This window comes from Bos grunniens, chromosome 2 (genome assembly GCF_055505025.1).
Source record: "Bos grunniens cultivar Pamir isolate PY7600 chromosome 2, Bosgru_T2T1.0, whole genome shotgun sequence".
NCBI classification, from domain to species: Eukaryota; Metazoa; Chordata; class Mammalia; order Artiodactyla; family Bovidae; genus Bos; species Bos grunniens.
This window is the reverse complement of record NC_141166.1, coordinates 51,605,166-52,167,716: the sequence shown is the minus strand read 5'-3', so window position 1 is coordinate 52,167,716 and position 562,551 is coordinate 51,605,166. Positions and strand designations below refer to the sequence as shown.

General features: G+C 39.1%; 2 protein-coding genes across 11 annotated transcripts; both read right to left on the bottom strand.

Moving 5' to 3' along the window:
- Window positions 1-40,423: 40,423 nt before the first annotated feature.
- Window positions 40,424-70,722, bottom strand: STK17B (serine/threonine kinase 17b). Of its 3 annotated transcripts, none has more exons than XR_015151274.1 (8): window positions 70,373-70,722; window positions 60,065-60,226; window positions 54,172-54,384; window positions 50,053-50,197; window positions 48,784-48,910; window positions 47,225-47,273; window positions 45,882-46,077; window positions 40,424-43,834 (listed from the first exon to the last, which is right to left on the bottom strand). XR_015151274.1 is itself a non-coding variant. In XM_086366739.1 (8 exons), the coding sequence occupies exons 2-8, from the start codon at window positions 60,184-60,186 to the stop codon at window positions 43,552-43,554; spliced, it is 1,119 nt and encodes a 372-aa protein (XP_086222865.1). In that variant the 5' UTR covers window positions 60,187-60,226; window positions 70,373-70,722; the 3' UTR covers window positions 40,424-43,551. The 3 variants fall into 3 exon arrangements, 2 of the variants coding, with proteins under 2 accessions (XP_086222865.1, XP_086222876.1); XM_086366739.1 differs by having other exon boundaries at window positions 45,882-46,061; XM_086366750.1 differs by having other exon boundaries at window positions 45,882-46,061; window positions 60,065-60,229; window positions 70,373-70,680.
- A 30,023-nt stretch (window positions 70,723-100,745) lies between these two features.
- Window positions 100,746-533,851, bottom strand: HECW2 (HECT, C2 and WW domain containing E3 ubiquitin protein ligase 2). 8 transcript variants are annotated; one of them, XM_086348453.1, is made up of 29 exons: window positions 533,715-533,851; window positions 345,109-345,435; window positions 264,894-265,001; window positions 249,803-249,897; window positions 244,569-244,644; window positions 234,729-234,898; window positions 231,984-232,126; window positions 226,498-226,598; window positions 224,162-225,511; window positions 223,003-223,098; window positions 213,661-213,811; window positions 212,893-212,996; window positions 212,254-212,378; window positions 199,736-199,921; window positions 183,842-183,976; window positions 177,494-177,596; window positions 175,156-175,252; window positions 161,312-161,395; window positions 154,851-154,960; window positions 145,028-145,148; window positions 142,794-142,907; window positions 133,220-133,372; window positions 131,336-131,434; window positions 127,131-127,260; window positions 125,525-125,671; window positions 124,710-124,824; window positions 121,065-121,150; window positions 119,932-120,044; window positions 100,746-102,905 (listed from the first exon to the last, which is right to left on the bottom strand). In XM_086348453.1, exons 2-29 carry the CDS (start codon window positions 345,398-345,400, stop codon window positions 102,794-102,796), a joined length of 4,716 nt encoding a protein of 1,571 aa, XP_086204579.1. In that variant the 5' UTR covers window positions 345,401-345,435; window positions 533,715-533,851; the 3' UTR covers window positions 100,746-102,793. The 8 variants fall into 8 exon arrangements, with proteins under 8 accessions (XP_086204579.1, XP_086204596.1, XP_086204551.1 ...); XM_086348470.1 differs by lacking the exon at window positions 533,715-533,851 and adding an exon at window positions 533,562-533,693; XM_086348425.1 differs by lacking the exon at window positions 533,715-533,851 and adding an exon at window positions 532,773-532,912.
- Window positions 533,852-562,551: the final 28,700 nt, after the last annotated feature.

The following is a 562,551-nucleotide window of genomic DNA, read 5'->3' as shown; positions in this document are numbered from 1 at the left end:
CTTGTAGGACACCCATAAAAGTAAGAAGGATGAATGGAGATGTGGGTGGTGGTGTGGGTGTGGGTGTTGACTACACCAGTTTGCTGGTGTGTAGTCGGGGGGGCATTTCCAAAAGTGAGTTTCATTTTCTTTGTGATGTAGAAAGTAAAATCACTTGAAAAGAACTAGATGAAAAGTAGATGTCAGGGGTTAAAGGAAAATTTAAGTGAAACAGAGAAGTTTTGAAATGACTACTTGGAAGAAAAGGGAAGAGAACAAAAGCAATCGGGGAAATTTAGGAAAGACCCAGATGAAGCTGAAGCCACTGAATTAGTGACAGAAACCTACACTCCAAAGATGTTCAACAGACCAGGCTCAGGCTCAGAAAAGAAAAACACATTTCCCAGGCTGGTATGTCAGCAGGATGACTTTTGACTCACAGACAGACTAAAGAAAGAAGCAGACAGGGCACTCAAGATTGGCAGGTGCCAGGCTTAATAAACCAGGGAACTTACACATGAGACTTGTCTTGGGTGCTCACAAGATGCGTAGATCTCTGCACATACCTGCCAGTATCTTCAGTTTATATAGAGGCATTAATAGGGTTCAGTCACATAGATATGGTCCAAGTAGTCTCAACAATGCATTGCTCTATAAGACTGTGTCTTTGAAAACAGCTCCCACTGTGAGAACAGAAGAACATACATTTCAAGGACAGGGGAGCAGGTGGGGAGCCTCTGATTGCCTGGGTCCACCTTATGGGTCAACTTGCAGTCACATGCTCTCAATGACCTCCAGCAACAACAGAACAAGAGAATGGGGCATCTGATAAGAGAGAAGTTGAAATAATCTTGAACCTAAAATAAGTAGAGGAGAAAGGGCTGTTGAATAGACTAGGTGGTGGTCTTCATGAGGGTAACACATTGGGACCCACTAACCATCAAAGCAGAAAGGATAGGAATGAGGGTGTTGACTACTGACTGTCATTTCAGAAATCACGCAATTCCAGGTATTGACAAGGTCCCCATAGCCATAGACACAGATGATGGAAGTAAAGGACTTTGGCCATGGGTGATCAAGGAACTAAGTTGCTAAGACTATGCTTGTTCCCCTGAATGTTGAAGTAGCAGAGTGGAAAGGAAAACCATGAGCGAGTCCTCAATGAATGAAGCAGGAGACAAGAAGAGCAGGTGCTATGAACCTAAAATTAGTTAAGATTTTTTTTTTTTTTTACTAGAAAACAGAGAATAAATGCTGAAGACCCCTTCTCCTGAACTTGGGATGTGGAAGAATTGAAAATCCCACATAGGAAAAAAATCTTCAGGGAGAGACAAACTTCAGTCAAAACCTGGAGGTAGGGGTAAGGTTCAGAGACTGGGGAAAGGTGTAGGATGCTTTCATAGCCCCAGGGCACAATGAAAAGATCTGAATACTCGTAGATTAATGGAAGGTTGAGTCAGCCAAAGAGAAGAAAAAAAAAAATGTAGAAAGTAAGAATATGAGAAACAAACTGAAAAAACAAACAAACAAACAAAAAAAAAGCTTTAAGTGCTCACATCACTGGCAGTAACCAAAAGATATACAGAGGTGTGATTGATTTAGTAACCGGCCTGTATGTGCCTGCTAAGTTGCTTCAGTCGTGTCCAACTCTTTGTGACCCTATGGACTATAGCCCACCAAGCTACTCTGTCCATAGGATTCTCCAGGTAAGAATACTGCAGTGGGTTGCCATTCCCTCCTCCAGGGGATCTTCCCAACCTGGGGATTGAACTCAGTCTACCTGCATCTCCTGCATCACAGGCGGATTCTTTACCCACTGAGCCACCTGGGAAGCCCAGTGACCACCACGCTGCTGCTGCTGCTAAGTCGCTTCAGTCGTGTCCGACTCTATGCGACCCCATAGACGGCAGCCCACCAGGCTCCCCCGTCCCTAGGACTCTCCAGGCAAGAACACTGGAGTGGGTTGCCATTTCCTTCTCCAATGCATGAAAGTGAAAAGCGAAAGTGAAGTCACTCAGTCCTGTCCCACTCTTCGTGACCTCATGGACTGCAGCCTACCAGACTCCTCCTCTCATGGGGTTTTCCAGGCATGAGTACTGGAGTGGGTTGCCATTGCCTTCTCTGAGCGACCACCCTACACGCTGACGAACTAATCCCAATAGCTCCCAGGTGTTTAGAAGGAATTAGGGTAATTGGTAGAATCCCTGTACCAACTGGATTGCTTCATGGAGGGCACTTGTCTACAGGTCAGTGAGAGACAGAAGGAATTACAGCAATCATCTAGACAGAGGTGAACCTGGAAAAGTCAGTGACTGAACTGAACTGAACACTTTCCCCATGTGCAAATTTTTCTTCTTCGGTCTTCTGCTGTCTCACGGTCCGTTCACCCTCAACTCAAAAACCATAATTGAAAGAAGCATCAGGGAATTCTGACCTTCTACATTGCCTTCATTTCTAGCTCCCCATGGGGTCAATCTCTCATTGGCAAAATTCTGTTTCTAAATTTGTCTTCTGTTGTGCACCTTGCCAGAATCATGGAAAGAAATACTTTTTTAAAACTTGGCAAAGAGAGTTCTTTTGTATTTGTCACATTGTGATCCAGTGACACTAGTAATAAAGAACCCACCTGCCTATACAGGAGATGCAGGAGACACAGGTTCAATCCCTGGGTCAGGAAGATCCCCTGGAGGAGGGCATGGCAACCCACTCCAGTATTCTTGCCTGGAGAATCCCAGGGACAGAGGGGCCTGACAAGCTGCAGTCCATGGGTCTGCAGTCCATGGGTCTATGTACAAAGAGTTGGATGCGACTGAAGCGACTTAGCACACAGCACACAGCACACACGTGATCCCTGTCAAGCAAGAGGAATGTGGCTCCTGGCACTGAATTCCCATGGTAGTTCTCATAGCAGTCAGTAATGTCACCAAGTAGACTGTAGCTGAGATATAATCTCTGTCTTCACCATTCAGGTTAAGGCAGGCTCAAAACCCTGACATATTTCCAAAAATATTAGGAATAAGTTTTTGATTAGATGAGTTGGACCATAGGACTCCTCAAAAGTTACAGAAAGACACTTTATCACTCCTGTTATTTGTCTCCTTGAAAGACTGCATCATGCAATTACTTAGTGCTTAATTTGGGTAGCATGATCTATAGGCTTTTGACTTACTAATCTACAAAGATGGAAGTCGTATAAGAGAAGGCATCTGGGAATAGAAGCTGGTTACTTCAGTTTAACCAAATATGAAAGACCACATGAAGAAGAGAAGTTGACTTGCTGATACTTTGGTTCCTGGAGTGTCAAGATCAGTTGCCTTTATGACCTTGTGTTTTCTTTGATGGTTTGGGTATTTTTTTGCTAAAATGATTTTATTAGACATGAACAAATGCTTGCTTAAGGATTTTATGCCCAAATTTGTTCTGGTTCTAAGGCAATCTTTTATGAGAAGATATTTTATTTTCCTTTCAAATATATTATGTAAGTTTATGCTGCTGAGTTCTGACTTAAGTTATTTGTTACTACTCATCTTTTCATCTTCCACTTCTGAAACTGTAACATGTGTGAAAGGAAGGAGTGTGAGTTACACATGTTCCTTTTGAGGAGGTGTGACAGCTTTTTATGATTGTGGGGCATGGTATGAGGCTGAGAAAATCAAGTGTACAACTTAAAGCAGAGCTCAGAATACCATATTCTCTGCCCATGCCTTTTTTTCTTTATGAACCTGTACTCATCCTCATCTTGCCCAGTGGACAAATATGTCTTGAACACCAGCTATGGGCCAAGGACTGTTCTAGGCTTGAGAGAGACAGTGGGGCAGCCAAGACCTTGGCTCCTGTTCTCATAAACAAAAAGAGACAACTAGCACGACAAAATAGGTATATTAATCAATTACTTATTTCAGATGGTGAAAGTACACAAAATGAAACAGGGTAATGAGACAGACTTGCAGTCAAGGAAATTCTCTCTGAGGAGGAGACATTTAAACTGAGACTTGAATGACAAAAAGGAACTGGCCTTTCAAAGATGTCAGGAGTGAGTTTCCCAGGTAATGGATGAACCCGAATGTGAGAATGAATGTGACATATTCAAGGGCCTGAAGAAGGCCAGGAACAAAGTGAAGAAGGATCTTATTTTAAACAGGTGGAGAAACTGTGAATTGAAATGGGGTGGGAGTGGAAGCAGGAAGGCCAGTTAGGAGCCTCTTGGGGTTTTGACTTCCCTGGTGACTCCGACAGTAAAGTATCTGCCTGCAAGGCAGGAGACCTGGGTTCGATCCCTGGGTTGGCAAGATCCCCTGGAGAAGGGAATAGCAACCCACTCCAGTATTCTTGCCTGGAGAATTCCATGCACAGAGGAGCCTGGAGGGGTCACAGAGAGTCAGACACAGATAACACTTTTACTGGGGTAGGTCAGGGAAGTAACAGTGGTGCTCAAATTTGGAGAAAGTAGTGGATATGGAGAGAAGGGATATATTTGGGAGAAAACCCCAGTAGGACTTTCTGATAGACAAGATGTAAGTAATAAGACTAGGCTGAAATGACTGGGTTTTTTTGTTTGTCTGGCTACTTGTTTGTTTTGGTCTGAGCTGCTTGGTAGATGGTAGTGCATTTAACTGAAAGAGGGAAAGCAGGGGTGGGGAGACACATGCTGGACAGTGCAAGAAAATTTAAAAAAACACTGGATTTTCAAACACAGTAAATGTAAGATGCCTATTAGCCATCCAAGTGAGACACTGAGGACACTGAAAGCTATACAACTCTGGGTACAGCTCTGGGCAAGGGACAGATTAGAAGTTCAGCCATAGGCAGATGGTAACTGAAGCCATGAGATTGAAAGGAATCGAGTGAGACAGAGTAAACAGACACAAGAAAGAAAGGTGGTCCAAGGATCAAGCCCCAAGGCTCTCATATTCTCTTTCCGAAAACTAGGAATTTAAAAATTACATACTCTGTCAACCCTTTAACAGAGTTATGCAAGAACAAAGAGTTCCAGCAGATATCCTAGATACAAAAGAATCCTATGACATTTGGTTGACAATTCATGCATGTGGTATTTGTTTGTGAAAATACCGAGCTATATATGGACCAATTCCCATAAAAACGAGTGACGATGCTGCTTTATTACCACACATTGACCTTCGACTAATCACAACCAGATCTGGAAAAACACAAAGTGATGGCACTTGGTTTCTTCGAACACTAGAGGGAGATATATACAGCTGCAAATCAGAGAGAGGAAAAACTTTTTTTCCTGTACAATTAGTCTTTTACCATAGAATATTAAAAATTTTGATATTCTTGCAATCATTGATAAATTAATCATATCTTAACAGTAAAATAAATTACACATGTTTGGAAAGTAACCCAATTTCTCTGTTAAACCAGGTTTTGCTGAAAAGTTATTTCATATATGTTTATTATATACTATATTTTCCAGTGACATCTTAATCATTTTTCTCTTGGGCAAAGTGAAGCAATAATACAGAATTCAGGCCATTTTTATTTAGACAAGCATCCGTTCTTCCTCCCAAGGAATTCTGGCAGTGCTCACTGTAATCTGAAGTGTCAAAAGCTTTGACTCTGGGCCTTATGTCTGTGGACGCTGGGAACGTGCTGTACTTCATTACGTTCAGTGTTTCTCAGGTGACTTAAAGGTCATCGGCACCGACTTCATTCTGGGCTTTTTATTTGCCCAATAAAATGCTCTTCAACTTTGCTAGGTAATCGCATAGATATGTAGTGTTTTCATGATTGCTTGGGGCAGCTAGAAAACTTTCCCTGTATTTACTTTGGTAATCTTTCCAAGGAACATACTCTAGAGTGTCCTCTTTTCCTGATCAAAGGTTGAATATGAGCCTGATCCAACAACTCTCAGCCTACCAAATACTTTCTTTGACCTTGTAACTAATTTAATAAGTCCTCCTTTCTGTAACTTCAACACTGAAATGCTTCTGGTAATTGAAGCAGGTAAAAATATCTTTTCTATTCATAGAGAAGGAATCTAGTATAGGAAAAGAAGTGATTTTCTGAAATCAAACTGGTGTGAATCCTGACTTTGGATGGATGTTAATTAAATGTATTGAAGTGATCATTTCAGACATATATCAAATCATTATGCTGAACAACTTAAACCAATGTTATGTGACAATTATATCTCCAAAAAAAAATCATAACTTCATCTCTACTGGTGGTGAAGGCAAACATTACTTTGCATTTCTGAACTGTTATTTTCTTTTCTCTAAATTGAAATCACAACCTTTTAGAATTGTGAAGCTGATTCAGATATTGTAGGGAAAGCATCTAGCTTAGCTCCTTGGGAAAAAATCAAGCATTCCAAGTTCCCTGGGTCTCCCTCTCCTTCCATGTGAAATGCTCTTTAAAAAACACTGTAAATCGTATATTCACATATTGCATGCTATGAGGCATTGGTCAAGTGCTGGGGTTGTGTACAGAATGTGACCTGAGCTGCATCACAGCTATATTGTCCTGTGCTCTACAGGACAAGGATATATATAGGACCTTTCCATGTGATCAACCACTCCTAAATATGGGCCCGTGAGTCAGGAGAGCAGAGGTGGCATTGGAAGTCTGCTGAGGACTGCTGTCCCTGGAGGAATGCCTTCCCTTTTCCCTCCACAAGTGTAGATTCCACCTCCCCACTCCCATGAAGGTCCACTTCAGATCCTCCTTTTTCCAAGAGATATTCCCTGCCTAAATAAACTCACCTCTCCAAACACCTCTAACATTTACCCAATTCAATCATCTGGCAATTCATGCCTGGCATTCATACTTAAACATTTCATTTACACGCCTCTCCCCAGCCAGGTAGGTTCTTAAAAGGCACAGTTGATATTATGTCGTATTTTGTAGTGCTTAACTTTCTGTCATAGTGCTCTACATGAGGTAGGCTGTGTTTAGATGCATTTCCATGTCAGTTTGCGTTCAGTTTACTTTGTGGTATGCAGCTTGACAATGAAACTCATTCACATTAACTGTGTAAGTAGTTTAGATCATTCTGAAGACAACATCTGAAATTTATCTCTTCTATTTAAACCGTAGATTCATAAAAAGAAAGAATCCAAAAGCATAACATTAGGCTTACATTTGTACCATATACTCTGGTATCTCTGCCATGATTTTTGATGAGTATTCATTTTCATTTGGAACAGATTAGTTACCATGATGTAATGATTATCACTCACAGATAAAGCAGAGTATATGATAAATACTTTCATCACCAGCAAGCCATTTTTAAAAAACTCTTTGTCAAATCTTATTAACAGTAAGTAAAAGTATGAGTGGTAATGTGACACCTGTAAAACTCTGAGAGTTGGCATTCATGACTCCATTTTTACATACATAGAATGGAAACAGACAATGAAATTTTATCATTATTTTTCTTTTTAATTTTTTTATTGAAGGATAATTGCTTTACAGAATTTTGTTGTTTTCTCTCAAACCTCAACATGAATCAGCCATAGGTACATATATCCCCTCCCTTTTGAACCTCCCTCCCAACTCCCTCCTCATTCTACCCCTCTAGGTTGATACAGAGCCCCTGTTTGAGTTTCTTGAGCCATACAGCAAATTCCTGTTGGCTATCTATTTCACATATGGTAATGTAAGTTTCCAGGTTACTCTTTCCATACATCTCATCCTCTCCTCTCCTCTCCCCATGTCCATAAGTCTATTCTCTATGTCTGTTTCTCCACTGCTGCCCTGTAAATAAATTCTTCAGTACCATTTTTCTAGATTCCATATACGTACATTAGATTACAATATTCTTTCTCTTTCTGACTCACTTCACTCTATATAATAAATTCTAGGTTCATCAGAACTGACTCAAATGCATTCCTTTTTATGGCTGTGTATATATACCAAAACTTCTTTATTCATTCATCTGTAGATGGACATCTAGGTTGCTTCCATGTTCTAGCTATTGTAAATAGTGCTGCAATGAGCAATGGGATACATGTGTCTTTTTCAACCCTGGTTTCCGCAGGGTATGTGCATAGGAGTGAGATTGCTGGGTCATATGGTGATTTTATTCCTAGTTTTTTAAGGAATATCCATACCATCTTCCATAGTGGCTGTATCAGTTTACATCCCCATTAATAGTGCAGGAGCGTTCCCTTTTCTCCACACCTTCTCCAGCGTCTACTGTTTGTAGAACTTTTTGATGATGGCCATTCTGACCAGTATGAGGTGACATATATTGTGGTTTTGATGTGCATTTCTCCAATAATGAGCAACGTTGAGCATCTTTTCATGTGTTTGTTAGCCATCTGTATGTCTTCCTTGGAGAAACGTCTGTTTAGGTCTTTTCCCCACTTTTTGATTGGGTTGTTCATTTCCTGGCATTGAGTTGTATGAGCCGCTTGTATATTTTGGAAATTACTCCTTTATCAGTTGTTTCATTTGCTATTATTTTCTCCCATTCTGAGGGTTGTCTTTTCACCTTGCTTAGAGTTTCCTTTGCTGTGCAAAAGCTTTTAAGTTTAATCAAGTCCCACTTGTTTACTTTTGTTTTTATTTCCATTACTCTAGGAGGTGGGTCATAGAGGATCTTGCTTTGATTTATGTCACCAAGTGTTCTGCCTATGTTTTCCTTTAAGAATTTTACAATTTCTGGTCTTATGTTTAGGTTTTTAATCCATTTTGAGTTAATCTTTGTGTATGGTGTTAGGAAATGTTCTAATTTCATTCTTTTACATGTAGCTGTCCAGTTTTACCAGTACCATTTATTGAACAGGCTGTCTTTGCCCCATTGTATATTCTTGTCTCCTTTGTCAAAAATAAGGTACCCATAGGTGCATGGGTTTATTTTTGGGCTTTTTATCTTGTTCCACTGGTCTATATTTCTGCTTTTGTGCCAGTACCATACTGTCTTGATGACTGTAGCTTTGTAGTATAATCTGAAGTCAGGAAGGTTGATTCCTCCAGCTCCACTCTTCTTTCTCAAGACTGCTTTGGCTATTCAGGGCCTTTTGTGTTTCCATATGAATTGTGAAATTTTTTGTTCTAGTTCTGTGAAAAAGGCCATTGGTAATTTGATAGGGACCGCACTGAATCTGTAGATTGCATTTGCTTGTATAGTCATTTTCAAAATATTGATTCTTCCTACCCAGGAACATGGAATATCTCTCCATTTGTATATGTCATCTTTGATTTCTTTAGTGTCTTATAATTTTCTTTGTACAGTTCTTTTGATTTCTAAGGTAAGTTTATTCCTAGATATTTAATTCTTTTTGTTGCAATGGTGAATGGGATTGATTCCTTAATTTCTCTGATTTTTTATTGTTAGTATATAGAAATGCAAGTGATTTCTGTGTATTGATTTTGTAATCTGCAACTTTGCTAGATTCACTGATTAGCTCTAGTAATTTTCCAATACTATCTTTAGGGTTTTCTATGTACAGTATCATGTCATCTGCAAACAGTGAGAGCTTTACTTCTTTTCTGATCTAGATTCCTTTTGTTTCTTTTTCTTCTCTGATTGCTGTAGCTAGGACTTCCAGAACTATGTTGAATAATAGTGGTGAAAGTGGACACCCTTGTCTTGTTCCTGATCTTAGGGGGAATGCTTTCAGTTTTTCACCACTGAGAATAATGTTTGCTGTAGGCTTATCATACATGGTCTTTACTATGTTGAGGCAGTTTCCTTCTATGCCCATTTTCTGAAGAGTTTTAATCATAAAGGGATGCTGAATTTTGTCAAAGGCTTTCTCTGCATCTATTGAGATTATCACATGGTTTTTATCTTTCAATTGTTAATATGGTGTATCACATTGATTTATTTGCATATTTTGAAGAATCCTTGCATTCCTGGAATAAGCCCAACTTGATCATGGTGTATGAACTTTTTGATGTGTTGCTGAATTCTGTTTGCTAAAATTTTGTTGAGGATTTTTGCATCTATGTTCATCAGTGATGTTGGCCTGTAGTTTTCTCTTTTTGTGTTGTCTTTGTCTGGTTTTGTTATCAGGGTGATTGGCCTCATAGAATGAGTTTGGAAGTCTTCCTTCCTCTGCAATTCTTTGAAAGAGTTTTAGAAGGATAGGCATTATCTTTTCTCTAAATGTTTAATAGAATTCTCCTGTGAAACCATTTGATCCTGGGCTTGTGTTTTTGGGAGATTTTCAATCACAGCTTCAATTTCAGTGCTTATAATTGTGTTGTTCATAATTTCTATTTCTTCCTGGTTCAGTTTTGGGAGATTGAAATTATCTAAGAATCTGTCCATTTCTTCCATTCTTCCAGGTTTTCCATTCTATTGCCATATAGTTGTTCATAATAGTCTCTTATAATTCTTTATGTTTCTGCATTGTCTGGTGTAACCTCTCTTTTTTCATTTCTAATGTTGTTGATTTGATTGTTCTCTCTTTTTTCCTTGAGTCTGGCTAAAGGTTTGTCAATTTTGTTTATCTTCTCAATGAAAAAGCTTTTAGTTTTATTAATCTTTACTCTTGTTTCTTTCATTTTTTTTTCATTTATTTCTGCTCGGATCTTTATTATTTCTTTCCTTCTACTGATTTTGTGGGGAGGGGGGGGTTTCCTTCTTTTTCCAGTTGTTTTAGGTAAAGTTGGGTTGTCTATTTGATGTTTTTCCTGTTTCTTGAGGTAGGATTGTATTGCTATAAACTTCCCTCTTAGAACTGCTTTTGGGGTATCCCATAGGTTTTGAGTTGTCATGTTTTCATTGTCATTTATTTCTACAAATTTTTTTATTTCCCTTTTGATTTCTTCAGTAACATGTTGGTTATTTAGAAACGTGCTGTTAATCTCCATTTGTTTGTGTTTCTAACAGTTTTTTTTTCTGTAATTGATGTCTAGTCTCATAGCATTGTCATCAGAGAAGATGCTTGATATGATTTCAATTTTCTTAAATTTACTGAGGTTTGATTTGTGACACAAGATGTGGTCTATCCTGGAGACTGTTCCATGTGCACTTGAGAAGAACGTGTATTCTTCTGCATTTGGATGGAATGTCTTGAAGCTATCAATGAGATCCATTTCATCTAATGTATCATTTAAGACTTTTGTTTCCTTATTAATTTTCTGTTTTGATGATTTGTCCATTGCTGTGAGTGGGGTTTTAAAGTCTCCTACTATTATTGTGCTATTGTAAATTTCTCCTTTTATGTCTGTTAGTGTTTGTCTTCGGAGAAGGCAATGGCACCCCACTCCAGTACTCTTGCCTGGAAAATCCCATGGATGGAGGAGCCTGGTAGGCTGCAGTCCATGGGGTTGCTAAGAGTCAGACACGACTGAGCGACTTCACTTTCACTTTTCACTTTCATGCATCAGAGAAGGAAATGGCAACCCGCTCCAGTGTTCTTGCCTGGAGAATCCCAGGGACGGTGGAGCCTGATGGGCCGCCGTCTATGCGATGGCATAGAGTCGGAAACGACTGAAGCGACTTAGCAGCAGCAGTGTTTGTCTTATGTACTGAGGTGCTCCTATGTTGGGTGCATTGATATTTACAATTGTTATGTCTTCCTCTTGGATTGATCCCTTGATCATTATGTAGTGTCCTTGCTTATCTCTTGTAATCTTTATTTTAAGGTCTGTTTTGTCTGATATGAGGATTACTACTCTAGCTTTCTTTTGCTTCCCATTTGCATGGAATATATTTTTCCATCCTCTCACTTTCGGTCTATATGCATCTTGATGTCTGTAGTGGGTTTTTTGTAAACAGCATATATATGGGTCTTGTTTTTGTATCCATTCAGCCAGTCTGTGTCTTTTATTTGGCACACTTAATCCATTTACATTCAAAGTAATTATTGATATAACAAAGGTTCATCTAGTCAAGGCTATGGTTTTTCCACTAGTTCTGGATGAATGTGAGAGTTGGACTATAAAGAAAGCTGAGCACTGAAGAATTGATGCTTTTGAACTGTGGTGTTGGAAAAGACTCTTGAGAGTCCCTTGGACTGCATTGAGATCCAACCAGTCCATCCTAAAGGAAATCAGTCCTGGGTGTTCACTGGAAGGACTGATGTTGAAGCTGAAACTCCAATACTTTGGAAGGGGACGACAGAAGTTGAGATGGTTGGATGGACTCACCAACTCAATGGACATGAGTTTGGGTGAACTCTGGGAGCTGGTGAAGGACAGGGAGGCCTGAAGTGCTGTGGTTTGTGGGGTTGCAAAGAGTTGGACACGACTGAGTGACTAAACTGAACTGATGTTCCTATTGCCATTTTCTTAATTGTTTGGGGTTGATTTTGTAGATCTTTTTTCTTCTCTTGTATTTCTTGACTATATAACTCCCTTTAACATTTGTTGTAAAGCTGGTTTGGTGGTACTGAATTCTCTTAACTTGTGCTTGTCTGAAAAGCTTTTTATTTCTCCATCAGTTTTGAATGAGATCATTGCTGTGTACAATAACTTGGTTATAGATTTTTCCCTTTCAATTCTTTAATTATAGCCTGCCATTCCTTTCTGGTCTGCAGAGTTTCTGCTGAAAGATCAGCTGTTAAGTGTATGGGGTTTCCCTCATATGTTATTTGTTGCTTCTCCCTTGCAGCTTTTAATATTCTTTCTTGGTGTTTAGTCTTTGTTAGTTTGATTAGTATGTGTCTTAGCATGTTTCTCCTTTGGTTTATCCTGTGTGGGACTCTGTGCCTCTTGGACTTGGTTGACTATTTCCTTTTCCATGGTGGGGAAATTTTCAACTATAATCTCCAAAAATTTTCTCATTCCCTTTCTTTTTCTCTTCTTCTTCTGGGACCCTTATAATTCAAATGTTTATGTGTTTAATATTGTCCCAGAGGTCTCTGAGACTATCCTCAGTTCTTTTCATTCTTTTTACTTTATTCTGCTTTTCAGAAGTTATTTCCACCATTTTATCTTCCAGCTCACTAATTCATTTTTCTGCTTCAGATACTGTGCTATTGATTCCTTCTATAGTATTTTAATTTTAGTAATCGTGTTGTCTGTCTCTGAATGCTTATTCTTTAATTCTTCTAGGAATGCTTATTCTTTAATTCTTCTAGGTCTTTGTTAATTGATTCTTGCATTTTCTCCATTTTGTTTTTAAGGTTTTTTATTATCTTTACTATCATTATTCTGAATTCTTTTTCTGGTAGTTTGCCCATTTCCTCTTCATTTATTTGGACTTCTGTCTTTCTAGTTTGTTCCTTCATTTGTGTAGTATTTCTCTGTCTTTTCATATTTTTTTTTTAATGTATTGTGTTTGAGGTCTCCTTTTCCCAGCCTTCAAGGTTGGATTCTTTCTTCCTGTTGGTCTACGCTTTTAAGGTCGGTCCAGTGGTTTGTGTAAGCTTTGTATAGAGTGAGATTTGTGCTGAGTTTTTGTTTGTTTGCTTGTTTTTCCTCTGATGGGCAAGGCTGAGTGAGCTGGTAATCCTGTCTGCTGATGATTGGGTTTGTATTTTTGTTTTGTTCATTGTTTAGACGAGGCATCCTGCACAGGGTGCTACTGGTGATTGGGTAATGCCGGGTCCTGTATTCAAGTGGTTTCCTTTGTGTGAGTTCTCACTATTTGATACTCCCTAGGGTTAGTTCTCCAGTAGTCTAGGGTCTTGGAGTCAGTGCTCCCACTCCAAAGGCTCAGGGCTTGAACTCTCCCCCCTCAGTGTACATAGAGGCAGCAATGAGACTGTTCCTATCATTATTATTCAAACTGCAGAATAAAAGGGTGCTGAAGCTGGAATAAGGATGCTCTTCAAGGTCATAGTGGATAAAGACTCACCCATGAAATGAATCACCTCTTCCCCAAGTGTCAGACCATAATACAAGAAAGTCATTGTCCTAAATCTTTACTGAGCAGCTCTGTGATGTGATCCACATGCAATGTGGCTCTGTTTTAGGCTGGCCCCATTCCCTTTAAGGAGCGCCTAGACAAGGTTCCATGTTCCTCAAACAAACACTACAGGAATGTGCCTTCAAATACTAAATATTATAATGGAAGCAACATTATTTTCAAATGAGTGATATGGTAATTATTTCCTAAAGAATACTCAGGTAAATGTTACAGCTTTTAAAAAATAAATGCAGAAAAAAATATGGAAGCAGAAACCTTCCCCCTCTTTTTAATCATTCACAAGTCTCTTAGATGCTGACTCAAACATTTAATTGATATTATCTTATAATTCTACACCATTTTTCCCTCCTTTCATATACAATTCCTTAAATGAGTGGTCTTTACCCATTTACTCCATTTTCCAGTTCTTGCCACTTGATCTCTTTGAAAATCTTCTATACTCTGGCTTCTATTTTCTCAGTCCATTCAACTAGACTAATATCATCAATTGACCTTGACCCACATTTCATTTTTCTTAACTACTATTCAGAATTGGAGAAAGAAATGGTGACCCATCCTGTATTCTTGCCTGGAGAGCCCCATGGACAGAGGAGTCTGGAGGGCTACAGTCTATGGGGTCTCAAGAGTCAGATATGACTTAGTGACTAAACTAAAACTGCCACTATTCAGAATGCGATGTTGCTAATTACTTCCTGCTTAAAGTGCTCTCCTTCGTGATCTTGTGTGACTGCCCAGCCTCCTTTCAGTTCTCTCATGCTTTTCTGGCTCTTCTTTGCTTGTCCATCCAATTGTAAGTATTCCTTAAAGTTCAGAGGGTCCCCTCACCCTTCAGATCTCAGACCAATGGTTCATCTCCTCTTAAAGCTTCTTCATCACCTTAAGGATTGTGGCTCCCAAGTCTGTGACCCCTGCTATGTTCTCTGTCACTTGAACATCTATCTATGTCCAATGATCCACATGAATTTTCCCTTTTAATGTAATTCTGTCCAGAGCTACAGAAACAAAACTGATCTTCTCTTCAGTTTTTTTTCATTTTTTCTTCAGTCTGTACTCAGTATCTTGAGTTCATCTTGGTTTTCTCCTTGTCCTCCAAATCCTGTCCATTTCTGTCATTACTTTTCCACAGAAAGTCTTACAGATCATTTATTTTTTCTAATCCTACTGCAACTGTTTAAATCCACACTCCAAACACTCAGGTAACTGTATCAGTCTTTAAATTGGGGCTCTTTGGTTGGTTTGTTTCTTTTGTTTGCTTTGGTCCCTAGTCTATCCTATCAATTCAGTTCAGTCGCTCAGTTGTGTCTGACTCGTTGTGACCCATGAATTGCAGCACGCCAGGCCTCCCTGTCCATCACCAACTCCCAGAGTTTACCCAAACTCATGTCCATTGAGTCAGTGATGCCATCCAGACATCTTATCCTCTATCGTCCCCTTTTCCTCCTGCCCCTATTCCCTCCCAGCATCAGGGTCTTTTCCAATGAGTCAACTCTTCACATGAGGTGGCCAAAGTATTGGAGTTTCAGCTTTAGCATCAGTCCTTCCAATAATACCCAGGACTGATCTCCCTTAGGATGGACTGGTTAGACAAGGGACTCTCAAGAGTCTTCTCCAACACCACAGTTCAAAAGCATCAATTCTTCAGCTCTCAGCTTTCTTTACAGTCCAACTCTCACATCCATACAGGACCACTGGAAAAACCATAGCTTTGACTAGATGGGCCTTTGTTGGCAAAGTAATGTCTCTACTTTTGAATATGTTATGTAGGTTGGTCATAACTTTCCTTCCAAGGAGTATGTATCTTTTAATTTCATGGCTGCAATCACCATCTGCAATGATTTTGGAGACAAAAAAAAATAATAATAAAGTCTGACACTGTTTCCACTGTTTCTCTATTTGCCATGAAGTGATGGGATCAGATGCCATGATCCTAGTTTTCTGAATGTTGAGCTTTAAGCCAACTTTTTCACTCTCCTCTTTCACTTTCATCAAGAGGCTTTTTAGTTCCTCTTCACTTTCTGCCATAAGGGTAGTATCATCTGCATATCTGAGGTTATTGATATTTCTCCCGGCAATCTTGATTCCGGCTTGTGCTTCTTCGAGCCCAGCGTTTCTCATGATGTACTCTGCATAGAAGTTAAATAAGCAGGGTGACAATATACAGCCTTGATGTACTCCTTTTCCTATTTGGAACCGGTCTGTTGTCCATGTCCAGTTCTAACTGTTGCTTCCTGACCTGCATACAGATTTCTCAGGAGGTAGGTCAGGTGGTCTGATATTTCCATCTCTTCAAGAGTTTTATACAGTTTGTCGTGATCCACATAGTCAAAGGCTTTGGCATAGTCAATAAAGCAGAAATAGATGTTTTTCTGGAACTCTCTTGCTTTTTTGATAATCCAGAAGCACAGCGGCTGCGATGGACTGCGAGGCAGAGAGGAGCTACCCCACGCCCAAGGTCAGGGGAGGCGACCAAGAGTGCCAGGCTGTGATGGCGCAGGAGCGGCTGAGAGGAGCTACCCCACGTCCAACGAGCAGCGGCTGCGTGGGTGCAGGAGGGCCGAAAGGAGCTACTCCACGTTCAAGGTCAGGAGGGGCAACCTCGTCCAAGGTAAGGAGCAGCGGCTGCACTTTGCTGAAGCAGCTGTGAAGAGATACCCCACGTCCAAAGTAAGAGAAACCCAAGTAAGATGGTAGGTGTCGCGAAAGGGCATCAAAGGGCAGACACACTGAAACCATAATCACAGAAAACTAACTAATCTGATCACATGGACCGCAGCCTTGTCTAACTCAGTGAAACTAAGCCATGCCGTGTGGGGCCACCCAAGATGGATGGGTCATGGTGGAGAGGTCTGATGCAATGTGGTCCACTGGAGAAGAGAATGACAAACCACTTCAGTATTCTTCCCCATGAACAGTATGAAAAGGCAAAATGATAGGATACTGAAAGGGGAACTCCCCGGGTCAGTAGGTGCCCAATATGCTACTGAAGATCAGTGGAGAAATAACTCCAGAAAGAATGAAGGGATGGAGCCAAAGCAAAAACAATACCCAGTTGTGGATGTGACTGGCAATAGAAGCAAGGTCCGATGCTGTAAAGAGCAATACTACATAGGAACCTGGAATGTTAGGTCCATGAATCAAGGCAAATTGGAAGTGGTCAAACAGGAGATGGCAAGAGTGACCGTCGACATTCTAGGAATCAGTGAACTAAAATGGACTGAAATGGGTGAATTTAACTCAGATGACCATTATATCTACTACTGTGGGCAGGAATCCCTTAGAAGTCTATCCTATACACACACTTAAAAGCAAAAAAAGAAAAAAAAAGAAAAAAACCACTAAAATGATGCAGAACAGCTCCATCTTGGGGTTTGATGTCATCAAATTCTATTTCAGAAGACTATCTTCCAATTCCTTCCTCTTTACCAATCCAGTCTTATCTCCCACCACTCTCTTCCCTATACAGTCTATATTGTGCAACATACAACTTCTACTCTGTTGAGGTCCTTTAATGGACCGGAACTTGGTGGTCTGGAGTCAACGATAAGAAAGTAAAGGAGAGAAAGAGGCTGATATTCCTTGGTTTACACAGAAAGCCAATAAAGCCCCTGCACGGGGCTTGCTCTGTTCACGAAGGCCTCAGGATATTCAGGAATTAATAAGGAGCAGAGAATTCCTGACAGATCCAAAACAGCACACAGGAAGCCTCCTGTTAAATACTTCCTGACACTACTCAGGTTGTGATCTCCCGTATTTCAATTGGGACTTCCCAGGTGGTCCAGTGGTAAAGAATCTACCTGCCAAGCAGGAGACCTGAGTTTGATCTCTAGGTTGGAAAGATCCCCCAGAGAAGGAAATGGCAATCCACTCTAGTATTCTTGGCTGGAAATCCCATGGACTGAGGAGCCTGGTAGGTTATAGTTCACAGGGTCACAAAAGAGTTGGATGTGACTTAATGACTTAAAAACAACAATGTTTTGACTGAGCTTACTTTTCCTCTATATCCTTTTTTATTTAACTTTATCCCAAGCAAATTCAAAGGTACTCTATCAATTAAGTGTTTGCTCAAGCATCCAAACGGTCTATTTTTTTTTAAACAATTCATATAATGAATTGTTATAAGAATTCATATAATGTTAACTTCCAATGTATTAACATTATTGTTTGCTTGAATACTATTCTCTCTTTGTTACCATGTTCAAAGTCCACTTCCTCTGCAGTCTTCCCTGACCCTCCCAGGCCTGATATCCCCCAAATATACCTGGCATAGTTTTAGACATGTAATTGAACAGATGCAAAAATATTCCATTTGCTCTATATTTTGGAAAAGAATGACCTCAATGAAATTAATTGCCTTCTCAGACCCAAAGGATACACATATAAATTAACAGGGAAAGAGGATATATTTCTAGGTTAAAATTGGTATTATTAGTAGAAGAAATAAATAGAAATGAACACTCAGAGTTAGTCTACTTTCAGTGAAATTAAGCCATAGCTTTTAGAGTAAATTAAGCCTACTAGAGTCAATGAAATACTTATCACTGTAGTGTATGTAATAATCATTATTTTTGTTTTTATAAGCTTTTCTCTAATTACAAAAATAAAAAATTGATACCCATAATGGTGAATATATGTAATTATATATTTGTCACAGAATGTACAACACAAAGAGTAAACCTTATGTGTTTGTATGTATGCACACACACACACAGATCGCTGGATCTATTCCAAAGGCCTCTGAGGCTCCACCCACTCCCCCCACCCCAGTTTTTACTCCATGTGCTTCAGTTTCGATAGTTCCTATGACCTGTCTTCAAGTCTTCTTTTCTTTTCTCCTGCTCTTATTCTTTCTAATTTGTCACTGAAAAATCTTGAAAATGCTTTCATTGACGAGCTCCTCTCTAAGCACGTGCCCTCCTATATTTCTGCCTAATAACACACTGAGGCCAGTGTCCAGTGGGCTTCTCAGAGCAAAGTCTTTTGCTTCTCCCTCTCTCCCTCCAATTCTGTCTTGTCCTGTCAGTGGGAATCTTTCTTTCATAAAGGATTTAAATGATAATTCTTGTCCTAGGAACTGAGATCATGCTTGGTGAGTTTCTAGTCTAATTTTTTTTTTCTACTTTTCAATCTTTACTGACCAGGAGCCTCTTCTAGAAATCAACACATCATGACTCTGCTCTATATCATGTACCTTCCAGGTGACCTTCATGTGGAATAAATTTGGAAAATTGCAGGCTCATTTCAGTAAAGTGGCATTGAGCAAGTTATCTGTTTCTATCCCTGTTGGAGGGTTTTTTCTCCTCTGTCAAGGGAATCTTCCATCTGCAGTTTGAAGGAGAGAGTTTCACTGGTCGCATTTCTGCCAAGGCTTTGTCTCATCATGCCTTTCCACTGCTCCAACACACACACACACACACACACAGACCATATACCAGTTCTAACATCCAGTATAGTTACTGTTTCCACACTCACATACAAAACTTTTTTCTGTTACAAGATGGTGAACACTGCCACAAAATCATTATCTCTATAGGATGGTCTTTTGGATTTTTAGTAATAATCTTACATAGTGCTGATGTGCTCAGTCATGGCCTACTCTTTACGACCCCATGGACTGTAGCCAGCCAGGTTCCTCTGTCCATGGAATGTTATATAGAGATGTACTTAAATAGGACATGGTACCTAGCCAAAGATACCCAAAAGGTTTGCTCAGAAACATTTCTTGTTGGGTCAGCCTTTATTAAATCCTCCCCAGGAGATGATATTTTGGGAACAAAATATTACTGGTAGAGAGACGCATGTGAAGTTTCCAAAAGCCAAAGAGTATGTAACCAATGAAAGGATAAAATTTCAAGGCCTGTACAGTAAAGCAGCTGTTAGATGATTTACTGGAAAATTCCTTCAAAACATAACAGAGGCTTCCTACTACAAAGGAAATCTTTTCCTTCAAGTCCATAATATTAAAGTTCAATAAGTTATGCTCCCCAAAGACTGCTCTAATAAAATCTGGGGTTTTCATGATCACCTTCACCTTAGGGATCTGACTCTCTTTTCATTGCCCTGCATAGCCAGGGCACCACTGGTGTGAGGCTCACGATGTGTGCCCTCAACTGCAGGGATTCACTCCTTTTGTGCAGTTTCCAGTGTCAATAACAGAAGCTAGGACTTCATTTTTCAGGCATACCAGTGACTCATGCTAAACTAAGCAAAGCAGATAACCTCTCAGTTTCAATTAGAGGAATTATCTTAGACCTGCCAGCAGGGCACTATGTGGATTTATCAATACAAAGCAGCAAAGAAAAGTGCAAAGCAATACTTGTAGGGTGAGGGGAGGGGTGACAGAGACAAGAACACTGTTTCCAGTGCCTCCCTCAGCTTTCTTCATGGGTGACTGGCACAAGGAATGACTTTCTCGGATGCTCCAGCACCTGAGTGATTCAGCCAAGTCCTGGCGGAGGCCTGTGAAAATGACCAGAGACTGAAGGTAACTCCACAGAGCAGAGACTGCGGGGGCACCTCTGTGACCAAATGGGCCTAAAAGCTCTTAATACTTCCCCAAACCTAAACTTCCCCATCTAACCTCATCCTTGACTCTGCTGACCTACAGGACCATTTATTAGGAGTTATCAGAAACGTGTTGGACTCTTCATAAGGTTGTATTTACACATAAAACACCTTCTGGCTCAAACTTCAAGGAGGACCCCACCTGTACACAGGGCACCATTGAACTTGTTGAGAGGTAATCGCTCCTGGGACTTTGATCCACAGGGGAAAAGCAGAAACGGCAGTGGAGGCAAGAGACACAGTGATGTGAGCTGAAGTCAGAACCAGAGGTGGTCCCTGCAGCTTGCCTCCTTTTGTATTTTTTAACATGCCCATCAGTTCTAGCCTGCCTATCCCTGGTTGTGCCAGAAGCATGGCCAGGCCATCGCTGCAGACAGGAGAAGTCCCCCCAGCAGACAGCCCATTGTTGGGTCACTGATTAACAATGAGGAGTCTGCTCTTCCTTGTCTGGATGTTCAGACAGAAAGAGCACAGCTTCAATATGTGTGACTAGCTGACTGAACCTCCAGGCTAAACATTCCTACTTTTCTTAAGAAATGAACATGGAAATGGTCCAATGGCAATGGGAATGCTGATGCAGGAATGACTTGTTTAGTAAGCATCCAGAGTCAGACGCTGACATGGGCTGATGCTGTGGGAGCGGGAGCAGAGAGCTATCAGCATAGGCTCCTGCTCGGCCTCCTGTAGCCACAAGCAGTGAAGGTTTGAGTTCCTGTGTGGGTGACTCAGCTTTGCCTCTGTTCTCGGAAGATAAATTAGATGTCACGTGCTCGACTCTTGGTAAAATAGGTTATTCTGGGGAAAATGCAAACAGACTTCAAAAAAAATTCCAGTCAATATGAAAGTTGCCTTATCAGAAAAGGTGCATATTTGGGCCATGACAAGAACTTCTTCCTTCCTTGTGAAAAAAATATTATCTTCAGAGTTGTTGAGAACTGTTTACCACATGGATCCTTTGAGTTGTGCTGATAAGGAGGAAAGCAAACACCACTCCCAACAACGCTTCACTGGGCCGTGGGGACAGCATGCCCCTGCGCTGCCCCCTGGATGCGGCCGAGGAGCAGCTGTGAAGTCTGTTTTCATGGCGGCAATGAATGGTCCCAGGGCCTATTGTTTTCCTGTGGCAGGAGATAACCCTGGGATCCGTTGGAGAGTTGTCTGTTCTAAGTGTGTTGGACAGCTTCCCTTCTGCACTCTGTGGAGGTGTGTGCCCCAGGAGGCAGGTCCTCTTGCCCTCTTCTCGTCCCCCTGTGCTGACAGACCAGTGCCCTCATTCAGAGCTCAGGCAGCAATGTGCTCACAGCAGATCGGCTCAGGCCCAGGGATGACTCATGCCCTACCATTCCTCTCGGCCAGTGATTGGTGCAGGGATCAAGTAAAAAAAAAAAAAAGAAAGAAAGCACTGCTTAGAGGCTTTGGGAAATGTTTTCCTTCCTAATAAAAGGAACCTTGACATGACTGAGCAGCTGGATTAACCCTTCCTTCAACCCTACCTCTGTACTTCTTGTTTAGGGAGAGGATATACTTCCTATCATTTAAACCCCATTGGATATGGTGAATATTGCCAAGGAAAAGCATTCTTACTGGCCTTACTGGTTGCTGGTGGTAGGAACCTAAATTTACTTTCCACCTCTGGAAGAGAGCTACAAGTCACAGGCTATCAGCTCCTACCTAAAAATAAGTACACATGCACAGTGAGCTGTGTGAATCAAGGCAATTGCAGTTGAATTTGCTCATCTGTAAAATGGGATTAGCAGCAGTAACAACTGTCGAGGTTTATGATGATTTAGTACAGATAAAGCTCTTAAAATAGAGCACAGAGACTCAATTTAAATGTCAAATGTTATTATTATGAAGATGAGACAAGAAGGATTGATCATCTTGGGTTAAATTAGGGCTACCAACTAGAAAAGATTACAGCAGAGCCTGGTAATATAAAGGAGACAATAATTGCAATTTAACAACGTCTTCATCATGCTCATTCTCTCCAGAGTATACGGGTGATCTGGCTGTGACAGCAGCTCTCATCCCTTTCATCTCCAAGCTTGGTTCAGTTTACCTGCAGGGGAGGGCTGAAAGCTGTCCCAGAGATGGCCCTGGCCTGCCCCTGGAACCTGTGACTATGTTACCTTACATGACAAGAGTTTGACAATGTTTGTGTATCTGACTCAATGCTTCCACTTCCAAAAATCATTTCCAGGAAATAACACAAATTCGCCAACAAATTTATATCCAATAATATTTGTTTATATGGTAATTTTGTTAGCCAAGATCAAAATACAGTTAAATAAATTATGATATGGGCTTTCCAGGTGGTGCTAGTGGTAAAGAACCTGCCTGCCAATGCAGGAGACATAAAGAGACCAGGGTTCGATCCCTGGGTCAGGAAGGTCCCCTGGAAGTGGGCATGGTAACCCATTTTAGTATTCTTGCCTGGAGAATCCTATAAACAGAGGAGTCGGGTGGGCTACAGTTCAGTCCTCAGTCGTGTCCAACTCTTTGTGACCCCACGTCTTCCCTGTTCATCACCAACTCCCAAAGCTTACTTAGTATTCATGTCCATCGAGTCAGTGATGCCACCCAACCATCTCATCCTCTGTCGTCCCCTTCTCCTCCTGCCTTCAGTCTTTCATAGCATCAGGGTCTTTTCCAATGAGTCAGCTCTTAGCATCAGGTAGCCAAAGTATTGGAGTTTCAGCTTTAGCATCACTCATTCCAATGAATGTTCAGGACTGATCTCCTTTAGGATGGACTGGTTGGATCTCCTTGCAGTCCAAGGGACTCTCAAGAATCTTCTCCAACACCACAGTTCAAAAGCATCAATTCTTCATCACTCAGCTTTCTTTATAGTCCAACTCTCACACCTATACATGACTACTGGAAAAACCATAGCTTTGACTAGATGGACCTTTGTTGGCAAAGTAATGCCTCTGGTTTTTAATATGCTGTCTAGTTTGGTCATAGCTTTTCTTTCAAGGAGCAAGCATCTTTTGATTTCGTGGCGGCTACAGTACACAGAGTTGCAAAAAGTTGGATAGAAATGAATCAACTTAGCAGGCAGGCACACATGCAAATTGTGATACATCCACTGCAAAAAATGTTATTCTCTCTAAAATTTAAAACAAAATGACAAAGTTCTTAAATATACTGACTAGTACAAGGTGGGTAGAAGGCAGAAGCAACATTGTGTTTGGCATTTTATCTTAACAACATTAAAAAACATTTTTTTAAAGACTGGAAGAAATATATCTCCTAATTCCATTAACAAAAGAAAGGTTAAATAAGTTATGGTATAGGGACATGATGAGCTTCCCTGGTGGCTCAGTGGTAAAGAATCTGCTTGTAGTGCAGGAGTCACAAGAGACGTAGGTTTGATCCCTGGGTCATGAAAATCCTCTAGAGTAAGCCCTGGAGACCCACTCCAGTATTCTTGCCTGGAGAATCCCATGCAAAGAGGAGCCTGTTGGGCTACAATCCATAGGGTCGCAAAGAGACGGACACAACTAAAGCAGCTTAGCGTGCACATAGGCACATGATAAAATATTTTTAAATTTTTAAATGAGTAGACGAGTCATATTAAGGCAACATGCTGCTGCTGCTAAGTTGTTTCAGTTGTGTCTGACTCTGTGGGACCCCATAGACAGCAGCCCACCAGGCTCCCCTGTCCCTGGGATTCTCCAGGCAAGAACACTGGAGTGGGTTGCCATTTCCTTCTCCAATGCATGAAAGTGAAAAAATAAAGTGAAATCGCTCAGTTGTGTCCAACTCCTAGCGACCCCATGGACTGCAGCCTACCAGGCTCCTCTATCCATGGAATTTTCCAGGCAAGAGTACTGGAGTGGGGTGCCATTGCCTTCTCCATAAGGCAACATAGATGGATCTTAATAAATATATCAAAACAAGCTAAACAAAATATTACATTATTTAGGCACACGTAGGTATACATGTGCATGCTTGTGTGTGTGTGACAAAACTAAGAAACAAAGTGGTGATAAACACAAAAATGTGGGACAGTAGTTCCCTCTGGCAGCGAGGCATGGGGTTAGGAGGAATAGGGAAAATACAAATAGATAGAGGTCAGTTCCTGCCCCGTAGCTCCTGACAGGGCACAAGGTCTTTTGCTATTCATTACACTATACAGTGATAAATAAACAAAATAAAAGATGTCTATGCTGAGCCACTGACAACAATGTGACACAACTGATAATTATGATTTATTCAATTTTCACATTTGTTAGTAGATGAGGTTATTGATGACTTTTCCCCTTTATACATTTCTACAATTTCTAATTTCTATAATTAGCATTATACTTAAAAAATTTACATTTAAAACAATAAACAAATCTAGAAAGCCTATAGCTATAAAAATTCAAAAGACAAATTATACCTGAGTCTGGATGAGCTAGTATTTCCAAATTTAAGTCAGCCAATTGAATCAAAAGCTCAGGTTTAATCGACACTAAACTACAAATAGTCAGTGGTTATATTACCTAGACCTGACTTTACATTCTTAGTCCTGATGATCCAGATTCTTCTCTGAGAAAGTGACCACACTGGGGCCTAGCTGTAGAGATTTAAAAGTGCTATATTTTCTTATAATTAATTATAAGAGCTAATATCAATTATTACTGTATGCCAAATACTGTGTCAAGTGCTTTTCATCCACAGTCAGATTTAATGCTCACACTAAACGTATGATAGTTAGTAATATTGTCAAAATGCGACAGATGAGAAAACTGAGGCACAAAGAATATAGGTGCCCAAGATCACACAAGTGTTAGTCGCTCAGTCATGTCCGACTCTTTGCTCCCCCATGGACTGCAGCCCGCCAGGCTCCTGTGCCCACATAATTCTCTAGGCAAAAACACTGGAGTGGGTGGCCATTCCCTTCCCTAGGGAATCTTCCCAAACCAGGGATCGAACTCAGGTCTCCTGCATTCAGTTCAGTTCAGTTGCTCAGTCACATCCGACTCTTTGCAACCCCATGAATCACAGCACACTGGGCCTCCCTGCCCATCATCAACTCCCAGAGTTCACTCAAACTCACCTCCATCGAGTTGGTGATGCCATCCAGCCATCTCATCCTCTGTCATCCCCTTCTCTTGCTGCCCCCAATCCCTCCCAGCATCAGGGTCTTTTCCAATGAGTCAACTCTTCGCATGAGATGGCCAAAGTACTGGAGTTTCAGCTTTAGCATCATTCCTTCCAAAGAAATCCCAGGGCTGAGCTCCTTTAGAATGGACTGGTTGGATCTCCTTGCAGTCCAAGGGACTCTCAAGAGTCTTCTCCAACACCACAGTTCAAAAGCATCAATTCTTCGGCGCTCAGCCTTCTTCACAGTCCAACTCTCACATCCATACATGACTACTGGAAAAACCATAGCCTTGACTAGACGGACCTATGTTGGCAAAGTAATGTCTCTGCTTTTGAATATGCTATCTAGGTTGGTCATAACTCCTTCTCCTGCATTAGGCAGATTCTTTACTCTCTGAGCCACCAGGGAAGCCCCAACCAGTAAATAAGGGAGCTCAAAGTTTGGACCCAGAGTTGCTATGAATCAAGCTTCCTCCTGAGCACAACTAAAAAATCTCACCACATCTTGATCTCAATAAATATGTGTCTATCAAAAGTGGAAGTGTAATAAGTCTGAGAGAGGAGCCTATAGTTTGGTTCTCAGAACCACATGTGAAAGCAGATGTACAGGCATGGCTCTCCAGGGCAGGGATCTGAAGATAGACGTTGGTAAATTACAGACCCCAAGGATATCTAAAAGGAGCACTAGCTTGGCTCTGAGGCCATGACTACTTAGATTTATAGCCAGGTTTCATCACCTATTAGCTTTGTGACCTGAGAAAATTACTGGAATTCTCTATGCTTCATTTCCTATGATTGCACAATTATAAAACAGTAGTAACTACCTCACAGAGTCATTGTATGTGTTAAATGAGTTAATTTACATAAAGCACTTAGAACAATGTTTGGCACATAGTACTTCATGAAACATTAGCTATTATAATCCTGGTGTATAGTTTCCCAGTGCATAATCTTTTCTCTCTCCCTCACTGTACATTCATCTGCTGCTGCTGCTGCTGCTAAGTCGCTTCAGTCGTGTCTGACTCTGTGCGACCCCAAAGACGGCAGCCCACCAGGCTTCCCCGTCCCTGGGATTCTCCAGGCAAGAACACTGGAGTGGGTTGCCATTTCCTTCTCCAATGCACAAAAGTGAAAAGTGAAAGTGAAGTCTCTCAGTTATGTCCAACTCTTAGCGACCCCATGGACTGAAGCCTGCAAGACTCCTCTGTCCAGGGGATTTTCCAGGCAAGAGTACTGGAGTGGGGTGTACATTCATCAGTTGCTTTGAATTATCTGGGAAATGAGAGAAGGTATAAATAAATACAGAATGGAAATCTACTTTTATGATAGTGACTGGAGGCTTAAAAATGCAGAAGCTGGTTTTCTTCAGTAGTTGAAAGAACATAATTCTAGGACCAGGAGATGTGAGCTCAGGTCTTGGCTCTGTCAGTAATTACACAACCTTGGATAAGTCTCAGCTCTATCAGCCTTGGTCTTCTCATCCGACAGTGGAGGGGATGATGCCAGGATGGTCTGCCAGAATGCTTTACTCTGGGGCATTTTGGCAGGTTTGTGCTTTCGTTCCATGACCCACACTTGGTGAGCAACTGCCCTGTACCAGACTAGGTGTTGGAGTTGGGACATGCAAAGTCTGGTACCTTGAGGAATTTATGGCTAAGGAACTGCAAACCTGACTGAAGAGTGTGCATGTGTGTGAGCCTGCAGCACTGGGTAAGGGCTGAAAGCAGATATACCAGTCAAATGATGATTTCCAAATCCTAGAAAGCACACCAACAACACAAGAGGGAATAATACTGGCATTACCTTGCCTATTCAGAAACAAGTGTTTGTTTTTAGTGCTTTTTTTTGACCCAAAACATATGCACGATTCCATGGAACTTTTTACCTATAATTGCCACCATCTGAAGTATTTTTGTTTTGCATTTGTTTTGGATCCTTTAAGATGCCACAAAACTATAACTCACTTTCTCAGGACAGAACATTTGTATTTGTTTGGCAGGAATTTCCCCACTATCTCTGTTCAATTATTAAGTTGTTAGATAGAAAATAATGATATTACCACTCTTCATGCTTATCACCCTTGACACAAATAGAAACTTCGTTCATTGGCTGAAGCACTGTTTAATACTATTCAACATCAAAGACATTTAATATACCAATCTCCTTGGAGAAAAGGATGTGGGTCTTTAATTTAGTTACAGATGAAACTGAATTTGATAGCCCCAGATTATTTGCCAATGATATTTTTGTAGCCACAAATAACTGTCAACTCAGCATTTTAGTTTTGAGTCAGGTCAGGAAAAGGTCTACTTTGGGTCTGATTAATCATTTGTTTGTACAATTTTTTTTCAGATGTTCACGCAGTGCCCATGTGCATGGCCATCAGAGCAGAAAAACACACCAAGCTGACCAAAGCCATAGCTTGGTGTGGAATTTTAAGGTTTGACCCCCCCAACCCAAAATTCTATGCCTGTGGCATCTGCATAAAGGAAGCAGACTCCTCTAAAATAAAGATCTAAAGATTTTTTTGTTAACCTATCATCACAATATTTGATGTTCCTTAGACTGGGCCAAATTTTCTTAAATATTGCTTCTCAAAATGTAATAAAAATAGAAATACAAGGGGCTGATAAACCATGAAAAGATGCCTGGCCTCATAATGATAAAAAATGAAAATTAAAATATAATATTGGTAATCTGTTGAAAACTGAAAGTACTCAGTGTTGGCAAGGATAGAGTAAGAGGCACTCTCACTTAGCTGTTGGACCTTAAAATATTAATTCAGTTTTCCCATAAGGGAAAAATTCCCAATATTCTATGTATTCTTTACTTTAAAATTCTACATTTAAGAAGTTATATTCAAAGGAAATAACAATGAATGTACACAAAGATTTGCCTACAAGAATAATTGCTATATTGTTTTCAATAATGAAGTTAAAAAAAATTAAATGTCCCAAAATAGGAGATTGGTTAAATAGAAGATGCTATATCCATACAATAATGTAGAATATAATCATTAAATATATTTTGTGGCAATGATACATTTGTGATTTATTAAGTAAAAAAATCATCATCATTATAGTGGTTATACCTAAACAAGGGATCTAATTATTTTTCATTATTTTTCAATTTTTGTTTTTCTGTATTTTCTAAGGTGAATGCATTACCACTTTAATAAAAATTATAAATTATAATGTATTTTTTATTAAAAAGTATATAAACTATAATGCAAGACTTCTTAAATATAGATAAAGTTCTAAATGCTATTAAAGAAAATAGATACCTAGTATTCACCCTGAAATCTCTGTGATAGTAACTTTATTAAAATTTGTATTTTACTAGTTTATATCAATTCAATCTCAAGTAATTTAGAATGTAATATTTGTTGAAGACACTGTAAACATAGACATTTTGTATAATATAGTAGTTTTGCACTATTTCAGTGGACAAAGAGCTGAGATTTGCAAACTTGCACTCCTATCCGTGGGAAGCACGTGGAAATAATAGGAAGAGCTGACAGATGTAGGTACTTTTGTAACCGAGTCCAAAATAATAGGGGTAGAAAGCCAACGCTCATTGGTATAAAGGGTGGATGCACTACATTCCTGTCACTGCCCCTCAATGGCTGCATAACCTTGGCCGACTAACTCCAGGAAAACAGGAATAACGATAATATCTACTCCTTCCAGCGAGTGTGAGATTTAAATGAGAGAAGGAGTGACAAAAATAGAATTTGAAATACACATGCAAAACAAGTAAACTTTAGCTATAATTCCCATCCATTGGTTCATTATCTGATTGGTATATCTGAAGCCTCCTACTCAGGTCTTTGTGCCCAGCCAGAGGAGGATGTCAAACAGCAAAATCCGTCAACAACCACCCACGTCGCTCTACTTGCTCATGTTCCCCAGGGAATAAAGAGTGCAGTCCTTGGAAAGGAACTGAACTTGGAAATACCCTTGCATCCCTACTTTGTGTGTGTGTGTGTCTTAATGGAATTCTTTTGTTAAAAAAAAAGAAAGAAGCAGTGGAAGAGGCTTCGTTCACCGTATTTAATATTGCCAAGCCTTGGGGGACAATATACTCACTGCTTTGTGACCCAGATCCCAGCAGGGGTCAGGCCTCAAGGGCTCCTTTTTGAATTCCATAATTCTTCTCTTTTCTTTAAGGTTGTTTAAATGCTACCAAACTCTTAAGACCCTAGACAGATGAAGGTCACTGAGTAAATTGGGAAACGTTGCTAAAGCCAGGAGATGAGTGTCTCAATACAAGGAAGGGCCGGATTTATTTATTCAGAGCCTGAGCATGAGGAACAGTGACCACATTATGTGGTAAAATAATTAACCTGGTAAAAACAACGATCACTTACAGTAAAAATGTAAGAAAAGTTGATTTAATCCAGGAACATGTTGGTAAATTTACTGATGCTTTTTGTCAAATCAGTAATTGAAAACTCTAGCTCCATGTTCCCTAAAGTAATAAAACCCCTCAGTCCTGAGCAGGTCAGGGGGGGAAAAAATGTTTGCCTCCTGGAAAAGACAAAAGCTAATTTTTTTCAGATTTTAAAGAGAGATATAATTTAGAAAAGGGATAATCACAAGCAACATTTTCTGCTGAGCAAAAACCAAAGCAAAAAAATATTTATGGACATTCCCAAGAAACCACTATGGCAAATCTCATTGGAACTTTAATTCATGTGGAGGCTTTGAAACATCAGCACACAGCAGGAAATGAAAGGGCATTTGAAAAATAAAGGACAACACCAGCTTCTCTATCCATACCTCTATATATTGCAAAGAAGGTCCTTATTTTTAGCAAAATTGCTCTCACATTTACAAACAACAGTTTTGGAGATGTGTCCACAGTTCGGTGCCAACAGTACTCTGTCGTTACAAATCTAAACCCACCAGAATATTCTGTTTTTCAAAAGTAGTTTTGCCTTAAAATACATTCACATGGAGAGCAGGGAATGAGAACTGTCATGTATAATGAAAAGTGGGGGTCTGAGAACAAGAGAAATATGCTGGAGAGCTCAAGAAGTATACAGGGAAGCAAAGTTCTTTTTTAGCTCCCAGAGAATTCCTCAGCAATTAGTGGTTTGTCTTGAAATGATAGCAGTTGCAAGAATTGTGGCCAGAGACCCATGGCCTGCCTACATCATGGGAATATCCCTGGCCTCTGAGACGAAAGAAACTACATAGAGTTATGGAAGCACAAAATATGTTTTTCAAAGCTTGATAGGCAGCTCTTTCAATAATATATGAAGCAAACAAAAAAAGAGGCAAACAAAAATTGTCCTTGATCAGGATTTAACAGACCTTTCAAGGTGGTGGAATGTGTTAATACTGTCAAGTATTGTTTATGAACAAGGAAATGTTTCAGTGTGCCAAGCTACTCTCCAAGAAGTATCTTAAAGTCTTGGAAGAATAAAGTCCAAGATAAATGGTTGTGGGATTTTGTCGCTAAAATGACTAACTTCCTGGCATTACTCAAAAAGATATATAATAAAGTGTCATGAAGAACTTCCAAAATCATCAGAGTTTAAGGACAATATATTATTTTAGTTTTACATTTTTTGCTGAAGCAGCTTTGCCCCTTCCCCTATCAAATACCTGATTGTAAAAGAAATGCATGCTTATTGTAGATAACCAGGAAACCTGAAGAAATATCATCTATCACTCCACCACCCATGTGCCAATATGATTAGTATACTGGCAACTTTTTCTTGACTTTTTCCTATATGTCTATTTTTAACGGAGTTGAGATTACACTGTGTGTATATGCATGGGCATGTCTTTTCACACAATGTATCACAGAATTATCCAAGGTCATGGAGAACACATCACAATCGTCATTTTGCTTAACATTGTTTCCTGTTATTGTATCTTTTGCACATTCTTTAGTACATTTGTACACTTTAGGTGCTCTGTTATTTCAAGTAATGAGCTTTCATTGCTTAAAACATGAAAGTATTATACATTATATTTATTTGCACACATATGTATCTGTCTCAGTTTTGGTGCTGACACAAAATATTTATCTTATATTTATTTTCTTTAATGCAGTTCTTCAGAAATTAAGGAGACTCATTTGAATCTCGATTATGTAGAAAACTAAAAGTCAACAGTGAAAGATAAATATAGCCCAATTTTTAAATGGGCACAAGATTTAAATAGACATTTCTTCAAAGAAGATATATCAATGGCTAGTAAGCACATGCGGAGAAGGCAATGGCACCCCACTCCCGTACCCTCGCCTGGAAAATCCCATGGATGGAGAAGCCTGGAAGGCTGCAGTCCATGGGGTCGCTACAAGTTGGACACGACTGAGCGACTTCACTTTCACTTTTTACTTTCACGCATTGGAGAAGGAAATGGCAACCCACTCCAGTGTTCTTGCCTGGAGAATCCCAGGGATGGGGGATCCCGGTGGCTGCCGTCTATGGGATCGCACAGAGTCAGACGCGACTGAAGTGACTTAGCAGCAGCAGCAGCAGCAGTAAGCACATGACAAGATGCTCAAAATCGTTAGTCATTAAGGAAGTGCAAATCTGAACCATAAGAAATTTAACTTTATTCTCACTAGGATGTCAATTATCAAAAGGACAGTAACAAGTATAGGGAAGGATATGGAGTAACTGGAACCCACATACTGTTGGTGGGAATGTAAATTGATATAGTCACTTTGGAAAACACGGTGGTTCCTCAAAGTTTAAGCATAGAGTTACCATATGACCCAGCATTTCTACTCCTAGTTATATACTCAAGAGAAATGAAAATATATATCCACACAAAGCTTTGAAAATATATATGCACACAAAACCTTGTATTAGCAACATTATTCTTAACAGCCAAAAAGTAAAAAGGTAAATGTTCAATAACTGATGAATGGGTAAGCAAAATGCAATATATCCATACAGAAGAATATTATTCAGCAATAAAAAGGAATGCAGTGCTGATATATATGACTGTATGGATGAACCTTGAAAACACGATGCTAAGTGAAAGAAGCTAGTCACAAAAGATCATTTTTTGATTCCATTCATATGAAATGTGTAGACTAGGCAAACATACAGAGACATAAAGTAGTTTAGCAGTTGCCTAGAGCTGAGAAGTTTGGGTTTTCTTTGTGGGGAGATGAAAATGTTCTGGAATTAGACAGTGGTGATGGTTGATATATTTTAATAAATATATTAAAAATCATTGAATTGCGCACTTTAAATAGGTGAACCATTTGGTATGAAAATTATGTTTCAATAAAGCTGTTATTTAAAAAGAGTACTCAGTGCATTGTGGAAAATGTTCAGACATTGGCTCATTTTTCATAATTTAAGTGTACCAGTAAGGATCCACCATATTTTTGGCAAGAGAGTTTGCCTGACTGCAAAGCACTCTTTGGTATCAAATTTCTTTAAACGTGTTTGAAATGTTCTTACAGTCACAGGAGATAATTACTACAGTCTCTAGTCAAGTTTCAGATGGTTCACTCATAGATCCCTGCCTTTTTAAGAATAGAGTTTAGACTATGCTTCCTGAGTGAAAGAGTTATTTTTGAGAGAAATTAATTTAACTCACAGGCTTTTACTATAATTCAAAGTAAATGTGAGCTTCCTTATCCAGGAACTGGAAAAAGATTTATTTACATTTGCAATCATTTTGACAAAAACTCTACATAAATCTCACATATAGAGGTTATTTCCATTTCTAACCATTCTAAGATAAATGTAGTCTAGCCAGTTTAATTTAGATGGCCTTTGTTTGTTGTTTAATTTTCACAGGCATTTTAGACAACCCACAAATGACACCTATTCCTACAATCACACAGTGGGGCTGGGGTAGGGGAGCGACCATAAATATTTCTGTGGTTATTTTTCAGAAAATATAATTTGCCACTAGGGATGACTTTTAAAGCTTATATTAGTCATTTTCACTTTTGCATGAATATATTCCTTTCTGAGATGCAATTTTCATAAGAGGGAGAAAACCTGAGTACAAAGCCTTAAAGGAATTGGGAAGGGAGCATAAAGAAGGAAATGAGGTGCTTACAGAAGTAGAGACAGGTTTACCTACCACCACTCTGGCAGGGCAATCCATAAACACCTAAGTGTCTTATGCTCCTATCTCTGTTGATAGAAATGGTGGGTATGCTACTAAAAAAAAACAAACCTGTCTGAATTCATTCCATTCTTCATCCAATCAGTTCTTTTCATCCTATATTACCTCTCTCCTTCTCCCAAACCATGCCTTACTGAAGACGTGACTTCACTGCAGGTTAATACGACTCTAATATGGAGAGCTGCATTGCGGAAGGCACTGAAGGGCGTTGTTCAATTTCACTGGCCTACCTGCAGTTAGTTTCCTCATTCAGTCAGCTATGCAGGGACAACACCTTGGCTTCATGGCCAGCCACAACGTTGACCCAAATTGAGCAACACATTCCAAAGCCAAACTCATTTTCCTCTCAAACATGCTCCTCCTTCACTGTTACCTATATTACTAGATTGATTACCATTAAAATGGTTACTGTATTGCTGATCCTGCTCATAGTGCCAGTTGTCTCGAGTATCTCACTGTGCACACTGCTGAACCCATGAAAGGTGAGGTGTGTGCCAAGAGGCTGGAAGAAGACTCCAGAAGTAGGAGCTGCAGACTTGTTTATTTCCTCCTGGCTAGCACAGGAGCCATGGAGAAGGCAATGGCACCCCACTCCAGTACTCTTGCCTGGAAAATCCCATGGACAAAGGAGCCTAGTAGGGTGCAGTCCATGAGGTCACTAAGAGTCAGACACGACTGAGCGACTTCACTTTCACTTTTCACTTTCATGCATTGGAGAAGGAAATAGCAACCTACTCCAGTATTCTCGCCTGGAGAATCCCAAGGACGGGGGAGCCTGGTGGGCTGCTGTCTATGGGGTCGCACAGAGTCAGACAAGACTGAAGCGACTCAGCAGCAGCAGCACAGGAGCCGTAGCAACAGCCACAGTCTAACCTCACATAACATAACATAACCTCTCTGCAGTCTCAAGGCCTTCTCAGATGGTGCTTACATAGGTGCACCACACAAAGTAGCCTGTGACCAACCTTGTGGTTTCGAACGTGCAACGCTGTAAGTGATCTCAACTGTTACATATTCGTTATTCACAAAATGTGGGGCAAGAGAGCCTGACCACGCCTTCTTAGCTAATTTGTTCTTTCCTTACAGCTAACTGCTGCTGCTAAGTCGCTTCAGTCGTGTCCAACTCTGTGAGACCACATAGACAGCAGCCCACCAGGCTCCCCCATCCCTGGGATTCTCCAGGCAAAAACACTGGAGTGGGTTGCCATTTCCTTCTCCAATGCACGAAAGTGAAAAGTCAAAGTGAAGTCACTCAGTTGTGTCCGACTCTTGGCGACCTCATGGACTGCAGCCTACCAGGCTCCTCCGTCCACGGGATTTTCCAGGCAAGAGTACTGGAGTGGGGTGCCATTGTTCTTTCCCTACAGTTACTCAGAAGAAAAACTTGAAAATCATCCTTTATATGCTTTATCATCTTATACAGCCAAGTAATTAGGAACTCTAGCAGTTCTAAATCTCAAATCTCACTCGAATCTGTCCATTTCTCTCAGCTTCCTCAGCCACTACCATTTCTTACCAGGGTGACTGAAATAATTCTCCCAAGTAGGTCTCTGCTTTCAAATTTACCTCCTTTCAATAGTCTCCACACAGTGTCCAGACAACGAAAAACATGAATTAAGATTATGTGAAACTGAAACTTCCGTAGTGTTCCCGTGGCTAAGACTCTGTGTTCCCAGTACAGGGGCCCAGGGTCTGATCCTGGTTCAGGGAACTAGAATCCCACATGCCTAAACAAAAAGATCCTGCATCAGCAACTAAGATTCAGTGCAGCCAAACACATATTTTTAAAAAGATTATGTGAAACTCTCACTTAAAACTGACATCTCATGACCTTCAAGTAAAAGGCCTGCCCTAGCAGCTGCCCTCCTCTCCAGCCCTTGTCTCACCTATCTCTGGAGATTTTTTTGGTCTCTTCAATGAATCTGGCATTTTGTGCCTCAGGGCCCATTCTGCCTGAAGAAGGTCTTCTTATGCAGTCTATCTAAGAAGCAGCTTTTAGGACTTCTTTGGGGGTCCAGTAGCTAAGATACTGTGCTCCCACTGTAGCAGCTTGGGTTCAATCCCTCATCAGAGAACTAGGTTCCGCATGCTGCAACTAAAGATCCCATTTGCTGCGGCACAGTCAAATAAATATTTAACTAGTCTTTCCTACTTAGCAAGCACTAAATAAATACTATGACTTAGATGATTCAGTCCTAACTTTAATTGATTTATGATACATTTTCAGTTTTTAATCAAGCATGTATAAATTAAAATTTAATCTATTTTCCTAAATGATGCAGATTCTAATCACTTTCTCCTGTTTGTATGAGACGAGTCGCCAGTCCAGGTTCAATGCACGATGCTGGATGCTTGGGGCTGGTGCACTGGGACAGCCCAGAGGGAGGGTATGGGGAGGGAGGAGGGAGGAGGGTTCAGGATGGGGAGTACGGGTATACCTGTGGTGGATTCATTTCGATGTTGGGCAAAACTAATACAATATTGTAAAGTTTAAAAAAATAAAATAAAATTTAAAAAAATAAAAATAAAAATAAATAAATAAAAATTTAATACTGGAAAATTTAATTCCAATCTGGTGTGATAGAAAGGGCAGAGAAGACATTTGAACCCAGGTGGACTTGAGCTCAAATCCTCACATGTGATAATTAGGTAACTGAAAAATTGCTTAACCCTGAGACTCAGTTTGAGGAAATCTACAAAATGAAAGAAATACAATCATCCCTCAGTATCTGTGAAAGATTGATTCCAGGAGAATTGAGAATAGTAAAATCTGCAGATGGCTTAGTTCCCTATAAAAAATATATTTTCATATAACAAACCTATGCACAGCCTTCAATATACTTTAAATAATAAGATTTCTTATAAGACCTAATACAATCGTCACAACACAAATTCTGCTTTTGGAAAATTTCTGGAATTTTTTTCAAATATTTTCCATCTGCTGTTGGTTGTATCCATGGATGCAGAACCAGTGGATAACAGAAGACCAACTGTATTCAATTTGCAGAGTTGTAAAGATTAAATGAAACAGCTTGAATAAAAGGGTCAAATATAATTCTCATGTGTGCCCTTCAGTCAGTCAATTCAGTCACTTAGTCATGTCTGACTTTTTACAACCCCATGGACTGTGGCACACCAGGCCTCTCTGTCCATCACCAACTCCCAGAGTCCACCCAAACCCATGTCCACTGAGTTGGTGATGCCATCCAACCATCTCATCCTGTCATCCCCTTCTCCTCCTACCTTCAATCTTTCCCAGAATCAGAGTCTTTTCAAATGAGTCGGTTCTTCACATCAGGTGGCCAAAGTATTGGAGTTTCAGCTTCAGCATCAGTCCTTCCAATGAATATTCAGGACTGATTTCCTTTAGGATGGACTGGTTGGCTCTCCTTGCTGTTGAAGGGACTCTCAAGAGTCTCCTCCAACACCACAGTTCAAAAGCATCTATTCTTCGGTGCTCAGCTTTCTTTATTGTCCAACTCTCACATCCATACATGACAACTAGAAAAACCATAGCTTTGACTAGATGGACCTTTGTTGGCAAAGTAATGTCTCTGCTTTTTAATATGCTGTCTAGGTTGGTCATAACTTTTCTTCCAAGGACCATGCATCTTTTAATTTCATGGCTGTAGTTACCATCTGCAGTGATTTTGGAGCCCTCCAAAATAAAGTCTGTCACTGTTTCTACTGTTTCCCCATCTATTTGCCATGAAGTGATGGGACCAAATGCCATGATCTTAGTTTTCTGAATGTTGAGTTGTAAGCCAACTTTTTCACTCTCCTCTTTCATCAAGAGGCACTTTAGTTCTTATTCACTTTCTGCTATAAGGGTGGTGTCATCTGTATATCTGAGGTTATTGATATTCTCCCAGCAATCTTTAACTTGTGCTTCATCCAGCCCAGAATTTCTCATGATGTACTCTGCATATAAGTTAAATAAGCAGGATAAAAATAAATAGACTTGACATACTCTTTTCCCTATTTGAAACAAGTCTGTTGTTCCATGTCCAGTTCTAACTGTTGTCTCCTGACCTGTATACAGATTTCTCAAGAGGCAGGTCAGGTGGTCTGGTATTCCCATCTCTTTAAGAATTTTCCATAGTTTGTTGTGATCCACACAGTGAAAGGCTTTGGCATAGTCAGTAAAGCAGATGTTTTTCTGGAACTCTCTTGCTTTTTCAATGATCCAACTGATGTTGACAATTTGATTTTTGGTTCTTCTGCCTTTTCTAAATCCAGCTTGAACATCTGGAAGTTGTTCATGTACTGTTGAAGCCTGGCTTGGAGAATTTTGAGCATCACTTTGCTAGCATGTGAGATGAATGCAATTGTGTGGTAGTTTGAACATTCTTTGGCATTGTCTTTCTTTGGGATTGAGATGAAAACTGACCTTTTCCAGTCCTGTGGCCACTGCTGAGTTTTCCAAATTTGCTGGCATACTGAGTGCAGCACTTTCACAGCATCATCTTTTAGGATTTGAAATAGCTCAACTGGAATTCCATCACCTCCACTAGCTTTTTTTGTAGTGATGCTTCCTTAGGTCCACTTGACTTTGCATTCCAGGATGTCTGGCTCTAGGTGAGTGATCATACCATCATGATTAACTGGGTCATGAGGATCTTTTTTGTATAGTTCTTCTGTGTATTCTTGCCACCTCTTCTTAATATCTTTTGCTTTAGTTAAGGTCCATACCATTTCTGTCCTTTACTGTGTCCACCTTTGCATGAAATGTTCCCTTGGTATCCCTAATTTGGGCCCTTAGTAAACTATATTCTTCCTCTTTTAATTAACATCTTATATATCTCTGAATAGATATCTTCACAGGCAATATTTTTATATAAACACACAAAAACCTATTCACATACCATGAAGATCTTCAAAATTCACCAGATACTTAGATACAATGTTGTATGCTGTTTGGGACACGGGAGCAAAGCCTACGTAATTAAATCTCTTACAAATTTGATGATATAAATGGCCTCAGCCACTGGCCATTGTAATTATTCTATTTCTGGGAATAAAGGAGACAGGTTTATTTGCAGTATCCCATGCTTAATCATTAGTATTAAATGAATTAGGACCAGAACTAATCAAAGAAGCAAACAGCTGATTACTGCTGTTTTGTTGAAGAAGTAATTGATGTTCACACAGGTTAAAGCAGCCCAAAAGGCCCCTAAATAAATGGCACCGCTCTTTTTCTCCCTTTATAGCTTGTTTTCAATGGTCTTTAGTCTGTGATTACTTAAATATTCATTTATTTCAGAAGCCTTTTTGTGCAAATCCCAATTAAAAAACCAATCACGTTCTTAATAAATTGGGCTAACAACTTCTTTCAAAAGAAGAAGCAAGTAAATTGCAATGTTTCATTTCTAAAATTTGATTTCCTATGACTGTATAGGCAGTGAATTCAGTTAAAATCAGGAAAGCCTCATAAATTTACTCATAGTGATTGATTAATAGAGGAAGATACATCTGTGACATGAAGAATCTTTGTTCAATAATACTGTCTTCTAATTTTTTCCACATACATTTTGCACTCATTTGTTTACTCAGTATAACTAGAGTGACTCTACAACTTACAATTTTATCTGTAATTGGTGACCCACTTGCATTTTACCATCTGGCTAGAAATATTGATATAATTAGCACATATCTTTCTTTTGGCCTTTCAAAGGGGCATTGCAATCACTAAATTTAAATTCTAGTGGTGAACCACAGAGGGCGGAATCCTTCCGACTAATTATAAAACAATCCCTTTTTTTGCTTATTCTGAAAGTAGACCACAGCATGGAGTTGGCATGGACTCTAAATGTGAGATATTATGCATTTGATGCTGACCACATTTGCGCCCACCCTTGCACATTAGAGATATTCTTAAACAGTTCATACTCCTTAAGCAGAATTCAGTAGTTGTGACAAGGCATTGTCTGATCTGCAAAGCTTAAAAGATTTAATAACTGGCCCTTTATAGAAAATTTTTGTTGACATTTTTCTGGATGATCTAGACAGTCTAGATATAAGTGAAAGAATGTGTACCAGTACGAGCTGAAAGGAAATGAATACAAAATATATAAAGAAATATCATTGATAGAAATTAATAATTAATAGAAAGCGGTGCAGTAAGAGGACAAAATTTTTAGAATGACACCTAGAGATTTAATGCTGTGTTAACTAAGGGAGATGACATGAATCCAGGAAGTTCAGGTGAGGAGGTAATACAGAAAGGGAGAATATGATCATCAATTTACTTAGAGGTAGTTTACATTTGAGGATACTTATATCCAAATAAGGAGAAGGAAATGGCAACCCACTCTGGTGTTCTTGCCTGGAGAATCCCAGGGACGGGGGAGCCTGGTGGGCTCCCCTCTATGGGGTCGCACAGAGTCGGACACGACTGAAGCGACTTAGCAGCAGCAGCAGCATATCCAAATAAAGATAACACATGTAACTTCAGTGACTAGGAGGAAAAGGGGCTAAAAACTAGGGAGTGCCTGTGTGTCAGAAAAAGAAGATATGGAACCTGAAGGTGCTCACACAACTGAAAAAAAAGTTCCAAATTTTTATCAATACCTCCTTCCTACGAATTGTCAAGTCTGCACATCATTTCTCTCATCACACTTCATACTTCTTACATGGTGATTTTGCTCATCTCTATGCAACACAGTGCACTGCCATACATTGACATTTTCTAAAAGTATTATTACTTAGAAGAAGTTAACAGCCCTTCTTGTTTTCAAATTTATGTGCTTTATCCAACAGACTGGGTCTAATAAACATGGCTGTATTAGAAAAGGAGTTCAAGACTAGAGAGGCTCCAGGCAAGGAGGTTAGCATTTAGGAATAAAGAATTTAGAAGTACTTTAAAGCAAAAGACAACCACAAATGTTAAAAAAATGCTTTTTAATTTGTAACCAAAAGGATCATTAAGTTGATGTAATTTTTCTTTTACTGGAGTATTCAAAACAATTGTAGGCAATATGCCTTAAGCAACATGATTACTGAATAAAAGTTGAGATGGACGGCAATTGTAATTTATGTGAAATTTATACTTGAGTTTTAAGTTCTTTAAACTTTCATAAAATTATAAACTAATAATAATTCCCCAAATTGGAAGTCAGATAACTTATTCTAATACAATTCAAAATTAAAGTACAATTGCTTATACAACAATGAATAAGGACAAGTTTCCAAGTCAGATGTCAAACTGAAAATTCAAATACAAACAGAGGAAATGTAAACAGTTATAAAATATCAACAGTTATAAATGTTACTTACTTACAGAAAGGCTATTCAAATTTTGGTCTATGAATGATTTGTGACTCATTCAAAATGAAAGAAAGAACTTGTGCCAGAATGGAAATCTATTATGTCACTAATTGGCTATTTCTTTCATAACAAGACTTTCTTGATAAAGGAAGCAGTGTGCTGATTTATATTCTGGCACAGGTGCCTTATCTCATTACAACCTGGAGAACAGGTCCTGCTTACTTTCTTTAAAGTGCCGTGATAATTTTACTGCTCAGAGTTAGGTTACTTTTAGTGTGGGGGGAAAAAGTTGAAATGACACATGATTGTCAGCTATACCTCTTCTATTTTTAATCCCATTGATCCAAAGATCCTAACCAAAAAGCAAATTATACTTTATAAATTCATCACAATATAACATTAATCTTCAGATGATTACTGACATCTATTCACCTCTGAGGGGATCTCCATATTCCCACTTCAGTGACATATATCAACCGTTTTGATTAACACTTGCTTTCAATCTTGCGGGAAGAAAGTACGAATTATTTTATAATTATCAAGAAAAAATTTAATAAGTAATAGTTATTTGTGAATAAGTTCCTCTAAAAATTGGTTTATTTTCATATATCAATCAGAGAAAATTTTAAGTTCATCTTTATGAAAAAATTGAACTTTTATACTGTTTGGGTAACAACTAGTTGCTTTTATAATGAAAATTGGTAGGGAAAAAGGTATGGGAATTTATAACCCTGTGTATTCTATTAACTAAGGGGAAGCAGATAAACTATTTTAAGATTCCTCAGAATAAAAGTAATTAGCATAAAATATTTTTTAAGAAACAGTTTATAATTCAAAATCCAAACATTGCTTGATTTTTAGTATGGCATAATTCCTCTGGAAATTAAAAAATATAATATGGTCTTTTGTAAAAGTAATAATTTCCTCTTTCTCCAATGACTTACTAAACTTTACCTGCATTAGCTTAATACTGAAGGCAAATAAATGGACAACCAACGATTCAGAAAAAACTCATCAGTTTTAGATATACAGAAGCCCAATTAGCTTCTGCAGTGACTAGTTTACTGAACCGATAACTACTTCTTAAGGAAGTTAAATGTATATTTACATGTCTTAAGATGAGAGCTTCTTAAGCACCTGAGCTGAGTGCAATATACTGGAGGGAAGAATCTCTAACAGAAAGTTGTCTAAGAACTTATTTCATCCATCTATACATATATACATACATCTATACAAACACATTTACACATATATACACACACAAGCAGAAATAACTTTTCCTTCAAGAAATGTTGAAGATGTAAAAGGAATTCTCCATTTACCTAAATAAAGCAATCTGATGATTATTTAAAAGTTTTTAAGTTATTTGGAATCTCACAAAATTTCAAGAAGTCTTTCTAGAATAACATATAATTCAAAGGGAAAAAACGCAAGGATTTCTTTTGACAAAACCGAATTTCTTTTGACACAGTATTATGGTTGCAAACTTATAGTTATCTTAACTTGATAACATGAGTTTAAATAGTCTCCAGGTGGAAAGTCATCAAAGATTACCCAGTAGGAGTCAATCCCCACCCCCTTAGGACTGAACATAGTCACTGGCCTCCCATAATTCTGCTGTCCTTGGACTGTTACTTGCAGTGGCCCCAGCAAAACACCATTAAAGGCCACTCTGCTGAGCCTTGTCACACACTAGGAAGAGTTCTTCGCAACTTTAGAAGAGCTTGAGGTCATCCTGTTTTATGATCACATTCACCTTGCTACTGCTGACTGGCATTGTGCTAGCGGTCCTAGTGTGCTATGATATGTTTTATGCATACTTTTACAACTCTGAATGATTGGCTTGTACTCTAAGACTCAGAAGATACTTAAAATTCTGCAAGTTGTGTTAAGTTTCTGTCAGTACTTTCTTCTACATTCAATTAATATGTTTCATTGACTGAAAATAGAGCACATTCAGTTTCATCTAAGTATCTTCTACTCTAGAGAATCTGGAGGACAAAAACCCTCTACACTTGTATAGCTTCTATTCTCCATCCTTCAGACCTTGTTAAATCTGAAGTATGGTGAGAGTGGGCAAAAGACATTTGAGTTAAAAATGATGCCATGCTGTTCTTTTCTCTGTTTTAACTTGTATAGAATATCCCTAAATCCAGTTTCTAACCCCTCCTCTGCTCTGGTTAAAGGACCTGTCTCATATAGCAGATCATATGTAACGTAGTTTCAAAATATCCATGATTTTAAAACATTTTCAAGTGTTAAATATCTCGAGCATCTATAGAATAGCTATATTTTTATTTAAACTTGAAACTGTCATCCTAAACAAAATTATGTCAATAGAGGCATGGTGTAGGGCTTACCTTGGAGAATCTATTAAATTTAAATGTCTTCATTTTGTTTAGTTTACATCAACCATAATATAACCCAAATCACTTTTTTCCTGATATGGAAGACATTCTGATAAATTCATTTGAACCCAAACTCTTTCATTAACATGTAAACTCACAAGTACAATTTTATTTTTGTTATATATTTAAATATTTTTTGAAGAGTTGATATCTCAGTATAGGGAATGAAATTGTGCTAGTCACTACTAATTTAGCATTCAAACATTTCCCTAAATTCTTCAATGCAAAAGTGCATTTACAATATAAACATGCCATATATGAAGCTACAAACCACAATCTCACACTGGAGTGGATTTCAGATTCCAGACTCAGTTCAAATGGGGTGAGGAGGAAAGTGCTAACAGAGCAAATCGGACACAAGCTCGTGGGGGCTGGGCAGCGAGTCGTCAAAGCGGAATCTCTTGGACACCGTGCTGCTGTCCTCTGGGATGTTCTCTTTGTCTTCCCGGTCACTGCAGGTGCCATTACAAGAGGGCCTGTGAGTCCTGTCCTCAGAGGACCTTACTGGATGATCCTGACTTGGAGAGAAACTGGAGGTTTCTTCAGGGTGAAACAAGTTTCCAAAGTCCCACTGCTGTAGCCAAGAATGAGAAAGGCAGATTTCGGCTGTAGGTCTTTTCCTTTGAACGAAAGCACCAAGAAAAGATTGAGATCTAAAAATTGGGTTGCAAATGTCTGTAGTTCAGTACATTATAGGCTTTTTAAAATTTATTCTGAAAATAATACATACCCATAGTACAGGATGGAATAAGAAAAGTGGAAACCTACAGTTTAAGTCTGACATGTACTAAAAATTCAATTTATCATGAAGCTTACAGACAGGACTATCTAATCAAAACACTTGGGAACATATTTTAGCCTTGCAAATAAAAATCAGTAAAATTATAAGGACTTATAAAGGGTTTATAAACCCTTTGAAGGAAAATACATGTAAGTAAATTATAATCTCTATTATTAATTTTATTAATAATAAAATTTTATTCTTAAAACTTTATTCTTAAAAAGTAGTAACAGTTAAATCTTGAAAACAGAGACTACTCTTCAAAGATGTTTATCTAATATTTTTAGTTTTTAAATTTTGTTTTCTCCTGTGAAAGCACCATGGTCAAATATCACAATATTTCAGAAAGAAAGAAAACTTCAACCTTAACATAACCACCATTACCATTAGAACGTAGGTTTCCTTAGTTTTTGTTTTTATGTTCCATTTTTATGATTATAAAAAAATTAAGGTGCTCATTACAGAGTGAAAAATATTTAAGAAAACTAAACAGTTTAAAACTATAAACACATAGAATAATCACTATTTCTATTAAATAACCATCTATGAATGGTAGCCTGCCAGGCTCCTCTGCCCATAGGATTTTCCAGGCAAGAATACTGGAGTGGGTTGCCATGTCCTCCTCCAGGGGATCTTCCTGACTCAGGGATCGAACCATGACTCTTATGTCTCCTGCACTGGCAGGTGGGTTCTTTACCAAGAGCACTACCTGGGAAGCCCAAAATAGAGCTAGTCAGTGTTTGTTAAGACTTGCATTAAGCGTAGGTCTTCTTTTTAAGCAAATAAGGAAAGTGAATCCTCCAGGAGATTAAGTAACTGTCAGAGAGAGAAGACTTGACAAGTAACAAAACCAGGATCCCAGCCCAAGACAGTATATCACAGCTTCTGAGTTACATGCAGCCAAGGCATTTTAAGGTAAAAAGGGCTGACCCGGAGGCTTCCCAGATGGCTCAGCAGTGAAGAATTCACCAGCAATGCAGGAGACATGGGTTCCATCCCTGGGTTGGGAAGATCCCCTGGAGGAGGAAATGGCAATTCACTCCAGTATTCCTGCCTGGAAAATTCCATAGACAGAGGAGCCTGGTGGGCTACAGTCCATAGGGTTGCAAAGAGTCAGACACAACTGAGCAACTGAGTACACACATACAGGACTTATCCAGGTAAAGAAAAGGAGGTCAGCTTTTTCTTTTCCTGCTTTGAAGTTGCCAATGAGCGAGGTAAGAGTTTTAAGACATACTTTCAAGTACCTTCTTTAGTAGGCAATGAGTATCTGCTGCTTAAAAATTTGACAATCAGTATGTGAACTTGTTATACAACTATGGTTATTTCACTATAAATAATTCATAACAAAGTCTCATCATAACCAGCCATGTATATTATAAATCTTTGGTGTGTGTGTTCAGTTGCTCAGTTGTGCCTGACTCTTTGTGACCCCATAGACTATAGCCCACCAGGCTCCTTTGTCCATGGAATTTTCCAGAATACTGGAGTGTGTTGCCATTTCTTCCTCCATGGGATCCTCCTGACCCAGGGACTGAACCCACGTCTCCTGTGTCTCATGCGTTGCAATGGATTCTTTACTGCTGAGCCATCAGTTCTACTACTAATCATTTTAAGGAATTTCAGAGGATAGTAGCAGATTGACAGAAGAGATAATCCAAATCTTCTCTTCATTTCAAGATTTCTTGTTATATATTTTATATGTCCTATGTTTGAAGTTATGGATTTGCCATTTAATGATCTCTCATACCACCTCTCTTCCCATTTTACCTGAAACTTGAGAGAGCATACATCCAATAATTTTATACTGTTTTATAATATGTCTTTCTTAATAATCATATGTAATTTATTTTGTAATAGTATTTAAGTAAATTAATATTACTTACTCTGGATTTTTTACTAAAAGCCTCTGGATGAAGTCTGTGGCCAGCTGTGAAACTGATGAAAAAGTTTCTTCCGAATAATCTACATTAACTTGAGAAATATTGAGGTATGTTTCCTGATTATCTTCTCCCACAAATGGGGATGTGTGAGTTAATAACATATATGCTATTACACCAACATTCCTGAAAAAACAAATAACTGAGAAGATGGGAACTTAAAATGTGTGTTAATCTTAAAACATTTATATAAAGTAAAATTGATTCTCAACATATTCCTGTCCTCAAATCTTGTGCAGTTAAACTAAACTGCTTTTCAAAGTTCCCATAGTATACTATTAAAGCTGAAATAATTATGCTGTCTCAAAGTTTGCCTCACAGAAAAAGACTGAGGGAATGCACATGTATGCTATATAAAAATAATGTATTAAATATGTATCATTATATCTACAGTCTGCCCTTCACACAGATACCTGTTTATCAAGTACACAAAGCTGTCCTGAGTGGCATTTCCAAAATGGTGTTCAATGACACAGTAGTGATCTGTGAGACATAAATAGGATTCCATACAAACAGAGACTGCAGGTTTGGTAAAGCACAGTATTGGGCAGACAGATTTCCTTTTAATTGCAAAACTTTTAGAACCATAAATATGTTAATGACAACTCCTCTGTTCAGGAACCAGAAAAAGACAATACATATATAGCACCTATTTCACCCACTTATTTAGCCACAAGACCCTTTTTTCTTAGCAAATCCATTTCTTCCCCCTACATGGCAAACTAAACTCTTCCTCTTGGTCTGATAGAGTCAGTCTGCCACTGTAGTCTCAAGTAAAGTTCTGGTGTCAATGCCATCTCTACCCTATAATGTTCTCTCTGTGACAACCATATAAACTCACAATACCCAAGAAATACACTCTTATAAAACTAAACTTTTAAATGGATCTAATCTCATTTTTCTATTGAGTAAATATCTTCCTAGTTCTCCTAGACCTAGATCATATGTCTCCCATCTGGTGCTTGTCTGCTGCTTCCCTTATGGTTATTAAATAGTATTCTATCTTTATTATAGAACATACAGCACAATAGTGTGACTATTTTGTTCTTTTACCAGAAGGAGTCTTCCTCCAGGAAAGGGATTTTCCTATTTATTCCTGTACTTTGGCTCAGAGCCAAAGTGTTATTAAAAAGAATGAACAGGTAAATGTTTTTCCTGTGGCATAATAATGATACTCAAATAAAATCTTTTAAAGATAGCCTTACTATTTACATTTTGAACCAAAGAACCACAGAATATGTACTAACCAGCTTTTAATAAAGGAATACAAGTAACTAACAAAATCTTACCACATATCTGTTGCTGTGGTAATGGGATCATAGTTCAGGATTTCTGGAGCTGAAAGAGAAAATAAAATTCAAATTCAATACTGACAAATCTAAAGACATGAAAATTACTTTGCAGTAAACTGGATTTAATTTTAAAGAATTACCAATATATCAGTAGAAATTTAGCACAGTATTTATCATCCTGTGATTGGACATTTAGATATACCTAGTGTTGAGAAAATTATATAACCAGATGGTTCAAAAGCACCAATGATATTCTGGGAGTAACCAGTAGCTATGCAGTATTTTTTTTAAACGATTAAGATTAACCTCAGAAAAAGCAATTATGAAGAAGTAAAAGCTAAAATCTTTTTACAATTTTAGCTTTATGACTCTGTTAGGAATTAGTTTGAGTTATTTTAATAGAATGATTTCAGTTTTTCTTCTCAGGGTAAATAGACTCATATGCATTCAAAAATGACACTATGAACAAACCAGCTTCCTGGAAGTGCTTTAGATTTTCAAACAGATTAAATATCCCTTTTACACTATCTAAAACCTAGTTTCCTAAGCAATTAATTTTCCACTGTCTCCTCCTTTGCCCACCCCCCCACCAAAAGAATTTAATGGTACAACATAAATTGTCTATACTTTCTGAGCATTACTATAAATTTCAAATTAGTAGAGTCCAAACTAGTATCTATAGTTGAATAACTTTTTAGTTTCACAGTATGATTTCATAACTTCTCCAAGCATAACAGTCTGGTTAATAAAGCCTATGAGTCACATATATTGTCAGCCTGCATGCACCACCTGCTACCTTTCACATACTTCTGTGAGCTATATTATCTATAATTACAATCATTATTCTAGGACACTGTAGCCTCTATCAGCATTCAGAAGTTAGTAATTTGCTTTGTTTTTCATTTTGGGAAAGTCAGCTCCCTTGCTGAGTAGCACGTATTCTGTTTACTCGTATCTTTTCAATGCCTGCATAGGGATATCAATATGAGCAACAAGAAAAAAGTGTAAAAAGATTGTTACTACAAATTAAAATACTTTACCATTTATGCGCTGCTTTACAGGACTTAAAAACATCTTTCATCTCCATGATCTAATTTGTTGATTTAGTACAATATTCCTAGATTATCTACTAATAGATTCTACTTAACACCCTTCTTTTTCAAAATCCTCCTTTTACAACTCTCAGCAAAAACCTCACTAGGACAGAAGTAAAAGTGACATCTACCAAACAAAAAGGCTTCAAATGCAGTAACACTGATTCAGTTTTCCCCTTTTTTCATTTTCTTCTGCTTCCTAACTTCCTTTTTACCTGTTTTTCTTTATGTACAAAGCTTTTACACACAAACATTAAACTTTTAACTTATATGTCCAATGTCCTGTAAACTGTGATTGTCTCAATTCATTACAATTCATTTAAATGTGTCAAAACCGAATTTCAATGCACTAAAATCCTTGAACCAAATATATCCTGGAGTTACATGCCTTAAAATAGTTCTATATACGTATCACTTATTAATACATTTCAAAGTGGTATATAAAATAAAGGAAATTCTTACCCAAGTATTCTGGTGTTCCCATGATTTCCCGAAGTTCACATGCATTTCCTATTTTTCGAGACATTCCAAAATCTACAATTTTTATGTCCCCAAGAGGATATATGCTGCTCAATAATATATTCTGGGGCTAATAAAGCACAACAAGAAATGATAAATAATATAAAACAAGAAAAGAATACTAAACTCAAATCAGAGGTAACTTAAGTAGAATTTGTTTAGCTATTAAACATTTATTGAGTCATCCACTAAACATTTACTGAACTACTACTTAGGAGGAGCTATATAGTCAATGACAAATAAAGAAAAAATACACTTCAAGAGTATTCTTGGTTTTAATAAAAAAAGATGGATACACTGGTTGATTAACTGATTATGATATACAGAATACTCAGTAGTAAAGACTGCTTAATTCTGCTCATAAGAAAGTCCAAGAAGGCTTTGCAGTAGAGATGATGCTTAAGATGAATCCTGAAGGCTAAACAGAAGCATGCCAGTGAGAAAAGTGGTCTAGGGAATAGCACGAAAGAAGGCATGAACAAATAAAAATACATTTACACCCAGAAAGAGCTAATGGTTCCGTACAGTGGTATGGTTCTGTGTCTGACTATTCCCAGGATTGTACCTGAGATAGAAAGAGGCATGGGAGGGTATATGAAAAGGAGATCATCCAGGAAGGGAAGAGTCCAGTGTTCAAACAATGAGAGACAATTTGATTCAGATTTCAAGGTTCTTGTATGGCTACAGAGGAAGGATAAGGAGAAAGGATAGTAAAACGAGAGGCTGAAGTGGTACCTCAGGGGGAAGGGGCCTGAATGGTCTGGGGTGGCGTGTGGAGAAAGGAAAAGCCAAAAGACTAAAAGCCTCAAGAGAAAGATGAATGAGTATAATGGGAGCAAAGGAGTAAGGACTAGCAGGTTATCTTCAAGAGGTAGCTGAAAATTAAGTATTTCAGAGATAGTTTTATAAGACAAAAAGTCCAAGATGTGGCAATAAAAAGTCCAAGATATGGCAGTAAGAACAGGATGGAGTGACATGACAGTAGCATTAGAACATATGTAATGATGGTTTTTAAAAGCCCAGTGATAAATCTGAGCTGCTCACACATGCAGTCTTCTATCAATCAGTACAGAAGTAAGTCCACGTAGCACATGCACAGTCTAGACAAGCATGACCTGTTGTTTCCTCTCAATACCAGTCTGCAGTTAGTTGTGCAAACAAGAGCAGAGAAGGAACAGAGATGTAGCGGTACTTAAAACGACATTACATTACCTTTAAATCAAGGTGTACAATGTTATTCTGATGTAGGTAATGAACTCCTTCAAGTATTTGTTTAATGAGTCTAATAATGTCATTTTCAGAAACCATTTCAGCCAACTCAGGTAAACACAAATTAAAAATTTCTCCACCTGCAGCACTGAAATAGAATTCAAAGAATAGAAACTTGAAAAATCATTGATCTAAAAATGGCAACTTTTAAATACTATATACTTTTAAGTAAAAGATATGGCCACCTAAACTCTAATCTCTCTATATACACACATTTAATGGGGGGTGGTGGATGGTGCTGGGAGGGATTTTTAAGAAATAAAATAAATGACAAGAATGGTTTAAAGTCTGGGTGCTAGTATTTACCTATGAGTTCAGCTCTGCTCTATTTTACTCATTTATTCATTATATATAAACATACCTGTCATCTGTATATAGATAGATATTTTGATTCTCAAGGCAATCATGTGAATCATGGCTATCATTCCCATTTTACAGATAAAGAAATAAGTACAAATAGGTGAAATTAAGTGAGAGGGCAGAATCTGAATCTGTATAATATGGATGAGAATCTACATTCTTAACCAATATCCTGCCTTGCAGCTTTACAAAGAATAGTTGGGCCCAGAACCCCAGTTTTTTTCCTTTGTTTATAAGAACTGAAAATCTAAAGAATGCCAACAAATGCATAATGAAAAATTCCTAGATTTAGAATCAAATGATTTAAATTTAAATCGTAAATCTGCTATTTGCCAGCAATATAATTTAGGGTCAATCACTTATTTGAGCTTCCTCACCTGTAAAACAGACATATAACTGAACTCAACAGATTTTTTTCTAAGGACTAAATCTAAATGAATGAAATAAAAACTGTCAGAAATCATGCAAAAAAATCTAGATGGTTATTAATAAAAACTTATAAGGTATGTTTGGGAATATCTCAAGTACAGTCTACTCTATATGATAAATCAGAAACTCATTTATTTCACAGAACACTATTTCCCCCCTTTGGTTCACTCCTGTATGCACAGCAACAAGAAGAGTGTCTGACACATAGAAGGTACACAGTAAGTGTCTATTGAATGAATGAATAATGGAATAGACAGTCATTCTTCAGAGCAGCTGAAAGTACAATCCATTAGTCTTGGTGACTGTCAAGAGGAAGAAGTATGTCATATATATCTGGAGTCACAAGAAGGAAAAAGAATCAGTGGTCACAAATCTGAGTCTCATTGAAAATCATAGGACTGATCCTTCACACTTGCAGGCCATCGGGTCATCTGTACAGAGCATGCCAATTAGAAGCTGCAGGGCTTGGTTGCTTCACACTTTACAGTATTTCAGAGAAATCTGTGGGACAGCTGCTAAGGCACATGTGGTAATGCTTCAATAATGTTTACTTCATATCTCAATGACTTCCAGCCCCCCAAACTCCCAGAAAGTTCCTAAGAAACTAACTTCAAGATCTGACTTCAAGATTTCACAGTAAAGTCAATCTGAGTATGAAAAATTTACTTTGCTATAAAACATCTAGTAGTGGCCTTCAAAGTTAGGTACCGGAAGACAACGTTAGAAATTCATTCATCTAAAAAAGAAACTAATCTTTGTGAATAGCTAATATTCAGACTAACATGTGGCCCCTCAGTTTACACATCAATTGTCTGTCAAAACCCTGCTCAAGGTCTCCTGAGGGAAGAGGGACTCCACAGGCCAAGCTACTTAGGATACCTCACTTCTTCCCTTTCTGGTTATGTTATTCAGCTTTAATGAAATAAATCTTCTCAAAACAAGTGGTCAAAATATATTCCTGCAAGGACACTACAGATAAAGTTAATAATGCAATCACAAGCAGACAAGAAAATGAAGAGATACTTCAGATTCTCTTAGAATAAGTTATTTGCTAGGCCCTTTCTGATAAGAAATCAGACAAAATAATTAAAAATTAAAAGAAAATTGTATGGAATATGGATTCCTAGCCACTATTAAAATATGGAAAATACCCAAAACTATGGGAAATGCCAGAGAGATCTAAATTCTTCAGTATACAGCAGTATATGGCAGCATAAAATGCTTAGGTGAAAAATTCATTCTTGAACACTTCATAATTATTTATATACCAACACTGACATTACACTCTCTAAAGTTAATTCAATAGACAGAATCCTCATTAATTCTAAAATTCAAAATAAAATATAAGAAAACCACTTGAGAAAACATACGTAAAGCACTTCCCAGTGCCTAGACATAAGAGAAGAGCAGGCTGCCTGTGGAAGTACCTACTGAAACAAGGCAGCCTGACTTCCATTCAGACTCTGCCTAACCAGTTACCTGAGCTGGGACAAAACATGCTTCTGTTTCTTCTACTGTAACATAGTGATACATAACAAAAAATGACAGCTCGAACTTCACTGGCTTGCTGTAAGAATCAAATCAGGTAAGTCACATAAAGTACTGAGTACAACAGATGTTATAAGGATCAAAGCTGATCACCTGTAGTATTTAATACAGTGTTTGATACACAGTAAATATTCAATAAATATTAGCTATTATTATAATGAGTCAACAAATATTAATTCCAAATCTAGCCAACATCCAGCCTTTCTGAATTTGGGGGCTGCTTGTTAAACTCTGATTATGAAGTCAACTTTAAAAGTCTTTGCTAAATTAAAATTCATTTTTAGAAACACTATTTCATATATATATATAGATATAGATAAATGCACACAACATATTCTTAAGTGGAAAAAAAGGATTATAATACCATACACTTAATAGATCACGATTTTGTTTCGGAAAGTATACATACATAAAAAATAAAATAATTTCAAAATAGAGGAATATGTCATAAAAGTAACCACTGTTTACAAATGATTTCTATTTTCTATACGTTCTAAATCTAACACAATAAATGATGTTACGTTTATACCAGGAAAAGTATCCTAAGGGTTTGTTTGTTTCAGTAACGAGATCAAACAAACCCTGTGACTGTCAGCCAATCACACTGTCTCTACCTCTTCATTTGACCAGCTGATCAGTGTCTTTTGTAGAACTGCCATTTTTCCCACGAAAGAGGGAAAGCTCTTTACCATAATTTACCATAGCTTTCCAAAGATGAAGCTACGGTAAACAGAAAATGAAGAGGAGTTAAAAGGAGGAGAAGAAGCGATAACACAAGAAGCAGAAGTTAGCAGAAACTGGAAGCATAAATGGAAAGCAGTGAGGAGCAGCAGACTAATAGACCCTTTGTTAAAACAAGGCACCCAGAGCAGTGACTACAGAGAAGAAAAAATTTCTCTGTAATCAGAGAAGCCACTTATATCATTATTGTCTTGAAAGGTAAACTCAGATATATTTCTACCCTTCCTCTCTATTGAAAAGTTTGCCCCTTGAAGGAACTCAACTAAGAAATTCAGAAATTTGGAGTATTTATGTTTTTTTGCTTATGTGCTTGTATATATGTTGTGCATCTGTGAGTGGATATGATAACAGTACTTTAGTACAGTTACACTGTCACATAAATCTATGTACTATATACTACTTATATCTACATTTGTCTTACACAGCTTTCTAAAGCACAGTTTAGAAATTAGTAAGGAAGTCGAGAATATCATTTAAAAAACTCCCATAACACAATAAAGTTAATGTGTAGAAGATTAAAATCAAACTACATGGTTTACCTTTCATTCACGCAAGTTTACCTTTTTATTCTCCTTGGGTAACTTCACTGGATGTGCTTTTCAAATAAATGAATATATAAATTATTTCAATCCTATCTGCCCATCAGACTGTTTTGCAGAAAACTTCTATTTTCTTTGCCACTGGCAACAAAAGTATACTCAATTTCACTATACTCTATAAACATTGTATTGTCATTTGTTTACTGAATGCTGTTTAATTCATTTTGGGGTATCTGTGTGAGGTTACACATTATAAGTTTTCTGAAAATATATGAATATATACTATGTTCCTCTAATATTTTATTAACAGGAATCTTTACAAGTTCTTGTTATACTTTTATCATTTTTGTTCTTGACATTTCAAGCAACCTTACCCCCCAATTCAAATAGGTACTATAAACTTTTTTAAAGAGTATACTTTAAATTTTTTAAAGAGTATACTTACTATTCCAATATCAAAATGATTTCACTTGTATTTTCATAGACTTCATGAAGATTAATCACGTGGGGACAAGATTTTGTCAATTCAAGTACTGCAATTTCATGTAGAATCTCTGCTCGACAGTCCTGTCCTCTTCTTCTCTTTTTTAGAAACTTTGCAGCATATTCTTGTCCAGTAGATTTTGATATACATTGTCTAACCACAGCAAATTTTCCTCTGGGGGAAAAGTAAGAACAAAAGTTAGTATAACACAGATACTGTTATAACTTTATCAATCCTTCAAACATCCATGCCATTAGGAATTTACCTTTGCTCTCTTAATCTAATCAAATACTACATGTACTTTTATAAAATTTATAGTATCATCAGACTAAAATACAGATGGCAAATGTAATATAAGACATAATTATATTTATTCTTCACCATCATATCATTAACATGATACATTACCATTGTAGGGAGAGATCTCATTTGCCCACCAACTCCATGCCATACTCTTGATATGAATTATTTTGTTTAAGTATGATAACAATCCTATAGAGTAAATATTATTCTGTCTGGCAGACTCCAGAGAAGATATGTATCTTGGTCTATTTCCCTCTGCTAAAAATTTTAGCTTTCCTTCAAACAAAAAAAATTAAATGCAAAAATGGGTATTCATCTTATTTACTTCTCTTAGTGTAAACATTTTGCCTTTCAACATCACTTTTGACAACCTTTGAAGCTTTCTATCACAATTTGTCAGTTGTTTTACCAGAGTATCTATTAGTATTGCTCAGTAGTCCACAAAGCTTGTAACAGATATCAAAAGTGTACATGTTTTATGGAAAGTATCCAAAGACACTTCATGATTAGCTAAGAAAATTCATGGTTATCAAAAGCTATGTACAAACACATTATTAAAGTCATGTTTATTATTTTAGGAATAAACATGTTTTAGCTCTATCCAATAACAGTGCTCAACATTTCAGCCAATTTTTGAAAGACTCTGGCAAACTTATGTATTCTAAAGTAAAGACTGTGAAAGTCGCTCAGTAGTGTACAAGTCTTTGAGACCCCATGGACTATACACAGGCCATGGAACTCTAGGCCAGAATACTGGAGTGGGTAGCCTTCCCTTCTCCAGGGGATCTTCCCAACCCAGGGATCGAACTCAGGTCTCCCACATTGCAGGCAGATTCTTTACCAGCTGAGCCACAAGAGAAGCCTGTGTATTCTAAGCCTATAGTTTTCCCATCTAGTTTCCCAAAGACTCAAGCTATTCTGAGTCAGATTGTTTTAAGAAACTAATAAAAATTATTGACTGCCTACCCAGAAAATGTACACATGCCTTTAAAAAGAAATTTTTACATAAAGTTCCAGAGGGTTTTTAGATTTCAAAGACTATCCATAAAGTTCCTAAGCCTGGTTCATGGGTTCTAAAATTAAGAACTTCTATCCTAAGGCTCAAATGACTTACTGAATACCAACAAATCAGGTATAAATAAAAACCTATTTTTAATATACTTTGGATTTGGGGTAGAAGTCAGGGACAGAATAAATTGCTTATGCATTTTTAACTTACTATTGTCAAGGGCAGGATGACAAAGATCCCTACTCTTTATATTCTCAATTTCCCCAAAATTGGTGCCAATGAAAACCACGGACTGGAAATCAAGATGAAAAGGTAAAGCTACTAATGCAAAAAAAAATTTTTAAGAAAGTGGTCATGCTATAATTTGATTCTTTTACATATATCAAAATAAATATCAACTCAGAAAATTTGCATGCATAAAGTTATTTTTTTGATAGAACTTTTCATTTAAGATTTGAGAATGTTTAATTTGTATTTTCTCACCATATGCAAAAGGAATACAAATCAAAGCATTTCAATGAGCTCACAAAAAAACTCAATCAGTCCCTTTGTTTTATATTCAGAGTGTCCATGTTTATAGATTTTATACTGGATAAATTGAGTCAGACTAAGATTAAATGACTCATGAAAGGTCATATATGGAAATGGACTGCCATGACTTAAATTGCAGGATGTGAAATCCTAGCTTTCTATTCTGACCACTACAAAACAATTCCTTCCTTTAAGATAGTTTTTTTTTTTTTTTTAAAGAAGTAGATTCACTTCTGCCAATTCTTATTTAGATTCAGAAGTGAAAATTTGTCTAAAACAAAAAGGAAATTTTAAGTTTTATGAAGAAATTCACCTTGTAAAACTTAGGAAACAGAAGCTAGTTAGCCAAGAACTCTGTCCATCTGAAATAGTTTATAGTACCAGCTGTAACAATTAAGTTCTGCTGTAATTTTATAATTATATTTACAAGCCAGAATTCTCTCAGAAACAAAGAGCAAAATTAAATAATAACACTTAACTGTTTCAGGTTTTCTCATGAGGCTTACAAGAATAGTACTCATTAATGCAGAGCAAAGATGACCAAACAATATTGGAAATTACTTATTTGTCAATGTTCATCGCTAAGTAAAAGCCCTATGTGGGCAGAAACCCTATCTGTCCTAATTATTAATCATAAAATCTACACTTCACTAACTAACACATAACAGAAACTGAAATATCTGTTGAATGAATGCGAGAGCTATGGACCTAGTGCAGTACCATACATTGTGCTCTTCTGTATACTGTACTTAAAGCATTCACATTTTTAAACCTTCTTTGAGACTCAAAATTTTACACACATATTCATGTATGTGTGTCAATTGCTCAGTTGTGTCTGACACTTTGTGATCCCATGGACTGTAACCCACCAGGCTTCTTTGTCCATGGAATTCTCCAGGCAAGAATACTAGAGTGGGTAGCCATTCTCTTCTCCAGAGGATCTTTAAATATTTTTACCATAATTATCAGATGACTTAGTGGAAAAAACCAAGTATTTGTTTTCCATTCTAAAATGCTAATTGTCATTTAGAAGTATCCAAAATAATAGTTAGGGCTTCCCGGGTGGCACTAGTGGTAAAACATCTGCCTGCCAATGCAGGAGATGTAAGACGTGGGTTCCATCCCTGGGTCAGGAAGATCCCCTGGAGAAGGAAATGGAAACCCGCTCCAGTGTTCTTGCCTGGAGAATCCCATGGACAGGGAAGCCCGGTGGGCTACACAGTCCATGGTGTTGCACAGAGTCGGACACGACTGAGAGCCTAAGCACACTCATAAAATAATACTTAACACATAATGTCCCTATATGAAATTTAACAGAAACATTTAGGAAATTTTAAAACCTTAACAGTAGTACTTAATGTATAACCTAAAAGGGCAAGGCTAACTAGATTTCCCAGCAGCTAAAAGGTCTGGTTAGTTACTCTTCTACATTCTAGAACAGACAATAAAATGTGAAAGGAGGGGGGAGGGTAAGCCACAAAAGAAGCTGACGTTTATTTCTGCATCTGCCTCACCCTTCTAACCACAAGAAGTCCTATGAAACCTTGATTCAGTTGGGGGAGGGGTGGAAAAAACTTACCCAACATGTTAAAAAACAGGAACAATGCAAAGTTTTTTGAGAATAGTCAAAAATTAACTGCTAACTTTTACATATCTTATTCTAATTTAAAGAAAAATTCTACAACATTAAACATCTTAAAACTAATTTAAAAACTGATTTATAAAGATAATTTTGTAATTATCACATGCTAGAATTATTATGTTTGTATGTTTCAAAATGTATAAGCCTCAGAAGAAACAAGGTTATGATCCTAATTTTCACTTTGCAAAAGTGTGGGATAATATCAAAATTGGTAAAATATTGAAAGAATTTACAGCAAGTTCATGGCAGATGAAAGGTCATGACTTCAATTTATCAAGGTTTATTAACGAGACATATCAGTATTTACCAGGTGACTCATTAGGCCATATCAACTAAAAGAAAAAAGGTCTCTTTCATGAAGTTATTAAAAGATGAAATATTAGGAATCTGAATTTGTTTTCATCAGAGTTTATCATGAGTTTTTGCTCTAAAATGTTATAAACTGAGTCAAGTTTATGATTGTGATTTATGATGGCACCCCATTTACAAAACAATTTCAAATTATTAATATTGTTCCCAAAGTTTATGTTCTCCAAAACCATCAAAGAAAAAAAAAATCAGTCTTTCTAGCTCCCACACAGGCTATCTCAATAAAGTTTTGTTGTATTCCCCACGGTAAGATATTAACAATATTGCATCCATTCTAGACTGTTTCATTTTAAGACTGAGGATAAAAAGCTACAAAGTGATCCAGAAGAGGATACATGGATCAAGGAACACTGTCTGGAAATCAGGTCATAAGATGAGCATCTAAGGAAACTGGCAACATTTAGCTACATTCAAATCTCTAAAGAATTTTTACATGGGTATTATATGCAGCTACAAAAGGGGAACTATGTATATTAGGTAGAGATTAGCAGAAAACAGAATTCTGTGTCTAAGTGCCCACAAAATGGAACAGACATATTCTGAGGAAGTGAGTTCCCTATTCCTGAGACATTCAGATTGAGGCTGGATAAAAAAACTTGTCAGGAAAATTACAGGAAAAATTGCTGCACTGCATAAAAAATTATATTAGAAGGCCACTGACCATTGAAGTTCTTCCAAAGCAAAGACTCTATGACTATTTAATGAGTAATGAGATACAGTCAACTAACTCTTACTCTTTCCTGTATAATGCAAAGAGAAATAATTACAGATTAGAACTAAACTATTTCTTGAAAATACCCTGAAAGGTTTTAAAAACTGTATCTTTTCATAAACCATTAAAAGGCCCAAATATTTTGCACACAAAATTAAATAAATAAATATGCCTGGAATTATGAAATAAATATGCTTTCATATTTAGTTCTTAGTCTAATGACATAGATACTATCACCCTTATTTTGTAAAAGAAAGACTGCTCCCAATATCTGACAAGTGAAAAAGCCAGGACCTGCCTTCATCTTTGACATAAAAGACCACCAAGAACAGAATTACTTGCCATGTTTCAGTCAATTTTTGTTTTCACATTGAGATTATCAAAGACAAAAAATCATCCATACTATTTTTCTGTGCATCCATCAACACAAACATGGGCTTTTACTATTTTAACATAAAAATCAAACTAAAGACAGAAAATGATCACCATCCTCCCTTTGTTAAGCATTTAAATTTAAAGCTCAAAATGCTGAATACATAACAAATTATTTGGTATATCTTTTGTAATTTTCATGTATATTCAAATGGTAGTGTTAAATTTAGATCTCATAATCTCAGGTCACTCCTTGGCCTGAAGGAATTTACACCGTTAAACCAAAACGGATCAGTATCAGTGTAAATAAATACAGGTTTTACTTACAGAACATGCATTGTTTGTCATATGGAATTATACTATCAACTATGAATTAATTCATTTTGTTTAGAAAAGAGGAAGAGAATCTCCACATTTTTTTAGGCTAGCACAATATTCTAAGAATTAGAAAAGCTATTCAAAAAGACTTTATAGCATTCTACTATTTTATAAATATTAACTTGTTTAAGACTCACAACAACCATATAAAATATATATGATTACCTTCATCCCCACTTTTCAGGTGAGGAAACTACAGTACTGAGAGGAACAGTAATTTGAGATCAAATAGCAAATGGCTAACCCCAAATCTGGATGTGACAGTCCACTATGCTAAGCTGCCTCTTCCTTGGACAGACTCCAGTAAGAGCCCTGACTTTCCACCATGGGCTATGAAGCGAGGTACGATATATCATACATGCTCACTAACCCTCCATGGATTTGATTTCCAGGTCACTTAAGACTAGATCCCTATATAGTACCAGCAGAGATGAGGACTTTTCTTTCTAATCATTGCTAAATAATAATCAAGTGAGTTTTATAAAAGGATAGACAAATCCTGTGATTTTAAACACACACACATCAAAAGTTTCCTTACCTTCCCAGTTCTTTAGATGTAAGTGTATAAAAATTATTAAAGTTTTCCACTTTAATTGGAGTTTGAGGAGTGGTAGTTAGCATGCCTGAAATACTTCGGCAATCAAATCTTCTCCTCAACATGATGACTCCCAGATAGGCTTCTTCAGTCACTTATTTTTATCTGCTTAAAAAAAGAGAAGATGCAGGGTATAACTTATATGCAATTAAGGGAAAAAAAAGATGTTATCTCAGAGAGAATATGCGTTATATTGTACAGCTCCAAATATAGCTATAAGGTACAACCAAAAAAAAAAAAGATGGTAGAAGATTTAAAAGCATATTCTACCCTAAAAGAAGAAAAACAAAGACCAGACATATAAATTGGTATCACCCATGGTACCTGAACTAAGTTACTGAATTTCATTTCAGAATAAAACTACTGAAAATGCCTGTAAGACCTACCAAATTCTTTTAAAAAGTTAAAATTGTAATATAATCATTCAATTTCATTTTAAAACTTTGATTATTTAAAGTTGTATCTTCACATAACAAGATAATTTAACACAGAAAAACAATTATTCATTTTAAATTTAATTTTACATGAGCAAACAAATATAGTGGAAAATTCACATGTTGTGAGTTATATTACTGACATCTGAGTCATTAAAAGAAATAGACTTGTTTCATGGGTCTTAGATTCAGAACCCAGCACAGAGCCTGCTACGTATGAAGAGCTGTATAATTTTGTCGGATGAGTGAGCAACTACACATAAAGCCCTATTCTGGAGTTCTAATCTGTATCTGAAGCTCATATTTATCTGGAACTTTTATGATATTTACAAGCATTCAGTTTTAATATTAAAACTACTATTTCACATTAATTGAATTCATATCATAATGACAGACTACAAATTTTTAGACTCTTCCTTCTGCTATGCCTATGTAATAGAAGATCCAGTATTATTCTTCTAGCACACTCCTACAAGAATCCCTACGTTTTTTCCTTCTTGTCACATTTTTCCTCCATTTATTTCCTACTTGACATGTTCTATACCTTCCTATATTCAAATGCCACCTATATTCACCTTAGCAAGTGAACAGTGTGATTAGAGGGGAGTGTTTTCAGTTTCTGTATTTCCTTGGTTTTAAGTCGGCATTTTTTTCTCTCAAACTTTGGAAAAACAAAAACCTAACTAGTTTTGAGGTACATCTCTAGTGTTCCAAAATTAGCAGAGTATCATTCTGAAAATAACATTTGGACTGAACCACATCTGAGTCTGAATCCCATTTATCCATCATACCAGTTATGAGGCATTTACCTTTGCTGCTGTTCTGAGGTGAATTATGTCCCTCCCTTTAAAATTCCTACCTTAAAGTCCTAATCCCCTAGTACCTCAGAAAGTGACTGTATTAGGAGAAAGGGCCTTTAAATGGGCAATTAAATTAAAATGAGGCCATTAGGGTGGGCCTTAAAGCAATACGCCAAGTCAAGTATCTTCATTAAAAAAATGTGATTAGGATACAGAAACACAGGGAAAGACCAGATGAAGACACAGGGAGAAGGCCATTCACAAGCCAGAGAAAGGCCACAGAGAAGCCAAGCCTGCTGACACCTTGATCTCAAAATTCTATTCTCCAGAATTGTAAGAAAATTAATTTCAGTTGCTTAAGTCACCCTATCTACAGTATTTTGTTACAGCAGCCTAGCAAAGTAATACGGCTACTTTTAAAAAGAAAGTAGTATTTCAAATGTGTCGGAAGGGATACAAATATAACAAACACTTGGGGGTTTCAATCTTATTATTTTGTTTAAATCAAAAATAAATGATTAATCACAGACAGAGTTGGTCCCTTCTTTTCACCCCGCTAGCCCTGGGTAGGAGAACTTATCATTTCCTTGCCAACATATGCCCCATTCAGACAGTTTTGTGATTTACTTTGCATTTCTCCTGATTACTAGCAAGGAAAGCTGCAATTCTGCTGCCCCTAAAGTATGGATGAATCATAGAATCTATCTTGCAGTGCTCTAAATAATAAAAATTAAAATACAAACTCATGAAGAATGATACTGGTACAGTGCTAGTCGTGAAAGCACATCATGGAGTTCAATAAACAAATCCTGTTAGTACTCTCTGAAAGATCTTCTCCAGTGACAGTCCCTGCCACTGTTGAATAGCTGTACCCTATTTCCATGTACAAAACTCTCACCCCAAGTTAGATTAAACTAGTTCTTAAAATCTGTCTTTTTTATTGTTTTGACGAACTATTTATATACTTTAGTTCTGATGGCACTCAGTTTCACTGTTCACATATTCCTCTCTGAAAAATCAATATGGTTACCAATTTCTATGCTTAGTGTTTTTTTCTTCAGGTCATTCTTGGGCTTTAAGATTTTTTCCCTAAATTTAAAAGTCTATAGATTTGTATGCTTATGATAATATTTATGTTATTAGCATATATACAGAAAGAGGGGATATACCTGTATCAAAGATACAAATTGGCCTACATTCCCAACACTGTTCCATATCAGGCCTTAGGAATCATAAGCACAAGAACACAGCAAATTTACCCATGGAGACAGAGTATAGGCTCTTGATTCTAAGATGTTCACCTCATCTAGATTCTAGAATCTATGATGTTTATCTTATGCTGTAATGCATCAGCTAAAAAGCAATCTATTCATAAGAATCTAGTAAAACAGAGATATATTTTATAATTATTTTCTGTTCTCAAGTTTCAAAAGAATCAATATGAATCTTAGATGTTGTCAAAGACATGCTTAATTAAGCATGATTTATAATAGTGGAAAAAAACCAAAAAGCTTTCAGAGTGAATGCATCCGAAAGTTTAACAATAAGGAAATGGTTAAATATACCTAAATAACAGGATATTACATACCTAATAAAAATTGTGCTTTCAAATATTTTAACTCATATAATGAAAAAAGGAAGACAAAACTTTATATATAGTATGTTAATTTTGTTATAAGTATATATGTTTGCTATATATAATTTTCAAATATGTTTTAAATAATATAAAAGCAAATAGATGAAAATACAGGAAACTATGACAATATATTAACAGTGGTTATCCTTGGATTGTGAAATTATGGCAGTATTTATACTCTCCTTTGTTTAAGTTATCTATATCAAGCTAGTATAGACAAAAAACTAACAAATGCCTTTGGCTAAAAAAGATGGCTGTGACTACATGCAGAAATTAACCCATGTGCAACAGTAAAACATATCTCTTTACACATTAAGGGTTTACTTGGCTAAAAGTACATGAGCCATTATTGTTCAGATTTTTTAAGGCCTCAATGTTTTCTCTGCATTTATTTAGAGCAGATGGTGTTCATTATGCAAGTAACAGGTCCATTCTTATGCAAAGACCATACAGGCATTTAGGGTAAATACTAAGCAAGAATCAATACCCTGTTTAGTACCACCCAGGAAAAACAATTTTATAAATTCTGAATTAATGTCAAAGTTCTATATAATAAATAATAATTTGTAACCTTAAGATATATGCCTTTACTATTATATTACTTGTGAAAATTCAAATTCACTTCAGGATCCCTCTAAAAAAAAAAATCCAAAGTGTGATATTTAAATACTATACTAACAGGTATTAAGTTTTATAGTACCTACTTAGTTATTAGAAGGAAGATAAAAGCTAGTTTTTTTTAGGACTGGAATAAATCGTGGTAATATAAACATGGCCTAATAATCAAGCTACTTAACAGCATTACCTAATACTAGACATTGGAGTATGCTTAGTCTTTTACCCTAACAAATTTTTCCCCCTCACATGTACTGTTGGTCATCACAATGGATGAATGGCCTATAGATATTTGTATATTTGTATGGCTATAAATGCAGCTGAAAGCAGCACTGGACAATCGGCAGTTTTTAAAACACATGCTGGTATAAAAATCATTTTTTTGAATTGTGTTACATTTCACTCTGGCTCTGAACATGCTGGAAACACAAGCTATGTCCCAGAAAAAAGGAAAGACACATTTCTGAAGGTTAGACTTTAAACTTACCTACAGACTGCTAATACACCTATATTACAAACTGCTTTAGGGATCCATACAGCATGCCATAAGTCATATCTTCATTCTATTTACAGCACTTGCACCAGCTGCCACAGCCTAGATATTTTTCTATTTCCTATCCTTTGGCCAATTTTGTATATAACAGAGCAAGAATGTCACATTTGTCCACCAATCCCTCCACAAACACCATGCTATCCTATACGTAAGATTTAATTCTTGGGTACATGAAGGTTATCAGTTAATTTTCTGTCTTGCATCTTCCTAAATTTCTCACCAAATTCTCTTTAACTCCAACAAGCAATCATCAACCTTTTCTTGCATTCTACCATAATTCACAGACCTATAACCGATTCCAAATTACCAATAATCTGTGCTAGTTACTCTGCTGCTGCTACTAAGTCACTTCAGTCGTGTCCAACTCTGTGCAACCCCATAGATGGCAGCCCACTAGGCTCCCCCATCCCTGGGATTCTCCAGGCAAGAACACTGGAGTGGGTTGCCATTTCCTTCTCCAATGCGTGAAAGTGAAAAGTGAAAGTGAAGTCGCTCAGTCGTGTCCGACTCTTAGCGACCCCATGGACTGCAGCCTACCAGGCTCCTCTGTCCATGGGATTTTCCAGGCAAGAGTACTGGAGTGGGTTGCCACTGCCTTCTCCAAGGGATCTTTCCAACCCATGGATTGAACTGGTGTCTCCGGCATTGCAGGTAGATTCTTTATCGTCTGAGACACCAGGGAAGCCCAAATTACCAATGTATCACTTTAAAGAACTTTACTCCATGCTGCTGTTGCTAAGTCGCTTCAGTCGTGTCCGACTCTGTGCGACCCCATAGACGGCAGCCCACCAGGCTCCCCTGTCCCTGGGATTCTCCAGGCAAGAACACTGGAGTGGGTTGCCATTTCCTTTTCCAATGCATGAAAGTGGAAAGTGAAAGTGAAGTCGCTCAGTCGTGTCCGACTCTTAGCGATCCCATGGACTGCAGCCTACCAGGCTCCTCCGTCCATGGGATTTTCCAGGCAAGAGTACTGGAGTGGGGTGCCATTGCCTTGTGCTAAGTTGTTTCAGTCATGTCCCACTCTTTGCAACCAGGCTACAGAAGTAGCCCACCAGGCTCTTCTGTCCATAGGATTCTCCAGGCAAGAATACTGGAGAGGGCTGCCATGCCCTCCTCCAGGGAATCTTCCTGACTCGGGAATCGAACTCCTGTTTCTTACATCTCCTGCATTAGCAAGTGGGTTCTTTACCACTAGAGCCACATGGGAAGCCCATAACACTTTATTAGGCTACATTAAAAAAAAAAAAATCTCAAGGGACTTAGTAGGCAAAATGTGTATGTGTGAGTAGGTACACAATTATAATCAAGCACTAAAAACAGTAAGAGGATAATAGAACAAGGCAAGGTACAATAAAGCTTCCAGTTACACAGTACTGCTAGGAATAATGGAATCTCAAGTTTATTTGCAGAGATTTTTTTCTTCATTAACTCTCATTACAATAATTACAACAAGAATTCAGATGGGATCAGTGAAGGGAGGAAGAGGGAAAATATTAGGCTTGATCTGGACCTAAGTTTACTAGAAGGGAGAAAGCAAATATGATGCGATCAATAGTAAAACTAAAAAAAAAAAAAAAAAAAACCACCTTATAAAACCTCTAAATAGCTCTATTTAAACATGCTCATCATAATATTCACCTCAAAGTTATCTTATAAAAATATTTCATAAAATCTAACACATCATATGACAATAAATAAAAACATCTAAAAAATAAAATTGTCTGCTTTGATCCCTGCATTAGCTCCCTGGTACCTAGTTCAAGCCCTTACACCAAGACACACAAAACCCTTCATGGCCAGCTTGTATCATTTCCTGCCACACTGGTATCTCATATTTTGCCTCCACATCTCTGTTACACTTTTCTGTCTGAACATCCTTTCTACCTTTCCTTAAATGGTTAACTTTTTATTTAATCTTAACTCAACAAAGATTGTCATCTCCCCCAGGAAGCTTTGCCTAAAATTCACAGGTTGTCTTTAATGCCTGTCCTTTATGCTCCAAACAGGAGGACCCTTGACATACCTCTTTACCTCAACATGTAACATGTTAGACTGCAATTATATTTAGTGTCTAAAGGATAGCAACCATTTGCTTTCATGCCTAAACTCCCAGCATGGTGTCTGGCACCTGGTAGGAATTTTTTAAAATGTCCAATGAACTGAACTTAATATGGAATATTAAGTTAATATTAACTTAATATTTCTTAAGAATTAAGAGATACAGCAAGAAGAATTTTTAGGTACATCTCATGTCTTTGAGGGTTTAGCAGAATTTGAGATCTATCTTGAAATTATAATATTGGGGCTTCAAATGCAGCTAATCTCTGCTTAATTCAATATTTGGCTAAATAAAATAAGAAATATTTTAAATTGCTATCAGAGAACTTCAGTTTTAAACAGGACAGCCATGAAGTCTGGAAACATGGATAAAATTATTATATTATGTATTGCAATATAATACCAACAGATCATTTATTTTGCATTTACCTATCTTTCCAGACTAGGCAGCCACATGTTGTTATAGCCCTACTTCAGCTAAGAACATCAATATTTTAAGAGCTATTTCAATCAGGAAATCCAGATACTTGTCCTGGATCATGAGGATAAATTAAGATCCTCATGAAGAAATCTGAAAGGCAATGGAAAGCAAAGCAAGGCACAAGATTACAGGGAAAAAAAACTTTTTCTTTCTGCATGAGCATTTACAGCTACCAAGTTTTCCCTATGAAACAGAGGAACTGGAGATTTATTTGTCTGGAATCTATCAAAATAAAGAACTTTCTGCTAGTGTGGCAGAAGGATCCATTTCTAATTAGTCATTGATTAGAAGCAAAGGCATTGGTGTAGGGAAAGGGACGATGATGATTTTCAGTTTCACGGAAGAGACCATTCCTTCTACGTATTCTACTAACAGGTTCATCGGTTTGTTTTTTTTTTAAAGACTGAATAGAAAGTATAATCCAAGAATTTAATCCTTTGAAAAATCACAAGAAGCCAGCTAACTGCCTCTAGTCTAACCAGTCTAGTAAACACTATCCAAGGGCTAAAGTCCCAGGTAATGACCTTAGACCTGATTCTGTGTCACTTCAGTAAGGCCAGGTGCTGTCTCTTCCACCTTCAGAAGGAGAGTTAAACCCTATAATTGTGAACCAGGATGAAAAGATGTTGAGAACGGAAATATAGTGGGCCAACAAACATACAGTGCTTTTCATTCATCAGATGGAAAATTAAGTTTCTGTTGCAAAATAAAGTACTGTTTACTTATAGCATCTCTGAAGTACTGTTTATTCAGTAAGTATTACAATGCAAAATGAAATATGATCCTAGGATTAAAGATGAAACTATCATTTCACTGTTAATATTAAAATTTTTAAATGCTAAAAATATTAACTATTTGCTCTTTTAAAGAAGTTGCAAACGGTCTAGGACGCCACAACACATGCTGCATATAAATGAAAAGAAACTCACTAGTTTAGATGTTTAGAGTGGTCCTGAAGTTCATGGTTACATGTATTTTGGGGGAAAATGATAAATAAATAAATAAAAACAATCAGAAGTTCATAAAGCGTGCCCTGACAATTACATTTGTCACAACATATTTATGTAAAAACATGTAACTTAATTCTTATACACATTTGTTAACTGAAATAGTCAAAGAAATCCTTTGATAAAAGTCCTTCATAGAATACAAAATACTTAAAATCACTGAATTTTGTCATCAAAATTGTAAAAAACTAAAATAACTAAAACATTTAGTTTTCACAAATGGAAAGTAAGTACATAAATGATTGTTAATGTTTTTGACACAACCAATACTCACAGAACACAAAGAATTCCTAAAAAAAAAAAAACAAACCCCAAATCCTTTAAAAGCAATAAATCTAGTAGCACTGTCCTACTTAGCTGCCAATACGCACTGCAATATAGTATACATGCAATTGTAAGACAATTTTAGGATTAAGTGAAAGTGTCAGCAATGGATGTCCTTGATTCCTGCATTTAAAATTGGGTCTCTAAGTAAAAATAGGGAAATTTTGATAAGGAAATTCTCTCTTATAATTATCAAACAGCTTCAAAAACCAAGCATTTAAAACGTATTTAAATGTTTACTTAACACTAGTAAAAAAAACTCTCAGTGCAAGTTTAAAGATAGAATTGTTTGACTGGAAACATGCCATCAAATGCCTGTATCTTCTTCAGCTTTGCCATTAATATTCTGACACAGTGATCAATTAGTCAAGTCTCAACTTTCCTGAAAACTGATTCTATCTTAAGTGAAAGTTGCTCAGTTGCATCTGACTCTTTGTCTCCCCATGGACTACACAGTCCATGGAATTCTCCAGGCCAGGATCCTGGAGTGGTTGCCTTTCCCTTCTCCAGGGGATCTTCCCAACTGAGGAATTGAACCCAAGTCTCCCGCACTGTGGACAGATTCTTTACCAGCTGAGCCACGAGGGAAGCCTAAGAATACTGGAGTGAGTAGACTATCCCTTTTCCAGGGGATCTTCCCTACCCAGGAATCGAACCAGAGTCTCCTGCATTGCAGGTGGATTCTTTATCAACTGAGCTATGAGGGAAGCCAGATTGTATCTTAGCCAACCGGTAATTCAGTTTTCAACGAGCTCAAGAGAATCTACAACTATTCTGTCCACACACAAAAATGAAAGGACTTTGATAACACAATTTTTACTTTTGAAACTTGAATATATTGCCACGTATATATAGCTCATCTTAATTTCAAGCCCATATTTTAGAAAAGTGATGTAAAATGTATGATAGGTACCTCAAGAATAAAGCAGCTATTAATAACTTCAGCTATTAAAACAGAAAAAAAAATTAAAAACTGAACATCTGCTCAGAGGAGGATGAAGGGGAAAGAAGAGGAGTTTTAAACTAGGACACTGCTTCTGTGGACCAACTTTTTCAAACACACAGCATTTTATGGGCATGTGGTTTAATATTTGTAAAACAAACACTTTGGAAGTTGCTGAAAACTACTTCTGAACAATTTACTATAAAACCAGTGGTGAATCAATGACAAAGTAGGTTTATCATCTTTTAATAAGATTGTGTGCCCAGGCTAAAATGCCAGGTTATATATGCTGCCACTTGCCCAGACATCTCAGTAGACCATGTGTGTCTCAAGGCACACATTCTCAAACTCTTGAGAACCTAAAGGGGCAATCAATGTATCACACATCACTGCATATCATCAGTCCAGAGATGTAAACATTACACGCTGGCAAAACAATCAGCGAATGTGACACACAGACCTAATATAATTGAAATCTTATCAGTATGTGGCTTTAAAATGTTTTCTTTTCCTTAATTTCCATTTGCAGATTGATGTTGGAGGGCCTCTGTCCCATCACAGCCAGAGGAAGAACTAACATCAGCTACTAGCCGCCCACAGTCTCTTTCAGCTTCGTCTCTAAGGGAATTCAAATGAAGCGTTTTCCCTACATAAAATAAAGAGTTGAGTAAATGTCAAAACCGTAGCCGTCACGCAGTTGTATTACACGGCGTCAAAATAAAACCAGATCGCCGGAAATCACGGAAACAACTGCAACTCGACTTCTCTATTCACTGACTTTAAAAAAATCTGTTCATAAGTAGTAACTGAAAATGTCCCAGAAGATGAGCACAAACTTTCTTCCGACGAAAGGCAGCTGTGAGCAGGACGGGTCCATGAGTCCAGATGTGAACACGTTCTGGGCCCCACACCCCAGCTGTGAACTTGGGTGGGACCTGAAGGGACCACGACGACGCGACGTGGAAAGGACGCGAACGAGCCGGTGGCGAAGGGTGTCCCGCGGAATGCGACCCGGGGAGTGACCGGGCCACACACACACAAACACACACGCACACACACACGGACCCGGCTGAGAAAGGTACTGGGAGGTCCAGCCGCCACCCCGAGCGCCGCACCCAAAGGAACCAGAGAAGCAGGACTCCAGCCGGAATGCGGCAAGGGGTCCGGAGCAGTCGGGCCACCCGGGGACGACGGTGTCTGAGCCCATCTTCCCCAGGCCGGAGGTCTGAGCCGACCCCGGATCCGCCCACACTGCCGGCATCCCTCCTCGGGACCCCTCCCACCTTCTGGGTCTCCGTTCCACCCGTAAAGGGGGCTGCTTTAGGGGTTTGGAGTCGCAGCCCCGAGCCTACCCGCCAAACCCAGCAGGACTGAGGACGCGCGAGGCGGAAGACACTGACCGCTCGGGCCGCAGCAGGTTCTCCCGGGGCTGCCCCCTCCAAGGGGGCTCCAATCCCGCCCCACACAGGTGGCCACGACAGGACACGTTCTCCAGCTCTAGCCCTTTGAGGTGCCGCGCAGCTCCGAGCGTGGCAGGACCCACTTTTACCCTTCCGGACAACGGCCAACAGTTGTGACCTGACCTCCCCAGTGAGGTGGCTCCCGACTACGGCGGCGAAGACGGTGACGGGAGCGTACAGTTGAGGTTTGAAAACTGCAGCCCCGTTGCGGGGCAGGGCTGTAGGCTAGAACCCACCCCCTGGGTCCCGAGAACCAATCCGAGCGCGCGCGGAGGGCTGGGCTGTCACGTGACGGGAGGGGCGGAGCGCCGGCCTACAGCGCGTGCTGCGGGGCAGGGCTCAGCGGTGAGGGGGTGCGGCAGGCGCCGGCCGTAGGAGGCTAGGCGGAGCTGCACAGCAGGTGGGGCGCTCCAGCAATGACGGCGAGAGAAGAGTGAGGTGGGCAGTAGCTTGACCGCGCAACGGCTGTAACTCCAACCGAGTGCATCCCGGCCTTCAGAGTGGTGAATCCACTAGGACTGAGTATCTGCAGACTAGGGACCGGGAAGAAGCAAAATTAGTCGCTGCTTCGGACTCATTCCCAAACTTCTGTGCCTGTTTTCAGACTGTTCCCAGTCATCTTCCTTATCACCTGAACACACTCGGCCAGTGGAGACTCCAGTTTGCTATAACTTGGCAAGCATCAACATCGCTTGGGGATTTATGGAACTTGGGCTCCACCTCTCAAGTCCGCTCCAGCGAATTGAGGTCTTCTGAGGCGTGGCTGAAGTCAGTGTAGCTGCTGCTGCTGCTAAGTCACTTCAGTCGTGTCCGACTCTTAGCGACCCCATAGACGGCAGCCCACCAGGCTCCCCCGGCCCTGGGAGTCTCCAGGCAAGAGCACTGGAGTGGGTTGCCATTTCCTTCTCCAGTGCATGAACATGAAAACTGAAAGTGAAGTAGCTCAGTCGTGTCCGACTCTTAGCGACCTCTTGGACCGCAGCCTACCAGGCTCCTCTGTCCATGGGATTTTTCCAGGCAAGAGTACTGGAGTGGGGTGCCATTGCCTTCTCCGGAAGTCAGTGTAAGGAGAGTCCAAATAAGATGAATGACTCTTTATGCATTTAGGGTGCTAAGTGAGAAGATGAAAGCCCCTCAGCAAGCTACTCAGGGTATGTTATATATTCAAGAGAAAGAAAAATTTGCAAGTCTCGTGGAAGACACAGTTGAAGGCTATTTTAATAATTGTATAAGACTATTGGAAAAATAGGGCTAACCTGGTGGCTCAGTGGTAGAGAGTCTGCTTGTCAATGCTGAAGAGACAGGTTTGATCCCTGGTCTGGAAAGATCCTCTGGAAAAGCAAATGGCAACCCAATCCAGTATTCTTGCCTGGGAAATCCCATGGATAGAGGAGCCCCGAAGGCTACAGTCCATTAGCTTGTAAAGAGTTCACAACTTAGTGACTGAACAACAACAACATTGGGAACATATATGGGGAGGGGAATCGTGTTTTAACAGACTTCTCCAAGCAAATTCCCATCAAGCCATCCATTTCCTCTTCCATATTGTATTTTTTCCCAAGATAAGTACATAAAATGACTCACAAAAGTCTTCTTGTTACTTAACTGACTCATCCCAGTTTAATGTGTCTATTCCCTAAACCTTGTCACTTGGAGAATATTGCCTTCATCTATCTACTTTCTTGTTGCTAACAATTGGACTGACAAGCCTAAAGTTAAGATGGACAAAAAATAAAGCTGCATGCTGAAATGGATTTTTCAGCTATCGTTATCTAAGAATAAAAAAGCAGTGAGACTGTTGTTTCCATCTTTTCTTTTAGGAACACGGGGCAGTTCCTAGAAGGTTTAGCACTGGGCCAGTAACCTACAGAAATCTCATGCCTGCAGTATGGTGGTGATTTCTGTTTTGTCTATGCTTGTGTGTGTGTGTGTGTGTGGGTGTGTGTGTGTGTGGGTGTGTGTGTGTGTGTTTAATTCTGGACCTCCTCAGTGTCAACATTTGATCAATAGCCAGCTCTTAGCAGTCTCCTCACAGTCTATCTTCCCTTCTGTCACTAAATCCCATCTAACCACATCCCTTTACACTGCAGACCTTTCCCTCTCCCATCACCGCTTTAAACCAAACTTGCTTGTGATCACAAGCCCTCTGCTCTAACCAATCCCTGCTAGGCTGGTAAGTCTTTTCATGTCTTGTTTTTTCCTACCTCTGCCTAGGCTCCAGCTTTTCACCATCTTCCTCATCAGCACTTATTCATAAATTTCCAACTTGAAGAAGTTACACCCTCCAGAAATCACAAATCTTTACTGATTTCTGCTTTCTACTCCCAGCCTGATCATCTCTTTGCCCTCTGTTCCTAGGTGCAGGACTTATACTTGTTCCTTGTGTTTCTCTTATGTCCCTCAATAGATTGTTAATCCTTGCTCCTGGGGTCAGATTTGCCGGCTAGCACTTGTGTGCTTAGTTGCTCAGTCGTGTCTGAGTCTTTGCAACCCTGTGGACTGTAGCCCACCAGGTTTCTCTGTCCATGGGATTCTCCAAGCAAGAATACTGAAGACGGTTGTCATTTTCTTCTCCAGGGGATCTTTCCAACTCAGGGATTGAACCCATGTCTCCTGTGTCTCCTGCATTGCAGTCAGATTCTTTACCTGCTGAATCATCTTATATCAAGAGCATTCAGCTATGCTTACTTGCTCTCAGGCTCTGTGGTACAAGTAACAAGAAATTCCTGGTATTGAGGAACAGGCTGTACCATCTGTGATTCTGCAGTAAAACTCAGGAGTCAAAACACCCTTTCATCCTACCTTATTTACTAAAGTCATTCATAGTCATGTCAAAGGTGCATGTCCTTGCCTTCATTCCTTGAGTGGGAAATCCCCATGTGACCTCCTGGTCATTCTGTGGTCACTGCCGCTGATCACACAGTTCCATAAACTGATCCTTGAACACCACACACTGACCAGAGATGGTGATTGTTATAGGCTGAATGTGTTTCCACCAAATAGATGCGTTGAGGTCCTAGCCCCCAGTACCTCAGAATGTGACACTGGAGATAGGGCCTTTATAGTCCATTGGGTGACAGAGTTGAACACAACTAAGTGACTGAGCATGTAGGCTAGAGCATACAGGTGGGCCAGAATCCAAGATGAGAAGATTACACCTCAGCAAAAATGAAAAGGCAGCCTACTGAATGGGAAAAATGTTTTCAAATCATGTATCTGATAAGGGGTTAATATCCAAAACACATAAAGAACTTATAGAACTCAATAGCAAAAAAAACCCCAATCTGATTTAAAAATGGGCAATCTGAATATACACTTTTCCAAAGAAGACATACAGACGGCCAACATGTACTTGAAAAACATACTCAACGTCACTGATCATCAGGTAAATACAAATAAAAACCATAATGCAATATCACCTCACACTTCTCAGAATACTTATTATAAAAAAAAAAAAATGTTGCTAAGAATGGGGAGAAAAAGGAACACTTGTACCCTGTATATGGGAATGTAAATTGGTGATGGAACTATGGGGGTTCGCTTGAAAATTAAAAACAGAACTGCCTTGTGATCCAGAAATGTCACTTCCTGGTATTTATCTGAAGAAAATGAAAACATTAAGTGGAAAAGGTATATGCAGTCCATGTTCATTGCAGTATTATTTACAGTAGTCAAAATAGAGAAAATATAGAAACAACCTAAATGTCCATCAATAGATGACTGGATAAAGAAAAAAATATTATACACACACACACAATGGAATATGATTCAGCCATAAAAATGATGAAATCTTGCCATTTATCCAATATAAATGGACATCGAGGGCATTATTCTAATAGAAATAAGTCAGACAGACAAAGACAAATACTGTATTATCTCACTGACACATGGAATTAAATACAAAACAACACACACACACACTCACACCAAGTTTGTAGATACAGAAAACAGACTGATCATTGCCAGAGGCAGGGACTGGAGAGTAGGAGAAAAAGGTGAAGGGGTCAAAAGGTACAAGCTTATAGTTATAAAATAAACAAGTGATGGGGATGTAATATACGCCATGGTGACTATAGTCACCGTATTACACTATATTGCACATTTAAGAGTTGCCAATAGAGTATATCTTAAAAGTTCCCATAACTGGAAAAAGATTTTTTTTTTTGTAACTATGTAAAGTGACAGATGTTAACTACATTTATTGTGGTGATCATTTGGCAATATACACAAATATCAAATCTTATGTTGTACAGCTGAAACTAATGTCAATTATACCTCAATTTACAAAAAAAAAAAAACTTTTGAAAAATGGATTATGACACAGATTACACAGACTAAAGGACGACCACTGGAGGACACAGTCAGAAAGTGGTCATCTGTAAAACAAGGCGAGAGGCCTCAGAAGAAACTTAAACCATTGACTTCTGGCCTCAAGAACTGTGAGAAAATTTATTTCTGTTGTTTAAGCCAACAAGCCTATGGTATTTGTTATGGCAGCCCTAGAAAACTAACACAGTGGTGCTCCTCAGTCACTCCAAGGGAACCCAAGAAATGACCAGGGATGGAGATCTTTTCTGATCATGCCAGCACACTCACCACATTCTCTCTAGGGAAAGTGACTCTCCCCAGTCACACAGGTCAGTCACCACATGCTGACCACATGTCAGTATGATATACTCTGCATGTAAGTTAAATAAACAGGTTGACAACATATAGCCTTTCCCAATTTTGAACCCGTCCATTGTTCCATGTTTGGTTCTAACTGTTACTTCTTGACCTGCATACAGATTTCTCAGGAGATAGGTAAAGTGGTCTGGTATTCCCATCACTTTAAGAATTTTCTACAGTTTGTTGTGATCCACACAGTCAAAGGCATTGGCATAATCAATGAAGCAGAAACAGATGTTTACCTGGAATTCCCTTGCTTTCTCTATGATCCAACAAATGTTGACTATTTGATCTCTAGTTCCTCTGCCTTTTCTAAACCTGGATTATGTGTTTGGAAGTTCTCAGTTCACATACTACTGAAGCCTAGCTTGAAGGATTTTGAGCATAACCTTACTAGCATGTGAAATGAGTGCAACTATATGGTACTTTGAACATTCTTTGGCATTGCCCTTCTTTGGGATTGGAACGAAAACACCTTTCCTGTGGCCACTGCTGAGTTTTCAGAATTTGCTGCCATATTTTGTGCAGCTCTTTAACAGCATCATCTTTTAGGATTTGAAATAGCTCAGGGGGAATTCCATCACCTCCACTAGCTTGTTCCCAGTAATGTTTCCTACTCGACTTCACCTTCCAGGATATCCGGCTCTTGGTGAGTGACCACACCATCGTGGTTATCAGGGTCATGAAGACCTTTTCTGTACAGTTCTTCTGTGTATTCTTGTCACCTCTTCTTACTCTCCTCTGCTTCTGTTAGGTCCTTACTGTTTCTGTTATTTCTCGTGCCTATCCTTGCATTAAATATTCCCTTGATATCTCCAATTTTCTTGAAGAGATCTCTAGTGTTTCCCATTCTATTATTTTTCTCTATGTCTTTGCATTGTTCATTTAAGAAGGCCTTCTTATCTCACCCTGATATTCTCTAGAATTCTGCTTTCAGTTGGGTATATCTTTTCCTTTCTCCCTTGACTTTCACTTCTCATCTTTCCTCAGCTATTTATAAAGCCTCTTCAGACAACTACTTTGCCTTCTTGCATTTCTTTTTTTTAGAGATGGTCACTGACTCCTGTACAATTTACAAACCTCCATCCATAGTTCTTCAGAAACACTGCCTACCAGAACTAATCCCTTGAATCTATTCATCTTCTCCACTGTATAATCATAAGGGATTTGATTTAGGTGATACCTGAATGACCTAGTGGTTTTCCATACTTTCTTCAATTTAAACCTGAATTTTTCAATAAGGAGCTGATGATCTGAGCCAGAGTGAGCTCCAGGTCTTGTTTTTGCTGACTGTATAGAGCTTCTACATCTTTGGCTGCAAAGAATAATTAATCTGATTTTGGTACTGATCATCTGGTGATGTCCATGTGTAGAGTCATCTCTTGTGTTGTTAGAAGAGAGTGTTTTCTATGAGCAGTATGTTCTTGTGACAAAACTCTGTTAGCCTTTGCCCTTCTTCATTTTGTATTCCAAGGCCAACTTGCCTGTTAGTCTGGATATCTCTTGACTTCCTACTTCTGCATTCCAGTCCTCTATGATGAAAAGGACATCTTTTTTTGGTGTTAGTTCTAGAAGTTGTTGTAGCTCTTCATAGAACTGTTCAACTTCAGCTTCTTTAGAATTACTGGTTGGGGCATAGACTTGGATTTCTGTGATATTAAATGATTTGCCTCAGAAACAAACTGAGATCATTGTGTCATTTTTGAGATTGTATCCAAGTACTGCAGTTTGAACTCTTCTGTTGACTCTGAGGGCTACTCCATTTCTTCTAAGAGAATCTTGCCCAGCATCAAGCTTTACTTTCACCACCAGACACATCTACAAATGAACATCATTTCCACTTTGCCCAGTCACTTCTTTCTTTCTGGAGCTATTAGTAATTGCCCTCCACTCTTCCCAGTAGCATATTGGACACCTTCAGACCTGGGGGGTTCATCTTCTGGTATCATATCTTTTTGCCTTCATACTGTTTATGGGATTCTTGTGTTAAGAACACTGGAGTGGTTTGCCATTTTCCCCTCCAGTGGATTACATTTTGTCAGAACTCTTCACTATGACCCGTCCATCTTGGGTGGCCTTGCAAGCCATAGCTCGTAGCTGCCCTGAGTTATGCAAGCCCCTTCACCATAACAAGCCTGTGATTTATGAAGGGGCATGATCACATTAAAGGTAAAAATAGATGAAATGAATTTTAGTAATACATTTACCTAATCCCATATATCTAAAATATCATCTGTCATTTCAACATGAGAAATGATTAATGAGATATTTTGGTTTGGCTTCCTGGTGGCTCAGACTGTAAAGTATCTGCCTGCAACACGGGAGATCCAAGTTTGATCCCTGGGTTGGGAAGATCTCCTGGAGATACTTTGCATCCTTTTTTTATATTGTCTTAAATCTGGTGTATTTTATATGTACATCTCAATTTAGACCCTAAATTTTCATCAGAAACACTTGATCTGTATTTACACTGTACAAAATTTGAAAGAAAGTGAAAGTGGCTCAGTCATGTCCAACTGTTTGTAACTCCATGGACTGTAGCCTGCCTTGCTCCTCTGCCCATGGAAGTCTCCAGGCAAGAATAATGGAGTGGGTAGCTGTTCCCTTCTCCAGGGGATCTACCCAACCCAGAAATCAAACCCAGGTCTCCCACATTGCAGGCAGATTCTTAACCAACTGAGCCACCAGGGAAGCCCAAGAATCCTGGAGTGGGTAGCCTATCCCTTCTCCGGGGGATCTTCCTGACCCAGAAATCAAACTGGGGTTTCCTGCATTGCAGATAGATTCTTTACCAACTGAGTTTAGGGAACCACTGAAAAAAGACTCATATCCTTACCTTGTTTCAAATGTAAAAGTTTTTAGTAACTGAATACAGCACCACTTTCTGATTTCAAATTTAATTAAAGTGACAGAATTATAGGTCTATCACATTACAAATGTTCCATAGCCACATGTGGCTGGCAGCTCCAGTACTGGACAGCACAAGTCCAAAGGGCTAGACACATGTTTGCTAATTGCCTCTGAACCTTAAACTGTTTAATGCAGTAGATACAGTGTAGGTTCTTGGTACATCATGGCATCAGAGCAGTTAGGAACTTCAAAAACCCTTAAGGTTCAGTAGTCCTATTTCCTTATATTAGAAGAAAGAGTAGCTAGAATGGGAGAAGTTAAGTAACTTGCAGAAGATCATACAATTAGACTATTGGCATTCATCTGGACAAGAATTTAGGTCTCCTTATTTTTAATGCTGAGGTCTTTCTACCTCATTATGTCAGACATTCTTCAGGAAGAAAGAGGATTTTTAAATTTACTTGACTAATCACTTGAATAATATAGGCAAAGAAAAACATACTTATAATCTAGTTGCATTTGTATAACCTGATAAAGACAGGGCATGCTAGAGTATTTAAGGCCTTCTTCCACTGTGGTCTGGGAGCCAGGTGGTCTAATCTGTCAATCCAGCTTACCTCTGTTTATCACTGCTTCCTCTGCTTGCAGCCGCCTCACTGCACATCTCTTCCTCCCGCCCCTGGAGCATCCGGCCACATTTTTCTGTCTGCAGCTGTCCTCTCCCAGCTGTCTACCACAATTTGTTTAAGGCTGTGCTTCAGAGAGTCCTTTATATTTGCAAATCAAAGTATTCAGTAGAAACTGCAGCAAAGTTGGAAACGAGCTTTTATCCAGCCACAAACACACCAAACTCTGAGGTCCTGCTTCCTGAGGGTGATTGTGTGTGTGTGAGAGAGAGAGACAGAGAGAGAGGCAGGCGAGAAGATGGATGTGTGGTTAAGCGTGTGACACCAGACAGACCTGCACTCAAGTCCCAGCGCCACCATTCCTAGGTGTGTGGCCTTGGGCAATCCTCGTCTCCTCCCCTGCAGAATGAGGACAGTAGGAATAGCTGCCTCCAGGAGATTTCAGTGTGAAAGAGTGCACAGAGAGCCCAGTGCCTGACAAGAGGAAGCCCCCACTTCATACAAGCTGATGTTACTTTCCAGTGGTCTTCAGGCTCCCTGAGGATGAGGACTATGTGTATCAGGCTCAATACTGCATCTTGTGACTAGCAAAATCCCTGAGACATAGTAGGTCCTAAACGAGTATTTGTCAAATGATGTTATAAGATACTTATGATTTCCCTCAAATCTTCTAACTGATGCTAAGAGAGAGAAATGGGTAGGGGGGGAGCGGGGGCGACATGGTGATAAGGAAAGGGGAGAGCGAGGTAGCTGCTTCCCTCTTCAGAATCTACCTGGCGGTGACACCGGGCTCAAAATGAAACTGTAAGTTCAACAAATAGTGACGTCCACAGGGTTATGCAAGACAAAAGAATTAGAGTCATAGTGTTCAAAGGGGAAGAGATATGGAGTGGAGCAAGTAAATATACAGTGTAAAATTGTCATTGATTTGATTTGAGTAGATAAATGTCTACAGGTTCTGTCCAACAAAGCACCTCCTTTTGTACTTCTAAGACACTTCTTTTACCAACTGCATATTCCGTGAATCTTGACCTGGTGTCACATTCCCCAGCACACATGACAGGTAAGAAATAGTAAAGCTTCCAGGAATCTTTCACTAAGCAAGTCTTCTTATAACAAGAAGGCACATGTATAGATAAGGCAGAGCTAACTTTTAACCTCCTTATTGGAGGTGACCTTGGCCTCAACTGGCTAAAGGTGACAACAGGAGCATTGAGTAGGCTCATCTACTCCACTAGCTGAGTCCTTTCCTGGCATGAAAATGTTGGTAATGTGGGAAATGATAATGATGATCATTAGATGTACAAGTATAGTAAATACAAGAGGAGGGGCTAGAATGATCCATGTGACAATGAATTCATATAAGAGACATTGAGAATATTCAAAGCATCCTTGAGTGTTTTCAGTAGTTAGCCTTCCCTTTAGATTTAGAGTGTCACTTTATATCTTAATGTAACAAAAAGAGATATAAGTATAGAGCTGTTCAGAAACCCTTTAAAGGGCATAGTTTATGAGAAAGTGGGTCTGTAGTTTACTAACTATGAGATTTTGAGCAGGTTATAATATCCCTATGCCTCTCTTTTTTTCATCTGTAAAGTATAAATTATAATATGCTTACCCAATAGTGTATATAGTTACAATTGGTCATAAATTCTGATCCTGGCCGTGTTCTAAATTTGCTGTTTTTGTTAATATTTACTCCTCACACTCCTGTGAGTAAAGTGCTATATTTGCCTGCTTTAACAATAAGAAACTTCAAGAGACAAGGAAGTTACATACTATATAACTGTAACCTGAGTTACTCGTGGAATAGTAACAAGATTTAAGCTTACTCTGTATAAGGCCTTTTACTGTGGACAGTATATAACTGTGGCTATGAACAATAGAGTACAGGTTCTTGGATGTTTAATTCACCTTAGTCACTGGAGTTCTGGCTCTTTTCATTCTTTTGTTTCCACTCATACCTCCATTCCAAAATTCCTTCACTGTTAAAATAATTTTACAAGTATATAACAAATACAAGAGGAGAAGGGTGTAGAATGATCCATGTGCAATGGATTAGAGTTAGAGATATTGGTATGAACTAATGTTTAGTTTAATATAGATGCAGATGTTTACATATAGATTTATTTATAGATATCTGTGTGTATGTGGGTTAAGACACATATCTTCTTGCTCTGTCAGCTGAGAGCACATAAAAGCAATGACACCCCAAGAGCAATAAGTACACCTCTCACTCGTGTCTTGGTTTCCAATACTGTTCTTCAACAAAAGGAAACAAAGCTCTTTGGAGAAATTGATGCTTCTAGGACTGGGGCAGGACACACACAGCTGTGCCTGGAACACTGTGTAGCATGAGAAAGAAGGAAGTGCAAACCAACCAACCAACCAACCAACAAAACGACCACACAATGATGGTGGTGTGTCAAGGGGATTCAGGTGCCAACTGGACAAGCCCCAGTGATCAAAGCTAGAACAATTTGAGCTATACAATAAATGAAGTACTAGTGGATTATATACCAAAGTATAAAGTAAATATCTGTGAGTACATATAAATATAAATGATTGAATAAATAAATGGGAAAGAATAGACAAACCTCTCATGCAGAATTATGAACAGTTTATGTAGCCACTCCACCCTCAAGTTGGCAGTCTAACTCTCCACTTCTTAAGTATGGGCTGTGCATAGTGACTTTCTTCCAAGGAGCACCTGTGGCAGATTCATGTTGATGTATGGCAAAACCAATACAATATTGTAAAGTAATTAACCTCCAATTAAAATAAATAAATTTATATTAAAAAAAACCCAAAGAGCACAGTATGGAAATGGAGAAGAAAAGAGTAACTTTATGGTGAAGACCATGAAAAATAGTACATCAAGCCTGGGGATCAAAGTTAACACCAATAGTTGTAAATCATTTTGATAATACGTACCCATTATTTGATGTAATGCAAATGACATGTTGCCTCTGTGGTCTTCTTCCACAAAACCCATAACCCAGTTTAACCATGAGAAAAACATCAAGACAAATCAGTTGAGAGACATCCTACAAAATACTTGACCTACAAAATACTTCTCAAAACTGTCAAGGTCATCAAAACAGAGGTAAGTCTGAGAAACTGTCACAATCAAATGGAACCTAAGATGAATGATGACTAAACATAATGTGGTGCCCGAGATGGAATCTTGGAGCAGACAAATGACACTAAACAAGAGATAAGGAAATCAGAATAGACTATGAACTTTAGTTAACAGTAATGCATTAATCACTAATATGACAAAATGTGCCTTACAGGTGTAAGACACTATCATAGGAGACTGGTTGTGCAGTACACTCTGGACTATTATTGCAATGATTATGTAAATCTAAGTGTTAGTCACTCAGTCATGTCCCACCCTTTGCAACCGCATGGACTATAGCCTGCCAGTTCCTCTGTCCAAGGAATTCTCCAGGCATGAATACTGGAGTGGGTAGCCATTCCCTTCTCCAGGGGATCTTCTGGACCCAGGGATCAAACTCGGGTCTCCTGTATTGCAGGCGGATTCTTTACTGTCTGTAAATCTAAATCTGTTCTAAAATAACAAGGCTGTTTAAAAAAAGTAAATGAATCTGTCATTGCTTATAATATGCAAATTTAGGGAACTATAGAGTTAGAAATTAGAGTTGGAAATAACCTGTGAGATCAAAGGAGAGGACCAAACCCCACTGAACAACCAAAATAGAGTCCTGCAAAACCCCATTGAACAGCCAAAATAGAGTCCCGCTATTATTTTTGCAGTCTATTAAAAATATCATTATAATAATAATTTGATACAGGTTCTATCCTGCCAACCTCAAGCAAAATTTCCAAGTCTTGGATAAAAATATATATGTAGATGTAGAACAGGATCCAGAGAATTGTGTGCTTCAATATAATATATATCACCTAATTACAATCACAAAGTAAATCTTTCATCTAACAATTCTCAAACTGTGTTAGGGAGACCCCAGTACCTTTTAATGAATCTCCAACATCAAAACTATTTTCATAATAATATTAAGATGGTATCTACCCTTTTCACTCTTATTCTTTCACAAGTGTATGGTTTAGTTTTCCAGAGATTACAGAATGTGTGATACTACAAAAGGTTAATGTAGAAGCAGTTATGAGAATCCAACTGCTTCCTATTAAGCTAGAAATCAGACAAATTGCAAACATGGAAAATAGTACCATCCTTATTCACGTTCTTTGTTTTGGGTAGTAAAGCTATTTTTCATAAAATATAGGAAAAGGAGTACATCAAGATGGTATATTGTCACCCTGCTTATTTAACTTATATGCAGAGTACATCATGAGAAACACTGGGCTGGAAGAAGCACAAGCTGGAATCAAGATTGTCGGGAGAAATATCAATCACCTCAGATATGCAGATGACACCACCCTTATGGCAGAAAGTGAAGAGGAACTAAAAAACCTCTTGATGAAAGTGAAAGAGGAGAGTGAAAAAGTTGGCTTACAACTCAACATTCAGAAAACTAAGATCATGGCATCTGATCCCATCACTTCATGGCAAATAGATGGGGAAACAGTGGAAACAGTGTCAGACTTTATTTTGGGGGGCTCCAAAATCACCGCAGATGGTGACTGCAGCCATGCAATTAAAAGACGCTTACTCCTTGGAAGGAAAGTTATGACCAACCTAGATAGTATATTGAAAAGCAGAGATATTACCTTGCCAACAAAGGTCCGTCTAATCAAGGCTATGGTTTTTCCAGTGGTCGTGAATGGATGTGAGAGTTGGACTGTGAAGAAAGCTGAGTGCCGAAGAATTGATGCTTTTGAACTGTGGTGTTGGAGAAGACTCCAGAGAGTCCCTTGGACTGCAAGGAGATCCAACCAGTCCGTCTTAAAGGAGATCAGCCCTAGGTGTTCATTGGAAGGACTGATACTGAAGCTGAAACTCCAGTACTTTGGCTACCTCACGCGAAGAGTTGACTCATCGAAAAAGACCCTGATGCTGGGAGGGATTGGGGGCAGGAGGACAAGGGGATGACAGAGGATGAGATGGCTGGATGGCATCACCAACTCGATGGACATGAGTTTGAGTGAACTCCAGGAGTTGGTGATGGACAGGGAGGCCTGGTGTGCTGCGATTCATCGGGTCACAAAGAGTTGGACACGACTGAGTGACTGAACTGAACTGACTAAACTGATGTTGACATAATTGTTTTACTGATATGTAATTGTTACTTTAAGGTAATACATCTTTTTAAAATTCCTCCTAATTCATACATATGATAAATATTGATAGAAATTACCTATATCAGCAAAAACTCTTTGAGATCTTTAGTAATTTTTGAATGTAGAAAGTTTGAGAACTGGAAAGATGGAGAACTGTACTAATCATAGTGACCAGTTTGCTCTTTCAGCTTTGGGACACTTGTCATTCTATTGTCACCTTGTATCTCAACCCCTCCAGCATTTTAAGAATTCCTCACCTTCTGAGTTTATAGAAGTGAAAGTGCCCCATACTCATGTTTCCAGCCTCCCTTGCAGCTAGATCAGAAGCAATTACCTTAGGTCCTATCAAACTACCTGAACACATTGAGCCTTAGAATCTGGAGAAAGTGAGGCTGGGGCCAGACACAGCTTTATAATGGAAGCAGAAGTGGCAAGGAGATAAAGTCCTAGAGGCAGTAGCTCTAATGCACCTCGATAGTCCACTGTTGTGTCAACAGCACATATTGCTGTAGACTCCTATATTTCGGCAGCAGCAGTGTCCTTACCTGAACAATCTACTTATGTGAATCTGGCTATTATTCCTGGTTATCTTGTCCTGACACTGACTCTCCAGCTGGAATCTCTGTTCTATGAGCTGCACAGTATGCTTTAAATAATATTCCTTTTCAACTTCAAACATCCAAAGATGCTTAATGCTTGCAATTAATAACTCTGACTATTCTACCAAAAACTGGTTTCTTAGTTAACTTCCATCCTGACCTCTTTCAACATCAGCCTTTCTGAAATTCCATAAGTGAACCAAGATTAATTAAAGGAAATAAAAAGCAAAATAAACTTACCCTTTACTTTATCTACTATAGAAAACAAGTAACTACACAAATAAATTTAAATGTTTACCATTTTGAAAGATGAAAATAACTTTTGGCCTTCTAAACTTTTACTTACGTTTTGGAATCATGATCCAACTTTCAACCAGCACAGTATAAGATTTTCATGTGTTACTTCCCAGTTATGTAATTTCTATAAAACAAGCAAGAGGCTCTGAAGAGAATGACTTATGACACAATGCCATGTGCTTAGTTCATTATAAGTCATTTCAAGGACCTCCAGTCATTCCGAGCCAATCAAAACAGAAATGTTCTAACACATTTGAGAGTATCTTGTTTTATAGAGTGCTTAAGAAAGGCAAGAAAAGCACACTAGATTTCAAATGTACCAAATTACCCAGAAAGGATTTTGAAACTGGTTCCTGTTAGGTTACTTTTCTTTATTATTTAATGTGGTATATAAAATATAATTCTTTTCTGTTTGAGCTCCTAGGACCTGGAATGGTTCTGCCTTTTAAAATTTGGCAAGCAAATTACAAAATATTTTTATTCTGCTCATTTTCTTGCTAGATTTCAAAAGTGAGAAGTACGAAGACAAGTTAGGCTCTACAGATCTCCCAATTTCATGCTAACTCAGATTAAGAGGGGCTTAAATTAATTTTGACTAGAAAAAGCATCTTCTACAATTGAAATACTACCTTATATTAAGGATCCTTTGAAGTAGTGTCTCGAAATAATTTAGCAAAAACATATGGGGGCAGTAATCCATTGCTTTTCTGTCTCATGCTCTTTGCCCAGGTTTGAGTTTAGGGTCTTGGATCTGGATATTTCCACATTTAACTTCTCAGAGGAAAGTTCTGTTTACAGGAGAAGTCAACAGAAAAGCATTCATCAGCACACCTTACCTTGAGAAAAATAGGTTGAGGAATTGAAAAACAGGCAGATGTAACGACCAATGATAATCTACTTCTTGCAAACCTAATTTGGGGGTGCATCTTTTAAAATATGAGGTTTTTGAGGGTGTATTTGAGAGAAGCTGCAGAGACAAACTCATTTGTCTTTATATCTTCCTGTCTCTTACCTAGGGTGTATTTTTTTTCTCTACTTGTTAAGAACAGGAAATTGCAGAACAAAGATTTGATCAGTTCTCATCACTTCAATAAGACTTGCTCAGTTTAACTTTGGCCAACAGCACCTATATATTTGCCCAAATAAATTACACAATGCATCACAATAGACTAGTTTTATGTAGTTTTAAATTATCTTTTAATCTCCCAAGCCTGGAGTTCTTCTTACTATTAAAAGCCTATCTCTGAGAAGGTTGCCCTTTCAAAGTAAAAATAAGCAATACCTTTGAGACATTTTCCATTACTGGCTGACCTAGAAAAATCCCCTTCTCGCAGCTCAGTCCTGAGCAGGTATAAGAAACTTCCCAGCCAGTCATGCATGTGAACGTGGCACAGGATAGACTAGTATTAATAGCACCTGAAGTCTAGACAGTATTTTAGAGTGAATAGAGAGTTTTCACACACAATATTTTGTCTGAGCTTCAACAACCCTGCATTTACTATAAGCAAGGCTAGAACTGTTCCCTATTAAAAATGAGAATGGGCTCTGAGAGTGACTTTTCCAAGTGAGGTGAGGGCTCAGCCTAGAACTGCAGACTGTAAACCTGTCTGGGCCACCCCTGAGAGAGAGGACTATCCAGAGAGCAAAATCATCTGACTATTGTTCTCTCCTCTCCCACCCCGGCCGTTTACTGAAACATTACAGGAAGCCCAACAACAGAGCAACCATGAACAATGGAGAGGATAGGAGAGCCCAAAGGCCAGATGGCAAGGCAGGCTGAGCCCCCAGAGGTTGCAGCACCAGGAGTCCTGGTGTCACCCCAAGCTTAGTGTTTACTTCTCCCCAACCAGCCTGGTCATGTTTATTCCCTGGATTGCCTGAGGTCATTTTGGGTGAGAATTAAGAAAATCAGGAATGATTTATCACCTAAAGAAATAAGATTTAGCACAGAACTAAGAATTCCAAACCAACAGCCAAGGTTTGAGAAAGAAATTTAAGAGAAAGGAATGTACCTGCTTTTAAAAGCTGAAATTTCTGTGGCGAGACTATCTAAGTACACAGGATTTAAGTTTTGTAGTGAAATGACAGGAATGTTCTAAATAAAGCATGGCAATACTTCTTCATGCAAAATGCTAAGTATATATCATTTCATTTAATTCTTACCACCTGCCTTGAGGTCACCGTTATTATTCTTGGTTCTCATGTGAGGAAGCTCAGGCTCAGAGAAGTTGAATGACTGGCTTAAGGTCATACAGCTAGAACTGCAGACACAATTTGAACTCAGATGACAAATCCAACGTCCTGCTCAGTATACTGCACTGCATCCTAAGCAGTAGATTACTTGTTCTCATTTTTTATTTCCCTTTGTGTCCCATCTTCATGACTCATTCTATTATACAGATGAGTTTTTAAAAATATTTTATTTTCCTTGTTTATTAGCTGGAAAAATTTTTATTAAGAGACATTTACAATCATCCATTCTTTAGTTCCCTGCAAGTACAACAAAGTTTATTAGGAAAAGTCAGAATAAATTAAATCTGTAACAGCTTACAAAATAATGAGTTTGTATTACTATAGCAAAAAGCTACTTACCTGGTATCTAACTTCTAAGAAACAGGAAGTATGCAAACAACTCTTCTGAGGAGCAGAATAGATGTCACAACAAGCATTCATATGTGAGAAGATTCACTTTGGTGGTGATTGTCTTTTATGTGTCCTCTGTAATTACTTGGGATGTTATAAGACTTCAATGATAGGATACTGCAGAAGCTTTCCCTCTGATCTTCCAGTGACTGACTGCTCTTCCACCTTCAGTTCTCACCTGTCCATTGCTGCGCCCTGCTCTTTATAGCACTTTTTATCTTAATTAATAATTATGGATTTATTTGCTCACTACCTCTCTTCCTCATGAGACTGTAAACTCCCAACAGACAGGAATTATGACTGCTTTATTCATCAGTGTTTCCCCAGCACCTATCATGGTGCCTGGAACATAGTAGCAATTCAATAAATGTTGATTCGATGGATGGATAGACGGATAGATGGACGATGGGTGGATGAATGGAGGGACAGACGTGTGAATATTCCCAGTTGCCAAAGATTTGAGGAATAGGCGAGTTGGTAATCTGGCCCAGAGAAGGCTGGATAACTTTTAGGACCAAGGTAAGTCAGTCATCCTTTCCCTAAAAATAGGCCTGAGAACTGTTAGTAAAGAACTTTGAGGCCAGTATACTGGGGTGGAGAGGAAAGGGAAGTCAATATACTAAGCATTTGCCAGGTGCACAGCAATGGGCTCAATACATATTATCTCATTTCACATAAAAGTACTGCATGAGAAAGGAAGTTTTTCTATTTTACAAATTAAAAAAGTGAGACTCAGATTGGTGAGATTACCCAAGGTCTTTAAACAGAATACAGAGAGCCAGAATATGGACCTTGATTTATCATATGTCAAAGACCATACATTTTTCCTTTTAAAACAAATTTGCTTTCTTTAAAACATTTTTTAATTGGCCTGTAACTTACATATAAGAATTGATCCTATTTTAAGTACATAGCTTGATAAAATCTAAATATATATATACATCCTGCAACCACTATCCAGATAAATAACATAATCCAACTTGATTATTAATAAACATTAATTTATTTAAATAATAGTTCCTCATTCTGAGATTGCCTTTCTCTTCATGTGGGTGTTAAAATTTATTATATTTTATGATAATAATTGTAAGAGTGTATGATACTTGCAAATTGTTGTTAGCAAATGTACAACTCCATGTAAAGTTCATAATGCTAAATCATTTCCCTGCCCCCACTAACCACATTTTTTCTTTTGGGTTGTATATGGGGCTGAATTTTATTGCTACATGAGACCCAAGTGGGAAAGCCACTGTTTCACACCATTCTCTAAAACCTGGTAATTTTCACTCTTTTATTCAAGAATAAGCCCAATGTTCTCATCAACATCCTATTTATTAATGTAGCAAGAATGTTTGGTGAGTTTATGATAGTGATACATTATTATTAACTAAAGTCCATGCTTTATTCATTTCTCTTTGGTATTTAGATGAGGTCCTTTTTCAATTCCAGTATCCTATCCAGGGGAGAAGGCAATGGCACCCCACTCCAGTACTCTTGCCTGGAAAATCCCAAGGACGGAGGAGCCTGGTAGGCTGCAGTCTATGGGGTCGCTGAGGGTCGGACACGACTGAGAGACTTCACTTTCACTTTTCACTTTCATGCATTGGAGAAGGAAATGGCAACCCACTCCAGTGTTCTTTCCTGGAGAATCCCAGGGACAGGGGAGCCTGGTGGGCTGTTGTCTGGGTCGCACAGAGTCGGACATGACTGAAGTGACTTAGCAGCAGCAGCAGCATCCTATCCAGGATACATACCATTATGTCTCATTAAGCTCCTCTTTGTGTGACTATTTCTGTTTCTCAGGGTTTTCTTGGTTTTGATAACCTTGATAGTTTTAAGAAATACAGGCCATGTATTTTTTATAATGTCCCTATATTGGTTGAACTGCAGTTATAGGTTTGGGGAAGACCACAGAGGAAAAGTGTTATTTTTATCATATCATATCAAGGGAATATACAATCTACATGATTTACGACCACTGATATATTGGCTTGATCACCTGGCTGAGGTAGTGTTGGTCAGGTGGTTTCACTTTAAAGTTTCTCTTCTCTCCCTTCCCTATTCTGCACTGTGCTCTGTGGAAGGGAGTTATTATGAGCAACCAACATTTAAAGGTGGAGTATCTACATAAATTACTTGGAATTCTCCTACATGGATGAGTTCTCTCTTCTTCATTTATTAATTATTCAAGTATTTATTATCAATATGGACTTATGGATATTTATATGTGGTATTTTAATTCAATACTACTTTTTTTGCTCAAATTGTTCCAGCTGTTTTGGTTGGCTCCTATATCCCTTTGACATACTCCTATTGCAGGTCTTTTTTTCTTTTTTTTTTTTTTTTTTAGTATTTCCTTACTTTCCAGCACTACAAGATGCACCAGGCTCATCTTGTATGTTTCCCAGAGTCAGTAAGTGCTAACTTTAAAAATATGATTTTAAATATATATGATTTATACCTTAACTAAGGACTTTAACTCAGGACAGGTCAAAGTCAGCTAGGAATCATTAGTTTACTAGTGTGTACGTGTACAACCATCACCACACCCGAACTGTGCGGCTGGTCAGAAAAGATCTGTGCATATACTCCCACCACAAAACTACTGGCATTCTTGCTTGGTTCCAAGATTCAGACAGCCTATTATCTTCATTCCTCCTTAAACATCATTTTGAGTGTTATAACAGACAGTTTAATTGCAGATGAGAGAAAACAAACCCAAACATTTTAGCTCCAAATCATCAGTAGTATTGTATGAGGAAGAGATTCTGATGATATAGACATTGCTTTTCAAACCGACGAGTGCATACCCCAAGTTACCCAACGTCTGGCCAAGGAACAGACAAAATTAAAGTGGTAATGTACTGTGTCATCACATTTCTTTTATATCTGGGGCAGTGGGCAAGCAGTTGTTATTAAAGCTAATGGGAAAAATTCATATTTTCAACTTAAAACCAAGTCTGATGATATATAAAAGTTTTACTTGAAAGTAAATGAAACATACATATGATTTTGTGTTGGTAGAGCTGACTTCAAGCTATGTTTCCATATGTGGAGCATCCTCTATCACTACTGGTGATTTGATGCAACATTTAAGAAGTATTGATATGGTTTCCTGATTGAAACTGGAATAATAGTAAATCTTCCCTAATTGGTGAATAGTTCTGTAGCAAACTTAAAATGGTTTGTTCTGTTGTTTTGTTCTGTGAGAGGTAGGGAGACCATGTGTTGGTAGTGTCATGATGAGGTTCAAGAGTTTGGGTTTGAGTTCCATTTTCCAATGCCAACTAAAAACCAGATAGACATGAATTATTATTATGTCCAAGAATGTAGTGTTGCAAGAGGTAGTATTTTATAACAATATTATAAATTATCAAAGAAATATATATTTTACAGAGATTTATGGTTTGGAAATTGCTGGCTTTTCCTTTTTGTTCATTACTGACATCAGCTAAACATCTTTTGACATGACTTATAATAACTGGGCAAATAAAATATGTGAAATTCATTTCTATCAATATGTATCTTTATTAGATACATGTATCTTTATTAGATATTCTCATTTCAACTTCATTTCAGTTCAGTCGCTCAGTCGTGCCTGATTCCTTGTGATCCTATGAATCACAGCACACCAGGCCTCCCTGTCCATCACCAACTCCCAGAGTTCACTCAAACTCATGTCCATCGAGTCGGTGATGCCATCCAGCCATCTCATCCTCTGTCATCCCCTTCTCCTCCTGCCCTCAATCTCTCCCAGCATCAGGGTCTTTTCCAATGAGTCAACTCTTCGCATGAGGTGGCCAAAGTACTGGAGTTTCAGCTTCAACATCAGTCCTTCCAATGAACACTCAGAACTGATCTCCTCCAGGATGGACTGGTTGGGTCTCCCTGCAGTCCAAGGGACTCTCCAGAGTCTTCTCCAACACCACAGTTCAAAAGCATCAATTCTTCGGCATAAGCTTTCTTCACAGTCCAAATCTCACATCCATACATGACTACTGGAAAAGCGACAGACTTGACTAGACAGACCTTTGTTGGCAAAGTAATATCTCTGCTTTTCAATATGCTATTTAGGTTGGTCATAACTTTCCTTCCAAGGAGTAAGCGTCTTTTAATTTCATGGCTGCAGTCAACATCTGCAGTGATTTTGGAGCCCAGAAAAATAAAGTCTGACACTGTTTCCACTGTTTCCCCATCTATTTCCCATGAGGTGATGGGACCAGATGCCATGATCTTAGTTTTCTGAATGTTGAGCTTTAAGCCAACTTTTTCACTCTCCTCTTTCACTTTCATCAAGAGGCTTTTTAGTTCCTCTTCACTTTCTGCCATAAGGGTGGTGTCATCTGCATATCTGAGGTTATTGATATTTCTCCCGACAATCTTGATTCCAGCTTGTGCTTCATCCAGCCCAGTGTTTCTCATGATGTAATCTGCATAGAAGTTAAATAAGCGGGGTGACAATATAAAGCCTTGACATACTCCTTTTCCTATTTGGAACCAGTCTGTTGTTCCATGTCCAGTTCTAACTGTTTCTTCCTGACCTGAATATAGGTTTCTCAAGAGGCAGGTCAGGTGGTCTGGTATTCCCATCTCGTTCAGAATTTTCCACAGTTTATTGTGATCCACACAGTCAAAGGCTTTGGCATAGTCAATAAAGCAGAAATAGATGTTTTTCTGGAACTCTCTTGCTTTTTCCATGATCCAGCGGATGTTGGCAATTTGATCTCTGGTTCCTCTGCCTTTTCTAAAACCAGCTTGAACATCTGGAAGTTCACGGTTCACGTACTGCTGAAGTCTGGCTTGGAGAATTTTGAGCATTACTTTACTAACGTGTGAGATGAGTGCAATTGCGTAGTAGTTTGAGCATTCTTTGGCATTGCCTTTCTTTGGGATTGGAATGAAAACTGACCTTTTCCAGTCCTGTGGCCACTGCTGAGTTTTCCAAATTTGCTGGCATATTGAGTGCAGCACTTTCACAGCATCATCTTTCAGGATTTGAAATAGCTCAACCGGAATTCCATCACCTCCACCAGCTTTGTTCGTAGTGATGCTTCCTAAGGCCCACTTGACTTCACATTCCAGGATGTCTGGCTCTAGGTCAGTGATCACACCATGGTGATCATCTTGGTCATGAAGATCTTTTTTGTACAGTTCTTTTGTGTTTTCTTGCCACCTCTTCTTAATATCTTCTGCTTCTGTTAGGTCCATACCATTTTTGTCCTTTATCGAGCCCATCTTTGCATGAAATGTTCCCTTGGTATCTCTAATTTCCTTGAAGAGATCTCTAGTCTTTCCCATTCTGTTGTTTTCTTCTATTTCTTTGCATTGATCACTGAGGAAGGCTTTCTTATCTCTTCTTGCTATTCTTTGGAACTCTGCATTCAGATGCTTAAATCTTTCCTTTCCTCCTTTGCTTTTTGCTTCTCTTCTTTTCACAGCTATTTGTAAGGCCTCCTCAGACAGCCAGTTTGCTTTTTTGCATTTATTTTCCATTTCAACTTACTGTTACTCCAAAGTTTATTTTGGTTGACAAATGCTATATGAGTCGACCTAATATCTGTTTAGAAGAAAGTATCTACTTAAAGGGAAAAAATGTCATTAACTGGTAACATTTTTTGATCAATAAATAGAGGAAAGTATGAAAAAAACTTTTTTCCATTCCTTGATAAAGGGGTTAAATGCTTTCTTGGTAAAGGATGAAACTTTTTAAAAAAATCAAGAAAGACTTCCTGTAGGTGATTACAATGAATGTGGGAATTGTGCATTGTTAAAAGAAAGGTCCGTCTAGTCAAGGCTATGGTTTTTCCACTGGTCATGTGTGGATGTGAGAGTTGGACTGTGAAGAAAGCTGAGAACCAAAGAATTGATGCTTTTGAACTGTGGTGTTGGAGAAGATTCTTGAGAGTCCCTTGGACTGCAAGGAGATCCAACCAGTCCATCTTAAAGGAGACCAGTCCTGGGTGTTCGTTGGAAGGACTGATACTGAAGCTGAAACTCCAATACTTTGGCTACCTCATGCAAAGAGTTGACTCGTTGGAAAAGACCCTGATGCTGGGAGAGATTGGGGGCAGGAGGAGAAGGGGACGACAGAGGATGAGATGGCTGGATGGCATCATTGACTCGATGGACATGAGTTTGAGTGAACTCTGGGAGTTGGTGATGGACAGGGAGGCCTGGCGTGCTGTGATTCATGGGGTCGCAAAGAGTTGTACATGACTGAGTGACTGAAGTGAACTGAAAACATTCACCAAGTGAGTTTCAAGTTTTCTTAAAAGAATATAATGAAGGTAGATAAATGTATCATAATGAAAGCACAGTGAGGTCAAAGGTTATAGAGAGAACATTATGACACAATAACCATTTAAGTCAGTGTCATAGGTCAATCTCTTGCTCTTCTCTTTCAATGACAATATCAAACTTCAGTTAGTTATAGAAGATGAGTCTTTGCTTTAATTGCTCTTATGTGATATAGAAAATTCATTTCTAGCTTAAAATACATAAGTTTAATGGCACATCTATTTCATGAAAAATTGACATAGATTCTCAACTTACATGAATGAACACAAATTGGTTTTCAAAAAGAAACTGGTAAGCATGCATCATTTTCAAGTATATCATTTAGTGACTATCTACCCTTCCAGCATATATTCGCCTTTCCCCATATTTCCTATTAATTGCCATGTCTCAGTAGTATTTATTTGGTCATTTCACTTATATTACCAGCCAGTCATAAAACAACATTACAGAGTAAATCAAGTGTTCCAAACTGGAAGACCTGCAAGGTAAATTCAACCTACAGACTTATTTGCTTTGAGCCACCCAGTATTAAGGGGCTGCCCTGATGGCTCAGTTGGTGTAGAATCTGCCTGTAATGCAAGAGACCCAGGTTCGATCCCTGGGTTGGGAAGATCCCCTGGAGAAGGGAATGGCTACCCACTCCAGTGTTCTTGCCTGGAGAATTCCATGAACAAAAGCCTGGTGGGCTACAGTCCCTGGGGTCACAAAGAGTCGGACAGGACTGAGCGACTAACGCTTTCACTTTCACCCAGTATTAAAGAGACCTAGAAATACTACAATTTTAGAAATCTAAAGTTTTAGATTTCTGTGTTTCTCCTGATAAATAAACACTGACCTAAATCTTTCAACACTGACCTTAATTTCATGTGAGTAGAATCTGCTGGAGCAAAGTATTACAATGCCTCCTTTAGGCAAACCCACCATTTTCTATTGCTTACACCCAGCCAGTTGCACTCAATAAATAGACCCAGCCAGATGCTTGTTTTAATATTGTTTTACTTGTCTGGCCCCGGTAGGCTTGTGAATATGTGACCCCTCAATTAGACTGACGTGGGTGGTAGTGGTGGTGGTAGTGTGCATACATGGTTATGAAATAAGCATTCAACCAAGATGGTTTAGCAAATAGTCTCAACTCATGTGAGTTAAGAGATTATGATTTGTGTTAATTCATTCCTTTAACATTAATTTATGCACTACCAAATAGTAAAATAATCTTTTAGGGATAAACGAAGATTCCTAATTATAAATATCATGAAAAGAGAACTTCCTGTATCCACAAAGCTGCATACTAATCCCATGAGACCTTTATCCCTACTTTGCTCTCTTTCCTCTTGAGTTTTTTTCCTCCCCAAATGTATCACAGAAAAATCATAATCTATTTTTTTAAAGAAGATTTATTTTGGATTAAGTGATTTCATGATGCAACATGGTTTTAAACAAAAATAGAGATCAGTATGAAAATAAAACAAATTGTACACATAAAATATCTTTCCCTCAAAGCATTTCAGAATCATAAAAAAATACAACACAAAAGTCAGGGGTTCAGGTAAGGATAAGAATACAGACTTTCCAGAAAACAAACAAGTCTACATTTCAGAGTCCCAGGCTCCATTTAAGATCACCCATGATTCATTTCTAGGATGTCAACAGTCTGCATTATTTGCTTGGAGAAAAAAAGATGAAATTTAAATATAAGGTGAAATGAGAGCTGTATAATCTCAATGTCAATAGCAAATACTTCCCATTATTGTTCTCTATTAAAAGTAACATTGAATAAATATGAGGCTTAAATAAACTCAACAAAAATAGAAACATAGCTACTAATTGTGACATGATGTAATAGACACAATGGGTGGAATTTGTGAAAAGAAATTTGAAGGCTTAAAAAAATACACCACCTGTGCTCCACTGAAATCTTGGACATAAATGTGGCTTTTTCTCTTTTTACAGAGCCTAAATATTAAAAAGTAGTCATTATTATAAAATTAGATTAATACTTTCAGTAAGAGGCAAGAGAGATGCATGTGTCTTTATTCATTTACTTTGGAATGCCTGCATCCCTATTATAAAAACATGTGATATTATGCACTTTCCAACATATTAACAGGCTCAAATTTTACTTATGATACCATATAAAGAAAAATAGGTTGTAATACCATCTTTTAGTGCATTAAGGTCCTAAAAGAACATTCAGTTTTGTGTGTTTCCTGGTTAGTCCTTCCAAGGTATTTCTTGAACATTATCCATCCTTTCTTATAGAAGGTGATAGTAACCAGAAATAGTATACTGATTCCTTAGCTGCATCAGTAATATTTGATTCAGCCTGAATCATACACCATACCTATCAACACTGCTCAGGGTTATAATATCTTAAAAGAAAATTGGATAGAAAGATATCACCTGCCCAAGGCCACTCCACATAAAAATTTCATGTATAAGTTTACTTTTCCTATGTTTCCCAGAAACCATACAACGAGGGCCTTCCAATTCTGCTGAACTGTTTGATCGTGAAAGCCAAATAAACTACCTTATAGATTAAATCTAAGCAATGTATTTCAGACTTGATTAATTTCTTGAAAAATTGGAAATACAGATTAGGTCTCTATTTGCAATTCAGTAACCCAATTCTTAGGCTTTTTGCTTATACATGACCAGGGAACACATAAGTTACCATTAGAAACCATGAAAAATGTTTTGGAAGTGACTGTAATGTCAAAGAATGTCTGCTAAAAAACAAATTAAGCAAAAGAAATGTGTCAAGCAACGTGTGCTCTCTTTTTTCCTAAAGTTCAATTATAGGAACAACAATTAAGTTAAAAGTAATCCACAACACAATTTAATGCTAAATCATTGGATCTCCTAATTAAGCTATGGTTAGCTTTAATACTTTTGGACTAAATTCTGTTTTGCAATACAGAAAAATGTTATCACCTTACTGAAGATAAGGGAATCCACCAGGTTGATTACCTAGCGGTGCTCTCATTGGGCAACACATAATTCTTTTTCTCTAAGTCAGAAACCAAAGTATATGTTTCTACCCACAGCCAGCAAGCCATAAGGTGATCCTTTCACCCTTAACTTTCTCCCTGCAACAGTGCTGTTGACTGTTCAGATATGGGTAGGGCACGCATGTTCAGCATATCCTTGGTGCCAGCTCCTTGGAATGCAGTTACCACTCCTGAATCCTGACTGTTGGTCCATCATTAGCATCACATTCTTGGCAGTGGTGGGGGAGAAAGCAGGGGTGGGCGGGGGGTTGGGGTCACCACTACTGGTTCCATCTTTTCTGATTTTTTTGTTTCTATCATCCTTCTAGTGGGCAGCAAGTGGTTGGCCATAAGCCACGGTTTAGAAAGCTTGATGTCTCTGACATCCCTTATGCTTCCATGTGAGACAGGCAAATCTAGCCAGAAAACACAATCGAATTAGAAAGGCAATATCGGCTTCGCAAAATTAGAACCTAAGTGAAAGTGACATTCTCATTAATTTAAACTCAATTTTATCGAAGTAAGGTGTCTGTGTCTAAGATTTAGAGTATTTTCACTCATCAATTAAATGAGAAAGCAGGTAAGAACACAAAAGGGCCTGAAAGTCGGATTCAGGTTGAGGGTGAGGCCACGGTCTTTATTTGCATTTGTACTATGCAGTGTGATAAGTAGTTTGTAATGATGGTGTAGCATCATTTCATCTTCAATGGGAGTTTCCTAAACTGGGTTGGATTGGACAGACTCTTCATTATCAGATGCTTGCCTTAGTTAGAAGTGATCAAGTCATAATTTGTGCAGAAAGAGGAAAAAAAGTTGTATCAGTGTGAGGAAGACAAAGAGGAGAAGAATCTGCAGTGGTCCCTTCACCCGTATCGCTGGAACTCAGCTATCAGGGTTTTCTAGATCCATCCTTGTTTAAAATTCAAAAGTAAAATCAGGCTTCTGATTAAAGTGCTGTTTCATTATTTTGCTTCCAAATAATATTTGAGAAAACTAAACTTACTATAATATAGAAATCCACCAAAAGCCATCAAATTTTGCATTTTGTTTTTAATTTCTCATAATATGTAGTAAAATGGAAACATTAAGGATATTGGGAGTTTTTTCTATGAATATGCTAATTTTTTCAAAGATTTTTCAGAAGGTGTCATGTTTTTAAGAGTGTTTGAAAAAATGAGAGTTTGGGTAGACAAGCAGCTTGCAAATTTCAGTGAAACTGGAATAGGCTGGTATACATATTAGTGTCCACATTTCTCAAGATGAAACCTGGAACTGTAGCTGTGAAGTACTGAAACTGATCTCACAAGCCACCTGTGAAAATCAGCCTCGATGCAGACAGGACTTGATACCTTCCACTCCACGGAGTATGTGAAGATCAAGACAAACTAAGCACCCGAAAGCACTGAGAAACTCTAAAGCACTGTTTAAACATATTCCACCATTACTGTTAATCATTTGAATGAAGTTTTTTAAACTTGATTGTTATACAAGAGAAAAAAATTTTCCTTCATTTATTACAGATCTTTTTCTTAATTACAAAGTAACAGATGCTAGAAAAGTGCAACCACACTTCTTTGGCCAAGATCCATTCATTTTTTTTTTTGCACAAGGAAAACATTTTGACCCCAGAGGTGGATGGGCTCAGGAATTGGGATTTTTAACACTGCAAAGCAAAGGTATTAGGTTGGTGCAGATGTAACTTTGGTTTTGCATTTCTGAACTTTGCCATTTGATGCTGGAATACACTCTTAAATGTGGTTACGTTATACATCATTTTAATGTGCATTTCTTGCTTTATGTTTTTTTGCTAAGGAATTATTACTTGCTGTTTATTTTATATGTATTTTAGGCTATGGAAATTATGTTACACAAAAGGTAAATTCAAGCAATTTTCTTATTTGAGTTCAAAATGGGTGGTAAAGCAGTGGAGACAACTCGCAACATCAACAATGCATTTAGCCCAGGAACTGTTAATGAACATACAGTGCAGTGGTCGTTCAAGAAGTTCTGCAAAGGAGACAAGAGCCTTGAAGAAAAGGAATGCAGTGGCTGGCCATTGGAAGTTGACAACCAATGGAGAGAATCATTGAAGCTGATCCTCTTACAACTACATGAGAAGTTGCCCAAGTCAAAAATTCTATGATCGTCTGGCATTTGAAGCAAACTGGAAAGATGAAAAAGCTCAGTAAGTGGGTGCCTCATGACATGACCACCAATCAAAAAAACCCATCATTTTCAAGTGTTATCTTCTCTTATTCTATGCAATAATGAATCATTTTTTGACCAGATTGTGACATGCTACAAAAAGTGGATTTTATACAACCAGCAATGACCAGCTCAGTGGGTGGACCAAGAAGGAGTTTCAAAGCACTTACTAAAGCCAAACTTGCACCAAATAAAGGGCCATGGTCACTGTTTGGTGGTCTGATGCTGGTCTGATCCACTACAACTTTCTGAATCCTGGTGAAACCATTACATTCAAGAAGTATGATCAGCAAATGGATCAGATGTACCAAAAACTGCAATGCCTGCAGCCAGCATTGGTCAACAGAAAAGGCCCAATTCTTCTCCATAACACCCAACAGCAGGTCATACAACCAACACTTCAAAAGTTGAACAAATTGGGCTACGAGGTTTTGTCTCATCTGCTGCATTCATCTGATATCTCACCAACTGACCACCACTTCTTTAAGCATCTCAACAATTTTTTTTTGCAGGGAAAATGCTTTCCAAGAGTTCATCAAATCTTGAAGCATGGATTTTTATGCTACAGGAATAAACAAACTTATTTCTCATTGGCAAAAGTGTGTTGACTGTGATGGTTCCTATTTTGATTAATAAAGATGTGTCTGAGCCTAGTTATAATGACTTAAAATTCAGGGTCCGAAACCATAGTTACTTTTGCACCAACCTAATAACACCATAGTGCAGATGAAAAGAAACAGGGAAACTATTGAACTTCATTGTGTCATTTTGGGATAACTTGAAGATCCTTGGGTTGGTCCATCATGGTTCAGTTCCCCACCTTCACACTTTAAACCCTGTGTGTAAATGCACTCCAGGCTTCCATGTGCATGCATGTGAGCACGCTTAGCTGTATCTCTTTTGTGACCTCATGGACTGTAGCATGCCAGGCTCCTCTGTCCATGGGATAACCCAGGAAAGAATACTGGAGTGGGTTACATTTCCTTCTCCACTCCATTTCCTTCTTCCACACTTGACCAGTATCATCATACTATTATATGCCATTAGGTATCAACAGAAAGAGCATTTATATGATTTTTTTTAGCCACAGTATCTCCCACATATGAAGTCGTCACTGGAACTCCCAGATGGAGCAAGCTGTTCTCTTGATTGTAGAACATATTAAATTTTACTTAAAATATTTTCTGAACCTTGGTATGTATTCCACTAGACTGTAAGCTTCTTGAGGACAGATTTTGAATCTTGTAGCTCAACCATCAACCATAGCAGCTGGCACAGAGTGAATGCCAATGCCTCTTCTCTCACCTAAGAGATGTCTGCATATATTTGATGTATCATGACTGTCTTTTATAAAAGGGTATACTATATGTATCATTTATGAGCATTTTAAAGAAAACAAGACCAGACAGCCAAATTATCTAGGTTCATAGTCCAGAAGAAAATATTTATGGATATTTCTATTTGTAGAGTATATTAAAGTTGAATTTATTCTGTGGAAATGTTATTTAATGTTTTAAATAGTTATTATCAGATTCTTTTGTTTATACAAATGAAAAATAAGAGATCCAGTATCATGGTATTCTGATGTGATAGGTACATCTTGGATAATTTCCAATTCTGAGAATGGTAGCAATTAATGATTATACTGGTATTTGGAAAGAAATAATTAAAGAGATATATTTTATTTCAAATCTCTTACCTAATAATGCAGAATATGACAACAAAGTGTCACAAACCAAAATTCAAGCTAACATGGTCTATGAAAATAGTTTTGAAAGAAATGCTGTATTATTGAAACCTATCAGCTGCTTAGGGAATGCCAGCTCTGAAACATTTTATATACCATCAAAAGTGTGTTTTTAAAAAAGTATGTTATACTATTTTCCCTTATAATGAAAAAAATACAAACAAGTAAAAATAGTTTGTAAAATTAAATATATACTTATATTCATGATAAGTAAGTACAAACTAACATTTCCAGTTAAGATTTTTTTCTTTCCTTTCTTTCCAATACAATACACAGATAAATCTTTCCTTACTTCCAGATTGTTGTAACCTTTGTTCCCAGAATGTTTCTCCACACTGCAGTACCTGCCTTTAGTGTAGGAATACAATGAGTAGTATTACTCTTGAGGGTCCCCATAGTAAATGTAGTTTAACCAACAGAGTAATCAGTTCTTACCATCATCAACCATCTATGAAAATCATGCATTTGACCTCTATAAAACGTAAGATTGCTAACACCCTATAACAGGAATTCCATGGCTACCATAAATGTTTTGGGCAATGCCTATGATACCATAGGCTGGCAAACCAAATGTTTAATCCAATGCTTTTATTACCCTCAATTTAACTTCATCATATCGAACATCTGGTTAGTTGTGGCCATAAGTCAAGAAATAAACCATGATGGTGAGTAACCCCAAAGTAATAAAAATGAAAAACACCTTCTGATAAACTAAGCAGAGACAATGCTAGTGATGTCATGCAGTTTCTGAGATATTATAGAAAAACTGTTTCTTAATATTGATAAGAAAATTATGCATCAGTGAAAATGCAGACTTAGAAATATAGTACTGAGACTTTCAATTTGTGATGTCTTCACTGATGAGGGAAAATGGAATTCTTATTACTAAAGAGAGCTGATCTCTTGGGTGTTGCTGATGGCTCCCTAACTGAGCTTAGTGTTTAATGATGCTGTACAAATAAAAAGCAGTGGGGGAAATACGAAATATCTGTATTAAATGCCATCCTGTAAAGTATTTGATGGATGGAAGAGTCTAATGCATTTTAAATAAATGCATATCATACTATCACATATAGTGAGTCTTAAAAAATTATTACTTAGATGCACAGTCCTTGTAGTGGTAGACATGGCACTGTGAAGAAAGTTTGATTTAGAAGCTATTTTCTATTATACTTGTCAAGTGATGGAGTTGTTGTTAGTCATATTATAATGTCCCTTCAACTTTGGTACATTCAGTGCAAAATATTTTGGGGAATTTTTTGTACCTTTATAAAAATAAAAGGCCCTTTTGTTCCCTTGAGAGTGCTTAAAAGGATACATACAAGCATGATGCCCGAATAAGCATGGTACATGAAAATGGAACAGATGGTACATATAGTATGATAGGTAGATTCTTATCTACATCTTAGAGAACATAAATATAATGAAACTATAAAAAATAAACAGAACTCACTGTGTACTTTTTTCCTGATACGCTGTGATTAATTGCTAATTATTTTAAAATTGTTTTCATGCATTATAAAGCATAAAATCTGTCATTAGTAATTCATTGTTTAACAGTTTGTCTTCAGCCATAATTACACACATATCACTTTGCATATACATTGTCACAGACCACCTTATTGCAAATCTTAAAGGTTACCTCATATTGACTTGGTTTCATTTTCCACTTGTGTCCCATGAAAGCTGAAGCCTATGGTACACACCATGCAGGTACTCATAAGCAAGAAAATGAATATCCTGTTACAACTGAGGGCTTAAATGAATGTATTTTCAGGAAATATATTTGTTTTTATTATACTGTTTAACTTGCACTAATTTGGAGATTGGGCCAAGTGCTGTCAGTTTGGCTTGAACCATGTTCAAAGGTAAGTTTCATGATTCTCCTGAGTCTCTAAAAGTTACCATGGAGCTGATGGTGTACAGGTTCATCTTTGTCTTGGAACATAACAAATGGAAAAAAGTTTGGCAGTCAAGAACTGTTGATTGAAAGACTGTTGGGTGGTTCCCTGGGCATCAAGCTCACCCAAATCCTTCCAAGAGGATCATCATCACTAGCCAGTACCCAAATGTGACAGAGCATCCGTTCCTGGAAAATAACAGCATTCAGCTTTACTCTAATGGAAGCGACTCCTGAAACTTCCAACGTTCAGCCATTCTTCAGGAAGGCAGCTTCTGGAATTGCCTGTCTACACAGAGCTGGGCATTTTGCCTCCAGGTCACTCAAGTCCAAAGGTACTGGTCTCTTCAACTGCTGTCAAGAGTTTTTCATAAAGCATGGAGAAGGATGGGTATGGAGGGAGATCCAGACGGTTAAAACAAGTGTGAGCTCTGCAAACAGAAGAAGCAGTACAGAGTTCAGAATGCTTTGAGTGAAATGAGATCCTTTCTTCTGGTGTCTGTGCATGCTTGTCTTTCATATTCAAATTGGTTTGTTGCCAATTTTCACACTCCTTTTGGAAACACTTTGAAAATGTTTTGACTTGAACAATTCAGAACTGAATTCTTTTAAGGGAAATAATATCTTTAAAAAATTTTTCTTTACATTTTCACAATCATTTAAAATCCATATGACATATATATTGCTATTTGTTTAGTTGTCTAGAATTACAAAGACAAGTTTGTATTTTTATTTCTCTTTTGATGTTAGGTTGTTTTTTTTTTTATTCCCCTAAAAGTCATGAAGGTAAGCTCTTGCAAAGTAATTTGTTTTCAGAGTTGGCATTTGCCTGAATGTTTCTTAAAAAGTCAATGGTTTTGCATTTTTTCATTTTGTTGGTCAAGGAAGAGCACTGAGTGTCTCTGAAGACCTCATGGCTTAGAGTTTTGGGAAATTCCCTGGCTGGACTTTCCTGTCGTAGTCAGTAGACCATTGTTACTTCTTTGACTCCTGTGCTATAATCTGATTTCTCCTAATTCATGATGCAAAATAATGGCCATTTAAATCATTATGTTACATTCTTTTTTAGAAATACCTCCCCTTTGGCCAAGATAGGAAAAAATATGCTTTCCTGTTATTTGCACCTGAATCACAATAAAAAAATAGACAGCCTCCAAATAGCACATCTTATCAGGAAGCAAATCTGCACTTTTGACATGAAATAGGAAGCATTTTATTTGGAATGTACAACAGTTTGTTTGCAGGAGCTAAACAACTTTGCTTTTAAAAACTGCTCCTGAATTAATATGGAATTTTAGGAGCTGTGATCATTAACAGGCTGTTTTTACAAAATCACATGGTTTTAACCTTTTATTCTTATAAATAACTTTAATATTTAGGAGATAAATATAGTTATACTCCTAGCTACAGTGTAGTGTTGTGGGAAGATTAGAGGTTTGCAGTTGGAGAAACTTGTTTGAATTTCAGCATTACCAAACAGCTGTGTGATTTGCAGTGAATTATTAAAAACCTTCCACTCAATTTCTCATCTATAAAATGAGAATCATATTATTTGTTTCAGAAGGATATGAGGATTAAATGAAATCATAGAAACACCATTATTTGTCTCAGAGGATATGAGAATTAAATGAAATCACAGAAACACACTTAATACAATGCCTGGCTTACAGTGTTTGACCAATTAATAAGACGTGCATTTTTAGCTACATTTCATTACCATCAAAAACATTTACTCTAATTGTCTTCATTAAATTGCCAAAGGATAATCATGACTCGTGGAAACTGAGATAACAAAGAGATAATAAATAAAGCAGGTGTGTGGCCACATAGCTTATTAAAAACGTTAACACGAAGGGCTCTGTCATATTAGAAAAACCAGGTCTTCCTCAGCTTACAATGAGGTTACACCCTCGTAAACTGAAAATATCATAAGTCAAAAAAGCGTGTGATACACCTAACTAACTGAACATCACAGCTTGGCCTAGACTACCTTGTACATCTCAGAACACTTACACTGGCCTACAGTTGGGCAACATCATCTAACACAAAGCCTCTTCTATAATAAAGAGTTGAATATCTCATGTAATTTATTGAGTTTCAGAATGTTTGTATGGGTATGGAATGGTTGTATGTGTACCATTTTTTTTTTTTTTTAACCCTGGTGATCACATGGCTGACTAGGAGCTCAGGCTCAATGATGCTGTCCAGCATCATGAAAAAGTATAACACTGAATATTGTTAGCCTAGGAAAAGATCATGACTCAAAACTAAAAATACGATTTCTACTGAAAGTGTATCACTTTTGTGTGTGCGTGCTCAGTCATGTCCAACTATTTGTGACCCTATCAACTGTAGCTCTCCAGGAAATCTTCCTGACCCAGGGATTGAGCCCACGTCTCCTGCATTGGCAGGCAGGTTCTTCACCACTGAGCCACCAGGAAAGTCTCATATCATTTTCAAACCACTGTAAAGTCAAAAAATTCTAAGTCAAACCTTCCTGAGTCTGGGACTGTCTGTACCAATTTTAGGACACAGAAATAGAACTGGCTCAGAGTTTACAAGTTCTTAATATTACAAACTCTAGAATATATTGGGGGAAAATCATTTAATCAATCTTTGCAATCAAATACATTTTCATAAACTATTTCAAAATTGCATTTGACATAGTACATATTATACCTCCTTACATCTGAGCCTTAACTTGGGTCTCAAGAAGAATATTTTACTTTTTTAAAGAAACTGAACTAGCATACTGAAAGTCTCAGAAATGGTTTAAATATCTATCTTGTGTAAAACACTGGTATAAAAATACTAACTGAAAACTTTAAATCTGTTACAGGGAAAGGGGAGGAAGAAGCAGAGAAATGAAGTATATTTTGAATATAATTATCATCCAGGCTTTGTGCGTGAGACCCATACATTCATTATCCCATTAGACTAAAGACGGTACTTCTTTTAGATGAAATTTAAACACTTTCACTTCACTGGCTACCAACAAGGCTGAGACTCTTTCCCCAAGTCAGCTTATTTGTAACATTTCCCGTTTTGTGATCTACATGTTCATCTACTTGGCCCATTTATTTTTTCTCCAAAAATTTTTATTTTGATAAATATAAATCACATCACATTGATAACCATTATCAAGGACACAATTCTGTAGCATTAAGTACATTCACATTGTTCTGCAACCATCACCATTATCCATCTCTAGAAATTTTTTCTCTTTCCAAACTGAAAATCTGTACCCATTGAACACTAACTCCTATTTTCTTCCACCCCTGCAACCATCAATCTATTTCCTGTCTCTATGAATTTGACTACTCTAAGTACCTCATATAAGTGGAATCATACCATATTCATCCCTTGTGATTAGCTTATTTCCCTTAGCATTTTCCAGGTCCATGTTGTAGCATAGGTTGCAATTTCCTTTTTTCCCAGCTGAATAATATTCCATTGTTTGTATATATTATGTTTTGTTAATCCATTCATCCATTGATTGACACGGGTTGTTTTTACATTTTGACTATTGTAAAAAAGTATTTTTATGAATATGGGTTCCAATTTCTCTATATCCTCTCCAATACTTGTTATTTTTTTTAATAACAGTCATTCTTATGAGTGTGAAATAAATTTATCATCCAAAGTTTTAGGATTTCTTATTGACTTGTAAGAAATACTTCAAAATAAAGAGATTTACTCTTGTATTATCTCTCACTAAATTGCCAACATCCGCTGGATCATGGAAAAAGCAAGAGAGTTCCAGAAAAACATCTATTTCTGCTTTATTGACTATGCCAAAGCCTTTGACTGTGTGGATCACAATAAACTGTGGAAAATTCTGAACGAGATGGGAATACCAGACCACCTGACCTGCCTCTTGAGAAACCTATATGCAGGTCAGGAAGAAACAGTTAGAACTGGACATGGAACAACAGACTGGTTCCAAATAGGAAAAGGAGTCCGTCAAGGCTGTATATTGTCACCCTGCTTATTTAACTTATACGCAGAGTACATCATGAGAAATGCTGGGCTGGAAGAAGCACAAGCTGGAATCAAGATTGCCAGGAGAAATATCAATAACCTCAGATATGCAGATGACACCACCCTTATGGCAGAAAGTGAAGAGGAACTAAAAAGCCTCTTGATGAAAGTGAAAGAGGAGAGTAAAAAAGTTGGCTTAAAGCTCAACATTCAGAAAACTAAGATCATGGCATCTGGTCCCATCACTTCATGGGAAATAGATGGGGAAACAGTGGAAACAGTGTCAGACTTTATTTTTTTGGGCTCCAAAATCACTGCAGATGGTGACTGCAGCCATGAAATTAAAAGACACTTACCCCTTGGAAAGAAAGTTATGACCAACCTAGATAGCATATTGAAAAGCAGAGATATTACTTTGCCAACAAAGGTCCATCTAGTCAAGGCTATGGTTTTTCCAGTAGTCATGTATGGATGTGAGATTTGGACTGTGAAGAAAGCTGAGTGCCGAAGAATTGATGCTTTTGAACTGTGGTGTTGGAGAAGACTCCAGAGAGTCCCTTGGATTGCAAGGAGATCCAACCAGTCCATCCTAAAGGAGATCAGTCCTGGGTGTTCTTTGGAAGGAATGATGCTAAAGCTGAAACTCCAGTACTTTGGCCACCTGATGTGAAGAGTTGACTCACTGGAAAAGACTCTGATGCTGGGAGGGATTGGGGGCAGGAGGAGAAGGGGATGACAGAGGATGAGATGGCTGGATGGCATCACCGACTCGATGGACATGAGTTTGAGTGAACTCCAGGAGTTGGTGATGGACAAGGAGGCCTGGCATGCTGCAATTCATGGGGTCGCAGAGTCGGACACTACTGAGCGACTGAACTGAACTGAATGTCTGAATCCTCCAATTAACTTCTTTTGCATACTTGGATTGAATGATGAATTTTAATTCATTGTGGTCTTGTGGTATGAAGAATTCTAAGATGATCTGCCATGACCCATGCCTTTGTATAATCCCTATCTTTTAAGTATGACAGGGGACCTGTATTTGTAACCAATAGAATATGGCAAGGGTGAGGATATATTGAAGATGTAATTAAGTCTCACATCAGTTTATTTTAAGTTAATTAAAAAGGTGATGATCCTGAACTTGGGCCTGACCTAATTAGGTGAGACTTTTAAAAGGAGCATCTAGAAATCAGAGTCTCACTGTTGCTAGATTTGAAGAGGTAGACTGCCATGAATTGTGTAGATTTAAGGAATAAATTCTATCAACAACCTAAAAGGGAGTTTGGAAGCAGGTCCTTCCCTAGTTGAGCTTCCAGATGAGAATGCAATCCAGCCGACATTTTGATTTCAGCTTTCAGATGCTGAGCAGAAGACCTGGCTCAATTGTGCTCGGACTCCTGATTACAGAAACAGTGACATAGTAACCATGTTGTTTTAAGCTGCTAAATTGGTGGTAATTGGTTACGCAGCTTTGGAAAACTGCTACAGGTCTCAATGTAGTAGTGTAGCCTAAGAAGAGGTAGTTACGGGTAATAAGTGTAATATAGTAGCATCACCCCTATCAAGGGCAGTGGTGGAAGCTGGGAGTCAGCAGCAGTCCTTTCATCCTCCCAGGTTTCTGAGCAAAAAAACAGGAACTCTGAATGTCTCTGCTGTTCAGTAACTTTTCCAGTAAATCCATAAGCCTGGATACTCATATTTTTAATTCAGTTCTCAATACAAAAGGAAGGACTGGACAACTTTTTTGATCCTCTTCAGTCACAAGACATAATCACCATCATTGATCCTCAACCTAAAGCTATCATGGATTCCTGAATTGCACCTGGTTGCACAATATATAGTTACCATAACAGAACTTTCCTTCTGAATAACATGAACAGCCCCTATGGAAAATGTTTCATGAGGATGGAGAAAGTATGTATTGTTGAGGGGGAAACTGTAGAAAGATTAAATGGTTCCCCCAAAGTCAAATCAAGAATAGACCACAATCTTGGGTTCCTAGGGGAAGTCCAACATTAAACTGAAAGCAGGGAAACTAATGCTTTGGTTTTTTCAGTTTTGGAAGCCTGAGTGTTCATTTCATCCTACTTCATGATTTTAAATTGCTAGTCCTCAACACCTTACCAGATTACACACATTTTGAGGACAGAAATTAGAAAAATAAAGCTTCAAATATTTTTTAAATGAATGACTCAATCAAAACATACAGGAGCTTCAGGGAAAATGGTCCAGATTTGGTCAGTTTAGAAAAGTCTGGGAGATACCAGGGGATTTTTCAGGTCCTCTAACCAACAAGTTCTATCTCAGGCTCACCACAAAGCAGAGATATTCAGAGAGATATACGGGGAATTAATCAGAATCATCCAAGAAACTTGTTTACAATGGAGATTTTAGGTGCACCCCCTGAAATTCTACTTTAGAAGGTCTGGGGTGGGCCTAGGGATCTGCTTTTTAACTATCACACTAAATGAGTCTGACGCAGGTAGGCTCTACTATTGGAGAGACATCAATTACATTAGAAATAAGATATCTATATTGGCTATTCTTAGCAGAGTTTTGTGTGCTTGCAAAAATTTCAAAACTCCTTATAAACAAGACAGCATTGCTAATAAGGAAATTGAGGAATCGTGTGGTTAAATAAATTGCCCAATATTTACCATCAACTTGCTGTGTGAGCCAAGAACAGGGGGAAAAAAAAGGCAAAACAAAACACAATCCTCTGAGGCTTCTCACACCCCCCTCTCCCACCCCATTCCATGTCCTAAGAAAACTCTAGCAGAAAATAACAGAAGGGCCCTTGGACTATGTTGATATTGGCAGCAAAAGCACATCCAGTTATTCAGTCTCAATAAAAGAACATTTTTCAAATCTTTCAAAGCCAGCCACACTAAGGCTATAATGAGTTTACCTCATTTTACTCTATGCAGCCAGACCCACTCAAGGAGGGCAGGTCTGAACTAGTCTTTGGGAAATCATGCTGGCATTAATATAAAGAAGATTTAAAAGCCCTCCAGACATCTGGTCTGACTTAATAGATCTCTTGGTGCTTTCTGGATTCTTTAAATGTTAACCAGGAGGTCATATGCTTAACCCTCTTTTCTTTCCTATAGATATAGACAAGTCGATTATCCAAATCCAGTGAGCCCAAAGAATCACAATTATATCTGGTTTCATAGATCTATTGATTAATGTGTTTCTGTATGTGTATGCATTTATAAATTGATTCTCCCAGAAGTGACTTTTGGAAGCTTATAAGGACTCAAAATATGAGGCAAAGAAGAAATTAGAATCAAGATTCTAAAGAGAGAATGAGAAAACCATGGGCTTCATTTTATCTAGTAGATATAGCCCTAGAAATAAAATGTATATAAATCTAATAAATCCTTTTTATTTGCATTATCATTTAGAGTGTGTTTTATCAGTACCCTCTTTTCAATTGGCAGTGGTGCCTAATCCTTCTGATTTGTTTCCCTACTCCTCTTTCAACTTTTTTATCGAGTAATTAATAAATCAAAAACAAATACTTAAAAGCATCCTGGAAAATCCCTAAAGTATATTAGAATATCACACTTTAATGTCATGATTTCTTTGGAAATAGGAGCATTCCTGACCAAGTTTACTTGTCAAGCTCAAATTCTCCCCATCTGAGCCTGGCTTTCCCACAAGGGAATCAGGTGTTCAGGCAGTCTTGCTGGCAGGGCAGCCAGGATGAATGGCCAGAGTCGGCCAGGAGCTGGGCTGTGAGGTGGGCAAAGAGGGGCTCTCTTCTTAGGCTCTCCAGGGCCCCCGCATCTGCAGACTCTCTTTGATTATGTACCCCTTTGAAGGCCCCATATTTGAAAGCTTGGCATTCCTATACAAAGTGCCCTGATGAATAAAAATTAATTTTTCAACTTACATTTCATTTATTCCTTAATTCATTGAACAAACAAGTTCTGAGGTCATACTGCATGCCAGACATTGAGCTGTCCCTTTGTATATGAGAATGAATAATCTGGTCTCTGCCTATGAGACGTTTATACTCTGACAACAAAATGTGCAAGCAAATGGGACCTGCCAAAGGTTACGCAGTCTGTGCTCTATACTAGGGGTCTGAAATGCAGCCTACCTTTGACTCTGCTCAGCAACTCATAATCCCTAGCTCAGGGCTGCTTTTCTCCAGAAAACTGTAAGAAACCTTTGTCTACTCCAAAAAGATTTCTATGGGCCATTAGTGACCCTGCATACAACGAGTTACGAGTCTGCTCTGTGGAGTCAAGAAAGGCTTTAGAGAGGACACTATTTGTGCCAAGCCTTGAAGGATTTGTAGGTGTTGTAGGGTTTTTCTGGTTTAACAACAAAGAGAAGGACGTTCCCAGCAGACTGCCTGGAAGCGAGAGGAAGCACTGCAGGAAACTTGAGAACTAAAGTGCTTGAGTGACAGGAGCCCAGAATGGACGTGAATGCAGAGACCTTTTCCATCCATTCCATGCATTAAAGGCAGCTAGTGAGTGCGTGTGGAGCATGAGGTGGCACAGGCGCTGTTAAACACAACAGGCAATAGAGGAAATGAAGAAGGATGAAGGTGATGAATTTAGAGCTTGTAACTGGCATGAGAAATACACAGTTACCAGTCACACAGAGTGACCAATTCAACTGAAGTGATTCAGTGATTGCTTTGTTAGCCTAAATTTATTAACACAAATAAAGCTATAACTTTTGTCATGACTTTTATAAATATTCACAATTTCTCTTTTATCGCCACTAATATTTTCTTAGACCATGGGATTTAGGGCAGGAATCCTCACTAAGACTAGTTCACAAGTATTTTGTGCAATCCTGGTGGCACAGCACAACTCTGACTCTTACCAGGTGTTCAGTAAATGTGAAACAACAGAAAGGAATTCTATGGCACTTACTACACCCACTACCTGTGTGTGATACACCATTTGGCAATGATGTTGGTTATCTGTTGATTGAAATATCTGTTAGTCCCTTCTCTAGGTTTTAAAGTCCATGTTGACAAGAGATCAACTTATATCTCCCACAAGGTAACTAGTATCTAAAGGCTTATTAAAGGAATTAGATTACTAACTAATATCTTATTCTAAAGTCTTATTAGGTTGCCTGGGTTAAAATGAACTGGATCTATAAATACAGAGTAGAATGTTCCTCCTGAATGGGGGATAATCAGCAGAAGAAACTCTTCAAACTGTGCCTGGTAAGCAGGTCATGTCTCACCTGTGGGTAGCCCTGGGAAAAGATGAAGAGTACATACTTTTCAAATGTAAGAATTTAAACCCAACAGAAGAAAACCCAGTAAGGAGTAGTTCCAGATTGAGAACTCAAACAAAATACAAATATCCTGGCTGGATACAGCACATTTCTTAAATATCTAAAAATTGTAAAATGCCAGGTGAGCTCTGAAGGCTAGGGATTAGTGACAACAGTCAAAACAGCTGAATTAACTGAATGATGTGTTAGGCATCATTTTAAGCACTTTGCCCATTGTAAGTGATGGCAAACCTAGGTAGCACATTAAAAAGCAAAGACGCCTATTATACAGAGCAAAGTAAGTCAGAAAGAAAAACACCAATACAGTATATTAATGCATATATATGGAATTTAGAAAGATGGTAATGATGACCCTACATGCGAGACAGCAAAAGAGACACAGATGTAAAGAACAGACTGTTGGACTCTGTGGGAGAAGATGAGGGTGGGATGATTTGAGAGAATAGCATTGAAACACGTATATTAGCATATGTGAAATAGATCGCCAGTTCAGGTTCGATGCATGAGGCAGGGTGCTCAGGGCTGGTGTACTGGGATGACCCTGAAGGATGGGATGGGGAGGGAGGTGGGAGGGAGGGTCAAGATGGGGAACACATATACACCCATGGCTGATTCATGTGAATGTATGGCAAAACCCACCATATTTAATATTTAATATTTACATATTTAATATTGTAAAGTAATTAGCCTCCAATTAAAATTTTAAAAAATACAAAAAAAAAAAAAGCAAAGACATCACTTTACCAACAAAGGTTCATATAGTCAAAGCTATGGTTTTTCCAGTAGTCATGTATGGATGTGAGAGCTGGACCATAAAGAAGGCTGAGTGCCAAAGAATTGATGCTTTGGAACTGTGGTACTGGAGAAGACTCTTGAGAGTCCCTTGGACTGCAAGGAGATCAAATCAGTCAATTCTAAAGAAAATCAACCCTGAATACTTATTGGAGGGACTGATGCTGAAGCTGAACCTCCAACACTTTGGCCACGTGATGCAAAAAGCTGAGTCATCAGAAAAGACCCTGATGTTGGGAAAAGATTGAAGGCAGAAAGAGGAGAGAGCAGCAGAGGATGAGATGGTTAACAGCATCACCGACTTAATGGACATGAATTTGAGCAAACTCTGGGAGATAGTGAAGGACAGGGAAGCCTGGCATGCTGCAGTCCATGGGGTGGAAGAGAGTCGGACATGACTTAGCAACTGAACAACAACAAAACATCTCACTTCATCTCCAAAATGACTTTGTAATGTAATTACTAGTGCTTATCCCAATTGTTTAGATGAAGGTATAAAGACACAAAAGTGATTTTGGCATATCTTGTCTGGAATGGTCCAGAGTCGTATGTTAAACTTAAGAGCTTACCAAAAATATTATGTGCTATGGCTTAGCATGACAGGCAAAGCCACATTCAATTCAAATAAGCTCCTTGTTCTCACAGGGTTAGATCCTAGAGAGGGAAGATAGTCAGTAGGTATACAATGACAGAACGTAAGTAAGTCCTAGACAGTAAATAAGGTATAACAGAATGATAGGTACACTGGGAGCAGAGCCTGGAGGGCCTTTCTGAGCACCGAGCTGAGTCCTTAGGGATGACAAAGCCAGTCACATGCAGAACCAGCAGAAAAGAGATGGGGCAGCAAGTTCTAGAGTCTTGAGGCAGAGTTAAGTTTGGTCAATTTGAGGAACAAGGAGGAGGCTGGTGGCTGCAGCAGGTGAGGGGAGAGCGTATGAGTGGAGGTTGGGGTAGTAGGCCAGACCAGGCCTACTGGTAGTCAGTCCTCGGCAAGGAGTCTGGATTTTACTATAAGTCATTGACGAGTATAAGTAGGGTAGGGAGGTGATATGGAGATTTCAGAAGCTCACTTTGGTTGCTGAGCACAGAATAAACTACAGTATGTATATACAGAAATAACCATGTAGACAGCAGGCTATGGCAATAGCCTCGTGGAGAGGGGCTTGTGAAGTGGACTATGGTGGTGGAAAGAGATGAGCCCAAAGTAGTTTTTGGTCCTGAAGCCACAGAGAAGGGGATGACCAAGTCCTTATCAGCAGTAATGTTTGTCATTCACAAATACATACTTTATGATTTACAGCTGTTGTGACCTGAAAGACTCGATTCTGTTGAAAGCAACAGTGAAAACTATCAATACTTTTACTCCATTTAGGAACTACAAATTATTTCAATAGTATTTTACATTATTTACTGCAGTTCTTTTTTTAGACAAAGTATGCTTTATGAACATTTTATCCATTTCCCAAGGTAAAGACCAATCCAAAAGGTATAGTATATTTAAGCATCTTTCATAAAGTAATACTCCTAGTCATCATGGGTATATCTTTGTTAGCACATGCTGATTCAATGGCAGGATACAATAAAACCTTAAAATATTATTATTAGAGAGCATGAATTGAGTAAAAAGGAAGAAAGGGAAAGAGTGGGAGATGGCCTTATATAAGAGATTAAACCATGGAGCAGACAACTTTATTATAGAGAATCTTCTACCAATTTCCTCTCAACCAAGGCCCCTCAGCTGACCAGCACATGGTGGGGAGTTGGGAGACCAGGGAGGGATGCCCCAAGACAAGTACAAAAACGAGGTGGCACCAAGGGATCCTTACAGTGTCTGTCTCTTGTTCTGAACTTTTTTTTAATTAAAGAAAGTGACATGAGCTCCTCACTTACTTTCCTATCTCCTAGTTTACAGTTCAATTTGCCAGTAGACAATGCTATCTGTACTAGAGGAGGAAGGGCTGAATTACTGATCACACTGTAAAGCAATATTTCATGGCACTGAAAGATGTTCATGATTAGTGATATTTGGTAAACAAAAAGCAGGTCATAAACAGTATATATGCTCTGATTGTATCTTGTTTTTAAATGTGTGTCATGTATGTGTATGCTGTATACAAATGAGTAGAAGTATGTTTAGAGGTTATCTCAGTAGTGGACTTTATATATTATTATTATATATTACTATAATATTTATTAATTATATTATAGTATATTAATGATATACTATAATGCATACTAATTTTATTATATATTTTATTATATATTACTATATATGTATTTATATTATATACCCATCTTTTTATTTTTAACTTCTTGGCATTTTTGTGAAAATTTTACATGGGTCTTCCCTGGTGGCTCAGATGGTAAAGAATCTGCCTGCAATGTGGGAGACCCAGGTTCAATCCCTGGGTTGGGAAGATCTCCTGGAGAAAGGAATGGCTACCCTCTCCAGTATTCTTGCCTGGAGAATCCCATGGACAGAGGAGCCTGGCGGGCTACGGTCCATGGGATCACAAAGAGTCAGACATGACTGAATAACTAACACTTTTCACTTTTCTTTACATAAGATTAAAAAGTGAAAAAATGACTAGCAATACAGGGGTTAGGGAGTAAGAGGTACAAACTTATGTAAAAAATAAGCTCTAAGGATATATTGTACAACATTGGGAATATAGCCAATAATTTATAATAACAATAAATGGAGAATAATCTTTAAAATTGTGAACTACTATATTGTATACTTGTAACTTACATAATATTGTATTATCAACTATACATCAATTAAAAATTTTTTTAATGAAAAAAATTTATCTTTAAAAATTATTTTATCTTTTAAAGTTCTATTCCACTGGAAAAGCTGTCTCCCTGAGACACTCATTTCTTTTTTTTTTTTTTTAATTTTATTTTATTTTTAAACTTTACATAATTGTATTAGTTTTGCCAAATATCAAAATGAATCCGCCACAGGTATACATGTGTTCCCTCTCATTTCATAATTAACTCTTACTTTTTATTTTTTAATTTGGGTCAGCATTGCATTTATAATCATCTCCAGACACAGCCATTTTCTAAAATGAGTGTTTCCCTCTTCGGGCAAAACCAAACACTCCCCGATTACCACAGCAGCTCTCCCACTGCCTACCGGGCAAGAGCCTCTGGGAAGAATACATAAAGTCTACACCACCCTGGGAGAGAGGATCTGACCTGCATTTTCCTGGGGGCAAGTGAGCAGCCTGTTTTCAGAATGTTTAAGAGACCATTTGCCATAAAGTGAATTTACAGTCTCCTAAGCCCATCAGAGCACAGGGGACAGGAAATCTACAGAAATGCAACCTACAGAGCTAACTACCAACCAGGAAGCAGAGGAAGTGCAGTAATGTGTTCAAGTTAGACACCTCCACAGAGACACCGGCCTATCTCCATCATTATTTATCATCTGGTCTCTGGTTACTTTATTACCAAAACACAGAAAAAGAGAGCCACAGATTCAACTTGTTCTGGCTTCAGAGACACCCCTATATACTTTAATACACTTATTGGCCCACGTTGTAAGTAGCATTATTTACTGCTACCACAATGAGGACTAGGACGTCTGAGAGAAAAAGAGACTCATTTGCTTCCTTGAAAGGCTGAAAGGCCCTCAGTCATCCATGTCTAGAATAAGATGCCCTCCCTTCTGCTGGGGCTGCCTGTCCTCATCCTTTACAGCTACTTCCACTTCCACTTCTCCAGGGTACAGCTTCCCCTGCCTGACACAAGATGATGCCAGACTTCCTAGGGAATACACATTTTAAGGAAGAAGCATATCCATTCATTTTGTATCCAGCGTGTACAATGTCACATTTTTAATGTTAGACATCATCTCACAAATAAGAAAAAGAAATACATTGGGGTTGAATAGCTTGGTACAGACCAGTTCTTTAGTTCTACGACTTAAACCTAGTAGGAAACAGCAGGAATGATGGCGTTAGTATATCTGTGCTGATAGTAGGAAAAAATGGGCTTAGTCATAAATACCATCTCTTTAGACCAGAGCCAATCTTAAAGATCTTTTTGGCACTTAACACGCCATGATGTGTTTCATGATGACAGTTATCAGTGAAGAAATCACTTCTGATAAAACTGTATGGTCATGAGTTGAAGTTCTCCTTTTATGTTTTTCTTCCAATGTACCACTTTTGTGAAGCAGATTTTAATAGTTTCAGCAGTATGGTGGCTCCCAGAAGAATCATAATAAAAGGTTTAAAAGAACAAAGAAAACATACTATCCTTAAGGACTTTCATGCACATTATTCTCAAAAATACTCCTTGAGCATGGCATTGTTATTTATATTTTTCAGAGATGGATCCAGGCTTTTAGGATCACATAACTAGTGTATCAAAAGGCTTAAATCTTCACTTATATCTCCTAACAAGGCTATGTAAGTTGATGAACTGGTGAAGTAGAATAGTCAAGTACCTCTTTCTTCCCACTGGATCTAAAATATTAGAGCCTGTTACAGGCAACGTATGAAAATGGTCTGCTTGCCTGATGTGCCTCATATCACCTTTATGTATGACTTTTACAATCTGGGTAGAACTGGAATCTAGAACCTAGAGCCTCAGGTCACAATGAAGAAAGGAAGAAACAACAATGCCTGTTACCCAACTGTATGTATGCAATGCTATGAAGAACCCCACCATTTATGATGAGTCAAGTATATGAACTTCCTGGAACTCCGGGGGAAGTACACAAGTAAATATGGCCTGACCCCCAAGATTCTTCAGCAACCTGTCAGTGCTACTTATTGATGAACTGAACCTAACAGACCACCCCTTCCCTGGCCATTTAAAGGTGGAGAAACAGGCTAAGAAATCAAGTGGTCTTTTTTTGGTCCCAGAGTCAGCTGGTGGCAGAGGTGGGCGAGAAATCCCAACCTCCCAAGAACTCCAGGTCTTCTAACTTCCAACCCTGTGCTGTTTCTAATAAGCTGCAGCCTGACATATATTACAGATGATGATGGCAGAAGTCATAATGGCAGCCATCATCAGCTGAGCCAGGGTCAGCAGTAAATGTTTTATATGCATAATTTCATTTAATCTTCAGAATTACTGACCTACAATGTAGATGAGGAAACAGAGGTTCAGAAAGATTAAGCAACTTCTCGAAGACTACACTGCAGGCAAGTAACAGAACTGGGGTAGAGCTTGGTCTCTCTGAAGCTAAAGTTTGTTGTTTACACCAAATTACCTTTCTTTGCTCACCAGGTTTGGTGAAAATTTCAGTGATTTAATATGAATAGCTGATATATATTCCTACTATTACAGTTTATTCCATCTACTTTACAAAAGTAAATCTTTACAAAAACAGATTTCAACAGAAAGAATACAATTCATCTTTCTTGCCTCTTTAATGCATCCTTGAGTTTCTCAGAAAGGTGAAAGGCCCTACTCAGAGAGTGTAAGTCTGCTTTTGTGTTGCAAATGTGGTTTAAGCAAGAAAAGCCATGTTTCAGACATAAGGAAAATAATATAAAATTCTTCTTTAAATAATGAAATTAAATCTTTTACATTTGGAACACAAGTCAGCTAGCTAATACTTAGATGTTTGCATGCAAGCACTTCTGTTCACAAATTGAGATGTACCCAAAGAGGTGGCTCAGGTCAGCCCTGAGTGAGCTCTATTCATTGCTCTCTGTATCTGTATTTTCAGCACCACTTTTTTACATGTTTATGCTTAGAACTCTATTCTTAAAAAACCAGTGCCTTACAACTGCTAAGAAGTCAGTCTGACTAATAAGTTTCTCAAAGTCATCTGTACAATTGTCTTGGTATCCCCAGGGGATGGTTCCAGAACTCCCTCAGAGATACCAAAATCCATGGATGCTCAAATATAAAATGGCATATTATTTTCATCTAACCTATGCACGTCTTCCTGTATACTTTAAATCATCTTGTGTTCAGTTGTGTATGACTCTTTGTGACTCCATGGACTGTAGCATGCCAGGCTCCTCTGTCCATGGAATTTTCCAGGCAAGAACACTAGGGTGGGTTGCCATTTCCTACTCCAAGGGATCTTCCCGACCCAGGGACTGAACCCATGTCTCTTGTATCTCCTGCACTGGCAGGTGGATTCCTTACCACTGAGCCATCTGGGAAGCAAGTCATCTCTAGATTGCTTGAAATACCTAGTACAATGTAAATGCTAAGTAATGGTTTCCAGCATGCAGCAAATTCAAGTTTTGTTTCTGTAACTTTCTGGAAACTTTTCAAAAAAATATTTTTGACCTGTAGTTGTTGGGAATCTGTGGTTGGCTGAATCCGTAGATGCAGAAATCATGGATACAGATGGCTAACTGTACTTAAATGCAGGATAACATTATCAAGAACTTAATATCACTTGGGAAGATTTAACTTCCCCAGAAAGCAGTTTTATTATTAGTAAAATGAGAGGCAATCTGAAATCCTTTTTATTTAAAAATTCAATATATTACTGCTGATTGATAAAGGAGTTCTGAAACTAACTCTTCTCTGTTCCTCTTTATTTGCTCCCTGCTTTTCTTCTGCTTCAGTTCCAGTTTGCTCCATTCAACCCAGTTTTTAAATTCACAGATGCTGCCTTACTGGGAGAAGGCAATGGCACCCCACCCCAGTACTCTTGCCTGGAAAATCCCATGGGCAGAGGAGCGTGGTGGGCTGCAGTTCTTGGGGTCGCTAGGAGTCGGACATGACTGAGCGACTTCACTTTCACTTTTCACTTTCATGCATTGGAGAAGGAAATGGCAACCCACTCCAGTGTTCTTGCCTGGAGAATCCCAGGGATGGGGAGCCTGTGGGCTGCCATCTATGGGGTCGCACAGAGTCGGACACGACTGACGTGACTTAGCAGCAGCAGCCTTACTAGTCTTTTATATTTATTAGTAGCAGCAGAAAAGCAATTTTTCCACTCAAGGAAATATATCATTTTGTTATGAATGAGAGTACAATGCAGAGAGCATTCACAAGGTGGTAAGGCATGTATGATAGATTGAAGAGGCATATTTACATGATTTAATTTTCCTTAGAAACCACAATGGTCATTTTTAGTGAAGGGATTCGAAATAGTTACCAATGATAAACTTAAAACTAGAGCTTCTGAAACATAAACTAGAGCTACAAGTATGACAACATTGCTTCTCCTATCGCTAACAAATGCTTTGGTTCTGTTGTGTTTTGTATTTTAAGATATGTACATATGTACTTCAAGTATAATCAGGAATATCTTTCTTTACATCATTTAGAAAGGTAATCCAAGATCAATTCATTCTAAAAGCTTTTTCCACTCTTCCAAACTTTCAACATAAAAAAGGCAATAAGTCAACATACACTTAAGCTAAAGTTCCCCCCTAGAGCACTGTAGTGACAGTAAAGAAATGTTTTCTACTTTACCTGGGAAGAGCAGTGATTTTCCCCCATTTCTCCACACAGAATCTTCTTGGGCCATTACTGCCTCGGAGAGAAGCAAATCCTTCATAGGGAATGCTGGATGTGCCTGTAACAAACTATCAACCCAAGAAAACAGAAGGAGAAGGTGAAGCCAAGAGATCAGTCTCTAGGAAAGGCATCATTCATATACAGAGGTGCTGGGGAACAGCAGCATGGTGCTCACTGGCGGTAAAGCTCAAAAGATAAAACCATAGAGACAGAATAACTATAATGTGAGAATTCTGACAAAGAGCTGGAGAATCCCAAGGAAGGACAGTGCATTATAAAGGGAAAGGGGATGTAGACGGTTTGTAGAAAATACACCATCCTATATATCCTTTAACTTAAAAGCTTAAACCACGGATACTTTCCATTAGAGATTAATAAAGTGGACGTGTCAATTAACCTAAGTCTACTTAGCATCAGTCCCTGATCAATTTGAGGTGAATGAAAAACAAAAAGAACTTATAGGCCTGCAAATTTGAGACTCAGAGCTATAATCCAAAGGAGCTAAGATCCAGACTACTTGTAAGATTTTGTCTAAGCAAATAGAAGGCTTCCCCATGTCTGATATTTCTTTAGCTGCAATCAACAAACAAGTTCCCTGTATAACTATAACACAATAAGAAAATAATGAGTTAGTTTTCCCAGTATTCTTAAACTTCAATGTTATCTTACATTTGTGGAAAGTTAGATGGAAGAAAAGAAGGGATTCTCTATCAAGGAACTGGATCATTTCTTGATAAATGAGACTGAAGATTTATCTCTTTCTGTTGCCAGAGATGCTGGCCTGCAGAATACTTGGAGGGCCTCTGAATGAAGGGATCTAACTGCCCTGAAGGTGGATGTTGTTCTGAGGACTCTTGGATGGCAATCGGTACTTCCTCACAACTCTAATGAGATGCTTGGACTAGTTAGAGATGTTCTGCACAGTGATGGAACCAAAGAACCATGCAATCAGAAGAGTCTGAAAACAGTGTACTCAGAATATGCAGATAAACATGGGATATATTTACTGAGTATACTTAGCCATTATTAAAAATATGAAATTCCAACAAGAATTAATGCATTAAAAAGATTAACTAAAGGCATCTTACCTGTAACAACCTCAGTCGTTGTTCATTGTTGAATCTTTCCACTGCAGCCCAGAACCACCGAATTACAATGTGATTGTCATGATATCCTATCAAACCAATCATGAAAGGTAGTATTACTTTGAGTGTTCTATCTTAAGTCACTATGACCATGGCATGTCAACAAAAGACTCTCAGACATAAATCATCATCTTGGATTCATTAAAGGTTATTTACAATTTTAGACGAAGGAATAACACTGTTAATGTGATCACATGAGTGTCAAAAGTAAAACAAAATACTAAATGGAACCAAGAAATCTGTTTCCATTTAGAGGTCACTAAATGAAACTAGCAGAGAGAACAAGTGAGTTATCGTTAACCATATCATTTTTGAAAAATATAGTTGCTGGTATTGGAAATGCTTGAAACTTTCATTCCTTCATTTAAGAAATAATTTTGTATAGGAGTCTGAGCAAACTCCAGGAGATAGTGAAAGACAGGGAAGCCTTGCGTGCTGCAGTCCACGGGGTCACAAAGCGTTGGATACAACTGTGCGCTGAACAACAAACCACCATGCCAAGCACTGTACTACGCCTGAGGGTTGAGGGAACAATAGCAGAGGAAACAGACCCGCACAGGGCTTCCGGTACAGAGAGAGACATAAATCAAATAATTATACAAATAAACATATATTGTAAACTATTTTAAAACTATATATAATGTTCATATTTTAAAATCAAATTACTTTTTGTTAACAAAAAGGGAAAATAATTATACTACTTTCATTCCTTCAATGAGTAAATTTCAAACAATCATCAACCTAAATGTTATTTTTATTCCACACTGCAGTAGAGTTTAATAAAATGTCAATAGTATCATCCCACAGGAGGATTAAGGGAGTAGCTGCCGCAGCTGCTGCTGCTAAGTCGCGTCAGTCATGTCCAACTCTGTGCAACCCCATAGACGGCAGCCCACCAGGCTCCTCTGTCCCTGAGATTCTCCAGGCAAGAACACTGGAGTGGGTTGCCATTTCCTTCTCCAATGCATGAAAGTGAAAAGTGAAAGTGAAGTCGCTCAGTCGTGTCCGACTCTTCGAGACCCCATGGACTGCAGCCCACCAGGCTCCTCCATCCATGGGATTCTCCAGGCAAGAACACTGGAGTGGGTTGCCATTTCCTTCTCCAATGCATGAAAGTGAAAAGTGAAAGTGAAGTCGTTCAGTTGTGTCCGACTCTTAGCGACCCCATGGAGATTCTCCAGGCAAGAGTACTGGAGTAAAGGGAGTAGCAGTGGATTCCCAAAACTCAATGGAGAAAAATTAAGTTCAGAGAGAAGGTTGACAAAGATTACAGCACAGTTAGTGATTCAGACCAGCTGAGTGACATATTCAGTGTGCAGAGAGCTACTCTAATTCTGAATCAGTAGCAGTTAGTCCTGAAGATAAGCTGGGTAGAAACCATTTTCCTGCAAATTTTTCCACACATGTGTTTTGAGGGGACTCTTGCCTTACTGTTTACCATTTGGTCAGTGATGCCCTTTGGAGAAGAAAGGGATCCAAATGGAGGGTAAATACAGCTAGACTGGACACGGAAATCCAGAGGGTCATTGTCCTGCTTTTGGCAAAGATTAGCTATTTGGTGCTGAGAAAAGAGTTTTGTCATCTATAAAATAAGTGCATTGGCTCTTTAAAGCTTTAAAGTTTTCTGACCCTTTGAACTGGCCCTTTTATGCCTCTCCTTTGCTGTCTGTGCCAAAACCATTTATAGAAGGAGCAGGAGTGAAAGTATCTCATCATATTCTCTACAAACAGCTGCCCTGTGAACATATGGCAAATGGCAGCAAAGCCGCAACTTCATTCAGTGCCAACTAGCTGGGTTAGCAAACATGGCAACTGGGTATCTTGCCCTTTTCCTGCCCCTCCCTCCCCCCAGCACTCTGTTCCCAAGGATTTTATTTGATAAGATTGACAATAAGCAAAGAAATAGGTACTTGATTCGTCATACACAGAGAATAAAAGTCTATCCTATGGAAACACAAAACTGGCTGATGTGATTGAATGTTATTAGAATCACCTGAGGGTGTGTGTGGTGGGTAAAAGAACGAGCTAATAGTATTTATGGTAACACATAAGTTACGCAGCATGTTGGAGAAATTGTATTTTAGTGAACGAAACTGGTTTAGTTAACAGTTATAACAGCCAAGGCCTATGTGGATTGACAGAGGGTCAATTGGTCAAGACTTATTACAGCAACTGGACTTCAGAAATAGCAGCAATGGACACTGCAGTTTAATCCTGCCTTTCAGAGAAAATGAGCAGGCAAAGCCAGCCGGGGCAATGGTGATGGATTGGAAGAGCCGAGCATAAGCCAAAATAAAAGCATCGGGGCCAATGTTAAGGTGTATCTTTACTCCATAGTTTTACGTTTTTTTTCCTTTAAATCTCTGTTTCAATTTACTGATAACTGGAGAACTGCTCAGCTCTAATTTTAGTCTGCTAAGTGATTAATTCAGTGACTTAAAGCTTGTATTCTTCACTCTCCAAGTTCACAATTACTGCTCACCTCTTACATTCTAAGTTAAAAGACAAAAGCAAAACCCAACTGTCATTTATCATGACTTTCTGAAGACTTAATAACACTACAATAAATTTCAGAAAATGTATTTGTTCTTTGTTTGAAAGTATTGAATAAAACTAACTCTGGGTTAGCATCAGGTCCCTTTCCAAGTGTATTGATTCAGCAATCAAATCACAGTGGCTTTAATGCCAATTGCTAATTGAAAACTTGTACTGATCTGTAGAAATGCCAGCCCTAAAGCTTCCTATCTGGTGACATGTCCAGTTTTAAGCTGCTTCCCCAGTGGCTCAGCAGTAAAGAATCCACCTGCAATTCAGGAGATGGAGGAGATGTGGGTTTGATCCCTGGGTGGGAAAGATCCCCTGGAAGAGGGTATGGCAACCCACTCTAGTATTCTTGCCTGGGAAATCCCATGGACAGAGGAGCCTTATGGGCTACAGTCCATAGGGTCACAAAGAGTCAAACATAATTGAAGACACTGGGCACGAATACAGTTTTAAGCTAATCTTACAGCAGTTTCCTTTTTGGTTGAACCTAATGCTTGAATTCTAAAAGGGTTTGTTCAACAAATTTGAAATCTGAGAACTGTATCTTATTATATTCATGAGTTTCAACTGTGAATTACAACTGGTAAGTAGTTCAAGTGAAATGTAGAAAAACTGTTTGCTCATTAAGAAGTTAAGAGGTTAAAAAAAAAAAAAAAAAAAAGAAGTTAAGAGGTGTGCCTCTTCAGGTTTGAGAATGAAGACAGAATAGGTGGAGTCTAACCAGTCCAATATGAGCTCCTTGATGCTTCACTAACAACACTATAAAACAATTAATTACTGTTCCTATGGTCATATTTCTTCACCAACAATTAAGACTTATGACATCCTCAGACGGTGCGTAAACAGTCGTCCTTCCACTTGACAGACGAGACAGCTAGGGGAAGAAGGGCATGCACTTGCTCATGGTCTCAAAGGAGAGTGCGTCAGACCTATGATTAGAGTGCAAGTGCCCCTGCCTGTCCTGGATCCAGATCCATGCGCTGAACCACTTGCCTCCCTTTAGTCTGAAACTAAAAATCCAGCCATCTTTAAGTCAAATTTCACCTCCTCTGTATTCTGTGTTGTTTCTCCAATCACTTAGGTCTATTTCAGCTGTGCCTGCGATGACCAGTTCTAGTTCTCTTGCATCAAAAACAGATACCAGCCTGGCATCCACCACCTGCAGAATAAAAAGAATACAGGACGTGGCTTAAGAACCTGGAGAAGCCTCAGCTACAATTACACTTCATCAAAAAAGGAGGGCACAAGGAGTGTTGGGAATACATGGATGCATTCTGTGGAGGCACTTTTAAAACTGTAAAGTTCTCTACAAATATATTTTTAGTACAAGGTTGATGAAATTTTCAACAGAATTTTTGTTTTATAATTGGTCATTAATGAATTCTTTTCTTTTCTTTTTTTTCTCTTGGAGAAGATCTAGTGCTCCAGTCATTTTCATAGTTTATTTTTATTTTAGCTATGGGGGCTTTTTCACAAAAGAAGTCACATGAAATACTTGTAACAACTCATTCTGACCCTCAGATATTATCATTTGCATGCTATCTCATTAGCATGAGATTTGATTACCCATATCTAAGCATGAGTAAGATGCATGACTTAAATGTTATTACTGGTCATTCAACTCTCAAATGCTATTTGAATTCAGGTCATTTTATTTCAATGATTTCTTGTAACAGGGCAATAAATTTTTTGTATTCTTGAAACATACAGGAAAAATTATTGAAGTTTTTAAATTGAATTAGCAACAGTAAATACAACAAAAGAGAAATGAGAATATGACACAGATATGAAGTAGAATGAGAGGGACCAAGGTATAACTGGGGTCAGCCGAGAACCACACTATAGCTGGTTGTCTTTACCTCATAGAAGCCACGCACTAAGCTCTCTGTCTGCTGCACGACACCCCTCTCAATCCTCCATTTCACCATCCTCTCAATGTACTCCTTCTTGTTCTTCTCTGTGACTGGGATGTTGGCACCCCCTGGTTTTAATTCTCGTTCAGTAATCTGCGATTAAAAAAACAGAAAGGCTGACCATAAAGCAATATGTTTGATGATGTAAGACTACTGCTACCAATGAGCTGGAATCAGCCTCTACCTGTCCCAGCCCTGGGAACATCTTACAAGCAGGAGGTCAGCACCAGCACAGAGCTGGGCGTACAGCGGTGCTCAGGGAAAACAGGCAACGAGTTGATGTCTGAGCGCCTCCATGGCTAAATATATATGTGTCACAAGTGCTCCAGGTTAAGCTTTAAATCCACAAATAAATCTTCTAAATGAAAATGAAGAGGTTTCAAATTCTGTGCCACTGCTATTTGAATGTCTGATAAGACATTATCACACATTTCTTTAGGATTCAGAATTAACTACATATAGAAAGCAAATATTTACGTAAAGGTCTACCTTAAGGAAGCAGAAATATATTCAAGCAAATGTTAACTTGAGACCTACTTACCAAAATATGAAATTCAGGAGACCAGCCAGGTATTAATGTCTAACTAAGAATATTACTTATGAACCAGTATACAATTTCTGAAAGAAATCTTTTAACCAACTCTTTTACTAATTAAAAAAAAAAAAGTATTTTCAAGCCTTCACCAAAATAGAGTTTACTTTCCCCTAGCTTCAAAACAATCCATTTTAGTTCTTAACCATGAATGAGAATTAAGTACAAGTGCCAACTGAATATTTTAATATTCAACTCTGAGGTAGCATGCATTTTTAAAAACTATATTTTATATCAGATACATTCTCATATCTTATGAGGATATTATAGTTGGAAATAAAAAGAAGATTGCTTACAACACACAAATAGTTATCACTATCTATAAATTAAAACATCTTATAATAACCTTTGTAACCAAGATTATTGTTCAGTTCAGTTCAGTCGCTCAGTCGTGTCTGACTCTTTGCGACCCCATGAATCGCAGCACGTCAGGCCTCCCTGTCCATCACAAACTCCCGCAGTTCACTCAGACTCACATCCATCAAGTCAGTGATGCCATCCAGCCATCTCATCCTCTGTCGTCCCCTTCTCCTCCTGCCCCCAATCCCTCCCAGCATCAGAGTCTTTTCCAATGAGTCAACTCTTCGCATGAGGTGGCCAAAGTACTGGAGTTTCAGCTTTAGCATCATTCCTTCCAAAGAAATCCCAGGGCTGATCTCCTTCAGAATGGACTGGTTGGATCTCCTTGCAGTCCAAGGGACTCTCAAGAGTCTTCTCCAACACCACAGTTCAAAAGCATCAATTCTTTGGTGCTCAGCCTTCTTCACAGTCCAACTCTCACATCCATACATGACCCCAGGACAAACCATAGCCTTGACTAGACGGAATTGTAACTACATAAATCTGGGTTTAAACCACCCAACCATCCACAAATATATAAACATTTGATCTTAGCCACTGAATTAATCCTTCACCAAGCAATAGTCTTCCCACACACAATCACCATTATTCACAACAGACCTGCCCAAAAACTTCTTCGTTCACAGTAAATGTGAGGTCCAGGATGTCATGGATGTCATTGTCTTTCATCCACTGCAGGCTCTGATGGAACTCTTCATCAAGGTATTCTAGATCACTCAGGTCACAGAGACTAAGATGACAAAGAGAAACAAATATGTAGGCATGGATATTAGCTAAACCCAGAATCGTGAAGAAATACACTAAGAATTAGTGACAAGTACAATATCAACTAAATAGGCAGTGATTTCTGGAATGTATTTTGTCAAAGTCAGTAACCAAAGCAGTGAAATAATTCAGAAATGTATAAAATTTTAAAATCCTGATATGTAAAATGCCTTAGGAATCACTCAATTTGTTTTATCTTTTACAGACACAGAACTGGAGGTACAAAAAGTGGCTGCCGTTTGCACAGCCACCCACAAATAATGCCAGAGGGAAAACTGGGACTTGGGTTGACAACTTGGGTTCAGTATTCTTTGGCTAGGTTAAACTATTTTAAATTATCATTTTCCTAATTAGAAATTCTTTGTACATTTCTATACTGTACTTTAACTTTTTTTTTTCCCCAAAGCTTCCCCCTCCGCAAAGACTAGAATCTATGATCCACATTCACATATATCCCTTTTTTCTTCAGGGTTCTTACTCTTTCTATGATTCTGAAAACTGAAAGCCACAGAATTGCTCTACAGTTTTAATAGTTTTCTATATTTCTCTCTTCTTTCTTCATTGCTGAGAGAAGTTCTACACGAGGTGGAGCTACTATTACATGTCCCTGTTGTAAAGGTGGTAGCAACTAATTTGCTTTATTGTTTTGGAATTTCCTTTGCTCAGCCCAGTTTCAAAGATGATTTTGTTTAGTTCAGTCTACACATGTAACAGACACCAAGTATGTGCCAAACATCTTAATAGCTACTTGATAAACAGTTACTGCCCTCAAGGAGCTAATGTAGACCATTAGAGAAACAAAGACACAAATAGATAAGTTGATTTAAGGTGATAAGGAATAGCCTAGGGTGGATAACACATTATTTGTGTCCTTTTTTATATGTATGTTATACTTCAGTTAAAATTTAAAAAGGTACGTAAGGTAGATACTGGGACCTCCCACAGCAAACATGCAAGCCATTTATTTTGACCTGGAGACTGATTTTTCTGATTATATTTTTCATTTAGTAAGACAAATAAATTTCTATATAATATTTTATTGGTTCCATAATGCTTTCACATATAGGGTCTCCACCAAAATGTTACAGAGTAGGAATACTTATCTCAATTTTACTGATGAGAAACTCAGCTCAGGAATGTTATATAAGTTGCCTGATGTCACACAGCCAGTAGGTAGCTGGGACAGAGCTTGAAATCAGATCAACATTTAAAAAACATTTCCTCATTTTTAAGATGAGAAAACTGCAAATCAGTAACTAAGTCAAGATCAAAAGTGGCTGGGGAAAAGCTGTTTTGATCTCCTGATTTCTTGTCCAGTGCAAATTCTACTCCCTCCCCCCCTCCCACAATGGTATTACATTTTCTCCAGCAACAAATGACATCTTCAGTTTACTCTGTAGAGTTGATTTAAGACACAGCTCAACCTAATCCATGAAACATTTGAAGATCAAAACTAATCTTCAGACAGTTTTTCAATAGATTATTAATCAAGCACTGTAAGTGCCAAGTGTTGAAGCTATAATATCTGATATAAACAACCAAGCTACATAATCATGACCTGGAGATTTAGAAGAAGCTTTTTGGAGTAGATGATACCTATACTAAAGTCTTCAGGATGTTTCAAGCTAAAGAGGTAAAGGGGAATAAATAAAAAGGAGAAAGGGAGAAAAGAGAGGCAGGAGAAGACAACCTGAGCAAAGCACAAAGGGATGGAGTATACAGATATTCCAAGCATATGCGCAGCACCAGAGGGTTAACCATAAGACAGAATATCCAGAGAATGAGGCTGGAAATGTATCTAAAAGCTGGTCTTGAAAGTCATTCTAAGGAGCTTGGTGATTCAGAACTACTGAAAAGTTTTAAAACAGGCAATGACATGATCAGACACGAGGTGTGACTTTAAATTGTTTATCCGGAAGTGGCAGTATAGAGGATTTACTTATAATGGGGGGTGGGGGTGGGTATCATTGGGTGGAAACCAGTTAATAGACCACTACAGTAACCTGTCCAAAGTAATATACGGATTTCAGTTAGAGCACAGCTATCAGGGTAGACTGGGTATGTGTTCGATCGTGCCTGACTCTGCAACCTCCTGGAATGTAGCCCACCAGGCTCCTCTGTCCATGGCATTTTCCAGGCAGGAATATTAGGATAGAGAAGATGAACTTTAGAATTATTGAGGAGGCAAATGTGGAAATGAGTAAACCATTTTAGTGAGTGGGTAAAAAGAAGCATATCTAAAATGAGACAGCAAATGAACTCAAGTTGCAAGATAACTCTGATTCACTGCCAGTCTTGAGGGCCACTAGACGAAAAATTCCTAAGGCCACAAGTTTAGCAGGAAAAACAACCTGAATGATTTGTGACCTGTACCATGGGAATGGGGCAGGAGGTGGGGAAGAGAAGAAACTGTGCTGTGCATTTACTAACCCTGTTTAAGGGTGACTCCCAACTTCTGACCAGGGTGATTTGAGAATGTTGGCACTATGAACTATGACTAGGCACATGGGGGAAGGTATATTTTTAGGTCAGGAGAAAATGATGAATCTAGTTTTAATCATGTTGGTTTTGAGGTACCTGTGAGACACACAGGAGACATTAAGTAAAATATTGACTGCTTGAGCTTACAACTTAAGAGAGATCATATCCAAGGGTGTGGACTGGAGAGTCAGTAGATGAGACAGCTAAAGAGGTTTCCCATGAGAACATATATATAGAGAGAGAAGAGGGGAAACCAGAATGGAAACTTCAGGAATACCAAGGTTAAGGGCAAGTCAGGACACCCACAAAGGAGGCTTAAAAGTAAAAGGTGAACCCAGAGAGCATAGTGTCATGGACACCAGAGAAGGAAGAACTCAAGAAAAATGGATGGGTCTGGGAGGGATCAATACTATCAAAAACAGCAGAGTGGTCTATTAAAATAGAGACTAAAAAACATTCTATAAAAGCTTCCATAGGTTATTGGTGGGAAACAAGCTAGATTGAAGTGTGTTGAGGGCATGTCAACACTCAGTATAGACTACTCTTTCAGGAAGTTTAAATGGGAAGATGAACGATAAGGCAATGAAATGGAAAGATGCAAATGGGCCAGAAGAACCAGAGAGGCAGAAGGCCAGTGTTCAGGTGCTCAGGGCTTTATTGGCCTATATATCAAAAGAGACGATGGCAAAAGTCTTCCTACTGGCCCTCTTTAAGAATCCATTAGAAATACTTTCAGTTGAGGTCTAGGCTTACAGAAAGCAGATACATGGGTACATGGCCTTGGTTAGGGAATGAGCTGGTCAGAACCATGCAATCCTGCTGCACTTTCTTGTTGCAAGTTTGAGCTACTACTCTCACAGACAGTTGCCTTCTATTCAGCCTTGTAAATGACTACTAATTACAGGACAGAAACTGTTGGCTCTACATTTTACAATAATTGCAATCTTTCACTGTGGTAACAATGAAGAAAAAGTCCTGTGAATGCTAAATTTTCATCTGCCATCATAAATTACTGCCTTGCATATAGAGAGATTTCAAGAAAAATATGGGACTTGAAAAATACGGCCCACCTCTAACAAACAAATGTTGAAAAAGGAGAGTGAAAATTTGAACCAAGAATAAGCAGTTGAACATTTGCTTAAGGCAAAATGTAAAAGGCATCTTGTGAAAGACGGGGGGCTATGAGTCACCAAGACTAATCCACAACTATTCTATTAATAATTGGCATTAATTCCACAGGAATTTCAGCACTGTATTTGAAGTACAATTGTTTTGAAGAAACATGTGTAGCAACAAATGAGAATCAATTACTCAGAGTAGAGCAAAACTAAGCCTTTGGGAACAAGACAGGAATAAAGGATCAGAAGCTGGAAAAATCCAGTAACCATATTTGAAATTAGATTAGTTGATTAGTTTCAGAAATCTAAACCACTATTAAGTAAATAATAATAGATTTGAGATAGTGAGTCAAAACATGACCTTGACAAAAGATTCTTTTGGATAAAGGAAATACTTCATTCTTTACATGCAAATTACACAAGCAATAAAAATACTCTTACATTCTGAGAAGAGCCTTATAAAAGGGCCGTGTGAAGAAGGCATCCAACAAATACTGGTGAATTAGTGCAAGACCAAGGATCCTACCACTGAACCGGAACCTGTGAAGGAAAAACAGGAGATGGTTTATATGGAGCAGTTGGAGCAGTTTCTAAATGTTTCTGTTTCCTCTCAAGAATGCCTTCCAGTTCTAACCACCTAAGATTTTCTAAGAAGAACTGCCTTCCAGGTTCATGAGAATTTGTATGCACTGTAGGCTGTGTCTTCATTAGTTGATTTTCACATCTACTTATAGAAGAAATCTGTTTCAATCTGATATTCAGAGAGATACTGCTGCACCTTCTCCTCATGTCAGTGATGTCCAGCATGTAGCACTCTACATGGCCAACATGAACTCCCTGTTAGCATGACAGTGAAATTTCCTTAAATCACTTGTAAGAAATGTTGACAGAATGAGACCAGTAATGGTGGGGAAAATGTCCCCTTGTAGTTTGTGTGCGTGAATATCAGCGGGATTTCTCTAGTGCAAACCTAGCAGCAATTCCCTTTTGAGGAAAAGCCCAGTCTCGGAGTGAGAAAGTTCCTAGTTCTACTCTCTCTCAAACCCCTCTCTTAACAGTAACTGTCACCATCCAAGAATTATGCATGTGTACATTTGAGGGAGTTTCCACATGGGACATTCTGTTCTCTAAAATTTCAGTGCTCAATTCTATTCTGAATCACTTTGGAAACTTTATTAGATATATGTCATGACTGGATTTGCTGAGATGTACATATATTTTCTTTTTCAAAAATATTCAAGTTTCTAGCCTTTTGAAAGCCTGATGCCTTCTGAAAGTGTAAATGCACACTGAGGTTCATAGTGTCCAACTATAATTCTAGTGTCAGGCAACCATCTTAAGATCAATGTCCAGCAGCTTTGTTTTTCTTTATTTCCACTTAGGTTAGCATAACTGCAATAGCTACTCTTAGGAGGACTTCTAACTGTAGTTAACCGGAAGTTAATTTGAAGAATAAGTCCTAAACCTTAATGCCCTCCACCCACCAATATTAATCTCATGACTCAAAGAAATTTTTTCCATGATTCCTATTCACGTTCTTTTTTTTTGTTACTATAGTGAAAATGAACAGAAACAAGCAAACGGGTTATATAGATACTTCAAGTCTATAAATGCAGGCATGTAAAACATGTCACAGAGTGCAATTTGAGGTTTTAAGAATAAATAATTCCCAGATGGGAATCCTATACCAGCTTTACTTGATTTTGTGTGAAAAATTAGGAGCAGGGCAATTCCTGGCTACAAACTTGAAATAGTGACTGGGATAAGTGGCCACTGCTGTGACCCCACACTCCTGCTTGCCTGCCAGGATTCTCTTCCACCATCGGTTCCTCTAAGCCACTCTGTCTTCCTGTCCTCCCTCCCATTAGAAAACCAACAGACCCAGCTGCTCTGCCCCTCCCTACATGTTAGCCACTTCCCCAAGGACTGTTCTAGAAACTGCCTGTCCTTTGGGTCAGGATTTTGCCCTACTCACCCCCACCAGTCCCCTGTCACAGCTCAGAGTCACCCAAAGCTTCAGACAAGGATTTAGGGTCTTGCTAAGAACCTAACATCATCTGCAACGTTCTCTCAGGAAAAAACCTTTTGGATTCTACCCAACTCACTTAAAATTGGTCTTACAGAACATAATCTATTCCTAGACTGGAAAGGGCCTGTATGTTAAATTTGATAATGCAAACAAGAGTCAAATGAGATATTTAACTGAAAATATGATTTTCTCAAAAAAAAAAACAACACTTTTTTTTTTTTTTTTAAGTTTAGGTGCTTATAAAAACTAATATCACAGAAAATCAGCTAAAGAAAAACGGGGAGAACAATACTTACCATTCATGGTGATTGTCTACAAAGGCAGACATGGGACTTATTTGTACTGTGTATGTGTCATTGGCTGAATATTCAAATAAGCCATAATATGGGTTAAAGAGTTCTCTGGATACCAGGAAGAAAAACTCTCTGGAAGGTCCACTGTAATCCAGCCTTTAAAAAATTCACAAAAAGAGCAGTCATTATTTTTTTTCTGTTTATTACACACATTTAACACAGTGCTCAACTTTCTGTAAAACAGGAAGTATAATTATCAAGTTTGGTGGTGGTGGTTTAGTCATTAAATCATGTTGCAAAAGGTAGAATAACTTAAGTGCCCAGAGTCAGGCCATGCGGAGAGAGATTGCAGTGGGAATGCCTTATTTAAGTAGGTTAAACCTGAGGGCATCCGTTACATACATCCATGGGAATATGGAGTCCTCATGTTTTTCCAAAACACTTTTAAATGCGGGCAAAAAGAGACTTAAGTGAATTGGTGAGAGGATATTACAGATATAAGGCCTCCTAGGGAGATCAGAGGCAAAAGATGGAATTATAGGGTTCAGATGAAAATTTTAAATTATAAAACACCAAGGAAAATTATAGACAAGAAAAGTGAGGGTGTCTAAAGCTTCCTTGGGAAGGTAGTTGAGAAGAGGCCGAAATTCTAGCACCTGAACAACAGTGTAAATTCCATTTTACTTACAAAAAGACATCAGGGTCAAAGCAAAATCTGAGAACGATTGTGCGAGGTTTGAGGACTGACAAGCAGCAAACAATGCTGAGAACAAAAAATGCACCAAAGAGGAGTATGTAATAAAGCAATTTGATATGCTCAAATTAAAATGAAAAATGTAAAGTACATCTATCTACCCTATGGTAAAAAGTTGACATAAGGGTTCAAAGACAGGAAGGAATTCTGAGGGGGGAATGAAAGCAACGGATAAGTTGGGGTGGTGGGATTTAATAAGACTTCCTTTGTTCACTCTATTTTTTTCCCTCTATGGAATTTCCTTCAATGGCCACTTCTGTATTTTTTTATGACAAAGAAAAAATTCCATATGTGTGGTATGGAATTGTGTGATAGAGAAAAGGATCTTATTATAGGTAGAAGAGGGAGCTGGAATAATAGTAAGGAAAATTAAAAGGCCTTCATATATCTTAGTTGAAAGTTTAATAGAATTTTCTTAAAACAGACATCAGCTATCCACATACTAAGTTCTTAATTTTTGCCATATCTGAATATATATGCACTACTATTTACTTAATATTTCCAGCTTTACTTGCTTTTCCAATGTAGCCTTGTCTTAACACAATATTTTGAAATTGTGATGTGTTAGCTTTATTTCTTTTCTAATACACATGAAAACAAATACATAAATATTAACATAAAAAATATGAGTCTATGTAATAGGCCAAGGCAGCTTCTTGTGGTTTCTTTCCACTGTCCTAGTTCTGGTCTCTGACACCACCAAGAACAAGTAGATTACTTGTTCCACTTGAACATTCTTCACACATTTAGAGGCTTTCCTTCAACAAATATGTGAGTGCCTATTAGGTTTGGGGTATTAATCTAGATGCTAAAGATGCAAAGTTTTATTTTTACGTCATTTTCGACAAGATTCTAAGTTCAGCAGTGTCTGTATTCCTGATCCCTGTCCCCTCCTCACTCATGAACAACCTCCTCTCATGGCAGGGCAGGGAAGTCCCCTGTCACATTGGTCCTCTGCTCTGAACACTCTCCAGGTGTCAAAGTCTGACCTAAGGGGTGTGTCTCTACTGATCACAATACTCAAGGTGTGGTCTTGTCAGCAAAAACTTAGGGCTCTTGACCTCTCTTCTTGGACACTTTTCTCCACTACTGCAGCTTAACGTCACCCTGCCTTGTGGGCAGTCCCTTTACTTTGTTGACTCATCACAAGCTCGTCATCAGCTCAAACCTTTCACCTATGTTACTTTAAACTAGGACTCTCCCACCCTGTCTGCACGTCACTCTATCTTCTTAAAACCTAAGCACTAGACACGAATATTAATACTTGCCATACTAAATTTCACTTTGTGAGACTGAGTCCATGATTCTAGTCTACCTAGATCCCTGTGGACGCAAAACTTCTCTCCAAATTTCCTGCTGATGATGAATTACATCAGCAGACCCCTGTGTCTTTTCAGAAACAGAGAATACCAATCAAAATATCTTAGTGGTCATTTTGTCCATCCTCTCACCTCACTGAGGAGATGACTGGCGCTGAAGGAAATCACTGACTTGTATCAAATGAAAGCTGCAGTGGAGGATCCAGGCCTTGACACAGGTTTCCTGACCCCGTGTGTGATGTTCATTACTCTTTACAGTCCACTCTTCAATATATTTAAAACGTTCACGAGGACTAAATACAACATTGCTTATAGAGGAGAGGTCGGAAAACTGTGACTTGCAGGCCAAGTCTGGTCCAGGCCCTCACATTGTAAAAAAAGTTTTATTGGAACATAGCCATGCTCATTTGTTTATGTGTTGTCTGGCGCTGTTATGATGGCAAAGTGAGTAGGTACAACAGGGAATGGCCTGAAAAGCTGAAAATAATATGGCTCTTTACGGAAAAAGTTTGCCAACCTCTGTTACAGAAGAAAGTAGGAGGAGAATGTTACTTTATTAAAAAGCCTAGCTTACTCTAAATCCTCTTCTTTAGTGAAGATCATTTCAAGAAAAGGTAAAATCACAACAATGTCCTAGAGAGTATGAAATCTTCAGGAGTGGTCACAACTATTAAGCAGGAAGCCAGGAGCCCTGGCCTGGAGGCAATGTAGGAGGAAAATATATCTTCCTCAACTGGTCAGGCTTTTATCTGCTCTTTTTTTTTAACTCCAGCAGCACTGATAGAGTTACTCTAAAGTGAAGACATTTTTAAAGTTTGATTTGATTATAATCTGAACTTTAGAACCACATATCTGAGAGCAGGTTGTTGATTACAAATTACATACGCCTACCTAATTCAATAAGACGTGTCCCAGCAGGATACCTTATGCATGCGCTTCCTGTAATGTCTTAGCAACCTCTTCCATATAAATAGTTAATATGACTCATATCACAGGGATCATTTGTTACATTCCTGTTTTGCCAGTTAGGTTGGTTCCACAGCTAAAGACTTGGCACAGAAATACAGAAACTCTGGACAACGGGTGTGTAGCCACACAACAGCTGCATCTGAGGGCATTTTGGAATAAGCACAGATGTCTTTAGGGTGGCAATGTCTTTCTGAGCCCCATGAAATGCTGATAAGGCATTTTAAACACCATCACGTTGCTGGGCTGACACCACCCGAGTTGTTAGTGGCATCCAATATTTCTTAAATAATTTTATTCTCTGGTTCTTTATGTTCAACTAAAAATTGCCAAAAACAAAGTATCCCAAAGGAAGCAGACTATAAAATGAAAGAGGATAGTGGCATTGGGCAGTCTGACTGCCATTTCCTACACATTTTCTGGGAGACAGAAAGGTTTTCTTTCTTACAAGCTGGTTCAGGCACACATGGTCTACATACCTTCTGATTCACTCTTATGTTTGTATCAGCAAGGCATTAGTTCTTGAGCCACTAAAGAAGTGATAGGTGAGTAGGGAATTTTGTGAGCAATTAATATGACAAAGTTTTACCTGGAGATACCAAGCCAAAGCCTGGAAATAGAAGCACCTTTCTTCAGTATGGTTTGGGTCAGTTAGGTTATCCTGCAAATATCTCTCTTTAGACAAAAACAAGCAACACCTTAGTTTCACTTGAAGCTTTACAAATATTTGAGGAAACATTGGTCAAGGCCAGTACCCGAAACAACTTCTAGACCAGTCAGATGTAAGAGCTGCTGGTTATTTTATAAGTAGGGACTCAAAAAAACCTTTCAGATCTCATCCCCCGCTAGTTTCTTGCATTTGCCTAAGTAGAAATATCATAGGAAGAGCTCACCTGTACTTAAATCCCCAAACTAAAACTGTTTGCACACCTCCCCTCCCTAGTCCAAGTATGGCTTTGCAAGACGGATGACTGATATCATATAGAAGGCACCTTACATATAATGAACTCATTCTTTCTTAAAGAAAGGTGCCTTTTATAGAGTTGGCCATGGAGGACAAAAAACAGAGGCAATCACAGTGTAAACATCCTCTCTTGATCCAGGCCATTATTTCCTTACTTGTTGTGGGTACTAAGAAGTGAATGTAAACCTGAAACTAACGCACTATTATAAATCAACTCTACTTCAATAAAAAGAAAAAGAAGTGAATGGCCCAGGATGTCCTATGTGAACACAATAGTCTACGTAGCTAACTTCTGACACCAACAAGCTTTAGTTGCTAAAACTTTTAATTCAGAAGAAAATAATACACTGAAGAATATGCAGTACTTGTGGCTCCCCTCTTAAAGAAGCAATGTCCAGGCAGACAGAAGCCCAAGAGGCAAGCAGACCATGCAATTTCCCGCCACACTCAGTCCAGACGACTCCGTTTCCAAATCATTCCTCCACTGCTGTTTTCTCCTACTCCCCACTTTGCAAGAGGAGATAACCAAATTAAGCTGGCTGGAAATTTAAATGACTAGAACAAAGTCTCCAGCTCTGACCAAATTAAATCACAGTGTTTGCTTAGAAATTGTCCGTATTTCATAAAAAGCCAAGCATAACAGGACATTAATTTAGTGAGATATACTAATCACTTGTCAACTAGCATAACTACATAAAAAGGCTCTAGAATTATTTTTGCATTTTTAATTGAATACAGGTATCTCTAATATTCTGGGGTTAATTCTACCTCACATGGAATTTGTAGCTGTCCTATACATTTACGACTATGACACTTCTCATCAATTTCTCTTGACTCAGCTCTTCCATTTCGGGACAAATCTATATATGATGTGTCAAGACCTACACAAAGAAACATCTTAGAGCAGAACTGAAGTCTCTGAGTGAATCTGCTAATTCACACTTTTTTGGAGAGTAGGCAGACACATTATTCTGAAAAGATAAATCCTTTCTCTTTATGCCCTCACTAATATATTGTAAATAAAGACCCTGATCATGACAGGTAGAAAATACTATCAGTGAGATGGTATCAATAGAAATTGCAAGATATTATTTCCTCATAGATAACAAAGTTGACTTTAGCAACATAAAATAATACTCTATACATACCAATACCTCTACTAATTTGGACTTTCCACAGAATTAATTCTCTCTATAGACTTACTACTCTACTGACCTCAAATGCAAAAGGAAGCATACACATACCAAAATTACCCTGGTAGCCCCCATCACGCAACAACAAAATAAGAAAAGTTGTTCAGGGAGTTTCTGAATCTCCCTAAATCTTGTCTCTATGCTTTCTTTTAATAAGTGATCTTTTTAGAATAGTTTTTGATTTATAGAAAGGTTACAAAGACAGTAGGGAGAATTCTCATACACCTCACACCAGCACTTCTTAGGTGCTTCTGGTTTTTGATGACCTTGACAGCTTTAAGGGGCACTGGTAAGGTAATCTGGTAGAACGTCCCTCAGTTTGGATTTATCTGATATTTTCCTCCTGATTAGACTGGTGTTACATGTTTTTGGGAGGAAGACAATAAAGGTAGTGCCATTCTCATCACATCATACCAAGGATATATACTATCAACAGGATATATCACTTTTTTACTTTAGCCTTGATCAGCTGCCTGTGTGTTTGTAAGGCTTCTCCACTGGAGGCTTACTTCTTTCCCACCCCTTTTCACAGGGTACTGTTTGGAAGGAAGTCACTCTGTGCAACTCATAAGGAGCACTGAATTACGCAGAAAATTATTTGGAAACCTTCTGCAGAGGAGATTTGTCTATTCTCCTTCATTTAATTATTCAATTGTATATTTATATCAATATATATGTATCTTATACTTCAGGGTTCTAATCCAATACTACTTTATTTTGTTGCTCAAATTATTCCAGGTTTGACCACTGGGAGTTCTTTCAGATGGTTCTTGTGTCCCTTTGACATCACTGTGAATTGTTTTGAGTTTCCCTATACTTTCTGGTACAAGATACTTCAGACACTGTCTTGTATGATTCCTGCCCCAGTCCGAGAATCATCCATGTCTACAAGGAGCCCTAGTCCCCTTTACTAAAGAACAATATTAAAAACCAACATCTACACACTAGTTGTATATTCTTGTTTAATACCTATTACTAGAGCTAAACATGAAAAACTTCCAAAATAACACATTTTGAGGACATTAAAATTAATGAAGGAAAAGGGACAGAAAATTTTCAGCTCCATTCTAGAATTCCACAGAAAAACCTAGGTAGCTTTTCTCTTTGGATACTTATTAGAAACCAGAAAGAAATATTATGATCTTTAATTTTAATGTAATAAGATGGCAAAGGCTAAAATAACTTCTTAATTTTATGTTGTTTTGAGGTTAATCTTGCAAAACATATGATGTGTTCCTAATGACTTAATAGCAAAATAAATTTGATATCTAATAATACATATGTATGATACTGACATGATAAAGCATGAGATCAGAAATAACCTGGCCCTATTCCAGCCTCAATAAGCCTTATGCAGAGATTGTCCCTGAGGGCCAAGGTCACACCTCAAAATATCTTCCATCTTATTTTCCTCCTGGGGTTACAAGAAGAAGACAGGTAATGGAGGCAGAAAACATTTGGACATTAGTAGCAATTAAATAAAGAGGTTTCAATCCCCACTCTGTCTGGGCCTCCTCCTAGGAACGGATGTCAGTCCAGATCATGGGGAGACAGCTTTAAGATGATAAAGCATGATCAGCATCTGTTCTATTCAAACCTAAGTAACAGTGCTTCCAAAGACTCATGACTACATCTCTGAGATCTCAACAAACTGTGGTCTAACAATTATGGAAGACAGCTGGAGCTCTGAGGGAGGAAAAGTATTCTCATCCAAACTAGGCTGGTTATGTAAGGAAATACTTGGAATCCCATGCATACCTGTGATTAGACTAAAAACATTTGCCTTCATTTTCAACTGTGCACCTGCATCTTTAAGGCAACTAACAAAAGCTAAAAGTCCACTAAGGCTCATCAGCAACAAAAGGATCAAGACTCAGGCAAGCTTCTCAGACTTTCTCACATTATATTGTTTTCCCATCTATTATTTTAATCTAGGCACAGCTGGGAGACACTACATTTAGCAAGATAAATTATCAGTTACTAGCTGAAATAGTGAAAAGGCCCATGGGTAGGAAAAAATTCAGATAGATTAGAGTTCAAGAAGTGAAGTGAAAATGTTAGTAGCTTAGTCGTGTCCTGCTCTGCAATCCCATGGACTGTAGCAATTCAGACCCCTCTGTCCATGGAATTCTCCAGGCAAGAATACTGGAGTGGGTTGTCATTACCTTCTCCAGGGGATCTTCCCAACCCAGGGATTGAACCGGGGTCTCCCACCTTACAGGCAGATTCTTTACCGTCTGAGCCACCAAAGAAGCCCAGAGTTCAGGAGTTTTGCCTAAATCCCAATATTGGTCTAAGAATCCTATATGGAAGACAAGAGGCCTAATTTTGAATTTTAATTTTGCTATTATCTAGTTCAACTAGCACATGAAAATTATTTTATACTTTGACAGCTCCATTTCATCAACCAAACACCACATGGCTGAATTTGTTGAATATTATTAAGATTCCATAATCTACTTTATTCCTGGGCAAGACTGAGCGTGTAGCCTTAGAATGATCCAAATCAATAGGAGTTAAGCAGTTAAAGAGAAGACAACTGGAATTCCAGCAATCATGTGATATTTTTAAAATTCACTCTAGTGATGTTTACAAAGAAGGTGCTAAGACTCCAAACTTAAACCTGAAATGAGGAAAGAGGAATGACTCTAGGAGAGGTGAGAGCTGCCATCCTCTGAAGAGTCAGAAAACCACCAGTATGCCTATTTGAATGGAATAAACACTGTGTAGGAGTCTTCATTGCATTCATTTCCTAACTTCATCTCCACGAGCACACTCATGGAAGAGTCATAGAAGGCTGGACTCTCTTTATGGTAGGTAGTTATTTTGGTAGGTGTGCCAAAGAAAGAGAAAAAGTGGGGACAGAAAAATAAGAACTAAGGCCTAAAAGTTACTGCTGGGGAAGTGTCCAGGTAGAATAGGAGGATTTTTTTCCCCTCTTTTTCTTTTTGTCTCTCTTTCTTTTTAATCGAAGTATAGTTGACATACAGTATCAGTGTCAGATGTACAACATAGTGATTCCACATTTTTATACACTGTATGATAACCACCAGACCACCATGAGTCTAGTTACCATCTCATCAGCATGGAAAGCTACTACTGACAATATTGTTACTGACAATATTCCTTGCTATATATTACATCCTGTGACTTATTTATTTTAAAACTGCAAGTCTGCACTTCTTAATACCCTTTGTCTATTTCACCCATTCCCCCATCCTCACATCCCCTCCCCTCTAGCAAACACTGGTTTCTAACTCGTGATTCTAAAACTGAACTTTTTTGACAGGTGAAGTATGATTTACTTTGCATTCCAGTGCACATAACAAGATTATAGATGTTAAAATGCAATTTCTTGCTTTTTCTCTCAAAGTCCATGTCTTGAACCTTCTTATGTTGTTGGTGGGAATGTAAAATGGTGAAGCCACCATGGAAAATAGTATGCAGGTTCCTCAAAAGAACCAAAACTAGAGTTACCATATGATCCAGCAATCCCACTTCTGGGCATCTAACCAGACAAAACTCTAATTTGAAAAGATACACGCTCCCTATGTTCACAGCAGCACTATTCACAATAGCCAAGACATGGAAACAACCAAATGTCCATCAACAGATGAATGGGGAAAGACGTGGCACATATATACAATGGAATACTACTTAGCCATAAAAAGAATTATGCCATTTGTAGCAACATGGACAGACTTAGAGACGATCATCCTAAGTGAAGTGAGTCAGAAAGAGAAAAACAAATACCATACGATACCACTTACATGTGGAATCTAAAAGATGACACAAATGAGCTTGTCTACAAAACAGAATCGACTCACAGACACACAAAACAGATTCGTAGTTTCCAAGGGGAGGGGTTGGGGGGGTGGAGTGGACTTTAGGATTAGCAGATGCAAACCATTATATAGAATGGATAAACAACAAGATTCTACTGTATAGCACAGGGCACTATATTCAGTATCCTGGGATACACCATAACGGAAAACAATTTTAAAAAGAATGTACATATATATAACTGAATCACTTTGCTCTACAGCAGAGACTAATACAACACTATAAATCAACTATACTTCAATTTTTTCAAAAGCAAATTTTCCTTTTCAGAGAAAGAGTTAAAGAGAGAAGAAATGAAACTATGATTCTGCTCTCAAAAATGATCTATAGTTATGAGCTTTTACCAAAGAATCTTTATGTCAAATGATTTAAAAACCAGGGGAAGCTTTAAAAAAAATAGCTGAGAGGTTTGTGTATGAGAACAGCATTTTCTGCCAGAAGGATTTCCTGTTTTAGGCAACCACAGGGGACGTTGTGGGGAAACATCCGCCTGCGGCCACAGCCCACGCTTCAAAGGCCACTTCTCTGTGCTACTCACCCTTCCTCTCCGACGAATGTGACGTACAGCTTATTTCTCTGCAGGTCTTTTCTGGAGTAGCCCATAATTTGATTAAAAGCATCTTCAAGCAAGTGATCTCTTCTGATAATTAACCTGTCCGTAAAGAGACAATTTGAAAAAATACAGATGATTTCCTAATCCTTATCTTTCCAGAACTGAGCACTTGCTATTTAATTTCCATTTACCACAACTAGGTGAAAAGCGGGATGACTTACTATCATCGCTGTCTGCAATAAAGCACATGTCTGTCTTTAACTCTTAATAGCATTAACAAAAGTTACATCAGAGAATCATTGGTAAATAGAGCACCCTACCTAAGACCTGTAGAAACAATGCAAAAGTTCTTCTGGTGGTCAAATTCATTTATCCTGGGAGGAAAATGATTAAAAAACAACACACACACTTACAAAACTTTTGTTTATGAAAGGAAGATTAAACCTAGGAGGTCATGTTTTAAGCATTCTATGTAATGAATGCACCTAGACCAGGAATTCAACTCTTAAAGTAGCTAGAAAGATAACAGTGAGACCAAGAAAGATGAATTCTTAGTGTCCTTTAAAGAAGAGGAGTTTACGTAAACTTTTCTAACTTTAAAATTAGGTGAACCTTGAAACTCTCTAGGTGACAGATAAAAATGAATGATACTTGCAGTTGATTAATCTACTTATGACAATGGCAATTTAAGTCATCTTTAAACAGGCGTCAATTTGCCCTTAATGCAAATAGTAATGGAAAGGGAGATGATAGGGAAGCCAGAGGCATGAAAGTTCGATCAGCAAGATTTTCATTAAGTGAAGCTCAGAGACGTACAGTGTTTGGAGCAGGTTGATTTTTTTTTTTAATTTTATTTTTAAACTTTACATAATTGTATTAGTTTTGCCAAATATCAAAATGAATCCGCCACAGGTATACATGTGTTCCCCATCCTGAACCCTCCTCCCTCCCCATACCATCCCTCTGGGTCGTCCCAGTGCACTAGCCCCAAGCATCCAGTGTCATGCATCGAACCTGGACTGGCAACTCGTTTCTTACATGATATTTTACATGTTTCAATGTCATTCTCCCAAATCTTCCCACCCTCTTCCTCTCCCACAGAGTCCATAAGACTGTTCTATACATCACTGTCTCTTTTGCTGTCTCGTACACAGGGTTATTGTTACCATCTTTCTAAATTCCATATATATGCGTTAGTATACTGTATTGGTGTTTTTCCTTCTGGCTTACTTCACTCTGTATAATAGGCTCCAGTTTCATCCACCTCATTAGAACTGATTCAAATGTATTCTTTTTAACGGCTGAGTAATACTCCATTGTGTATATGTACCACAGCTTTCTTATCCATTCATCTGCTGATGGACATCTAGGTTGCTTCCATGTCCTGGCTATTATAAACAGTGCTGCGATGAACACTGGGGTACACGTGTCTCTTTCCCTTCTGGTTTCCTCAGTGTGTATGATGTTTTTTGAAGGCGATGAAAGGGGAACCCGCAAGTTCAGTGGAGCAAGCCCTGCAGGAGGGCAGTGAGCTGTGCAGCTGTTGGGCTGGGCATTTTTTCCGGCACGCCCAGGTCATGGTGGTGCCACAGTCAGACCCCCTCTTCTGTCCTCTCTCAAGTGGCATAGTGATCTTTAGTGGAGACATGAGATGGGGTGGGGGTGAGGCTGAAGGGAGTATGGGTAAGTGGGATATTCACATTATTCTGGGCCAAACAACTTGACAATCTTTCAATTTCCCCATTTAAAGGGAGGTAGATAAAGACAGGCAGAAACAACATTCATGCCATATTCTGTTGGACAAATGAAGCATATTTCACGGAAGGAAACAGAGCTAAGCAGTGGTGGTACTATACTCCAATCAGCCAGGCAGTGATGTGCAACACAGGACTCTGTGACAGCCTTATATCTAGTGAATATGTGAACAGTCAACAAAGAGGTACTTTTCAAGAGAACAAAATAAATCAGCTTTTAATTTTGCTTGTATTTTTACATGAAACATGATTGTCACTTTCCTGTCTGCTTTAAAACCTTAAGTTTAATTGTGCTTAATTCAACAACTATGTTTTAGGTGATACTGTGATTTATACACATCAAAATAATTATGTCAACTAAACAAATTCTGGTTATCCCAAACCACACTCTATTTCCTATAATCCCCAAAGCATCGCATCCTATTACCATCTACCAATCCTGGGGTTTGTATCATTTTGACTTACTTTAATTTCCCTGGGCCTTGTCCATATCCTTTAGTCTCTAACTTCCTGTAAAAGTTCCTTAGTTTGGCTTCAAAGTCTCGCTTGTAAGGGGCTGGAGCGCGGGCATTGGCACGCTGAGTACCTACAACAAACCACAAAGAGACAAGGGAGTGGATTTGATTTCATCACATCACCATGAAAAAAATATTACCATGGGGTTGAGACCACAGTTAACAAGTAAAAGGAGGCTACACTTTCGGGTTCCTGCACTTTCACCTCTCCAAGTCGAAGGACATCACAGGGCTTAACCAGGATCTTAAGATGTCTTAGATGCCTTCCCTGGGGCCTTTCGGTTGAGAATAGCAACTCTGTAATAGAATTAATGGTGCCTATGTGTTACTCAAGTACATTCCTCTTTTCAGCCCAAACTAATATGAGTCAAACAGAGTTACTCATGTCTAATGGTGAGATGGTATCGTGGCAGTTAGACAGGAAGTTACGATGTGAAAGTACGTGGTACACAAAGCAAGAACAGTGAGTTTCCATACTTGACGAAAAACCTTCAAAAACTTGTTTTTGATATGTACTATAATGTAACTAAGAAATACTGTAGACACACAATTACATACATTTCATACTACAGGGTAGAATAATACTGATCTGAAACAAAATTCAGCCATAACTGCAGAAAGCCCACGTCTCCTGGTTGTGTAAATAATGCTATGATTTGTTGTGTTCTTAATATGTGCCAAGTACTGTGATTACCTACAGATTATCTAAAGATGTTTTACATGTCATTCCACAGCAAGCATAATTAATAAATATAAAAGCAACATCGTTTGTTCCCCTTTCCATAAAAAAATCTGATTCTCTGTTACACTGTGACTAACTGACAAGCTGGGATACAAAATTGATGATGAATATGGGAATCAGCCACCATGACAAAAATATGGGGTATTTCCGCTAAATTTCACAACACAATAAAAGACACAAGAAAACAAAACTTGTGATGTGTCTTACATTACACACCATGTAAGCTCCTTACATATATCCTTATGCATGAATCAACTAAGTGATGATTATTTTTTGCTAATACTGTTCAGCAACAGATGCTCAAAATGAACAAGGTCAGGTTGCTGGAGTGGATATCTTGGTTGGGAAGACAGAAATAGTACATATCAAACAACTAGAGAATGGTTAAGTCCTAAACTAGATGGTATACAAACTCCTATAAAGCAGAAGGAATAAAACTATAGCCCAGCCTTATAAAACTAAAACTAAAAAATAAAACTATAAAAATAAAAAAATAAAACTATTTATTTTTTAAAATATTAATAAAAAGTAAAAACAAAAAATAAAACTATAGCTTGGGTATGGCTGAGCTGTACCTGGCCCTATTGATCTATTCTGTTTGCCATGTAATGTTTTTAAATTAACTGTCAACATTTAAAATTTAGATTTTAAGTTAAAAAAAAAATCTGATTTCTCCTGAAAATTATCTAGGGACTTTTGTAACAACTGGCTTGCATTTCCCTAGGAGGACAGTCACCCCGTGAGGTAAAGCCTGTGCTCCCCACTGTGCCCCAGCCTTTCAGTGACAATGCGTTTGAGACCAGTGTTACAGAAAAGTAATAGTAAGTGAGGATAAACAGAGATCAAAATGTTATTGGAACCAGGCTTTATAAACATGGGAGAACCCATAGTCTATACTGAGGCAGGGCAACAAGAGCTGGAATAAGCATTGCCTGCATGTTCAGAAGACAGTGTGGAGACCCCACTAACCTAGAGCAGATGGGGAATGCTGGAAAGTAGAATATTACATGGGTCAGAAGTTTGATACAAAATTATGAGAAGACTTTTTTAAAAAACCTAGCCAAGAAGTCTGAGCATGATGCAGCAAGCAGGGGGAACCCTTTATAGGTTCTTGAGCAAGGAAATAACAAACGAGCAATGCTTTCTTTCAGAAATGATTTTCAAAGTGTGTTGAGTAGATTAAGGACGGGAAGGAGGAAAGACGAGGGAGGAGATTCAGTTAGGAGTAGTTGCCGAAACAGAAGCCTGAGGGGATGAGGACTAGCCTGGACTGTGGTGACTCAGTGGGGCTTTTACAATGTGAAATAAGAACTGGTAACCATAGATAAGTAAGGAAGAGAAATAGGAAGCTCACGTGGTAATAGAAAACCTTTTAAACAGTAACAGGAGTTGCCATTTGTTGTGTCTGCTATGCAATAGGGACCATTCACTTCACAAAGCGGATCTTGGGAAATTCTCACAAGTCTAAGAAGCAGGCATTGTTAATACTACCGTCACCACCACTTTGTAACTAAGGAAGCTGAAGGCATATGCCAGTGAATGGCAGATTTAGGATCTGAGCCCCTTCTGACTGACACTGGAGGACGGGGGGCATGTGAGGCTTTATACATACTAAGCTGGAGATGACAGCTGTTCAGGTGGATATACCCTATCAGCACTTGAAAATAGAGTACTGGAGTTTCAGTGTGAGATCCAGGCCACACTTGGGGAGTAAATGAGTCAGTGTCTGTGTGGTACCTCACTTCATGCAGTGCCTGCTACATCAGCAGCCCCATGTAAATGTTGTTGCTGCGATTATCTGCATAGAGGTGAATACCAAACACATGGGGAAATGCAGTGGGATTTGGGGAATGGAATTTAATAAAATCATCTATTGATTAGTAATATGTGCAGAGTTCTGTTGGCATAATTATGAATCTTACCCAAAAACCTATGCCATAAAGGAAACAAATAAACTTGACCTTAAAAGGCCTGGTATACAGAAGGCTCCTAGGCAGTAGTTCTCAATCTTGAAGGTATATCAGAATCACTGAGGATGTTTTTTAAAAAACCCAGTGTTCAGGCCACAACCAGGACATACTACATGAGAATCGGTGGGGATAAGACATAGACATACGTGTGTCATGCAGGTCTCCAGATGATTCCAACATGCAGCCAAGGCTGAGAATCATTATTTCCCACAAGAAGGTCAAAACTAACCAATGATGGTCCCTGGGCACCATCCAGGGACAAAGTGGGGGTGCTTCCTATGGGTTTGTAATACATCGTCTGCAACATGAAGGAACACGATCTGCATGAACTCTAGTCTCCTCTCTTGGATAGCTGAGGGACAGAGCCCTGCAGCACAAGTCCAGTCAGAGTGGCAGAATGAAGCTATAGTGGCTGCAGTCTGAGTAACTGCAGACTAGTAAACCCAGACAGCTCAGAAAGCAGCCATGATGAATCAGCTTTCAAGAGCACAGACATTGATAGGGAAGAGGAAAAAGAGGAACAAAAGACTGAAAATCTTTCCAGACACAAAAGAAACACAATTCTTTAAGAGCTGATTACTTTTTAAAAACAGCACATATTCTACTGCCATATAATTCGAGATGCTTAAAAGGATGTGGGAAATGCCATAATGCATTCCATCAATATCAACACAGACACTTAATAAAAATTAGCTCTAACTCCATTTAAGCTCTAGGTAAAGGAATTCAATTACGGAAACTCTGGAGACAGAAACTGTTAAACGCAAATATTCTTTTGCTAATAGTTCTATTATGAAAAAAATCATTTACACATTACATCATGGTTTAAAAATTACAGTAAATTATGCTGCTGGCCCTTGTCAAATTCTTAATGCAAGTCAGGTGCAACTGCCAAGAAAATCCATGGCAGAAACAATATTACTTCCTCTTTGGAAATAAAGAAAAAAAAATCTTGGAGAGTGAGCTCACACAACTGAATAAGAATCATAACTGCAAGTGAAGTTCTAGGATATGATTCACTTAGAGAGAGTCATGTCATAGTCTTCATGGTCTTAAAAAAGGAAGTCAGATACAAAAAGTCAACACTGCATACAAGAAGTGATCAAATAAAAGGCTGATTTTATGAAGAGTCAGTATTATGTTAATTATTTGCAGGAAAAAATTCAGTAACAGATGTAAGACTTGAAAAAAAAACATTGCTAAGCAGTTCTAAAGCACTCCCATATAATGCTGTTAACATTACTTCCACAGACTCTTACAAAACTGCACAATCCTATACAAACTTAAAGAATTCTACCAGACAGAGGATTTCTTTTCTAGGTAATACTAAGAAAAGTCTTGGCATCAAACTGCTAAGAAGTCTGGGTCTTCTTTGATGCTGGGTGTGACACCCAGAACCCAGAATGCTCCGATAACTGGCTCTTGGTCTGTGGTGGAAGGGTGAAGCTCAGCCCAGTTCAGCAAGGTTCCAGGCTCTGAACTGGGATGCCTCAGAAGAGCATTTCTTTTCTGTTCACTTTCTATAAACAATAAATGCTATGATTTTCTTTTATATAATTCCCTGTTAATGAATGAGAATAAACTATCAAGCACTAAAATAATTTCTGAAAAACTCTATCTTCTGGAACATAGATCAACAATGGAATCAACAAAAAACTCAAAAGTAGCTGGTACAGAGCACAAGCAAGGAAGTCCTAGCATTTTTACTTTATTCTCTAAGAGTAATGAAAGGCCCTCATGTCACTGTTTTGACCTTGTTGATGATTCTACTTACATACCATTTGTTTGTTTTTTTTTTTTTTAAACAATCTGATATCTGATTTTTCAAATGTTGGCAAATTAAAAGCAGTTTATTAAAAAAGCAAGGCTGGAGGGCATGCCAGGGACCGGCATCCTCTGAGAACACCAAGAGTGGGAAACAAGGAAGAGTAACAACACAAACACAAAAATAAAAACACCTGCATATTGTGACAGAGACAGTAGTATTTGGTTCTCCTTCAGTCTTTGGAATCTTACCCGCCCCCCCCCCCCCATCCCCACCCACTAATGAAGAGCTTCCTTCATTTGTATTGTTTGGTTCCTAGATCATCTTTGTGGGGCTGAGCAAAGAGCCCCACAAATATACAGCTAAAACAAGTAGAAAGCTGCTGCGCTGCTGCTACGTCGCTTCAGTCGTGTCCAACTCTATGCGACCCATAGACGGCAGCCCACCAGGCTCCCCCGTCCCTGGGATTCTCCAGGCAAGAACACTGGAGTGGGTTGCCATTTCCTTCTCCAAGTAGAAAGCTAGGATACTAAAACAAAAGCAAGGATAAAACTACTTTTCTAAAAACAAGTATAAAGCTACTTCAGAGACTGTGAGGGAAAGGAGGGAAGGGAGAGGGCGAAGGAAAGGTGGGAGGAAGGCAAGAGGGAAGGAGGGAGAAGGGGGAGAGAGAGACAGAGAGAAACAGGAAAAGAGGAAGTCAGGGAGAAAGGGAGGGAGGAGGGGGAGAGAAGGGAAGAGAAGGATGGATTTTTGTGAAAAGAGCTGACAAGACAAGCAAAAGCTGGGATGATGAGACTTTGGAGGGAAAGGGGAAAAGAGGGTCCTTAAGGAGTTGCACTGTGTGTTGGGAGAAATAACTGCCCTCAAGACAGTCTTCAGGAGAGACCCACATGGCTCTTCAGTGCTCTTTGGTCTGGTTACTTCCCTTGAGCATGACCTGGTTCTCTACTGGCTTCCAGAGGTTCCAGTTCCAGTCAAGTAATAACAGCTCTGTCTGAAGATGCCCTCAAATATGAAACAGCCTCAAGGCACTGAGGATAGGGAAGCAGGGAGAGATATAATGTATTGATTAAAAAGTCTCAGCAAACGATAGGTTAAACAAATTCTCTGATGTTCAACATTATAGCTTTGGTCACGTGGAAAATTCACATAAGTGAGCTCATCTCCAGCAATATCAGATAAATGAGGTGTTCTTGCATTTAAATTCCTAGAAATGTGTAGCTACAAAAAGTCCTGAAATAAACTTCTGGGTCCTATATTTGGAATAATAAACCATACGGTAAGTGGAAAGGTCTTTTCCTTCTGGCATAACTAAGGTCAGGACTGGCACTATAATGGACCTAGAAAAACAAACCTTCACATTCCAAAATTTTGACAACTTTAGGTGAGGACTATAACAGCTGCAAAAAGCAGTGAGTCAAAATTTCCAAAGCCCTTCTCTCCCCTGCACTTGAAAAGACATGCAAATGTGCTTGGAATGAGGAAAAGTGTGGAAAGTTTAGCAGGTTCCTAGGCATTCCGAAAGATCATTAAAATTTATGACTGTCATAATTTTCACAATATTATTTCTCACATCACTAAAAGGGATGAAATTCTAGTCATAAGAAAGAGTATAAGACAACTTTCAAAAATCCATTTGAAATGTTTTCATAAGAACTTCAGGAGTATTGGTAGAAGAAGAGGCTATTTTACTCAAAGAAACAGAGATTCTTCCACAGGGTAAATGAGGCTAGTCCTGCCTTTGTATCATGTGGAATTAGTTATAGTTACTTCCGTTGATATCAGGCAGTACATCCCAACTTCAAGATCAAATAAAGCCCACTGAAAGAGAGTAGGCCAAAAATATGGAGATGATTCTTCCTGAAAATTAAAACCACCACAAACACTGCAAGCAATTTAGATATCTTTGGAAATCATATAACTCTCAATCTGCTTCCAGAATGCATTTATTGCCACCATGAATTACTCATGTACATTTGTGATGCTACATAAAAAGAAGAAACTTAGTCACTATTTAGAATGTTCATAGAGTCTCAAGAATATCAAACTCGTCATTGAGAGAATATGCCTTTGTAGGCCCAGAAGGGACAGAATCTGGAGATCTACCTTTTTCTCTGGGAGGATGGGGCCACAGTAAAGGTCTGGAAAGAAGAGCTTTGACTGGAATGAGCAGTACTCCAAAGAGCTTCATTAATTTAACCATAAAGCATGAAGTGAAGGGACAACCCATTTAAACCCCTATAGGTTACAGCTAAGATTAAGACCAGTCAGAATGATGAAAACTCTAGGCAGCTAGTTCAGTAAATCAGGACTAAGTAGATTCATACAGACCATTATTGGTGGTTCAAATACTGACAAATTATACTTCTCAATTTCCAGAAAGAAAGAAAAAGGGATAAACTAACATTTATTGGATGCTTGTCATGTTCTAGGTACCAGGCAAGGTGTTCTTCTCCAGATAACTATGGGAGGTGATTGTTATTATTTCCATATTAAAGAAAAAGAAATTCAAATTCAGGAAAGACAGTAAATTGCCCAAAGTCACACACAGTTGGTAAATGACCAAGGCCAGTAATGAATTCCATTAATCTTTCTCCTACTCCTTTAACTACCCCCTAGAGTCACATACTTTTTTCCCATCCTGTATCATCAAAACAGGGTCCCTACTTTGTTCTAAAGTTGGCCTGTGCTTTTGTCTCCAGTGTCCTGACTTCCCACAGGCCTGTGCTTGCTGAATGCTGCTTCTTCACCCCATTCAACAAACCACTTTCCTCCCACCCACACGATCTGACCTTAACACATACACAAACACTTCCACATCCTAAAATCCTTTCCTTAATTCTTCTCCTTCTAAGCATTGCCTTATTTTGCTTTATTCTCACTTCCATGTTTCATGAAAAGAGTATTTTTTACACCCTTTTTCTACTTCACATCTCCTATCATCCTGTAACTGGTAACATTCCAGTTTATGACCTATTAGTTCATGGCAACTGCTCTGGGAAATGTCATATAAAACTTCATGATCTTCAAATCTAATAGACTCTTCTCAGGCCTCATCCTTCTTGACTCCTCTGAGCACCTGGCCCTGGAAGCCAGTCCTTCCTCCTCGAAACCTGGCTTCCCTGAAAAGATGTTCCTAATTCTCTTCCAAAATCCACTGACTCTCTCACTTGCATCCTCAACCCCTTCTTGAATACTGGAGCTGCTCATGTCATCATCCTTTATTTTCTCTTGTTTTCCACTGACCTGTCCTCCCTAGTTCCTATAATCTACCCTGTGGGCTTCACCTGCCACCAGCAAACCTGTGTTCCTAACTGCTAACCTCTCCTGAGCTTCAAGACTGTTTCTCCAGCTGTCTCTGGGCATCTCCAGTTGGGTGGTCCAAAGATTCCTCAATAAAACGTGTCCCAAATCAGTTTCCTTTAATCCCCTCCCCTCTTCAGTTTAACCTTTCCCCTTTCTTGCTAAATGGCATTACCATCTGCCAGGCAGTCCATGTGGTGAGGACCTCAGAATCTGCCTTCACTCATCCCCGCCTAGACTCAAAGTTCTAGAATCTACGTAGATCCAATATAGTCATTGAATTAACTTCCTTTTCTCCATCATCATTGCATGCTAAGTCGCTTCAGTCATGTCCAACTCTTTGCGATCCTATGGACTGTAGCCCATCAGGCTCCTCTGTCCACGGGATTCTCCAGGGGAAAGGATACTGGAGTGGGTTGCCATGCCCTCCTCCAGGGGATCTTCCCGACCTAGGGATCAAAGCCACTTCTCTTACATCTCCTGCATTCACAGGCAGGTTCTGGTAAAGAACCTAGTGCCACCTGGGAAGCCCTATAGTCCATCCCTTTATCGTGTCTCCTGAATTAATGCAACAGCTTCCCAGATGGTTTCTCTAACTCTAGTCTCTCATATTCTAATACATTCTGCACATGGCCACCAAACTGAACTTTGTAAAGCAAGTTCTACTCTTCTGTTTGTAAATTTTCAGTGGCTCTACATGGAGTACCAAGTGAGGCTTTAGTAACCAACCAACTCTAGCCTCTTTTCCCAACCTGAGCTCTGAGAACTTGCCTTCACTTGAAGGTATTAATTTGTCCTAAACTGCTTTATCCTTCCGTGGTTTAGCCCTGCTACTTCTTTACTCACAATGTCCTCGTTCTTCTGGACCACCTGGTAAAACCCTATTCATCATTCTTCAAGGCTTCCCTTCACACCTGTTGTAGTCACCTTTCCCTAAACTCCCCACCCCCACACCTTGAAAGAAGAGTCATTCCCACATCTGTGTTCCCAATACCTCTCTTCATTACAGGACTAACCACAGAGCTTTCCGTCACTTGTTGACTCACTGCCCCACCATGAATTTTCAAAGGCAGAGACGGTACTATTCATCTTTGTAGCACCAGGGTCTAATTCAGTGCTTGGATCTTAGCTGGATGCTCATTAAATCTCTGTTACATGAACAAATTAATAGACCTTTTCCTGTTTGTGGTATTCAGTTAGTCTGTAGCTTCATTATGATACCAGTATATGAAAACAAAAGTTATATGTCAAAGAACACAAAGCAACTTTTAGTGACACAGAGTTTGGATTTCCATTAAAATAGTTTTAAATTCTGATAGCTGCTATGGTGTGAACAACATATAGCTTATAATAAGGATAAAGATAGCTGATGTTTCGTCAACGTCATGACTACTTTCCTTAAAAAAATACTCATTTACTAAGCTGCATTACTTACTTTTTATTCGTTCATTCATTCATTCTTCTGTTTACATCACACCTCTTTCAAAAAGAATTTAAACTTAAAATTTTTAGTTTATTTCATTTATCAACATGTTCTACCTGTCCCTGAATCTCTGGTCTTCCTATCTAATGCAATTAGTGACTACTGAAGGGAAAAAATTATCTCTGAAACTGGAGATTTCTTTTTATTATTCGCTGAATCAATCTCCTAACTAGAATTTTTTAAATCCAAAAAGCTAACATAGTATTTTGTGCTTTAATATTTTCTAAGACATAGTAGACACCACATGACATAATGAAAAGTAAGTTCTGTATCAGTGTATTTCATACTGTTAATATTTATCCTCCTATTTTGGAATGTCATTATCTTCCTGTCAAAATGTTTCCCCATAGAAACAAGCCATTTTAAGAGACAGGAAGTGCCACAGAAACCTGTGCTAACACTACAGATGTACCCAAAGTGTTCCCTTACTGTCCTTTAGGAGGACAGAACATTTGACTTCAGGGCTCATTCCTTAGAGAATTCACTGCACACAGCAGGTGGACTCACCTGGTGAGTTCTGGGGAGAGGACACAGGGGAGCCACGTGGGGACTGACAGTAGCTGGGATGGAGTAAGGCATGTGGAGGCACATATGACATTATCTCTTCTTCAAATAAACTGGGGAAAGACAAGAAACAAAATGCATACTTTAGCCAAAGATACAGGTAAACGCTTTGTTTCCACAATGAGTAAGCTGATTTCTCCCTTTGGCTCATTCCATCTGAGGTCCAGTTTACATCCCAAAGAAAGCATCCGTCCCCTTTCTCCTGTGGGTAATCCTTGGGACAAAACGCTGGCTGTTTGCAGCTTTTGTGAAACCTGCAGTTATTTACCTGTTTTCCCACCAGCTTTGGACAACATAATTTCTATTGTGTCATTTAAATAGTGAGTTTCAGTTTGTGTATTCATTTGAAAATAGACTGGATTTTTGATTTTTACACTTGAGAATAAGATTCAAACACAAGAGATGGTGTTTATTGAGGACCCATAATTAATACACAAAGTATGTTCTCTATTTTCATTCCAAGACATATAGAACAGGATCTTGGCCTTCAAAGAACTCAGCATTTCATTGGAGAATTAAAAGCAAAATATAACAAAACACCTTTAAAATAATTACAACTGCTAAATAATTAGCTTTCTTATTTACTCTGACTTTATAATATTTTTCAAATGTGAGGATTTTGATTTATTCAATCGAGTGTCTTCTTTCTGCTCCATAGTGCAGTTTCTATTTCTAAATACTCTCCTAAAAGACAGTAATCAGGAATCTAGATCTTGAAATCCTAGACTTTTAATTAACTGCTATAATAAAGAAACGTACTGTTGATTGTCAAATATACAAACACTTGACAAAATAGAATCAACAACCTAAGTAAGAGTACTTGTGCTTTTTAATTAAGAGGTAGAAGTGGCTTTTTTTTAAAGTTAGTCAAATCTAGAAATCTGTTAAATTTGTTTTCAGAAAACGTTGAGAAAAGGTGGCAGCAGTTTAGTCTTCAGAGATTTAAGGAAAGAACTCCTGAGGATTATAGAAATGGCTTTCTTTTTTATTTTATTTTATTTTTAAACTTTACATAATTGTATTAGTTTTGCCAAATATCAAAATGAATCCGCCACAGGTATACATGTGTTCCCCATCCTGAACCCTCCTCCCTCCTCCCTCCCCATACCATCCCTCTGGGTCGTCCCAGTGCACTAGCCCCAAGCATCCAGTATCGTGCATCGAACCTGGACTGGCAACTCGTTTCTTACATGATATTTTACATGTTTCAATGTCATTCTCCAAAATCCTCCCACCCTCTCCCTCTCCCACAGAGTCCATAAGACTGTTCTATACATCAGTGTCTCTTTTGCTATCAACTGAGGCAATTCTGCCCTCCCCTGTACTCTCTGAGGACATTGGACAATGTCTGAGGACATTTTTGGTTCTGATAACTGAGAAGGGAGTACTTTTGGCATCTAATGAGGGGGGTCAGAATGCTGATAAACATCTTACAATGCACAGAAGAGTGCCCTGCAACAAAGGCATATCCAGCCTGAAATGTCAGTAATTTGAAGGCTGAAACTCTGGGCTATATTAATAACAATACAATAACATCTTGATAGTTCTTTTCTGGTCCTCATTCATCTGCACATGTCTGCTAAACCACTATAGTAAAAGCATTTTTAGATACCATATTGTTAAGCCATCTATCCACTTTTAAACTATAAAGTCAAAAGATTTAGAACCAGAAGCAACAAGTAACTGTATTTGTAATACCAAATTAAGCCCCAAAACAATCAATTCTCTTTCTCAATAAATCAATAACCATTAGAATAATGTGAATTTAAAGTTGATTGCTAAGGAAAAATGCCACATAAAACAGTTGATACCACAAAGGTTTAGAAACTCACAGCAAAATTAAGAGTAGCAATTAGCACCCTCTCCTTGGACATCTATATCTGTGTCCCTTTGCTCCATGACACCTATCATTTCCTTTAAATACAACCAATATGTGGAAAACTTTCATACCAAGAGAGAAAATTTTCTACTTCAAAAATTTAACACAGAGACAGAGAGCAATATAAAAACACTCAATACATATCATCCAGGATTAATACATATTTACACTATTATCTTTTGCTTCAAACATATATACATACTTACAGAGGTGAATATACCTATATATAGCTGTATCTATACATCTGTATATGTTCATATTGTATAGGAAGTCCCTTTTGAGATCCTCTATCATGATTTTAACATATCCTTCCAGAATTTTAAATTTTCAACATATGTATACAGGAAAAATATACAGTTTTGCCCTATGTTTTGCTAGAAATTATATAAATGATTTATAAGTGTATTACATCCTTAAACTATTTTACTCAACAATATATTTCTGATATCCATCTGTGTTGCTATATAAGGGGTCTACTTTACTACTTTTACCTGCCATGTAACATACAGTCCATTCTATGAATGTTTGTACACATGTGCTCAGTCCCTTCTGTCATATTCGACTCTTTGCGATGCTATGGACAGTAGCCCACCAAGCTTCTCTGTCCATGGGGTTCTTCAGGCAAGAATACTGGAGTGGGTTGCTGTGTCCTCCTCCAGGGATCTTCCTGACTCTGGGATCAAACCCCCATCTCCTGTGGCTCCTGCATAGCAGGAGGATTCTTTACCACTGCGCCACCAGGGAAGCCCTATCTATGAATATATCTGTGTATTTATCCATAACTTCCTTGACAAATGCTGACTTTTCCCCCAACTGTGTGTTTTTATCAATAATGGTGCAATGATTATACTGTATGTATCACCTTGTATACACATAATAGAGTTTCTTAGTATACATATGACGTGAAGTGAAGCTGCTCAGCCGTGTCTGACTCTTTGCGACCCCATGGATTGTAGCCTACAGGCTCCTCTATCCATGGAATTTTCCAGGCAAGAGTACTGGAGTGGGTTGCCATTTCCTTCTCCACGTACACTTATGGTATATATCTAAAAGCAGAGCGTGCTCAGTCATTCGTGTAGGTTTTCTATCCGTACAAGATACTGTCAAATTGTTCTTTGAAGAGGTTGTAGAACTGCAATACCACCAAATACAGACAATATAGAGTTCCCATTTCTCACTTGGTGTTATCAGACTTTTTTATTTTTTCAATTGAATAACATGAAATAGTGTCTCGTTATTTGAAATTGCATTTTATGATTACTATCATCTTTCCATGAGTTTATTGGCTATTCATGCTTTGATTCTTTTGAAATGCCTTTTTATATTCTTTATTCATTTTTCTTTGGGGTTATTTTCTTTCAAATTGATTTAAAAGCATGCTTTCTGTATTCATGATATCTTTGTTTTATATCATGTGAACATAGTCTTCTAGTTTATTGCCTTTCTTTATGTCTTTATGTGTGATGGCTTTCATTACATAAATTAACAATTCCAATGTAGCCAAATTTATCAATCATTTCCTATATAAGCTCTGCACATTTTTTATAATTTAACAGAATAGAAATAGAATGCGTGCTAAGGTGCTTCAGTCATGTTTGACTCTTTTATGACCCCATGGACTGTAGCCCACCAGGCTCCTCTGTCCATGAGATTCTCCAGGCAAGAACTGGAGTGAGTTGCCATTTCCTCCTCCAGGGGATCTTCCGGATGCAGGGATCAAACCCATGTTGCTTATGTCGTCTGCACTGGCAGGCAGGTTCTTTACCACTAATGCCAAAATAGAATAACCAATAACAAATATAGAAAAGTTATTTTACAAGTCTTAAGTTTATAATAGCTATATTGGAAAACAACTTTACATGGGTTTATTTTGAAATGAATACTTTCCTGGAGCTGTATCATCTCTATATTGCAGCTTGCTGATATTCAAGTCCATTTGTATCAGGAATGACTTTCTTTTTTAAGAAACAGACAATGTATATAGGTTAAAAAATAAATCCGATACAAGGATATAAAGTACAGCACAGAAAATCTGGCCAATATTTTTATAATAATTTAAAATGGAATACAATAAATGAAAACATTGAATCGTTACATTGTACACCTAAAACTAATATAGTTTTGTAAAAATCAACTATGGGCTTCCCTAGTGGCTCAGTCGGAGAAGGCAATGGCACCCCACTCCAGTAGTCTTGCTTGGAAAATCCCATGGACGGAGGAGCCTGATAGGCTGTAATCCATGGGGTCGCTAAGAGTCGGACAAGACTGAGCGACTTCACTGTCACTTTTCACTTTCGTGCATTGGAGAAGGAAATGGCAACCCACTCCAGTGTTCTTGCCTGGAGAATCCCAGGGACGGGGGAGCCTGGTGGGCTGCTGTCTATGAGGTCGCACAGAGTCGGACAGGACTGAAGTGACTTAGCATTAGCAGTGGCTCAGTGGTAAAGAATATGCCTGCAATGCAGGAGTTGCAGGAGACATGGTTTCGATCCCTGGGTTGGAAAGATGCCCTGGAGAAGGGCATGGCAACCCACTCCAGTATTCTTGTCTGGAGAATCCCATGGACATAGGAACCTGGAGGGCTATAGTCCATAGGGTCACAAACAGTAGGACACAACTGAAGCAACTCAGCATGCACACACATAAATCAATTATACATTAATAAAAATATTTTTATTAAAAAATAATTCATGTTCTACAAAGTTCACCCAAGAAAATATTTTTAAATGGAAAGAAAAAACAAACAGACAAAGTATAAAAACAGACATAGAGATTCCATCTATGTAACAAACAAATCCACTGCCTGAGTTTATAGTAACTGATAGAAATGATTCAAACTCCAAAGCAAAATAAAAAATAAAGAAATGAGAGTATCCCAAAATGTTTCAATAATCATTAAATATTATTTATTAAGCATGCACATGTAATATATTGTTAGTGTAAAACCATTTATTTGCTAATCCAAATGAAGTAAAAGTCTAGAATTAAATATCATTTATCACGTGTATGTATAATTATAAAGCTATTAATATATAAGTAAATTTCTCATGTTTCTCCAAAGGCTTCAGAAAACATATCTATTTTCCTAAAGGTGAAAAATGTAGTCTTTCTCTATATACAAATCACTTTTCAAATATTTTAAAATTCAACCACATAACACATAGAAACTCATGCAAATTATAGTGCTTACCAACATACAAATATTATAAACTATATTGTAACTCAAAATATTTAGGGCTATATCATTAAAGGTTACTTAACCAAAAGAAGGTATACAATAATTGTGATTTCTGTTTCGTAATCATTTTTGTTTTTACTAATTCCAACAGTAGAATTCTTTAAATAAAAAACCACGGACTTCTATAATGAATCAAAAGAGTCCTATCCCAGCCAGAATTTTGTAATAAAACTTGCTATTTTATCAACAACCCAACTATGGTAGAAACATCGTATTCCACATTATTGACCAAGAATCTTCATGAATATCTAGCATGCCACATCCTGCTTTCAGAACTGCCTAAACACCACAGTTGAGGGTTAGCATCTAGCCTGAGAAGTGACCCTTATCCATCAAATAGGTCATGTTCAGGATAAAATGAAGGAAAATATCCATGAAAAATGGTTATATCCCTTTGAGTTATGTTCCAACTGTAGAGTAAAAGAAAATGACTTTTTGACTTTAGTTTTACAAATATGGCAGCAATCAAGCATGCAGTATAAATGGTTAGAGTTAAGATTCTCATGAATAATATGAATGAGACTAGTAATACTTTGGAATAAATAAAACATTGCTTGATAATGGCCCAGTATGACTTCCCTTTAATTCTATGGAGATTATAATAGTGGGTGTCCCAACCACTAGGTAAAGCAAAATATTATTTTACTCTGGTCTCCTACATTTGAAAAATAATCAAAACTGAAAAAGTTTCTTAAAAACTTGCCAGGTTTCCATTCTAAACTCCCCTAAAGTTCAAAACCAAACCCCATCTAACCATTAAAAAAGAAAATATAATTGGTCAGTTTTATGAAAGTCTATCAAGTTGGCAGTGAGTACCAGTGACCAAATTTCAACTTTCTTCTCTGATTTCCCAAACTTAAATTCCCAAAGCCATAAAGTAAATAAATAACTTCAATCAGCAAAAGGGGACAAAAGACATTCTGAGAAAAAAATTTTGGATGAAAATACAAATACAACCTCTCTTTTACTCTCACGCGGTAAGCGAGGTATAACCTTCTGCCTTATTCTGTGGCAGGACATTCTACTCATTGGTCTCTTTCCCCTTCCTAATACTGCATCCTCTGCCAGCAGGGTAAAACAAAAATCAAGCTGATTCCAGTGATAAGAAATGAAATCTGAAATGACTTATCACTAAATCAGTATCCTGTATCTCCATCATGAGTATTCCACAAGTCTTTTAGAATAAAAGAAGCACTTACTGGCTGCCAATTCTAGCACATTATTTTCTAAAGTGCTTCAGAATGCCTGATGATAGGAGATTTCCCACTTTGAAAAGGCGTTACATACCTCAGCAGCATGACAAGGTCTGCATCACTTGAAAGACGCACCAATCCTGGAGTCCCTTCAGTTCGGATAAATTGGATCTTCTCCCTATTCAAGCAAATAAAGAATTCAAATATGTGTAGTAAACGTTGGCAACATAATTCAGTACTTAAGGCACCATTTTTTAAAAAAAGAATGGTCACCACATTTTTTTTGGTACCTATTGTGTGGTAGCTACTGTGCCCTAGGAATACGCATCCAAGTAAAACGTGGTCCTTGTCTTCAAGGAGGACCCTCATGAGCATCAGCATCACCCATTTCTAACAATGATAAAAAAAAAATTTATTGTTCTCATCTTTTGCTACTCAAATACTACTACAGGTAGCAGTACCAACCAACCAGTAAAATTCAGTCTCTGCTTTGAGTTAAAGCCTTATTGCGGGCTTGACTATAAGTAACAGTCTGGACCATTCAGATTAATTCCTTGTTATTCCAAATAGGATATTCATTTGTTTTCCTGAGGATATACCTCTACATTATGCATGATGAGCACATTTCTACTTGGAAGTAGGTACTATCTGTAAATTATATATTCGGTATAAAAGCATGTGGCTCTTTCAAATAACTGAAACCTAAAACATCTTCAGTTACTACAGTTGGTGAAACAGACTATATGTACACTAGTGCAAATGTGTATATACTTATATATACACACACCAAACACAATTTTGGACCATTGTTTATTATAGATATATGTGATAACACCAGCGTTCATTTGTTTACAGAGTCACTGTTTTGTTAATCTCAATTCTTTATATCAATATAAATTCAATATAAATTTTTTTGGTTGTTTCCGCTCATTTACATTATGCCGTTTCCAAGTACACCATATCAATTTTGATAAGAAGACAAAAAATAAGAACATAAACTGGGTACTGAAAGCATTGCTTTTGATAGGAACATACAGTCAACACAAATACACAATTTTACTCTAAGTGCTAAATGATGATATACTCTGATTTCTGTATACTATGAAATAAAGTATCAATATCTGATATAAATATTTGTTTAGATTTAGTTATTTTCTATAGAGTATCTTGTTTTCCTATTTGACAGTTTAATAAAGTTCTAATTAGATTTTATAATCCCAAATTTCAAATTCTAATTTACCTGTAGGCTTGAAAGTAATGAGGTGAAGACAAGGTTCAACTGTTGAGATGAAAAATTCACTACTGTGTGCTCTTAACCACATAGCTTACTGGAAATGATAAACTGAGCTTAGTCCTAGGCTGCTTCTGCTTAGATCCATTTTACAGAATGTGCTAGTACATGAAGCACCTAATCTTTGATATTTTCAACCTTTTATTGCCAGTATAAATATTATGTTTTACATAATTGTATATACTATTACAGCCATATTATATATACCATATAGCAGCTAGCTACTGGAAATACAGATATAGATATACATATAGGTAAATGGTAGGCATATATATAAAGGAACTAAGAAAAGAAAAGTCAGCCTCTCCTCTCTGCTTATGGTTATTTCAGTCTGAAGTCTCAAACCAAGCAGAACATTTTCCCTCACGTGTTATAATCATATGTCTGAAGCACATGATGGAAACCAAGGCCCATTATCAGGTAAATTCTATTTTGATAAGAGATATAAAAGTTGGTTTAAAGAAAGCTAAATCAGAAAAAAATTATCTTGGAAAAAAAATGAACTTGACCAAAGAAGTACTCTTATAAGTGTGACTAACAATGTGTTGTGATCTTGAAGAAACAAAAGCTACCTCTAGTCTATCACCACAATGGACTAGGCAAACAACAAAACCAGAAAACAAACAGGCTGAACTCTCTCTTCTACTCATTTAACTGGAACCACACAGAACGGGTTGAGTGATGAAAAAGATAGCATGCTCTTGACTGTTGCTTGTATGGAGCCTATGATATCCTGTGGATAAGGAAGAGATCATAGCTTCCTGAGTCAGAAGGATGACAGGGTGAGGGAAAGAAAGGGAAAGACAATGGAGGAAATATGCCAATTGGGAAACTTCTCATCACTTTCCAGATATCAACTATGAGGCAGTGAAGACAACTGGCCTGATTCTTTAGGCCAAAAAATACAGAGGTGTGGCCTTCCTTGGTGGTTCAGACAGTAAAAAATCCACCTGCAATGTGGGACACCTGGGTTTGATCCCTGGGTTGGGAAGGTCCCTTGGAGGAAGAAATGGCAACCCACTCCAGTATACTTGCCTGTAGAATCCCCATGGACAGAGGAGCCTGGCGGGCTACAGTTCATGGGGTTGCAACGAGTTGGACACGACTAAGTGACTAAGAACATATCAGAGGCAGGCTGAGACTAGTTCTCTACAGGGCCAGCTAATTTATCACAGTGACAAGAGATGGGTCATATGCTTCCAGGAACAGGGCAGTGGAACGTGTTATTTGATACACATCATACCACTGTTGTTGTTGTTCAGTCGCCAAGTCATGTCTGACTCTGCGACCCCATGGACTGCAGCAGCAGGCTTCCCTGTCCTTCACCATCTTCCAGAGTTCGCCCAAATTCATGTCAATATTCATTCATTCAGCAAACAATTTCTGAGTACCTACTATGTGCTAGGCATGGTATCATATACCAGGAATCAAATAGGATGTAAGATACTGCCCCTTTCTCAAAGAGTTCATGGTGCAGTGGAAGAGAGAGAGTCCATGGGAAATGCCAGCATGACATGAATATATTTAAGTTATTTCATTCATTTAACTGAGCCCTGTTTAGGCCTTCTCTTCTATTAACTCCTTCATAGAGTTCTTTCAGGTAAAAACAAAGAAGGCATTGGTTTATTGACTGCCAAGAAAGAAGATCAAGGCTGAGGAAGAGAAAAAAGTGCGTAGTTATCCTCAGAAATATCACCAATCTTTCCTGATGGGGGGAAAAATGGGAACTATTCCTTGGTTATCAGGTATTTGCCCAATATTCTTTAGTCCAGCATTTCTTTAACTGGCATCATTGCCTACTAGAAATCTACAGATGTGATCTTGAATACTAGGAGAATTTTAAAATGCTGTGTTTCCACTTTGATGATTAAAACTGCTAATATGAGGTAAGCATATTTTGGACAAGCTGGATGACATTTATGACTAGACATCACAAAGTGACTTCAACTCCCAGGTTTGCATTTACAAGACACTTGTTGCCAAGTGATCAGAGGTGAACTTTTAGTGTTGATGAGCAGGGCTTGATGTTAAATATGATAGCTGCACCTGTCTGCTACTAATACGCAATTCTTTCACCATTTAAAAAGACAAAACTTTTCTTTGGTAGTATTAAATTGCAAATTAAATGATCATGACGAAATAAGGCAAGGTAATATATATGTAAATTGCCACAGGCTAAAGAGAAAACAAAATAAATGGACTTAAAAAATGCTAAATAAAGCATATGTTATGGTTTTTTCTAAGAACAAAAGTTTTTAAATAGTTTATAAGTAGAAAAATGGCAATAGAATCATCACAGGATATGTTTAATGATATATTTTTCTTCAGTATTGTACTTGGGGGTATACTATTAAGTGAATTGACTCATCACATAGATAAAAGTAAGCTATTTGTTACGCAAGAAAAATTATGACCAAGATAATGCCACAGATGCATATGATAGACCATTAGACACAAAAATCAAAAGAATCAAGTCAAACACAAGTGAAACAAAAAGCACAAATATATCTTTCCACTGACACTGGTCTCAACATTGGTGATTTGGCTTCTGCAAACAAAATCTTCTCGCAATATCATTAATTCAAATGTTATTTTTTTTGTTTTTACTTAATTTAATATTTCTTTTGGCTTTATAGCTTATAAGCTGTAAGGATATGGAGTTCATGCATGTTTTATATTTGTACACATTTTGTTTCACTAAATACACATGGTTAAAAATCACTATTGTAGATCTGAAATGTTTGTTTTCCTTTTAGGATGGAAAATAACAGAGTGGATTCTAAAAAATTTCCATGAGTCTACCCAGTGTCTGAAATAACCATAACAAGTTTGAGAAATATTGTTGAAGATTCACATGACTCTGATTAGAAGGACTTTTGAAAGTTACATTAATATATTTACTCAAGTTTATTTTATAAATTTACAGAGTTAGAAGAAATCTATGGTAATCCTCTAATTTCTTTCTTTATTGCCTTCACTTTAATGAAGAAATTCTATTCAATTTTAGTGGTTTATAATGAGAATTAAGATTATATTGGCTTCCCTGTTGGCTCGGTGGTAAAGAATCTGCCTGTAATACAGGACACATAGGTTCAATCCCTGGGTTGGGAAGATCACCTGGAGGAGGAAATGGCAACCACTCCAGTATCGTTGCCTGGAAAAATCCCATGGACAGAGGAGCCTGGTGGGCTATAGTCTATGGGGTTGCAAACAGTCAGACATGACTGAGTGACTGAGCATGCAAGATTATATTCAAAGAATATTTTATCATTGGACCATTTCCTCATGGGCATGTTGCTCACTGTACCCTTTACAACACACTCCAGCACTTCCTCCAGCATTGCACTTTCTCACACAGCCACTCAGTTATAACTTCAGTTCATTTTGAGTCGTGAGATTCTGGAGGGCAAAAGTCCTTCCTCCTTTATCTCTGTGCCTTCCAGTACCCAGCACTATGCTGTGCACATAAGAAGGGCTTAGCAAAATCAAACCAGGCAAATGAGCCGTTAATACCAAAATACATTTGGCTCCAAACAAATTTCCCTGAGTCCATTCAGTATTTGGAATAAATTTATCTTTATACCATTTTTTTGTTGTGGTGGAGAAAACAGAACCAGAGAGCTAACATTATTTACTAAAACAGAACCCACTGCAGGAAGTACAAAACAGGTAATGACAACTTCTTCATAAGAAAACACAACTGTTATATAACTAAGAGATTCATACAGATACCAGACTGTATACACAGTGACATCCCGGGAAAAAGTCACTGGCTATTACTGTCTCTCAAATGCCTGTCGAATTCAGACCTTGGTAACCACTTCCTCCCAACGCGTAGAATCACCCCAGAAGATCAACTCAAGCAGAAGATCATTTGAGGACAAGGGAACATAGTCTCAAGACCGGAATTCCCACAGAAAATAGCCTCACTGAAACCAACCAACATTTTGGTGCAGTTAAAGTAGGGCACGTGATCAAAAACAATCAGAAGCACCAATGCCTCTAAACCACAACACTCTCTGGATTTCAGACTCTGCACACGTTTCCTGTATGATGTTGTTGCTATTGTTCAGTCGCCCAGTCGTGTCTGATTCTTTGCGACCCCACGGACTGTAGCATGCCAGGCCTCTCTGTCCCTCACTGTTTGTTTGCCCAAGTTCATGTCCATTGCATCGGTGATGCCATCCAGCCATCTCATCCTCTGACACCTTTTTCTTCTGTAAACAGAAGGTTTCTGTATACAGTTTAGTAAACCTTCAAAAATATATATGTTGTGAAAAATCGCCTCAGGGCAATTTTAGAGAAATCCCCATGACTTTTCTGATGGAGTAATGTCAAGAAAGGAAAATCAGTACTAATGATTCATATTTCTGATTACAGTCACAGGGCATGGTCTGGCTTGAGGTAAGAACCAAGCAGTAGAAAGGTCAACTTTTCTTTCTACTTCCCATTACATAGGTAAGGTTTGGAAATAAGGATCTATTATTATCTCACAATGCTTATGGACACACAGAGGTGAAATCAATTAGTCATATATTTAGAAGCAATATTTGTTCTAAGTGGATATAAATCAGCTCTGTGCTAAGAATTGAGAGAGTTACTTAACTCTCTCTGCTTGTTTTCTCATCTTGAAATAAGCATAGTTACAGTATTTGCCTCATAGGTTGATGGAAAGGATTCAATGAACAAATGTAAATAAAAGCCTTAGCACAGTATATAGTAGCATGCAAAAATCTCAAAATATTGAGTATATTATCAGATAGGTCTCATAATTATTTATTCCTTTTTCAACAGACAGAATGATCTATTGAAAATAGAGCCAAATTAGATGTCTGGTCATATATTCCTTTTTCTGCTTCTATTGTTGGCAAGTTGTTTTAATCTTGGTATTTATCTTGGTTAATTCCACAAATACCTATTGAGTACTTCTATGATATGCACTAGATAAGACTCTGGCCTCTCTGTAATACTGAAATTAATGCTGTGAGGACCAAAGAGATAATCATATGAAGGGTTTAAAATCCTCATAATTTAATAGATAATGGGAAACATTATTCTCAGTAAAGCAAACTAAAGCAAAACTATTTTAAGACTAACAAAAGGAATTTAGTTATTACATGCAAAAAACATGTGGCTATAAGACACCTTAATCAGACATTCTTAACAGCTTGTACCCTAAATCCATCATTATTCTGAAGAATATCTAGGTTATGCTAAAATGTATAGCTAGAGGTTTATATTTTTGTATGAATTATAATAATTTATTATGTATTTGATACAAGTGTTTTAACTGAAAAGATATTCAGGAATTGAAACTGTGTTATATAGGCATATATTTTATTTTAAAATATATGTATGAAATAAAAAACAAATGGGTTACAATATAACCCATTAACATTAGAATGGACAAGTCTGTTAAACAGTATGTAAAGGGGTAGACAAGGATACAGCAGTATTTTTTAAACAGTGATATAAAATGTCAAGGTAAATGAAAAAAAATAACTTGAGACACCAATTTCCAGAAAATCATACTAGCAGTTTTCTAGATTTGGCAGTCATTATTTAAAAAACTATAAAAAAAGTCCACTCATAACAGAAACAAAAATATAAAATACTTTTGGAAAACCTAGACACGAAACTTTCAGTGCCTATATAAATAAATAAATAAGAAAACTGTATTGTAAGAAATGCAAAGGTTGAATGCATGAAAAATTATACCTGTAGAAGAAAAAATGGAAAACTAAATATCTTAATCATATGCAAAGTAACTTAAACTTTTTAAAAATGTCCATCAAAATCCCAATGTAATTTTAAAAGTAAATAACATTATTCAAAATTTCATCTTAATATTCAAAATAATGCTACATGCTAGAGAATTCTAGCCAAGTTTTTAAAATAAATAATTTTATGCTACTATTTCCTGGGATCTAAAGTAATTATTGGAATATACAAAGATATATACATTGATTTATTAAAAAGAGGGATTCTGTATCTTTATATATGTGATTTTGTACACTGGAAATGTAGTTACTTACCCCTTTGAGGTAACTAATTTTAGGGGCTATCATTAAGTCCCAAATATACTGCTATGAAATTGATTAATTTATCAAATATTTCTTAAATACCCACTTTTTACAATATAAGATGTGAGGTACTATGAGAAGTAAGAAGTTATAAAATGAGTAAAATATAAGTTGATTTCATTTAGCTTATACTTGATTTGGAATATAAGTGTAATAAAACATATGGTAGAAAAATATAAGATGTTTTTAAACATTTTAAGCACCAGTGGTAATATTATGCCATTTTTATTGTAAATATAAAATTCAGACACATATGATACCTGAGTTTTGGTATGATGGTACTCTGATGGGTCTGCAAGAATGTTTACTATAAAATGTACCTTCAAGGTACAGACAGTAATAACGTATTCAGTGGGATGTATTAATAGTATCCATTTGTATGTAGGACAATGTGCTTGAAATAAGGGCATTTTAATTTTAACCAAATTAATTTTTCTGAAGACAGTTTCCATAACTACTCAAATTCATTGAGAAAGACAAAAAATACATTATTAACATAGAGGCTATGTATATTTTATTTGCTCTGTAAGACTCACTAATAATTTTGCAATTAAATGTAGATGTAAAAATCAGATTTCATTAAAATCCATTTTTAATATCAGAAATAGTAACACATTGTTCTCTATGATTAAAGAAATGTTTTATTATTCTCGGGTTTAGGGAAAGCATTGAGGCTAGAATCCTTCCTGATACTGTACTTTAGTCCACACAGAGACCACATCTGATGAGCTACTGAAGAAGGATGCCATTCTGCTTAACTCTTTTTTGATATGTGCAACAGAATATAGCAAAAATCAACAATAGAACAGACATACCTAAAACATGGTTATTCTTCATGTAAGAAAATGGTTTGAAAATCCTAACTGAATCCTTTGTTAGCCAGAAAATATAATGCTTTGGAGAAATATCCAGTAGATGAATATATTTAAGAACTTTATTTATGGAAAAATTTAACAAATACCTGGGTATAATATTTTAAGCAAATCTAATCTAACCTTGGCTATGAGAATTTTTCTTTTGGGCCTTTTCTAATCTTAACTGATTGACTGTCTAGTTATTTTAAAATTAATAGTTATGAAATTCCACATAGGGAAAATGTGAAAACTAGACAATTAGGTACATTTTGATGTACATGTCAAAAATCTATACACTACTACAAATTGGCATATCCATTTGCATAAAACATAAGTAGCAATTATTTCTTCTGCAGAAGCTGTGGAATAGAGACCTAGGACTAAGGATCTGTGTTCCTTACTATCCTAGGTAACAATATTTCAAGCCTCTCATTAGATCTACAAGAAGATTATTGCCTGAGAAGATGGGTATAATTCACCTTTGGATGACTTCTAAAATGTTATGTCAATGACTCTGCCATGATGGTTGGCCCTCAGTAATTTGCACTGAATCTTGAACCAAAAGACTCACTCCTCTGTGCAAACCTGGAGCAGTCAAGGCTGGTTTCATTGCTTACATGTAAAAAATTTTAGAACAAAGTTTCCTAAAGAACATAGTGTAAGCGCAACACTAGAAAGCTGTCCAACATAGAAATTAGTGATGGAATGCAAGAGACCATTTCTGTATTTTAACTATGCCCACAGAATTATACGATGGCATTTATACATATGATCCATCTTAAGAAGAGTGGTTTAGAAAACCAGTAAATTTAGGGGAAACTACTTTAAACTGAGTCCTTGTGATATAATTAAGAAGGGAAGGACAGGCTACTAATATAATACTACTTTAAATTTACTGTATCCTTTGTATTTGCTTACATAGTACCAGGGCAGTAAATATACTATCTCATTTAATCTTCAAAAGGACACTGCAAGTTAGAAACTCCTATCCCCATCCAGATGAGGAAACTATGACTTGGAGGAGCTAAATGCCTCATTCAGTCTGGTGAGTAAACCACAGAGCCAGAATTCAAACCAAGTCTCTTTGACCCTCAACTCTTAAGATCTATATTCTACTACTTTTTAAGTGTCATTATTAATGCTGATCTCCCAGTTGGGAAACAGACCAGGACTCTCCAATAACATTATGTGGTTGTCAGTGAATTATCTTAAGTATTTTTTAAAAATTCAATAGTTGAGCCTATGTAATTTTTTCATAAGAAAAAGTTTCAATGCAGATTTCCTGTTACATATAACTTGGTAAACAAAGTTCAGAAGTTTGTCATATTGGTTCCAGACATCTGAAAGAACAGTAAACAAATGAGGAGAAAACGATGAGAGAGCTAGGCAGGTTGTAACAGGAAATGCATAAGGATTGGCAAGGGGAAATCGATGCTATTTTGAACCAGTAGATCAGATGTTAACTGAGATTAATATTGTAGCCAATATTAAATGCAGAAAAACTCATCTGTTAGAAAACTGAACAAAAAACAGGTTAGAAATTTTGAACACTGGGGTTTGTTTTAAGAAAGGTAGCTTTTGGAAATTTTAACTTTTTATTTCACAAAATTTTGTATTATTTGATAATTTCACAATGGCATGCACTGTTTTTAAAAACGAAAACAAAATTAACCATATAATTTGAACAATAACGAAATTCCAGGGCTCTTAAAATAGGGTTATGGGAAGAAACAGAAGGTCAGAGTCTGTGTTTGCTTCTATTCTGGTGAACCCTGGGACACACATTCATTTGCCTTTTGTAGCTCAGAATTTCTTGACTTCCAATTTATTGATTTACTAGTGACCTAAATAGGAAATGGCCCAATTTATTTAGAACAGAAAAAAAGCATCATAGATTATTCTCACGGGAAGGAAATTTTTCAAAGAACATACTCATGGAGGAATTGACCTATAGTCCGAAATAATTATCATCACGGTTTGAGGAAAGTTGGGTTAGTAGGGTGGAGACAGCGATGGCACCCCACTCCAGTACTCTTGCCTGGAAAATCCCACGGGCAGAGGAGCCTGGTAGGCTGCAGTCCATGGGGTCGCGAAGGGTCGGACACGACTGAGTGGGGTTGTGAAGAGTCGGACACGACTGAGCGACTTCACTTTCACTTTCATGCATTGGAGAAGGAAATGGCAACCCACTCCAGTATTCTTGCCTGGAAAATCCCAGGGACGGTGGAGCCTGGTGGGCTGCCGTCTATGAGGTCGCACAGAGTCAGACACGACTGAAGCGACTTAGCAGCAGCAGCAGGATTAGTAGGGAGTAGATCTACTGGTTAAATTCAACTATTACACAAAAGGGAATTCTCAACTCTTAAGTCAGTTTTACGGTACTTGGTTCCTTGTTCATAATACAATATTGTAGAAGTACCAACACCAAAATTTTATTGACTTTGTACGTATTCCATTCATCTATAAAATATTCTTAAAAGGTTGTGTTTTTAATGAATAGATTTGTCTTTGGATAAAATCTTAAAACATTTTGTATCAGTCTTTATTTTAATGTTATAGAGCTTCTTAGTAGGATTACTCTCTTTCACTAAGAACCAATGTAATCCAATGAGACACAATCCATTTGACGGAGCTACGACTTCTGGATGTTGAGTTTTCTGAGCCAATAGATCTCTTCTGAGATTAAAAAAAAAAAAGAGAAAACAACTTGGTAGCATGTACATTTGCTTGACAGATGAAGTTAGACGAAGCAGAATTTTAAAAATAGCAATGGAAAGCAAAAGCTATATCCCAATGCATGAAAACCCATAACCATTCTACAGGAAAAGGTATTCAAGGTGCGTCTCAAGGAAGAGAAAGCTGTGTATGGATACAAACTAAACAAATTGCTTGCCATCTTCTGGAGGGCAAGGAATCATATGAGAAAAATGAAAAAAACACAAAGCACAGAGGTGTACCTATTTGAATTTCCCAAAGGCTGACACTTAATTCCTCATCATATTATGGAGAAAATAAGAAGGCATATTTTTATCTGTGCCACCGATGAGGAACAATGTACACACAGCTCAGGATAGGCTCACAGTTATCTTTGCTACTTTTGAGCCATGACTCAGCAGTTCCATTCCATGCATAAATCTCTTATCAAATACATGACTGAAATATGAGATTAAAGAACCCCAGCTTCCCCGCCTTCATTTGTGGGAATGTTCCTTACAATGCAGTTTTTAACTATATGAAACAGAGTGTTCCTTTAGATGTACAAACTTCCCCATCATGTAGTTACGATAAGCAAAGTGCTGAACTATCAACAAATTTTCAGGCTAAAAGTACATAGTTACACACACTCTATGTAAGAGCAACATTATTCCACTGACTGAAGTTCCTGCTTCTTCCTACTTGTCATGACTGCTCAAGCCTTCTATGGTCAAATTCTATAAACAGTTATAGAAAATATAAATGGAAATTTATTAACAAGTTTTGAAATAAGATGGAAACTTATTTTAAAATCTATCAAATAATATCTTAGCAATAGATTATCACATGAGATTTTCCTTAATTGAGGACCCCAGGTGTCACTAAAAAATAAAAACCTTCAGCAATTTTTAGGAGATTAGAGACTTTAAAGACTCTAAAAAGCAGAAGGAATAAACAAAACTGGAAGCTTCCAGTGGCTGCAGGTTTTCCCTCTGTTAGGACCTGTTAAGGTTCTGTCAAGTCATTAAGGAATAATGATAATGTGAGATGCCTTGTTCAGGTAGATTATATCATCTTATTTCTCTAACAATACAGATCTTAAGATATGTTAAATTAATAATAATGCAGAGTTGTAGAGCAAAACTGGAAAATTTTGTGAGTTTCCTTTTTCTTGTTCTTTTTTGTTGGGACAGGGTTCTTTCAGAGGAATGAATATTGACTACAAGTAAGGGGAGGAGCAGGTTGGAGCTGAAGATGGTAAAGAGAGAAAACAGAGTTCTCCTTATTTTCTGATTTGCAAAAGAGGAGGGATTTTGTTTGTATGTTTGTTTGTTTTGCTTTGCAGCCCAGAACCTCTAAGATCTCTCATTACAGAACTGAGGGGCTCATTTCTACAAAGTTATTTTTACAGAAGACTCTCTAGAGGCCCATGGGTTGCTGAGTAGATGCTATAATATAAAATATACAAAATGACAGCTTGTATAATTTTTATAATTTTTCCTGACTGAGAACAGCATGCTTGTCAAGTTGGGGAAAACACTGATACCTGAGTTAGATGCTAGTTAACTATGTGAAACCAGGATTTCTATATAAGCAACATTAGTAGTATCATACTTGAAATTATGTGAAGTTTTAGCCTTTAGAAACTTTACAAAGTTTTAATGATGACTTTTAAGATACGAGAGACTAAGAACATCATAAGAAGAATATTTGGTAATTTATCGCCATATCAACATATACGTACATTCACTATATTTGCAAAATGTTACTAGATATTTTAGCAGTAAGGAAGGAGAAATAATGAATTGGGTAAGATCCCTATTTGCAAAGATCTTATAATCTAATTGGAAAATAAAGCATAAGCACTTGAAAAGTCAAAGCATAAAAGTCACATAACCAAAATAGTAGGAAGGACAGCTTGATATATTAAATAATTAACGATCAAATTAGTGTCTAGACCAGAGGCTATTACACCTGGGTGTGCCATTGAAATTATGTGGAGAAGTTTTAAGAAATTAAATGCTTGAACTTTACCTAGACCTCTTGAACTAAATTTCTGGGCAGGGCATGGGAGGATAGAGGGCATAAATTAAGAGAAGGGAGATAAGTTGGGGGAAGCAAGACCTGGCATTTTGGACTTTATAAAACTCCCCAGTAATACTGACAAAAACAGTTCGACACAGCTTAGTGGAACAGTATTTGAGAACTGCTGTCATGGGCCAGGATGGCACCACTGGGCAAACATATTTTTGCCATTACAAGTAGCATATAGACTAAATGGGCTTTGAGTTATGTAGGATTTCAGCAGAAACTCTCAATTCTCTCCATCTCCACCTCTGTGATGCTGAGCACAGCAAAGGTGAGAAAGACTAGACTACATCATGAGAGTGAGAGTCCACCAGGGAAATTCTTACATTGAATTTAAAAAGAAAGATCTTGCCACACACAGAAGAAGAGCTCACCAGGGAAAAGGAACAGCATGTATTCAGGAAAGTAAAACTGGGTTTGAAGCATGATGCACTGAAGAGTTGTTCAGAAGAGAGGGGTCATACAGGGGAATACCGGACTCTGGAGAGGATCAGATTTCTTCTTTGAGTTCCACTGTGTTTTTATTATGGAAAAATGTCAGTGCCAAGTCTAAGATTTTATGTCTCAATTCAATAAACATTATGCTACTTTTGCTTATTCATATTACATCCAAATAGTTAGTGTCTTACTATATTCATTATAGTCTACACATCTAGGATGCATTCTTGGCTGTGAAAGTTTGTTTCTTTTTCATATTCTTTAAAGATGGTTCTAGGTTCTTTAGTCAAATTCATTCAATTCTCATACTTAACAGCAAAAAGCCAGGACTGCACTGATCTGCTATTGGTGACGAAGTATTTGTTCACAAGATGCCTTTGTTCAGAATGCCAGAAAGCAAAAGTGAATCTCCAAGACGATTATCAGTGTTACTGAAGATTTAACAGTTGGGGCTTATGCAACTTGAATTAAATACCAATATTTTGGTTACCTGAGTGAGTGATTCCTGGTAAGATCAGGTTGACGTTCCTGCAGAATTTCAAAGATGTTGGGCTGGCGCAGAAATGCAACAATCTTGTCATTGTAAGCTGGAAAAAAAAATATATATATATATATAGTATGTAACAATATTTTCAAATCTGTTAGTTTTATTCACATAAATCCAGACTTCTTTTGTTTTCCTGATTAATATTTCCTGTATTCAGAGTCATAGTTTAGAGCCCCTGTGCTGTGCTGTGCTTGGTTGCTCAGTTATGTCTGACTCTTTGAGATCCCACGGACTGTAGCTCACCAGGCTACTCTGTCCATGGGGATTCTCCAGACAAGAATACTGGAGTAGGTTGCCATGCCCTCCTCCAGGGGATCTTTCTAACCTAGGGATCAAACCCAGGTCTCCCGCATTGCAGGCAGATTTTTTACTCTCTGAGCCACCAGGGAAGCCCAAGAATACTGGAGTGGGTAAGCCTATCCCTTCTCCAGGGGATCATCCCAACCCATGAATCAAACCAGGGCCTCCTGCATTGCAGGCAGATTCTTTACCATCTGAGATACCAGGGAAGCCCTTAGAACCACTATAGATAACTAAATTCCAATTTGTGTCTGTCCTGCTGTATGAGTATTGGACATGTTAGGTGTGATTGATTTATGCACTCATTAAACTCATTTGATGAGCCATATTTATTATCAAATTGCAAGATGAGATCATCAACAAGATTCTAGATACTGATACTCATACTGATTCTAGACACTGAGACTTATCAATCTCATAAACAACTGCTAGAAACGGAAAGCCATCTTCTGATTAAATGTCAGCCACCCACAGGGGTAAAGAGGCAGAGCAAGAGTTGCCAACAGCAACTACTGAAATGCAGAGGCAAGCCATTCCCAAATTCTGGATGGAAATAAATGCCACTAAGTCACAGGGTAGCTCTTTACCAAATCAACTACACCAACAGCTACAATAGAACCAGCATCATCAATTACGTACATAATATTTTAAAAGGAAAATCTATATCATAGTTAAGGTTGGCTAATGTCTATAGAAATTTTAAATGTAATTAAAATTTATTAAAGGCTCTGCTAATATTCTTTTATCAAGAAACTAACTTGCTTACTTAAGATAATTCATCTTCATTACATTTCTATTTCTAATCTGAAATATAGATACATTTAAATCACAGAACTGAGTATCTGAATCCTCAAACACCAGAGATTTCTAGTTCAGTTAATACTCCCGTGTTCATAAATAGGATCAAGAAACATGCCTTACTTAAAAATATCAGTCAAAAGAAACATAATTCTCTAGTCATCTGCCACTTCAAATTTTAACTACATCATGCTTATCTTAAATGCGAATGAAATTTTAAAAAATACTATCTGCTAAAATGGAATCTCATTATTGAACTCAATGTGTCCTAACTGCACTTTTCACCACATATAAATAATAAACATACTTTTATAGTTGAAATCTTATCACTAGATTTTTACATTTCATCTAAGATCAGAGACTAGATAATTTTTAAACTACAATTTTATAGTACTTAAAAATTCTATGTGTAGTATTTAGCATCAAATTAGTAATTATACAATAAAATATAGACTATTTGATTTCTACTCAGAATTTCTTCTTATATCAGTGGTTCTCAAACTTCTTTCGGACGTGTGCACTGCATTATATTTCACGGTAAATCTTTCTTTAAAAAATAAAACATTTACGATAAAACCAGACAAATGAAGAGCTGCTCAAATTGAAGATGGAACAGCCCACTTGCCAGCCTATCCATTCCATCTACCTTAGGGGCTCCAGGTTTGAAAACTGATCTACTTCAACCTCACCATTTTACTAACAACTCAAACTGTTCTTCAGGCCTACTGGCCTGTATTCATTTATATTTAGTTTACAATTTTGGCACTTTTGCTATCTTGAATTTGCCACAAAACCCCTTAAGAATGTGCCCTCATGACTACTACAGGCTCACACACCATTTAAACTCTGTCTCAAGTATTGGATATATATTAAACAAATATGTTTGTCCAAATGCCTAATTTAAAATGGCCACACAACCCAGTTGCTTTAACAACCTATTTTTCCTTAACTTCAAGAATCTAGCATAAAGACTTCACACAGAAAAGGCAGAGTAGTATAAAAATTCTCAGCCTACAGGATTTTACAAGACATAAGTGTTTGATACTCAAATCAGTTTTTTAAGGATAATGCAACTGTTCCTCTGTTGTCAGAGAGGCTGACAACAGGGAAGCATCAGCAGAGAATGCGTGGTGCACACTGACATGAAAGCAAACATGAAGACTTTGAGGAAGAGGTGACATACCCACTGGAACCATGTCCTGGTACTGCGGCCTGCTGACTGTATTGAACGTACTCGACGGCCTGGGAAGAACTGGTGGTCCTGCATGTCGAGAATCTTCTCCTACCTGCAAACACAAGCAGTGTTTACATTCTACACTAAATCCCAGAGTACTTTACAACGGTATCCTAAGCCAAGTTGTTCAGAATACCGACAACAAGCATTGCTAAGTACCAACTGATCAGAACAGAGGCTAGCTTGAAGAGCGGACATAGGACTCTCAAAAGCTCTGCTTCAGTTGTTGAACTGAGGGGAGTGGTTGGGGTATCCATGTCCCTGAGAGGGGCCAGAGCTGTGACTACTGACCAAGCATAGAGAAGGAGCTCAATATACCTATGGGGATGTAGATGCTGAATACATGTTCCTCTGAATTAACTTCTACCTGACCTACCTGTTGCAGGTCTGAACACAGACCTGCAACAATATATCAGAGAGAACACTTGGGTGCAACAGAATTCACTGGGGCAGTGCCAGGATATGCCTTCTTTTGGCCAAGCAAGTCAGGGAATCCCTTGCCTCAGCAGAGGAGGAGCTGAAGAGCAGCAGTCTTTGTGAGGGTTTCCGAGTTGAGTATTATCTCCTCAGAAGCAATTGTACATGCTTATTAGTGCACCCAGAGCAACAGCTCTTTCTGGTTTGAACCTCCCACACCAGCAAGCTAATCATAGCAGGTGTGGAGGAACTAAATAGGGTTGCCCCAACCCAAATTAGTTTTTTTACCTACTATAGACTTAGAAACTCATATATATAAGTAGATAAACAAAAATGTCCATTAATAGTCTTACCAGAAAACTCTAACACTGCTTTAGCTTCTGTTTTAGCATTTTCCCCCCACGTTACAGAAATATTTCATGACAACAGTAGAACAATCATATGAGAGAGTTAAGAGAACAAGAGGCAAAATAACTTCCTGGATTTATAAATTTGTACATTTATTTTTTAATAAGTTTTTGTTTTATTTTTATATTTTTAAATTTTAGTTAATTTGCTTATTTTTAATTGGAGAATGACTGCTTTACAATATTGTGTTAGCTTCTGCCATATATCAACATGAATCAACCACAGGTGTACATATGTCCCCTCCTCCTGAGCCTCCCTCCCACCTCCCACTCCATCCCACCGTCTGGGTTATCACAGAGCACCAGATTTGAGCTCCCTGCATCCTACAGTAAATTTCCGCTGGCCATCTAATTCTACATATGGCAATGTACATGTCTCAAAGCTACTCTCTCAATTCATCCCACCCTCTCCTTCCCCTCTCGGGTCCACAAGTCTCTTCTCTGTGTCTGCGTCTCCACTGCTGCCCTGCAGATAGGTTCATCAGTACCGTCTTTCTAGATTCCATATATATGTGTCAATATGCGATATCTGTCTTTCTCTTTCTGACTTACTTCACTCTGTATAGGCTTTAGGTTCATCCACCTTACTAGAACTGAGTCAAGCATGCTCCTTTTTATGTCTGAATAATATTCTGCTGTGTATATGTATCACGACTTCTTTATCCATTTATCTCTCAATGAACGTCTAATTGTTTCCATGTCTTAGCTATTGTAAACAGTGTTGTGATGAACAGTGGGGTACATGAGTCTTTTTCAATTATAGTTTCCTTAGGGTACATGGTCAGTAGTGGGATTACTGGGTCATGTGGTAGTTTTATTCCTAGTTTTTTAAGGAATCTCTATACTGTATGCAGGTCAAGAAGCAACAGTTAGAACTGGACATGGTACAACAGACTGGTTCCAAATTGGGAAAGGAGTACGTCAAGGCTATATATTGTCTCCCTGCTTATTTAACTTATATGCAGAGTACATTATGAGAAATGCTAAGCTGGATGAAGCACAAACTGGAATCAAGATTACTGGGAGAAATATCAATAACGTCAGATATGCAGATGACACCACCCTAATGGCAGAAAGCAAAGAGGAACTAAAGAGCCTCTTGATGAAAGTGAAAGGGGAGACTGAAAATGTTGGCTTAAAACTCAACATTCAGAAAACTAAGATCATGGCATCTGGTCCCATCACTTCATGGCAAATAGATGGGGAAACAATGGCCATCATCAAAAAATCTGCAAACAATAAATGCTGGAGAGGGTATAGAGAAGAGGGAATCCTCTTGCACTGTTGGTAGGAGTGCAAGAGGATTCTTGCACTTGGGCTCCAAATTTTCTTGGGCTCCAAAATCACTGCAGATGGTAATTGCAGCCATGAAATTAAAAAACACTTGCCTCTTGGAAGAAAGGTTATGACCAACCTAGACAGTATATTAAAAAGCACAGACACTACTCTGTCAACAAAGGTACCTCTAGGCAAAGCTATGGTTTTTCCAGTAGTCATGTATGGATATGAGAGTTGGACTATAAAGAAAGCTGAGCGCGGAAGAACTGATGCTTTTGAACTGTGGTGTTAGAGAAGACTCTTGAGAGTCCCTTGGACTGCAAGGAGATCTAACCAGTCCATCCTAAATGAAATCAGTCCTGAATATTCACTGGAAGGACTGATGCTGAAGCTGAAACTCCAATACTTTGGCCACCTGATGCAAAGAACTGACTCATTGGAAAAGACCTTGATGCTGGGAAAGATTGAAGGCGGGAGGAGAAGGGGACAACAGAGGATGAGATAGCTGGATGGCATCACTGACTCAATGCACATGAGTCTGAGTAAGCTCTGGGAGTTGGTGATGGACAGGGAAGCCTGGCCTGCTGCAGTCCATGGGGTTGCAAAGAGTCAGACATGACTGAGCGACTGAACTAACTATACTGTTCTCCATAGTGGCTGTATTAATTTGCATTCCCACCAACAGTGCAAGAGGATTCCCTCTTCTCTATACCCTCTAAAGCATTTATTGTTTGCAGATTATTTGATGATGGCCATTCTGGCTGGTGTAAGGTGATACTCATTGTAGTTCTGATTTGCATTTCTCTAATAATGAGTGATACTGAGCATCTGTTCATGTATTTGTTAGCCATCTGTATGTCTTTGGAGAAATGTCTATTTAGGACTTCTGCCCACCTTTGGATGGGGCTGTTTGTTTTTCTGGTATTGAGTTGAATGAGTTGCTTGTATATTTTGGAGATTAATCCTTTGTCAGTTTTTTCACTTGCTATTATTTTCTCTCATTGTGAGCATTTTCTTTTCACCTTGTTGATAGTTTCCTTTGCTGTGCAAAAACTTTTAAGTTTAATTAGGCCCTGCTTGTTTATTATTGTTTTTATTTCCATTACTCTAGGAGGTGGGTCATAGAGGATCTTTCTGTGATTTATGTCAAAGAGTGTTTTATAAATGTTTTCCTCTAAGAGTTTAACAGTTTCTTTGAGTTTATCTTTGTGTATGTTTTTAGGAAGTGTTCAAATTTCATTGTTTTATACATAGCTGTCCAGTTTTCCCAGCACTACTTAATAAATCAGTACTTTTAAAATACAGTTTCTACTACTACCCACTCAAAGCCTCATAATCATTTTATCACACTGCTTCAGTTACGTGTTTGGTGGAGGTTTTTCTAAAGGCCCTAAAGTGAAAACGTTGTCCCCGTCCTTCACTGCCTGTTTATTCTTCAGAATGTTCTCACTCATTCTTCAAAGTGCAGTTCAAACAGCCTCTCCTCGATAAAGCTTTCCCTTCCCTTCAAGCTGATGTCAAATGCCACCTTCTCTGACTGCCATAGCACTTGGGGGACATTTTAAAAGCAGCTGCCATTATTAACAGTCTATAAAGCACTTTTCACTTGTATTGTTATTCATCTGGATTATAGTTAGTTTTATATATTCTCTCTGTCATTTTTTTGTATACCTCACATTAACCATGTTTCTACACTACTGGTGTTCAATAAGTATTCATTTGTTGGATGGAAGAGATACCCGAATTTCTACTACCTGGAATATTTGCTAAATGAGTCTAAGAGAATGGCTGGGAAGACTTGTGAATGTAACTAGAATTTTCCCACTGCACTTCTCTTGAGTTATTGGCTTTGAGAAATGAAGCCAGTATATACATGAAGCCAATGAAATCTCCTCTTGGGGGAGATTTTGATCATTAACTACATCTTGTTCATCATTCACCAAACTTATCGTTTCAATCTACCAATATATACTTTCCATTCTGTCAGTAGGGTGCCTTTTGTCATCATTTCCTAGAATAGTCAAAGTTCTTCTTGACACCCTGCTTCTTCAAGCCAGACCATCAGTCTGTGGGCAAGCCATGATAGATGTGCAATTACTACAGGATGTGCGTGCTTCCAACAGCTGGGCCAGAAGGCACATTCACCTCAAAGGTTTAACAATGCTGGGGCTCAATGCTGAGACTTCATAGGGTCATCTTAGTGCCACTGCTCAGTTTCCATCCACAAGAAGAAAAACTGTCATTCAAATTTTAAGGTGGATCTTAGTATCCTTACTACTAGACCATGAAAATAATTCGAATTCTGAGGCAGAGGAGTTGAAAGAAAGTATAAATAAAGTTACTAATCTCTCGAACGTTGTTCTGATCAGACTGAACAGTCAGCATCATATGGTGGAGTGGAGATAAGGCAAGTGTCTAAAGGGCACAGGTTGTGTGATAAAACTAGGCACGGCCCTAATATGCTACATATGATGTACAAAGTCCAAAGGTAAGAGGTCTATACTGCTTTTTAGGTGAATGTATTAGCATCGTCCAGTTTACCACTAAAGGTTTATATGACAGCCAGGTAGAGATTTATTAGCTACTCATAAAACATACATATTTTTGTGCATACCTCATCCTGCAATATATTTATATATCATTTTTATATGAGCTTCTTGTGTGTACTCGTCTATGTCTGCACTTTTAACCAGCAAACACACGTGATCCTCACAGCCAGTATGTAAATCATGAGGGGAAATTCCAAGAGTGGAATTCTGGTAAATCAAATCCAGTTATTTATTGCATTCATAATCTTTTCTTATAATAGAAGCTACAAAAATATTTGACATACAATATAATACTGAAAAGATGATACGCTCACAGACAAAATCTGGAAAAGGAATGCAGGAAAAGAATCTTAATTCTACTCGTCTAAGGGAATTTTTATGGCATTGAAACATGTATAATATCATGTATGAAACGAGTCGCCAGTCCAGGTTCGATGCACGATACTGGATGCTTGGGGCTGGTGCACTGGGACGACCCAGAGGGAGGGTATGGGGAGGGAGGAGGGAGGAGGGTTCAGGATGGGGAACACAGGTATACATGTGGCGGATTCATTTCAATATTTGGCAAAACTAATACAATATTGTAAAGTTTAAAAAAATAAATAAATAAATAAAATACAAAAGAAAAAAAAGAAACAATGTATATAAAGTGATGATATATGACATTCAAAGCATAAGTCTATTGTTGCTGTTGGTCAGTCACTAAGCCGTGTCTGACTCTTGCAACTCCACGTCCTGTGTATAGCACACCAGGCTTTTCTGTCCTTCACTATCTCCTGGAGTTTGCTCAAATTCATGTTCATTGAGTTGGTGATGCTACCTAACCATCTCACCCTCTATTGCCCTCTTGTCTTGTACTGAGGAGAGAATATTTGACATAAAACATTCTTCTTTTATTTATTTAACCTGCAACCGAAAAAGGGAAACAGAAAGAGAGTATTCCTTTTTTCTGTTCTTTTTTGGTTAGGTTATTGGAGAGCCCTCATGTGGTTACCATGGGTCACTGCAAACCAGCAAAGTAGAGTACAGTAGAGCTTTTAATTCTGCCCATTTTCTCCGGGCATTTCATGTATAGAAATCAACTCTCTTATATACCCTAATTTTAAAGAAGATTAGAGAGGATCACAACCTCATAGCTTAGGCCGGAGATTTTCATCTAATCCCACAATCCTCACTTAAGAAATGTCCCTACCTTTAACCCAATTTTAATCCCCAATTAAAATCTCAGGGACAGAGAAGCCTGGCAGGCTACAGTCGCAAAAGTCAGACACGACTGAGTGACGGAGCAAAAGCTATGTTCATTTCTTCCTATGAAGTTGCTATCAGGTATGCCAAAGGGCTCCCCATCACCCTCTCTTGAACACTGTATTGCATTATGAATCTTCTCTCATCACCCACTGAACTTTAAAAAAAAAAAAAAAATCTAATTTCTTCAACCTTTCCTCTAATGTCTTACTTTTAAATTTGCAATTTAGGTTCTATTTGTTTCCAGAGAAGCCCTGTCAACATTCCAGTACTTTTCAGCCTCCAAATGATAGCCTCAAACTAGAAAAACAAAGCAATATGAAAGAGCCAGCAGAATTCAATAAATCCCACATCCTGCATTCCTACCAACCAACAGGTCACTTGCTACAGCTGGGACTCACCTCGCCTGCGCTGTGGCTGCGCTGCCGGGTCAGGTGTTGTCGATGCACCAGTGCGCTCGTGGGTCTGCTGCTCTGAAGCGGGAGTCGGGGATCGATGAAAGTGGTGGTTCGGGAGTTGTGGTCAACAAAAAATGCCTAGGAAGCAATCCACTGAGTCAATAGTCCATACATGCCACAGACTTGTCCTATCGTTTCACACATTCAGGAAGAGACCCACTTTGCAGCAATAACCTTAGCTCTGTTTTCTCGTAATTTCAAATCTTCGGGAGAATTACTCCTTCCTCCCTTGGGACAGACCAGAACACAGGAAGCAACGCTTAGACTGGATTCAGAGTGAAGACAGCAGGAAGGAACATGGCCCCTGTGTTTAGGAAATATTCTTAAGAGACAGTCATCAAGTTAGGATCTTAGAAAAAAATCACCTGATTGGACATTTGGGCTTCTCTTAATTGATGCTAAGTGCATACTGCTATGGGATATTACCAAGTTCTTCTTTCAAACATCACTGACTTCTCTTTTCCTTTTATGCAATCAGCTACCAAGTCCTCCCCCCATTTTCCCAATATAGAGTCTCCTCTATTTCTCCCATCCCAGCCTGGCTACCATTCATTCCATTATTTCAGGACTTTCTCTTAAATGTAAAATTATTAATAGTTTCTCGGTTGTTTCACATCTCTAACAACCTTGATTCACTGAATTGGCACATCACTATGAGAATATATTTTTCTAAAAGCTTTGACTATATCTCCACTCCAATCCAAAACCTCTACTGGCTACCTGTTATCTACAAAAAAAAAAAAATTCCAACCCTTTGGTCACTTTCTAAGACTCTTTAAAGTCTCCTTATTTGCTCTTCAGTTTCGTCATCAGTTACACATCTAAATTCTATCACATTCAATGACTCTGGGCAAGTCACTTAAGTTCTCTGGGCTACAGATTTCTTATAAAAACATGTCTCCTTCTCTCCCTCATCCATAACAAATATTTCTCCCCCATAATGTGACAGGAGGGAGGAAACCATGTCTGACACATTTACTGCAGAATCCCTAGTGACATGAAATCATGAATGAGCATAAGCCATTTCCCTCAGTTTCGCAATAAAGTCTGCAAGCAATGTAGAAAGGCCTTTAAAAATTCTTTTTAATTCTAACGCTCTTCACAAGAGCTATTTTTCATTATCAGTAAGAACCAAATGGTAGTAAGTTTTCAAAGAAAAATTCATTCAAGGCAATAATGAAGCCCATTATCTCAAGGACAATTAAAAATGTAAGTTTTCCATGACCAGGTAAAGTTAATTAGGTCATCAAAGATAAAAAGAACTATTAGGAAAGCCTGGAAACTCACTACTGATTAAAATGTCAGGACACAAGCTATGTGTCAAATAACCTAAATGAGCAAAATAGAACTGACAACTCAAACTGATGGAGCTCCTTTAACAAAGTACTATACCTTAAAGACTAGGAAAGAACATATCTAGAAAAATCCCAGGGGCAGATGGTATATTTATGCCAATTTAAATAATCACCTTTCCATTATGAAACAAAATGTTTCTGCAGATACAGAATCAGGGAACAGGGCACAACAATCTGTAAGTAGCTCCCAAATAGGCAGAAAATGACTTCTTTAAAAAATAACTTTAAGTAGAAAGTGCACTAGAAACAAAGCAGAGAAATAACCAGAACCAGAATCCTTGTTGGCCCTTTTCTCAATGTCTGATTTCTAGGTACAAAGATTAGATTAAATGGAAGTCGTGTAGGAGATGGTGTCATCAACCTTATATCCCTGGGTAATGTTCCCTTTTTTCATAACCTACCAGGTGGAATGTCTTACTTCTCTGATCCTGTTAAAAAAAAAAGTACATGAATTGTAAACCCTACACAGGTTTGTATTGACAGGCTCTGGTCTCAAATGTGACACCAGTTCCTGTTTGATTTGAGCTTCTAATCAATATCTGGATATTACTTCTGCCACTATTTAAAATGTCATAAAATAGAAATTCAATTATTTTTATATGTAGACATTTCAAAATAATATCATATCAATCTCACATCCTCTTTAAGAAGATTAAGCTCTTATTACTTACAACAATACTATGAACCATGCTAAGGGGAAAATGCAAAGAGTATGAAAATAGGATTGCCTTCTTACTCTACCTAATTTCTTAGGCATGTTTTGAAGGTGCAGGTGGCCGTTTAGAGGTAACAATGATGCACTTGTAATTGTAAGGACAAATGGGTGTGTCCATCTAGGTCAGTTGTGATTTACATGGAGTGTCACAGTATAATTTGATGTTAAGAGGCTTGTCTAAAATCCATTCTCTAAAGAATTATACTGTAAATGCCTTCAGGGTAGGGACTCCTTACTCACCCTGTTCTCTCTGATAGATTTTAGGGTTACGTCTGGGAGAAAGAGGGTGCTCAGAAAATAAACTTCCAAAAACTTGAATAGCAGACTCTTGACCAAAATACAAGACAAATGACGATGAACTAACCAAGTATTAAAAATCACGTTTTTTAAAAAAATAAGCATAGAAAGACTGACAAGTTTGAGAAAAACAAATGAGAGAAGTGTGTGTGTATGTGTGTGTGTGTTGGGTAAAACATGTGGAGAACTGAAGACTGCTGCTACTGCTACTGCTAAGTTGCTTCAGTCGTGTCCGACTCTGTGCGACCCCATAGACGGCAGCCCACCAGGCTCTACCGTCCCTGGGATTCTCCAGGCAAGAACACTGGAGTGGGTTGCCATTGCCTTCTCCATTGTGTGAAAGTGAAAAGTGAAAGTAAAGTCGCTCAGTCGCGTCCGACTTGTAGCGACCCCATGGACTGCATCCTACCAGGCTCCTCCATCCATGGGATTTTTCTAGGCAAGAGTACTGGAGTGGCTTGCCATTGCCTTCTCCGAACTGAAGACTACAAAACCACAAATAAGATAGAAGGTTTCAAAATATCTCAAATGGACATGTATAAACTACCAAGTTAAACCTTGAGAATTCGAAGACAAAGTAGTGATTAAATGCTTGCGATCCAGAAAGACAAGCCTGGGTCTGAGCCCTAGCTCCACCACTTGCTAGTGACATAACCTTGGGCAAACTACTTTTCTTTAAAGCACAATTTCTTTTCTGTTAAATAGGGACAGTAATGCCTACATCAAACAAAGGTAAAATGAGATGGTTCATAGAAATTTTTGAACATAGTCTCTGTGACCCCTTAAATGTGACTTACTATTATTACTATTATTATTACTAATAATAGTTTTAACTTCTCAGACATTTTTCTAAAGATCATAATTTTTCTCCCTACAGTCTATACACCAAGCTCAAAAAAATGGAGAACCAGTAAAACTGTACTTCCAGGCTCCTTCTAGCTCTGTATGGCCTAGATTACGTTCTGGCCAATGAGATGTAAACAGAGTGCCACGTGATACTTCTGGACAACCTCCTTACAAGGAGATTTTCACAGGGTGAAGTCTTCCTTCTGTTCTTCATCCATTTAGCTTCCTAAAACAAAGATGTGAACCAAACAGAGCTCCAGCAGCCATACTGAACCTTGAAGAGTCTGGCTTTAGTAAGACTGAGTGGCTAAGCAAAAAACTGTAAGGAGCTAGGCTCTTACAATTTAAGAAACCACCCTAAAACCTACAGACTACCTACCTCTGAACTTCTTCATATGAGAGAATAAAATCTTGCATATTAAACTTTGTACAGGTTTCTGTCACAGGGTAGCCAAACCAAATCCTAACTGATGCACTGTCTCAGCACAGATGAACATATAAGCCAGCCACCACCATTATAAATAAGATTTTTCATTATTTCATAAATAATGATGTCTTATTGTTGTTCACCTTCAATACAGTTGGGTAATGGTTCGAGGTTTAAGTGAAACGTAGGGCTGGGAAAGTATAAAGCTGAGATTTGAATCCATTTTCCTGACTCCAAAGCCCAGTGAGCAGTGCCTCCTTCCCCTCTCATCTTTTCTTATTTCTCTTTTTTTCCCATTCTTTCTTCCTCCTATTTTTCCTTTTGATGTTCTTCTTACTTTCCTCACACCTCACATAGTACTTGAGTTTAGCAAAACCTTTACATATTTATTGAATTAGGCCGACAATAACATTCACTTTCAACACTGACAAGCCCACTACTGATGCTGGACAGCAAACGGTACTTCCTCCGCACAGTCCGCGGACTGCTCCCCTGCTGGAGACAGCGCTGCGGGTGGGGAGAGGTGCTAGTCTGTATTCCACATGGGGCTCCGATTCAGAGAAGACGGAATGTGTGTATTGTTTGCATGAGCTTTTTAAGTCTGCCAGATACTTGGGGGGAAGTCCCTGTGAAGACCTGTATGGAAGCCACGCCTAGTGCACTAGCACTGAGGGCAGCACCAGGAAGCAGCTTCTCTGAGCATGCGCTGTGCTCTCTCTGTTAACTGTGCGACCCTGGACAGTGCTTTGCTACCTCCACTCCAAGGAGATGACTCAAATCCCAACTGAGTTGTGGGAAATGTATTCTACTTTAACATGAAGAGGAAAGCATAAACAAATACCACCCAAAATTTAGGTTGCCATTTCTATTTGTGATGCACAAATCAATTATGTCACAAAAGTAGATCACGTTCCCACAGGATATCCTAAGTAGCTCAAGTCAGTAACAAAGCTGACTGGCTACTTTTCTTTTTCTTTTTTTAATTTAATTTGGGTCACTTTTTATGTCATTATTCTTGAGTGGTCTGCTTTTATTTATGAAATTTTCTACCAGGTATTAATAAATACTGCCTGAGTAAACAGTATGTTGAGAATGCAGACCACATCGAAAAAGCAGTTGTATCCAAAAATGAATCTTTTTCAGATTAGCCACTAGCTAAGCAAATTTTGAAAACATAGAGTCTCTACTGTTAAGTTTCATTAAGGAAATTCACTCAAGCTTCCCCGTGCTGGACCAACTAGAACTAACAATATAATAAAAAACTGAAAGGAATGCAAATATCCAAATTCAAATCTCATTTTAAAAACTTCTACCCTTTCACTGCTTCAGGGCATGGTCAGAGTCAGAAAATATGAGCTGGCTGGAGCCAAGTGGTATTTTAGTGAGGCCAAACAAAATACACTTCTCTCTTTACACAATTCTTTTTTTAAGTTTCTATTATTTTAAGAAAAGAAAAAGCCATCAGTATTTGTGAAGAAATACCAACCTCAGGCTCAACAAATCTAAGTCACAGAAGTTTGAAATTGTTTCCAGTTAACATTTTGCCAAACCAGGAATCCATATTAAAAGACCATGTAAACAAAATAAAACAAAAAGCACTTGTAACTATGCTACAGAAAGACATCAGATCTTCTTTCTTTCCCTAAAAGAACAACAGTTTAAAGATTAGACATGCTACATACTCAATCTGTTCTAACTTCTACTTTATCAACTCTATAAAATATTAAAATGCTAAAAAATGTTAATTGTAATCTAATTTCTATAAAGATTTTAATTTACTCACACATTCTCTCCCTTCCAAAATATAAATCTCCTCTCAGCTCCTGGTCCCCTCTCTAGCATTTCCCCAATTATAAGGAATAAACATGCTATTATTTTCTCTATATTATATCCCAGACAGATCTCTGTTACCAAATGATAGATGAAAAGACCTGAATGATATAGTTTAAGTAAAAAAAAATCATGCTAACATTTTCTACCTTTTGGTTCATTTGAAGGAATGAGTGGTCCTAAATATCTCATGACATCTATATCAATCACAAAAAAGCTAAAGAAAGTTATTTTGTTAAATTGTTAAGATCAGAGAGCTAAAGTTGAGAGAAAAACAGAGACACAAAGGCACTGGGTTAGAGTTCTGGAAACAGCTGATCAGTTAGTAGATGTGGATAAGTAAAACATTCCCCACACTTCATACATAAATGTTAGCTCAAGGCAGGGCAGGGCAGGGGGGAGGCAGATTTTATGTGTTGGGAGTGGTGGTATTTAGGTATTGAGACATATAATACAGGGAAGTCACTGACATGCTGGGGATGGCTTGGACCAGATTCCATGAACTCATGGTGAAATTTCAAGGAATTATGGTAGCTGGTTGACGATGATGCTAGCAGTCTGAAATTGGCTATGGTGAGAGAATTTACACCATGGAAAATGGCAAATGCTACAGATCAGCCCTCTTCCCCACCACCTCTAAGGAGCTGGTTGCTAAGCATTTACCACTACAGAAAACCAAGGATGAAGTTATCCAAATCAGTACATTTTAGGTAATACAGAAGGGCATTACCATGAAATCTGAAGATAGTATACTACATTTTTTATGAAGATCCAATGCTGGTCAGAGGACAACTCTTTAAAAGCAAAAGGCAAAGGCCATCTTCATATTTGAGCAATTCCTTCAAGACTCCATGGTACTAGCATTTTATTCAAAAATACATTCGCAAAACCAAACTCTGCTCTATTCTCTCATTCAGAAAGGTATACAGCCTCAGAAGATTATTCACTTCAGCCTCTTTGTGCATTTGCATGGGTTACTTTTTGGTCTAACAAGTTTGTACCCCTTACAAATAAGCAAGAGATCCTCTAAAAGTGTGCTATATAAAGGTTAATTTCATTTCTACTTGGAATGCTATGTAATTGGAGGTGATTAAACCAGATCACCGGTCCGTCTAGTCAAGGCTATGGTTTTTCCAGTGGTCATGTATGGATGTGAGAGTTGGACTGTTAAGAAAGCTGAGCACTGAAGAATTGATGCTTTTGAACTGTGGTACTGGAGAAGACTCTTGAGAGTCCTTGGACTGCAAGGAGATCCAACCAGTCCATTCTAAAGGAGATTGGTCCTGGGTGTTCATTGGAAGGACTGATGCTAAAGCTGAAACTCCAATACTTTGGCCACCTCATGTGAAGAGTTGACTCATTGGAAAAGATTCTGATGCTGGGAGGGATTGGGGGCAGGAGGAGAAGGGGATGACAGAGGATGAGATGGCTGGATGGCATCACCGACTCGATGGACATGAGTTTGGGTGAACGCCGGGAGTTGGTGATGGACAGGGAGGCCTGGCGTGCTGCGATTCATGGGGTCGCAAAGAGTCGGACACGACTGAGTGACTGAACTGACTGATTGACTGAAACCAGATCACCACCACAAAGTTATTAGTTGTTTCAAAGTACTTAAAGGGATGCACCACAAAAATAAGAAATACAGTGCTCTAATAGACAAAAAAAGAAAAAAAAAAACAGTTTTCTAAGTGTAGAACTTACTGAACTAAAAGACTTTTGGGATTCACTTGAAACCTCCAAATATTAAGTTGCATTATACTCATTAAGATGAACCTGACCTAATAAACTGTGGCCATGAGCTTCATATAGGATTAAAACCAAAGTCTATGTCATCACTTGGGCAACTTCTCCAGCCACATAGAGAGTATGGTAAAATGAGAATCCTCAAGCAGGCTAGGACTGTGGTAACTTTCATGGTACAAATATCTTCTCTCTTCTAAAAATCTATCCTAACCAAAACTGCTACTTGTCATGGTTATTCTACTTGCCAAGTTGAATATTCAGACCATGCTGATACTCAACTCCCCAATCTGACATCCAAAGTCACAATGTCCTAGAGTTACAAAGCTTGGCTTTACAAAGCTTTGGGATAGGACACTTCACATTAAATAAGCAGATGGTTACCATTTTACATTTTTCTTTAAAGAACCCATAACATTTATATCACTTTTTTTAAAGTCCACAGTTTCTTAGCATTTCAATTTAGGCTCAAGTAGAATAATCTGGGGAAAGCACCTGTGAGAGTGCCCCACAGTACTCTACTGTTTGACAGTTCAAAACAAAAAGCAGGAAAAAAGGGTTATTCCATGTTTGCCATCTGAAAGGGGAGACAAAAAATAAATAACGTTTTTTCCAAAAACTAAACCAAACAATAAGTTCACTATATAAACTTAGGAAATATCAAGCTTTGTCATAACTTTCTAACCATCCATGTCTTTTGTATCATTCTCTCTGTCCTCCTTAACTCTCTGCAACAGTGCTTCGACAGATTTCACTCCACTGATACTGATCTGTGATGGTTAATTTCATGTGTTAACTGGGCCAGTGAGTGCCAAACAATATTCTGGATGTGTCTGTTGGTGTTTCTGGAAGACATATCTTTCAATCAGTAGCCTGAGTTAAACAGATGGCCCTCCCCATTGTGGGTGAAAGTGAAAGTGTTAGTCTCTGCGACCCTATGGAATGTAGCCCTCCAGGCTCCTCTGTTCATGGGATTCTCCAGGCAAGAATATTGGAGTGGGTTGCCATGCCCTCCTTCAGGGGATCTTCCCGACCCAGGGATCAAACCCAGGTCTCCTGCGTTGCAGGCAAATTCTTTACCATTTGAGCTACCTGGGAAGCCCTCCAATGTGGATGGGCCTCATAAAATCATTGAAGGTCAAAAGTCTGAGTAAGAGGGACCTGCTCTGGCCTGACTGAGTAGGAACATTGGCGTTTTCTTGAGTCTTGAGTCGTGAGCCTGCTGGGTTTTGTATTGGATCTTATACCATCAGCTCTTGTGTGTGTGTGTGTGTGCGTGCACACTTGTATGTAATACAGGGTTTCTCAATATTTTCCCATTACTTCTTCAAAGGAATAAAACATACCCACTCAGGATGTGTTCTTTTTTCCACTTCTTTACATTAGGTGTTTTCCTTCCTTTCCCATGCCCTGTTTTCTCTCCCCCACAGTCTAATTTTATAAAAATCCTACTTATCATTTAGGGTTCAGTTCAAATCCAATCTTCACTATGAAACCTCTCCATGTATTCCATTCCAGGAATGTCATTCTGCATCTATGCTAGTGCATGATGCCTATTCTGTGTTTTCATAATACAAATCAGAGGCACTAAAGTAGAACAGTCTTGGGGAGGGTGCCTAGTGGTTTTACACTGGAAGGGCATGATTCTGTGCAAATAAATGCATGGATCTGATTTCAGTTCTGGTTCTAAGAAGAAAGCTACTTCTCTTGTGAAGGATGTTTCTAAAATGCTATCTTCATGATCATAGCTTATAGAGTACATAACCACCACAGAAGACCAGTAATCTAGCAAGAGACAAATCTAGCAGAGAGACCACAATAACACAGGACTCATAGTAGAGAAACTGATAATGCTCCGGGTCATTGTACAGGTTTCAGACAGAAGCAAACACTTGAGGGCAGACTACCCTGCACTGGTCAAGAACAATATGGACAAAAGGAACAAGAACAGTAAAGTGACCCCTATTGTGACAAAACCATTTTGTTGGGCCACCTTGGTTAAGGGAGATCAGCAGGCTGCTAAGAGGGGGCATGGGACACTACACTAATTCTACACTGCATCTTTGATAGGTCACTGCGTATTTCCCATCAGAGTAAGGATTCAACCATCAATAACAAATCTTTATCATTTTCATAAAAGTCTAAATTGAAACTGTTTAGTTATTGTTCTAGATAGATTCTTGCTTCTACCTAATCATTCAAATCAAGATTTTAGTGAGCTGGGTAGGAATAACCAGATGAGTAGCATTCCTGACTTAGAGTGCCACGTGGGCCATTTTATTCTGTAGATGTCTGCATAATCCATATTTTTTCCCCCAAACTAAGTAATAAAACTCTAGAGATTTGTCATTGTACTGCTTTTATTTTCTACACTGTAAGTAGTAAGTCAATTACTGAGTAAATTGTGTTAATTATCACCCTAATTGTTTTTCTTCCATTAGATATCCCATGATTATCTAACTGGATGCCAACCACGGCCCCAGAAGCTGGACAGGACAGGTTACTAACTCTCACTTTAGAGAAAACTGAGGTTTGTAGAAGTTAGACTAGACAATGATAGATCCAGGAATCCTGACCCACTGCAGCATAATTTCTTCAAATTCTTCAAATTAACAATGGGAAGGAAGAAAATAAAGGAGTGAAGAAGGGAGGGAGGAAGAAAAGAAAAAAGAAAGGAGGAAAGAATAAAAGTGAGGAAGAAAGAATGAACACTACTATGTAAAGTAACATTTGGTTTTCCTTATTAAAACTCATAATCGTCTACAGATATATTATCCCCATGAGCACATACTAATGATCAAACCCAGCCAAGAATCAGAAGCAAATGCTTCTGATTTTAACCAAGTCACATTTTAATACTACTGATGCATATTTCTTGCATAAATATAAAAAGTTTATATCAACACTGTAACCCAGATCCCAAATTACTCTTTTTTTCCACAGCCCTGAGAGTGTACAAAAGTTTAAGAATTATTACAATAGAAGAAAGAAGAGATTTTCTTTCTATACTGGCCTACTTTCTTTGCTTAAATGTTTTGTTTCAAATAAGACAAGTCAAAATGTGTCCTGTATGTTAGTTGAAAATCCTAGACTTTTAGGTTCAACAAATTTGTATACACAGATGTTAATCACAGTCTCATGAGGACTATCCTGCATAAAATAAAACTTGGATTAATTGCTAGGATAAAAACAACTGAGAATATCAAGGAGTGAAACAAAATACTAATTAAAACAGTGTGGAATTGTGAACAAGATACCTTTCCAAATGTAATTAAAAGTAGAACTATATCATCTAATCCTTAAGACTAAAGAATCAAAGATCTATAAAATCTAGGAGCTGAAAAGGGAAACTTAGTCTTCCTCTAATTTAACCTACTGCTTTTTAAAAATAGTTTTATTGAGACATAACTCAGATACTATACAATTCACCCATTTGAACAGTACAATCCACTGTTTTTAGTATATACATAGGATTGTGCAACCATCACCATAATATAATTTTAAAACATTCTCTCCACCAAGAGAAATCCCACACCTATTAGGTTGAATTAGAGGAAGACTAGGCTTCCCTTTTTAGTTCCTAGATCTACGGTATTTAAGCATGAAGTCGTGAATGTTTCTGGTGGGGTGTCATCCGGTAAAATACCTATAATCTAATCAAAACCTATTTGTATGACTCAGCCTTGAAGGATACCAGTAATCCCAACACCTGGACTGGAACTCTTCTTCCCTGGAATGATAAAGTATATCTCATTTTCAAAGACAATCCCTCCCAATAGAGTACAGTAGTTAAGAGGCATGCTCCTAAAGTTAGAATCCTGAATTCCTCACTTGCTTACTGATATACACATTAGAAGAACCTGACTGTTGATGCAGGAGACATAAGAGATGCAGATTCAATCCCTGGGTCAGGAAGGTACCTTGGAGGAGGACATGGCAACCCATTCCAGTATTCTTGCCCGCAAAATCCCATGGACAGAGGTGCCTGGTGGGCTACGGTCCGTAGGATCGCAAAGAGTCAGACACAACTGAAGTGGCTTAGCAGACACGTGCACGCATGCAAATTTCAATAAAATGTGAACAATAATGATATACCCACCTCATAAACTGCCATGAGGTCAAAATAAAATAATCCATGAACAAATACCAAGTGAAGTGCCTGGCACATGGATTGAGCCCAATAAATGTAGGTGTCATCACTGTCATCACCATCATTATCATCTTACCCAGAGGGCCTGATAGTCCGTTCTTACTCTTTAATTCATAGTCAATGTTAAAAGAATATTTTACTTCTCTTCTTTCATGTAAGTCAAGGACATTTTTCACCCTAGAACTCCACCAAAAAGCATACCAGATCCAGAATTTTGTGAAATCTCAGCCAACTTAAACCCTTGGCCTTAAGTAATTAGAAGAAAAGTCTCTTCCAAATTGGAGACAGCTAAACTGTAGTACAAGCATAATCACTACCCTGTTCAAACATGTAATGTGAAAAATCCAAGACAGCACACGGAATAAGAGAGGTCAAACCAGGCAAATCCTAGGAGCTACTTCCAGTGAGTGCACAGAAGGAGGAGCGAGTGGCAATGGGGAGAGAGCCTGGAAGCTTTCTTGTTTGTCCAAAGCAGAGATCACTGAAAAACCAGGAATCTACAGATGACAAATTTCATTCATTCATCAAACCTGTTTTGAGAACCTTCTATATGAATGGCACTGGGGTTGAAGAGGGAGTAATTAAAAAAAATAAACAGAAGCACTCTTAAGGAGGGGATCATCTGCTTGGGAAGACAAAACAAGTTAACAGCAACACCATGAGACACACAGGTATAGGCATCATGAAACAGTGCAAGGGGGACTATGGGGACTCACTTATGCCTAGAGAGCCAAGAGCAATCCACCCACTCTGCTGCCCTTCGATGGTGTGTATGAAAGCCCCCACCCTCTCAACCATGGTAGGAGACCATACCACAGGCTCCCAGAGCACTGTTTACTGCCTTCACTATAAGAGCTAGAAGATGTGTATTCCCCTCCTCCCTGGTGAGAGGCAGGGTGACAGCACAGACTCTGGATCTGGATGGACTAAGTCAAATCCAATTCTACCACACATAATTACAGGACCTTGGTCAGCTCACTTAGCCATGCTGTGCTTTAATTTCCTCTTCTAAAAAAATATGGATTAAAAATAGCAGTTACGAACAAGGTTGCTTTGAGAATGGAAGGAATTAATCTAAATGTATAGCCACATCTAGCACATATCTAGTAGTACACACTACATAATACTACACTGTGAGCTTGTACCACAGTTATCACAGTGGCTTGCGTATAGCAGGCATTCGGAAGTGTGGTGAATGGCAAAACTGATGAAAACAAAAGGAAGATGTTGCACTTGAGAAAAGAAGATGGAACCAAATTTCATAGGCCTGAGCAGCTAAATTTGACAACATTTCTCATAAGAACCACGTCTTTTCATGCAGGTGAGGATCTGGTCATCCTATTTCATGTCAATTCTAGAAATTAGTCATCACTCTGGGGAAAAAACTCATAGTATTTAATAGCTTCTGATGCTATATTAAATGGGAAAAAAAGTTTACTCCCTTTAAACATTCTAGAGGTAAAGCAATACATCAAAAAGGGGCAGTTAAAATTTCAGACTAGTAGAAAACCTGTTAACGGCGAAGGATGGGAGCTATTGATTTTTAAAGTACAGCCACGGCAAGAGCCTCTCCCAAATGTTCTTTCAAGCTATTTTTGTTTATGAGAAGTCAGTCATTTGTAAAGAAAGGATGATGGGAAGCACAGGGAGATATACCTGCTTTCATTAAGGTATCCAGCTTAGCTAAAAATCTTACTAAAGTCTAAATGCACAAAGCAGAGGAATCAGGCTAAAGTGATCCTCTTTCAGGCCTGTCTGGTAATTCATTCTGTCCACAAGGCCAGGGGTCCTTCCACATATTTCATGCCACACGTCATTCAAAAGGAAAGTCACCAGCAACCTGTGAGGTCAGCTATCTCCCAACTCACATTCAATGCTCTTAACAATGCTTACAACTTTAGGCTGAAACCCCACATGAGTCCAAACTCTCAGGAAAGAGGATAGATGGTTATGTTACCCACACAGTCGAGATGTTTACCTCTGTTTAACCATCGAAACTTTTATAAAAGCTATGAGACAGAACTTGTTCTTAAGAATACATCATAACTCATCTTAAATAGTATTCTAAGTTCAACTTAAACTCTTCTCAAGGTTCAGGTGTTATTAATAAGAGGCTCTCTCTTGAAGCATGTCTGGCAAGTTATGACTGGCAAGAGAGGAACCTTCCCTTCCAGGTCTGCATGATAAGTTCCCGATTCCCTTCAGCTAAGGATACAAAATGACTTAACATGTTAAGTCTCTGCACAGAGCAGAAATACATGCAGCATTATCTCAGCTTGGGTTTTTCCCTGGACCTGTGGTTTTCTATGGGGTCGCCGAGGGTCGGACACGACAGAGTGACTTCACTTTCACTTTTCACTTTCACGCATTGGAGAAGGAAATGGCAACCCATTCCAGTGTTCTTGCCTGGAGAATCCCAGGGTTGGGGGAGCCTGGTGGGCTGTCGTCTATGGGGTCACACAGAGTCGGACACGACTGAAGCGACTTAGCAGCAGCAGCAGTGGTCTTCTAACGAGTATAGATCCCCATGACATCAGGAAAAAAAACTGTCAGAGTTGAGAACAGAGCTGATTCTTGGTCTGCTAATGCTCTTTTACATGCAGGCATAATACCATCAGTATTTTCCATCACCCTTTCTTGGACTACCTGCGCATTTCCATTTAGTAGAATGTTTACAAACACTCGGCACCAGCAAAGTGACATCCTCCTTGGGAAAGAGAGAGCACAGGAACTGCCAAGTGTCCCTGCAGGCTCCCCATGTCCTGGAAAGGCTTCCCTGCCATCCCACCTAACTCTGATATACCACTATTCCACCTGTGGTTTAGGGACCTAATCACAAATCCATTCTCTTTCATCTATTCTGAACTTCATGCTTACCACTTCTAATCTTCTCTGGGCTGAGAATTAGAGGTTTAGTAAAAATTTTACAAAACTCAGGTCAGTAGTTTCAATGAAAGTCTGAGGGTTCCTCCCATGCATTAAAATCTATCCATGCAATTTGTAATATCAATTTTGACTGCTGCTAAGTTCTCAGGTAAGATTGCTAGAAGCTGAGTTCAGGATGAGCAAGATACACTGTGGTATTTTTGCTAGAGGGTACTTTAGGGAAGAATGGAATGCACTGAGTACTTTCCACATTCCACTCACCTGAATGCTCTTCCCTGGGATGGTTTATTTCTCACTTCATTTACATCTGCATACATGCAGAGCTTAATTTGTGAGTCCTTCCCCAGACACCCTCTATAAAATAACTCTCCACTCCTGCCTTTTCCTAGACCCCATATCCTGCTTTCCTCTAAATCAAAACTTTAATCAGCTCTTAGCATGCGTGGTATTTACTTGTCCATTGGCCATCTCTTTCCATCAGAAAGACAGTTCTATGGAGTTGTTGGCTGCTCTGTTTTGCACAGGTGTTCAATAAATATTTGTTGAATGAAAAAGTCAAGTACAGTTATTATAAATTTTTGTCAATCCTCCCCACACTTACAAGTCACGTATTTCAAGTATTTTTACAGACAGGAAAAGTGTTGGTTGGTTTCTCAATACTTGGAGAGCATACTATGGTGGTTAGGAGCAAGGACCCTTGAACCAGACTGCATGGGTTAGAGCCCAGCTCAGACATTGCCCATCTCTAGTCCCTGGGCAAGTCATTGAACCATTCTGCACCTGAACTCTGCATATGTAAATAGCAATAATAACAAAAGTATTGTCTTACAGAGTTATTGTGGAGAGCTTAAACATAAAGAACTTAAACAGTTCATGGCTCCTAGTACACGCCGAACAAGAGTTAAATAAACAAAATCTTGGCTGAGAAACACCTTAATAAGAATTACTAACTTTCTCACTTTGATTTCTTACTCATAAGACAACCTCCTGATAGTAACCCGGCTTTCTGATTCATTTGTCTAAAAAGGAAGTGCAGATGTGGTTACCTGGACTGTGCGAGAGTTACATATTTCTCATCATAAATTAATCAATCTTTGAATCTTGTTTAATGTGCTAACAAAATCAGGGTTTTGAACCAACAAGACTAAGGCCCAAACCCGGATAGTGTCAAGACACACCTTGTGTTGTTGCTTAGCAACCTCCTAGCCACCTTCTCCAAACAATGCCACAACTTGTATTCAACTATCCACAACACAGCTAGGAGAGGGAAGTATCATTGCCTAAGAAACCTCTTCTCTAATCAGTAGAAAATGGTGAGATTACAGTTCAAAGAATGTCCATGCAAAGTGGGTGTTTTGCCCAGCAAGTGCCCTGACTCCCATACACTGTATATACCACTTCAAAAGAGGGTAGCAACTGCTGATGGTAACAAACAACCTGCTTGTCCAGGTTTCCTTTGAACCAGGAGATGGAATTTTTCCCCTCACAAAGGACTTTCAGCCCTCATTTGATGGGTAGAGCCAAGTGCCAAAGTCACAAGATCACACAGTCATGCGGCGGCTTCCCCACGGCCACTCCTACAAGTTACCTTGCCCTGATGATCGTGTTTCATTTCCCAGCCCCTTGGCAGCTCCAGTTGTTTGTTTGCAAACATGTTGAGGAATCCCACGAGGTCCCGGTTATGCTGGTAGCGTTCAAAGTGGTGGGTGTCCCGCCGGACTTTGGTGATCATGTGCTTCAAACATGTGTTGTTTGTAAACATGCGGTAGGCACTCTGGAGAGAAGGATGGGAAAGCCACGTTAATCTGCTTTGTGACATGCGAAAGCAACACATAAACTCCCATGGACATATTTAATCTTCAGATGGTATACCAGATTCACTGGAACTCTAGACCCACACAGGAGACAAAGCAAAATAATTTTGCTTAAAGTAAAATAGACTACAGAAAGTCAAGGAGTCTTCACTAATGAATCTAGTTTTCTAAGGAACAGTAACGCTGTGGAGTTTCATTCTACAGGAGATGTAAGACCTTAAAGTTGGTTTTAGGCAAACCCCATACAGTCAAAATTACACCATTCAGGAAACAAATATACCACCTCACAGAGAGCCCCATTATAACCAGCATTTCCTCCATCACAAAATCTCTGGCTCTTTGGGTGCATGCCAATGAAACAGGTGGCATATAGTTAGGAGCCAAGTTGTATAGAAAAATGGCCATAAATCTGAATACTAGAAGTACATGCAATAGGCTGAGTAGTTCCCACTGAGAATCATATTCAACTGAGACCACAGTAGATTAGAGTTTTTCATCTTGTGCTTAAAAGCATAATCTCAGTAAATAGAATAGCAAGCAGAATTACCTAGACTGTATATCTTAGTATTTTTTTATCTTTTTTTCTTTTCTATTTTTCCTGTACACACACACACGCACATACTCATACACACACTCTGGTAGGCTAAATTTACATGATTGAATATACATTTAATAAAACCCCATTATACCAGAACACATAAAAAAGTGATTGTTCTGTAAAATGTCATCAGTGTCATCTTCTGATACTTAAAGAAGAGTCCAGAAAAAAAAAAAAAAAGACCATAAGCCATGGGCTGTCCTTATGAGTCAGTCAACACATATTCAACACAGTACCATGTGCCAAGCAGTAGAAAAGGAGTAACTGTATAGGCTATTTCCTTGAAGGAGTGTGATATTCATGAAACTGACCCACCATGAAGGATCTCTCCCGGAACGCTATTCTCCTCAGGTAGATTTAAAGGGCTTTGGATTCCCCCTACCTTTAGTATCCCAGGGATATCAGACTGAGTGTGGAGGACTACAGGCTTTACTTTATGAGTTCTGTTATTTATTTTCTTTTAGACAGACCAAGGTAAACCCGAAAGAAATCAGAATCTCTGGAAATAACTTCACCTTAATAAACATTTACTGCGCTGGTTATTGAGAATAAAAGATGAATAAGCAAGGACAGTCAACAATGTTCCTGTCTTTCCAGAGACTCTCAGAATGTGTCACGTCTAGGTCAGACAATTCATTGCTGACGGGAGTGCCTTCAAGAGCTTTCTTTCCTTTGGCATGGTGAGCACAGCAACTGGCCATGTCTGAAATGGTGGCTGCTCTCAGTTTGGGTTCCTGGGTTTCTGAAGGACTCCAGGGATCAGAGAACCCTGACAACTCAATTTGGAATGAGAAACAGCCCTCTGTTAGCTTAAGCCACTGAGACGTGTTGGTCACCATGACTGATGTATAACTCACACTACACAAAGTAACTTTTCTACAGTTATTCTGATTGATTTGCTATCATTAACCTTTTGCTTTGTATAGAAATTATTTTTCCCCTATAAAAATGGAAGGCAGGAAGGTCAGACACATTAAACTCTACTCAAATACTAGTGTACTAGTTTCTCAGTACACCTGAGTAGCAAGTATTTGAGATCACATTTCAACCTGATAGTCTAAATGAGAGGAGGTTTGACGGCTGTGAGAAATTATGAGGTTCAGAGCACAGAGCACTGCCAGAGCAGGCAGGCCCACGCAGGGGCTCTGGGCAATTAGAGCATGAGAGAATAAGAAAGTGATACCATGAAAGCAGAGAAGGAGACTAATAAAATAAGTTGGAGGCTGTCAGAGACTAACATTAGCTAACTAATAGTTTAGCCTGTGGCTGACCCTGCTTTGGAGTCTTATGCACAATCAACAAGGCATCTGTTTTCTGTATTTGGCTGCATGTTGCTGATTTATTTTCACACAAGCCATTGCAAGCATAGAGGCCGGAGATAACACTAGCCTCTGTGACGGCGACAGTAATGAACTTTCAAGTCATGCTCTCTAATAAGTCTCTTTGGGAACAAATTATTGTGGGATAATTCTGTCAGATAAATCATTTCTAAACAGGTGTATTCTCTTGTCACCCTCCCTTAACCCTCCCCCGGCCCATTAAAATAAGTAAATAGGCCACATCCTGATTCTTTATCTGGGGCACCAGAAAGGCTCCTCACTCAGCTAAAGAAAAGCAGTAGAACTGCATTACGGCAAGTAGTAGTAATTAGGTGAAGGAACCCATCCCAGCCTCGGGCAGGAAGCAATCCCCTGGGGTTGGACAGCTCTTTCAGCACAGGAGTCTTAAGGCTGGTCTTAGAATTAATTACGTCCTTTCATCTTCCCCCTCTCCACTCAGTGAGACGTGTAATATAGTGCCAAGTTCAACTGATCTTTGCAAAAAGCATCTACCATAAGAAAGATTCCTCTCATCAGTATCTAGCAAACAACCTTGAGAATCACCGCTTTTTCAACTCTGAATAATATGCACATGATTATTAAGGTCTATATAAAACATATAAGGCAAACAGGAACATCCCTCTAGACTCTGGCTGCATGTTTATAAAGAAATTACATATATATTTACTCACATATATACGTTTACTTATGTATGTTTATATATGTGTATGTGTAACATATTTACACATGTCTGTATTTATATATAGGCTTCCCTGGTGGCTCAGTAGGTAAAGAATCTGCCTGCAATCCGGGAGACCTGGGTTCAGTCCCTGGGTTGGGAAGATCCCCTGGAGGAGGGCATGGCAACCCACTCCAGTATTCTTGCATAGAGAATCCCCATAGACAAAGGAGCGTATCAGGCTGCAGTCCATGGGGTCACAAAGAGTTGAACATGACTGATCAACCAAGAACACATACATATGCTTATATACATATCCATCTATTCTATTTTTGAATATATATTTTATGTTTATTCAATATATATAGTATTGTTTTAAAATGTACATTATATATATGTATATACATATATATGACCAGAAGTATACTTATTCAGAAAAGATATTTATACTCCAGTTTATACAGAACTATGCTGAGGTTTCTAATCACAGCTCATGGATAGAGACAAAGAAAGTCATTTAATCTCTGCCTCAATTTGCTCAGCTCAATGATGGGATAATAGTAACTGCCCTGATTTCTTCATAGGCATGTGGGATTCAAATCCAGTGGAACAATGGGTATAAAAGTACATTGAAGAGGTAAAAATCACTGTAAAACCATAGAGTTGAACTAAGTACAAGAATATATAAGGGATTATGCCTACCACCACTGTGTTCTAACAGATCAATGATAGTAGTAAAACTGTTTTCTACTTTCAGTCTTTGAAGATCTTGGGCAAGCATTCCACCTTCTATTAAGGGAAGAAGGGTCTCATAACCTCTTATTAATTATGTGCTAAGTTAAGAGAAGTTGCTCAGTAGTGTCCGACTCTCTGCGACCCCATGGACTGCAGCCTACCAGGCTCCTCCGTCCACGGGATTTTCCAGGCAAAAGTACTGGAGTGGGTTGCCATTTCCTTCTCCAGGGGATCTTTCCAACCTTGGGATTGAACCCAGGTCTCCCGCACTGCAGGCAGACACTTTACCATCGAAGCCACCAGGGAAGCCCTGTTCTAAACACTGAGGATACAGAGACAAACACAACCCAATCACTGAAAAGAACCGAGAGGGAAAATTACAGGGGAAGGTGGAAGACAGGTGTTCAATGGAGGCAGAAAGTAGTTTGGAAAACAGAGGTCACAGTTGCAATGAAAATGCTGAAATACAGTGATAAAACTAGCAGAGCTAAGAATTAGAGGGGTTCAAACGGCTTCCCTTGTAGCTCAGTAGGTAAGGAATCTGCCTGCAGTGCAGGAGACCTGGGTTCGATCCCTGAGTTGGGAAGATCCCCTGGAGAAGGAAATGGCAAGCCGCTCCAGTATCCTTGCCTGAAAAATCTCATGGACAGAGGAGCCTGGTGGGCTGCAGTCCATGGGGTCGCAAAGAGTCAGGCATGACTGAGTGACTAACACTAACTAACTAAAAAGCTCAGAAACACTAAACAGGTAGGATTAGGTAGAAAGAGCCTTGTCTTCATGGAAGCTGACAGGACAAACCTGTGTGTGAAAAGAAAAGAAACATCTTTATTTTCCCTTCTGGGGTTTAGTGGGTCTAACTGGAAAGGGATCCTTTTTTGCGTTTGAGTTGCTGTTTTGCTTTGGTCTTACAGAACAAGATGCAGTAAAGGGATCTGACCTGCTACCTGAAACAAAAGTGGACTTATTTCATAGCAGTGTCATGATAAAACTTCTTGCACAGAGTGATCTCACCTTGGAAGATGCTGCATGCGGGTTCACACCGGTTAAGGTGATCTGGCAACTGTTAATAGTATGCAGAACCCCTTTAAATGATACCTAAAGGATGCAAAGTTTTCTTGCCTGGCAATATGATTTAAAATGTCCATTTTGGTTATCCCTTCTCTAATCCAAAACTCCATTTCCCAATCCTCTTGGTCATTTCTTGTCTTATCGTTCTAGTAAAGAAATAAACACTGCATGGTTAGATGAATGATCAACTGAGTATTAACTGAATTTCTTTGTGGAATTTCATTAAAATTACACTCCTTAGAGCTTAATGTGTTTTGTATGGTTAAGTGTTTGAAGAGTTAGAAGTGAAAAATATCGAGAAGAACCGAGAGGAAATTATTGCCATTTGGCAACAGAATAAGAAAATTATATGTCTTATCAATCAACCAACTTATCAATTAATTAATCACAATCAATGCAAGTAATAATCAAACCTCCTTTTTTGGGAGCAGGTTTTTTAAGTGTTACAGTGATCATATGTCCAGGATTACCTGGCCCAGTCTTAATTTACTCTGTTATTTCCAATAACACAGGTTAGTACGTTGTTGCTAAATAAAATCTTTCATTTTCCAGAAATTCTTCATCAAGAATAGGTATTCTGAACTCATGCTTGGAAAACATTATCACTGCTGCCATAGTAAATGTATACAAAGGCTCACAAGGAAGTAGATGTGAGCATCTGTATACATTATTCACTAAACAAAATTTATTATAAACAAAATCAAGTAATATTGTTTTCATAAGATATATGCTAGTATATGGAAATAGTCTTGTTTTATGCAGTTTATCTTTACAATATTTTTAATCATAGGGACTTTATATTTTTCTCATCTGGCTAAGAAGTAAAATGGAGGGAAAATTAAACTTATTGACAAAACTAACTGTAATTATCAACTCATCTATTTTGCAATAGCAAAAGTCTCTGACTTATAAGAAATATATGAGTATTTTAGAACAATACTTTTTTTCATTAAGTAGAAAGGAGTTTATATGATAGAATTAAAGTTTTTCTAGAACATATTAAAAGCTAAAGTAGTAATTATTTAGAGCTTTCCTGGTGGCTCAGATGGTAAAGAATCTGCCTGCAATGCAGGAGACATGGATTCAATCCCTGGATTGGCAAGATTCCCTGGAGAAGGGAATGGCTACCCCCTCCAGTATAAAATAATCATTTGGCATGTATGTTGGAAAAATTATTTAGTTGCATATAATGAAATGTATGTATGTTTGATAATTATTAGACAAACACAGTCATCCCAAATATCAAAGACATGACACTAAGAATTAAATCTTGAGTTACCAGGGGAAATTAAGACAATTTTGGAAGCAATCTGATCATAACCAGCAGAGGGCAGTAGAATATATCTTAAAGCAACTACAATGCAAAAACAATAAAAACACACACACACAGACACAGACACACACAAACAAAAAACAGTATTTTGTTCCTCAAGTTTTCCTTTAGAGTTATGGCAACTATGTATCTACTTAATTTTTGTTGTTTTCAATAAAGATGATTAGGTATCCACCAAAGAAGTATTAGAGCTAATAAATGAATTCAGCAAGGTCATAAAATAAAGATTAAAATACAGAAATCTGTTGCTTTTCTATTATTCACTAATCATGAGTTAACAGAGAAAGCAAAAAAAAAATTCTGTTTAAAATTGCCTTAAAAAGAATAAAACACCTAGAATACACTTAACCAAGGATGTGAAAGACTTATGTCCTTAAAACTATAAAACACTGATAAAGGAAACTGAAAATGTTTAGAAAAGGAAAGATCCTCTGTATCCTTGGGTTGGAAGAATTAATATTGTTAAAATGTCCATACTATTCAAGGCAATCTACAGATTTAATGCAATCCCTATGAAATATCCATGGCATTTTACATAGAACTAGAAAAAAAAATATTAAAATTTGTACTGAAGCACAAAAGACCATGACTTTCCAAATCAATCTGAGAGAAAAATAACAAAGCTAGAGTGACCATGATCCCTGACTTCAGAATATACACAAAGCTACAGTAATCAAAACAGTGGGGTTCAGTTCAGTTCAGTCGCTCAGTCATGTCCAACTCTTTGCGACCCCATGAATCGCAGCACGCCAGGCCTCCCTGTCCATCACCAACTCCCGGAGTTCAATCAGACTCACGTCCATCGAGTCAGTGATGCCATCCAGCCATCTCATCTTCAGTCGTCCCCTTCTCCTCCTGCCCCCAATCCCTCCCAGCATCAGAGTCTTTTCCAAAAACAGTGTGGTACTGGGCACAAAGACAGATACATAGATAAATGTAACAGAACAGAAAGCCAAAAATAAACCCACATACTTCAAGTCAATTAATCTATGACAAAGGAGGCAAGAGTATACAGTGGAGGAAAAACAGTATCTTCAATAAGTGGTGCTGAGAAACCTGGACATCTACATGTTAATGAATGAGATTAGAACAGTTCCTCATACCACATACAAAACTAAACTCAAAATGGATTAAAAACTTAAATGTAAGACATCAAATCATAAAACTCCTAGAAGAGAACAAACGCAGAACACTCCCTGACCTAAATCATAGAAATATATATTTTTTGGATGTCTCCTAAAGCAAAAGAAACAAAAGCAAAAATAAACAAATGGGACTTAACTGAGCTTAAAAGCTTTTGCATAGCAAAGGAAACCTACTAATTGGGAGAAAATATTTACAAATAATATGACTGACAATGGGTTAATATCCTTGATTAGAATATAAATTATATAATCAGATCACACAACTCAGTATCAAAAAGTACAAACAGCCCAATTAAAAACATGCAGATGACCTAAATAGAATTTTTACTTACAATTTTTATAATACTTACAGATGGCTAACAGTGTTCAACATCACTAATCATAAGAGAAATGCAAATCAAAAGTACAATGAGATATTACCTCCTACCTGTCAGAATGGCTATTATCAAAATATCTACAAATAAAAAATGTTGGTGAGGATGTGGAAAGAAGGGAACTGTTGTCCACTGTTGGTGGGAATGTAAACTGGCACAACCACTGTGGAAAAGAGCATGAAGGTTTCGCAAAAAACTAAAACTAGAACTACCATCTGATCAGATCAGATCAGATCAGTCACTCAGTCGTGTCCAACTCTTTGCGACCCCATGAATCGCAGCACGCCAGGCCTCCCTGTCCATCACCAACTCCCGGAGTTCACTCAGACTCACGTCCATCGAGTCAGTGATGCCATCCAGCCATCTCATCCTCTGTCGTCCCCTTCTCCTCCTGCCCCCAATCCCTCCCAGCATCAGTCTTTTCCAATGAGTCAACTCTTCGCATGAGGTGGCCAAAGTACTGGAGTTTCAGCTTCAGCATCATTCCTTCCAAAGAAATCCCAGGGCTGATCTCCTTCAGAATGGACTGGTTGGATCTCCTTGCAGTCCAAGGGACTCTCAAGAGCCTTCTCCAACACCACAGTTCAAAAGCATCAATTCTTCGGTGCTCAGCCTTCTTCACAGTCCAACTCTCACATCCATACATGACCACAGAAAAAACCATAGCCTTGACTAGACGAACCTTTGTTGGCAAAGTAATGTCTCTGCTTTTGAATATGCTATCTAGGTTGGTCATAACTTTCCTTCCAAGGAGTAAGCATCTTTTAATTTCATGGCTGCAGTCACCATCTGCAGTGATTTTGGAGCCCAGAAAAATAAAGTCTGACATTGTTTCCACTGTTTTCCCCATCTATTTCCCATGAAGTGATGGGACCGGATGCCACAATCTTAGTTTTCTGAATGTTGAACTTTAAGCCAACTTTTTCACTCTCCTCTTTTACTTTCATCAAGAGGCTTTTTAGTTCCTCTTCATTTTCTGCCATAAGGGTGGTGTCATCTGCATATCTGAGGTTATTGATATTTCTTCCTGCAATCTTGATTCCAGCTTGTGCTTCTTCCAGTCCAGCGTTTCTCATGACGTACTCTGCATATAAGTTAAATAAACAGGGTGACAATATACAGCCTTGACTTACTCCTTTTCCTATTTGGAACCAGTCTGTTGTTCCATGTCCAGTTCTAACTGTTGCTTCCTGACCTGCATACAAATTTCTCAAGAGGCAGATAAGATGGTCTGGTATTCCCATGTCTTTCAGAATTTCCCACAGTTTATTGTGATCCACACAGTCAAAGGCTTTGGCATAGTCAATAAAGCAGAAATAGACATTTTTCTGGAACTCTCTTGCTTTTTCCATGATCCAGTAGATGTTGGCAATTTGATCTCTTGTTCCTCTGCCTTTTCTAAAACCAGCTTGAACATCAGGAAGTTCACGGTTCACATATTGCTGAAGCCTGGCTTGGAGAATTTTGAGCATTACTTTACTAGCGTGTGAGATGAGTGCAATTGTGTGGTAGTTTGAGCATTCTTTGGCATTGCCTTTCTTTGGGATTGGAATGAAAACTGACCTTTTCCAGTCCTGTGGCCACTGCTGAGTTTTCCAAATTTGCTGGCATATTGAGTGCAGCACTTTCACAGCATCCTCTTTCAGGATTTGGAATAGCTCAACTGGAATTCTATCACCTCCACTAGCTTTGTTCGTAGTGATGCTTTCTAAAGCCCACTTGACTTCACATTCCAGGATGTCTGGCTCTATGTCAGTGATCACACCATTGTGATTATCTGGGTCGTGAGGCTCTTTTTTGTACAGTTCTTCTGTGTGTTCTTGCCGTCTCTTCTTAATATCTTCTGCTTCTGTTAGGTCCATACCATTTCTGTCCTTTATCGAGCCCATCTTTGCATGAAATGTTCCTTTATGATCCAGCAATTCCACTCCTGGGTATACATCTGGGAAAAAACACTAATTTGAAAAGATACATGCACCCCAATGTTTACAACAGTATTATTTACAATAACCAAGATATGGAAGCAACCAGTTTTCATCAACAGATGAACAGCTAAAGAAGACACGATTATCCAGCCATAATAAACAATGAAATTCTGCCATTTGCAACAATGTGGATGGACCTAGAGAGTATTATGTTTAGTGAAATAAGACCAAGACAAACACAGTATGTTATCACATAATACGTGAAATCAAGAAAATACAAAAAATGAATATATATAACAAAATAGAAATCACACAACAAAAAAGATGGTAGCTTGAAATTGACCACAGCGGGAATATTAACACTACAGAAATCAGTAAGTGCAAATCAAGTCTTAATACTGTTTTATGGGCTGTCTAGACTAGAAATGAGTAAACTAGAGACTTATGGACTGGCTGGCTGTTTGCAAACAAAGTTTTATTGGAATATAATCGCACCCATTCATTTGCATGCTGTCCTTGGCCCAAAAGCTGAAGATATTTATGCTCTGGCCCTTTCCAGAAAAAGTTTGCTTGCTGCCAGTTTCTAAACATAAGTTCTAGATTTAAGAAATTGATGAAGAAAATAAAATGCTAATAACATAGAATGAAGTTCAAATTGTGCTGTTACACTGCAAACAGCACACATACACACAAACAAAATGAACAAAAATAAATCCAATATTCAAAAACTATTATCTGGCTCAACAAAGAAGGTGCTGACCTCATTGACAAAAGTACGTGAAAAGTATCAGCTCTTTCTCCAAGATGCATCCTCACCATCTCTACTGCTGCTGCACTAGTCCAGGTCCTGTCCATGTCTCACCCCAGGGCCTTTTCACTTATTCCCGCATGACAAGTTTGCCTTTTAAAACCTATTTTCAACATAGCAGGTAGAAGAAACTTAAAAAAAAAATCAAAACTACATCCCCATATGAACTCCTTTAGGAATAAAACCCACTTATAATGAAGCCCAAACTCCTTGCCAGATTACACAAGCCCTACATTTTGAAGCCCTGCTCACCCCTCTGATCATACCATATACTACATCAAACTCATTCCTGTCCTCAAGCCTTTGCTCTTGCTTGGCAAGGAAAGTTCTTCTCTAAGACCTTTACCTTCCTAGCTTCTTGAAATTGTATAACATCTTGGAGAAGTCTTTCCATCCACCTGATCTAAACCAGCATCTCCAATAGCTTGGCCCCCTACTCACCCTAGCCCTGTCGTCTATACTGTTTCAGTTGCCTCATGACAGATTTCACTGCCTGAATTATTTTTTTGTTCACTAGTTCATCTTTATTCTACTCTTGTCTTGTTTACCACTCTATCCTGAGACTCTAGAATGTACTAGGCAAATTATGGGTATTTAATAAATATTGGCTGAATGAAGGCATAAACAAATGAACAAGCAAAGGAAAACTTGTGTTACCTGATTCCAAGTTCAAAGCTCTTCCCACCACAGCATGACTTATTGTTTTACAGACAACTCTAAATGTTATTCATTCTTCTTTATATGAAAGCCTTCCATCTCCTAGAATTGTTCCATACATGAGTTTAGATTCCTGTAACCTGGCTTCTGAAAAAAATACATATCATCCTGCTGGCAAAGGTCCATATAGTCAAGGCTATGGTCTTTCCAGTGGTCAGTTCTAAGAGCTGGACCATAAAGAAGGCAGAGTGCCAAAGAATTGATGCCTTTGAACTCTGGTGCTGGAGAAGACTCCTGAAATTCCCTTGGACAGCGAGGTGATCAAACCAGACAATTTTAAAGGAAATCAACCCTAAATACTCATTGGAAGGACTGATGCTGAAGATGAAGCTCCAGTATTTTGGTCACCTGATGCAAACAACTGACTCATTGGAAAAGTCCCTGACGCTGGGAAAGACTGAGGGCCGAAGGAGAAGAGGGTGTCAGAGGATGAGATGGCTATATGGCATCACCAATGCAATGGACATGAACTTGGGCAAACTCCAGGAGATGGTTAGAGACAAGGAGGCCTCGCATGCTGCCGTCCATGGGGTTGCAAAAAGTCAGACATGACTGGGCGACTTAACAACAACCTGGCTTCTGCCCACCTTTCAAATCTGACTTTTGCTAGTGTCCTATGCTCTCCACATACCAGCAATACCAAACTGCTGCACTAATAATTCAGTTTCAGTAGTTCTACAAATTACTAAGACAGCTCTGCAACTTTATGAATCTCTTATTTTGTAAATGATGCTCTTTCTACCTAGACAGCTCTGGCCCGTCTTATTTCTAGGGCAAATTCCTTCGCAATCTTTAAAACTATCAGTCTTTAAAACCTTCTACTATTGCCTTTCTACAGCCTCCAAATCCAAGAATGTCACTCTGATCTCAGAATAGAATCTAAATCCCCTGCCATGCCCCACAGGCAGATCTATGATCCAGATCTTGCTGACTTTCCAATGTCCAGTGTAATACCACACCACTCATTCTTTCTATCACCACACAGCAGCCCCTCTGCCCTCTTCTGAGCCCTAGGGTCCGTGCATGTGCTATTTCAAGTGCTCCAAACACCACTACTCTCTTCCCGCAAAAAAAAACAAAAACAAAAACATGATCTCCTATACACATTTTATATATTTTAAAATATTCCTCTATTTATTGATTTATTTTTTCAGATTATAGCAATGTAACATTTTATTTCTTTGTTCTTTTGGAGAGCCCATAATCATGATCTCAAAGCCCAATCTAACCAATGCCTGTGGTCGGTGCTCAGATAGTTGGTTATATTTGTGCAGGAAAAATAAAGTGATCATTAAGAGTACAGAGAGTCAGCATCTCTGGGATTTTAACCCTAACAATCCCTTGAGCAGTTTATTTCACCCCTCTGTACCTTGGTTTCTTCATCAGGAAAACACAAAAGTTTTATCGAACTCATAGGTTTCTAGGTTTGGGCTAAATGGTTCAAGACATGGGTAGTACTTAATGCTGAGCTGGAACACATGGCACTTGGTAAACACCAGCTATTTCCATTCTTACTGTCAATACACAAATGAGGATAACTTCCTCTGGCCTATTGCTTGTTTGCTCACATCCTCTCATACTGGCTACTCACAGGGTTGGAATGCAGCACGGTGAAGAACTCTGGGCTGATGAGGAACTTCACGGGGGGAGACTGTAACAGCAACGTGAGCCTGGATCTGGAGGTAGAGTGGGGCAGGACGCTCTCCCGTCGGAAATCTAGATGGGGCAGACCACAAAGGCGTTCAGAGAAAGCTTTGCACCTGGAAACATACTTATTTACTTGCATCTGTATTTTTAAAGAACACCTATATCATTTACTATTATTTTAATCCTCAAGATATTTTTTTTGTATCTGTAAATTCATGTGTAAAACCCAACTGCTCTTCATCACACTAAAATGGAGCTCAGTAATGTTCATAGTCATTATTAACATTTTAATGCATCCCGAGATGCAGGTTGCATCTCAGGTGATCGGATTCTTTTCTTTATTCACTACTGCACAGATCCAGAGATTTAAAGTAATTTATATTCATTTGGTTTTGTGATTCTTAGTACTAAATAAAAAGTCAAAAATTAATAGAGGTGTCTGGTGAATTTGACTTTTTGAATTGGATTACTAGATCTTAATGAAGATCAGAAATCCTTTTAAAGAAAGCCTCATTTCTTGGAAACCCTTATTTGTTTTCTACTTTTGTAAGATTACAAAACACACCAACCCGCAGGCTCTTACCTGCACTGGCTTGGTGAAAGTCGGCTTCCTCCCCGGCCCCATCAATAGCATTGCTATTTTCCTCAGGCCTCTCGTTGGTCATGGTTCTGCGGATACTCTGGTATCTAAAATCAGGAGCCTAGAGTTAGATCACAGCAGCCTCGAAAACATGGGGCTCACCGCTGCCCCAGAACTCAGACGTTTTCACCATCTCCCCAGCCTGGGCCATTTCCTCCCCCAAACTCACCCCTCTACCTTCTGGGCCATCTGTTAAGTAAACCATTGAATTTAATGTCTTCTGTTCAAAGTTTGTAGAACATTTTCCTAACGAATTAATAAAACTTTTTTATTTTAAATTGTGGCCTTTAATCAAAGAAAACTAAATTCCCATATTGTTAAGAACAACTTTTGTTCCATAGCAATTCATTTTTGAAAAAGAAGGACAGATTTTAAAAGCTTAGGCAAATAATAAAGATGCATCACAAATGAAGATTCTAGATATTTAAAAAGCTATTTGGCTTCAAATGACAAATATATATGCTCCGTTGTACTAAAAATCAATGCCTTGGGTTGATCATTACTTATTTCCTCTCTATAGTTTCCAAGCTAGCTGTGGATGTGTGCACTTAATACTTTTCAACCAAGAGACAGACAGTCAATGAAGTCTATGTATCAAGAGAGGCCACAGCTCCGCCTTAATGACAGGACACCCAAAGATGAAAGAGGCAACCGCGTTTTCCATTTCGCACATGTAAAAATTAGCCCAACCACAAAACTGCCCATCCTCACCGCCGGTTCAGCTGCTCCATCTGCTGTATGGAGTTGGACCTCTGCAGCACCTGCGGGGCAGGGGGAGCTGTGGGCCGCTGCCACGTCGTGGTTCTGTTTACATGATCCACGTAGAAGATCCTGCCGTGGCTGTCAATGCGCGCCTCCCAGTCTAAACAGCAGTAATGCATGGAGAGGGATTAGGAGGAGCAACTGAAGCATTGATGTGGCTCATTAAGCAGCACGTGTTTATCTCTCTGACATGCTATAATTTGGGGCTAATAACATATACCTGGCTGCATAATCCAGCAACCCCCCCACCCCTAGTCCACACCAGAATGTGTTTCACCAGTCAGTAAACAGCTCCTGAGTGCAAAACCAACCCCTTAAAAAATTCCTGATCATGGGGGGGTCCCCCTCAAACTGCCTCCAATGCTCATCCTTTACATATAAGTACCAGCATTTAAAAAATACTAGTTGTTATCATAATGTTTTAGATATTCACATCCAAATTGGTATTGATGTTTATTTTCACCAAAAAAAAGTGATTTTTCTGTTTTTTCCCTAACTTGGAAGAAAGATTCATAGCTGGAAATTTCCACACGCACATTTATACACAATTTTAATAGATGTAGTCTTCAGAAGAAATTGCTATCCTAGTTATCAAACAGTATCATTATCTATGAATTTCCATTTGTACTTTCCCAAAGAGGAATAAATTTCCAGAGCAAGGTTAATGACTTGTTTCCAACCTCAAATAAATACCATGTTTTAAAAGATTGTTTAATTTTATGTCTAAGCAATCCCATTAAATGTATTAGTCTTTGTTAATAAACATATAAGAGCACATTCAATAAACACAGCAACCAGACTGATCTTCAGGGCCAGACACCCTACCTCTGTGAATTCTCTAAGAGGTCATTTCCCTATTAAAATAAGCAGATCATGAGGTGATCTTTACAAAAGGCAACATTTTTAAGTTGACTGCAGTTGGGAAGGGTAATTTATATAGGAATATATGAAAACAGCAGAGATCTATTCTTTAACCAGGAAAGTTCTTTTTATAATGCTATTTCTACGGCAAATATGTTTTGAAATTAATAAACACCTTTCTCTTGAACAGCTCTGTTAATATCAAAACGCTCCATGTGATCACATAGTTTATCAACAGAAAACATGGGTCTAAAACTAGGGACCAAGGGGAAAGTATGCTTGCTCCTGACCAGCTATGGCATTTACTCTGTAGGTGAGTGGAACGTGCATTCCAACAAAGTCTTTAGGATTGCAGAGACTGGCATGGTGGACCAGCCAGCACCAGAAGACCACTGAGGGCTGCCTCAGCTGGAATTGGAAAGATTTCCTTTTGTTGCTCTCAGCCTGTCATAACTTATGATATATGGCAAGGGAAAGAAAACTTGGGCTGAGGAAAAGCAGAACACTAGACAAAAAACAACTCCATGTCGTTCGTGCTCCAAGGTGACACAGACTCATGACGAAGCAGGCTGCCAAACCTGAATTATCTGGGGACAGCTACAATCTCATCAGTAGGACAGTTGCAAAAGACCGCGTGCTCAGCCTGCCATATGCGGTCAAAGGGTAAGGACATAAAAGCACGTTCAGGAACCATTTTTCAAACCCTTTGATCCATTCCATTGTTTTGCTCTGCTCTTCACATAGTTTCCCAGCTCCAAGATTCTGAGAACAAGTATTCCCACTGCATTCCTCTCTCATCAGAGCCAGGATGATTCAAGCACATGCTGTACGTCAAATCAAACGCACATGGAAACAAATGGCCATTCCTTCCCCCCAAGAATGTTTACATTCGCTTCCAATTTTTTAAAAATGTAGAATAGGTCAATTAGGAATAAAAACAGAATAGAAACCAACTAAAGGAAGCAGAGAGAGAGAGAGAAATATGCTGCCAAGCTCCCAAGACGAGGTTGTAACTAAAATCTGGCTCCAAGTTTTCTGGCATTTGAGTCAGAAAAGAAAACACACTGTTGCATACTTTCCATTTTCTGACAAAAGAAAATAAAAAATTAACTTCAAAGGTGGAACTTTTCCCTTGAATAAACTACATAAGAATTTACCCCATGAAACATGACCTGTATGAGGCCCATATGGATAGCAAAATGGAGGGGAATGGCTTTGAGGGAAAGGGGTGATCTCCAAATATATTCACCACTGTACCTTGCACACAGCATGTAACAAATGAACAAATAATTTAAATAAAGTATAGCTATAAAAAAGAATGAATTTTTTTTTTTTTTTTTTAAGAATGAATCTTGTATTCACTTTCCACAAAGGCCAGGAATAACCTTAATTTGTATTTCAGTAAAGATATTTCTATACAAAGGGAAGAAGGACTCTGTGGGAGAGGGCGAGGGTGGGATGATTTGGGAGAATGGCATTGAAACATGTATATTATCATATGTGAAACAGATCACTAGTCCAGGTTCGACACATGAGACACGGTGTTCGAGGCTGGTGCACTGGGACCACCCAGAGGGATGGGATGGGGAGGCAGGTGGGAGGGGGGTTCAGGATGGGGAACACATGTACACCCATGGAGGATTCATGTCAATGTATGGCAAAACCACTACAATATTGTAATGTAATTAGCCTCCAATTAAAATAAATAAATTTATTTAAAAAAAGAAAACAACTTCAAAAAATTTGCTTTCTTAGAATATGGGATGCTGGATGTACATTATGACTCTCCCTATCAAATATCGTATATTTACATTGAAGTTCTTACCTAAATCCCCATAAAGAGAAATGCTATTTTACTGGTCTTAAGTGGACTCTTGGCATTGAATTGGGAAAGACTGTTATGCTATTGGCATATTCGTGAACTAGACATCCACGCTTACCCAAGTAGTCGATACCCTTCCATCCAGGCAAAGACAGCAGAGGTGCCTATAGAAAGGTCAGTCCTCTATCATTATATATCAAAATTACTTTTCAGGAGGCAGGGGTATGTTGCTTTAACATACGTTTTCACATGAGGCCTGGTTTGTTCTTGGTTAAGAAAGCAAATTAGAACACGTCTGACATAAGTTTCATTCACAGCTAATACTAAAATCAGACAGGCAGGGTTAGAAGACTGGGATCTTAGCATTTACTTCCTTGTCTTGCCACAATGTAAACTGGGGTATATAATCAGTATGCTGTGTGTGTTTGTGTGTGCACACGCATGTGTTGAACTAGATTAGTAAATAGAAAGCCTGTAACTAGCCATGGCTTTGTCACACTTTTGCTACGTGATGTTCAACAAATTACTACACCTCTATGGACCACAGTTTCTTTTCCTGAAAAATTAGAGGACAGAAGTAAGCATTGCTAAGGTCCCTTTCATACTAAAATAACATGAGTCGGCAAATGACATGCATTTTACTACATTAGGTTCAGTAAGGACCTAGCACCATCTTATGTCTGGGCCAGAATTTCCAATATAAATTCTAAATCCATTCATACTTTTTGTCCAGAGGCTCTGGGGTCCTGAAAACCATCCACTAACTGCACTTCGGTCACTGCAACTCCAATATTATCTTTTGTGTATTTTGGTCTTCCACATAAGACTTCATTTCCATAAAGAGCTTCATGGCAATAAAAAGGTTTGAAAACTATTATGTAGAGAAATGTATCTCAAGGTATGAGGCTCTGAAAGTATGTATCAGAATCACTGTGAGGATTGATGTAAATGCAGATTCCCAGGAATTATCCTAGCTCTTCAGAATCAGACTATCTGAAGCCAGCATTCAGTTATCTACATTTTTAATAACCTTCCCAGGTGGTTCCTAAGCACACTAAAATTTAAGGAACACCCAAACAAATTAATAAAAACTTTAAAATGTAGCTAATTCACTGTACAAACCCACGGAGCTAATGCTGGACTTCTCAGAGGTCATGAAGTACAGGCTCACAAGAAACGAAATTTCAGTCTAAATACTCCAAACTGAAATCCAGGAGCAATGGGATACTTAGATACCCTGAAATTCAAATATATTAATAATATCCCCCTTTAAATAGCTGGACAATAAGGGGAAGTTGCAGAATTAGAAAGCGTCAAAATCTGCACCAAGCCACTGTCACAGTGTCTACCTCAGAGGCAGGAAGGTAGAGCAGGTGAGGTCTTAGACAGTTTCAACTTTTGGAATCAGCCCATATGGGCACGGAGCAGGGGGCAACCGTAAGGCCCCTCTTCATCTCATCATTCTTCTTCTTCACTCCTTTCACACTAGACTTTGGTCTCCACTGGACCACCCAGGTGATCAGACGAAGACGTGAACACATCTCAGTGAATGCTTTTAGGCTGGGAAGAATCAACGTCTAGACAGAATGAGTCACATCTCAGGGAAGCCAGTACCGAACTGTCTACATGAATCAAAGTGGTGAGAGGACCGTGAGCGGGGCCTGACTTCATTATAACTGGATTTAGGAAAATGAAACACCTGAGGGTTGTGAAGTAAACTTACAAGCTCACTATAAAAATGATAATAATCATGGTATCCTCACCAAAATGGTGAGATGACGAAGTTAAAATGAACTAAAGGTACTTTTAAGGAAATAATTAAGCTTTGTAATAGATGCTACAAATTTTTCCTTATTGAAACAATCAAGGAATTATGATACCATTTGTATAAAGTACAAAAGTAAGTTAAACTTGTCTATGCTTTTGGGAGTCAAGACAGTAGGTGCCCCAACCCTTTGGCAGTGCGAGTTAGAGACTGCAAGGGGGCACAAGGAACAAGTGATGTGGTGCCGGCGGCCCAAGTGGGCTCAGGTTGTGGGAATTTAGCAGGTGGAATGGGCTCTTTTCTGCGTGCATGTTATGTTCGAATAAAAAGTTTAAAAAAATTAAAAATCTCAAATCTCTTAATATTCAGTTTTTAAGGAAGAAGCTTTTCAGATTAAAAGCATGAATTTTTTTTCTCGAAAATAACTTTAAGGTTCTAGAGACTGAGCCCCTAACTTTAAACAGAGTAGAAATTCTATAAGATTAATTGTACTTTTCACATTCAGTGCCTTCTTTTAAACCTTTATTTCAAAGGATGTTCTAATAACAAAAGTGCACAATCACACAAAAAAATGGTAACCATTCCCCTGTGTCTCTCCAGGGCTACCCCATTTGAACCCACCATATAAGTAATACACTAATCTAGATTCTATAAGAGTCCACTGTTCATCAGTGAATTATTCATCCCTATTCCTACCCTTTTGGGGGAAAAATGTTTTTCAACAGCTTCCTATTGTCTCCAGTGCAGCCATGGGTTAAGTCACAATTATACTGGAGGCAATAAGAAAAAAATAAAATAGCTTTTCAGAAGGGGCTGAGCTGACCATTCTTTTTTTCTCACTCATCTTAATGCTAAAAAGACCAAGATTCGTCATGCTGATAACACTGAGTGGGCTTCAGCCCTGAATGGCCTCCAGCTGCCAGCCTATCAATCATCTCAGAAAAAGATACAGCAGATTCTTAAGGCACTCAGTACATATTCAACTCAACCAGCTTCCCTGCAAAGCTCTCCAAGAGTGCCATGCCTGGTTCTTTTAAGAACCAGAGCTTTCTTATTTTGTATGGCTCACTGGAATGTCTCTCAACCAGTTGGGGTTATATAGCCTGTAAGGTCACAGCACAGGGTCCATGGCCTAAAGCAAAATAAGAGTTTAAGAACCACTCAGTAGATCATTATTACAGCCGAGGCAGTCTGTACTAAGTCCAAATCTACTCCCTGATCCTGAGATGGGAGGAAGAAGGCTGGAAGAAGCAAACACAGCAGGAAACCTGCGCTACATAAAATGAGAGCAAACAGATGTTCGGAGACTAAGTTATAACCCTGACATACAGATGACCACACAGTCAGCTTTAAGACTGAAGAAGCATGGCAAGGACATCTCTGTATCCCCTTAATTGAGTCTGCAAATCTTCAGAGAGAAGCAAGCTTTATTGGATGGTCTCCTCACTGTATGTTAGTACACACATATTTTTAAGGCAAATATAAGCTAAAATAGCAACAATAATAATAAGGAAGAAGAAAAAAAGAGTCAAGAATGGGGGGATCATGCTTCAGGACCCCGTCCTGCAGGTGTGGGGATGACATACACAGAGGAAAAAACGCTTCTGAATCCAACACAGATGCTTAACAGACCAAACCCATCTGCACCAAAAGATGGTTGCTAATACTGTCACCATCACCGCTTTTCTTCTGTGTGAGGGGCCTCCCAGGAAAGGTTCTGCTAAGTAACTTTAACCTGGAAAGAAAAGAAAGCTAAGCATCTTTTCAGTCTTCCTAGCTCTGCCCTCAAAACACAACATAAAGTTTCAGAGCAGTACCCAAACTCTCTAATTTCAGGTGTTGCCTGGGCCTAATACCAAAATATGTCACCACTTTGCCACTAACCAAGCTTTCAGAATTTACTTTCATCTACCTATACAGTAGTCCTTATCATTATAATCTTAAATCATAGAGGAGAAAAAAATATTTGAGACTGTGTCTCAACTTCTGTGTGTGTTAGCTGCTCAGTTGCGTTTGACTCTTCCAACCCATGGACAGGGGCTCGCCAGGCTCCTCTGTCCATAGAATTCTCCAGGCAAGAATATTGGAATGGGTTGCTATTCCCTTCTCCAGGGGATCTTCCTGACCCAGGGATCAAACCCGGGTCTTCTGCATTGCAGGCAGATTTTTTACACTCTGAACCACCAGGGAAGCCCATCTCAATTTTTATTAGTATGAAATCTTAAGTTACTTATCTGGGTTTTGCTTTCTCCATCTGTAAAGAATCAGGTCAGTTGAAGTCTACCCATTGATCTATAAGTTACAGATAAGACTTTCTTGACCTACTTCACAAAATTGTTACAAAGAATTTTTTTTAAAAACATTTAAGATGCATTGTAAACTGTAAAGCACTACATAAGTTTTAGGTATTACAATGCATGCATGCATTCTAAGTTGCTTCAGTCATGACCAACTCTCTGTGACCCACCAGGTTTCTCTGCCTGTGGGGATTCTCCAGGCAAGAATATTGGAGTGGGTTGACATGTCCTCCTCTGGGATCTTCCCAACCCAGAGATCGAACCCATATGTCTCTTACATCTCCTACATTAGCAGGCAAGTTCTTTACCACTAGCGCCACCTGGGAAATCCCCAGGTACTATAATAAGTAATGTTAAAAGTATAACCCTAACCTTAAAATATCCTACCAGGTCATTTAAGAGACTGACCAACTGCACACTCCAAGTGGACCCCCTTAGCTGAGGCTCCCATGAGACAATGTGTGAATGCAGAATGCCATAGCTCTAAGTTAGAAGCATGGCCAGAGACTGCTAGCAGCAGAGCTGCCCAGTGAGGAAAGGAAGGCAGAGAACTGGCCAGGACAGGACAAATAACACAGGCAACCAAGTGATTAAATAAACTGTCAATAGATGAGACAGACTGGGAATAGGAGAGAGCAAAAGCAGTGTGGGGACGGAGTTTGAACAGTAATCAGGTATGCTCAGACATAATCTATAACTGATTCATGATAGTTTAAAACCCTAAATTTGCAAGTTAATAATACATAAGAAGGAACAACTCAAGAATTTTCCTCCTGTTCATCAGTTACTCATTAAATTGGATATACTACTAAGGTGCATTTCTCATTTTGGATATATTAAGTTATTAAAATGAACAACCAACTGTTAATTTCTTTAAATCCTAAAATTTTAGTATTACATCTGTGTAATGCAAATACCAGTATTGAAACAAATGCATGGAAACAGCACAAAGAGCGGATGTAATTTCAGCAGGAAAGTACCCGTCTCTCTTAAATACAATTTAGAGACCAAATTATGAGTCCAACAGAATTCAGATGTAGCCAGGAGTCTACAGCCACACCGCCCTGAATGCACCCGATCTCCTCAGAGGCAGCCAGGAGGGCGCCATTTATCCATACACTGACGCAACGCCATGCCTCATGTCCAGGTGCCTGAAACTCCAATTACTTATTATTAATCCACATACGCATGTAAGCAAGCTCTCCCACAATTCTCTCCTGATGTTTCTAATTCAACTTTATCCAATTATATCTATATATCACCCAGGAATATTTTTCTTTTTCTGCCCCTAATGTTTTCTGCAAGGGTAAGTAATAAGGAAGTTTCCCTCTCCCACCTCCAACCTGCTTAAGACGACCCAATGGCTAATTAATCTCTTGGCTTACTTTTTAAAGCTGCTTAAAATATATGTTTCCTATGAATAATCACCCTCAGTTACCCAAATATATGAACAAGGGGAGGATTTGTGCACAACAGTATTTCCAAATGATTAATTTAATATTTCTACAAATTGCTCATAGCACCTTTCAGCTCTTTTGTCAGAATTCGCCCAAACTAACCACTCAGCATTTTAGCCTTTTAAATGCATACTCTCTCTCCCCTCTTATGTCCTACCATTTTTAAAACACAGAGGGCCAAAAGGATCAGCTTCTTGCCATGATCATATATAAGAAAGTGAACAGAGAGGTGAATCAGAACGAAAAGCAATAAGGCAGAAAGATGTATTTTCCAGTATGTTCTTAAATGCAGTATTTACTATTATTAATATCATTGTTTACCAAAATGCTTTGCTCTCACAGAATAATATTGCTTTAAGGGATTATAGAAACTTAAATAGAGTTTAAATTACATCCAGCCGATGATTGGCCATGGGCATCACTCAGCTCTCTGAATTTAGGCTGCATAACTTTCCTAGCATCCCTAGTCCTCACCCATGTCTCCTTTAAGTGCTATGTGTTTCTTGAAAGTGAAGGAAATGAAATATCTTTCAAATCCCCAGATAATCATCATACTCCCCAAAAAATAGTAACTTCTGAAATTAATAACACTTCTCTGGATATCCCTAAGAGAAAAAACAGGACCTTGTACTTAATAACTTAAAATGTTACAAATAAATAAAAAACAGTATAATACATGGAGCTAAAGCTTTTCTAATAGATTCTACCTATTTGTTACAATCTCTATATGTGTAATAATTGAAATATTTGTGTAATAATTAATTACACAATAATTGAATATTTGTGTAATAATTGAAAATTCATGCCATCATTAGGCAAATTTAAAGTTTTTCTATTGTATACCCAGTTGTCCATAACACCTGGATTTCTTTCCCTTTATTTACTCTCCCCAGCTGCCCTTTCATCTGGTGGAACAGTGCCAGCCGGGAGACGACAGCTAAGCACTTTCCAGACTGTATCTGCTCGGTCCAGTGGCAGCTGCCAGCTCCCTTCTTCTGGGGTCCTGGGCATCTATCCTTTAAGTCCCGTGGGTCCTATCACCCTTGAACCCTTTGGTCAAGGTAAGCCCTTTAGTTAGCAGTTCCTCACTTGGTGGGAGAGCCTCGTCCACCCTCTGGTACCGGCTAACATCCTGGCGAACTGAAGGCAGCGATCGCAGTGGCTGGTGGCCGTTGGATTGACAACCTAGGATTAAAGGTAAACAGTTACCTAGGTATTGTTTTCCCCTTCAGTGTCAAAACAGCCCTTGTAAAACAAAACAAAAAAAACTTTACATAAATCCTGGGGCCAACCACATCTCCCATCCCTCCCCTCCTCTGCCTGTTCCCACGCTGGCCTCGGTCCTAGTCATGCACCAAAGCTTTATGGTCACACAGTGACCTCAAGACAATGAATGGAGAAAGAAAATATGGAGGAAGAAAAAAAGAGATACTTTAGGTAGCAAATAAATTACGGAATAAGAAAATCATTTCTATTTCTGAGTCTATGCTATTTAGGCATATGAAATTATCCTCGGACTTTTTGATGCATCTATAACAGAACAGTTTGAAGGAATCATTCTACCAATCCACATTCACTGAGACAGAAAGCAAATTTTACATGTAAGCTTGCATCCTCAGACACTCAAACAGCATATTTCCAAGTGTCAGAACACATCACCTAACTTAGTAGACATTTCTTATACTGCAGAAGGCAAAAAATGACTTTTGACGCAAAGCACACACGAACCTTCTGTTTTGAAGCTTCGTGCAATAAGGAGCGACTTAAGATGTTCCAGAAAACCTCACAGATAATACTGGTAGATGCTGCCAGCCTGTCTGGCTTTGTATCTACACACCTGGAAATTCCTTATTAAAAGCTTCTTCACACTGCCCAGATGAGAGGACCGAGCCCTGGGCACATGAATGCCACGGTGCACAGCATGCACATGTGCAGTTTGCTCCTGTTTATCTGCCCTTAGGCACTCCAGGCCTCCAGGGCTGTATGGACCACAGGCTCCCCCACCCAACAGGCCACTTTCCTAGGGAAAGCAGGTGCCCACATTGATACAGAGCCTTGAAGTCCATTATTTGACAGCCCTCTTATTTCAGCAGTAGAAGAGCCATTAAAAAAAAAAAAAAAAAAAAGCTGTTGAACCCAAAGGTGAAGAATTCAGCTAATATTTGACCTGCAGCATAATTTACATTGAGGGACAACCCTCTGAGCAGGTATCCCTGAGACACAGGCCACATTGTCTTCTACATCCTACCTCCAATCGCGCCTTCCTCCTGGGCGGTGGCCCCTTCACAAGCCCCTGTGGTATCCCGAGCAGCACCCTCTTCTTGGGGCTGGCTCTCAGCAGCAGCAGCAGCTCCCTCCAGGCTCCCCCTCCGCTGCCAGACCTCCCCCACCTCCTCCTGGTCAGGTACAGTGGTTGATTCTGACCCTGGCCCTTCCTCCTCTCCACTGGGCACCTGCACCACAGGTAAGGAACCAGGAGTGCATATGGAATCCTGGGACCCTTCAGCAGGGCCACTGCTGGCGGGCTCTGCTGCACAGGCTCCATCTTCCTCCTCCTGAGAAGAAAAGGCTGGAGTTTCAGGAAACCGTGCGCTCTCAAGAGATGAGCACCGTGTCTCCACCGAGGAGAGCTGCGTGGTAACACTCTCATTGCAGGAGCTGTCGGCCCCTTCCAGGTCACTCTCTCCCTCAGGCCTGGTGCTGGCCTCGCTCACACTCTCTGTCCTGGCAGGGTCGCTGGGCTCTGTTTCTGAGGACACCTGGGAAGGCTCAGACCCCTGATCAAGGGACTCTGTCTCACTGACAGCTCTTCGGCTCCCCCCGGACGTGTCAGAAGTGCCCGTGTCAGCTCCACTTGTGGGCTGATCCACCTCCTGAGAGCCACACAATTCAGTGCTGCCCTGGTCCACACTTGGTTGAGATTCTGGGCCATTCTCGCTTTCATCTGGGATCAGGCCTGTGGGTAAAGAGGTCTCTGCAAGCTCTGGAAGATTTCCTGGCTTATCCTCAAAGGAAGCAGCTTCATTAATGGAGGCTTCCTCAGTCTCCACTGGGTTGTCTTCTGGCTTTGTCTGAGATGCCAGGCTCCCATCATCAGTTCTTGATGCCCTGCTAAACATGATCAACCCTCCTTCCTCCTCCAAGGAGGATGGATAGCCCAGGTCTTGCTGGAACTCGTGGTCTTCCTCATCTGAGTCAATATGAAGCATTGCATTGAGTCTTGTGTCAGTGGGAAAACTACTCCTTAGCTTTGGAGAGGCTCCCACGGACCTCTCCGAGCAAGTAGCTGCACCTGACCTAGAATGGCCATTGTGTTCAATAGCATCTAAATAATCATTGAGTGAATCCTGACGTCCTCTGGGAGGTGAGGTCCTTGAAGAAGTAGAAGTTAATTCTTCTGTGTCTATTTCCAGAGTAGAACTAGTCCTGAGAGAATGCTTGGGTGTCCCATCAGCACTTTCCTCAGAAACTGGTCCATTGGAACAAACTGGGCTGTCGTGATGGCCCCCTGGCATGTCCTCCTCATCAGAAGGGCTTCCTAGGTCTCCGTTCACAGAACTGACTCCAAGTATTGTGCCAACAGCTTCTGGAGAGGCATCTGAAGGATGAAACAGCATTTATAAAAACAAAGGCATTATTACATATTAACTTTTAATATCCTAATCCTTTGCCACCAATCAGTTCAAAGAATTCAGTCATCCCACTGAGGGCTCTTCACAGCAAGGGTCCCCAACCCCAGGGGCACACACTGGAAAAATCCACACAGCAGAAGGTGAGTGGCAGGCAAGTGAGTGAAGCCTCATCTGCACTTACAGCCTCTCCACATCACTCACATTATGCCTGAGCTCCGCTTCCTGTCAGTTGCGGCATAATAAATGGAATGCAATTGAATTATCACAAAGCCATCCCCCATATCCCTGGTCTGTGGAAAAACTGTCTTCCATGAGACCAGTCCCTGGTGCCAGAAAGGCTGGGGACTGTTTTACAGTTATCACCAACTTGCTAAGATTCACTACTTACTACTAAACAGGTACATATATTGCTGGTCAGCGTAACACATGAGGTTTTACATGTTCACTGCTGCTGAAAATTCCACATCCCAGTTTCCAAACACAGATAAAAACCTAAGTGAGATTTTTTTTTTTTTTAATAAACAGGCTTTCATATCTATTTGGAAAACTTCAGCAGGTAATCATTCGATAGCTATTTTATGTTCAGAACAGGACACAAACAATTCTATTCAAATGTAAATTGACAACAGAAAGTGAAAAGTGAAAGTGAAAGTGAAGTAGCTCAGTCATGTCCGACTCTTTGCGACCCCGTGGACTGTAGCCCACCAGGCTCCTCTATCCATGGGATTCTCCAGGCAAGAATACTGGAGTGGGTTGCCATTTCCTTCTCCAGGGGGATCTTCCTGACCCAGGGATCGAACCCAGGTCTCCTGCATTGCAGGCAGACGCTTTAACCTCTGAGCCACCAAGGAAGCCCAAAACTGACAACAGATTAAGATTCAAATGTAAACTGGCAACAGAGTAAGATTTAACAAGTTCTACCTACAGTGATGTATTTACACAGATATCTCACCTTCATGCACAGAAGATGTGACCTCCACTCTGAACTGGAGGTACCCACTCACATGGTCAGCTGGGAGCCTTCTGCCAAGGTTGTAGCTGAGCATCTGGTCACTGCAAGAATAGAAATGGTTCTTTGATCCTACTACTCTGCTGTCAGGCTTCATCTTCTTCCTACAGGCCACCCCCTAAACCCCACGTATTTCTCTTAAAACTTTCATACTCATGAGAAAGTGAAAAGGCAAGTTAGAGTCAACGTAATATTATTCACTTGTATAAATGAACACTTATAAACCCAAGGATAAAAGGGAACCTTGTCACAAGGAAAATTATTAGTAAATGCAATACAATACAAAATGCAATACAATGTTGCTATGATTTTTTAAAGGGCACTGATTTGTTCTCCTGATCACTGCTAATAGTGATCAGGAACAGGACATTTTAAAAGCCATCAAGGAGCTGGAAAAGGCCTAAAATTTTGAGTGTTTCCTGACTCAAGTGTAAATGAATAGACGGCCTGGTTCCTTAGCATTTAGCATGAGGCAAGACTACTGGAGTGGGTAGCTATTCACTTCTCCAGGGGGGGTCCTCCAGACCCAGGGATTGAACCAGGTCTCCCACATTGCAGGCCAATTTCTTACCAAGGAAGCCCCTCTAAAAAGACAGGCACAGGGAATTCCCTGGTAGTCCAGTGGTTACAACTCCGAGCTTCCACTGAAAGCTCAGCAGGGGTTTGACCCCTGGTTGGGGAACTAAGATATGCCATGTGGTGTGGACAAAAGAAAAGACAGACAGACGTAAGGGTCATCACATGGAGGGCACAGAGCTGCTACATTCTGAAGAACAGGAGTGGGGAGTTAGGAGAGAGCTGTGTGAGAACAGGCCAGGCTCTGATAGCTGCTCTGGCTGTGTGAGGGGCAGAGGGCTGCAGCACCTCCCCTTTCTCATTTGTACAGTAAGGGGCTCGCTCTTGGCCCTAGCTTGGTGGGAGTGACTATCACCGATTCTCTGGGCAACTTGTGAGCGATATTGATGGGATGGTTGGAGAAGCTGGCTGCACCACCTGGTGGGGTCTTGTTGCCATACTGGCAGGTAGACTGGAGGGGCCCACACCACTGGACCTGCCTAGCTTCTGCTCCATCTTAGCTCCAGGCTCAGGCTATTGGCTTCCTTGAGGATGAAATAGTTGATATATTTAAACTCTGTGTTTATTTATCAAAGTCAAATACAATTACATCATTTCCTTGTATGCAAGCAACTTTCATTCTGAATCTGATGCATTCTTAATTAAGGAAAATAATCAGAGGGATAGGACCAAATCACACCATCTCTGCTCTCACACTGCCCTCTAATGGCAACTTTGGGTGGAAAACACAAGGCCTCCACCTAATACTTGAACCAATGTAGAGTTCAGAGCCTCTAGTCCCTATTGATTACTAATCTACACGACTATTTCCCTTGTTCTCTACCTCCTCGGCATAATTTTAAATAGATGTTACCTGTTTAAAAGAACACATGCTAATGTAAAATCCCAGTTCAGCTCTTATGAATTTTTTGGCTTAATACAAAGAATGTCCTAAAACAATAAGATTGTTTCTTTTACTTTTTACTTTTTCTTCCCTATAAATTTTGTAATAAATATTTGATTGATGCTCTTAAAATGCTTTGTTTCCCCCATCTGAGTGCTAACACCCTAATAAGGGCTTTGCATGCATCATTGCCTTCGATCCTCCCTATGAGCCCGGTGGTGGCCCTGTTTTCTAGAAGAGGAAGTTAAGGCCCAGGAAGGATAGGTAACTTGCCCAAGGCCAGACAACAATTAAAGTGACAGAACCAGGATTAGAACACAGATATTTATGACATAGAAGCCCCTGCTCTGTAGGCCCCAGATCATATCTCATTTTATGAGCACTTTCCATAATCCTTGGCTGCTTTAAGTAGCATGGATTTTAATGATATTTACTCATGGCTCATCCCAATGCATTTGACATCACAATGTTTTGTGTACTTAAGCTGGTATTTTAAGAAGATTTTTTCCTGTAAAGGGATGTTTTGGCATTAACTATTAGATGATACAAGTATGTTAACTGCTATTACATTAGAATGTTCTAATAATTCTACAATGACTGCAACCTGCATAACAGAAGTGATGTCTTTTTCCCTGACTGCTTTTTCCTTTCCAGCATTTAGACAGTGCCTGACATGCAGAGATGCTGCCCCTCTGTCCACTAATCCATGAACCCAGCAGCAAACCACCTGAACCTGCTCTCAACAAGGTGGTCCTCATCCATCTCTTTGGACATTCGGTCTTGGAATGATAAAATTTTCCCTTCTTTGCTAAAATCAAATTGACTCTCCTCTCCTCCTCTTTGAACAATAAAAGTAAAGTGTTGGTGCTGATGATGAAGGCTTAAAAAAGTGATGGATTTTAGCTAGGAAGTAAATGATTAGCAGGGATTCTAAGAATGGGATCCATTCTTTTGCTCATTATCATATTCTAATACCCAAAACAGTGTTTAACATTTAGTAGATACTATATGTATACACATCCACATATTTGTTGAATAAATTTAACAAATGAGACTCTTTACTTTGAAAAAAAGATTTTTAATAGGTATTAGTGCTGTTTTTCACCCAAACTGACAAGATACTCAACTCTACAATCCCTAAGAACAGGAAAGACTCCCTATTCAGAAATTCCAAGTCAAGGGGGTTTCATCCTTGCTGAGTGACTGCCAGGGGATTCACCTATTCTTTCTCAGTTTCATCTGACTCATCCTGCCTCTTTCCTGTGATAGATAATTGTGTACCCTATATTATATATTATTATGGTATATAATTATAAAGACTAAGTGCCAAAGAACTCCCACTGCCTGACTGAGACATTTTCTCACTAGTGTAATCAGAGCAAATGACAAAGCATGGGAAAGTGATGTGCTCTTTGGACAGAATGCAAGCCACTTTCTGAAAAAAATGTCACATTCAAACCAATACTCTTGAAATAGGTAATCAGTAAGGAGTTTCAGCTCATCCTATAAAATTTTACCATATGAAACTTCAATTACTTCAGAGAACTGCAGTCTACAAAAAACATAAGTAAAGAAAACTCATTATTTTTCAAGATGTATCAATTACTTGATAGAAAGTAATAATCAGATTAAAAATATATTTAGATGCTAAGAGCAGATATACTAATATGTAGTATCATATTTATTTAATAAAGCAAATCCCTAAGTATCAGGCAATGCTTTTAATATACTTGTGTGGAAATACTTCATAATTCTGGCATATCACAAATTCATGCTGGACTTCCTTCCAGTACACACAGAATCCATGCCAGGCAGTATTATGTGTCCATTCTTTAAAAGACTGAATGAAAGTCAGCAAGTTAACAGGAGATTAAAGCACTATTAAGGCTTTATTTTTCCTTGATCATTCTTATGGGTATACATAAATGAATACTTCTAATATATATATAAATTATATGATTATACGTATGTAAATTAAATTATAAGCATATTATACTTCCAATAGTTAATTCTCACCAATTATAATTTTTCATTTTCCATTAATCCTAAAAATAATTTTTAGAAACTTCCCAAAGCTGAAGCTCCAATACTTTGGCCACCTGATGCTAAAAGCCAACTCATTGGAAAAGACCCTGATGCTGGGAAAGACTGAAGGCAAAGGTATAAGGGGCAACAGAGGATGAGATGGTTAGACAGTATCACTGACTCAATGGACATGAATTTGAGCAAACTCCAGAAGATAGTGGAGGACAGAAGAGCCTGGCATGCTGCAGTCCATGGTGTAGCAAAGAGTTGGACATGACTTAACGACTGAACAACAACAACAAAAGAGTATTACCTCCACTAGGAGCAATATTTGCTATCCTTAAAAATAATTGCAATTTCCCTGTTTTATCAAATTAAATGAGGCTGCTAGAATTTCAGCATAATATTTCTAGTTTATGTGGTCTAGCTCAACCATTGCCTCTAATGGACAGAGAATTAGATTCCATTGATGCTGCTGCTAAGTCGCTTCAGTCGTGTCCGACTCTGTGCGACCTCATAGACAGCAGCCCACCAGACTCCCCCATCCCTGGGATTCTCCAGGCAAGAACACTGGAGTGGGTTGCCATTTCCTTCTCCAATGCATGAAAGTGAAAAGTGAAAGTGAAGTCACTCAGTCGTGTCCGACTCTTAGCGACCCCATGGACTGCAGCCTACCAGGCTCCTCCATCCATGGGATTTTCCAGGCAAGAGTACTGGAGTAGGGTGCCATTGCCTTCTCTGTAGATTCCATTAGAATCTCTTAATTTCAGATGTCGAAGGGGTCTTTGAGATCACCTGGTCTAAAGACTTTATTTTTCAAACAAGGAAACTAATGTCTGAAAAAATCGTGACTTGTCAAAACACTAAGAGGACAGTTAATTAGCTGCAAAGTGCCTACAAATGATCAACCTCTCAGTTAGCTGGATGAATATGCCATCACTGCCAGCCTTAAAGTGTGGCAGAGAAGTCGAGATTCTGGAACAGACTGATCTGCTCAAATCCCAGCTCCACCACTGGCTTGCTAGCCTCAGATTCCTCATCTCTGAAAGAGGTATAACAACACTGTTCACCTCGCAGAGTTGTCGAGATTATAGAAGCAGATGAGTGTAATTTACTTAACTCCTGACATAGACTAGGGCCATACCATCTTTTTTTGTTTACTTTTGTTTACTATTGCTGCTACTACTACCACAGCTACTGTTTATCACTGATACTGCTGACTACCACCACTGTTATCATACATTCATAATGTTCTCCTAAAATGAAAAGGATGCCCCCTAGTGCTACCTCAGAGCAGCTGTGTTATTGAGTTTGCTGATACTTACCGTGTGAAAATATACACACCATTTATAATAAGGATGGAGGCATGTTATGATTTCTCAACTACTTGATTCACAGCTTACAAAAAGCTAACAGAAAGGAGACAGATGTCAAACCACATTTTAAAATTCTCTCAATGAGTAATTTCTAGTTGCCTAAATGAATGTCTTAGAGCTCTAAGTACATGTCTTAGAGCTCCACACCATCTCAGAGTCTAGGCTCTGTTTTAAATGGCCCTAAAATAAGGTGGTTTTGGTATCTTAGGCATAACAAAAATCTCTGGATAAGGTTAATCAGGATTGGGAGGTGTCAATCTGATACTGGCATCCTGTTCTAGGGAGAGGCTGTTATAGCAAGATTTCAATATACTCAAAAATCAACTGAGCACTGTGACATTTCACACTGAAATGCTAATAGTAGGTACATCTTAGGAAAGATAGATAACTCAAAAAAGATACATGAAAATAAAGTTCTTTTTGTCCTGCACATTTTAAGGCATATGCCAGCACTTTCATTTTTAAAAGAAGTATATCACCACTTCTTATCAGTGAGAAAAGCCCTAGGACTTCAAAGTATCATTTCAGTTGCTTCAGCGGAAACTACTTGCAACAGGATCCCTGATTACCCAATGGCTTGCCGCTCCAGTAGCCTCTGGACTGGAATGGTGAGCTTCCCCAGGAAACGCTTAATGATAGGCCGGCTCTTAGCAAACTTGTCTTTAATTTCAATCTCTAAGACATCAGTAAGGAGTGCAAAAAAGGAGTATTTCTGAAAACAAAACATAACACAAGTCAAAAAAGAAATACAAAATTATATATATCATTTTATTAATATACATTACTATAAGAAAAATTAGCATCTCTTAAATTCTAATGACATAGAGAGTCTACATTGCCAGAAAAATCTGCAACAATTGTCAATCTTTTATTCACTCAGAATCATGAACAGTCATAAAGATTAAAAAGCAGCAGTTAGGATCTAGATGACAAAGGAAGCACCTTCAATCATCCAACTCTTCCGGGTTGAATAGTTTGAGGAGATGCTATCAAATATTAAATTATGCACAATACAATTTTAGTGCTCACCACATTTATTGTATTTTAACTCTTTAATATTTAATATCCTGTTATATGGTGGCTTAGAATTAACCAATACTCTGATTAACAGCAAACTTAATTCCTGATCCCATGGTATTTTGAAGTTGCACATCTTCGTCCTTCACTTAGTGGTTAAAATAGAAGCACCTAATGAATATTATGATTTCCCTGGTTTACAGCAAAATAAAACAATGTTCAAATAGAAGTTACTTAATTTAAAAGGCACACAGAGACATTTCTCCTGGGATAGAAAAATAAAAGTATGAGGTTAAGATAAGCTTTGTTGTTTTCAGAATGCCATTGGAAAAAACAGGATATGATATTAATAAGGATATAAAAGAAAAATAACCTGCTTTACTCATTTACAAACACTTTCATATATATTACAAAGATAAAGTGTTCCTTTTTATGATGAGCATCTCAGAAAAAGTGAATGATGGAGCCAGAAATCTAACCTGAACCATTTGTCTCTGTCCCTGGTAGTATCTAGGCAACAACAATGACGTCTGACTAGTGCCAGCCAACTTTACACTCAGGGGTCACTAAGTTTACATAGTCATAACAATTTAATTTCCCCAAAGGGCCATGAAGTTTAGCAATCTGCTTAATGGAAAAAGCACTTGCTTAGAATAAGACAGCAGAGTTTAAGCACTACTTCTGCCCCTGAATAGCTAGTTACATGAACATTTTAAGCTTTTGTTTATTAATCACAAAAAGAGAGGTGAGAATATCATCCCTTACATACCCTTTATCATGCCTGCACTGGTAACATGGCTAAGAACTCTGTAAATATTAAATGTTAGAAAAATAAAGTTATTGCTAGTATCGTTACTATCTCTACTCTTTGCCTTCTAAGTGATCATCATGCAATCATCTAAGCTTCTAATGTGTTAAATTAAGTGGTATTCCTTTAAGAGTTATTCACTATTTGGAGACAGTATTTCAAACCAGGAATAAAAAAATTGACAATATTTAGCCACTAACATAACCATGAAAACTGCCCAAGAGAAACATCTTGCTATGCTGGCAAGCCTCAAACAGCCACAGTTTTTCTCCAGTTGGTTTTGGAACTGTTGAAACTCTCTCTCCAATGAAATACTGTTCAGCATTGTTAGAACATATTATTGTCATTAAACATTTAGGGAGTGATTTAATTAACTGTGCAACTCCCATGCCAATATACGTTTGTCTTAGCTCAGTTGGTAAAGAATCTGCCTGCAATGCAAGAGACCCCGGTTCAATTCCTGGGTCTGGAGAAGGGATAGGCTACCCACCCCAGTATTTGTGGGCTTTCCTTATGGCTCAGCTGGTAAAAGAATCCGCCTGCAATTCAGGAGACCTGGGTTTGATCCCTGGGTTGGGAAGATCCCCTGGAGAAGGGAAAGGCTACCCACTCTAGTATTCTGACCTGGAGAATTCCATGGACTGTATCGTCCATGGGGTCACAAAGAGTCAGACATGACTGAGCGACTTGCACTTTCAGTTTCAGAAACACTCATTGAAACTAGTATGTGAACTGTGTCTTGATTCCCTGAGAGATGGTAGAACTCATGCTCTGCTCGCTAGAAGAGAACCAACATCTCTGTTCAGTCTGTGACAAAAAAATATTTCCAATGGGAAAACCCTGGGCTTGATTTCACTAATATGGCACACTGCAATGACTGGTAGCATATTGCAGCTATGAGAAAGTCTGAAGTACCATCAACACAATCTGCCTTCCCTCAGGATGACAATTCCTCAACTGCCTCGTGTAATTAACCAAAACCTAGAAATCAAAAAAACATTTGCCAAAGCCTGTAGGGAGAGAAATTCCATTAATTTATATTGAGTATGTGCTAGAACAAAATATAAAAATTTTAAATAAAAATGGGATCAATGTTACCGACTTTTCCTTCTGCCTCAGGCTCCCATATGGCTCTGCAAGGCACTGTTACTCTCCTTACAAAATGTTGATACTTTGCCCATCATTAATATTTGCCTTGATTTTTATTTCTTTAAAAGATATTGCATTGAAATATTAATTTTGATCATTGAGTCTTTGGAACCCTATAAATAACACATCTGAGGGAAGTCCCTCATTTGCTTAACCCTAGACCCATCCCTGGTTAGAAGGGAATATCTCATTTTCATTGTACACTTTTCCTAACAGAATTTCCAGACACCTCAGCCATATTACCCACACCCACGAGCAGCTGAACGATATAGAGACCAGTGGAGAGAGATGGAGTTGGCCAACTTCTTGTCAAGCAGGAGGTCTCTGACTATCATCTTACCTCTCGATGCCAAATTGGATTAGTGGTGTTACTGATGATAGTAGACCTCCTCTCCTGCCCATGGTGGGCACAGGTGGGGAAACTGCTCTTCTTCCCTGGCTGAATGGACATCTTAAGATAAGGGTCAGGATTGAAGAACATCCCTTTCTTTAGTCCAACTGCCCTAAGGTCTGTAAAGAAAGAAAGAGAGGAGGAAGAAGGGAAGGAAAGAGAGAGGGAGAGGAAAGGGACAGAAGATAAGAGATTCATATGTTCTGATTAGAACAAGTAGATCAATGGCAATTCATTCTTAAATAATTACACAGGAAACTCTAAACAGAAACTATTCAGCAAAACAATAACAAAATTAATCACTCTATGATTGCTTAGATAAGTGAGGGCAAGTAGGTTATGACTAACTCCAGCAAGGGGTCCTCTAACAGGCTGCAGAATGAAGCCAAACTTGTATCACCACCTTCAGTTCAGTTCAGTTCAGTCGCTCAGTCGTGTCCGACTCTTTGCGACCCCATGAATTGCAGCACACCAGGCCTCCTTGTCCATCACCAACTCCAGGAATTCACTCAAACTCACGTCCATCGAGTCGGTGATGCCATCCAGCCATCTCATCCTCTGTTGTCCCCTTTTCCTCCTGCCTCTAATCCCTCCCAGCATCAGAGTCTTTTCCAATGAGTCAACTCTTCGCATGAGGTGGCCAAAGTACTGGAGTTTCAGCTTTAGCATCATTCCTTCCAAAGAACACTTGATTCTAATTTTGATTAGAATTAGTACCATTTTGATTCTAATGTGTGCATCTTCACCACCTTTTTCTATGTAGCTTGGCAACAGCACTTCACACAATGTCTTAAGAGAAATCCTTAGTAAATACTGTATTTAAAAAGAAAACCAATATGTCCTTTCATGAGATAAAAGTGAATCTTCTACATAAATACATGAAATGTAGAGACTTAAGTTTAATTGGGGATGAAACTTCAGAGCACACATTCAGCTGTACCATATGTAAAATGCCATATATATTCTACAAATGAATGTTAGATGAAAAAGAGAGACCAGCAATATTTCTAAAATTTGATTGCTATTACATTAAATAACTGTGAGTTTATTTTTTCAGTAGTCTGTTAAGTAACTTAAATATTTGTTAAAAGTCCCATAACTCATCTTAGATTCACCACTTGTTACTTCACACAATATGAGCTGCTAAAATTTCTGGCTAACATCTGGTTAGTGAAGAGACTAACACTTTTTAAAATGGTCAAGCTACAGGATGCAAAAATGTCAGGAAATAAAGCTGGCTTCACAGGATCCCCAATGCCTTTCTGAGAATATCAGTTAGGATAAGGTTGGCTTGAGAGCTAAGTGTTCTTCAAAGCTTCTGGAGAATAGACAGTTTCTAGGTAACTTTATTGGAGAAGGCAATGGCACCCCACTCCAGTACTCTTGCCTGGAAAATCCCATGGATGGAGGAGCCTGGTGGGCTGCAGTCCATGGGGTTGCCAAGAGTCGGACACGACTGAGCGACTTCACTTTCACTTTTCACTTTCATGCATTGGAGAAGGAAATGGCAACCCACTCCAGTGTTCTTGCCTGGAGAATCCCAGGGATGGGGGAGCCTGGTGGGCTGTCGTCTATGGGGTCGCACAGAGTCGGACACGACTGAAGCGACTTAGCAGCAGCAGCAGCAGGTAACTTTATACAGTTATGAACAGTGTAGGGAAGTCCTGACCACTGATTCAGAAAAAGAATTCTGTGGACAGGCTCTGAACCCTCAAAGACCTTGTGTGGGTGTGCTAAGTTGCTTCAGTGGCATCTGATGCTTTGCAATCCTATGGACTGTGGCCTGCTGGATTCCTATTTCCATGGGATTCTCCAGGCAAGAATTCTGGAGTGGGTTGCCATGCCCTCCTCCAGAGGATTTTCCCAGCCCAGGGATCAAACCCAAATCTCCTGCATTTCAGGTAAATTCTTCACCATTTGAGCTACCCAGGAAGCCCCCCGGGTATGTCTACTGCATTGATAGGTGGGTTCTTGACCACTGAGCCGCCTAGGAAGCCCCTCAAAGACCTCTGAATGACCTGAATCAGCTGGGGAAGAGACCCGGTAGAGTAACTTCACATTTTTTAAAGGATCACCAGGGTCATCCTACTCAAGTCCACATTCCTGAAACACAAAGTCTTTCTCAGAAGGACAGACTTGGCCTGGGGTTGCCCATAGCATCATATTCTCTAAGGAGTGCTCCCTGGAAGAAGTTCACCAATGGCCAAAAAAAAAACTTGCGGCCTAGATAACATGTGATGAAAACAGACCAGGACTGTTTAATGTCTCATAACTGGCAGCAGAGGGAAGCAGTCTAACACGTCAGAAAAGATTGAAAAACTCAACCAAGAGGACCTTATTTTTGGAAGATAGTAAGATCTTTGATCTAAAAGCCCATGGGAGAAGGGAAAGATTGAGCAAAGAACTAGATAGGCACTTCAGAGAAGCTGCTGTAATCTCATTAGCCTCATGGATCCCATCTCTGGCAAGTCCTACTATGGAATCATTATTAATACAGTGCTTATATTTTACTGTCAATTTAATAATGCTACATGTTTTCACTTGGTTTTATTTGGTAATTTTGAGAAAAAATACAATTTGAATATTTTCTTATCCTTATTGTTGGGCTTGCTTCAGACTCAAAGACAAAGGAATGATATTCTTTATCTGTAGAGTTCAATTATTTGTGTCCCTATTTATTCACAGATAATCAAGAGCAGAATATTTGCAGAAAGATATTCTACAGAGCTTAAATGCTCTCCATAGACAGTCATCCACTGTCAATATGCTACACCAGATGAATTATTTAGAATTACCATCAGAAATTGGCTTTCATCTTCTATACTTTTTAGACATTTCTGTATATCATCTGCAAATACTTGATCACATGGTAGGAAATAAAACAGATTTTAGATAGCCAGCCTCTATGTGTACTGTGGTGGATGTTGGAAAAAGTTGTATATAAAGAAAAAGCATCTGGTTATGCCCCAAAGCTTATTTCTGCTTTTCAGGAAAATGTCTTGGGATTTTTAGTTCTCATCTGGTCATTCTCAAATGGTGGGTTAATTAACATCCCCTCTGCGGTCAAAATCAATATGTGTGTGTCATGTTCACAAAAATATTGATCACTTGAAAGCTTAGAGCAATTATTCTAAAATAAGAAAACTGTGGTATGGGTATACTAAGTTTTCTGGGCCATGGAGGTTTGGGAAGCTGTTCCTTATCTGTAAAAGAAGGATTCATTTTTGTTCCTGCAACCCACCTGCACCCCTCCCCTAGAACCCTTAAGCACAGGTAGCCAACTAAAATATATTCAAAAGAAAGATAAGGGGTTGAGGAGTTTATCACAGGCTGTGGTATACTTAGATTTTTTAAAACCCTGAGGGTTCCAGTGAAAATATATCTACTGGTCAAATTTGAACTATTTATAGCTTCTGAGATTTGCCAGAGAACCAAACTAAAAAGGTAGTCATGGTAAGTAACTTCATATGGGGAGGAAAAGGAACATGCTAGATCAGAAATGGATACTACAATGGCCTTGGGCCAGAAATGAGCTAACACATGAGCTACCATCATACATGATAATCATGCATCCATGGATGCGTGTTTTCAAGATCAGCCTCCTAACTTTCACTATTAAAAATGTCAATTTTCGTGAATAACATTTTCTGCAGTGAACAAAAAGTGAATCTACTGATAATTTAAATTTCAGAAGTACTACACCAATGGGAAAAAAATGAAAACAGACATGGTGACAGACATCTATTAGAATTTATCTTACATGTGCTGCAGTACAGTTGTCTGTTTCAAAAGTCCATTTCAAATATTGATTTCCTTAGAGTAATCAATCAGTAGTCATGTATGGATGTGAGAGTTGGACTATAAAGAAAGCTGCTGCTGCTGCTGCATGCCGAAGAATTGATGCTTTTGAACTGTGGTGTTGGAGAAAACGCTTGAGAGTCCCTTGTACTGCAAGATCAAACCAGTCCATCCTAAAGGAAATCAGTCCTGACTATTCATTGGAAGGAATGATGCTGAAACTGAAACTCCAATACTTTGGCTACCTGAAGAACTAACTCATTTGAAAAGACCCTGATGCTGAGAAAGATTGAAGGCTGGAGGAGAAGGGGATGCCAGAGGATGAGATGGTTGGATGGCATCACCAACTCGATGGACATGAGTTTGGGTAAGCTCCAGGAGTTGGTGATGGACAGGGAAGCCTGGTGTGCTGCAATCCATGGGGTCACAAAGAGTTGGACATGACTAAACGACTGAACTGAACTGAGAGTACGCTTCAGCTTTGTTGTTGTTGCAGTTGCTAAGTTGTGTCCTACTCTTTGCAAACCCATGCACTGCAGCACGCCAGGCTCCCCTTCCTCCACTATCTTCTGGAGTTTGCTCAAATTCATGTCCACTGAATCAGTGATGCTATATAACCATCTCATCCTCTGCCACACAATTCTCCTTTTGCATTCAGTCTTTCCAGCATCAAGGTCTTTTCAGCTGTCAGCATCAGGTGGCCAAAGTATTGGAGCTTCAGCTTCAGCAACAGTCCTTCCAATGAATACTAAATGTTGATCTCCTTTAGGATTGACTGGTTTGATTTTGCAGTCCAGAGGAAACTCAGGAGTCTTCTCTACCAACACAATTCAAAAGCATTAATTTTTTGGTGCTCAGTCCTCTTAATGGTCCAACTTTCACATGATGACAGGAAAAACCATAGCTTTAACTATACAGACTTTTGTCAGCAAATTGACATCCCTGCTTTTTAGTATGTCAGTTATAACTTTCCTTCCAAGGAGCAAGCATCTTTTAATTTAATGGCTACAGTCACAGTCTACAGTCATTTTGGTGATCAAGACAATAAAATCCATCACTGCTTCCACTTTACCCCCATCTATTTGACATGAAGTGATGGGACTAGGGATAGGATTGTCTTCACGACCCAGATAATCACGATGGTGTGATCACTCACCTACAGCCAGACACCCTGGAATGCAAAGTCAACCGGGCTTTAGGAAGCATCACTACGAACAAAGCTAGTGGAGGTGATGGAATTTCAGTTGAGTTATTTCAAATCCTAAATGATGATGCTGTTAAAGTGCTGCACTCAATATGTCAGCAAATTTGGAAAACACAGCAGCGGCCACAGGACTGGAAAAGGTCAGGTTTCATTTCAATCCCAAAGAAAGTCAATGATAAAGAATGCTCAAACTACCATACAATTGCACTTATCTCACATGCTAGCAAAGTCACGCTCAAAATTCTCCAAGGTGGGCTTCAACAGTACATAAACGGTGAACTTCCAGATGTTCAAGATGGAATTAGAAAAGGCAGAGGAACCAGATATCAAATCGCCAACATCCACTGGATCATTGAAAAAGCAAGGAAGCTGCAGAAAAACATCTAGCTCTGCTTTATTGACTATGCCAAAGCCTTTGACTGTGTGGATCACAACAAACTGTGGAAAATTCTTCAAGAGATGGGAATGCCAGACCACCTGATCTGTCTCCTGAGAAATCTGTATGCAGGTCAAGAAGCAACAGTTAGAACCAGACATGGAACAACAGACTGTTTTCAAATCGGGAAAGGAGGATGTCAAGGCTATTTATTGTCATTCTGCTTATTTAACTTATATGCAGAGTACATCCTGAGAAATGCTGGACTGGATGAAGCACAAGCTGGAATCAAGATTGCCAGGAGAAATATCAATAACCTCAGATATGCAGATGACACCACCCTTCTGGCAGAAAGTGAAGAAGAACTAAAGAGCCTCTTGATGAAAGTAAAAGAGGACAGTGAAAAAGTTGGCTTAAAGCTCAGCATTCAGAAAACTAAGATCATGGCACCCGGTCCCATCACTTGATGGCAAATAGATGGGGAAACAGTGGAAACAGTGGCAGACTTTATTTTTTTGGGCTCCAAAATCACTGCCAATGATGACTGCAGCCAAGAAATTAAAAGACGCTTGCTCCTTGGAAGAAAAGTTATGACCAACCTAGACAGCATATTAGAAAGCAGAGACATTACTTTGCCAACAAGGGTCCATCTAGTCAAAGCTATGGTTTTTCCAGTAGTCATGTATGGATGTGAGAGTTGGACTATGAAGAAAGCTGAGACCCGAAGAATTGATGCTTGTGAACTATGGTGTTGGAGAAGACTCTTGAGAGTCCCTTGGACTGCAAGGAGATCCAACCAGTCCATCCTAAAGGAAATCAGTCCTGAATATTCATTGGAAGGACTGATGCTGAAGCTGAAACTCCAATATTTTGGCAACTGATGTGAAGAACTTACTCAGTTGAAAAGACCCTGATGCTGGGAAAGACTGAAGGCAGGAAGAGAAGGGGATGACAAAGGATGAGACAGTTGGAGATGGCATCACTGCCTCAGTGGACATGAGTTTGAGTAAACTTCAGGAGTTGGTGATGGGAGGCCTGGCATGCAGCAGTTCATGGGGCCGCAAAGAGTCGGACACAACTGAGCGACTGAAATGAACTGATGGGACTAGATGCCATGATCGTAGTTTTTTGAGTGCTGAGTTTCAACCCAGCTTTTTCCTCTCTCCTCTTTTACCCTCTTTCATCAAAAGGTTCTTCAGTTTTTCTTCACGTCCTGCCATAAGAATGGTATTATATGCATATTTGAGGATGTTCATATTTCTCCCAGAAATCTGAGTTCCAGCTTGTGAGTCATCCAGCTCGGTATTTTGAATTATGTACTCTGAATATAAGTTAAATAAGCAGGGTGACAATATATAGCTGTGTCATACTCCTTCCCCGATTTTGAACCAGTCCATTTTTCTATGTCCAGTTTTAACTGTTGCTTCTTTACCTGCATACAGGTTTCCTAGGAGATGGGTAAGGTGGTCTGGTATTCCCATCTATTTAAGAATTTTCCACAGTTTCTTGTGATCCACATAGTCAAAGGCTTTAGCATAGTCAGTGAAGCAGAAATAGATGTTTTTCTAGAACTCCCTTGCTTTCTCCATGATCCAATGAATGTTGGCAAGTTGAACTCTGGTTCCTCCGTCTTTTTGAAACCCAGGTTGTACATCTGGTTCATGCATTGCTGAAGCCTAGCTTGAAGGATTTTGAGCAGAACCTTGCTAGCATGTGAAATGAGTGCAATTGTATGCTACTTCATACATTCTTTGGCATGCCCTTCTTTGGGACTGGAATGAAAACTTTTCCAGTCCTGTGGCCACTGCTGAATTTTCCAAATTTGTTCACATACTGAGTGCAGGATTTTAACAACATCATCTTTCAGGATTTGAAATAGCTCAACTGGAATTCCATCATCTCCAATAGCTTTGTTTGCAGTAATGTTTCCTAAGGCCCATTTGACTTCACACTCCAGGACATCCAGCTTTAGGTGAGTGCCCACACTATCATGGTTATCTGGGTCATTAGGACCTTTCTTGTATAGTTCATTTGTGTATTCTTGTAACCTCTTCTTCATCTCTTCCGCCTCTGTTAGGTGCTTGCTGTTTCTGTCCTTTATTGTGCCCATCTTTGCATGAAATGTCCCCTTGGTACTTCAATCTTCTTGAAGAGATCACTAGTCCTTCCCATTCTGCGGTTTTCCTTTATTTATTTGCATTGTTCATTTAAGAAGGCCTTCATGTCTCTCTTTGATATTCTCTGGATCTCTGCATTCAGTTGGGTGTATTTTTACCTTTCTCCCTTGCCTTTTGTTCTTCTTCTTTCCTCAGCTATTTGTAAAGTCTGCTTAGACAACCACTTTGTCTTACTGCATTTCTTTTTCTTCGAGATGGTTTTGGTCACTGCCACCCGTACAATGTCACACACACGCATCCGTGGTTTTCTGGGCACTTTATTTACTGAATCTAATCCCTTGAATCTGTTTGTCACCTCCACTGTATAATAAGGGATTTGATCTAGGTCATACCTGAGTAGCCTAGTGGTTTTCCCTACTTTCTGCAATTTAAGCCTGAATTTTGCAATAAGGAGCTTAAGATCAGAGGCATAGTCAGCTCCAGGTCTTGTTTTTGCTGACTGCATAGAGCTTCTCCAACTTCAGCTGCAAAGAACATAAATATCTCATTTTGGTATTGACCATCTGGTGATATCCATGTATAGAGTTGTCTCCTGGGTGATTGGAAAAGGGTGTTTGTTATGATCAGCATGTTTTATTGACAAAACTCTGTTAGCCTTTGCCCTGGTTCATTTTGTACTCCAAGCCCAAACTTGCCTGTTTTCCAGATATCTCATAACTTTTGCATTCCAATCCCCTATGATGAAAAGGACATCTTTCTTGGGTGTTAGTTCTAGAAGGTCTTGTAGATCTTCATAGAATTGGTCAACTTCAACTTTTTTGGCATTAGTGGTTGGGGTACAGACTTGAATTACTGTGATGTTGAATATTTTGACTTGGAAACGAACTGAGATCATGCTGTTGTTCTTGAAGTTGCACCCAAGTACTGCATTTTGAACTCTTTTGTTGACCATAAGGGTTACTCCATTTCTTCTAAGGGATTCTTGCCCACAGTAGTAGATATAATGGTCATCTGAATTAAATTTGCCTGTTCCCATCCACTTTAGTTCACCGATTCCTAAGATGTTGATGTTCACTCTTGCCATCTCTTGCCTGACTATGCCTGATTTACCTGGATTCATGGATCTAACATTCCAGCTTCCTGTGCAATATTGTTCTTTACAGCATCAGACTTTACTTTCACTACCAGACATATCCCCAACTGAGCACCATTTCTGCTTTGTCCCCAGCCACTTCATTCTTTATTGAGCTCTTAGTACTTGCCATCCGCTCTTCTCCAGTAGCATATTGGACATCTTCCAACCTGGGGGCAGGGGGACTCATCTTCCAGTGTTGTATTTTTTTGTCTTTTCATTCAGTCCATGGAGTTCTCACGGCAAGAATACTGGAGTAAGTTGCAGTTTCCCCTTCCAGTGGACCACATTTTGTCAAAGCTCTTCACTATGACCCATACATCTTTGGTGGCCCTGCACAGCATGGCTCATAGCTTCATTTCACAAGCCCTTTTGCCACAAGGCTGTGATCCGTGAAGGGGATTCTTGGCCTTTTAAAACTGCCAATCAACTTTTTTTTTAAATCATTGGCTTTCAAACATCTTTTGACAGTGACACCTGCATGAAATCCATTATACTGAAACTCATTTTACACATATACATGCGTGTATATTTTATGTGTGAAGATTTTCAGTTTGTAGAAACTGGTGTCCTATGAAATACATTTCCCTTTGGTGTTTAAACTCTAATTTTTTCTATTCTTTTTTTAATTGCTAGTTTCAACTGAATTAATCTTATAAACCACAAATGAATTCCAACTCACAAGCTGAAAAGCAGTGCTTTAGTTGTATGATAAATATACAACAATCAGAATATTTTACTAACCAGAAAATAAACAACAAAATATTGTCTTCTCCATTTTCCAATATTTATATGTATTTCTCCATAGAAATAGGAGTATCTCTTGGGTTTTTTTTATCCCTTGTCTCTATTTTTTTCCTTTCTCTAAATGAGGTAAACACAAATTGTTTTATCAAAGCTCTACAGTGGGATTAGCACATATTGCATTACAGTTTTTCTTAAGTAACAGTCTTTTTATCACCAGAAAACTTCCTAGAAGAAATAATTTCTGAGTATATACCAATAATTTAATTTTACCTTGGTAAGAAATATGCTTGAATTTCCAGAAATATTAAAAAAATACTTTGCATATCATATTTAAGAGTCTACAGAAAGAAACAACTGTTTCTAAGTTTGAATTGCACACTTTCACACTGGACATAGTGTTTAAAGATATCCTTACCTGACAAAGTAAAGCTAACAAGCTTCCGAGAATGCTGATTTCCTGAAGCCCCTCCTTCCATGCCTTCTGCCCCCATCTGCAGAGAAAAAAACACATATCTGAAGTTTCAGTGGAATATAATACCTTCCTAGGGAACCACATATGTTTGCAAATATGATTATTTTTGTATCAAACATGTATTGTAGTACATGACTTCATTTGCTACAAAACTTGGAATCGACACACAAAAGCAAATTCTCAAAAGATGAAAGAAGAGATCATACCTAAATTTAATCTTTACCCAAAATGTAACCAACATGAACTTTTAAATTCCCTGGAATAGGAATCAACCTACTTTATGTCTTTTTATTTCTTTGATAAGAATATAGTTGATATGTAGTAAATGTACTTATATTGCTATTATAGTGTTAAAACATGCCCTTAAGTTAAAAATCAAACATCAAATTTCTTCCAATGAGGAAAACCTAGACTAAACTAAACAGGTGATTTATATCAAATTCATTCATGTATAGGTAGAATTATCTCCTCCTGCTAAATATTTCTGAGTGACCATGTGGATGTCCCATCGCCCTCATAGGCTATTTTATTATGCTACTGGCATATGACACATGCCATTACAATTAGCAACAATAAGAACTTGCAATCCTATTGTATTATTATCGCAGTGTAAAGCTTTTCCTAAAAGCTTCTGAGTAAGTTACATCTCACTCATTTATAGACCATGGAGCAGATTTAAGTCTTTCTCTCAATTCATATAATTAGTGCTCAACTTGTGGTTTAAAAAAAAAAGGAAAAAATTTTTAGGAAAAAAAGTTTTTGTGGTTCTTTAAAACAGAAGTCTGCAATACTGTAAGAAACAGAACTGAAGGCAGAATATATTTTGAATAGTTAAGAAATAGAAACCACATTTTATTTCTGAAGATTAAATTAAACCCTTCCATCTTATGTTTGTGGCACTCCCCACCTCCTTTAAAAATCATACATTACCAAGAAATAAAACTTTCACTAATCTAAGCAAAGTTGAGGAACTTGAAACTAAGTTCCATTCAAATAATGAAAAATAGATTTCTACTTTCTTTGTGCTTTATGTACTTAGTCACTCAGTCTTGTCCAACTCCTTGTGATCCCATAGACTGTAGTCCGCCAGGCTCCTCTGTCCATGGGATATCCCAAGCAAGAATACTGGAGTGGGTTGCCATTTCCTTCTCCAAGGGATCTTCCCTACCCAGGGATCAAACCCAGGTCTCCTGCACTACAGGTAGATTCTTTACCATCTGAGCCACCAGGGAAGCTTCAAATATAATTAAAAACTCTCCACTCTGCTAGGTAATTCTAGCCAGTTAGTTTCACCTCTGACTTTCTTTCCCTTTTTTAGGGGGGCTGTGGTGGGTCTTCCTTGTGGCCACAGGCTTCTCCTATTGGGGAGCATAGGCTCTAGAGCTCATGGGCTCAGTAGTTGTGACTCGTGGGATCTTAGTTCCCCAACCAGGGATTGAACCTGCATCCTCTCCATTGGAAGGCAGATTCTCAAACCCTGGACCACCTGGGAAGTCCCTCATGACTACTTTCTGTATCTTAGTCAAGACTATCCTGTATGACACTTAACTACTTCCTGATTGCTTCACATGTCATTTGTAATAGACTAGAGTACCATCCAGACATCTTTCCTTCGTTTCATCCAATTGCAAATAGTCTTGAAAGAAGTAACTGAGAAACTCTACAGGGAAGGAAATGAGCTGCTATCCTAATCACATGGTCTCCTTTATCACATACCCTTTTGCAATGAATCAAGATTTTTTTTAAAAAATTGTGTCTTCTCTGTCATGTGTACTTTGACGTCATTTTCATTCATCAGAGTACAGTGATGTGTGTCGCTTGGAACAGGAAATCCTTGACTTCAGGAACAGATAAAAGCGACCATCACTCACTACCATGCATTGTTTCAATAGAATTAACAGTGTTGCTTATGAGCTTTCCTGGATTAAATCTATGAAGGGAGTTTATTTAAAATCCTCTTTCTAAACAGAGTTCAGATGTGTTTATTATTACTGATGTCACTATACCTGGTGGTCAGCTTTGGTCTTTCCTGGCTTTATTGTCATGAATGATAAAGTTGAATTCTCTGAGTATTAGCTCATATGAGCATTCACCAGAGTCCTGATAAATGACACTGTTTGCCTATGAATTATGTGAGAATTATTTCATATTAGCCTTTTACCAGACAGGGAACATATTTAAAAGGAGAATTTGAGGGCATATTCCTTAGTTTCAATAACATCTTACAACATTTTGAGTAGGCTTTGAATGATGAGACTATGAATCTTTTCAGAGTCCCATTGATCTTACTTGGCATGAAAAGACATCATGTTTTCAGAGGGGGCACATCTCCCTGGGCAGTGTGGTCCACTTGAGGGAAGGCCATGATTTGTGAGATTCCTGGCACAGGAGGGACACATGTTGCTGTTCTGTCTCAGTCGTAGTCCGTACTACCTTGTTATTCACCACTTTGTAGTCCAGCAGTGTGGGGACGGTGAAGGCAGGAAAAAGCAGACAGTGATGTTGTCTGGCCAGTTTGGTGCTGTCTTTGCTCTATTTGACTTGACTAGATGGACCTTTGTTGGCAAAGGAATGTCTCTGCTTTTCAATATGCTATCTAGGTTGGTCTATTTAACCTGGGAATGATGAGTCAGATGGGTATAACACAATATAATAAACCATAGATGCTTGCTGAGAGCCAATCAACCCCCCAGTTTTAGCACCACCAAGAATTAAAATGTGGTTTCTACTGCCCAACTATTCTTTGCATCTAATTGTGGAATAATCATACTGAAAGGGGTTTGTGAATATCAATGTTGTCAGTCAATCACAATACCTACACACAGGTCATATACCTAGGTGACCATCATGCTGTCCTAGAAACCCAGTGCTCAGCCCACAATGAAATGCCCATTGGCACAGCCTCTCAATAATGGATACAGACCCAACATCTCAAGCGGGTCAGAAATCTATTGACCATCAATTCCATTAGTCAGTCTTTGAACCAAAATGTTCTATTATGATTGTGAGTGTTGTATCTGTGAAGCTTTTAAGCTGGTCTAAAATCTGTCTGAACCAAATTAATTATCTCCAACTGTCTACAGGCTTTGACAGAATAATCTCAATGCAAAATCAATGAAATGAGATCAATGCTCACCAGGCTGTAAGCTCCCCCTGCCATCAGTGATATCTGATCATGGAAATTGCTCAAGTCTAAGAAAATCTGAATCCAGAAAGTCATGTTTGGAAGCTATTATTTAATTTCACACACAGTTAAGCTTTCAAAAGTTTTATTATAAACAGCCCCACTTTTCCAGTTGTGTATTTTTTTTAGAATATTAATTATAGCATGTGCCAGTGCTTATTACTATGTGACATGACTACAGATTTTCTAGTCAACAATTGTTATTCTCTCTGTGAACCTTCAAAGTCTTATCTAGTAAATGTGGGTTATTTTTAATGTTCTATACTTTGTTCACTTCAATAGAAACTCAAATATAATTCAAATGTGAGCAGAGTACTTAGATACTGAAATTTTTACACATATTGTTCCCTCTATCTCAAATGTTCTTCCCTCCCCCTCTTCACCTAAGTAACTTCTATTCATCCTTCAGATTGTCCTGTAAACATGCCTTCTTCAGGGAAGCCTTCCAAGATCTTCCTGATCAGGATGAATCTTGCTAGTATATGCTCTCATAGCCTCATTTTACTGTCACTTGTAGTAATTATCACTCAAATAAATACAATTTAACTGATGTGTGTCTCGAGCCCTACCAAACAAGAGAGCTGTGTTTTTGCTTATCGTTTCATTCCTAATGGTGAGTATAAGCCTGATACTTGGAGCCACCCAGTGAATGCCTGTTTGAATGAATTAATGAAAGGGAAAGATTGCTTGATATGGCTTTGGTGGGTCAGACAATTTCAAAATGCCATCTGCAGAAATTACCTTCTGAATTTGAGGGAGTGAACCTGTCCACTTACCTATTTCCAAAAACACATACATCTGTAAATGTGTACACACACATATATAATATTATGAAGATTTTACACTATGGGAATTGATATTTTTCTTCTGAATTTTCATGAACTGATTTTTATTAATGACTTATAAGAACTGCAATGATTTACATATCTCGGACTCTAAGAATCTCCCCAAACTATCTAAGTCCACGTGTGCTCAGTCGCTTCAGTCATGTCCAATTCTTTGTGACCCTATGGACTGTATGTAGCCCGCCAAGCTCCTCTGTCAGTGCGATTCTCTAGGCAAGAATAATGGAATGGGTCGTCATTTCCTCCCCCAGGTGATCTTCCCGACCCAGGGATCAAATCCATGTCTCTTATGTCTCCTATAATGCCAGGCGGGTTCCTTACCACTAGTGCCACCTGGGACAGCTATCTCAATCCAACCATCCATGTACAATGGAATGCATTTTGTGAAACTGTTAGATTCTAAAGTTAGTTGGTGAAGTGAAAAATCACAAAATTGTGAAAAGTAATTCTTAAGAAAGTACCATATTGGAAATGGATATACTCTCCTTCATAAGTCCAACACAATCAGTTTCCTCCAAAGCTAAACTAGATATCTGCTTCCTTAATTGAGGACTGGTAAAGAGGTTGGCTTCTGTTGAGTAGCCATACTGAAAATACGTGTGGTACCTGTAGGCACTAGAGCTCAACTCAGCATCAAGAGGGACTTGGCACTAAGACCTTCCAAAGGAATAGCACATTCACAATCCCCATCTCACACCCTCTTTGTGGTGAAGCTTGCTAAGCTGACTGGCAGGTAGACTCACTCACTATTTAAATTGCTTTTTTTCCCCCCTCTCTTTTACCCACTGAGTTCATGGAAACTAAATTCACATAAGATGCAATGCCACCATTTCCTACCAACCAGCCACCCCAACAAAGTTTAAAAAACTTTCCATGATGGCCACTCACTAATTTCCTTCATGAGAAGGTTCCCTAGAGAGTTGACTATATACAGAATTATTAATCAAGCCATATTTTCCCACTGATTTGTATTATGGAGTTAGTTAAGCCATCCTGTAAGTTATTTCCTTTCCCAAAACGGCGCCCACGCTGTTATGTGTTTCCTTTTTCATTGTTTCCCATAACCTTGCCAGAGCTGCAGAGGCAAAAATAGAAACCGAGGCCTCTGGAACTGTGGCTTGAGGAAGTGGGCATGGAGGGGCACTCACCATCACAGCTGGGTTCTTCACCGTGATGCAAGGGGTCGTGGCTCGCAGGGCTCCACTGATGCCGTGGTAGTATTTGAAACAGATTTTTATCTCGGCTGCAAGTTGATTGGAGAAGAACAATAATTTAAATGCAGAAACAAGTCCTTTGGGCCTCACCTGAGGAAATTCAACAGGCTGCTTCTAGGCAAATCACACTCGGGACTCTGAATGACCCCTCCTTTTCCAGTCAGAGGCAATAGATTATACCAAGTCTTGTTTGATTTTATAGGCTTCTCTGAAAATTTCTAAGAACAGCCCAAACATATTAGAAAAACAGTGCATAAAAACAATATCCCAAATACAGTGTAGAGATAAAAACAGAGGAGCTCCTGATGGACAAAATGTAGGTTGGATCTCTGCACCCATTATTATTTACCCCTCACATCAGGAGGCAGAAATTCCTGTCCCCATAGTACAGATCAGGTAACTCAAACTAGGGCTCTGCAACAGCCTAGAGGTGTGGGATGAGGGGAAGGTGGTAGGGAGGTTCAGGAGGGAGGGGGCATGGGTATACCTATGGCTTACTCATGTTGATGTTTGGCAGAAATCAACACAATACTGCAAAGCAATTATCATTCAATTAAAAATAACAATTTTTTAAAACAGTGTTGAGGTTTGCTAATGGTCAAAGAGAAAATGACAGAGTCAGGATTCAAATCCCATCTGTTCCATTCCAAAGCCTTCACTCCTATCCTCTACAATAAAGACAGACAGCAGCTGTTATTGGAAACAGAAAGAAGCAGACTAAGAAGTATGAAGGAAACCTGTAGGTGACTCTGCAGTGAGAAAACCCGGAAACCTATATTATTTCAATTTTCTGGGACTTCCCTGGTGGTCCAGTAATTAAGATTGCGTACTCCCAATGCAGGGGGACTGGGTTCTATCCCTGGTCAGGGAACAAGATCCCACATGCCACAACTAAGACCTGGCACATTTCAGTTCAGCCACTCAGTCATGTCCGACTCTTTGCGCCACCATGGACTGCAGCACGCCAGGCTTCCCTATCCATCACCAACTCTCAGAGCTTACTCAAAATCACATCCATTGAGTCAGTGATGCCATCCAACCATCTCTCTGTCATCTCCTTCTCCTCCTGCCTTCAATCTTTCCCAGCATCAGGGTCTTTTCCAATGAGTCAGTTCTTCGCATGAGGTGGCCAAAGTATTCAAGTTTCAGCTTCAGCATCAGTCCTTCCAATGAATATTCACGACTGATTTTCTTTAGGATGGACTGGTTAGATCTCCTTGTAGTCCAAGGGACTCTCAAGAGTCTTCTCCAACATCACAGTTAAAAAGCATCAATTCTTTGGCACTCAGCTTTCTTTATGGTCCAACTTTCACATCCATATATGACTACTGGAAAAACCTTAGCTTTCACTAGATGAATCTTTGTTGGCAAAGTAATGTCTCTGCTTTTTAATATGCTGTCTAGGTTGGTCATGGCTTTTCTTCCAAGGAGCAAGCATCTTTTAATTTCATGTCTGCAGTCACAATCTACAGTGAGTTTGGAGCCCCCTATAATGAGGCCTCTGACTGTTTCCAATGTTTCACAATCTATTTGCCATGAAGTGATGGGACCAGATGCCATGATCTTCGTTTTCTTAATGTTGAGCTTTAAGCCAACTTTTTCACTCTCCTCTTTCACTTTCATCAAGAGGCTTTTTAGTTCCTCTTCACTTTCTGCCTTAAGGGTGGTGTCTGCATATCTGAAGTTACTGATACTTCTCCCAGCAATCTTGATTCCAGCTTGTGCTTCATCCAGCCCGGCATTTCTCATGATGTACTCTGCATATAATTAACTAAGCAGAGTAACAATATACAGCCTTGATGCACTCCTTTCACAATTTGGAATCAGTCGTTGTCCCATGTCTGGTTCTAATTGTTGCTTTGTAACCTGCATACAGATTTCTCAGGAGGAAGGTCTGGTATTCCCATTTCTTGAAGAATTTTCCACAGTTTGCTGTGATCCACACAGTCAACGGCTTGGCATAGTCAGTGAGGCAGAAGTAGATGTTTTTCTGGAACTCTCTTGCTTTTTCTATGATCCAACGGATGTTGGCAATTTGATATCTGGTTCCTCTGCCTTTTCTAAAACCAGGTTGAACATCTGGAAGTTCTTGGTTCATGTATTGCTGAAGCCTTGCTTGGTGAATTTTGAGCATTATTTTGCTAGTGTGTGAGATGAGTGCAATTGTTTGGTAGTTTGAACATTCTTTGGCATTGCGTTTCTTTGGGATTGGAATGAAAACTGATCTTTTCCAGTCCTGTGGCCACTGCTGAGTTTTCCAAATTTGCTGGCATATTGAGTGCAGCATCATCATCTTTTACGATTTGAAATAGCTCAACTGAAATTTCACCACTTCCACCAGCCAACCAAAAAAAAAATCTTTTCCCCAAGTGAGTTCAATGAAGTCACTAGACAAGGATCAGACTGAGGAACCACCAGTAAATATGCATCTATATCTCCACAGGTATGTATGTGTATGTGTATATATATTAGATATAACTACAGATATATACATATATATGTGCATGTATATATAGGTATTCATATATTATATAATTTGAACTTGATAACAAGACTACAAATGCCAATTGTTGTTTTTGGAAACAAAGTACAATTACCATGAAGCCAATGTATGTCAAAGAGTAGAACCGAGTGAAATTTTCTGCATACAGAGAGTGTGAGACACTGAAGTTTAACTGTGAGATGTCTTTTTCCCAAGGTTTCATTTAATAGAGGCAACAGTGCTGAAGGGCAGAGCCCAGAGGAGAGTCCTAGCCTATGAGAGTGGGATTCCTCTCTCAGCTGAGTCCCCTGGATTATTTAAAGGGGCCACTCAATGTGATTTCCCAAGGAAGTTAATATTGCACTGACTTTACTAACTGCAACAAATGTCCTCATACAGAGTATTTGGTTTGCTTATTTTGAGAAAAAGATACAACAATTAAAGAAAAATCCTATTTTAGGTCTATACAGGAATATTATATATAAAAATCTAATACTATTCTTTCCCATCAGTTAAAAAACACTAAATCTCAAAAAAAAAAAAAAGGTTTATTATGGGGTAAAATATAGAATCTTTCATGTACATTAATCACAATGCAGTAATTGAGAATGCAGCTGGCATTATCACGCGAAAGCTTTCAGCCGTGCCCAGCACTCTGTGCGAAGGAATCGGAGAGAGGAGTCTGGTCTAGCAGGTGTTTCATGGTGCAGCTGCTAAGGTGACAAAGTCCAGAAGACAAGCACTGAAAAGGCGGAGTACCAGGGTACAAGGGTGGAGATTGTGGAGAAGATTCGTGAGGGCATGGTGGAGTCAGAAAGGCCTCACAGAACAAACAAAATCAAACCTTCAGCTGAGAGAAACAAGGGGAGAGAGAGAGAGGAGTGAGGAGCAGCAAGCGCAGGGGACCAGGGATGAGCATGCTGGCTGGAGGGCCAGCAAGATGACCTTGGCAGGAATTCCCTGGGAACCCTAAATGACTTGACTGAGCACTAACACTGGGTTTTGATGATCTCAGAAACAGTAATAATTGTGTTCAGTTCAATTCAGTCACTCAGTCGTGTCCAAATCTTTGCAACCCCATGGACTGCAGCACGCCAGGCTTCCCTTACATCGCCAACTCCCGGAGCTTGCTCAAACTCACAACCATAGAGTCAGTGATGCCATCCAACTATCTCATTCTCTGTTGTCCCCTTCTCCTCCTGCTCTCAATCTTTCCAAGCATCAGGGTCTTTTCTAAGAAGTCAGCTGTTCACATCAGGTGGCCAAAATGTAGGAGCTTCAGTTTCAGCATCAGTCCTTGCAATGAATATTCAGGACTGATCTCCTTTAGGATGGACTGGCTGGATCTCCTTGCAGTCCAAGGGACTCTCCAGAGTCTTCTCCAGCACACAGTCCAGCAAATCACTCTCCCACTTATTTTCTCCAAAAATGATAGCATGTATTCTGCAAGAACAAAGCTAAGTCATACACACAAAGCCTGTCAAAGTGAAACAAGCTCTGCAAAAGGTGAGAATTCTGTGGACATGAGCTCATTAGTATCATGTTCTACTCATGTGAATCTGCCTGCAGCAGTGCCTCACAGATCCAATCAAGAGCCAGTGAGTGAGCAGTTTGTTTTTCAATAAAGAGAAGTGCATTTTTACAAGATTATCTTCCCCCTGCCTCTCAAGTTAGGACACCACCTCCTCTTTTGTAAAGTTTTAACAGTCAGCTAGGTAACAGAGCTCCAGAAAAACATCTATTTCTGCTTTATTGACTATGCCAAAGCCTTTGACTGTGTGGATCACAACAAACTGTGGAAAATTCTTCAAGAGATGGGAATACCAGACCTTCCTCCTGAGAAATCTGTATGCAGGTCAAGAAGCAACAGTTAGAACCAGACATGGAACAACAGACTAGTTCCAAATCGGGAAAGGAGGATGTCAAGGCTGTATATTGTCACCCTGGTCATTTAACTTATATGCAGAGTACATCATGAGAAATGCTGTGCTGGAAGAAGCACAAGCTGGAATCAAGATTGCCGGGAGAAATATCAATAACCTCAGATATGCAGATAACACCACCCTTATGGCAGAAAGCGAAGAAGAACTAAAGAGCCTCTTGATGAAAGTGAAAGAGGACAGTGAAAATGTTGGCTTAAAACTCAATATTCAGAAAATGAAGATCATGGCATCTGGTCCCATCACTTCATAGCAAATAGATGGGGAAACAATGGAAACAGGACAGATCTCATTTGGGCAGGCTCCAAAATCACAGCAGATGGTGACTGCAGACATGAAATTAAAAGATGCTTGCTCCTTGGAAGAAAAGCTATGACCAACCTAGACAGCATATTAAAAAGCAGAGACATTACTTTGCCAACAAAGATCCATCTAGTCAAAGCTATGGCTTTTCCAGTAGTCATGTATGAATGTGAGAGTTGGACCATAAAGAAAGCTAAGCGCTGAAGAATTGATGCTTTTGAACCGTGGTGCTGGAGAAGACTCTTGAGAGTCCCTTGGACTGCAAGGAGATCCAACCAGTCCATCCTAAAGGAAATCAGTCCTGAATACTCATTGGAAGGATTGATGCTGAAGCTGCAACTCCAATACTTTGGCCACCTGATGTGAAGAACTGACTCATTGGAAAAGACCCTGATGCTGGGAAAGACTGAAGGTGGCAAGAGAAGGGAACGACAGAGGATGAGATGGTTGGATGGCATCACTGACTCAATGGACATGAGTTTGAGTAGGCTCTGGGAGTTGGTGATAGACAGGGAGGTCTGGTGTGCTGCAGTCCATGGGGCTGCAAAGAGTCAGACACGACTGAGTAATCGAACTGAACTGAGGTAAGAGACTAGGAAACTAACAGACAAAAAAAGTAGCTGCTTATTTTTATCTGATAACCAGACCAGCTTTGCCAGCTGACTCGTTTTAAGTGCTATTTTATTCCTTGGTAAAACAACAATCTCCAACCCCCGAGATAAATTATAATCCCTGAAAGTATAAGATAAACTCATTCTGAACTGTGCACTGCAGATTTTGTGGAGATGGTCACCAAAAACCACAGAACTGATAGCTTTATAATGCTTTAAGATTCGGTGTAAAGACATGGGGATTTACACAGATCACTTGTTACAAAACCAAATGCATAAGCTAATTGCCAGGGAGAAAAACCCAGTACCAGACAGAACTAGCTGTTTTCACCTGGACTGAAACTAGCCACCTCCTTCAGCAGGACAGCAGTGAAGCCTTCTGCCTCTAAAATACAGGAACATTTCATGCTGAGTGGGAGGTTTCACCTTCACATATTATGTCGTGTTTGAGGAGGTCATTCAAGATTACAAAAAATGATGCAACCAAACAACATCCCCTCTTGAGGAAGTGAGAGCAGCATTTTGATAAATGTCTCTGAACATTTTAGTTATGAGAAGAAGTATCTGGGGAGAACACTCAAGAGGGTGGATGAGAGAAGCTGGTGTTCATGTTTCTATTTTAGCTACTATTTTAACCTCCAACTGCAAGAGGAAACAGAAAGCTATTCCTGAGAAACAGATGCAAGAACAGGTGAAAGCAAACCTAGGCATGATGACAGAGCATCAGATAAGACAGGAGCCACTGGTCACAGGGCCAGCCCAGCTCACAGGCAGTAAAGCTGGAGGATATGAACTAAGGAGCATTCTACCTGAGAAGGGTTTCTCCACAGCCTGATGTGGCAGCTACATCACCCCTGCATGCTAAGTTACCTCAGTCGTGTGACTCTGTGCGACCCCATGGACTGTAGCCTGCCAGGCTCCTCTTACATGGGATTCTCCAGGCAAGAATACTGGAGTGGGTTACCATGTCTTCCTCTAGGGGATCTTCCTGACCTGAGGATCGAACCCTCATCTCTTGTGTCTCCTGCACTGCATGTGGATTCTTTACCACTAGTGCCACCATTTGGGAAACCCAACATCACCCCTAATTGCCTCAAACTCTGGAGAGGGAAATATATACATATCTTTCTACACATATTTTATGTGGTTCCTTTGGATTATAAAAGGCAAAAATATTTTCTTCCAAAAAAATCACGTCATTAAACATGTTGCCTCAGAGACAGTAAGCCAGGAGAAGAGTGAGGCCTCCCACTTTAACCTCAAAGGAACTACAGTCAGGTGGACCAGATCTCACCTCAGAGGAAACTGGCATCTTCCTCTCTCTCAGGTCCCCTCTGAACAGCTGAAGCCAGTCATGGATCATGGAAACATTTTTTGGCCCCTTTTAAAAATCTTCTGGACATGTTTATTTATAAAGTTATGAAAATAAGGTTTAGCAGCCTCTAAGCAGAGAAGGCAACGACACCCCACTCCAGTACTCTTGCCTGGAAAATCCCATGGATGGAGGAGCCTGGTGGGCTGCAGTCCACGGGTAGCGCTAAGCTAAGCGACTGAGCGACTTCACTTTCACTTTTCACTTTCATGCATTGGAGGAGGAAATGGCAACCCACTCCAGTGTTCTTGCCTGGACAGTGGAGCCTGGTGGGCTGCCGTCTATGGGGTCGCACAGAGTTGGACATGACTGAAGTGACTTAGCAGCAGCAGCAGCAGCAAGTGCTGATAAGACAAAGAAGCCCTCTTATTATCAAAATTTTAACTTACCAGCTTCCATAAATACAAATGAAGATGTCCCCCAGAGCAAGGACATCTCAACTCCATGTCCACCACAGATGGAAGGGTGATCACTGTCCAAAGACGATACTATGTACTTGTTGGGAGTGGCTGGGAAAGCGGAAAGAACTTAAACCTGTTCCCCAGTAAAGGAGTTTCTGTAATCGTGCCATGATGACATTGCATTTTAAAGCAATCATTCTACCACTTGTTTAAAGAAAGAATATACTTCTGAGTTTATATATAAATAAAGTATTTTTATAAAGATCAGATAAAACTGGTAAAAGTGGTTGTCTTTGGAAAGGGGAAATTGGTGACTGGGGCATGAAGTTGGGAGAGATTACTTTCATTTTTTGTGTCTTTTTAACATTATACTCTTTTCATCTGTTATCTGTTCAAAACTGATTTTTAAAAGAAATCTCAACCAGCTACATTAACCCTAGGCATTAGTGTAAGATTCCATTTCAAGCCTTCTTTGAAAAAAAAGGATCTACAAGCCACTTTCTGCAAGAAATGATTTTGTTTCAAAGACTAGGATCTTTGAAACATCATCTACCACATTAAATACCTTCAATATTCCCTTAGGAAGTAATTAATAGCTTGCTCCTTTTTAGAAAACCTGGATTTCCCTCAAGTTTTAGAAGTTGACTATTTTGAACCATAAAGACGGATGGAAATGTCCTTCGTTTAGCCATTTCTATCTCATTAAAATGGAATAATTTTTAAAATGAGAGAGTCATTTCCTAGGCAGGTTGATAGGGAGTCTAGGGGTCCCCAAGGAGAGAGGGGTCTGGAATTCTCAAGGAGGAAAAAAGGACAAACTTTTTTTCTTTCTCCACATTCCTTAGGATTATATACCAATAATGTATCCTGCCTAAGGACAGTCTTTGGATTCAACCTTCTGTTATTTTAAAATGTTAATTATGGGAGTATACCTGGTCTTTACAAGGATGTATCTTGCCTGAGGACAGTGTTATCTTAAAATGTAAATTATGGGAGTAGGTCGGAGGAGGTCTTTACAACCTCCAGACATTCTCTGGATTATATAACCTCATTATTAACACTAGCAAGCGGGTACTCTTTCTGCCCCCTTCTGATGCCTATGTCAGAAGCTTTCTCTATCTCCTTTATACTTTAATAAAACTTTACTACACAAAAGCTCTGAGCGATCAATCCTCGTCTCTGGCCCCGGATTGAATTCTTCTCCTCCGGGGGCCAAGAATCCCGGTGTATTCGCGTGATTCAACAACAACCTTTCATCTTGGGGGCTTGTCCGGGATCCTTCAGGACAAGGTAAGGATGCTTGGAGCTTTAGTTCTTTGTTCTCTTAGCGAACACGTTTTCTGCTATGCTTTACTAACTCTACCGTGTGCTTGTGTGAATGAATGGCATGCCCTGCGTGAAACAAGTAAGGAGCTCTGCTCTGCGGTTCCACGGTGATCTCATAGGGCTTATGGCAGAAACCTGTCGGGGCGTTATACCGACCTGCCAATGCCAAGAGGCACCCAATGTCTCCTTCAGGAACCGACCAGAAATGGGCAAAGCGTGTAGACCGAACTCTCCTTTCTCGGTCAAACTTTTCGGTCTCTTTGACCATTTCATAACTCCTTGGGAATTAGAAGTACTAACCTAATCTATCGGATCATAGACTTTCAAGGGACTTGTGATCTCTACTGTTATTGTATACTGTGGCTTAGGTCCCAAACTTGGATTCGTAGTCAAGAAAGTGTCTAGCCTCGCTAGGAATCGAAAGTTCGGAAGCTAGATGGAGCTCTAGCTCCCAGAACATCTCTGAGGTTAAAGGTTACTCAGATTGGGACTGTGATGGGTTTTTTTTCTTTGGTAATGCCAGCTCTTAGTGGATCAGAAGAGGCTGTTATACTGGTGTGGTGATGCTTGAAAAGAACATCTCAGTTTTATGTTCGCGTCGGTCTTATTGTGGTCAGGAAATACTCAGGGTCGTGCACAGGCACTCAGGTGACGAATGTTTCCCCCGGTAGTCTTAGCTTGGGAGGCATTCCGGAAGGTTACTCTGATTCACCCCGGGTGACATCAGAGGCAAACAAGGTTAAGGGTGAAGAGCTGGACGTCAAGTAGGGATGCTATCAAGTCTACCCCTGGTACATCCCCACCCCATCTCGGTGGTAGAACCGGGAGGGACGAGTACGGCCCCTGCGTCGGTAAGGGACAGACTAAGTCCGACCAGGAAGGAAAAGCTTTTGGTGTAACGTCTGTCTACACCCCCATCTAGAGCAGGGAGGGACGCCTCCGGTAGAAAAAATGGCGCTGGTCGCTTTTTTTCTCTCTTACAGATGGGAGCTAACAATTCCAGCCTCACTCCTTTGAACTGTATCCTAAAAAACTGGGATAGATTTGATCCCCAGGGCTTAAAGAAGACACACCTGGTCTTCCTATGTGATACTGCATGGCCACGGTATCCATTGGAGGACGGCGAACGGTGGCCAGTTGGAGGGTCTCTTAAGTATAATACTGTTCCACAATTAGACCTGTTCTGTAAGGAACAAGGGAAATGGGTAGAAGTAGCATATGTGTTGCCCTTTTTCTCTCTGCGAAATATGCCAGACTTATATCCTAAGGGTATAGATTTGGGCGTGAAATCTTCAGCTCCCTCCTGTCCTCTTACTTTGCCCCCGTACCTGGGACTCCAAACTGGGATTCAAACTGCCCACATGGAGGTCCAAACAACAACCTTTCATCTTGGGGGCTCGTCCGGGATACCATTTCACACCAGTCAGAATGGCTGCGATCCAAAAGTCTACAAATAATAAATGCTGGAGAGGGTGTGGAGAAAAGGGAACCCTCTTACACTGTTGGTGGGAATGCAAACTAGTACAGCCACTATGGAGAACAGTGTGGAGATTCCTTAAAAAACTGGAAATAGAACTGCCTTATGATCCAGCAATCCCACTGCTGGGCATACACACTGAGGAAACCAGAAGGGAAAGAAACACATGTACCCCAATGTTCATTGCAGCACTGTTTATAATAGCCAGGAGATGGAAGCAACCTAGATGTCCATCAGCAGATGAATGGATAAGAAAGCTGTGGTACATATACACAATGGAGTATTACTCAGCCATTAAAAAGAATACATTTGAATCAGTTCTAATGAGGTGGATGAAACTGGAGCCTATTATACAGAGTGAAGTAAGCCAGAAGGAAAAACATAAATACAGTATACTAACGCATATATATGGAATTTAGAAAGATGGTAACAATAACCCAGTGTACGAGACAGCAAAAGAGACACTGATGTATAGAACGGTCTTATGGACTCTGTGGGAGAGGAAGAGGGTGGGAAGATTTGGGAGAATGACATTGAAACATGTAAAATATCATGTAAGAAACGAGTTGCCAGTCCAGGTTCGATGCACGATACTGGATGCTTGGGGCTAGTGCACTGGGACGACCCAGCGGGATGGTATGGGGAGGGAGGAGGGAGGAGGGTTTAGGATGGGGAACACATGTATACCTGTGGTGGATTCATTTTGATATTTGGCAAAACTAATACAATTATGTAAAGTTTAAAAATAAAATAAAATTTAAAAAAAAATTAAAAAAAAAATCAAGCTAATTGCAATAATTCAGAAAACAAGATTTTAACCACTGCCTTTGTGCTTTTAATAAATTCTTAATATTATGATTCCTATTGATAGGCTCTTTTATTCAGAGGCCACAAGTTGAAAAAGAGTAAACACATTCCAATTCTCATGCTTTTGACAAAATTCACCCATAGTTCTAGTGACGTGCTCACTTGGTTATATGTTACCGCATCATCATCTCTTTAATGAGAGCAAATGCAGCCAGAAGGCTTTCCTCGTGGCTCAACGGTAAAGAGTACTAGGTGTAGAAGATGCGCTGGAAAAGGAAATGACAACCCACTCCAGTACTCCTGCCTGAGAAATCCTATGGATAGAGGAGCCTGGCAGGTTACAGTCCATGGGGTCACAAAAGAGTCAGACCAGACTTGGTGACTAAGCAACAGCATGCAGCCTGAAAGAACCAGGGCTTCCCGTGCTTAAGCTCAGAAAAACAATCTTGAATATCAAAGACAGACTGCATCAGTGAAATGTGGCACATCCTAACAGGATGAGAGAAGTCACTGGAACTAAAATGTAAGTATGCTCGTAGAGCATGAAAAGAGCCAAATCTCTCTAAGGGGCAAAAAGGCCCTTCTGACGTCGGTTGAAAAGGGCTTAGCAAAGGAGAAAGTTATAGCAGGGGCTCCGACAATACAAATAAAAAGCTGAGGCTCTCCCCTTTACCCCCACCCATTAAAAAGCCACCCACAAAGGTTCTGTTTCAAACTTGAATGCCAATCAGAGGTGAGGGTGTCACTTACACAAGCCACATGCATCCATACTGCACAGCTTCCTAACCCTATCTACTTCCCAGGGCTGAGACAGATACGATATGTGAAAATACTAGATAACTTTTACAAATAGCAATGTTCTGTTATCATCATTAATGATCACAAAGCAGTTCAGTTCAGTACACAGCAATGTAGTTGACTATTTCTAAGCTCATACTGATCCAGGACTTAGTGAGTTCTTGAATGATGCCTGGCAATAAGTTGGACTTAACCAAATACTTCATGATGGCTGGGGACATAATGAACAAATAAATGGAAGGGATGAAGGAAGGACAAAAAGCAGGTCTGAATGAATGAATGACCAAAGTCTATGAAAGACTACATAGAATAAAATAGATGTTCTAACATGCCAAAACAATTTTTGAAACCTCTTAGATGTCAAAACTCAAGAATATACATTGCACAGGTGATCCATTCATTTTCCATGAGCATGACCTCATTTGAGGAATTCTGACAGTCTTGTGACAAGTGAGCACACATGAAGCGGCTCGTCCTCTCCAATGTCTAGGAAGGTCATTTACCTAAAATTAAACCTGTCTTTGTCCTTCAAATTCATCCCAGTGGGCCCTGTAAGTCTGGGTCACCTGCCTCCTCTGGAGGTTTGTCCAGATAAACAAAAGCCATCTTTACTTTCAGAAACAGCCTAAATAGTGCTCAAACCCAGGTTTGCCCACAAACTTAAGTCAATTTTCAGAGAATTTTACTTTACTTGGACTTCTGATTAGCTAAAGATAAATGTTCTTTCTGAAGATGAAAGCAAAAGTTTTTAACGTCATAAGTTTTCAAGATCAGAGGTTGAAAACATAGATATGGTTAACCCATTCCCCAATCCCAATTTTTTTTTTTTACGTTTCACACTATTATCTCCAGAGATTCATACATAACTTCATTATGCTGGGAAGTCCCCCTGGATCTGCTCAAGCTAGACATGGAATAAAAAAAAAAATGACGTCTAAAAGACACGGACTACACTTCTAAGCACTGATATAAATAACACCTGAGATTTTTACACCGAATGGATTTCAAAGGGATAGAAATGTGTCCTGGGGGAGACCCCATTCTGATGAATGAAGATAAGCTTATTCTAAAGCCAAATTGTTCTGTACTTTCTATTCACTTTCACTTTAACTTATATAGCTTTACTCAGTCCTTAAAAAGGTATTAATGAATATTTCCAGTTTCACAATCGTGCTGCATAATACCCTCACTGTGCGAAGAATTAAGGTGGAAATGCTAAAGTAGAAGAGAAAACCAAAAGCATTCCCAATTCCTAACTTCAATGTCAAGCCCACTTCTGCTAAACATTAACAGTGAGATGTAAAGAAAGACATTTGTCAAGACAGAGATGCTCACTATATCCTAATCAGCCAGGACATTACAAATCTCTAATTCACACTTCATGGAGAAAGAAAATCAATCATGGCAAGTGGGATATTCTGTAAATGGGGTTTTTTTTTAATGTTCCAAATTACAGCAGCATGTGGCACTGACCTCTTCCCAGGTGCTCACATGAGTCTCATAATGGGAATCTGCACACTCCATCAAAAGGCAATCATTCCTAGAAGTCATCAGCATTTTAGAGCCAACAGGAAGGTTTTCCCTGAAGTTCAATTGGCAGTATTTCTCAGCTAGATCAGCCTCTTAAGCCCAGGGATCTTTTCAAAGGAGGAATCACATTGAAAGTAAACCCAGCTACTTCCCATTCCATTTTTTACCAGATTCTTTTATCACTTACGCTTCTCATTACTTAGAAACAGCAGCTGGACTAGTGTCAGAAAGTAAAGATGAAAAATAAGGCAATAAAAACAAATCGCCCATAATCTCACCTCCCAGATACAACTGTTGTTCACACTTTGGTGAATCTCCGAGACTTTTTCGTACATGTTGTATTAGCTAGGAGAGGATGAGATGGTTGGACAGCATCACCGATGCAATGGACATGAGTTTGAGTAGGCTCCGGGAGTTGTTGATGGACAGGGAAGCCTGGTGTGCTTCAGTCCATGGAGTTCCAAAGAGTTGGACGTGACTGAGCAACTGAACTAATGCTTCATATATCTGCTTCCCACACCCCTCACTTACTGTTACATGATGAACATTTTCTCTTAACAACCACATTACACATAAGGTTTAAAAACAAACCAGAAATTAAACTCTGAAGAAAAAGACACTCCTTATAGGGCACAAGTGGGATTAGAGAAAGCTGTGAAATGCTGACCTACCAGTAAAATGGTCAAACAAATTATCTGATATCTTTAAAGGCAATTCAAAAATAATAGCTGTTAATATTTTAAATGACTTTTTATATTACAGAAGTTTACATGCTTCAAAACAGATATGCTTACAGCAGGTTTCCGTTTTTAATCAAACTGAGATCCAACTAGTCCATCCTAAAGGAAATCAGTCCTGAATATTCACTGGAAGAACTGATGCTGAAGCTGAAAATCGAATACTTTGGCCACCTGATGCAAATAACTGACTCACTGGAAAAGACCCTGATGCTGGGAAAGATTGAAGGCAGGAGGAGAAGGGGACAACAGAGGATGGGATAGTTGGATAGCATCACTGACTAAATGGACATGAGTTTGAGTAAGTTCTGGGAGTTAGTGATGGACAGGGAAGCCTGGCCTGCTGCAGTCCGTGGGGTTGCAAAGAGTCAGACGTGACTGAGTGACTTAACTGAACTGAGGTATCATTCTTAAGTACCAGTATCTCTGGTACCAGTATATTCTCTCTTTCTTATATTAAATTCCATATAGAAAACTTAATTCTTACTATGGAGTTAAACAGCTCAGAAACATTTTAAAGAGCTCAGTTTTTTCTACTGCAGAAAAATAAACTCTGTAAATGTAGAAGTTAACCTGGACAGACCAGTAAATCATTTATATGCATACATGTGCTATGTGTGTATATACATATACATATATATATAACTATATAGAAGTACTGCACATAGGATGTGTGTTTATAAATAAATATAACATCAAATCAACTGGGTAATGGATATTTGCAGCCAATCTCTGATGCCTAGTAAATGACTTCTATGGTAATGTGCCCCAGATTATCTCATCTACACTTGGAAAGACCAAGACCCAAAAGCAAAACTTATTCTTCTGTTGGGAAAAATAATAGTGAAGTATCCTAGAGGCAAATAAAATTCGTAAATTAACTGAAATCTTGAATTATCCTTTCTGCCCTTTGAAATTAATATAGTATTAATTATAAATGAAGAACAAGGGTATATAAAATGTGTAACAAAATAATCACAGAATTTATATACCATACATTCATCAGATATATGTTATACGCACACACATCTAGAGACATACATACAGTTTTTTCAAACCACAGTTACATTCTCTAATGAATATTTCTCAAAAGAAAATATTTTACAGTTTGGGGTGACATGGCATATATTTATAAATAAGAATCAAAAACTTTTACAATAAAATTCATAAAAGACTTCATAGATTTCTGCATATTTCTGAAATGTTCAAATACAAACTTATGTTAACACTTAGGTACTTACGCTCCATGAAATAGGGCCCAGGCTCAATTCTCCATACAATTTGTCCTTTTTGTGTTCCAGTCACACCCCTGTTTTTAGAATCCCAGAAGTTGGCTGGAGAATTCTCATCTGGAAAAACCAAATGAATACTTTTAAGCTTATAATTTAACTTCTTTGTCTTTCCTTAGCTCAAACATGTAGTATGAGTTCTAAAATAAATGGAAAAAAGTAAAGAGGGAAATATTAATGAACACTATTGTTAATGACGGTTGGTTATTTAAGATGGCAGAGTAGAAGGACATGAGCTCATCTTCTCCTGTGAGAACTCCAAAATTACAACTCACTGGTGAACAATCGTCAATAGGAGAATGTTGGACCCCACCAAGAAAAAATATACCCTACATCCAAGGGCAAAGGAGAAGCCCAAGCAAAATGGTAGGAGGAATGAAACTGTGTTTAGAATCAAACCCCATACCCAACAGAAATGCTCAGAGAACTCAAACTAAAATCTTGTGCACACCAGGAGACTCCACAGAGACTGAGCCAGACCTGTCTTTGAGTGTTTGAGTGTCTCCTGTGGAGCTATGGGTCAGCAGTGCATCACAGGGTACTGGAATGCAAAAGTAGGAAATCAAGAGATACCTGGAGTAACAGGCAAATCTGGCCTTGAAGTACAGAATGAAGCAGGACAAAGGCTAACAGAGTTTTGCTAAGAGAACGCACTGGTCTTAACAAACACCCTCTTCCAACAACACAACAGAAGACTCTGCACATAGACATTACCAGATGGTCAATACCAAAATTCTTTGCAGGCAAAGATAGAGAAGCTCTATACAGTCAGAAAAAACAAGACTGGGAGCTGACTGTGGCTCAGATCATGAACTCCTTATTGACAAATTCAAACTTAAATTGAAGAAAGTAGGGAAAACCACTAGACCATTCAGGTATGACCTAAATCAAATCCCTTACAATTTGACAGTGGACGTGACAAACAGATTCAAGGGATTAGATCTGATAACACAGTGCCTGAAGAACTATGGACGGAGGTTCATGACATTGTACAGGAGACAGTGATCAAGACCATCCCCAAGGGAAAAAAAAAATGCAAAAAGGCAAAATGGCTGTCTGAGGAGGCCTTACAAAGAGCTGAGAAAAGAAAAGAAGCTAAGACAAAGGAGAAAAGGAAAGATATAAACATCTGAATGCGGAGTTCCAAAGAACAGCAAGGAGAGATAAGAAAGCCTTCCTCAGCGATCAATGCAAAGAAGTAGAGGAAAGCAATAGAATGGGAAAGATTAGACATCTCTTCAAGAAAATTAGAGATACCAAGGGAACATTTCATGCAAAGATGGGCTCGATAAAGGACAGAAATGGTATGGACCTAACAAAAGCAGAAGATATTAACAAGAGATGGCAAGAATGCACAGAAGAACTATACAAAAAAGATCTTCAAGACCCAGATAATCACAATGGTGTGATCACTCACCTAGACATCCAGGAATGTGAAGTCAAGCGGGCCTTAGGAAGCATCACTATGAACAAAGCTAGTGGAGGTGATGGAATTCCAGTTGAGCTATTTCAAATCCTGAAAGATGATGCTGTGAACATGTCACACTCAATCTGCCAGCAAATTTGGAAAACTCAGCAGTGGCCACAGGACTGGAAAGATCAGTTTTCATTCCAATCCCAAAGAAATGCAAGGCCAAAGAAGGTTCAAACTACCACACAACTGCACTCATCTCACATGCTAGCAAAGGAATGCTCAAATCCTCAAAGCCAGGCGTCAACAGTACGTGAACCTTGAATTTCCAGATATTCAAGCCGGATTTAGAAAAAGCAGAGGAACTAGAGATCAAATTGCCAACATTCGTTGGATCATAAAAAAGCAAGAGAGTTCCAGAAAAATATCTACCTCTGCTTTATTGACTATGGCAAAGCCTTTGACTGTGTGGATCACAACAAACTGTGGAAAATTCTTCAAGAGATGGGAATACCAGACCACCTGACCTGCCTCCTGAGAAATCTATACGCAGGTCAAGAAGCAACACTTAGAACTGGACATGGAACAACAGACTGGTTCCAAATCAGGAAAGGAGTATCAAGGCTGTATATTGTCACCCTGCTTACTTAACTTATATGCAGAGTACATCATGTGAAATGCCAGGCTGGATGAAGCACAAGCTGGAATCAAGATTGCCGGGAGAAATATCAGTAACCTCAGATATACAGATGATACCACCCTTATGGAAGAAAGCAAAGAAGAACAAAAGAGCCTCTTGATGGAAGTGAAAGAGGAGAGTGAAAAAGCTGGCTTAAAACTCAACATTCAGAAAACGAAGATCATGGCATCCGGTCTCATCACTTCATGGGAAATAGATGGGGAAACAGTGGAAACAGTGTCAGACTTTATTTTTCTGGGCTTCAAAATCACTGCAGATGATGATTGCAGCCATGAAATTAAAAGACACTTACTCCTTAGAAGGAAAGTTATGACCAACCTAGACAGTATATTAAAAAGCAGAGACATTACTTTGCCAACAAAGGTCCATCTAGTCAAAGCTATTGTTTTTCCGAGTCATGTATGGATATGAGAGTTGGACTATAAAGAAAGCTGAGCACCAAAGAATTGATGTTTTTGAACTGTGGTGTTGGAGAAGACTCTTGAGAGTCCCTTGGACTGCAAGGAGATCCAATCAGTCAATCCTAAAGGAAATCAGTCGTGAATATTCATTGGAAGGACTGATGGTGGAGCTGAAACTCCAATACTTTGGACAACTGATGCGAAGAACTGACTCATGGAAAAATCCCTAATGCTGGACAAGATTGAAAGCAGGAGGAAAAGCAGATGACAAAGGATGAGATGTTTCAATGGTATCACCAACTCGATGGACGTGAGTTTGAGTGAGCTCCAGGAGTTGGTGATGGCAGGGAAGCCTGGCGTGCTGCAGTCCATGGGGTCACAAAGAGTAGGACACAACTGAGTGACTGAATTGAACTGATTCATAATGACTTATTTAATGACTTGCATTTACAAGGGAGAACTAGGGAGAAGAGTGGGCAGGTGGAAAGTAAATGGCATGTCTGGGCTTAGCCAGGTTGGTCACTAAAGTGCCAAAAGACAAAACTGCAAAGAACAAAGAGTATGATTGTTCATCAACCAGCAATGAGATGACACACAAAAAGAGATTGGATGAGCTCCTGTCTATAAAATTTTATATTAAAAAGAAAAAGATGAAGAGCTAAGCTGATAGGATACAAGAGAATCAAGATGGGGTTAAGAGAGGGGATATTAAGCTAGGAAACTGAGTCAAGACACAGCACAGGTTTGCCATGGATAGTGTTCAGGAAATACCAAGCAAGTCAGCACGTTGGCTGAGATAATTGTTCACAATGGTCAGCAGTGGGTTACCATGACACAACATAAGAGAAGGAAAGAGGAAGAAGGACAGAAAGGACAGATCCAAAGAATAGGCCTGAAAGCAGCATTGTCTCTAAGCTCTCTGACTTCATGGCACTAAGAAAATGGTCATATTTGTAGGATACACCGGGGTACATGAAAGAGACATTGACCACGTTAAGTTGACGGCAGGGGTACTCTGGCTGCCCCAGGCTCTGCCCCACCATGAAGGCAGAAGGGATTCATGTTCTTTAACTTGCTCACATCACTCTAGTTTGAAGCTCGGTCCTAAGGTCCTGGAATAGGAAATGAAACTAAGAATGTGAGAAAGAGACCATTCAGAGTTTTACAGGCACACAAGTGTGTGCGCAGAGACACTGGCTCTTAAAGTCAGATGCACCTCATTTTCATCCCCAAACCTCTTTCCTAGGAGGGAAGATTAGGCATACACTTTAAGTGAGAGCTGAAATTAAGCAGACAGGGTGAAGTCAGTGATCCACTAAAACAGGAAAAGTAGAAAACAGGTTCAAAGTCCAATGCATAGTCCTGAGAATAAAAACCCCAATTCTTAAGAGCATAAAAGAAACAGAAGGTGGTCCATGGGAGGGGTCAGATAATCCAGCTCTGAGGGATTTCTGTCTGTGGTTTCCCTTGGAGCCCACTGGTTTTATGACATTGAGAAGTCGAAGAGGTCTGGGAGGAGTGGTCCTTTCTGCTGTCTGTACTCAACACAGCATAAGTCAAGTCTTGGCCTTTACGGTGAAAGGCCAAGAAGCAGTGTCACCTCCTTTCAGAAAAACAACACAAGGCAATCCACTCCATTCCATCACAGAAATACAACCACACTGATATTTAGAAGGCACTCAAGTATCACCTAAAACTGATTTGAAAGATGGCATGTGGCTCCTCGGGGCAGATGCTGCTCACTGCCTCTCCCTTGAGCCTCTTCTTTGTCAACTGAACCCCAATTCTGTCCAAGGTAACAATGTACCCAGTTAAAATAGTTACCCTTAAATGCAGCTAAGGGTGGCATGTGGCCAGTGCATGTGGGTTGAATTCTACTGGGTGGGACTTCTGGGGAAGCTATTATTATTAAGATTGATAAGAGGACACTCAATAATCTTTTTGCTCTCCCCTCCCACCTCCTCTCCCCTTAGATGAGAGCCACAAGCTAAGGATGACAGAGGAAGAAGCTAGAAACATCCATGATGATCCTTTGAACCCTGAATGGCCCTCAGACTTCTTGCTACTGAGGCAAAAATAAATTCCTAGTTATTTAAGCCCCTGTGGTTGGGTTTCTGTCATTTGTGGCCGAACAAAATTCCTAACAGACACAATTACCATCCTAAAAGTCATTCAGTGATTTAGACCCATGAGGCCTGACTTGAACCAGAATCACTGAGACTGTATCACTTCTCCAGTTTAGACAACAAAGGTAGCTTCTTCTCTAAAACATACTTTAATGGGCAAAGTTGCTTGCATAGGAACAGAGACTCTCATGTTTTCACAAACAGATGTATTGTACTAGCTGTTGGTCACATGGAAGGCTTCAGGAAGCTGGACCCTGAGGGGAGCAGAACACAGGCACAGGGAGTAGAAGGTGTCCGTCCAACTGTTCAAAATGCCAGACAGCCATGCACATGAGAAGTTTTCTGAAAATACTGTTGTGTCAGTTTCCTCTTGAGGCCTCAGGAAAGACAGGCAACAACAAATCTCATTTTAGGATCACAATGATAAAATGCAACTTCCACAAAATTATACGTCTTAAAGTGTGACCTCACCGTAAGAGGGTTGTCACTTCTACTATTACTAAACTTTTTCTCCCAAGCCATCAGTTAAGCCAAACCAAGTATACACTTCTGACATATTAACCCTAGGGAGATGGAGCACTGAAGAGCAGAAACAGAGGGGAGGGTGGGGGTAATGAGATGAGAATTATCATAAGAGGACTTATCTCCACACAGAAGTGATTCCTGGGGCTTGACACAACCCTTTACATGTTCCCTGGAGGAGAATCGTGTCAGAGAACCAGTGCCAGCATCTCCTGTTCCAAAAAGAGCCACTAGTAACTTTTTCTTTGCCTATTATATTCACTTCGAGGTAGAAATACTGCACTGCATGAATATCCTCCCTTGGTCTCAGAAGTCAGAAATAAGGGAGAACAAGTTATGGGTGCTTCCTCCTCAGACCCTTAACCAAGAAAGAGACCTAGAGTAAGGTGTTCAAATCACCTACCAGCTCATGGGTTAGCATAAACCATATATCTCTGACTTTAGCTCCTATCGTTGGTTTATAGGCAATATGGATGACTCGATTTGGTTAAATTTATGATATTTAAAGAAATAAAGCCTAGTCTCTGGAAGCAAAATGTTGAAAAGGTACCGTGATCATTCAGACTCATAAGGAACTCAAACGTCCCATATATGATGGGAAATGAATCAGAATTAGGATGAAAAGGCCCAGAGCAGATGTTTGATGGGTCTGCTCTTTTCTTTTAAGCCCCAAATGTCATAGTGAGAAACAATCCTGTAAACCTTCATGGGGAAGGTCTTATTCCCACCATGCATAGTGTCTGTCACGTAGGAGTTACCCAAGTTGGTTAATATTCTGGCTATTCTACATGGAAAATTTTCTCTGATGAGATTATATTTCTGATAATTCATCATCCCTGACAGACAGTAGCACTCTTGACATTGAGTGACAGTTACTCTTAACTGAAGATATAAAATTCCTAGAAATAAACCAGTGTAGGATCACAGAGTAGGGTCACAGTATTTTACAGTAGTGTTCACAACCTCCACGGCTCCAGCTCCCACTGCCATGAGACAGCAGAACTCTGGCCAGCCTGGTGGCACCATTCTAAAAACTAAATAGATGACTCATCCTTTGTCTTTGTTTCAAGAACACTGATTTTAATTTGTCCTTCAGACTAAAACTTTTTAAAAGTTTTAAAAGTCGGTTTTAAAGTTGGTAAACACCTTCAATTAGGTTGCAATCCGTTCTCACCTAGCCAAAGAACACCTTCTTAGTGACTGTGGTTCTCTGCTCAGATCTGCTTTTCATGGATATTTGAGGACAGAATATTTTTTCCCAGATTGTGTAACTTGTTTTTCTTTACCCTCATTTAACATCTATTTTAGGCAATTTAATCTTTCTTAAATGCCTCTACTCCAAAGAAGAAAAATAATTGAATATAAAATACTATACCAAAGAAAGGGTTCTAAATTCCCTAGATGTTATCATATAGATATAATATATGCATCTATTTCTTCCATTAATTCAACAAAGATTCTGAGAGATCCAATAAATGTCATTGCTCTTTAAACTCAATTATCAATTGTTCTGTTTATACTTGGCCACTTCCCTTCCCCATTTCTCTTAAGAACTGTGTACATCTGTCCTCATATCCTCTAATTTTTACCCTATGACTTAGAGCAAGGTACCGTGCATTCTACAACATCCAGAACATATGATATGAGCCCCCATCTCTCTGGTTTCTCCATCTCCCTACTGTCATCTTTTCTGTACCCATATCTTATTTCTTGCCCAGAGTTCTAGGCAATAATGGTGGTGCCCTTGACTCAAACACTTCTATCAGCACCTTCTCTCACCTTGACCATTAGATTCTTCCTCCCAACTTAGAAACACCTCAGCCTCCATGAGGTATATTTTCCTGCTTTTGCTCCTTGCCCCTTTTCTCATTCACATTCTTATTTTCCTTCCTACCAAGATTAAAGTGTCTGTTACAGTTACAAATGAAGTTTATATTCTTGGAGTGTATATTCTAGATATTTAGGTAACTTTCTAGCTGGAATATAATCATAAAAACATTGGAGATGTTTAATGCATGTACTTAAATATTCTTCTCTAAATGGTTTGGCAGAGTTTATATAAAGCTTGCCTACTCATGTCTCTTACATATTCTTTGTTCTCTTATAAATCTAGTTGGCAGTACATTTTCTCTAAATATATAGGCATAGTGCACACCCCAAAAGCCCTAAAATCCTTCTAATAAAATTTTCATACCTATTTGTGAATATTGTGGGATCATAATCAAGAAAATTCTTAAAAATCTTTACTCTTGCCTTATTTTAGCAATCCATGATATTTCCCAACTGATTTCATTTACTGTTTTTTTAAAATTACAGTTAGCCCTTCAACAAAGGCAGAGGAACCAGAGATCAAATTGCCAACATCCAATGGATCATCAAAAAAGTAACAGAGTTCCAGAAAAACATCAATTTCTGCTTTATTGACTATGCCAAAGCCTTTGAATGTGTGGATCGCAATAAACTGTGGGAAATTCTGAAAGAGTGGGGAAACCAGACCACCTGACCTGCCTCTTGAGAAACCTGTATGCAGGTCAGGAAGCAAGAGTAAGAACTGGACATGGAACAACAAACTGGTTCCAAACAGGAAAAGGAGTATGTCAAGGCTATATATTGTCACCCTGCTTATTTACCTTATATGCAGAGTACATCATGAGAAATGTTGGGCTAGAAGAAGCACAAGCTGGAATCAAGATTGCTGGGAGAAATATCAATAACCTCAGATACGCAGATGATACCACCCTTATGGCAGAAAGTGAAGAAGAACTAAAGAGCCTCTTGATGAAGGTGAAAGAGGACAGTGAAAAAGTTGGCTTAAAGCTCAACATTCAGAAAACGAAGATCATGGCATCTGGTCCCATCACTTCATGGGAAATAGATGGGGAAACAGTGGAAACAGTGGCAGACTTTATTTTTCTGGGCTCCAAAATCACTGCAGATGGTGATTGCAGCCATGAAATTAAAAGATGCTTACTCCTTGGAAGGAAAGTTATAACCAACCTAGACAGCATATTGAAAAGCAGAGACATTACTTGTCAACAAAGGTCCATCTAGTCAAGGCTATGGTTTTTCCTGTGGTCATGTATGGATGTGAGAGTTGGACTATAAAGAAAGCTGAGCGCTGAAGAATTGAAGCTTTTGAACTGTGGTGTTGGAGAAGACTCTTGAGAGTCCCTTGGACTGCAAGGAGATCCAACCAGTCTATCCTAAAGGAGATCAGTCCTGAATATTCATTGGAAGGACTTATGCTGAAGCTGAAACTCCAATACTTTGGCTACCTCATGTGAAGAGCTGACATATTTGAAAAGCCCCTGATGCTGGGAAAGATTGAGGGCAGGAGGAGAAGGGGATGACAGAGGATGAGATGGTTGGATGGCATCACCGACTCAGTGGACATGGGTTTGGGTGAACTCCGGGAGTTGGTGATGGACAGGGAGGCCTGGCGTGCTGCGGTTCATGGGGTCACAAAGAGTCAGACACGACTGAACGACTGAACTGGAACTTCAACAAAAGCAGGGGTTAGGCAAACTGCCCCTCTCTGCAGTCAAAAATCAACCTATAGTCAGCTCTCTGCATATTCAATGGGTTCCTCCTTATCCACAGGTAGTTTCACATCCACAATTTCAACCAACCATGGATCGTGTAGAACTACAGTATTTATACTGAAAAAAATCGAGTATTAGTAGACCTGAGTAATTCAAACCCATGTTGTTCAAAGATCAGCTGTACTCTTTAGGGCTACCCCAGTTAATTTTGTTTTTAATACTAGAACTACTTATGTTAAGTCTGCTTCTCCAAGGGAAAAACAAAGTATTCGGACCCAGGAATAAAGGAGCAGGCATATAAGATTACACTACACAAAACTCTCTTTCACTAATTATAGAGTATAGTAGCTCAGAGAACTTTCTCAGATTTGGTTAATTAGATGAGAAACTGTCTCTTTCCCTTAATGAAAACCACATGGTTTTACCTTGTCTTAAACAAAATCTCTATATAAGCTGATTTACCAACATCTCCTACACATTTGCTTCCCAAGTGTCTCAGTGGTAAAGAACCCACCTGCCTATGCAGGAGCCACAGGAGATATGGGTTCAACCCTGGGTTGGGAAGATCCCCAGAGGAGGAAATGGTAACCCATTCCAGTATTCTTGCCTGGAAAATGCCATGGACAGAGGAATCTGGCAGGCTACAGTCGACGGGGTTGCCAGAGTCGGACATGACTGAGCATGCCTGCACCTTCCTCTTCAGCTAACTGATCCTCCAGGGCAAGGATTGCCTAACTCCATGGCTCACAATGAATACTGTGGGATTCTCCAAAACACAGATTTCTAGTTAGTAGGTTTGAGTCAGGATGCAGGGATCTGAATTTTAGCAAACACCTCATTCAGTTGATTCTGATACAATACTACAAAAATACCTCACGTGGAAAAAACTTGTTCCATGGTAATCTCCAGGGAAACTGAGCAGTCACATCTGCCATGCACATCTCATTAATCACTTCCCTCTCATTTGTCAGTTTGTTCCATCCTCCTTTCTTTCCTTCCTTCCCTTGAATGGTTTTTGTTGACCGACTACTATGAAAGCCAATACCCCATCTCCTGCCATAAGGAGATGGCAGCGTAGTAGGAAAAGACTGGCATTTAAGGTACAACGCAATACTAAAACTGCTAGGATAGAGGCGTGCATACTTTGTAAAGTATTAAAGGAGAACCAAAGAGGAATGATCAGCATTCCCTGTGACTGTGTATAATGAATACGGAGCTGGTCTATCAAGTTTGAAACGTCTTTGGGAGATGAATATGGAGCTATACTTTCGGAGATCTACACATTTAAGCTAGTCATTAAGGTATTTCAATCCGTTTCTCCTTTCTTCCTTGGAAAGGAAGGTTAATTATATTTATTAACTTACTATATGATTGTAAAGATTAATTTTAAAAAATAAATTCTTTTAAAATGCCACTGAGACCTAAAATACCATAAGCATAAAGTCTTTCATGCACCAAACTCTTCCTTCCCCATAATATTTCACACAGAGAGATAGTGTGAAAGTAATCTTTTAAAGATTAATTTTTTCTATATGATTTTTGGATTCCAGAAAATGTCCTATGAATAGGTTTTGAAGATAATAAAAATATATATAGGTGAGATGACCAGACATATCAAACATATCCAAATATAATTTGGATTTGAAAATGTTTCTATGTCTATATTAATATTTCTAAAACCTCCATACAGTACTGGAGATAAAACAGGAACAAAAAAAAGTATTCAAAGTCCTCACATTTCTATCAGCCAATCTAGGGGAATTGAAAAAAGATGAGAAATTTTGTGAGAAAGATGCCATATGACAGACTGTGCCAGAGATGAAAAATGATGCTTACAAATTTTCTTCTGCTCCAAAGCAATTGCTCCCTATATTTTCTCATAAAATGTCATAAACATCTAAATTAATGTAAAATTACTTTGGGATACAAATTGAATATCCCTACATCCTAGATAAGATCATAAAGGAGCCTCAATTTATTCTAGCTACACTCAGAAATTAGATGCCTTGTCTAGGATTTGGGATTTAGAAAGCAATCCTAAACTATTAATACAATTTGAAACAAAATGATCATTCTAGACCTGGGCAAAAACACACCTTCACAGGGGCTGTGTGACTGTTAAAACTCTGCAAATTTACCTGCAAGTGCTAGGCAAGTTATGTGAGAGGAAAACTCTGATAATGACTGAGATTTGAACTAAGCTGCAGGGAAGGGGTGACTCTACCACTGATTGTACCAAAGAGAGCACCAGTCTTACTAAGCGCTATGAGAATTCCCTAACAAACTGCCTCATGAATGGGCACACTTTACATTTGTTTTTAACCCGATGTCCCTAGATTCCCAATTCTGTACACTAACACCCTCTCTGAGTGGGGAAAAAAGAAAAAAGAGTGTGTATATCAGACATATTTAGAGACTGCAATGATGATACCCTGTTATCAAATGAGAATGTCCCCACTGGTGACTGTGGCTTTGGAACTATCTGAATGGCATTTTTCTCAGAGAGACCAGAAAGTTTTGCTGATTATAATGTGCTGGAAATGAGAGAAAAAGACAGTAGCACATTACAGAACAGAAAAAGCAACAGGGGCTGAGAAGATACGTTTACAGGAGGGAAAGGTCTGCCCTTGGGGATGTTTGCACGGAAGTCTGTGTCTCACTGCCTGCAAGGGAACAAGGGAGCATTTGGCATGGGGATGGGGGAGTGGAGTGGGGTGCATATACTGATTCAATGCCATACACACCCACAGTATGAGAGAAGTGTGTTATTGTTGTCTCTACAGGAGGCCTCACCAGGAGTGGTAGAGCTCAATCCAAATTACGTGTTTCGGTAGATCCATGCTGGGTGACATAATTTATAACCAAGTCCTAAACCATACCCCTGAGGTCTCCTCAACATTCAGACCTCCATACATGCTGGGCAGAGGCTGGAGGCCCTGCTAAGCAACTTCCTATATAAAATACCTGATCCTAAACTAGTCAGTTAAACCCTTATTTTGACAAGGAAGGAGTGAGGGAACCACCAACAGATCAGTGAGAAGAAATACTTGGACTCATTTCAGTAAATACCTCCCAAGAGTTTCAGTCAGAGAGGGTTTATAGAAGAATTCATTTTAAACACAGGCATCCCAGGTGGTGTAGTGGTTAAAGACTCGCCTGCCAAAGCAGGACACACAGGAGACACAGGTTCAATCCCTGGGTGAGGAAGATCCCCTGGAGAAGGAAACGGCAACCCACTTCAGTATTCTTGCCTGGAGAATCCCATGGACAGGGGAGCCTGGCAGGCTACAGTCCATGGGATCGCAAAGAGTCAGACACACGTGCCTGCATAATGTTTACATGTAAAAAATGGATCCCTATTTCTTTCAGAGTAAAATTCAAAGTCTTTACAGAGGTGAACAGTGTCCTACAGGACTTGGCAGCCCCGGTCTCCACCCCTCAAAAAATTACAGCTCTGAGTTCATCTTTCCCTACTCTGCCCCTGTACACACTCTATCCACTCCAGCCACAATGGACTCCCTGATAGTGAAGGGGATCCAAGTACACCATGCCAAAATATGTCACTGAGCTAAAAGTAACTAGCTTTCTGCTCTCTTCTTTAAATCTAAAAGCAAGACCCAATTTTTCATCTCTAAAGTCTTCTTCTTCCATACTAGAAAGAGTAAAATGACTCAATCACTTCTCACCAAAGGAGAAGGATCTAGCTTCAGTCTGCATAACAAACCTTCCTAAAAACCCTTATCTGCCAGTAGTTCCCCCCATATATTTACCTTCCCACAATTTACCACTCCTAGAAGCCAACTCCTACTCCCTTTGTCTAGTTACGTCTCCACAATTTATTGCCCTTTGTTAAAGTAGCATATAAGCCCAAGTTTAATCACTCTTTCTGGTCTTCATGTACAAGAAGGCTTCGTGTAAGTAGAAATAAAAATTTTAACAGTTATTAAAATTTGTGTATCCTTTTTCCTCTTAATCTGTCTTCTGTCAGTCTAATTTGCAGGCCTGGTAGCCAAACCTAAGAGAATAGAGGAACATTTTTTTTCCTCCTCTGCAGTATCCTCAAAGTTCTGTTCAGGATTCTGCCTCAGGATGTATTTGTCTGAAACTTTCCCCCCATATATCCATATGGATCAGTCCTCTCCTTAAATCATTTTTCTTTTTTGCTTGCACATAACCATCTCAATGAAATCTACCCTGACTGCCTCTAGCATTCCTGGAGTATCTTACCCTACTCAATTTCCTTTCCAAAACCCTATCACTATCTAACACAGTATATAATCTATATATTTGTATACTGTCTTCCTCTCCAAGAGGTAAACCCCACGAGGTCAAGAACTTTTGTCTATTCTGTTTACTGATGTATATTAAGTAACTGGAACAATATCTGGCACATAGTAGGTGCTCATATTTAGTTGAGTAAGAGATGTCTTCATATATTCTTTTAATTATGATGCTATAGCATTAAGTGAATATCAGTATTATACTGTTAAAATATACAAAGGAGGAAAAAAATTCTCACCAAGGACTGCATAAAACCTTTTTTAAAGAGATCTATGTCTTTTTCAAAATAGAGAAAACCAAGGACAATATTGCTAAGTTCTATTCCACTAACTTAACAAGATCAATTTACTTAAACTCTCAATCTATATAACTATAATTTTGTATTAATTCAATCACAGTGATACGCCTAGTTGACATTCAACTCTGTTTATATCTTACAGGCTGTCACACCAATGCACAAAAAGATGAATTAGCTTTCCTCAGAACACATGATCAATTTCTCACAAAGGTCTTTGAAACATATTAAACAAGATTTTTTCCTGATGAAGACTTTCAGAGCATTTCTAAATTAAGATTTATCTTTTTCCTCAGCTGAATGTTTTCCTATAGGAACTCAAATTCCTTGATAATACATCAAATGGAAAAATCACTAAAAGTTTACTTACATCAAATACTCTATTTTATTTGGCTATTATAAAAATTTATAATAAATATCATTGTAAAAAAATATGCAATTTGTAATAGTTTTAGTCAATTTCATGTTAGAAATATAAGCAGGAATTAGGCACTCTGTAAAATTTGAGACTTAAAAATGAAGTATACACTGCTGTCAGTACATAATTTTCCCTAACAGTTTGCATGGCTATATTTCCTCCAGCAATTATACTTTTACAATGAGAATGTAAGCCTAAACTCCTTTAAAGGGTCAAGCATGGTCAGCATATGGTATCTTGGTAAACACCTTGGCACAAGATCCACTTTAGGAATATTATGTAACAATGACACTGAAATACCACAATTCCCTTCCTGGTACCCAAGCTTACAGGTTAAAACAAAACTTCCTATTATTAAAGAACTTTCATGAGAAATAGTAGGTAAATGATATTTTTCTAAAGGTCCATAATTTGAGGCAAAACTATGACAGGCTAACAAAAGTTAGAAGGGAGACTTTAAGGCCTAAAAACAGAAAGAAAACAATTACAGAAGTGATGGTGGAAATGAAATTCAAAATTAATTCAACACATATTTACTGAAAGAAAGCTGAACACCGAAGAACTGATGCTTTTGAACTGTTGTGTGGGAGAAGACTCTTGAGAGTCCCTTGGACTGCAAGGAGATCCAACCAGTCCATCCTAAAGGAGATCAGTCCTGGGTGTTCACTGGAGGGACTGATGTTGAAGCTGAAACTCCAATACTTTGGCCACCTGATCCAGAGAGCTGACTCATTTGAAAGTACCCTGATGCTGGGAAAGATTGAGGGCCAGAAGAGAAGGGGACAACGGAGGATGAGATGGTTGGATGGCATCACCAACTCAATGGACATGGGTTTGGGTGGACTTCAGGAGTTAGTGATGGACAAGGAGGCTTGGCGTGCTGCAGTTCATGGGGTCGCAAAGAGTTGGACTCGACTGAGCTACTGAACCGAAGTGAACTGATATTTACTGAGCAAACCCTCTCTGGCAGGCCATATTCTAAGTGACAGGCATTTGAGGGGGAATAGGAGAGTCAAAGTCCCTGTCCTTGTGTAGACTTTGGTCCAGTGGGGAAAGCGATGAATAATCAAACACAAAATAATGTGCATGCCCGGTAGTATAGTAGATATAATGTAAAGTCAGGTGGTGGTAACATGACTTAAAGAAATACAGCCAGGGAGCAGGAGGGGAGTGAGGTTGGTGGAAGAATACTATTTTCCATTGGCTGTTGAGGGAAACATTTGAACAGGGCCATGAATGAAGTGAGAATGTTTTCAACTGGGAGATTTGCAACAAAGGAAAATCCAAGCACCCTGACACAGGACAAGCCCTCCACGTTCCCAGGAACAATAAAGCAAAGCAGAGTGAATGATGAAGCAGAGAGTAGGAGAAGATGAACTGGGAGAGGTGGGCAGGGCCAGCTTGTAGACATGGATAGTAATAAACACTAGAGAGTTTACCTTGCACTGGGCATTGTTCTACTGTGTTGCCTTATTAACTCATTGCAACCTCTAACAATCCTTTGAGGTATCATTATGAGATTTTTAATAATAGGGAAACTAAGGCACAAAGAAGTTAAGAAATGCATTACAAATCCCAAAACTAGTATGTGCAGCGCGAACCCAGGCTATCTTGCTCCAGAAGCCACACTTCTCAATGCTATGCCACACCATCTATCTAGACCACAGTGAAGAGTCTGGATTTCACTTGGAGGATAATGGAAAGTCACTGGAGAATTCAAAGCAGGAAAGTGACATGATCTGCATCTAATAAAAAAAAATCCTTTGGCTGCAGTGTACAGAGTACATTGTACAAGGATAGAGAGGATGGTGCACCATGATGTTTTAGGCCCAGGCCCAGCACAAGCCTTGGAGCCATAACCTAAACATGACCTTCCTCCCATCGCCATCTTTCCTGTGCAGACAGAGCCACCGAAGCTATAAATATCCACCCTTAGAGCACAAGGCTCTGAACCAATTCCAGGCTCTTCAATCCAGTGACCCTGGGAGGTGACTCATCTGCCTCTAAACTCTCTCCAAGCCCAACCATCACCCTCACTAAGTTCACCATTCTCCTCCTTCCCCCTTCTTTATTCAAACAACTCCTGAAAATCCAACTATCCCCACATTCAACATTAATCAACAAATACAGAAAGTTCTGATTCTCTATCACTTAGTAATTCAACAAAATCCTTAATGCAGCATATTTAATATGTCACTAGCAGTTAGTCCACAAGGACCCTCTATTCACCAATAGAAGTATGTTTTTTTTTGTTTTTAGGTACATACCATTTATTACAGGTGCAATGAAAGTACTATACTGCGTGATAACCATATTACCAGGCTGTGGCTGCTAGGTGATGCTAAGATCCTAGAACTTCATAAAATAGCAGACCTAAGTTTAAAGTCCATTTTTCCCATTTACTGTATGACCTTGGGCAAGTCTTAAAACTGCAAATACTCCATTTCTTTCTTCCATAAAATGATATTAGCACTCCTAGCTCAGAACTCTATAGGGAGGACATATGTATAGAATGTGAAACTGGTATATACTAGGAGCCACATGTCTAGGTTTCTAAATCTATTTCATCCTTTTTAAAAAGAGCTATGTCTTTAATACTCAGAAAGCACAATTTCCCAACTTTATTTAGTTTTAACTTTTTAAATGTATTTCCTTTAAAGAAACTATTTTATTCTGATTTTTCAAAAATACAATTAAAGCAAAAAAGCATACTTATTTATATGTTTTTGGAAATTCTTCTTTCTTAGACAAAGGATGCCAAATGATCAGGCAGCAACAGTACAGTGATATTAATAGCACATTATGCCACGTACTATGCCATGTAGCACATTCTCCCACATAGAGTATCTGCCTAGTTCTTGGAGAGAGGGTCACTCAAAGCTGAAAGCTCTTTCAATGAGCTTTAAGCCTGGCTTTAAAAAAAGTCAGGTAGGGACTTCCCTGGTGGTCCAGTGGCTAAGACTCTGTACTCTCAGTGCAAGGGGTCCATGTTTGGTCTCTGATCAGGGAACTAGCTCCCACAGGCTACACCTAAAAGACCCAGCACAGCCAATTAAGTATTAAAAAAAGGAAAGAAAGAAAGAAACGGGCAGAGGCACCCTCATCTCCATACACAGTAAATCCAAGACTGAATACAGTTCCAACTTAGGAATCTCTGTCACCCACTGTGTGCCTAAAAAGTCACCAGAAATCGCACTATTTTGACTACATATCCTCCTTTTCTTTCCTCTGATTATTTTTTATGAATACACTAAGCTCTCACTCATAGATAATTCCTTCTAATACTAAAAGAAGTTTAAAAGCAACCTCTAAATCCTTCAGGATGTCTCTTTTACACTGGACATGATAACTGAAGATCCTGGGAAATGTACCGTCATAAAATATAATGTTTAGTACCAAACCATCCTTTGGTCCAGGGTGAATTACTACTTTGATCTTAAGAAGCTCAGTAAAAAGAACTTATAATAAGGACTGGAAAGTGTAATAGATAACTTTATTTAAAGAAGGCTATTGCCCTTACCGAAGTGAACCAGATACTTGTCGGAGTTAATCCAAACGAGTTCTGAAAATATAAATCAGGAACATGTGGGAGCAATCTTTCTGGAACAGTTACTGCTACTGATTCTAAAGAATAATTTTGAGGAAGGGGCTACTCCCTTGGGTCCTGCCCCAAAATGGCTTTATCAGAAGATTGATAACCTTGCCAGAAATTAGATTGCTCGCCTGAATCTTTACTATATCATCAATTTCCTTTTCATTAAACTGAGCATGTTATTCAATAAGGATGCTCCTGGCATTCTAGTGGATAATTCTTTGTAAGTATCTGTCCAGTACATTATACAAACAGTTAAGGATTCCTGGCTCTCAGGCACTAAATGCTAAATATGCTATATGCCAATAAAAAATAACATCCCCAACCCCTTTGAGAACCATTTTTGGTACGTAACCAAAAAAATAAATTTTTTCATTTGAAAAATTAAAATAGAATTGAAATTTTTCCCTGCCTTCATCTCAGTTTCTAAACAATTATAGCAGACTCAGAAGGTCTATAGAAAACTTGGCCAGTTTGCCACAGATGCCACAAGAAAATATCTTTTTAAAACATGGTTTTATTCTTGAGTTACAATTATTTTGTAAGATTGTTATATCATTACTCTCTAGAATGTGAATTCATATGAATGAATACTTTTCCACAAAAATATTACATTACAAATAAATCGGTTTTAACATCTCATTCCCAGAGAGAACAGTTTTTAAATCCATCAAAAACACTGTTATTCCAGAGGCAGATGACCTGTCATGAAATCTATTTTCACTCAGTCTAATGGCATTTTCAAAGCATTCTTGTAGGTAGAACCTGTACTTAACATCACAGTAAAATAATTCATCTAAAACCAGTGAAACTCTAGAAATTCACAGTGAGGGGACTGTATAGATGTTTGTAAAAGTTTCACAAAAGCGTTAATCCCAGCACTGATCTCTTATGTCGAGATGTCAAATGACTAAACGTGATAAATGCACCAGATAATTTGTTAATAATTGTTCCTCACCAAGCTGAGAATGGACAGTATTAAGAATTTTTCAAAGAGAAAGGCAGAGAGAAACGTAAATCCCAAGCAGTTGGACATGGAAATCAGACAGTGGAATTCATTTCACAGAACTTTCTAATACCTTACCTCAAAAAATTCCAAAGAGTTCATCTCTGCTTTCCCCAGGGCAGAATCCATCATTTCAAATCAGATTTAGGAAGCAACAGGAAGAAACACTTCATTTTCCTTAAAACAATGCACCTAGCGTGCCCACTGGCAATTTCATTCATAGGAGTGGCCAGAACCGAAGTCTAAGAGGATCTGGAGTCCTAATGTGGTGGGGAGAAGCTGCAGGTCCACTCCTGAAGCTCTTGCTGCTCCTCTTCCCCCGAAGTTCTAGAAATGAAATACTGAGTGGGACTCAGGCAGGCCACTATGGAGACTTCTGTCCAGCTATGAACTGAGAGCTGCCACTGCCTTTCATCAAGACTTATCACAGTTGAGGCATCCGAAGTGAAAAAACAATCATGAACCAGTGTCCCTGAGGCTGAGGCAGCCGTGGCCACGCCCCTGTCAAGCACAGGATGCAATCGCCCCATCCTCCCCTCACTTCCTTCCTTTGCTTTTCCATGGGAGAATTCCAAAGAACGAGTTCTGTGGGTATACACACACACACACACATACACTCACGCACACAGTGGCCTGATGTCAATAAGCTGTTATCACAGAGAGGGGGGTTTTCTGTTTGACTTACTCAGAAAAGAGTGGCCACTATATGGGGAAGTCTAATTTACTGTTATCATTAATCAGATACAGCCTTCATTTAAGTTACTGAAATAGGCTCACAGCATCCTAGCCAATCCAGAATGGAGTCTGTGGATTTGTGATTTTAAACACACACTAAACAAGCACTAAAACTTTTTCATATATCAAACTGCTTTCACAAAAACCCCTAAATGTGGTTATCAATCCAGAGGTTATTTTCAGACCTTACTTCTAACGCAAAAATAGATACAGTTACCAATTTAGCTGGTGCTGCTATCTTACTCTAGGAAGCAGTTGTGGTGGGAGACTCTCTAGTCAGATGTGTTGTTCTTCAGTGGAGAAATGGGCTTCATAAAACTCTGTGCACACTGGGCTGTTGTCGCAACTTTGAAGTACTGGCTGAATTGGGTGAATGCAATCAAAGGCTACAAGACCATCTCTTTCCAGCAAAACTTCCAGGAAAGCAAGATGAGATGCCTCATTTGTCACATGCTTTGCTGTGAAGTGGGACAGACTAGATTTAAGCTCCATGCTACATTTGGTGGCTGTAATTTCCTTTCCACTGAGACTTAGTTTGCCATGAAGCTTCAGAACTTGGACTGTTTCTGGAATAGAATGAGTGACCACAGCAAGCTTGGTATTCCAGAACCGCCATCACCCTGCCCACCCTCTACTGGACATGCAAACCCAGTCACATCTTAAGGCAAAGCACTGTGGATTTCTGGGTGTGTCCTAGCAAACAACAATAATAGCAAGCAGGTATGGAATGCCTACTCTGTACCAGGAACCATAGTAAATGCTTTAAAAAATAGTCTCTAATGAATGCTCTAAACCATGCTTTAAAACTGAGGTCAGTGGTGTTATTAGGTCTATTTTACAGATGACGAAGGGCCTTCCTGGTGGCTCTGATGGTAAAGAATCTGCCTGCAAAGCAGGAGACCCAGGTTCAATCTCTGGGTCAGGGAAGACCCCTGGAAAAGGGAATGGCTAACCACTTCAGTATTCCTGCCTGGAGAATTCCATGGACAGAGAATACTGACGGGCTACAGTCCATGGGGTTGAAAAGAGCTGGACACAACTGAAGTGACTAACTCTTCACTTTTCACAGATGAGGAAACGGAGACTCACAGAGAGGAAGTGATAATAGCCAGGATTAAAGTCAGATCTGAATAGACCCAAACCCAAGCTCTTTTACAATATACCGCCTCCCTCAAATAACACTGTGAAAATGCCAGTGTCCTCACTGATTAATAGGTGGCCATCAGGACCAAGGCAGCCTCCGTCACCATTAGGAGATTAGAAAAAGTAAGCTAGAAAAGATGAGTATGTTTCCTATTGTTGGCATGAAAGATGGCTACAGCCTATGAATAAGTCTTCTCAACAATGTCAGCACTTTTGTTTTCACCCCAAGTCTGTTTAACCCTTACCTCCGCTCACTCTCAGGTCCCTGGACCCACCTGATGCTCCCATCACTCTGGCCCTCTAAGCCATTATTCCTTGCCTTCCCAATATTGTAACATTTTCCAGATATGCCACTTTAGCTGAACTCTAGGTTCTGGTCCATCCATGTGTCACTGACATTCATGGGTGACAGGCTATTTTCCTATGTAAAGGAAATCTTCTTCCTCACAGCACAAGACTTTGTCATAATGGAATATAGATCTCCTCAAGTTGATCAAGAAAGAAACTTACAGAGTGGAGCCAGGGAGATAAGATGACTGTTACAGCTTAGCCTTAAGGCCATCACATATACCCTTTCATAGCCAGTACCTCTTCACTCACAGTAATCTACTGTAATAAGACGATACAACCAAAGGGAAATAGTGTTAGACCTTGAAAGTTACATATGCCATTCTTTCCTCTAAATCACACCTTTGAAGAAAACACCAAAAAAAAAAAAAAACAACAGCAACAAATAAAATGGTAAAGCACATTAATGTCAATTTTGTATCCATATAATACCTTAGCTTTTTTGCCTGTTATGTTATCATCTGGCACCAGCACTGGGAAACATATGTGAACAAGGCAAACAGCTCCTGCTCTTTCTTGCAGAGCTTCTATTTTAGAAAGAGAGAGAAACATAAAATAACAAACATAAATTCTTTAGTTGTTATTATGATACACGCTACTAAGGCAAAAGAGAAGGTGGTAAGGAAATGGCTGAGCTGGGGACACGACCCAGGTCAGAGAATAAGAGAAAGCTTCTTCAAGGAGTTGGTGTGTGGACTAAATCCTGAAGGATGACTAGGAATGGGGGAGGGGATGGAAGAGAAGAGAGAGCTCTTTCCAGATAGCCAAGAGCTGTGGAGAAGCCGTCAGATGGGAAGCAACATGACCTTTTCTTTTTCTGCAATTTGTTTATTCATTTATTTTCTCCTTTTTTTTCCCCCAAGCTTTAAACTTTTTATTTTGTATTGGGGTATAGCCGGTTAATAACGCTGTGGTAGTTTCAGGTGAGCAGCAAAGGGACTCAGCCATACACATATGCGAGCTTAGTCGCTCAGTTGTGTCCGACTCTTTGGGACCCCATGGACTATAGCCAACCAGGCTCCTCTGTCCATAGGGATTCTGCAGGCAAGAATACTGGAGTGGGTTGATGTGCCCTCCTCCAGGGGATTTTCCCGACTCAAGGATCGAACCCAGGTCTCCCGCATTGCAGGCAGATTCTTTACCATCTGAGCCACCAGGAAAGCCCCAGCCATTCATATATATGTATCCATTTCCCCCTGCAAACCCTCCTCCCACCAGGCTGGCACATAACATTGAGCAGAGTTCCATGTGCTATACAATAGGTCCTTGTTGGCTATCCATTTTAAATATAGCAGTGTGGACATGAACTTCCCAAAGTCCCTATCCCTCCCCACCCCTACCCTAGCAACCATAAGTTCATTTCGAAGTCCGTGAGTCTCTTTCTGTTTTGTAAGATACTTTTTAGATACCACATATAAGGGATGTCACATGATATTTCTCCTTCTTTGTCTGACTTACCTCACTCAGTATGACAGTCTCTAGGTCCATCCAACAACATGACCTTTTCAAAGACTGAAGGAAGACCAGTGTGACTGGAGCACATAGTGGGGGAAAGATGAGGCCATGGAAAGATAACAGACTGGACATTTTCAGCATCAGTGTATAGGGAGAGAAAAGGAAGCTTAAGAATAAGGGAATGGAAACTGTCCCTTTTGCCTTTCCTAAGCTCTCGTTCTGAAAGGCCAATTGATGATCACAGTTCTCAGCATTCTAAGCAAGGCTGCTGTGGGTGGAACTGTGATTTGTGGCTGCTGAATGAATTAATCACATAAATTAAATAAAGTGATTAAAGACATTACTTAACTAAAGTAGCTTACTTCCCCAAAGTTCACAGAATATAATGGCACTCTACTCCAGTACTTTTGCCTGGAAAATCCCATGGATGGAGGAGCCTGGTAGGCTGCAATCCGTGGGGTCGCTAAGAGTCGGACACAACTTCGCTTTCACTTTTCACTTTCATGCATTGGAGAAGGAAATGGCAACCCACTCCAGTGTTCTTGCCTGGAGAATCCCAGGGACGGGGGGGGGCTTGGTGGCTGCCGTCTATGGGGTCACACAGAGTCGGACACGACTGAAGTGACTTAGCATAGCATAGCATAGCATAGAGAAGAGCAAAACACAATTCTCAGATTATAATACAAATTGGCAATGGAAAAATTCAACAGTGTCTCTGCCAGCTATCTTTATGCTGGCACCAAAGCACAAAACAGAATCCAGGTTAGCACATCAGGAAGCAACAACCCTTTTCCTGAAAAGCCCATTATGATTTTCCTTTGTGTTTATGCCTTTTGCATGCCTGAGTCTGACATCACTCATATGCATTATTGAAGTCTTGCAGCAAGTGTCTGCTATCTGCTACAGTTTGAACTGCCTGCTTTCTCTTCAACATTGTGTTCATAAAGCAGCCAGATGAATGCTCATTTCATCATCACTCTGTTTTCGGATTCCCAAAATCTTCCAATGGAAATACATATTGGCTTGTGTATAAATCAGAAAGCTTTTGAAAATAAATTTTAAAGTGAGACAGCTGCTAAAAGATCAGGGGGAGAACCCTCAAATCTAAACTCAAGGAGACACATGTATATGAAACATGTTTTCATATACATATATATATATATTTAATTTAGCTTAGAAAGTGGTAGCAATCAAATACAATAAAAATAATAATGGCTATCATCTACTATCTATTAAGAAACTTCTATGTGCCAGGCACACACTCCCTCATTTTATCCTCAAAATAATCTTCTGGAATTGTCACTACAATCCCTATTTCACAAATTAAATGGGGGAGTGACAGATTGAACTACTTGCTGTTACTTACATAGCAAGAAACCAGCTGAATTTCAAAGCTAGGGTTTACATGACATCAAAGCTTATCCACACATTCTGCACTGCTATATAATTCCCAGCAATAACTACCTACCACTCACCAGTGCCAAGAACTGTGCTGATATTTCAGAATCATTAACTGATAGAGTTCTCCCAGCAATTCTGAGAGATGTTGCTATCCTTAATACAAGGAAACAGTTTGGAGAGGTGGAGTAATTTGATCAAGGGCACACATGGCAAGGTTGAAAAGCTCAAAGGAAGATTTTCCAATAACCTGCATAATTTCACATCCGCAACATTCCTGGGTTACTCACAGTCCAGTAAAGATAAGTATGGGCCTATTACTTCATTATGGTTTTGCAGTTTTACCTGGGAAATTATCATTACGCTTAGGAAAAGAGTACAGTCCCCAAAGAACTGATTTTCTTATCCTAAATGAATAAGGAAATCTCTTTATCAATGCCCATTCAAGTCAAAATGCCAGGATTCTGATTCTCTGCTTTCATAAACAAGAATAAATGACCCTTACTTTTCTGACAAATACATATACACAGTATAATGTGCCTAAAACTCTGAAAGGCATAAACAAATAAGTGTTTCTTTTAAAAAAAAAAAAAGTCATTTCCACTAATGAACTAAAGATACAGCTATAGTGGAATCTCTTTTATTTGACTGATGTGTATTTTAGAGCTCTAAGAATATACTATTTTTCCATATGGGTTAATTTGGTAATAACACCTAAAAATGTAGTATTTTTCCTTATCAATACATTTTGTATTAAGTTCAGATTAATGTAAAGACAAGTGTTTTTAAAAGAAATATTAACATATTATATACAATTATATACAATACCACAAGCCTCATTCAATTCATAATAACCAGTTAATTACATGCTTACTGGATTCTGTTGCTATGCTAGTTCTTATTCCAAATAAAATTGTATTATTATAAAGCAAGGTGAATTAAAGAATAGATTTTAGGCATGAAAGCTCTGAAAATAAAATGAAAAAGATGCACAATTATTACAATAGAGAAGGATGCAGAATTATTATATTTGTGTGTGTTCTGTGTTTCTGTCTAAAAATGAGAACATAACGCTTCAATAAGGCTTTGTTAATGCTTGCGATTGGAGGAGGGAGTGGCAATCCACTCCGGTATTCTTGCCTGGAGAATCCCATGGACAGAGAAGCCTGGTGGGCTACAGTCCATGGGGTCACACAGGGTTGGACACGACTAAGCAACTAACACACACACACACACACACGCACACACACACGCTTGAGATAGCAATCAATACGATAACATCCTGGAGATTCTCTGCTGCAAGCACCTATAGAGAGACTCCAATATATTCACATTAGTGGACATTTCAGAATTGGCATTTTAATATACCACCACAGTGTATGATAATGTAGACTCTAACACAGAGATTTCTAAAAACCCTGACAGAGTACAACTCAAATTCCATTGTGTACTAGAATCACCTGGTGAGGCTCATGTTTAAACTTTAGACTAAATTTCACAGAGCAAATCAGAGAAATTCTGATTCAGTGGACATAAGGATCTTAGGAGTCCTCGTTGTTACACAATTACCCGAGCTAACTCTGGTACCAGTGGTCCTTAAACCACACTGACCTATAATCTCAAGATCTAATAGACCGAATATGTGTATACGTATGTGAGGTATACATGTATGTAAATGTCACATTTGATTTTGTGAATTTGTTTTAGTAGAAAACTCAAAAAGAAACATGCTTCTTTGTACCTTTGCAGTGTTCCCTACCCTAACAATCTTCATGTTAATTATTTCCAATCCATCTTAAGAGGAAAACTATATAATAAGAAGACAAACAAGTACAGGGAAAATGAAGAGATAGGAAAGGACACTAACATGAGAAAAAAAAGTGTCTGTCTGTATTCAAATCTAGAACAGTGTTCCTCAAAATATGGGCCATGGGTCAGCACTGGGTCATAAGCTGGCTGTTAATGACCTGAGAAAAGTACAGAAATCACACATGAGCCTTCACAAGCTTTTACAGAAAGTTGTCAAGAGTAATTTTAAGTCTGTTCAATACAATAATAAAAATGTGGGCTTATATTTTGTGGATCTTATTTTTTACTCCATTTCATTCTTCTAGTAGCTTATTTTTATTCTAATTTACAAATGATCAGTGTCTGTGATAGATCTGACTAACCACAGGTAATCTGAGAAACTCTGGTAAACTCTAGATGGAAGAATCGGTCATGTTTGGGAGCCTCCTACCCCAGGGTTTGATAAAAAAGTGGCTTTCTATAACACAATTTCCAAAGGTTAGGGGCCAGAAACAATTTATTGACTGAATGTCTGAACTAACATCTTTAACTTTTCATAATAACTCACTCTGAGTCTGTCAGCAATGCACCAATCTATCTGTTACATTGAACTGACCGTCTTTTCTTTTAGCTCGTACCACCTCTTAGAATGATATTTTAGTAAAATTTCCTAGAAGTTTACTTTCAGGAACAAAAAGCAGTCCTTGTTTCACTCACGGTAAATGTGTATCTTTCAACTTGCAAAGAAACCCTTGAATTTTAATATTTGATAATTCAGTGATGAACTTTTATCACCACATCTACTGTATAGATATTATATCTGTGAATCTTTGTTGACATGAAACTATTGTTTCAGGCTGTTCTCAAGAAAGCAGCCTGGTCCTCTTAGCCTTGGGTCCCTATCAGCTATCTAATGATATCTAAACAGCTATCTAATTGCTATTTTTGGCTATGACAACAATAATAAGAAGCACAAAATATCAGCACATTGTTTCAGTCGTAGATATTTACATAGACACAGATCTCATTTTGCAGTTTTCCTGTCTCCTAGTAAAATCTGAATAATTCTCTTATTGAAGACCCACATTCTAAACAGAATTGAACCTAAACGCTAGGCACATTCCTACAGTTTCTGTTTCAGGTCAGTATATCCCTTCATGCCCCACTGAGTTGCTACTTTTGCTCCACCAGTGTTGCCAAAAATAACTTTTCCTCTTCCCAGTTAAATATGGTATTTATAAAAGGTGGGAATGGAGAATTTGGGAGCATGAATCTGTACACACAACAGACAAACTCACAATAATAGCAATTGTACTCCTAGCTGTCAAGATCTCTAGCCAGGAAGAGTGAAAAATTAAGGTGTTTTTTTTTTTCCTCTAAATTAATTATGCTCCCTTTTTAAAAGAGAATAAAGACATCTTTAAATATCTAAGTTTGTTCTGTGTTGCTTAGAAGTTATGTCACACACTAAATTTGTTAATTCTGTTTTCTTAACATTTTTAATCCATTTTAAGACGTTTTTTCATTTAGTGAGTTTATATGACTAAGAACTTTCTGACAGCTTGAAGGCAGCACAGAAAAGCACTGGTTCTGCTGCCAAAACGGATGCCTGTTAGCTGTGTGACACTGGCCCAATGAGTAACCTTCCACAAACTTCAGCTCACTCATCCCCATTTATAAAATGGGGATAATAACAATGTACAACCAGCACAATTTTGAGAGGATGGTAAAGCTATAAAAAGCAAGGAGACAGTGTGCCTGGCACAGAGTACTCACTCACTATTGGCAAACTCTCAGATTCAAGTGTTGCCTTTACTCTCAATAGAGAAGACGCTAAATCATTGGATTATTTGAAGAAGTTTTCAGAATTTTATTTTGGTGACAAATATGAATATTAAGTAGATTAATGACAATCACTAGGAAAGCAGTTGGCTAGATGAACTAACTTCAGAAGTCACTTGGAGCCAGTTTATCTAACATGACTCAACCAGGCTTCAATTTAGTACTTTCATTAAAATTCAAGTAACAATGTTGGAGAAAAAGAATTGCCTTTTACTAAAGAAATTAAAATTATGTCAATTCCTTTTATTGTACTACATACATTTGCTTCAGCTTCGGCAATCTGTTTGGGAAAGCAGAGTAGATAAAACTAAAATAAAACTAAAATCACAAGACATATTTGTAAAAGTAGATGGCATTCATCCAAAATGCCCTTCCTGGAACAAACTGTAACAACTTGATTCACTGCCGCCCTTTCCTACCAAACTATATTTAAGGACCTGCAAGCATTTCCATTATGAACAGCTATCATCAGGATTTGTCATTTTACCTTCTAATCTGTTTTGGAGTTTATGTATAAACATCGTAAATAACAATCTCTTTTCAAAAAGCTTTTGTTTTTTAAATTTAACAACTTCCTTCAGTAAAGAATCCTTTCAGTACAGCACTGAAGAATTCCTTCAGTACAAGGTGGGGGATACCATAAATAACAGAAAATTACAGATTATTTTGTATATGAAAGAAATGTTTTAATAAGCAAAATAAGATGTATGGTCAAGAAGTATGTGGCATCAGAGATTATATAAATTCAGTGGTCATTGTCTCATGAACTGCAATAATTTGAAACTAGAAAAGTGTCCAAAAAGATGAGGAGGTAAATAATGACACAGCCATTATATAGAAAATTATGTAGTTATTACACTATGTTCCCAAATAATTTTTAATGACATGGGAAGCATTCATAATATATTACTAATATGCGGGAAAATGTACTGCAGAGTTATATGTATGTGAAAGTCACTCATTGTGTCCAACTCTTTGCGACCCATGGACTATATAGTCCATGGAATTCTCCAGGCCAGAATACTGGAGTGGGTAGCCTTTCCCTTCTCCAGGGTATCTTTCCAACTCAAGGATTGAAACCAGGTTTCCCACACTGCAGGCAAATTCTTTACCAGCTGAGCCACAAGGGAAGCCCAAGAATACTGGAGTGGGTAGCCTATCCCTATCCAAAGGATCTTCCCAACAGAGGAATCGAACCAGGGTCTCCTGCATTGCAGGAGGATTCTTTACCAATTGAGCTATGCAGGAAGCCCAGAGATATATGCATAATATGAGCTTAATTGACCTTAAACATACACATGAAATTTATAAAAATAAAGTTGTAAAAGGAATATTCAAAATATTCAGAGTAGTTATTGTCTGGCAGGAAGACTTAAGGGGCTACCCAGGTGGCTCAATGGTAAAGAACCCACCTGTCAATGCAGGAGAAACAGGAGACTCGAGGTAGATTCCTGGATTGGGAAGATTCCCTAGAGGAGGAAATGGCAATCCACTCCAGTATTCTTGCTAGAGAACCCCATGGACAGAGGAGCCTAGCAGGCTATATAGTACATGGAGTCGCAAAGAGTCACACACGACCGAGCACACACACATGCATGCAGGCAGACTTAAATGTCCTTGTATTCTTCCATATTTTCTAACTTTTCAGAAGGAACTTGCATTACTTTGATGATTAGAAAAGAGAGGCTTCAATCTGGCCTAATGTGACAGAGAAATACAGAAACAGTAATAAATTTAAAAATGAAGTTTCCCTTACAGATCTATCTATCCTGACACTTGAAGATACTACTTATAGCATGAATTTATTAAGTACTCATTCAAAAGGAGTTGTTATTTATCAAATGGAGTTGGCCAAAAATAGTGACCTTGTAGCTAACCCACATTATCCATAAACCTTGTCTCAAGATACCAAAAACCACAAGTATCATCCATCACAAAAACACCTTCAGGAGAAAAAACACAAATTCAAGATGTATCTGATAAAGGAACTGTAAAAAAAAAAAAAAAATTGAAGCAAAAGATGTCACATGAAAACTAGTTTGACTCTGAGTTTAAAATTATATTTAAAACTCCAAGTACTGCATATTCAACAACTCAAAGAAAAATTTGCTCCGAATGGAATTATGACATCAATTTAAATCAAACATAAATATACTCAAAGAATTCAGATTCCCAGGCTATTTCAGTGCCTCTCTACCTTCTACTGTAAACACAGAGGTGTGCGCACACATATACATATAAACATATAACCCAACAGAAAAATCATAGTAAAATCAATAAACATTCATGACCATAGATATTTCCAGTTTCTCTTTTAAAAAAAGAAAACCTTGAATAAATTTTATTGAAAAAGCAAGTTTTACATTTTTCATCAAGATTACATTTTTTTTAATTTATATGGTCCATTATATGTCAGCTATTATGCAAAGTATTTTCACTTGAGCTCTATTTTTCAATATGTCCTCTTTCACCAATGTTAGAAAATCTGGTCCATGTGGATACACTGTCATACTCAATCCACTCTATCAGTCTGTGTTCTTTGAGATAAAAACACAGAAGATACTTTCTTAATCATCATATTCCAAGAATTATCCAGCACTGGGATACATCCAATATACATTTTTTATTAAATGAATAAGAACTGATTCTCTATCCCAGATAACCACAATAGTGTGATCACTCATCTAGAGCCAAACATCCCAGAATGTGAAGTCAAGTGGGCCTTAGGAAGCACCACTACAAACAAAGCTAGTGGAGGTGATGGAATTCCAGTTGAGCTATTTCAAATCCTAAAAGATGAGGCTGTAAAAGTCCTGCACTCAATATGTCAGCAAATTTGGAAAACTCAGCAGTGGCTCTGAACACTTCTGAAGATCCTTACTCTACCATTCAGAACTGCTTCTCCTCACAAGGATCCCTTGAAGATTACATTAAGTTTTTCCTATTGGCCTTCTCAGTTCAACGAGTTTTCACTTTCAGGAAGCATATATGTTTAAAGCATGATCCTTAGGAAACTAAAAAGTCCTTTATAGACAACGCTCTTTGACTGCAGACTTCACTGATAATAACACATGGTTATCATGTCACTGATTGTAAAGATCACTCACCACAAACTCATCCCTCCTAATGAAAAAACAATTAAGTACAACATGTCCTTCTGACCATGGGGGCTATGACAGCAGTTGCTATTAAATTTTTATCTTCATTTCATAATGCTTCTGCACCTTTGTTGTTAACAAGTTATGAATCAGTATAGCAAACAAGGTAAATGTCCATACACAATGTCCACTAAAAATGAATCAACACTGGAATTTTCAAGGTGTTCACTAGCTTATCATGGTACAAGGGACTACCAAGGGACAGATTCCAGTCTATTAATAGGCAGAAAATATTTCTTATGTCAAAATTAGTAAAAGTAGAAGAGAAATTCTGGGGAGTCAGGAAGCAGACACTTACCTCCGACCAGGAGGGCAAGAGTTTCCCAGAAACCAGACTCAGATGGGGTTGGACGCGTCATTAGTATGGCAATATCCTTACACTAAAGCTCTCTGTAAACCATGATTTGGAAGCTTAGTGTGATATTAAAAGGTGAACTTTCCTAAACTGCCAAGAGTGTACCATCTAATACAGAGAATGGCTGGCATTAATTTTTTAACTAGTTTAAAATGAAATAAAATTAAACATAACCTTAAACAAAACAAAATAATGAAGTTCCTTAAGAGTTAAGATTAAAAAGAGGTAAATGAATGAACCAGTATTCCCCTTTATGGTTAGGAGCAAACTTGCTTTAGGATCTTAAATAATCCTTCTAAAGCTCAAATCCTTGGATCCTTAAGGGTAGATTTTTGAAGATACTGAAATCCATAATAGAAAGTAAACTTTGTATGTATGTATACATTTTATTTTTCCCTGTAAAGAGGGCCCACAGCATTCATCACACTCTCAAAGGATTAATTATAAGTGCCATAACAGTAAATGTATCATAAATTGCACCTCAGTTCAGTTCAGGCACTCAGTCATGTCCAACTCTTTGTGACCCCATGAATCGCAGCATGCCAGGCCTCCCTGTCCATCACCAACTCCCAGAGTTCACTCAGACTCACCTCCATCAAGTCAGTGATGCCATCCAGCCATCTCATCATCTGTTGTCCCCTTCTCCTCCTGCCCCCAATCCCTCCCAGCATCAGAGTCTTTTCCAATGAGTCAACTCTTCGCATGAGGGGGCCAAAGTACTGGAGTTTCAGCTTTAGCATCATTCCTTCCAAAGAAATCCCAGGGCTGATCTCCTTCAGAATGGACTGGTTGGATCTCCTTGCAGTCCAAGGGACTCTCAAGAGTCTTCTGCAACACCACAATTCAAAAGCATCAATTCTTCGGCATTCAGCTTCCTTCAGGGTCCAACTCACATCCATACATGACCACAGGAAAAATCATAGCCTTGACTAGACGGACCTTTGTTGACAAAGTAATATCTCTGCTTTTGAATATGCTATCTAGGTTGGTCATAAGTTTCCTTCCAAATTTCATGGCTGCAATCACCATCTGCAGTGATTTTGGAGCCCTCCCCCCCAAAATAAAGTCTGACACTGTTTCCACTGTTTCCCCATCTATTTCCTATGAAGTGATGGGACCAGATGCCATGATCTTCGTTTTCTGAATGTTGAGCTTTAAGCCAACTTTTTCACTCTCCTCTTTCACTTTCATCAAGAGGTTTTTTAGTTCCTCTTCACTTTCTGCCATAAGGGTGGTGTCATCTGCATATCTGAGGTGATTGATATTTCTCCTGGCAATCTTGATTCCAGCTTGTGCTTCATCCAGTCCAGTGTTTCTCATGATGTACTCTGCATAAAAGTTAAATAAGCAGGGTGACAATATACAGCCTTGATGTACTCCTTTTCCTATTTGGAACCAGTCTGTTGTTCCATGTCCAGTTCTAACTGTTGCTTCCTGACCTGCATACAAATTTCTCAAGAGGCAGGTCAGGTGGTCTAGTATTCCCATCTCTTTCAGAATTTTCCACAGTTTATTGTGATCCACACAGTCAAAAGCTTTGGCATAGTCAATAAAGCAGAAATAGATGTTTTTCTGGAACTCTCTTGCTTTTTCAATGACCCAGAGGATGTTGGCAACGTGGTCTCTGGTTCCTCTGCCTGTCATGGTGGAGAGGTCTGACAGAATGTGGTCCACTGGAGAAGGGAATGGCAAACCACTTCAGTATTGTTGCCTTGAGAACCCCATGAACAGTATGAAATTGCACCTAGCACCGTATTAAAATGATTATACACTGCAGCCAAGTGGGATTTATCTCAGGGATGCAAAAGTAGTTAATATGCAAATTTCAATCAATGAAATACACCATATTAAAAAAAATGAAAAGAGGAAAGCCACCTGATTATCTCAATGGATGCAGTAAAAACATATGTGGAACAATCTAACATTCTTATGATAAACATACTTAACAAATTAGGAATAGAAGGGCATTTACGAAAAACACACAGCTAACATCATACGCACTGGTGAAAGACCGAAAACCTTCTCCTTAAGATCAGGAATAAGATAAGGACATCTGATATTGCCACTTCTATTCAATATTGTACTGAAAGTTCTAGACACAGAATTAGGCAAGAAAGAGAAATAAAAGACATCTAAATTGAAAAAGAAATAAAACTATTCATGGTAACATATTCTTATATAGAAAATCCTAAAGAATCCACAAGAAAAATACTAGAGCTAATAAATTAAGCAAAGTTAAAAGAATGAAAAAATTAAGTTTTATTTCTACATGCTAGCAAGAAACATCCAAAAAATAAGAAAGCAATTCCATTTACAAGAGCATCCAAAAGGATAAATTATCTAAGAATAAGTTTACGCAAGCAGGTGAAAGACTTACATGTACACTGAAATATATATAACATTGCTTAAAGAATTTAAAGAAGACATACAGATTATATGCAGTAACTATCAAAAGTCCAATTGATTTTTCTTAAATAAATGAGAAGACTGATTTCAAATTCATTTAGAATTTCAAAGGGCCCAGAACAGTCAAAACAATCTAGAAAAAAGATCAAAGTTGGAGACTTTGTACTTCTTAGTTGATCACATCAGATCAGATCAGTCGCTCAGTCGTGTCCGACTCTTTGAGACCCCATGAATAGCAGCACGCCAGGCCTCCCTGTCCATCACCAACTCCCGGAGTTCACTCAGACTCATGTCCATCGAGTCAGTGATGCCATCCAACCATCTCATCCTCTATTGTCCCCTTCTCTTCTTGCCCCCAGTCCCTCCCAGCATCAGCGTCTTTTCCAATGAGTCAACTCTTCGCATGAGGGAGCCAAAGTACTGGAGTCTCAGCTGTAGCATCATTCCTTCCAAAGAACACCCAGGACTGATCTCCAGAATGTACTGGTTGGATGTCCTTGCAGTCCAAGGGACTCTCAAGAGTCTTCTCCAACAGCACAGTTCAAAAGCATCAATTCTTCAGTGCTCAGCCTTCTTCACAGTCCAACTCTCACATCCATACATGACCACAGGAAAAACCATAGCCTTGACTAGACGAACCTTTGTTGGCAAAGTAATGTCTCTGCTTTTGAATATGTTATCTAGGTTGGTCATAACTTTCCTTCCAAGGAACAGGTGTCTTTTAATTTCATGGCTGCAGTCACCATCTGTAGTGATTTTGGAGCCCAGAAAAATAAAGTCTGACACTGTTTCCACTGTTTCCCCATCTATTTCCCATGAAGTGATGGGACCAGATGCCATGATCTTCGTTTTCTGAATGTTGAGCTTTAAGCCAACTTTTTCACTCTCCACTTTCACCTTCATCAAGAGGCTTTTTTACTACAAAGCTACAGTAATCAAAACAGCATGGCACTGGCATAAGGATAGATATTACAGATGAATAGAACATAACTGAGAGTACAGAAATAAGCCCATACATTTACAGTAAATTGATTTTTAATAAGATACTTAAGGACTTCCCTGTAGCTCAAACGGTAAAGAATCTGCCTGCAACGTAGGAGACCAGGGTTCGATCCCTGGGTCAGGAAGATCCTTTGGAGAAGGGAATGACAATTCACTCCATTATTCTTGCCTGGAGAATTCCATGGACAGAGAAGCCTGGCAGGCTACAGTTCGTGGGATCACAAAGAATAGGACACAACTGAGCAACTAACACACACAAGGATACTTAAGACTATATAATGTGGAAAGAACAGTCTCTTCGACAAATGTTTCTGAGATAGCCAGATATCCACATATAAAAGAATGATAAAGCTAAAACTAATAAGCACTGTGCAGGGCCATCAAGACGGATAGGTCACAGTGAATAGTTCTGGCAATATGTGGTCCATGGGAGGAGAAAACAGCAACCCACTCCAGTATTCTTGAATGGAGGACCCCATGGACAGAATGAAAAGGCAAAAGACATGACACCAGAGGAAAAGTCCCCCGGGTCAGAAGGTGTCCAGTGTGCCACTAGGGAAGAGAGAGGGCTTAAGATTACTAACACTCCAGAAAGAATGACGCAGTGGGGCCAAAGTGGAAATGATGCTGTTGTGGATGTGTCTGGTGGTGAAAGTTAAGTCTGATGCTATAAAGAAATACATTGCACAGGATCCTGGAATGTTAGGTCCATGAATCAAGGTAAATTGGGCATGGTCAAGCAGGAGATAGAAAGGTTGAATACCAACAACTTAGCAATCAGTGAACTAAAATGGGCGGGTCTGGGTGACTTTAATTCAGATGACCATTATATCTACTACTGTGGGCAAGAATCTCTTAGATGAAATGGAGTAGCCCTAAGAAAATGAAAGTGTCTGTCGCTCAGTATCATTTCACTTTTTACAACTCCATGGTCTGTAGCCCTCCAGGCTCCTCTGTCCATGGCATTCTCCAGGCAAGAATACAGGAGTGGGTAGTCATTCCCTTCTCCAGGGGATCTTCCCAACCCATGGACCAAACCCACATCTCCTGCATTTCAAGCAGATCCTTTACCATCTGAGCCACCAGGGATGCCCTCATAGTCAACAAAAGAGTCCAAAATGCAATACTTGGGTTTGAGTTCAAAAACAACTCTATGATCTCAGTTTGTTTCCAAAGGAAACCATTCAACATCACAGTAATCCAAGTCTGTGCCTCAACCACTGATGACAAAGAAGCTTAAGTTGACTGGTTCCATGAGGACTTACACCACTTTCTAGAACTAACATCAAAGAAAGATGTCCTTTTCATCACTGGGGATTAGAATGCAAAAATAGGAAGACAAGAGATACCTGTAATAACAAGCAAGTTTGGCCTTGGAGTACAAAATGAAGCAGGGCAAAGGCTAACAGAATTCTGTGTAGAAAACATGCTGGTCATAGCAAACATCCTTTTACAACAACCCAAGAGATGACTACACAAGGGCATCACAACATGATTAATATGATTAATTATATTAATTAATATAACTAAAATATCAATCACAATAATATGATTAATATGGAAAACAGATTGATTATGTTCTTTGCAACCTAAGTTGAAGAAGCTCTATAGAGTTAGCAAAAACAAGTCCTGGACCTGACTGTGGCTCAGACCATGAGTTCCTTATTGCAAAATTCAGGCTTAAGTTGAAGAAAAGAGGGAAAACCACTAGGCCACTCAGTCCAGTTCAGTCGCTCAGTTGTGTCCGACTCTTTGCGACCCCATGAATCCCAGCACGCCAGGCCTCCCTGGCCATCACCAACTCCCGGAGTTCACTCAGACTCACGTCCATCGAGTCAGTGATGCCATCCAGCCATCTCATCCCCTATCGTCCCCTTCTCCTCCTGCCCCCAATCCCTCCCAGCATCAGAGTCTTTTCCAATGAGTCAACTCTTTGTAAGAGGTGGCCAAAGTACTGGAGTTTCAGCTTTAGCATCATTCCTTCCAAGAAACACCCAGGGCTGATCTCCTTTAGAATGGACTGGTTGGATCTCCTTGGAGTCCAAGGGACTCTCAAGAGTCTTCTCCAACACGTTCAAGGTCAGGAGGGGTGGTGGTGAGGAGATACCACTCGTCCAAGGTAAGGAGCAGTGGCTGCGCTTTGTTGGAGCAGCTGTGAAGAGATACCCCACGCCCAAAGTAAGAGAAACCCAAGTAAGACAGTAGGTGTTGCAAGAGGGCATCAGAGGGCAGAAACACTGAAACCATAATCACAGGAATCTAGTCAATCTAATCACACTAGGACCACAGGCTTGTCTAACTCAATGAAACGAAGCCATGCCCTGTGGGGCCACCCAAGATGGCTGGGTCATGCTGGAGAGGTCTGACAGAATGTGGTCCACTGGAGAAGGGAATGGCAAACCACTTCAGTATTCTTGCCTTGAGAACCCCATGAACAGTATGAAAAGGCAAAATGATAGGATACTGAAAGAGAAATTCCCCAGGTCAGTAGGTGCCCAATATGCTACTGGAGATCAGTGGAGAAATAACTCCAGAAAGAATGAAGGGATGGAGTCAAAGCAAAAACAATACCCAGTTGTGGATGTGACTGGTGATAGAAGCAAGGTCCGATGCTGTAAAGAGCAATATTGCATAGGAACCTGGAATGTCAGGTCCATGAATCAAGGCAAACTGGAAGTGGTCAAACAGGAGATGGCAAGAGTGAATGACATTCTAGGAATCAGCAAACAAAAATGGACTGGAATGGGTGAATTTAACTCCGATGACCATTATATCTATTACTGCGGACAGGAATCCCTCAGAAGAAATGGAGTAGCCATCATGGTCAACAAAAGAGTCTGAAATGCAGTACTTGGATGAAATCTCAAAAACGACAGAATGATCTCTGTTCATTTCCAAGGCAAACCAGTCAGTATCACAGTAACCCAAATCTATGCCCCAACCAGTAATGCTGAAGAAGCTGAAGTTGAATGGTTCTATGAAGAACTACAAGACCTTTTAGAACTAACACCCATAAAAGATGTCCTTTTCATTACAGGGAACTGGAATGCAAAAGTAGGAAGTCAAGAAACACCTGGAGTAACAGGCAAATTTGGCCTTGGAATACGGAATGAAGCAGGGCAAAGGCTAATAGAATTTTTCCAAGAGAACATACTGGTCATAGCAAACACCCTCTTCCAACAACACAAGAGAAGACTCTACACATGGACATCACCAGATGGTCAACACTGAAATCAGACTGATTATATTCTTTGCAGCCAAAGATGGAGAAGCTCTATACAGTCAGCAAAAACAAGACCAGGAGCTGACTTTGGCTCAGACCATGAGCTCCTTATTGCTAAATTCAGACGTAAATTGAAGAAAGTAGGGGAAACCACTAGACCATTCAGGTATGACCTAAATCAAATCCCTTATGATGATACAGTGGAAGTGAGAAATATATTTAAGGGACTAGATCTGAAAGATAGAGTGCCTGATGAACTATGAACAGAGGTTCATGACACTGTACAGGAGACAGGGATCAAGACCATCCCCATGGAAAAGAAATGCAAAAAAAAAAAAAAGCAAAATGGCTGTCTGGGGAGGCCATTCAGGTATGACCTAAATCAAATTGCTTATAATTATACAGTGGAGGTGGCAAATAGATTCAAGGAATTAGATCTAATAGATAGAGTGCCTGAAGAACTATGAATGAGGGTTCATAACACTGTATAGGAGACAGTAACCAAAACCATCCCAAAGAAGAAACGCAATAAGGCAAAGCGGTTAGAACCAGACATGGAACAACAAGGAGGCTTTACAAATAGCTGAGGAAAGAAGAGAAGTGAGAGGCAAAGGAGAAAGGAAAGGCTATACCCAACCAAATGCAGAGTTCCAGAGAAAATCAAGGAGAGATAGAAGGCCTTCTTAAATGAACAATGCAAAGAAATAAGGGAAAACAATGGAATGGGAGAGACTAGAGATTACCAAGAAAATTGAAGATATCAAGGGAACATTTCACTAAAGGATGGGCATGATAAAGGACAGAAACAATAAGGACATAACAGAAGCAGAAGAGAAAAAGAAGAGGTGGTAAGAATACACAGAAGAAACACACAAGGTCCTAATGATCCAGATAACCAACATGGTGTGCTCACTCACCTAAAGCCAGACATCCTGGAGTCTGAAGTCAAGTGGGCCTTGGGGAGTATTATTGCGAACAAAGCTAGTGGAAATGATGGAATTCCAGTTGAGCTATTTCAAATCCTAAAAGTGCTGCACTCAATATGTCAGCAAATTTGAAAACCTCAGCAGTGACCACAGGACTGGAAAAGTTGAGTTTCCATTTTAATTTCAAAGAAGGGCAATGCCAAAGAATGTTCAAAGTACCATACAATTCCACTCATCTTACATGCTAGCAAGGTTATGCTCAAAATCCTTCAAGTGAAGCTTCAGTAGTGGGTGAACCGAGAACTTCCAGATGTACAAGCTGCGTTTCAAAGAGGCAGAGGAAAGAAAGAAAGAAAGTGAAGTCGCTCAGTCATGTCTGACTCTTTGCGACCCCATGGACTGTAGCCTGCCATGTTCCTCTGTCCAGGGATTTTCCAAAATCCTTCAAGCTAGGCTTCAGTAGTGGGTGAACTGAGAACTCCCAGATGTACAAGCTGGGTTTCAAAGAGGCAGAGGAACCAGAGGTCAAATAGCCAACATTTTTTGGATTATACAGAAAGCAAGGGAATTCCAGAAAAACATCTACTTGCTTCACTGACTATACTAAAGCCTTTGACTGTGTGGATTACAACAAATTGTGGAAAATTCTTAGAGCTATGGGAATATGAGACTACTTTACCTGTCTCCTGAGAAACCTGTATGTGGGCCAAGAAGAACATTTAGAACCAGAAATGGAACAACGAACTGGTTCAAAATTGGCAAAGAAGTAAGACAAGGCTGTATACTGTCACCCTGCATATTTAACTTATATGTACAGTACATCATGCAAAATTCTGGGCTGGATGAATCACAAGCTGGAATCAAGATTGCTGGGAGAAATATCAACAACCTCAGATATGCAGATGATACCACTCTAATGGCAGAAAGTGAAGTGGAACTAAAGAGCCTCTTGATGAGAGTGGAAAAGGAGAGTGAAAAAGCTGGCTTGAAACTCAACATTCAAAAAATAAAGATCCTGGCATCTGGTCCCATCAGTGCATAGCAAATAGAATTGGAAAAGTGGAAACAGTGACAGATTTTATTTTCGAGGGCTCCAAAATTACTTGGACGGTGACTAGAGCCATGAAATTAAAAGATGCTTGTTCCTTAGTAGGAAAGCTATGACGAACCTAGACAGCATATTCAAAAGCAGCGATATCACTTGGTTGACACAGGTCCATATAGTCAAAGCTGTAGGTTTTTCAGTAGTCAGGTACATATGTGAGAGTTGCACCATAAAGCATGCTGAGCACTGAAGAACTGATGCTTTCAAATTGTGGTGCTGGAGAAGATGCTTGAGAGTGCCTTGGACTCTTGGACTGCAGGGAGTTCAAATTAAATGAAGTTAACCCTGAATATTCATGGGAAGGATTGTTACTAAAGCTGAAGCTCAAATACTTTGGCCACCTGATGTGAAGAGCCAACTCGCTGGAAAAGACCCTGATGCTGCAAAAGATTGAAGGCAAAAGAAGAAGAGGGCAGCAGAGGATAAGATGGTTAGACAGCATCACCTACTCATCTCCAGGAGAGAATGGAGGACAGAGGAGCCTGGTGTACTGAAGTCCATGAGATCACAAAGAGCTGGACACTATTTAGCAACTGAACAACCACAATACCTGTTGGGAGGAAAGGAGACATTTGGAAAAGCGGGAGAGGTTAAAGGGAGACTTTTAATCTATACCCTTTTAAATGTAAAGAAACTTTTGAGCCATATGACTAGATCACTTAATCCAAAGAAGGCCTCTGTTACATGGTCATTCAAATGTGGCAAAATATTTTGTGATAAAATATTTTAACACAACTATTTTAAATAAAATTAGAAACTAGAGACCCTTTCAAATTTTGCAAATCACTGTAGTCAAGAGAAAGTTGATGAAGCCCAAAAGAATGGAAGGAGAGTCTGTACATTTGATTGGGAGAGTATGTTCTCTGTTGGCAGCAATGAATATTTTGTATTCATTTATAAATAATCTGGCACTAAAAAGAGATCTACAGAGGTTGACTCATATGGAAACTGAACTTCCATCTTTCTACACTATGATGGTCTTAAACCAGGGTGGTTGACATGATCATGCCATATTTAAAAAATATAATTGGCTTCAATATTAAAGAATTCTATTGCAGATGACAGCAGGACTACAAGTAATTTTTATTTTATTCTTTATATTCCCTGTATTTTCCACCTTTTTCCTGAGCTTAACCTTCATGATCAGGAATAAAATTATGTTTTTTATAGGACAGATGACCCTAGAGGCAGTATGGAGGAGGAACTGCAGCAGGAAGAGACTGGTAGTAGGAACATCAGTCAGAGTTCCTGGATGGAAAGTAAGGGGAAAGATGACAAGGATCTGAATAAAAACAGAGGTAGTGGGGGTACACGGTATAAACAGGTAAGATGAAGAGTGCTGACCAGGCTGAATGGATAAAATAATGAAGAAAAATTCAAGAATAAGTCCCAAATTTCTGAGGTGAACTAAACTCAGTAATATCATTGCTGAACTGCCACTAGCAATATTAGAGAAAAAAAGAGCGGGGCTGGTTGCAGGACCAAGATGGAGGCAAGTTCAGTTCAAGCAAGAGTAAGTTTGAGGGATTTGGGCCCATTCCAGTCAAGATGTCAAATCAACACTGGAAATACAGTTAAAAGCACTCAGAACTAGATGGATTGGTGGTCGAAATGTATAGATGTGAGCTGAAGCTATGGAAGAAATGGAAGAGATTGTTCAGAGTTTCAGAGCAAAATTAGAAGAAAATAGCGTAGGATAAAAGACAGAAGAACACCAGTCCTTAAGGTGAAAAGCAGTAAAGGAAGGAACAGAAATAAATGTAAACAGGTAACTAGGGAAGAATGGACTTATTTCCAAGAGAGAAAATGTAAGATCAACATTATCAAATACTGTAAAGTAATAAATAAATAATAAAAAAAAGGAAAGAAAAAAAATTTTCAAATATTGCAAAGGTGAAAGAATAAAGCCTGAAAATGTCATTGCACTTGGCAATGACGAGGTCCCCAGTGAGTTTAGTGGGAGCAGAAACAGTCCATTGTTGGGGTCTGGAGCTAGACTGCTATGGGCTGAAGAGTGAGATGGAAGATGAGTATTCCAACCAAACACACTCAGTTTTTAACTGAAGATACTGCTTTACAACAAATCTAATCGCTGAATATCCAACTTTCACACTGTATATATACCATTCATTGAAAATCTTTAATAAGTGAGACTAGAAAGTTTATCCTCTTTTTATTTGATGACAAAAGGTGAAGAAGTTTAGCTCAACAGTTAAATATATCCCCTGTGTTCAAGTCCTGTTTCTATCACTTATTGCTGTGTGACTTTGGACATATAATTTTACACCTCCATCCTTCAAAATTCTCATGGGTAAAATGGAGATGGAAATTGTACAATTTCAAGAGATTGGTGAGGAACAGATGATGTAACTCATGCAAAGCAACTAGTTGAGTATGGGCCCACTCAAGATTCAGATGTTATATTTCCTAATTCTTCTATCTGTTCAAAACCAGAAAGAAATCAAACCTGGATCTCCCCAACTGAAGTTCTAATTATTCCATTTAGTACTTCTCATTAAGCGTTCTCATTCACTAGACAAGGAACATTCACTGAGCCTCTTCCATGGACCAGATATGTGCTGGATCCCAAGGCACAAAAATGATTAAATTTTGGTTCCAACTTTTACAGGCCAGAGGAGGCACTGGCTACACTGAATAAAATCACTGATACATATTTCTTTGTGTTAAAAAAAAATCACAAGTTGACAAGTATAAAAAATGGAAGAGTTCTTATAAGGGTTACCTATAAGTTACCTATAAGGGTTGTGAAGAAGCAAAAAGAGAATACAAATGTGTATGTATTTACACAATAAAATGATGAAAAGAACACTTGATATACCCTGTACTTTTTATAATCTTTCCTTACAATGTCCCTAGCTAAGATTTAAAAAAATTCTAAGCTGCCAGTTGATTAATTTCTTTTGCATGCTTTATAAAATATTAATCACTTATTCTAAATACCTGTTTAATCTGTTTTATTTTTCTCTGCATTTCTCAATAGTTTCCTGGCGTTAACAATAAATCTCTTGACTCACCTGTTAGTTTCTTTTCTGTAACTCATATGCAATAAATCACATGGAATCTCATTAAGATGTAAATGTCTTCTCTGCCTTACAAACAACAGCTTATTTACTTAATCACAATATAAAAGTTATAGTTAATGAAGAGTATTCAATAAACCACTGAAAATAGAATTGAAGCAAATCTTTTAGTATGATCTCAGTAGAGAGAAATAAATATTTCAACCTGTAAAACACCTTCCTGAGATCCTGTATTATTAGTTACCCCTCTCCCTTAATACTATAAGCTGATACTATAACCTGCTAGAAAAAAAGCACACTGTTCTCCTAGATGGGACTCTAAAGACCTAGCTTCAGGTCTTAGAAGATCATTTATGGGCTTCCCTGGTGGCTCAGATGGTAAAGAATTCACCTGCAAAGCGGAAGACCTAGGTTCATTCCCTGGGTTGGGAAGATTCCCTGGAGGAGGGCATGGCAACCCACTCTAGTATTCTTGCCTGGAGAATCCTCATGGACAGAGGAGCCTGGCAGGCTACAGTCCATGGGGTCACAAAGAGTCGGACACAACTAAGCAACTAAGCACACATAACCTGCTAGAAAAAAAAGCATACTAGTCACCTAGGTAGGACTCTGAACACCTACCTGCAAGGTCTTAGAAGATCATTTTTCTGATCTAGGGTTAGTTCTTTATTCTGAACTTCAGTGAAGGAGTACTGAAAATACCTGTTGAGCCTAGCCACGGTTGTTGGGGGGAAAAAAAAAAAAAACCTAGAAAGTTTTATCAAGTGCTCTTCAAATTCCCAAGTCCAATACTAATGTGAAGTATTTTATTGAAATGTAACTTACCTGGACTAAAATAACAGCTATAGTAGATGTTTCTTAATTACTTGTTTTAAATTAGACCAAAGGAAACTAATCTGATGGGAAGTCAATCTCTAAATATCTGCCAAATATATTTCATTTACTATAAAATACCTCACTTAATGTGGAAAATGTCAGGACAATGCAGAGCTATGTATCCTGAACTTCTTTCCACTTACATATACAAATGTGCTACCTCCAACCCCATCCTGGAAACTGTTTGGAAAGAAGAAACATGAGTTATAACCTTATGAAGAACTGGACTAAGGAGAAAGTAGAATGACTAAATTCACTGAACAGTTATTTACTGACTGCCTATTTCATGCCAGAAACAATTCTGGAATACATGCATGAACTAAACAACAACAACAAAAACTCCTGCCTTCATGGAACTTACATGTAGCAAGAGACAGAAGACAGTGATAGACAATAAACAATAGACATAAGGAAAGTTAGGGAGTGTATTGGAAGGTGTAAAGTGTTTGGGGGAAACAGTAGAACAGGTTAGAGGTTTCAGAACAGGAAAGCAGGATAGAATTCATTCAGGAAGTAACACTGGAGCAAAAGATTGAGTAAGACTGGGGGGTTAGTCTCTATGATCTGGGCACAGAGAAAGAATGTGCAATGGTGCTTATGCAAGAGCTTGCTGGAAAATTCTTGCAGAGGAGCAAACAAAAGGAAAATTTTTGATGATTTAAAAGGAGCAGAGAAATTAAGAGCAACATAAAGAAAGATAGCACCTGTTTGCATTAGCTTTTCCTACAGTCACTTTACACAGTGTTGATCTGTCTTGATTGGTAAGCTGGATACTCCAGCACTGCAAGTTAGAAGAAGGCAGGAGAAATTTTAACCTTCTATGTTCTGAATCTTTTTTCAAGAAAAATGAAGGCCTCAGGGCCAAGACCATCTCCATCCTAGGCAATTTTTTCAAATACAACTAATGAATGGATTCTTTATATAAAGAGAAAAAAAATTCTGGCATGCTTCCTAGCATAGATAAATTCTTTTTACTATAATATTAAATATACACAAATGTATAACTAAATGCCAATAGTGCCAAACAAAATTATAAAACAAAAAATTCTTCATTAAATACAAGCAAAACTAGAAAACAAATAAAATTCTAATTAACAAAGCTCATTTACTGTGATCGATGATGGTGTTTGCTGGAACTATAATGAGATCATAACACTGACTACTAAAGCAAAAAGTTATGTTGAGTTAATCGTGAAAATAATGCATGTTGCTGGGCGATGACTCAGTTCTTCTCATTTTTCTTCATTAAAGCTACTGTGAAATTTTTGTTTGGGGCCCTTTCTTGGCACAAGCACATTAAGCTTACCTTTTATCTTTCTCATAAGTTCAGACAATTAAAGCAGTATTACATGGTGACAGCAACATTATAAGCACAAATGCTATAAACTGGTGAGCCTAATGAGTCACAATATGTTTAAATATGAATACTTTGGAGAAGGAAATGGCAACACTCCAGTATTCTTGCCTGGAAAATCCCATGGACAAAGGAGCCTGGCAGGCTATATGATCCATGGGGTCACAAAGAGCCGAACACGACCGAGCATCTGAGCACACGGGTGCTGGGTCCTAAAGAGGCAGATGATCCCAGGAGCAAAAACACAGAGTTTAAAATTCTTTGTAAAAAATAAACCCCTGAGAAGACACTTCACGTCCCCAGGGATCAGTACCTTATGGCCGTATTTCAGCCCACAGCAGAGGAGAGCCCACTAAAGTGTGTACGGTGTACGACACAGGTAAGAGAATAACAGGTCAGATCAGAGCATCCATCTTCCTTGCTGTGAGTTTGGGGATATCATTTAGCAACTTTGTTATTTCACTAAAAAGTCGCAGCAGTAGATAATTTTTATCAAAATCAAAGCCTTCATTTGTCTCAATTAAATAGAGTTTATGAATGCTGAGCTATGAAGAAACATTCCTTAAAATACAATTTCATTATTCTTATTTACAGAAAAGTCATTTTCTAAAGACTAATGTTTTGCTTTTTCATGACTTCCTTTAGGTATATGGATTTGACACTTTATATAGTGTGTATTATCTGTTACCCACTTAGATGCTATTATTATTCCCATATTATAGATGGTGAAACTGAGGCACAAAGAGATTGCATAATGTGCCCACAGGCACACAGCTGATTAGTAGCAGGGTCACACTTCAATTCAGATGCTTGGCTTCAGAGTACATGCGTTTCACTCCCATGCTATACTATCTGATCCTTACCTATGGGCTTTAAACATATACCTATTTTCTTTTTCCTTAATGTATTTATAGCATCTAATCATATGTATGATATTCAATATATAAGAAACCTAGAAAAATGTAATGAGGACTGAACTTTTCTGTGTATCAAAAGCAAAATATTCTGGCAGTTTTGCAGAAGTGAAACCATTAGGGTTACTACTTGTGTTTATTTCTCAGACTCAAGAGTCACAATCCACAGAGCTGCTTTTTGATTATCATATGTTATATGTTGGCTCCTGTTGGCTGGAAAGACTAGCACTGGGGGCGTGGCTACTGCCATGATGAAAAGCACCCCTGTGAAAAACTCACCAGAAGTATAACCTTTCTAGCCAACAGGAAAGCAAGTTCCTAGAACTGGAAGCATGGATAGATTGGTACATAATAAATTGTGATTGAAGTGCAATCTGTTCTGAGTTAGTCACTTCATGGGCCATTCGGGACAAATTTTTCACCTGTGTCTGGTTTCTCTCTCCAATGGCACAGCGACCTCATGCCATTAACTGAAGAACATTCCATGCATGAAATTAACTGTTGTACTGTGGAACTGTCCATTGCTGGCAAATGGATGTACTACCAAGAAGCCTTACAGAGAGACATTTCCTTAGTGCAGTATTTTCTAAAGTGCATCTTGAGAAACCTTAGTGCTTTGAGAAGCTACTAGGAAAAGCGGCTCCTGGTCAAATAAGATAGACACAACAGGCTGCCCCTTGGAGGTTCATAACATTCATTGGCAAATATCAATATAAATACTCCCAGAAGCCTTCTGACATCCATGGTATCTTAAACTGACTTGATCAGGGGACTCTTTACTACATATAGCCTGAGGACTACAGTTTGAGACTGTGACTTGAAATTCCCATTATTGTGGATATTCCTCCTGGTTCTGCAAGAAGTTTGGTCTTGTCAGGCTCCTACAAGTTAGTTAGAATCAGAACTGCAGACTAAGTTGACAAAGAAAAAAGCAGCTTGAAGGGGGTCTAATTTCTGCATCTTCTGGTCTTCTAGGAAAACTACACAGAAAGTCAAATTGTCACTAGAAGTTTGGTAGCAAGAAATCAAAAGTAGAGGAACAACTTCAGATGGTTAAAAGTCTCTGGCTACTCCCATCTGATACATGCACATCTGGCCCTTGGGACCACACAGCCCTCATCTCGAGCCAGCACATCCTCTCCCTGGACAGTGACTGGATGGACACTGCCATGGACTACACTGCTCATTCTACACTTCTGAGATGCCTTCTGATTTTTCATTACCTCTTTGGATTTTTTAAAACCTTAGTTCTAGCACAGCCAGGGCTTGGAATAATAATAATTAATTATTCAGTACTTCCTCGGTGTCAAGTATCTTATGAAGTACTTTTATTCATTAGCTTATGGTATTTTCCTTACAACAAAGACCCTCATAGGGTCTATGAGATAGACCCTACCATGGCACCCATTTTTCTTCATGAGGTACCTGAGACTCAAAGAAGCTATGAAACTTACAATGTCACAGACAAAATGTGGCCAAGCCAAAATTTAAGTCCAGGCCATCAGTTTTTGAAATCTATGCTCTTCAGTAGAAACTTCAGTGATTTAAAGACCTGAGAACTTGACAAGTTCTTTAAGATGACTTGGCATGATCAATATGGCAACTTTATAGTTTAATTCTGAGGGAATTACTTTTACATTCCTGTCAGAATTCCTTCTACTCCCCTAAACTATCACATATCATGACTTCTCAGCAGCCACTGATCACCTCTCACACAGAGCAGCAGACGTCACTGCATGGAATACTAAACACACTAGAAGTGACCCTGAGCAGGTTATTAATCTATTCTGTGCCTTGATTTTCTTATCTGTAAAACAAATTATACTTCCATTAATTCATAACATGGCAGGGATTTCATTTTCCTGTGAATGCATTTTTAGCCTCCTGGGGAAAATAATGCCATCTAAAATCTTGTTGTTTTTTTAATTAATACAACACTCTCATACAGAATGCCTATTGGGGCCAATGCATGCGCTCTTCTGGAAACAAATACACATTGCTACAAAACCTATCAGCATAAGAAACAAGATACTTGGACAAAAATGGATTAAGACTTCACAATAGGCAAGAATGTTGTTTTTATTTGTGATGAATGGACCAAGTATTTAGACCAGAGAATTTTCTGATTTGAACTTTGTATGTTGTCTAGGAAATTCCACATTGTGATATTCTTACACGCATTGGCATTGGTGATAGATTATCTTCCTTTGCCTCACTCCTACTCCCACCCACTTTGCATCCTTTTCTCTCTATTCTCTGCCCTGGGACACTGACTTGTACTGATTACATCACTGAACTCCATTGCTTTCAAGATTGAAATTGGATTTAGTCAATAGGTAGTATCAACAAGAGATAGAAAGGAGGGCAAAGAGGAAAGTTGGGGTATTAAACTCCCAGTCCTAAATATATAGCTCCTCGGCAGGTTATATACTTCCTACCAGGTGACCGTCTCCACCTGGCTCTCTTTGCCTCCAGGTTCTGGTAATGGCCCCCTCTTCTTGCATCTTCAGGCCTAGTTGGTTAATGGTACACACTCCACTGTTACTAACCATATGTCACCTCCTGTGATTTCCCTATGCCCTGCTCTTACTCTTGTAAACAATCCCTGTATCAAAGGATCTTCAAATTACCTACACTTAGATGGCCATCTGCATTCTGCATGGACCCTGACTGAGACAGAACTCGACAAAGAACACCCTTGTGCCATTTTTGCACTGAAATGAGTATTGTTCTCATTATAATATTTAATTCTTATGAATGTATGTTTTAGATTGTCAGGTCTCAGATTGGAACCCAGTGCAATCCTATAGAGTTTTCATTTTTGAGGTTTAATTCTTATATGCTTTCTCTCTCATAGTGTACTTGACTTTTGAGAACCAGAATCAGTGCAGTTCGGTTCAGTTCAGTCACTCAGTCATGTCCAACTCTTTGCAACCCCATGAATCACAGCATACCAGGCCTCCCTGTCCATCACCAACTTCCGGAGTTCACTCAAACTCACGTCCATCGAGTCGGTGATGCCATCCAGCCATCTCATCCTCTGTCTTCCCCTTCTCCTCCTGCCCCCAATCCTCCCAGCATCAGGGGCTTTTCCAATGAGTCAACTCTTCCCATGAGGTGGCCAAAGTACTGGAGGTTCAGCTTCAGCTTCAGTCCCTCCAATGAATACCCAGGACTGATCTCCTTTAGGATGGACTGGTTGGATCTCCTTGCAGTCCAAGGGACTCTCAAGAGTCTCCTCCAACACCACAGTTCAAAAGCATCAATTCTTCGGCGCTCAGTTTTCTTCACAGTCCAACTCTCACATCCATACATGACCACTGGAAAACCCATAGCCTTGACTAGAAGGACCTTTGTTGGCAAAGTAATATCTCTGCTTTTCTATATACTATCTAGGTTGGTCATAACTTTCCTTCCAAGGAGTAACCATCTTTTAATTTCATGGCTGCAATCACCACCTGCAGTGATTTTGGAGCCCCAAAAAATAGTCTGACACTGTTTCCCCATATATTTCCCATGAAGTTATGGGACTAGATGCCATGATCTTAGTTTTCTGAATATTGAGCTCTAAGCCAACTTTTTCACTCTCCTCTTTCACTTTCATTAAGAGGCTTTTTAGTTCCTCTTCACTTTCTGCCATAAGGGTGGTGTCATCTGCATATCTGAGGTTCTTGATATTTCTCCCAGCAATCTTGATTCTAGCTTGTGCTTCTTCCAGCCCAGCGTTTCTCATGATGTACTCTGCATATAAGTTAACTAAGCAGGGTAACAATATACAGCCTTGACATACTCCTTTTCCTATTTGGAACCAGTCTGCTGTTCCATGTACAATTCTAACTGTTGCTTCCTGACCTGCATACAGATTTCTCAAGAGGCAGGTCAGGTGGTCTGGTATTCCCATCTCTTTCAGAATTTTCCACAGTTTATTGTGATGGAGAAGCTCTATACAGTCAGCAAAAACAAGACTGGGAGCTGACTGTGGCTCAGATCATGAACTCCTTATTGCCAAATTCAGACTGAAATTGAAGAAAGTAGGGAAAACCACTAGACCATTCAGGTATGACCTAAATCAAATCCCTTATGATTATACAGTGGAAGTGAGAAATAGATTTAAGGGACTAGATCTGATAGACAGAGTGCCTGATGAACTATGGACAGAGGTTTGTGACATTGTACAGGAGTCAGGGATCAAGACCATCCCCATGGAAAAGAAATGCAAAAAAGCAAAATGGCTGTCTGGGGAGGCCTTATATATAGCTGTGAAGAGAAGAGAAGTGAAAAGCAAAGGAGAAAAGGAAAGATATAAGCATCTGAATGCAGAGTTCCAAAGAATAGCAATGAGAGATAAGAAAGCCTTCCTCTAACTTTTATTTTTTATAGCATACTATTAAGAATGGGAAAGACTAGAGATCTCTTCAAGAAAATTAGAGATACCAAGGGAACATTTCATGCAAAGATGGGCTCGATAAAGGACAGAAATGGTATGGACCTAACAGAAGCAGAAGGTATTAAGAAGAGGTGGCAAGAATACACAGAAGAACTGTACAAAAAAAAAAAAAAGAGGACCAGAATAAGAAGATATATATTCTAGCTCCAGATATTATATTAGCTCCCTAGGACTGCTATAAGAAAGTATCACAAACTGAGTGACTTAAAACAACAGAAAGTTATTCTCTCAGAATTCCAGAGGCAAAAAGCTTGAAATCAATTTGTTCAAAAAGTCAGACTCCCTTGCCTCTTCCTAGCTTGTGATAGTTCCTGGCAATCCTTGGTGTTCTTTGGCTTGTAGCTGCACCACTGCAACTTCTGCCTCTGTTTTCATCTGGACGTCTTCTCCATGTCTTTGATTGACCTCTCCTCTTCTTTTAAGGACACCAGTCATCAGATTTAAGATCCACCTTAATCCAATATAGTTATATCTTAATTAATGATATCTAAGATCTAATTTCCAAATAAGGTCATAGTCTGAGGATTCAGGCAGACATGAATTTTGGAAGGACACTATCTAACTTATTTATAGATATGCTATGTAAATTTGTTCAAATACTTTTATTTTCCAGATTCAGTTTTTATCTGTAAAATAGATTACATTAAGATTGGTAATAGAATATAATAAATGGAATAATATTGTCCTCCATCTCCTAGTCATGCTAATTGCTTATACAACTCTTTACAGAATAAAGTCTATATTTCACTAAACATAGTACTTTATGTAACTTCTACTATTCAATTCAGATAGGCATGTAAGATGAAATCTATTTTCTGGGTCAGGGTTATATAATCTTTAAGGATCCTTCTAGTTCTTTGATTTTAAGTTTTAAACTCATCAATTAAAATGCTATGTACAGAAGCTTAAAGAACTGTATCATATAAAAGAAATTTATTCTTTTAATAGTAAATGTAAATGTTCAAGTCAAGGACTTGGGAAAGGAGATCTGTTAGTGTTTAGTCAGCAGTGAAACACAACATATTCCATCTCTAAAAATCAGAACAGTAGTTTATAAACCTCAGAAGTAGGAAAAGTTCGTGAAAAACCATTACTCATTTCCCCTAATGAAACACAAAAATGACAACAGCATGTTTCAGAAATATTTCTGGAAAACATGAAATAAATACAAGAGCAACAGAAATCAACACTGAAACAACAGTAAACAGTGAAAAGGAAGACATGAAAATATCAGTGTTAGCACACAAGACTTACATATCTAGCAAATGACTCCAGAAAAAAATAATACAGATAATAAGAGCGAGAACTATAGAGAACTATGTGTTTTCTATTTCTTTCATTACCTAAGGTATAAGACAAATTAATTAGATAAAGGGAAACTAAGTTTTGCCATAACTAAGAATAATATACTTTCCTCCATCCTTTACCTAAACTTGGGGCTGGCTTTGTACCTATAGTGAGTCAATAAGCACCGTCCTTTAGTCCATGAGAGAGTTCAGACCATCTAAAAGTAGACACAGGAGCCAGACAGATGGATGATCCATCTAATATCCTGGATCGGAAAAATCATCTAACTTACACCAGATCATATAGTTAGTAGCAGCGCTAGACCTAAGCTCAGTTTTTATAATTCCAAAATTCAATATACCAAAATAACTTTCTAAGTGAAAGAAAAATGGATTTGCAAGTATTCTTTTTCAAATGTTTGCCACTTAATGGGGACAAAACAGTCTTTTGAACAAAAGGGAAAAGTGGGTATCTACATATGAAAGAATAAAGTTGGACTATTACCTTATACCACATACAAAAAATAACTCAAAATGCATCAAAGACATAAGCATAAGAGCTAACACTATAAAATTCTTAGAAAGCCTTGTAATTCATGATATTTCATGTTCAATGTAAACAACACGCAAATAATTCCATCCCAGTAGCAGACCACCTTGGGCTATACTTTAGAGGCCAGTGTTACTTATCCATCACTGTCTGAAGTAGAAATTTTCTGGTAAAAATCTCTAAGAAGCCCTATTTTAAGTTTCCACAATTTTAAGTTGCCAATTATAAGAACAGCAACTTACGCTCAAGCTCTTCCTTCAAGTCAAGTACAGTGATATATGCACTTTACATTTATTGATTTTTTTCTCCAGTCCCATAAGACTTATGGTGCCCATCTGACAGATGATGAAAGTGTAATTCATATAATGTGCCCAGGTCCAAGCTGCCAGTAGGTGACAAAGACGGAATTCAGATCCAGACTTACTGAACATCAATGCTGATGTTCTAACCACATAGTCTCCTACATAAGATTGAAAGATGTTTGAACTTGCAGGCCTAACTGTTCTCAAAAGGATACTTCAAGTTATAAGCAAATGTTAACACATCTTTGAATAAAAGGTTCAATAGCCTTAATGCTGTGCCTACTGACATTTTCAAGACAAGAAAATAGTGGCACTGGATGCTGCCAAACTTTCAGTACAAGGAAGGTTCTCTGGAGACTTAAATAAACTCCCGGAGAAGATGCTAATACAGTAGGAACTCAATATTATATTATGAATAATTGAACTGCAAGAGTAATGACTAACTGGGAACCACCTAGAATAATAAAAAATGCTAGGATCTGGAAATATGGAGAATCTGTCTAATAAGAAATTAATTGGCTTTCTCCCTCAGGCCAGTTTCTCAGGAACTTTTTTATAAATCTAAGAACGAAATCTCAGATGTTTAACAATCTTTCTAATCACAGTAAATAGTGTTTGTTGCTTTTGTAACCTTCACTGTGGGATTCTTGATGCCTTTCCAAAAAGGATAACCTAATTTTAACTGCCAACATTGCAGGAGAAATTGCATCACTCCTGTTACATACATCAGTAAGGAAATGGGACAGACAGAGGAAGGAACAGATTTTCAAGTTGGGGGGAAGGAGTAGAGCATATGACTAATGCCTGCATATCTCTGAAAAAGATACAGCATTTTCGCTGTTGAGTGAAAAGATAAGCTTGTGCATTGTATTAAAATCAAGCCCTTTGACTGAAACAGGATAGCCTAGAAATAGTTCAGAAGCACGGGATATTTGAAACTTGAAAATGGACTTTCAAAGACGCTATTTTTATAAACCAAATGTGCACAGGAAATTCTGTTATTCTACTTCTATTCCATAGCTTAAAGAGTTGTATTGTCCTAGCACAAAGATTTTCTTGGACTCAATCCCGGTCATGTTTACTTAAAAATCATGAAAATCTCACTAAATATATCTTATCCCAGATAGCATCTTCCTGACAGATGCCCCCTCCATCATTTTCCAAGGCTGAATGGTAACCCTTTTGTCCTCTCTCTGAGCCACTAACCTGCATTCTCAGGAAATGTAAATACAAAGTTTAAAATAATTTTATATTCTTATATTCAACTAGTGTCTACTTAAAATACAATTTTAAAATTTCCATGAAACCTACAAAGGTATACAACTTTATTTGTGATGCACACCTTAACCATTCAGCAGGCTTGTATCTGCTATCATTTGAGTGATTTCTAATTTCATTTCATAGCTAATAGTAGACTTTAATAAAATGATACAATGTTTCTGGAAGGATATTTTGCAGTATCCCGCAAATTAAATGTGCACATTCATTGCCTAGCAATTCAATGCCTAAAAAGTAATTTTTTAGAAATACTGATACAGATGCTCAAAAACATAAGTGTAAGAATATTTCTTGCAGTACTATTTGCAATACTAAATTTTGGCACCAACCCAAATAACCCTCAATAGACTAATGATTAAATAAATTATGGTACAAGTTTATTAATGAATATTACAAATAAGTTAAAAACAATACCAAGATTGATGGATGTCCAAGATGCACTGCAAAGTGGAAATAAAAGCAATTTACAGAATAATATATCTAGCAAGATACATTTTTTGGTTAAAAGTCTATTTTTGCATCTATATGTGTTCATGTGCATTATTACACATAATCCATCATTAATACTTCTTACCTTTGGTGGAGAAAGGGAAACAATCTGTATTATCTGTAATTTGTACAAAAAATACAATATTCTTGTAGCAGTTTTTAAATAAAATTTCTCTTTAAAAACTCTAGCTTTGAAAGTATTAATCATCCCCTCCTCTTACCTAATATTTCAAAGTATCATGTCACGTAACAATATATCTTTCAGGTAACAATAAAAAAATGTTTTCTACACACAGATATGAATATACTTTCACAGATGCTTTTAAATGAAACAAACTGGCACTCCACTCCAGTACTTTTGCCTGGAAAATCCCATGGATGGAGGAGTCTGGTGGGCTGCAGTCCATGGGGTCTCGAAGAGTCGGACATGACTGAACGACTTCACTTTCACTTCTCATTTTCATGCACTGGAGAAGGAAATGGCAGCCCACTCCAGTGTTCTTGCCTGGAGAGTCCCAGGGATGGGGGAGCCTGGTGGGCTGCCGTTTATGGGGTCGCACAGAATCGGACACGACTGAAGTGACTTAGCAGCATTTGTATCTTAGCAAAAAAATATTTTCTTAATGGCAATACTTATTCATCAATATAATTTCCAATAGAAAACAAAATTGCCCAGATGAGTGAAAATATTGAATCAAAGGATGGTAACTGTTTATGAAATCACCAAATGGAGGGAGTACCAGTGACAAGTAGGCAGGCATCCCAAGGAGAGAAACTTGCTACAAAAACCTTAAATTACTAAAAGGAAATGGCAAGCTTTCATCAGAAATTCAATAATCAAGCCTCTATATAGTACCTGACCATTTAACAGACCTTGGATTTAATTTGGGAGGGGGTCGTTTGCAGGCAGCATATTTTTTATTTTATATTCAAAAGGAAACTTTATAACTAGTGTCCAACATGAGGATACAAGTAGAGGCTTTTAGCCATAAAAGTCACGCACAAAGCACCTGCCCAGCACAGGTCACTTCAGCTACTTCTGCTCAGTCTCCCTAAGAGATATTATGCTCCATAATGTTTCCCTGTCAATCATTTAATGGCTTTTTTCAGAATGAATAATGCAGCATATTGAATAATGCGTTTTTCATGGTACCAAATACAAATTACCAAAGTATACCTTTGACAGTGGCCTGGAACCCCCACCCCAACTCTAGAAAAAGCAAACTGTAATAGAGCAGACAAAATTTCTATGGCTGACAATATAGTTTGGGAGACCAAATAAGTACTTATGAGGGAAACTTAAATATTTGTAAACCATATAAAGTAAGAATTACCAACAAATAAGTCTCTTTGCCTTAGTGTTTTTCATTCTTTTGTCACTCTCCCAACTAATAACCAGCTTTAACTGTGCCAGTTTAGGCAGAATCACAGGCAAAGAGACAGCTAGTAAGTACAGAACAGCCACTGGCTACCAAAATGATGCTCAACTAAATGCATTTTCATTCTTTATTTGATAGTTGATGTAATGTGCAAGAAAATGTTTCATAAATATGTTTTGAGGAACATTATCATACTAACAAAGTAACAGATCACTAAAGGCTTCTGTTTTCCACACACACTGAGATTACATATAAACTACTTCTAAGGAAAGGTAGACTCTACTATTAAAAATTCATCTCATGAAGTTAAAAAGAGTTTCCGTAAGTGTAAACCTTCAAATCTTCAAGATTCCATAATTTTCTAGATGTGCTTTCCAAAAGACATTTATACTATGCAGCTCATTTCTGCAAATGTGACTTGATTACCAAGTCCTCAGCAACTTACGTGATTTATTTTAGGGGACTGACTCATTTCCCTAAAGCTTTACAGCTATCTCTTGTTAGTGAAAAAATTCTAAAGCTTAAAAGCTCTCAAGGAAATGAACCAAAACATTCTGGAAAATACATTCTTTGCAGGAAAGATAACAATGGCTATAAGACCAGAAGGTATAAGGAAGTAACAGGGAAGGAGAATGGCAAAAGGTAATAGGACTCAGATCTTTTCTAGTAAATTTAAAAAACAGGAACAGGTCTGTCTCCCATCTTAATATGTGTAACCAGATTGTAAGCCAGACACTTTTTTAAGTTTTCACAGGTCGTATATCAAGCATGTTGTCCTAATTCAGCACCATACTGTCAATATTTTCTATAGCATCTTGTCTTTCTTTTAAAATTATGTTACAACAATATAGTTTGGGCTTCATATTCACCTAAGAGTAATGTTTTAGGTAGGTGCCATTTGACTTTGATAATGTACAATAGAACCATTTACTGGCTGTGGCTGGCTAACCACGTTATATTAGGTTTTGGCCACATGCAATTAAGTTTTAGGGAAAGTTTTCTGTGTGCACCCATACAGTAAACAGCTCCCTTACAATTGAAGGATCTGCAGCAACTTGCAGCATCCACATTAGATAAACCTGATTTTTGAAATCTTTGTTGATAGGTGGGGAGGCACACGGTGCTAGAGTAGTCCTGTTCTATGAACTCCAATAGTCAAAAAACATAATTCTGCCTATGACTCTCCTTCACGAATGTTTACTTATCTGCACAAAGTGTTAGTCATGTTTCTTTCTGCCATCTCTGCTAGGATAATGTAGCAATAGAGAGTCTTCAAAATCTTTTCTTAAATCTCTCAGTAGTAGAAAATGATGTTCTCATTTCCCAGCACCCAGTAAACTTGGCTTAAGCAGGCAGGAAAGTTTGGAGGGTCTTTGGAGCCTCTTCTCTTTCCCACAGCACACCTTATCTGAGTCACGAGGATTCTGTTGATACCATCTTCAGTGTGCCCTATACACATTCTACTTCCGTCAGTTTCTCCACTATCAGCCCACACTCTCTGTCACCTTCACTGCTACCAGACTGTGACCTACAATTCATTCTCCACCCGCAGCTAAAGTGATCTAAGAAATCAAACTTGTTTCTTTGCTTCTTAAAATCCCTCACTGGTCTCCCCTATATTTGGAATAAAACCCAAACTCCTTATGCTGGCTTATAAAGTACTCTGTGATCCAACTTCTGTCTGTCTGACCCCCATCATGTCTCATGTCCCCCTTATCTACTCTGCTCCAGCCACACTGGCCCTCCTTCTGTTACTGAAACCTGCCAAGCTCATTCCTGTCTACGAATTATGCTACAACTATTCCCTCTGCCTATAAATTTCCTATCTCTGACATTGGCATGGCCTTTTCCTTCTTGTCATTCAGCTTATAAGTGTCACTTTTCAGAGAGGCTTTTTTTGACTCCCAGTATAAATCTACCCGATCATTCCTATCATATTACTCTGATTTTCTATTCGCATTGTGCTTACTCAATAATACTGATATTTTATTGCTCACTTATTTTCTGTCTTTCCTCTCTAAAATACAAGCTCCACAAAAAGAGATCCACTCTGTCTTATTCACTGCTCTATCCCAGGATGGAGAAGGATGCCTTGCACCAAGCAGGCGTACAATAAATACTTCATAATGAATGCTTACAAGGAGAGCTCAAAGAATACGAGCTTTCTGGTACAAAAATGTTACATTTCCAAAATGACTATATTGCATTTATGTGGCAGACAGTACTTTCAAACACTTCCACAGTCATTTGTTTAATCCTCCCAACAAACTTTTAGAAGTTCACCATGATTCTTCCTTTCCCTAACACAGACAGAAGATGCTAAGTGATTTAAACCAGGTCATAGAGTCAGGCAGTACAGTGCTGCGACTAAAACCTAATTGCTGGAGTCCTTGCTCAGTGCTCTTCTTACTAAGCCTAAGCTACCACCTGAAAGCATATACTGAACTGGAGCCTTCTGCCATCATGTGCTCTGTGCATGCACTGCACTTAGAAGATTATACTGAAGTTATTTGTTCACATCTCCTCTCCCACATGCTATATGTTCCTATAAAACAAAGCTGATGTTTTATTCATCTGTTTATTCCCAGAGCCTAGCACACTGCTTGGCATATGGTAAGCATTTAAATGCTTGTTGAATTTAAATCAGAGCCAAGTGCTCTTCTCTGTGCAAACCAGACAGGTTATTCTCTATCTCAATACTGAAGGTTTCACTCTGAATACAGAAAAACCCTTTAATGGTTCTTTTGAAAAGCCTCAAAGTTCACATCATCCATCACCTTCTGAGTTCTCTCACTGACAACTCATGTACCACAGTTGTAGGGTTAAAAGTGAAAGTTGCTCAGTTGTGTTGACTCTTTGTGACCACGTGGACTGTAGCCCGCCAGGCTCCTCTGTCTACGGGATTCTTCCAGGCATGAACACTGGAGTGGGTAGTCATTCCCTTCTCCAGGGGATCTTCCCGACCCAGGGATTGAACCTGGGTCTCCTGTATTGCAGGCAGATTCTTTACTGCCTGAGCCACTAGAGAAGTCCAAGATGAAGGGCTTAAATGAGTCCAAATGAGTTCTTCCAAATCAGTATTCCAATTCACTTTCTATTTCTTAATGTGAACAAAGAGCATATAGAAAATCTAGGATTTATTTAATCTGAAGTCAGAGGCTAGTGACATAAACAATATTTTTGTCCATGCTCTAAATGTGAGAAAAAAAAATGGTCATAATGATTTAATAAGAAGAACACTGAATGGGATATAAAGAATTACAGGTTTCAATCTGAGGCAATGACTCTTAACAGCTATGTGGATATTGCAGGATATTTACATCAGTTTCTCAGTTTCCTCATCTATAGTTTACAAATTTTCTATTATCTTTAGGGCCCTTTTGGTTCTAAAGGCTTCCCAGGTGTCAATGATAAAGAATCCATCTGCTAATGCAGGAGATGCAGGAGACTAGAGTTCGATCTCTGGGTTCAGAAGATCCCCTGGAGAAGGAAATGGCAATCCGCTCTAGTATTCTTGCCTGAAGAGTTCTATGGACAGAGGAGCCTGGCGGGCTACAGTCTATGCAGTCACAAAGAGTCAGTCAGGACTGAGCACAGATGCCCCCTCCCTGGTTCTACAGAATCTGTTATTCTGTAAGCAGTCCTGATTATCGTGTAGTGTCCTCAGTATCTTATCCACATCCCCAGAGTCTCTGAACTCAAAACAGCTAGATGCTATAATTAGAGTCAAAAGTACTATAATTAAATTTGACTGTGGAGGTAATAGTCAAATATATATAAATCAATAAAAAATGACTGACTGACTAGGTGGATGGAAGGGGTTCCTCATCTTCCACTGGACTTTCTCTCAAGATGCAAAACCTTTTGAATAGCAAAATGTAAATTCCACTTGATTATTTCAAAATGCTGAGGAACCAAAAGAAACATTCCCTCTTAGCACTAAACATTTACTATCAAAGCTTAACTCAAGAGGACTACAAAGTCTTATGAAGAGATTAAAATCCAGGGAGTGTTGGACTCATTTTAACTGAGCTAATCAATAAAATGGGCTCTTATCTTAGTCTTTTATCTCCAATTAGCTCATGGGGCCTACCTATCTCACACAGCGTTGATCACTGATATGCCACCAGTAATGCCAAAAAGAACAGGCAGAAGAATACAACTGGTGGTGTATTGGAGCTGGTTGCTCATAGTTTCTGAAATTTGGAAAGCTGGTTGTTATATAGCTTGAAATTGGCCATGGTTGAAGTCTTTATATGATAGAAATCTATAAACACTACAAATCAGAGGATATTTTTTAGAGAGCCAGGTAATACGCTAATGCAAAGCAATTAGCTGAGCAACTAGCTGGGCTCACTCAAGATTGAGATGCTATATTTCCTAATTCTAGAATTAGGAAAGACTTGGGCTTCCCTGGTGGCTCAGAGGTTAAAGCGTCTGCCTCCAATGCAGGAGACCTGGGTTCGATCCCTGGGTCAGGAAGATCCCCTGGAGAAAGAAATGGCAACCCACTCCAGTATTCTTGCCTGGAGAATCCCCTGGGCGGAAGAGCCTGGTGGGCTACAGTCCATGGGGTCGCAAAGAGTGGGACATGACTGAGCGACTTCACTTTCACTTGCACTTTCCAGGCAAAACAGACAACACAAACCAACAGAAAACAGACAGAAGATTTGATTTCTAGCCCTGTATTTCCACTGATTGGCCATGATAACTAGAGTGAGTCTATGAACCTCTGTTTTGTTGACTAAAATGCAAAAGAAGTGGAACAAAGATCCCTTTAGAATCTAAAAGTTAGGATTTTAAGGTTCTCTATCTAGGTCATACCTACCCCAACTCCTGAGGTCTTCTTACAGGAAATGCTCCATGAAACAAAACCTGGATAGCACCAAGACAGTGCTCAATCTTCCCTCCATTGTGAGAGCACTACTTCAGTCTGATGCATTGGGCCAATCAACCATGCTCAAACCTGGCCAGTTTATAAATTCCCAGGATCTCTTAACTAATGAGCTGCATCCAAAAAAACAAAAAAAAAATTCCAGAAAGCCTCCTGCGCTGATTTAAGGATTTCCTTCAGATTTAAGCTAAAGGCTCAGAAAGGACTCCTGGCCATTTTGTCAAGCATCTGCTACTTCTATATCCTGTTGCCGCGGCGAAGTTAAATAAGGAGCCCTCTGGCAAGCGGGCAGGAATGAAAAGTATCATGCTGCTAGAATACGATGTAGAAGAAGCACATAATACCAGAGCTAATATCCTAATACAAGAGCTTCTGCCTTGAACCTAAGCCACCATCCCGAGCCCAACATACAATAAATCCCTTAAAGGCAAAGACTATTATCCACAAAATCTGGTATGAGAACCATGAAAGATCTGCTACAGTGAATTCCCTGTCTTGGCAGAATTTGAGGTTAATTAATCTGAGGTTGGAATATAGGCAACAAATAACATTTAGTTAAACATTTCTCCCAGAGCAGCAAAGGACTCCTCAAAATAGCTGCTCCCTCTTGAGAAGCCAGCACAGATTTATCCCACAATGTAGGATGGCAGTGTTATCCTGCATGATTGGATCATGAAAAGATATAAATACTCTTGTTGCTCTTCCAAGTGTTCTCATTTCTGTATGCAAGGATTTGTAAATATCATCATCATTCTACTGTCTCACTCTTCAAAATAAAAATACACATAACACATTTGGGGGGAAATATTTAATTGGTAAATAGCAACAGTACAGTTTGGACATAGTCCTGAAAGTGATAAGAAATATATCATCCAAGAGGACCAATTTGTCAGTGTATATATTGACAGCCAAAAAATTTTTTTAACATTCAGGCACAGAGAACAGAACTTAAAAATAGAGATTGGCTTAAATTTAGATTGGATTCTAGAAAATGATCATATATATCCAATCTAACTCATAGAAATAGATTTTTGAGAAATTATGGGAAAAGGCAGGGAATTATTCAATATATAAGTCCATCTGCTGTGTTTAGGTCCAGATAAGTACCTAAGCCATTGAAAACAATTTATAAAGTTTCCTAGGAATACAGGAGTCAAAAAATCTTGGAAATCCAGTCCACCACTAAAAGTATTCTCTAAATCAACAATACTCTGAATCTGAATTCTAGAAAAACACCTCAGGTGCAATACATCACTGAATTCAATTGTATGTCAAATTGAAATACAATCTATAGGACACAGAATCCTCAGTTTTTCCTTTTAAAATGATCATTGATTCAACAAACTCATATTGAATTTGAATTTGGTACTGGAACTAGGGATCCAAACGTGATTAAGGCATGGCCAGTCTGTGACCTCATAGAATAGAGCAGAAGGCACAGACCCACCAATGGTAAAGATACAGGATGCTGAGAGCTGTGATAACAACAGCCCATCCAGATAAATACAGACTCTGGAGCTTCAAACGCCATACAAGGCAATAGCTCAGCTGGAGGCAGCAGCATCTTGACCAGACTCTGTGGTGAATTCAAATAGTGTTCTTTCTTTTAAGTGGGTGCTACCATTTCTAAAATAACTTTTTTTCTGGCCAGAAGAAGAAGAAAAAAAAACTACAAAGCAGTGGAAGTTTAAAAAAAGCAATTCGGGTTCAATACTAAGGCTTGTGGAAAGGAGGACAGCCCTTTACATTACACAGGGTGCCAAAGTCCAGGCATCTAGGGGACCTTACATAAAAGGAGACACACCAAAGGATGCCCAGACTCAGGATATGATGGTGCTGGGGTGGGATAGGAGAGGGACGTTGTTGAAGTAGAAAGAGAGAGAAAGGGCAGCCTGAGAAGGCCTTAAAGCTCTTGAGAAAGCATTTTTATTTTTTTATTTTTTATTTTTTTTGAGAAAGCATTTTTAATTCAAAACTCACATGTTTGATCAGAATTACATTGGAAGAAGATCATGTTTTTCACTTTAAGAATTCTTGCTTAGTTACATTCCCAGCATTTAAGCAAATACCTATTGTATTCATTTCCTAGGGTCATTATAACGAAGTACCACAAATTGGATATTCTCAACAGAAATGTATTGTCTCACAGTTCTGGAGGCCGAAAGTCCAAAATCAAGGTGCTAACAGACTTCCGAGCACTGTGAGGGCAGGATCTGCCCCAGGCCTCTCACCTTGGCTTGTAGATGACTGTCTTCATATGTATATAGCATTCCCCCTGAATGGCATGTCTTTATCCAAATTTCCCCTTTTCACAAGGACAACAGTCATATTATTTTAAGGTCAATCCTAATGATCTTATTTCTAACTTGATTACCTCTGTGAAGACCTGCTCTGTAAATAAAGTCATATTCTGAAGTACTACAGTTAGGACCTCAGCATATAAATTTTCAGGAGACACAATTCAACCCATAACATCTATATTATAAAAGACATGGTCCCTGCCCACAAAGAGTTTATAAGCTAATTGTGAAGTCAGGAATGAGTCACATGAGACAATTCAAGAAAAGACATTCAGAGGATGTAATCAAATTATAAGCTCTGTGTTTTGGGCAAAAGTCTCTAGGGTAGTGGTTCCTAAACATACATGAGCATTGGCGTCTTCATAATTATTGCCACATCTTGGTAGCACTATTTACTTGGTGCTTTTTAATCTTTACTTAGGTAAAATACCTAAGTAAGTGTATCACAGTCCATTAATGAAAAAGCAGTATCCTTGCTAAAAATAGCAAGGCAAACTTAAAAGTAAACACACCATTATTAAAATTTTTAAAACAGTCCATAAACTATATGAAATCCTCTCACCTTATTTGTTAACACAGCAGTAAAGGCTAGTACACTGGAGAGAGCTCTTTGAATTGGGAAATCATAAGACAATTTTAATCAAATTTGTTACCATCAATCTAACCTTGGATAAGCAACTTAACCTACTGTGTTTCCTCATCTAGTTTCCACCATCAGGTGGCACAGTTAAAATTAAGTGGTTGGTTGCCATAACAATTATAGGAAACGTGCCTGAAAGAACTCTCTAAATATAAAAGCACTCTGAGCGCCGAAGAATTGATGCTTTTGAACTGTGGTGTTGGAGAAGACTCTTGAGAGTTCCTTGGACTGAAAGGAGATCCAACCAGTCCATTCTGAAGGAGATCAGCCCTGGGTGTTCTTTGGAAGGAATGATGCTAAAGCTGAAACTCCAGTACTTTGGCCACCTCATGCGAAGAGTTGACTCATTGGAAAAGACCCTGATGCTGGGAGGGATTGGGGGCAGGAGGAGAAGGGGATGAGAGAGGATGAGATGGCTGGATGGCATCACTGACTCAATGGACACGAGTCTCAGTGAACTCCGGGAGTTGGTGATGGCCAGGGAGGCCTGGCGTGCTGAGATTCATGGGGTCGCAAAGAGTCGGACATGACTGAGCGACTGAGCTGATCTGAATGCTCGGCAAAAATAAACCTATATTTATTAAATGTTTGGTGGTACTACAGAACATGGATTGGACTAGATGTCAGATTGTGCAGATTACTTATGCAGCTAATAATAAAGGCCTAAACAAAATGAGAAGGAAGAGGTGACAGTATAGGACTTCCCTGGTGGTCCAGTGGTTAAGATTCTGTGCTTCCAATGCAAAGGGATGCAGGTTTGATCCCTGGTTAGAGAACTAAGATTCCACAATGCCCTGTGATGTGGTTAAAAAAAAAAAAAAAAAAGAGGTGACAATGCCAGAAATCATTACTAAATTAAAACTAAAAAATATATATAGCATTTCCACTAACAAAAATAGGAAAAAGAAGAACTTGTGTGGCATGTCAGTCAAATTGTTTTGAACAAGCTGAGTGTGAGAAATGAGTAAGATATTCAGAGAGAAGTAATCTTGGGAGTTTTAAACAGAGGTTGGGACTTAACTAGTGGTGTGCTGGCAAACTAGCTCTGGGTAAGTGGGAGGAAGCTCTAATTTCAAATATTTGCCCCTTCCTGTGATGTAACTGCTCTCATCACAGCTGCCTTCATGCTAACTACAGGAGGACCTGGGAAGAGATGTGCAGAACTGGCTCTCATGAGCCAGGAAGTGATGGCTCCAGGCACCCTTGATGGAAATGAAGCTTTCTGCTTTGACTGGGAGTGAATGACACCATTCAAGGACAGATATATTAAAAAGAAGAGACTTCATAATAAAGCCTAAAGAATATTTAGAGGACAAGAGGGAAAAAGGAGTTTCAGTAAAGAGGAAAAGAAGAATTGCCAGAAAACTGGAGGAGCTGGAACAGCTTCACAGCCAATGAAGAAGCAGCTTCGAAAACTGGGGGCAGTAGACAGCCCGTAAGGCAGCAGCTGAGGACTGACAAACAGCTCAGTCCTGACTTCTAAGCATTATCACTGACTTGCAAGTGCACAATTCTGGCAAAGAAGAGGGAGAGAGAGACCATTGTAACCTCTTAAAAATAAGAATTCTCGCAAACAAGAGGGGGAGAGAGACTATTGTAACCTCTTAAACATAAGAATTCTCCACATATGTCATTATTTCTTCCTATCCCTTTCTTCATAGAGACATTAAAGAAATTTTGTTGAAATATTTCAGCTCATGGACACTTTTGGGTGTTGGTCACATCTGCCTTTAGAAAACTAGTTACAATTTAGAGAAAGATGTGGAAGTTATAAATTCATTGCAAAAGACTTTAATAGGAGCTATGTATATGTGAAGAACTGACTCATTGGAAAAGACCCTGATGCTGGGAAAGATTGAAGGTGGAAGGAGAAGGGGACGCCAAGGATGAGATGGTTAGATGGCACCACCGACTCAACAGATATGAATTTGGGTAAACTCCGGGAGTTGGTGATGGACAGGGAGGCCTGGCATGCTGCAGTCCACGGGGTCACAAAGAGTTGGACACAACTGAGCGACTGAACTGAACTGATATATGTGCTTCGTCGCTCAGTCATGTCCAACTCTTTTGGACCCCCATGAACTGTAGTCCACCAGGCTCTGCTGTCCATGGGGATTCTCCAGGCAAGAAAAGTGGAGTGGGTTGCCATTTCCTCCTCCAGAGGATCTGCCCAACCCAGGGATCGAACTCAGGTCTCCTGCATTGCAGGCAGATTCTATACTGTCTGAGCCACCAGGGAAGCCACCTAATAGGAGCTAAACAGTCATATTAGACCATCTCAGCCTTTCTTATGTTCAGAGCTTATAAACACACTCAGCCCCATGGATTTATTATCCCAAAGAATGGGGTGCTCTACTGCAAAAGAGCTGCAAGAAATGATAGTAATATTTAATAAGAGAAGTCAACTGAAACACTGACAGTTAAAAAGAAACTCATTCACTGAAGTTGCTCAAAGTGACAATAATTATGAGGGGAGGGGTATTTTAGACAGTGCTATAAAAACTAGTAAAAAACAGTTTATAAAATAAATTTCTATGAGCCTCCATTAAAGGAGCTAACTCAGGATACTCTACAGAATCTTCAAAGATGAATGGATGTTCAAAAGAGGCACAGCAAATACCCGTTTAGCATGTTCCAGTATAACCAACAAATTTACTCAAGACAAAGCAGAGAGACTGAGAAAGAGAACCATCTAAGCAGGGTAGGAATCATTCCAGACAACAGAGCACATGCTCCTTGGGGAGCATAAACTGTGCAGTTCTTCTAAGCATCCCACCAGGCTGAGTGGAATTTTAGTTTAAAAAGATAGTATATACATAAACAGCCCCGTTGGAGTAGAGAATGACACAGAGAAAAGGCTAATAGAGTTTTGCCAAGACAATGCATTGGTCATAGCAAACACCCTCTTCCAACAACACAAGAGAAGACTCTACACATGGACATCACCAGTCGGTCAATACCAAAATCAGATTGATTACACTCTTTGCAGCCAAAGACGGAGAAGCTGGATATAGTCAGCAAAAACAAGATCAGGAGCTAACTGTGGCTCGGATCATGAATTCCTTATTGCCAAATTCAGACTTAAATTGAAGAAAGTAGAGAAAACCACTAGACCACTCACTCAGGTATGACCTAAACCAAACCCTTTACAATTATACAGTGGAAGTGACAAATAGATTCAAGGGATTAGATCTGATAGACAGAGTCCTGAAGAACTATGGACAGAGGTTTGTGACATTGTACAAGAGACAGGTATCAAGACCATCCCCAAGAAAAAGAAATGCAAAATGGCAAAATGGATGTCTGACAAAGCCTTACAAATAGCTGTGAAAAGAGAAGTGAAAGGCAAAGGAGAAAAGGAAAAATTTACCCATTTGAATGGAGAGTTCCCAAGAATAACAAGGAGAGATGACAAAACCTTCTTCAGTGATCAATGCAAAGAAATAGAGGACAACAATAGAATGGGAAAGACTAGAGGTCTCTTCAAGAAAATTAGAAATACCAAGGGAACATTCCATGCAAAGATGGGCACAATAAAGGACAGAAATGGTATTCACCTAACAGAAATAGAAGATATTAAGAGGTGGCAAGAATACACAGAAGAACTATACAAAAAAGATATTCATGACCCAGATAATCACGATGGTTTGATCACTCACTTAGAGCCAGACATCCTGGAAGCAAAGTCTAGTGGGCCTTAGGAAGAATCACTAGGAACAAAGCTAGTGGAGGGGATGGGATTCCAGCTGAGCTATTACAAATCCTAAAAGATGATGCTGTGAAAGTGCTGCACTCAATATGCCAGCAAATCTGGAAAACTCAGCAGTGGCCTCAGGACTAGAAAAGATCAATTTTCAATTCCAATCCCAAAGAAAGGCAATGCCAAAGAATGCTCAAACTACCACACAATTGCACTCATCTGACACGCCAGTAAAGCAATGTTCAAAATTCTCCAAGCCAGGCTTCAGCAATATGTGAACCGTGAACTTCCAGATGTTCAAGCTGGTTTTAGAAAAGGCAGAGGAATCAGAGATCAAATTGCCAACATCTGTTGGATCATCGATAAAGCAAGAGAGTTCCAGAAAAATGTCTACTTCTCCTTTATTAACTACTCCAAAGCCTTTGACTGTGTGGGTCCCAACAAACTGTGGAAAATTCAAGAGATGGGAATATCAGACCACCTGACCTGCCTCTTGAGAAATCTATCTGCAGGTCAAGAAGCAACAGTTAGAACTGGACATGGAACAACAGACTGGAAAAATCGCTAAAGGAGTACATCAAGGCTGTTTTTTGTCACCCTGCTTATTTAACTTATATGCAGAGTACATCATGAGAAATGCTGGACTGGAGGAAGCACAAGCTGGATTCAAGATTGCCGGGAGAAATATCAATAACCTCAGATATGCAGATGACAACACACTTATGGCAGAAAGGGAAGAAAAATTAAACAGCCTCTTGATGAAAATGAAAGAGGAGAGTGAAAAAGTTGGCTTAAAGCTCAACATTCAGAAAACGAAGATCATGGCATCTGGTCCCATCACTTCATGGCAAATAGAAGGGGAAACAGTGGAAACAGTGACAGACTTTACTGTTTTGGGCTACAAAATCACTGCATATGGTGACTGCAGCCATGAAATTAAGACACTTGCTCCTTGGAAGAAAAGCTATCACTAAACTAGACAGCATATTAAAAAGCAATGACAATACTTTGCCAACAAAGGTCCATCTAGTCAAAGCTATGACTTTTCCAGTAGTCATGTATGGATGTGAGAGTTGGACTATAAAGAAAGCTGAGCGCCGAAGAATTGATGCTTTTGAACTGTGATGTTGGAGAAGACTCTTGCGAGTCCCTTGGACTGCAAGATCCAACAAATCTATCCTAAAGGAAATCAGTCCTTAACATTCATTGGAAGAACTGATACTGAAGCGAAACTCCAATACTTTGGCCATCTGATGCAAAGAACTGACTCATTTGAAAAGACCCTGATGCTGGGAAAGATTGAAGGTAGGAGAAGAAGGGGATAACAGAGGATGAGATGGTTGGATTGCATCACCAACTCAATGGACAGGAGTTTGAGGAAACTCCAAGAGTAGGTGATAGACAGGGATTCCTGGCGTGCTGCAGTCCATGTGGTTGCAAAGAGTCGGACATGACTGAGTGACTGAACTGAAGTGAACTGAAACACAAGCGAACTTCTTTTCTGACACTCAAGATAAAATGGGAGTTTGTTCCAATGTTGGAAGTAAAGCTACCAGCACTCAATACTTTTTTAAGTCTCATTGCCTTCCTAAGGGTTTTTTCAAGATTGATCTTGACTATACTCAAAAATCACCTGTAGGATTTGAATTTATAACCTAACTATCTTTAAAATGCAACTCCACTGTGGAGGAGATTCCACAGACCCTATTTTTTCTGACTATATCACTAAGTAACCATGAGTGCTGAGTGCTGAGTGCTAGGTCCCTTCAGTCGTGTCTGACTCTTTGCAACCCTATGGACTGTAGCCTTTCAGGCTTCTCTGTCCACGGGATTCTCCAAGAAAGAATACTGAAGTGGGTTGCCATGCCCTCCTCCATGAACCTTCCCGACCCAGGGATCGAACCCATGTCTCATACGTCTCCTGCACTGGCAGGCAGATTCTTTACCACTAGCGCCACCTGGGAAGCCATATATATAACATAACATATATAACCTTTATATATAAACTTGTCAATATGCTATATAACATATAAACATATAAACAAGAGTAACCATGAGTATGTTACTTAATCCATCTGAGCCCTTCGCTTCTCATTTATGAAATGAGACCAGTGAAGTAAATGATCACTCATTTCCTTTGTAAATCTAAAATCTCTATGACTATAACTGTACATAATACTATATATTGTCACCCTGCTTATTTAACTTATATGCAGAGTACATCATGCGAAATGTCAGGCTAGATGAAGCACAAGCTGGCATCAAGATTGGCAGAAGAAATATCAATAAACTCAGATATGCAGATGACACCACCATTATGGCAGAAAGAGAAGAAGAACTAAAGAGCCTCTTGATGAAAGTGAAAGAGGAGAGTGAAAAAGTTGGCTTAAAGCTCAACATTAAGAAAACGAAGATCATGGCATCTGGTCGCATCACTTCATGGAAAATAGATGGGAAAACAATGGAAACAGTGACAGACTTTATTTTGGGGGCTCCAAAATCACTGCATATGGTGACCGCAGCCATGAAATTAAAAGATGCTTGCTCCTTGGAAGAAAAGTTATGACCAACCTAGACAACATATTAAAAAGCAGAGACATTACTTTGTCAACAAAGGTCTGTCTAGTCAAAGCTATGGTTTTTCCAGTAGTCATGTTTGGTTGTAAGAGTTGGACTATAAAGAAAGCCGACCAGCAAAGAATTGATGCTTTTGAACTATGGTCTTGGAGAAGATTCTTGAGAGTTCCTTGGACTATAAGGAGATCAAACCAGTCCATCCTAAAGGAAATCAGTCCTGAATATTCATTGGAAGGACCGCTGTTGAAGCTGAAACTCCAGTACTTTGGCCACCTGATGCAAAAAACTGACTCATTTGAAAAGACCCTGATGCTGGGAAAGATTGAAGGCAGGAGGAGAAAGGGAAGACAGAGGATGAGATGGTTGGATGGCATCAAACAACTTGATGGACATGAGTTTGAGTAAGCTCCGGGAGTTGGTGATGGACAGGGAAGCCTGGCATGCTGCAGTCCATGGAATTGCAAAGAGTTGGACACAACTGAGCAACTGAACTGAACTGAACTAATGACTGTAACTTTCAAAATAAATTTCAATAGATGAATAATATATTTTAATGATTCCCAATGACAAAAAAAAAAAAAAACAGTACTTCACTACCACTTTGGGCTTTCCCAGTCGTTCAGCAGTGAAAAATCTGCCTGCTGTGTAGGAGACACAGGAGACATGGGTTCAATCCCTCAGTCAGGAATATCACCTGGAGGAAAAAATGGCAACCTGCTCCAGTATTCTTGCCTGGAAAATCCCATCAATAGAGGAGTTTGGGGAGCTACAGGCCATGGGGTCACAAAGAGACACAACTGAGCATGACGAGTAAGTGAGTGTCAACTTCACTTCAGTACTAGCATTCAGTTTTCTTAAATAAGTAACAAGGTTTCCTTACATTTGAATTAAACTTATGTGGGATGAGGAATTCCAGGGTTCTATACGTAAGGATGATAATATGGCTGCTTACTTAGCGATATTGCCATAGTTTCAAAGACAGACAAGTAATAATAATAATTTCTAGAAGAAATTTTGTTATTTTCATAGCACTCCATTCAGGCAAGTGAATTATGTGATGCACTAGAAAATTCTAAGTTAGCTGACATATGCTAACTGTAACCCTGCTCAAATCAGCATTTGCAGTGAGTCACGTGCATAGCAAAATTCACCTTATTTATCCCCTTGAAATGGCTCAGGAATGACAGATTTTGGCAGTTAAAGTGAACAAAGAAAAAAATGGCTGTTACACAGCCCCAAAGTAAGAATTTAACCTCCTTCAGATGTTCACTGAATTCTTAAGGCTTTCCCTTTTCACATGAAATGTTTCATCATATCAAAAATATGCCACAGGACTTACACTTACAGAAAAACCTATTTATTTGGATGCTTTAAAAAGATACATATTAAATACTTAGAATCCTATTAGTTATTGTAAATTTTCAGTTGGAAATTTCAAGATTTTTTTAGGTTAGTCTTTCAGTAACATATCTGCTTCTATATTACAGCTTAATGATGTAACTATAGTCTAAAAAATTGTTCTTCTTTTTGTAGAGTAAAAATATGATCATTCCTTGATCTGTCAATAATCATATAATAGCACTTTTTCATACCAGAAGTATAATAGTTATATAATGAAAATACAAGTATATATTTCTGAATATCAAAAACAGTACAGACATTCTTCATGTCAAACTCACAGTTTTCAGAAAAATATCCAAGTTTGCTTAGCGTGGAAGATGCATGTTTTGAAAACATGGCCAAAAAAGTGAGTGTTTGAAGCAGCAGAGTTCAGGGAGTAAATTTATTTGTATTTAAACATACAGCGTTTCCATATTAAAGATGGAATCCATGGGTAAGGAAACAGCAATCTAAAGGCCAATATATTGTATATAATTGGGAAAAAACTAGAATGACAGCACTATATTTTCTTAAATATAGATATTTAAAAATTTTTTTCAGATGCCTGCTACACAGTAAACTCCTAACATTGTTGAGCAAACAAATGAATGGATGAATACCAAAAATAATCTTTTGAATAAAATCATTAAGAGAAAACTACACAGATGGCCAACTGGCACATGAAGAGATGGTAAACATCGCTAATTATCAGAGAAATGTACATTAAAACCACCAGGAGGTATCACCTCACACCTGTCAGAACGATCATCAAAAAAACAAAAATGCTGGTGAGGATGCAGAGCAAAAGGAACCCTCCTACACTATTGGTAGGAATGTACATTGGTCCAGCCACCAGGGAAAACACTATGGTGGTTCCTCAAAAAACGAAAAATAGAAGTACCCTATGATCCAGCAGTTCCACTCCTGAGTATATAAACACTAATATTAAAAGATACATGCACCTTGATGTTCATAGCAGCATGTTCTACAGTAGTCACGAACAAATACTCTTAAGTGTATTTGATAGCTACTCTGGAAACTAAATACCTAATGCATACATTATTCCACTCGATTGAATTTCAGATTAAACTGCAGTTTTTCTATCGCCTTGGAAGTCATGCTGGTTTAGAACCTACATAATACTCAAATTAATATACTGCATTATTTAACAGTCATGTTTTAGGTGCTTTGTATAATCCCCAGAGCTCAAGCTCAAAAGAATGGATTTTGTTTTCTGTAAGTAGAAGTAACCCAGTATGTCACTTTAATCTGAAAATCCCTTCTTCTGGACTCAGTGGCTAAATTCGTGCTGCTGCTTTAAACTACCAAGAAAATGGTTTCACTATTATTAACAATAGCCAACATAAGGATGATAGTTAACAATCAGTAAGCTCTTACAAAGAGCCCAGGCACTTTGCTAAGGATATTATATGCATTATCTCATTTAATTCTCATAATACTGGTACTCTTCTTCATCCTCTTTTTTTTTAAAAAAAAGATGAGGAACCTGAGATTTAAAAACATTATACAATTCTCTCAAGCTAGTAGGTAGAGTTGAATTTACTAGTCTGTCTGACTGCAGAGCCTGAACTCTTAACCACTGATAACCTCAGAATTTCTCAAAGTGTGCTGCATGTGACAATCCTGGGTGCGCAGCCCACAGACAAAAGTTATTTATTAACAGTTAATGCATGTTAGAAAGAAAAACAGCTAACACAACAAAACTCTCCCAGACCCTGTGGCTTAGAACAACAAGGTCAGGGTAGATAACCAGTTCTTTTTCTTTAATCAGACGGTTTAAGGAAAAGGATAAATAGTACAAATGGTAATCCAACACTGTGAAAACCAAGAAAGTAATAATTAACTAAAGGTTGAAAAACACTGCACTATATTTTTCAACACACAAGAAAAAAAATGAAAACTGGTTCACAGGACACTTAAGCCCCAGTCTTGACTGCACCCAACTACCAGCATGGTTTCACCATTCTGGACCTTAGTTTTTCTTATCTATAAAACATGAGCTTAAACTTTGGGATCTTAGAGCTCAAAAATACATGATCCTAATGCCTTGGATCATTATTGCAATTTTATTGCAAGAGAAGACTCTTGAGAGTCCCTTGGACTGCAAGGAGATCAAATCAGTCAATCCAAATCAACCCTGAATATTCATTGGAAGGACTGATGCTGAAGCTGAAGCTCCAATACTTTGGCCACCTGATGCGAAAAGCCAACTCACTGGCAAAGACCCCCATGTTGGGAAAGATTGAGGACAAGAGAGGGGGCTGACAGAGGATGAGACAGTTGGATGGCATCACTGATTCAACAGACATGAGTTTAAGGAAACTCCAAGATATAGTGAAGGACAGGAAAGCCTGGCATGCTGCAGTTCATGGGGTCACAGAGAGTCGGACACAATTTAGTAACTGAACAACAGTCTTTAGAGATACAGTCAACACAGATGCTGAGAGGTATACTCAAACAATATTGGTAAATTATCTTTTTGCTACTGATCCATGACAAGAGAATAAGCTGATCCAGAATGTGAAATACAGTAAGCCCATTATTTAGTTTAGATGATTTTTTACAGCAAGATCTTCTCAATGAAGGAAGCTTCCACATTGATTTAAATTCTATAGAAAGTTTCTTACTGAGTCACAGATCAGTAACAAACAGTTCAGCCCATGTACCTGAAGTGGCCTGCACATGAGAAATGGCAAATAAAGCTTCTTGAAGTATTTTTCTTTTGAAGAATCCGAAAAACAAGCACAAGATAAAAGGTTAAGGGGAATTTAATAGTGAGCCTGAAACAAATTTAATATTTTCTGCCCCTCTTTAAAAAGTGTCCATTTGATTTTTCATGGAAAGCTGTCCGTGCTGATTGTCCAAGAGTTCTTACACAATAAAAGCATTTGGCTTTTTTTATTTGGAGAGTTTAGGTGGAGGCAATGAGTAGCAGTATTAAATTTGTGAGGGGTCAATTCTAATTTTGGAGACAAATTATAAATCTAGTGATTTCTGGAAGCTATCTGCAAGGTATTAGTGGCTATAATTTGGAGATTCAGGGCTATAGGTACATTGTGATCATCTCTGGAAATCCTGGGTGTACATGAGACTTTCTAGAGGGAGAAAATATAATTAGCTTCTGTTTTAAGAACAATGTTCACAGTCAAAGTTTCCCCAGATAGTGTTTTGACATTTTCAACATTTTTTCTTTGTACTCCCAATAGGATCTCTACATTGCCCAAACTGTCTCAAGATTCTTACTTCTGATCCAGAAGGACATGTTTTCCCTCCAGATTAGTAGGGCTAAAAGTCATTCAGAGCAAACTGAACAGTGCAAAACATCAGCAATTAGCTAAACAAAAACAAATCATACTTCTAGGTAGGAAGAAAATGTAAGCCAAGAGAAACAACAATCAAAATGCACACTGTGCCAATAAGCCACACCTCACCAGCCCTATATTCCACCCAAATCCTTCCCCTTTGGGACTTATTTCTATAGAGACCATCTCTCAGTTCCACAAATAAACCTAGATGTTGCTAGGAAACAATCCGGCTTCTCAGGACACAGCTGAAAAGGAGTGGCTGCTTCCTACTAAGAGGTATAGAAACCTGAAGCTATTCCTGCTGTATGTGCATTTATGAAACTTATTTCACAGAGCCCAAGAGAGAACATGTTATGCATATTCCTTTAGTCATGACAGCCTTAAATTCAGGACGTCACTAAGGCAGACGCCAACATTCTTTTCCCATCCTAGCCCTGCATTCATTCTTTACTTTCAGGTCTTCTCTAAATTCATCATCTACCCTATCTCCCTTTAACAGGGGCCAAGAAAACTGTTTTGCATATTTTAAAATTACTAAATACTCATTTGGAAGATTTTTCCCATCATGTCATTGATTTTATTAAACTTTGGAAAATTTCCACATAGGTTGGAGTTGCTACTTTGAAAATTTTATGTTAAATTTTGTTACTTCTCGTGAAAACAACCGAGTGGTTTTTACCTATATTAAAGCAGCCCAAACTATTTCTGAAGTAGTAACTACAGAGGTAGCCCACTCACTTTTCATCCTGCCTTTGACAGCAGTTGTGTTCCTCTTTTTTCCTTTCTCATCTTAATAGCCATCCCAGCGGCTCAGTTAGGAAGGACTGCTGGTACAAGAAAGGCTCACTCAGTTCAGTACAGTTCAGTTCAGTCGCTCAGTCGTGTCCGACTCTGCGACCCCATGAATCGCAGCACGCCAGGCCTCCCTGTGCATCACCAACTCCCGGAGTTCACTCACTACTGATGACTTAAACACGGGTGAAGATTTTTTCCTTTGGAGTGCCAGTCCAAGCTCTTTCTTTCTTCTCTGTAATCCTTGACTCTTAATCTTCCTGACTGACAACTTATGGTGGTTACATGTATATAACAAGTCAAGACATCACATCCTTTCACCAGAGTCACAAGCACAAGAGAAAGTGGGGCTTAAAGACTCTCTTCATGAGGCTTTGGCTTCTCCTTGGAAAAGGAAGTTGCCCCAAAGTCTTCCCTTTACACACCACTGGCCAGAACTGGGTCACATGTGCACTCCTAGACTACTCACTACTTGGACTGCCACATCAGTTTAGACCCTTCTTAAGTCTAGAGAGGGCCTACTTGCCCTGAAATCAAGGGCTTGCTGCCCACCTCCTAAACCCATAATGAAGCAGGAATCAGGAAATGGCTGTCAGTTAAAGACCACAGAGCTGCCATCCCTCCCTTACCACATGGGATGGCCAAGTTGTCACAGAAGTAAGGCTGTCTCCAGTCTAGAAGTCGAAATAATCCATCCAGAATGAGATGAACTAGCCCCAGGAGAGAAAGGGCTATCTCTCCTTAAATCAAGGCCTCTTACTCTCACTTTGAGGTCCCAGATAAGTCAATCTTTCTTTTAAACACAGCTGTGGTTCTGCAACTATATAAATGACCCATGCTTAATATTTCAGATGTTAGTACCTGGGCCTTTTAAAGTCATTTATTGTGGAAGACCTGTTAAAAACCAATAGTGTGTCTGAAAATACCACATATCTCATTCTACCTACATGATACTTCTATTCCTGAATTCTTGTTTCTGTGTTCATCCATCCCTTTAAGAGGTCTGAGGGCACTAACTCCTCACCCCTCTTCCATGCTAGGGATCTAAAACAATTTGAAAATATACTAAGGAGACAAACATATGGGACTCAAACTACCATTTATTATTTATTCAGAGTTCTCTGGAAATGGCTAGATGGGGAAATTAAGCGGAACCTCTTATCACCCATCCTAAATCAAAAGTAGGGGAGAAACTTCTGCTCCAGGCCATATTGTAGTAATTAGTTCCAGACTTGTCTTCCTAATGAAATGACTGTAAAACTAGTAAGCAGTTATTTTATGACATTGCACAATAGACTAAAATCCCAGAGAGAAGGGAAACTTATAAGGTGACTCCATAACCATCCTGATCTTATCTGGGGAACAATTTCCTGAGTGCAGCACAGGGAGCTAGAGTTCATGACAGTTCTAATGAGCTAAAGAGGCAGCAATCAGAGTTTGGGTCAACTGAAGTGGCTAGAATCTGCAGGCAAGGCACTGGAAAGAGTGAGGAGGGAATAAAGGGGATCCCCCACAAGCCTTTGGCCGTGGTCTGGCTGCATACGTGCAGGGTGAGACTACCAAGGCTTTCCAGAGAGTAGCTGCTCCAGGGCTGAGAGTGCAATGGAATTAAAGTAGTCAAGCAGTTCTGGAGAACAATGGAATTACATCCCAGCCAGAGAGAATGGTTAACGTTCCAGGCATCTGGCTAAGACATCAGAAATGGCATTACTTAGGAATAAGCACAAAGTCCTAGAGTAAAGCCCACAAAAGACCTACTCTAACAAAGCCCCAAATCAAGTCCTAACAAAATCCATAAAGGAGACTAAACCTGAAGACTGAATCCCACTAAGTTAGAAGAGCTGGATAACTATATTAGGCTTTCCACAGATACATTCTAACCAAGTGTTAAATCACAGCTAGTAAGTTCAGGGAAATAAATCATCCAACCAGAATAAAAATAAACATTAAAATTAAAAGTATGCCACAGAACTCAGAATTTCTACAATACAGAATCCTCAATGTCCACTGTAAAGTGAAAAAATGCAAAGAAACAGGAAAATGGGACTCAGTCAACAGAAAAACAGACAATAAAAACAGACCCTTAGACAAGCCCCCTCTAAGACTGGATATAGCAGAGAATTTAAAGCAGATGCATTCAAACCAATTCAAGTAACTGAAAAAAGATATGGCCTGACAGAGTTAAGATATACCAGACTCTCATAAGAGAAATTAAAACTATAAAAAGGGAAATGCATAGTCTATCAATGAAAAGTCAAATAACTGAAATTTTTAAATCCGCTGAACAGGACTAACAGGAGAATGAAGAAAAACAAAAAGAAAATTTGGCAAACTAAGTTGAATTCGAATACTAAAGAGATTAAAGAAAAATTAACTAGAGCCTCAGAACCTTAAAGAACAACAAGTAACATGTGTATAACTAAAGTCTCAGAAAAAGAAGTTCTCAGAAAAGAAAAAAATATCCAAAGGATTCATGACCAAACTTATCACAATTTTCATTAAAAATTTTTACTTAAAAAGTTTAAAGAATCCCAACCAATATAAATAAAAAGAAAATTACACCTAGGTACATTATAGACAAACTGCTGAAAACTAAGATAAAGAGAAAAATATTGAAAGTAGCCAAAGGGAAAAACAGAGACATTACATACAGGGAACCAAAAATGTGATGATGATTTGTAAGAAAGACACAGAGAAAACTTGAAATTAACTAAAGAAGAATAGCACTTTTCAAGAGATATATTTGCCAAAATATTTTCCTAGCTATATCCTTGGGCTAATTCTCAATTCAGACCTCTGATCTATACTCTAGAAAGTGAAATAAATACAAGAACACCAAGATTTTGTGACTTTGGTCACTTGGGAATAAGATAAACTTGGCCTTCCTTTCCTTAGTTCCTTCTCAGTTAAATATAGATAAGGAAATAAAACAAGAGGGATGCAGAAACAGAAAGACGGTGGGGGAAAAACTATAAAGTAATATAGTTTATATTATAATATAGTAATAGGAATCATTATCTTAAGTGATTCTAGCATCTTACAGATTAAATTGTTGTGGTTGTTTAGTTGCTAAATCATCTCCATTTCTTTTGCAACCCCATGGACTGTAGCCATCAGGCTCTTCTGTCCATGGGATTTCCCAGGCAAGAATACTGAAGTGGGTTGCCTTTCCTTCTCCAGAAGATCATCCTGACCCAGGGATCAAACCCACTTCTCCTGCTTTGGCAGGCAGACTCTTTACCACTAAGCCACCAGGGAAGCCCACAAATTAAAATATTCACACACAAAAAAGGAATCACTCTATGCAAGAAAATAAGTTGTATCCCAAAAAATATCACATAAAAAAATCATCTAAGAAAACACAATATGCTATTTGTAGCTTCATATTAAGCATTACAAAATCTTAAGTGAGAAAAAAAAGGAAAAAATATGAGAAAAGTGAAAAGAAAAATGTTTCATAAAATGTAAAAGGGCAGCCTATCATACAGAGTGAAGTAAGCCAGAAGGAAAAACAAATACAGTATACTAACGCATATATATGGAATTTAGAAAGATGGTAACAATAACCCGGTGTATGAGACAGCAAAAGAGACATTGATGTATAGAACAGTCTTATGGACTCTGTGGGAGAGGGAGAGGGTGGGAAGATTTGGGAGAATGGCAATGAAACATGTAAAATATCATGTAGGAAACGAGTTGCCAGTCCAGGTTCGATGCACGAAGCTGGATGCTTGGGGCTGGTGCACTGGGACGACCCAGAGGGATGGTATGGGGAGGGAGGAGGGAGGAGGGTTCGGGATGGGGAACACATGTATACCTGTGGCGGATTCATTTTGATATTTGGCAAAACTAATACAATTATGCAAAGTTTAAAAATAAAATAAAATTAGAAAAAATTTAAAAAAAATAAATAAATAAAAGGGCAAAATTACATCAAAACCACAAGAGTACCTCTAAAGTCACATCAAAACTGCAATATTCTTTTGCGAACAGAATAGATATTATATATAAACATATAATTTTAAAATTATGTATCTCCCTCACTATAAACATATATTTAAACACACCAGGGAACTCTGAAGACTTTTCCTCCCCTTTTTCTTTTTGTCATAAGAGGAAATAGAAAAATTAAAATTCATTGAATTTTTGTTTCGATTTCTTGCTATCTAGCATGATTCAGCATTAAAATTTACATAAGTAAATACAAATCAATTTTATTTTAGTCAATCTAAAATTGTCCAGAGAAACAAAGTGCAATCAAGGGTATTACTTTGCCTCAACTAGGGTTTCTCAACAGTGTGCGGACATGTGAGGATAGATAATTCTTTGTTGTGAGGGGGTGTCCTCTGCATTGTAAGATGTTTGGCAGCATCACTGATCTCCCATTTCCCCATCCAGTTCTGCCAAACAAAAACATCGCCAAACACTGCCAAATGTCCCGTAGAGGAAGTAGGCAAATTGCCCCTGTAGAGAAGCAGTGCATAAACTAGTTTCCCACCCTACTCCCACTCTGTTCACACACACACACACACATAAAGTGCTTGGCTTATAATCTACATTGAAAGGAACAATGTCTTCTGATAAGACATCTGTTGTTAATTTTTTTTTTTTTTTTAAAGAACTCCCTTCATGCAGCGATAAAGCTCTCAAACTTTGGAGAATGTTAAGATTTTCTTACTAGATTTGATTTAGATTTCTTTATGACTGGTTAGTAGGTTTTACTTCTGCTTTCAACTCAAGTAACAGATATTATATTTTCTGGGACATGGTTATTCATCATGAACTCACCTATGAAAAGAGATGCAAATCAGCTAAACAGGGTTGGGATACTTTCATTAAAACAAATAGCAACCTATTTCTAAGTCATTTGTTAGAAGACTATGACATTTTCTTTACCTAACTGATATAGGACCCATCAAGGAATTTAAACAGGGTTGGGATACTTTCATTAAAACAAATAGCAACCTATTTCTAAGTCATTTGTTAGAAGACTATGACATTTTCTTTACCTAATTGATCTAGGACCCATCAAGGAATTTTGAAATAAAAAGATACTTCAGACTGCAAGTTATTAATGTACTTCAACCTTATGAAAATACAGAACATTTTTTATATCAGTTATCTAAATCCAAACATCTTTTTCATTGGTTTAAAAATACTAGTAAATGTTTATAGCCACCTCTTTTCAAAATGCAGCTAATGATCAAGGGTAAAGTGAAAGTTTAAAAAGAAAATACTGCAGGTTCTGACGTTTAATTAGGGTAGAAATTAACCACAGAATTCATATCAGCAAAGTTATTTATAATTGTTGTTTCCCCTACCCCAAAGAAGAAAAAAATTTCCAGGATATGGCTGTTTTAATTTATGTATGTGAATTTCTTCCCAGGAGAAAACACAGAATAGTATAATGTCAGAGCAAAATGTATGCGCTAAGTCACAAGCAAGTCCAGTTCATTTGACTCACCTATGTGATACAGTCCTATCCAATCACTGGGATCCACCTCCTCTTTAATGTCCCAGAAGATGATGAGGTTCTGGGCTTGCCCCAGTGTGTACTCATACATGCTGGCCGTCAAGCTGGAGCGGCTCTCAGAGGTCACCAGATCTGTGTCGCTGTTGGCCCGCTGTAGGGTCATATTCTCGGTCATGGAGCTCTGGGCAGCCAGGCTCTGGAGGTTCTCTGGACTCAGGGTGTACCGCATCTGGGGATTTCGACGCCTTACAAAAAGCAGGTGCTCCCGGGCTGAGCTAGCCATCCCGTCTGCCTCTCTGAAGTTGACTTCCTACAAAGCTGTAGAGACAAACACATACAAAGCATTAGCATTACAATGCAAGGAATTACATTTAAGCTTCCCAGACAATGACTTTATGAGTGTTTGTTAAAGCCTAACCCATGCAATAATCTGCTGTCAAAATAAAACCTACTACTCTACTGTCAACTGATGATGTCAGAAACAACTTTCATAGGCTGAGGTCACCTGATGGCAAAGGTCATCAAACACCTGTGGCCTCAATTTCATTACTGGGCACAGTGTCCTCATAGCAATTAAGAAGGGGCTTTCCCTACCATCCCTTTTATGTCTATCCTTCCTCCTTCAGAAATAGCATCCTCCTCTCCTTCACCCAACTCACATATTTATTTGTTGATGCAATTTAATTTTAAAATAGCAAGACAGAAAATTTTGACCCATGTTAAACAGAGTTGAAATACACCAGTGAGGACAAGTTCATGCACTCAATTTCCTTCTCATAGGAATAAAACCCACCAAATCCTTCTTCAGGAACTTGCCCAAATGTTACCTCCTCACTTACATATAGTTGACCATTCCATTTAAAACTGCAACATCCAAGCATTTCCCACCCCTCCTTCCTTGCTTTACTTTTCTCAAAAGCAATTACTATGATCTGCTGTACCACAGAGCACCATGCACTTATTTGGTTCTTGTGTATTTTCCCCCACAAGAAGGTAAGCTTGAGGAAAGCACAGTCTCCTCAATAAAAGGTGATTGGAAAAACTGGGCAACCATGTGAGAAGAATGCAACTGGACCACTACCTTGCACCATACACAAAAAATCAACTGAAAATGGATTAAAAACTTGAAGACCTGAAACCATAAAACTCCTAGAAGAAAACACAGACCAAAATTTCTTTGACATAAATCATTGCAATATTTTTTTTGGTTCTGTTTCCTAAGGCAAAGGAAACAAAAGCAAAAGTAAATAAATGGTATCTAACTAAACTTAAAAGTTTTGGCACAGTAAAGGAAATCACTGATGAAACAAAAGAACAACCTACTGAATGGAAGAAAATATTTGTAAATGATATGACTGATAAGGAGCTAAACATGAGGAGATGATATATACTGATAAGGAGCTAAATAATCTGATAAGGAGCAAAAATATACAAAGAGCTCATGCAACTCAATATCAAAAAAAAACAAACAACCCAATTAAAATATAGGCAGAAGACCTGAATAGACATTTTTCCAAAGAACACATACAGATGGCAAACAGGCACAAAAAAAAAATGCTCAAAATTACTAATCATCAGGGAAATGCAATTCAAAACCACAATGAAATATCCCCTCATACCTGTCAGAATGGCTACCATCAAAAACCAAACAAATAACAAATGTTGGCTACGACATGGAGAAAAGGAAACTCTCCTGCACTGTTGGAGGAAATGTAAATCAGTACAGCCATTATGGAAAACCATATGGAGATTTTTCAAAATATTAAAAATAGAACTACCATATGATATAGCAAGGAGATCAAATCAGTCAATCTTAAGGGAGATCAACCCTGAATATTCACTGGAAGGGCTGATGCTGAAGCTAAAGCTCCAGTATTTTGGTCATCTAATGTGAACAGACAACTCATTGGAAAAGTCCCTGATGCTGGGAAAGATTGAGGGCAGGAGGAGAACAGGGCATCAAAGGATGAGATGGCTGGACAGCATCACTGATGCAATGAACATGAACCTGGGCAAATTCGGGGAGATGCTGAGGGACAGGGAGGCCTGGCTTGCTGCAGTCCATGGGGTCACCAAGACTTGAACGTGACTGGGCAACTGAACAACAACAACAACAGTGACACAGCAATTCCACTTCTGGGTATACATCCAAAAGAAATGAAACAGGATCTCAAAGAGACATCCACACTCCCATGTTCACTGCTGTGTCATTTGAAATAGCCAAAATATGGAGACAACCCAAGTGTCATTTAACGAATAAATGGATAAAGAAGATGCAATATTGATGTATGTATGCAATACATACATTGGAATATTATCCAGCTGTGAGAAAGAAGAAAATCCTGCTGTTTGGAACAACACAGCTGAACACTGAAGCATCATGCTAAGTGAAATAAGTCAGAGAAAGAAATTATCTCACTTATATGTGGAATCTAATTTAAAAAGAAAAGTCAAACACCTAGAAACAAACCAAAAGAGTGGTAACCATGGCCTGCAAGATGGGAATAATGGGGAGGTTGGTAAAGGCTACAAACTCTCAATTTTCAGATGAATAAGGTTTGAGGAGCTAAAGTGAACGATGAAGGACTACAGTTAATGACACCATATTATATAATTGAAATTTGCTAAGAGAGCAGAATTTAAATGTACTTATCAAAAAAAATAATAAAAGAGGTGATGAAGGTGTTCATTAACTGGATGGTGGGAATCCTTTCACAATGTACACAAATATCAAATCATCATGGTGAAATGTTAAATATCTTACAATTGTATTATCAATTATACCACAATAAAGCTGAGAATTAAAAAAAAAAAGAATGTAAGCTTCACAAATGCATGTTTGGTCACAGCTTCACCCCAGCGTTTCCAACAGTGCCTCGTAAACAGTTCAGTTCAGTCGCTCAGTTGTGTCCAACTCTTTGCAACCCCATGGACCACAGCACACCAAGCTTCCCCATCCAGCACCAACTCCTAGACCTTGCTCAAACTCATGTCCATTAAGCTGGTGATGCCATCCCATCATCTAATCCTCTGTCATCCCCTTCTCCTCCTGCCTTCAATTTTTCCCAACATCAGGATCTTTTCCAGTGAGTCAGTTCTTTGCATCAGGCAGCCACAGTATTGGAGCCTCAGTTTCAGCATCAGCCTTTCCAATGAATATTCAGGACTGATTTCCTTTAGGATTGACTGGTTGGATCTCCTTGCAGTCCAACGGTCTCTCAAGAGTCTTCTCCAACACCACAGTTCAAAACTATCAATTCTTTGGCACTCAGCTTTCTTTATACTTTATATAGAGTATAAAGTATATACTCTAGATACTTTATATATATATATACTTTATATATATACTTTATATATACTTTATAGAGTATACATACTCTATATACTCTATATACTAAAGAATATATACTTTATATATACTCTTTATACTTTATATAAAGTATACTCAGTATACCTTATACTTTATACTTTCTTTATACTTTCTCACATCCATACATGACTACTGGAAAAGCCATAGCTTTGACCAGATAGACCTTTGTTTGCAGAGTAATGTCTCCGCTTTTTAATATGCTGTCTAAGCCGGTCATAGCTTTTCTTCCAAGCAAGCATCTTTTAATTTCATGGCTGCAATCACCATCTGCAGTGATTTTGGAGCCCAAGAAAATAAAGTTTGTTACTGCTTCCATTGTTTCCCCATCTATTTGCCATGAAGTGATGAGACCGATGCCATGATCTTCATTTTTTGAATGGTGAGTTTTAAGCCAGCTTTTTCATGCTCCTTTTTTACTTTCATCAAAAGGCTCTTTAGTTTCTCTTTGCTTTCTGCCATAAGGGTGTTTTCATCTGCATATCTGAGGTTATTGATATTTGTCCCGACAATCTTGGTTCCAGTTTATGCTTCATCCAGCATTTCACATGATGTACTCTGCATATACCCAGCATTTCACATGATGTACTCTACATATAAGTTAAATAAGTAGCAAGACAATATACAGCCTTGACGTACTCCTTTCCCAATTTGGACCAGTAGGTAGTACAAAGTAGGTATCAATAAATGTTGAATAAGCAGATCAGTGACCAGTGAGCATCCTTCTCCAAGATACCCGTTAAGTTCCTAGGAGACACTCCTTACTATCTCCTAGATACTCATGAATTAACACCTTGAATCCCTTTTCTGGGCCTGTCCTTTGCCACCCCTGATTTCTAACTGGTCCACAATATTTCTACCGTCTAGATCATGATGTTATTTCCTTTGGCTCCCATCTAAAAGAACAAAGCCTTTCCTGTTTGAACTTAGATGCAGCCCCCTGCTGGCTCACTTTGAGTCTAGTCATAGATACCCTTTTTCTTCTCCATTGCCAGACTCTGACAGAGATTCTTTCCAAGACCTCTGTACTTTATTAAAAAAACGAAGATCATGGCATCTGGTCATATCACTTCATGGAAAATAGATGGGGAAACAATGGAAACAGTGACAGACTTTATTTTGTTGGGCTCCAAAATCACTGTAGATGGTTGACTGTAGCCATGAAATTATAATGTATGGCTCTACATAGAATGAATATGGCTCTCTTCTTCACTACCTCTTTCATGACTACTTCATTCACCAATAGGTTTATGGATTTAACATTTACTCTGCATCCCCAGTACCTGCTGGCCTCTTCAACATATTACATCTTTCAAAAGACCACTCCTGTAAGGTGTTCTAGAAAATTAACTAGAACTTCCATTAAAAAAAAAAAGTAATTCTGGGTTCAATGGTTACATTATTAACTAATAGTCTTGGATACCTAGTCTGAGGGAAGAAAAGAGAAGGATTCCCTAATTTTTCCCATCCCCTCATCCATTTTCACAAACACTTGGGTAAAGGGGAAAATTCTGCCACTGCCAAGGTCACAGTACTTGCAAATATATTTATTCAATTAATTTATGTGATAAAGTTGATCTCACACTTTTAGCACTATACTTGAATTTAAAAAATCACTGGGATTGGTGGGCAAGATGTCCTGTGTAAAAAGGACAGAAATAAAGTGAACAGAGAAACTAATACTCCTCTTCATAAATTTAACTATTGCTTTCTGATGTGGTATATAGTAATTCTGACATCATATAACCCATAACTGTTACACAACTTTAAATCCATGAAGCCTAAAATTCAGGTCAACCTCTAATGTGAGGTTTCATGAAATTTTCATTTTAGTGAATTTCAACAGGCCATTCTTTGTCTGTAAACCCAGAGTGAGCTCAGCACCACATCAGCTTCAACAAGCACTATAAATAATTAACTCCTAACACATTGTAGTCAAATAGAAAATGCAGGCTGTACGTAAGTAAGCTATTTCCCTGGAAGAAATAGGCCAGAACCTTTACTGCTTTAAGCAACAACAAAAAATACCCGAAAATTACTCTACTCTAGAAAGAAAAGGGGGAAAGGGATGTATACGAAAACTATTTTATTTTTTAATGACCTCTACTTAATTAGAGAGATAGGTAAAACACAATGGAAAAAAGAATAAGTTCCAAACTCTGATTATGGGTTTCAGTCATCTCTCTACTATTAAGTTGCTCTGTCATCTTGGAAAATTTATTTTAACTCTCTGTGCTTACATCTTCCCATCAGTATAAGAGAGACATAGTAACACCTGGTTGCAACATAGAATTTTGGAGAAAACTAAATTAATCAGTCCACGTAGAACATTTAGAACAGTGCCTGGCATATAAGTGCTCAATTGTGTTTAACTATTAATATTAATAATGTTACGTGATGACATTCTACTTTAATTATACCAAGTAGTACTGATTTTAATACTCCCTTGATCCCCACAATTATTGGGAGAGTAGATTATCAGCATCCTCAATTATTCAAAGCACAGTCCCAAAAACAGAAAGAAAAAAATAGCCTTGTAGGCAATGAGGAAAAGCTATCCTGAAGCCCAAGTCTTAGCCCTATAGCAAGGGCCTGACAAGGGCCACTCTCTTGTCCTCCAGCCAGAGATAAAGGTTTGAAATTTGATTTTCTCATCATTTTGGGTTCATTCATTTATTCACACATTCAACAAACTTTTATTGAGTACCTCCCTTGTGAAAGCCATTAAAGATAAAACAGAGCAAAAGATCAAATCCCTACCTTGTGAAGTTTCATTTTTACAAAGAGAGAAAACAATAGACAGGTCAAAAAAAATGAATAAATAACATTTATTTTTAGTGGAAAAGAAAATTAAGCTAGAACTGTGTGAATTTGCTAGCTAACTGAACCCTGCAAAAAAAAAAAAAAAAAATGTATGAAGCATCTACGACTGGCATAAAACTACAGAGTATACCAAACAGTAAAGAGAGTAAGTTCAGTTCAGTTCAGTTGCTCAGTCGTGTCTGACTCTTTGCGACCCCATGAATCGCAGCACGCCAGGCCTCCCTGTCCATCACCAACTCCCGGAGTTCACTCAGACTCACGTCCATCGAGTCAGTGATGCCATCCAGCCATCTCATCCTCTGTCGTCCCCTTCTCCTCCTGCCCCCAATCCCTCCCAGCATCAGTCTTTTCCAATGAGTCAACTCTTCGCATGAGGTGGCCAAAGTACTGGAGTTTCAGCTTCAGCATCATTCCTTCCAAAGAAATCCCAGGGCTGATCTCCTTCAGAATGGACTGGTTGGATCTCCTTGCAGTCCAAGGGACTCTCAAGAGCCTTCTCCAACACCACAGTTCAAAAGCATCAATTCTTCGGTGCTCAGCCTTCTTCACAGTCCAACTCTCACATCCATACATGACCACAGAAAAAACCATAGCCTTGACTAGACGAACCTTTGTTGGCAAAGTGATGTCTCTGCTTTTGAATATGCTATCTAGGTTGGTCATAACTTTCCTTCCAAGGAGTAAGCGTCTTTTAATTTCATGGCTGCAGTCACCATCTGCAGTGATTTTGGAGCCCAGAAAAATAAAGTCTGACACTGTTTCCACTGTTTTCCCATCTATTTCCCATGAAGTGGTGGGACCAGATGCCATGATCTTCGTTTTCTGAATGTTGAGTTTTAAGCCAACTTTTTCACTCTCCTCTTTCACTTTCATCAAGAGGCTTTTTAGTTCCTCTTCACTTTCTGCCATAAGGGTGGTGTCATCTGCATATCTGAGGTTATTGATATTTCTCCCTGCAATCTTGATTCCAGCTTGTGCTTCTTCCAGTCCAGCGTTTCTCATGATGTACTCTGCATATAAGTTAAATAAGCAGGGTGACAATATACAGCCTTGACGTACTCCTTTTCCTATTTGGAATCAGTCTCAAAAATGACAGAATGATCTCTGTTCGTTTCCAAGGCAAACCATTCAATATTACAGTAATCCAAGCCTATGCCCCAACCAGTTAACGCTGAAGAAGCTGAAGTTGAACGGTTCTATGAAGACCTACAAGACCTTTTAGAATTAACACACAAAAAAGATGTCCTTTTCATTATAGGGGACTGGCATGCAACAGGAGGAAGTCAAGAAACACCTCGAGTAACAAGCAAATTTGGCCTTGGAATACGGAATGAAGCAGGGCAAAGACTAATAGAGTTTTGCCAAGAAAATGCACTGGTCATAGCAAATACCCTCTTCCAACAACACAAGAGAAGACTCTACACATGGACATTACCAGATGGTCAACACTGAAATCAGATTGATTATGTTCTTTGCAGCCAAAGATGGAGAAGCTCTATAGTCAACAAAAACAAGACCGGGAGCTGACTGTGGCTCAGATCATGAACTCCTTATTACCAAGAGAGTAAGTTTTCCTTTCAAGTTCTTTCTTATCTTTCCCTAAGGCATGTAACATGGCCATTACTCTTCAAGAACTTTAAGAGGAAAGATCAAATAATTCACATATGAAGGAATTCAACCTGGTATTAATGACACTTCATGTACATGTACAATTTGTCCCCCAAGTATGTGATATAACTAGTAAATGTTCATGGGGCATCAGGAAGTGACAGTAATATTTATAAAATATTGTACATTTTCCAAAACATTTTCACTTCCATCATCTCAAGTGAGACCCCAAAATAATATGAATTAAGTTTGAAAAATTCTGTCATCTCCAATGAGAAAACTGAATATCTGCAAGACAAAAGATTGGCTGAAGGAGATCTGAGGTAAGTCTTAAAGGATAAGAGGAAAAGAATAAATGTATGAAAAGCATTCATACATCCTAACTGGAAGGATGGTTATGGAGAAGCAAGAAAGGAAGAGGATATGAGAGGGAAGAAACAAAATGAAAACCAGAAGTTCTGCAGACATCTGTGTCTCTTTTGCTGTCTCACATATAGGATTATCCGTACCATCTTTCTAAATTCGATATATATGTGTTAGTATACTGTATTGGTGTTTTTCTTTCTGACTTACTTCATTCTGTATAATAGGCTCCAGTTTCACCACCTCACTAGAACTAATTCAAATGTGTTCTTTTTAATTGCTGAGTAATATTCCATTGTGTATATGTACCACAGCTTTCTTATCCATTCATCTGCTGATGGACATCTAGGTTGCTTCCATGTCCTGGCTATTATAAACAGTGCTGTGATGAACATTGAGGTACATGTGTCTCTTTCAATTCTGGTTTCCTTGGTGTGTATGTCCAGCAGTGGGACTGCTGGGTCATATAGCGGTTCTAGTTCCAGTTTTTTAAGGAATCTCCACATTGTTCTCCATACTGGCTGTACTAGTTTGCATTCCCACCAACAGTGTAAGAGGGTTCCCTTTTCTCCACACCCTCTCCAGCATTTATTGTTTGTAGATTTTTGGATAGCAGCCATTCTGACCTGCCTGAGATGATACCTCATTGTGGTTTTGATTTGCATTTCTCTGATAATGAGTGATGTTGAGCATCTTTTCATGTGTTTGTTAGCCATCTGTATGTCTTCTTTGGAGAAATGTCTGTCTAGTTCTTTTGCCCATTTTTTGATTGAGTCATATATTTTTCTGGAATTGAGGTGGAGTTGCTTGTATATTTTTGAGATTAATTCTTTGTCAATTGCTTCGTTTGCTATTATTTTCTCCCATTCTGAAGGCTGTCTTTTCATTTGCTTATAGTTTCCTTTGTTGTGCAAAAGCTTGTAAGTTTAATTAGGCCCTGTTTGTTTATTTTTGCTTTCATTCCCATTACTCTGGGAGGTGGGTCATAGAGGATCCTGCTGTGATATATGTCAGACAGTGTTTTGCCTATGTTTTCCTCTAGGACTTTTATAGTTTCTGGTCTTACGTTTAGATCTTTAAGAAATATACTGTGTTCATGGATTGGATGAATCAATATAGTGAAAATGAGTATACTACCCAAAGCAATCTATAGATTCAATGCAATTCCTATCAAGCTACCAACAGTATTTTTCACAGAACTAGAACAAATAACTTCACAATTTGTATGGAAATACAAAAACCTTGAATAGCCAAAGCAATCTTGAGAAAGAAGAATGGAACTGGAGGAATCAACCTGCCAGACTTCAGGCTATACTACAAAGCTACAGTCATCAAGACAGTATGGTACTGGCACAAAGACAGAAATATAGATCAATGGAACAAAATAGAAAGCCCAGAGATAAATCCACGCACCTATGGATACCTTATCTTTGACAAAGGAGGCAAGAATATACAATGGAGAAAAGACAATCTCTGTAACAAGTGGCGCTGGGAAAACTGGTCAACTACTTGTAAAAGAATGAAACTAGAACACTTTCTAACACCATATACAAAAATATATTTACATTTTGAATTCTAAAAGGAACTCAACCACAGCTCTTAAAGAATTGTTTCTATTTAAAAACAAAGTTAATTCCAACTTCCAAACCACCCACTTTAAAGGAACTTTTAGAGCCAGCACTTTCAAGCCAGTCACTGCGTGTAGTGTGATGTGAAACAAGGGAAAGAAGAGAAGATCAGAAGAAACTTGGGCAAAGAACATGAAGTAATTTACTTGGAACCTCACCAGTGAGCAGGGAGCCATTCCAGGATCTCAAGCAGAGGAACCAAAATATGAAATTTAAGCATGAGAAAGTTAATCTGAAAGCTTATGAAGGACTGATTTTAAGAGGAAGAAAACAGAGATGAGGAAAACATTTAAAAGCTAACTGATTAGTTAAGACATCTGGCACTGAGTGTTAAGAATAGATTTCATTAAGAATAGAATTCAGTTCATGTAACAGCAATATTTCAAAGTAATAACACAGTCAGTCAGGAATATTTCAAAGAAAGAGCCCCAAAACTTCGTGACATATTGAATATAGGGGATAAAAGTGAGGGAGCAAATTAAGACTCAATTCTGGATTTTTAATCTAACTGCAAACAGAATCCCAGAGGCATTGATGAGGCTGAGAAAAGCAATACTACTTTGGGTGTTTAAAATAAAAGCAATATATCTCAGTAACTCTGTCCCAAAGACTCTTGTGAAGGTAGGCCTGAGTTGCTGGTTATTATGAGGCCAGGGACAAAAGAAATACTCAAATGCAAGTTTCTGCTTGTAATGGTCTTAGAATTTATTAGTTACAATTGACTATGGCAATATATCTCTAAAAGGATCAGCTCAGTGTTTAAAAACCTCAGTTAGATGTTTTACTCTACATAACTTGGATTAGTGGAAAAGAAATAAAGTCAAAATGCTGAGATTACAATGAGGCTAATCATTGTAATCATTACCAAACCTGCTTTGGAAAACTTCATTTTTCCCTTATAATAAAAGTAGTGTATTTTTTAAGAGTTCATATCTCCATAATAAACAAGATCAAATACGATGTAGAAATCAATTTGCAAAGTTGCATAAAAATTTTAAAAATTAAACTACTCTACAGTTAAAATTTTAGTTTATAACTACAGTATTTCAATGCAATACTTCTTATGGGAAAATCAGTGTTACACAAACAACAGGTAATGACTGCTTCATATTTTCTGTTGATATCTAAGAATTCTTCATTGGTATCTTGGTTTCATACCTATGCTTTTTGTAATAAGAAAGACAAATTTTCTTTGGACTGTCATCCATGAAAACCTTTAGTAGATGAAGCTAATGGTAAGGGAAACTGATTAGTAGTCACCATATTTATTAAAAAGATAGCTGGTCCTTTAAAGCTCCTTAGACAATCCACCCCACTGTGAGGGCTCTATGTCCCATTCCCAAATGACACAATTTAACATGATATAACACTCCCTGGGTGGGGGGGGGGGGGGACACTCTCCTCTTCTAATTATGATTAGGTCTGCAATAGGTTGCTCTCTCACATTAACAGACATCTGCTCAAACAACAATCAAAAACAAAATCACCTTTATTCCAGAGGTCGAGAGAGTTATAATTACTATACAAACTGCAAAACACCTTAGTATATACAACTTCATTTCCAAAAGCAGCAGATTTTGTTTAGAAGATAAAGACAGCAGCAGATGACAAATACATTAAACAAGTGTTTTTATTTAAAATATATTTGTTAATGAATCTGGAGGTCAATTTATTAAATTTCACCTAAACAGCAAACACTGAAAAAATATTCATTATGAAAAGATTTTTACAGACTGGAAATGCACCCTCATATTTTAACTTCTTAGACTGAAAAAGAATAATGACTAACATCTTTGTTAACCCTTCAAATTTCTTCAAATACACCACATGCATACACATACACAACACATATACATATATTATACTTCAAACTCTATTTGTGTTTTACTGTATAAATGAGGAAAACAAAGTGGGGTGAATTATATTTATGACAAGAGACACTAAAGAAAATATAATGTGTCTGCAATATGCAGATATGTGAGAGGTCTGGGAACAGAAAACAGCAAGCCATTAGACCCTGCAAGGCAAGGTGTCACCTGAGATGAAGAAGTGCAAGTCGCTCAGTCATGTCTGACTTTTTGCAACCACATGGACTATACAATCCATGGAATTCTCCAGGCTAGAATACTGGAGTGGGGAGCTGTTCCCTTCTCCAGGGGATCTTTCGAATCCAGGGATCGAACCCAGGTCTCCTGCATTGCAGGCAGATTCTTTACCAGTTGAGCCACCACGGTAGCCGGAGATGAAGAAAGTTTTCACCAAATTCTCAACTAAGACCCCACTCTACTAGCTGTTCACAGTGCCTACTTGCTAAGAGAAAGAATACTCATTATTCATTGTTTATCATTCATAACCATAACCCAATGCTAGCTTACTCAGCAAGGAAGTGCTAATAAAATGATTAAGATCAGAAAAATCCCTCCTATACAGTCTACCAATAAATGATTTCAGGGCATTCAACAGAGAGCTTGGGGTGACTGAAGCTGCCCCTCATGTCCTCTTTTCAGGTGTTAAAGTACCAGTTCAGTTCAGTTCAGTTCAGTCACTCAGTCGTGTCTGACTCTGCAACACCATGAACTGCAGCATGCCAGGCCTCCCTGTCCATCACCAACTCTCAGAGTCTACCCAAACTCATGTCCATTTAGTCGGCAACGCCATCCAACCATCTCATTCTCTGTCATCCCTTTCTCCTGCCCTCAATCTTTACCACCTCCAGGGTCTTTTCAAATGAGTCAGCTCTTTGCATCAGGTGGCCAAAGTATTGGAGTTTCAGCTTCAACATCAGTCCTTCCAATGAACACCCGGGACTGATCTCCTTTAGAATGGACTGGTTGGATTTCCTTGCAGTCCAAGGGACTCTCAAGAGTCTTCTCCAACACCACAGTTCAAAAGCATCAATTCTTCTTTATCAATTCTTCTTCATCAGCTTTCTTTATAGTCCAACTCTCACATCCATACATGACTACTGGAAAAACCATAGCCTTGACTAGATGGATCTTTGTTGGCTAAGTAATGTCTCTGCTTTTTAACATGCTGTCTAGGTTGGCCATAACTTTCCTTCCAAGGAGTAAGCATCTTTTAATTTCATGACTGCAGTCAACATCTGCAGTGATTTTGGAGCCCCCAAAAATAAAGTCTCTCACTGTTTCCATTTTTCCCCATCCATTTGCCTTGAAGTGATGGGACCAGATGCCATGATCTTAGTTTTCTGAATGTTGAGCTTTAAGCCAACTTTTCACTTTCCTCTTTCACTTTCATCAAGAGGCTCTTTAGCTCTTCTTCGCTTTCTGCCATAAGAGTGGTGCCATCTGCATATCTGAGGTTACTGATATTTCTCCCGGCAATCTTGATTCCAACTTGTGTTTCTCCCAGTCCAGGGTTTCTTATGATGTACTCTGCATATAAGTTAATAAGCAGGGTGACAATATACAGCCTTGACGCACTCCTTTTCCTATTTGGAACCAGTCTGTTGTTCCATGTCCAGGTCTAACTGTTGCTTCCTGACCTGAATACAGGTTTCTCAAGAGGCAGGTCAGGTGGTCTGGTATTCCCACAAAAGTTTATTGTGATCCACACAGTCAAAGGCTTTGGCATAATCAATAAAGCAGAAATTGATGTTTTTCTGGAACTCTCTTGCTTTTTCCATGATCCAGTGGATGTCGGCAATTTGATCTCTTGTTCCTCTACCTTTTCTAAAAGCAGCTTGAACATCTGGAAGTTCATGGTTCACGTATTGCTGAAGCCTGGCTTGGAGAATTTTGAGGATTACTTTACTAGCGTGTGAAATGAGTGCAATTGTGCGGTAGTTTGAGCATTCTTTGGCATTGCCTTTCTTTGGGATTGGAATGAAAACTGACCTTTTCCAGTCCTGTGGCCATTGCTGAGTTTTCCAAATTTGCTGGCATATTGAGTGCAGCACTTTTACAGCATCATCTTTTAGGATTTGAAATAGCTCAACTGGAATTCCATCACCTCCTCTAGCTTTGTTTGTAGTGATGCTTCCTAAGACCCATTTCACTTCACATTCCAGGATGTCTGGCTCTAGGTGAGTGATCACACCAACGCAATTAACTGCATCATGAAGAATCAGGAAATGCAATTTTCCTCCAGGCTGCTGCCCTTTAGAAAAAGGCTCTTCTCCCCACAATTTTAGAAAATATGTTATGATCCACAACGTAATAATAGCCCACCTATAAATCTGGAAAAGGAGTAGACACAAATAGACAAAATTTTAAGTTTCAAAAGTTGTTAATTTTAAAGACTGAGTCCAACAGGACATTCAAGCTGTTGATTTAGTATTAAACCAATGGATATGCAGCCAGATAAGTAAGAGAAAATAATTAAGATTTGGTTTAACTGTTTTGAGATTAACTACAAATACTCTGTACTCCACAGGTACTTTCTTCCATTCCCATTGCCACAACAGCACTAAGTCAAATTCACATCAGACCAAATCTAGGCCATCATTTCTTTTTGTAAAGTTTTTAATGACTTTAGCATATTTTTTATGTATTTATTTTTATTTTTCGTCACACTACTTGGTCTGTGGGATCTTAGTACCCTAACTAGGGAGTAAACTCATGTCCTCTGCAATGGAAGCATCATGGAATCTTAACCACTGTACCACCAGGGAAGTCCTGGCCATCACTTCTTAAAAGACCTCTCCAATGCTTGTATTTTCCCTGAGACAATCCATCTACTCTCTCCCTGCAGCACTCTTTCAGTGACTATACTCCCAATCAAGTAAAACACATAATTAAAGGGCTACAAGAGAAGTGAAAAAAGGGGCAGGAGTGGGACCTGGTTTAGGCAGAGTGAGTAGACAGGCCTCTCACAGGCAGTGACAATTAAACTGATTAAGCTGAGACCTGAACTTAGCAGGCCATTGCACACTGCAGTGAAACGTGAGAACAGCATGGATTTGAGTGGTGTTTCTGGGGGTTCACGGTGGAGAAGGGAAGGTGGTTTTTAGTGGATTTCTTTATACTACCATAAACAAACACAAAGCTCTTTACAAAGTTCCTCCATGGAAGGGTAACTATCTGTTCCTCATGAAAATGCTTATAGCGTGCCGAGCATTGCTCATGCCATCCTTTCCACTTCCTGCACCTACTCCATCTTCAAGGTCTTAGGGTCACTTTCATCTTGAAGAACACAGAGACAGAAGGCAACATTCCTACTACTGAATTCTAGTGGTCTCTTGTATACCATTTGTATCACGGGTACTTCACAATGCCTCAGAATCTATAAATATTCATGTCTTGCCAGATTATAAACTCTTTGAGAACAAATTACTGTTTCTCTTACATGCTACATCCTCTATAAAATAATAACTTTTTTTACATAATTGTATTAGTTTTGCCAAATTTTTCAAATACATGAATGGATAGAGTTGACTCCTACTAATGAGAAAATAAGAATATAAAATAATTAAACACTATGAATACATGTTGAATTTCCTTTAGATTTAGTTACAATAGCCATCCAAAAAAAGATTAATACTGTATATTATCAACTATATGTGGAATCTAAAAAATGAACTAAATTATTAAAACAAAACAAACTCACAGATATAGAGGACAAACTAGTGGTGATCAGTGGAGAGAGGGAATGGGGAATGGCAAGACATAGGTAGGGGGTTGAGACACAATACTATGTATAAAATAAATAAGCTTCAAGAATACAGCCACTGATTGAAACATGTATAATATCATATATGAAACAAATCGCCAGTCCAGGTACCATGCATGATACTGGATGCTTGGGGCTGGTGCACTGGGATGACCCAGAGGGATGGTACAGGGAGGGAGGAGGGAGGGGGGTTCAGGATGGGGAACATGTGTATACCCGTGGTGGATTCATGTTGATGTATGGCAAAAGCAATACAATATTGTAAAGTAATTAACCTCCAATTAAAATAAATAAATTTATATTAAAAAATAATAAATAAAATAAAATGTTTGCTGAAGTATAAAAAAAAATGTAGTAAGATAAAGCTCGAAAAAGAATTGTAATATTATATATAACTACCAATAAATTGCTTTGGATATTCTAGAAGAAAAAAAAAGGAAACAAGAATACAGCCATTGTATTGTAATAACTTTAAGTGGTGTGTAACCTATAAAAATATTGAACCACTATGTTATATACCTAAAACTTTGTAAATCATCTATTACTTCAATTAAAAATAAAATAATAATAAAATACCAATACCCAAGATTTTCATGGTATATAGAATGATCTGGAAGAACCAAAAACTTAAATGAATATGTATTGTGTGGATAAGCAAATAGTTGTATTCAGTATCACGACCCTGCTTATTGATACCAAGCTTAATTTTCTTATCTTAATACCAAGTATTATTAAGATAAAAACTGTTTGGAAACTGTTCCCAAAAGGACTACCTACATTTTCATAGCACTATAGTCTCCAATATTTTTTGACAAAGAAAAACATCCTTTTTACCTAGGTATTCTTTATCCAGGCACACACTATTAAGAAACAATAAAATTTCACAAAACAATAAACTGAAGACTTTTTATATGAGTCTCCATTCACTTTAAGTTGATCCCTGCCACTTATATCTCTTTTAGTTGGTCCCTCACTGAAATTCAGATGTTCTAACAATAAACTGATGCAAAGAGAAACTGCATGAACTAATAAAAGACTCAGAATTTCATAAAAGTCAATTAAAATGATTTTGAAGAACTCGAATCATATGCTAAACCACTGATAATGAAGGGTCTGGCAAAGTTAGAATAGTTGGTAACTGAAGGAGAAAATTTTAAGAGCAATTTGAATGTCATAAGATTAAAAAGAGGCCATGGGAAGGCTGATAGCAGCCTGGCACAGTTCTCATAATATGACTTTCATGATTGGGTCAGTCAGTCAGTTCAGTCACTCAGGCGTTTCAGAATCTTTGAGACACCATGGACTTCAGCACACCAAGCTTCCCTGTCCATCGCCAACTCCCGGAGCTTGCTCAAACTTATGTCCATTGAGTTGGTGATGTCATCCAACCATCTCATCCTCTGTTGTCCCCTTCTCCTCCCACCTTCAATCTTTCCCAGCATCAGGGTCTTTTCAAATGAGTCAGTTCTTTGCATCAGGTGATCAAAGTATTGGAGCTTCAGCTTCACCATCAGTCCTTCCAACGAATATTTAGGACTGATTTCCTTTAGGATTGACTGGTTTGATTTCTTTGCAGTCCAAGGGACTCTCAAGAGTCTTCACCAAAGCCACAGTTCAAAAGCATCAGTTCTTCAGCATTCAGCTTTCTTTATGCTCCAACTCTCACATCTATACATGACTACTGGAAAAACCATAGCTTTGACTAGATGGACCTTTGTGGGCAAAGCAGTGTCTATGTTTTTTCATATGCTGTCTAGGCTGGTCATAGCTTTTCTACCGAGGAGCAAGCACCTTTTAATTTCACGGCTATAGTCACCATCTGCAGTGATTTTGGAGCCCCAAAAATAAAATTTCTCATTGTCTCCATTGTTTCCCCATCTATTTGCCATTAAGTGATGAGATCGGATGCCATGATCTTAGTTTTCAGAATGTTGAGTTTTAAGTCAACTTTTTCACTCTCCTCTTTCACTTTCATCAAGAGGCTTGACACATATCATATTATGTATTATACAATTTTTTTTTAAAAAATTAACTCCCCCAACCCTCTAAAAATAGCAACACTTCACTTTTCCTTTTTTCACTCTAGTAAGTAGACCATGTTTGTGATTATAGAAAAAGCCATATTGGATCAGTTGGATCATAGAAAAAGCAAGACAACGCCAGAAAAACATCTATTTCTGCTTTATTAATTACGCCAAAGCCTTTGACTGTGTAGATCACAACAAACTATGGAAAATTCTTAAAGAAATGGGAATACCAGACCACCTGACCTGCCTCCTGAGAAATTTCTATGCAGGTCAAGAAACAACAGTTAGAATCGGACAAGGAACAACAGACTGTTTCCAAATTGGGAAAGGAGTACGTCAAGGTTGTATATTGTCACCCTGCTTATTTAACTTCTATGTAGAATACATCATGCAAAACCCGGGCTGGATGAAGCACAAGCTGGAATCAAGATTGCTGAGAGAAATATCAATAACCTCAGATATGCAGATGACACCACCCTTATGGAAGAAAGTGAAGAGGAACTAAAGAGCCTCTTGATGAAAGTGAAAGAGGAGAGTGAAAAAGCTGGCTTAAAACCCAACATTCAAAAAACTAAGATCATGGCATCTAGTCCCATCACTTCAAGGCAGATAGATGGGGAAACAATGGAAACAGTGAGAGACTTTATTTTGGGGGCTCCAAAATCACTGCAGATGATGACTGCAGCCATGAAATTAAAAGTCACTTACTCCTTGGAAGAAAGCTACAACCAACCTAGACAGCATAAGACCTTTGCCCACAAAGGTCCATCTAGTCAAAGCTATGGTTTTTCCAGTAGTCATTTATGGATGTGAGAGTTGGACTATAAAGAAAGCTAAATGCTGAAGAATTGATGCTTTTGAACTGTAGTGTTAGAGAAGACTCTTGAGAGTCCCTTGGACTGCAAGGAGATCCAACCAGTCAATCCTAAAGGAAATCAGTCCTGAATATTCATTGGAAGGACTGATGGTGAAGCTGAAATTCCAATACTTTGGCCACCTGAGGCAAAGAACTGACTCACTGGAAAAAACCCTGATGGTGGGAAAGATTGAAGGAGGGAGGAGAAGGGGACCACAGACGATGAGATGTGGGATGGCATCACCAACTCAATGGACATGAGTTTAAGCAAGCTCCGGGAGTTGGTGATGACAGAGGAGCCTGGTATGCTGCAGTCTTTGGGATGGCAAAGAGCTGGAAATGACTGAGCAACTGAACTGAACTGAAGTGTAATTATAAAGTAAATGTTGGGACTTTCCTTGTGGTTCAGTAGATAAGAAACTGCCTTGCAATGCAGGGACAGCAGTTCAACCCCTGGTCCATGAAGATCCCACATACTTCAGGGCAACTAAGCCTGTAGGCCACAACTACTAAAGCCCATGCACCCTAGAGCCTTTGCTCCAACAAGAGAAGCCACCACAATGAGAAGCCCATGTGCCACAGCTGGAGAGCAGTTCCCAGCCGCCACAACTAGACAACACGTGGCACAGCAACAAAAACCCAGCACAGCCAAAAATAATAAATAAATAATCATTTTTAAAAAACCTAAATGTTATAAGTAAGTTTAACTGATTTCCATAATTTGACCTTTTGTTTGTGGAGTTTAAACCCTTTCCCCTACTTACTATGAAATCTGGCTTCCCCAGTGTAAATGGAGTCACTTTAAGACTCCTGCTTCTCTGGTATATCTTGTCTATGCTTGCTACCACACTCACTCCATGTTATCTCCATAACCACCCTATGCTGCTGCTGCTAAGTTGCTTCAGTCATGTCCGACTCTGTGCGACCACATAGACAGCAGCCCTCCAGGCTCCCCCGTCCCTGGGATTCTCCAGGCAAGAACACTGGAGTGGGTTGCCATTTCCCTCTCCATTAACCACCCTATGATGGAGCTATAAATCCAGATTGCATTTCCAGATGAGAGTACCACGCTAGTGGATGACACAGCTGAGGCCCACACTTAGGTCTTTCAAGCCTGGTTCTCTTCCTGTATGTCACAGCTCCTTGCGGCAACTATACCTAAGCCGTATCATGTGGTACCTATGGTTACCCACAAAATTGTGTGGGGGTGGGGAAGAAATCTTCTATTTACAGGATTTAAAATCAGTGCCTTAAATGCAAGTGTCAAGCAGCCTCCGGCTGCCAAAGGAGAGTTCCTGAGCTGACCTGTCATGCTTCATACCTGCCTTCTCACTCTCATTTTTGGCCCACCTACTATAAGCTTTGCAGACACAAAAAGTCATTATTTACTCATTTGTTATGAGCCACAGATTTATTATAAGTCAACTTCATAAAACCATAATATTGTTAAGAAGCAGCAAGTTCCCTCTCTCCAGACAGTCTCCATGGACTCTGACAACCATATAATGTGAAGGCATGAAAAAGAGGCCCCACAGAGTGGCTTTGCTGATAGGAGCCATGCCAGAATAGGACAAATCAGAAAAATCAAATCCTTTTTGCTCTTCTCCTCTCACCCATCCATTTTTTAAAAGAATAATGAATATGTATTAGGACTGTCTCTAAGCAAGCACATGAAAGTTTGTACATAGAAATTCTGTGGTAAGCAGAGACGTAAGGTTCTAACTCCCATGTCAATGTTGGGATTGGTTTTCATGGCATTTCAATATATGTTAAAAGGAAAACAGCGCTGGCTTCTTACCTTGAAGATACAGGGAGGAAGAAGGAAATTTGTGATGTCAAGTCTGGGAAGTTTGCCTGTCTAAACTACCAGCTTTCTTCTGCTCAAATGCCTTGATGTATACAACTAATCCTCAGGGACCCTAACAGCTCTCCAGCCAACTTCAGAATGACATGACATTAAGTTCTTACACAAGCAACTTGGTCTTTTCCACTTCTTTTCCTTCCCATTAGTTTCACCAAGATGTCCAGTGCAGTATCAGTGACATGGAAACTATTCAATGGAAGTGAAACAAATATGGAATGAAGCGAGGTTTAAGTTGGTGGAATCCTTCCCATAGAATAGACAATTCTTACAAAATAATCATAGAACCATTTTAGTTAGGTTATATATCAGATAAAGTTTTATAACTTTAAGTAAAATTGCCAACTTTTTTTAAAGATGCTGAAAACAATCATTAGTTTCACTGAGTCAAATTATTTTAACTTATTAAATTTTTAGAAATTGGATTCCTACTCCAAATTCAATATGCTACAAGAAGCTGCATTTTAACTAATGGATGAAAATCTACTCAAAGAAAAATCCATTCAGTTTATAGATATTTACTTTTGCTTAAAATGCTACACTATTAAATTTATAAAAGTACCACAGCCTTATAGATTCAAACATAAATCTCATGAAAATGTAAATCAATTATAACTGGTTGTAATTGAGGGAAAATCTCAAAACACTAGGCACTTATTCATTACCTCATTAATCTAATTCTGTTCTTAAAAGAAAGATCTCAGTGTAAAGCAAAAACTCACTCTCTGCCATGATCAATCTTTCTGTTGTGATATACAAGTAACTGGGATAAAGAAAATATTTTGAATCACAAGTATCAGCACTTCTCCTCTCTTTCTCTCCTACTCAAAGAGGAAAGTATTCTCCTCCTTGCCTTCTGGAGGTATGGAGACATTGGTGGTCAGCTGGGCTGAGAGCCAGGGAGATAGCTATGTTTTGACTCCAGCCTCAATCCACTGTGCCTGAGACCAGGCTCACCCCTGGGCTCTTCTGCCACTTTTCTTTTTTTCTCTTTTTGGCTAGGTAAGTTGGGTTGGGTTTCTGTCACAAACTTCAGTTCAGTTCAGTTTAGTCGCTCCGACTCTCTGCAACCCCATGGACGTAGGGAAAAACCACTAGACCATTCAGGTATGACCTAAATCAAACCCCTTACGATTATACAATGGAAGTGAGAAATAGATTTAAGGGACTAGATCTGATAGACAGAGTGCCTGATGAACTATGGACAGAGGTTTCGTAACATTGTACAGGAGGCAGGGATCATGATCATCTCCAAGAAAAAGAAATGCAAAAAAGCAAAATGACTGTCTGAGGAGGGCTTACCAAAGGCTGTGAAAAGAAGAAATGTGAAAAGCAAAGGAGAAAAGGAAAGATACACCCATTTGAATGCAGAGCTCCAAAGAATAGCAAAGAGAGATAAGAAAGCCTTCCTCAGATCAATGCAAAGAAATAGAGGAAAACAACAGAATGGGAAAGACTAGAGATCTCTTCAAGAAAATTAGAGATACCAAGGGAACATTTCATGCAAAGATGGGCTCGATAAAGGACAAAAATGGTATGGACCTAACAGAAGCAGAAGATATTAAGAAGAGATGGCAAGAATACACAGAACTATACAAAAAAGATCTTCATGACCCAGATAATCACGATGGTGTGATCACCCACCTAGAGCCAGACATCCTGGAATATGAAGTCAAGTGGGCCTTAGGAAGCATCACTACAAACAAAGCTAGAGGAGGTGATGGAATTCCAGTTGAGCTATTTCAAATCCTAAAAGCCACAGACTTAGGAATCCTAGACAATAAACTGGAGATGTCCCACCACTTAGTTACAAAACCTAGATAATGGGGGAAGCAGGGAGAGGAAAACTGGAAAGTCCAAAGAATCTGAGTTGACTTAAAAAAAAAAAAAAAAAAAAAAACAGAGAGGGGCAGGGAAAAAAAGATAAAAATACATGATGATGGGAAGGGAGATATATGTACAAATTTCCAGCTATAAAATAAATAAGTAGTTTTGAGGATCTAATGTACAGCGCAGTGATTACATATGAAAATTTGTAAACAGATAGTAAATTTTACCACCACAAAAAAGAAATGGTAATTATATCACATGACGGAAGTGTTAGCTAGCTATAGTGGTAATTAATCATTTTCAATATATATCAAATCAACATGTTATACACCTAAATTTACACAATGTTATGTGCCAATTATATTTCAATACAGCTGGGGCTGGTGAGGAGAGAACCAAAAGGGAAAGACTGCAGGGATTAAGCATGAAGAACATTTTCTCTGGGAGATTAGTATGAGGAAAAAGGCAGACAGGAGAAAGAGCTATCAGTAGTATGACAATCACAGAACGTGTCTACCATATTCTAGACCTCAACCCAAATCCTAACCCACCATGGGATGGGGCCCACAAATCAGATTGTTCACATGTTTCCCAGTTGGTGTTGACGAATGTTGAAATTTGAAAGCTACTGATGTAAGAATGCTCAAACTACCGCACAATTGCACTCATCTCACATGCTAGTAAAGTAATGCTCAAAATTCTCCAAGCCAGGCTTCAGCAATATGTGAACCATGAACTTCCAGATGTTCAAGGTGGTTTTAGAAAAGGCAGAGGAACCAGAGATCAAATTGCCAATATCCGCTGGATCATGGAAAAACCAAGAGAGTTCCAGAAAAACATCTATTTCTGCTTTATTGACTATGCCAAAGCCTTTGACTGTGTGGATCACAATAAACTGTGGAAAATTCTGAAAGAGATGGGAATACCAGACCACCTGACCTGCTGCTTGAGAAACCTGTATGTAGGTCAGGAAGCAACAGTTAGAACTGGACATGGAACAACAGACTGGTTCCAAATAGGAAAAGGAGTACGTCAAGGCTGTATATTGTCACCCTGCTTAGTTAACTTATATGCAGAGTACATCATGAGAAATGCTGAGCTGGAAGAAACGCAAGCTGGAATCCAGACTGCCAGGAGAAATATCAATAACCTCAGATATGCAATGACACCACCCTTATGGAAGAAAGTGAAGAGGAACTAAAGAGCCTCTTGATGAAAGTGAAAGAGGAGAGTGAAAAAGTTGGCTTAAAGCTCAATATTCAGAAAACTAAGATCATGGCATCTGGTCCCATCACTTCATGGCAAATAGATGGGAAAACAGTGGGAACAGTATCAGACTTTATTTTGGGGGGCTCCAAAATCACAGCAGATGGTGATTGCAGCCATGAAATTAAAAGACGCTTGCTCCTTGGAAGGAAAGTTATGACCAACCTAGACAGCATATTCAAAAGCAGAGACATTACTTTGCCAACAAAGGTCCGTCTAGTCAAGGCTATGGTTTTTCCTGTGGTCATGTATGTATGTGAGACTTGAACTGTGAAGAAAGCTGAGCACCGAAGAATTGATGCTTTTGAACTGTGGTGTTGGAGAAGACTCTTGAGAGTCCCATGGACTGCAAGGAGATCCAACCAGTCCATTCTGAAGGACATCAGTCCTGGGTGTTCTTTGGAAGGACTGATGCTGAAGCTGAAACTCCAATACTTTTGCCACCTGATGCGAAGAGTTGACTCATTGGAAAAGACTGTGATGCTGGGAGGGATTGGGGGCAGGAGGAAAAGGGGACGACAGAGGATGAGATGGCTGGATGGCATCACCGACTCGATGCACATGAGTTTGAGTGAACTCTGGGAGTTGGTGATGGACAGGGAGGCCTGGCATGCTGCAATTCATGGGGACGCAAAGAGTCGGACATGACTGAGTGACTGAACTGAACTGATTTAAGAAAGTGCCAGCTCATCTCTATACAGTTCCAAGTTTAATAAGTGAAATGCTCTCTCTCCAAGTATATCCAAGTTTATTAAACTAATTTTAAAAGAAGGAGAAGTCAAATGAGAGACTATAGTCTTTCTAAAATTTAATTTACTTTCCATAAAATTTAGAGCAACATAATCATTTAAACAATAAAAACTTAAATAACACAAAATCTTATTTATTCATCTTCATTCTTATTCCCAAAGTTTTTCATGGCATGTTGCAGTACAATTCAACATGCTAAAAAGAAATCAGTGAAGAAAAGCCAGGGGAAGCAAGCCAGGGATAAAGTTTACGCCCAGAACTCTTGCCATTCAGCACAACTGAGATACTAGAAATAGGCCATTGATTTGTTTCTAAATTTCCCATTAATAGCATCCCAACCAAAGATTCACAAAGATCACAAGCCTCATCCACACTGAAGACCCCAAAGCTCTAAGGAAAAAAAACATGGACCAATAAACACATCCTGGTATATTTTCTGAGCAGGGTTTACCAGTGGGCCACAGGCCAACGAGATAATCCTATGATTTCAGCAAGTCAATTCCTGGGGAGCGAATATAAAAACACAACTAAGCCTCAGCCACAAGACCAGTGAGGATCCATGATAAAATTGTGACCTCCAATAATGAGCCTATTTTCCAGTAAATTTGCTTTTAACAGTAATTAGTTCTATTCTAAGCAATATGTTTAGGAAAGTCAAAAAGACCTTGATTTATACTATTCTGCCCACAGAAACCACAATTTATAAGCAAACAAATTCACTCACATGAGAGAGGAGAAGGTAGACTCCATTCCCCTTTAAGAAAACAGACTTTTATGACTGAAACAGCAAATCACCAAGACTACCTGTAAGAAATCAGTTATGAATTCTTTTTTCTATTACATAATAAAATTTTAGGATATCCAACTGGGGTGATGCTACAATATATTGGACAATCAATTACTTCAAAAGAAGATTTTGAAAGAATACAGCCAATTAAATTAGTTTTAAGCATATATACCCAAAGTCTAAGTTAAAAAAAAAAAAAATTGCTCAAAAGCAGGGCATTACTAGCCAAGTCCAAACCCAGGGTGGGATGTGCAATAGAATACAAGTTCTGTGATGTTTTTACACCAAGCTAAAATTTAAGAACATTCTAATCAGGATTTGTATATATGATCACAAAGGAAATGTTTGACTGTTTGACAAAAGATTCAGGATTATTAATGACATTAGTTTACTTCAAATGCAGCTTTAAGATATTATCTGCTTTAATGTTTAGTAATAGCTTGTATTTATTTATTTTAACAGAGTTCTATCTTTATATGAATTGTTATGGAAAAATTACATTTAAATCAGGAAGCTCCAGTCAACTAGGGTGGGCTCTGGAGTTTAGCACACATCCAGAGCTCATTAGCCCCACCTAATGACAGCACATCTAGACCTCTACAGCAGTTTTAGAGTAATGAATAGAGAACCTTGGAAGTCAAAACTTCAAAAACAAAACTGTGACATGGAGCTTCAGGAAGAGCTCACATAAAATACTGCCCCCCATTCAGAAAGTATGACACTAAATTAAAACGTGCCAACCTAATTTTATCACAAAAAAATAAGAGTTGAGGGAATAAGTAAAAGAAAAACTTTTTAGGGCTTTTTTCCAACTATAAAAATGACACATGCTCAATATAAAAGTTCAAAAAAGATGAGAAAAGAAAAAGATGAATATCATCTATAATGCCAGCACCCAGCGATGCCAGCCCACTGATATTCTGGTCTGTAAACACATGAATAGCTATTTAAACATATAGATGAGATGAGATCATACTGTAGAGTACAAACTGCTTTGCAATATGTTCTTTTCATACAAATTCTAATGTGGACATTCATATTAATAAACATAGCACTATACTGTCCTTTTTAATAGCCATATAACATTCTATCATGTAATATTTCATAATTTTGTTAAATAATTCACTCAAGATGATTGTTTTCTCATTGCTGTAAACCATGGTGTAAACACATCTTCTCACTGACTATTAGGATAAATTAACTGACTACTGGGATAAATTATTAACAGTGGAACTTTTGGAGTCTAAGGTGATGAAGAGTGCTTTTTTTTTTTCCAAAAATAGGCACAATAAACATTCCTCACATTTGAAATGCAAGTGAGGTGGCTATTTTCCTTCCAGAAACTTTCACCGATACTGAATGTCATCAACCTCTGCAGATAGTTTAGTAAGGGAACAGTTCAGAGGAAGAGTTCTACAGTAGGGTTCAAATTTTAGCTCTGCCATGGACTAGCTCTATGACCTCTGGAAAGACAACATCTCTGCAGATTTCTGTGAAACACAGACTGTATCATTATACCTACAATAAAGAATTATTTTTAAGGATTAAATGAGTCACTACAACACCTGATACACAATAAGGACAAAATAAATATTCACTCATTATATTAGATAGTGCCCATCTGAAAGTGAAAACAAAGGTCATTTTTAAATTAATTTATTACTTTAATTGGAAGCTACGGTAGGTGTTGCGACAGAGCATCAGAGAGCAGACACAATGAAACCATAATCACAGAAAACTAGTCAATCTAATCACATGGACCACAGCCTTGTCTAACTCAATGAAACTAAGCCATGCCCTGTGGGGCCACCCGAGATGGGTGGGTCATGGCAGAGAGGTCTGACAGAATGTGGTCCACTGGAGAAGGGAATGGCAAACCACTTCAGTATTCTTGCCTTGAGAACCCCATGAACCGTATGAAAAGGCAAAATGATAGGATACCGAAAGGGGAACTCCTCGGGTTGGTAGGTGCCCAATATGCTACTGGAGATAAGTGGAGAAATAACTCCAGAAAGAATGAGGGGATGGAGCCAAAGCAAAAACAATACCCAGTTGTGGATGTGACTGGTGATAGAAGCAAGGTCCGATGCTGTAAAGAGCAATATTGCATAGGAACCTGGAATGTCAGGTCCATGAATCAAGGCAAATTGGAAGTGGTGAAACAGGAGATGGCAAGAGTGAACGTCAACATTCTAGGAATCAGCGAACTAAGATGGACTGGTGGGTGAATTTAACTCAGATGACCATTATATCTATGACTGCAGGCAGGAATCCCTTAGAAGAAATGGAGTAGCCATCATGGTCAACAAAAGAGTCCGAAATGCAGTACTTGGATGCAATCTAAAAAACGACAGAATGATCTCTGTTCATTTCCAAGGCAAACCATTCAATATCACAGTAATCCAAGTCTATGCCCCAACCAGTAAAGAAGTTTTCTTCAGAAAACTGAAGAAGCTGACATTGAACAGTTCCATGAAGACCTACAAGACCTTTTAGAACTAACACCCAAAAAAGATGTCCTTTTCATTATAGGGGACTGGCATGCAACAGTAGGAAGTCAAGAAACACCTGGAGTAACAGGCAAATTTGGCCTTGGAATATGGAATGAAACAGGGCAAAGGCTAATAGAGTTTTGCCAAGAGAACGCACTAGTCATAGCAAACACCCTCTTCCAACAACACAAGAGAAGACTCTACACATGGACATCACCAGATGGTCAACAACAAAATCAGATTCATTATATTCTTTGCATCCAAAGATGGAGAAGCTCTATATAGTCAGCAAAAACAAGACCGGGAGCTGACTGTGGCTCAGATCATGAGCTCCTTATTGCCAAATTCAGACTGAAATTGAAGAAAGTAGGGAAAACCACTAGACCATTCAGGTATGACCTAAATCAAATCCCTTATGATTATACAGTGGAAGTGAGAAATAGATTTAAGGGACTAGATCTGATATATAGAGTGCCTGATGAACTATGGACAGAGTTTCGTGACGTTGTACAGGAGACAGGGATCAAGACCATCCCCATGGAAAAGAAATGCAAAACAGCAAAATGGCTGTCTGGAGAGGCCTTACAAATAGCTGTGAAAAGAAGAGAATCGAAAAGCAAAGGAGAAAAGGAAAGATATAACCATCTGAATGCAGAGTTCCAAAGAATAGCAAGAAGAGATAAGAAAGCCTTCTTCAGTGATCAACGCAAAGAAATAGAGGAAAACAACAGAATGGTAAAGACTAGAGATCTCTTCAAGAAAATCAGAGATACCAAAGGAACATTTAATGCAAAGATGGGCTCGATAAAGGACAGAAATGGTATGGACCTAACAGAAGCAGAAGATATTAAGAAGAGGTGGCAAGAATACACAGAAGAACTGTACAAAAAAGATCTTCACAACCCAGATAATCACGATGGTGGGATCACTGACCTAGAGCCAGACATCCTGGAATGTAAAGTTAAGTGGGCTTTAGAAAGCATCACTACGAACAAAGCTAGTGGAGGTGATGGAATTCCAGTTGAGCTATTTCAAATCCTGAAAGATGATGTTGTGAAAGTGCTGCACTCAATATGCCAGCAAATTTGGAAAACTCAGAAGTGGTCACAGGACTGGAAAAGGTCAGTTTTCATTCCAATCCCAAAGAAAGGCAATGCCAAAGAATGCTCAAACTACCGCACAATTGCACTCATCTCACATGCTAGTAAAGTAATGCTCAAAATTCTCCAAGCCAGGCTTCAGCAATACATGACTTCCTGATGTTCAAGGTGGTTTTAGAAAAGGCAGAGGAACCAGAGATCAAATTGCCAACATGCGCTGGATCATGGAAAAAGCAAGAGAGTTCCAGAAAAACATATATTTCTGCTTTATTGACTATGCCAAAGCCTTTGACTGTGTGGATCACAATAAATTGTGGAAAATTCTGAAAGAGATGGGAATACCAGACACCTGACCTGCCTGTTGAGAAATCTGTATGCAGGTCAGGAAGCAACAGTTAGAACTGGACATGGAACAACAGACTGGTTCCACATAGGGAAAGGAGTACGTCAAGGCTGTATACTGTCACCCTGCTTAGTTAACTTATATGCAGAGTACATCATGAGAAATGCTGAGCTGAAAGAAGCACAAGCTGGAATCAAGATTGCAGGGAGAAATATCAATAACCTCACATATGCAGATGACATCACCCTTATGGCAGAAAGTGAAGAGGAACTCAAAAGCCTCTTGATGAAAGTGAAAGTGGAGAGTGAAAAAGTTGGCTTAAAGCTCAACATTCAGAAAACTAAAATCATGGCATCTGGTCCCATCACTTCATGGGAAATAGATGGGGAAAAAGTGGAAACAGTGTCAGACTTTATTTTGGGGGGCTCCAAAATCACTGCAGATGGTGACTGCAGCCACGAAACTGAAAGACGCTTACTCCTTGGAAGGTAAGTTATGACCAACCTAGATAGCATATTCAAAAGCAGAGACATTACTTTGCCAACAAAGGTCTGTCTAGTCAAGGCTATGGTTTTTCCAGTAGTCATGTATGGATGTGAGAGTTGGACTGTGAAGAAGGCTGAGCACTGAAGAATAGACGCTTTTGAACTGTGATGTTGGAGAAGACTCTTGAGAGTCCCTTGGACTGCAAGGAGATCCAACCAGTCCATTCTGAAGGAGATCAGCCCTGGGATTTCTTGGGAAGGAATGATGCTAAAGCTGAAACTCCAGTACTTTGGCCACCTCATGCGAAGAGTTGACTCATTGGAAAAGACTCTGATGCTGGGAGGGATTGGGGGCAGGAGGAGAAGGGGACGACAGAGGATGAGATGGCTGGATGGCATCACTGACTCGATGGACATGAGTCTCAGTGAACTCCGGGAGTTGGTGATGGATAGGGAGGCCTGGCGTGCTGCGATTCATGGGGTCGCAAAGAGTCGGACACGACTGAGCGACTGAACTAAACTGAACTGAACTGATACTGTATTGGTGTTTTTCTTTCTGACTACTTTAGTCTGTATAATAGGCTCCAGTTTCATCCACTTCATTAGAACTAATTCAAATATGTTCTCTTTAATGGCTGAGTAATATTCTATTGTGTATATGTACCACAGCTTTCTTATCCATTCGTCTGCCAATGGACATCTAGGTTGCTTCCATGTCGTGGCTATTGTAAACAATGCTGCGATGAACAGGTGTCTCTTTCAATTCTGGTTTCCTCGGTGTGTATGCCCAGCAGTGAGATTGCTGGGTCATAAGGCTGTTCTATTTCCAGTTTTTTAAGGAATCTCCACCCTGTTCTCCATAGTGGCTGTACTAGTTTGCATTCCCACCAACAGTGTAAGAGGGTTCCTTTTTCTCTGCGCCCTCTGCAGCACTTACTGTTTGTAGACTTTCTGATAGCAGCCATTCTGACTGGCGTGAGATGATACCTCATTGTGATTTTGATTTGCATTTCTCTGATAATGAGTGATGTTGAGCATCTTTTCATGTGTTTGTTAACCATCTGTATGTCTTCTTTGGAGAAATGTCTGTTTAGTTCTTTGGCCCATTTTTTTGATTGGGTCGTTTATTTTTCTGGCATTGAGCTGCAGGAGCTGCTTTGTATATTTTTGAGGTTAATTCTTTATCAGTTGCTTCATTTGCTAGTATTTTCTCCCATTCTGAAGGCTGTCTTTTCACCTTGCTTATAGTTTCCTCCATTGTGCAAAAGCTTTAAGTTTAATTAGGTCTGATTTGTTTATTTTTGTTTTTATTTACGTTACTCTGGGAGGTGGGTCATAGAGGATCCTGCTGTGATATATGTCAGAGAATGTTTTGCCTATATATTCCTCTAGGATTTTTATAGTTTCTGGTCTTATGTTTAGATCTTTAATCCATTTTGAGTTTATTTTTGTGTATGGTGTTAGAAAGTGTTCTAGTTTCATTCTTTCACAAGTGGTTGACCAGTTTTCCCAGCACCATTTGTTAAAGAGTTCGTCTTTTCTCCTTTGTATATTCTCACCTCCTTTGTCAACGATAAGGTGTCTATAGGTGCGTGGTTTTATCTCTGGGCTTTCTATTTTGTTCCATTGGTCTATATTTCTGTCAAAGTTCATTGCTTTAAATTTGCATTTATTTGATTCTTACTGGGATTAAACATAGGCCCTTTAATTTTAATAAACTATTTTTACTTTATTGGTCATTTTTTTTAAGTAGTCAATCATATCATTTACAAATAATGGTAACTTCTGATATCTTCTTATTTTATTTTTCTGGAATAATTGCACTGGTTAGAATTTATAAAACAAAGTTGAGTAAAAGTTGTGGTCTTGCTGCTGCTGCTGCTAAGTCGCTTCAGTCGTGTCCGACTCTGTGCGACCCCATAGATGGCAGCCCAACAGGCTCCCCCGTCCCTGGGATTCTCCAGGCAAGAAAACTGGAGTGGGTTGCCATTTCCTTCTCCAATTAATGAAAGTGAAAAGTGAAAATGAAGTTGCTCAGTCGTGTCCAACCCTCAGCGACCCCATGGCCTGCAGCCTTCCAGGCTCCTCCATCCATGGGATTTTCCAGGCAAGAGTACTGGAGTGGGGTGCCACTGCCTTCTCCATGTGGTCTTACATATGCTTATATATTTGTATATATATATCCCTATATCCTTCATGACTTTATGGTAACAAAAGCATTTTTAAAGTATCCCAAAATTCAAAAGTATAAAAAAGTGATGGTATAGATAGCTTTTTAAATATAGGATCCTATAAAGTAACTGTTAAATATAAATTCTGCCTTGTTTATAAATTGTGGTATTTAATCATGGCATTCCTTTGGGAAAAAAATCTTCTTTGATATTTAAAAACAAATCTTTATTAACTAAATTTGAATACACCTTTAATAAAGATCAGAGTAATATTTAACGCTAGGAACATGAAATATAAAATAAAAAAATTGTTATATTACTCAAATTAGAGAAGTAAAAGAAATTCAAAAAACAATAATGTAGCTTGCCCAATGATCCCAAATCAACTATATTTTGTTAAAGAAATATATAAATAACAGAAAAATTTTAAATCACCATTTGTAATAAAAAAATATTGAGCCATTTAACTTTAAGTATCTGCATTTGGATCTAGTACTTTTGACTCCTAGTGTTTTTTCATCCTAAAACATCATATAAATTTCAAAAGAAAGACTCCATTTCTCACAGTTCACACATACACCCACATTTTGAGAAGAAGCCTGAATTATCTCTAGATATCAAAGCCTTCAGTACAAATTAAGCCCCTTAATTGCTAATCCCCAATTTAGGGCTACTAAAGTCACAGAACATGTTAGTTTTCTTTTTTTAAGTTAAATAACAGAAAAGACACTCTATTAAAACTCAATACTAAGTCAAATATTCTGAAAGATCTTCCCCAGGTCTTAACAAAATGTATGGGCCTGCTTTCTGTTTGCACTTCCCCAGTGCCTCAATGGTAAAGACTGCCTGCAATGCAGGAGTTGCAGGAGATTCAGTTTCGATCCCTGGGTCAGGAAGATCCCCTGGAGAAGGGCATGGCAATCCACTCCAGTATTCTTGCCTGGAATATCCCAAGGACTAAGGAGCCTGGCAGGCTATAGTCCATAGGGTTGCAACAGTCGGACACGACTGAAGTGACTTCACACAGCACGCTTTCTGATAGCCTGAGAGCTACAAACCCAGAAGCAAAATTATGGAACAGAATAAAAGCATTATTTACTGAGCACTTAAAATGCTCCAGACCCTATGCTATGAGCTTATACTAAGTCATTATGTCCTTCACCTAGTAAGGAAAATACTGTCATCCCACTGGCTTCACATTGGCTTTGCCACAGAGTCTTTCCCAAGCACCCTGAACAGACTGCAAAGTGTTCTTTGGGAGTCATGACTGACCAGCTGTTCTCTGAGGAAAGAAGAGGAGCTATCAGGGCCACAGGCACTGCAGACACACTTGGAGCTTGGAGTGGTGAGAGACTGATTACTGGAGATCACGACAATCAGCAAGCAACAGTAACCATATCCCAGGGCACGGGACAGGGTAAAATGACCCTTAAATATGACCAGACAACCTTCCTTTTACCCTCCTGGAATACTATCTTTGAATAAGAGTGAGCCTGGCTAAGAAACACTGGATTTGCTGTCCTACAGAATGTAAAACAAGGGAAGTTTACCAGGCAAAACACACTAATTCAATGAAGCAAAACCCATGGATAAGTTATAGCCCTTTCAATAAAAGATGATTCAAATTTAAACAACCTAAGTTTTCTTTATTCTTTAATACAACAACGCACCTACCATGTACATGGACTGTTCATTTGGAAGAGCCAAAAGATTTCTAAATAATCAGTTCATTGGTTCCTTTGTATCTATTCACAGTATTCCTATTCTGGCAACAAGCTCAAAACAAGAGATCCAAATTAAGCCAAAGAAATAGAAATCATCTGGAAAAGCATCAATCGTGCCTAACAAATAGATTTGGTATAGAATCAAGAAATAAATTCTAATGTTGAGCTGCTGACACGTTGGGTAAGACACTAGAAATGTCAGTCTTTACTCTGATTTCGTAAAGCTTTGATCGTGTCAAGTTCCAAGTGCTTGTTTTTGCTTCATTTTTACACAGAAATTTAGAAATAAAGGGCTTCCCTGATGGCTCAGAAGGTAAAGAATCCGCCTGCAATTCAGGAGACCTGAATTCAATTCCTGGGTCGGGAAGATCCCCTGGAGAAGGAAATGGAAACCCACTTCAGTACTCTTGCCTAGAAAATTCCATGGATGGAGGAGCCTGGTGGACTACAGTCCATGGGGTCACAAAGAGTCGGACACGACTGAGCGACTTCACTTTCGCTTCACTTTGTATATAATATTAGCATATGAAATATCATTTCAAACACTTCATTTAAAAAAAAAAGTACACTTTTAAGAATATATGAGTTTCTCAGTTATCTATCTCCAGAATAAACTGCACTGAAGAGTCAGAACTAAATTGAGTATCTCAACCTACCCTGACCTATGTTGACTTGCACTCACTGTAACCTTACCTAAGTCACTTAACCACACTGGTCCTAGATTTATCTTACCTATAAAAGCTAAGACATCTCCTAACTCTATAAATTTATAACTGTGTCTCATTTATAAATCAGAATAACCATGTCTGTCTCCCACTGCGTTTTCCTTTCCCTCACAACGAACTTTTAAAAAGCACTACTAACACAAAATCTGAAAAGGCCAAGAACAAGAGTCTATGCTTAAGAAGCATGCCAGAATACGCCAAATTGTTTATCAATAAAACAGAGTATTTGACCCAAAGAATCAAAAGGGATAGTACTCAAAATTCTTTAAAGCCTTAGCATACTAGGAACTGTTTCCCTTTCCCATGTCCTCTATAAGTTCTATTATATTATATATATATATATATATATAATATATATATATATATATATATTATATAACTGAGTTATCCAATCTCTGAAGTAAAAGGTATTTTAATGCTAGGAATATCTGTTACATCAATACTTCATGGCACCAACAATGGATGAAAATCTGTGACCTATATTGCTAGGTACTAAAATAAATGATACATGCCTTTTAAAAACTGGAGTGAAAATTATGAAACCAGATGATGAAGAAGACAAGAATGGAAACGTGTTGACCTAATAACCATATATCCAGGTGACTAAGTACTAGGTGTTCATTAAACATTTATTTTATGTCCACTATACCATGTTAGGCACTGTAGAATATACAGAAGAAAAAAAAGAAAACTTGGTTCATATTCTCTAGAAGCTTACAATCCAGTTGAGCAAACAATATTAAATAAATAACAAGCAGCACAGAACTACAGAAATTAAATGATAAATTCTGCACGAGTGACTGAAGAACTATTGATAATTAGAAATGATATGCAAAATAAATTAGCCCAAAGAAAGAACAGAATGAGGGACACCAGACTTTTTCATAAACTTTGGATTCTACTCAACCCACTATATTTTTCTTCAGGGCAAATTCTATTATATAATTCAAGATGACAATGACATTTCTGGATCCATTAATAGTGCTTTCCAGATGGCCAATTCCTGGTTATGCTTTAATCAGGTCTTAGCTGAAGAGAATCATAAAACTTAAGATTTTAAGTTTTCACTATGTCCCAGAAATATAACGAGAACAGGTTCTTTTTTATTAATAGGTCTTCCTTTAAGACCATTTATTTATAAAATGGCATACCTGGTGGCTCAGTTGGTAAAGAATCCGCCTGCAATGCAGAACACTGCCTGCAATGCAGGAGACCTGGGTTCAATCCCTGGGTTAGGAAGATACCCTGGAGAAGAATGTACTGAATTTTTAAGTAAGTGATAAATTTATATGGGCTTTCCTGGTGGCTCAGTAGTAAACAATCTGCTTGCAATACAGGAAATGAAGGTTCAATCCCTGGACTGAGAAGATCCCCTGGAGAAGGAAATGGCAACCCACTCCAGTATCCTTGCCTGGACAGAGGAGCCGGGTAGGCTACCATCCATGGGGTCACAAGAGTCAGACACAACTTAGTAACTAAACTATTACCACCACCATCAAATTGTATATCTCCAAACCACAACCACCACAAAAAAGAAAAAGAGGCACTGAACAAAATAAAATGATCATTCATTATGCTTAACAATCCTGAGTATTACTGGAAATAAGTCAGGTCAAAACAACTGTATTCTTTATCTCAACAACATTAGAAATGTAGACTCTAAGGAGATCCATGAGTGAACCAATGAAAAGATCAGGAAATAAAATGTAAGGGAAAGCCTTAAGGGAGTGACCCAAGCAGCTGAAACAAATAGGTAAGAGCAGCAGATGGGAAAGCAGCTCTCACTGCTCTCTATCCCCTGTTCCAGGGAAACTTCCAAACAAAAGAGCGATGCCCCATACTCACACTAGCAGTAGAAAAAAAAAGCAAATTCTCCCATTCTTCCAGTGATACTAAGGCCAAGGCTTCTGAGCGCTGGAAGAAGTTCAACTTGGAAATTCTATAGTCCCCAGGTAGCAGTTAGTCACAAGGGTATGTAATAACACAATTCTGCCTTCCATAGTTGATCACCAGCAATCACACCAATAGCCCTGTGTGTGCAGAAAGGGTATCTCACCTCTCTTGTGAGATTAGAACATAAGAAAAGCAGCAGTGGTTCTTGTAAAAGACATCTGTTCTATTAATTACAACTGTTATCATGGGTTACTAACTAAGAGATGAAGTCTCTAAAAAATAAGAGCGATGCCTGAGTGCCTGGGATGTTTGGCAATAGACGGAAATGAATCCGAAGTAGATTCTTCATGCAAGTCACGCCGTATGCTCCTCTCCTTCACAATCACCACCCTGACAGGGAAAAAAAAGCAAAATGTAAAGTAGAAATTTTAATAGAAATGAAAGTTCAAAACTGAGGCTGGGCTTCTCCAGAATACTAATATAGACTGACACCAGTCTAGGTTATGACTATCACAGAAATAACTTGTAAAGAAATAGCTAATATTGTTTACCACTGTTTTCAACTTGCTTATATAAAGTCTTACTGTATAAGGTGAAATCATCTCCAAGGTGACTTAATTGAACTACCTGATCTCTTTGTTCTCTGAATTATACTAGACAGTGGTTCTTTGCAACAATTCGCCTCACCATATGACACTGTACATTTTACACTGCTGCAATTAGGCAGTAGTTCTTGTCCAGTGACTCTCTTCCCCTGAAAATCCACAGAGGCCACTGAGTTACCTGTACCCTGCTTAGTCGCTCAGTTATATCCGACTCTGCAACCCCATGGACTGTAGCCCACCAGGCTCCTGTGTCCTTGGAGATTCCCCAGGCAAGACTACTGGAGTGGGTTGCATGCCCTCCTCCAGAAGATTGTCCCAACCCAGGGATCAAACCCAAGTCTCTCTCAATTGCAGGCCGATTCTTTACCATCTGAGACACCAGGGAAGCCCAATGAACCAACTAGCAACATTCATTATCTGCACTTCATTTTGACCCAAGAAATAAAATCAAACTGTGCTGGTAGTTTCATGTAAAGAAACAGAGTACTTCCCCTTCCTCCCTCCTCCACCTATGAGAAGTCAGGTCCTTTTATTTTACCTTGAAATCTATCTCCCTTCCTTCCTTCTTTTCTCCCTTCCTCCCTCCCATCCTTCCTTTTTCTTTTTTTTCCCAGAAGCTCTTTTACCCATACTTCAGAAGAGGGGTACATTACAATTGCCACCCACTTTGGGGGCCCTTGTCTTCTCTGCTGCTTCCAATTTCACATTGGATCTTTCAACATGAAACATTAAGAAAATGGCACCCAAGAAAGCATATGCTGCCACGGTAGCACCAGCTGTTATTGCCTAATTTTTCACTTTTAAACACACTTCAGAACTCCCAACTGAAAAACTGTATATATTATACAGAAAAGAAAAAAATTTAGTTTAGATCCACAGTAAAGTAATATTGCTGGGACTTAGAATTACAGCCTGAGTACCATCAGTGTTTCAGGTGTGTTATGTTTTAACAGTGAGGGCGCCACCAAAACCAAAGCAGATCCTATTTCCTTGCAAGATATCAAATGACAGGTTATTGATACCTAAGCTCAGTATTTAATCTATGTTCCATTATAAAATTACCCAACAATCAAGAAACGGAAAAAGCCAAAGGAAAACCTGAAGTATTATTCCCAAGATTTTACGAACAAGAGGCAAACACACAGTCTGTAATTACCTCGTTGGCCAAGCTCAAAGCCATAAGCATTCTAGGAGGGCAAAAGGTTAACGCCACAACGATTGTTTATGTGCCAGTTAGGCAAGGGGATGAGAAACCTCCAAAAATAAGATAAGATTACACATTTCTAAAACATTCACTTAAAGGAGGGGGTGGTAATGCACGCATTTGCCTGGCATCCTAACACCCTCCTGCAGAGGTGGTTCTATATACACCTCAATGGAAGGTGAAGGAGTTCACAGCTTTAAGAGTGAACATGTTTTATTTCTAACTAACAAATTAAAGTATTTGGCAGTAATTTTTTTAAGCAGATGGACTGGAATATTTCAGGAAATGCTAAGGGGCTGATTTTCTATTGCTTTTTAGAATTTCAAGTTATAAAATAAGATTTTGGCTAATCTAGTCTTCTTCTAAATTCAGCAGTGTTTATTAAAGGCACCAAGCTTTAACTTTCTTATCTGGATTATCAGTGAAGCAGTAATTAGCTTTAATTAGGAAGGCAAATTCACATGGTCAAAATAATGCTGGATTTGGTGACTTTATTCTTCCCAAATAATGAGAGGTTAAAAAAATAACCATGTGCATGGACAAAATGGGCCCAAACTTATACCATGATTTTCAGGGTGCTCTTAAATTCACTATTTATTCTTCTGCTTTCAAACCCAACCTTGTCTTCAGGAACCTGCCTTATCTTTTACTCTTTCCACAACAAAGATTAGAACACTTTCTTTACAAACACCTATATTTATATTAAGCTCGAACAAACTCATGTTCCCTGTGTCAGGCAAATCCATGGCCATTCAGGTTGACCACTGATCCAAAAGGACACTAAATAAAAATGAAGCTTTGCAACTTCTTGATTTATATTACTTTATCTGTGTAATTCTACTGAATATTCTACTGGATACAAAGGAATTATTCCTCTTTCTTTGGCTTCTTCCTTAGATCAATCATCTGGCCAATATTTATTGAACATCTGCTACACACACAGTTTTTCAAAGAATCGCTTTCACAGGCTGTCCAAACAGCTATAAATTTTGCTAAGATCCAATCCCATAACTTCTTCATTGGCTCTCTAACATAGAAGCCTGTAAAAATATTTTTTAGTAACTAGAAATTTCGTCTAAAGGATAAGAATTCTCTTCACCACACCTACACACTAAAAGAATCCAGTTATCAAGAATAAATGATCCCCCACCTCGTCCATAAATTGGACAGTGAGAGGAAGCATGTTATTCATATCTGCTAATATTTGGCTCCTGAAATCTGGATAATGAGTTGGGTTAATGATTTAAGTTGTGTGCTAAAAGGAGCTGGCTCTCACTGGAGCAGGCTCTCAGGAGCTGACTGCATGCATCTCTTCCCAACCTCTGGAGACCTCAAGTTGGCAGCCCAAGATAACCGAGAGGAAAACATTTACACCCCTGTGACTATCCTCCAAACATTTCCCTCTCCTGAAAGTTGTCCAAATCTATTCTGCCCTGGATTCAGATGGTAGGAGTTTAGCTACCAAGGGTTACCTTTTACATTAGGAAACCATCACTTCTGAGAAACAGAAAAAACTAAAAACAGAAAATTATAAGATACCCAGCCCTCAGGGAACTTGAGGATCCAACACCAAATACTTCTGAAGTTTGCAAGGGGGTGAACATTTGAAACTGTCAAGAAGAGCTCACAGAGTAAAGGGAAGATGGATTTGATAGAGCACTTAATTGATGGCTATGATTTTGGTCAGCTGGAAAGAGGGGAAACAGTCACCCTATGAGATTACTGAATGGGCAGAGGAAGACAGGTAAAAGAGTAAGGTGAAGACTTCACTGGTGATCCAGTGGTTAAGGCTCCGAGCTTCCACTGCAGGTGGCACAGGTTCCATCTCTGGTTGGAGAATTAAGATCCCACATGTCAGGTGGCATGTCCACAAAACACACACAGAAGAGTAAGGTGAGCCAGAAAAGTACTGTGGGCCTGTAAGCTTTGACCTGGAAAGCTAGAGGTAGAGCTACTAGGAATAGTCTTTCCAATTTTGCTTGACATGTTGTTTTTCTGATCTTTAACTTCTTTCTGATCTCTGATAATGCCAAGTCCGTTGGTTGTCAGTCTGGTTAGACTAGCACTCACACTAGTACTGGGCACAGCACACTGTTGTGTCATCTGGTAATTCTGAGCCTCCTCCTGGGACATAACAAATTATAGCTGATGCCAGCTTGACCTCATAAAGTCAGCTTGGCTTCATAAAGCTCACATTAGGGCTTCCCAAGGCAATGGTTTAGGATAGATTTCAGCCTAGCCCTTGTCTTCAGCAAGTTGCAAATTATTAGAATTTAAATGAAGATGATGCTCATCTTCAAGATTTAGAAAAACTATGCGTATGTACTCTTTAAGCCATTCACTTGGAGTCTCAAATGTCTCTCCCCTCCTTATCTTTGCACCCTATAAATACTATACCACAACTACTATTCTTAGTACTAACCTGATAGTATAACCTCTATAGCTTCTGGAATCAAACTGCCTGGGATGAGGTGAAAGGGAAGGAAGAGAGAGATGGGATGTGGCAGGGAGAGGACGGGAGGAGGACCTACTATTTATCAAGACCTTTCTCTGGGCCTTTTTGCAGATCCCATTAAATCCTGACAGCAATCTTGTGAGATAGGAAGACAGTGAGGCTCAGTTCAATACTTTTATTATTGGACTTCCCATGCTTGTTAAAATTTTGATTTCAATAACTGACCACTCTCTTCCTAGGTGCTTTGGGCTCAAAGTGAGGAAATGGCTGTGGTGTATATGTATCTCCAGTTTGCTATATGCCCATAAGGGTAGTCGATATAAAACTTATGAATAGAAATAATGTCAGAAATGGTAATTAACTTCCCAGGTTAAACTTGAAAAATTAAAAATAATAATATTGGGTTTTGGCAATACAAATTATTACAACACAGAAGCAAGAAAAGAGAAGGTGCTTTCCATTTGTGAGCAAAATCCTTGATGCTCTTTTTATCCCACCTCCTATGTCTTCTTCTTACTGAATAAATTTCAAGCTTCCCTAGACTTCCCCTTACAACCCCTTCAGTCCAGGCCTAAGACTATCCCCTACTCTTCTCTTGCTAAAAAAAAAAAACAAAAAACTTTCATTTCCTTATAAAATAGCAGATAGCAACAAAGTCAAATAATTATCAACATACAAATGACTGGTAACCCCTTCATTCTCCTAGTTGTTTCTTTAAAGAAGAACATTTGAATTAAGCAAATGAACTAAAAGGAATATCTCATTGGTAGAGCCTCAAGTTGTCTGGCATATGTACAGCTTTATCAACACCCACCCATTCCCAGGCTTCAGTTACTTTGAAAGAAAACTAGGAGAGGAAAGGGTTCCTTCTGAGGCAGGTCAACCTTTACCGGAATTCTATTGTTGAAAGCAAAACTTCTCAAACTTCACTTGTCAAGACACAATTTCTGATTCAGTAGGATTGGGGTGAAGCCAGAATCTGCATTTCTAATCAATCACCAAGTGTTGGAGAAGCTGCCTGGGTGCAGACTGCACTTAAGAGTAGCACTGCTTGAAGCTATTCCACTTCACTGCTTGTTCTGAATGCCTCCACTTCGACACCCAGACTTGCAAAATGTATGAAGATATAAGGTCTTTTTTCAATCTAAATCTCAGGAAGGCAAGATCTGTAACACTGGGAACTGGAATTGGGGAGGAAAGAAACAAGGGAGAGGATGACATGCACAAATCAAGACACACATGTCTAGACCAAGCCTGCAGGTATTCAGAAGAGAATCACAGAAAGGGTAGATTATTGGGTTTTCCTGCATTTATCTGAGTTATCACCTAGGGAGCCTTTTGGTCGCCTAAAATATCTTTTAGTAAGTAAATGACAGCTTACTTGCACTGTAATGTTACCTTACAGAAAAAGAAATGAATTTTCTAAATGGGAGGGGTCTGATTTGATACCCAACGAGGGCCAGATGTGACAGCAAAAACAAAGATCTTTTATTTTTATTGAAGGTCATTGAATCACTGTGTGTGTGTGTGTGTGTGTTTGTGTGTGTGTGTGTGTACACAAATATGATACCAGCAGAGAAAACTCGGTAAAAAAAAAAAAACAGAAAACTGAACAAAATATGTAAATACTTTACAAAAATAAAATGTAAATAGCCAATAAACATATGATAAAAAGATAAATATTATTTCACATCCATCAAATTGGCAAAACTTAAATACCCTAATGACACTAACTGTTAACAAGGATGAGGAGCAAGAAGAATTCCCATATACTCTGGTTTTGAGTATTATAAATATGAAGGGGTGCATGCTTTGCAACATAGCAATTCTACTCCTAGGTACATTCCAGAAAAATACTAGTAGATTTTCATTTTAAAAATCCCTACCAGGATTATTTGTAATAGGGGGAAAAAAAGAAACAAACTAAATGTCATTTACAGAAGAATAAACTGTGGCATTTTCAAACTTTAAAATATCATAGAGCTGTGGTAATGAACGAACTAGTTATCCAAAATCAACATGTATGGGGGAAGCTATAGAGAAATACATGCAACATATTATAAGTATGTATTGCAGAAAATTGAAAACAAGCAAAACAATAACTCATTGTTTAGGGCCCAAACACAGGTCTACAGTTTCATGGAAATAAGAAACAACAAATTCAAAAGAGTGGATGGTTCTGCAGGAAGAAGGTAGTGCTTTATTTTTCAAGGTATTCAATAAAAATAAGGGCCTTGGTTATACTTTTTGTATGTCTCACATATTTTATAATAAAAATTTAGGACCTTGTCTTCATAAACTGGTAACCATATTCCCTTAATAGATAACTGATAGCAAGTGACTGCAAACAAAAGTGATATTCAAGTCATATCATTCTAAAATTTACTAAAAATCACTAGAATTAGTGCTATGACTCAAAAGGAGCCATGTGAGTATACTGAATAATCTTTTGCTTTCTAAATCAGTGGTCTCCAAAGTGGGGTACACTGGGCTCAAGAATAAAATATTCAAACTTATATTTATTCATAAAAATCCCTCTGATTTCTAACTCTTGTCCATTATATAATATACATAATCTTGTTGTTTTTCTTCAGTTGCTAAGTCGTGTCCAACTCTTTACAATCCCATGGACTACAGTCATGGACTGTAGCATGACTGATTCCTCTGTCCTCCACTATCTCCTGGAATTTGCTGAAATTCGTGTCCATTGAATTGGTGACACTATCTAACCATCTCATCCTCTGCTGTCCCCTTCTCCATTTACCTTCAATCTTTCCCAGCATCAGGGACTTTTCCTGATGAGTCAACAGGCAACTATTCGTATTAGGTAGCCAAAGTATTGGAGCTTCAGTTTCAGCATCAGTCCTTCCAATGAATACTCACAGTTCATTTCCTTCAGTCTCTTTGTAGTCCAAGGGACTCGCCAGAGTCTTCTCCAGCATCAAAATTCAAAAGCATCAATTTTTTGGCCCTCAGCCTTCCTCATTGTCCAACTCTCATACTGAAAGTGACTACTGGAAAAACCGTAGCTTTAACTATACAGACCTTTGTCTGCAAAGTGATGTCTGTTTTTAATGCTGTCTAGGTTGGTCATGGGACTTCCCTCATAGCTCAGTCAGTAAAGAATCTGCCTGCAATGCAGGAGTCCTGGGTTCGATTCCTGGGTCAGGAAGATCCCCTGGAGAAGGAAATGGCAACCTACTCCAGTATTCTTGCCTGGAGAATCCCATTGACAGAGGAGCCTGGCAGGCTACGGTCCATGGGGTCGCAAGAGTCAGACACGACTTAGCGACTAAACTACTACTACTATGTTGGTCATAGGTTTCCTTCCAAGGAGCAAGCGTCTTTTAAATTCATGGCTGCAGGCATCATCCATAGTCATTTTGGAACTCAAGAATATAAAATCTGTCACTGCTTCCACTTTTCCCCTTCTATTTGCCATGAAGTGATGGGACCAGATGCCACGACCTTAGTTTTTTTAATGTTTTTCAAGTCAGCTTTTTCACTCTCCTCTTTCACCCTCAAGAGGCTCTGTAGTTCCTCTTCACTTTCTGCCATTAGAGTGGTATCATCTGCATATCTGAGGTTTTTGATATTTATCCCTGCAATCTTGATTCCAGCTTCTGAGTCATCCAGTCCATCATTTTGCACAATCTATTCTGCACCAGGATTCCCTGGTGGGTCAGACGGTAAAGCGTCTGCCTGCAATGCAGGAGACCCAGCTTCAATTCCTGGGTCAGGAAGATCCCCTGGAGAAGGAAATGGCAATGCACTCCAGCGCTCTTGCCTGGAAAATCCCATGGACAGAGGAGCCTGATAGGCTACAGTCCATGGGGTCGCAGAGTCGGACACGACTGAGCAACTTCACTTCACTTCATTCTGCATAGAAGCTAAATAAGCAGGGTGACAATATACAACATTGTCATACTCCTTTCCCAATTCTGAACCAGGAGTTCATCCAGGTCTAGTTCTAACTGTTGGTTCTTGACCCACTGACAGGTTTCTCAAGAGACAAGTAAAGGGTCTGATACTCCCATCTCTTTCAGAATTTTCCAGTTTGTTGTGATCTACACAGCCAATGGCTTTAGCGCAATCAATGAAGCAGATGTAGATGTTTTTCTGTAACTCTTTTGCTTTCTTCATGATCCAATGAATGTTGGCAGTTTGATCTCTAGTACCTCTGCCTTTTCTAAACCCAGCTTGTACACCTGAAAGTTCTCAGTTCATGTACTGCTGAAGCCTAACTTGAAGGATTTTGAGCATAAGCTTACTAGCATGTGAAATGACTACATCTGTATGGTAGTTTGAACATTCATCGGCATTGCCTTTCCTTGAGATTAGAGTGAAAACTGACCTTTTCCAGTCCTGTGGCCACTGTTGAGTTTTCCAAATTTGTTGACATATTGAGTGCAGCACTTTCACAGCATTATCTTTTCGGATTTGAAATAGCTCAGCTGGAATTCCATCACCTCCACTAGCTTTATTCGCTGTAATGCTTCCTAAGGCGGGTCATTAAGATCTTTTTTGAATAGTCCTTCTGTGTATTCTTGTCACCCATTCTTAAAATCTTCTGCTTCTATTAGGTCCTTATCATTTCTGTCCTTTATCGTGCCCATTCTTCCAAGAAATGTTCCTTTGATCTCCAATTTTCTTGAAGAAATCTCTAGTCTTTCCAATTATATTGTTTTCCTCTATTTCTTTGCATTGTTCATTTAAGAAGGCTTTCTCATCTCTCCTTGATATTCTTTTGAACTCTGCATTCAGTTGGGTATATCTTTGGCTTTCTCTCTTGCCTTTCACTTCTCTTCTTTCTTCAGCTATTTGTAAGGCCTCCTCAGACAAACACTTTGCCTTTTTGCATTTCTTTTTCTTGAGGATGGTTTTGGTCATCGCCACTTGTACAATGCTACAAACCTCCATCTGTAGTTCTTTGGTGCTCTCCCAGATCTAATCCCTTGAAATTTGTCACCTCCACTGTATAATCATAAGGGAGTTTACTTAGGTCCTACCTGAACGGCCTATTGGTTTTCCTTACTTTCTTCAATTTAAGTCTGAATTTTGCAATAAGGAGCTCTTGACCTGAGCCAGTGAGCTCCAGGTCTTGCTTTTGCTAGCTCTATACAGCTTCTCCATCTTTAGCTGCAAAGAATATAGTCAATCTGATTTCAGTAAGAACCATCTGGTAATGTCCATGTGTAGAGTCATCTCTTGGGTTGTTGGAAAAGGGTATTTGCTGTGACAAGCATGTTCTCTTGCCAAACCTCTGTTAGCCTTTGCCCTGTTTCATTTTGGACTCCAAGCCCAAACTTACCTGTTACTCCAGGTATCTCTTGACTTCCTACTTTTGCATTCCAATCCCCTATGATGAAAAGGACATCTCTTTTGGTGTTAGTTCTAGACGGTGTTGTAGGTCTTTATAGAACTGGTCAACTTCAGCTTCTTTGACATCAATGATTGTGGCATACACTTGGATAACTGTAATGTTGAATTGCGTTGGAAATGAAGCAAGCTCATTCTATCGATTTAGAGGTTGCAATCAAGTACTGCATTTCAGACACTCGTTGATTCTATTTCTTCTAAGGGATTCTTGCCCACAGTAGTAGATACAATGGTTATCTGAATTAAATTCACCCAATCCCGTCCATGTTAGTTCACTGATTCCTAAAATGTTGATATTCAATCTTGCCATCTCCTGCTTGACTACACTCAATTTACCTTGATTCACAGACTTAACATTCCAGGTTCCTATGCAATATTGTTCTTTACAGCATCAGACTTTAGTTTCATCCCTAACACATCCACAACTGTCATTTCAACTTTGGCCCAGCCACGTCATTCTTTCTAGAGCTATTAGTACTTACCCTCTGCTCTTGCCCAGGAGCATAATGGTCACCTTCTGACCTGGGGGGCTCATACTCTGGTGTCATATCTTTTTGCCTTTTCATATTGTCTATGGGATTCTCCAGGCAAGAATACTAGAGTGGGTTGCCATTTTCTCCTCCAGTGAACCACATTTTGCCAGAACTCTTCACTCTGACCTTTCCATCTTGGGTAGCCCTGCACAGCATGGCTCATAGCTTCATTGAGTTACACAAGCCCCTTCACCACAACAAGACTGTGATCCACGAAGGAGAATGTACATAACAGAAACAAGCATAAATTAATGTATATATGTGCTTGCACAGTGGTAAGAGTATGTCACATATAAAATATTCATTGATCCATGTTCAAAATTTTAAAAGTTTAGAAGCCAATATTCAAGATGACCACTGACTTTAAAAATCACCCATCCAGGTAACCTATACCCAAACCCTGAAGTTTAAAAATAGGAATTTTGGAAGAGGACCACATTCACAAAGAGTTTTATTAGTGAAAAATACACTGAAGTAGATGATTAAAACTACAACCTGGTATCAAACCATGTTTGAAAACTTTCTATAGATCAAATTTTACATCAGGCTTTAAAATAAATATTGATACCAATGTCAACCAGTGCAGTATCAAGTTTGGATATGTTAGTGTTGAATATTCTGTTTAAAAAAGAAAAAAACAGAAATCATTTGGAAAATTCACGTGGAAACGGGACACAGTCTAGGAAACTGACTGCCTCTCATTAACACAAGAGCTCAGTTAACATTCTCCAACTGCTCTCAGCTATTGATATTCATTTCAGAACAGGCAGGACACATTTAGAAAATGGCACATCACCAGAAAGTGTGGGTGAGGGTGTGCAATTTTGCCTATTACAATGCAGCCAGAATCTTTCCAGAACCAACTTCAGGAGCCAAAGAAGGAAATTTGTTGCATAAAACCTTTACATTGGGATGCAATCCTCCTACAAAATAAACTATATAAAATTGAGTAGTATCATCTCACTATAAATAGTCATTCATTGAGGACGCATTTTAAAATAAACTTTTTGGCCTTTAAGCTAGTGATTCTGGTTATTGACAACTGAATTCATAATTAAAAAGATATAGTTTCACTCAATGTATAATAAAGAATCTACATTTACCTCTTAATAAAAATGAGGTGACTATTTATTGACATGTATCATTTATCAATTTAACAGTGACAGAAAAATGTAAGAACAGACACATTAGCCAGCTACGATAAAGGCTTGACTTTGGGCAGAAGCAGAAACAGAGGTAGGTGGATGCTAAAACTATCATTAAGCCATAAATTGAGGGAAATTAATCTATTTACTAGGATTAGTGTGCATTTTACTCTAATAATATTGTTTTCTACCAAGTAAGAAAAGCCTTTTCAAAAGCATTTCTTTGGATACTAATTTGGAAAATCTCACTAAAGGGAGAGATCTTTAGTAGTACCAATTTATACCTACATCTATTTCATGGCTTGTAAAGGAGGTACACATCTCTTAAAAAGATACAAAGTTTATACATAAAACTATCTGTCATTTCACATCTGAGAATAGAAAGAAGTATCAAAAATTTCTCATCCTGTTTCCATTGCTGACTATTTGTGAAGGTGCATCACAGGATGAAATAGATCATGCAAAGACAGATAAGTTTTTGATGAAAGTATTTGCTATGATTTCTTACTTCTTCCCACAAGTTCATGAGACAAAGTAATCAATCTAATATCCAGGCTTTTGAAGCAGTGGCCCTTTTATTAGAGTGTATTTCAGATCAGGTCAGTCGCTCAGTCGTGTCTGACTCTTTGCGACCCCATGAATCGCAGCACGCCAGGCCTCCCTGTCCATCACCAACCCCCGGAGTTCACTGAGAATCATGTCCATCGAGTCACTGATGCCATCCAGCCATCTCATCCTCCATTGTCCCCTTCTCCTTCTGCCCCCAATCCCTCCCAGCATCAGGGTCTTTTCCAATGAGTCCACTCTTCGCATAAGGTGGCGAAGTACTGGAGTTTCAGCTTTAGCATCATTCCTTCCAAAGAAATCCCAGGGCTGATCTCCTTCAGAATGGACTGGTTGGATCTCCTTGCAGTCCAAGGGACTCTCAACAGTCTTCTCCAACACCACAGTTCAAAAGCTTCAATTCTTCAGTGCCCAGCCTTCTTCACAGTCCAACTCTCACATCCATACATGACCACAGGAAAAAACCATAGCCTTGACTAGACGGACCTTTGTTGGCAAAGTAACGTCTCTGCTTTTGAACATGCTATCTAGGTTGGTCATAACTTTCCTTCCAAGGAATAAGCGTCTTTTAATTTCATGGCTGCAGTCACCATCTGCAGTGATTTTGGAGTCCAGAAAAATAAAGTCTGACACTGTTTCCACTGTTTCCCCATCTATTTCCCATGAAGTGGTGGGACCGGATGCCATATCTTCGTTTTCTGAATGTTGAGCCTTAAGCCAACTTTTTCACTCTCCGATTTCACTTTCATCAAGAGGCTTTTTAGTTCCTCTTCACTTTCTTCCATAAGGGTGGTGTCATCTGCATATCTGAGGTTATTGATATTTCTCCTGGCAATCTTGATTCCAGCTTGTGCTTCTTCCAGTCCAGCGTTTCTCATGATGTACTCTGCATATAAGTTAAATAAGCAGGGTGATAATATACAGCCTTAACGTACTCCTTTTCCTATTTGGAACCAGTCTGTTGTTCCATGTCCAGTTCTAACTGTTGCTTCCTGACCTGCATACAAATTTCTCAAGAGGCAGATCAGGTGGTCTGGTATTCCCATCTCTTGAAGAATTTTCCACAGTTGATTGTGATCCACACAGTCAAAGGCTTTGGCATAGTCAATAAAGCAGAAATAGATGTTTTTCTGGAACTCTCTTGCTTTTTCCATGATCCAGCAGATGTTGGCAATTTGATCTCTGGTTCCTCTGCCTTTTCTAAATCCAGCTTGAACAACAGGAAGTTCACGGTTCACATATTGCTAAAGCCTGGCTTGGAGATTTTTGAGCATTACTTTACTAGCGTGTGAGATGAGTGCAACTGTGCGGTAGTTTGAGCATTCTTTGGCATTGCCTTTCTTTGGGATTGGAATGAAAACTGACCTCTTCCAGTCCTGTGGCCACTGCTGAGTCTTCCACATTTGCTGGCATATTGAGTGCAGCACTTTCACAGCATCATCTTTCAGGATTTGAAATAGCTCAACTGGAATTCCATCACCTCCACTAGCTTTGTTCATAGTGATGCTTTCTAAGGCCCACTTGACTTCACATTCCAGGATGTCTGGCTCTAGGCGAGTGATCACACCTTCGTGATTATCTGGGTCGTGAAGATCTTTTTTGTACAGTTCTTCTGTGTATTCTTGCCATCTCTTCTTAATATCTTCTGCTTCTGTTAGGTCCATACCATTTCTGTCCTTTATCGAGCTCATCTTTGCATGAAATGTTCCTTTGGTATCTCTGATTTTCTTGAAGAGATCCCTAGTCTTTCCCATTCTGTTGTTTTCTTCTATTTCTTTGCATTGATCACCGAAGAAGGCTTTCTTATCTCTTCTTGCTATTCTTTTGAATTCTGCATTCAGATGTTTATATCTTTCCTTTTCTCCTTTGCTTTTCGCTGCTCTTCTTTTCACAGCTATTTGTAAGGCCTCCCCAGACATTTAGTATACAATAAAAAACATGGTCTGCATGATACTCCCACCCCATAACCTCAACCCCATGGCATAGGGAGAAGGGACTTATCACTGATGCATCTCACAGCTTAACAAAGTTCTCTGATGCACAGCAGTCCACTCTGGCTCCACTGCCCTATAGTTCTGCCTTCTGAAGAGCCTCAATGACCAAAGTCTCTTCTCAGTGGTTTTCTTGAGAGGCTCAGAAGACCCTGGGCAACACAGCCTCTACCCACCTAGTTTGCTACCCCTGATGCAGTTGAACAGTTCCTCCTTCAGACCAAGGGCATTACTGAGGGGCTGTCCAGGTTGGAGAGGTCCTGAATCTATTCACCTTTTGTGCTAGAACTCTTTCAGCAGTAAATAATGGGAGCAGAGGGGAGGAGTAGAGAAAGGAGGGGAAAGCAGAAGAGAGATGAGAGGGAAGGGGGAAGAAAGGAGGCTCACATAACTGAAAACTCTATGGATGGATATGTCATATGTCATATTTTCAGACATAGTTGGATCCACAAGACAGCATTAGAGCTTGATCTCTTTTTCTCCATCTCTCACCTCTGCTTTTCTCTCTGATCCTCATTTTCTATCAGGGTCTAATGCCTTCTGGCCACTCCAGGCTTACATCTTCCAAGTCTTATTCTTTCTAAAGATTCCCAATAAAATTTCCAGAATGAACACTTATCAGTTCCAATCAGCCTCAGTTGGGTTCTCTGCTCATCCCTGAGCCAATCACTGTGGTCTGAGAGGTGCAAGGCCTTCCGTAATTGACCCAGACTGGGTCATATGCCCACCCAGCAACTGGAAGACGGGTGGTTTCAGAAAGCAAACCCAGGTGCTACTACAGAAAAAAGAGCATTTAGGTAAACCCACAGCGGATCTCAGGACCCTCCTCGTTCTGCCCTGGTCTTCACACTCCATCCCACATTCTCCCAACCTAGGACCCTTCATCCCTCACCACGTCTGTCCAGGATAGGACCTCTCAACATATTTTCCTAACACAGGAAACTCCATGTGGTATAATGACCCTAAAGTCAAACAACCTGACTTCCAGTTCTGGCTCTATCACTTTAGCAAGTTGCATAATGTCTCTGTGCCTCTGCTTCTTCATCAGAGAGAGAAAAAAAAAAAGGTGGGTGGGAGGCAGGCAAGAGTAGCACGTCTACCATTAGGTTGATGGGACAAATAAATAAGATGATACAGGCAAAAGAGTTCCTCACATGAAGTTCTCTCTCAAAATATGTTAGGTATTAATATTCAATGCTTGGTTAACATTTCACTAACACTGCCTCATTTTTGCTTATATCTGAGACATCTTATAAATGCAATTTATAAAAAGGTACCACTGAAGAACACACGTAAGATAAGCAGGAGGCATATCTGAAGAGTGTTTTCTAAAATTATATTTCCTAATTTATCCTCTCATCATCAATGTATGAATGGAAGCATTTCACTGCATCCTTATACAAAACTGGGTATTATTTTCTAATCCTTTTCAGAGCCATTATGAAAAAATTCTTTAATAACTATCAATTAGATCTATTTTTAATCTACAAGACACTATAAACACCTAAAATGTCTAAAAATACATTAATTACTTTACATTTCATCCAAAGCTCTCACTGATTTCATATTGTATCTATTATCTAATTTGGTTACTGATAAACTCAGAAAAGAAGGAAGCACAGCCTAAAATTTGAGTGTTTAGGAAACTAGAATTCTGAATCAAAGAAGACTGAGCTTTTTCACCCTAAAAGAAATACAAAAAATCTAGTTAGAAATAATATCATGTCCTCAGCTCATTAAAAGCAAAAGCTAAGTGGATATATGAAAAGAAGAAATTAGTTAATTTTAATGTGTGGAAGAAAGTTGTAATGAATATTTTTCCAACAGTTATCTATTAAGCATTTTAGTCTATTCAACTCATCAAATTGCTACCATTAAAAAAAAATCAAACTCAATTTCCTTATTAAAGTTAAAAATTAATAGGCCATTTACAGGAAATTTTATATGCCTTTTAAAATAAAGAAAACCCTGCTCTGCTTTCTCAGCTTTCAAGTGTTTCAGGAGGAAAATTCTAAACGGCATGCAGAATGTATTTATCATCAAAATCCTCTAAAATGTCCCAGGGGATTTCATTTTCAATAGTGCCATATTTTAAAACAAAGTCTATATATGCAATTAATTGATTTTTCTTTAATTCTTTTCAAATGCTTATTGCAAAAAGAAGAAATGTGAATGAATGCTTCATACTTCTTTGAAGTGAAATTTGAGTAAAACTGACAGAAAGATGCTAAGCTCCCACTGCATGCCTGACAGTTTGGAAGGGTGGGGAGCTAAGGACCACCCCTGTCTTGCAGGAGCTGAGCACTTCACAGAGCACACAAGTCTCCAGTGACTCAGATACTAATCTGCGAGAAACATAAAGTTTAAAAGAGTGAAATCAGAGTTTCCTTGGTGACAGAAGACGTTCCAGACAAAGTGAACACCTGACCTAGGCTAGGCTCTGAAGAATAGTCAGATTTAGACAGACAGAATGAGGAGGACAAAACATCCCACTGCAATCCCTGGGCAACACACTATGGCTCCCGTGAAAATGGATGCATTTCCAAAGACACGTCTCCTTGCTGCTGGTATGTAACATCCTCATGTTTCCTACTGTTCAATAATGTACAAAGATCTTACATTGCCCAGTAGCTCTGCAGTCACTGTGGTCTAACCGTAAAGTTCTTTAAAGACTGAATATCCTGTTGCTTATACTCAATAACCAGAATGGGTTAAAAAAAGGTATGTCAAGGGGAAATCATCATTGTTTTTGTTATTATCACTATCTGTTTTAACTTTACTCTCAACAGTTGCTTTTTACACCTAATTTCCATAAACATTTTCATAGAAGAATAGTATTAAAAAATTATGCCAGAAGTACCAGAGGAGAGCCAATTCATAACAAAAGAAGTAACCCAGCCCTGCAAGGGGAACAGGCCAGTCTAAGATACTAGAAAGCAGGCTTTGTTGCCACTTGCTCCATATTTGGAAAATTCTGTAATGATCTGTATTGCCAAATAGAGACTCATTCACAGCATCCTGTAAGAACAGCTGGGAGCCAAGGCTATGGCAAAGACAACCTCTAAACTGTAGTATATAGAAGAGAGGCTCTTTTATAACAAACTTGATGATTACTAAATTTCATTCCTAGGGAAAGGTGGAGTCAAGCAACACCTATTGGAACACATGTTGGAACCCCAGTTGGTGAGAAGCAACACAGCCAATATCAGAGCCAAAAAGAAGGGTACATATAAGCCTCAAATATTAAGAATTGGCCACAACAGTGGAGCATAAACTCATCCACTAGGACACTATTACTCAAGTACAAAGCCACCTTCTCCTTTTCATATGTAATGAATAAAGAAGCAACAGTGCAGAAAATTGACCACTGTGGGCCTAAGGGGGGAGAAAAGTGCATACAGGTTGGTGATAGAATAAGGAAGTGAAGCCAGAGCTTTACAGGTCACTTCCAGCTCTATCTCAGCCATATGTCTCCCTCATCTCTCTTAAAAGGAAATTGGGAATAAAATTCCCAAAGTACCAGCACCCCTTGGCATACTATTCAGCCCTCTGTTACAGACAAAAACATGAGAAAGAATTCATGCTTGCCAACAGGATTGCATGCTGTCTGACTACAATCATCAGTAAGTTCTCAATCTTCTCAACAAGAAGTGCAAATGACAACCAGGTGGAAAAGCTCTTGCCACTGCAGGGACGTCTCAAATGTTAGTAGCACAATCACAATTGAAATTGCCCCAATATATTTCTCAGACTACCTCTGATTGATAGTCACTGAGTCAAGACTTTCCCAGCGGTCCAGTGGTTAAGACTCCACATTCCCAATGTAGGGGGCACAGGGTCAATCCCTGGTTGGGGAACTAAGATCCCAGATGCCAAACAGAGTGGTCTAAGAGGAAAAAAAAAGTCACTGGGTCACTGAGCCATAGCTACTCACTCTGCTCCACTGCCCAAGTCTCCATACAATGCATACCCAAGTACATTACACTGTATTAACATAGCACTCAATATTTCCAAGGGCAAACTCAGAGTCTGTCTCTTCTTCCTCCACCAGCTCACTCTCTAGACAACCTTATTTCTATAAATAGAAACTGCCTTAAGAGCTCTGAGTTATCTTTGACTCTTTCTCCCACTCCATATTTTCTTCTCAATTTTGCCCTGCCTTTCCATTTCTCTTTCCTGAAGGACTAAGATATTCTCCCATCTCATCTCCCTGTCACTGGACAACCTGATCTCCTCCTAGTCTGTTTTAACACAGCTCTATTTGCTCATCATTCATGCTTAAAAATACCTGAAGGACTCCCAACTGCCTACTAAACGAAATCCAATGACCCAGCATTGATAACCTTTCTTAACACGACCCCCAAAAGATTTTCCTACCACACCAACTATTACTCCCCTCAAAATATCTATCTTCCAATCTATGCATTCTTCCCCAACCCAGTCCTCACCTCAGCCATGTGCTTTCTTACTCTTCCCAATGAGAGAGAGGGCTCTTTCTGAAACATCTTTCCACGTTTCTAGCCAAATCAGTCTGGAGGTCCTGCTCACAAAGCCTTCCCAACTTCCCCAACATAAGATTTCTTTCTCCTTCCACCCTCCCTCCTCCACACAGTACTTTGTATTTTATTATCTTCATACACGTATTCTGATATAGATCCACTGAAATGAGGAATAAATGTTGGATCTGGACTATTCCATGTGTGACAAAAGCTTAATTTCTGTTTAGCGCCCCACTGTCTCAATCCACTAGAATTGGATGAGGTCTCCCCCAGGTCCCAAGGGTGGAGCCGAGGATTCCAGAGGTCATTAACACATCCCATCTGCCAGCCACAGTGAGGGGTTCTGGGATGTACATGCACATCATACAAGGCTTGGCAATAGTAGTCAGTCAGAATCCAGTCCCCAGCTTTTCCTCAGTGTGCAGGAAAAGCACTGAATAGGGAGGATGGAAAGCTGGATGCGACAGAACTGAAAGGTGAGACATCACTTGACACCTGCAACGCACCATGCAGTGCCTAGTCACATCCCTGAAGTTTTCAGTTACGAGTAAAAAATACTCTTCTCTTGCTCAAGCAAGTTTGAGGTCCCTCACCACCATAAATCCAGCCTAAAACATCCTTTCTACTGTCTGTTGGCTACATAAGCAAAATGTCTAACCCTTAGTCACGCTTCCCCTCCATTCTTAGCTCAACCATGACTCTGCACATTATAAATTTGTACAAAGACAAATGTGCATTGTACTAATTTAGTACCTGTACTCAAGAAATCTTTTCCATATGGATTGGAGAGTAAACATTTTAATTAGAAGGAAATAAAGGATTTAATTTTATCCCTTTGCAGTCTTTCCAGTCATCACCTTATCACTTGTAGTCAGTAGACACTGAAAAGCTTTTATTAACAAGTTTCAGGAAGGTTTTGCATTCATAATTAAACTCTTCTGTAAAAACCTATTGCTGCTTTCAGGATTTCTTAAGCACTCGTGGCATATGGTAAAGCAGGTGTTTGCCAGCAAATGTTTTTTAAAAGATCTTTTCAAGACCACAAACTGGTTTCTCCTTCTAAAATTAGAATATTACAATTTTAGCTTGGATTCCCTGACCCTTGCAATTACATATTAACTTCATCCTATTAAAGAAGCCACAGGCTGATTAGGTGCTGCCACAGAGATGCAGTTATGCTGGTTTTCTTCAAGACCTGAGTAAGCTTCACAGACGTGATTTCTGGCAAGAATATATATGCTCTGGAAAAATAAGCACATATGTGCCCAGCCACATTGGGATATTGTGGACTCACTTACAGTGGAAATCAGGAGTAGTGCTGAGTTGCTTCAGTCATGTCTCACTTTTTGCAACCCCCTGGACTGTAGCCCACCAGGCTCCTGTATCCATGGGATTATCCCAGCAAGAATACTGGAGTGGGTTGCCATTTTCTCCTCCAGGGGATCTTTCCAACTTAAGGATAGAACCCGCATCTCCTGCAGCTGCTACATTGGCATGTAGATTCTCTACCACTGAGCCACCTGGGAAGCCCTCGAACTCAAGAGAACATCTCCTGAAAGACATCCCACGATCTTACTTCTTTCCAGGATTAACTGACCCTCAGTTTCAAGTCCCAGCCCTCAGGCTTACAAACTCAAAAACACAGGCGGCACTCCACCAAGCTGGATGCATTTTCAAAGGTGAACTTTCATAAAACAAGCTTCTGGACCAATACAGAAAATTAAAGTGCCAATAAGTATGGTTAACAAATAATAATAATAATAATAACTATCTTTATTAGACATTAGAAAACTATTGGATATTAGGTACTAAAAAATTTAAAGTTCACCTGATCACTCTATTCTCTCCCATAGCTAAGCTCATGAAAGACAAATCACAGTCATAAGATTGCTTTGGTAAGCACTGAAATCAAAGAAAAGGGGACTTAGATGTCCCTACAAAATGTACCTCAGACAAGACAGCTAAGGAAATGTCATTCCTACAAGAATCCACGTCAACTGGCCACACTCCCCAACCTGTGGAGAGCTAGCTGTGCCATGTCGAAGCCCCCCTCACTCCACATGCCTTCTAACTGCCCTTTCAGGCTTAGCTACATAATTCGCAGAGCTCAATCCAAAAGGAAAATGTGGAGCTCATAGTTCAAAAAGTGGGATAAAAGTGCCACGAAAATTCCAAAATACAAAATGTCTCCTTTCTTCCATTCTCTGGCTCTTTTTCCCTCCCTCCTTCCCTCTTTTCTCCTTTCCTCCTCAACCAATCATGGTGTTATTTAATTTGCCACTTAAAATCTGCTTCCGTCAGAAAAGAGATACTCACAGGGCCAGTACAGACCCTCACAGGTACCCAAGAGCCCTGGTCCCATAACTTGGCATAGGTGTGCAGCCCACCAGATAGCAGGTTCCCTCTGCTACCAGGTCCCTCCCTGGCTGGACTGACAAGGTCTGAGCCAGGGGCAGCAAAGTGAAGTGAAGTGAAGTCAAACAGGCATCTGCCCTTGCAATGTGGCATGTGCCCAACCTACGGTGGACAGGCCATCCCAAAGAACTGCAACCCCTGAATCTGAGCACACTCAGTACCTGGACTGGGAGTGGGCAAGTGGTTCACTCTTGTTGCACTCAATATGCCAGCAAATTTGGAAAACTCAGCAGTGGCCACAGGACTGGAAAAGGTCAGTTTTCATTCCAATCCCAAAGAAAGGCAATGCCAAAAAATGTTGAAACTACTGCACAATTGCACTCATCTCACACGCTAGCAAAGGAATGCTCAAAATTCTCCAAGCCAGGCTGCAACAGTACGTGAACCATGAACTTCTAGATGTTCAAGCTGGATTTTGAAAAGGCAGAGGAACCAGAGATCAAATTGCCAATATCTGTTGGATCATCAAAAAAGCAAGAGAATTCCAAAAAAAACATCTACTTCTGCTTTATTTACCACGCCAAAACCTTTGACTGTGTGGATCACAAGAAACTGTGGAAACTTCTTCAAGAGGTGGGAATACCAGATCTCCTGACCTGCCTCCTAGAAATCTGTACGCAGGTCAAGAAGCAACAGTTAGAACTGGACATGGAACAACAGACTGGTTCCAGTATATTGTCACCCTGCTTATTTAACTTATCTGCAGAGTACATCATACGAAATGCCAGGATGGATGAAGCATAAGATGGAATCAAGACTGATGAGAGAAATATCAATAACATCAGATATGCAGATAACACCACTCTTATGGCAGAAAGTGAAGAGGAACTAAAGAGCCTCTTGATGAAAGTGAAAGAGGAGAGTGAAAAAGTTGGCTTAAAACTCAACATTAAGAAAACTAAGATCATAGCATCTGGTCCCATCACTTCATGGCAAATAAATGGGGAAACAGTGGAGCAGTGAGAGACTTTATTTTGGGGGCTCCAAAATCATTGCATACGGTGACTGCAGCCATGAAATTAAAAGAAACTTACTCCTTGAATGTGAGAGTTGGACTGTGAAGAAAGCTGAGCACCAAAGAATTGATGCTTTTGAACTATGATGTTGGAGAAGACTCTTGAGAATCCCTTGGACTGCAAGGAGATCCAACCAGTTCATCCTAAAGGAGGTCACTCCCGGGTGTTCATTGGAAGGACTGACGTTGAAGCTGAAACTCCAATACTTTGGCCACCTCATGTGAAGAACTAACTCACTGGAAAAGACCCTGATGCTGGGAAAGATTGAAGGCAGGAGGAGAAAGGGATGACAGAGAATGAGATGGTTGGATGGCATCACTGACTCAATGGACATGAGTTTGAGCAAGCTCCAAGAGTTGGTAATGGACAGGGAAACCTGGCGTGCTGCAGTCCATGAGTTTGCAAAGAGTCAGACATGACTGAGCAATTGAACTGACTGAAAGGGTTCAAAACCCCAATGAGTCACTATGGTTCTGCCAGCCCAGGGTGGGAATGTCCACCACCATGCTTTATACCAAGACACCAAGGCGTGTGTATATTTGGACCCTGACCCTCTCTGCATCGAGACTCCCACCCAGTCAAGACAGGAGCAGGCCTGGACCACGGTACCAGGAGGTGAAGAAGCGGACACCCAAGCACCTGTCCCAGGGAGGTTGGGCTCCATGATCTTGGGCATGCTCAGTTGTCCCATCAGACTTCACTTACAAAAACTACAAACTCAAAGGTAAAATCATCCAGAATTTCAAGACAGCAACTACAGAGCACTTCACGCCAAGCACAGAGACCTTCTGGTGGGACCATCTTATATGACTGTAAAGCCATCCTGCTTGTCCTAACTTCCGTTTTCTTTTAAATGTCACTGGGTATGCCACAGCTTCAACTAGCAAACATAGTCCGATTTTGCCTATAGCAACAACTTGATAGCTTACTTCAAGAAAATAACGGTTCCTCTTTAATTAACCAATTACTTTTTAGACTGGTATTTTAAAGGGTAAGCAACTTCCACAAGACACAGTATTGATTTCAAAATCTAACTAAAAGAAGCATTCTTATTTTCCTTATTTCCAAGCCCTTCTATAGGCCCAAACACTGACAATATCGACCACTGGCCAAGTGTAGCAATAACCACAGGCTGAAACTGCCTCGAGAATGCATTTATCTCTCTTCATTTATTTATTCAATGGACTTAACAAATCTTGTGTGCTTACATACCAGGCATTATGCTCTGTGTTACAAAGTTCAAGAAGCACACAGTCCCTTGAAGAGCGCACACTGAAACAGAGAAAGACACAGAAGTGGACAATTTCATTTGATAAGTGCTATGAGACCATTTGTCATGGAAGCACAAAGGCAGGGTATTCAACCCAGCCTGGTGGAGGAAGATAAAGGTTTTCCAGACATTTTCCATCGAGGACTGAGAACATTTTCCCCAAGAATACGGGTAGCACCCTGGAGTTACACATTCCACCTTGGAGTTGCTGCTGCTGCTGCTGAGTCACTTCAGTCGTATCCGACTCTGTGCAACCCCATACACGGCAGCCCACCAAGTTCCGCCGTCCCTGGGATTCTCCAGGCAAGAACACTGGAGTGGGTTGCCATTGCCTTCTCTGACCTTGGAGTTACACATTCCTTTTTCCTCAGAATCTGTCATATGAGAACACACCACCTCCTCCAAAGTACCAAGTAGTCCTGCCCCTCCCTTTGCCCCCCCTAAAAAAAATCAACCTAGATCTGTTCAAGACTTCAGAACCAGCTACCAATTTACAAGTAATACAGGGCACAGGGGAGCATATTAAACTGGTCACAAGGAATGCAGTCAGCAAAATCCTGTGAGAAACTCTTAATAGGACAAATACCTCAATTTCTTCAAAAAATAAACTACAAGAAAAAAATAGGTAGAAGAGCACTCAGTAGATTAACAGAGACTTAAAGGACATATCCACTAACTGCAATAAGTGGGCCTTGTGTGGAAGTTTTTGAATCTTTGTAGGGGAAAACACTATAACATTTATGAGACAAAGATATTTAATGAAATTAAGGATCTGTTCATTGTCCAGATGTGATCATAACACTGTAGTTACAGTTAAAGAGGCAAGAAAGTATAATGGTTAGGGCTCCAAGCTTTGGGATCACATTTCCTCGTTTCAGACATCTCTTCGGAGACAGGGCAATAAAACTTTGAGTAAGATGGCTTACTCAATGGTGGCATGTCCTCCTCTCTAACACAGGAAATAATAATGGCAGTTGCTTCATTAAGTTGTTGGAGGATTATGAGATGTACCATGAAAAAGCATTCAGTACAGTGTCTGCTGCTGCTGCTGCTAAGTCGCTTCAGTCGTGTCCGACTCTGTGTGACCCCATAGACGGCAGCCCACCAGGCTTCCCCATCCCTGGGATTCTCCAGGCAAGAACACTGGAGTGGGTTGCCATTTCCTTCTCCAGTGCATGAAAGTGAAAAGTGAAAGTGAAGTCGCTCAGTCGTGTCCGACTCTAGCCACCCCATGGACTTCAGCCTACCAGGCTCCTCCGCCCATGGGATTTTCCAGGCAAGAGTACTGGAGTGGGGTGCCATTGCCTTCTCCGAGTACAGTGTCTGGTTCACAATAATCATCCACACTGTTTTTATTACCACTGAGGTGATGAGCAACCTTTTTAAAACCTTGCTATTGATTGCCCTCAGCTCAGTTACTCTGGACTAGATTCCTTCTTCTGCCCAACCAGATGCCTGCAGGACATCACTTAAAGGGAGTTCACCATTCACATCTGTGCTCCTCTCTATTCTACGCCTTCCCTCCCAGCTGCCAAACTCACAAACCCATATTCCTTTTCTTTACTGCCCAATGGGCTTGAAAAGTATAGTCCCAGGAATCAAGGATTCTCCTGCAAATGGCTCTGGTTCATCTCCTTGGTTAAATCTCTTTGGATAAAATCTCTTTCAATTCATCCATTCATGCCCTAATTACCCAATGGGACCCAGGCAGGGTCCTCCCATCCCTGGCAATGGCAATCTCATGCTTCTTCCTCCACTCCAGGCTTATGTTGTGTGTCCTGTATTCAACAAACAATTTCACTGTTTGCTGCTTATCACTGCCTTTAGGCTACAGAACCAAGTCTGAAGGTTTTCACCCTTTGCTGTAATTTTGACCCTTTCTCCACTTCAGAGCAGAGAAGGGCAAGCCTCCTGGTAAATCATTAAGACCAGGATTGCCTTACACCTAATTCATTCCTCCAAGGCTACTTACTTGGTGCTTTGCACATGTAGACGCCCCAAACTTCCTTCCTGTTTTTTACAATACTTCAGTTCAGTCACTCAGTTGTGTCTGACTCTTTGCAACCCCACGAATCATAGAACACCAGGCCTCCCTGTCCATCACCAACTCCCGGAGTTCACCCAAACTCATGTCCAAGTCGGTGATGCCATCCAGCCATCTCATCCTCTGTCGTCCCCTTCTCCTCCTGCCCTCAATCTTTCCCAGCATCAGAGTCTTTTCTAATCAGTCAACTCTTCTCATGAGGTGGCCAAAGTATTGGGAGTTTCAGCTTCAGCATCACTCCTTCCAATGAACACCCAGGGCTGATCTCCTTTAGGATGGACTGACTGGATCTCCTTGCAGTCCAAGGGACTCTCAAGACTCTTCTCCAACACCACAGTTCAAAAGCATCAATTCTTCGGCACTCAGCTTTCTTTATAGTCCAACTCTCACATCCATACATGACCACTGGAAAAACCATAGCCTTGACTAGACGGACCTTTGTTGGCAAAGTAATATCTCTGCTTTTCAATATGCTATCTAGGTTGGTCATAACTTTCCTTCCAAGGAGTAAGCATCTTTTAATTTCATGGCTGCAATTACCATCTGCTTTTTCCAGTGGTCATGTATGGATGTGAGAGTTGGACTGTGAAGAAAGCTGAGCGCCGAAGAATTAACGCTTTTGAACTGTGGTGTTGGAGAAGACTCTTGAGAGTCCCTTGGACTGCAAGGAGATCCAACCAGTCCATTCTAAAGGAGATCAGCCCTGGGTGTTCTTTGGAAGGAATGATGCTAAAGCTGAAACTCTAGTACTCTGGCCACCTCATGAGAAGAGTTGACTCATTGGAAAAGACTCTGATGCTGGGAGGGATTGGGGGCAGGAGGAAAAGAGGACAACAGAGGATGAGATGGCTGGATGGCATCACCGACTCGATGGACGTGAGTTTGAGTGAACTCTGGGAGATGGTGATGGACAGGGAGGCCTGGCATGCTACAGTTCATGGGGCCGCCAAGAGTTGGACATGACTGAGCAACTGAACTGAACTGAACTTTCCTATTTTATAATAGTATTTTGTAATACTTAGAAGAAGGAAATAAAGCTAGTTTACATGTCAGAGTCTGGAGAAAATAGCATACAAAGATGGGATGCTATTGGGAAACCAGTGTAGAGAAAGTGATAGTGTTCTTAGAATCTCCCATTCTAAAAGGAAAAAAAAAAAACTCTAATTCTTCCTGACTTCTTAGAAATAAACCTGGGCTGTCTATCATAGTTACACTGCTAATTAGCTGTTCAGGACTCCTGGTAGATGATTTAACTTCTCTAGGCTCCAGCTTTTTCATCTATAACATGAGGGTGTTGGATTATAGGAGCTCTGAAAACTCTCTCAGCTCTAAAGGTATGATTTTAAATATTAGAAATAAAAGTCCCAGATGCAAATGTTGATCCATAGTGGAAGCAGGTGGACCCTTAGTCACTGACACTATTTTCTCAATAACTATTAACCAAAAATGCTTCATGATGACTAAAATGAACACTAAAAAAACTATTAACAGCATTATAAATTCTAATAATAGTATAACATATATCAGTTGCCTTAAGTTGCATTACTAGAGTCACACGGCATTAGTCTAACACCTTGGGAAATAGAATCATAATGTTAATATTAATAACTTACTGGCACAGAGTCCAGTGTATTTTCAAATGCTATCGATACATGGTAGCCAGTCTGACAGCTGCTGAGTTCATTCATTTAATTAGGAATTTTGCCCTAGATGATGTTCTGTTCAAGCTTTAGAGACTGCATCATACTAAGGTGAGATTGCCCAGGCTGAGCTAGAATAATTCTTTGGTTTCTCTTCCTTGCTACCCTTTGTTCTCTGGAATTTAGGTATAAAATTGAGCTATCAACCACTTTTGTTCAAGGCTGACCCACCTTAACCACCATGTTTAAATGCAGCCAATGCTATAAAAATATATCTAGAGACAGACATATTTCCAGGAAATTGAACAAGACTGAAATAAACGTTTGTAAATAAAATCACAGACTCACAGTCGGCACAGAAGTAGGATTTCAGCTAAGTATCCTACCAGCTGGAATCTGTTTGGGGCCCATATTTTTACCTGTCCTGGAAACTCCATTAAAATGAATCTAACAGCCACAGTACATAAAGGCAAAGGTTTGTTAGCAGCCATAGCAAAAAACTGCCCCAACTGTATTATGGGCAAAAGGGTGGTCTCAAAAGAATATCAACATAATCATGTCATCATTTTCCTCACTGGCTATCGAAACATTATATTAGAAAGAAGGGGATAGGTGTAACTTAAAGAAGTATTTTAGTGATGGAGGTCAAATCATCATTTCAGTCTTTCTTAAAGTTTTTGCTACTGAATGATGAAGCAGAAAAGAAATCTAGACACTTGGGTGCAAGAGCCAGCCACAAGAGCCAACCAACCCCTAAAAGGAGTATCAAAATTGACAGAAAGTATAGCTGCTATTAGAGAACATGAAAGATAATCTTATGAGCACTAAGCTAAATTCTTTTATTCTTAAAATATCTCATGGTAAGTATAGCATTACCTTGCATGTTCTTCATAAATCCCAATCCAGGTAAGTTTACAAAATGTCTTTAGGTTGGTTGCTTAACCTTCCAAGTTTGTGTGCTGTGCTTGGTTGCTCAGTCATGTCCGACTCTTTGCAACCCCATGGACTGTACCCATCAGGCTCCTCTGTCTATGGGGATTCTCCAGGCAAAACTACTGGAGTGAGTTACCATGCTCTCTTCTAGGGGATCTTCCCTATCCAGGGATCGAACCCAGGTCTCCCACACTGCAGGCAGATTCTTTACCATTTGAGCCACCAGGGAAGCCAAGAATACTGGAGTGGGCAGCCTATCCTTCCTCCAGGGGATATTCCTGATCCAGGAATCAAACCAGGGTCTCGTGCATTGCAGGCGGATTCTCCACCAGTTGAGCTACCAGGGAAGCCCTAAATCTTCCAAGTTTAAAGCACCTCATTTTTATCTTAACCTGAAATTATTCTGAGCATCTGCAGTTGTATAACACTTCTAAACAATTTCAGGCAACTTGGCTAGTCTATAGAATCTTTAAGAAGCAATTTACAAAGTGACTCACTTTGGTGACCCAGAAGTGTTTTCACATCTGGCAAGTATATCATTCACTCATTCAAGTGCACAGCAAGCACCTATTAGATGCAAGGGCACTTAGCAGAGTCAAGGGAGATCTGCAATTTCAATAGGACAACATCCTCACCATCAGAGTCCACAGGCCAATGTATCAGACACATAAGCACATCAGGTAAGTACCTAACTTGGAGATGCTCCCTGAAGCAGAAGAGGACAGCACAGTCTCAGGGCCCAACACCAACTGAAAAAACATTCAAACACACTGGAAACCTGAGGATATGCAAAACACTCTCATATCACTCTCATCTTTTGGAAATGAAGATATAAAAAATTCATAAACAAAGTCAGGAAAAGAAATCAGTGCTTTTACATATTATTTCAAATGTCTATCATTTCCTTTGTCTAGTTACCTATTTCAGAGTTGCATTAATGCATATTTTAAATGACCTAAGACATGCAAAGAGTTGACTCACTGGAAAACACTCTGATGCTGGGAGGGATTGGGGGCAAGAGGAAAAGGGGACGAAAGAGGATGAGATGGCTGGATGGCATCACCGACTCAATGGACGTGTTTGAGTGAACTCCGGGAGTTGGTGATGGACAGGGAGGCCTGGCGTGCTGCAGTTCATAGGGTCGCAAAGAGTCAGACATGACTGAGTGACTGAACTGAACTGAAGATGTATCAATGCCTTTAAGAATAAAATTAATTCTCATTACACTTCAATTTAAGGTTTCCCAGTTGAAGCCACTAACCTTAGGAAAACAGATATGTAAATAAAAGCAGGCTAGTAGCCAGAAGAATTCAGTGGGGGTGGGGGGAAAATACAAACATATTAATGAAACATATATTGAACTTGAACAGAGGGGAGGGTCTTTGAAGCACAAAGTTCAGCAACCTAAAGCTACGTAGGGCCCTTCTGTGACAAAGCATCGGTTATCTGCAGCTGTATTGGATCCCCACTTGAAAGGTTTATTTAAACTTCTATAGATAGAATAAGCAAGGTCACTGCCTTACCATATTGAAAAGTTTTATCAAGAAAATGTCACAACCCAGTTGAAGTCATTCATTAACAATTATAATTTTTAAGTCAGCAGAGAAATTTAAAAGACTATCATTAATTCAACAAATGTTTATGATATACAGTACTAGTTTGCTTGGCTACCACAACAAAATACCACAGACGAAGTAGCTTAAACAACAGAAATTTATCTTCCCACAGTTTTGGAGGGCAGAAAACCGAGGTCAAAAGCAGCAGCACTGGCTCTTCCAGGCCAGTCTCCTTGGCTTATAGATGGTCACTTGCTTCGTCTTCACACGGTCTTTCCTTTTTGTGTGTCTGCATCCTAATCTCCTCTTGTTATAAGGACACTAGTCATATGGGTCAAGGCCCACCTTAATAACCTTATTTGAATTTAATTATCTCTTTTAAAACCCTATGTCCAAATACATCCCATTCTGAGGTAATGAAGGTCAGAACGTCACCTGTAAATTTTGAGGGGGCATAATTCAGTTCATAACATACCTAATCTGTGCCTAAGAGAACAGCATTGAAACATGTATGTTACCATATGTAAAACAGAGGACCAGTACAAGTTCGATGCATGAAGCAGGGCACCCGAAGTCGGTGCCTTGGGACAACATAGAGGGATAGGGTGGGGAGGGATTTGGGATGGGGGGTTTCAGGATAAGGGGAACATATGTATATCTATGGCCGATTCATATTGGAAAAAAAAAAAACAAACAAACAAGAGCAGAACATCAGTGTTTCACCCCATCTTGATGGTACTTAATTTTTCATTAGTATCTTTCACATGTTAGTTACACATATGTAGTAATTTAAGGACCGATAATTAACAGGCATCAAACCTAATGAACCATGGACTACAACTGATAAATCATGCAACCATACCGAAAGAAACAGAAGCAAACAGGAATGAAATGAGAGGTACAGGAAAAGGAATGAGCTACTTTGCATGACTCGATGCTGGAGCTTTCGTACAGCACAGAGAGTGGGTGACCTTCATTCCAGTCACAGTGCCTACAGGTTCCCAGGTGCCCACCCAGAAGCTCATGTGCTTCAACTGCAGTAATGTTGTTGAACAGCACTCAACACATACAATTTAAATCAATCCAAGCAGGCTTTCCGTACTTAATATTCCATACTATAATATTGCTGCTTCCCTCCCTTTAACTGCTTGGTCCTGCAACTATCTTTACCAAGTAGAGATTTCCAGGATCCAGGAAGAGTCATGTCAGTAATCACCACATTACCAGTCTGTCCAGATCATAAAAGTCATGTTAGGTAGCTTCCAGTTATCCTCCCAGACTTGCAATCCAAAGCCTTAATCTTCATCATTTCTTTGGTTCCTCCATTTTGGAGCATGAGTTGTATTAATTGCAGGATCAGAATAGAAAAAAAATAACTTATTTCAGGCCAGAGCTTAAATTAACTCCATGAAAACAATGAGTTAAGTAGTTTTAAAATATCAGTAACAGCAGGAATGAAGGGCAGGATAACAATACACCATTTCTGAAGGGGAATTTAGAAATAAATGTCAAATTCTTTGCCTTAAAATTACATATTTTTGACCCATAATTCCATAAATAGAAAATTTCCCCAAAGATGTGCATTAAAATGTGAGTGCCTTTATATTCATTACATGATATATAGCATCAAAATCTGGAAACAACCTTAACACTTAAAGTAAAGAAATTATGGAACATTCAAAAGACAGAATACTAAAAATATTTATGGATATGGAAAATGTTTCAACTATAATTGAGTTTAAAATTTTTAAACTGTGCAAAACAGTGCTATACCATGACCCCAGAGTTTTCAACTATACCACATTGATTTTGGGTACGCACTACATATGAATTTATTTATGTCCTGATTTTAGAATTCAATTTTTTCTTAAGATGAAATTACACACAATAAATCTGTTAAAATATACAAAAGCAACACAATATTGATAGTAAAACAAAAATGAGTGAATCTTGGAGGTCAACTAGAACATTTTAAAATTCTCCACACAAGAGCACCTGATGCCACAGCAGATACATATTTTCCTTTCATCCAGCTCAGTCGTTCTCCAGATTTCATCTACATAAAAACCTCTGCCCCATGTAACACACAAAACTCTTCTACACTCTTCTTTATGCCTGAGTCAAAGGATTTTTTATGGGTGCTTTGATTTTAACCTCCAGTGACTACTATATGTATATACATATGTATATATATATTTCTTTAAAAGTGTATATTTTATATAAAATGTACATTATGTGTTCCTTAAATATATATATATTATATATATTTAATTATATATGTATATATATATGTTTCTGAACATGTGTATATATGTGGATATGCATACATATATCCTTCATATATATTTTATATACACACACATATAGCATATATGTGTATGTACTTCTCTGTGTGAGTGTGTGTTCCTTAAAAATGGACTATCTGGATATACACCAGAACAATAATAGAACAGTAGGTTGATTTGTTATTCTCTTGTATTTTTCATTAATCTGCAATCAGAAGAAAACATTACTATTTCAAGAAGATAACAGACAAGGCTTTTTCTTTTTCTTTCCTATATACCTGATCATGTTACAAGAAAATCAGAAAAAAAACAATATCTCTTATCTAGCATTTCCCAAGTTAATGATCCAGAACCACTCTACCTAAAATTCGGTCCTTCAACCGCAGTGGGTGTTAACTCCTGTCTCTCTTAAGAGGCCTACTCAGAATTGCTTGTCCATACATTAGATAACCTCAAATTGTTTTGCTTCTGGAATTCCTTCACTTTTTATTTTTCTGGTCTGCTGCCTCTGAGCCTGTTTTCAGTCAACCAGCCACTTCCTCTTCTAGCATGCTGTTTCTATCTGCTTTTTAGTGAGAAACTAGATAATTACATCATCACTGTTCCAAATTTAGACATGCCAATCAATCATTCCAAATTTAGACGTGCCAATGGATGGGGTTTACCATTGTACCTATTGCCTCAACACACGTGCTTTTATTTTAATGCATAAACTTGGACATACACTTTCGTTTCACAAAGGCCTTCTTTGTCCTCCACATTCTTTAAAAGCTGAGTGTGTTGAGGATGAACTTTGTGCCTGGGACTGCCCTAGTCCTCTACAAGACTAACCCTTTGAACTCTCACAACAGCCTTAAGGGGTAAGGAAAAGAACCCCCATTTTACAGCGTGGATTCAGGGTGTTAACCCAGGCACGATGCTTCTCACAGATATGTTATCAGATAACTGGCCTCAGAGAAAGCGAGGTACTTTTAAAGAAAATGATCTGCCTAAATTTTCTTATCATTGTGCAAATAATAATCTTGTATATTCACAAGGACTCAATTTTCATAAAATCTTAGCAATCATAAAGACCTTCAAAGCTATCTCAGTCATAGAGTCAAACCCTTTTGTAAATAATAGATAATTTCCACTTTTCACATTATAAAAATTAACTACTTGTTTCACAAAGGAAGAGACCCAGTGAGTTTACAATTCTGTTCTCCATTCCCACATTCAAGGCTTTCTTAACATATGAATCGGAGAAGGCAATGGCACCCCACTCCAGTACTCTTGCCTGTAAAATCCCATGGATGGAGGAGCCTGGTAGGCTGCAGTCCATGGGGTCACGAAGAGTCGGACACAACTGAGCGACTTCACTTTCATTTTTCACTTTCCTGCATTGGAGAAGGAAATGGCAACCCACTCCAGTGTTCTTGCCTGGAGAATCCCAGGGATGGGGGAGCCTGGTGGCTGCCGTCTATGGGGTCACACAGAGTCGGACACGACTGAAGTGACTTAGCAGCAACATATGAATATATGTTGAATTAATATAATGGTTTAAAACATGTGCTTTGAAAACTGGCAGCCCTGGTTTGAGTTCCAATTTATGAGCTCTGTGGCTCATAAATTGGCTCATAAATTTACGAGCTCTGTGGCTGTAGGCAAAGCTCTCAACCTCGCTGAGTCCCAGCTTTCTTACTGGCCAAACAGAAGTAACTGTACCCACAACCTCTGAGTCTTTGCAAGGATAAATTAAATAACACATGTGAAGTACACAGTACCTGTCACTTAGTAAACGCTTAATAGATGTTCTTAACATTTATAAAGTTTCATACCAGTTCAGCATTCAGCCAGATGTTCAGTTTCACGAAATAGGCCTTGTATGCAAATCAAGAGTTCATTATAAAAAGCCCTTCAACTACAAACCCCTTCAGAATTACCTATTAGGAAGCAAAATGCAGAATGCTACTAATTACATTTCTGAAATCAGTAAGTGCTTAACTAGAAGATATTTTTTAAGGTAGGCTAATTTTAGCCTCAAAAGATAATTTTTCCTTTGAAGCAAAAATGAGATACTAGGCCTGTTGCTCTTGTTAACCTAGTTTTTCAAAAAATACACACAAATTCTAACTTTTGAAAATCCTACTGTTCTAATTTTTGACTCTACAGTTTCCTATTGTCATCATCCTACATTCAGTTGCACACACTGAGAGCCTGGGACTCAGCCTCTCACTTGTAACGAGGTAACAGCATGTGTCATAGGGTCTTGTGGCTATTACATGAGATATCATAAGGTGCTCCATGTAATGCTTTTAAACAGTATACAGAAAGCACTTGCTGGATGTAGCAGTTATTCATTAATTATATAAATCTTTCTTTATAAATTGAATAGCAGAGACGAACTGTTCACATCTGGTAGTCTATGCAATTGTGGAAAGCACAAATCCCGAACTGGGTAATGATTATGAAGAATTATAGATATCACTGTTAAGCAAGTTATCAATATTTCTTAGCAATAAACCTGCACTCCTTCTGGATAAAATAGCACAGGGATTCCAGTAAGAAGGCCAATCACATTATAACTTTGAAATGGCATTTGGAGGCTTTGCATTTCCCTAACAGACACTTGGAGAAGTCAATGGCACCCCACTCCAGTACTCTTGCCTGGAAAATCCCATGGACAGAGGAGCCTGGTAGGCTACAGTCCATGAGGTCACTAAGAGTTGGGCACGACTGAGTGACTTCACTTTGACTTTTCACTTTCATGCATTGGAGAAGGAAATAGCAACCCACTCCGGTGTTCTTGCCTGGAGAATCCCAGGGATGGGGAAGCCTGGTGGGCTGCCGTCTATGGGGTCACACAGAGTCGGACATGACTGAAGCGATTTAGCAGCAGCAGCAGCAACAGACACTTGCAATTACTAATCTCCGAATTTTGGAGTGGTGATTATTTGATGTTTGTTAGGATCAATGTTTGAGTTCAAAGAAGTATAAGACATTCCTTCTTATACAAAGCACAGGATGTGTGTAAGGCAGTGGTTCTCATCCTAGCTACATATAAAAATCAGCTGGTGGACTGAGGAACAGGTGATCCCAAGGAGGGCAATTCCCTGAAGAAACTCAAGCCAATAAAGACCGGGTCCTGGAATGGGGCCTCAGCATCTGTAGTGTTTTGTTTTAAAGTTTCCCAGATAATTCTAATACACAGTGAAGACTGAGAACCATATGTTATGAGGAGAAACAAGAGAAGCAGGGAAGAAAATTCTGGGAAAAGAGATCAGGCCATTTTACCCCATTTTGTAGATGGCCTTTTCACTCTGCTGTTTTCTTTGCTGCACATATGTTTCTAAGTTTGGTGTCGTCCCACTTGTCTATCTTTGCTTCTGTTGTCTGTGCTTTTGGTGTCCTACCCAAAAAAAAAAAAAATCATTGCCAAATCCAATGTCAGGAAGCTTTTCCTCTATGTTTTCTTCTAGGAGCTTCATAGTTTTAGGACTTTACATTTAAGACTTTAATCCATTTTGAGTTAATTTTGGTATATGGTATAAGGTGAGGGTCCATCTTCATCTTTTTGCATGTGGATATCTAGTTTTCTCAACACTGTTCATTAAAAAAAAAAAAGACTGTCCTTTCCCTAATGTGTAGCCTTGGAACCCATGTTAAAGATCATTTGACTAAATACTTGATGATTTATTACTAAGGCCTCTTTTGCAACATACATAAAGCAAAACTGTACTCCTTTTGTATATATTATTTTGTAATCTACTTCCTTCATTTAAAATAGATAATTGATGATTACTTTCCCTTGTAATATTGTTTTTTCCTATTATTTTAAAGGCTTTACTCTGAAAGTAACACATGCTCAATGCAAATGAGAAAGGTAAAGAAAAAAGTATAAGTAATCAGTAACCCCACAGCCAAAGTTAACCACTGCTAACAGTTCAGTACATTTATCCAGAACATTTTATTTTTTGAAAATGAAAATCATTTTTCCAGATGGTAGTCTCATATCCTACTATTTTCCACCCACTACACTTTTGGTACCTGACCTAGAGCTACAAATGAAGCAGCATCTAGACCAGTGCCTCACACACAGAAGGCACTCAAATACTTGTTGAATGAATGGAATGAATGAAGAGATGTGTGACCTCAATTAATTGAGTTAGTCCAGTTAAGAAGCAAACAAGTACAAAAATAACTACGGGACAGAATGGTAAATGTTACAACAGAGCTGTGATAGGTGCACCAAAGCACAGAATAACACTCAAAATGCCAGGTCACTTCCTCCAAAAGAGATGGTGCCTACTTTGAGTCTTAGACAAGGACCGCAAGAAGACGTGCAGGTGAACAAGCAAAGGAAGAACGAGCAGGAAGGGCACCAAGGCAACAAGCAAAGGAAAGGGATAAGAGAACAGCATAGGAGGAAACAGCAGAGTTCATCTCCAAGGGAAGATAAGAGTGAGTGTATATTTGTGCACCTCTGTTTGTGCACATACGTGTGTGCATGTGTGATCATGTTTGAGGGACTAAGAAGTGTGTGGCAGAATACCAACTCAGGAAGCTGATAAAGCATGAGGAAGGCAAATCATAGAGGGCTTTGAATGTACCCTCAAGAATTTCATCTTCATCTTGAAAACTATGGGAGCAACTAAGGCATTCAAGAATGAAAGTTACATACTCAATGTGGTACACAGTTCTCTGGCTGTTCTTTGGGTGGGCGACAAGACTGGAAGCTGTGAGCAGTTCTACTGCATGATTCTAAGTCAAAAGTGATGTGGGTCTGACTCACCCAGCACAGAGGTGTGAGAGGGGAAAGGAGAGGACAGAGATCAGCTATCAGTTATTAAGGAGGAAGAGTCATTAGGGCATAGTGAGTAATTAGGTTTGGTTACTACGAGGAGGAAGAGTCCAGACAACCCCCAGTTTTCTAAAAAGCAGGGTCACAAGAGAAAAAGCAGTTGACAAACAAAAAATGTTAAGTTCCACTGGCTACACGTGGAGTGTGAGGTATCTGTGATGCGAGGAAGGGGAGGGCTCCAGAAGAGGAGGCATAGAGAAACTGAACTGGGAGCAGAGCACAGAGTTGAGAGCAGGGAGAAAAAAAAAGAGGGAAGGACAAAGACAAAGAGCAGAGAACATGAGCATGAGACAGGGGAATGAGGAAGATATGTCTGGGAAACAGACTGGGAAGGGAAGTGGCCATAGAGTGATATTCAAGAAAGGAAGGAGACAGCTCACTACCATAACAGCAGAGGTTGTAAAAACTAATCTTAAAAAGAAAAAAAAGGAGTTTTAAGAAGAAAAAGGTGATTAAAACAATATGACAGAGGAAGATACTTAGAAAAATAAAGAAAAAACTATAAGGTCAGTAAAAAGAGTAAAAAGTAGAAACTCTCTAAACACAGGAAGACAAATCCCTGAATCACTTAAGAACTGGATGTCTTTCATCATACCACTCTATCCTATCTCTTACCAATACCGAATACAGCATCTATAATTTCCCCACCTATATCACACAAAACATGACAAAACTTTTAAATTTCATAGAAGATGTGATTGTATTCTAGATTCAGATTCTGGCACCATTGTCCCTGTGATGATTTGACTTCTTTGATGGGCAGAATCCACCCAGATCTCAGTTACTGCAGCCTTTTGTTATCTTGTAAAGGGGAGGATACGAGGAGAAAGAGGGAAGAAAGGAAAGGAAGGGAAGAGGAAGGAAAGAATGCAGGAAGGAAGGAAGAGAAAAAGAAAAGAAGGGAGAAAGAAAAAGAGAGAAAGAAAAATGAGAGGAGGGAGGGAGAAGGAAAAGAAAGGAGAGAAAGAAAGAGAAAGAAAAAACTTAAAAAGAAGGGCAAAGAGCAATTCAGAGAGTGAGAAAACCCTCTTGAAGCTCTACCAGAAGACCTCACACGGGATCAAACATTTCTGTTAGCAAACTAAATGGTATTTTCAGAGCTCTCCAGAGCCTCCCTCTGAGTTGCTTGCCTGTTTCCCGACTTTAATGTTGGCCAGCGGGATTGAGCAGTCAGACAGAGCTTCTCATTATGTCAGAGTACAGGGAGGGTGGCCAAGCTTTGCACCATCATACACTGCAGATGCAATCCCCCCAGGCTCAGAGAAAAACTATGATTCTGGAAAAGCCTCAAGCCCGTGCCCTCTGCCAGCATTACACAAATGAGTGTTCATAATAGAAAAATAAACTCAGCAGCAACACTGAGCATCCTCCCAGGGCCCAGGGTGTGGGTGGCAGCCTTCCTCTGCAAGGGACAGAAATGGGAAGAGAACACGTGGGATGAAGCACCCTTAATTATTAACGCATACTCTGCCCTATTTTTAGACAGGTTTAATGAATGGAATGATATTTTAACTTGGTAACAAAGACTGGGACCCAGCATCCAAAGTAACTATTAAACAAGAATAGAAAGCTCAGTGTCCACCCCTGGTCCATGTGATTCCACATATAAGTTCAGAGAAATTTAGCAGCTTTACTTCTACTTGTTTCCTCATTAGGAAAGCAGAGCTAATATTAAATCCTCAAACAGAAGATTTAAATAAACTGCTATTATTGCCGAAGTGGTGCCATGAAAGATGGGTAACTATCATTACATCATCAATCTCTGGTGATAATGTTCAGATTAGCTCATGAACAAAGGCCCCATGTTTATTCTTAGAAAAAGTTAACACTATACAGATTTTACTTATTAATATACCAATATGCTGATGTTGAGACCTTAGCCTTGAAGTAGAATTGCATGCCACTCTCCAGGGAAAGAAAGTGGCCTATTCCATCACAGCACCTGCAGAAACGGTCTCCAAATAACTGTCTTAAAATTATAATCCCATGCTAGGCAACATCTTGTCAGAGAATTTGACATAAATGTCTTCTAAGATACGGACCAAATGTTGGATGAATTTAGTCACCTCAAAACTGTAGTATAACCATAAATGCATGGCTTAAATAATTTGATATTGTTAGGAGATAAAAATTTTCATACAAAACCACAATTCTATTAGATCAGTGTATTTACTAGGTGGTATTCTCAGGAGTACAGAGCAGTAACATCTATCCAAAATGCACCAGCTTTAACAGAAGTCCTTGGGTCTTTCATGACACTTGTATTGTTATATTAGCCGTCTAGTAAAATGTAAACAAGCCTTAGTTTTTGTTTCATTTTGTTTTTTTAAAAAAGGTATAGTCTTGGAATTACAAATTAACAAATGGAATAGTTTCAAGGACCATAATGTTTGTGAAACCCCGCTTACTATGTTTTGTCTTTAAAATGGGAAAGTGCACGTACACATTCTAAGATTGGGAAATATCCACTAAGACTACCATTACCACATTGAGCAATAGAGCTATATGCATGAAAGTCAGTTTGCTCATATTCTCTAATATAATCCCATCTCTCAAGGGTGTATTACAAGGAACAGAAACAAATCCCTTCTTACATTCAAAACAACAAAACACCCAATTTCCTGCTTAGACTAAACACCAGGAAGAGTTAAGGCATGTCAGATCATAATTCTGACAAATATTTCCTCCCACATTTAAAAAAAAAAAAAAAGAGCCACATGTAAAAATAGCTCTTTTAAAGGAGATCAAGAAAGGAAAAAAAGGGTTCAGGATGGGGAACACAGGTATACCTGTGGCAGATTCATTTCGATATTTGGCAAAACTAATACAATATTGCAAAGTTTGAAAATAAAATAAAATTTATAAAAAAAAAAAGAAAGGAAAAAAAAGTCTCAAAACATAAACACAAAACCATGATTCTGTTTCTTTATATTTCTGAATTGATGGACTAAATAACAATGAGCTTTATTCCCTTTACAATAAGGGGAAATTATGAAAATGATATTATAGAAGAATATGTAATGGCATGGGGAAGTGTTCATAACACCATAGATTGTTAAAATAATAAAACGCTTATTTCAAGACAACATATACATTAAGGTCCTACTGTTGCTGCTGCTGCTAAGTCGCTTCAGTCATGTCTGACTCTGTGCGATCCCATAGACGGCAGCCCACCAGGCTCCCCCGTCCCTGGGATTCTCCAGGCACGAACACTGGAGTGGGTTGCCATTTCCTTCTCCAATGCAGGAAAGTGAAAAGTGAAAGTGAAGTCACTCAGCCGTGTCCGACTGTGAGACCCCATGGACTGCAGCCTACCAGGCTCCTCGGTCCATGGGATTTTCCAGGCAAGAGTACTGGAGTGGGGTGTCATTGCCTTCTCCAATTCAGGTCCTAAGTTTATCACAAAGAATACACATACACACACCACATAAAAAAACTCCTGCATCCATATAAACCCCAAAGGAAAAAGGAGCAAATTAATTTTTCTCATAGGTTACCTCTAAATGGCTGGATTGCTAATAAATATTTTCCTCTTTATTTTTCAGGATTTTCCTATTTTCTACAATAACTATGGCATTTAAAGTCAAAGTAGCATCTAACCTGTTTCGAATATTGTGAAAACTAAATGATATCATTCTCAGGGGAAAGCACAAAACTCAGTACCTACACATAGTAAGTAAGCTGAGCACCAAAAAATTGATGCTTTTGAACTGCGGTGTTGGAGAAGACTCTTGAGAGTCCCTTGGACTTCAGGGAGATCCAATCTGTCAATCCTAAAGGAAATCAGCTCTGAATATTCATTGGAAGGACTGATGCTGAAGCTGAAACTCCAATATGTTGGCCACCTGATGTGAAGAACCAACTCATTGGAAAAGGCCCTGATGCTGGGAAAGATTGAAGGCAGGAGGAGAAGGGGACAAAGGAGGATGAAATGGTTGGATGGCATCACTGATGCGATGGACAGGAGTTTGAGTAAGCTCTGGGAGTTGGTGACAGACAAGGAAGCCTGGCATGCTGAAGTCCACGGGGTCGCAAAGAGTCAGACACTACTGAACAACTGAACAGAACTGAACTGAAACACTAGTTTAAAATTTTATGTAAAATAAAGGTAGTAACTTTTATTCTGGTAATCTTATTTAAATTCTTTTTTCCTAAAGTATAATTATACTGGGAGTTGTCCTCAAGAAACATGAAATTTACAGAGACAGTGAGTCCCTGGTATTGTTTTGCTTTGTTAATCAGAAGACAGTATAATATTATAAATTAGTAAGCTCCTAGAAGAGTATACTAAACATACTTTTCAAAATGGTGCTTTGTTTTCATGCTTTGTGAGAAGCTATAAGAAGGTTTGTCAAGGGCTCAAAGAGGGAGATATAACCACCCCTAACATCTATGGTCCTCAAAGCTATTTATTCTCAAAGACACTGTTATAATTCAGTGGTGTTAGAGTCGGACAAAACTGAGTGACTTCACTTTCACTTTTCACTTTGATGCACTGGAGAAGGAAATGGCAACCCACTCCAGTGTTCTTGCCTGGAGGATCCCAGGAATGGGGGAGCCTGGTGGGCTGCCATCTATGGGGTCACACAGAGTCGGACACAACTGAAGCGACTTAGCAGCAGCAGCAGCAGTAGAAGGATACAGCTAATTTCAACAGGGACTAATAAGTGATCAGGAGAGAGAGCAAAAGAACCCACTTCATGGAATTACACAGTAAAGAAAGTCCCATAGAATCAAGATATTTAATCCAAATCCTTTCTTTCAAACCACTAAACTAAAAAAATTCCAAAAGAAAATAGCCTTGGGATGTGAAGGAGCAGACCAAAAAGCCAGTGAACACTTAACACACTCAAGTTTGCCACTGCCCTTTCAGGAATCCAGGAGGGCCCACCCACTTGACCCCCAACCTTGGGAAGTGGGACTTGTAAACTAACAAATAATCCACAGAAACACCGGCGAGATGGCAGAGCAAAAGGTAAAGACAGAAATGTACCGTTTCCTTCTTCTAATAGTTGAGTGATACTCTAACCTTTGTTACTATAACTGAAGTTCATCTGCAGAGAAGATTACAAGGAAAGAAGAGCTAGGCAGTCCAGGGGAAGGAGGTGGCTGAGAATTAAGAGACCCAAAGGACTTACAAGTAAGGGCAGAGACACTTCACAGCCAGGGCTGACTCCACACAAGAGCTCTTTCTCTCATACTGTCGCCTCCACACTCCACTACAACCACAGCAGAGCAGGAGGAGTTAGCAGCAGCCCATCTTTCTCACACTCAGCACACTGAGGAAGATGCCAAATAAATAAGTAAATAAACACAGGTAGATGAAGATGGTCAAAACATATAAACTTCCAGACATAAGATAAGAAAGTACCATGGATATTATGTTCAGCATGATTAATATAATTAACACTGCTGTATGGTATATATGAAAGTTGTTAAGAGAATAAATCAAGCCAATCAAACCAGTCAATCCTAAGGCAAATCAACCCTGAATATTCATTGGAAGGACTAATGCTGAAGCTGAAGCTCCAATACTTTGGCCACCTGATGTGAAGACCCAACTCATTGGAAAAAGACTCTGATGCTGGGAAAGACTGAGGGCAGGAGGATAAGGGGGTGACAGAGAATGAGATGGTTGGATGGCATTATCGACTCAATGAACCTGAGTTTGAGCAAACTCTGGGAGATGGTGAAGGACAGGGAAGCCTGGCGTGCTGCAGTCCATGGGGTCACAAAGAGTAGGATACAACTGAGCAACTGAACAACAACAAAGAGAATAAATCCTAGGCGTTCTCATCACAAAGAACAAATTTTTTTTCTTGTTCTTTTATGTTTTATCTATATGAGATGATGGATGTTCACTAAACTTATTAACCTTATTATGGTAATCATTTCATGATTGTCAAATCATTATGTTGTATATCTTAAACTTACACAGTGTTGTATATCAATTATATCTCAATAAAACTGAAGAAAAAAGACACACACATAAACACACAAAAGACATAGGTATCCAATTGCCTGGAACATCCCATTCATTCTCTAGACTAGGCCCTCCTTGCAAGGATTTTATTTAACTACTTACTTTGCCAACAAAGGTCCGTCTAGTCAAGGCTATGGTTTTTCCTATGGTCATGTATGGATGTGAGAGTTGGACTGTGAAGAAAGCTGAGCGCTGAAGAATTGATGCTTTTGAACTGTGGTGTTGGAGAAGACTCTTGAGAGTCCCTTGGACTGCAAGGAGATCCAACCAGTCCATTCTGAAGGAGATCAGCCCTGGGATTTCTTTGGAAGGAATGATGCTAAAGCTGAAACTCCAGTACTTTGGCCACCTCATGCAAAGAGTTGACTCATTGGAAAAGACTCTGATGCTGGGAGGGATTGGGGGCAGGAGGAGAAGGGGACAACAGAGGATGAGATGGCTGGATGGCATCACTGACTAGATGGACGTGAGTCTCAGTCAATTCTGGGAGTTGGTGATGGACAGGGAGGCCTGGTGTGCTGCGATTCATGGGGTCACAAAGAGTCAGACACGACTGAGCGACTGAACCGAACCGACTCTTGATATGCTCTAAGAACACTTCAGCTAAAACAAATTAAAACAAACAAACAAAATTAAACAATATTTGTTCAAAGGCTGAAGGATGGGAGCATCCCTCTCTCTCTTTATTATTTTTGGTCTTTCTTCCCTGTTTCATACTCCCTCACCTGTTGCCTGGGCTTCCCAAGAGGCTCAGTGGCAAAGAATCCACCTGCCAATCCAAGAGACACAGGTTCGATCCCTGGGTCAGGAAGATTTTCTGGAGGAGGAAATGGCGAATCCACTCCAGTATTCTTGTCTGGAAAGCCCCATGGACAGAGGAGCCTGATAGGCTACAATTCATGGGGTTGCAAAGAGTCAGACATGACTGAGGTGCTTGACACACACACCTGTTGCCCAGCAATGATAGGTGATATACGTGCCCACAAACTATATTCACAAATCTGCTCTCATTCAATGCAGAGAATTCCTTCAAAGCATTTTTTAAAGATTTATTCCAGTGAGAACCTTCATATGCAGCTGGTGGGAATGCAAAATGGTGCAGCCACTTTGACAAATAGTCCAAATTTTAAATATAAGTATTCATTTACTACATAACCCAGCAAGAGCACACCTAGGTGTCAACCCAACAGAAATTAAAATATATGTCCATATAAAAGCTGTACAGGAATGTTCATAACAGCATTATTCATAATAGCCAAAAAAGTGGAAAACAACTCAAACGTCCATGCTGGTGAATAGTTAATATATGATATGCCGTACAATAGAATACTATTAAGCAATATAAGGAATAAAGTACTGATTTATACTGCAACATGCTGCTGCTAAGTCACTTCAGTCGTGTCCGACTCTGGGCAACCCCATAGAGGGCAGCCCACCAGACTCCTCTGTCCTTGGGATTCTCCAGGCAAGAATACTGGAGTGGGTACTGCAACATGAATGAACCTCAAAAATATACTAAGGGAAAAAAGCCAAAACCAAACCAACACACATTATATGATTCCACTTATATGAAATAGTCAAAAAAAGCAAATCTAGAAATACAGAAAGTAGAATATTTGTTGCCAAGGGCTGAAGATAGGGGAAAGGATTAACTATAAATGGGCATGAGGAGTTTTATGGTGATGAAAATGTTCTAAAACTAGGCTGTGGTGATGCCTGTACAGTCCTGTAAATTAACTAAATACTATTGAATTATATAGATAAAATCAATGAGTTTTATGATAAACTATACCTCAATACAGCTGTAAGAAAAGTGCGCAGTGCCTAGACTACCAAAAAAACAAGGTTTATTCTACTCCTACTGCACTCCAAGTCTAGGTAATCCCTATACTTAATGAATTTAAAATACAGTGGAATATTACACAAAGTTTGTTTTTTTTTTTTAAAGAGAAGCTTTAGGGAACTCCTTGGCAGTCCAGTTGTTAGGACTCACTTTCATTGTTGAGGCCTGGGTTCCATCCCTGGTTGGGAAACTAAGAATCCACAAGCCACATTGTGCAACCAAAGAAAAAGAGAGAGAAAAGCTTTAGCCTTCTGACTGATTTGTTTATTAACCAAGAACTGTGTCTATAATGCAAGAAAACCAACCACAATCAACCAAGACTAATTTTTAAGATGTTATCAGACAGCTGATATTACTTAAAATAGTAAATCATCTAAATATCATTTGCAGATTGTCTCAATTCCAAACTCTTTAGTACTCTAACTGTCCATATATTGATATAATAAAGAAAACAAATTTACTCCAAGTATACAACTGGCTTCCAAGGTAAAGATAATTACAAGAAATAAATGCACTATGATTCCGGATTAGCTCTTCTAAGACTTCACTTAAAGTTAATATGATCCAGAAAGAAAAACACCAATACAGTATACTAACGCATATATATGGAATTTAGAAAGATGGTAACGATAACTCTGTATGCAGGACAGCAAAAGAGACACAGATGTATAGAATAGTCTTTTGGACTCTGTGGGAGAGGGTGAGGGTGGGATGGTTTGGGAGAATGGCATTGAAACATGTATATTATCACATGTGAAACGGATCACCAGTCCAGGTTCAATGCATGATACAGGGTGCTCGGGGCTGGTGCACTGGAGGGATGGGATGGGGAGGGAGATGGGAGGGAAGTTCAGGATGGGGAACACATGTACACCCGTGGTAGATTCATGTCAATGTATGACAAAACCAATACAATATTGTATATTAATAAGCCTCCAAAAAAATAAAGTGGAAAAAAAATAAAGTTAATATGATCCCAATAGAACTGAGAGACAATTTCATGAATAACTTTTTCAAATAGGTAGAGGTTAAATATTTGAATCTGGGTGGAAATTTTAAATTTCAAGCCTAAAATAAAATCCTGCTTTCAAAACATACATGACCATTTGAAATGATATACATTATGATTTAATGCTTAAAATAAAGACATGCAAATCTCTTAAGAAAAACTAACAACCAAAAATGTTGCAAAGTAAATAGAGTAAAACAAATGTTTGTGTTTGAGAGTAACATTTGGTACAAAACGTGAGGATGAGCACAGAATGTCCCAGAAACAAGAGGTACACACTGGTCAGAAAGCCAATGTGCCTTTGTTACCTGACAGGCAGCATACGGGCCGGAGTTTTCCCAGACTACCAGTTCCCATGATGCAAGGCCAGTGGACAGAATTATGGTGACTTTCCTGCCCCTCACTAAAAAGCTCCAATGTAAGTAAATTACTCCCACAAACCACTGAGGAAGATGTCCAGAGACATGGCCAAACCTGCGAACAGTTTACAGAAGACTGACTCTTGAGAGTCCCTTGGACTGCAAGGAGATCCAACCAGTCCATTCTGAAGGAGATCGGTCCTGGGTGTTCTTTGGAAGGAATGATGCTAAAGCTGAAACTCCAGTACTTTGGCCACCTCATGCGAAGAGTTGACTCATTGGAAAAGACTCTAATGCTGGAAGGGATTGGGGGCAGGAGGAGAAGGGGACGACAGAGGATGAGATGGCTGGATGACATTACCGACTCGCCGGGAGTTGGTGATGGACAGGGAGGCCTGGCATGCTGCGATTCATGGGGTCGCAAAGAGACGGACACGACTGAGCGACTGAACTGAACTGAAATAGAAAATAAAATTACATAGTCCATTAGGTGTCAGGCCTGTTAAAGACTAGGTTATCAAACTGAAATTATTAAACTCTCCAGCAACTTCATCCTCAGCCAGAAGACAAAGGATTGAGGATGAAAGGTTGGGGATGAGGGGTAGGGGGAACAGAGATGAAGTACATTTTTCTTTCTGATGTGGTAATTTAAGGGTGTTACCAAAGTATTCTCTTTGAAAGAAAATTTAGGTGGAAAAAAATGCATTCAAAAGCAATTAACATCAATAGCAGCAATTAAATGTTGCCACACTTTTTGGATCCTCATCATATTTAATCTTACATTACTTATTTTTGAAGGTGTCAGAGAAACTGCCCTTCTTGAACAAAATTTCAGAATTTTGTTATTAAATTTAATTTAATTTAATTTAATTTAATTTAATTTAAATTAAATTAAAATTTAATTTTAAAAAATTAAAGATACATTTTACTTACACAAACAACAAAAACTTTTCATATTTGTAACGCCAGAGAGCAGAGCTATGACCTTGACAAAGATCTTGACTCTTCAAAAAAAAAAAAGAAAAATGACAGAAACTCTGCCACAAAGTTGAAGCAGAAATAGAGATGGTAGATTAAAATAAGTACATTCAAGATATTTCAGAAAAATCTGCTTGAATGTTTCTAATAAGTTCAGAATAGATAAGATAATAAACAAAAATTCAGCTATGTCTTTGCTACTAATGGAAATACTTTATTTTTAAACATTGGGTCTCTGAGTATCTGAATTCTCAATCCAATTATCTTTCAAAGAGTCAATCAGGGAAGTCAGTGTACTAGGTACTGTCCATTCCCTTTTTAAAATATATGTTTCTTTTGCCTGTCAAAGGTCTCGTTCAGTCGCTAAGTTGTGCCCACTCTTTGTGACCCCATGAACTGCAGCATGCCAGGCTTCCCTGTCCTTCACTATCTCCTGGAGTTTGCTCCAATTCACGTCCACTGAGTCAGTTATACTATCAAACTGTCTCATTCTCTGTCATCTGCTTCTCCTTTTGTCTTCAGTCTTTCACTGCCTCAGGGTCTTTTCAAATGAGCTGGCTCTTCGAATCAGGTGGCCAAAATGCTGGAGCTTCAGCTTCAGTCCTTCCAATGAATATTCAAAGGTCTGTTGCTCAGTCACTCAGTCGTGCCCAACTCTTTGTGACCCCATGGACTGTGGCCATCAGGCTTCTCTGTACATGGATTCTCCGGGCAAGAATACTGCAGTGGACTGTCATTTCCTTCTCCAATTCAAAGGTCTAATTGGCCATAATTCAGGTGAGAGACTAGAGGAAGAGCATTTTCTTGGTGCTTTCAATACTTTTAAGTCAGTGAGATTACAAGCAGATTTATACAATAGCCAACATTAGCTACTAAATATGGGAAGGGTGGGGGAGAAGGTTATTTATTTATTATTCAGAATTAGTTTCCCTCTATAAGCATTTATGACTGTTCAGTGGTTATATACCTAGACCTAGAGTACAAAGACAAGCTGCTCATTGTCTAAGAAAGGAAAACCAGCATGTAAGCAAATACATTACAATTCAACTCTAAGTTAGAATTGAGTTGGTTAAAGGAGGTAGTGACTAACCCCTCATGCTACTGCTAAGTCACTTCAGTCGTGTCCTACTCTGTGTGACCCCATAGATGGCAGCCCACCAGACTCCCCCATCCCTGGGATTCTCCAGACAAGAACACTGGAGTAGGTTGCCATTTCCTTCTCCAATACATTAAAGTGAAAAGTGAAAGTGAAGTTGCTCAGTTGTGTCCGACTCTGTGAGACCCCATGGACTGCAGCCTACCAGGCTCCTCCGCCCATGGGATTTTCCAGGCAAGAGTACTGGAGTGGGGTGCCATTGCCTTCTCCACCCCTCTTTTTCCCAATCCATGGCTTCAGCGATGGCTCACAGAAATCATTGCTTTTGTGTTCAGTCCTTAAGGATGTTTAGGAATTCATCAGGTAGGGAAAGGCATTCCAAGCCCAAAGTCATGAACATCTGAGAGCAGGACTTGTCCTGGAAAATGGCCTGAGTAAGCCAAAAGGGTAGAGATGCAAGCTGAGGCTGGACAGAGAATTAGAATCCAGATCATAAAAAAATACATATGCCATGGTGACAAGTTGGCAGCAGAGGGCTACCAAAAATAGGAATTTTCCACTAATGAGGTGATCAGATTTCCATATTAGAAATAGCATTCTAGTAGAAGTGTGGAGGATGGTATTGAGAGAAGAAAACCTGAAGACAATTGTAATGACCCTAAACGACAGAAAAGATGGTATAGATATTTAAAAGGCAGAATTTCCAGAATTCAATATTCTGTTAGGTGGGAAAGAGAAGAAGGGCAGTTATAGAAGGGACAAGTTTAGGAACAAGTTCCCAGATGTCTTGGTCCAACTGGGTAGATGGTGTTGCCATTTACAAAAACCAAGCACATGAGGGAAGGGCATGCCTACAGATCGGTGGGTAGGAGTAAGTCCAAGATAGTCTTGGACATTCAAGATATCCAGTACAGAACTAAATATATGAAATCCAAAAGTTTAATGTTACTACAACTTCCCAGTATATTTTTGTATGCAAAACTCTCTTCAGGTGACAGATAAAGTGATTCATGTTTATTCATTTCATATATTCTGGTGCATGTTTCCAAGATGTAAGTCTGTCTACTGAAGATTCCATAAGGCTTCTGTATGTGGAGGAAATAACTCTAGATTCAAAGTCAACACTCAGATTACAAATATTGGCTTTGCACATGCTCTGCGATCTCCAGTGCTTGCCCACTTTAACCTTCTGTAAAATGTAGATGCTTTCTGCCCAGCACTACTAGGAGGGTTAAATAAGGTAAATGCATGGAAAGGTGCAGCATGATACCAGGCACACTGTAGATGACCAATGAAAGTTGACAGAATACAACATATATCATTCTATACACTCAAAAAGTTTGTGAGTTGGTGAGAAGATAAGATGTGTATAATAACAATGATATAATGTAAAAGATGATGTATGCCTCTAAGGAGATAAAAAGAGTGACAGCTGGTCAAAGGAGGGAGAGGCCACTTACAAAAAAGATATAAGGAAGAACTTTCATATAAACTGGACCTGAAGAACAAGTAGGATTTAGACATGCAGAGACAGAGAGAGAAGGGCAGTCCTTTCCAGGTGCTGGGGAAAGGCAGGATGGCATCAGCTTGGGCAACTGTGATCAAAGAAGCTGGCTTTATATTAAGGCTCTGACACTCACTAGCTACATGACTTTAGACAAAATATTCAACCCAAATGAGGATAACAGCAATTATCTTTTAGTCATCATTAGGATTTTATAAGATAAAATAGGTTAAGTCTCTTAGTGCAGGACACATGGCAGCTAGCATCATATTTAGCAGAAACCAGAGACAGGAAATCGAGGGAAGGCCAATTTGGCTACGGCACACAGTTCACAATGCTGAATAGTTTGCATAAAGTGGAAAATAGACTATAGAGCTTAAAAAAGAGAGAAAGAGGATTTGGGACTTTATTCCTTAGGCAAGAAAAGCCACTGAAGGTTTTACAGCAGGAAAGGAAGATGTATGTCCTCTATCTTTCCCAATATGACTTTTTATTTATAATACAAGGAAATTTAATTGTAAAATCATGTGCCTTCCACCACCCATGCTTGACTGCACACAGAAATTCTTAATGACAGCATCCAGAAATTGAAAAGACTAATTCTAGACTAACTTAAAAAAAAAAAACTAGCTGAAATAGCAGGTGCTTGCACGTATTTTTTTTACTTTAATTATATGTGAGTGTGTATGTGTATGTCCTGAATCACTAAAAAAATACAAACCCCTTGGGCCATGACAGCCCCAGAAACTAGTACAGTTCTGAAACATGAAACGCAGAGAATATTTATTGATGTCTTGAATAATTTTTCTTTTTATCAATAACAATTGCAATATACTGGTGATGATTATGAGAAATGCTGATTAACTTTTTCCATACATACATATATATGTTTACATATACATATATGGAATACATTTTTACATACACACATGTACATATATAGTAATTCTCATGCATTTACATTCTATCAGTATTACTAATATAGTGTATCAAGTATATCAAGTACTTTTTATACTTGTCACACTCATATTCTTTTTATAGCATGTTGCCCCCAAATCTTAAGTCCTTATTCACTCTTCATTTGCCACTGAACTCCCACTGGAGTTAAAAATCATCAAATTTCCAATTCAGATATGCCTTGACTTTTCCTCCAAGGAGCTTATTTTGCTTTATAATTAGTCTCAAATTTATTAAGTCCTTGTGAGACAGTAGGTATGAAATAATACATAACCTAACTGGCCCGTAAGACAGAGTAAATATTCTTCCTAAAAGTTTACCCTCTCAAGAGCTTATGGCACTGAGAAGGCCATGTGTTTTGTATGTCACTCAAATGTTAACCTGATGTTAACATTTGGACGATGTTTCTTCAACTATTCTGTATCACAGTAATTCATTTTTTCCAAGCATTTATTAAGTACCTGCCATTTGCCAGACATTATGAAAGGCTGAACCAGAGATCAAATTGCCAACATCAAATTGCCAACTAGAGGAAAAGCAAGGGAGTTCCATGGGAAAAAACATCTATTTCTGCTTCATTGACTATACCAAAGCCTTTGACTGTGTGGATCACAACAAACTGTGGGAAATTCTTCAAGAGATGGGAATACCAGACCACCTTTCCTACCTCCTGAGAAACCTGTATGAAGGTCAAGCAGCAACAGTTAGAACCGCACATGGAACAACAGACTGGTTCCAAATGGGGAAAGGAGTATGTCAAGGCTGTATACTGTCATCATGCGTATCTAACTTACATGCAGCGTGTGTGCATGCGTGCTTAGTTCTGTCCAACCCTATGGACTGCAGCCCGCAGGCTCCTCTGCCCAGGCAAGAATACTGTAGTAGGCTGCCCATTTCCTGCTCCAGAGGATCTTCCAGATCCAGGGATTGAACCCACATCTGAGGTCTTCAGCATTGCAGGCGGATTCTTTACCACTGAGCCACCTGAGAATATCCTTATATGCAAAGTACATCATGCGAAATGTCAGGATGGATAAGGCAAAAGCTGGAATCAAGACTGCCAGGAGAAATATCAATAACCTCAGATATGCACAAGACACCTCCCTCATGGCAAAAAGTGAAGAAGGATAAAGAGCCTCTTGATGAGGGCGAAGGAGGAGAGTGGAAAAAGCTGGCTTAAAATGCAACATTCAAGAAACGAAGAACATGGCATCCAGTCCCATCACTTCATGGCAAATAAATGGGGGAAAATTGAAACAGTGGCAGATTTTATTTTTGGGGGCTCCAAAATCACTGCAGATGGTGACTGCAGCCATGAAATTAAAAAATGCTTGCTCCTTGGAAGAAAAGCTATGACAAACCTACACAGCATATTAAAAAGCAGAGACATTACTTTGCCAAAAAAGATCAGTATACTGAAAGCTATGGTTTTTCCAGTGGTCATGTATGGATGTGAGAGCTGGACCATAAAGAAGTCTGAGCACCAAAGAATTGATGCTTTTGAACTGTGGTTATGGAGAAGACTCTTGAGAGTCCCTTGGCCAGCAAGGAGATCAAACCAGCCAAGCCTAGAGGAAATCAAGTCTGAGTACACACTGGAAGGACTGATGCTAAAGTTGAAGTTCCAATACTTTGGCCACCTGATGTGAAGAGCCAACTCACTGGAAAAGACCCTGATGCTGGGAAAGACCCAGGGCAGGAGGAGAAGCAGGTGACAGAGGATGAGATGCCTGGATGGCATCACCAACTCAATGGACATGCATTTGAGCAAACTGTGGGAGAGAGCGAAGGACAGAAAGCCTGGCATGCTGCAGTTCATGGGGTCACAAAGAGTCAGATACAACTGAGTGACTAAACCACGAACAACCACTGATTATTAGTAAACAATTATGAGTGAATATCAAGTTTGCATTCAGACACTGGAGATTTTAGGCTCTTCATTTTTATAACTCAAGGACCAGCTTAATATCTGGCAGCATAAATTGGAAATGACTGGTTCCTGACTTGACTGAGTGAATCACAAAGCCATTATTCAGCAATGACTGTGCCTCAACTCATCAAGAAGGTAAAGACATACTGGGAATGTCAACAGCTACTGTCATTCCCTAATAAATGGAAGTTATATTAATCTTACAACCTGCGTTTTTCTCCTCAACAGTTTCACATTAGTGTTTTCTCATTTAATTCAAACTTTTCAGCATGTGTCAGTTTAGATATATAAATAATTTTGCATGACTACATAATTTTTCTAGCCATTCCCATTTACTGGAAATAGACCAAAGGTCCTCTTTTTGTTCATTTTTATGAATAATATTATGGTGAACATCTTTCTGCATAAAGTTTGTATGTATTTCTGATTATTTCTTAGAATAGGAATCCAGAAGTAGAATTTAAAGGTCACATTTAAAGTTCTGATGCTGTACTGACAAACTGCTTTCAATAAAAATCTTGAATTCATTCTGACTGCAGGATTTCAAAGTACTAATTTCACTGCACATTTGCCAGCATTAGGCAGTCTTAATTTTTTAAATCAATCCTAGTTTGCTAATTTAAACACATTAGACAAATAAATGAAATGAATGCTATTCGCATTTAAAGGTTTCAAAGCAAGAGATCCTGAAAATACTTGGGAATGCAGAAGAAAATCACCTATTCTGATAGGGGCTCAACTTGGAAAATGATTCTGGGTTTATTATTAGAATCCACAGGCAGTTTCAGACATCTTTTATCTTTACTGCTCACCTTCTCAAAGTCAAATTGAGAGTCCTTCACTCTAACTTTTCACGTTACACTGAATTGTAGGGCTTATTTCTCACTCTTAGACTCAACAAGATATTAAAAAGCATGCATTCTTTTAAATGGACAAGAATTAAATTTTTTTTAAGTATTCAATATACACTAAACATCAGTGTTAACAAAATGCCCAACACCTCAAAGAACTCAAGGAAATCCAAAAAATTCGTTTCCTCAAAGGTTTTATTTTTTTTAACTTCATTATTCTCAATCATTCTGAGTTAAGGATTAAACTGCATACCTTTTCAGAGAGACCTGACATTGTTACAACGAAGTTCACCTGTGTATTAATTGCATTTCTACTATTTTCTATAAGCATATGACAACAAGCAGGACAACTTGCCAATTTATATTATTTCTAAGATTACATTTTATTTCAAGTTCTACTGTGTGTTTTATTTGGAGGCTAATTACTTTACAATATTGTATTGGTTTTGCCATAATGTCCTTCCTCAAAAATGAAACAGATACAGTAAACTCCTTGCTCATAATGGAAAGAGAAAGTCATCTGAAATTCTCAAATGATTCCAAACACTGAAAATTACATGTGAAAACCATCTAAAGAACTAAAAAACTTCCTTTCTTCAAGTTTTTTAACTAAGATCCAGCACTTTAAATTATCAACTTTTAGAAAGAAGAAAAAACAGCACATAACTTGATATAACTCAAGATAAAGCAAACTGAAAACCCAATTTCCCTCCCATAACCTAAAGACAACACAGGCATTAGAAGTAGTTTGACTTCCTTAATATATAGATACATAAAACACATACATACATATACAAATACATACATGAAATATTCCAAAATTAATTAAAATATGTGAGCATTTCAAATAATAGAAACAATTTCCATGGCTAAGAAAAAAAGATCAAAACCTAATAAAGTATTATTGCTGCTATTAGAAGAGTGAACAGTAGACTTTGTGTTTCACAGAACAATAAAATTCCAAAAACATCCTGCATACTGACATAAAGCACCTTTATATTTTGTCAAACAAAGATATTTAAAAGAAAAAAAAGCACAGTTAACACCATTTTATCACTATACCATTTAATTCCTTAGGTTAAATAATCTCAGCTTTAATAAATACTCAATAGTAGAAATACATGCTTTTCTAAACCCACAAAAATGTTGTCTCAGAAGAACTGGCAATGACTTACCTGGACTGTAACCCAAATGAAGGACGGCCACTGTCCCCTCCACATCTCCATTTCTTATCCACATCCCCTGCTGCTACTTCTTTTTGTCCTCCACCCTTTCTCTGTCAACAGGACAGTCACCTACCCTGGACCCAACACTTCAGAAACTAAGGTCAAAGCAGACTTGGCTTGAAGGACACGATGCCCACAGAGGGGGGCAAATTTCCAATAGCAAGAAAATCCTTCATTTTCCTGCCCTAATGGGTTCAGTTAAGCCACTTTCCAAAAGTAAAGATTTTTCTCTTTGAAATATAAATGTAGAGACGGATAAGGAGGAAAGATAAAATGAGTGCAAATAACATAATGAAACCACCTACTTATTTTGATATCCTTGTGCAGAAATTGGTAATTAAAGTAACAATATACAGATTTTCATGTAATGAAAAATAATCCAGCAGTGACAGAAACACATTTTTTAAATCTCTTTTAAGAAAACCATAAAATAGAATAACTTTTTTAAATTATAGTTATAAAAGGTGACTAATTTATGTTTTCTTTTCTGTGAAATTCTCCTTTCAAATTTTGCACGGCATTAAAGAGATAGTTGGAAGGGATGCCAGAACAGTAGAAAAAATAATTTTTTAAGGAATAAACTACCAATTCTCAAATTAGCACTAGTAGTCTAAGTCCTCCATGTGTTTTGTATTTATATTCATAAGAGCACAGGGTTTTTCCTTCTTTAGATTTTTTTTTTAATGTTCCTTTAAAATGTAAAAGATTCTCAACGTTTAAACCCACAAGTACCATCATAGGTCAAAACATTAAGTGACTTACGCTTACTTCTAATTAAATATAAAAGGAAAATGATATCTTCTGGTTTGGAAATGTGAATTCTTCCACATTTCTTGAGTATTACATAGAAAGAGTTGTTGCATAATTTTCTGAAGCCAGAAGATTAGTATACATACCATTTTACTAAGTTTCAGCTACTGTACTTTCCTCAATAAAGACCATTACACAGGATGAATCCCACTTCCCATTCTCTTCTAGCACTCCCTCAACCCCTGAACCCCACAAACGCTTTAGACTACAAGCAAACTTACTCACTCAAGTCACCTTGAACAGGCAAACTTCAAAGATGAGTAAAAACAGTGGTTTTTATAATATGTCCTATTTTTTGGTCTTCATTAACCAACTCTGGTAGTCAGAGGGATTGTCTGTGTTTGTTTTGCTCCTTCCTTCCTTCTTTCCTCACTTCCACCCTTCCTTCCTTCCAAACTGACTGAACTACATACCATTCTATAATGGATATTTACAGTGAAAATGTAAATCAGGACATTATTGTGAAGTTTCCTTCTCTCAGAGAGAAAATATGCTATAGTAATATGCTACAAGAATATATTATCAAATTCACTTAACTGAGGCTCCCTAAATGATACAAAAAAATATTGAAACTTTTTACGTTCCAGGAGGAAAATGGATACTGAAGAGCAACAGCTGACTCTTCTGTCTGTTACACATAACTTCACCCCGATGATGAAGGGAGACGATGAAGGGAACTTCCCTTCTCATCTCTTTCACTGCTGCATAACTCCCTCCCCTCCACTGCTGCTCAGATCTCATGACTATTCCTTCTTTCATTCAACAAGTATGTGCCAGGCATTGTTCTAAGAAACAATGGAGAGCTGGAGCAGTGATGGTCCCTGCCTAGTGGAGCTTATGTTGGGTGGAGGGGGCATGCTCTTTACCCAGCCTGGATGCTGCCAACACCAACAGGCAGTGGCATGTGGGCTGGAGCCACGGTCTTACGCAGGTCCACTCTTAACAACTGCAGGGTTCTGAGCAAAACTACAAATGGAGGCTGGCTCACCTCCTTACATCTGTCTAAATATTGAAAGGCTATAAATTAAGCTAATGAATATGTTTTATTCTCCTACCTTGACCCTCATAATGGCTTGAAAGGACAGATCTGAATTGTGAATTCCAGCCAGAATGTGGTGTCAAAGGGGCCACCAGCTCTATGCAACAAAAGTGCTCTCACTCAGGCATACTTGTGGGCGCTGAGCCAGTTCATCAGCCTCTATTCACACCTTCTGCAAAGACATCCTAGACACCCCTTGAGCCTAAGCGTGTGCACACTGACTTCCCAGTCTGCCCGTAGTATAGGAAATCCGCAGAGGTCAAACAGGCTCTAGAAGCAGGTTTGGGGCTTTGAAGCAAGGAAATCCAGTACCCAGAGTTCCCAGAGGGTATTTCAAAAGGTAGGGCAAGTTCAGGCATAGGTCCGGGTAGATATATTGCTTGTGGACTCCTTGCCCCATGGGAAGGAAGGGCCTCTTGCCCAGTTCTAAGGGCACAAGTGTGTTCCTGAAGTACAGAGGGCAGGAGATTAAATTGTTCAGTGTCTTCAGTATCATTTAAGAGCTGAGAGAGAGAAAGGGGAGCAGAGGAGTCAGGGGCAAGGGGGAAAAAACCTACTATCCTAATGCCACCAAGTGATGCCACCACTGCCCACTACAGTGTTCTCCTCCATCCAGGTGGCACACAGCAGAAGGAAGGGGAAGCAGGGAAGGAAGACAGCCGGCATTCTCCTACTGCAGGAGGGTGTCTCCTGTAATAGTCGAGAGCACAGCCCAGAAGAACCGGGTGCGAAAAAAACAAAGTAAGGGTAAGTGAGGGAACTGATATTACCAACCAAGCCTCTGCTGAAGACCAGTTCTGCCCATCTCATAGGGACAGAAATGCAACACAAAGATTTCATCATAATCAGTCTTTAGTAAGTTTATTAAATTATACCCAATAATTTAAAGTACTTTTCCCTCCACAGGCTTTGCTCTGCTCTTCGTGAGCCTTCCATAGCAGAGCCAACCCAGTGATTCCTTCTGGCAAACCAATCACAGATGCTTCTAATCTGGGGGTAGCCCACGCTTGCTTGATTCAAAATGTCAGAGGCCATGCTATGCCTGGCTAAGCACCGTGCCGGGACTCTGGTATGGCCACCCCCCAATCACAGAGATGTAGTCCATACTCTCCTGGGCTCACCTACTGGATGCTTCTTCTACCTGACTAATTCATTCAGTCCCTCCAGGCCAGAGACACCTGGCAGCAAAGCTGTCTCACATGATCGTCATAGCAGTTAATGCCCCTTCCTCTTCCTCTGTCTACCCACCAGGCAAATGCATGGGCTTCAGGGAAATGCTTATAGATCAATGCCAGCCCATGGGTCCACAAACCTCTACATCACATTACAGCCTATATTGTGTTATGCTTCCACCAAGAGCATAATTCTCCCTTTCTTCCTCCACACCAGCCTTCACCTTATAAGAATTCAAGTTCACTCCCTTTTCTCTCTGACATATCTCTTTTACTTGACTTATTTATTTGTGAGTTCTGTGGGATGGAGTATATGATCAAACATTATATTCAGTTCAGCTAAGTCGCTCAGTCGTGTCTGACTCTTTGTGACCCCATGGACTGCAAAACGCCAGGCTTCCCTGTCCATCACCAACTCACAGAGTTTACTCAAACTCATGTCCATTGAGTCGGTGATACCATCCAACCATCTCATCCTCTGTCGTCCCCTTCTCCTCCTGCCTTCAATCTTTCCCAGAATCAGGGTCTCTTCAAATGAGTCAGTTCTTTGCATCAGGTGGCCAAAGTATTGGAGTTTCAGCTCCAACATCAGTCTTTCCAATGAACATTCAGGACTGATTTCCTTTCAGATTGACTGATTTGATGTCCTTGCAGTCCAAGAGACTCTCAAGAGTCTTCTCCAATACCACAGTTCAAAAGCATCAATTCTTCAGCACTCAGCTTTCTTTATACTCCAACTCTCACATCCATACATGACTACTGGAAAAACCATAATCTTGACTGATGGACCTTTGTTGGCAAAGTAATGTCTCTGCTTTTTAATATGCTGTCTAGGTTGGTCATAATTTTACTTGCAAGGAGTAAGCGTCTTTTAATTTCATGGCTGCAGTTACGATCTGCAGTGATTTTGGGGCCCCCAAAAATAAAGCCTGACACTGTTTCCACTGTTTCTTCATCTATTTGCCAGAAGGGATGGGACCAGATGCTATGATCTTTGTTTTCTGAATGTTGAGCTTTAAGCCGACTTTTTCACTCTCCTCTTTCACTTTCATCAAGAGGCTCTTTAGTTCTTCTTCACTTTCTGCCATATGAATGGTGTCATCTGCATATCTGAGATTATTGATATTTCTCCTGGCAATCTTGATTCCAGCTTGTGCTTCATCCGGCCCAGCATTTCTCATGATGTACTCTGTATATAAGTTAAATCAGCAGGGTGACAATATACAGCCTTGATGTACTCCTTTTCCTATTTGGAACCAGTCTGTTGTTCCATGTCCAGTTCTGTTGCTTCTTGACTAACATACAGGTTTCTCAAGAGGCAGGTCAGGTGGTCTGGTATTCCCATCTCTTGAAGAATTTTCCACAGTCTATTGTGATCCACACAGTCGAAGGCTTCGGCATAGTCAATAAAGCAGAAATAGGTGTTTTTCTGGAACTTTCTTGCTTTAGGTATCTGCACTCAAATACTGGAGGAGGTTTTGAACATACCTTTTACATTTAGGAACCATGCTTCTTATATATATTTTCTCATTTACTCTTCACCAAATTTCACAACTATTATTACTATCCACAGTTTTAGCCACTGAGTTCAGAGAGATTAAACAAGTTATTCAAGATGACAAAGTTAGAATAAGTGTGAACGTAGCAGAGTTCTACCTGTACCTGTGAAAGTTCAGTCACTCTCTTTCCTGCCTGATGAATGGCTGCTGACTGTAGAGACTTAGGTATTGGTGTTTGGCTACATTTTGCCTCAGATAGCCTGTAAAAGACTGATCTGCAATAACGAGAATAAAATATTACATTAACTTTATAGTTTAAAAAGAACTTTTAAAATAATTTTTAAACACCAAAGTAGCAAAAAGAAAGAATATGGACTAAATAGCAATTAATGAAAGAAAAAACAAACTAACTTGTTTAATAAAGCAAAAGATGATAGTTTGAAGAGACCAATAGAGCACAAAATCACAGGTTAGCCTGGTTTTTAAACAGAAGAAAAACAGAAATAAGCAACACTAAAAAAGAGAAAGAGATCGTTTCAGATTTTTACCAATAAATTTGAAACTCTAACCCAATCTGGGAAAATATAAATATACCAATCATTCAACAAATACTCATGGAGGACCTTCTATATGCCAAGCCCTGGGTGTACCACAGTCAACAAATAAATGAAGTCCCTCCCACTGTAGAGCTCTCCGAGCAGAGGGAGGGGGGATGTTGAGGGATAAAGAAAAATCATTATGTAGTATGTCACGCAGTGATAAGGACCAAAAGAAAAAATAAACATGATTCGTGGGGAGAGACAAGGAAAGAGGCTCAACGTTTAATGAAGTGGTCAGGAAAGGACAGAGTCACATGGGTCAAAGGGGAAAAAACTGAAACTACTTGACTTGTTCAAGTTCTGTGAGGGGAACAAAGAGGTAACACGATCTGATGTCACTTTAAAATAAGCACTACTGCAGAGACCAATCATTCTGGGAGAAATTTGAAAAGTCATAAAAAAAAATACTACCTCTAAAAAACGGGATGCTTCTAATAGCTTTATAAGTGAACTCTATCTAGCCTTTGAAGAACTGATAACCCCTATATGGAAAGCTTCTGAACATTTACGAGGCCCACAGAGCCTGCAGAACAAAGCAGACAAGGCTCCATATAGAGCTCTCCTTGCTACCCCTACCCTCTTCTCTAGCACCATCCCCCACATACGTACACACACATACACATATATACACACACTACTTCATAGGCCAGTGTTTCCCAAACCTCAGTCACTCCAGTACCATCTTCACAACTTTTAACATATTCAGATACCACCTATAGTATATTTAAATATCACTTAACATTCATTTAAACTGATTGGCTACTCTAAAAGACAAATTTCCACCACTATCATAAATGGAAAACTAGTATCATTTGTCAAAACTAATTAAAATAATTGCATGCCTATTATAATTTTTTAAATATTCATCTGCAAACTACCTAAGAGGAAGTCACATTCTGCCAGTACTTGGTGCTGGCACATGAACCATATTTTGAGAAACATTGCCACAGGCCAAACTCCCTATGACTCTAGGTATAAAACATTTTTTAAATATCATATTAAAAAATCTAGTACAGAGATTGTTTTAAAGAACAATGTATCAATAAATTTTATTCCAGAAATAAAAGAATGGCTCAACACTAGGAAATCTATTTATGGGTGCATACATTAAATTTAATATATGTGCATGGGTTTATATACACATAGAGAGACACACGTGGATAGACTACATTCAAAACCATTCACTATCACTCTTGAAATAAGTCATACCCAACTTAGAGAGAAAAACAAGCTAAGAGGGTCTTATAAAATCTGACCAACATCTAGCTCATACATTCATACATTTAGAACAGTGGTTCTCAACCAGAGGTGACTTTGCCCCCCAGGGTACATTTGGCAATGTCTGGGAACATTTTTGATTGTCATGACTAGAGTGACTGATACTGATATACAGTGGGTAGAGGCCAGGGATAAACATTCAATAATGAACACATGGGGACAACTCCCATGACAAATAATTAAACAGTCCAAAATATCAATAGTAGCGAGGTTGAGAAACCTTGGCTTAGAGGACGTACAACATCTAACTCCAAAATCTGCCCGCACGTTCCAGGTCTCTTTCCATTGCACCACATTTCTATCACCGAATTAAAATATTATTCCTATGAAAAAAATACATTTTGAATTCCAAACAACCAATTCTAAAACTTACGTAAACATTAAACATACCTGAAGACTCACAATCAAGAGAAAGGACACGAGGATTTGTCTTCCCCCAGTGGAACTACAAGTAAGGAAAATTAACACATTTCTTCCACCACCAGGGAATGGTCAGATGGTTTAAGAAAAGTCAACCAAAATGTGCGTTCAGCTACTTTTCTCCTGTGACATTAACATTCCTCTTTGACTCCAACATGCCCTGGAGCCCTGGGTCCATCATTTTAAACTCTCCTGGGAGATTTTATAATAGGCTAGTGTGGTTTAAGTACTGTTTGCTTACACCATTTATACAGTTTAGGTATTAGGGAGAAAAAAGATGGACTCCTTTAAACAAGCAGGTATTTTTATCCCTCTGCAACTGAAAGAGTACTGCTTTCTGAAAAATGGAAAGAGACATAAATATGTTACCTGACTTTTCTTCTGTTAAATCTCCTGACCTCCTTTTTCTAACCTGCTTTCGACTCTTGAACTACAAGTGCAGAGGGGAGAAAAGAACAAGTTAATAAGCCACCCTGAGTCAAACATAGAAGCTTGCATCCATCAGTCTCTGGGGATATTCAAGACAAACAAGCTAAATATCTCCACCCTTCCCTGTGATGCAGCTAAAATACAAATTATAAAACTAAACCAGTAAACGTTTTCTACAAGATCACAATTGAAGAGCCTGAAAAAGAAAGCTACTGGATTCTCACTGCAGCTGATGAGTGTGAAGTGTTTTGACTTTCAAAATTCATGGATTATAAAAAGCATCAGTGTGTGTGGAGGGTTATGTGTAGGATGAGTAGGTGGGGGTATAATAAGAAACAGTATTTTGGTTCTTCAGCAGATTTAATTCCTTCATCCCAGCCTCCCACTGGTATATGAGGATATGCAAATTACCCCAGAATGAGCCTCTATATGTCCATCTTCCTCCTTTTGCCTCTTTGCCCTCCATCCCCTCATCCCCTAAAGACATCTTATCAGAGAACGAGCACTTGCTTCTTTCACTTTTCCTCCATCTTCCCCATCTCCAAAGAGAACTCCATGATCTCCTACAAGATTTTTTTTTATGAATATTTTTATCTTGAGTTTTCAAATAACCAGTTATTACTCTGTAAGAAATATTTCTACCAAAATCAGGACAAAAAATAAATTGTTAAATGTTTAGTTTCCAGCTTAAATATAGAAAATGTTAAAGGGGTATTTAGAATTTTAACATTTTCTTTTAAAAGATTCCCTTTGTTACACAGTACTTCATAATATTTTTTTAAAAAAAAACCTTCCAGCCCTCCACACTAAAGACTTTTAAATATTTTTAAGTGGGATTTTAGTAGTACTTTCCACAAATGTGGGGATATTTTTAAAACTTGGGCATCTACTTTTTTAAATTGTATGATCAAAAAACCCCAAAGAGCTTATACAAGCAGTTGTAGTTATTATGTCGCACTGCAGTTTTAATTATTATGAAACTAATTTAATAGTGACTTATTTTTTCCCCTCAGAATTGTAACCACAAGCAATTAGTAGTAAGAACTTCTCCCCTATCCTCCTGAAAATCTCTAAAAATTAGACTCTGTGATCTGTGATAATACAGGTACCATAAATAAATTATCTTTAGAATTTTAAAGTATTACTGCATTCCCAAATGTGAAATCACAAGCACTGGAATGTAATTAAGAAGCTTATTAAAACATCACTCAATATGTCCATTCATTTTCTGAAATAATTCAAAAGAAATGGGTTTTTAAAGCAGGACTGGCTGCCATATTGCACACTGCAGAGATGCAAATTAATTCCACAACCCACCCTCAAGCCTACTGCGCCAATACCTTCATTTCATTTATCCAATAAATATGTGAGTGCCTGATACATGCCACACAAGAGCAGTGGTTGAAAACCCCATGATGAACAAGCAGAGAGGGCCAGTCATAGAGCTTACAGCTTGGTATTAAATAAGTAAGCACATACATAAGTTTATGATTACAAAGTATAAGTGCAATTGAAGAAACAAACAGGAAAGACTATGCCAGAATAAGGAAGACACTGTTTTGTAAGGTTAGCATTGCATGAGAAAACTGTATAATTCAAAGAATAAAGCTGTAAGAGGCAAGCAGACAGAGGATGATACATGAAAGTTTCTAGAAAGGTCATAGGGGAGTAGAGGGGGAGGAGCGTGAAAAGCAGGGTAAAGAGAACAGCAATCATTCAGAGCAGGCCCTGAAAATCAGAGTAACATGGGTTATGACATCACTAATAGAGCAACCTGATTGGTTCCCTCGCCACAGTCTGTGCACTAGACAATCTGTGAAGCAGGAGAGATTCTGATACATTATTCTGTATGCACAAGCTCCCATACCCCCAAAGGGCTAGGCAGGTAAGGAAGATTAAGCCAGCTAGAAACACACCTTGTGAGAAAGATGGGGATTGTGAAGACACTGGTGGAAACTGGGAAACAGGCAGCCAGCAACTGCCACTCTTACCCATGGGGCCAAACATTAGGGATTTTTTTTTAAAGATGCTAGAAATTTAGATTTTTTTTTTCATGTAACATATCCCAGTTTTTAAAGATAATATGGGCCAAATAAAGTAAGTTTGAGGACCACCACTCTGCAACCTTCTTGAGGTATTTTATGTTACTTAGATACAAAATTCCTAAATCCTCAACTGTTTTTACTTTTTAATGTACAATTAACAGTGTCTCAGACCAAGAAAACAAACCAAAACCTATAAGACAATCCGTTCCACTATTATTGTCCTTCATTCTCTTTTTTTAACTGACACATAACTGACATAAAAATCGGCGTTAGTTTCAGGTGTACAGCATAATGACTCAAGGTCTGTATTGATTGCAAAATGATCACTATAAGTCTAATTAACATCCATCACTATACACAGTTACAAATTTTTGTTCTGCAAATTTTCAGATCTACTCTCTTAGCAACGTCCAAATACACGTTATAGTACTACTAACTATAGTTATCATGCTGCACATTACACACCCAGGACCTGGAAGTGCTAGTCTGTACCTCTGTCCTCTTTTATCCATTTCACCTTTGTTCTTTAAATCTAAACATTTCATACATATTTTAAGCATAGATAACATTAAAGATATAATAGCATCCTCATATCATTCTATACTTTATATGTAAACTTTAAATGTTTGTCTTTTAATGTTTTTAAAACATTTAAAATGTCTGTCTTTAAATGTTCAAGTCTACCAAATGTTTGTTTTTTTTTTACCCGTTATAGCAGTCCACCTAAAGAATACTTAATAAGCATTTTCAGCACAATGCTAAATCTTCATTCTCAGAGTGCTTATAATACTGTTGATGAGAAAATAGTAGAAATAGTAGAAAACAATTAGAAGACCATGAAAACCAGTATATAATTAAATCTGAATGTATAGAACAAATGAACATAGTAAGAAGTCACAAAAATGAGATTCTGAGAGACTGGCTTACCAAGGAGGATTTGGATAGGCACAGAAGAAGAGAAAAAATAAATCATGCAATAGAAAGACAGAATAATACTTGAAGAATGTATATTGTTCAAGAATAATACTTGAAGACTATTGGTCAATGGCTTGCTACTGGTCTATAAAATAAGCACAGAAATGGAAGTAAGCAGTTAGAAACTTTTCTAGCATCTTGACACTGCCCTGTTGTCCAAGTTTGTAGTCAGTGGACTTTTCTCGTTGGACAAGTTATAGAGCAGTTAGAGTACCATCAAACTAACAGGCAGGGTCACATGTGGCAGAAGCTGCATGCCAGGAATATACACTAGGTCTACATCACAACATATTAATATTTTCACACTTGTGATCAACTATAACCCAACAGTGTATAAAACTCATGTATCATTTCTTTATTCAAAAGGCAAATTATTTACTACAGAATTGCTGAAATCAGCAACTGATAAAAGATGGAAGATTAGTTTGAAAATAATAGGATGACTTGCTTCACTTTGGATAAAAGGTTTAAATAAATATCCTGAGCTTGCTAAAATTGCTTTAAAAATCTAGTCTTCCTTTCCTGTTGACATAGGCTTTGTAAGAATGGTTTCTCTGCTATGAGTGTTATCAAATCAAAACCTAAAACACTTTAGATATACATTATGCCTTACGAGTAGCATGTCATCAGCCCTGTAATTTTTGTAATTTTCTTCTTTTTTTTCCTATGTTATGTTTGCTATTGTTTACCGAAATGTCATTTTGTCTGTTGAATCTAATAACAAAAAGTTTGGGCTTATATTTTATATGTATGGTTCCTGTTTTATTTTGCTAGTTAGTAATTCATAGTATCAGCCCATAATGTATTGACAATTAAAATTTTTTAAAAAGAAAAACTGACCCTTCTGCACAGATAATTTGAGAAATACTGACCTAACCCCAGACTCCTAGAAAAATAATCCAGAATTATGCAAATATAGCTTTCTCAAGGGCTATCTTTTCTAAAATTCAGGATGTGCTGCTTGGTAATAGACTCGGTATCAAATCACACTGAATCAGAGAATAAGAAAGTTTCTGCAAGATGCCCTGTTTGGAAAAGGCTACAGTCTTTTAATAAGAATCAGTTAAGCTAGGTACAAGCTATATATTCCATTCCTCATGAGCTTCTTGCCAGGAAATATGCTATAAAATAAAGTCACAAACTAAATTACGCCAGAGGTACACTTACTACTGAGCAGGCACCAGACCTGTTTTGTAATTCAAGGAAGTCTAACGTTCTCCCTCTGGTACTTCCTACTACCAACTAAGACAAAAGACACTCCCAGAAAGACATCAGGGCATCCTGATGGCAGGACAAACCAGTATTCTGGGGTCCCTGACCCAGTGGTGACTCCCAGGCTTCCCATAGCTCATTTATACAAAAGGCATTCATTTCATGGATGGAAAATTATTCCCAACATCCCTTAGGGTAATGAAATTCTCTGGTGTGGATTTCTATACTTGAAGTTCTAAATAAATAATACTGAGGTGTTTATTCCTTATATAGAAGTGTTAGTCACTCAGTCATATCCAACTCCTTGTGACCCCGTGGACTGTTGCCCACCAGGCTTCTCTGTCTGTGGGATTCTTCAAGCAAGAATACTGGAGTGGGTTGCCATTCCCTTCTCCAGGGGATCTTCCCAACCTGGGGATCAAACCCAGGTCTCCTGCACTGCAGGCAGATTCTTTACCATCTGAGCTACAGGGAAGCCCCACCTGAAATAATAGGCTTATTAAGAAGAAAATTAGGCAGGGATCATGCTATTTATTCTGAAGCACTTTTGGACTACATTGACACACACACAACAGAAGGATTTTAAAGGCCTATTTAGTCAAAGCTATGGTTTTTTCAGTAGTCATGTATGGACGTGAGAGTTGGACCATAAAGAAAGCTGAGCATCAAAGAATCGATGCTTTTGAACTGTGGTGTTGGAGAAGACTCTTGAGAGTCCCTTGGACTACAAGGAGATCAAGTCAATTTGAAAGGAAATCAATCCTGGATACTCACTGGAAGGACTGATGCTGTAGCTGAAGCTCCAATAGTTCAGCCACCAGATATGAAGAGCCAACTCATTGGAAAAGGCCCTGATGCTGGAAAGATTGAAGGCAGGAGGAGAAGGGGACCACAGAGGATGAGATGGTTGGATGGCATCCCCGACTCAATGGACATGAGTTTGAGCAAGCTCCAGGAGACGGTGAAGGACAGGGAAGCCTGGTGTACTGCAGTCCATGGGGTCGCAGAAAGTCCGACACAACTGAACAACAACAAATTCCAATAGTTCTACTGAAATAAAGTCTCTTTGATGCCGTGAATAAATCAACACTTGCTCATCTCCCATTTTAACAAGGAGCATAAATTTGGCTTTAGAATCTTTGGCAAGTATCATATCAGACTAGAAATTAATTGCCTTATTTTGTTTTACCTTTCATTTGTTTTCAAAACAATTTCATTCATTGTTTGGTTTTCATTTCATTTGTTAATTACCTTGTTTCATTGCTACAGTTACTTTCTCTTAATCATGTAATAATGATATAGCGCTACCTTTTCAATTAAATTTCCTTAAGTTAAATTAAAACCAAATTTAAGACGGAAATGGTAATGGCTTACTTTAAAACAAAAGGGTTCTGTGTATCATCTCAGAGAACTCCCTTAGAGAGTTCTCATTTAGTAATGTCAGACGAGCCTTGGCTTGTCGCCTGCTGCCTTCGTGTCTACCTGGTTGTCCTCTGTATTTCTGCCTCTCCTGGTCATGCCTGTCTGGCTCCCCACAGTCTTCCCTCTCTGCCTGTCCCACAGTGTCCCAGGTGTCAGCATATGTCTCCACTACTACATACAGCACCTTGAATACCAGGATACGTCATTTCTCTGTGTCCCTAGTGTCATGCCCCTATCTTAGGCACAGAGAAGGAGCCCAGTAGACGTCTGCCTCGGGACTAGAACTGATTCCATTTACAACCATCAAAAAGAAACAGAAAACATATTTAGTATGAATAACTTACGTAAGTGCTTTATACACCATCTCAGTTAATGCAGTCTTCAGTCTTTTGAGGCATTATCATCGTCCCTGTGCTATGCTCAGATGCTCAGTCATGTCCTACTCTTTGCGACCCCATGGGCTGTATAGTCCACCAGGCTCCTCTGTCCATGGGATTCTACAGGCAAGACTATCAGAGTAGAGAGAGGAAATAAGGTGAGAAGAGGCTAAGTCCCTGTCTGTTCTCAAACCCTTAGCAGGTGGTAGATTCAGGATTAAAACTCCCACTTCATGTGAAACTGACTTTTCTCTGCCACCCAGGTCCATTTTCACAGGTTCACCAGTATAGTAGACATGCAAAATCACTATCAATAATTTCTCCCACAACTATCAGTAACTCAACAACTGTACCACCTTCCCTCAAAAACCAAACAGGAAAGAAAGATCATCAGCAGTTTGGTTTAGCTGTGATATAAGCATCTTAATCAGTCTATGTTCTGAAGAACATTTATGCACTTTCTTATTTCTTGAAAACACATGAGTATAAAATCCCACAATAAACTCTGCTTTAAAAAAGGAGTAATCCATGCTAGGAAGCATTTTGTCTGATTGTTCCTCAGTTCTTGAGATCAACCCAGCCCACCCCTGATGGCAAAAAGGCAAAACCTTCCCTGAAACACTCAAAGAAAGACAGATGCAGACTCACAGACCACAGGTATTCTGACAGTTTCCTTGTTTTTCACCAGTGTTGGGTGTAATCGGATTGAAAGAAAAATTTTACATTCAAGCCAAGAAGGTCAGAATGATGAGAATTATGTGAATTAGGCATATTCGCTTTTTTATGCTCTTCTATATTTTTTGTAAGTCTTACAAGTGAACAAAAGTACTACTTTTTATAATTAGGGTGGAAAATGTTATAATTTTTAAAAAGACCTAAAGATTTCTTCTTGCCAATAACCTATGGATGTATTAACTTAAACCAAACTTGAGCATAAGCTAAGTGTTATATTATCTACAATTTACTTTTAAATACTACAGCAGAGAAATATGAAGTGCATGTGTGTGTTAACTTTAATCTCCTGCACTCTTACAGCAGTCAACTGACACTGACTCAAAAGAAGCACTCTACCTTCCTCTCCAATCAAAACCAGTAATTTTGATCGTAGGTCTTTAGATGTTAGAGACAAGATTTCACTGTCAAATTAGTGGTGCTGAAGATGAGTTCAAAAATATAACGGTTAAGTGCAGTGTGGTATTCTGGATTGGATTCTGGAACTAGAACAGGATATCAATGGGAGAAAGTCTGGAGTTTAGTTAACATTGATATGCCAGTGTTCATACTCAATCCCTGATAGCTCAGCTGGTAAAGAATCTACCTGCAATGGAGGAGACCCCAGTTCAATTCCTGGGTTGGGAAGATCTACTGGCAAAGGGATAGACCACCCACTCCAGTATTTTGGGGCTTCCCTTGTGGCTCAGCTGGTAAAGAATCTACCTGCAATGCGGGAGACCTGAGTTTGATCCTAGGTTGGGAAGATGCCCTAGAGAAGGCAAAGGCTACCCACGCCAATATTCTGGCCTAGAGAATTCCATAGACTGAACTGTATAGTCCATGGGGTTGCAAAGAGTTGGACATGATTAAGCAACTTTCACTTTACTTCACATCTTTAACAACTAGATCATGGTAATGTGGAAGGTTAACAAAAGGAGAAATCAGATAAGGGGAATATGAATATTCTGTATTATCTTTGCAATTTTTCTGTAAATTTCAAATTATTAACATTACCAAAAATAAAAACCTATGAGCTTATAGACCATGACATTAAGACTAGCACCTTAGGCTTGATTCTTCAAGGCCCTATAGATAGCCTCTGTTCCACTGGATTCCTGTCCATACCCAACAATAGGTAGCTGGCTAACAAAGAATTCTTGCTAGAATATTGTTGCAATAGACCCCAGGAAAACCTACATGCAAAATACAACTAAAAATCACCAAAATATGAGAGACTGCTGGGAATTCACAGAGCTTACAGAACAGGTTGTACAGTTCTTTTGTATATTCTTGCTAACAAACATCTTTATGTGCAATGGAATGAAGTCTGAAACTTGCTTTCATTATTATCCAGTAAGAAAGCTACTCCTAAGTAGGTTAGTGATGTTTTACAAATAAGTCTAATAGTTGTTCATAACCAGAACGGCTTAGATTGTTTTGTAATACAATACTCAAAACAGTTTTCTCAACTGTAGCTTTTAATGGTGGATGTGCATCCATGCCCCATAAGAAAGCAGAACAAAGACAAGGAGACAAGGTAGGTCCGAGGAAATTCAATCAGGTCTCACAGGAGGAAATACATGAGTAATAATTCACCATAGATAAGAAAAAGTTATAAGGTCAGAAAAACACACTGAGAGCAGCACAAAACTAGCTAAAACATAGAACAGTATGGATTTAGGATCTACAGTTGAGAGTATACAATTAAAGCAAGTTTCTCAACCATTCCTTAAAGCTGCTCATACTCCTGCCACAAGCCAATGAACGTGGGTCATATGAACACGTTGGACAGGAATAAGAGCAACAAGAAAAGCCCAATTTCATCTTCCCAACAATCTAATGCAGTAGATTAGATGTTACCATTCCATTTTACATGTGGAGAACTGACATTCTCTTGTAGGTAAAATATTAACTGGCCCAAGCTCACAAAGCCAGGAAGCAGTGGGACAGAATAAGACCCAAGCCTGTCATTTCCAAGTACTTTCTCCAATCCTGCACTGTCTCCCTTTTATCTGACCACTACTGTGAAAAGTGAGCACCAGAAAAGAAACACCCATGATTAGCTGCCAACTTACAACTGACTTTATGCAGAAAACATCTAATGGAGATAATTATTAAATATTCTCTTCACAATGTTTCAGAAATGTATATATGAATATTAGTGAGCTATTTCAACCCTTTCATTTTTAATCCAGTCATTGTCCACAATGTGAAGTTGTTCTTACCAAACCTGGAAGCTCACCTAGACGATCTGATGCAATGCTAAGAGCACTGTGAATGCCAGGAAAACTTTCTCAGAATGTCCAAGTTTACTTCAAGTGAAGTAATGAAAAACAGTATTTCTATGTTAAAAATAAGAAGTGTGTGTAAACTAGAATGCTACATCTGCATGAATATTAAAAACAACGCCTTTCAGAGAAACTTCACACTCTCAACACACTTTGAACTGTACTTCAAGCTTCCAGGAGTTTACAATTCTCATAGAAGTATTTCAGTGGAAATTTTTAAGAAACATCAAATGATTTTTATGTCCTGGTCAAAATTTCACATGCAGTTCGCTAATTTAATGCTTAAAGAAAGTTCAAGGACATGACGACTCTCAGGCTTCCACTTTTTAGTATTTCAACATTTTTTTAAAATAGTGATAGAATCCTTAATTTTTTGTTTACAGAAACCATAAAAGGTTGAGTGAATTATCTTCCTCTCAAAGTTTCACTTTCCTCTTCTAAAAAATGAGTCCCACATCAAGGGCTCAATAGATGTTCATGATGAAACTGATGGTATCTTTGATTAATGCTCACCTACATCTTAAGGAGATGTATATGCCAAATTTTCCCTAATAAAAATGACATAAGACTTTTAAATAAATCACTTTAAATGATCCAATGTATTACCAAGCAATTAATTAAATATTAAGGTAATATTGGTGCCTACATGATTGGAAATTGACTAATTAATGGAAAACAAAGTTAAGCATATTACTTTTTAATTACATAAAAGCAACATTACCACCATCTTGTCCTCTCTATGGGAGGCAGAACAGACTCAGCCTCCCCCATTTAAAAACAACTTGTTCCCTGAAGCAACCAAAAGCTAATAGATTTCCAAAGTCAGTGTGGCGAGTCAGTGGCAAAAACACCAAGCCTAGAACCCTGGCATCCTAGCATTATAATCCTAGGCTCCACTGACCAGAACATGATGCTCCTTCAAAAAGCAAAACAAAACAAAACAAAAAAGAAGGCTTTTCTATTGTGCACATCCAAGGCATTGTCAACACATCACTGCTTCATTGTTCTGCCCACTCTTCATCAGAGCAGTCACAATTACGTGGTCATGCCTGGTTCTTTTCCTAATTCTAATAAGTCAGAAGAAAGAATTTCATATTCCTACAACTTTTCATTCTTCTCTGGAACTCCAAATTCACTATTTAAATGTTTCATTCAATGACTTGAGTAAAAATGAAAGAGGACAGTCAACTATCTAGAAACTCTGTTGTTTCTCTGATCTGTATTAGTGAAATGCCCCAAAAACCTGGGATAAGATATTACTTATGTGTGCAGGCAGTTGTGGTTACCCAGAACTACAAGACTGATTTGACTAATGAGAACAACTCTAGTGAAGACACTCTCTAAGAGTTTTCTCAGAAATAAAAACTGAATGAGGTTGAGGGTTATAACCACATGCAGAAATCACACCATAAGGAATCAATGTTCCTGCACATAATTAAACTGTAACATTTAAGACAAAAGAATTTTCTGGTACTGCCAAAGCAAAACCATCCTTCTAAGCACTCAACTGGCTGTTGGCCTTTGTAGATTCCCCTCATCTGATGCCAGGAGTGATTAAGAATGGTAATTTGGAAAGGGAATATGATAACACATCCAGGAGGAAAATTATGTATTTTTGCCATTTCTCATCACACTTTGACAAATGACTAAATTCTATTTGGTAACAGGAACTCAAACAAGTTGAGTTTTATTTTAAATATTTATTATAAATACATCTAAAAGGCATTTTATTATTATTAACAACTCAGCCAAGATCTAGTCCTGCCACTAATTCTTTTTATGATCTTGGGCAAGTCACAACCTATTTGAACCTCATTTCTATATCTGTCAAATAAAAATAATAACCCATATGCTAGGTTCAAAAGTTTAAAAGGATTAAAAAATTAATAGGGAAGTATGGTGTTGGAGAAGACTCTTGAGAGTCCCTTGGACTGCAAGGAGATACAACCAGTCCATTCTGAAGGAGATCAGCCCTGGGTGTTCTTTGGAAGGAATGATGCTAAAGCTCCAGTACTTTGGCCACCTCATGCAAAGAGTTGACTCATTGGAAAAGACTCTGATGCTGGGAGGGATTGGGGGCAGGAGGAGAAGGGAACGACAGAGGATGAGATGGCTGGATGGCATCACCGACCCCATGGACGTGAGTCTGAGTGAACTCCGGGAGTTGGTGATGGACAGGGAGGCCTGGCATGCTGCAATTCATGGGGTCGCAAAGAGTTGGACTTGACTGAGCGACTGAACTGAACTGAACTGATGCTAGGAAAAAAAAAATATATATATATATATATATATATATTCTAAGAGTTTTGATGAACATATAGCCAGATTTAAGACAATGGGCATGCCTCATTCATGCTCTCTTTCTCTCTTTATGAGGACTGGACTCCAGGCATGATGACCCAATTTTAACCACGCAGATGAACAACACTACACTTGGGGATGGTGAAACAACAATTTGGGAAGAACCTAAATGATCATGAAGAGCAATGATGTCCAGCCACCTGTCCAAACAAACTGGAACTGTCAAATGAGAAACAAACATCTCTGTTCTTTTGGCCACTATTTTATTGGATTTCTTTGTTACAGCAGCCTACCCTACACCAACTAATATAGTTTTTAAGAACTAAGTACAAAAACAAATCAGTACAAACCAAATCCTGTTTACAGATATTTTCTGCTTGGTCCTTACGATCTTAGTCTGCACAGTACTTTGCTTGTATGTTTGTTTAATTTTTACTTAGATGTCAACATTTAAAAAAGAGACAACTTTGTATAATGATCCAAGAGTCTTTAGAAAAAGGGAAAAAAATTAGAAGATCTGGCAACAATGACAAATGGCAACACTTGGAACTGAACAGATGTGTCCCCTTCAGAGAGGAGATGTGCTATCCCCATAACTTCCAACCATTATAACAGGCCTGTTTTATTCATTTCATTTTCCTATTCTCAAGCCCTAGTAAATATCGGACTTTGCAACTTCTCATTAAATAAAATTATGAACATTTAAACTTTGGGGGATTTATATAATGCTATGAATTTCAGGCCTGGATAGCAACAGATTAAAATAGTTAATTGCTGCTAATCTCTCCTCCATGATATCCTGCCTATTAACTACATTATGTCTAATAGATATCCATCCCTACAGAGTCCATATCACCACATCCTTTCTCACCTAAATTACTGCAATAGCCTACGAGACTTCCAGCCTTCCATCTTACCCACATATTCATTCACAGCATTAAAACCACAGCCACCTTTTCAAATTACAAACTTAATTCCCTTCTTTCCATGGGTTTCACAATTCCCTTTGGATAAATCCTGAATTCCTTATCATAGTTTGTGAAGCTGTCCTGTAATTTACTTTAAAATACAGTGATATGATGAGATATATAGTTAACAGTCCAAGTTCCCGAAATAAAGAACTCACTCCTCTTAGCATTACCAAGACCCTATTCATGTATCCACCCTCCTCTAGAAGCTACTGTACCAAATCCTGACCGTTCTAAGGGAGGTATATAAACTTCAACCTTGCTTGAGTTATTATAATTTGTAGCCTCTCTGTTGTAAACACCTGAAATTATTTGCTAACTAACTATAGCCAGTGTTTTTCAATTCCTTAAATACACCATATTCCCTCTTACCATGAGTTCTGTGCATATGTTCTTCCCTCTGCCTGGAACTTTTCCAACTTCTAACCTTCATCGGGCCAACTTTTATTTCAGTTCTCACTTCCTTTGAGAGATTATCCCTGGATCTTAAGACCAGCTTCCATTCCCCTTGACAAGTATTCCAATAGTAGACTTCTTTATAACTCTGAGAAACTCTGTACACAGTGGTTCACTAAATAGAAGGAAGACCAAAAACAGTTTTTCATTGGTGAAGTGATTGATCAAGAAAAAAAAAACCTGATTTCCAGAATGACCTTCAGAGCACAGCTTGTCTGAGCTACCATTAACATGGGCTGACTCTGTTATAGCAGCTTAGAGTCTACCTTAGAAACGCCTTAATGTGTTTAACGTTTTTTGAGTCTATGAAGAAAACACATTCTCTTTCAATTCTGAGTCTTTACATATGCTAATCCTTGTACCTGGAACAGTTGACAGCTTCCTAACATTAACCTAGCTAACTATTAGTCTCCAGATAGCAGCTACAGTTCAGTTCAGTTCAGTCGCTCAGTCGTGTCCGACTCTTCGCAACCCCATGAACTGCAGCATGCCAGGCCTCCCTGTCCATCACCAACTCCCGGAGTTCACTCAAACTCACGTCCATTGAGTCGGTGATGCCATCCAGCCATCTCATCCTCTGTCGTCCCCTTCTCCTCCTCCCCCCAATCCCTCCCAGCATCAGGGTCTTTTCCAGTGAGTCAACTCTTCGCATGAGGTGGCCAAAGTATTGGAGTTTCAGCCTCAGCATCAGTGTTTCCAATGAACACCCTGGACTGGTCTCCTTTAGAATGGACTGGTTGGATCTCCTTGCAGTCCAAGGGACTCTTAAGAGTCTTCTCCAACACCACAGTTCAAAAGCATCAATTCTTCTGCGCTCAGCTTTCTTCACAGTCCAACTCTCACATCCATACATGACCGCTGGAAAAACCATAGCCTTGACTAGATGGACCTTTGTTAGCAAAGTAATATCTCTACTTTTTAATATGCTATCTAGGTTGGTCATAACTTTCCTTCCAAAGAGTAAGCGTCTTTTAATTTCATGGCTGCAATCACCATCTGCAGTGATTTTTTCAGCTTAAGGATCATCTTTTTGGAGAAATCCTCCCTTTGTGTCCATCAGATCCAACAGAAGACCCTACAGCCCTCTCATCATTACATTATATTTACTGACCTTTGTTTTGTAATAGTCTCTTTCCTTAGATAAATTTTAAGCTCCCTGTGGAGGGGCCACTTTTGATGTGTTTATCACTACATTGGCAACACCTAGTACTGTGTCAGGAACCTATCATTATGACTCAGGTCACATCCCTCCATCTTGGCCACAATGCCATTATCTTGCTACAATCTACATATATCTCCACACTTTATTTTACTTATAGTAACGCTAATAAAGAGAAGGAAAGATAGGAGGACAAACAGGAGGAAAACAACAGAGAGAGGAAGAAGCAGAGATGAGTTTGGTACATTTGGCACAGCTTAGTGAAATAGAGGAAAACAACAAAATGGGAAAGACTAGAGATCTCTTGAAGAAAATTAAAGATACCAAGGGAAAATTTCATGCAAAGATGGGCTCGCTAAAGGACAGAAATGGTATAGACCTAACAGAAGCAGAAGATATTAAGAAGAGATGGCAAGAATACACAGAAGAACTGTACAAAAAAGATCTTCATGACCCAGAAAATCAAAATGGTGTGATCACTCACCTAGAGCTAGACATCCTAGAATGTGAAGTCAAGTATGCCGTAGAAAGCATCACTACGAACAAAGCTAGTGGAGGTGATGGCATTCCAGTTGAGCTATTTCAAATCCTAAAAGATGATGCTGTGAAAGTGCTGCACTCAATATGCCAGCAAATGTGGAAAACTCAGCAGTGGCCACAGGACTGGAAACGGTCAGTTTTCATTCCAATCCCAAAGAAAGGCAATGCCAAAGAATGCTCAAACTACCACACAATTGCACTCACCTCACACGCTAGTAAAGTAATGCTCAAAATTCTCCAAGCCAGGCTTCAGCAATATGTGAACCGTGAACTTCCAAATGTTCAAGCTGGTTTTAGAAAAGGCAGAGGAACCAGAGATCAAATTGCCAACATCTGCTGTATCATTGAAAAAGCAAGAGAATTCCAGAAAAACATCTATTTCTGCTTTATTGACTATGCCAAAGCCTTTGACTGTGTGGATCACAATACACTGTGGAAAATTCTTCAAGAGATGAGAATACCAGACCACCTGACCTGCCTCTTGAGAAACCTATATGCAGGTCAGGAGGCAACAGTTAGAACTGGACATGGAACAACAGACTGGTTCCAAATAGGAAAAAGAGTATATCAAGGCTATATATTGTCACCCTGTTTATTTAACTTATATGAAAGTACATCATGAGAAACGCTGGGCTGGAAGAAGCACAAGCTGGAATCAAGATTGCTGGGAGAAATATCAATACCCTCAGATATGCAGATGACACCACCCTTATGGCAGAAAGTGAAGAGGAACTCAAAAGCCTCTTGATCAAAGTGAAAGTGGAGAGTGAAAAAGTTGGTTTAAAGCTCAACATTCAGAAAACCAAGATCGTGGCATCTGGTCCCATCACTTCATGGCAAATAGATGGGGAAACAGTGGAAACAGCATCAGACTTTATTTTTTGGGGCTCCAAAATCACTGCAGATGGTGATTGCAGCCATGAAATTAAAAGACACTTACTCCTTGGAAGGAAAGTTATGACCAACCTAGATAGCATATTAAAAAGCAGAGACATTACTTTGCCAACAAAAGTTCGTCTAGTCAAGGCTATGGTTTTTCCTGTGGTCATGTATGGATGTGAAAGTTGGACTGTGAAGAAAGCTGAGTGCCAAAGAATTGATGCTTTTGTGTTTTTTGTTTTTTTTTTTAGCTTTTCTTTTTTTTTTAAATTTTATTTTATTTTTAAACTTTACATAATTGTATTAGTTTTGCCAAATACCAAAATGAATCCGCCACAGGTATACATGTGTTCCCCATTTTGAACTGTGGTGTTGGAGAAGACTCTTGAGAGTCCCTTGGACTGCAAGGAGATCCAACCAGTCCATTCTAAAGGAGTAAGTCCTGGGTGTTCATTGGAAGGACTGATGCTGAGGCTGAAACTCCAGTACTTTGGCCACCTCATGCGAAGAGTTGACTCACTGGAAAAGACTCTGATGCTGGGAGGGATTGGGGGCAGGAGGAGAAGAGGATGACAGAGGATGAGATGGCTGGATGGCATCACCGACTCAATGGACATGAGTCTGAGTGAACTCTGGGAATCAGTGATGGACAGGGAGGCCTGGCGTGCTGCAATTCATGGGGTCACAAAGAGTTAGACACGACTGAGCGACTGAACTGAACTGAACTGAGTGAAACCTCCTGTGTAGGCTACTCCCCAAAACTCCTTGTTTAAAAAAAAAAAAAAAATTCAAAATATGTAGAGGTTGAAAAAAGGTGGATAATATATATTTTCTTTAGCTATAGTTTTTTCAGGCCCATAGCATCTCTGGTGTGGAGACAAACCCAACTGGATGCCTTCCTGCTATTTTTTTTATCTTGGATAGAACTTCAACTGCATCTTAACCATGTTAGTCTGGAGATTAAGGTATGATGCTTCACTAGTATGTTTTAATTCTTCCTGGAAACCAGGAACTGGGAGGCTGGTCAATCTTTCGGTAAACAAATAAGTTGTAATGTTGTGAAAATGTCCAAATGTAGGTAGATGCCACCTACATCTACCCCTCCCTAGAGAAACTGTGAGCAAGCTCCCTACACTGGTTGGGAATTACCAATCAATGGCCTCTACTTGCTTCCAAAATACTGTTTCTAGCATACTGGTGTCTATCATTGACATGGCCTTGCCATAATATGAAGCAGCCTCAATCACCAGAGATAAAAATTGCTTTTTAAATTATTTTGAATCACAGCATCCAAGAGACAATTCATCTCTCTTCTTTTTCTCACCTTGTATCTCACTTCCCTTTCCACCTTTAATGTGCAAGTTATGAGACAGAAAGGCTCCTATTCCTTAATTTCAGCAAGATTGTATGTATCCTTGTCCTGGTACCAGAAAAGCAATATATAGATGTAATTTCATTCTTGATTTTCCATTAGTAATGTGTTTAATCAGGCTAGTTAGTCTGCTTTGTTTTTCAGTTGTTACATTGTGTCTGACTCTTTTGTGACCCCCTGTGCTGTAGCCCACCAGGCTCCCCTTGGAGGAAAATATATGTCATATAACTTTTTTCAACCACCACATATTTTGAGAAAAGTTAAATTGCCAAGTCCAAGGGATTTCCCAGGCAAGAATTCTGGAGTGGGCTGCCATTGTCTTCTCCAGATCTTCCCAACAACCCAGGGATCAAACCCACATCTCCTGCGTTGGCAGGCGAATTCGACACCATTGAGCCACAAGGGACGCCCAAGCAGTCTGTTACTGTCACCTTAAATTAGGCTGCCTTGTTTCTGGCTCAGCTCACCCTACTATCAAACAGTATAATGTCAACAGTTAGATTCCAGAATTTAATGAAATGCCTCAGATGAAACCTTTATAGTCTCTTCCATTTTTACTTTGCATGAAGAACAAGAAACCAAATTTTGCTTTAGACTGAAATATAACACTAGCCTCGTGTAAAATGATTATTGTACATAATTTATATCCTTATTCCCATGAACTGTCTAACTCAGTGCATCTGCTATCTTGATACTGTTCATGAGTTATCAGCTGATCAGGGGATTTTATTTATTTCTTTATTTTTGCTCCTTGATTTACTATCGCACACTATTCCCAGAATTCTGATTTCATTTGCTTTCACTGATAATCTGAATCTGCTAACAAGTCCCCTCTCTATGTTCTAGACTAAACGAGATCAGACAATTGGAAAGTAGTATGTACAAATGTTAATATCCAGCTATTTATTCTCCTACTTCCCAGGTGTATTTCCTGACCACAGGAAAGGTTCAGTCTGGCTATAAATGAGTCTTCAATATGTGTCAGGGCCTCCTGTCCTTGTGCCATAAAAAAATCTTTACTCTGCTTTGTTCTTAAATTATTCAGCTCTTCCCTACCGCACACACTAACCACTCATATGTCAGTATTAATAAACAGGAATAAATTATTAGTGGCAACATATTCTGAGATCTCAGTTCAGGAAGTGTGAAACATCATGGGAGCATCTGTTACTTTTCTCTTCTTTAAATAATACACTCAAAGACCACAGAATGCAGCCTTAGAAATGGAACAGGGGTTGAAATAATGGCTAAATCCTCTCCTATTCTCCTATGCCTCACTCCACCTCCCATAAATATCAGAAGAGAGGCTGCATATTCTGGGGAATGTAGGCCAGCTGCTGTGACGTAGGAGGGAGATTTGGGGCTCAGAGATATAAATTTTTCAAAGAGCTAAAAGTAGCTCCCAAGAGCCTACTAACACAACCCCCTGCCTCAGCTTCAGACAGCATTTCCATCGTCAATCCCTACTTTGAAACAAGATGGTGCTCACTTTGCCTCCTCTGGTGGCTCCACCTGGCTGGGCAGGGTTAACCGGGATAAACAGGGCACTTTTTGTGCTTTTCTTGCTTCAAATCATTTTAGGGGAAAACCGTCTTGCTACAAGCCTGAGATACCAAAATCAAATTCTATTTCAACTGCCACAAAGCTCCTCACAACTAAATGGGGGAATTTTTGAAATGGCAAATACTAACTTAACAAAGCTGCTAACTCTCAAGTAACATAGTCTCCTTCAATCTACACAGATTTGAACAACAAAATGACTAAAAAGAAAGCAAACTGTCAATATAACTAAAAACACGCTTCTTCAACTGCTAAACAAACTAGCTTCTAAAAAGCCATATTTAAGGCTTAATTTTTCACAGTACTCCCAGAACAGGAAAAATAGATATTCCAGTCTGTAAAAATCAGGGCTGCTTTCAGAACATGGGTAATGACTCCAATTGAACAAACACAAAATCAGGACCAGTACTAAAATAAATATGGGTTGGTCCTTGCCTCCACTGTGAGAAACAGACTGTTTACCATGCTGGCTTTGTTATTATCTTAAGTACTGCTTCCAACGGTACTTTTGGAACAGTATTTCCAACAGTACTGCCAACAGTACTTTCCTATGCACAGGAAGGACAAGATTTCAAATAAATCAGTGTTTAGAAATTTTATAACATCTGACATCAAATTTTATAACGTCTGACATCAAATTTACCTGTCACAAGGCAGAGGTTGGTTGAGTTTGGTGTAATGCCTTGTGTGACATACTGAAAGATAAAAGAGACTGGCTAAAGGCAAATTACAGGGCAATCTAATTCAAGTCTCAGGCACACTGCACTTAGAGCCCACATGTGAGAATACTGTACACCCCCTTACCATAAATCTTGTAGGTCCAATTCCTGTGGAAAAATCAACCCTATTTGTGGCTATTCTTCCCCTCCCCCACCTCACCTATTCCTAATCAGTAGTCACTTTGGAAATGCAGGGATGACATAAGTTTGAAAGAGCAGAATTAGAGTGCAAGAAGCAGAAACAGCTTGGAAAATTAGACCTTAAAGACGAATAGTCATAAATTATGTTGTCACTCTGCTTTTGTCCAGAATGTCAGAAATTGGTCATTTCATTATGATTCACGTCATCAATTAGAGATTTGAATTAACAAGCATTGTTTGTTAAAAGAAAGATCCAACTACCTCCAGGGGAATCACTAGACTATGAAAATTTTAATCCGATTTCTTTCCACTCTAACACCTATGGAAGAATAGTTTCAGAGGGGAAAAAACGGATGATTGCAAATTCATAATTTGGGAGCACTTTAGAACAATCTGGAAAGGTAAAGTAAACCCTTAGGAACTGTATGACATTCTAAAAGCTCAAGCTCTATTTTTCTAAGTGGCCAGGGTTGGATACAGAGGATGCATTGAATAAGTCAGTGATTAACAGAGCTCATGGAATAGTAACCTGATATTGTTACCAAAACACAAGGTTCTGTGCCCAATGCACAGTGAAGCCAAACAATATCAAAACGATGAAGTCTGGAACAGAGAAAGGTTTACTGCAGGGCCATGAAAGGAAACGGATGACTCATGTCTTAAAAGCCTCAAACTCCGATAAGCTTTCAGCAAAGCCCTTTTATAGAAAAGGTGAAGGAGGGGTGTGGTTAAGCTAGTTATTGCAAACTTCTTGGTGTCAGAACCTTTGTTCTTGTGATCAGGTCATGGTCAGGTAATGATGTTCCTGTAAATCTCCACCAAACGAATGTTATTCTCTGTTCTGACATGAAAGGGCAAAGTCCCAAAGCTCAACTTTCACCCTCTAAGGTCCGGGTCCTGGCTAAGGGAAGGCAGGCCTCAGTTGGTGATTCCTTCAGGACCAGGTCTCCAGACCCTGGCCAGCTGTCATCACTGAGGGAGCGAGGTGCTCAGGACCCAAGCAGGACCCAAACCCGGAAGAGGTCCTGCAGACTGGGTCCTATGCCGACTGCTGCCGCTATTAGGTGGTAGAGACAGGGATGAGTGAGAGTTTCACTACTGCCTCAAGGCCTGGGCCCAGCCAGTGGGTGGCCTTGGTGAGGGCTCTGGAGCCCTGCAGGACAGAGCCCTGAGCCTGTTCCCTGGGCCTCTCAGTTCACTCGCTGGCCCAACACCGGGTAAGCTGGAAGGGGAGAAGGCTGGGACCCGCCTCTTACCTCACTCTCCTCCTGATGACCACCACTACACTGACTGAATGCACTCACTAACAGTCGCTCACTGACGGTCGGTTGCTTGTGGGCAGGCCCCACTGCAGCACCGACCAACGGCTGAGCAAGACCACTAATGGTCCTGCAGTAGGTAACCTTTGCCTGGTAATAGGGTTGGGGTGTGGAATGGCGCACAGGAACCACTGAGTGCTAAGGAGGCTGCACTCAGCTATACTCTATTACAATATGATATCACTTTGATGCTCCTATAAAATATATGCAAAACCTCTGGCTTTGTCCAATTCTGAGCCCATTAGTCTTCTTGGTCCACCTAGCTACATGGTTTGCCACTCTGAACTGTGACAGCTGTGGCAGCATTCTGCATAAGGGACAACTTTTGGGGGTCACAGGACTACATGAGGAGCTAGACTAGAAAGATTAGAAATGTCACTAGGCACTCACTTTCCATAGAATGTGTCTAAATTCATCAATTTTAAAAGTTATCATGCTTGGCCTCACAAAACTCCTACTGTCTATGCATCTATGTCCGCATCAATTTCCAGAATTTTTCTATTGATAAGCAAAAAGAGGAACCATGAGAAAAAATAATTTCTTGATATTCACTAGAGTTTGCCATTTGATGCCTTCACCCTCACCCAGGACTCACCTCATCTTGAAGAGGGAAAAGTAGTTACATGGCAAATGATTTTCAAGAGGCACAAAATCCAATCTTCTGGATAGGAACTGAGAGCTGCAAGTCATTACCTCCAGTATTAGTCTGCCAAGTGGCTATCATGCTACATGAATAAACTGAGCATTGATTCAACCAAGACAGAAGCTTCTGAAACTCACTGGGTCTTTGATGGCCTATAACTGAACAGGCCCAGGACTCCCCACAAATCATCCATCTCATGTGTGGGACACACAACACCCATCTCATAGCTAGATCATCTAACTCCAAACACAGAAGCCAAGAAAATGGAACTAGTGAAAAGGAAGGAGAGGACAAAAATCAATTCCTATTTAATTTTGCCTAAAGTCATTCCTATCTAAGAAGAAGGAAGAAAACTATTCTGCTTTCTCTCTCCATATCACAGGCCTCCTGCTCCTAGGAAAAAACTGAGTTACCACATACCATGAATCAGCTTCAGTGGAAGAACCCAACACCTTAACACCATTATAGAATTTCCAGGAAACTGTACTCCGAGACATCAACAAAAACAAGGAAAGAAGATACTGGGAAAATCTGCTGGGAATGTAGAATGTGCTGTGTATTTATGCAGACAGGGTTGGAGGTGGGAAGACTGAAAGGCTGTAGGTGGAAGGCAATAGATCCCAGAGGAATTCAAACACCCAACCTAAAGACAGCTAGCTCGATCCAAAGATGGAAAAACTGGCCAAATCTAGGATCAGGATGTGGCAGAGTTCTTGGCCAATGAAGCAGACAAGATAGGACACAGATAAGTATAATTATGAAAAGATTTCTCATAAAACCAGGGACAGCCTGAACCAGGGTGGAGAACAGCCCAGCTGAGGTGTGGCTGAATGGCACTCAGTAGAGAGACTGAGGAGTCCGACAGAGACGGTCAAGAGCTTCAGTTGTTTCTCCTCTACCATAGAGAGGTCCCTCCCCGGAGTCCTCCATACCACTTCCACAAAGTGACCTGTCTGAGTGTATCTCAACTGCTCATGATAATGACTAACAAGGGAGATAAGAAAGGAGCAAGCGGTTGTCAAATTTTAGAATATCTATGAATACTTGAGCTTGTTAAAAATGAAGAATCCCAGGCCCCACCTCAAGAGAATCTGATACAGGCAGTTCTAAGAAGTTGTAGTTATAGTCAATAAAAAAGCCAGCACAGCAGTCTCAGATTCATTCTGGCAGCGAAAAAGGTACCCACGTACTCCATAATCCTCGGAGAAGCTACTGCAAAAAAGTTCTACAGAATTAGCCACATTACCTTTAGGGGAGAGTTGTGGCTCCAACTTGGATCACATTCTATTAGGCAATCATCTCATAGCTCAGTTAATCCCAGACTTAGTCAGTGCCCCTCCACCCTCAACCCTGAGCATTAAAAAAGAAAAAAAGGCTTTTGTCTTGTTGAAAACTTTGAGTTTGTAAAACTATACAAAGGAATCATGAGCAAACATGTTCTGACACTTTTCTTTTTGCTTGTATAAGTTTTACTCCCAGATCCCTTGGCTTTTATATAAAGAAAAGCCTGGTAATATGAGAGCGAACAGAGACCAGCTTGCCAGCCTCTCATCAAAGCTTACCAGAAAGAAAAGCTGAGTAACCTGCCTGGGTACCAGCTGTTGCTCTGTACCAAATCAGCCCACTGCCACGACAGTTTCCTTGGAGCCAAAGTGTTCTTTGAAAGTGGAAAATATATCTCTGAACAAAGAAACCAAGTCCTTCCAACAATGAGAAGTAGCAATCTGAAAAGGAAGAGCCTATTCAATTTTTTTTTTTGCCCTAAAAGTAAGGAACTATTGCCCAACTGGCATGAATATCAGCAGAAGCCTAAAAGTACCCTAGAGTCTCAAGCTGGGACTAAATGGATCGTTACAGAAACTCTGAACACTCCTAAGTTCTTGTCTGAGGAACTCAACCACTGTAGGAACTTAGGTGAATCACTTAACCTCTGAGGCTCATTCTACAAACGTGCAAAGTGGGGGTAACATCCCCTGCGTCCCTCCTCATAGGAAGCCTGGATGGCAGGAAACATACAAGAATTTTGTGTAAAATGTTAGTCAACAAATACTTTAACATATTTTTATCACCATAATTGCCATGCCTTTAAGACTTTAAAAAATTGAAAAAGCAACTATTTGCTCTATCCATTAATGACCTGGGGCTTCCCTGGTGACTCAGATGGTAAAGAAACTGCCTGCAAAACAAGAGACCAGAGTTCAATCCCTGGGTCAGGAAGATCCCCTGGAGAAGGGAATAGCAACCCACTCTAGTATTCCTGCCTGGGAAATCCCACAGACAGGGGAACCTGGCAGGCTACAGTCCATGAGGTCGCAAAGACTCAGACACAACTGAGTGATTTTCACAGGAACAACATTAATGACCTACTCATTAATCTTTAAGTTATGATGTTAATCTGTAACCATGAATGAAATTGTTCAGAACATAGTAATAATCAAGTATAGGAGAGAGGGAATATATTTGTGCCTAAGGAACTTCTGGGTTCAATCCCTGGGTGAGAAAGATTTTTTAGAGTAGGAAATGGCAACCCACTCCAGTATTCTTACCCGAAAATTCCATGGACAGAGGAGCCTGGCAGACTACAGTCCATGAGGTCACAAAGAGTAGGATGCAACTGAGCATCCTACTCTTGAAGAGATTTTTGAGCTTCCCTGGTGGCTCAGTGGTAAAGAACCCACCTGCCAAAGTAAGAGAGGCAGCTTCAGTCCTTAAATGGCTGATAGAGGACTGCATCAAACTAAAAGTTTTCTGTGCAGCAAAGGAAACAACAGAGTGAAAAGACGACCTACAGAATGGGAGAAAACATATTTGGAAAATATTTCCAAATAATACATCTGATAAGGAGTTAATATCTAAAATATATATACATAAGGCACTCAACTTGATAGAAACCTGGTTTGAAATTTGACAAAAGATCTGAAGAGACATTTCTCAGATGACGTACAAATGGTCAATAGGTATATGAAAAGAGACTCAACATCACTAATCATCAGCAAAATGTAAATTATAACCACTATGAGATCCCTCACACCTGAGTGAATGTTTATTATCAAAGAGATAAAAGATAAGCATTGCTGAGGATGTTGAGAAAAGGGAACGCTTGCACATTGTTGGTGGGAATGTAAAATGCTACAGCCATCATAGAAAACAGTAAAAACAGTATATGTATAATGGAATATTAGAACAGCATTTAAAATGAAGGAAATCTGTCATTTATGATATGGATGAAACTGAAGGACATTTAGAACTGGACATGGAACAACAGACTGGTTCCAAATAGGAAAAGGAGTACGTCAAGGCTGTATATTGTCACCCTGCTTAGTTAACTTTTATGCAGAGTACATCATGAGAAACGCTGGGCTAGAAGAAGCACAAGCTGGAATCAAGATTGCCAGGAGAAATATCAATAACCTCAGATATGCAGATGGTATCACCCTTATGGCAGAAAGTGAAGAGGAACTAAAAAGCCTCTTGATGAAAGTGAAGGAGGAGAGTGAAAAAGTTGGCTTAAAGCTCAACATTCAGAAAACGAAGATCATGGCATCTGGTCCCATCACTTCATGGGAAATAGATGCGGAAACAGTTGGAAACAGTGTCAGACTTTATTTTTGGGGGCTCCAAAATCACTGCAGATGTTGACTGCAGCCATGAAATTAAAAGACGCTTACTTCTTGGAAGGAAAGTTATGACCAACTTAGATAGCATATTCAAAAGCAGAGACATTACTTTGCTAGCAAAGGTCCATCTAGTCAAGGCTATGGTTTTTCCAGTGGTCACGTATGGATGTGAGAGTTGGACTGTGAAGAAAGCTGAGCGCCAAAGAATTGACGCTTTTGAACTGTGGTGTTGGAGAAGACTCTTGAAAGTCCCTTGGACTGCAAGGAGATCCAATCAGTCTATTCTAAAGGAGATCAGTCCTGGGTATTCTTTGGAAGGACTGATGCTAAAGCTGAAACTCCACTACTTAGGCCACCTCATGCGAAGAGTTGACTCATTGGAAAAGACTCTGATGCTGGGAGGGATTGGGGGCAGAAGGAGAAGGGGACGACAGAGGATGAGATGGCTGGATGGCATCACCAAATCGATGGACATGAGTTTGGGTGAACTCCGGGAGTTGGTGATGGACAGGGAGGCCTGGCATGCAACAATTAATGGGGTAGCAAAGAGTCGGACACGACTGAGTGACTGAACTGAACTGAAGGACATTATGCTGAATGAAATAAGCCAGGCACAGAAAGGCAAATACTCCATGATCTCACTTATGTGGGATGTAGAACAAATTCGTAGAAGCAGAGCATAGAATGGTGGTTACCAGGGGTTGGGTTCGTGGGGATGAAGAGGAGAGATATGGAAATGTTAGTCAAGGGGTATAAAGCTCCAGTTATATAGGATGAATAAATCTAGAGATCTAATGTACAGCATGATGACTATAGTTGTTAACACTATAATGAAAATTGGAAATGTGCTAAAAGAGTATTTCAGGTGCTCTCATCACACACACACACACAAAAAGCTATGTGAGGAGGTGGTATATTAACTAGCTTGACTGTAGTAATCAATTCACTAGGTATATGTATGGAGAAGGCAATGGCACCCTACTCCAGTACTCCTGCCTGGAAAATCCCAAAGACAGAGGAGCCTGGTAGGCTGCACTCCATGGGGTCGCTGAGGGTCAGACATGACTGAGAGACTTCACTTTCACTTTTCACTTTCATGCATTGGAGAAGGAAATGGCAGCCCACTCCAGTGTTCTTGCCTGGAGAATCCCAGGGATGGAGGAGCCTGGTGGGCTGCCATCTATGGGGTCACACAGAGTCGGACACGACTGAAGTGACTTAGCAGCAGCAGGTATATGTATATATTAAGTTATCATATTTTACAATTTTTAAATGGCTTGTAGAGATTGGTAAGCTTCCCTGGTGGCTCAGTGGTAAAGAACCCATCTGCCATTAAGTAGGAGAGGCAGCTTCAGTCCTTGGGTTGGGAAGATCCCCTGGAGAAGGAAATGGCAACCCACTCCAGTATTCTTGCCTGGGAAATCCCATGGACAGAGGAACCTGGCAGGCTATAGTCTATGGGGTTGCAAGAGTCAGACATGATTTAGTAACTAAACAACAACAACAAGGTAACTAAATCTCAAATATCATCTTCTTTTATCATACATATTCCTGAAACAAAAAATAGAAACAACTACAGAGAAGTGCAATATTTTTAATCTTTACACTTGGAACGATCACACCAAGACATGACTGGTCACCCTAATTACATACCAGAGGGTACCAGGAACTAGAAAGCAAAAAAAAAAAAAAAAGAAACTACATAAAACTACCATTAGCTCATCTATGTTCTTCCATCCATGAGTATCTTTACATTAAAATCTCTCTTACCAACCTCCTGTAACCCAGGCTTCACTTAACCAATCACCTCACATAGCCAATGCTCTTCATTTCCTCCGTAAAACACACTAATGCCCTTGGACCTCCCGGGGGGCTGCCCTCCAGCCTTCCTCTGTGCCTCTGTTTTGACCAGTTAAGCTCTGTGCCCCTAAAAACCAACTGTATTTGTTATTATAATTATATAATTTAATATTATGTAAACCATAGAAATTCAAGACCATAAAGAAAGACTGGTTGTATCCATGGAAGCCAAGTTAAATGCTTTAGAAAGATTTGGTAAAGGCAAGTAACTAAAAATATTTCTGTCAAATTCAGAATGAGTACGGGGTTCTGCAGGCAAGAATACTGGAGCGTATTGGCCAATACTGGTTGCCATACCTGTCTAGAGCACTATATTTCCTGCTGCCCTAGCCGCCAACTCCCCTGAGTACCTGGTGCTGCCAGAACCCCTGTGACCAAAGCAGCTGCACCACCTCCACAGCTGGCGCTCACAGGGGCAAACCCAATTCCTCCAGGGCAGCCTCAGGAGGAAACCCCAGTGGACGACCCACATGCAGAGGTGGAAATAAAACCACAATTGAAACCCTGAGGCAGTGTGGATAAGGAAGAAGACCTAAAACCTTCCCACCAGCTCTACAAGCTGCAGATTAAATCCACAGGATCAACTAGGCAGACTCTGTGACTATAGAACATATAAACGATCATTGAGAGCTCCAACAAAAGAAAACCCACTGGTTCTGATAGCTGTGGACATTGGAGGCAAAAACACAGAGGAGCAGGACCAAATTAGAATCTAAGCTGCCCCCACAGCAGGTCCGGAGATGAGCACAGTGTTAGAGGACATCCTAGGGAGGTGAGGTGGACTGTGACTCCCAAAGAGGGAAAGGACTGTGACAGCAGTGACTCAAGAAAAACATTTATTATTCTTATGTTTCGACGTGTTCTGTGGACTCTTTGGGTTTCCCTGGTGGCTCAGCTGGTAGATTCTTCTGGATTTTTTTTCCTTTTTTCTCCTTTTTCCCCCTCTGTTGTAGTTGTCAATTTTATTGGCACTATAAAATCTAATTAAGCTTTTGAGCTTCCTTTTTTTCTCAGCCACATTTTTTATTGTTATAAACCTCTGCCTCTACGTTGGGCTTTTGGAGTTCTGGGGATTTTTCCTTTTTTTCTTTTCCTTTCTCTTTTTTTAATTTTAATTCTCAATTTTTTAAACCTATTATTTTTTTCTACATTTATTCCTTTGTTTGCTTTTCCTACTGTTCTTTTCTCCTTGCAGTTCATCTTTAATGTATATAAATTTTCTTTAAAAACTTTGCATATGTATTCTTTCCTTCTTTTCTTTCTTTCCTTTCCTCTAAACATATTTGTTAGTTTTATTTTCATTGCTTTATTACCCAATTGGCACCTTGCTTTAGTTTTGTTTTCCAGTTTGTGCTTTAGTTTTATTCTGACAGACATAATTTTTGGTTGCCCTTTGTTCACCGAGTCAGTCTACTGTACTTTATTTATGTTGGATTGTTTTGATTTTGCTTATGGGTGTATACCTGTATATTAAGTCACACTTTTTATTGTTATTATAAACCTCTGCATCTACATTGGGCTTTTGCAGTTCTGTGGAGTTTTCCTTTTTATTCTTTTTTTCTTTCTTCCGTCTTCCTTTTTTTTTCTTTTCTCTTTTTTATAATTTTAACCTTTAATGTTTTAGAATCTATTATATTTATTTCTACATTTATTCCTTTGTTTGCCTTTCCTACTGTTCTTTTCCCCTTGCAGTTAATCCTTAATGTATAACTTCGCATAACTATTCTTTCTTTCCTTTCCTCTCAACATATTTGTTAGTTTGGTTTTCATTGCTTTATCCCCTACTTGGCACCTTGCTTTAGTTTTGTTTTCCAGTTTGTGCTTTAGGTAGTTTTGTTCTAAACTGGTAAACATGATTTTTTATTTCCTTTGTTTGCCGGGTCAATCTATTGTACTTTATTTTTGTTGGACTGTTTTGACTTTGCTATATATTTGAATATATATATATTTATATATTCCATTATTTTAATTATTATTTGCCTGATTTTGTAACTGCCATTTCTCTGGGGTTCATCGTTGGTTACTCATTTTTGGATATTTGTTTTAATCTCACTTAATACCATAACAAACCATTTGTGGAATCTTCCATCCTGACGAGAGATCAAGTCCTGAGCCTTTGGAGTGGGAGCACTGACTCCAACACCCTAGACTACCAGAGAAGTAACCCAAGGGGGTATCAAATAGTGAGAACTCACACAAAGGAAACCACTGGAATACAAGACAGAGCATCACCCAACCACCAGTAGCACCCTGTGCAGAGTGATTCATCTAAACAACAAACAAAACAAAAATACAAACCCAATCATCAGCAGACAGAATTACCACCTCACTCAGCCTTGCCCATCAGAGGAAAAACAAACAAACAAAAACTCAGCACAAATCTCACCCTATACAAAGCTTATACAAACCACTGGACCAACCTTAGGAGGGCAGAAAGCAAAAAGAAGAAAGAATTCAACCTTGAAGCCTGGGAAAAGGAGACTTCAAACAAAATTAAAAATAATAATAATAATGAAAAGGCAGAGAAATACTACACAAATGAAGGAACAAACTAGAAAGACAATGTCCAAATAAATGAGGAGGAAATAGGCAAACTACCTGAAAAAGAATTCAGAATAATGATAGTAAAGATGATTAAAAACCTTGAAAACAAAATGAAGAAAATGCAAGAATCAATTAACAAAGACCTAAAAGAATTAGAGAATAAACATGCAGAGACAAACAATATAATTACAGAAATTAAAAATACTCCAGAAGGAATCAATAGCAGAATATCTCAAGCAGAAGAATGAATCAGTGAGCTGGACGATAAAATGGTGGAAATAACTTCTGAAGAACAGAATAAAGTAAAAAGAATGAAAAGAGCTGAGGACAGTCTCAGAGACCTCTGGGAAAATATCAAACACACCAACATTCAAATTATAGGGGTCCCAGAAGAAGAGAAAGAGAAAGAGTATGAGAAAAATTTTGAAGAGATTATAGTTGAAAATTTCCCCAACGTGGAGAAAGAGGTAGTCAATCAAGTCCAAGAGGCACAAAGAGTAGAAACACGCCAAGACACATACTAATCAAACTAACAAAGACTAAACACAAAGAAAGAATATTAAAAGCAGCAAGGGAAAAACAAGTAACATACAAGGAACAAAACAAGTAACATACATGTTTAACAGCTGATGTTTCAGCAGAAATTCTGCAGGCCAGAAGGGAATGGCAGGATATATTTAAAGTTCTGAAAGGGAAAAGTCTACAACCAAGATTACTGTACCCAGCAAGGATCTCATTCAAAATTGATGGAGAAATAAAAAGCTTTTCAGACAAGCAAAAGTTAAGAGAATTCAGTACCACCAAACCAGTTTTACAACAAATGTTAAAGGGACTTATATAGTCAAGAAATACAAGAGAACAAGAGAAGAAAAAGATCTACAAAATCAACCCCAAGCAATTAAGAAAATGGCAATAGGAACATATATATCAATAATTACTTTAAATGTAAATAGATTAAATGCTCCAACCAAAAAACCACAGACTGGCTGAATGGATTCAAACACAAGACCCATATATATACTGTCTACAAGAAACCCACTTCAGACCTAAAGATACATATAGACTGAAAGTGAGAGGATGGAAAAATGTACTCCATGCAAATGGGAAGCAAAAGAAAGCTGGAGTAGCAATCCTCATATCAGACAAAATAGACCTTAAAATAAAGAAGATTATAAGAGATAAGGAAAGACACTACATAATGATCAAGGGACCAATCCAAGAGGAAGACGTAACAATTGTAAATATCTATGCACCTAACATAGCAGCACCTCAATATGACAAACACTAACAGACATAAAAGGAGAAACTGACAGTAACACAATAATAGTAGGAGACTTAAACACCCCACTCACACCAATGGACAGATGATCAAAACAGAAAATTAATAAGGAAACACAAGTCTTAATTAAATGATACATTAGATGAGATGGATTTCATCGATATCTTCAGGACATTCTATCCAAATGCAGAAGAATACATCTTCTTCTCAAGTGCACATGGAACATTCTCCAGGAATAGACCATATCCTAGTTCACAAATCAAACCTCAGTAAATTTAAGAAAACTGAAATCATATCAAGCATCTTCTCTGACCACAACGTTATGAGACTAGGTATCAATTACAAGAAAAAAACTGTACGAAACACAAACACATGGAGATTAAACAACACGTTTCTAAATAACCAATATGTTACTGAGGAAATCAAAAGGGAAATCAAAAAACTTCTAGAAACAAATGACAATGAAAATACGACAACTCAAAAACTATGGGATGCAGCAAAAGCAGTTCTAAGAGGAAAGTTTATAGCACTACAATCCTACCTCAAGAAACAAGGAAAATATCAATTAGACAACCTAACTTTACACCCAAAACAACTGGAAAAAGAAGAACAAAAACCCCCAAAATTATCAGAAGGAAATAAATCATAAAGATCCAAGCAGAAATAAATGAAAAAGAACTGAAAGAAACAATAGTAAAGCTTAATAAAATTAAATGCTGGTTCTTTGAGAAGATAAACAAAATTGACAATCTTTTGTCAAAACTGACAAAACTCATGAGTCTTTAGCCAGACTCATCAAGAAAAAAAGACAGAAGAATCAAATCAACAAAATTAGAAATGAAAAAGGAGAGATTAAAATAGACAATGCAGAAATACAAAGGATTATAAGAGACTGTTATGAACAACTACATGGCAATAAAATGGATAACTTGGAAGAAATGGACAGATTCTTAGAAAAGTTCAATCTTCCAAGACTGATCCAGGAAGAAATAGAAATTATGAACAACCCAATTAACAAGCACTGAAATAGAAATTGTGATTAAAAAAATAAAATCTCCCAAAAAACAAAAGCCCAGGACCAGGTGGACTTCACAGGAGAATTCTAGCAAAAATTTAGAGAAGAGTTAATGCCTACCCTTCTAAAACTCAAAAAATTGCAGAGGAAGGAACACTTCCAAACTCATTCTGAGTCCACCATCACCCTGATACCAAAAACCAGATGAAGACAACAAAAAAAGGAAAACTAGAGGCCAACAGCACTGATGAACACAGATGCAAAAATCCTCAACAAAATTTTAGCAAACAGAATTTAGCAACACATCAAAAAGCTCATACACTATGATCAAGTTGGGTTTATTCCAGGAACTCAAGGATTCTTCAATATACACAAATTAGTCAATGTGATACACCATGTTAACAAACTGAAGGATAAAAATTATATGATAATCTCAATAGATGCAGAAAAAGCCTTTGACAAAATTCAACACTCATTTATGATTAGAACTCTTCCAAAAAATGGACACAGAACGAACCTACCTCAACATAGTAAAGACCATGTATGATAAGCCTACAGCAAACATTATTCTCAATGGTGAAAAACTGAAAGCATTCCCCCTAAGATCAGGAACAAGACAAGGGTGTCCACTTTCACCACTATTATTCAACATAGTTCTGGAAGTCCTAGCTACAGCAATCAGAGAAGAAAAAGAAATAAAAGGAATCCAGATCGGAAAAGAAGAAGTAAAGCTCTCACTGTTTGCAGATGACATGATACTGTACATAGAAAACCCTAAAGATAGTATCAGAAAATTACTAGAGCTAATCAGTGAATTTAGCAAAGTTGCAGGATACAAAATCAATACACAGAAATCACCTGTATTTCTATATACTGACAATGAATAATCAGAAAGAGAAATGAAGGAATCAATCCCATTCACCACTGCAACAAAAAGAATTAAATATCTAGGAATAAACTTACCTAAGGAGGCAAAAGAACCGTACACAGAAAATTATAAGACACTGATGAAAGAAATCAAAGACAACATAAACAGATGGAGAGATAATCCATGTCTTGAGCAGGAAGAATCAATATTGTGAAAATGACTATACTACCAAATGCAATCTACAGATTCAATGCGATCCCTATCAAATTACCAGTGGCATTTTTCACAGAACTAGAACAAAAAATTTCACAATTCATATGGAAACACAGAAGACCCCAAATAGCCAAAGCAGTCTTGAGAAAGAAGAATGGAGCTGGAGGAATCAACCTTCCTGACTTCAGATTATACTACAAAGCTACAGTCATTAAGACAGTATGGTGCTAGCACAAAAACAGAAATACAGACCAATGGACAAGATAAGACAGCCTAGACATAAACCCGTGCACCTATGGGTACCTTATTTTTGCCAAAGGAGGCAAGAATATACAAAGGGGCAAAGATAGCCTCTTCAATAAATGGTGCTGGGAAAACTGGATAGCTACCTGTAAAACAATGAAATTAGACCACTTCCTAACACCATACACAAAGATAAACTCAAAATGGATTAAAGACCTAAATGTAAGACCAGAAACTATAAAACTCTTAGAGGAAAACATAGGCAGAACACTCAATGACATAAATCAAAGCAAGATCCTCCATGACTCACCTCCTAGAGTAAACAGAAATAAAAACAAAAGTAAACAAGTGGGACCTGATTAAACTTAAAAGCTTTTGCACAGCAAAGAAAACTATAAGTAAGGTGAAAATACAACCCTCAGAATGGGAGAAAATAATAGCAAATCAAACAACAAAGGAGTAATTTCCAAAATGTACAAGCAGCTCATACAACTCAATGCCAGAAAAACAAACAACCCAATCAAAAAGTGGGAAAAAGACCTAAACAGACATTTCTCCAAAGAAGATATACAGAAAGACGCTCAACATCCCTCATTATTAGAGAAATGCAAATCAAAACCACAACAAGATATCACTTCACAGTGGTCAGAATGGCCATCAACAAAAAGTCTACAAACAATAAATGCTGGAGAGGGTGTGGAGAAAAGGGAACGCTCTTGCACTGTTGGTGGGAATGTAAATTGATACAGACACTATGGAAGATGGTATGGAGATTCCTTAAAAAACTAGGAATAAAACCACCATATGACCCAGCAATCCCACTCTTAGGCATATACCCTGAGGAAACCAAAACTGAAAAAGACACAGGTATCCCGTTTTTCATTGCAGCACTATTTACAATAGCTAGAACATGGAAGCAACCTAGATGTCCATTGACAGATGAATGGATAAAGAAGCTGTGGTACATATACACAATGGAATATTGCTCAGCCATAAAAAGGAATGCATTTGAGTCAGTTCTGATGAGGTGGATGAACCTAGAATCTATTATACAGAGTGAAGTGCACCAGAAAGAGAAATAAATATCATATTCCAAAGTACATATACAGAACCTAGAAAAATTGTACTGAAGAATTTATTTGCAGGGCAGCAATGGAGAAACAGACATAGAGAATAGACTTGTGGACTTGGGGAGAAGGGAGAAGAGGGTGAGATGTATGGAGAGAGTAACATGGAACCTTACATTACCACATGTAAAATAGATAGCCAACGGGAATTTGCTGTATGGCTCAGGAAACTCAAACAGGGGCTCTGTATCAACCTAGAGGGGTGGGATGGGGAGGGAGATGGGAGGGAGTTTCAAAAGGGAGGCGATATATGTATACCTATGGCTGATTCATGTTGGGGTTTGACAGAAAACAACAAAATTCTGTAAAGCAATTATCCTTCAATAAAAAAAAGAAAAAGAAAAAAAAGAGCAAAGGATTGGGGGAAATCTTAAAATTCTAGAATTTGTCAGTCGGACTGACTCACAAGAGTCTTTAAGTACTTTCTCCAGTGAAGAAACTGGAATTGGAAAGCATGGAGGACTCATTGTAGGTACAGCTTAAGCAAGAAAGCCTATGAGGAACTGAACATACTGGAAGGTGGTGTTTCAGAGAGTTATATTTTTATTTTTGCATCATTCCATGTTTTCTAAATTCTGGTAATCAAATATTGCTAGAGTCAGAAACTATTTTAGACATTAAGAGTCAAATACAAATTTACAAGTGAAGAGTGTTACAAATTAAGACGCACATGAAAGTGTGAGAGCATTAGTTGTGTCCCACTCTCTGCGGCCCCATGGATTCTAGCCCACCAGGTTCCTCTGTCCATGGGATTTTCCAGGCAAGAGTACTGGAGTGGGTTTCCATGCCCTCCTCCAGGGGATCTTTCTGACCCAGGGATCTAACCCAAGTCTCAAAAAAATTATTTCCTACATAAAACACTCAAAATACATTTTAATGATCCACCCCAAAAGATAAATCTAGAAATGTTATAATACATTTTCATGTAAAATGTGCATAAAAAGGAATTACTTACCCTACATAAAATGCTCTACACATAGGTAAACTATTAATATTACTATTGACAGCACACATGATGACAGAAATTTAGCTTTTATGTTGCTCTCCTCAGTATTTAATTTGACCTTTGTGTGATATTCTTCATATTCTAAGATGCTGTTAGTGATGTTTTTTCAGAAAGCCAGGTAAATTGATAATAAAATATCTGGAAAGCCTTAGGCAGACCTTATCATAGCATTCTTGTCATCTGTCACCCCAGCAGCTCCATGCGCCCAGATTTCAGGATGCTGCTAAGCGGAAGGGAGACAGATATGAAGGGGGCAAAGCAACTACCTCAAGAGCATTCAGAGCAGGCACAAGACACTGAAGCCAGCCTGAAAGGAAAGACACTGGTTTCCCCCAAAAGAATGCACAGCTCCACCAAGCACGACCAGAAGCACAACCCTGCCCCTCACCTAAGCCCTAACACAGGGCAAACCTCCACTCGGTCCCCAGAAGGACGAATCACCCAACTAGAGCTGCCCTCCATCCTGAGCCTCGTGGGACCTTGAAAGACCAGATGAAAATGTTCACCATCTGGGGCAGGCAAGAGTGGTTAGTGAAGTCCCGTTTGTTCTTGAGCTGAGGAACAGTTCTCCACCATCACAGAAACAGGAAGGGGAGAAACAGGGAGATGCTAGGGATGAACAGTCACCACCCCCTTCTCCCGCAGCTTGCACACCAACTCCCCCTCAGCCTCACCCCCACTCTCCCCTCAAACAACTCCAGCTAACCAACACCCAGAAAGTCTCAGCCCACTGTTGCAAAATTACTTCCTGATTCCACAGGTACCATTTCTGGAAGTGATTTCCATCCCGAGTCATATTTGCACAGCATGAAGTAGAAACAGGAAAAATAGTAGTACTGCTTCTCAAAGAACAAGTCAAATCAGAGGTCTCTAGAGAATATTTACATTAAATACAAAGTTGGCTGCATGGCAGGTCTGATCTGTTATGGCAATTCCCATCTTCCTGTTGCCGTGCTCTTTTTAAAAACCGGCATACCACACACGCAAAGTGGTAAATGGTGTGGGAATTCAAAAGGAAAAAGCAAGGGAAAACAGCAAGGGAAAGGAGACCTCCACAGGGTCTCAGACCTCAGACTTCATTTGTCCGGGACCAGATTTATTATCTCAGTCTGGAAAACTCTGAGGTCTGATTGCCTGTTTGCCACATTCAGAGTAGAGCCTTCTCTCAGGGGTAAATTCACCTTATTGTAATTCATAAGATCCCTATGTGTTGTGTGTGTGGTGGAGGGGGTGCATGTATGTAAACACATACACACAAAAAAATGTCACTGTATTAATTTACGGGGAAAACTGTCAACAATTAACACAGAGGCAAATGCATTTCTTTCTACAGGCACATCACATGGAAATAAAATAATAGAGCAACAGGGGAAAACTGCCATCTCTGCCAATCCAAATGTCTTCCTCTTTACTCTTGATTACTTCTGGGAACAACACATTCCTATCAAAAGAATCTATGGTTTAGATGGCTGGGTGGGCACATGTCTCAGGTCTGGCCAGTCATGGGGCTCAAACTGCCCCAGTAACTGATGAGATTGCTAAACCATGAGAATATGAGCTGGGAGATGCAGAAAGCCACCTGAAGGAGAGTGCACTGACTGAAGACGAAACCAAACGGTGAGCAGAACAGAGATGGAGAGAGACACTGTCTGACAACATCGTTAAACATGACAGTCAACCACGAACCTCCTTGAACTTTTCATTTAGGAGAGACAGTGAATTCCCTCCTTTTCTTGAGCCACTTTGAGGTGGATTTCTATCTCTTACAAACAAAAGAAAGTCCTGATTAACATATAAGAGTTTTGACAAAGAAAATGGACTGCTGCAGCTGCTGCTAAGTCGCTTCAGTCGTGTCCGACTCTGTGCGACCCCATAGACGGCAGCCCACCAGGCTCCCCCGTCCCTGGGATTCTTCAGGCAAGAACACTGGAGTGGGTTGCCATTTCCTTCTCCAACGCGTCAAAGTGAAGTCACTTGACTTGAATGTTTAATCAACATTCATTTAAAGTAGCTTAATGCATCTGTGTCTATGCCAGGGCAGCTCATCCTTGGTCATCCTTCTGTTCTTTGACACCTGACCAACCCCACCTGCCCTGACACATTCTTTAAACCATGCTCATACAGCCAATCCACCTGGCAGGCCTGCAGTGATTCTGTCTCTGCTCCATTTAACTCTCAGAGGGCAATCATATATCCCTTGTTCCCAAGTCCTTAACTGGATGCATCACTGAATCCCAAGAATTAAGTGTAATCGAAAACCATTTAATAAATTGTTAATCCTATGGCACCCAAGAGAGCTACTAAATCCTCCAAGTTAAATGCTACAGACTCCTCCCAGTCAATTCTAGCATCGAAAAATCATTTACTGAAGCAAAACTACAGAGACAACAGTTTCCCACTATTAGGATATATCAATGATATTTACAACTAATGTAAACACATCGTTCTTATACTCTAATTAAGGTGGGCTCTTTAAATCCGCATTATCTTGATTACAAGGAGTTATTCATGTGTAATTCTATAAGAAGTTCAAGGACAAGACAGAATTGTGTATCTTTGTAAGTTTAAGTCCTATTATAGTTATTTTTTTGTGCAAATAAAAGCTGCAGAATACTACTTCCTCAACTCAGACACAAATTCTGTCTGTGGTTAGATTTGTCGATGGCCTCCCCCCAGTGCCACTTGCCAGTTTTTTGTCCTCATTAACCAATGCTTTGCAGAGAAGCAAACAGCTGTTTTCTCATCAGGCTGTTGTCATCATTTGTTTGTATGTCTCCCCACTAAATTCAGCTCTTTGGGAGACTTCATGACTAGTCTAGCACTGTGTCTAGCAGATGCTCTATAAACATTAGTTGAGTGGATTTAATTAACTACATCTGTCAGGCTTTTACCAGAATATCTGGTTTACAACCTTTATGTCACTGTTCTGTTTCAGGCATCAAGGAAAGACTGGACAAGAGTCATAGACACTTGGTGTCTGCTCTCCCTTCAAGGACAGGGTAGAGATGAGAGTTTCTTCCACACAAGCTTTTAACCTTTGTAAAATGTATGCTGCAATCTGCCTAAAACTATCTGGACCAGGGTTTGGTGCCTGACCCAAAGGTGTTAGCTCCAGACTGGACATGAGAAAGGCCATTGACCTTCAAGGTAGCCAGCTATGAAAGCTCAACCTGAGGAGGGATAAAATGTACTGAACATTGATTAAGCACCTAAATAAAATGCTTTCTCAGGATGTTTGAATGCATCCTGTACAGAAAAAGTTGTCATATAGTAGAAAGACATACACAAAAAAAAAAAAATCAAGAAAAAATAAAAACAAACTCTAAAACAGGAGAAGCCAAGAAAAATCAAAATCTATGAGGATTCTGCTGCTGCTGCTGCTAAGTCGCTTCAGTCGTGTCTGACTCTGTGCGATCTCATAGACGGCAGCCCACCAGGCTTCCCCGTCCCTGGGATTCTCCAGGCAAGAACACTGGAGTGGGTTGCCATTTCCTTCTCCAATGCATGAAAGTGAAAAGTGAAAGTGAAGTCGCTCAGTTGTGTTCGACTCTAGTGACCCCGTGGACTGCAGCCTACCAGGCTCCTCCGTCCATGGGATTTTCCAGGCAAAAGTACTGGAGTGGGGTGCCACTGCCTTCTCCTATGAGGATTCTAGGGAGAAGGAAATATCTATGACTTCAGAGAACGAGCAGGAGACAACACAGCAAGAAGCTAAGTATCAGGAAAGTACTATAGCTACTGTTATGTGGTCTGAAATTTCCTTTATAATGTAATATGAATAGCCAATTTATCAAAGGGCCTCATTAAAAGACAGTAAGTTTTCCAATAATCTTTACCTCTACTCACGAGCTGAGGTTGTCTGCTATCAAAGTGGACATAAGACATCAGTTTTTATTCTTGAAATTTGAGATGCTCAAGACTTTTGAATTGTCTATAAATATTTCCAGGGTACCCCACAATTCCATGAAGGAGTATAACCTAGCACATTCACAAGGCTGGACTCAGAAACCAAGCCTCAGGCTGGATTCTGCACTCAGCGACAGTTTACTGGAAGATTTTGGTTGCCCAATGCTAACTCTCAGTTTAACTGAATTCTGCCTCTACAATATTATCATATTTTCCTCAAGGGAATCTCTTAAGCAAAGGGAGCAACACCTGAAAAGGCAGAAACATAGACTTTATTAAACTTACAAAATAGGTGCTAGGTGTATTTTTATGCCCTCTTACAAATTAACATTTGTTTCCATATCTGGGAGTGGGGGGCACTAGTGAGAGACCTATAGCCCTCACCTACCTCTGTCTACTGGAGTATATTAGTTAGGGATATAGAGTCAGGTACTATTACACAGAAACTGAAAAGGAAAGTGGCTTAAATAAGAGCCATATCGGTGGCTTAACATTTAACAGTCCAGAGGTAACCAGGCCAGGCAGGAAGAGCTTCTGCTTCTAATTCCAAATGGTTAATTTCGATTCTCAGCTTATCCCAGTCAGCAAGAAGGAGAAAAAGAAATGGAGAGACACCCTTTCTCCATTGGCCAGATTTTGTCACATGATCATGCCTAGCTTCAAGGGCTGCAAGGAAACTAATCTCTACACCAGCAACTGAAGGCCAATTGAGTGGAATTTTACTGCTGTACAAGGCTACCTAGGTGGCTCAGGAGTAAAGAATCTGCTTGCCAAAACAGGAAACACAGGAGACACGGGTTCAATCCCTGGGTTGGGACGATCCCCTGGAGGAGGAAATGGCAACCTACTCGAGAATTCTTGCATGGAGAATCCCCATGGACATAGGAGGCTGGTGGGCTACAGTCCATGGGGTCGCAAAGAGTGAGATACAACTTAGCAACTAAACATACACACACACACACACACACACACATACACACACACTGTTGTATATCACTTAGAAGTCTCCTTCCCTGTGCAGCTCCCATCACCTAAGGGAACTTGCATGATATCTGTCTTTCATAGTAAAGATTATACAGGAATGCAACTCACTGCTTAAATAATACCAATAATAAATCCTCTATGAAGTCATTACAGAAAGCAGACAGATGTTTACGAACAGAAAAAAGGCCAAAAAATAGTCAATGCCCTGACAGATAATTAGGTAACTATTATATTAAACAAGAGCTGGATGACCTGAGACTAAAACACATCTCTGTTCCCAGCGTTCTTCAATTAATTAGAGATTCTTGACTCACATGGGAAAAGAAGCCATCCCTGCTCTACTTTGAAAGGCCCCCAAACAGGTCACTGGGTTAAGTAAAGCCACTGATTAAAAGATAAAGTCCTTGTTAGCCTTCCAAACTGTATTTGTATTTGTTAGAGCTGCTATAATAAAGACCACAAACTGGGTGTTTTAAACCACAGAAATGTAATGTCTCATGGTGCTGGAGGCCAAAAGTCCACAATCAAGGAAAAGGTTTAGCAGAGTGGGCTCCTTCTGAGGGCCAATCTGTCCCTGGCCTCTCTCCTTGACTTGCGGTTGACCATTTTCCTCTCTGTCTCTTCACAACATTTTCCCTCCAAGTGTGTCTCTGTGTTGAAATTTCCTCTTATAAGGACATCATCCAAACTAGACTAATATTCACTAATATTCACCTTAATCATCTCATTTTAACTTGTTTACTTCTGTGAAGACCCTATTTGCAAATAAGTTTACATTCCCAGGTACTGGGGATTAAGAAATTACCTACAGTGCAGGAGACCTGGGTTGGGAAGATTGCCTGGAGGAGGGCATGACAAGCCACTCCAGTGTTCTTGCCTAGAGAATCCCCATGGACAGAGATGCCTGGTGGGCTACAGTTCATGAGGTAGCAAAGAGTCGGACTAAGTGACTAAGGACAGCACAACTGGGGGTTAGGACTTCAATATATGCATTTAAGGGTAGGGACATGATTGATTCAACCCATAACACAAACATAAAAGCCCTTTAAATCTGAGATCATACTTACTACAGTAGTCATTACATGCTTTTTAAAGTTTTTCTATTGGAAAATATAACAGATACAGAAAATGCATAAGCTATAAATATGCAGCATAACAAATAATTATAAAACAAGCACCTGTGTAATTGCCATTTGATTCAAAAACATCAATGTCAGTAGCCAGGAACCTCTTACTGATCACAAATCTTTCCTTCTTCCAAGTGTCATTAGCATTAGTTTTAGGAAAAATATGTTCTTTTTTTCTTTATTGTTTTTATACTTCTGAATACATCCCCAAACAATATAGTTTGGTTTTACCTGTTTTTGAACCGCATGTAACAGTAATTCCAGCTGAGCTATTTAAAATCTAAAAGACGATGCTGTTAAAGTGCTACATTCCAAATGTCAGCAAATTTGGAAAACTCAACAGTGGCCACAGGACTGGAAAAGGTCAGTTTTCATCCCAGTGCCAAAGAGGGGCAATCCCAACAAATGTTCAAAGTACCCATAAAATTGTACTCATTTCACATGCTAATAAGGTTATGTTCAAAATCCTTAAAGCTAAGTAAGCTTCAGCAGTACATGAACCAAGAACTTCTAGATGTGCAATCTGGGTTTAGAAAAAGCACAGGCACTAGAGATCAAATTGCTGACATTCACTGGATCATAGAGAAAGCAAGAGAATCCCAGAAAAACATCTACTTCCGCTTCATGGCATCCAGTCCCATCACTTCATGGGAAATAGATGGGGAAACAGTGGAAACAGTGGCTGACTATTTTTCTGGGCTCCAAAATCACTGCAGATGGTGACTGCAGCCATGAAATTAAAAGATGCTTACTCCTTGGAAGGAAAGTTATGACCAACCTAGATAGCATATTCAAAAGCAGAGACATTACTTTGCCAACAAAGGTCCGTCTAGTCAAAGCTATGGTTTTTCCAGTAGTCATGTATGGATGTGAGAGTTGGACTATAAAGAAAACTGAGCGCTGAAGACTTGATGCTTTCAAACTGTGGTGTTGGAGAAGACTCTTGAGAGTCCCTTGGACTGCAAGGAGATCCAACCAGTCCATCCTAAAGGAGATCAGTCCTGGGTGTTCATTGAAGGACTGATGTTGAAGCTGAAATTCCAATACTTTGGCCACCCGATGTGAAGAGCTGACTCATTTGAAAAGACCCTGATGCTGGGAAAGATTGAGGGCAGGAGGAGAAGGGGACGACAGATGAGATGGTTGGATGGCATCACCGACTCAATGGAGATGGGTTTGGTTGGACTCAGGGAGTTGGTGATGGACAGGGAGGCCTGGCTTGCTGCGGTTCATGGGGTTGCAAAGAGTTGCAAAGACATGACTGAGCAACTGAACTGAACTGAACTGCTTCATTGACTACACTAAAGCTTTTGACTGTGTGAATCACAACAAACTGGAAAATTCTTAGAGATAGGAGTACCAGACCATCTTACCTGTCTCCAGAGAAACCTGTATGTGAGTCAAGAAACAACATTTAGAACAGGACATGGAACAATTGACTGGTTCAAAATTGGGAAAGCAGTATGACAAGGCTGTATATTGTCATCCTGCTTATTTAACTTCTATAAGTTAAGTACAGAGTACATTTTGCAGAGTACATCATGCAAAATGCCAGGCTGGATGAAGCACAAGCTGGAATCATGATTGCTGGGAGAAATATTAAGAACCTCAGATATGCAGATGATACCACTCTAATGGCAGAAAACGAGGAAGAATTAAAGAGTCTTTGATGAGGATGAAAGAAGAGAGTAAAAAAGCTGGCTTAAAACTCCACATTCAAAGAAGAAGATCATGGCATCCGGTTCTATCACTTCAGGGCAAATAGAAGGGAAAAAATGAAAGCAGGAACAGCTTTTATTTTCTTGGGCTCCAAAATTACTGTGGCCCTGAAATTAAAAGATGCTTGCTTCTTGGAACCAAGAAGGCAATGGCAACCCACTCCAGTACTCTTGCCTGGAAAATCCCATGGACGGAGGAGCCTGGTGGGCTTCCGTCTGTGGGGTCGCACAGAGTCGGACATGACTGAAGCGACTTAGCAGCAGCAGCAGCAGCTCCTTGGAAGAAAAGCAATGACAAACCTAGTTGTTGCTGTTGTTCAGTTGCCCACTCGTATCCGACTATTTTTGACCCCACGGACTACAGCACAACAAACCTAAACAGGATATTAAAAACAGAGATATCACTTTGCAAACAAAGGTGCATACAGTCAAAGCTATGATTTTTCCAGTAGTCATGTACAGATGTGAGAGCTGCATCATAAAGAAGACTGAGTGCTGAAAAACTGATGCTTTTGAACTGTGGTGCTGGGGAAGACTCTTGAGAGTCCTTTAGATTTCAAGGAGATCAAACTAATCAATCCTAAAGGAAATCAACCCTGAATATTCATTCAAAGGATTGATGCTAAAGCTGATACTCCAATACTTTGGCTACCTGATGCAAAGAGCCGACTCATTGGAATAGATCCTGATAATGGGAAAGACTGAGGGCAGAAGGAGAAGGGGGTTGCAGTGAGGTGGCTGGATAGCATCACTGACTCAATAGACATGAATTTGAGCAAACTCCAGGACATAGTGAAGGACAGGGAAGCCTGGCATAAATGACATCACAGAGTCAGACTCAACTTAGGGACTGAACATAAACAATATTATTTCTTCTATCCCTTAACATATTTGTAATATTTATCCTCATATTGTACGTTTCAATGGTTTCAGAGAATACTTCATTAACCTAAACTCAATTTTGCACATTAAAACTCTACTTTCTGATTTTTACCATTTTCACACATTTTAAACATCTCTACATCTTTCAATGTCTACATCAAAGTCATACCTGTAGATAGAAACTACTCTGACTAAAACTTACTTTTATAGTTTTTTCCTTAATGAAAAAAAAAACACTGGTTAAAGGTTCTATCTATGCAGGCAGATTATAACACAAGCAATTTTCTTAAGTGCTGCTTCTACAGACACTTTCCCAGTAAGACTGAATAAGAAATGATAAGCAAAACATATTTACCAAATGACCTGCTTTGTTTCAGGCGATATTATAATACTGTAGTTTGAACTGACCCATGGGCTATTTCTCACAAGGTACATTAGCTGCCAAGGAAAGGCAAGAGAAGGCATGATTCAGCAGTTTGAAGGGACAGTCATTTGTCAGGGTCTAGTCGACAGGCTTCCCCAGTGAGCGAAGAACCTTAAAGGAATGATGCCAATGTAACCTGCTGGGCTACACTGACCTCTGAGGCTTGCCTAATGCTTGGGTTTTCAATAGTGAAAGATGTGTTTGTTAGTTCTATTTGAGATGTGCAGTACTCTCACCTTGCCTCCCTGCTTACCTATCTGAACTGTATCTCATTCGTAATCTCAGGCTGGACTCTGACCCTAGTCTGATTTACTCACCTCTGGGTTAGCACCCTGGCCATGCAGAGGTAGACAGACCGCTAAGATCCAAACTCTTGCTTAGCAGTCTCCATCCGGACTTCATTTCCTGGTCCTGATCTTCAGTTGTATTGTTTGATCCCACTTAAATTCCAGTTCTAACAGCGATGTACTGCTACTGCTACTGCTAAGTCGCGTCAGTCATGTCCGACTCTGTGCAACCCCATAGACGGCAGCCCACCAGGCTCCCCTGTCCCTGGGATTCTCCAGGCAAGAACACTGGAGTGGGTTGCCATTTCCTTCTCCAATGCATGAAAGTGAAAAGTGAAAGTGAAGTCGTTCAGTCGTGTCTGACTCCTAGCGACCCCATGGACTGCAGCCTACCCGGCTCCTCCGTCCATGGGATTCTCCAGGCAAGAGTACTGGAGTGGGTTGCCATTACTTTCTCTGAATAGTGATGTAACTCCTCTCTAAACTGAATCACAATTGGCAAGTTGTTTTCTGTCACTCTAGATGTATCTCTATGCAGTAGAAATGAGCTAAATAAAAAAGGAAGTTAAAAATACTACAGACATGAAGTTTTCACTCTAAGTTCTTTAAATAATAAAATAGTTTTTCCTTTCAAATGTATTACTAATTTTTAGTGTCTATAAATGTTATTAGCTGGCAAGCCACCCTTATTTCTAGCAATCAGAGATAATCACTATTGTTCTTGCATATATCCTTCCAGACTGTTCTTTTCTATTCATAAATACACAGGTAAATAGGCATAAAAATGAGATCATGTATAATTTATACTACTATTTTGTTACTATCTTTCTTGCTTTATAAATATATTGTAGAGACCATTTTGTGACAGTAAGTTTTTCTTCACAGCATGACTTTTAACTGCAAAACAGAATTCCATTGTAAGAAGAAGAGACACCGATGTATAGATCAGTCTTATGGACTCTGTGGGAGAGGGAGAGGGTGGGGAGATTTGGGAGAATAGCATTGAAACATGTATAATATCATGTATGAAACGAGTCGCCAGTACAGGTTCGATGCACAGTACTGGATGCTTGGGGCTGGTGCACTGGGACGACCCAGAGGGAGGGGAGGGGAGGGAGGAGGGAAGAGGGTTCAGGATGGGGAACGTGGGTATACCTGTGGCGGATTCATTTCGATATTTGGCAAAACTAATACAATATTGTAAAGTTTAAAAATAAAATTTAAAAAAAAATTCAGCTTTACAAAAAAAAAAAAAAATGTACCATAATTTATTAGCCATCTAATATTTAAACAATCTTTTTCATGAAGGTGTATGCTTGATCAAGAACACCCAGTTCTTACCTTCGGCCTTGGTAATCTTTTACACCTTAAGACCAAATACAGTCAATTATAACAAGATGCTAAAGAAACTTTATTTACAACCAAGAAAATTAATGACTAAAAACAATTTCTAGTAAAATCAATAAAGATTTTAAATCTGTCATGCCTTTTTGCTTGCACATAAGCAAGACAGTGCTTAACATCAAAATTTCCAATTAGGATAAAATCTAAGTATTTGGCTTTCTGCCCAGTGAAAAGTCCATTGTCTGCAAGTGCAACCAAGAAATCCAATAAAATCCAAATGTTCTCATCTCCATCACAGCAGACCAATTCTATCTTCTGGGTAAGGTAAGATAAACACTTAACTTACTCTATTCACTGAGTAAGTTAACCAAGAGTCAAAGAAATGCAATACCACAGAGACCAAAAAAATAAGTCTCATGATGAAAACAACCAAGAGACACACCTGCTTCATTTTATTAGGAAGAAATACAATAACTCGTAGAGCCAAGGACAGGGACAGGAAGTTAGATGCTTTTTTTTTTTTTACGATTTTTATAATTAGATGCTATTTTTTACAAACATTTATATAAGATCTTAAAAGATCAAAAATGTTCAAGCTATTGTTAAAAAGCAACAGACTACAGAAAACACAACTATTTTAAATCATGTCACGCTAGTATTTGTGGATGCCACCTAACAAAAGTCGGCTTCTGTTTATTGCTAAAAGTATTTCAGATGATGAATCAGAATATACAAATGCTTGAATTCAATATGCTTTTTTATACGTGTGTAAATTTTCCCCACACTTTATAAAGATTTACATTTCTGCAGTACTATACTAGAGTATCCAGTAATTTTGTTTAAATGGTAAACACGATTATGAATTCCTCTTACACTTAGATATATAATAATTATTTCCTGCTTTGTAAGAGAATCAATATGAATTGAAAATTACACTAAATTCTGAGGAAACATTCCTTGGGCTTCCCAGATAGTGCTAGTGGTAAAGAACCTGCCTGCCAATGTAGGAGACAGAAGCGGGTTTGATCCCTGGGTTGGGAAGATCCCCTAGAGAAGGGCATGGCAACCCACTCCAGTATTCTCGCCTGGAGAATTCCATGGACAGAGGAGCCTGGTGAGCTACAGTTCATAGGGTCACAAAGAGTCAGACACGACTGAAGCAACTTAGCATTCATGTATTCCTTTCATAAACTTCTGCAATCTGACTTCAGGATCCAAATCTTGCCTGAAACTCTCTTCTCCATGGTCATTGGTGACTTCCCTCAATGTATAAGCAATAATTCTCATTCTTGAATTTCTTTTTCATAGAATTTTTTGACTGTTGACTATCACTCTTTCTTGACATTCTTCACTGTTAAGTTAATTCATATATTGGGACCCACAAAATGGAGATCAACTCAGAGGTCCTGCCCACATCACAAATCTAAACTTAAGTCAGCCTGCACTTATGGAAAACATCTGCCAAGAAACCCTAACATACATCAATCACAATTCTCCAACTTAGCTTTAACTAGCTTCCCTTACCTTAGAAAATTGAATCTGCCAGCCTTATAAGGAAATACTCAACCTTCCAGCCAATCATTCCTTGCTTCCCTGCTGCGTCCTCTAACTCTCTATAAAACTACCTCCTTCCCCAAATCCCTCAGGAACAGTGCTCAACAGCTTGCAGGGAACTCCCACCATCCATGAGTTATTTCCCTTGAACAATGGACATCAAGCTCATTATTAAAGTGTATTATTTTTTCCATTTGACATTGCTCTCCAGCTTTCATAACCATACACCATTCTGAACCACTTCTAACCCTTCTCTTACTTATCTGAGTTAATTCAAATATTACCCAAAGCCTCATGAGATGGGCATAGATAAAAGCCCTATAGGTGGGCTTCCGGTGGTCCAGTGGTTAAGAATCTGTCTTGCAATGCAGGGGACACCGGTTAGATCCCTGGTTCGGGAAGATCCCACATGCAGGGTGGCAACTAAGGCCATACACCACAAGTACTGAGCCCACGTCCTGCAACTACCAAGGCCCGTGACCTAGAGAGAAGCCACCACCATGAGAAACCCGGGCACCACAGTGAAGAGTAGCCCCCGCTCGCCATAACTGAGAAATGTCAGGCGCAGCAACGAAGACCCAGCATAGCCAAAAATAAATAAATATTAAAAAATAATAAATGGTTGTTGCCAAAAAAGGTCCTATAGGCAAAGACAGAACAAGGCATGACCTATCCTTAAGGAAAGAGATACAAGAAACTAATATTTCAGCCAAAAATGATAGAAATTATAAAATACGGCCAGACTGATGGAAGAGTACCAGGAAGAGATATTTAAGCCATAAATCAGACTTGGAGATTTATGGTCAAAGAAGGCTTCTTGGAGAATGTGATGCTGACCAACCGGGTTTGTGCCAGACACATTTGTATTCCCCAAAGTAGCCATCAGGCCCTCAGCTGCCTGGAAATCCTCCTATGTGCTCCCTAGGCAGCTCTCTGATCTACTTCCATGATAGCTATTTCTTTCTTATTTTCTTCATGCTCCTCAAAATTTCCAGATAGCCTCTATTGTCTCACTCAGACAGAGAAACGTCAGAGAAAACCCACAGCTTCAGAGAAAACAGAAATACAGCCTATTAGCAGAGAATTTTTATTACTAAAAAATGAAGCACAGAGTTCAAAGGATGGTAAAAGAGTTATTTTATTATTCCCTAAATCACCATTTCCAGACATGACCATTTTCAGAGGCACAGGGAAGTCCTTCCTCTATTCTGCTTCCCTGTGGTTTCTGAAGTGTCTTCACTCCTCGGTCAGAGCCCCAGACTCCCTCTCACCCTTCTCTGCTGCCAGCCCAGAGTCTCCACCATTCCATTCCATTCCACTCTCCTTCAGGAACAGCAGAGTGGAGGCCAGAATGGTAGTGACGGGGATGATCTTTTCATTTCAGAGAATCAGAGAAAAGGAATTTCCAGATTCAGCTGAGATTGAAGTCTCTGGGACTCTCTCAACATAATGTCAGACCTAAAACTCCTCCAAATCTCCATCCCACCTTACCAAAACATCCTATTAACCTAGCTTGGTCAAGGTCCCAGACTGGAGATGGTTATGCTCCAAGTCCCAGGAAGGCTAAATGTGGTAGGGCCAAAGGGATGAAAATCCCATTCCTTCTCATGGGCTTTTATGTTTTTTATGAAGTGAAGTCTCTAAGCTGTGTCCAATTCTTTGCGACCCCATGGACTATATATATAGCCCACCAGGCTACTCAGTACCAGAGTTCTCCAGGCAAGAATACCGGTCTGGGTCACCATGCCCTTTTCCAGAGGATCTTCCTGACCCAGGAATCAAACCTGTGTCTCCCACATTGCAGGCAGTTTCTTTACCAACTGAGGCAATAGTTTCTTTAAATCGATGCTTTTGAACACTGGTGCTGGAGAAGACTCTTGAGAGTCCCTTGGATTGCAAGGAGATCAAACCAGTCAATCCTAAAGGAAATCAGTCCTGAATATTCATTGGAAAGACTGATGCTGAAGCCAAAGCTCCAGTAATACGACCACCTGATGTGAAGAGTCATCTCACTGGAAAAGACCCTGTGTTACGAAAGAGTGAGGGCAGGAGGAGAAGGGGGTGACAGAGGATGAGATAATTGGATGGCATCACCGACTCAAGGGTCATGAGTTGGAGCAAACGCTAGGAGATAGTGAAGGACAGGGAAGCCTGGTGTGCTGCAGACCATGGGGTCACAGAGTCAGACAAGACTTAGAGAGTGAATGACAACAACATAGCTGCTTTCTAGGAATCAAATTTAGGTAAGCTAGAAGCTAACAATTGTTTTTGTAAGTCATTAGAAAATGTATTTCACACACAAATAATGGTTCTTCTTCAGGAACACCATTTTGTTCAAATTCTGCTCAACAGTATGGATTACATACAGTAATTCTACTATACCTAAAAGAGTTTTGAGATGCAGTTAATTGAAGTTGTGGGTTACCAACAAGAGTCAAAAACAAGTTTATAACTCCCCCATAAATGAAGGTATTGAAACTCATTCAAGTTCTTCATTCATTCAGCAAATATGAAGGAAGCATCAGTCTCATGTCTGATACTACACTAGGCTCTGGGCACACAATGGAGAACAAAACAGATATGTCCACTGCTTAAAGACAAAGGAGGAGCTAGATAAAAAACAAGTAAATAGAGCATCACAAATGGTAATAAATGTTTGCATTACACCCTGCAACAATATTATACTCCAAGGCACAACACAACTGCCAACAGGCTCTTCAGAAGAGTAAAACAGTGACCAAGAAAAAGTGGCAGAAAATTGTTCCAAATTGTTGGTCTAGAAGACATCTGCATTTAACTCTGACTTGCAAAACAACAGTTTGGAGAAGTCTACAGGCTGATGACTCACTGGACCAAAGAGAACCAAATTGATGCCCTGTATACACATGAGTTTTTAAACAAAGGTACCCTTAACATGGCTTCCTATGTGGCACAGTGGTAAAGAATCCACCTATCAACGCAGCATATGCAAGAGACGTGAGTTCAATCCCTGGGTCGGGAAGATGCCCTGGAGTAGGAAATGGCAACCCACTCCAGTATTCTTGCCTGGAAAATTCCAGGGACAGAGGAACCTGGCAGGCTACAGTCCACGGGGTCACAAAGAGTCGGACACCACTGAGCACATATGCATGCACCTTTAACTTGAGCCCCGAACAATATCCAACCCACACAGATTTCAGAACACATTTACATGACAGTTGTAATTTCCAGTAAAATCTCTTCAGTAGTAACCGCAACATCTCACTCAAATGACCCAGCCCCAAGTGGACAGAAGCCATGGAGTGGTTCACTTAGGAAGGGTACCTCACAGACATCTCAGAGGGAGGTGGGAGGATTTTTTAAGACTTAATTACCATGGCAGAAATTAAGCAACTCTTGATCTACTCTCCTGGTCTCACTGTCTTCTCAATGACATTTTTATGGTCCTGGAAGCTCCACAAATGTCTCAATGGCTTATCAAAACAACAGCAGAGGACTTTCCTGGTGGGACAGTGGATAAGACTCTGCCTGCTAATGCAGAGGACATGGGTTGACCCTGATCCAGGAAGATTCCACATGCCTTGGGACAGCTCAGCCTGTGCACCACAACTATTGAAACTGAGCTCTTGAGCCCGGGAGCCACAACTACTGAGCACATGTCCCACAACAACTGAAGTCCCCACACCCCAGAGCCAATGTTCCACAATAAGAGAAGCCACTTGAGTAAGAAGCCTGCACCCCGCAACTAGAGAGTAGCCCCTGCTTGCCCCAACTAGACAACTAGAGAAAGCCTGAGTGCAGCAATGAAGACCTAGCTCAGTCAAAAGTTAATTACTTTTTGTAAAGCTGGAGAAACATCTCCTAACTAACCCCCATTTGATTTGAAATCTAAACTGAAGAAGGAGGGAATAATCAGAATTTCATCTCCAAATGTATGTGCCCCCTGCAACTCCAGTCTGGGCTTTGCACGTGAAGGGAACAAACTTCTCCTTCAAACTGCTTTCTAAGGAGCTGGAAGGTACTCTCTTACACCAATCCTTCTTTTTTTATACCAATTTCACTTTAATGCTCACAAACTACACTTCCCAGAATGCAGCGAGGTGGAGAGGAACTTTGATCCATAAAAAGGAAGACAATCATTGTAGAAGTTCAGTAGAACAATAAGCAAGTAGTCTCTGTGGTGTACAAAACTTCTGGCTTGGAAATTACTTGCAATGTTTTCAGATCATCCAAGAATAAATTCTCACCCATATAAAAAGATAACAAGGACAATGAATCAGAAAATTCCTGATTTGAACAACAGATCCATAAATAATAGAGACCATGGCAACACAGCACATAGCATTCAACCCTCTACTTAAAGCCCAAAAGGAGATCATAAAACCTTAAAGGTAAACCCAGAATAAGGATACCAAGAATAAAGATAAATAAGGCTTACATCAAGAATGAACTGACTTCCCCTCATATAAGACTAAATAAGGGAGAAAAATCAATATGGTTCTATCAAAACATCTCACAGCATAAAAGGCACAAGTTATACATAAAATCTGATTAGAGGATAGAGTATACTTCAGATCAATGGGAAAAAGAAGAATGGGATAATAAAATAATAACAATAATAATAATAATAGGCACAGAGACTATGATTAACTACTTGGAAAGAAAATTCATAGACTCCATAAAAATACAGGCACTTCTTGCTTTATTGCACTTAGCAGATATTTCATTTTTTACAAATTGAAGATTTGTGGCAGCCCTGCACTGAGCAAGTCTATTGGCACCATTTTTTCAACAACATTTGCTCACTTTGTGTCTGTGTCACATTTTAATAGTTCTAACAATTTTTCAAAGTTTTCTGTTATTACTGTATTTATTATGCTGATCTGTGATCAGTGATATTTGATGCTACTATTGTAATTGTTTTGGGGAACCATGAACTATGCCCATAAAAGACATGATGAACTTAATCGATAAATATGTGTGTGTTCTGACTGCTCCACTGATGGGCCATTCCTCTGTCTCACTCCCTCTCCCTGGGCAAACCCCTTTTCTGAGACAGAACAATATGAAATTAGACCACTTAACAAAGTTTCAATGGTCCCTAAGTGTCCAAGTGAAAATAAGAGTCACGTGTCTCTTATTTTAAATCAGAAACTAGTAATGATAAAACTTAGTGAGGAAGATGTGTCAAAAGCTGAGATAGGCCAAAAGCTAGGCCTCTTGTGCCAAACAGCTAGGCAAGTTGTGAACGCAAAGGCAAAGTTCTTAAAGGAGATTACAAGTGCTACTCCACTGAACACACAAGTGATAAAAAAGCAAAGCAGTCTTACTGCTGATATAAAGTTTTAGTGGTCTGGATAGAAAACCAAACCAGCCACAACACTCCCTTAATCCAAAGCCTAATTCAGAACAAAGCCCTAACTCTCTTCAATTCTATGAAGAATGAGAGAGGTGAGGAAGCTGCAGAAAAAGAGTTGAAGTTAGCAGAGGCTGGTTCATGAAATTTAAGGGGAAACGCCATGTCTATAATATAAGAGTGCAAGGTAAAGCAGCACGTGATGATGTAGAACCTGCAGCAAGTTATCCAGAAGATCTAGCTTAGATAATGAACAAAAGTGGCTACAATATGCAACAGATTTTCAGTATAGACAAAACAGCCTTACACCAGAAGAAGATACCATCTAGAATATTCATAGCTAAAGAGGAGAAGTCAATTTCTGGCTTCAAAGCTTCAATAAACAGGCTGACTCTTCTATTAAGGGCTAATGCAGCTGAAGTTGAAGCCAACGCTTATTTACCATTCTGAAAATCCTAGGGCCCTTAGGAGTTAGGCCAAGACTACCCTGCCAGTGCTCTAGAAATGAAACAAGAAAGTCTAGATGACAGCACATCTGTTCACAACATGGTTTACTGAATATTTTAAGCCCATTGTTGAGACTTACTACTCAAAAAAAAAAAAAGAAAAAGAAAGATTCTTTACAAAATATTACTGCTTATTAACAATGAACCTGGTCCCCCAAGAGCTCTGATGGAGATGTGCAGTGAAATTAAATGTTTTCATGCCTGCTAATGCAACATTCCAGGGCTTCCCAGGTGGCTTAGTGGTAAAGAAACCACCTACCAATGCAGGAGACACAGGAGATTTGGGTTCGATCCCTGGGTCAGGAAGATCCCCTAGAGAAGGAAATGGCAACCCATTCCAGTATTCTTGCCTGGGAAATCCCATGGACAGAGGAGCCTGCCAGGCTACAGTCCATGAGGTCACAAAAGAGTTGGACATGACTTAGCGACTAAACAAACACAACATCCATTCTGCAGCCAATGGACAAGGAGTAATTCTGACTTTCAAGTCTTATTACTTAAGAAATACATTTCATAAGGCTGTAGCTGCCACAGATAGTGCTCTTCCTCTGACAGATCAAGGCGAAGTAAATTCAAAACCCCTGGAATGGATTTCCCATTCCAGGCAGGTTACAGTCCATGGGGCCGCAAAAAGTCATGCATGACTGAATGGCTGAGCACTTGGTAGTCCAGTGGTTAAGAATCTGCCTTGCAATGTAGGGGACAATGGTTCAGTCCGTGGTTCAGGAAGATCCGTATACTGCAGGGCAACTAAGCTTGTGCACCACAACTCCTGGGCCTGTACCTGGAGCCCTCAAGCCGCAACTGCTATGCTCTCGTGCTCCAACTCCTGAAGCCCACAAGTCTCACAGCCCACACGTCATAACAAAAGGAGCCACCACAACAAAAAGCCCATGAACCACAACTAGAGCTCCTGCTCTCTGCAACTAGAGAAAGCCCATGAGCAACAACAGAGTCTCAGTGCAACCAAAAATTAAGAGGGGGGAAAAAAAAAGAAATTGCCACAGACACTCCAACCCTGATCAGTGAGCAGCCATCGACATCAAAGTAAGACCCTCTAACAAAAAGATTACAATTTGCTGAAGGCTCAGATGATGGTTAGCATTTTTAGCAATAAAGTATTTTTAATTAAGGTATGCGCATTATTATTTTAGACATAATACTACTACACACTGAATAGACTAAGCTACAGTGTAAACATTACTTTTATATGCACTGAGAAATTTTGAAAATTCATGCGACTTGCTTTATAGCAGGATTTGATTTATTCTGGAGTTCTGGAAGCTAACACACAGTATCTTTAAGGTACGCCTATAAACTACAAAAGGACTCAAAAGTTAATTTTTAAAAAAAATCATGTCATTTACTTTAAACATTCTGTTTAAATTGCATTAGTAGCTTTCCACTGCTCTTCCAATAAAACACCCAAATCCACAAAAAGACTTGGAAGTCTATACACGATCTGGCTTCAAAATTCCTCTCCAACCATAAACTTGACACAATCACACTTCCTCTTGATCTCTGTGCTTCAGCAACAATGGCCTCAGCCAGGGCCCAAAATGCCCTCCTCCATCACCTCCTTATTGTGATTTAACTCTAATCTTACTTCAGAGTTTAGTTCAAGGTCACTTCCTGAGAAAAGCCATCCCGGACCTTGCCAAGCCGGTCAGTTACCTTCACCAGACATTTCTATATTACCACTTACCTCTCCTTCATAAATTAAGGTCTACTATCTACCAGACTGAAACTCCACAAGGGTAAGGATTTTTTTCACACAATTGACTTATAACCACCATGTAAGACACTCAGTAAAGATCTATGAAAGTAATGTGAATAAAGAATTGAACCAAAACATTGATGATCATATAAATAATCTTGGCGTGGAAGCAGACATCCTGAGCATAACTCAGAGGCAGAAACCATAAAGGAAAAAAAATGATCAATTTGACTAACAAAAAAAATGAAAATCTCCATCAAAAACATTTTGAACAAACTTAAAAGTCAAATTAAAAACTGGGGGAAATACTGGCAATATCACTGACTAGAAGTTGATAGCCTTAAAAAACAAAAAGCTATTTACAAATCAATAACCCCCCCAAAAAATGTGCAAAAGACATAGACAAGCAGTATCAGAATAATAGTTTCTAAACATAAAAAAGTTTAGTATCAATAGAAAATCCTTTAGAATTTTACACAAAAATGATTTTTATCTACCAAATTGACAATTTTTTAATTTAATTTTCATTGTTAGAAGAAATGAAAATCAGGTTTCATATATTCTAAGTGGGAATATAAATTTGTGGAACTTCCCTGGAGGTCAGCTTTGCAATAAATACAAAAATGAATATAGCCTTTGATGCAGCAATTCCTCTTTCAAGGACTTAGTCCAAGGAAAAAAAATTCACTAGAGAATTATTTATAAATAATGAAAGACTACAATAATGAGATACCACTACACATCTATTAAAATGGCCAAAATCCAGAACACTAACAATACTGAATGCTTTGATGATGTGGGGCAACAAAAACTCTCATTCACTACTGGCTGAAATGGAAAATGGTACAGTCACTTTAGAAACAGTTTGTTGGTTTCTTTTTTTCCTTCAAACTTTAAACTTTTTATTTTGTATTGGGGTGAGAATCCCAGGGACGGGGGATCCTGGTGGGCTGCCGTCTATGGGGTCGCACAGAGCCGGACACGACTGAAGCGACTTAGCAGCAGCAGCAGCAGCATAGCTAACTAATAATGTTGTGGTAGCTTCAGGTGAACAGGGAAGGGACTCACCCATACATATTCATGTACCCATTCTCCCCCAAACAACCCTCCCATCCAGGGTGACACATAACATTGAGTAAGCCATGAAAAGTCATGGAGGGGGACTTCCTCGGTGGTCCAGTGGCTAAGACTCCATGCCCCCAATGCAGGGGGCCTGGGTTCAAACCCCGGTCAGGAAACTAGATCCCACATACTACAACTAAGAGTTTGCAGGCCACAACTAAGACCCAGTGCAACTATATATATATATAGATATATAAATATATATATATATATAAATATATATATATATAAAATGAAAGTCTATGTGACATTCTCGAAAGGCACAATTATGGAGACAAACAGATTAATGGTTGTGGGACGGGGGCAGATGAACAAGTGGAACACAGAGGATTTTTAGGGCAGTGATATTATAATGATGGATGTACGTCATTATACATTTGCCCAAGCGCACTGAATATACAACACCAACAGTGATGTTGATAATGGACAAGACTAAGCACATGTGAGAGCAGGGGCTATAAGAGGAACCTCTGTGCTTTCCTCTCAATTTTACTGTAGCTAAAAAAATGCACTAAAATATTTGTCTTAATAAATGAAAAACTGAAAACAGTAGAAGAAACAAATTTTAGGACCAAACAATGCCAATAAAATCCTGTAATAGAAGAATATTCAATGACATGAGAAAATATTAATAATATAATAAGGAAAAAAGTGGGTTTCAAACAAGGTCCTGGATTTATATTCAGTATCTTTTGATAAACCATAATGGAAAAGAATACAAAAAATATGTGTGTGTATATATATACATATGCATGCATGCTAAGTCACTTCAGTAATGTCCAACTCCTTGCAATCCTATGGACTGCAGCCCACAAGGCCCCTCTGTCCATGGGATTCTCCAGGCAAGAATATTGGAGTGGGTTGCCATACCCTCCTTCAGGGTATCTTCCCGACCCAGGGATTGAACCCATGTCTCTTACATCTCCTGCACTGGCAGGCGGGTTCTTTACCACTAGCACCACCTGGGAAGCCGTATATACATATACGTAAATATGTATAACTGAATCACTTTGCTCTGCAGTAAAAATTAACACAACATTATAAATCAACTATACTTCAATACAATAATTTTTTAAAAAGCCAGGTTTCAAGCCAATGTAATTTTGGTTTCCCATGTAAAACATGTATATAGGGGAAAATTAAGACTGGGAAGATATACTAAAATGTCAATATCAGTTTTCATTAAGTGGAAAATTTATGGTGACTTTCATTGTTTTATTTTACATTTTCCACAATGAACATTTCCATTCTGTAATCAGAGAGAAACTACTAATAAAGATTAATAATAACTAATATTATACGGAGAAGGCGATGGCACCCCACTCCAGTACTCTTGCCTAGAAAATCCCATGGACGGAGAAGCCTGGTAGGCTGCATGCAGTCCATGGGGTCACAAAGAGTTGGACACGACTGAGCAACTTCACTTTCACTTTTCACTTTCATGCATTGGAGAAGGAAATGGCAACCCACTCCAGTGTTCTTGCCTGGAGAATCCCAGGGACAGGGGAGCCTGGTGGGCTGCCGTCTGTGGGGTCACACAGAGTTGGACACGACTGAAGTGACTTAGCAGCAACAGCAGCAACATTATTATAAGATTGCTTACTGTGTGCCAAGTACTATTCTAAGCATTTTATATATTACCTCAGTTATCCTATGAGGAGGGCTTCCTGGGGAAGCTCAAATGGTAAAGAATCTGCCCGCAATGCGAGAGATCTGGGTTCAATCCCTGGGTTGGGAAGATCCCCTGGAGAAGGAAATGGCAATCCACTCCAGTATTCTTGCCCGGAGAATCCTGTGGACAAAGGAGCCTGATGGGCTACATTCCATGGGGTCACAAAGAGTTGGACAAGTTCATGGGGGTCACAAAGAGTAGGACATGACTAAGTGACTAACACTTATCCTATGGGGAAGATAGTAATGGTGTGAAAACAGCTACTATTCTTATCCCCATTTTACAGAAAAATAAAAGTAATTTAAATGAAACAACAGCTTAAATCTGATTAAGAAAAGTAACATTTTCCAAACAGCAACCACTCAAAAACAATCAAGACAGTACATCAATATTAAAATCATCAAACTTGGGGCATGGGCTCAGACTCAGGGAGAGAGAGAGAGGAGAGAAGGAAGAGGCTATACAGTCAGTCACAGTGCAAACATAGAAGAATCAGGAATTTTGTGCCACTTTTTCTAGCTTCCTAATGTAAGCAGAGTTCTGAATTCAGTTACAGAGCTTTATATTGAACCTTACATCCTTTCCAAACTGTAAAGAAATCTTTCCTTTCCGGGGGTTACATGAGCACACTTTCTGCAATCAAGCGTCACATTTCACAGTGTTCTTCATGAAAAAGAACTCCACATACTGCAACCATTCAAACATGGCTAATTCACCAAAGCTCTTTTCATCCCAAGTCAATGAAACTGCTTTATACACATTCTCTTTTCTTCCCGACTCTGACTACATGCTGGCATATCCTGCATGTAAAATGGAAGATTCTCAGCTCTCTGGACATGTAATCCCTGCTAGCTATGATCCAGTTAACGAACCTGCCAGGCTGAAAACACTGTGCCTCGGAAAGCCAACATCTGCAATGGTGGTAACAACAAAAGATGACGAATGCTCAAATATATTTCCAGAATCACTTGGAAACATATTTGATGGACAAAACTACCATAAGCTATACGGTTTAGCTGAGACTGGCATGAAACATCTATTTACTATACCAAATGTATACTGTAATGCGTAATTACCATTCAATGGGCACAGGACATGGTATTAGGCTCATGATATATTTATCTCATAAGGGCCTCACAACAACCTTGGGGAGTATGAGTCAACCCTACTTTTATAATTATGGAACTCAAAAATCAGAGACTAAATAACTGGTTCTAGTTCATAAAACTAATAAACTGAGATTCAAACCTACATCCACCTAATCCCAAATCCAATGCCCTTATCATTGCACCATACTGCCGCCCTCCATCTAGCAGTTCCCAGTGGACCGTCCACCTGAGGGGCCAGTAAGATGTACCTGCAGTCTGCCACTGGCTTAAGATATCCGTTTCAACAGCACATTTATTAGCTTATCAGAGTCACATCTGACTCATCCATCCCTCAGAAGTATCTAGGGATGGGAGGGAGTCTCGTACGAGTAGAAGAGGGTCAACTCCTTCACCATCACCCCAGATACAGTGAAAGATCTGGACATCTAAGAAAATTATATAAAAATACTTATATCAAGTTGTCATCAACATTACTAATGCTAATGGTGGTCTATGGAGAGTTATCCACATCTAGTATCCAGCTCGGAGAAGGCAATGGCACCCCACTCCAGTACTCTTGCCTGGAAAATCCCAAGGATGGAGGAGCCTGGTAGGCTGTAGTCCATAGGGTCGCTAAGAGTCGGACACAACTGAGCGACTTCACTTTCACTTTTCACTTTCCTGCATTGGAGAAGGAAATGGCAACCCACTCCAGTGTTCTTGTCTGGAGAATCCCAGGGATGGAGGAGCCTGGTGGGCTGCCATCTATGGGATCACACAGAGTCGGACATGACTGAAGCGACTTAGCTTAGCAGCAGTATTCAGCTGATTACTTCCCGTGGGGATATGCAGTAAGTGGGCCCCTCGGCCCCAACCCTCCAGTGTCATGGAACCAACAGGACATCCCACTCTTCTTAGAGAGCATGGCAAAGTTAGAATGCATACAACCGAGGCATCCTAAAGACTTTCTTCATGGAGCTTTCCCTTCACTTTGAAGCATGACTTCAAAAACGTAAGCACCTAGTAATACACTACAAAATATATATATACAGCAGAGAAAGGGAGGGAAGTATTTGAGCATCCTAGCCCATGACAAAGAAAATCACCTTTTAAAAAAATCACTTTTTAAAAATAATTTTTTTGGTCTTTGGGAAACATCTCTTTCAGTCTTCCCAGAAAGAACAGTGTGGAAAGGTTACTATCTAAAAACTGTACCGATGCAAGAGTTTACAATAAATATCCAAAATGCTTTCACTCTAAGATAACTTTCCTAAATATGCTATTGAGTATCTCCAGACATACTTCACAATATGAGTCTTGATCACTCAACCAGTTAAGGTGCAGAGGAAAGTCTCACAAAAATGATTCCCAGTGCTTCCCAAACCTAATTTGTATAAGAACCACTTGAGATAGTGTCAGAATGCAGATCCTGAGTAAACAAGACCATAACAAAATCTATGGGTCTGCAGTTCTACCAAGCATCCAGATGGTGCTGAGGTGCAGGGCCCACCCTGTCAGAGCACAGGTCTCAGCGACTGTTTCTTCAATGAGATCCCACATGCCTCTGCTCCCCAACCCTGCCCTGGAGAACTGAGCTTTACAGAAAGTATTTATTGTTGCTGTTGTTTAGTCACTAAATTGTGTCTGATTCTTTGAGACCCTGTGGACTGCAGCATGCCAGGCTCCTCTGTCCTCCACTATCTGCTGGAGTTTGCTCAAATTCATGTTCATTGAGTTGGTGATGCTATCTAACCATCTCATCCTTTGCCACCGCCTTCTCTTTTGCTTTCAATTTTTCCCAGCATCAGGGACTTTTCCAATAAGTTAGCTCTTCACATCAGGTGGCCAAAGTATTGGAGCTTCAGCTACAGCAACAGTTCTTCTAAGGACTATTCAGGGTTTATTTCCTTTAGGATTGACTGGTTTGATCTCCTTGCAGTCCATGGCACTCTTAAGAGTCTTCTCCAACAAGTACTTTAAAGTCTACATACTTTAAAAGTATATAGAAGTAAAGTCACTTACATCAGAACTTTACATAAGGATTCAATTTCACTATACTTTGAAGCAACCATCATTGATATAGTCCTAGTACTTAAAATTTAATGACATTTTCTCTGTATGAGTTAATTATTTATTTCAACTGTTTTCAATGCCAAATTCAGTGGTCATGCATAAAGAGAGGTTGGAAATAGAAAAAGGAGGTAAAGTGGATGGCACAGGAGCAGTAGAGGTTTTTCCAATTAAAATTTGGATAAGATAACGGATGCATTATCAGGTCAAGAAGCAACAGTTAGAACTGGACATGGAACAATGGACTCATTCCAAATTGGAAAGGAGTATGTCAACACTGTATATTGTCACCCTGCTTATTTAACTTATATGCAGAGTACATCATGCGAAGTGCTGGACTGGATGAAGCACAAACTGGAATCAAGATTGCCAGGAGAAATATCAATAACCTTAGATACACAGATGACACCACCCTAAAGGCAGAAAGCAAAGAGGAACTAAGGAGCTTCTTGATGAGGGTGAAAGAGGAGACTGTGCAAAACTAATACAATTATGCAAAGTTTAAAAATTAAATAAAATTTTTAAAAAAACTTAAAAAAAAAAGCTGGCTTAAATTCAATATTCAAAAATCGAAGATCATGGCATCTGCTCCCATTAGTTCATGGCAAATAGATGGGGAAACAATGAAAACAGTGACAGACTTTATTTTCTTGTGCTCTAAAATCACTGCAGGTGGTGGCTGCAGCCATGAAATTAAAAGATGCTTACTCCTTGGAAGAAAAGCTATGACCAACCTAGACTTTTCCAACAAAGGTCCATCTAGTCAAGGCTATGGTTTTTCCAGTGGTCATGTATGGATGTGAGAGTTGGACTATAAAGAAAGCTGAGCGCCGAAGAATTGATGCTTTTGAACTATGGTGATGGAGAAGACTCTTGAGAGTCCCTTGGACTGCAAGGAGATCCAACCAGTCAATCCTAAAGGAAATCCATCCTGAACATTTATTGGAAGGACTGATGCTGAAGCTGAAACTCCAATACTTTGGCCACCTGATGCTAAGAACTGACTCAATGGAAAAGACCCTAATGCTGGGAAAGACTGAAGACAGGAGGAGAAGGGGATGACAGAGGATGAGATGGTTGGATGGCATCACCAACTCAATGGACATGAGTTTTAGCAAGTTCCCAGAGTTAGGGATGCCAAGGAAGCCTGGCATGCTACAGTTCATGGAGTCACAAAGAGTCAGACATAACTGAAATGAAGATAATGGAAAACGGGCAACAGTATATTTCCAAAGTATACGCGGTTGGGGGTGAAAGAGCAGATACACATGTGAGGAGGGCTGTCCCCTTTAAGTATCCACATTATTTTGCATCTATGGGACCACAGAAGGTCCCAGGCGGTAGCACTCAGAAGTTTTCATTCAGAATCATAAATTAGAAAGGGACCAGCTTTGCCAAATACACCAAAAACTTGTTTCTTGATATGCTTTACAATCATCAGTAAATCAAAGTAATGCACATATCACTAAACTACAGGGAAGCAGAACTTTCCATCGGAGAACTTACAATAGAGGAAATTATTTTAAATGTCCAGGATATTTTTATTTACTTTATTATAAAATAAACAGTATTAACTTTATTTTACTCACTTAAAATATTTATTCCCCGAAGCAGAGAAGTGCTCAAATAATACAGGAGTCATGTGTAAAGAACATATAAGCCAGTTTGAAGGGGCACCAGATTTAGGACAACTGGTGCATCTACAAGCATAATCAATCATAACACATTTACTTCTAAAAATCCATAAATACATATAAATGGGGGGAGGGTTGTGAGAGAAGTTCTTCTTGAAGAATGTCAGCTACTAGATGAATGAGAACAACAGAATTAGAAAATAATCCCTTTGCACTCTCCAGTGTAATTGATTCAGGCAAGAATGACCTATTGTTACAAGCAGTTGGGAGAAAATTTTTAGAAACACGATATTTGCACAACATTGTTAATTATCTATACTCCAATATAAAATAAAAGGTTAAAAAAAAGAAATAGGATATTCACATGATCTCAAGAATGATCTCACAAATTACATACTAATCATAAATGTACTTTATATAAAATATGTGCTTAGCTACTCAGTTGTGTTCGATTCTTTGCGACCCCATGGACTGTAGCCTGCCAGGCTTCTCTGTCCATGGGGATTCTCCAGGCAAGAATACTGGAATGGATTGCCATGCCCTCCTCCAGGGAATCTTCCCAACCCAGGAATCGAACCCAGGTCTCTCGAATTGCTGGCGGATTCTCTATTGTCTGAGCCACCAGGGAAGCCCTGATTTCCTTCTAGTTCTTATTTTAAAAGCAAACAAATACCTAGCATAAAATGCCTTCACATTTTGATAGTGGCAGCTCTGCACACATTAATTGGCGAGGCAAGCTATTTCGGAATCACCATCAGCCCTGCATCCTGCCCCACTCCCCTTGGGCCCTGCTCTGGCCTCTGGAAAGACTGGTACCCACTGCCCAGCTCAGCCCTCTCTCGCCCCACAGCCTGGGCCTGCTTCTGGGAGAGGAGAAAGGGAGAAAAGCAAGCCCATATAACTAACCATAAATGCACTTACGTATGAACAGCTATGGTGGACACCACTTAACCAAGTGACTTCATTTCACAATAGCCAGCAGGAGGATGATCAGACCTCATGTGCCTCCTGGCAAAATGGTATCACCTCAGCTGTCTTCTTGCCAAAAATGCTTAACCTGAATCTAAAAACTGGGAAATAAGCAGACAAATCGAGAACGTGGAATATTCTACAACTGGTCTAAACTCTTCAAAACAAATCATAAAACAAAACAAAAGGAAGGGACATAAAAATCAAATGTAATATATGAAACGTTATTGCATCCTGAATATTTTAAAAGTTGTGGATAATTTCAACATAAAATATATGTAAGATAATATTATTGGTTTATGGTTAATTCTCTTAGGTAAAACAGTGATGATAATATTAGAGGTGGTAAGAGAATGTCTTTATTCTTAGGAAACAAGGAAGTATTTAGAGTGATGTGTCATGGTATCTACAACTTATCTTTGAAAAGTTCAGAAAAATATACACAAAAGTAGAGAGAGTATGGGCTTCCCTGGTGGCTCAGATGCCTGCAATGCAGAAGACTCTGGTTTGATCCCTGAGTGGGGAAGATCCCCTCAAGGAGGGAATGGCAACCCATCCAGTCAGTATTCTAGCCTGGAGAATTCCACGGACAAAGGAGCCTCATGGGCTACAGTCCATGGAGTAGCAAAGAATCAGACACAACTAAGCAATTAACACACATACACATACATATACACAGAGAATAGAATGTGATAGGATGTTAACAACTGATGATAAAGAGTATATGAGTGTCTTGCTTTTTATTTCAATTTTTTATAGTTAGTAATTTTTGAAAAGTTAAAGGTTGAGGGAAAAAGAAAAAAATTTTTTCATTTAAACATTATTAATTATTTTTATTCCCCCTCAGTCTTATTTTCTCCATAAAAGCTTATGTTCCTTAACCTCTTCATGTCCCTTACTATAGAAATTTCCAGTATAAACTTCTCCTTGGATGCTCATAATAATTACAGTTATTTCTGACCTATGCATTCAATATTCCAAAGGTATATAGGTCATAATAAAAGGTATATTTAAAAATAAAATAAAGCATCAAAACTTTAATGAACAGAGTCATCCAGTAGCGAATACATTGAGCTATGTGCTAATTTCTGTTTTCAATTTTTTTCGAAGCAAGATTTCAACTGTTTCATCAGAGAAAGTTGAGAAATCCTGCAGTAAAATTCAAAGCTGTCTTTAGCCCAGTGCTTCCCACCCAGTTAACAACAAAGTCCAACCTAAGTGTCTACAAGACGGATAGCTGCGTAACCTCATGCATCTTCGTGCATGTAAAGATCATCTTCAACTCACCCACAAAATAAGCCAGTGAATCCAAAGACCAAGAATAAAAAGCACCAAAAGCTTCCTGTTAAATCACTGGGAACACAACCTAAATTGGGGGAATTTAATCTACATTGATGATGACAAAGCAGATGGCATACACATTCTCTTTTGGCACTCAGCCCCAAGAAACAGCAAACGAAGCAAGAATTCTTATGGAACAAATGAACACATTTTAGAGATGCTGAATCAAAAAAAAAAAAAAAGGTTCTTCACTTTTTTAATTTCTTATGTCCTTATCATCAAAGAAAGTAGAAGATTAAATGAGCAAAGAGAATTAAAGGTCAACTTTCTCAACTTTAAAACTCACTTCCAATGGAAACAGGCGTTACTGTAACCAAACTAACATTTGATTTCACAAAACTAATGAAAATCCCTCAAAAACTGACTCCTCACTTTTTAATCTTTATTTTCTGACCAAAAACTGCTTTCTGCTAAGAACAGCTTCAAATATGTTAATGAATGATCTTTAACAACTGACAGGGTAAAATTAATAATAAGGAAACCAAAATTCAAAATAAAGTTAACTTTATTCAAAAATAGTATCAACTGGCTGTGAACAATTAAAGATAATCTGTTATAGATTTAAACATGTCTTTCAAGCTAGCAAAGGGAAATGATACATAGTACATTCCAACAGTCACAATACTATATTATACTGTGATATGCTGAATTACATTCCCTACTTTCAAAATCATGCTGTTTAAAAACTACTTTTATATATATTTCAAAATATCAATAATAAATAAATTTTGTTTTCTTTAAATAAAATTTAAGCAGCTTATAGTTTATTTCCCCCAGCAAATATCAGGAAAACAAGTTTTAAAATTAAAGAAGCATTTTAGAATTCTCACTTTTGCAGTAAATCCATATGCTAAGAATATCCTGCCAAATAAATGAATTGCTTCTAGCGATGACCCATTTTAAAAGAAAAATCTAACTAAAATTTGTGCAAGCGAAATTAAGTGGACTCTAATGGACTACTTACCTCAAAACCTACTTATGTGTCATCTACATTAAAGCTATTCTAAGAAATAGCATGAAATACTGTTCCATAAATAATACTTTTTAGGGGACTTCCCTGGTGGTCCAGTGGTTAAGAATCTGCTTGCCAATGCAGGGGGTGCAGGTTCTATCCCTGGTCGGGGAACTAAGACCCCACATGCTGAGGGGCAACCAAGCCTACACGCCACAACTGCAGAGAAACCCATGCCCAGGGACAAAAGATCCCTCATGCTACAGCAAAGATCCTGATGCAACGAAATACATAAATTTTTAAAAAATAATAATACTTTAAAAAATAAGCTAAAACAAAACTCTAGATGTTATATTTCTATTATACCTGTGGTCTTCATCTATTTAGCTAAGTATCTTTTATCGTTTCAGATAAAATAGTGTATTTTCCTGAAGTAAAATAATCATTGCTGAAGAGTTTTGGCTTCCCTCATAGCTCAGTTGGTAAATCATCTGCCTGCAATGCAGGAGACCCGGGTTCGACTCCTGGGTCAGGAAGATCCCCTGGACAAGGAAATGGTAACCCACTCCAGTATTCTTGCCTAGAGAATCCCAAGGACAGAGGAGCCTGGCAGACTACAGTTCATGGGATTGCAAGAGTCGGACACAACTCAGCGACTAAACCACCACCAAAACCACTGAAAAACAGGAAAACAACACTTACTCTTATTTTAAAAATACCTTCATAATTAACGTTTACCAAGTATATTTTATGTACTAGAAACTGAATAAATAATTTATATGTATTACACCTTACCTAACCCTAAGACAACCCTCTGAGGTAGATACAATTACTGTCACCATTTTAGAGATGTGAAAACTAAGATTCAGAGAAGTTAAGTAACCGTGGCAGATTGCCAGGCACTGCCCAAAACCCTGTAGCAGAAGTGCAGCTGGGCACATAGCCATCCAGCCCCCGTTCAGTTTGGCGCAGTCATGGAGCAAGCTCTCACCAGTGGTTCTCACTGGTGAACTAAGTTCCCTCATGAGTGGAGGTGATACACACACTTTCCATGTCATGTGCTTCTCGGCCTTCTCTCAGGCTGGAACACAAATGTGGAACTGAGGCAGCTTCAACTATACAGATGATGACAGCACCTTAAGGGATGCTGCTGCTGCTGCTAAGTCACTTCAGTCGTGTCCGACTCTGTGCAACCCCATAGACGGCAGCCCACCAGGCTCCCCCATCCCTGGGATTCTCCAGGCAAGAACACTGGAGTGGGTTGCCATTTCCCTAAGGGATGGCAGACTACCAAAATAAAAGAAATGAGCAGTGTTCAAAGTGCCTATCCGTCCTGGACCACTATCTACCTGTGAAATAATAGAAAATACATATACAGTAGTCTCTGGCCCTGGTTCCTGACATAGGGCTCCTGAACCCTAATAATTTCCAGGTGATAGGAGCACTTTTTGTTCTAATGAGGTGACTCTGAGTGAGCTCCAGGGTGAGGGCTGGTCACCAGAAAGAACAGCCATGATTAGAAGCTTGAAATTATCAGCTCCACTTCCCATTCTCTTGAGAAGGCAGAATGGCTAAAAATGGAGTTAATGATCTATCACACCTACATGATAAAGCCTCCATAAAAAAAATACATGGGATTCTAAGAGCTTCCAGGTGGGTGCACACATCCACGTACTAGGAGCATGAGGTACCCCAACAGGGAAAGAAGCTCCTGCCCTCAGGACCCTCCTAGTCCTCACCCTATATATCTCTTCATCTGAATGCTTATCTATGCTGCATGCATGCAGGCATGCTAAGTCACTTCAGTCGTGTCTGATTCTGTGCGACCCCATGGACTGCAGCCGACCAGGCTCTTCTGTCCATGGGATTCTCTAGGCAAGAATACCAGAGTAGATTGCCATTTCCTTCTCCAGGGGATCTTCCCAACCCAGGGATCAAACCTGCGTCTCTTAAGTCTCCTGCATTGACAGGTGGGTTCTTTACCTCTAGCGGCACCTGAGAAGCCCCTGTTCATCTGTATCTTTTTCCATATCTTCTAATAAACTAGCAAACAAAAGTAACTACTTCCCTGAGTTCTGCGAGCTGCCCTAGCAAATTAATCTAATCCAAGGTGGAAGGAGGTTAATAGGAACCTCTGATTTGTAGCCAAGTTGAACAGAAGTTGTGAGTAACTTGGGGACCTACTTCTTGCCCTTGGAATGCAGACTGAGGAGCAGAGTCATGGGACTGAGCCCTTAGCCTGTGGAATCTGATGCTAATCTCCAGGTAGATAGTGTGAGAACTGACTCAAGCCATAAGACACCCCACTGGTGTCCCAGAGAATTGCTTGTTGGGATGGGGAACCTCCAAATATTTGGTAAGTAGAGGTGTCCAAAGTGTTATGTGTGAAAGAAAAGGAGACACATGGAGGGAAAGGAATGAAGTTTTTCCAAAACACTACCTCAAGTCAAAATAAGAGAGAAATATTAAAGAAAATGTTACCAAGCAACGAGCTTCTAGCTTTAGAGCCTTTGTTTTGGGGAAGTGTCCTTTACAACAGCTTAGCTCATACTCTATCTTAGAAACTGGTAACAGAAGTAAGACGCTGATATTATATAAAATATAAAAGATGAGGCAGTGGCTTAGCAACTGGGAGCTAGGGATTAAGAAAGAAGATACTACTAACTGGAAAAAGTTGTAAACTAGTGATCCTTGTTTGTCACAGTAAAATAGTTGGTCTTCTGTCATCTGAGACAACCTGCAGGGCAGCTGAGCAGCAAGGCTACAGAATCCACTTGTGTAAGAAAAGCAGATGGAAAGTTCAGAAGTGGGATATTTCTGTAATTTCCATGTATTCAACCAGAATTAATTCTCTAACTTTGATAGGGCTATTGTCACAAAGATCTCCTGGAACTAACTGCATACATTCTTTAGCAAAAAAAGTGAAAGATTTTCTTACCTTATACAATAAAATTATCAGTGGTAAGATGCCTCAATAAGTCTATTTCTAAATTAGTTTCATCCCTCCTTCAATGAGAATTGAACAGAAAGCACTAAACAAAATCTTATCACATTCTGAAAACTGAGAAATGGAATATTTCATTTCCCCAAAAATTTATTTGAGAAAAACAAATTTTTAATCTTATATACCACAGTCACCCAGTAAATCTTTCATTTCATTTTAATATTACACACATCTAAAAATAAAACAATTAGTAAGATGTATCATTTTAAAACACACTTCCTTTAGAAATGTTTAATTATTTTAATTGGAGATTTTGATATTTTACTTCACTTGTTCTCTCTCTTATTATCTTTCATTTCAAAATTTATTTAAGGATTTGTTAGAATTTCATTCAAGGTCAAATCATGTGTTTCTTCAAAAGCTGGGAATCCTTATATATGGAGAAGGAGAAGGAAATGGCAACTCACTTCAGTATTCTTGCCTGGGAAATCCCATGGACAGAGGAGCCTGGTGGGCTACAGTCCATGGGGGTCACAAAGAGTCAGACATAACTGAGCAACTAAATCTCCCCTATATATATATAAATGCAGTGTTATGTTAGTTATTATCTGAAACATTGGTTCCTAGAAGTTTCAGTTAGCCAATTTAAAGACTCACAGTACTTGGTTTCATGTACCTCCACCTATAGAAAAATGGAGACTAGATCTATGAATAAAATTAACTGGAAGAAAACAAGAGAGTCCAAAAAACACTAGTCAAAAAACTAAGAAAAATTATAGAAATAAACTTTGTCTAAGAATCGTCTGATATTTTCTATCCCTAAACATATTTTCCCAAGAGCCTACTTATTTATCAGTGAAATTCAGACCACGATGCTGTGTTGTTTGCTTATTCAAAAGAAACTACAATGATTCTTATCCCTATATCCTTCTTTCTTTAAATACATAATAAATTAAAAAACACATAAATTCTAGATTTCAACTAGGAGTTAGAAGTTAGATTCCATTTAAGTTTGCAATTTATATCCTAGCCCCTGACATGGCTTCAAGTCATTTAAAATTTTTTAAACTTGAGCAGCTTAAAAATGGGAGATAGTGATGTCTGAGTAGAATCAGAAAAGAATACTTAGCTGTGCCTAATGAAACTGTATTATATAGCAAAATTTGAGACAGTCAGTAAAAAACTATTAATTTGGTATCTCTATAAATGCTTCCATGCAAAAGAAAAAAAAAAACAATTACACACTCAAGAGAATTGAAACCAGGGTCTCAAAGAGATGTCTGTACACCTATATACATAGCAGCATTATTCATAATAGCAAAAAGGCATAAGCAACTCAAGTTTTTATTGATGGATGAATGTACAAACAAAATACGATATATCCATACAACAGAATATCATTCAATCTCAGAAAGTAAAGAAATTCTGACACATGTACAATGTGGATGAACCTCGAAAACATTAATTAAGATAGATGAAATAAGCCAGCCACAAAAAGATAAATACTATACAACTCCACTTATATGAGATACCTGGAATAATCAAATTCATACAGACAAAATGGAATGGTGTTTGTCAGGAGCTGGGTGGAGAGGGAGCTAAAGAAATAGGGAGCTTTGTTTAATGGGTATAGATTTTCAGTTTTTCAAAATGAAAAGCGATCTGGAGATTGTTTGCATATCAATGTCAATGTACTTAACATTACTGAGTTTTACATTTAAAAATGATTAATTAAGATGGAAAATTGTTATGTGTATTTAACTTCAAGTAATTTCTGGATGCTGGGAAAGATTGAAGGCAGGAGAAGAAGGGGAGAGGATGAGATGGTTGGATGGCATCACCTACTCAATGCACAGGAGTTTGACTAAACTCCAGGAGTCGGCAATGGACAGGGAGGCCTGGCATGCTGCAGTCCATGGGGTCGCAAAAAGTCGGACACGACTGAGTGACTGAACTGAACTGAATTCCTTTAATCTACACATGGATTTTTTTTTTTAAGTGTGTACCTAAGGGAGAGGTAAGCAAAACAAAGATAACAAAAATTAAGTTTGACAATCTTGAAAGTAAGAAAGAAGCCAATCAAATAACATCAGAAGAGTAGCAGGCAGCTGTAAAATTCAGTAGGAGGAGGGAGGAAGCACTTCCAGAATGGCTAAGTAAGGATCTCCAAAAACCTAATCCTCCATAAAAACAATGAGAACACTGGCAAAAAAAAAATTGTAAAACTCCATTTTTTCACAATTCTGGAAATCAACAATAGGATTACCACACTATGAGAATGATTAAGTCACAAAAAATGGTTGTGTCACAGTAAAAACAGAGAACTTAGTGGCATTTTCATTTTCCCTATTTCCATCACTCTCTTCCCAGCATCGCAATATACTTTAAAATCAGCATCCTTGCAGTCACAGTGACTGCAAAAAACAGTACTCTAGCAGGCAATGGGGAGGGCAAATTATGTTTGGAGTCCCGTGAAATGGCTCTATGCCAGTAACCTGTCACTATTTGACCTGGAAGTTATGTTGAAAAGACCTATTCCCAGGGCTTGTGTTTACTGGACGTAATTCAGAGCTCACTAAATGGAAAAAACTCTAGCACCACAGCATTTGTTGAAAATAATAGCTGCAATTGTTTGATAATGCAGATGTCTATGGCAGCAATACCAGCTGGAGCAAAAAAAGAAGCTGGCTTAAAAACTTAAAAGAGAGATTTGGAGAATGAAATGTCCAGAGAAGAATCTGAAAGCCTCCAACATATTGTTTATGACTGAAAAGGCCACATTCATGTGTAGCACTATACACATAGCCAAGAAATACCTGAAAAGACCCCATTCTTTCTCCTCTGGCTGATCTTGAGGCTCTGTGCATACAGGAAGTGAAGGCTAAGACAGAGTTGTCAACTGCTTGGCTACTTACTGAAGGTTGCCCCAACATGCACATAGAGCTCTTAGCAAAGCCAGAGATACTTATTCAGTTCAGTTCAGTTCAGTCACTCATCATGTCCGACTCTGCGATGCCATGGACTGCAGCACACCAGACCTCCCTGTCCATCACCAGCTCCCACAGTTTACTCAAACTGATGTGCACTGAGTTGGTGATGCCATCCAACCTCATCCAAGCTCATCCAATCTCATCCTCTATCGTTCCCTTCTTCTCCTGCCTTCAATCTTTCCCAGCATCAGGGTCTTTTCCAATGGGTCAGCACTTCACATCAGGCGGCCAAAGTATTGGAGTTTCAGCTTCAGCATCAGTCCTTCCAATGAATGTTCAGGATGGATTTCCCTTAGGATTGACTGGTTTGATCTCTGTGCAGCACAAGGGAGTCTCAAGAGTCTTCTCCAACACTACAGTTGAAAAGCATCAATTCTTCAGTGCTCAGCTTTCTTTATGGTCCAACACTCATATGCATACATGACCACTGGAAAAACCATACCTTTGACTAGATGGACCTTTGCTGGAAAAGTAATGTCCCTGCTTTTTAATATGCTGTCTAGGTTGATCATAGCTTTCCTCCCAAGGAGCAAGCATCTTTTAGTCTCATGGCTGCAGTTACCATCTGCAGTGATTTTGGAGCACAAAAAAATAAAGTCTTTCACTGTTTCCATTGTTTCCCCATCTATTTGCCATGAAGTGATGGGGCTGGATGCCATGATCTTAGTTTTCTGAATGTTGAGTTTTAGGCCAGCTTTTTCACTCTCCTATTTCACTTTCATCAAGAGGCTTTATAGTTCTTATTCACTTTCTGCCATTGGGGTGGTGTCATCTGCATACCTGAGGTTATTGATATTTCTCCCAGCAATCTTGATTTCAGCTTGTGCTTCATCCAGGGCAGCATGTCACATGATATACACTGCATATAAGTTAAATGAGCAGGGTGACAATATACAGCCTTGACATGCTCCTTTCCTGATGTGGAACTAGTCCATTGTTCCGTGTCCAGTTCTAACTGTTGTTTCTTGACCTGCATTCAGATTTCTCAGGAGGCAGGTAAGGTGGTCTGGTATTCCCATGTCTTTCAGAATTTTCCACAGTTTATTGTGATCCACACAGTCAAAGGCTTTGGCATAGTCAATAAAGCAGAAATAGATGTTTTTCTGGAACTCTCTTGCTTTTTTGATGGTCCAATGGATGTTGGCTCTCTGATCTCTGGTTCCTCTGCCTTTTCTAAATCCAGCTTGAACATTTGCAAGTTCACAGTTCACATACTGTTGAAGCCTTGCTTGGAGAATTTTGAGCATTAATTTGCTAACCTGTCATATGAATGCAATTGTGCAGTAGTTTGAACATTCTTTGGCATTGAGCTTCTTTGGGACTGGAATGTAAACTGCCCTTTTCCAGTCCTGTGGCCACTGCTGAGTTTTCCAAATTTTCTGGCATATTGAGTGTAGCACTTTCAAAGCATCATCTTTTAGGATTTGAAATAGCTCAACTGGAATTCCATCACCTTCACTAGCTTTCTTTGTAATGATGCTTCCTAAGGCCCACTTGACTTCGCATTCCAAGATGTCTGGCTCCAGGTGAGTGATCACACCATTGTGGTTATCTGGGTCATGAAGATCTTTTTTGTATAGTTCTTCAGTGTTTTCTTGCCACCTCTTCTTAATATCTTTTGCTTCTGTTAGCTCCATACCATTTCTGTCTTTTATTGTGCCTATATTTGCGTGAAATGTTCCCTTGGAATCTCTAATTTTATTGAAGAGATCTCTAGTCTTTCCCATTCTATTGTTTTCCTCTATTTCTTTGCATTGATCACTGAGGAAGGCTTTATCTCTCCTTGCTATTCTTTGGAACTCTGCATTCAAATAGGTATATTTTTCCTTTTCTCCTTTGCCTTTTGCCTCTCTTCTTTCCACAGCTATTTGTAAGGCCTCCTCAGACAGCCATTTTGCTTCTTTGCATTTCTTTTTCTTGGGGATGGTCTTGCTCCCTATCTCCTGTACAATGTCACGAACCTCCGTCCATAGTTCGTCAGGCACTCTGTCTATCAGATCTAATCCCGTGAATCTATTTGTCACTTCCACTGTATAATTGTAAGGGATTTGATTTAAGTCATACCTGGATGGTCTAGTGGTTTTCCGTACTTTCTTCAATTTAAGTCTGAACTTTGCAATAAGGAGTTCATGATCTGAGCCATGGTCAGCTCCCAGTCTTATTTATGCTGACCATATAGAACTTCTGTACCTTTGGCTGCAAAGAAAATAATCAATTTGATGTCAGTATTGACAATCTGGTGATGTCCATGTGTAGAGTCTTCTCTTGTGTCATTGGAAGAGGGCATTGCTATGATCCATGCCATTCTCTTGGAAAAATTCTGTTAGCCTTTGCCCTGCTTCATACTCCAAGGCCAAACCTGCCTGTTACTCCAGGTAACTCTTGACTTCCTACTTTTGCTTTCCAGTCCCCTATGAGGAAAGGGACATCTTTTTGGGCATTAGTCCTAGTAGGTCTTATAGGTCTTCTCAGAACTGCTCAACTTCAGCTTCTTCAGCATTACTGGTTGGGGCATAGACTTGGATTACTGTGATACTGAAAGGTTTGCCTTGGAAATGAACAGAGATCATTCTGTCATTTTTGAGACTGTATCCAAGTGCTGCATTTCTGACTCTTTTGTTGATTATGAGGGCTACTCCATTTCTTCTAAGGGATTCTTGCCCACAGTAGTAGATGTAATAGTCATCTGAGTTAAATTCGCCCATTCCAGGCCATTTTAGTTCACTGATTCCTAAAATGTTGATATTCACTCTTGCCATCTCCTGTTTGACCACTTCCAATTTGCCTTGATACATGGACCTAACATTACAGGTTCCTATGCCATATTGTTCTTTACCACACTGGACTTTATTTCCATCACCAGTCACATCCACAACTGGATGTTGCTTTGGCTCCGTCTTGTCATTCTTTCTGGATATATTTCTCCAGTAGCATATTGGGCACCTACTGACCTGGGGAGTTCATCTTTCAGTGTCATATCTTTTGCCTTTTCATACTGTTCATGGGGTTCTCAAGGCAAGAATACTGAAGTGGTTTGCCATTCCCTTCTACAGTGGACCACGTTTTGTTAGAACCCTCCACCGTGACCCGTCCTTCTTGGGTGACCCCACACAGCATGGCTCATAGTTTCATTGAGTTAGATAAGGCTGTGGTCCATGTGATCATGTTGGTTAGTTTTCTGTGACTATGATTTTCATTCTGTCTGCCCTAAGGGATAAGGATAAGAGGCTAATAGAAGCTTCCTAATGGGAGAGACTGACTCTGGGGGAAACTGGGTCTTGTTCTAATGGGTGGGGCCATGCTCAGCAAATCTTTAACCCAATTTTCTTTTGATGGGCAGGGCTGTGTTCCCTCCCTGTTGTTGATCTGAGACCAAACTATGGTGGGGGTAATGAAGATAATGGCAACCTCCTTCAAAATGTCCCAGGCACGCAGTGCTGTTCTCAGTGCCCCAACTCTGCAGCAGGCAACCACCAACCCACATCTCTGCCAGAGACTCCTGGACACTCACAGATATTTACATTGGTTTCAGGTATTAAAGGAAAATCTTTCTAATCATTAATCAACCACTAAGGGAATCAAGCAAAAGTTTCAGTAGCCACATGTGACAAAGAATGTATACTACAGAATTTATTCAGGAATGTCAGTAAGCAAACCAATAACAGCAACAAAGAGCAAAAACACCAAATCTTGGAGAGGGAGGAAAATTTGATTTTCAGTGTTGTCATGTGATATTATTTGAAATTCCCATTTTTCAACAAAAACTGAAAACATACACAAGTAAACAGAAAAGCATGGTCAATACACAGGAAATAAAGCAGTTAAAAAAAATTATGTCCCTAAGAAGCCCAGATTTGGGACATCCTAAACAATGATTTTAAATTACTAAAACTATGTTCAAATAATTAAAGGGAACCATATATAAAGAATTAAAGGATAATTTTAAAACAATGTTTCACCAAACAAAGAATATCAATATAGAGATAAAAATTATTTTTAAAAAGAACTAGATTAAAATTCTGGTGTTTAAAAGTACAATACTGGAACTGGAAAATTCACTAGAGGGGTTCAACAGCAGATTTTAATTGGGAGAAGAACGAATCAGTGACCTTCAAGATATGTTTATTAAGATTATCCAGATTTAGGAACAGAAAAAGAGTGAAAAAAAACTAACAGAACTTCAGAGGCCTGTGAAACTTCAGATACTGTATCAATCCATGCATTCTGGGAATTCCAGAAGGGAAGGAAAGAAACAGAAAGAATATCTGAAGAAACAATGGCCAAAGACTTCCCAGATTTGATGCAAACATTAATTTATACATCCAAGAAGCTCAATAAACTCAAGTAGGATAACTAAAAAGAATCCACATCAAGACACATCATAGTCAAATGTTAAAAGACAGAGAAATCTGAGGACAGGCAGAAAAAAAGTCTCATCACAAGCAAAGAGTTCTCAATTAGATTAACAGTAGACTTCTCATCAAACACTATGAAGGCCAGAGGGCATTAGAATAACATATAGGGCATTAGAATAACATATTCAAAGCAGTGAATTTTTCTAAAGTTAGCCAAGACTTCTATAGCCCACATAATTATCCTTCAAAAATTAAGACAAGCAAAACCAGAAAGAATCTGTCACTATCAAATATGTCCTATAAGAAATACTAAAGGGAGCTCTTAGGCTGAAATGAAAAATCACTCAATATTAAATCAAATCCACCTGAAGACACAAAGAGAACTGGTAAAGCTAACTACATAGTTAAATGCAAAATACAAAATGAATGCATTTTTTATAATCCTTTTCTATTTAAAAACAACTGCATAAAACAATAATTATAGAAGTGGTAATGATGGGCTTACAACATATAAAGCAAGGAATTAACCCATACTGAAGTAAAGCTTTCGTATACTTTGGAAATTAAGTTGATCAACTTGTTTTAAATTAATCAAATTGTTTAAATTAAGAATTTCACTGTAAACCCCAGGCAACAACCAAGAAAATAATTCAAAAATAATCAACAATATCATCAGGAATGACAGAATAAAAGCCTATGAAAATTCTCCAGAAAGCAACAAGAAGATTTAAATGGTACACTAGAAAACACACATATTTAATATACACAGGTAACAGAGGACTTGAGGAACAAAAAAGACCTAAGACACAGAGAAAACCAATAGCAAACAAGGTGAATATATCCATCTGATAAACAGCAGTTACGTTAAATGTAAATAAACACTCAAGTCAAACATTCTAGTTAAACACTTACAAAAGGCAGAAATTAGCACAAAAAAATTTTAAATGATTCAACTATATGCTGTTTTAAAATTTAGATTCAAAAACACAAGTAGGTAAAAGTAAAAGGATGAAAAAAAGATATATCATGGAAACATAACTTAAACAAGAATTACTGTGACAATGTTGATAACAGCAAAACAGACTCTAAGACAAAAATGGTAACCAGAGAGAAATAATATTTTACAATGATAAGTAAGTCAATTCAAAAGGAGGACATATAGAAAGATTATAAACATATATGTTATAAGGGGCTACAAAATACATAGGCAGAAACTGAGAGAGCTGAAGGGAGAAATAAACAATTTAACAACAATAGTTGAAGATGGCAATACTCCATTTTCCATACTGGATAGAACAATTAGGAGATCAACAAGGACAGACATGTACCAAAATAAAAAGAAAGAAAAAGAAAAGATAATTGAGCTTTATCAAAATTACATAGTTTTGTGCTTCAAATGACACTATCAAAAGAGTGAAAAGGCAATCCACAGAATAGAAAAAATTTTTCAAGTCATACATCTCATTAGGCTCTAGAATCCAAAATGTAAAAAAAAAAAAAAATTTTACAACACAAAAATTTACAAATAAATAACCTTATTTTATTATAAAATTACAAAGGATGTGAATAGATCCTTCTCCAAGGAATATACTCAAATGGCCAAAAATCACACAAAAAGATGTTCAACATCATGAGTCATAGAGAAAAGCAAATCAAAACCACAATGAAATACCATTTCATACCCACCAGAGTGGCTAAATTTAAAAAGCAATCATAAGTGTTGGTGATGATATAGAGAAACTGGAACCCTCAGACATTGCTGCTTAAAACGTAAAATGGTACATTCACTTTGGAAAACTGTTTGGCAGATCCTAAAATGATAAACATATAGAGTTACCATATGACCCAGTAATTCCACTCCAAGGTATATACTCAAGAGAATTGAAAACATATATCCACATAATATACATCAAGGCTGTATATTGTCACCCTTGCTTATTTAACTGATACGCAGAGTACATCATGAGAAATGCTGGCTGGATGAAGCACAGGCTGGAATCAAGATTGCCGGGAGAAATGTCAATAACCTCAATACGCAGATGACACCACCCTAAAGGTAGAAAGCAAAGAGGAACTAAAGAGCTTCTTGATGAGAGTGAAAGAGGAAAGTAAAAAAGCTGGCTTAAAATTCAACATTCAAAAAACTAAGATCATGGTATCTGGTCCCACCAATTCACGGCCAATAGATGCGGAAAATATGGAAACAGTGAGACACTTTATTTTCTTGGGCTCCAAAATCACTGCAGATGGTGACTGCAGCCATAAAATTAAAAGACACTTACTCCTTGAAAGAAAAACTATGACAAATCTAGACAACACATTAAAAAGCAGAGACATTACTTTGCCAACAAAGTCCACCTAGTCAAAGCTGTGGTTTTTCCAGTGGTCATGTATTTATGTGAGAGCTGGACCAGAAAGAAGGCTGAGCATCAAAGACCTTGCTTTTGAACTGTGGTGTTGGAGAAAACTTTTAAGAGTCCCTCGGACTACAAGGAGATCAAACCAGTCAATCTGAAAGGAAATCAATTCTGAATATTCATTGGAAGGACTGATGCTAAAACTGAAGCTCCAATATTTTGGCCACCTGAGGCAAAGAGCCAATTTATTGGAAAAGACTCTGATGCTGGGAAAGACTGAAGGTTAGAGGAAAAGGGGACGGCAGAAGATGAGATGGTTGGAATGGCATCATAAACTCAATGGATATGAATTTGAGCAAACTCCAGGAAATGGGGAAGGACAGCAAAGCCTGGCATACTGCAGTCCGTGGAGTCACAAAGAGTCAGACATAACTGAACGACTGAACAACAACAACAATCCTCACAAAAACTTTTACACAAACGTTCATAGCAGAATTATTCATAATAGCCAAAACATCTCAAATACCCATCAACTGATAAATGGATAAACAAAATGTGGTATATCCATACAACACAATTTTTTTGGCTATATATAAGAAAAGCATGCTAACACATGCTACAATATGGATAAACTTTGAAAACACTGTGCTATGTTAAAGATGCTAGTCTCAAAAGGCTACATATTATATAATTCTACGTTTATGAAATGTCTACAAGAGGCAAATCTAAACAGATGGAAACTGGAGAGATGGTTGCCAGGGGCTGGAGAGAGGTGAGATGAGGAGAGACTGCTAAGGATACTTGTCTTCTTCTGAGGGTAACAGGTTCTGATATTACAGGGCGGTGTTGATTGCACAACTTTGTAAATATACTAAAACCCACTACATGGTACAATTTAAAATGACAGATTTCATGGTATATGAATTGTATCTCAAACAAAGCCATTATTTTTTTTAATCAGTGAGGAAAATGAATACCTCCAGAATGACTCTCCAAGGCAGAAAATAAACCATATTTTGTCTCATAATCATTACAGATCATTGACCTAGACTGTACTAAATGTAAGGATGATAATAATGTAAAGATAAATAACAAACACTACTAATCCTTAAGAAACTTAATTTTTAACAAGAAACATAATTAATACATCTTCGAAAGAATATTGATTCTTACACCTATTTTTACTGTCAAAATATATAAAATGCTAATTTCAACATTATGAACTTTATTTGAAAACTCAATTCCAGCAAACTTTAAATATTAGCCACCACCCAAATTCAACAACCAAATATTAAGTTAACTCTAATTCTATCTCCAGTCACACTTCTCTCCAGCACAATAAGTTCCAAATTATGGTCCAGTCTCCCAGATCTTTTGCACTGTGTGGTCCTAGGTTGGGGGTGCCAAGAAATTTCCATGACCTCATTTCTTCACCATTGTCCAAATCCCATGCTCACTTTTCCTTCAGATTTTATAGAACCTAAGTTATATGCCTTTAGGCATCAGTTCAGTTCAGTTGCTCACTCTTGTCTGACTCTTTGCAACCCCATGGACTGCAGCACGCCAGGCCTCCCTGTCCATCACCAACTCCCAGAGCTTGCTCAAACTCATGTCCATTGAGTCGGTGATGCCATCCTTACCGTCTCAGCCTCTGTCGTCCCCTTCTCCTCCCGCCTTCAATCTTTCCCAGCATCAGGGTCTTTTCAATGAGTTAGCTCTTCGCATCAGGTGGCCAGAGTATTGGAGTTTTAGCTTCAACATCAGTCCTTCCAATGAATATTCAGGACTGATTTCCTTTAGGATGGACTGGTTAGATCTCCTTGCAGTCCAGGGGACTCTCAAGAGTCTTCTCCAACATCACGGTTCAAAAGCATCAATTTTTCGGTGCTCAGCTTTCTTTATAGTCCAACTCTCACAGCCACACATGACTACTGGAAAAATCATAGGCTTGACCTTTGTTAGCAAAGTAATATCTCTATTTTTTAGTATGCTGTCTAGGTTGGTCATAACTTGCATCACTTTCCTCCAAACACCATTACTGAGTTACTGAGGTTCTTCAGACCTGTATTTTATTGATAAACCAAGTCATCAAAGCAAGTACAACTCCCTTCTTTATGTCTTTTTATTTCTTTTACTTAGTAAAGATCCAAAGTGGTCCTTACTAGAACCAAAATGCCTCTACCCATGTTTGATGTCCTAAACTAAAAAGGTCAGATATTCACATCACCACATATGTTTTGTTGCTCTAGAAGAGGGGTTACAAAACAGATGCAGGCAGCATATGAATTTTGTTTGGCCTGAGCTGTTCTAAAAGCATTTTAATTACCAACATATTACAGTCAAAGAGGTTTTGTATATACAAACTTAGATTTTTAGCTCTATTTGCTGAACACAAATTCCCACATGGCAACAACTGGGTAAGCTGAGTAGTGACACCTCCTTCTCCTCTGATGAAGAATGCCTCTCCATTCCACCAGGTTTCCATGCACAGCACTTTAAGCCATTTCATTTGTGACCACCTGGCTCTGGAGCGGTGGGAGGGGGAGAACAGAACTGAAGTCCAGAGAGTTAGAAGTTGCTTCTAATCATAAAGGGAAGACCTCTTTCCTTACCTTTGGTTTCAGGTTTCATGCCCATGTTTCTCTACCTTTGCCAAACTCTCTTGAGTTTCTCACTCCAAAATGCTTAAAGTTCCTGTAATCACCGTCACATCTAACATCTAAGAACCAGTCTCATACTTAAACTACCCTGGGGCATTCCTGCAGAGGCATTTTCTGGCCTGGCAAGAAGCAGTGTAATTCCAAGCCACACAACAGAAAACACTGAGGATCTCATCCACAGACCAATGAAATCGTCGTTTCCAGACTCACATCTCTCTGAAGATAAACACTCCTCTTAAATTTCTGAAGTTTGTGTTAAAAATAAAATGCTTCTCAAACTTTACTGTGTATAGAACACATCTGAAGACCTTGTTAAAATGAAGATTCTGACTCAGTAGGCCTGGCTTCCGGGTGAGCTGATGTCACTGCACCAGTGTAGTCTGTAGCCTACACTCTGAATAGCAAGGAGTTAGAAGGCTTACAAAGGAAGAGGAGTTTTCTGAGATGGGAATTATCTCAATGAACCGACCTCCAAGACTTGACTTTCTGCCATTTTAGAACTACAAAAATGTTCATCTTTTAGTGTCTGTACCAATTTAATATCTGATTTATATAAATGGCAGGTTTCCATAATGGTTCATGAAAAAAAACACATGGTCTCTTCAGCCATTAGCCATTGATTATCACATATGTATTCACTTCATGATCAATACTGGGCACTATACAGAGGTATCAGCCAAGTTCTCATATCTTCAAAGTACTTAAATCTAGTTGGCAAAAACACTAATAGCAAACAAAATAAGTTGTTACAGCAGATGATTAAGATCTTTATTGCTATAAGATAGTGATTCCCAAGAGTGGGGCATATCAGCCTCTAGGGGGAAGATACTAAACTCACTGTCCTCAATCCCCTCCCAGAGTAGGATACTCACTCTACCCCCAGTCTTACTCCCAATCACAACAAAGGAAGCTGCATTTACTTCTAGAAATGCCATATTCTTCATAAGGGTAAGACGGCAGGAGGGGAGGAAGAAATGATGCAAAACACAATTTTTTAATGACACACAGAAAAGCAGGTAGAATTGGTGGGTGTTCCAGATGGGAAGTACTTCCTGTGGTAAAAGTACTGAGGTGGAGATGAGCCAGGGCATGTATGGAACGGAAAGAAGACCTGCCTAACTGAAGCAGATGAGACTGCCCCACCCGCCACCACCCCATTCTAGGTGGAGCAGGTATGAAAACGGTCTGTAAGAACTTGATGACCACCTATTAACAACATTAAAGAGATACCTCTTCAGAAGAAGGTTGAACTCATTTGCCTTTCAGGTCCTTTTCAATTTTTCCTCAACTAGAGAACAAAACCCCAGTTTTCCTCTAACACGTAATTCTAACCTGCACCATGGCCCTTGCCTGATGTTGAACAAGAGAAATGAGTGAAGAGAATGTGGATGTGTAGAAGTGGATGGTGTATACATTTAAGAAAAAGAGATCCTAAGTCATGGCATCGGGTTAAATTCCAAGGCTGTTCTACATCCCTGGTTCTTTGAGACGTCTCTCGTAGGTCTTATTTTCAACTCAGCCGTTGATCAGTCAATCATCTGTACAACTCTTCTCTGAACCCTGTCCAAATTATCCTCATCCCTCTCACATAGACAAGTGATGAATTACACTCCAGGTCTTGCCTGCCCACCCCATGGAAAAGAAGTCTCACTTACACTTCCTTCTCTAGCCAGCTCCTCCTCTACAAAGCACTTAAGACACTTTCAACTATGTTTTTTTTTTTTTCCATTTTCTACTTACAAAATATTTCAAAAATACATTCAGAAGACCGTAAAGTTCAGAAGTTAACATAAAAGTAGCCCAAATACCACCACCCTAAGGTAAAAATATTTACCTTTACAATGTCTGCCACATTTGCTTTGCAATTACATAGTCCCTTATTTATTCATATCTCTGTTGCTCTTGCCTATTTCCTAACTCGATTCTCTGTCTTATCTGGTCAGGGCCATGTCTGAATATTGACCTCTTTTAACCTATCCCTCAGAAGACAGCCTGGTACATATAAGGCTCTCAATGTTTATTCAATGAATAATGCATGAATGACTTCTGTCCTAGAATGAAATAATGGCCATCACTATAGAAGAGTTATCAGACAAAAGACAATGACTCCATCTTTATTAAAATCCAAATAAATAAAGAAAAGAATCGCTTTTTTTTTTTTTGGCCTTGCCACAAGGCTTACAGGATCTCAGTTCCCCAACCAGGGACTGAACTCCAGCCAAGGCAGTGAAAGCCTGCAACCCTAACCACTAGGCCATCAGGGAACTCCCTGGGAAACAGATGTTTACTTAAGGAAGAGGGTTCAAATTTAAGTGTGTGCTATAACTGGATATTCCATATTAGAGTGGGTTAGCTAAACAAGGAATAGAACTGCCCTAGAGCCCTGATCCCTCTTGCCCTAGACAGCACACATATCTGCCCAAGACATGTAAAGAACATAAGCCCTCAGAGCATCTCCTAGTTTCAAGATGCCAACTCAACAGCTTAAAGGGGGAAAGAACAAAAGAGACAGAGGTAGAGGAGAAGAGAGGGAAGACGACAGGAGGGTTGGGAAGAGGCAGGGAGGGAGGAGGGGAGAAATGAGGGGAGTACTATGCAAAGAATCCTAGAACACTGGAGAACATTAATTTTTTTTCTAGGTTACATCAGGGGCAATACAAATCCTGTTCTAAAAACAAAGTCAAGTACCAAGTCCATCTGTCTGAAATGAAGGCAAGCCTAAGGCAAAAGTATAAGAAAGGTCAAGTGCAATTGTCAGACTTCTCCACCTCCTTTACCTGCCCTCCCGGCCATCCAGCATCTTAACAAAATCCTTAAAGCCTGGGTTCCTCCCACTGTGGTTCTCTACATGCTCTCAAACATTATATACATATACACTTGTATTCTCACCCCATCAACTTTACTGGATCTAAGTTCTATTTCTTTGTGCTCTTATTCTTCCAATAGGTCACCGAAAGATAATATGCTTCTGATTTAAAGGACTGCCCATTACTGAAAATACTACTTTCTTAACTCTTTATAGCCAATGTGGACCTCTAACTCTTTCTAATTAAAAAAATGTCTTAGTCCCTATGATTGTAGCAGATTGTTTTGTTAGCAATTCTCCCTTTTCTCCCTGTCCCTGACATGGTTCCATGTGGGCAGAGTATAGTACTGAGGCTTGACACTTGATATAAGAGAAATCATTTCTAAGTGTGATGTCGTAAAGAAACATCTTTCTTGCTCTGCAGATATCTTACAGCACAGGTAAAATACCTTATGAGCACCTTTCCCCTAAACAGCCAGAGTACATTAGTACAGAGAAGCAGCTTTACACTCCTTGTCCATCACTTTGCACAGCACACACAGATACACATGGGCCGTAATTTATCCAGTTTTCACTTTCTTTCAGTAGTTCCTCAAGATCAGAAGGTGCTACATCTTCACTGTGAATGGAAGAACATGTAGGTTGGCTTCTAGGCACAACTTCTTTTCTTCATGAAGTCACAACCTTCTTATCTATACATGAACCTAATGCTCTGTCAGTTCTGCTTCCTGAGGACTTTTCCTGTCTCATATATAATGGTTAACCAAAAGAAAAATCTCTTCCTCTATACCACGAGTTTTCAGTGATAAATGAACAAAGCATCACCAAGTGCTCCTCCCTGAACAAATGCCAAAAGCTGATTCATTCTCTGCATGATATCGGTGGTTTCATCCAACCATAAAGTGAAATATCTGCTAGTGTGTACATGATAGTAATCACTCTTCCACACTCTACTCCACTGATAATAGGCAACAGCCAACTGTGTCATTTGACAAAGGAATTCTGACAATAACTTCTGGTTTCTCTCTGCAGATAATGTTTGTCTTTAACTTTCCAACTGATTTTCCAAGTGTCTCTTCAATAAAATGACTTATACTTACTTTTGTTACAAGGATCACTTAATGATGCTACTAAAGTTTTCATCTCTTTCCTACTGTTAGAAGTTTAACACATTAATTTTGTAATGGAAAATATCATTGAGTTCTTGTCCTGGGAAACTTGAATGGTATAACAGAGAAGCCACTGTGCTTTGTTTGAAAATGACACCAAAACATCCATGGCTTCACAGAAAAAGTTTCACAACAGGCGATGACTAAAGACTAGGAGCAAATGGATGGCAAACCCAATAAAAAGCACTTTTGAAATAGTCATCATCTTATTTCCTTTTGCTTTTTTTATAATTTTCCATTTCAGCTACTGTTTTGAAATCATTACTCTCACAAACTCCCTTGTTTTTACACATACAGATTCACATTTTATATTTCACATGGGATTTAGTTCTCTAAGTATGTTTGTGACATTTTGAACTGTAGCATTTTCATTACTGTTTTCATCACTATTTTCACACTGCAATGAACCACTTTTGAGCCTCTGATCTATTTTTGCACAATGGAGATAAAACTTAAGACCAGCAACAATAAACTATGCTATTTTAACAAGTAAACAATGAGCAAATGACATAAAAAGTATAATAACTAAGATGAAGTGCACCATGTATGAAATGCAAGTGATATTGACCACTGTAGTCTTCAGAGCACAAACACAATTAATAGCAGAATACCTTTTAAGAACATAATGGGATTTCTGCTGGATTTATAGTCAATCTCACTTCTCAAGGTGCTACATGCTCTGCTACCCCTACATCATCTTTCTGATTCACATTTCCATGTCCCCCCCATCACTCCACCCTCTTGTGTTGGTTTTCTCACTAATCTTTGAACTCATCCAAACATATTCTCACCTTCACTCCTTCACACTGACTGTTCTCTCTGCCTGAAACACTCCCCTCTGGTATCTGTGTGAGCAACTTCTTTCACTTCCTTTAAGTCTTTGCTGAAGGTTTCTTCATGAAGGCTACTCAACTAATTTATCTATTCTACTTTCTTCCAAAGTATTACCTCCTTCTACAATGCTATATAATTCACTTATTTATTTGGCTTATTGTGCATCTCCCACTCCCACCTCTTCACTCTCAATAAAATGAAAACTTTATAAGGGCAGGGATCTTTGTTTTATCCATTCAGCATCTAGATTCATGGAAGGTAAGGTGCTCAATAAATAGTATTAATAGTTGAATGAATAAATGAATGAGGGAGTAAGTAAAATTTTTTCATTGCTTTTCCTCTCTAGCCACCAATCTGTCTGTGGCTCTTACCTGAGAATTAAACAGAAAATGGAGAACCATCAAATGATTTAAGCAAGAGAACTGCACAAGGTCAGAAGATGACTTAAAGTCTGGAGAGGCTGGACTTCTTTTTTTTAGTTTAAAAGTCAATCTATGAAAGAAACGATGAAAGTCACAATTTTCCAAATGACTAGGTCTTCTTAAGCAGTTAATTTCAATCCCATAATACACATATCTATAAATATATGAGCAATGTCTGTGTATATACACATATACAAATGCACACATTAAACATATGTTGAACAAATCTAGAAGTTAAGGACATTCTTCTATCATATGGGTATTCTTCATAGAAAAGCTAATGACTTAGGTAATAGTTAAGACAATCATCCAACATAACTTTCCTGACACAACAGTATAAACTGTTTGATATGGTGCCCCTTCCAGTTAGGACCTCTTTTTACTCTCAAGGGGCTTCCTTGGTAGCTCAGATGGTAAAGAGTCTGCCTGCAGTGCGGGAGACCCAGGTTCGATCCCTGGGTTGGGAAGATCCCCTGGAGAAGGAAATGGCAACCCACTCTAGTATTCTTGCCTGGAAAATCCCATGGACGGAGGAATCTGGCAGGTTACAGTCCATGGGGTTGCAAAGAGTCAGCAAAACTGGGCGACTTCACTTTTCACTTTACTCTCAAGAGTGTCCTTGTCTGAACAAAAGTAACTATTCAGTCATCCCACTTATAAAGAAGATACATACATTTCTTCTTATTCAAGCATGCTGACCAAGCTTTTGAGGATTTCAATGGAGTGGGTGTGGAAAAAGTGACAGCCATAATTATTTGTAACACCTACTGGCCAGCACTGCACACGAACTCTTTCAAACAGGCAATTCTTTAGCAAAGAAGCACAGCCATTATTGTAAAATTACACGCCACAAGCTCCATATATCTAGTGTTCAAACTCAAAGCCCCGTCAGGTCACCTGCACAATCTCCAGTCCTGTGAGAATGTTCATGTGGTGAGAGGGCACACCACATTCTTCTCTGCAAGCCCTTTGTCTGAAAAGCTGAGACCCAAACCCAAGACTCTTGTCAGAAGAGAGGGCAGAAAACAAAGGCTCTTCTATTATCGTCGTGGCCCAGAGGGCTTGGAAACTAGGAGAATGTGGAGTCAAGTCTTCACAACAACACATGTGTTTGGTCTCTCAGTGAATTCCAAGAACATGACCAAACACCAGATCTTGAAATTTACATACGTGCTAAGTCATTTCAGTCATGCCAACTCTTTGTGATCCTATAGACTGTAGCCCACCAAGCTCCTCTATCCATGGGATTCTCTAGGCAAGTAGAATAGGTTGCTATGCCCCCCTCCAGGGGATCTTCCCAACTCAGGGATAGAAGCCAAGTCTCTTAAGTCTCTTGCATTGGCAGGCGGGTTCTTCACCACTACAGCCACCTGGGACGCCCTTGAAACTTGCATTCCAATCTGCAAAAGCCATGCAGCCATTAGGTCTGCTAACAGGTTTTGTTGAAGCTGCTGTCCTGAATCATAGGAGTTGTCGCAAATCGTGTCAGCCCTAGGTAAACAGGTGTTAATTCTCATTGTGCTCGAAGACAATAATATCATGGGCTTAGAGCCAAAGTACAGACTTAATACCTCAACCATAAAACTTTTATTTCTTGTATGTGTAAATAGATGACAAGCAACCAAATACCTCATTCTTTCATCTTCTTTATTATTTCTTTTTTTTTCTTTAAGCATTTTTTTGGTTTAATTTTTTTTACTTTTTTTATCTTTGCGTTTAACAAATTAAAGACTGAAATAAAGCCAGACTCAAAATCTGAAGTCAGAAGAGGGTGGTGAAGAAAATAGTGAAGATTCCTGAAAATCCAGGGTGACCATACAATTTATCATCCAAACCAGGGCACTTTTAAATGTGAAAGGGGATGCATTTGATGATTCAGATAGGGCAATAGGAATAAACCAACTGAGAAGGTGTGGTCACACTTCTAATCTCTCATTCATTTTCCCACAGAAAGGCCATCCTGTGTGTAAGGAAGCAATTCTGCCTCTGCTGTGTCAACCAAATATACTTCAAATGCAGTCCTCTCTCTTTCAGGCCAGGCCTGCCTTTCCACAATGGAGCTGGAAAGGTTTTCACTCCACCCTGCATTCCCTATTTGTGTAAAACTGGTTCCATTTTTATTCAGGAAAGGAGGCAGTAACATACAAGAATGTGGATGCAGGCCAGGTGCCCAGCAAACCCCAGGCCTGGTACCTTGGATTTCTCGTAAAGGAACACTTCACAAGAGAGGAAGCAACCTACTGAGAAGGTACACAGATACCAACCGCACATTTAACAATCCGAATTTGAATGTTAGACCCTTTTTTGATGCCAAGGCACATGCTGAAACTGGACAGAGCCCAAAAGCCACCTCTCCAGCAACACACATTCATCCAGAAGAAATAGCTAGGGTATCTGTCCTCAGCTACAGGTAACAAGCTTAGTTCCTTTGCCTTTTGCTGAAATCAGTGGTGCAGAAGGATTTGGAAAAAAGTAAGGAAATATATTTTTTCCCCAAGATCACAGTTTCCAGGCTAAACAGAGCCAATGCTTACTTTTACCCCATACTTCCTGTTTCAAAGGGTCAAACATTACTCATGTTCTTCATAAAATTTAGTCCTGTAGCTAGTGACTGTGAATTTATTGGAATATTTTCCCTCACATGCATACAAAGGGCAGACCAATTTTGCAATCTAGCTGGAATCTATAGCCCATAAAGAATCTATAATGATGGTAGGAGCAGAGATGCTCCAGATGGCTTATCACAAATGTTCAGAATGACTTTAACTTCTTCACAGACTCCACAGTCACTCAGAAAGATTCACTGCCCAAGGTTGTTCAATGCTGTGATAGAGCACACTGCTAAAGCAAAAATCTTAGGCTTTTGCTAAGTGTAGGGGACTGAGCAAAAGACTGATGACCCAACAGTCTTAGGCTGTTAAGTCTTATAAAAGTAGAGTACTACCCACAGCTGAGAATCTGGGGACAAACACTGGCAGTCAGGAAACCACCTGTCATGGAGGTAGTAGAAGAAATTCCTTTTGAATTCATGCAGGTTGGACTAAAGTCCTTCCAGGGAGGGGACACTATAAGTCCAAGCGGCCATTTGTACTCAAGAACTACTGTTTTTCCCAGCAGTACAATAATCTTAAATTCAAAGACATTTTTGTTAATATAACTGTTTAAACTGCTTCACATAACAAAAATTGAGGCCAAAATGTGCCAAAGGAATAATCAAAACAAACAGCTCAATAATGACTTTTTAAATGTTCAAAAAAAGAAACTCACTAGTCAAGCTGCTGGATGATACGGTTATAATGTCTTCTTTGGGAGATGAAAACTATGTCTTCCCCACTGTACCCCATCTCCCAACAGGGAAGTGGATAATTTTTTAAGAATACAATGACTCTTTATGCTGGGCTTCTCTTGTCTGCTGGGAATGCCATCTGTCTCCCACACTGTATAAACAATCCCTGCAGGAATCTTCTGAGGCCCAAACAGATTAGCAAACTCCAGATTTTCACACCATCAATAGCATCCCCATCCAGATTAGGGTTCTTGCTTTAATAACTCCAAGGATAAGCCTAACAACTGATCCTTTCTTGTTTATAGGTAATGTGAGTGTCATTTTGAAGATAACCTCTCAGAACATACAGCCATCTGTTGGGGGCGGGGGGAGGGGTGCGGTGGAGCTCTCTCTAGGCAACAGAAGAAATGAGCCCTTGAGGGAATAGGAGAAATAGTAAAATGAAAATCATACTTATGAGACAATACGAAAACATGAAATTTCACCGGGTTCACTCTACTAATTACGTTTAAATCTTTTTCTTCCAAATTACAAACTATAGAAAACTATTAAAAAAAAAAAAAATAAGACAAGTTTCACACTTTGACAAAGGTATACGTGCAATGAGAGTTCAGTTTGCTTGACTCCAAGACAGTGAAAGCAGAAATCGTACTGGGAAGGGTAAGGGCCCCCAGAGAAGTTTGCCTAAGGTCCACCTCTATCCTCTACCTACAACGGTTGACGATGCCTGCCTTCTCCAAGTTCAACAGCGCTTGATCCCCTGTAACTGTGAGCTCTGTATTGTCTCCAAAGACTTCCAACTCTAAAAGAAACAAATGTGCCTGTAAAGATGTTCCTAAATTAATAATGATAACCAAGGGAAAACACCTGAGCTCTGCTAATAGAGAAAAACACAAGGCATGGAAAAGCCAGACCTCTGCAGTTGCACGTCCTCCAAAACGTCTACGTCTAAATCTGCAGCCCCAGTTTCCTCCAGGCCCCAAGCCGCGGCAGAGGATGTTCACAACACATTCCAAACCAAAAGGAAATGAAGCCTCTGCTCCCTCAAGAGATGCTCAGATAGACCCAAAAGTCTCAGCTCCCCGGAGAATCAAACCTTGAAACACGTCCCGGTGCCTCTCACCCGCGTCTCGGGGCAGCGGAAGCCGAAATGTCAAATGAATGACCGCGCCGGGGCGCAATGGAGGAAAACAAAGCCACCTCCCGTCGTCCGGCTTGCGGAGCAAAGGCCGGGCGAGGGCCGTGCACTCACCTGGAGCTCCGCGCCTGCCGCCGCCGGCTGCGGGTGGGGATGGGGCCGCCGGGCGGCTAGGCGCCCCGGCAGATGCCCGGACCCGCGGCCCCAGCGCCCTCCGGCCGGTCCGCGCGCGCCGCGGGAAAAGCAGGCGGCCGCGGGCGCCGCCGCGCGTCGCATGCAGCTCTCGGCTGCGGCGGCCGCTGCCACGGGACCGAAGGACCCTGCGCGGCCGTCTCCGACCCGGCAACCCGAGGCAGGGACGAGAGACGCAGCGCGGAGCCGAGCGCGCCCGGCGCGCCCCTCAGTGGCTCTTCCCGCCGCCCTCCGCAGCGGGCTGGGTCTCGGCTTGCCTTTGTGTTGGCATCCTCCTTCGCTCCCAACGACGCCCCGAGCTCCCCGGGCGGCTCCGCGCCACCGCCCACCCCCGGGTTACGCCGCGCCCCTCGCGCGGCCCGCCGATTCTGTCGAGTCAGCGGCGGCGGGGACGCGCGAAGCCATGTCTTCCGCCCGCGCTCGGGAGGGCACCCGGGGGTCCGGGCATCCCGGGGAGGTTCACCGCCGAGCTCCACGGCCCGGGCGCGGCGCGTCCCCGAGCGGCCCAGCAGCGCCCGGCTCCCCGCCGCTCGCTCTCCAGGCGTCGCCCGCGAGCCGCGCGCCGGCCCGCCCGCGTGGCCCCCTCTCACCGCTCCCGGCGGGCTCGCCCAGCCTCCCTCGTGCCGCCACCTTCCTCGGGCCCTGCGTGCCCGGTGCCCTTCCCTGCCCCGGCGCCCTGGCCCTCGGGGGCGAAGGGTGCGGGCCGCTCACCTCCGGCGGTGCCGGCGCCCCTCCCGCTGGACGCCTAGGCGACATGTGCCCGCACCTCCCTGCAGGGCGCTGGGCTGGGGGCTTCCTGCACGTCGTGGACCAGAGGGAGGGCAGCGGGAGGGGTGAGGGGAGAGGACGGGAGAGACTCCAGACCTTGTCCTGCTGGACGTTCCCGGGGAAGATGCGGGAGAGCGGGGCCGGTGCCGCCCGGAGAAAGACGAATCCCGAGCCTGCCGCGGAGCCTGAGCTGCTCTCCTTCTGCGACGCCGAAGGACATGAGGGTTCCGAGAGGCGCAGCGGAGGAAGAAGGAGACCCTCTGATATCAGGCAGGCTGGACTCTTCCGAAATGCCCCCGGAAGGCTGAATGGAGGAGTGTCATGCCTCGATTTCCCCAACCGCAAGGGCAAAACGGTAATACTCATGTCACCTACACGGGGTGTGGTCACGATTAAAAATGGATTGATGAAAGCGCTCCCAGCTACTTTGTCTAAAGAGGGCACTCAAATTAAAAATAACCGTATTGATACTTTAAGCTTTCTGTTTACTTTTTTTGCAGCGTCTTCATTGACAGTCCCACTTAGAGGAAAGGGTAAAAATGCGGAAATGTTAAGACTATTATCCCCTATGCATGATATCTATCCAGATAAGGGAAAGATTTGCACGCTTTTACAGTTAAACTACAATCATATGGAGGAAATCCCAAAACATTTTTTCCCAAAATAACAGATATCTTTATTGGGGGATTTTTGAGTATGTACTTTCAGTATTATCCATTTCTTCCCCTTTTCTGATAACAGCTATTCATTTCCCTCCGCCCCCCCCCCACCCCCGCCCCGGGCCCAGGAGTCTTTGTAGTGGTTCCAGAATACTGACACCTTCCACCCTCACTCCCCAGAACTGGCCAGTCATCATATTCCAGACCACAATGATTGGTTCTGCAATGGGCATATTGGTCCAAGAATTCAATCTGGAACTTTTGCTGAATCAGTTCAGAAAAAGAAGTCCTTCCAACTAGGATAACTAATGTAGAAGGATATAAGCCACCAAATGTAGATATAAGTACCACCAATGCATATGGACCAAGTCAACTTTAAGGAAGGAAACCTGAGGGGGTGGGGATGATATCTTTCAAGAGTTAGGAGGCAAATATGTCCAAGTGAACTCTACCCCTGAAAGCAATAAATCCACCCCCCACCCCACCCCCCTCATTTCCTCAAGGCAGTTTCAGTTGTGTTCTGTCAGGGGTCACAAAAAGCCCTGACTCATTGTTCTCTGGATCTACCCATCACACACACTCCTCCTTCTTTGGAGGAGTTCTGGGCTCCTCCAAAGAACTCCTCCGAAGAACTGATACCCCACACGTACACCACAAAAGAAAAAAGTTCCTATTCTTGTACCTACTGGAAGAACAGGGATCCCAAAGGATCCCACATGATGTTCTCTTTGTATAACTTGCTCTATGCCCAGCAATCACATACCTGCAACCTTTAACCTCCTGTATTAATTAACCACCATCTTACAATCTAACTTTAAACAAAAAAGCATAAAAAGAGCTAAAATGGATCATTCTTGCTGCCCTTAGGTTAAAAAAAAAAAGCCAAAACGTTTTTCTTTGACCTTAAAAGCAGTCCCATCTATCTTTAAAACTCTTTATATATCAGGCATTAAACCTGAGGCTGAGGCTTCAAATAGAATTAATAGCAAAGTCATCCTAAAATCTCAGATTTGCAAAAGTGTGTAAGGGCTAGCTTCTTTCATACTCCCTATACTTCTTTCATGCACTCCCTATCCTTGTCACCAGCCCCAAACTGGGGTCTCCCCTTCAGAGGATTTCTGACTGGTTCTCATTTAGCCTCTTCTTGAGCTCATTTTTTCACAAGTTGGGCAATTCTGTGTTGAAATTGGCTTAACATTAGATAGTGATTCCTTATATTGAGTTGAAATACTTCTTTCACCTCAACAAAACTACAAGGACTAAAGACAGACTCGGAAACCACTTGAATTGTCTATTCCAAGATTTTTACATGACCCCTAGCTGCCACAGCTGCTTATCATAAGACAAGGTGTCCTGACTCTTCACCATCCTCCATTACCTCCTTTCAGTGAATGTACTCAGGTTTGAGCACTCCCTCTGAAGCATAGCGTTCAAATCTAAACCCAAAGGCAGATCCCAGGAAACAAACTTGGAGCCTCTTCCAGCACAAGAGGGGTCCTAGAAGTATGTTCACTTGCTATTATGTTTCTGTCAGTTTCAAATATAAAATATTTTTATCTCAAAAGATTGCTGTCTTTTTATTCTAACTTCCCTTCAGTCATAATTTTCCTTGCATCCAACAGCACTGAAGTGATTACAAGCATTTTGGGGATCTGGCTAAGCAGAAAAGTGAAGGTGAAAGTCGTTCAGTCGTGTCCAACTCTTTATGAACCCCACAGACTGGTCCTTGGAATTCTCCAGGCCAGAATACTGGAGTGGGTAGCCTTTCTCTTCTCCAGGGGATCTTCCCAACCCAGGGATCAAACCCAGGTCTCCCACATTGCAGATGGATTCTTTACCAGCTGAGCCACAGGGAAGTCCAAGAGTACTAGAGTGGGTAGCCTATCCTTTCTCCAGGAGATCTTCCCCACACAGGAATCAAACCGGTGTTTCCTGCATTGCAGGTGGATTCTTTACCAACTGAGCTGTCAGGGAAGCCCCCTGGCTAAGGGGAAGTTGAGTTAATTAACTGGAATAAGTTTATGTGGTTCATAGGTATTACAACCCATTGTAACAGTAGCATCTATTCCAGCTGTTCGAAGGCCTACCATCACCTGGGTCACTTGATATTGTGACACAAAGGTGGATGGACAGAAACCTATCAGCAAATGGATGCTTTGGGACCCAGCACAGAAGTACGCAGTTGATGGAGTAGATGATGTTTGAAATGTATGGATCCAGAACTAGAATTGAAAAATCTTCCCCATCTTATTCTGTATATGTTAAACAAATTTGATAGAGATTTTCCCAAATGTGTTCACTGTCTTAAAAATGAATGTGACTTTCCCAATGAGTTGTTGACTGGAAAGAAACTCTTCTAAACTACCAATAATAAAAAATAAATTTCAATCAACTGCTAATCAAAAGACTGAGCTATCTTTTAAGTCTATAGAACAAAATGTGACAAAATCATTTTCATATGAAGAAAAAAAAGACTATACAGTCAAGATATGTAGGATAAAGTATTGTAAAGGTATGCTATGCAATTAATTTAAAACATGATATTTTTCTGAATTTGGTGATGTCTGTTGCTTGTAACTTTTTTAGTTTGTAATTTATTGTGATTTTTATTCTGAATAAATATTTTTTGAAACTTCTTTCATATTGGTGGGCTTTGTTTTGTTTTTTTCTTAAAAAAGCCTTTGGAATGTGTAATCTTCAGACTTCACAAAATGTGGATCTATCCCCTAATGAACCTGGTACTCTGAATGTAGTCTAATCAATGTAGCATTCAGGGAGTGGGAGCTTCCAATAGAAGAAATAACAAATTAAGCACAAAAATAGCTGAGACAGCCATTACTGTCCTATTTTATCTATCAACCATTATAGAAGAATGAAGGACTGATTACAACTAGGGAATTTAGGGCATGACTGAAAAACGTCCATTTGAATGAAAAAAAAAAAAGCTTTCTTAAATGTATTACAATTTTTCTGTCTTTTTAAAAAAGTTTTTGTCTTGTTAAAGAAAGTATTAATATACCAAACTAAATTGAGTCATCATAGTGGCTGTGATTTATTTACTATGCTATGATTCAGTGATACCCTTCGGACCTATGTAGGTATAGATGTTTTTGCCTCTGTACTGAATAGCCTTAGGCTACTATAGTTTTTATTGTTGTTGTAGTTTAAAGGTAACTTTTTCCTTTGAACCCCATGTTTTTTCTACTTACCACCTTTTCTTTTCTTGATAATCTTTCTTATCTCATTTTAAGTTCCTGTTTATGGTCTGGTATGGCATGGCAAATCCCATGGATGGAGGAGCCTGGTAGGCTGCAGTCCATGGGGTCGCACAGAGTCGGACATGACTGAGCGACTTCACTTTCACTTTTCACTTGCATGCATCGAAGAAGGAAATGGCAACCCACTCCAGTGTTCTTGCCTGGAGAATCCCAGGGACGGGGGAGCCTGGTGAGCTGCCGTCTCTGGAGTCGCACAGAGTCGGACATAACTGAAGCGACTTAGCAGCATGGCATTGATAGCTATATAAACATTCTTTTTTATTTTAAATTGATTTATTTTTTTATTGAAGGATAATTGCTTCACAGATTGTGTTGGTTTCTGCCATACATCAACATGAACCAGCCATAGGTTTACCCATGTACCTGCCCATGTGAACATCCCTCCCGCCTCCCTCCCCATCCCACCCCTCTAGGTTGTTACCAAGCCCCAATCTGAGTTCCCTGAGTCATACAGCAAATTCCTATTGGCCATCTATTTTACATATGATAATGTAAGTTCTGTGTTACTCTCTCTGTACATCCCACCCTCTCATTCCTGCCCCCTCCACCATGTCCATAAGTCTGTTCTCTATGTCTGTGTCTGCACTGCTGCCCTGCAAATAATTTCATCAGTAGCAAATTTCTAGATTCCATATATGTGAGTTAGTATATGATATTTATTTTTCTCTTTCTGATTTACTTCACTCTGTATAATAGGCTCTGGGTTCATCCACCTCATTAGAACTGACTCAAATGTATTCTTTTTTATGGCCGAGTAATAAAACTTTGTCTAAAATGGCTTTGAGAGGGAAGAGGTTCAGTGAATAGTATAGTTGCATACATTTCATTGTGTGTATTTTGGTTGCTTGGAATCCTTTATTATTTTCTTCCAATTTCTCACTCACTAGTAATGGTAAGAAGCCCTGGATTCTCCTTTTCACATATTCTCTAAGTGAATATTTAATAACCATTTACTATGAGCTGGGCATTCTTCTAAGTGTTAAGGATACAGAAGTGAAGGGGACGGACAAAATCCCTGCTCTTATGAAGCTCATATTATGGTGGAATAGGGAAAGAGAGGCCAAATAATAAAATGTGGCAGAAAGTCTTAGTGTTTGCAATATCCATATGTTCCTACACGGTTTCCAGTCTTTGCATTTAGAAGAGCTATGTGACTACTTCTGGCAAATAGAATTTAAAGAGTAATATTGGAAATAACTTCTAACAATGGAGTTCAAAATCCAGTGTGACTTCTCTCCTTCTCTTCACCTTCACTGGATAATACCACCTTCACTAGAGGCCATGTGTTATATGGTGTCATCCCAAGATGGAAGAAGCCTGTATCCCTGAACCATCACGTGGAGGAAAGTTAGTTAACAGATAGAAGACTATGATGAGAGCAAGAAATATAGCATTAAGCTACTTATTTATTATAGCATCCAGTATTAATGATCCTGACTACAGTGGAAATGAATACTTTGAAATAGGGTATTACTATAATTAAAACCTATAATATGTGGCACTTACTTTGGTGTTCAGTAGCAAATGCAGGAGACCTGGGTTTGATCCCTGAGTTGGGAAGATCCCCTAGAGAGGGAAATGGCTACACATTCCAGTATTCTTACCTGGAGAGTTCTATGGACAGAAGAGCCTGGCAGGCTACAGTCCATGGAGAGGGGCGGGGGTCACAAAGAGTCAGACATGACTGAGCGATTTTCAATTTCAACAGCAAGTAGCAAAGAACAAAGATTGGAAAATAGAAAGATGATGATGAAAGTATTCTGTGGCAAAACAAAAAATATTTTTTTATCACATAAAAAAATGTTATTTTTATCACATAACTTATCTTGTGCCATTGAGTCACAGCAGTAAGATTAGTGATTGGAAAGAACCGATGAGTAAGTGATGGAAACTACTGGTTGCATATGGCAAAGTATCACAAAAAAGATATGAGTTCAGGAAAGAAGTCACCAGTTTTCAAAATAAATGAGAGATTACAGAAAGTCTAGAAATTTCAGTCTTTGCAGAGGTGGAAAAGCTGACTGCTTTTACATTCCAAATAGTAAAGGGTAGAATTTTAAAAAGCTTTGATAGACACCCCAGTAAAATTCAGCCAGAGAAAAGATAAAATTTGAAGGTGTGGTTTCAAATAGTGTCATGATTTTCATTAAGTTGAAATAGGTTTAAATCTTATATTTAGAAAAACAACGGGTATAGATACTGACGCACAGAAACGACTGGAAACATAAAATCAGAAACTTACTTATTTTAGAAAAAATTATATTACCAGAGAAACTATCATGCCAGTGTGTGTGTGCTGTGCTAAGTTACTTCAGTTGTGTCAGACTCTTTTCGACCCTACGGACCGTGCCAGGCTCTTCTGTCCATGGGATTCTCTAGGCAAGAATACTACAGTGGGTTCCCATGCCCTCCTCCAGGTGATCTTCCCAACCCAGGGGTCAAACCCACGTCACTTACTTATGTTTTCTGCATGGTAGGTTGGCTCTTTACCACTGTTGCCACCTGGGAAGTCCAGACTAAATGATTATCAGTTTAAGATTTAGAACAATTATCCATGTGAAAAACCAGGTTTGGAATTCTATTCTCCCACCAAGGAGATCCCTCATTTTATATAGGGCCAGGAAGAATTGATGCTTTTGAACTGTGATGTTGGAGAAGACCCTTGAGAGTCCCTTGGACTGCAAGGAGATCCAACCAGCCCATCCTAAAGGAAATCAGCCCTGAATATTCATTGGAAGGACTGATGCTGAAGCTGAAACTCTAATACTTGTGGCCACCTGATGCAAAGAAATGACTCATTTGAAAAGACCCTGATGCTGGGAATGATTGAAGGTGGGAGGAGAAGAAGATGACAGAGGATGAGATGGTTGGATGGCATCACTGACTCTATGGACATGAGTTTGAGCAACTCCGGGAGTTGGGGATGGACAGGGAGGCCTGGCATGCTGCAGACCATGGGGTCACAAAGAGTTGGACATGACTAAACTGAACTGAGGAAGAGTAATGGGAAAGAAAGAATCTCACAGAGGAGAAAAAGGAATGGCTGGAGGTAGAGGAAACAATCAGAGAAGGCAATGGCACCCCACTCCAGTACTCTTGCCTGGAAAATCCCATGGACGGAGGAGCCTGGTAGGCTGCAGTCCATGAGGTCACTAAGAGTCAGACACGACTGAGCGACTTCACTTTCACTTTTCACTTTCATGCATTGGAGAAGGAAATGGCAACCCACTCCAGTGTCCTTGCCTGGAGAATCCCAGGGACAGGGGAGCCTGGTGGAAGGCTGTCTATGGGGTTGCACAGAGTCGGAAACAACTGAATCGACTTAGCAGCAGCAGAGGGAACGATATACAATTGTTGTACATTGTACATGTTCAGAACCAGAATTTAATCATGAAACTTCCCAAACTGCTAGGGCAGGTGGGTATATAATGCAGTGCCTATCCATAGGATTTTTGAATTTACTCTGAATAAGAGACAGCTGTATGTCTTCCATTCTCTTCTTTTCCAAATGTATCTATTGTTGAGTGTTTTTTATCTATCAGATTTCAGAGGAGGCAGATCTCTTGTCCTTTAGACCATGGGTTTCTAGCTACCCTAAGTTTCTAGCGATGGAGAGAACCCACATCACCTAGAATTCTAGGGAAAAAATGACTATATTTTCTTAACTAGTGAGAAAATGAATGTTTTTTTTAAATACAAGAATGTATTAGTTTTTTTTATTGTTGCGTAACAAATTACCACAAATTTAACGGCTTAACACAGCATACATTTTTTAATTTCACAGTTTCTGTGGGTTGAGAATCTGAGCACAGCTTTCTGCTCATGTCTCATGAGGTGCTTGCTGGGTTATATTCTCATCCGAAAGCTTGACTGCAGAAAAATCTACTTACTCAGTGTGTTATCAGAATTCATTTCCTTATGGCTCTAGAACTAATGGCATCTTGTTTCTTCAAAGTTAGCAGGAGAATCTATCTTTCCAATCTTCTAAGACAGAGTCTTATATAATATACCTTAATCAATGGAGTAACATTCTACCATTTTTGCCATATTCTGTTGGTTAAAACCAAGTCACTGATCTTTTAAGGAAAGGTAATTTATAAGGAGACTTAGCTCATTGTCTGCCACAAGGAAAAGGGAAACAAACAGATATTTGGTGACGAGAAGGCAAATATATTGGTTTTTACCAAATCACTATTTGTTCCTATATTTTCCAGCCCACGTTATGATTAAGTGGAACGTGTGACTAGTTCTATCCAATGAAATATGAGCAGAACTAATGGTGGTCATTTATAGACTGAGATGATTAACTGTACAATGTGCCTTCCTTATCTCCTCTTCCCCTTTCCCTAGAGCATGAAGGCCACATGTTGAAAGATGACAGCATTACAACAAAGAAGAAGTCTGGCTCTCCGAGCAATGCTTGACACAAGCCACCCAGGAGAATAGCACTTATGCCCAGACCAAGACAGAGGTAAGAAATAAACACTTCTCACGCTACAAATAACTCATTTGGGAGCTATTTGTACAGAAGGTTTGACGGGTGTGGAATATTATGTAGTGGAAGAAGATATCCTCCCTGAGAAAATGAATCAAATGAAGACCTGAAAGAAGTAAAGGATCAGTCAGCCAGGCATTTGGGGGACAAACATTCCAGGAAGGAATAGTAAGTATAGTCATGCTGAGATGAGAGATGGATAAATAGAATCTTACTGTATCAGAGGTTAAGTCGATAATCACCTTGTTCTTAAGATATTTTACAGTAGTGTTTCTCCATCACAAATTTATTTTAATATATTATTTTTATGAGCTTCATTCATTAATTCAAAAACAGTTAAGTGTTTTAGGACTAATATAAAATATGAATGTAAAATGTGAGCAAATTTGTGATTTTATTGTGAAGATATTACTATCATTAATACTTCTATATTACTTTATTTTGCCCTTGATTTCATTGTTTCTGCCTGGTAACAAAAATCTTGTATTGCATTTAAGAAAGAAAGCCTACCTGGTAAATTAGTTTGATAAATTTAAAGAGTATCTTTAGATTAATTCTGCCTTTTTAATTTAACAGGCTGTTTCCCACCCCCACCCCCAGATAGTGCCAGGGAAGAGAGGTGGCAATGAGGGATTATGTGGTGATGTGACAGCAGCTGGAGAGCTGGATCCAGATGTCCACGTAGCATCTTCTGGGTCTAGGATGGGCCTCTCACAGGGAATAGCCAACCTCACTGCTTGGGCTGTGGAAAGTCAGCTGGTTCCACCTCTGGGGATTGAGCTGGTGGAGCTGCTGAAGCCTGTGGCTACTGTGACTCACCATCTGATTTCTCAGCTTCCTCTGGGCCCAGCATTGCTCTCTGGCTGATTGAGCCTCCTCCCAGCTGCTGCTGCTGCTATAGACACCTCTAAATGTCTGATACATGTGCTGCCTACTCCACGGCCTAGGCCATGCCTTCCTTGAGCTCTGCCATGGAATCATCTCATCTTTCATCACCCCTGGCCCAAGACAGTCACTTCATTCTCAGAGCAGCTGTTGTCTATATTCATCTCATCAATATGTGGCTAGTTCTGAGGTCTATCCACAACAGGGAAACTGAGGTAGGTTCATTAAACTCGAGGTTTTACTCTAACTACACTGTACCTCTGAATTTACTTTGATATAGCTGCCCTCATGTTGTTGTCAGGGCAACTTGTGAGCTTACTAGAACTTACTAAACCTTAGACAAAAATAGAAGATTCTGGAAGACAGAATAGGAAGGACCAGAAATCTGTTTCCCCACCCTAGACAATGATTGTACTATCAGAATCTGTATGATATATTAATAGCTATTTTAGAACACTGGAGTCTCCTGAAGACTTACAACCTCCAGGGGAAGATTTGGATGGTAAATTGTGGTTAGTTTTGGCCAATTTAAGCTCTTAACACAATAGCACCTACCCAACTCCCACACCCAGCCATGTGCCTGGCAGTTATAAATGTGTTCTTGGAGCAGCTTGCACATAGCTTACAGGAGATCATGTGATCAAAAAGAACACTGTCCTCCAAATATCAGGTATCTGTGTAGCTGACTGCTACTTCTGGTCACAGAGGTGCAGACAACGAGGTTGGTAGCCATTGTTGCTGCACTGTTTCTGCTGCTGCTGCTTGGTCACTTCAGTCGTGTCCAACTCTGTGCGACCCTGTGGACTATAGCCCTCCAGGCTCCTCTGTCCACAGGGATTCTCCAGGCAAGAGTAGGGCAGTGGGTTGCCATGCCCTCCTCCAGGGATCTTCCCGACCCAGGGATCGAACCTGAGTCTCCTGCCTTGCAGGCAGATTCTTTACCAGGGTAGCCCTGTTGCTGCACTACCCTCTTCTTGATGCAAATCCCTCGCCCTACAGCTGAAGTGATTTCCATGGGGTTGAAAGAGTTGGTGCCCTTTCGCCCCTTTCTTTTTCTTTTCTTTTTTTTTTTTTCCTTTTTAGGAGGAAAACATTAAAGCCTAGGACACTCAAAAACTACTGCCTTATGAAGTAAATTAGAAGTTAACTGTGCATTCCCAGGGAAAGGCTCAGAAAAGAGCTGAGAAGACCTTAAGTTTACACCTCAGGCTGATCCTTGGCAGAAAGACCACCTACAACAAAAGAATTAAAGTGTGGTCTCAAAGAAATATTTGTATTCCCATGTTCATAACAGAATTAATCATAATAGCTAAAACGTGGAAGCAACTCTTTTGACACTGAAAGGTGACTGGATAAGCAAAATGTACTATACACATAGGATAAAATATTATTCAGCCTTAAAAGGGAAGGAAATTCTACAATATGCTGCAACATGGATAAACCTAGAGGACATTATGCTAAGTGAAATAAGCTAGTCAAGAAATGACAAATATTATGATTATATGATATTGTTATTATGATTATATGATTTCACTTATTTGAGGTATGTAAAGTAGTCAAAATCATGAAGAGAGAAAGGAGAACAGAGGTTGCCAAGGGTTAAGGGAGAGGAAAATGAGGAGTTATTGTTAATGGGTATAGAATTTCAGATTTCAGGATGAAAAGAATTATAGGGATGGGTGATGGTGATGGTTGTAATACAAAAATGTGGATGTATTTAATACATAAAATGATTAAGATGGTCAATTTTATGCTATGTCATTAAAATAAAAATAAACACATAAATAAAATAAAACAAAGCAAATGTCCCTGCCCTAACACATCCACCCCTTTGGGGACATGGAAAAACAGACTGGTTCCAAATCGGGAAAGGAGTACAATATATGGGAAAGGCCGTATATTGTCACCCTGCTTATTTAATTTAAATGCAGAGTACATTATGAGAAATTCTGGGCTGGATGAAGCACAAGCTGGAATCAAGATTGCAGGGAGAAATATCAATAACCTCAGGTATGCAGATGACACCAGCCTTATGGTAGAAAGTGAAGAAGAACTTAAGAGCCTCTTGATGAAAGTGAAAGAGGAGAGTGAAAAAGCTGGCTCAAAAGTCAACATTCAGAAAACGAAGATCATGGCATCTGGTCCCATCACTTCACGGCAAATAGATGGGGAAGCAATGGAAACAGTGAGATACTTTATTTTTGGAGTCTCCAAAATCACTGCAGATGGTGACTGCAGCCATGAAATTAAAAGACACTTGCTCCTTGGAAGAAAATCTATGACCAACCTAGACAGCATATTAAAAACAGAGACATTACTTTGCCAACAAAGGTCCATCTAGTCAAAGCTATAGTTTTTCCAGTAGTCATATATGGATGTGAGTGTTGGACTATAAAGGAAGCTGAGCACCGAAGAATTGATGCTTTTGAACCGTGGTGTTGGAGAAGACTCTTGAGAGTCCCTTGGACTGCAAGGAGATCCAACCAGTCCATCTTAAAGGAAATCAGTCCTGAATATTCATTGGAAGGACTGATGCTGAAGCTGAAACTCCAATACTTTGGATACCTGATGCAAAGAACTGACTCATTTGAAAAGACCCCGATGCTGGGAAAGATTGAAGGCAGGAGGAGAAGGGGATGACAGAGGATGAGATGGTTAAATGGCATCACCGACTCAATGGACATGAATTTGAGTAAACTCCGGGTGTTGGTGATGGACGGGGAGGCCTGACATGCTGCAGTCCATGGGGTCGCAAAGAGTTGGACATGACTGAGCAACTGAACTAAATTGAACCAAACTGGGGCCACAGCCCAGAGGGGACATGTATTTTGAGAGATACATCTGTCACACTATGGGTTGCTCCTGTCTGCCTGCCTTCTTTTCCTCTGACCTGCTGGCACTAGAAGAGATGTCTTTCTTTCTACTTCTCCCTCCCTATTTCTTATTTTCTTATTGTTTTCATCTTTTTAGCATCTTCCTTAAGACTGCTGCTGCTGCTAAGTCACTTTAGTTGTGTCCGACTCTGTACGACCCCATAGACGGCAGCCCACCAGGCTCCTCTGTCCCTGGGATTCTCCAGGCAAGAATACTGGAGTGGGTTGCCATTTCTTTCTTCCTCCTAAGACTACCACTCCTTATAGAATTTTTAATAACATTCATATAGGAAGAGCTCCAGTTAGCATGTTAAATGAATATATATCTTCACAAACTCTTGGGATGAGAAGCCAAAGTGAACTTAATGATATAGAAAGGTATCTATCCCCCAGAAGGATAATATTTTTGTTATGTAAAAAATATGATGAATGCTTTAAAAACCCAAAATAGTTTTCTTGTTGGCACATTTTTCATGTTGATGAATAAATATGTCGGATAAACCCAGCATTTCCACTTGGCTCAAGATTTCAACCCCAAACAAGACTCTGTTGGGATTGAAGACTATGAATGATGCTGTAGCTTTTGGCTGAAGAAAGTACATCATTCCCAGAAGCTGTATCATTATTGAAACTTTGCCAAGGAGTTTATGTTGTGATTTAGTTCAAGGTGACTCAGATGAAGCAGGTGATGCAGCAATTAATCTAAGAAGACTTAAAGTGAAATAGAAGCCTAGAAAATACATTGTGAGATTAAAATCAAGGATGGGATCCTAGAAAAATAATATAAATTGTATTTAAAGTTTCATTATCATGTCTTTTTTAGTGCTATTCTTGCCCCATGTCCTGAAGTCAATGATATACCACATACAGCTTATTCTTTTATACTGGTTTTCTTTGTATGCCAAGCAACTTCCTCTGGAGACCTATGCTCCTCCCTTCTCTGCCCTGCTTTGTATCCTGGAAGACTGACCCACGTGGACTGCCCAAGAGGTTCCCTTGCTCCCTGGCATTGGAAGAGATGGGAGAGTAGGACGGCAGAGGAATTGGAATATTTTCTCCCCAACTCCCTCATGGACTTGGTGATGCAATTCTAAGGTCCCCCAGCAGTCAGCCGTATTCTGCTACTCCAGCCCTCACTGGACTGCAAGACATCATTGCCCTTTCTCCTTATGGATAAAGAGCAGCTTCCCACTGGTCTCTGGCTATCTCAACATTCCTGTTAGTTTTCTTAACTCTACCCAAACCTCTGTGAATAGATTTTTCATAACATTCTGTACTACAGTCCAACTCAACCTATGTTCTTTCTGCTGGTCTCTCGACTGGCATTCTTTTCCAGGATATTTGCGCTTTGAGAAACAATAGATTTAGACACAGATAGAAGGACATTTAAAGGAAATAGTCTTTACAGTTCAGCTCAATAGGGTTCAGGTCAACAAAGCTCAGATCAACTGCCATCAGGTAATTTTAGATCTAGACTCATTGAGAATTTATATCTCAGTTTTGACAGTTAAAAACCCATTTTATCAACTCACCTGGAGATGACAGAATCATAGGGAATATGTTCATGCCAAATAAACTCACAGGACACTGAGTTTTATTTCTATACTTCCGTTTATTAACTTGCAGAAGGGAGACTTTGGCACCATAACTGTTAGACCATCAGCCCAGGGTTCTCCTTTCAGATGGATAGAGTCACGTAGAGTCTCAAATTACAAATTGGAGGTTTGCATCATGGTATGTACAGAGTTAGAATTAGAGACATTGGGTACTTTTAAGGGCTTTTTCCATGAATTTGCCTCAGTACAATGAATTGTTCTTATATACTTCAGGTATTTGCCTACACAAATGCAACAAAAACCAAACACTAGTCACATGGACTACTACAAAGTAATGAGAATAAACAAGTTACAACCAAATAACATGAGTGACTCTCACAAACAGAAAGCTGACTAAAAGTAGGCAGACACAGAAGAGCATAGATTATATAATGCAGTAATTGATGCCATTTAGAAGTTAGTGGTTAACTTGGAGTGGGGTGGGAGGTTATGACTGGAAGACAGCCATGAGGTGGGATTCTGGGAAGCTGGGGAGGTTCTCCTTTTTAATCTGGGTGCTGGTTACACAAGGGAATCAGTTTGTGAACATTTATCATCAAGCTATACATTTATAATAGGAGTGCACTTTTTTGTATTTGTATTATGCTACAATAAAGCTTTTCAAAATTATCAGTACCACTCCTAGGAACAGAGGTTGCCCTCTATTGGACGATACTGTAGATCTGCTGACCAACAGCCATCAATTTTGTGTCTCTGATGGCGTAGTCATTGTCAGTACTAAAGATTCTATCATGACATTATCTCAAATCATATAGTCCAACATCACAAATATTTTACATCAGCATCTCATACTTTTTGGATGTCTTCCAGATGGAACATAATGATAGCGCTCTGGTTCCGTTCATAAAAAAATTCTTGGAAATAATTTCTTAGATTAGGCTATTTCTGGAGAGAGTTCCATTGATCTCTTTTAAAACTTTTATCTCAATTTTTATGTGCCTTCTTGATGCATCAGAGCAATAATGTGTAATATGATATATGCCTTGGGATTTCACCCCACACCTACTGAGTCAAAGCCTCTATAGTTTCCCACTTTCTTGTCATCTGTATTTTGAAAATGTGTCCTGGATGAATCAGATGCACTTCTCTATTTATAAACCACTTTTTTATTTGAACAGATATTTGGTTCATCAATGTTCATAGCTTCATTATCTGCAATAGCCAAAAGGCAAAAATAACAAATGTCTGTCAAGAGGTGATTGGATGAACAAAACTGGTATAAACATGCCATGGAATATTATTCAGATTCAAAAAGAAATGAAATTCTGACACATTCTACAATATGGATGAACCTTGATGACATTATGCTAGGTCAGGTACCAAAAGACAAATCTTATATGATTCTACCTAAATGAGGAACTTAGAGAAGTCAAATTCATAGAGACAGAAAGTAGAATGATGATTTCCAGAAACTAGAGATACAGGAAACAGACAGCTCATGTTTAATAGTATAAAGTTTCAGTCCGGGAAGATGAAGAAGTTCTAGTGATAAATGGTTATGGTGGTTGCATAACATTGTGAATGCATTTAATGCCACTAAAGTTAGCGAAAAGTGAAAGCGTTAGTCATTCAGTCATCTCTGACTCTGTGACCCCATGGACTGTAACCCTCGAGGCTCGTCTGTCCATGGAACTATACACTAAAAATGGTTAATACAGTCAATTTTATGTTACATATATTTTACCACACAAATAAAACTAGTCTCCTGGAGTCTTATATAGTTTATTTTATGCCAAAACAAACTAAGGTTTCACATTATTTGAGGAAGATAATAAAACCAAATTCAAGAGCCATCTTAAATGGCACCAGCAGCTCCCTACTTGAAGACCAGAATTCCCCACAGCCTTGAATGTAGACAGATATTTGTGCAGTGCCATTCTGGATCTTGTTTATTTGATCTGGATGGTGACTAGTGGGAGCAAGCATTATGTACTCAGCCTACAGACTACATATGGTTCCTCTGGCCTGTTGATTAAAAACAGCCTCTTATCTCATTGAACTCCTTGGGAAGCTAAGCCCTACATGGCAACAGTTGCCATGCCAGAGGGACTTTGTTTAAACATTGTTCAGAAATGTCACTAATGAGCATTAAAGAAATCTTGCAATAAAGAATTTTATTCCATTTGTCTTGATTCTTCTAAAGAAAATATCACTTTTCTTTGAGTACTATCACATAATCATTTCTAATAACAATAGTAGTTTGTTATTTTAAGCATCTGATTGCTTTGGTTTAGTTTGTCTATAATAAGATTTATTTCACCCACCTAGCTGTCAAAAGAAACCTTAAAATCCTTCATGGATTTCATAAGAAGCTCCTTTTGTGGACAAATTCTGGTTTATTACGATCTCAATGAAGATATTCACCATATGAAATTTCTCCAAATGTTTAGTATGTATCAACAACATTAGAAAATTACACCCTGATTAGAATTGTCCAAATACCCCTTTTGTAATCATTGTTTGCATAACAACCAGACTTCCAACACTCTAATCTACTTTTGGAAATCCAGTTGCAAATATGCTTTTTCCTTTAGTTAACTAAAGCTGTTGCAAATATAGGTGCGCTTAACCTTCCCTCTCACCACCAAAAAAAAAAAAAAAATACCTTTTATGAGCTAAAGATCTGATGAAATGACAACATAGAACTTCTTTTCCCCAGTTATGATTCCAAATTAAAGTGCATTGACTAAGGCACTCTTTAGATGAACCATAGTTCTATGATTAGAAGAATGCAATAGTAATTGTCTTATAAATTGGCTGTGCTCAAGCAGCAGTGAATTTCAGGAATGCACAACACTGCACACATTTATTATCTTCCATTCCAGCTGAAACATGGAGCATATGTCCTTGGTAACAGAACATTGACTTCATCTAGAGTAGTGTATTCGTTTCTTATTGTTGAGATAACAGATCACCACAAATTTAGTGTCTTAAAAAGCACAAATGTAGTATTTTTCAGTTCTTGAGGTCAGAAGTCTAAAATCAGTTTCACTGAACGAAAAAACTAACATATCATCAGGCCTAACTTCTAGAGACTTTCAGGGAGAATCTATGTCCTTTCCTTTTCCAGTTTCTTAGAGGCTGCCTATACTCCGTTTTGTGACTCATTTCTCCATCTTCAAAATTCTTCATCACTCCAACCTTTCCTTCCATTTGTCCCATCTCCTCCTGCTTTGAAACTTCTTGCTTCCTTCTTATAAGAATCCATGCCAATATATTGGACCTACTCAGAAAATTCAGGGAAATCCCCCTGTCTCCAGATCCTTAATGTAATCATATCAGCAAAGTCCCTTTTGCAATGTAAGGTAACATACTTACAGATTTGAGGAATTAAGTGGACCATGATTCAGTCTGTGGGAAGCTATAGTTTCAGCTAAAATACTGATGTTACACTTACCAGCTTCTCTTACAGGTACAATAATAAGGTTAAAATTTGGCCAATGAAATCTAATAAGTGGACCTTCCAGGGAGAACAGTTAAAGGGAGTTGATTTAATTGGAAGGCCTTACCCTTTTGTTCTTCCTCTTTTCTTCCTCTCTTCTGCCTCAAACACAGACATGTTGGCAGGAATTCAGCAGCTACTACAGAACCTGAGGTTAACAATGGAAGTAAAATCTATGACTAGGATAATGAAGCAAAAAAAGGTAGAATAAGCCTGAGCATTTGCAGGGTCACTGTACCAGCCTGAAATGCCAAACTCTGGATTTTCTGTCCCTGAGAGAATTGTGTCTATTACTATCATCCAAATACAATTCCTTCCTAACTGATTGTGACTCTTTGCCTAATTTAGCAAATCTATCTTGTTAGTTGATCAGAGGCTATTTGTTAAGAATCACACGGAACTATGTGTCTCTGTATTAGCTTTCAAACTGAATTTAGGAGGAAGGAAAAAAGAAAGGGAGGGAGGGAAAAGGAGAGGAGAAGGAAGGAAGGGAAAGGAGGAGGGGAAGGGAAGGGAAGAGTGAGGAAAGGAGACGAGATGAGAGGGGACAAGAGGAGAAGGGAAGAAAGGAAAGTGTTAGCCCCCATAACACTTAGGGTTGGCACCAGGCACAGCCTGACTTTAAGCCAAACGGGAACGTTAGGATCATGTTGTCATGTTGACTTTGCCTCCTCGGGGCTTCATCATCAAGTTGGTTCCTCTCCTGATAGCAAAATGGCTGCAGCAATCCCATCTTCCTCATAGTCTCATTTCCCTAAACTCAGAGGAGAGTGAAGGCCTCTCTGTTCTTAAGGTCTCTTCAAGGTCTTATTAGGTCCCACTCACTCTGATTAGATTATGTGCATGTTCTTGAGCTGGTTGCTCTGAGGCTGAGGGTTGGGATACCCTAACTGAATTGGTTTACGCCAATCAGGACCTGCCCTTATGGATGGGAGTGGGGTCCATCCCTCACAGACAACATGGCTGAGAACAAGGGAGGCTGTACGTTACGTAGACAATCAGTATTCAGAGGCAGTCTAGAAGACTTAGCGTGTCTGTCTACCAGTTTCATTAAGAGACTTCTCCAGGGCCCTAGAAAGAGAATTTGAGCCATAGAATAATTAACATAAATGCTTCTAGCTCAAAAGTGAGGATTTAAAGCAAATACCTTTAATTCCTAGTCCCTGGCCATCCTCACAGTCTTCCAGTTTGCTTACACTATTGCTCATGGACTCTTTTTCTCCTCAAACCAGAAGCTTCCAGAGCCAGTAAAGATTCTCTTTGTGGTAACTTCAAGATTAAATCTGTTCCAGGTTTATCTGCACATACATTTTGCAAGAAATTATGTGGTCCTGAGACACTGTTTCCATGAGAGCTCTAAGATGGGTAATGTCATCACACCTCCCGGGAACAATAGGAACTTATCTTTGATAAGTTGTGTGTATAGACTCAACTGGTTTTTTGTGTGCAATTCAACCAGTCTAGGACCTTCATGTTCAGGCATTGATTCCCTTTTCTTTAGTTCATGAACACAAATCTGCATTCATCTGTACACGTAACCTGACATACAAAGTAGATTCTTTTACAAAGAGGTTAAACTTAGAATTGGGTAATTCTTACTTCATTTTTTATTTGTCAAAAAAAATCAGGAAAAAGACATCCACATGTCCATGACCAAGATTAAACAAGCATTAATTATTTGCCATATTTATTTTAGCTTTTGTTGTTACTGTTAAGTATTATTTTCATAACTAAGACAGTTCAGAAATAGTTAAAACAGAAAATAGTTAAAAACAGAAATCCTAACTTGTACTTTCCTCTTCTCCTCTCTTCCTCAAAAATAATCACTACTCTGAAACTGATATATATCATTCCCATTCTGTTTTTTGGGTGGTTGGTAACATTTTTCTTCCTGTGTGTATATCTGATATAAGATACACTATGGTTAAATCAGTTAGGATCCCAGGGAATTCCCTGGTGGTCCAGAAGTTAGGACTCTGCAATCTCACTACCAGGGCCCAGGTTCAACTCCTTGCTAGGGAACTAAGATCCCACAAGTCCACAAAAATATTTTTTTTAATCTATTTTTAAAAAATCAGCATCCCAACAATAAAGTGAAGGCACACTCAGAGGGGTAACTAGAGAGAGGTAATAGAGGGGTAAAAAGGGACTGTTTATAGAGGGATTGTTGTTGTTTTAGCGACTAAGTCATGTCCGACTCTTTGAGACCTGATGGACTGTAGCCTGCCAGGCCTTACAGAGGAATGAGCAACTTTAAACAAAAACAAGATGTGATGAGGCAGCCAGAAAGTTGTAAAGGTGGGAAACCCTGACCACCTGCACACTTGAAAGGACAAAGAGTGGGAGTCATGTTTCCAGAACCTGGTGTGAGTTGCAACCTGGGACAGAAGTCTGATGGGGCATTGATCTACAGTAGTGGAGTTAGGGGATCTCAGCTGTTGCCTAAACCAAGACCTACTGTCTGTGTGTGTATGTGTGTGTGTGTGTGTGTGTGTGTGATTGTCACTCAGGTATGTCCAACTCTTTGCAACCCCATGGACTGCAATCCACCAGGCTCTTCTGTTCATGGGATTCTCCAGGCAAGAATACTGGCGTGGGTAGCCTTCTCCAGTGGATCTTATTGACCCAGGGATCAAACCTGGGTCTCCTGGAATGCAAACAAGCCACCGGGGAAGCCCTAGTGAAAATCAATGTCAGGCTCTCTTTCCTTCCTCTTCTGATCTCTTGCCTACTCCTCCCATTGGCCACAACCAACTAAAAGCCAAGAGGGCTTGTCTGATGCTCTCCGTAAACGTCAATTTCTTGTGGCACAGAACAGTAAAGAGAAGGATAGGAAATGAGAACTGGAAAGTCAAACAGGTAACACAATTGTTCTGTATTTTTAAAATTAACATAAAAATGATCACAGGGTACATTAATCTAATTTCAAAATGTTGTATAAACTGCTTCCTTCAGCCATAAGTTAAAAAATCAAGTTACTAAAGTTTTATCTCTGAGGACTACAATTTTTCATCAATACGCATTTGGCAATCAAAAAAAAAATAAAGAAAAAAGGGAAGAAAAAAAGAAAGAAAAGGGATTGTGGTGGAGGGAGAGAAGAAAGGGAGGATGAGAGAGGGGAGAATGTGGTGAAAGGGTACAGTAGGATGGGGTACAGAGAGGTTGATTAATTCCAGAGTTCACTGAAGAAAGGGGTAGATTTGTTTATCCTCTACTTTGGCTTAGAGAAGCAGCAGGAGCCACAGGTTTCTGATTTCCTGTCATGGGTCATTTTAGAATCACTCCATGTTCCACTTTTCACCTTGCCCTAGCGGAGAATAAAGATATTTGTTGTTGTTGTTTTTCAGTCGCTCAGTCGTGTCCGACTCATTGCGACACCATAGAATGGAGCAAGTCAGGCTTCCCTGTTCCAACCACCTTAACGTCTGTCATTCCCTTCTCCTCCCGCCATCAACCTTTCCCAACATCAGGGTCTTTTCAAATGTGTCAGTTCTTCGCATCAGGTAGCCTAAGTATTGGAGCTTCAGCTTCAGCATCAGTTCTTCCAATGAATATTCAGGGCTGATTTCCTTTAGGATTGACTGGTTTGTTCTCCTTGAAATCCAAGGAACTCTCAAGAGTCTTCTTCAGCACCACAGCTCAAAGGCATCAATTCTGCGCTCAGCCTTCTTTATAGTCCAACTCTCACATACATATACAACTATTGGAAAAACCATAACTTTGACTAGATGGACCTTTGCTGGAAAAGTAAGGCCTCTGCTTTTTAATAGGCTGTCTAGGTTAGTCATTGCTTTTCTTCCAACGAGCAAGTGTCTTTTAATTTCATGACTGCAGTCACCGCCCACAATTATTTTTTTGCCCAAGAAAATAAAGTCTGTCACTGTTTCCATATTTTCCCCATCTATTTGCCATGAAGTGATAGGACTGGATGCCATGATCTTCGTTTTCTGAAAGCTGAGTTTTAAGCCAGCTTTTTCACTTCCCTCTTTCACTGTCATCAAGAGTCTCTTCAGTTCTTCTTTGCTTTCTGCCATAAGGCTGGTGTCATCTGTGTGTGTGAGGTTATTGATACTTCTTCCTGCAATCTTGATTCCAGCTTGTGCTTCATCCAGCCCTTTTGCATGATATACTCTGCATATAAGTTAAATAAGCAGGGTGATAATATACAGCCTTGATGTACTTGACAAATAAAGATACAGAAGCTGGAAAAATATTCTCTTAGCAAAGAAATACCATTCCCCATCTTAATTTAAAAAAACAAAATAAAAAACACAAAACCTTTATTGAGATATAATACAAATATTATGCAATTCACCCATTAAAACTGTACAATTCAATTGCTTTTAGTATGTTCATAGAGTTATGAACCCATCACCATAACCAATTTTAGAACGTTTTCATTATCCCAAAAAGAAGTCCATATCCCTTAGCCATCATCCCAATACTCTCTCTTTTTCAACTTTTTAGCTTGCTTGCTATAGCATTGCAAAAACTAATACTGTTGTCTAATTTCTGCAACTCCCTAATTTATACAATCTACAATTTTCCTGTAAATTCTGAAGAACTAGATCAGATATATTATGGTAACCTATTGAATGTAATGGAAACATTGTTAACACTCTTCTCTTATTTATTACCCTTCAACAGAGATGCCCAAATTAATCTGTCGAAAATGTCAATAACTATATACTACTTCTTACTCTTTTAAATTACTATTAAATATGTTCTGAGGTTTTTAATTACTTTGAAATTTCAATTACTTTTTGCTTATTTCAATATTGTCTTCAGTAAGTGAAATACCATTTAGTATACAACAAATTATTTAAAAGTTTTAAATGATATTAATGGGGACAAACAAAGAAGACTGTGAAATTCCCTGGACATAGTTCTGCTTTGCAGGGAATTAATTATAACCTTTATTAATGCACTGCCTCTAATTTTAGTTCCTTCTTTCAAGCATAATATATAAAAAGAAGTGAATGTCCAGAGCAGAACAAAGGACATAAAGGATTATAAAAGGGAGTAGGCACAGAGAAATTAGAAGTGGGTGATGGGCATTGTTTCACTCGGAAAAGATGAAGGCTGAGGAAGAAGCTGGCTTGTCCTCAAATGTAAAGAGAGGATATTAATTCACCTCCTTCTCCACGGATGCCTACATATATACTCTTCTGCTCTGCCCACACTGCACTTTCAGTTCCCATATGCATTTTGCTTTTCAACACAAACACACTTGCACCTGTTCCTCCTACCTGGAGTTCCTTTAAGTCAACAGGACAACTTCTACTCATCTTTTTTTACTTGACTTTGGTGTCATTTTCTCCAGAAAATTTTCTCAGACTTCACTATCTGGATCCATGTGAGGTGCCCTTCCTATGGGCTCTCTGAGTCCTAATGGGCTTGATCACAGCAGATGGTGTGATCTTTGCTTGCATTTCAGTCTCTTTTATGAGATAGCGATCCCCTTATCTGCTGGGTTCTTGCCTTATTAATTTAAATGTTCCTCCTGTAGTTAGCATTGTGTTTGACCCAAGCAATAAATGGTTGTTTAATTAATGAATCAATAAGCTTGCACTTTTAAAATATATGGCAGCTGGCAGTGAATGCAGTTAACTGCACAGTGAAAGATATTGACTTTTATGAGCAAGATGTGAAAGAGAAAAATAGCCTTATTCTGCCCTCAGCTCAAGGTTAATCTCCCATGTCTAAGGCATGTGCTTCACAGACACTTCCATTTTTGCAGAGCGTGATGATGGGGGATTGAACATGGTTCCTAAAAATTCAGTCTTGGCTCAACACATTTCTAAGATCTTTGAAGCACTGGTAGAAATAGTAGAAATTGGGGGATAGTGTAAAATGTCATCTCAGAGCTATAATCAGTCTCAGAGTAAACGTCAGCTCAGAGCCATAACCAGTCTCTGCGTATCGGAAATCATGGCATCTGGTCCCGTCACTTCATGGCAAATAGATGGGGAAACAGTGAGAAACTTTATCTTTCAGTTCAGTTCAGTTCAGTCGCTCAGTCGTGTCCGACTCTTTGCAACCCCATGAATCGCAGCACGCCAGGCCTCCCTGTCCATCACCAACTCCCGGAGTTCACCCAGACTCATGTCCATCGAGTCAGTGATGCCATCCAGCCATCTCATCCTCTGTCGTCCCCTTCTCCTCCTGCCCCCAATCCCTCCCAGCATCAGAGTCTTTTCCAATGAGTCAACTCTTTGCATGAGGTGGTCAAAGTACTGGAGTTTCAGCTTTAGCATCATTCCTTCCAAAGAAATCCCAGGGCTGATCTCCTTCAGAATGGACTGGTTGGATCTCCTTGGGGGGCTCCAAAAGCACCGCAGATGGTGACTGCAGCCATGAATTTAAAAGACACTTGCTCCTTGGAAGAAAAGTTATGACCAATCTACACAGCATATTAAAAATCAGAAACATTACTTTGCAAACAAAAGTCTGTATAGTCAAAGCTATGGCTTTTCTAGTAGTCATGTATGGATGTGAGAGTTGGACTATAAGAAAGCTGAGCACCAAAGAATTGATGCTTTTGAACCGTGGTGTTGGAGAAGACTCTTGAGAGTCCCTTGGACTGCAAGGAGATCCAACCAGTCCATCCTAAAGGAAATCAGTCCTGAATATTCATTGGAAGGACTGATGTTGAAGCTGAAACTCCAATACTTTGGCTACCTGATGCAAAGAACTGACTCATTTGAAAAGACCCTAATGCTGGGAAAGATTGTAGGCAGGAGCAGAAGGGAGTGACAGAGGATGAGATGGTTGGATGGCATCACTGACTCGAAGAACATGAGTTTGAACAAACTCCAGGAGTTGGTGATGGACAGGGAGGCCTGGCATGCTGCAGTTCATGGAGTCACAAAGAGTCAGACACAACTAAGTGACTGAACTGAAGAATTGAAGACAGCTTTGATACCAGTTATTTTTTAATTTTAAAAAGCCACCCAAATAGAACATTTAAATACACAAAAGAAAACTAGAGCCCATATAAAACCATGTAGAAATCAAGAGTTCTGTGATTTTCAGTTTGGGTTTTCCCTATATCTGAAACTGAATCAAGACCTGGTGTAGGTTGTTTATTTAGAAGGTGAACTCAGGAAGCTGAAATAAAGGGATGGAGAGAACAAACTAGAGAAAGGAGAACAGCCAACAGCGAATGCCTCATTGACCTGTGGGCAACCAGGGTTTGATTCCCATGGGAACCCTCTGAAGAGCCATATAGAATGTGCTCCAGAATCATTCCAATGAAGAACTGGTTAGTCACCTGGAGCTCAACCTGGTGCTCTGTGACAACTTAGAGAGGGTGGGATGGAGGTGGGCTGGGTGGAAAGTTCAATACGAAGGGGATATGTGTATACTTCTGGCTTATTTTCCCTGTTGTATGGCAGAAACCAACACAACATTGTAAAGCAAGTATCTTCCAATTAAAAAACAAAAATAATAACTGGTTATTCTCCAGCCTCCCTCCACCTTGCCCCCAGAGCTGTTAACTACCTCTCCCCCAACTTTCCATGTGAGCTTGCTGGGTCCGAGTGGCCTTCTGTAGCTTCAGAGAAAATCCTGAGCTAGAAAGGTGGAGAAATTCCACTGCCCACAGTAAGACTGGATACTGGCACTGTGCTTGGAATTGTCCATTACCTCTGTGCTGGGATCACATGAGCTAACAGGATATCATGTGGGACACCCAAGTGTCTGCTCTGTGTTCTAAGAAGCTGAACATTTTACATTCGGGATTGTGAATGTGTCTCTTTGTTCTAGTCTGAACTGAACCTCTGCAGTTTGTGTCCTCTTTGGAGAAATGTTTGCTATGAGTGGAATTAAACTGCACTAGGTTTGTAGAAAGTTGCTAGATTTTCTGAGGTGGTTATGTTCTAAACTGAGTGGTCATCACGGATAAGACTCGGTCATCCAAAGAATGGCAGGAAGCATGTACGTACATTTTCATCTCGCACTGGAGAAGAGATCATGACAGGAACTAGCCTGGCTTTGACAAAGTTCATCTCAGACTGAATTGCTGCTGTCCAACATATATATATATATATTTTTTTTTTAAGGTAAATTTATTTATTTTAATTGGAGGTTAATTACTTTACAATATTGCATTGGTTCGGAGAAGGCAATGGCACCCCACTCCAGTACTCTTGCCTGGAAAATCCCATGGACAGAGGAGCCTGGTAGGCTGCAGTCCATGGGGTCGCTGGGAGTCGGACACGACTGAGCAACTTCACTTTCACTTTTCACTTTCATGCATTGGAGAAGGAAATGGTGACCCACTCCAGTGTTCTTGCCTGGAGAATCCCAGAGAAGGGGAAGCCTGGTGGGCTGCCGTCTATGGGGTCGCACAGAGTCGGACACGACTGAAGCAACGCAGCAGCAGCAGCAGCAGCAGCAGCATTGTATTGGTTTTGTCATACATCAACATGAATCCGCCACAGGTATACACATGTTCCCCATCCTGAACTCCCCTCCCTCCTCCCTCCCTGTACCATCCCTCTGGGTCATCCCAGTGCACCAGCCCCAAGCATCCAGTATCATGCATCAAACCTGGACTGACATATATTATTCAAAATATAACAACATAGGGTTATGAAGCATTTTTTAAAACCTGTCTCTTTGTTATTTGGAAGTGGGGAGTTTAAGGTTGCAATCCTACTGCTGTTGAGAGTGCATCACCTGTACTGTATCAGACACTGTGCATTGAGGTGTCATTTCAGGGAGAGTGTTCAAGCTGTTTTAAAAGGTGTGATTATCACTGTTAATCATCTTAGGAAGATAAAGATCTTCAGTAGGGTGAGAAGGAAATTTCTCCCGCTCTCCAGGACTGGGAGGTGAAGGTAACTGTCCTCTACCATGGAAGCAATGTGGTAACTAGTTAGAAGAGCAGCTGTATGGATGAACCAGGGTTGTGAAAACAGCCATATCAGGTAGCCAGTAGTCTATATTGGGTTTCCCTTCCATCTCCTCTGAGACTTCAGTAAAGTTTACATCTTTTTTTAACAACATAAAGCCTACCTTCGAGCTCAGCTTTGAGAATTTAAGCTTCTGCTTGATATAGAGTGCTTTATCTTAAAATTCAAGGGAAGAGGGTATGCCCAAAAGCATAAGAGTGATAATGGTGTCATCTGCAAGAGGTTAGGAGGAACACAGGCAAATAAAAGATCACTGGACTAGAGTCAGACATCCTGGAATGTGAAGTCAAGTGGGCCTTAGGAAGCATCACTATGAATAAAGCTAGTGGAGGTGATGGAATTCCAGTTGAGCTATCTCAAATCCTAAAAGATGATCCTGTGAAAAGTGAAAAGTGCCACACTCAATATGCCAGCAGACTTGGAAAAACTCAGCAGTGGCCACAGGACTGGAAAAGGTCAGTTTTCATTCCAATCCCAAAGAAAGGCAATGCCAAAGAATGTTCAAACTACCACACAGTTGCACTCATCTCACACGCCAGCAAAAAAATGCTCAAAGTTCTCCAAACCAGGCTTTAATTGTACATGAACTGTGAACTTCCAGATAGTCAAGCTAGACTTAGAAAAGGCAGAGGAATCAGAGATCAGATTTCCAGCATCAGTTGGATCATGTAAAAAGCAAAAGAGTTCCAGAAAAACATCTACTTCTGCTTTATTGACTATGCCAAAGCCTTTGACTGTGTGGATGATAATAAACTGTGGAAAATTCTTAAAGCGATAGGAATACCAGATCACCTTACATGCTTCCTGGGAAATCTGTGTGAAGGTCAAGAAGCAACAGTTAGAACTGGACATGGAACAACAGACTGGTTCCAAATGGGAAAGGAGTACATCAAGGCTGCATATTGTCACCCTGCTTATTTAACTTATATGCAGAGTACATCATGAGAAATGCTGGGCTGGAAGAAGCACAAGCTGGAATCAAGATTGCTGGGAGAAGTATCAATATCCTCAGATATGCAAATGACACCACCCTTATGGCAGAAAGCGAAGAAGAACTAAAGAACCTCTTGATGAAAGTGAAAGAGGAGAGTGAAAAAGTTGGCTTAAAACTCAAAATTCAGAAAACGAAGATCATGGCATCCAGTCCCATCACTTTATGCAAATAGATAGGGAAACAATGGAAACAGTGACAGACTTTATTTTGGGGGGCTCCAAAATCACTGCAGATGGTGACTGCAGCCATGAAATTAAAAGATGCTTGCTCCTTGGAAGAAAAGCTATGACCAACCTAGACAGCATATTAAAAAGCAGAGACATTACTTTGCCAACAAAGGTCCATCTAGTCAAAGCTATGGTTTTTCTAGTAGTCATGTATGGATGTGAGAGCTGGACTATAAAGAAAGCTGAGCACCAAAGAATTGATGCTTTTGAACTGTGGTGTTAAAGACTCTTGAGAGTCCCTTGGACTGAGAGGAGATACAACCAGTCCATCCTAAATGAAATCAGTCCTGAATATTCATTGGAAGGTCTGATTCTGAAATGGAATCTCCAATACTTTGGCCACCTGATGCGAAGAGCAGACTCATTTGAAAAGACCCTAATGCTGGGAAAGATTGAAGGCAGGAGAAGGCGACAACAGAGGATAAGATGGTTGGATGGTATTACCGGCTTGATGAACATGAGTTTGAGCAAGCTCCGGGATTGATGATGGACAGGGAAGCCTGGCATGCTGCAGTCCATGAGTCACAAAGAATCAGACACAACTGAGCGACTGAACTGAACTGACTTGGATTCTGCAAAATGGAGGTCAACAGTGCCATTCCAAATAATCATTATAGAGAAGTATTGAAGCTGATCACCAAATTACAATACCTTTCCATTACAAACTAAAAGAAATAATGGATTCATTTTTAATTAAAAATTATTCTAACTTTCACACCCTTAAATTCAAACTCAGTCTCAGACGATGACTTCCCAGAGTTGCAAATTTACAAAGTTTTTCTCCCTTAAGTTCAATTATTTTCCACTAGCTTTCAGGAAATAAGCCTGTGGCTTGAGAACCAGGCTATGTGACTACATTCTAATCAACTGGGTGTGTTTAACTTCCAGGGAATCTCTTTAGAAAGGAGATGTGCCCGCTTTGTATTTCTTCCTTTCTGCCTTATGGAATACAGAAATGATGGCTAGAGCCTGAGGAGACATCTTGGTATATAAGGTGGAAGTTCCTTCTAAGGATGGTGGCTAAGAGAGGAAATTTCCAGGCCCCCAGGGACCAAGGAGCATTTGCCAGGCCTGAACTGTCTACCCTCAGGTTTCATTTACATAGAAGAGGACCATTTCCCCCCAGCCCCCACCCCACAAACACACACACAGTCTTATTTAAGCCACTGTTATTTTCAGCTTGCTGCTGCTGCTAAGTTGCTTCAGTCGTGTCCGACTCTGTGCAACCCCATAGACAGCAGCCCACCAGGCTCCCCCATCCCTAGGATTCCCCAGGCAAGAACACTGGAGTGGGTTGCCATGTTCTTCTCCAATGCATGAAAGTGAAAAGTGAAAGTGAAGTCACTCAGTCGTGTCCGACTCTTAGCGACCCCATGGACTGCAGCCCAATAGGCTCCTCCGTTCATGGGATTTTCCAGGCAAGAGTGCTGGAGTGGGGTGCCATTGCCTTCTCTGATTTTCAGCTTACTCTCACTTAAAGCAAAACTAAGTGGTCAAACAAGAGATGGCAAGAGTGAATGTCGACATTCTAGGAATGAGTGAACTA

Coding starts and splice junctions, on each gene's coding strand:
- STK17B (XM_086366739.1), bottom strand. CDS start 60,186: ATGTTGAGGAGAAGATTTGATTGCCGAAGTATTTCAGGCATGCTAACT. Junction 54,385..60,064: donor ACATCTAAAGAACTGGGAAG/GTAAGGAAACTT, acceptor CTTTTCCCCCAG/AGGAAAATTTGCTGTGGTTA. Junction 46,062..47,224: donor ACCACAGCAACAGATATGTG/GTAAGATTTTGT, acceptor TTGTTTTTTCAG/GAATGTTGGTGTAATAGCAT.
- HECW2 (XM_086348453.1), bottom strand. CDS start 345,400: ATGGCTAGCTCAGCCCGGGAGCACCTGCTTTTTGTAAGGCGTCGAAAT. Junction 265,002..345,108: donor GATAGGACTGTATCACATAG/GTGAGTCAAATG, acceptor TGGTTTTTCCAG/ATGAGAATTCTCCAGCCAAC. Junction 213,812..223,002: donor GGACGAGGCTCTCCCACCAA/GTGAGGAACTGC, acceptor ACTGCTGTTTAG/ACTGGGAGGCGCGCATTGAC.